This window comes from Moschus berezovskii, chromosome 19, assembly GCF_049115385.1.
Source record: "Moschus berezovskii isolate FMDL1 chromosome 19, NW_MosBer_1.0, whole genome shotgun sequence".
NCBI classification, from domain to species: Eukaryota; Metazoa; Chordata; class Mammalia; order Artiodactyla; family Moschidae; genus Moschus; species Moschus berezovskii.
In genome coordinates, this window is record NC_142478.1 from 51553888 (window position 1) to 52130603 (window position 576716).

General features: G+C 44.4%; 1 protein-coding gene and 1 pseudogene across 1 annotated transcript; one reads left to right on the forward strand and one right to left on the reverse strand.

Annotated features, from left to right (window-relative positions):
* Nucleotides 1-9395: 9395 nt before the first annotated feature.
* On the reverse strand, nt 9396-471866 carry TMEM132C (transmembrane protein 132C). Its single transcript, XM_055405175.2, has 9 exons — nt 471574-471866; nt 309701-310589; nt 183587-183733; nt 110399-110582; nt 52095-52238; nt 25331-25536; nt 23423-23696; nt 21035-21226; nt 9396-12801 (listed from the first exon to the last, which is right to left on the reverse strand). Exons 1-9 carry the CDS (start codon nt 471656-471658, stop codon nt 11617-11619), a joined length of 3306 nt encoding a protein of 1101 aa, XP_055261150.1. The 5' UTR covers nt 471659-471866; the 3' UTR covers nt 9396-11616.
* Nucleotides 471867-498411: 26545 nt separating this feature from the next.
* On the forward strand, nt 498412-499041 carry LOC129542582 (tetraspanin-31-like; annotated as a pseudogene).
* Nucleotides 499042-576716: the final 77675 nt, after the last annotated feature.

The following is a 576716-nucleotide window of genomic DNA, read 5'->3' on the forward strand; positions in this document are numbered from 1 at the left end:
CCCATCAAGTTTTCTTCAGACCTGGTGAGGAACAGATGCATTAGGATAATCCTAGAGTATCCTAGAGCAGCCTGGGAGTAAGTTGAATGTGAGCTGGACCTAGAGGAAAGTTGTGTTGGGATGAGGAATGACAAAGTAGATGCCTATATGGATACATGGCCCCAATAGACATGGTCCTCATCCTCCACTCCCCTGGTAATACTTCAGCTTATTGAATCTTAGAGGCATCCTTGGGGAGCAAGGAGGAAAATCTGAATTACTTGAAATTAAGTTCTTGTCCCTAAAGGTAAAAGACTTCATAAGAAAAATTAATTTCAGTTACAGAGGGAAAAAAAAAAGGAAAATGATATATATTTTTTTACATACTGAGTTTGTGGCCTAAAAGCCACTCCATCAGAAATAAGTTTTCATACCTTGAGGTTGTTTAAATTGGAAGCTCATGTGCTTTTACTGAAGTCATTTATTTATTATTTAAGTCAATTATTAAGAAGTAGAAGATTCTAGAACTTTCCATGTGAGCTCAAGGCCATGAGTGTACGTGATACAGACAGGGAATAGTAATAATTTAGATTAGAAATGAGGAACAGCATCTTATTTGCTGCTTCTGAACTTTGAGTGATTACAACTTTTCTTTCTCATGTAATTGATCTTCCTGTATTGGGAGATGCCTGGTCGATTTTTAAACAAAAAATCCCAGTAATTCTAGTTCTCAAATTTTTATATAATCGCAGGGTCTGCTGAAATTTATGTCTGCTTTCCTGGGTATGAAATAATCGTAGACTCCCCTGGAATAAGGCCCTTCACTTATACCAGGTAGAAAGACACAGGAAATGTTGAGAGAAATAAGACGACAACTTATGAAAAATACACACAAAATACACAACACAAACACTGACACATTGAGGAGGATGATGACCCCACACCCCTGACATTCTGACCCTGATTCCACACAGAACTGGCATTCTGCGGATTAGGGGCTTGAAAATTCCACAGAATTTCTAGAGAAGCCATTTGTTGGAGTCTTTTTTTAAATCATTCAGTCATCATCTTAGTAAATGGTTGGGCCATTGGCCAAATGCACAAGTAAAAGTCCCAGCATTCTTTTCTTTTTCGTAACCCTAGGGTGGTGCTAGTGGTAAAGAACCTGCCTGCCAGTGCAGGAGACATGAAGGATGTGGTTTGATCTCTGGGTTGGGAAGATCCCCTGGAAGAGGGCTAGGCAATCCACTCCAGTATTCTTGCCTGGAGAATCCCGTGGATATTGGAGCCTGGTGGGCTACAGTCCTTGGTGTCACAGAGTCGGACAAAAGTTCATTTAAAGGAGGCACCCAAGTGGAGCTGGGGAAGCGAGAGGAGAAAAGGAAGGGAGCCAGTGCAAGGAGTGATGAGCTCTGTTCTGATGGAAATCTCTCCCCAAAGCTCTGCTCTCCTGTGATGCTACTGATCTTTTTGGCACCATTCAGGGAAACTCACTATCCTGTTTAGTACCTTCCAGAGGCCTCCCACAATGCCTGATCCACTTCCTCTGCCCTTCTGGGCTGGCATCCTTCTCCACCATCTCCTTCTGGACTTTCTGCCTCACAGACACACTGGCATTTCTCTAGTTCTCAAATACAACAATCCGCTCATTCTTGCTTCAGGACTTTCCACCTACCATTCTTTGTCTTGTTACCCAGGAGTAGCTGGATTTAATACTAAATTCTCAGCTTAAGTGTCGTCTCATGCCTACCCTCTGAGAAAGGGCACCTTTTCACACCTGGCATCCAGTGATTTCTCACCACTCTGTTTATTTCCTTCATAGCACTCTATTTTCAGAGTCTGATGTGAAAGTCACTCAGTCACGTCCAACTCTTTGCGACCCCATGGACTACACAGTCCATGGAATTCTCCAGGCCAGAATACTGAGTGGGTAGCTGTTCCCTTCTCCAGGGAATTTTCTCAACCCAGGGATCTAACCCAGGTATTCTGCATTGCAGGCAGATTCTTTAACAGCTGAGCATCCAGGGAAACCCACGAATACTGGAGTGGGTAGCCTATCTCTTCTCCAGCAGACCTTCCCCACCCAGGAACAGAACAGGGGTCTCCTGTATTAAAGGCGGATTCTTTACCAGCAGCATTTCAGATTTAGCTCATGTTTGTTTATCTGTTTTCCCTACAAGACTATATGCTCTATGTGGATAAAGATACCAACCTTCTTGTCTACTATTGAAAGTAGACGAGTGCCTTTTATTTTTTTTCTACCATGCAGTATATGGGGTTCTACTTACCTCATCAAGGATCGAACCTGCACCCGCTGCAGTGGAAGCACAGAGTCCTAACCACTGGACCACCAGGGAAGTCTAAATAGATATGTATCACTTAGCTATGTGCCGCCCCAAATGAACTTTCCCCAAATTAATCACTCTCTCCCACATCCCTGTCCCAGCTTTTGCTTCTGGAGGAACTCAATCTAAGATGCAAGACCAGCAGGATTTGCTAAAAGATCACGCGTGCGTGTTAAGTCACTTTAGTCATGTCCGACTTTTTGTGACTCCATGGACTGTATAGCTCACCAGTCTCCGACGTGCATGGGATTCTCCAGGCAAGAATACTGGAGTAGGTTGCCGAGCCCTCATACACACACACACACACACATTCTTTTTACAGATTTTTTCCCATTACAGATTATTACAAGATACTGAGTATAGTTTCCTGTGCTATACAGTAGGACCTTGCTGGTTATCTATTTTCTATATAGTAATGTGTATCTATTAAGTGTCTTCAGTTCAGTTCAGTCGCTCAGTCATGTCCGACTCTCCGCGACCCCATGAAGCACAGCACGCCAGGTCTCCCTGTCCATCACCAACTCCCGGAGTTCATTCAAACTCATGTCCACAGAGTCGGTGATGCCATCCAGCCATCTCATTCTCGGTCGTCCCCTTCTCCTCCTGCCCCCAACCTTTCCCAGCATCAGAGTCTTTTCCAGTGAGTCAACTCGTCACATGAGGTGGCCAAAGTATTGCAGTTTCAGCTTTAGCATCAGTCCCTCCAATGAACACCCAGGATCGATCTCCCTTAGAATGGACTGGTTGGATCTCCTTGCGGTACAAGGGACTCTCAAGAGTCTTCTCCAACACCACAGTTCAAAAGCATCAATTCTTCGGCGATCAGCTTTCTTCACAGTCCAACTCTCACATCCATACATGACCACGGGAAAAACCATTGCCTTGACTAGACGGACCTTTGTTAACAAAGTAATGTCTCTGCTTTTTAATATATTATCAAGGTACTTAATGTGTATCTATTGAGTGTCTTACAGAAAGTTCTCAGTAGGTATTTATTGAGTGAACAGATGAATTAACTTCATCCTGTTGGCGCCCAGGTTTTCCTGACTATATCACGGCTAACTGTAGACTGTCACATTTTATTTAACGACTCTCCCTTTCCACGGCTGAAGCTCTGAAAGCCACAGCATCCTGAGACTGTGTTCTTGCCATGCAACCCGGCCCAGCTCTTCCAATCCCACACTTCACTCAGAGCACCACAGAAAAGAGAGAAAATGTAAATCTGGACCCTGAACTTAACCTGAATTTTTAAATCAATGAAATGTCACAGTCTGGTAATTTCTTTCCACCCAAATGCCCTCTTTGACAGAGGACAAAAAGGCTCTTTTGGACAGAACATTTTGGTTGGTAGAATATAAATTGGAAAAGAAATGTCATAATTTGATTCATTCTTTGAAACATTATCTAATGTTCTCCCTAAAAGAGAATGGTAACAGGATAACCTGACTTTCCTCTTCTCAGTTCTATTTTGCAAACCCTCCTGGATCCAAATTTATTATTTTTTATTATTTTTAATTGAATTATCATAGATTTGCAATATTGTATTAGTTTCAGATGTACAGGAAAATGATTCATATATGCATATATACAGCATACACACACACACACACATACACGTGTGCATGCCAGTTGCTTCAGTCGCATCTGACTTTTTGGGACCCCATGGACTGCAGCCCACCAGGCTCCTCTGTCTATGGGATTTTCCAGGCAAAATTAGTGGAGTGAGTTGCCATGCCCTCCTCCAGGGCATCTTTCTGACCCAGGGATTGAACCCGCATCTCCTGTGTCTCCTGTGTTGCAGGTGGATTCTTTACCTGCTGAGTGATCGGGGAAGCCCTCGTACACATGCGTGCATGCACGCGCGTGTGCACACACACACACACATTTTTTACAGATTCTTTTCCATTACAGATTATTACAAGATACTGAGTATAGTTTCTTGTGCTGTACGGTGAGAGCTTGCTGGTTATCTATTTTCTGTATAGTAAAGTGTATCTATTAAACATACATTCCTTATTTATTCCTCCCCCAGTTTCTACTTTGGTAACCATATGTTTGTTTTCTATGCCCGTGAGTCTGTTTGTTTTGTGAATAAGTTCATTTGTAGATCCAAATTTTTAAGCAAGCCTCTCCGTGTCAGAGAATTCCTGAAATAGGACTTGACTCTCAGAGCCTTTGGGTTTTCTTTTTATTTGTTTGTTGTTTAGAAGGGCTTACTAAACCTTTCTGAACCCACACTTAGGAAAACCACCCAGTTTTTGCTTCTTCCAGCTGGAAGTTTTGAGATGCAGAGACCAATTCAAAACACTAGTATTTGGCCGATGGCTTGAACAAAACACTTGGAAAAAATGCCCATTTTAAGAGCCAACATATTATCTGGGCCTTTGGCTTCCATCCCCAGTAGACCTGTGTCCTCCACTGTTGTGAGGAAAGAGAGAGTGAATTTTTTATTTGTGTGAATCCATTTTTATGCCCCTGGGAAATCAATCTCTCCAGCCACGCAGTTTTTCAATGGCTGGTCCCTGACGCGCGCTCGTCTCTCTGTGCAGGGTCCTTGAATCTGTGCTTCCCTCTGCCTGGTGCTTTATCTGGATCACATCCTAGTGCCTCTAGGGCATCCCATGCTTCAGGCTTCATGTCCTCAGAGTGGCCTTCCTTGACCTCCATGGCCACCTTGAGTGTCCCATCAGAGCTGTCCTTGCCCCACTGAACTTTTTTTTTTTGGCCACAGTTGAAACTTTTGCAAAGGTCTGTGTGAGGAGTTTCCCCAGTGATCCAGTAGTTAAGAACCTGCCTGCAGTGCAGGGGATGCCCGTTTGATTCCTGATTGGGGGGAGCTAAGATTCCATGTATCTTGGAGCAACCAAGCCTGTGTACTACAACAAGAGTCCATGAGTCACAGACAAGACCCAACACAGCCAAAAATAGATAAATAAATTTTTTAAAAATAAAAAAGGTCTATGTGAAGATTTGATTCATATTCATAATGAACAGTGCCCAGATCCAGATCTCTGGGTACCATGCCCCATATGCCCAATTTCCATCTGCTTTCCCTTCCAAGGTCCAGCACCTGAGACTTTCTTAGCTAATCCCACTTTGCCTACCTGGCAAGATGCCAGAATACTCCTGGGATCTACATCCTCCGACGGTGGCCCTTAACCAGAGTTACAGGAGCTCATTCATATCACAGCTGAGTCTTGAATGCCTCCCTGTCTTGCTTTCTTAGTTTCATGCCCGGTGGTGTGTACACGCTAAGTTGCTTCAGTTCTGCCCAACTCTTTGTGACCCTATGGACTGTAGCCCACCAGGCTCCTCTGTCCATAGGATTCTCCAGGCAAGAGTACTGGAGTGGGTTGTCCTGCCCTCCTCCAGGGGATCTTTCACACCCAGGGACTGAAACCTCATCTCTTGCATCCCCTGCATTGCTGTTGTTGTTGTTTTTTTTTAACCAGTGAGCCACCTCATGTCTAGTGGAGGAACTGGAAAAGGCCTGAAGAGGAAATTATGCTCTAGGCTCAGTTCCTTGCAAATTTCTTATCTCAGGAATTTCAGACTCTCAGTTCCCTGCTGCCTCCAACGTCCTGGATATAGTTTTTGTCAGTTCAGCTCAGTGAGTCTGCTGCAAACTCTGGGATGTCACATCTCCTGAAGTCTCTGAGCAGCACAGTATGCATAGATAACACCCCAAGGAGACAGTGTGGTGACCAATGTGGGCCCAGCCTCAGTACCCAGCCCCCTTCTCTGGGATCTTTGCCTCCTCTCTCAATCACCTGTGATACGGACCAGGGTTCTTGGCCTCCTTACTAAATAGAAATTGATCAGAGGCCAGGCAAGAAATTCAAACAAGGCTTTATTGGGGGGAGTGAGAACAAGCAACAAGTTCCTTGCTCACCAGCTTCCCAAGTTGGGAGTGAGCTGGTTCCTTATATGGGGTGAAGGTAGGGGTGTGTTCAGAGGTCAGGCTGGAGGGGTGGCTTAGGTGGTTTGCCCACCCCTTAGGTGGTATTGAGTACAGGGGGCATATGAAGTACGCTGCTTTTGCTCCTGACACCCTGTTTTTGCTCTGGGTTCTTCCGAAGCGGCAGTTGGATTTTTTTGGTCTCTTGTGCCTTGTGGTCCATAATTTGCTCCAACTGCACATGCACACAGTTAATTTTAGTCCCTTTAGTTTCTTTGTATTTTATTGCTCAAGAAACTCTTTGTTCAGGTGCAAACACTGCAGCAAAGGATCTCAGGTCCCAGGTCCAAGCTTGTCTCAAGCGCAGTTCTCCAGTGCCTTGAAACTGCTGGATTTTGGGCTTCTGGCCACTTGTGTCATTATTCTCTATGGAAGAGCTATTCTTTTTCTTAAAAAAAATATATATTTATTTTTGAGTCTCACTGGCTCTTTGTTACTGCATGCAGGCTTTTCTCTAGTTGTGGTGTGCGGGCTTCTCATTGCAGTGACTTTTCTTATCACTGAGCATGGGCTTCTAGGGTGTGAGACCTTCAGTGGCTGTGGCACATGGGTTTAGCTTTCCCAAGGCATGTAGGATCTTCCCGGACCAGAGATGGGATCCAAGGCCCTGCATTGGCAGGCAGATTCTTAACCACTGAGCCACTAGGGAAGTCCAGAAGAGCTCTTCTGTAAGAGCAAGTCCTTCATTGCCATCACAGAAAGCAGGCTACTCACTGATGCAAGCCGGCCAGCCTCAGTTCCTTTCACCTCCTCTTCCAGGCTTGCCCTCAGGGGAAAGTTGTAAATTGCAGCTTCCTTTTGGAAAGGGCAGCGGAGGCTGCACACTTGGAAACAAATGGTGCTCTTGTTCAAAGGAGAGCTGAAGCTTTTCCTCCAGGTGGGAGCATATAGACAAGTAATGATTGGGCTGGATTTTAGTCCCCAGTCTCCCTCTCCCCCGAGGGGTCCTCTCCTGTAGCCCACAGTCTGTTCCACCCACATGGGAGCCTGATCACTTCCAGTCGAGGGCTGTGGAACCTTTCCTATTAATTATACTTAAAAATCAATATTTGCACTTTGGTCTCAACCATGGAAGAAAAAAGAAATATGAGGGCAAAAACTTTAGAAGGACATTAGCAAAGCTCCAATAGGGGTGAACTGGGTCATTTTTACAAATGATTTACAGTACTCTTGGGTTACTTTTAAAATCAGAAAGATAATTTAAAAGTCATATTGATAATGATAAACTTTCAAAATATGAATAGAACTATGGAAAATTATGTCCATCATTTGGAAAAAAACACTGAAGCATGTGTAAAAGATGAGCTATTAATTTTTATTTCTAGGAGGAGGGACCAGAGGCCCTTTTTCCTTTATTTTTTCTACTTTTCTTCATTTTCTGGATTTTGTGTCATGACCCTGAATTACTCTGTCGGTTTTATTATATTTTTAACACAAGAAAATGTATGTGAAGCTTGTATTAGTGCAATAATTAAGACCACAGTCTTTGGAGACATGATCTTGGGTTTGAGCCCTGTCTCTGCAAGTCTGTAGCCTTGACCTTGAGAAGAATGGTCTGAGTCTGTTTCCTCATCTCTAATATGGGGGGAGGGGTAACACACCTGTCTCAGAGAGTCATTGTAAATGAATGACAACAGACACTTAAGGATGTCTAACACTGAGTCTGCCCCAGACTTGTTAAATGGAGTCTCATTATTATTATCCTTGTAGTTATTATTAATATTATTAAAGCACTGTCATAACTTATTATTGACAATAATAAAGAATTATTGCTGATAAATATAGTTGACCCTCCAACAACATGGGTTGGAAATGCGAGGGTCCACTTATATGTGATTTTTTTTCAACAGTGAATGCTACAGTCTTGAAAGATCCAGGGTTGTTGTTTAGTCAGAATCTGGGTCACTCAGCTGAACCGAGTGGACCACAGAGGTATCCGCCCAAGGCCAGCAGCTGGCCCTTTCAGAGTGTAACTTGGGGCAGAAATGAAGCAACTAGCATTGGAGTCTACCACAGTCCTCTTTCTCTTTATGTGAAGCCTGAATTTTTTTAAAGCAAAACCTGAGCTAGCTAGGTAGAGAGCTTGATTTAGGAGTGGATGTGGTTCCCACACAGAGGTCTTGTAGGCTGTTTTCTTTTGCTGCATATGTACAGGCACACTGAGGGAGCATAGAACTGTTCTGGTGGCTCAATTAAGAAATAGTCACAACATATTAATTCCATTGGCTTCTGACAAACTCCCCCACAATGATACAGACACCAGCCCTTGAGCCCTCCCCCATAATGATATAGACACCAGCCCTTGAGCCCAGGCAAATCCATAAAGACAGAGTAGATTGGTTTTTGCCTGGGGCTAGGAATTTGGTTCTGGGCGAATGGGAAGTTAATCTAATGAGTATGGAGCTTCTTTTGGGGATGATGAAAAATTTCTAAAATTGATGTGATGCCACTCTGTGAATATACTAAACACCATTGAATTGTATACTCTAAATGAGTCCATTTCATGTGTCTCAATAAAGCTGTTATTAGTATGGAGTTTTCTCAAAAAACTGAAAATAGAGCTACCCTATAACCTAGCTATTCCACTCCTGGCTTTATATCTGAAAAACACAGAAAAACTAATTCAAAAAATGAGTGAACCCCAATGTTCATAGTAGCATTACTTACAATTGCCAAAATATGCACACAACCCAAGTATCCATCAACAGATGAATGGATGAAGAAGATGTGGATAAATGGATAAAGTATATATGGAATACTACCCAGCGACGAAAAAGATTGAAATTTTGCCACCTGCAATAACATAGATGGACTTGGAGGGTATTATGTTTAGTGAAATACGTTAGACAAACAAACACCATATGATGTCACTTACATGTGGAATCCAAAAAACACAACAAACCAGTGAATAAAACAAAAAAGAAGCAGACTTGGAGAGAACAATCTGGTAGTTACCCGTGGGGAGAGGGAAGTGGGAAGGGGTAATATAGGGGGAGGGCATTAGGAGGTACAAGCTATTGGGTATAAGTAAGCTATAAAGATATGTTGTACAACACCAGGGAATATAGCCAGTATTTTGTAATAATCGCAGACAGAAAGTCATCTTTTAAAAGCTTTTCAAAATTTTTTAAAAATTAAAAGATAAAACAACTATTAAAAAAAATACCTCATCTTCAACCAAAAAATTCTCTTCCCTCAACCAGCCAACAGCCACCACAATCCCACCGAAACTTCAAGCAACAACAAATGCAAAACAAATTAGAATAAAAGAACACCTTTTCCCCAGATGAGAGCTTCAACACAGTTTCCCATTTGATGTCAAAGCTCTCTTTCATGTTTGAGGTAAGTTGGAAGTTCACAAGCAGGGCACCTCTGACCAACGGTATCAGCATCACTCTGGAACTCTTGAGGAATACACGTTTTCCCCTGGTGGTCCTGAGCGCTCACTTGAGAACCCCTGGTGCAGATGACAGCGGACAGATGACTGAAAGTTTCCCTTATGAGGAAGTACTGGGGATCAGCCAAGAAACCAAGAGGAAAACAAGCCAACAATCAGAGGACTGTTCTCCTTCCAGCCTAGCAGACAGGTTTATTTCTTCAACACGTTGTACATTGGATGGGGAGAAGAAGTAATAGGAGTTAAGTGAAATAAGAGACAGCCCACAAGACACTGACTTGTCAAGCCACGGAAAATGTTTTAATGACAATTGGCATCACAGGTATAAATAAATAGCTCCTTTTTACTGTCTATAATATGTGCTAGAAATATCTTTTGAAAAGGTCCAGCCTAGGTTATGAGGCTTCCAGGACCCTTTCTTAGTCATCACTTTTAGGAATTAAAAAAATAAAAACAGGAAGCAACCCCAGTAGCTGCAGGCACCGCTACGTTGAGAGGATCACGTGACCACCTGGAGTCTTCCTCGCCAGCAACTGCAGGCAGACCGGACTCGGAGGGTTTATGACCCAAGTTTCTCTCTGCCGCATAGGCTTCACTTTGTGTGTGCTAAATCGCTTCAGTCGTGTCCCACTCTCTGCGACCCAATGGACCATAGCCTGCCAGGCTCTACTGTCCATGGGATCATGCTTCACTTTGGATGAATGCATTTTGCAATGTGCTGCTACACAATTAAGCTGTTAAAAAAAACACAGTTGATTGACAATCTAACATAGATTTTTTTTCCCCTTTATGCTGGTATGCCCTGCCCAACAAAGTAAGAAAAAAGACAGAAAAGCCCTCCAACAGTTTTTTGATCCTTGTTCATTTCATGATATCAGCGTGTCTTGGGTTAGGTCTACCCTTTGAGGTTGGCGCTGATTATTGGTGTGGATGGTTTCCAGCTTGTGACTCTGACCTCATCTTCCTCTGATAGAAGTATCCCTAGGGCACCAGTGATGGAGTCACTGAGGGGTCAGGGGTCCCTGGCTGCGCTCTGTGCAACCGGGTTCTGCCACTGTCCCACCCACTGGTTTTGGTCCTGTGGAGGGTGAACGTGACCTTCCCCCCATCCCCTCAAAGGCTCTGAGAACTCCCTCTAATTGTGGAAACCCCAGCAGATATCAACAAGGCTGGAGGGATAAAGCAAAGCATTAAACATAATACTTAAAGAATGGATTAACTGACATCGTTTCTAAAAATTTATCTGCTGTATAGGAATATAACTTGTTTAATTTAGGAAAATACAGGAAAATATACCATTTGATCCTCAGGAATAAACATTAAACATAAATCAAATGGAAGTCTAAGACACAAAAAGAAAAAAAAAAAAAGAAAAAAAGAGAATATGGAAAAAGAAAAGATTATTAACTAAAGATGTAAAAATCTTCAAATCTATCCCAAGAGACAACCCATATTCAGAAATGTCTCCTCCCCAAGCCCAGGGTGACAGTCGAAGGCTGTCCTTGGAAAAAGAAAATTGAATTAAAATGGAAAATGTCTCTAAGCAGGCCCTAGTTTTATATTTTTGATCCTTTATTAGAAATATAAACAGATGATTACTTCTGTCTCTTTTTATTTGTCTTTTTTTTTGCATTTTTTTTTTTAACAAATACTTTTTGGTACTTGTCTGGGTTATATTTTCACTCATAAAATAACCTTCCTAATTTGGCCTTGCGCAGTTAAAATGTCTCCATCAGCTCCATTCCCAGAGTTTTTTCTGCCGACTTAAGAAAGTCTGCCAACATCGACTTCTGATCACAAAACTGTCCCTTCCCGGCTTCAGAACTTCCAACTATGAATCGTTTCGAAGACGGGCCCCAAAGAGTCCCTGTTGAGCCCCAGATCTACTGTGGAGCTGAAGGAGGGCGTCCAGGCGCTGGTCCTTCGAGCAGAAGGGCCTACACTTTGTCCTTGAACTTCTCCAGATAGTCTCTGAGTTCTTTGGGGGCACCCACGCCCACGTCCTGGCATACCCATTTGACGTCCTCCTCGGTTCCGCCCAGGATGGAGTTGACGGTGGGGCAGCCGTCGTCGGCGGGGATGGTGGTGAAGGTGGTGAATTTCACCTTTTTCCTCTTGGAGGTGGGCGAATGCAGGGGCTCGTGTTTCTGGTCCCTGCCCTGCTTGCCCCCCGACTCGGCCGGCCTGGGGATCTGGCTCTGCCCCTGCTTTTGGGAACCCCCGTTGAGCAGGAGGCGGTTGCTCTCCTCGAAGCCCCCAGGCCCGCGGTCTATGATGGTCGTGTGCTCGTCCTGCGGCGGAGACCCGTCGCCCACGTTCTCCAGGAGCTCCGCCTCGTTGCCCAGCCACACCCAGTCATGCGAGTGGGTCACGGAGGCCTGGCCTTCCAGGGGCACCTGCTTGTGCCTGTACTTGAGGGCGAAGGTGGCGCAATTGATGAGGAAGACGAGGATGGCCAGGCAGAAGACCCCCAGGAGGGCATACATGCCGATCTCCAGATCGCTCAGGCCCCGGGGGGTCTGCACCAGGTCGCCGGCCCCGCGCCCGCCCCCGGCCTGGGGCAGGTCCACCTGCGCCGGGAAGTTGGCGAAGTCGATGGGGATGGTCTGCAGCTGGCCCTCCCCCGCCAGCCGGCCCCCGTCCAGCCGGCTGTTCTTGCCCACCTTGTTGTCCAGCAGCGACTTGGCCGTGGGGTTGCCCCTCCGGAGGACCCCGTCCTCGCGTTCTGCGGAGGAGCTGCCGTAGAAAGGGCCTTCCTGGGCCTTCTGGCGCCGGTCGCTGGCGTGGTTCTTGATCTCAGCCTCCTCATAGTCCATGCCCGGGCTGGAGTCGGCGTCATTCTGCCCGAACTTGACCCTGACGCTCCCCACGCCGACCGCCAGGACACTCTTGCGTTTGGATTTTTGGCAGGCCTCCGCGATGGTCAGGTCCACTCGGACGAGGGGTCCCTGGCCTTCGCCTTCGGCCATCACCGTGGGCCACCTGGGCGAGCGGGGCTGGGGGACCGACACGACGGCCTCGTCCAGGGAGGTGGCCGTCAGGGTGAAGTCCTTGGTGTCGTAGATGTCCAGGGGCGTCACGGAGCCATCGCTGAACTGGAGCCAAGTGCTGACCACGGCTTCCTGTAGGGGAGAGAGGCAGTTAGAAAATCCACGGGGGATGGGAGGAGGTGAGAATGGGGGAGATGCCTCTTCTCTTAGGATCTTGCATCCTGCTCCCACCCCCACCAATCCTAGAGGAGAACCCAAAGATTCAGGGGCAGGACTTAAAATCCAGACCTGGTGGTTGATGAAGCTGGGGGAAAAAACATCCAGGGTTTATATCAAGATCTGAGAGTCAGCTTAATTGAAACAAGAACAAATGCAGATAAGCAATGACAGCTCCAGCATAATCCTTACCAGGGGGAAAAGATCCCATAAAAAGCCTTCACTGAATTAAGGCTCCATTGCATTTATTAAGGAAGACTTCACTTGAGTGTGTCCTTCAGTTCAGTTCAGTTGCTCAGTTGTGTCCGACTCTCCGCGACCCCATGAATCAGCACGCCAGGCCTCCCTGTCCATCACCAACTCCCGGAGTACACTCAAACTCATGTCCACAGAGTCGGTGATGCCATCCAGCCATCTCATTCTCTGTCGTCCCATTCTCCTCCCGCCCCCAATCCTTCCCAGCATCAGAGTCTTTTCCAGTGAGTCAACTCATCGCATGAGGTGGCCACAGTATTGCAGTTTCAGCTTTAGCATCAGTCCTTCCAATGAACACCCAGGATCGATCTCCTATAGAATGGACTGGTTGGATTTCCTTGCAGTACAAGGGACTCTCAAGAGTCTTCTCCAGCACCACAGTTCAAAAGCATCAATTCTTTGGCGATCAGCTTTCTTCACAGTCCAAATCTCACATCCATACATGACCATGGGAAAAACCATAGCCTTGACTAGATGGACCTTTGTTGGCAAAGTAATGTCTCTGCTTTTTAACATGCTATCAAGGTTGGTCATAACTTTCCTTCCAAGGAGTAAGCGTCTTTTAATTTCATGGCTGCAATCAGCATCTGCAGTGATTTTGGAGCCCCAAAAAATAAAGTCTGACACTGTTTCCACTGTTTCCCCATCTATTTCCCATGAAGTGATGGGACCTGATGCCATGATCTGTTTTCTTTCTTTTTTTTTTTTTTTTTCATGATCTGTTTTCTGAATGTTGAGCTTCAAGCCAACCTTTTCACTCTCCTCCTTAGAGCCTTCACATTTCCTGCCCCTCACTCTGACGCACCACCCTTCCCTCTCATCAGAACCCTTGTGATGACATTGAGTTCAGTGTATTCCATTCTCTGCATAATCCATGGTAATCTTTCCATCTCAAGATCCTTAATCCCCACTGCAAAGTCCCTTTTGATACATAAGGTGACTTATTCACAGGGTCTAGGAATTAGACGTGGCAGTCTTTTGTGTACCATTATTCTACCTACCATAGGATTGATTGTAGCTAAGATGTCCATAGTGATTCCTGGGTAGCAGCCACTGTTCTAAGTCATTTTCATTAGCAACTCGTTTAATCTTCCCATCAATATACAAGGTAGATACTATTATCCATATTTCTCATCCTACAGGTGAGTAGATTGAAACATAGCAGGGACCCAAGGCTCGCCCAAGTTTGCAGAGCTGACAGAGTTGGGGTTGAGTCCAGGCAGTTTATCTTGAGTCTTAACCATGGTTGCTGGTTAGTTTCCTGGCTGCCTTTGACTCTGAGGTCACTGACCAGGCCAGGGACTATAGGAGACAATTGTGTTGTGTCTGGAATTCTTCCCAGTCCTCTAAGAACAGGCACTGAGTGGTCCAATTTTCATTCATCTGATCATTCCAGGGACATGTATTAAAAGCCTCTTCTGTGTCAGGCCACGTGCCAGTCACTGAGTAGTCCTTAGAAAACTGACAGATAATAAACAATACACAGCAGTTTAACTAATGAGAACTTACTGTATAGCTCAGGGAACTCTACTCAATGCTCTGTGGTGACCTAAATGGGAAGGAAATCTAAAAGAGAGGGGATATATGTATAAATATAGCTGATTCACTTTACTGTACAGCAGAAACTAACATAACATTATAAAGCAACTATACTCCAATAAAAATTAATTAAAAAACAAAAAAGCAATACACAGCTGTTTATCATGACAGGCTGGGATGTTTCCTGGAGCTGGGCTGGGATGTTAGTTCTGCGTAAGTTTCACATGCTAATGTTTGGTTTAATGACAGGGAGGAAGGAAGGTGACTGGAGATCAGGAGAGAGATGGGTGGGCGCTGGCTGTGAAATGACTAGGATAACTCCTATTGGACAATCTACTGGATGTTATGAAGGAGAAGCAAGAAGCAGAGTAGGGAAGGAAAGGGGCAGTGATCTTATGGTTGGGAAGAGCTAATGGAACTCCAGGGGTCTGCTATGGTTAAAGGATCCAGTGTTTCTTCTAATCCTGGCTGCTGGACCCCATGACAAAAGGCAGAGAGTTTGAAGTGGGAGTTTTGAATTAAATGCATGGATCCACTGTTTCCCTGGGAACATCTTTCTTTAAACGAATTCTTCTGGGCCTCAGTTACCCCTGATTGAAAGTGGGAATGTGAATATAGTAAGTCCCCTACATACAAACAAGTTCAGTCCCAAGAGTGAATTTGTTCATAAGTCCAACGAAGTTAGCCTGGATACCCAACAAACACAATTGGCTATATACTACTGCACTGTGATAGGTTTAAAGTACTTTTCACACAATAATACATAAAAAGCAAACAAACACAAAAAATAAAACATTTTTAACTTTACAGTACAGGAACTTGAAAAGTATAGTACAGTATCAGCTACATCACGGCTGCTTTTACACTTGCTTCCAGACATCCTGGGCTTGAAATAAAGATACTGCACTACTGTACTTTATACAGAACTGCACAGTAAAGTACACAAAAGCACAACCCCTTGTAGAGGATGCACACATGTGACAATGGACACCAGACCCATGAACTAAGTTATGTCATTGGACATGCAAACACATGTTTGCATCTTTGAAAGTTTGAAACTTGAAGGTTCACGTGTAGGGGACTTAAAGTACTTAAAGGTTCTGAGATGAACATCTGTTTGGCCCATCCAGTTTCCATTCCTCCTTTCCGATGGGAGCTAGGACACTAATTTTCCTTTCAGACCCATGTCTTTTCCTCCAATGGGAGTCCAAGGAGCATGGGTGGGATGGATCCCACCCCTCCCAGTTCCAGAAGTGGGCATGTGACCAAGGTCTGGCCAATCACAACATTCCACTACTCTGATCCCAGTGATTGGCTCAGGAAGGAGCACATGATCCAAAGCAGCCAACGGGATGTGACCTCTGGGCTTTTGCTGAAATTAGAGAAGAATTGTATTTCCTCTGGGACTACTGAGTTGGGATGCAAGCCGGGAATGGGGAGTGGCCCTCCTGCAACCACTTAAGTGGTTGCAATCTTAAGCAATCTGCTGGAATCTGAGGCCAGCACAGGAGAAAGAAAGTTGACAGAGTGAGAGAGAAAGACTCTTAAGAGCATGTCACAACAACAGAGAATGTCATACTCAACAGATGGCTGAGTATAAGCTAGTTAAAAACTAGGTAAAAGATACAAATAAGAGATGCAAATTCCTAGGAATCAAAAATTAAAAAAGAAGGCATACTACAGTGATACACATAGGTAACTGTTAGTGACATTGCTTGGGGGGGTGTAGAACTATTCAGAAGAGGCACCAGCCAGTGGTGGAGAAGTTGATACCCATCTGGGCAAGTGTCAGATGGGCATGAGACCTTTAACATAAAGCTAGGATTCCTCTCCACATAGGGAGATGAGAAATCCTACCCATTGCACCAGAGACACAGCAACAATGCTCATTTCTGCTTTGAACACTGGTTGGGAAAATGTCTCCCTGGAAATCAGAACCCCACCCCTTCCCCATGACTGATTGTGGTGTCTCAAGTTATACCATCTGATGCTGCAGGAGCTGCAAGCAAAGATGCTAACTTGAAGCTAGACTCACACACATGCAAAAATGTACAGGGATTTCTCAGGAACCACATAATGCAAAGCAACCACAGCTCAAGAGGGGCCCATGAAAAACAAGAAAAATCAATTCCTAGGAAAGAAGGCTCTACCATGAGAGAGAATCATAAAAAGTTCACGTGCAAAGATCAGAAGATAAGGACAATAAAAATAAAACAAACCAATAACAAAAACTAACCCATGAAAGACAATAGTTGCTGCTGCTGCTGCTGCTAAGGCACTTCAGTCGTGTCCGACACTGTGTGACCCCACAGATGGCAGCCCACCAGGCTCCCCTGTCCCTGGGATTCTCCAGGCAAGAACACTGAGAGTAAAAACTACTCTGAAAGAGTGGGAAAGACTGGGAAAAGAACAGGGAGCTGTGGAAAGAACCAAACAGAACTTCTAGATGTGAAAAATCTTCCAGTTGAAATTCATTACTCAGTCTGAATAGTGGATTAGACATGGTTGAGGAGACAATTAGTTACTGGGAAACTGAGTCAAGAAATTCACCCAGAATGTAACCTCAGGAATATAAATTGATGAAGCATGGGAAAGGATGGTTGAAGAAATGAGGAAGAGAATGACCAACAGTCTTCTGTTAAGAGTTACAGAAGGAAAGAATATGGGAGAACTTCAAAAGTCAAAGAATTAATGGCTGGACAGTTTCCAGAATTGAGGACAAGTGCCAATAATAAAAATGAAGGCTCCCGAGGACATCCTGGGTGGTCCAAACTCTGCCTTCCAGTGCACGGTGTGTGGGTGCTCTCCCTTGTAGGGGAATTAAGATCCCACATGCCATTGGGTGCAGCCAAAATGTTTCTTTCTTTCTTTTTTTAATAAATAAAACTTGTTTTTTAAAAAAGAGCACTTCATTAAAAAAAAATGGAGGTTTATTTATTTATTTTTGGCTATGCAGCTTGGCATGTGGGATCTTAGTTCTTCAACCTGGGATTGAACCTGTATCCCCTTCAGTGAAAGTGCAGAGTCTTAATCACTGGACTACCAGAGAAGTCCTTAAAAATGAAAGTTTCTGTTGACACCACTGGAGCATCTGGATCTAGCTTTACCTGAAGATGCAAACGCTTGGACATGAACTGTTAAATTCTTACATCTGTCTCAGCCAGCCTGAGTTAGGTCTCTATCACTTGTGATGGAAAGCCCAGACTAACACCAGCTTCCTGTTAGGAGTGAGTGAGAATGTACCTGAAATCTAAAGATGCTGTGTGCTTGCTGTTGGCATCTGCCCATTACCCCACAAAACCTTCCTGTTTGACTTTCAGCTGTCAGACTTGCAAGATGGTCTTGCCAAGGAGCATTCTAACCTCTGAAACCCACATGGTCATGCCCACAGCCGGAAGTGCTGAAAAATTAACACCCCCTAGAAGCAGCCCTCCACTAAGGGCTGATGGGAAGGGTGATAAATATCCTAGCTTCCTTGCCCCTCAGGTATAATGATGCTTCAGTCTTTTCTATCCTGGCTGATGGTTTCCCAGGAGATCCAGGCTCCGGTAGCCTACAGTGGTGGCTGAGTTGGGAATACACATTTTTTTTTTAAAACTTTTTGTCTTATATTGGAATACAGTCAACTAACAATGTTGTGATAGTTTCAGGTGGACAGCAAAGGGATTCAGCCATACGTATACATGTATCCATTCTCCCCTAAACTCCCCTCCCATCCAGGCTGCCACGTAACATTGAGGAGAGTTCCCTGTGCTATACAGTAAGTCCTTGTTGGTTATCCATTTTAAATATAGCAGTGGGTACATGTTCATCCCAAACTCCCTAACTATTCCTTCCCCCATCCTTCCCCCTGGAAACCGTAAGTTCAGGGTACACACTCTTTTGGCTGTCTTTCCTTCCTCCCTTCCCTCACTTCCAGATTCCCTTCCAGAGTTCCCTTCACTGCCCAAATGAAGTCATAGCATGCAGATCCTTATCTCAGGTTCAGCTTCTGGGGGAATCAAAGCTAAGACATGATTGGCTCAGGAATTTTGTTTCCTGCCCTCCTCTCCTTTAGCTTCATCAACTGAGAAATCACACCATTGGACAGATTCCCTTCTAAAGCCTCAGTTGAATGCATTCATGCTGCGGGAGACCTCATTTCTTTTTACTATTCTAGCTTTCTTCAGAACTAACAGGGCACGGGAAGTACAATACAATTGCCCTCATATTCATGGCAAACCTTTTGAATTTCAAAGTTGGAAATATCAAGAACAAGAGGCCAGCCTTCCACACTCCAAGGACTGAGATAAAACACTGTTAACGCACTGTGCCAGTTCATCTTGGCTGACTTTTCATCTAGAGTTCATTTTTCTTCACCAACTCGAGACAGCAAACGAACTTAACATCAAACAAGCCCCCGTGAACAGCAGACAATCCGAATTAAGCCCTCAGAACACTGCAGGCTTGCCAGCATCCATCTCCATCAGCCCTGCTGTGTGACTGAGAACAGGTCTTTCCATTAGCTCATGACAGTGAGGTTGGAGCATAGGGGTTGTCTGGGGAGAAGCCAGCACATTTCCCTAAAGATGAGAAATTCTGAAATACTTAAAATAACACATGTCCGGGCATGATTTAGAGCTCCTATTCTTTCAAGAGTCATGTCTGCAAATTGAATGAACTCCATCCATAAATCCCCGTAGGCAGCGCTGGGGCCCTCCAATTACCATCAGCCGATGAAGACAGATGGGTGATGCTGGAAGCTGATGGGTGGCCTTGCCCCACGCCAGGGAGGTGGCAATGCCAATCGTCCCCTAATTAATTACCAGTTCTTGGCAAATAGCTTCATGCCTTCTGCTTTGTCTCCCCACTTTCCTCCTCTGCTCTTTCTAAATCAACCAACACCATGCCAGTGTCCTGTCCCCAGGAGAGGTGAGCAGAGGTGCCAGCACTGTGAGCTGGATGTGAATGAGAACCCCCTACAGGTCCCTGCTCTGGAACAAAGCCAGGTGGTTGCTGTTCAATTGCTAAGTCACGTGACTTTGTGACCCCATGGACTGCAGCATGCCAGAATCCTCTGTCCTTCGCTATCTCCGGGAGTTTGTTCAAATTCATGTCCATCAGGTCAATGATGCCGTCCAACCATCTCATCCTCTGTCTCCCCCTTCTCCTCCTGCCTTCAATCTTTCCCAGGATCAGGGTCTTTTCCAGTGAGTCAGTTCTTTGCATCAGGTGGCCAAAGCATTGGAGCCTCACCTTCAGCAACAGTCCTTCCAATGAATATTCAGGACTGATTTCCTTTATGATTGACTGGTTGGATCTCCGTGCTGTCCAAAGGACCCTCAAGAGTCTTCTCCAGCACCACAGTTTGAAAGCATCAATTCTTCAGCATTCAGCCTTCTCATATGCATACATGACTGCAGGAAAAACCATAACTTCGACTAGATGGACATTTGTCAGCAAAGTAATTCTTCTGCTTTTTAATATGCTAAGTTTGTCACAGCTTTTCTTCCAAAGAGCAAGTATCTTTCAATTTCATGGCTGCAGTCTCCATCCGCAGTGATTTTGGAGGCCAAGAAAATAAAGTCTCTCACTGTTCCTACTTTTCCCCCTTCTATTTGGAGGTCCCTGCTGGTGATAGTCTGGAACAATGACAGGTAGCAACAGCTGAATTTCTGGAATGGTCCACCCTATTCCTTGGAACCTGAGAATGTGATGAGATGTCCCTCTTATGATGTTACAGGCACAGGTGAAGTTAGGGAGAGCTGCCTAGCTGAGCTGGCTGGGTCTGCTGTAGTCATACGAGCCTTTGGAAGCAGAAGAGCTTTTCTGGGTGGTGACAGAGGGAAACTCAGAGGTTGCACTGTTAGTGGTTCTGAAGATGGTGCAGGGTGTGGGCAGAGAAAAGAAAGTGAAGAGAGGCTCCCGGCCAGCAGCAACAAACCTAGGAAACCTCAGGCATTCAACTGCACAGAGCTGGATTCCACCAACCACACCAGTGGAAGTGGATTCGTCCCCAGAGCATCCTGATAAGATGCTCTGCTCTCAGTCTGTGGACCCCAGAACATGGCACCCCACTGAGCCCACCTGGATTCCCGACCCATAGAACTGTGAATGACAGCGGGTGTTGTCTGAAGCAGCTGGATTTCTGAGAGTTTGCTGCCCAGATGGTTTGTCCACCTCTGGGCACTGGGTACCACTCTTCCAGTTCATCACAGACCCCACTACTTGGACCACAAAGCCACGGGGATTTTACACAGCCAGCATTACTTCCTTCTGGAACATGGTTTGGCTAGCCTGCCCCCATTCCTCCCACCTCCCTCCCCTTTGGTTAGATTAGGCGGGACCCTGTTCCCTCTGGCATCTGGGCCCTTACCTGTTTAGGGGTCCGTAGCAGCTCCTCAGCTGTGGCCACAGCCGTAATAGCCCTGCTGTTCTCCATGCCAGGGTGGAGGGTAACAGACAGCCCAGCCACGAGCTGGATGGCCAGGTCTGACACCGCGACTTTATCATCCAACACAGTGACTGTCTTCTCAGCCAGGATGGAGTCGGACAGAGGGGACAGCACCTGGGGGATGGGCAGACACAGACCAATCCATCACATGTTTCTGGATGGATGTTGGAACCTTTCCCAGCTATACTTTGTCCATCCCTACAGGCTACAGAATACAGTGGGAAGGAGCCACAACTTCCCTCTATACATTATCTCGTGTCATGTGAGAATCAGATAAAGTCACTCTTCCCTGTGACACTTTAGCTCTATCTTTTGGAAACTTGACATAAGTATTAAAATCCATTCTATCTTTGAAACGAAATGACCCTCCCCATTTAGATGAAACCTCTTTGCATATCACACAAACTGGTCAACCATACGTGGCAGTCCTACTGCCTGGACTCATGAAGAGTGGCACACAAACGGACCCTGTTCAGCCTGAATCCCATTCTAAGTGAATTAGTCAGTCAGTTGGGGAACTGAATTATAGACAGTCTAGTCTCTGAGATCCAACCAGTCCATTCTGAGGGAGATCAATCCTGGATGTTCATTGGAGGGACTGATGCTAAAGCAGAAACTGCAATACTTTGGCCACCTCATGCGACGAGTTGACTCACTGGAAAAGACTCTGATGCTGGGAAAGGTTGGGGGCGGGAGGAGAAGGGGACGATGGAGAATGAGATGGCTGGATGGCATCACCGACTCTGTGGACATGAGTTTGAGTGTACTCCGGGAGTTGGTGATGGACAGGGAGGCCTGGCGTGCTGTGATTCATGGGGTCGCGGAGAGTTGGACACGACTGAGCGACTGAACTGAACTGAACTGAGTCTCTCCTCCAACCCCCGGTACAATGTATCCTCTGCTGAAATGTTACTTTCTGCCTCATTTGTTGTTGTTTAGTCACTAAGTCCTGTCCAACTCTTTTAGGAACCCATGGGCTATAGCCTGCCAGATTCCTCTGTCCATGGGATTCTCCAGGCAAGAATACTGGAGTGGGTTGCCATTTCCTTCTCCAGGGTATATTCCCAACCCAGGGATCCAACCCACATCTCCTGCATTGGCAAGTGGATTCTTTACCACTAGCACCACCTGGGATGCCCTTCTGCTTCATCTCATATTACCAACTGTTGGACTTGGGGTGTCCAGGTGAAATGGTAGAAATATATCAATCTTTCCCACCTGGGGCAGTTGTGAAAGGATCCAGAAGGACGTTTCAAAAAGGTGGAGTCACGTGCACTACTATACATAAGACAGATAACCAAGAAGGACCTACTGTACAGCACAGGGAACTCTACTCAGTATTCCGTGATAACCTGTATGAGAAAAAAGTCTAACAAAGAAAAGATATATGTATTTGTGTGATTAAATCACTTTGCTGTAACACCTAGAACTAACACAACAATGCAGATCAAACTATACTTCAGTAAAATAAAACCAACAAACAAAAAAAACCCCTCCACAACAGGTGGAGTCAGTAGTGTGGGACTTGATGGGTTGAATAAAAGGCCTTCTGTGCCCTACCATCTGCCTGAAATCCCACCCTTCTGTACATTTCCTTGAGCAAAAGAGACAGCAGGATTTTGAAGAGTTGGTTGAATGACTACATGACAGAATGACAGGCTGACTTAGGAAAGAAGGAGGGAAAGGAATCCTACCCTGGCCATTGGCACAAGAATTGCAGAGTGGGGAGCAGGTTCTTTCTAAGGGAGTGTAGGAGGTGCGGGTTTGGAGGCGGGTGCTGAGGATGGAGAAGCAGAGGCAGGGTGGGTTGGGGTGGGGGTGGTGGGAATGAAGGACACAGCAGAGAGTGGGGTCGCAGAAGATGCTAAGGGGTGCAGCACCACCTTCTCATTTATGTTTGGAAGGAGGCTGGGACTCAAAGGGGCTTCCCTGGTGGTTCAGGAGGTAAAGAATCTGCCTGCAATGCAGAAGACCCAACTTCAGTCCCTGAGTCAGAAAGATCCCCCGGAGAAGGAAATGGCAACCCACTCCAGGATTCTTGCCTGGAGAGTTCCACAGACAGAGGAGCCTGGTGGATTTCAGTCCACCTGGTCACAAAGAGTCGGACACGACTGAATGACTATCACTTTCACTGCACTTTATCTGGGACTCAAAGAGCTGGTCCAGGCTCACCTTCTGGTGTCCACAGGATGCCATCACAAGCAGCAGGAATTGGCCATGAGGACCCACCCCTGCTAGCAAACTGCCTCCCTCCAAGGAACACCACGCTCAGAGATGGGTGTGCAGAGCTTCCCGGCTCCAGCTTCCTACCTGGATGGTCGTCATGCCAACCTCCCGCCCGACCAGGATCCTGCTGTCCTGGAGAGTGGCCACATGCGGTTCCTCCAGCTTCATGAAGTCGGCAACCAGGTGGGTGATGTCGAACTGCCAGTTGGGACTAAGCAGGTGGCTCGGCTGGCCCCAGGGGCCAGCCCCCTCAGACACAAACTGGGTGAGAACCCGCACCATGGCGTGCTGGTACTGGAGGGCGCAGCCCCGGCCCCGCCGCTCCTCCTCGTCCTCATCCTCGCTGTCTCGTGTGGGCCTGATGGGGAAGGAGAGGAGGCTCTCGGGTCAGGGGATGGAATTCATGATGCTCTGGAGTTGCAAAGCAGATACCTCCCCATCAATTACCAAGAGACAGCATCCCAGGCAGGAGACTCAGGACCACACAGAAGCACCGGCTCTTTATTAGACAATGCAAAGACACTTTATTGTACTTGCCGAAGGAGGAAGGTAAGACTTAATTGAGAAGGAAAGATAAACATCTCTCTCCACTTAACAGCACGACCCAAAGAATTTCCCCATATCCCATCTCCTGTATATGTAGCCCACAAAACACTATCTCTCTCGAAGGCATCTGTTGACAAATAAAAGATGTAGGAGTTAATATTTATTAATACTAAAGCTATACTATCTACAAAGTAGCTGAGAACCACGTGTGGCTATTTACAACTTAATTTAAATGAATAAAATTAAGCAAATCCAAACATTACATTTTTCAGTCACTCTATAACCCCTTGTCCTATTGGCTACTGTATTGGATACTGTGGTTCTAGAACATTCCACCACTGTAGAAAGGTCTATTGGTCAGAGTGGTATGATGCTCTGGAGATGTGCCCATGCTAAGATCTTCATGGATGGACTCTTAACACCATGAGGCAAAACTGTAATTATCCTTATGTCCAGATGAGGAAACTGAGTCAGAGATGCTGGGTGGCTGGCCCAAACTCACAAAGCTAGAACGCAGCCAAGCTTGGATGTGAAACCAGCAAGTGTCGGTTTTTCCTTCTTCAGGGACAGGGAACAAACCCACATCTTGGTCACTCATGACCACTCAATGGCCTGAAGTCTTGGCTGGATTCACAGCTGTCTGCCTCATCAGAGGAGGACAAATTCCTTCAAGTTCATTCTATCAAAATGGACTCACCATCTCACTGTCCTGTTTATCTTTCTTGAGATAGACACTACTTGTCCCTTAAAAATCAAGACTCTGGTGCCTGGGAGACAGTCAGGAAAATAGCCCTGATGGTTTAAGATGGAAGATGTCATACAGGAAACCAATAATTCAGCAACAACTGTTATGTAGCTGACCTGGGAGCCACAGAGCTGTGGAAACAAGACCCCAGATTCCCACACAGGATGATCCAGAGTCACAGGGAATAGAAGTTTTTCTTCTGGTTTAAGTGCAGACAGCACCCCAATGGTCCAGTATAAATGCAATTAGATTTTATCCAATAATTTGAAATGCACAGAGCTTTTCAAGATTATAGATATTCACCCAGAACAGAAAAGGAATCACTGTTTCACAGACAAAATAAGCCCAAACTTTAATTCTCTGGGGGTTGAATTATGTTACTTTTGTGACTTCCTTCTGGAGGGCCACTTTCAGGAGAGAGATTACTAGGAGCCCATGTAGAGTGCAAACAATTGGATCTGATACCATCCCGGCCACTTAGCAGCCTTCCTGCCTGGCTGGGTTATCCTGAGTCTCAGTTTTCTCAGAGGATTCTTGTTAGGCTGCAGAGGCATGCACACTTCGCATCATGCAATCACCATGGTAACAACATCATCACCTGGGCCCTGCACTGGCTCCTGCAATGACTCCTTTGGTGTTGACATCAGTATCCACAGCCATCGCTATCATGGTTCTAATGTTTCTCCCCATCCTGGACTCACCTCTTGGTGGCCACGATGGGCACCCTCCAGCCTTTAATCTGGCTCAGCTCCGTGTCAGAGACCTCGATCTGCAGGGGCAGTCGGGGCACCCATACGGTGACATGTAGGGGGGCGCTTAGGTGCTGGTACGTGAAGTTCACCACCACATCCACCTTGCCTTTCATCTCTTTGCCGTTGACAAAGACATAGTCACAATGGTCAGACACCTGCCAAGAGAGAGGGGATGGAGGAGGAGAAGTTCTCTGGGATCAGCCATTTGTCCTTGTCTCTAGCAAAGCACACATGCTTAATGTAGGTTTTCCTCAATGTGGAGCCTAAGACAAGGATTTGGTGCAGTTGGTTTACTTGGGAGGTGACCCTACGGAATGGGGACCAGGGAACAGACTGAGGGAGCCAGAGAAACAAGAAAGGTCAGTAGAAAGGTCCATTTTTGCATTTGGTGCTGTGACCATTGAGCTCTGTTTTTCTGAGATCTCATGGAAAGCCTCCAGAACTGTCAACCTGCAGGATGAGAGGCAGAAGTATAATCTACCTCTTCTCTCTCTCACTGGGTGAGTGCTGCCCGTGTGTTCCCATATTCCAAGCTGAGACACAAGCCCTGGGATGGAAAGCACGAGCCGTGTGAGGGAAGCAGCAATCACCAAGCGAACTTGAATCTTGTCAGAATTGCAGCTGGGACTGAACTCTGGGTGGATCCAGGAATTGTGATGCAGGTAGCAGAGGTTGCCTGTTCTCCAGGCTGATGTCTGTCCAGAAGATCAGCCATACCCACGTCCCACCCCAACCAGCCCCCCAAGATCTGAAGGGCTTGCACTTCCTCAAGAAGAAGTAGAAGAGCCTTATTCCTCAGCAAAGCTCTACTCCCAGTTCTTACACCCACTGTTCCAATTACACGCAGCCCTCACGGTTCCCCAGAACACTCAGGTCTTTGTATATGATGTTCCTTTTCCCTGGGAACACCCTTCCTTCTCTGCTTGCAGCACTTCCCCTGATCCCCTAGGATTATTTGTGTATCTGTACTGTTACTGCTCGTTCTGTGAATGGCAGTATCACATTAGTGAAGATCAGCCTGTTTCCTTCCCCTGAATTCCTTCCCCTCTCTTTTCCCATTTCTAGCAGATCACGGCCTCAGGAAAGAGATAAGACAGAACACAAAGCAGAACACACATAAACAAAATAAAAATAAAAGCCTGCAAGCATCGAGATTTTGTGTTCCTCTGCTGATACCTTAGGAAGATGGATCTATTTACAGCCCCATGGATGCTCTCATGTGGCAAAAAAACAGCTTGAGGATGTTTGTGCTCCTGGGAGGAGGCTAGAACAAGCAGCATACTCAAGGATGGGACCACATCAGAGGTAACCCACATGGATTCCAACTGATCGTGGGTGCCCCCTAGGAGCTGTGAACAGAACACTTTAAGGCTAGAAGCCCCCTCTCCCCAAGGCCTTGATAGTACTTACGTCTTCTAGAAATTAGACTGGGATGATGTTTCACCACCATAATGAATTGAAAACTGAAAATAGAAATCAAGATGGGTTATAGAGACACAATATGACCCATCTTGCATAGCCAAGTTTATGGGATCACACTGACCCCCTTGTGTAAATTTACAGTTTCAGCTGCAGAAATGTAAAACCATTGAAGGGAATAAGTATATCTTTTTCTTCTTTGATCTCTTGGTGCCTCATACCAGATGCTCAAGAAGCAGGAGCTCAGCAAAGTGGACTGAATGGATGGTTGCATGAATGGGTGGATGGATGGATGAATGAGCGGATGGACAGATGGATGAAAGGGTGAAAGGATGGATGGATGAAGAATGGATGATTGGATGGATGGATGGATGGGTGAATAAATTGCTAAGTGGATGGATGCATGGATGGACAGACAGATAAATGGTTGGATGAATACATATATGCATGGGTGGACAGATGGGTGAATGGATAGAAGGATGGATAGATGAGCAGCTAGATGGATGCATGAACAGGGCTCTTTTTCCATGGGGATGCTTGCTTCAACATAGCCATAGATCTTGGGGCAAGAGGAGATGTGAAATATTGAGATAGTGGAAACACAAGAAATTACTTTGAAAACTTCCAGAAAGCTTTAGAGCAGTGTTTCCTAACCTTTTAGGAGTCATCGACTCCTTTGGGAATAATGTGAAGTTAATTCTTGCCATAGAAATGCATATACACAGAGTTTTGGGTAGCATTCCAGAGTAAATGAAGTCACACATGGACTCTTTGCGCAGCACTTATATACTAAGTGGTAATAGTCAATGTGCTTATCTGTCTCCCGTCCAGGTTGTATACTCTGGAAGGAGCAGTATCTCCTTCAGGGGGTCTATGGCTCCGGTTAAATAACATCCGATGCTGAGCAATGAACTCCTGTGATTGCACTTTCTTTCCCAGCTTCTGGGAACTACAGATGACTACTCTGGGCCCCATTTTCAATTTCAACTTGCACTTCTGTTTGGAGGGGCAGCTGGTGAGGGCTGGGCTGAGTGAATTTCTTCCATCTGCTGGGGATAGTGGCAGGGGGCAGTTGGGAGGGGAACACATGAATGGATCTTCTCACTCATGGTCAGAGTGGTTTAAAAGAGTTTACATACTGATTAAGGGTGGAAACCAATTTTCATCGCTGTCCCAGACTTGCCATTAGCATGTAAACACTGTCCTGGATCTGGGCAGGCATTAGCATAATAGCCGAGCAAGAGTTATATCAGTAATCACTTCTTTAATCAATGTTGTAATTTACAGACCATTGACTTTCCTCATTTATTACCTTTCTGAGCTCTGGTGGGAGGGAACCTGGCTGCTCCAGAATATATAAATAATTAAGAGGAACGCCAAGGGTATGAAGCCACCGGGCACGATAGAGCCATTGTCACTGTTATTCCTGAAGGTGCCATAAATGTCTGGGGAAGTCGCAGGCTGCATTAATCATCTCCTAAGTGGCTAGTAGTGGGAACCGCGGTATCACAGAATGAGCTGGCTCATCTGCAAAAAAGGAATCCAACCCCACTACGGGAATCTTTGCAGCCCTTCCGACCCATTTCTGGGAATCTCTTAAATTTCTCATTGTGGGTGGGCTGCCCATTAAGAAAACTACCTGCTGGCCCCTGCTAACTGTGACTTTTAAAAATAAACTTACATTAAAAAAAAATTTATGTTTTTTGGCTGTGCTGGGTCTTCGTTGCTTCACATGGGCTTTCTCTAGCTGCGGCAAGCAGGAGCTATTCTCTAGTTGCAGTGGGAAGGCTTCGCATTATGGTGACTTCTCTCATTGTGGAACTCGGGTTCTAGAGCATGGGCTCAGCAGTTGTGCTGCTCGGGCTTAGCCGACCCTTGGCATGTGGGATCTTCCTAGACCAGGGATTGAATCCATGTCCCCTGCATTGGAAGGTGGATTCTTAACCACTGGACCACCAGGGAAGTCCTCACTGTGACATTTAAACTACCCCTTTTGAATGCATGGTGGCCACAGAATCAACCAGTCTGCTCTTAAGGACCTTGACGGGCCAGGTTGGGTCACAAGGGTTCTGGTTGAGTGGCATATGGTTGGTTGATATCTTCTGTCATTCAGACTTTGGCAATTTCCCAAGGATGTCACCTGCTTCCTAAGGCAGAGGCTGGAGAGTGCTTTCCATGAGGAAAGCAAAAGATATCTGCTGGTCAGCCACCAACATCCAGTAAGACTTTTGTCTGGATTCCTGTAGCCAAGCAGGTTCTCAAAGTTGAGTGAGCATCAGAGAGGGCTTGTCAAGTGTCCGCAGATGGTTGAGTTTACCCCTAAAGTCTCAGATTGAGCAGGTCTAGGGGGATCCCCACAGTTTTGCTTCTAACAAGTGCCTGGGAAATGCTGATGCTTCAGGTCTGAGGACCACAATTAAGAGATTCACTCCTTGAAATAATGCAATTGCTCCTTCTATGATTCCATGGCATCATATATGTCCCGTCTTAGCCTGCTGGAGCTGCTATTACAGAAAATCCAGAGGCTGGGGGCCTTAAACACCAGACATTTACTTCTCACATTCTGAAGGCTGGTAAGTCCAAGATGAAGGCACTGGCAGATTCTGTGTCTGGTGAGGACCTGCTTCCTGACTCATAGATTTTGTCTCTTTGGAGCATCTTATAAAAACATTAATTTAGGGACTTCCCTGGTGGTCCAGTGGCTAAGAATCTGCCTGCTAATGCAGGAGATATGGGTTCAATCTCTGGTCCAGGAAGAGTCCACATGCCTCAGAGCAACTAAGCCCATGCACCTCAACTACTAAGCCATGCCTTACAGCCTGGGAGTCACAACTAGAGAAAGCTTATGCATCAGTAGAGCTCCCCCTGAAAATCTCTGGTTGGGGAACTAAGATCCCACAAACCTAGCAGTAGAGAAACAAACAAAAAACAAAATAAAAAACAATCTTTTTTAAAAAGCACTAATTTATTCACGAAAGCTCCACCCTCATGACCTAATCACCTCCCCACCCCCCACTCCTAATACCATCATGCTGCTGCTGCTGCTAAGTCGCTTCAGTAGTGTCCGACTCTGTGCGGCCCCATACATGGCAGTAGACCAGGCTCCGCCGTCCCTGGGATTCTCCAGGCAAGAACACTGGAGTGGGTTGCCATTTCCTTCTCCAATGCATGAAAGTGAAAAGTGAAAGTGAAGTCACTCAGTTGTGTCCGACTAGTAGCGACCCCATGGACTGCAGCCCACTAGGCTCCTCCGTCCATGCAATTTTCTATCTCAACAGAAGAACTTGGGAGCCACACAAACATTCAGTCCATACCTGTTCCTTTCATTGTTGCAATCATCTAGCTCTGATGCTTTAAATATCCTCACTGTGCTAATGACTCCCCAGATCCCATCTCCAGATAACAAAGTGCTTATTCAACATCTATACTTGGCTCCCTAATTAACATCTCCAGCTTCATATGTTCAGAAATATAACTCCAGGTATAGGTTTTGTGTCTTAGGAGACTGGGGGTTGCAAACTGAAATCAAGTTCAGATACAGAAAAGTGGTTTCCGTTTCTTGTACACGTGAGTTTGTATACCTGCTCTAGTAACATAAAATGTCAAATGTCCTTGGACTGCTCTGATGCCTTGTTTGACATTTGCATTGTGCTTTCCCCACCATTCTCGCCCTTGGTCCTTTCTGGAGCTCTGGACAGCAATCAGGCTCTCATTTTAGTTTTATCCTTTAAATATTTATTTTAGGTTGTGTTGGGTCTTAGTTGTGGCAGGTGGGATCTTTCGTTGTGACCCATGGCTTCTTTCTAGTTGTGGTGTGTGGGCGCAGTAGTGGCAGCATTTGGGCTTGTTTATTCCGCAGCATGTGGGATCTTAGTTCCCCAACTGGGGATCGAACCCGCGCCCCCTGCATTGGGAGGTGGATTCTGGAGCACCACTGGACCACCAGGGATGTCCTAGGGTCCCATTTTAGAGATGAGAAAACTGAGGCACACTGAGGCTGTAACTTGCCCGAGGTGGAGAAGAGGGTTTATGACAGCTAGTGTCGGACTTGATCAGATTGCTTCTATTGTGTTGGCTGAACAGGTAATATCCTGAGACTGTGGCCTTAGAAATCGCCCTTCCTGCCATGCGAATATGAGAATCTTTTTCATTCATGTGGGCAAGGGGACCAGGGAAAGGGGCCCTGAGACAGGCCATGGGCCCACGGACCAGCTCAGATCCTTTCCATCAGCTGCCCTGGCCCTCCCTCCCTCTCTTGGCCCATCCCAAATAAGCCCACTCAGACAGGCTGAACATTGGACAGGGAATGCAGTATTAGTTTCAAGCGGACAGCAAAGTGATTCAGTTATATACATATATATTCTTTTTCAAATTATTTTCCCTTAGAGGTCATTACAAAATATTGAGTATAGTTTCCTGTACTATACAGTTATATTCAGTATTGTGTATATGTTAATACCAAACTCCTAATTTATCCCTCTCCCCCAACCCTTCCCTTTTGGTAATGATAAGTTTGTTTTCTATGTCTGTGGGTTTATATCTGTTTTGTATAGAAGCTCATTTGTATCTTTTTTTTTTTTAAGTTTAGGTAGGTTTTTTCTGAGGTATTTTATTCTTTTCGATGAGGTGGCAAATGGGATTGTTTTCCAAATTTCTCTTTCTGATCTTCCATTGTTAGTGTGTAAACGTGCAACAGATTGTTGTGTATTTTCTATCCTGTAACCTTGCCAAATTCATTGATGAGCTCTAGTAGCTTTCTGATAGTGTCTGTAGAATTTTCTATGACTAGTATCATGTAGTCTGGAAACAGTGACAGTTTTACTTCATTTCTAATTTGGAGTCCTTTTATTTCTTTTGCTTCTCTGATTGCCATGGCTAGGACTTCTAAAATTATGTTGAATCAAATTGGTGCGAGTGGACATCCTTGTCTTGTTCCCTTTAGATCTTTAATCTAGTGGTTCTCAAGAAGGGGCCATTGCATCCTCCGAGGGCCACTGGACAATCTTTGGAGATCTTTTTGGTTGTTACAGCTAGGGAAGGAGGTTGTCACAATTGGAAGATGAGCAACTGGCATCTAATGACAGAGGCAAGTTGCTGCTCAGCATCCTACACTATCCTACAGCACAGCCCCACAGCACAGAGTCAGCCAATCCCAAATGTCAGCAGTGCCTTGGCTGGGAAACCTGGTCTGTAAATTCTCAGAGATACTTTCTCAGGCATTTTCCTGTAAAACTGCAACTCCTCCAAGACTCCTGACACTCTTCTTTTCTTTATTTTTCTCTACCACTTATTGCCTTTCATATACTATACATTTTACCTGTTTATTTTGGTTTCTATTTGTCTTCCCTCTACAGAATGCGGACGGCAGGGATTTTGGTCTGCTTAGTTCACTGTTGTACCCTTAGTGCCTACAATAGTACCTGGCATACAGCAGACGCTCAGTAAATGTATGCTGAAAATGAATGAATGAATGAGTCAGAGCGAAGGATGCCATTTGACTTTCATGGTGTTTATAAAATAGCAAATTAGTTGTCAGCACTGAACAACCACTGCATTTAATTTTGTTACCACCCTGAACCCCCAAAGCATTTGCATTTTCTACCTTGGTGTCTTAATGGTCTCATAGGCAAGACTGGAGAATTTGGGGGGTGCTGTTAGGACGGACAGTGGGCTGCAGCTGGTCTTGGAGGTGTTGAAAGCCAGCCCCAAAGGTGCCCGTATCCCACAGCAGGCTGCCTCCCTTCTGTGCCTGCTTTGTCCCATGCTTTCTCCATCCCACCGCCTATCATAGTTAGTGCCCAGATTTATTTACTTATTCTGCTATTCTTCTCTAAATTTTAATCATTGCACAGTGTCCCCATGGAAAGTACGCAAAGCGTCAACCCCATCCCACCAAGAGCTAGGCTGAGCGATCCTGGACAGGGCAGGTTTCGGGGGTGACTGGGAACTACGCCCTGGGAGACTGTTTGGCAGACTATTTCTTCATGCAAATTACTGGCAACCAATGTGAGGTTCTCTCAATGGGGAATTAAATGGCCAGAAACTGCCGCAACATCTCCAGAGAAATGTGTTTTCAAGTTAGCCATGGCATGTGCCCTTGTGAAGAAGAGGCACTTAGGTGCCTGGTCGGCTATTCTTCCCCTTAGGGGACCCTCAGGGTTGCCCCTACCACATCGTCCCTGACAGTCACCCACCATTGCACACACAGGGAACATACACATCTGAGGAGATGGACTCTCATGGGTGATAAGCATTTTATAGCAGCAAAAAATGTTCTCTGAGTGCTTGCAGTAAACTGGGAACCATTTTAAGGGGTCACATGGATCATTTCATTGAATCCTCACCATGAACACAGGACAGGGCTACATTTTAAGAATCACATCCATATTTCAAACGAAGAAACAAAAACACAGGGAGGTGATGTAACTTGCCCAGGAACACACAGATGGTGGTTAGTGAGTCAGAATTTAAACACAGTCAACCAGAACTCTGCTCTTAACCACGGAGCCTACTGGTTTATGGGCTGTTTGAGTTGTTGATTTTGATTCTTATTCCTTTTCTTCCACTGTGAGCAGAAAGACTTTACTTTGCATTGATGGCAGACCTGGCCATGTGGCTAGTTTTTGGCCAAGAGAATGCATAAAAAGTTGACAGCCAAGCTATCCAAGCTCAGACTGAAGAGTGCCAGCCCTTGTGAGCTTTGCCACCAGAGGAACTTAAACTAGCTGAGACCTCTCAGCCCAGCCCTGGAATGAAGCATCTGGACTCCATCACTGCCTGATGTGCAGGGAGGGATCCAGCCCAGCTGAGCCCAGAGACCACCAGACGATCTGCAAATGCACAACCAAGAGAAAATGATCATTCCTTCAACAACCGCATACTGGGGTCACTTGTTACACAGCGGAGCTGACTGAGTTATCCTTCTAAGTGTTGTGGTGAAGAGGACACTGCCTGTACCATTCAGGAGGCCTCGTATTCCTTCCCTTCCACACTCCATTCTCCCTTTTTCCCACACCCCTTCTCTCCTTCTTAGGCATTAGAGGGGACACAGCAGGAATAGCCTATGGTTTTGGGAATTCTCCACATCAGAGCTTCTCATCCAGGAGCAGTGACTTCTGCCTGGCCCTAGCTTTGGTCTGGGAGAACTTTCCTTTTTCTGTGTCCTATTCTCCCACAGAACTTCTGGCTTATCTAGCATCTTCCCCACTATCTGCCCTCCCCCTGCAGCTGCCAGAGAGAAAGTTTTATGTTGCAAGAGGTCTGCTGCCATTTCAGCAGTTCCTTCACTACTAAAGTGCCTGACACTTACTTTTCTGACATCTCTGGGAAAGAAGAACAGGTAAAGGTGGGGGAAGGCAGGGCTAAGCACTATTTCTGAGACGATGTCTCCGCTTCCCTCTTTGCTTCCTGTTCCTCGCTTAAGGATGGCCAAATAGAAACCTGTTCTGTGATAAATCACACTTTCTCCAGCTGACAGTGAAAAATGCTGCCAGGACTTGGGAGATGCTGGGTGCTTCTCAGCTCAGGACTCCTGTCCACCCTGGATCTGGCGGTGCTGGGTGGGACCTGGCCCATGTGGGCCAACTGGACAGCAGGACCCTCACCAGGGTGGTCAAGCCCAGAGGAAGCTGGATTTCCTCGCTAGAGGCTCCAAATGTGTGGCCAGGCTTGCACTGGAGTCAGGGCTGACCCCTCACTATTCTTCATCTGAAAGTGAAAGTGGATCAGTTGTGTCCAACTCTTTGTGACCCATGGACTATGCAGTCCATGGAATTCTCCAGGCCAGAATACTGGAGGCTCAGCTGGTAAAGAATCCACCTGCAGTGTGGGAGACCTGGGTCTGGTCCCTGGGTTGGGAAGATCCCCTGGAGAAGGGAAAGGCTACCCAGTCCAGTACTGTGGCCTGGAGAATCCCATGGACTGTATAGTGCATGGGGTCACAGAGAGTCGGACACGACTGAGCAACTTTCACGTTCTTCATCTAGCACGTGAGGATTCCTTCTTTTTACAGTTACTTCCGGTATAGCTATTATGCACCAGGCATTTTCCCAGGCACTGGAGATATGGACGTGAGTGATAAGCAGACTTTCAGGGTGTTCTGATTTGGGGAGTGTTAGGGTCGATGATAACAAGTCAACAAGAAGACACCTGTGGGCAATAAATACCATGAGAAAAATAAAGGAAGGGAACAAGAGAGGGAGGAGCCCACCTATCAAGAAGGGGGCAGCCTTGTGAGATTCAGGGGGAGAAATTTCCAGGCAGATATTCTTATCTTCCTTATCCAGCATTTATTAAGTGCCTGCTGTATGTCAGGTTCTGTGCTAAGAGGACATGAAGTCCTGGTACCCAGGACTCCTCGTGTCCTCATAAAAACCATTTAACAGAGGAGGAAACCAAGGCCCAGAGAGGTTGGTTAACTTGTCCAAGGTCACACAGCCAACCGTACTGGACTTGGATCTGAAAGCATTTCTTGAGCTCTGGAAACTTTCCCTTAAAAAACCAACTTTGTCAATTTAGTTGGTGGACAGTTATCTCAGTGCTTCTGTTTTAGAATTAACAAGAAAGTTCTTGAGTTTTGTGATCAAGTCTTCTTTCTTCCTATGATCTTCTGCAATTCCCAGACACTAATAGACAAGAATTTTACGAGACTGTCTTTCTTTCCTTCTCTTTTTAAAAGTTCATCTCATATAATTATGCTCAATAACTTGTGTAAGTTCAGGGACCCATCTTCATTATACTGCTAAAAGGAAAATCAGAGGCAATGTAATTTTTTGGAAGAAAAAAAATCCTTTGATTTTTTTAAACACCTCTATTGAGATATCTTTGACATATCAAAATGTATCCATTTAAGATGTACAACTTGATTCTTTGATATATGTATCCACTGTGAAAAGATCACCATAATCTACACTAAACAATGTATCCATCTCTTGACACAGTTATCATTGTGGGTGTGTACAGTACATTGAGAAGATTTAATTTAGAATCGATCCCCTTAGCAAATTTCAAGTGTCCAGTACAATAAGCCCTGGTCCTTCACTGCTCTCTTATAATGTGCAAAGACCCTAAGGTAGGAATATTTTGACCTTTCGCAGAAACAGAAGGAAGGTTGGTAAATACAAAGCTAGAGAAGCAGGCAGGGAGAGAACGGCATTCCAAATTTGCCAGGAGAATTAAACTGGAAAACCCACAAATACAGGGAATTAGCCCAGTGTCTGGCACATACAGGCAGACACACCACACAGGTGTCCAGTAGATTTGTTGGGTAAGTGGATTGTATCAGCCCCGAAAGTGTGTAGATAGGGGCTTTGATTTTTGCATGCTTTGAAGCATGGGGAGAAGCTTCCAGAATGTCAAACTTATATAGCACTGTCTTTCCTGTGTGTGCACATCTCCCTCCAGCACCTTGTGCCCTGGGCCACCTGCTGTGCCATCAACCAGGCTCTTTGCCTAATGATGTCACTTGAGATCCTAAAGTCCTGGTACCCAAGACTCAAGGCCCAGGGCTGTCCTGCTGAGGGGACTGAGTGCCTCATGGCTTCTCTTTGAACCTCTAGACTCAGAAGAGCTTCTCCACTAGAAAAGGCTTATTTCAAAAGCAGCAGCCGCCACCTGAACACTGGAGCATAATGAGGAAGAAAGGGCTTAATTATAGAGGAAACCAGGCAGCAAGGATGGGTGTGATCCAGCCATGCAGGTTGAAAAGGGAGTTTGGGGAGGGATGTTGCTAAAACCCCAGGACCATGTCTGCTGGTCGTGACCACACCTGTCTTCCCTCAAGAGCTCAAGGCATCTGGTGAAGTTGGAAGGATGAGTCTGAGTTTCCAGCAGGTCCCTTACATTGATACAAGTCACATATTTTCTCCTCCTCTTCATTTTCTTTTTCTGATATGGAATCATTCCATGACAGCCTTCTACACGCTATGGTGTCAATTTCCTTGTCAATTATCCTCATGCCTTCAATAGCCAATCACAGGACCCCTATCCTCCTGGGAGAGCTCAAGGCAGAGTCTTACTGGGAGAGTTTAGACTCTTCCACTTTGTGTCCTTTGACTCCATCAGAGCTGATCACTGCTTAAGCTAATGTCAATCTGTTCATGGCTTAGTTGACATTAGGCCTTTGCCCTAACGCAGGCCAAGCTGAGAAAGGCCCTGGGACAGGAGGACAGGGAAAGGGTGGTTAGCTAAGAACAAGAGGTGGGAGGGGAGGAGCCTCTACTCCAGGCACCCAGTTCTCTTCCCTGTGGCCCCTGCCCTAGCTGCATTTGGGAATCCTCCCCTCCCCGACATCAGTCCAGAGGTTTGGGTGAAGTTCCACCTCCAGCCTCCAAATTAGGGTCATGTGACCATGACCTAAGCCAATCAGAGCTTCACATTTCTCTGGCCACAAACGATTGGTTCAGGGGTGAACGCATGACTTAAGCTGGTACAGTCAGAGGAAATCTCAGGAATTTTTCAGGCAAGGCTGAAACATGTAAAATGTAAAAATGTTCATGCCAGACTGCTACATGTAAAGAGATGGTTTGCAGCCATATTGGGACAGTACAGCTCATCCAAGATTTCAGTCAGTACAGGTAGAGAATCCTGAACCAAAAGACAGAGAGGCAGACTGTCAGTAAAATGGCGACTGATGACCTCATTTGGGCTCTTGGATTCAGCCATTCCTGAAGCCAGATCGCTTACTGTACAGATATAGGAGCCCTTAAACTTCCTTTTTGGGGTTTAAATTCAGTTTGGGTCACTTTATCTGTTAACCAATAACGCGTTCTCAGATATAAGAGGCAAGATCTGCTGGACCAGCCCAGACCCATCTGTGTGTATCTCTGTCCTTAAGCATCTCAGCAAGAATGACAAGATAAACAGGTAAAAAGGCACCGCTGTCATTAAGCTGAGACCACATGGTGACTACTCACCCTCTGAGAGCTCAGAAACTGACAGTCAGGGAAAGAAAAATAAGAGTAAATCAGAAGTAATTTAGTAGAATTCCAGATCAGATTCAATGGACAGTTATTTTTACTGCCCCAAACACAATCATCTTATTTTCTGTATCAGTTTTTAAGGCATTTTTCAGGGGAATCTCCCTAGGTCTTCATGCTCAGCTCATGTACTTCAAGGGTTTTGACACCAGCTACACAGTGGGGCATACTCCTAACACATCACACTGCCCTGGCCATAGGGGTTGGTCCAGGGATGGTCATGTGATTCTTGTTGAGCCCAGTAAGAGGAAGTCCCAGGATTTTTGACCGAGGGAAAGTAGCATCTCATTTCTGCTGGACTTGGATCTGAGAAGCGGTGGATGTATGGCCTCTGAAACCACTTCTAGAAAGTCCAAGGCTAGGACTTCCTTGGTGGTCCAGTGGTTAAGAACCTGCCTTGCAATGCAGGAGACATGGATTTGATCCCTGATTGTGGAACCAAGATCCCACATGCCACATGCCAACTAAGCCTGAGCCACAAGTAGAGAGTACGCGTGTGACAATGAAAGATCTCGTGTGACATAACAAAGATCCTGCGTGCTGCAGCTAACACCTGACGCAGCCAAAAAAAAAAAAAGAGAGAGAGAAAGGAGTGCTTGGCTTGATAGTGAAAGAAACAGAGTCAAATGCAGAGCTCAGAGGTGCAGAGAAATTGATTTCTGAATCCATCTGTGTCTGAAGCCTGCAGTGCTCTAGACATTTATAAGATAATTTCTCCCTTTACTTACTAAGTCAACTGTAGAGTCTTCATCATTCAACAAGCACATCATCCTTGATAAAGATATGATGGGCCATTGGGAAGTTGACATACGATGCTGTCTGAGACAGAATCTTTGTAATCAGATGGATTTCAATAGAGAGGTCAATGAGGGGTAAAAATTTTAGTATCTGGCAGGAGCAAAAGCAGACACAGGGGAGAAGTGTTTTCCAGATCTAAATCTCCACCAAGGCAAACAAATTCTCTACCCTGTGCTTCCTGGAGCTGGCCAGAAACTTTTCTTCTAGGCAAGGGCCGAACATGCCCAGATGCAGGATTTCTGGGGCTTGACAACCTCTCTTCCCAATTAAGTCAATCTAGATGAAGCCTCCCTTGGCTCAAGTGATGTCTGACTCATGAATAAATGGTCTTATCTTTTGCCAAAGACTTTTATTAGAACATAGTATTCTTGGGAGCTTAAGACAGAGTATTAGAACCTGTTCTTTCTTGGCTAGTCCCAGTCATTCACTTCCGCCTAGCCACCTCTCCTAGGGACGAACATTTGGCTTAGCTCCTACCAGCTGGAGGCTCTGGGTCTGTGCTTCTTAAAGAACATCTGGGATGATAGAAATGTCCAACACCTGGGCTGTCCAATGCCCTACCTATGTGCTATCCAACATGGTAACCATGAGTCACCTGTGTGGCCAGTCACACCCTCTCTGAATGTGACAACCACAAATGTCTCCAAACATTACCAAATGTTCCCTGGCAAAGGATGCAATCCTCCGGGAGCCAGTGAGGGAAATCCTACCCGTGGCAAAGGTCAATTGGGGAAGAGGCCTGACGGGCAAAGGCTAATCAGGACTCGAGGAACCCCCTGGACTTACCTGAGCATCTACCCCAAAGAAAACCGGAGTCTGACTGCCTTACTATCTTACGCCTCTTACCAAGTCCTCTAATAGTTACGGGGGCTTCCCCTCAACCACCTTTCTCTGAAAACATTAATTCAGAGCTGTAGTTTAAAAGTTCTCCTCGGCTTAATAGGAGTGTTCCAATCCAAGCCCCTCGGATAGCTTTCTAACTTGCATGACAAGTTTGTCCGGGCTCTTACAACTATGAGTGTGACTGTTTATAGCCTCCCAGCCATGCAAGGACAGAAAGCCTAATATTCTAAAATACAGGAATCTGTTGAAGAAGTTAAAATCATTAGAATAGTACTAAAAGAGATTTCATTGTTGAATCAATGCTTGCTGCAAAGTTTCCTCTATCTATTGTATCCTTGGAAATATATTAATCACATATAGAGAATATAAGTAGTAGCCTTTGATTTAACCACATCAGATCTTAAGTTAATAAATTCCTTTCTTGTAGCTCACTACACCTGTGCCTTATAGGAATGTAACCTTGTCATGTGTATAGCACCTGACTTTAGGAAAATCATCTTAAAAGAATATAAGACTTTTTCTAGCTAACTAACCTTTGTTAGGAGAGAGGGCCATAAACTGTTAGCAGGCCACCTGGCCAGAAGATGATGTAAACCACCCAAAACTTTTGTATATCATGAGACATACAAAAATGAGCCCTGATCCTGATAAGGGTCAAGACTGCTGACCCCGCGTGATTTTGGCGTGACTCTGTACCTCTCTTTCTCTATTTTTTATGTGCACAACTTAGGGTATAAAAGCAGCACTGGAAAATAAAGTTTTGGGCCTTGCTCACTGAAGCTTGGTCTCCCTGTGTCGTTCTTTCTCTTTTTCCATCCTTTTCTCTATTCTCCTTTTTCTGGTTGAGATCCTTGGAGCTCTGGGCCCTCTGAGTTTACTTATCTGCCTGGGCTTCTAAGACCCACTCGAGGGGGTGCCCTGGTGGGGTACCTCCAGTGATTCGAGAGGGTGCCTGCGGCCTACGTAAACAGAGCAAACCCCGTGCTGGGGTTTTATTGGTTTCCAGCGTAAACCAAGGAACCATCAGCCCCTGTCTCTCTCTCTCTCTCTCTCTGACGCCGACGCCATTCATCCCGAGGATACCCTGGGCCATATCGAGGCTGGTCCCCGATAAGAGACATCCTGCTCTAAGTCTATCTGGATAGTAAGAAGAGCTAACTGAATGTATTGTCCTACAAGCTTAATTTCTATGTGTCTTCTGCGTGTGTTCAGTCACTTCCATTGTGTCCGACTCTTTGTGACCCTATGTTAAAACTCAGGATTCCCACGCGGTCCTAGTGGTAGATGTAAGAGACACAAGTTCGATCCGTGGGTCGGGAAGATCCCCTGGAAAAGGAAATGGCAAGCCACTCCAATATTCTTGTCTGGAGAATCCCATAGACAGAGATGGGTTACCATGGGGTTTCAAAGAGTTGGTCACCATTGAGCGATTTAGCGCACATGTTAAAACTTGCAGCAATCTTAAGAGGTGGCTATAAGTATGTACCCATTTTACAAATGAATAAACTGAGGCCTGAAGAACTTGCAGAATGCAAGCTCTCAGATGTGCTATTTCAATTGCACTTTGCATCCCAGCTGGAGGGAATTCTTTAAAAAATTCTTTTTATTTATTTACTTTTGGTTTCGCTGTGTTTTCACTGCTGTGTGAGGGCTTTCTCTAGTTGCAGTGAGTGGGGGCGACTCTCTGGTTGTAGTGGTCAGGCTTCTCATTGTGGCGGCTTCTCTTCTTGCAGAGCACAGGCTCCAGAGTAGTTGTGGCACTCGGGCTAATTGCTCTGGGGCATGTAGGATCTTCCAGGATCAGATATTGAACCTGTGTCCCCTGCATCAGCAGGTGGATTCTTAACCACTGGATTACCAGGGAAGCCCCAGCTGGAGGGAATTCTCATGCTAGAAGAAACTTTCATGAAAGGAGCTTCCTTGTTTTACACTGGAGACCCCTGGCCCAGAAGGGGGCATGGCTGGACAATGTCATTCAGCCTAGCCTGACACCCGGGACTCCTTTGTTTTTCTTGATTTTCTTTCATTCTTAGAACCAAATGGCTCTTGAGGATAAAGACCTTTTGATGTTTCTTCCAGAGTCTGTATGATACAAGATGCATGAATAAGGAACTCTCTTTCCTTCTTTGGAAAAGGCATGCCCATTTTCCTACAGGGCAAGGGGTTGCCACTCACAGTGGTTATCAATCTCATGACTCTTTAAAAACTTCAGGCTGTTATTAAGGAACTTAACTCTCTCAAGGACTCAGAACTCGTGGGATCAACAGTAAATTCGGTAGGGATAAAGCTTTGTGCTGAAGGTAGTCAGTGTACCAGGAAAAATAAGACTATTGCTTACGCGTGATTGCTTTCCAAGTATTGGAACTAAGGTGGACTCCTTCGGTCAGCAGGGGAAAGAAGGTGCTGCTGGTTGCCCTTGTGCATTATTTTTAGTTCTGCACTGGGATCCATTAGGGAGTTCCCAGGTGGTGCTAGTGATAAAGACCCTGCCTGGCAATGCAGTAGACGCAAGAGATGTGGGTTCGATCCCTGAGTCTGGAAGATCCCCTGGAGGAGGCCATGGCAACTTACTCCAGTATTCTTGCCTGGAGAATCCCATGGACAGAGGAGCCTGGCGGGTTACAGTCCATGGGGTCTCAGAGAGTCAGACACAACTGAAGCAACTTAGCACACACACATGGGATCCATTAGCTGGAACCATGCCCTAGAGGTTAAATAGGCTGCACTGAAAATTCATTAAATGTGCTTTTAAAAGGATGCTTTAAATCTCAGCATTCCTTTCTTGTCAGGGGGGTGCCTACCCCCTGTGGCCTCAGGAGCTTCAGAGAAAAGACATGCAGGGCTGCAGACCAGTATAGAGGTCACCCAGGAAGCAGACTAGAGCAAACTCTAGGTGTTTCCTAGAGTCAGCCTGGTTACGATGTGTGGGTTCGTAGAGCACTGTGAAAATCAGGGACACACAGTCAATAGCAGGCACCGATGGGACTTCCCTGATGGGCCAATGGTTAAGAATCTGCCTGTCAATGCAGGGGACTTGGGTTTGATCCCTGGTCTGGGAAGATCCCACAAGTCATGGGGCAACTAAGCCCGTGGGCCCCAACTACTGAGCCTGTGCTCTAGAGTCCACATGCCATAGTCACTGAGCCCAGGGGCCCCAGAGCCCATGAGCTGCAACAAGAGAAGCCACCACGATGAGAAGCCTGAACACCACAGCTAGAGAGCAGCCCCACTCACCACAACTTGAGAGTCCTCATGCAGCAACGAAGTGAAGCCAAAAACGAATAATTAAACATTTTTTTAAAAAATGTATGTAATAGTTTTCTATATATAGGTCTTTTGTTTCTTTAGGGAGATATATTCCTAAGTATTTTATTCTTTTCGTTGCAACGGTGAGTGGAATTGTTTCCTTAATTTCTCTATTTTCTCATTATTAGTGTATAGGAATGCAAGGGATTTCTGTGTGTTGATTTTATATCCTGCAACTTTACTATATTCATTGATTAGCTCTAGTAATTTTCTGGTAGAGTCTTTAGGGTTTTCTGTGTAGAGGATCATGTCATCTGCAAACAGTGAGAGTTTTACTTCTTCTTTTCCAATTTGGATTCCTTTTATGTCTTTTTCTGCTCTGACTGCTGTGGCCAAAACTTCCAAAACTATGTTGAATAGTAGTGGTGAGAGTGGGCACCCTTGTCTTGTTCCTGGATTTAGGGGAAACACTTTCAATTTTTCACCATTGAGGATAATGTTTGCTGTGGGTTTGTCATATATAGCTTTTATTATGTTGAGGAATGTTCCTTCTATTCCCGCCTTCTGGAGGGTTTTTATCATAAATAGATGTTGAATTTTGTCAAAGGCTTTCTCTGCATCTACTGAGATAATCATATGGTTTTATTGTTCATTTTGTTAATGTGGTGTATTACATTGATTGATTTGTGGATATTAAAGAATCCTTGCATCCCTGGGATAAAGCCCACTTGGTCATGATGTATGAACTATAAAACACTGGTGAAAGAAATCAGAGAGGACACTAATAGATGGAGAAATATACCGTGTTCATGGATTGGAAGAATAAATGTTGTGAAAATGGAAGAATAAATATTGTGAAAATGAATATATTACCCAAAGTAATTTATAGGTTCAATGCAATCCCTATCAAGCCACCAACGGTATTTTTCACAGAGCTAGAACAAATAATTTCACAGTTTGTATGGAAATACAAAAAACCTCGAATAGCCAAAGCAATCTTGAGAAAGAAGAACGGAACTGGGGGAATCAACCTGCTGGACTTCAGGCTCGACTACAAAGCCACAGTCATCAAGACAGTATGGTACTGGCATAAAGACAGAAATACAGATCAATGGAACAAAATAGAAAGCCCAGAGATAAATCCACGCACCTATGGACACCTTATCTTTGACAAAGGAGGCAAGAATATTCAATGGAGAAAGGACAATCTTTTTAACAAGTGGTGCTGGGAAAACTGGTCAACCACTTGTAAAAGAATAAAACTAGAACACTCTCTAACACCATAAACAAAAATAAACTCAAAATAGATTAAAGATCTAAATGTAAGACCAGAAACTATAAAATTCCTAGAGGAGAACATAGGCAAAACACTCTCTGACACAAATCACAGCAGGATCCTCCGTGATCCACCTCCCAGAATATTGGAAATAAAAGCAAAAATAAACAAATGGGACCTAATTAAAATTAAAAGCTTCTGCACAGCAAAGGAAACTATAAGCAAGGTGAAAAGACAGCCTCCAGAATGGGAGAAAATAATAGCAAATGAAGCAACTGACAAAGGATTCATCTCAAAAATATACAAGCAACTCCTGCAGCTCAATTCCAGAAAAATAAACGATCCAATCAAAAAATGGGCCAAAGAACTAAACAGACGTTTCTCCAAAGAAGACATACAGATGGCTAACAAACACATGAAAAGATGCTCAACATCACTCATAATCAGAGAAATGCAAATCAAAACCACAATGAGGTACCATTTCATGCCAGTCAGAATGGCTGCTATCCAAAAGTCTACAAGCAATAAATGCTGGAGAGGGTGTGGAGAAAAGGGAACCCTCTTACACTGTTGGTGGGAATGCAAACTAGTACAGCCACTATGGAGAACAGTGTGGAGATTCCTCAAAAAACTGGACATAGAGCTGCCATACGACCCAGCAATCGCACTCCTGGGCATATACATCAAGGAAACCAGAATTGAAAGAGACACATGTACTCCAATGTTCATTGCAGCACTGTTTATAATAGCCAGGACATGGAAGCAACCTAGATGTCCATCTGCAGATGAATGGATAAGAAAGCTGTGGTACATATACACAACGGAGTATTACTCAGCAATTAAAAAGAATACATTTAAATCAGTTCTAATGAGGTGGATGAAACTGGAGCCTATTATACAGAGTAAAGTAAGCCAGAAAGAGAAACACCAATACAGTATACTAACGCATATATATGGAATTTAGAAAGATGGTAACGATAACCCTGTATACGAGACAGCAAAAGAGACACAGATGTATAGAACAGTCTTTTGGACTCTGTGGGAGAGGGCGAGGGTGGGATGATTTGGGAGAATGGCATTTAAACATGTATATTATCACATGTGAAATGAATCACCAGTCCAGGTTTGATGCATGATACAGGATGCTCGGGGCTGGTGCACTGGGATGAACCAGAGGGATGGGATGGGGAGGGAGGTGGGAGGGGGGTTCAAGATGGGGAACACATGTACACCCGGGGCAGATTCATGAAAATGCATGGCAAAACCAATACAATAATGTAAAGTAATTAGACTCTAATTAAATTAAATAAACTTAAAAATAATAATAAAATAGAATTCTTAAAAAAAAATTATTTAATAGAAGCCAGGCAGGCACTGACAGTCATTATTTTCTCTGCTAACTGGCCTGAATATCTCCTCCTTGCAGGCCACCCTATCTGGAGTCGTCCTTTACCCCAAGGCCACACCCTGGCACAACACCCATCGCATTTCCTTTTCGGCCCTCATCACCACATGGACTATACATTTATTTGCTACTGTCCACTCCCTCCATCACTAGGATGCCAGGCTCCATGAGAAGGGGGTGAGGAGGGCATGCTCTATTTCTTGCCGAGTGCCCAATACCAGAACGGTCCTTAGAAAAGGGCCAATGCATCTTTATTGAATGAATCATTAGGTGTTTGTAGAAAACACTGTATGTCATTGAATTTGAGATACCATTACTTCATGGACCACGAGTAAGAAAACCTGTGCAAATTAACCTGTGCAGTGCCATCCATGCAAGGCTCATCTTTATTCCAAGGAAGTTCAGGTGTGGACAAATATTTACAACAGGAGTCCCAAACCTCCGGGATCTAATGCCTAAAGATCTGAGGGGTGTGTGTGTGCGTGTGTGTGTGTGTGAGTCGCTCAGTTATTTTCGACTCTCTGTGACCCCATGGGGTGTCACCCACCAGGCTCCTTGGTCCATGTGATCTTGCAGGCAAGAATACTGGAGTGGCTTGCCATTTCCTTCTCCAGGGGATCTTCCTGACCCAGGGGTAAAACCTGGGTCTCCTGGAGCTGATGCAATAATATTATAAATAAAGTGCACAATAAATGTAAGGTGCATGAATCACCCTGAAACCATTTCTCCCATCTCCCTAGTCCATGGAAAAACTGTCTTTCAGGAAACCAGTCCCTAGTGCCAGAAAGTTTGGGGGCCGCTGTTCACAGCAAGGACTCTATGATGATGGTCACTTAGGTGTTGGAAGTGCTTGTCCCTCTTATGTGTTTTCTCTCCTTGGGCAATTCCTGGGCTTCTGTTGGGCACATGGTTGCCCTTCTCTGGGCTGTTGTTTTTTCATTTCTTGCACATAAATCAACACAAATGCTGATGTTTGCAGGTCATTCCACTCACACATTATTACTCCTATTGACCTAAACCCCAAACACGCTGCAGACCAGACCGCTTGTCACTCGCTGCTCCTTTACATCCCATACTGGTGAAGCTTCATTTCCCAAATGCCCACCAGACAGGGATATTCAAGAAGCACTGCAAGGGGAGAGAGAGGAAGAAGCAGAAATGAGCGTGTGATATGACCCCACCTCTGCAAAAGTGACACAGTTGGTAAAGAACCCGCCTGCCAATGTAGGAGACTCAGGAGACGTGGGTTGGATCCCTGGGTCGGGAAGATACCCTGGAGGAAGAAATGGCAACCCACTCCAGTATTCTTGCCTGGAAATCCCATGGAGAGAGGAGCCTGGTGGGCTACAGTCCATGGGGTTGGAAAGAATTGGACATGACTGAGCAAACATACACAAATGCTGCAAAACAAGTCAGGACAGAAAAGCCCCTTCTACATGTGTATTTACACACACACCTTGACATGTATGTGTTTATGATTGTATGAGCATGAAGAAAGGTATAGAACGAGATCAGGTAGGTAATTAACATGGATTACCTGAGGGCTGGAAAGGTATGCTATAACATGTGTGTGTCTGTGTCTGTGTGTGTATATCTGTAGATCTCCCAATTTAATTAATTTTTTTTTCCTTTTTGGTTTACAATATTGTGTGAGTTTGGGGCTTCCCTGGTGGCTCAGAGGGTAAAGCGTCTGCCTGCAATGCAGGAGACTTGGGTTCGATCCCTGGGTCAGGAAGGTCCTCTGGAGAAGGAAATGGCAACCCACTCCAGTACTCTTGCCTGGAAAATCCCATGGACAGAGAAGCCTGGTAGACTACAGTCCACGGGATCGCAAAGAGTTGGACATGACTGAGCGACTTCACTTCAGTTGTATAGCAAAGTGATTGCTATACATATATATATATACATATATATATATGCATATAGAATCTTTTCTTTATCAGATTCTTTTCCATTATAGGTGACTACAAGACATTGACTATAGCTCTCTGTGCTATACAGCAGGTCCTCATTTATCTATTTTATATATAGTAGTGGGTCTCTGCTAATCCTGAACTCCTCATTTACCCCCTCTTTCCTCTTTGGTAACCATAAGTTTGTCTTCTATGTCTGTGGGTCTATTTCTGTTTTGTAAATAAGTTCATTTGATTTGCTGAATTAAAAAGTCCATGGTAAAAAAATAGTTTGTATGATATGATCCCGTTCTTGTAAAATAAGATCTCTCTCTAGATGTTTATCCATAAAGTGTCAAAAGAGATTACGTACAAAACGATCGCCAAACTTTCAGCAAAAGACCACATGCTGTATTATTCCATTTATGTGAAATGCCCCCCCAAAAGGCAAATCTACAGAGACAGAAAGTAGATTAGTGGTTGCCCAGGGCTAGGGGTGGGAATGGGGATTAACACCAAATGGGGTGACAAAAATATTCCAAAACTGGGCCATGGTGATGGTTACCCAACTCAGTCAATCTCCTAAAATGTCACTGAATCATAGACTGGAAGTAAGCTGCAATCCACGGTAATTTTTTTAATAACACTGTGCCTGCAACAAAAATATACCTGTAAGCAGCCAGTCTGTAACCCCTGGCTTACCTAATAGGGTCGTCAAGGGGATTACCCAACTCAGAGTTAAGCCCTTTACTTGAAAAATGAAACTCCTGAATCCTCACAATAACCTTTTGAATTAGATACCCAACTATCCCTCAGGGAGACTGTAAATCAGTGATGGCAGAGATCTAGTCACCAAGTCATGTCTGACTCTTGTGATCTCATGGACTGTAGCCCACCAGGGTTCTCTGTCCATGGGATTTCCTAGGCAAGAATACTGGAAAGGATTGCCATTCTGTTCTCTAGGGGATCTTCCCTACCCAGGGATCAAACCCGCATCTCCTGCACTGCAGGTGGATTCTTTACTGCTGAGCCACCAGGGAAGCTGTGAATCAGTAATAAAGACCAGTGATCAGCAAGGACCTAGTATGTGACCATGATTGGGGGGAGGGGGACCTCTGGATCCAAAGCCAAGTACCTCTCCCCAGCCCCTCCTCCCAAAGTTACTTTTCAGCCACTGGAAAGAGCATTGCTTGTCCAGTCACAAGCCAAGGAGGTATCCTTCAGGGCAGTGGTTCTCAGCGGGGGTGATTTTGCCTACTAGGGGACATTTAATAATGTCTGGAGACATGTTTGTTTGTCACAACTCGCAGTGCGATGGACATCTATTGGAAGAAGTCAAAGAGGCTTCTAAACATCTTGCAATGCATGGGACAGTCCCCATAACAAAGAATTAGCTGGCACAAAATATTAAGAGTAGTAGGGTTGCAAATCCTGTCTCTGAACTCGGGACTTTGCTGTTTAACACAGCAGCCATGAGCCACACGTGGCTCTGGGCCACTTGAAATGGGGCTCAGATGGAGAAGTGCTCTGTGTCAAACATATACTGGATTTGAAAGTTGTTGCTATTCAGTTGCTAAATTGTGTCTGATTCTTTGTGACCCCATGAACTACAGCATGCCAGGCTCCCCTGTGCTTCACTATGTCCTGGAGTTTGCTGGAACTCATGTCCTTTGGGGATTCCCTAATAGCTCAGTTGGTAAAGAATCTGTCTGCAATGCAGGAGACCCTGGTTCAATTGCTGGGTCAGGAAGATCCGCTGGAGAAGGGATACTGTTGGGCTTCCCTTGTGGCTCAGCTGGTAAAGACTTTGCCTGCAATGTGGGAGACCTGGGTTTGGTCACTGAGTTGGGAAAATACCCTGGAGAAGGGAAAGGCTACGAAATACTGGAATACACTTTCCAGTATTCTGGCCTGAAGAATTCCATGGACTGTAAAGTCCATGGGGTTGCAGTGTCGGAGACGACTGAGCGACTTGCACTTTCACTTCTCACATGTCCATTGAGTTGGTGGTCAGATTTAGCACCCAAAAATGTGAACTGTCATATTAATAATTTTCACAAGGACTGCCTGTTGAAATGACAATATTTTAAATATAATGGGTTATACACATGCATTAAAAATCAAATTTACCTGTTTCTTTTTACTTTTTTTTGAATGTGACAACTAGCAAATCTAACTGCTTATGTGGCTCATGCTATATTTCTATTGGTCAGTGTTGTTTAGAACTTCGACCACCTCTTCTTCTCCTCCCACAGGCCTTCGGGGTCTTCTGCAAAGCACTTTGGGATCAAGGTTACCATCAGGTCATAAACCACTCTTGGGTGAATTAGAAAAAAGCATCTCTTCTTTGAGACAGTACCTCCAACAGTCAAAAAATGGTGGTCATAGCATATTGCTGGGATGCTTTACTGCCACCTACTGGAAGGTTTGTGTAACAATTTAGATATCCGTGAACGTGGCATCAAGTGCAGTGAACAATCTCAACAAAGCTGGGCTGCACGTGTCCATTCTGTGGGTGGGGGTTGCAGAGAAGGACTTTTCCACTCCAATCCTCCCCTTCCATGGTCTGTAAGGTTCTCTTCCATGCAAACATGTTGTTTTTAACTCCAGAGAGAAGACTGATTGCTACTTGTCAGACTCGATTTGGGGTGGGGTGGGGCGGTGGGTGAGGCGGGAAACATTATCTGGATGCTTTCTCTTGGATATGTATGTTTTTTTTTTTCCTGGATGTGTTTCTATTGATTTCAAAAAATACACAGGAAGACCAAATGCTTAATTTCTGGCTTCAAAATACCCTCACTGTCTTATTCTTTGAGTAAGCATTGTGGGCACGTGATCATGGTAAATGTTGGTAGGAAAGATCAAAAAGTAGGGTCCTTGCCTCAAGACAGTCTCAGTTTATCGCCCCCACCCCACTTACCTCCTAGTAACCATAAGCTTGATTTCTACATCTGTGACTTCATCTATGTTTTGTAGATAAGTTCATTTGTATCTTTCTTTAGATTCCACATATAAGTGATGTCATATGAGATTTGTCTTTTTCTGTCTGACTGACTTCACTTGGTATGACTATCTCTAGGTCCATCCATGTTGCTGGAAATGGCTTTATCTCATTCTTTTCATGTGGCTGAGTAATATCCTATTCTATACATACCACATCTTCTTTATCCGTTCATTGGTTGATGGACTTTTAGGACCGTGCTTCCATGGCCTGGCTATTGTAAATAGTGCTGCAATGAATACCGGGGTACTATATATACAACAGATAACTAACAAAGACCTGCTGTCTAGCACAGGGAACTGTACTCAATACTCCATAATGACCTAAATGGGGAAAGAATATGAAAAAAAAGAGATATATGTATAGGTACAACCAAATCACTTTGCTGTATTTCTGAAACTAACACAACATTGTAAATCAACTGTCCTCCAATAAAGTTTTAAAAAAGATAGTGTCTAAGGCAGGGATTCTCGAGGAAAACTTTCTCTTGGCAGGACAAAATGGTAACTTTTCTTTTATTTTTATTTAAAAAATTAAAAATGATTTTTTTAATGGTTACTATCTTAGACCAGCAGACGACAAAATCTCCATGGAAACTTACTCAAAAGCAGCCACAGACAATATAGAGACAGATTTGAAAGAAAGAAATTTTGCCATTTGTGTCAACGTGGATGGACTTGGAGGACCTTACGCTAAGTGCAATACAGCAGAGAAAGACAAATACTGTATGATATCACTTACATGTGAAATCTCAAAAATGCAACAAATTAGTAAATAAAACAAAAAGTAAGCAGACTTGCAGATACAGAAAACAAGCTAGTGGTTGCCAGTGGGGGCAGGGGTCACATGGGGTAGTGGGACAAAAGGATTATTATGGGATTATATGAAATCATGTGTGTGAAACTTTTGAAAATTGCAAAATATTATAGAATTTAAAGAATATTCGCTTCAAAGATTTTTTCTAAAAAAGAAATAGATTTGAGTGGTCATGTTTCAATAAAACTTATTTACAAAGCAGGTGGTAGGCTGAATTTGACCCAGTGTTCATAATTTCCTTCATGGAATAGCGGTTTCAATGGCTGCCCCGTGGTTCAGATGCATGCGGGCGGTGTGTTTTATATTTTATTTTTTGCCCATTGTAGTTTTCTTTTGTATTACATTTGTTGCCAACATTGAAAAACAGATGACTTTTACGAGATTTGAGGCATCTCTTGAAGGTGTACCAATCCTGAAATTACATTTATACACGGCCATAATTCTTAGGGACCCCATGGACTGTAGCCTGCCAGGCTCCTCCATCCATGGGATTTTCCAGCAAGAGTACTGGAGTGGGTTGTCATTTCCTTCTCCAGGGGATCTCCCCAACTGAGGAACTGAACCCAGGTCTGAGCCACCAGGGAAGCCCCCTAAAATTGGCAGGAGTTGATCATGGCCGCCCTTCCAGAAATGGGCTTGTCTGATTTACCACTTCACTCACTTAAATCACCTGCTTGGTTACTGTAGATACTTGAGTCTGACTTATGGTCCACAGTGCACTTGATGACAAGGCTGGCATGATGTCAAATTAAGATATGGAAATGGGAAAGTTTAGTGAAGCCCAGAAAGGTTGTGAACACAAACCTCTTATTTCACCAGGCTAACTTTTCTTGGTAAACAAGACGCCCCCATGAAGTTTCCACCAGCTCAATCCAGATGACTAATGGAATCACTTACTTTGCAATTTTTTTTTTTTTTCTGGCTGTGCCACCTGGCTTGCAGGATCTTAGTTCTCCAACCAGGGATTGAACCCGAACCCTGGCAATCAAAGTGCTGAGTCCTAACCCCTTGACTGCCAGGAAACTCCCTGGGATCACTTACTTTGATGACCTCCTCATCTGTGGACTTGCATTCCACGGACTCCGAGATATCTGTCACGATACTGTTCTCCTCCACGGTGACCACCTTGATGGGCATGGCAACGGTCTTTCCCGTGAGGATGGCGGTGTTCAGGATCTCAGTGTCCTGCCGGAAGAACGAGACATACCTGGGTCAAGGGAGCTATTTGGTTCTCTCGGAGACTAGGGGAGACCTTCCACGGTGTGTGCCTCTCCTCGTTTAGACAAGACATGGCCACAGTTACCTTAGGAACCTGGGCAAAAGGGTTATAGGTGTCCTGCTTGCTAGACAGAGGATCATCTTAAGGTCAAGGACTCTATGTGCTGTGTTTATATGTGAAAATGAGTGCCACGTTCAAATTGTGTATTTTGGAGGTTTCTAGAGGAGTCAAATTTGTGGTTTAAAAACTTGATTTGAAAATGAATGTTCAACAGTCTTATGGACACAGCAGGGGCAGCAGGAGGGGTATGAATTGAGAGAGTATCATTGAAACATATTTATTACCATATATAAAGTAGACAGCTAATGGGAAGTTGCTGTATAACACAGGGAGCTCAGCCCGGTGCTCTGTGACAATCCAGAGGGGTGGGATGCGAGGTGGGTGGGAGGGAGGGGTGCTTCCCAGGTGACTCAGTAGGTAAAGAATCCACCTGCAATGCAGGAGACACAGGTTCAATCCCTGGATCAGAAAGATCCCCTGGAGCAGGGCATGACAACCCACACTAATATTCTTGCCTGGAGAACCCTGTGGACAGAGGAGCCTGGTGGGCTACAGCCCACAGGGTCGCAAAGAGTCAGACACGACTGAAGTGACTAAGCAGGCATGCATGACTGATTCATGCTGATGGATGGCAGAAACCAACAAAACATTGTAAAGCAATTATCCTCCAGTTAAAAATAAATTTAAAAGACAAAATAAAAGTGAATGTTCAAAACAGAATCTGCAAGGCACAGCCTGGGGATTTTTAGTTTACTTGTTCATTTCTTGTTACGTCTGGGTGAATTGTCTCATTGTAATAGAGCCTGTCCTCTTTGTAGCCTATTCTCACAAACAAGTTAAATTTTTGTTTGATCAGATCCAGGTTCAAAATCTCATGATAGGTTTGTAGTAAAAAATCTTTTAAACCTTAGAAAGATAACCTGGTGCTAGGTGCTTCACAATTTAGTTTATTTGTGATTGTCTTCCTAGTTTTTAATCATGACAATAAAAAAAAAAATGCATCCTTTTTCTTTGTTGCAGAGACCAAGTGAAAGGTACACATCAGTGAGGTTTCAGTTGTAAGCAACAGAAATTGCCTGGCTACTTTGTGCAGGAAAGTACTGTGGAAGGTGGAATCACCAAGATGCCCATGTGCCAATCTCCAGAACCTGTATGTCTGTTGCCTTATATGACATAAAAGGGACTTTGCAGTTATGATGAAGGCTCTTGGGCTTTCGTGGTGGTTCAGCTAGTAAAGAACTTGCCTGCCAATGCAGCAGCCCGCCAGGCTCCTCTGTCCATGGGCTCTCAAGGCAAGAACACTGGAGTGGGTTGCCATGCCCTCCTCCAGAGGATCTTCCCCACCTGGGAATCAAACCCTCTTCTCTTGCATCTCCTGCATTGACAGGCAGATTCTTTACTCCTGAGCCACCAGGGAGGCCCCAGATATTCGCTACAAGAGCAATCAAAGAGTTAGGTAATTTTTACCCCAAATGCCCATCATCACCGCTGCACCTTGGCAACTGGCTTCATTGCTTTGTGGAGCACACCAATCTTCTCCTGTTGCCCCACTGTGGCCATTCCCTCTGAGGTCTGGGGACTTTGCTTTGTCCTGTTCATACTGACTTCATGCAAAATGATTAGCATCACACCTCTCACGTGTCTTATGATTTCCAAAGTGATGAAGAAAATGCCTTCTCTCTTAAATCTGTGGGTGCTCCCTGTTGGCACTTGTGTCATTCTGTTCCTTATGGTCAAACGAAGATGAAAAGGGGTCTGTGGCTTTGGGATGGCTATTGGCACCTTTTACCTCTGAGTCAATTTCTCCCCAAATCCCTCTCCAGAACTGCTGCTCTACTTTGAAGCAGGAGATGCAAGCAAAGAGATTTTCTCAGTTCTTCCTCCAGGGAAGCAATTGACACAGAAGCGACCTTTTGCATCAACCAAGTGCACAGCTGAAAGAGCCATCAGTTACAAAGGGGAGTGCCAGCCTCTCTTTGATGCTGGTGCCTATCGACCCTCTGTCATGTCTTCTCTTGGGGCCATAGGATTCCTGGAGCTGGAGCTGCCATCTGGGAAGCTTGGGTCCGTGGGATTCCTGGAGCTGGACCTGCCATTTGGGCAGCTTGTGCATTGGCTTTTACTGATGCCAAGAATACTGCAGAAATTCCCCAAGTCCATTTTCAGGTTCATTACAGGTAATGTGCTCAGAGTTCAGTCTTAACATTTTCTTTCTGAGAATGGTCTTTGGCTAATGGCTTCATTAAAGCAGCAAACTCCCTCGTGGATTAATTGTGATTAGCTTGCTAATGGTCGCTGCAGTTTCTCTCTCTCTCTCACACATACACACACTGTCTTTCACCTAAGACATCCTATCCCCGAACTGAGTTACATCAAGATTAACACTGGTGGGTCATTAGATATTTTTCTAGAACCAAGATCAACTTCAGGAGCACAAATGAACAGTCACAGAAATGCCAATATTTAAAATGGATAACCAACAAGGACCTACTGTATAGCACGGGGAACTCTGCTCAATGTTATGTGGCAGCCTGGATGGGAGGGGAGTTTGAGGGAGAATGCATACACGTGTATGTATGGCTGAGTCCCTTTGTCCACCTGAAACTATCACAAAGCTTAATGAAAACACTTCACAAACACTTAATGAAAAGTTAAAAATAACAAAAATGCCAAGTGAGTGAAGAAAGCATTGATCTTCAGATAACCTGGCTAAGCCACAGGGATGAAGTTCCTTGTATTTAAAACTTCCTTTCTAATCTAAAAAAATGATACAAAATGAGCTTATTTACAAAACAGAAATAGACTCACAGACTTAGAGAATGAATTTATGGTTATCAGAGGGGAACGGTGTGGGGAGAGATAGATTGGGAGGTTGGGTTGGACATGTACACAGTGCTATCTTTAAAACAATCAACAGAAACCTACTGTAGAGCACAGGGAACTCTGTTCTATACTCTGTAATAACCTAAATGGAAAAGAATTTAAAAAAGAATAGATATATTTTGTGTATAACTGAAACACTTTGCTGTATACCTTAAACCAACACAACATTGTAAATCAAAGATACTTCAATATAAAATAATTTTAAGTAAAAGAAATCAACAAAAAGACTCCTTTCCTGATCAGCTGTTTTGGTCAGTGTTTGGTGGGCATGGGGAGTCTGGAATGCCAGATTCTACTCTATGGTTTAATTTTCTATAGAGCCTTCACCGTACTCTTATTGTTTGGATCTTGGTTTCTTCATTTTACAAATTAAGGGACTGGACCACATCATCCACATCTCTTTCCACCTGTCAAATCCTACATAACCATGAAGATCCACCAGCCATTTGATGAACCTTTACTGGGCACCCAGAATGTTCTTGTCACTGGGTTATAACACAGTGAACCAGAGTGATAAGCCCCCATCCACACAGATGCATGGGGTGGTGGGGGGTGGGAGGCACAAGCAAGCAGGCAACCACAATATTGGGTCTGTCAGGACTTTCTCATTAACTAGTGGCAAAAATCCAACTCAATTCAGTCTAAGCAAAAAGGCGACTTATTGCCTTGTATGACTCAAGTATCTGAGGGAAGATTTCAGCTTCAGGTGTTGCTAGAACCAGGTTCTCAAAACAGAATTGCAATTAATTCCTACGTCTCTCCATCTCTTGACTCTCTTTCCCACTGTTTGGCTTCATCAATTAGTAAGATATTTCTATATAGTAGACCTCCAGCTATATTCTCCATGGCTCAAATCTGTGTTCTTCCATCAAAGAACTCAACAGCAAAAAACGAACAAAATCCCCAAATAGCCCAATTTAAAAATGGGCAAAGGACCTGAACAGACAATTCTTCAAAGACAATATCCAAATGGCCAACAGCTACCTGAAGAGATGTTTAACACTACTAACCAGTGTAAACCAAAACCACAAACAGATATTACTTCACACCTGTTTAGGAGGATATTATCCAAAGCCAAAATATGAATTGTTGGTGAAAGAAAAGCCTTATGCACTGTTGGTGGGAGTGTAAATTGGTGCAGCCACCATGGGAAACAGTACCGAGGGTCTTCAGAAAATTAAAAATGGAACAACCATATCATCCAGCAATCTCACTTCTGAGTATATACCCTAATAAGAAGAACTCAGTTCTTGAAGAGTTATCTACACCCCTATGTTCATGGCAGTATTATTCATAGTTCATTATTCATTAGGTCAAGATATGGAAACAACCTATGTGTCTGTCTACAGATGAATGGACAAAGAAAATGTGACACATATGTATGCAATGGAATACTAGTCAACATCAAAAGAGAAGAAAATCAGGACCTCCCTGGTGGTTCAGTGGTTGGGAGTCCACCTGCCTATTCAGGGGACCCAGGTGTGATCCCTGGTCTGGGAAGATTCCCTATGCATTGGGGCAACTGAGCAAATGTGCTGCAAACTACTGAGGCTGCTCACTTGGAGCCTTGCTCTGCAACAAAAGAAACCCGGGCACTGCAACTAGCAAAAGCCCGTGTTCAGCATCAAAGACCCAGTGAGGCCAAAAATAATATAAAGTAAATAATACAAAATTTAAAGAGAAAATATTGATATTTGTGATAACGTGGATGAAACTGGACGATGCTTTGCTAAATGAAAAAAGTCAGATGCAAAAGTCAAACACTGTGTGATCTCACTTATATGTGGCATCTAAAAAAAAAGTTGTACTCATAAAATCAGAAAGTAGACTGGTCAGGGGCTGGGAGTTCGTTTATGAGATGGATAAGTTCTGGAGACCACACATACAGCATGGTGACCATAGCTAATAACATGTATCGAATCTTGCAATTTGCTTAGAAAGTAGATCTAAAGTGTTCTCAATGTGCATACACATTCACTCACACGTACATGGTAACTATGTGAGGTGATGGATGCGTTAACTGCTTGATTGTGGTTGTCAGTTAGATGCATACATCTATCAAAATCTATGCCTTATACAAATATACAATGGAATATTACTCAGCCATAAAAAGGAATGAAACGATGCTACTGGCAGCAATATGGGTGGACCTAGAGAGCCAAGGACAGAGGCTTCAGGAGAAACCAGACCTTCTGACACCCTTATCTTGGATTTCTGGTCTCCAGAACTATGAGAAATTAAAGCTCTGTTGTTGAACCACCTGGTCGGGTATTTTGCTATAGTTAACCCTAGAAAGTAAGATATGTCCTTTGTCATAACCTGAGAAGGGGTCATTGATATTGTGGAGAAGATGGACGGATTCTGTTGGCATAAAGTCATGGAGGAGTTATGTTATGAGAGGCAGCCGATATTTGTATTGTATCTGGAGGGTATTACACTCCAGGGTTCCTTAGGTTGTGAATCTGGAACTCTGGGAGAGAAGAGAGGAGAAAAAACACCTAGTGGGTATGGGCTTGAGTCACTGAAGAACCCTTGACTGCCTTTCCAAGGTGGGCCTGGTGCGTTTGAGGGGTGGGAAATGAAGACCTCCTGCACCACCCTCGGATTCCTGTGAGTGAACAGTTTTCCAGTCAGGTTGTATTTTTCTGGTTTCTCCTAATTACGGGCATAGCTGTGGGACTAGCAAAATCAACAGAACACAATGCATAAGCAGGGGACAGTGAGGAACGCAGGCGTGAACTGGGCACATTATCCTGGTCTGACTGTGAAACTCCTCTGTCCTCGCCTAGAGACTTGCCGAGATGCTGTGCTGGGAAGGAGGGAAACTTCGCTGAAGAGTTAAAAATAGGTGTGTGTGCACAAGTATGTGTATGAAACTGACACTGCAGGTTACAGATAAGGGGCTGGTTGCTCCTCCCAAATCCTTTTAGAGTTGAGGCCAATTCACAGCAATATGCCTGACACACTATTCATTTTAATTAATTGATTGATTTTTGGCTGCCCTGAACCTTCATTACTGTGTGCGGGCTTTCTCGAGTTGCAGTGAGCGGGTTTCTCATTGCAGTGACTTCTGTGTTTTGAGCACAGACTCTAGAGTGTGGGTTCAGTAGTTGTGGCACACAGGCTCAGTTGCCTCGTGGAATCTTCCCCAACACGGGTCTAACCCAGGTCCCCTGCATTGACTGGCAGGCAGACTCTTAACCACTGGACCACCAGGGACATCCCCGGGCACACTATTTAAATACATACAATTGTGGGTTTTCTAAACCCCCAGATGGGCCTGGAAGAGTTCATTTTGTGCAGGGCCAGTGCTGCTCTGGAGGCCAGGCTGTGAGCCACCTTTTCTCCAGGTGCCCTGAGGTATGAGATGCTCAGCATCAATGAATGGAGTCCTCCCTCTTGAAAGTAGGTGGGTGTACACCTCCTGTCCCCCAGCACACAACAGATCTCAGTCATCAACACCGTTTCAGAGCCTTGCAGAACATGACTAAGACAGAACGGTTACTTGGACACTTTTTGTGTTATTAAATGTTTGTTCCCTGCTTTTATTGTTTTTTTTCCCCCTCCTTCTGCCCCCTTCTGTCAGGTACCAGAGAACTGCTCTGTGTTTCTGAAAAGAATCAATCAAGTAAGGTACTTTTAAATCACTGTCTTTTCAAACTTGAAAAAAGCCCGCGGCTTCAGAGAAAACGCACTTTGTTTGATTTGCCCTCATAAATGTAAATTGGTTTGGCCACTTTCTGCTTTTTTTTTTTTTTAAATTGGAGTTTTAATTTTGAAATAAATTGAGAAAACAGAACTGCTTCTGAAGGGCTGAAAAAGTTGAGGGTGTGTGAACTGATGGAAAAGTTAAGTCCACAGACTTCCCTGGCAGTCCAGTGGTTACGACTACATGCTTCCAATGCAAGGAGCACTGGTTAGATCCCTGGTCATGGAACTGAGATCTCACATGCCACGTGGTGCAGCCAAGACAAGAAAAGTCCAAATGGCCAGAGGATGGGGTACTTATCCCAGGAGTGGATGTGAATGCCCACTACAGATTCCCCAGAGACTTCTCAAGGAGAGAAATAATAATGAAAATGTGTGATGTCCACCCAGTGGAATATTACTCAGCTGCAAAAAAGGGATGAAGTGTTGATATGTGGGACCATGTGGACAAACCTTGAAACATAATGTTAACTGAAAGGAGCCAGACACAAAATGACACCTAGTGTACGATTCCATTTATATAAAATGTCTACTTTTATGCAAATGCCTATTTGCATAGGCAAATCCATAGAGATGGAAAGCAAACTGATGAACTGATGTTTGCCAGGAGCTTGGTGGGGGGTGGTGGGAAGGCAGACTGACTGCTTGAAGAGTATGATTTTTATTTTAGGGTGATGGGAATGTTCTGGAATTGTACAAGGGTGATGGCTGCACAACCTTGTAAATATACTAAGAACCATCCACTAAAGATTTTAAAATGGTACATTTTATTCCACTCCTGGGTATTTATCCAAAGAAAAGAAAGTATTCATTTGGAAAGATACATGTGCCCCAAATGTTCATAGCAGCAATTTTACTAATGCCATGATATGGAAGCAACCTCAGTGTCCATTGACAGATGAATGGATGAAGATGTGATACACACACACACACACACGCACAATGGAATATTAGACATAAAAAGAATGAAAGTTTGCCATTTGCAGCAGCATGGATGGACTTAGAGATGGTTAAACCGAGTAAACTAAGTCAGACAAAGACAAATATTTTATGTTACCACTTATATGTCGAATCTAAAACTGAAACAAACTAATGAATATAACAAAACAGAAGCAGACTCACAGATACAGAGAATGAAGTATTGGTTACCAGTGGGGAGAGAAAAGAGGCAGGGCCAGGATAAGAGCAGGGGAGTAAGAGGTACAGAGTATCAAGTATAAAATGAACTATAAGGATTTCCTGGACTTCCCTGGTGGCTCAGACGGTAAAGCGTCTGTCTACAATGTGGGAGACCCGGGTTCGAGCCCTGGGTTGGGAAGATCCCCTGGAGAAGGAAATGGCAATCCACTCCAGTACTATTGCCTGGAAAATCCCATGGACAGAGGAGCCTGGTAGACTACCGTCTATGGGGTCGCAAAGAGTCGGACATGACTGAGCGAATATTATTATATTATAAACTATAAGGATTTACTGTACAACACAGGGAATATAGCCAATATTTTATAATAACTATAAACAGTACAACCTTTAACAGTTGTGAATCACTATGCTGTATATCTGAAGCACATAATACTGTATATCAACCACACCTCAACAAAAAAATTAAAAAATATTAAATATAAAAGATAAATAAACAATACCTTATAGTTCTGTCAAAAACTGCTGCATTTTACACTGTGTGAATTACATCTCCCTGTGTGTTAGTTGCTCAGTTGTGTCTGACTCTTTGCGACCCCATGGACTGTAGCCCACCAGGCTTCCCTTCTCCAGGGGATCTTCCTGACCCAGAGATCAAACCTGGGTGTCCTGCTTTGCAGGTGGACTCTTTACTGTCTGAGTTACCAGGGAAGCTCACTTTAAAAAGAGAAGGAAAAGTGTATGGGAGACAGGTTAGTACCAATTTACAATGCTGTGCTAGTTTCTGGTGTACAGCAAAGTGATTTAATTACATATATATATTTAAAATAAAATATATTTAATAAAATTTTATTAAATATATTTGTATAAAATATTCTTTTTCAGCGTCCCAGGTGTCTCAGTGATAAAGAATCTGTCTGCCAAGCAGAAGACATGGGTTTGACCCCTGGGTCAGGAAGATTCCCTGGAGGAGGAAATGGCAATCCACTCCAGTGTTCTTGCCTGGAGAACCCCATGGAGAGGCCATGGCTGGGTTCAGATCTAGTTCTGCTTCTTGGCTGACCATGTGGCCTCAGATAAGTCGATCCATCTATCCATCCATCCTCCATTCACTCACCCCGGAAATGAGACCATGATAAAATGCATCTTCAGGTCAAAGACCTGATGCCTGGCCTTCTATACTGACATTGGGGGTTCAAATCTCAGGACAGGCTGAAAATGAGGCAAGTTTAATCTAAAATACTCCAGAAGGTAGAAAACAACCTCTCTCAAGGGAAACCCTTCTATACTGTTGGTGGGAATGTTAAGTTGGTGCAGCCACTATGGACAACAGAATGGAAGGTCCTCAAAAAACTAAAAACAGAATTACCATAGGGTCCAAGCAATCCCACTCCTGGGCATCTATCCAGTCAAAACTATAATTTGAAAAGGTCCATGCACCCTTATGTCCATAGCAGCACTGTTCACAAGAGCCAAGATGTGGAAGCAAGCTAAATGTTCCTCGACAGATGAATGGATAAAGAAGACGTGGGACCTACATACAGTGGACTACTACTGAGCCATAAAAAGAACGGAATAACGGCATTTGCAGCAACACAGATGGACCTAGGGATGATCATACTAAGTGAAGTCAGTCAGAAAGAGAAAGACAAATATCGCATGATATCGCTTATATGTGGAATCTAAAACAAGACACAAATGAACCTATTTACGAAACAGAGTCACAGACATAAGGAATAGCTTGGTGCTTGCCAAGCTTGCGGGGGGAAGGTGGTGGTGGGAGAAGGATGGATTGGGAGTCTGGGATTGGCAGATGCAAAACAGTAATATGTAGGATGCATAAATGACAAGGTCCTACTATAGAGCACAGGCAACTGGATCCAATATCTTGTAATAAACCATACTGGAAAAAAAATGAAAAAGAATATGTGGTGGTGGTGGTTCAGTCACTAAGTCGTGTCTGACTCTTTGCGACTCCATGGACTGCAGCCCACCAGGCTCCTCTGCCCATGGGTCTCTCCTGTCAAGAATACTGGAGTGGGTTGCCATTTCTTTCTCCAGGGGATCTTCCCGGCCTGGGGGTAGAACCTGGGTTTCCCACACTGCGTGCAGACACTACCATTTCAGCTACCAGGGAATCCCATATATATATATATATATATATATACACATATAATTAAATCACTTTGCTGTACACCAGAAACTAACACAACACTGTAAATCAACTATATTTCAATAATAAAAAAGAAAACAATCTCTCTCAATGCGTATCTGCCTGGGAGTCATTCAGAAGTATAAATAGCATTTAATAATAATAATAATTTTAAAAAAGGTCCCATTTGGGGAGTGCTGCCTACACAATACGCACTGCTAAATGCATTCATCTCTACTACCAACCCAGGAAGCACGTGGTCTTATTTTGCCTGGTCTTATGCATGGGGGTGCTGAGGCCCTAGCTGGTTGAGTGACATGCCCAGGGTACACAGCCCCGAGGTGGCCTGGCCAGGTTTATACGCAGACCTCCAGGGCTGAGACATGTGGTCTCTCCTCCTGCTCGACGCTGAAGAGCTAGTGCACGGGACAGAACTGCCTCGGTTCTGCCTCTGCTCTTTCTTTGCTGTGTTTTAAATTCTCCAAGTGAAGTAAGTCAGAAAGAGAACAACAAATATCGTATATTAAGGCACATATGTGGAATTTGAAAAAATAGTACTGATGATTTGCAATAGAGATGCGATTAGGACTAGAGTTGCAGATGTAGAGCATGGACCTGTGGACTCTGGGGGCAGGGAAGGAGAGGGTGAGAAAAACTGAGAGAGTTGCATTGACATATATACACTACCAGGGGCTTCCCTGGAAAAGATCAGTCTTCATTCCAATCCCAAAGAAAGGCAATGCCAAAGAATGCTCAAACTACCGCACAATTGCACTCATCTCACACGCTAGTAAAGTCATGCTCAAAATTCTCCAAGCCAGGCTTCAGCAACATGTGAACCGTGAACTCCCAGATGTTCAAGCAGGTTTTAGAAAAGGCAGAGGCACCAGAGATCAAATTGGCAACATCCGCTGGATCATGGAGAAAGCAAGAGAGTTCCAGAAAAACATCTATTTCTGCTTCATTGACTATGCCAAAGCCTTTGACTGTGTGGATCACAAGAAACTGTGGAACATTCTGAAAGAGATGGGAATCCCAGACCACCTGACCTGCCTCTTGAGAAACCTGTATGCAGGTCAGGAAGCAACAGTCAGAACTCGACATGGAACAACAGACTGGTTCCAAATAGGAAAAGGAGTACGTCAAGGCTGTATATTGTCACTCTGCTTATTTAACTTATATGCAGAGTACATCATGAGGAACACTGGGCTGGAGGAAGCACAAGCTGGAATCAAGATTGCTGGGAGAAATATCAATAACCTCAGATATGCAGATGACACTACCCTTATGGCAGGAAGTGAAGAGGAACTCAAAAGCCTCTTGATGAAAGTGAAAGAGGAGAGTGAAAAGGTTGGCTTGAAGCTCAACATTCAGAAAACAAAGATCATGGCATCTGGTCCTATCACTTCATGGGAAATAGATGGAAAAACAGTAGAAACAGTGTCAGACTTTATTTTTTGGGGCTCCAAAATCACTGTGGATGCTGATTGCAGCCATGAAATTAAAAGACGCTTACTCCTTGGAAGGAAAGTTATGACCAACCTTGATAGTATATTAAAAAGCAGAGACATTTCTTTGCCAACCAAGGTCTGTCTAGTCAAGGCTATGGTTTTTCCCGTGGTCATGTATGGATGTGAGAGTTGGACTGTGAAGAAAGCTGATCGCCGAAGAATTGATGCTTTTGAACTCTGGTGCTGGAGAAGACTCTTGAGAGTCCCTTGGACTGCAAGGAGATCCAACCAGTCCATTCTAAAGGAGATCGATCCTGGGTGTTCATTGGAAGGACTGATGCTAAAGCTGAAGCTGCAATACTTTGGCCACCTCATGCGACGAGTTGACTCACTGGAAAAGACTCTGATGCTGGGAAAGGTTGGGGGTGGGAGGAGAAGGGGACGACCGAGAATGAGATGGCTGGATGGCATCACCTACTCTGTGGACTTGAGTTTGAGTGAACTCTGGGAGTTGGTGATGGACAGGGAGGCCTGGTGTGCTGTGATTCATGGGGTCACCGAGAGTCGGACACAACTGAGCGACTGAACCGAACTGAGGGGCTTCCCGGGTGGCATCTGTGCTGAAAAACCCGCCTGCCCATGCAGAAGACATAAGAGATGCAGGTTTGATTCCTGCGTTGGGAAGATTTCTTGGAGAAGGAAATGGTAACCCACCCCGGTATTCTTGCCTAGAGAATCCCCATGGACAGAGGAACCTAGGGAGATACAGTCTATCAGGCTGCAAAGAGTTGAACATGACCGAAGCGACTTAACACCTAGCCAATTGACATTATTGCACAGCAGAAACCAACGTAACATTGTAAAGCAATTACCTTCCAATCTAAAAAGGAAATTTAAAGACAAATTAAAAAAATTGATTAACCATGCTGAAATAAATAAATAAATTCCCCAAGCATCAGTTTCCTCAGCTGTGAACCTGGGGAATCATTAAAGTTGTTGTGAAGATTAAATCAGGTCATGTTTATGAATGGCCTGTCAGGGCTTGGAACAAAGTCCTAGTTGACTAAAAGGGCAGCTATTAAGCACAAATGTGAAATGTCTGGGTTGAGGCAACTGGCAGATGGAGAAAAGTCAACATGTCCTTCTGAAACTCTCTTTTCTCTACTGGCTTTGGAGCGAGAGGCATAGAAAATATAATCAGATGAAAATAAGACAGCATGTAGCAAGCATGTGAACACGTTGCCTAGAAGAACAGACACGTTAGCACTTGAGGGTGTGGAGGTGACTGCAGATGAAGAGTTTCATGTGTTCCCTGAAGAAGGCAGCTTAGCGTGATCCAATGACTAGGACAGTCTGTGGTTCACCAATTCATTGTCACACACTGTCAATGGTGAGATAGACACTGCAATCGTGTATCGTTCCTTAGAATTAAAGATAATTTAATTGAATTTATTTATATTTTTCCAGGGAGAGGAGACATCTATGAGAGCCTTACCAATACCTTTCTTGGCATATTAGAATTTTACCATCTGATCAACAAGATCCAGGGGCCAAATTCTGCCCATGGTAGGTATTTTTATGTGAACTGGTGAGCCAAGAATGATCTTTACACTAGTCAAGGCTAAAAAAATACAGAAACAGAATAGGCCAGACACTGCATGTGTCTCTGTAAAATCTAAAATGTTTACTCTCTAGCCCTTTACAGAAAAATTCTGCCAACTCTGAACAAGATCATTTTCCCCAAATGATGGGGCTCTCATGTCCCCCAGTGGTGTTTCCTAACCCTTTGGTGTTCAAGTCATTCTGCTTTGTAGAACTGAGCCTCTTTGTAAGTACTACGTCCTGTCGCTATCCTTACAGTTTTGCTTTCCTTCAACTGTTATCTCTGCTGATTTACTTTGTTTCCAGCTACAGTTGACCATCAGCACTGCAACCAGCATGGAAGCCTGAATTCCTGGCACAAACTGGATGGATCTGCATCTGGCAATAATCTGCATTGCATGTGGGAGACCCAGGGGCTCTGAACCCACAAGAAGTATGGCCCTAAAGCAGGGAAGCTTGTGTTAAGCAGGACGAAGTCTTTGAATCAAGGTTGATTTTGTGTTTTCTAATGTGCAGTCATGATTAGTTTCATGGTATGACATTGTTTGGTTTTCTGCATACACTTTTAGCTCAAGGAGGGTGAGTATAACCACTTGAAAAATAAGAAGCCCCTACAATTGGCCTTTCCAGACTTAACATGGTGGGTAACATTACAAATGACTGCTTCAGAAGGAAAAGTGTATGACTGGACACACATACGGGAGAAGGCAATGGCACCCCACTCCAATACTCTTGCCTGGAAAATCCCATGGGCAGAGGAGCCCGGTAGGCTTCAGTCCATGGGGTCGCTAAGAGTTGGACATGACTGAGCAACTTCACTTTCACTTTTCACTTTCACGCATTGGAGAAGGAAATGGCAACCCACTCCAGTGTTCTTGCCTGGAGAATCCCAGGGATGGGGGAGCCTGGTGGGCTTCCGTCTACGGGGTCACACAGAGTCGGACACGACTGATGCGACTTAGCAGCAGCAGCAGCAGACACACATACAGACCCAACGAATGGTTACCAGTGGGATTGGGAAAGGGAAAAAGGAGGGGCAATATAGGAGTAGGGGAGTAAGAGGTACAAACTATTAGGTATAAAGCAATCTGAAAGGATATATTGTACAACATGGGGAATAAAGCCAGTACTTCATAATAACTATAAACAGAGTATAGAACAACTGACGGGTTCAAAATTGGGAAAGGAGTATGTCAAGGCTGTGTATTGTCACCCTGCTTATTTAACTTCAATGCAGAGTACATCATGCGAAATCCTGGGTTGGATTAATCCCAAGCTGGAATCAAGATTTCTGGGAGAAATATCAACAACCTCATGTATACAGATAATAACACTCCAATGGCAGAAAGTAAAGAGGAATTAAGGATCCTCTTGACAAGGGTGAAAGAGGAGAGTGAAAACCTGGCTTAAAACTCAACATTCAAAAAACGAAGATCATGGCATCCAGTCTCATCACTCCATACCAAATGGACGGGGAAAAACATAGAAGCAGTGACATACTTTATTTTCTTGGATTCCAAAATCACTGTGGACGGTGACCTCACCCATGAAATTAAAAGATGCTTGCTCCTTGGAAGAAAAGCTATGACAAACCTAGACAGTGTATTAAAAAGTAGAGACAGAACTTACCCAATAAAGATCCATATAGTCAAAGCTATGGTTTTTCCAGTAGCCACATATGGTTGTGAGGGTTGGACCATAAAGAAGACTAAGCACTGAAGAATTGATGCTTTCGAATTGTAGTGCTGGAGAAGACTCTTGAGAGTCCCTTGACTGGAAGGAGATTAAACCAGTCAATCTTAAAGGAAATCAACTCTGAATATTCATTGGAAGGACTGATGCTGAAGCTGAAGCTCCAATACTTTGGCCACCTGATGGGAAGAGCTGCCTCACTGGAAAAGACCCTGATTCTGGGGATGACTGAAGGCAAAAGAAGGGGGAGGCAGAGGACGGGATGGTTAGAGAGCATCACTGACTCAGTGAACACGAATGAGAAAACTCCGGGAGACAGTGGAAGACAGAGGAGCCTGGCTGTGTCGAATGTGACACAGCGACTCAGTGACCGAACGACAACAAATAAGCGGAGTATAACCTTCGAAAGTCGTGATCACTATGTGGTACACCTGTAGCGACAAAACTGTATGTCCACGACACTTCAGTGTAAAACGTATTTTAAAAACAGGTGAGTTTTTCGAGGAACCTCCATAGCGTTCTCCATAGTGGCTGTATCAGTTTACATTCCCACCAACAGTGCAGCAGGGTTCCCTTTTCTCCACACCCTCTCCAGCATTTACTCTTTGCAGATTTTTTGATGATGGCCATTCTGACTGGTATGAGGTGATGCCTCATTGTAATTTTGATTTGCATGTCTCTAATTATGGACTGTGGTGTTGGAGAAGACTCTTGAGAGTCCCTTGGACTGCAAGGAGATCCAACCAGTCCATTCTGAAGGAGATCAATCCTGGGTGTTCATTGGAAGGACTGATGCTAAAGCTGAAACTCCAATACTTTGGCCACCTCATGCAATGAGTTGACTCACTGGAAAAGACTCTGATGCTGGGAAGGGTTGGGGGCGGGAGGAGAAGGGGACGACAGAGAGTAAGATGGCTGGATGGCATCACCGACTCTGTGGACATGAGTTTGAGTGAACTCCGGGAGTTGGTGATGGACAGGGAGGCCTGGCGTGCTGTGATTCATGGGGTCGCGCAGAGTTGGACACGACTGAGTGACTGAACTGAACTGTATTATGGACCTAGAGTCTGTCAATACAGAGCGAAGTAAGACAGAGGAAAACAAATACTGTATATTAACACATATATGTGAGATATAGAAAAATGTTACAGATGAATCTGTCTGCAGGGCAAACACAGAGATTTGGATGGACAAAGCAAACACAGGGACACGAGGGGGTGGGCAGTGAATTGGGAGATTGGGATTGACGTATATACGGTGTGTAACACAGATAGTGGGTAGGAAGCTGCTGTATAACACTGGGAGCTCACCTTGGTGCTCTGTGATGACCTAGGGGGATGGGAAGGAGTGGTAGGGGGAGGCCAAGAGGGAGGGGATATATGTATACACATAGCTGATTCACGTTGCTGTACAGCAGAAACTAACACCGCATTGCAAAGCAACTATACTCCAATTTTTTTTTTAAAGTATGTGAGTAGGAAAAAACCCATCATTTCTTCCTCTGTCCTGGCTGAAATGCAGTGGGTTGGGAAAACACAGCACAGTTGGAGGAAAGACACTTGAGGCAGCTGGAAGTTCCCCAGCTCATGTGGCAGGCCCTGGGAAGATCAGTCTCCTGTGAGAAAGAGGTCTTTGGATTTTGAGAGAGAGGGAGAGAGAGGGAACGCATGTCCTGTTACTGGATGGCACCTCTGGAAAGAAGCAAGAGACGGTGGTTGTCTGGTATGACTATAGAGACACAGCACAGATCTGTGGATCCCAGTGGGGGCTTGAAAAAGGCAGAGAACAGAAACATAAAGTGAACAGGTTCAGAGGAAAAAAGACCCAAATATTGTAGCCAAGAAGGTTAGTTGGTACTCAATACCCATTATCTTCCTTTTCTTTGGTAACTGAACTATGAATTTTTGGCAGATGTAGTGGGGAAGAGTACCCACCCCAGAGAAGTCTAAACTCGGGCTCTCTTGCCACTAGGGGTGACCATGGAATAAGGTTTAAGACCAGGGAAGCCCCAAAATGATTCTCAAAGTGTGGTGTTTGGACTAGTAGCCTCAGCATTGCTGGGGGACATGTTAGAAATAAAAAAAAAAAATCTTGGTTGCCACCCAAGATATACTTAGTCAGAAACTCTGATGGTGGAGCCCATTCACCTTTGTTTTAAGTCTCTCCAGATGATTCTGATGCTGTTGAAAAGTTTGAGAACCACTGCTCTAGTTTAAATGCAAGCAGCAGCAATGTTCGGCAACATTTTTGGACCTCTGTTTAATGGCAGCTGGACTAGATACGTGGTATGTTCTTTTTGCCCTTTTCCTTCTTTCTGCTACCTGGAATACACATACAATGGCTGAAACACTAGCAGCCATCTTGGGCCATGAGACAAACTTGAAAATGAAAGCCACCCACAGAGGATCGTGGGGTAGCAAGACAGGAGCAGTCTTAATCTCTGATGCCTAAGGAGTGGTCTTAGACTTACTCAAGTACCTGAGATAAACCATGTTTCAGCTACCAGTTTTGATCGTTTTCTGTTATACTCAGCTGAACTCAATGCTAATTCATGCAGATATTTCTTTGTATGCTTGAGATGGTGAACAAAGATTATTCACTATACTTGCACGCAACATTTCCAGTTTTGTAACCAGAAGATGACTCCATGGCAAGGGAGCTAGATGGTTTGCACTTGGAGAATGACAGGGAATGGTAGCAATCCCATTGTTTTTGGTTGTTGTTGGTGGTGTGTACAAGGCTGATGACAAGGTTATTTTGAGAGAAGGGCCAAGCAGAGATGGACAATTCAGCATTAATTTACAGCACCAGGAAAATTACTCCAAGAGGGCGCGTCATTTTCCCAATTCAAGGCATCCTAGTTAAAATGATGCATGGTAGTCCAGCAGCCATGCTGATTAGTGAGGGTGCTTGAAATGAGGGTTCTGGATTCAGGGCAGATGAGCCCAGGGAAGTGCCATCTGATTAACAGACTGACTTTGTTAGGTGCGACCAGCTATTTACATAATCCTGTGATGAAGAATACATTATGTACACACACACAGGCATTGAAGGGGCGACCTCTGGAAATTCCTCCCGCTAACGTAATTTTCCCTCTAACCAGGCTGAGTGCAGACACCCAGCTCTGTGGCAATTTTTCTCATCAGGGAGAGAAGGGAAACCTTATTACCGGTTGGTGTGCGAACCGCAGGCCTGATGGAGTGGGCTAGATTGGACTTGCTGACCAACTACACTGCCTGCTCCTCTCCCATTCCTGATGAAATGATCCCCAAGAGTTCTGTGCGATTTTGGAGGGTAGAACTGATTTTTAAAATGCTCTCAGAGATGCCAATGGGGAAATGCATGGCTGATGGGGAAACAGAAAATAATATTCTCATCATTTCCACTTTGCAATGGCTTTGGGGTTTCCAAGGAGCAGTGAGGGCCGGGAGGTGGAGAGGCCGGGGAAGAGGACAGCGTGTTTCCCAAAGGAAAGCTTTCTCTTCCTAACATTCCAGGGAGCAAGAGAAAAGGTTTCCTCTATCACTGACCCCGCAGGTCCACCCACATCCTCCTCTGTCATCTCTGTCTGTCTTCATTTTGCAATTCCTTCTGGAAATCTTAGCACAATGGCCTCGTGCAGTGGACCCCAACCTTTTTGGCACCAGGGGCTGGCTTTGTGGAAGACAGTCCTTCCACTGATGATGGGGAGGGGGATGGTTTCAGGATGATTCTAATGAGTAAGCAACCTAGATCCTCCATATGCGCAGTTCACAGTAGGGTTCAGGCTCCTATGAGAATCAAATGCTGGTGCTGATCTGAACAGGAGACTGAGCTCAAGTGGTAATGGGGCAATGGAGAGTGGCTGCAGACACAGATGAGGCTTCACCTGCTAACCCACCGCTCACCTCCTGCTGTGTGGCCCAGTTCCTAACAGGCCACAGACTGATACTGGTCCATGGCCCGGGGGTTGGTCCGTGTCTATAAACAGAAGGTATCTCAGCCCAGTGTTGAAATGCAGAGTGCAGCAGGGGGCTTTTGCAGCTGAGCCAGAAGAGCCTACTGGCTGGTTCCCAGGGGATGGTCATAAATAATCAGACCTGCTTGTATTTATTGGGCAACTACAATGTGTCAGGCACTCACAGGAAACATCATCATCATCACCATCATCATTTATGTTTATGTCTGTGTTAATTTTCTAGGACCCTTCTTTAAAAAAAAAAGAAACTTGGGGTATAGTTGCTTTAAACACGGTGCTGTTTCTGCTGTGCCGTGAAGCGCCTCGGCTATATGTGCACACATACCCCTCCCTCACACCTCCCACTCTCATCCGTCTAGGCCATCACAGAGCGTCCTGTGCTATACCGTGGCTTCCCACTAGCTAGCTACTTTACACATAGCAGTGCATAGAAGTCAACGCCATTCTGCTAATTCTTTCATCCCCCCATTTCCCCATCCAGAGTCCACAGGTCTGTTCTCTATGTCTGACTCTCTATTCCTGCCTTGGAAATAGGTTCATCTCCACCATTTGTCTAGATTTCACATATATGCATTGGTTTAGTCGCGAAGTCATGTCCAACTCTTGCGACGCTATGGACTGTGGCCTGCCAGGCTCCTCTGTCCATGGGGATTCTCTAGGCAAGAATACTGGAGTGGGTTGCCAGTTCCTTCTCCGGGGTATATGCATTACTATATGATATTTGTTTTTCTCTTCCTGATTTGTCTCTGGATGACAGTCTCTAAGTCCATCTATGTCTCTACCAATGATCTAGGGGTGTTTTTATAAAGGATCACAAACTGAGGGGCTTAAAATAGCAGAAACTTATTCTCTTACAGCCCTGGAGGCCAGAAGTCCAAAATCAAGGTGCTGGCAGGACCACACTCCCTCTGAAACTGGTTGGGGCCCCTCAAGTCTCAGCCCTACAGGTTTCTCCCAGAGAATCCTTCCCTGCCTCTTCCAGCTTCTGGGCATGGCCGGCAGTCCTTAGAGCTCCTTGGTTTGTGGACATATCACTCCAATCTCTACCTCCATCATCTGTGGTCTTCTCCTTGTGGGGTCTATATCCAAACCCCCTCTTCTTATAAAAGCACTGGGGCTTCCCTCATGGCTCAGATGGTAAAGAATCTGCCAGCAATGCAGCAGACCCAGGTTCAATCTCTGGGTCAGGAGGATCCCCTGAAGAAGGGAATGGCAACCCACTCCAGTATTTTTGCCTGGAGAATTCCCATGGACGGAGGAGCCTGGTGGGCTACAGTTCATGGGGTTGCAAAGAGTTGGACATGACTGAGCGACTAATACACACACACACACACACACACACACACACACACATAAGGACAGTAGTCCTGTTGGGTGAGGGCCTACCTTAATGATCTCATCTTAAATTGATGATTTCTGCAAAAACCCTCTTTCCAGCTAATGTCACATTCAAAGATTTTGAGAGTTAGGACCTCAATCTCTCTCTTTTTTGGGGGGCATCATTAAATCTATAACAATACCTTTCTTTCATCATTTGCAGAGAACTTTTATGTGGATTACTGCCCCTTTTTTGACTTTTTTTTTTTAAACTTGGGCGCACTAGGTCTTAGCTCCACACATGGGACTTTCGATCTTGGTTGCGGCATGTTGGATTTTTAGTTGTAGCACCAAACTCTTAGTTGCGGCATGTGGGGTCATGTTATCTGACCAGGGATTGAACCTGGGCCCCCTGCATTGAGAGTCTTAGCCACTGGACCACCAGGGAAATTACTGGATATTGCCACTTGGATCATCAACATGTCAGAGTAGAAAGGGCTGATGTTGCCACAGTAGGGGAAACTGAGGCCCAGAGCACTGTACTTGAATCCTCCATCTTCTGACAGCCAAGCCCTCCCATGAGCTCCCTCCTTTATGTAGAACAGCCCTCTGAGCTGATGCTGAAATGAACCTGTCCACACTGCCCTGACCAGCGACAGTACCAATCCCACCACGGGACTCCTCATAGTCCGCCATGATTCCAAGCCTTTCCAAGTACTGCATGCTCTCCCAGCCTTCTTTCCTATGCTGATTTCTTCCTTCCCTCCCAACAATCCCAAGAAGCAGGTAACTCCATTCTCTCCTCACTGCTCCTGCCCACTGTCCTAGGTGAGAAAATGCAGTTGCAGACCTAGAGGGGTGGGGGTGGAAGGGAGGCTCAAAAGGGAGGGGATGTATGTATATGTGTATGCACACATAGATGTATGTACATATAGCTGATTCACTTCGTTGTACAGGAGAAATTAACATAGCATGGTGAAGCGATTATCTTTCAGTTTAAAAAAGAAAGAAACGGAGTTGCAGAAAGTTCAAGTAGCTAACTAAAGACTCTACAAATGGTAAGTCTGGGAATGAGGAGGTGAGCAGAGGTGGAACCCTGATTCTGAGCCCCTTAAACTCTCTGACATCAATATCCATAAAGATACTGTAAACTGACTTTGAAAAAGCAAATGCATATATTAAACATCTCAGGGAAAGGCCTTTAAAAATACCATCAGGGTTTTTTTTTTAATAATTTTATTTTGATTTATTTATTTTTGGCTGTGCTGAGTCTTCATTGCTGTGCAGGCTTGTTTCTGGCTGTGGAGAGCCGGGTCTACTCTCTAGTTGTGTTGTGCAAGCTTATCTTTGCAGTGGATTCTCTTGTTGTGGAGCATGGGCTCAAGGGCACACAGGATCAGTAGCTGCGCATCCCGAGATCTAGAGCGCAGGCTCAAAAGTTGTGGCACACAGGCTTAGATGCTATGTCGCACATGGGATCTTCTCAGATCTTCTCAGATCAGGGACCGAACCCATGTCTCCTGCATTGGCAGGTAGATTCTTTATTACTGAGCTACCAGGGAAGCCCAAACCAGCACTGAAAGTGAAAGTTGCTCGGTCATGTCCAATTCTGTGACCCCAAGGACTGTAGCCCACCAGGCTCCTCCGTCCATGGGATTCTCCAGGCAAGGATACTGGAGTGGGTTGCCATTTCCTTCTCCAGGGGATCTTCCCAAGCCAGGGGTCAAACCCAGGTCTCCTGCATTGCAGGCAGATTCTTCACCATCTGAGCCATGAGGGAAGCCCAAGAATACTGGAGTGGGTAGCCCAACCCTCCTCCAGGGGATCTTTCCAACCCAGGGATTGAAACGAGTCTCCTGCATTGCAGGCAAATTCTTTACTGCTGAGCCACCAGGGAAGCCCCATCATCGCCTCTATTTAGTTTCAAAACATTTTCATCCCCCCAAAGGAAACTCTATATCCATTAGTGGTCACTCCCCCGCCTCCCCTCCTCCCCGCCCCTGGCAGCCACCGATCTACTGTCCGTCTCCATGGAGTTGCCTCTTCCAGACACTTCCTATAAAGGGGATCGAACACTGTGTGGTCTTTGTGTCTCGCTTACATTACTCAGCATCATGTTTCTGAGGTTCATTCGTGTTAAAGTCTGTGTCAATGTTTCACTCTTTTTTATTGCCTAGTAATATTCCAGAGTAGGAACAGACCTCATTGCATGTATCCAAGCATTAACTGAGGGCCATCTGGGTTGTTACTGGACCACTTCCTGGCTACCATGCATAATGATGCTACAATGATTTGAGTTCAAGTTTTTTATGTGGATGAAGGTTGTCATTTCTCTGGTGTGGATACCTAGGAGTGGGGATGTGAAAATGCCTTTTTATTTATTTACTTTTTTGGCTGTGCCATTCGGCATGTGGGATCTTAGTTTCCTCACCAGGGATTGAACCCACACACCCGCTGCATTGGAGGCATGGAGTCTTCACCACTGGACCACCAGGGAAGTCCCCAAAGCCTTTTGAAAACAGATAATTACCTAGACTGTTTCTTAAGATGAATTGTCTTTAATTTCTTTGCACTGTAAAAGTTACAATAATCCTCCAAATTTATGAATCTCCTTTCCTCCAAAGTGGTCCAAGCACTTTTGAAAATCCTATACGATTCATCTCTCTGGCATCTGGGCAGAGGGAAGGGATTTTTACTGTCATTTCATAAAGCAACAGAGGCAGTAAGAGGCCTCTGCCCCAGGTCTGAGCCCAGAGGCTGGGCTGAGCAGATGCTGACCACGGGGCAGGCGTCTGTCCCAGGGTCCCCGGTCTGCTTTCCACTTCCAGGCACTCGTGTGACACCCCCGCTCCTTCTTCTGTGAATGTCGCTTGTTGTGACTCTCAGAACGCTGTGTTCTGAGCCTGAACGTTCCTAGACGGTGTCTCATTAATTATAGTCTCAGCCCATTGGCTGCCTTTCCAGCTGCATCTTAATGAGTGACCCCTCCTGGCTGACTCTTTCTTAGCATAGGAGTTCTTTGTTGGAACTCGTGTCTCTTCTGATTTTCAGAGCATAATCAATGGGATGCTGTGAGGCGAGCTTGTCTCCTTTCCCATTTGGGAAACAGGAAAGGATCCTTGTATAGGATGGGCTCTGATCCTGGCACAGACCCCACCCCACAGCCAACAAGGGACCCCTTGACACGTGCAGGAGGATGTCACTGGTTCCAGCACTACCTAACCCAGGTTGTTTTGTTGTTGTTCAGTTGCTCAGTTGTGTGCAGCTCTTGGCAACCCCATGGACTGCAGCATGATAGGCATCCCTATCCTTCACTATTCCCTGGAGTTTGCTCAAACTCATACCCATTGAGTTGGTGATGCCATCCGACCATCTCATCTGCTGTTGTCCCCTTCTCCTGCCTTCAATCTTTCCCAGCATCTGGGTCTTTTCCAATGGATCGGCTCTTCCCATCAGGGGGCCAAAGCATTGGAGCTTCAGCATCAGTCTGTCCAATGAATATTCAGGACTGATCTCCTTTAGGATTGACTGGTTGGATCTCCTTGCAGTCCAAGGAACTCTCAAGAGTCTTTTCCAGCACCACAGTTTGAAAGCATCCATTCTTCGGCACTCAGCTTTCTTTATGGTCCAACTCTCACATCCGTACATGACTACTGGAAAAACCATAGCTTTGACTAGACGGACCTTGGCTGGATCCTACTTTGAGAGAATCTAGTTTCCACACAGCAGATAGGATGAAATACCATCCTGTCCTGCTCAAACCTTCTCCTGGTTCCCACCCCACAGAGAGTGAGGGGCAAAGTCCTGCAGGATCAGGATGCTCTTGGTCTCTCTGCTTTCCTCTTCTACCTCGCTCCCTGGCACATGCTTTCCAGACACCACCGTCTCTGTGCTGTGCCTTGAATACGGCAGAATAATCGTTTCATCCACTGTCCTGCCTGAAATACTTTCCCCAGACACCTACATGGCTTCATCCTCTTTCTTGAGCATCTTTGTCCAAATGACACCACCCCACCCCCACCCCCTCATTCCCATTTTCTGCTGTTAGTTCCACAGCTCTGATCACACATGACACTAAGTATTTCTTGTCAACTTTGGAGCCATGTCTGGGATGGGGGCTCCATGAAGGAAGGCGTCCTCTTCTCCATCTCATGGGGAAGAGATGGGGAAAAAGATACTGTCTGCAAGTCTGTCTAGTTTGAGGTTCTAAAAACATTTTGTTTTGGTTGTTGTCATTTAGTCACTAAGTCATGTCCAATCCTTTTACAACTCTATGAACTGTAGCCCGCCAGGCTCCTCTGTCCATGGGATTCTCCAGGCAGGAACACTGGAGTGGGTTGCCAAGCCCTCCTCCAAGGGTTCTTCCTGATCCAGGAATCAAACCTGCATCTCCTGCATTGGCATGTGGATTCTTTACCGCTGAGCCATCAGGGAAGCCCTCTAAAAGCATTTTGGGGAAGAAAATTGGAGGGCTTTTTGAAAATGGCTTTGATTTGGATAGAAGAAGAGGAATGTTGGCCTGGTTCCCCTGGGGAACAAAATCAAGATCTTAGAAGTTGTTTGTTGCTTAATGACGCCAACCTTGGCAAAGAGGCTGAGGCCTTGGGTTCCGCATAGAGACAACTGTAGGCATAGAGATCACGATCCAGAAATGATGTAGGCTTGGGGACACCTTGTGGGTCAGGACCAGGAACCCAGATGGATCTCACTGCCGCAGCACTGGCCTGGGCAGTGGGACAGTCAGGGACTGTAACAAAAATGTCAAGGGATAGAAATTACGATTAGGACTGTGATGAACTCGGGTTTTACTGGCCTGATGGAATGGGAGGTGAGAGTCAGAAGTCAGGGCAACTTACAGGAGAGCCAGTGATGCTTTGTTTCTGCACACCTGATCTGACAGATGGAGAGTCACACCTACTGCTGACATTCTGTGGGGTCACCAGCGCCCTTTCTGATTGGCCAGCGTCACATCTCTGGTCTGTTCTGATTGGCTGGAGCCTGTTCCAATCCAATAGGAAAAGAGCTCGAATCCCACCCTTCTTTGTACCCAGGGCACGTGGAAAATAAAAGGCAGCAAACATTGTTCTGCACTTTCTTGGGCATGTGGCCTCGGTGACGCCCCAATCTCTGGTTGGAAGTGGTCCAGCAAGAACTTTTTTTTTTTTTTCTTTAATATTTATTTGGCAGCACTGGGTCTTAGTTGCAGCATTTGGAATTTTTCTAACTGTGGCATTCTGGATCTAGTTCCTTCAGCAGGGATTGAACCCAGGCACCCTGCACTGGGAACACGGAGTCTCAGCGACTGGACCACCAGGGAAGTCTCCAGCAATTACTTCTTAATGAGACTCTTCCGTGAGTCTTCACAGGTTTTCTTGGGTGGGTACCCGGGGGGTCAGAAGACGAAAGGCAGCTGGTCTTGCTGAAATGACCATGTGGGTTTCCACTTGTAGAGGACTGTGCTAACTACATTAGTCACGAAAAGTGAAAAACAAGCTTCATTCCTCTTCGGATTGCAGCTTCAAGTTTCTGCCAGCAGTTAGCACGGAAGAAACACCGATGCACAATAGTAAACCGTTTAACAGATCAATCCTGCCGAGTTGCAGCTTGTTTCACACGGTAGCTGAGCAAATTTCCCTCCCTCCCCAAGGACCTCCGCTAACAGCACTGTGGGCTAGCAGTAACAGACCAATAATTCTGGGTTCTGTCAGCACCGGGAAATCCAACTCCCATCTCATTTACCTTCAATTCATTCTCAGTGCAGACTGGGGTGCGGCAGCCCAACTTTACTTATCAGTCTATTTGTTTCTAATACAAGATGGAGATTCTATTCCAAAATGTTCATTTAAAACAAGAAAACAATTCAATTTAAGAAGGCAAGTGTCCCCACAAGGTCCAGGGCCGTAATTGAGTTATTACACGGGATCGCCCTTTGGGATGGCACGTGGAATAGAAGACATCAACTTCCCTGAGTAATGTCACTTTCGTTTTTTTTGCCACCTAGCTAAGAAAGGAAGCAGTTGAGAAATGAGAAACGTACTTTATTTCTCCAAAGATGTAGTCGCTTTTTGTTTTCAATATTTTTGCCTACCGGAAGCATAGACAGATGAATTGCTAAGAGTCAAAGATGCTTCAAAGGCCAGTCCTAAGATCAGAGCCCATGCCAGCAATATTATTGGGGGGGGGGTTCAGAAGTAGCCAGTGGTTCCTACATTGCTTCTGCTCCCCGAACCTCCCGCCTTGCCTGAGTCATTGGGGAGAACAGGTGTCCAGACTCCTTGCAGCCAATAAAACATGAGTGCAATTGATGTATATCCTTTTGAGGCTAAGGCAGATAAGAGCTAGAGAGCCAGCTCTTTGCTTTCTCTCCCCGTGGAGGGGGTAACTTTGGGTTCAAGATGGTGTGAGTAAAATCCCTATGTTACTGAATGGAGTAGACCCCAGATTGACTTGGATCAAGCCTTGGGTGAGAGTGATAGATACATTTTGTACATCACCAAAATCTCAGGTCTTGGGAATTGTGGGAGCTGGATTATGGTGACACAATTCCCAGAGAATCCAGGCATGGCGGCCACCTGAAAACAAGCGGACTCTCCAGTAAACACACTCATGTTCAAGCACAATGGACTGAACTTACTGGACGACCCCTTCTGGGGACACTAGGGTGTCAGTGAGAATCACAGGAAAAGGGAAATAAGTACTAACTCAGAGGTGTGAGTTACCAACGGTGAACTTTTGAGACAAAATCCTGGGCTCTAAGAGGAGAGAATTGTGTAGGTGGTTTTTCTCGGTGCCCATCAAAATTGTATAGAGAGGGCTTCCCTGGTGACGCAGTGGTAAAGAATCTGCCTGCCAATGCAGGAGACATGGGGTCAATCCCTGATCTGGGAAGATCCCACATGCCATGAGGCAACTAAGACTGCGTGCCACAACTACTGAGCCCGTGTACCTGAAGCCAACGAGAGAAGTCACTGCAATGAGAACCTTGTGCTCCGCAACTAGAGAGTAGTCCACACTTGCCACAACTAGAGAAAAGCCCACGCAGCAAAGAAGACTCAACACAGCCAGAAAAAAATCATATGGAGAGGTTCTATCAAGTGAGGATTTGCAGTTGTGAGTACAGAAATGAACTCTGGATAACTGAAGCCAACAGGGAATTTGTCAGAGGGATCTTGGGACTCAGAACTGGTGGTCAGGCTTGGGAATAGGGCAGGTACCATGACTGAATCTGGGCAGCAAAGGCTGCCCCGTGTCTTGTCACGGAGATGCTAATGGACAAAGGTCAGTAGTTGTTTTGTGGCAGTTGAGGATCAGAGTATTCAGCTGCCGAGTTTAGGTGCTGTGCTTTCACTGGTGGTGGTGAAGGGGTGGAAGGGAGGGACATGAATCCTACTTGGCTATAGTTATCTGCTGGATCATAGAAATGGCAAGTGAATTCCAAAAAACATCTTCTGCTTTACTGACTACGCCAAAGCCTTTGACTGTGTGGATCACAACAAACTGGGGAAAATCCTTAAAGAAATGGGACTACCAGACCACCTGACCTGCCTCCTGAGAAATCTGTATGCAGGTCAAGAAGCAACAGTTAGAACTGGACATGGAACAACAGACTGGTTCCGAATAGGAAAAGGTGTACGTCAAGGTTGTATATTGTCACCTTGGTTATTTAACTTATATGCAGAGTACATCATGAGGAACGCTGGGCTGGAAGAAGCACAAGCTGGAATCAAGATTGCTGGGAGAAATATCAATAACCTCAGATAAGCAGATGACACCACCCTTATGGCAGAAAGCAAAGAAGAATTAAAGAGCCTCTTGATGAAAGTGAAGGAGGAGAGTGCAAAAACTGGCTTCAAACTCAACATTCAAAAAATGAAGATCATGGCATCCGGTCCCATCACTTCATGGCAAACAGATGGGAAAACAATGGAAACAGTCAGAGACTTTATTTTTCTGGGCTCCAAAATCACTGCAGATGGTGACTACAGCCATGAAATTAAAAGACTCCTTGGAAGAAAAGCTATGACCAACCTAGACAACATATTAAAAAGCAGAGAGATTACTTTGCTGACAAAGGTCCATCTAGTCAAAACTATCATTTTTCCAGTAGTCATGTATGGATGTGAGAGTTGGACCATAAAGAAAGCTGAGTGCTAAAGAATTGATGCTTTTGAACTGTGGTGTTGGAGAAGACTCTTGAGAGTCCCTTGGATGGCAAGGAGATCAAACCAATCAACCCTAAAGGAAATCAGTCCTGAATATTCATTGGAAGGACTGCTGCTGAAGCTGAAGCTCCAGTACTTTGGCCACCTGATGCAAAGAACTGACGCACTGGAAAAGACCCTTTTCCTGCTGGGAAAGATTGAAGGCAGGAAAAGAAGGGGACGACAGAAGATGAGATGGTCGGATGGCATCACCAACTTGATCGACATGAGTTTAAGCAAGTTCTGGAAGTTGGTCATGGAAGGGAAGCCTGGCATGCTGCAGTCCATGGGATTCCAAAGAGTGGGACACGACTGAGCGACTGTACTGAACTGATAGTTTTAGATCGACTACAATGCCAAAGAATGTTCAAACTACCGCACAATTGCACTCATCTCACACGCTAGTGAAGTCATGCTCAAAATTCTCCAAGCCAGGCTTCAGCAGTATGTAAACCGTGAACTCCCAGATGTTCAAGCAGGTTTTAGAAAAGGCAGAGGCACCAGAGATCAAATTGGCAACATCCGCTGGATCATGGAGAAAGCAAGAGAGTTTCAGAAAAACATCTATTTCTGCTTCATTGACTATGCCAAAGCCTTTGACTGTGTGGATCACAATAAACTGCGGAACATTCTGAAAGAGATGGGAATCCCAGACCACCTGACCTGCCTCTTGAGAAACCTGTATGCAGGTCAGGAAGCAACAGTTAGAACTGGACATGGAACAACAGACTGGTTCCAAATAGGAAAAGGTGTACGTCAAGGTTGTATATTGTCACCTTGGTTATTTAACTTATATGCAGAGTACATCATGAGGAACGCTGGGCTGGAAGAAGCACAAGCTGGAATCAAGATTGCTGGGAGAAATATCAATAACCTCAGATATGCAGATGACACTACCCTTATGGCAGAAAGTGAAGAGGAACTCAAAAGCCTCTTGATGAAAGTGAAAGAGGAGAGTGAAAAGGTTGGCTTGAAGCTCAAAATTCAGAAAACAAAGATCATGGCATCTGGTCCCATCGCTTCATGGGAACTAGATGGAAAAACAGTGGAAACAGTGTCAGACTTTATTTTTTTGGGCTCCAAAATCACTGCAGATGCTGATTGCAGCCATGAAATTAAAAGACGCTTGCTCCTTGGAAGGAAAGTTATGACCAACCTTGATAGTATATTAAAAAGCAGAGACATTACTTTGCCAACCAAGGTCCGTCTAGTCAAGGCAATGGTTTTTCCCGTGGTCATGTATGGATGTGAGAGTTGGACTGTGAAGAAGGCTGATCGCCGAAGAATCGATGCTTTTGAACTGTGGTGTTGGAGAAGACTCTTGAGAGTCCCTTATACTGCAAGGAGATCCAACCAGTCCATTCTAAGGGAGATCAATCCTGGATGTTCATTGGAGGGACTGATGCTAAAGCTGAAACTGCAATACTTTGGCCACCTCATGCGACGAGTTGACTCACTGGAAAAGACTCTGATGCTGGGAAAGGTTGGGGGCGGGAGGAGAAGGGGACGACGGAGAATGAGATGGCTGGATGGCATCACCGACTCTGTGGACATGAGTTTGAGTGAACTCCGGGAGTTGGTCATGGACAGGGAGGCCTGGCGTGCTGTGATTCATGGGGTCGCGGAGAGTCGGACACGACTGAGCGACTGAACTGAACTGAACTGAACTGGGCATGGACCATGTAAGTAATGGATGATATCGCCCCCTAGTGGGGACCTCGGTAGTACAAGCACTGCAGCCGACGGAGAGGTTTTATCTGGCACTGACTTTGCAGAACAAACATAAGCCATAGCTGGCAGCCCTCATCAGGGTAGAATGGAATTTACTCCCTTAGTCCTGTTGGCTGCCCCGAGCCCTTTTGAAGTAAAATATGCACACTGTAAAGTTTAACCATTTCAACTAGTTTCGTGACTTTATGTAGCTGTGGAAAAATTACCACCATCCCCTTTCAGAGCATTTCCATCAGCCTAAGTTCCCCTTGAAGCATTTGCAATTAATTTCTGTTTCCATACAGGCCCCTGACAATCACTGATCAGTTTTCTGTCTCTAAAGATGTGTCTCTTCTAGAACTATCATATGATGGACTCTTACAGTTTGTAATTTTTTTGTGCTTGGATTCTTCATCCCAGTTGCTTGATCATCAGTGGTGTTTTCCCTTTTTATTGCCAGTGTTCAGTCCTCTGACTCTCCCTTAATTTGTTTACTCTTCTCAAGTGGAGGGATATTTTCATTAATTTCCAGTAGTTGGCGATCATGAATGGTGTTGTGTCATAATGTCTGCCCACCTGTCTCTGTGTGCGCAGGTATTTTCATTTCTCTAGATAACCTGGCAGTAACATCACTAGGTTGTATGACAAGTGGACATTTAATGTGTCCATGAATTGCCCAACCGTTTTCCAACAATGGTTTCTCGTTTTATGTTCCCACCACCAGGACAGAGATTCATTTCCTCACATCCATGCCGACACTTGTTATCCCATCTTTTTTATTTTAGCCATCCAAATGAGCAGCATATTAAAAAGCAGAGACATTACTTTGCCAACAAAGGTCTGACTAGTCATGGCTGTGGTTTTTCCAGTAGTCCTGTATGGATGTGAGAGTTCGACTATAAAGTAAGCTGAGCGCCAAAGAACTGATGCTTTTGAACTGTGGTGTTGGAGAAGACTCTTGAGAGTTCCTTGGACTGCAAGGAGATCCAACTAGTCTATCCTGAAGGAGATCAGTCCTGAGTGTTCATTGGAAGGACAGATGTTGAAGCTGAAATTCCAATACTCTGGCCACCTGATGCAAAGAACTGACTCACTGGAAAAGACCCTGATGCTGGGAAAGACTGAAGGTGGGAGGAGAAGGGGACGACAGAGATCAAGTCAATGGACATGAGTTTGGGTAAATTCTGGGAGCTGGTGATGGACAGAGAGGCCTGGCGTGCTGCAGTCCATGGATTCACAGAGTCAGACATGACTGAGCGACTGAACTGAACTGAAGGAGTGTTACTGTGTTTTAACTTGCATCTCCCAATCTCTAACTCTATCAAGTATTTCAATTCCCCTAACACTTCAGAATTAAATGAATTACTATGGTCAATCTTACAGTCATGGAACCATTGCTCTAGCATCAAATTTAATCTGTAGAATTTGGAAAGAACCAGATAATAAGACAGCAAGGAGGCATTTTGGCCCATGGCCAACCAAAAAAAAAAAAAAAAAATCTGAAGACAATGAGAAGGGTAATTAAAAGCAGCATGATGGAGCAAACGTAACAATAATATGTTTTATGATATCAACCATTTAAATTCATTATCCACATGCACACATATAATTAGTATTTCACATTCCCTATCTCAAATATCCTTGTAAAATTGGGATTAAAAAAAATCTGCCTCTTGTCAATGCCAGTAAATACAGTGTCTGAATTATGAGCTGTTCAGGGTACCAGATGCAGGCTCTGGCGTGTGCACTGGAGCTGTTGGCTGGGTGGTTTCTCTCTGCCCCGGGTGAGCCGAGTCCCTCAGCCAAGGTTTCATTACCTCCTCCTTAATCGTTAACGAGTGTGTCTGCTGAGGAGTCTGGGAGAATCCATTAGAATGTGAGGTCCACATTAAAAGGGCACAGCCAGACAGCAGCAGCTAAGAGCCTCCCCGACTGCCCCTGGGCTGATCCCTCCGATTAAAGCAGACCTTTTGCAAATTAGTGAAGAAATGTTCTAGTTTCCTCTTCCGAGGCTCAGCTTTGTACATTTCATTTCAAGAAGCATAAGCAGTAATCTGGTCGTAAAAATCCTGTGTCCCACGCGGACTTCCTGACATATTGGATAAATAAGAGCCTGGGGAGAAAAGAGACCTTGCTTCTCCCTTTCGAATGATTAAGGGAACAAGAGCTCGTTTGTCGCCTCTGCGGTTTTTCTGGCAAATTCAAGGAAGGAGACTTCTCTGAGGGTCGGTGAGAGAGATGATTACTGTAATAAGGACAGAGCAACCTTCAGCTAATCAAACATCAGGCGCTACCCCCCCTGTTTGTCTAATGGTCGCCGAAACCCTCCCTGGGTCTCTGCCCAGCTGTCTTGGGGGGTGGGGTGGACAAGGTAACACTGATTCAAATCCATGGCATGCCACTCATTATCTGTGTGTCCTTGGCAAATTACTTAACTTTTCTGGTCCTCAGTTTCCTCCTCTTTAAAAAGGGGATAATAAGAGTACCATCCTGTGGCTTTCCTGGTAGCTCAGTTTAGTAAAGAATCCACCTGCCAATGCAGGGGACATGGGTTCGATCCCTGGTCCGGGAAGATCCTACACGCCGTGAAGCAACTAAACCCTAGTGCCACAACTATTGAGCCTGTGCTCTAGAGCCTGGGAGCCACAACTACTGAGGCCACGTGCTGCAACTACTGAAGGCTGCATGCTCAAGAACCCCTGCTCTGCAACAAGAGAAGCCACCACAATGAAAAACCGTGACTGGAGAAAGCCCGCGTAGCAACGACAGACCCAGCACAACCAAGAATAAATACATTAATAAATAAAATTACTGAAAAAAGAGTGCCATCCTGTTTGAGTTTCCCATGGCTACTGTTACGGATCTTCATAAACTTGATGGCTTTAAACAACAGACATTTATTCTCTTTCGGTTCTGGAGGCCGAACGTCTCCAGAAGTCAAGGTGTCCCACCCTTCCTGCTTCTTCCAGCTTCTTGTTGAGGTCACATCCCTGGCAATCCTTGACTTGTGGCCACATCACTCCATCTCTGCCTCTGCTTCACATGGCCTTCTTCTGTGTCTCTGGGCCCCCCTTTTTCACCTCTTAGAAGGACTCTCTGGTAGGATTTAGGGCCACCCTGATCCACCGCAATCTCACCTTGATCCTTACTTTAATCACATCAGTAAAAACCTCATTTTCCAATAAGGTCACATTCATTGTTTCCAGAGGGTAGGATCTGGTCATCAGATCCAGCCCAGCATCCATCACATTGGGCTATTGGGAGGACACATCAGCAATTACTAGTTTATTATTAGTATCGAAGGAGGTGGTGGACAGTGATTAGTGATGAAATTGACAGAAGATGTGTCCCCATGGAGATGATGATGTAGACAAAGGTTTAAGGCTGAAACTAGTCGTGTAAAGGGAGACCCATCTCACCGGCTGGGGTGGAGTTGAAATGTGGCTGAAACAAGGGAGGAACCTGGTGCCAGGATGGACTGGTGGTCCCCATTTCAGGACTCATACCTGGGCTGTTTGCCTCTAGAGTCTGCATTCCCACCAGGGATTGGTTCAAGACCCCATCCCGCCCACCCTGCACCATGAGCCTTCTGTGTCTCTTTTCATCCCTTCAGACTGACTGAAACGAGCAGGAACCTATGCTCTTTGCCCCTACTCCTCCAAGTCTTCAGCCTGCTTTTGTCTATCATGCAGAAACAAAGGAAAACAGTCGAAGGGGACCAAACAATAATAATAAAAATGTACTCATTAAGCATATTCAAGGATGTTTCAGTTCCTTCTCAAAGAGCTACATAGATAATATTCTGAACCATCTCCTGTGAGCTGTCTTGTAGATACTGAAACCCCCACCAGGTGGAGAAGTTAACTACGTGATGACCAGACTGGAGTCATGACATAAGTGGCCACAGTGCTGAATATTGACCTCAAAGAAATGGAAACAAACTGACCCTGAAACTGAAGATTAACTGTACAATTAAGATGATGCAGATCAGACTACTGATGATCAATTTCATGATGACTGTCAAAGCTGACTGTGCTATTTCTGCACGGAGCTCCCCTCCTCTGTCTACAAGCCCATTGATTGTGTTGTCAGTGGGGGAATTTGGCCTTTGGACAGGTGTCTGCCCTACCCCCTGGTTGCTGGATCCAAAATAAAGCAAACTTTCCTTTCCACCAACCTGGCCTCTTTATTGGCTTTTGAGTGGTGAACAGCCAAACCCCACCTTTTGATAACGTTATGACCCCGGAAGGGTGCAATATTTGCACTGGGAGCTGAACTAGGCTGCAGCACTTAAAAAAAAAAAAAAGCTTCTTGTGATATAGTCCACATGCTCCACCGTTTACCCATTTAAAGTGTATAATCCAATAATATTTAATAGAGTTATAGAATGATGCCACCATCTCTACAATCAATTTTAGAACATTTCATTACCCTAAAAAGACACCCTGAATCTCCTAGCTGTCTCCCCTGATCCCTCCCAGACCAGGCAACAATAAAGTTTCTTTCCTTCTTTATGGATTTACCTATTCTGATATTTCACAGAAATAGAATTATATAATATGGAGTCTTTTGTGACTAGCTTTTTTCACTTAGCATGAGGCTTTCAAGGTTCAAATGTGTTGTAATATGCAACACACTTCATTCCTTTTTATTGCTGAAGGATTGTGATATTCTTGAGTTGAGAGGTATAACTACTTAGGAGGAATCAAAATAAAATAGCCAAGTACTTCCTAAGTGCCAAGCATTGTGCAAATTATATGCATTATTTCAACTGAGATGCCTACAGAGTTTGGGCAGGCAAAACAAACGGGTGAAACAGATTTGGTGGAAACTATTATGAACCCTAGTTCATGCTGATCCAAAGGACTCCATTAGTTACTGCCTAAAAGAATTTGGGCCATGGATTTCCAGATCTTCTGATTCTTTTGAGAGAAGTCAGGAATATGGATTTATTTATTTGTGTGAAATCTCCCAATTGATATATATAGAGAGACTCCAAATAAAATTCACTTTCAGGCTGGATTCAGACAAAGGACTTCTTACAGTCTTTCAGTTCAGTTCAGTCACTCAGTCACATCTAACTCTTTGCAACCCCATGGACTGCAGCATGCCAGGCTTCTCTGTCCATCACCAACTCCTAGAGCTTGCTCAAACTGGTGTCTGTGGACTCGGTGATACCATCCAACCATCTCATCCTCTGTTCATTCCCTTCTCCTCCTGCCTTCAATCGTTCCCAGTATCAGGGGTTTTTCTAACGAGTCAGCTCTTCACATCAGATGGCCAAAGTATTGGAGCTTCAGCTTCAGCATCAGTCCTTCCAAACAATATTCAAGATTGATTTCCTTCAGGATTGACTGGTTTGATCTCTTTGCTTATAGTCAAGAGAGTCCTAAGAATCTCTGCTTGTAAGGTAACAAAAGTTAAAAGTAAATTGCTGAGTAGTGTCCGACTCTGCAACTCCATGGACTGTAGCCCACTGGGCTCCTCTGTCCATGGAATTCTCCAGGCAAGAATACTGGAGTGGGTAGCCATTTCCTTCTCCAGGGAATCTTCCTGTTCTAGGGATCGAATCCAGGTCTCTTGCATCACAGTAGATTCCTTACCATCTGAGCCACCAGGAAATCATAAAGCAAAAAAGATGGTCTTTAAATAACTGCAGCAGACCATGACTGTTTGTAACCCCAATGTCAGTGTGGGAGAGAGAGTAACCAACTCACCCTGGTTTTGCCCAGACTTATCTCAGGTTTAAAACTGAAAGTCCCCTCTCCTAGGAACCTTCTCAGCTCCAGGCAAACTGGGGGACCAGTCTATTCCTCTGAGGTGCCCATACCTAGGATATTGTGGTTGCTTACCCTTGGGAACTACTCTCAGAGTAAAGTTATGGACACAAGGAAAGAAAGAAGTAAATCTCTTCTATTTATTGACTCCTGATTTTGAATCCAAGACATCATTCTCTTTCTCCAACTTTCATTCATCAGACCTGACTTTTGGCTATTCTCAATGATGACACCACTATTATTACCAAGACCATCATCTCTGTCACCATCACCACAATCGTCATCACCATCACATCACCAGCACCATCACCCTCACCAGGTTTATGATTATCATTATCACCACCATTACAATTGGTATTACCATTATCACCCTCACCGTCACTATCATCATCGTCACCTTCATCACAGTCTCCATCTCCATCACCAGCACCACCACTTATCATCAATAGCCTCATCATCGCTCACCTCCTCCTCCTCTGCATCCTTCTATGTCAGCCTTTTCCAGGATGAAGTATGAAAGTCAAGAAGAGAGGCTCTGGAGTTCAAACTCCACTTGTACCATCTCCAACCCATATAATCGCAAGAGTATTAGCTCTGAAGATAATATAGGCTCAGACACTGATGAAGCAGCTGCTCTAAGGATAAAATGAAACAATGACTCCGAAGCACTTAGCACAGGACCAGCACTCAGTAAAGATTAACCCCTGTCATCATGGAAACGGATCTCAATGTGATTCAGCAAACTTGGCTTTCAGAGATTCACCAAACGGGGGTGGTTCTAATTTCTGGAAATTGTTGACAGTTTTTGCCTCTGATCCTCGGGTTAGGCTCCTCGGGATGACACAACCTTTTCAGAGGGATACTGGTGATGTTTGTGCTTCCTAGGTAGCTCAATGGTAAAGAACGTGCCTACCAATGCAGGAGACATTGGTTCGATTCCTGGGGCAGAAAGATCCCCTGGAGAAGAGAATGGTTACTGACTCTAGTATTCTTGACCGGAGAATTCCATGGACAGAGGAGCCTGGTGCATGGGGTCCTAATGGGGTCACAGTCCATGGGGTCACACGGAGTCAGATACAACTAGACGACTTAACACCAACAATGACTGGTTAGGTTTGCCTTCAAGGAGGATTCTCCATGAATGACACTGATGAACATGAAACAAGACCAAATATGGGAAAGTCTTATAAACTGTAGAGTGCTGAGCAGATGTCAGGGAATGGGGGTTACAATGCACTATATAGCTTTTGGCTACTCACAGAAGCAAGAAGGGTATCCAGCCCAGTTCTTTGCAGAACTGAGGACAAAACACCCCACACCAGATCTCCCTTCTAGCTTCACCTCCCTTCTAGTTTCACGTTAAGCTAGAAACTTCTGGAGGTCGTGCAAAAAAGGAAGGCACTCTCATATTTCCCATGGTGTCCTTCAGTAGGAGACTCATGTTATCTGTTGTTGCTGCTGCTAAGTCACTTCAGTCGTGTCCGACTCTGTGTGACCCCATGGATGGCAGCCCACCAGGCTCCCCCGTCCCTGGGATTCTCCAGGCAAGAACACTGGAGTGGGTTGCCATTTCCTTCTCCAATGCATGAAAGTGAAAAGTGAAAGTGAAGTCGCTCAGTCATGTCAGACTCGTATTGACCCCATGGACTGCAGCCTACCAGGCTCCTCTGTCCATGGGATTTTCCAGGCAAGAGTACTGGAGTGGGTTGCCATTTCCTGCTCCAAACTCATGTCATAAATAATCTCAATTAAAATCAGCCCCCAAATTACTGGTGACATTTTTGTTTGCTGATTCTGAAAGCTCCAGAGTCCCTACCTAGACACAGAAGCTTGCAGAGAAATCAGGCCATGGAAAGGCAAATATTCACAGTGAACTTGGCAAAGCCCTGTTCTGGGAATTCCCACTCTGCCTCCAATGTGGGATCCCAATGGGGATGTGTGTAGCTGGGGAGGCTTTATTTTGTTTACTCTGTCTCCCAGAAGCAGGATTGTACAGCAGGGAGAGGGGCATGGTGGTGACACCTTAAAAATGAGTCAGCAAGTATAATCTGGAAAAGGTTATGGTAGGGGCTTCCCCGAAACTAGAGAGTAGCCCCGACTCATTGCAACTAGGGAAAGCCTGTGGGAAGCAAAAAAGACCTAAAATAAATAAATAATCTTTTTTTTACAAAGGTTATGGTAAAAAAATGCCTTAGACTATAGTTACAGCCTCTTAGCTTGTCTCTGAGATTCTAGATTGGTTAGAGGGAAGAATGATTATTCAACCTGGGCAAGGGGAGTAGTGGAGCTGAGATGGGGAGGTTCAGTGAGGGGGATGGGGCTCATGGGGGCTTCAGGAGGTAGCTGGACTCACCTTCTGGGGTCCTTGAATGCACCATGTGCAGTATGAGTTTTGTCCTAAACTTTGAGTCTTCCCATGACCTGTGGACAAGGAGCAGCTCCCACTTAGGGCAGGATTTGGGGTAAGAAGGTGGCATGGCAGGACTATGCTCTGTGAAAAGGATACCCACTTGATCTGCCATGGCTGCTCAGAAGTTCTCTTTATATTCAGAAACAGAATTACAAATTGCCAAGGGCTCTTAGGATGATATGCCGCAGTCCTGAGGGGTTATAACTTCACTGCAGGCTGCTTTTAGTTAATGGAGATCAGTTTCAGGGGTTCCCATGTCATCTGGTGGCAGGTGGCCCCTCAAAGGGTAAGCGAGAATGCTCCTGGATATATGGTTTGGAAGGCAAAGGAAACACTTTTCAATAAAAATAAATGAATGTGCTGATTTTGACCTTTTTAAACTCTGTGACAACATCTAGATGGAGACAAAAAAAAAATCTCGTTTCATCTAGGCGCTTTTATATTAATTTATAAAGTAAAATACCAAGATTAATTCTCATTCAAATCTGCACCCACCTAAGGTTCTTGAAAATGAAATTCCATTAACAATTCCTTTCATTTTTACTTTCAAGAATTTTTTAGTATTCAGGGACTATGGCTTCAGTGATTCTGTACTTGAGCACAACAGGGATTCTGTAAGCATTCGAAAAACTGTTTTTTGTTTTTTTTTTCCTTTCCATTACAGGACACAATGCAGTATTTTAGAAAGTTTGTTATTTAGAGCCTCTTTACATTATGTGAATAGGTATCTGAGATACTATTCACATCTGTAAGTGAATTTTAGGTCTGATGACAGTGAGTGATTTAAAATTCCTGCTCTGAGTAACTGGATCATTTATCCCTTTTTTGTGGGTGATAGATACACCCACCCAACCCAGTATTTATTAGCAAGAGTGAAGACAGTTTCTGCAGCTATGACTACCCGACAGTAGTGGTTGGGAAAATGAATTACATACTGCTCACATACTAGTTTTCTAATAAATCCCCCCTTCCCAAGGCCCCTTTGGGAGGAGAGGAAGTAAAAGGCATACCGAGAACCTCGAGCTAAAAATGACTGTCACTTTAGACTCAGGCACAGGCAAGGCAGAAATCAGTCTCTAGTTGGGTGCTAAAACCTAAAATGAGGGTAAAAGGGAAACTGACAAAAGAATGAACAACAGATAGAACAGAATCCTTTTCCCTGTAACTAAGAATAGTGAGTTTTACTTGGTCTGAGGATAGGTTCAGGCAGGGCTGCCAAGCACAGCTGGGCAATCTGTGCACTGCACAAGGGCTCCACATTCACATTGCAGATATGGTCAATTTTCTGACAGAGAGAAGTCAAGTGTCTTACGGAAGGGCATCTCTTTCCAATTTTCATGAAGACTCTGCCTTCAGTTCAGTTCAGTTCAGTCTCTCAGTCGTGTCCGACTCTTTGCGACCCCATGAATCACAGCACGCCAGGCCTCCCTGTCCATCACCAACTCCCGGAGTTCACTCAAACTCATGTCCACAGAGTCAGTGATGCCATCCAGCCATCTCATTCTCTGTCGTCCCCTTCTCCTCCCGCCCCCCAATCCTTCCCAGCATCAGAGTCTTTTCCAGTGAGTCAACTCGTCACATGAGATGGCCAAAGTATTGGAGTTTCAGCTTTAGCATCAGTCCTTCCAATGAACACCCAGGATTGATCTCCTTTAGAATGGACTGGTTGGCTCTCCTTGCAGTCCAAGGGACTCTCAAGAGTCTTCTCCAGCACCACAGTTCAAAAGCATCAGTTCTTCGGTGATCAGCTTTCTTCACAGTCCAACTCTCACATCCATACATGACCACAGGAAAAACCATAGCCTTGACTAGACAGACCTTTGTTGGCAAAGTAATGTGTCTGCTTTTTAATATACTATCAAGGTTGGTCATAACTTTCCTTCCAAGGAGTAAGCTTCTTTAAATTTCATGGCTGCAATCAGCATCCATAGTGATTTTGGAGCCCAAGAAAATAAAGACTGACACTGTTTCCACTGTTTCCCCATCTATTTCCCATGAAGGGATGGGACCAGATGCCATGATCTTTGTTTTCTGAATGTTGAGCTTCAAACCAACCTTTTCACTCTCCTCTTTCACTTTCATCAAGTGGCCTTTGGGTTCCTCTTCACTTTCTGCCATAAGGGTGGTGTCATCTGCATATCTGAGGTTATTGATATTTCTCCCAGCAATCTTGATTCCAGCCTGTGCCTCTTCCAGCCCAGCGTTCCTCATGATGTACTCTGCATATAAGTTAAATAAGCAGGGTGACAATATACAACCCTGATGTACTCCTTTTCCTATTTGGAACCAATCTGTTGTTCCATGTCCAGTTCTAACTGCTGCTTCCTGGCCCGCATACAGGTTTCTCAAGAGGCAGGTCAGGTGGTCTGGTATTCCCATCTCTTTCAGAATTTTCCAGTTTATTGTGATCCACACAGTCAAAGGCTTTGGCATAGTCAATGAAGCAGAAATAGATGTTTTTCTGGAACTCTCTTGCTTTCTCCATGATCCAGCGGATGTTGGCAATTTGATCTCTGGTGCCTCTGCCTTTTCTAAAACCTGCTTGAACATCTGGAAGTTCACAGTTCACATATTGCTGAAGCCTGGCTTGGAGAATTTTGAGCATGACTTTACTAGCATGTGAGATGAGTGCAATTGTGCGGTAGTTCGAGCATTCTTTGGCATTGCCTTTCTTTGGGATTGGAATGAAAACTGACCTTTTCCAGTCCTGTGGCCACTGCTGAGTTTTCCAAAATTGCTGGTATATTGAGTGCAGCACTTTCACAGCATCATCTTTAAGGATTTGAAATAGCTCAATTGTAATTCCATCACCTCCACTAGCTTTGTTTGTAGTGATGCTTTCTAAGGCCCACTTAACTTCACATTCCAAGATGTCTGGCTCTAGGTGAATGATCACACCATCGTGATTATCTTGGTCGTGAAGATCTATTTTGCCTAGAACATCATGAATTAGGAAGAGGAAGCATACGTGTATTTTTATAGCCATTTCTGCTAAGACAGAGAAGACTGGTTTCTAAATCGACCCTCTTTCCTTTGTGATTTCATTAATGAAGGGCATGTTGATTCTTGGAGCATGTTAGCAGCAACCTTGATTATTTAGCTCTGTCATTAGGCTTAAAGTCTAGAACATTCACCTGGCATATTGTGAACCCTCAATGAATGTTTTTCCATGAGTGAACCAATAGGTCATTCTGTATATGAAGCCACAGATAACTTGACATCTGCTCTTGGCTGTTTTCCCATTGCCTTGAGAATACTAATCATTAATCATGAATTTTTCTGGAGGAAAGGTCATGTGAAGAGGTTTCTAGTTGGAAAGGTAAATAATGAATAAAGGTACTGATGAATTTATTTTCAGGGTAGTAGTGGAGAAACAGACTTAGAAAACAGACCTATGAAGTGAAAGTCACTCAGTCATGTCCGACTCTGCAACCCCAAGGAATTCTCCAGGCCAGAATACTGGAGAGAGTAGCCATTCCCTTCTCCAGGGGATCTTCCCAACCTAGGGATTGAACCCTAGTCTCCCACATTGTAGGCAGATTCTTTACCAGCTGAGCCCCCAGGGATGCCTTAAAAAACTGGAAATAGAACTGCCATACGACCCAGCAATCGCACTCCTGGGCATACACACTGAGGAAACCAGAATTGAAAGAGACACATGTACTCCAATGTTAATCGAAGCACTGTTTATAATAGCCAGGACATGGAAGCAACCTAGATGTCCATCTGCAGATGAATGGATAAGAAAGCTGTGGTACATATACACAATGGAGTATTACTCAGCCATTAAAAAGAATACGTTTGAATCAGTTCTAATGAGGTGGATGAAACAGGAACCTATTATACAGAGTGAAGTAAGCCAGAAAGAAAAACATCAATATGGTATGCTGCTGCTGCTGCTGCTAAGTCACTTCAGTCGTGTCCGACTCTGTGTGACCCCATAGATGGAAGCCCACCAGGCTCCCCCGTCCCTGGGATTCTCCAGGCAAGAACACTGGAGTGGGTTGCCATTTCCTTCTCCAATGTGTGAAAGTGAAAAGTGAAAGTAAAGTTGCTCAGTTGTGTCTGACCCTTAGTGACCCCACGGACTGCAGCCTACCAGGCTGCTCCATCCATGGGATTTTCTAGGCAAGAGCACTGGAGTGGCTTGCCATTGCCTTCTCCGCAATATGGTATACTAACGCAGATATATGGAATTTAGAAAGATGGTAACAATAACCCTGTATACGAGACAGCAAAAGAGACACAGGTGTACAGAACAGTCTTTTGGACTCTGTGGGAGAGGGCGAGGGTGGGATGATTTGGGAGAATGGCATTGAAACATGTATATTATCATATGTGAAACGAATCGCCAGTCCAGGTTCGATGCATGATACAGGATGCTCGGGGCTGGTGTACTGGGATGAACCAGAGGGATGGGATGGGGAGGGAGGTGGGAGGGGGGTTCAGGATGGGGAACCCATGTACACCCGTGGCGGATTCATGTCAATGTATGGCAAAACCAATACAATAATGCAAAGTAATTAGCCTCCAATTAAAATAAATAAATTAAAAAAAATAGAAAACAGACCTATGGACACAAGGGGAGGGGAAGAGGGAGAGGGTAAGATGTATGGAGAGAGTAACATGGAAATTTAGAATACCATGTGTAAAATAGATAGCCAATGGGAATTTGCAGTATGACTCAGGGAACTTATACAGGGGCTCTATGACAATCTAGAAGGATGGGATGGGGAGGAGATGGGAGGGCGGTTCGGGAAGGAGGGAACATGGGTGTATCTATGGCTGATTCTGGTTGATGTACGACAGAAAACCACAAAATTCTGTAAAGCAATTATCCTTCAATTAAAAAAAATAAATGTGGCAAAAAATAAAATATGTAAAATGACTTACATTTAAGGTAAAAAAAAAGTCTCTGTTCACACGTAATTTACACATTTGTAAAGAACTATTTGGTCAAGAAGATAAAATCTGTAATTTAACTCTACCTAAACACCTCCTTTTATTACTAGTACCCATTTCTCCCAGCCCTCCTCACCAGGTCAGGGGTTCTCACACATTTTGGTCTTTGGGTCCTTTTATTTACAGTCTTAAAAATTACTGGGGACCCGTCATGTACAAATGTGAGAGTTGGGCCACAAAGAATTGATGCTTTTGAAGAAGACTTGAGAGTCCCTTGGACTGTAAGGAGATCAAACCATTAATCCTAAAAGAAATCACTCTGAATATTCATTGGAAGGATGGATAATGAAGCTAAAGCTCCTATACATTGGTCACCTGATATGAAGATCTGATTTATTGGAGAAGACTGATGCTGGGAAAGACTGAAGGCAAAAGGAGAAGGGGGAGGCAGAGGATGAGATGGTTAGATAGTAGCACCAACTCAATGGACATGAATCTGAGCAAACTCCAGGAGACAGTGGAGGACAGCAGAGCCTGCTGTGCTGAAGTCTATGGGATCTCAACGAGTTAAATGCAACTTAGCAACTGAATAACAGCAAAAAGAGCTGCTGCCTATGTAGCTTACGCTGATCAGTATTTATCATGTTAGAAATTAAAGTGGAGAGTTCTGAAAGCTCAAGATGACAAAAGCACGCATCTCATAAGCTGTTAGAAGGACGGCATCATCTTTCCGGACAAAACTCCCATGCGTTTTGATTTGCTCCCCGATGTTCACGGCAGCACTGTTCACAGTAGCCAAGATGTGGAAGCACCTAAATGACCATCGACAGATGAACGGATGAAGAAGATGTGGTGCACATATACAGTGGACCATCACTCAGCCGTGAAAAAGAATGAAACAATGTCAACTGAGAAGCGTGGATCGACCTAGAGATCATCATGCTAAATAAATATCAGTCAGGCGGAGAAAGACAAATATCCTGTGATAGCCCTTATGCGTGGAATCTAAAACATGACACACATGAACTTATCTATGAAACAGAAACAGACTCACACGCATAGAGAACAGACTTGTGGTCAGCAAGAGGAAGGGGAGAGGGGGAAGGAAGGACTGGGAATTTGGAATTAGCAGATGCAAACTGTTACATATGGAATGGATAAACAAGGTCCTGCTGTATAGCACAGGGTACTGGATTAAATCCTGAGATAAACCATAATGGAAAAGAGTATTAAAAAATGTATATATGTGTATAGCTGAGTCTCTCTTCTGTATAGCAGAAATGAAGACAATGTTGCAAATCAACTATATTTCAGTAAAAACAACAAAAACTCAAAATGAAAGACAAGAAAGGAGGACATCATTCTGTGCCTCTGCGCATAGACAGAAAGAGAGTGGATAAGGCAAATCACATCATCACAACTTGGAGAGCCAGTCTCTCCAAACAGCCCCCAGTAATCTCTGCCTCCAGGTAGTCAGACCCTTGTATATTCCTCTCCCACACTGAATCAGAGATGGTTGATATAATCAATAGAATACAGAGAATCAACGGTGTGTGTCCGCTGAGTGTTTTTAAGAAGGCTTTGCAGTTTCCACCTTGGTCTCTGAGGGAAGCCAGCGGTCATGTTGTGAGGCTACTCAAGCCTCCTGCGGAGACCTAATTCATTAGTCGTGGGAATGAGGCACCTTGGAGGTGGGTCCTCCAACCCCAGTTAAGCTTTCAGATGATGCAGCTCCAGCCAACACTTGGACAGCAAACTCATGAAAGACCTTCAGATGGAGAGTTGGTCCAGCAGAGATGGCCCTGAATTCCTGGCCCCTTGTTATTTTAAGCCATTGCATCTTGGGATAACTTGTTATACATCAATGCGTGCTAAATCACTTCAGTCATGTCTGACTTTTTGCCACCTTATGGACTATAGCCCGCCAGACTCCTCTGTCCACAGGAATCTCTAGGCAAGAATATTGGAGTCGTTGCCATTTCCTTCTCCATGTTATACATCAATAGATAGCTATTATAGTATAGTTGGACTGACTGAGCAACTGAACTGAACTGATAGTATTATTACGAAAATAGTTTTCATCTCAGACTCCATGAAAGGGTCTCAGGGGCCACCCTACCCAAGGATTTCCATTCCACACTCTGCCAACTGATGAACAAGGAGATGCAGAACTTAAGGAGACGTATTCCACAAAGATCCAAGGAGAAGCATTTGATGGAAAAAAGGAAGGAAATGCAACAAGACTAAGTGTGGAGAAGGAAACGGTAACCCACTCCAGTATTCTTGCCTGGAGAATCCCATGGACGGAGAAGCCTGGTAGGCTACAGTCCACGGGGTCGCAAAGAGTCGGACACGACTGAGCGACTGAACTGAACTGAACTAAGTGTGGAAGGGCTGTCCTTATCAACCAGCCCCTCAATGCCGTGCACACACCTGCAGTGTAGAGAAAGGAGCTTGTCACGCTCCGGAGTGCTCCTCTGACTCCATTATCTGCTCATTTTCATAGTTTTGGAGAGAACAAACAAGAAGAGAAACCTTCTTGTTCTTCTACTCATGCAGTAATTAAGGGCACGTTTCCACCAGATGCATCAGGGCAGGAATGTGCATGATATTAATGAACTTGGAGTATGTACTTGAAGCAAAAAAAGAACATTAATAGACTGTATGGATCAACAAATAACAGGAGTTTGCACTTCAGGAGTAAATAAGGCATTGTACTATGAGTGCGGTGGAGCTGATTAATGAAACTTCTATTGCAATTGCTACTCCTCAATAACAATGGCATTTGTAAAGCATTTAATATGTGCCAGCTACTCTTCGGGCCTTTCCCTGGTACCTCAGCTGGTAAAGAACCCACCTGCTGATACAGGGGATGCAAGAGATGCCGGTTCAATTCCCGGGTCAGAAAGATCCCCTGGAGAAGGAAATGGAAACCTGCTCCAGCATTCTTGCCTGGGAAATCCCATGGACAGAGGAGCCTGGCAGGATACAGTTCGTGGCTTTGCCTGCAAAGAGTCAGGCACGACTGAGCGCACGGGAAGACAAAGAAGAAATCTGATTGAGCCCTCATGACAACCCCGTGAGGCAGGGACGATCATTATCTCCATTTCACAGGTGAGGAAACAAACACAGAGAGAGTAAGGAGACTTGCCCGGGATCACACGGCTCGAAAAGTCGTGGAGCTGGGACTGGAGGCCAGGCGTGGGCCACAGTCTAGGAGGGTAGCCTTTGACTGCCCCTCATCCTCTATTCTGTCTTCGTAACGTTGGGCAAGAGGTGAGCAAGGCAGAATGCAGGCTGAGAGGATCACAGCTCTATGAAAGGCTGTGAAAGTCGGTGTGTAGCCCAGGTTGGGGCTCACCTTTTCCTGAGTGCTTATTCCATGGAGAGTCATGACTCACAAACCAAGGCAGCGGTAAGCTGAGACCTGCCTGGGGTGTCTTTGAAGCACTGTAATTGGTATCTCTTGGGCTTTGCCTGCTAAGTCCCCTGATCAATTCTTCCCCCATTCCCCTCCAATTATCTGTGGGTCTTTTTGGACCTGGGCTTATTCTGAGGCACACACAGTGTGCAAGGCCAGTCATAATGAGTGTGACCTGGGATGAGATCTGAGACTTCCATTAGGACTCCTGGGGGAAAGGCAGCCTTTCTCGTAGGGATGCTAAATTACTTGAATGGAAGCCTGCAGTAACCTTTGGGAAATGCCTGAAAAGGAAAGTCTGCAGACAGAAAAGCAGAACTTGGAGAAAAAGACAGATGGTTGGAAATGTTGCTTGAGCGCCTGGATCCAACTGTGCCTGAAGCCCTTGGAAAATGGTGTTAACTCTCCCTTTGGGTTAAGCCAGTGGAGCCCGTTTCTTGACATCTGCTCCGAAACACTTATTATCCAAGACATTTATCCCTGTGCTGATAAAGCACAAGGAATTCACAGATCGTTCATCATGCCTTTTCTTTTAAGTTTAACAGATCAGATCATATACAATATTGAAAAAAAAAATGTAGCCCTATCACTGAACGGTCCCATAGGAGCTACGCTGAGGACTGAACAGAGGAAGAATGATGGAGAGGTTTGGACTCACAGCAGCAAAGAATCTGGTCCTACCTTTCCCATCCAATCATCTTCATCACCATCCCCCTGTATCCCTGCTCCATCTGATAAAGGGCCCACTGGCCACATGTGGCTATTTACATTACAATGAATTAAATTTAGGTCAAGTTAAAAATTCAGTTCCTCTGCGACTCTAGCCAATTTTAAGTGCTCGAGGACCCCATGTAGCTGGTGGTACAGATATGGAGCATTGTTACAGGAAGTTCCACTGGACAATACTGCCTTTTGTTTCTAAATATGTCTCTTTCCTCCCCAGATTGTAACTGAAATTAATAATGTGTAGGATATGCAGAAGGGATATACATTTTGGAGTGGTGCTCAGTTGCTTCAGTCGTGTCCGACTCTTTGTGACTCTGTGGATTATAGCCCACCAGGCTCCTCTGTCCATAATCTCCAGGCAAGAATACTGGAGTGGGTTGTCATGCCCTCCTCCAGGGGATCTTCCTGACCCAGGGATTAAACCTGCGTCTTTTGTGTGTCCTGAATTGCAGGCCGATTCTTTACCCACTGAGCCACTGGGAAGCCCATATACATTATCAGAACTCATTAATTAAATGGAGATATTTATTGAATATCTCTAGGTGCTGAGCAATGTTCTAGAAGTTGAGGACACAGCCATAAACAAGTGCAAGAACCTACCCACATAGAATGATCGGCCAGAGGGGAGATGGGCCACCGACAGTCAATAAGTACACACAGAACACCGTGGTGGGGAGAGATGGATGTTGCAAAGGGAAAAGCAAGCAGCGGAAGCCTTGATCCAGGGCAGTGGTTCTTGGAGCAGCAGCATCAATGTCACCAGGAAATGGTCAGAAATACAAATTCTTGGGATCTACCCACAACCTCTGGACTCTGGAGTGGGGCTGGCCATCCATGCTTTAATAAGGCCCCCAGGTGATGTCTACCATTCTCAGGTTTGAGAACCACGGAAATAGCACAATCCACACTCCTTTCTCAGTTCACAGTTTGCATTTATTTTATTTTTGCCTGCGTAAACATATGCGATCTCAGTTTACCAACCAGAAATCAAATGCATGCCTGGCTGCAGTAGAAAGTGGAGACTTAACCACTGGACCGCCAGGGAAGTCCCCACAACTTGATTTTAAATTCTTCAAATTTATGAACTAAAGCTGACCAAAAGACTCTGAGTAGCCATTGAACTCTCTCCCCATCTGAAAAAAATGACTGGACGACACCATAAAGCAGGTCTAAATATGCAGTCTATTTGTAAAGGGGATTGAAACGGCTCCAGAGAATTCATTACTTCCATTACACACGTATCTTCTCTGCTTTCCCTCCAAAATATTCCTTTTTCCCTCTTGTGTGACAATTACTGCAAATGAACTGTAAATTCATTCCTAGATGAGTGATCTAACCTGTTGCAAGGGCTGACATAATTATGGGGCTGTAGAAGAAGGGCTGACAATTATTGAATGCTCACCTTGGCATCAGTAACCTGCACTCAGCAAACAATGAGAATCGCACATCTTCCTTTTGGCTGGAGAGATTTAGGCAACAAGTATTTTGGAGCGGTGTCCTTTTGGCAGGGGCAGCGCCAGGCGCTGATGAAAGAGACAAGAGTCCTTAACTTCGAGGAGCTTACACTTAAGTGGGGAGAACAGATGCAGTGGGTCATTCATTCATTCAACAGTTCCTTATTAAGCACCTACTGGGTGCAAGGCATTGTTCTTGATGCTGTTGACAGAGTGGTCTCTGCCCTCCTGGAACTGACATGCCAGTGGAGAAAATCAGACAATGAACAGGTAAATAAATATGTGATTTTCTGTCTTAATATGAAAGACAATCAAGATACTCAGGAGGGAGAGAGTGATCGGACTGTAAGAAGATGAAGTCACTAAAATCAGTCTGAGAAGCTTTAAGCAGGGACCTGTATAATGTGGGGAAAGATGCAGTACAGAATCTGGAGGAGAAGCTCCAGACACATGAAACGGCAGGTGGAAAGGCCCTGGGGCTGGAATGCAGTGGAAGGGGAGGTGGTCTCTTTGTTTATTCAGTTTTAAAAGTTTATTCTTTTTGATGTAGACTATTTTAAAGTCTTTACTGAATTTGTTATAATATTGCTTCTGTTTTATGTTTTGCTTTTTTTTTTGACCGCAAGGCATGTGGGATCATAGCTCCCAAACCAGGGATTGAATCCATGCCCCTTGCATTGGAAGGTGAAATCTTAACCACTGGATTGCCAAGGAAGTCCTGAGAAAGGTCTTTAGATCAGAGAGTAGCTGTGGGCTAGACATTCAGGGCTGCCTTGGTCCTGGTAATGTTCACTGTATTTCTTTCTTTCATTCTGTTGAGTGCAATAGGAGTTATCAGAAGAGTGACTGCCCAGAGGAGAGCCATCTGGTCAGGTTCTCAATGAGAGGAATGAGCTGTCGGGGGTTAGGACAGAGGCAGGGAGATGGCGGTGGCCTGGATGAGGCTGGTGGCTGTAAGGCAGGCAACGTGGCTGCTTCGGAGACCAGTCTGAGAGAAACACAGCACAGATGGGTGGGTACCACATCAGAGTGTGCCACATCAGAGGTGTCAGGGGAGCCAGCAGGGAGGGAGTAGAATTCTGTGCCCACAATTCATTATCTCTATTGTAGCATCTCATTGGCCACTGGAAGTCTTTAAGATGCAGACTGCTATCCTGTTCAGTAGTTTCCAGGCCACTCTCGCCTTCCTTCCTGTGGAACTGATCAGGACCCAGCACCCTCTGGATGTGGAGGTCTGCTTCCTTGGATGCTGGGCGCTGGGACTGAGCAGATGTGTGGTGCCACAGGGGTGCGTCTGCACCGCAGAACTCGCCATCTTAGGTGAGAGGCAACCGGAGGAAACAAGGGGCCCAGGCACGCAGGGGGCTTTCAAAGTGGACAATGCAGGATAATCCCCGGAATGCTGTACATGGGACTGTTCTCTGCTGTTTTACCAGCTTGACACACAGCTGGCTCACAGCCAATATTTAATGGAAGATGGAATGAAAGGGGGCTTCCCTGATGGCTCAGCGGTAAAGAATCCACCTGCTGATGCAGGAGATGCAGGTTGAATCCCTGGGTTTAAAAGATCCCCTGGAAGAGGAAATGGCAACTCACTCCAATATTCATGCCTGGAAAATTTAATGGACAGAGGAGCCTGGTGGGCTGGAGTCCATGGGGTCACAATGAGTGAGATGTGACTGAACGCCCGAGCATGCACGCATGGAATGAGTGGACAGTAAGGGCCTCCAGGCCAAAATGAAATAGGGACAAAATCCCAGCTGCCACAGAGCCAACATTCCAGATCGAGGCGGGACTGGTGGAGGCAGGGTTTATGTTATGATGAATACAGAAACAAAATGTAAGAAAGACAGTGTTGGGGATGAACAAAGAGGAATTCCATCAGATATGAGGAGACTAAGATATGGGAACACGACAGTATGAGGTTGATGTTATGGGGGGAGGGGGACCCTCTCGGGATGAAGTCAGGGCTGAGTCTGCATAAACCAGGCATGCAGGGATGGAGGAGCCTTTTGGCAGGGGATCGAGAGCTCAGCAAGGGCAAAGATGCTGAGTGGGGACGCACCCAGCAGCATCTAAAACCTTGCCTGGGGATTTCCCTGGTGGTCCAGTGGCTAACTCTATGCTCCCAATGCAGGGGGCCCAGTTTCCAGCCCTGGTCAGGGAACTAGATCCCACAGGCCACAACTAAAAGATCTTGAATGCCTTAATTAAGATCTGGTGCAGCCAAATCAATAAATCTTTTTTTTTAAAAAAATAAAACCATGCCTGGCACACAGTAGGCACTTAATAAGGAGATGGTGGTGCATCCTTCTCCCTGCAGGTGGGGGTGATGGAGAAGTTGGGGTGAAGGTTTAATTCTCTGTGGCAGGAGCTCTTAGCCAGCTCTGTGTAATGGGCATCTCTCACCAGGTGGTGAAGCCTAAGAATCCTTCTCAGAATAAAGTCTTTGTAATTTGAAAAGACACATGCAACCAAATGCTCACTGTAGCACTTTTCACAATAGCCAGGACATGGAAACAACCTAAATTCCATCGATAGATGTATAGGTAAAGATGTGGTTCAGGTGTACAATTGAATATTACTCAGTCAGGAAAAAGAACAAAATAATATCATTTGCATTTGTCCAAGGTCACACAGTCATTCAAAGGAAGAGCTGGGACTTAGGCCAACATAATTGGCTCTCAATGCCTAGGTTGTTCTCTGCTGAGAGAAAATATTAAGTCAATGATAAACTCAGTGGTATATGGACATAGTAAAAATGAGAAGTTGGTGTGCTGTGGTCTGGCAGTTAGTTGCACTGAGCTGTGGTTTTCTCCCCAGGGCTCTGCTCTTATGGTACATGGGCTCTGGCTGACATTCAGGGTAGGGAAGGAGACAGTGCTGGCCTGTGAGTCCCTCCAACTAATTTTCCTAGGTCAGCATCACTTTTTTCTCCATCTCCGTCTCTCATCCCCAGTGAAGTTATGTAATCTTTAAAATTAGAGCACAGCTTTTACTTTCTATAAGCATAATGCAAGTAAAATGAGGCAAAGTATAAACTTGGAAGAGACTAGATGGATTGTTCATTCCCAACCCTTCCTTTTACTGATGGGGAAACCCAAGATCAGATAATGATGATGAAAATATGAATGGCAATCATAATCATATTTTTGGAGCATTTTCTTTGTGACAGGCAGTGAATAAGTTTCCATGTATTGGATAATTAATCAGCAACCTTGAAGCCATTGTCAAAACAGCTTCAGATGAGTCATAGATCAGCTTTTTAGACACAAATCTGCACTGGTGACTTGGAGGGAGGGACATTTTAAAATTGAATTCCAAAGTAAATCTCCAGCTGTGACAAGGAAACACTTCTTCTGCTCGTATAGTTATTTTTCAACTGAGCAAACATTTTTCAATTGCCAAGAGCATCAAAGCCGTCCTTAAAATACTCCGAGGGAATTAGAAATGTGAAATCTTCAACTTGGAGAAGGAGCATGGAGATCAAGGTGTTCGGGAAAATAAGAACACATTATTTTTTCATTGTCTTTTTAAAAATAATATTCTCCCATCCCCATCAAAGGAGATGTCCCTCGGTTCTCTGGAATGAATGCCTGCCTTTGCCTTTCTCCAACACAGGATATTGCTAACACGCTTCCCCACAGACCTCAGAGCACAGTCAAGTCATCCATCACTTGTAGATTGACAAGGGGGACCAAGAGGATTTCTGCAAAGCCACAGGCTAGAGAATACACATTCCATTCCCCCTGTCAGGTTCTCTGAATTTAGCAATGGCAAAGGATGCAGAGAAGTAACCATGTGATGCCGCTGAGTGGAGAAGTCCAACCATGGAGTTCAGATACCCCGTGAGATACCTTAATCGCTCCCTCACAGACTGAGGATAATCGCTGGGTATCCTCTGGGAAGAAGAGTCTAGAGCATGCATCCCTAACCCTAACCCTCAGCATCCTGGTTGAAAACAGATGGTCCACCCAATGGAGTAGAACTGGAAAGCGTGTGATGACAGAGCTGTGGGCAGGATCAAAGGAAACATCCAGGGATGGTGGAACACCCAGATGCCCATCCCAAGTGGGAGCCTGGGGTAAGCAGCCCAGTTCCTGGTACCCAGAGAGAGAAGAATCAAACAAGACAGAGCTGTATGCGGAGAGGACCATGTCCCTGGGAATGTGCAGCCAGAGGGAAGGGAGGGATTTGGGATAGAGCAAGATGGGGAGGGAGAGTGTTCCAGAGCTACCATAACAAAGTACCACAAACTGGGTGGCTTAAAATCACAGAAATTCTCCTGGGACTCTGCAGCCCGGAAGTGCAAAATCAAGGTGTCTGTAGGGCCAGCCTCCCTCTGAAGGCACTAGTAGAGAACCTTCTCGACTCTGTAGGCCACTGGCATTTTTTGCTCTCCTTGGTTTGTACATGCTTCCCTCTGAGCTCTGTCACCTTCCTCAAATGACTTTCCTCCCCATGGTCTCCTCCAGATGTCCAAATCTAGCTGTTCTTGTAAGGCCATCAGTCACTGGATTCTGGACCTCACTTTTCAAATAAAGAACAATTTTTTTTCTTTTTGGCCATAACATGTGGCTTCAATGGATCTTTGTTCCCTGACCAGGGATCGAACCTGGGACCGTGCAGTGAAAAGCAACGAGTCCTAACCACTGGACCACCAGGAAATTCCCTTGGACTTCATTTTAGCTTAATCACAGGTGCAAAGATGCTACTTCCAAATAAGATCATATAAATAGACACAGGGTGGGATGGGGGTGGAAGGAGGTTAGGGCATCAACACCTCCCACTGACTAAAAACCCCACCAGAAGCCAGAGGGCAGGGGAGACTGGGGCTGTGGTCCACACGGGTCAGCACCCAGGGCCCAGAGCAGGGCGGAGCAGGGCAGAAGATCGGAGCAGACCCTGCTATCTCTTTCCCCACAATCCTTTCCTACTGCACTTTCCGCCCTGCAGCTCCAAGCATCTCTCAAACCTTAATGAATCTCCGTGACACCCTGGAGAGGTGAGGATTAAGATCACCACTTTGCGGGCCCAAGAACAAGTAGCAATTTCTCCTTTAAACAGCCCAAGTGATAGCCACTTTATTTTAAATTTGATTTTATGCAGAGAGATACAGGCACATTCCAGGAATTTTGAAAGCTTGATGGAAGAAAAAAGCCCCAAGTTCTCACCATGTTTCAGGGGTCAGGGAATATTTCATCCTAAGTTTGCAAAGGTAGAAAATGATAATAATTTTAAATTCTTAAAAATTCTCAGTAAATCTTGTCACTTCCCAGGAAAGTCAATCCAGGATAAAGTCAGTTGGATCCTGGAACAAAGGGACTCTTCTGACACCTGCCGAAATTAGAGGTTCCTGTTCTTGCTGGCATAAAATTTAGCTTTAAATATTTGTAAAATTTACTTATTATTTGCTTTTTGGCTGCACCACACTGCTTGTGGGATCGTCGTTCCCCAGCCGGGGGTTGAACCTCGGTCCTAGCAGTGAAAGCGCCAAGCCCTAACCATTGGACCGCCAGGAAACTCCCCTGGCTTTGTATTTTTAAATAAACTGCAGGGAGAAGCTTTGAGATGTGAACAGAATTGGGGAATGGTTACACGCCATCCCCATGTCCGGCCTTATTCGTCTTCATGTATCTTCATATATCGCCATTCATCTTCTCAGGACTGGTCTTAGCGCTTAAGAAATAGCTTCTTATTTGCTGTCTGTTGGCCCTGTCACCCCACAACCCCCCCGAGTGTCAGTCCTGCTAGTGAAAGACCTGTCTGTTTACTGCTGACTCTTCAGGATGGACTACAATGTACACCCACAGTGTCTGCACACTGTAAGAGCTCAGGGTGAGGTCAAGTGGATTCTGCATCTCTTTATCCTGAAAAGAGACCAGCATCTCCACATATGTGCTGCCAATTTGCAGAAACTACCACATGGAGGTCTGCGCCTGGCCTCTGCTCACAGGGTCTCAACTAGACATGTGAGTACTTTTTTTCTTATGTCAAAGAAGAATGGGAGCCCAAGAACTAAAGTTACGGCTCCAGCTCCCAGGCTGTGCTGGCCCCAGACTGTCCCGGACAGCCTTCGGTCCTGGGCTCCGCGGCCAGACCCCTCCCCCTCTCCTGACCCAGCTGATGTTAGCGCTTTGCGGGGGTTGGGGGGAGGGTGGGGGGAGCGGGGAACTGCTCGAAGCCCATAGAACTGGACCCAGAAGCTTTCCTGCCCCCGTGCAAAGAGAGGATCAAATCGCTGAGTAAGTGACAGCGGGGTGAACAAAAGAAGGCTTTGCAGGGCCAAGTTCTCGACTTAGGATGCTGCAAGGGGCGGGCAGTGTGATTCAGGGGGCTCCTTCCCGGAAGGATCAGTCTGCTAGAGAGTTGAGGGCCCTGTCCTCTGCTCCTTCCATCTTATTTATTCATGGGGAGTTAGAAGCTGCTGCTAAGTGAGACAGAAGGTCACTGAGAATCTCATTAGTGAACTCATGGCTTTTTTCCTGGGTTTAGGAAGGGGCTTTGGGAAGGCTTGATTCTAAGAGAACTTCCCCAAAGAAGCCCATTTCCGATTTGGTAAACATCTATTTTGCCTTTCTGCAGTTTGGTTTTCTTTAAAATGAGCAACAATTGGGGAAATCATTTTTTTCAAAGACCAATCCATTGCCTCACTAGCTGCTGAAGGTGACCTAAAGATTTTCCTCTTATTCAGTTTTTTTTTTTAAATGTCTCATCTTCCAGTCAAGCTGCAGTTTAATTTGCTACTTTCTTCCAAGTAAAAATTTCTATTTCAGTTACCTATTAATGTACTAAAGCTCATTCTAGAATAAACTTTGAAAACACAGAAAATAAGAGAATAGAAATTCCTCCAAATTGATGTTTTTATACTCTACTTGCTAATACAGTTCCTAATTGTCCACATCTCTTTGCTGAATTGAGGTTAAATTGTACATTCAAGGGGAAGAAAAATGATGACATTACGTGAGTTCAAATCCAGCCATCAGAACTCTGAACTCTACTCCGGGTGTGGTCAGCCACTCTGAGTTCACTTGAATGCAGCCAGTTTGAATTCTTTCACAGTTATTTGCAAACAATAGGATTCTGGGTGTGTAAGTCATCATTTCATTTTACCTTAAAGGTATTACAAAATCACAATAACAACAATAATAATACCTTGCTTCAAAGAGGGGTTTCTTGTGGCCAAAATAATATCTCATATCCTAATAATGACTTTACTTTTCACAGTATCTAGATGTTTTATCTTTTTGAAATAGGGTAAAAACTAGGCACTTATAGGCTATAATTTATGTTAACACAGGCCTGCAAATCTTCTCTCTAAAGGGCTAGATAGAAAACATTTTAGGGTTTGTGAGTCAAGAGGCAAAACTGAGTATATTAACAAGCTACTTATATAACCGTTTAGAATGTATCTATTTGAAAATGAAAAAGTCATTCCTAGCTTGCATGATGCACGAAAACAGGCAGAAATTGAATTTAGCCCATGGACTATAGATTGTTGAGGCCTTTTCTAGGACATGAAAAGTCAAGAGAAGTCTGTGGTAGAGAGTACCTCCTATGGGTACGTCCGTTGCTATGTCTGACTAGTATCCATTCCTCCTTTCAGTGGAATCAGATTTTCCCATCATGATCCATGCCTACCAGCTCTTAATCTGATTAAGGGGTGGGGTGTTCCCCAGGCCAGGCCAATGAGAGTATTACATTTTGTTTGGCTTCCATGATTGGCTTCCCAGGTTGGACACATGACCCAAGCCAGCCAATCAGTTTCAATCAGAGCCAGTCCTAAGAATTTGCTTGAGTGATTGGCAATGAGTTTTCACTCTTTTTCTGTTGGATATGATGCTGTGAATATATCAGCATGGCACTACCAGGGGCCGCCTTAGGGACAGAGTCTCTTGGACACTGATTCTAGCCAAGAAGAGCACAAAGCTGAGAGGGGATAAGGAGCCACCTTCCATGATGACATCATTTGCACACACACACTCACACACACACTCCATACTTGATACTCGACCTGTGCTCCACTGACCAGAAGCACTGGCATAACTTAGGAGCTTTAACAAAATACCTAACCCAGACCTCCTAAATGAGAATTTGCATCTGAGGAGAATTGTCAGGTGACCTATATGCATGTTAACATCTGAGAAACACTTTTCTAGACTTTTTAAACCTGAGCTGGTGAATTCATCATGCTTAAGCCAATTTGAGTTGGCTTTTCTGTCACATGCAACTCAAAGAATTCTAATTGATATATTTCTTAACCTGGTGTCAATAAAGCCTGCTCATTCCAATTTCTAATGCAATTACTCGCTCAGTCGTATCCGACTCTGAAACCACATGGACTGTAGCCTGTCAGGCTCCTCTGTCCATGGAATTCTCCAGGCAAGAATACTGGAGTGGATTGCCATTTCCTCATCCAGGGGATCTTCTCAATCCAGGGACAGGTCAAGGGTCTCACACATGATAGGCAGATTCTTTACTGGCTGAGCCACCAAAACTGAACAGAAATTAGTTTTTGAACATCCACACCAGGCTCCATGTCTGTGAAAGTGAATTCTGGCAAAAATAGCTGGAGTTACACTTCAGAACACTTTCCCCATGCCTTTGAAATGCCATCCTCTTTACATATCCTAGAAGGGGGTCTTAACACTTGAGCACAGGCCTAGGAATGGCTCTTGAGAATAGCTTCAGGGCTTGGCAGACGCGGGTGAGTGATCCATCTAGCCCCTTACCATTCTCTCTCTCCCCTCCTCATTTCCAGCTGTGCGGGGAAGTTGGCAACAGGGATTTGAATGCACCGCCTTTGTGCTGTGTTCTGTTTGTCTCAATTACATGTTGATTTCTTGTGCAGTGAAACAGAGACCAGGGTAGTCATCTAACTTTTCCTCTGTGCCTATGTTTCCCAGCCCTCTTGAAATCTGATGGGGCCATGGGGACTCCTTCTGTCCAAGGATGAATGTGAAAGTGTCACTTGTAATTTGTTGGCCATTGGTTAAAAGAGCTTGCATGTGACTCGGACTGTTCCTCTGTCTTTGCCTCCAAGAAGGCCGTGTTATTTCTGACGGTTTAGCTGCAAGATGATGACATATCCATCAGCCTAGATCCCAGAGGGACTGTCTGGAACAGAGCCCCCTATCATCTAAGCCATGTGATATAAGCAAGAACAACCTAGGTTGCATGAGGAAACTAAAGTTTAGGGGTGGTTTACAGCAGCAGCAAACCACACTCATCCTAATAATAAAAGTAGTGGCTTAAAGCTTCCTTATAAAAGGGGAACAGAAGTAAAAAGAACTGGTGTAGACTTCGAGAAGAAAAAGTAAGTAAATACTATACATCTGGCACAGGGAAATGGCAAATGTCATAAAGCCAGTATAAAATTAGCTGAAGTTGAGAAAGGCTGGATTAATGAAAAGTAGAGACTTCCAAGGGGGTAGGAAGATGAAAAACTTTGAGTGCAAACATCTCATAAAACAATTGCAGCCAACATCCTGGGAAAGCTAAGAAGGATGCCAAGGTGCAATCAGACAGCTGAATGCAGGTGCATCCATGCTCACAAAAGTCTTACCATGGCCAAGGGCACGATGCCAACCAGGTCCTTCTGACTGATGAAGATCTCTGACACCGCAATGTCTGTGGTCCCCCTCCGTGGGTATTCCACTTGCCAGGTGATGGGCTGGCTCCCCGAGAGGCTGCTGAAGCTGGCGATTTCAAAGTTCATCTGCACGACCTCATTGAATAAACTGCTGCTTCTGGAAGAGAGCAAAGGAAAAGAGCTTTAAGTTGACTTTGTTCAGTGGCAAAACCTTTCAATCCCTTTGGCTCACTCCCTCACAATTATAACTAGAATATAAGGACAAAGAAAATGCCTTTCAGGCATAGCACTGGGGACTTGACACAGCTTCCCTGGTGGTTCAGAATCTACCTGCAGTGCAGGAGACCAGAGTTCGAGCCCTGAGTCAGGAAGATCTCCTGGAGAAGGGAACGGCTACCCACTCCAGTATTCTTGCCTGGGAATTTCCATGGACAGAGGAGCCTGGCAGTCTACAGTCCATGGGGTTGCAAAGAGTTGGACATGACTGGGGGACTAACACTTTCACTTTTTTCTTTCATATGTATTTTTCAAGCTTGTCCATCCGCAGCAATTCTGATGCTTCGGAAATGGCTGACAGTACAAAGATCTTATTTTTCACGCAACAAAATGAAGGCCCAAGTAGCATAAATTGCTTGTGCACAACCATACAGCTAGTTAGAGGCAGAGAAAGCTGAATGTAGCATCTCCCATAGATTTAATTATTTTAGATCCATTACCTGGTTTCCACTGCTGTTGTTTTTGTTTTGGTTGCTGTGTCTGACCCTTTTGTGACCCCATGGACTATAGCCCACCAGGCTAAAGCCTAAAACATTCATTATCTGGCCCTTTACTCAAAAAATTTACTCTGTCCATGGGATTTCCCAGGCAACAGTATGGGAGTGGGTTGCCATTTCCTTCTCCAGGAGTTCTTCCTGATCCAGGGATCAAACCCATGTTTCCTGCATTGGCAGGAGGACTCTTTACCACCGAGCCACCTACATGAATCTGAGCGAACTCTGAGAGATAGTGGAAGATAGAGGAGCTTGGCATGCTACAGTCCATGAGGTTGCAAAGAGTCGTACACAAGCTAGAACAAGACTGAGCAAGAGCCACGTCTTCCAATTCCCAGCTCTGTGCTCTCAACAACCTTCTCCTCTAATTCAGCTGGGGAGTTGAGAATGGAATCACAAGACACCAGGAGAGTTTCTCCTCGGCAGAGATGGGCAAACTGTGGTCTGTCAGCCAAATCCAGCCGGATACCTGGTTTTTTGTAAATAGTTTCTTTGGAACACAGCTCCGCCTACTTGTTTGTGTTTTGTCTCTGGCTGTTTTGGTATTATGAGCACACGATTGAGTAATTATGTCAGGTAGTGCATATCCTTAGGAGCCTAAAGTATTCATTATCTGGACCTTTACTGGAAAAGTTTGCCAGCCCATGTTTTAGGAGGTTCAGTTCAGTTCAGTTCAGTCGCTTAGTCGTGTCCGACTCTTTGCGACCCCATGAACCACAGCACGCCAGGCCTCCCTGTCCATCACCAACTCCCGAAGTTCACTCAAACTCATGTCCATCGAGTCGGTGATGCCATCCAGCCATCTCATTCTCTTTAGGAGGTTAGAGAAGGGAAAATGGGAGAAGCTTTCTGGAGCTACTGAATCAAAAGAATCAATATTGGTAGAAACAAGAAAGAAGGGGATACCAGGCATATAGCTGGGTTCGTAGGGTGGGGCAGGGAGATTTTTCTGACTTTTTTGTGACTCCATGGACTGTAGCCCACCAGGTTCCTCTGTCTGTGGGATTTCCCAGGCAAGAATACTGAAGTGGGTAGCCACTACTTTCTCCAGGGGATCTTCCTGACCCTGGGATGGAACCCAGGTTTCCTGCACTGGCAGGTGGATTCTTTACCACTGAGTTACCTGGGAAACCCTGAAGCCAGGCTGAGGTTCCCCCAGTGCTCTTTGCCTCTGGGCTGAATATTGTTGTCAGTGGTGGGCCAATAGTTAGCATTTTCTCAACTGGCAGCTACTGGGCATGCCTTGTGCTTTCAGGTGAATTGAAGGGGATTTTCCATGGCACATCCAGAAACAAACACCAAAGATGGTAACACCATATCTCAAGCATGTGCTGGTACCACTGCCAAGAGTGGCGGAGAACCCTCCCCTTTGCTGGGATGATCATCAGTTAAGGACGCATGTGCTCAACCTTCACTGCTTGCCCAACAGCCAGAAAGTTTGTTCCTCACACTGTTACCCTCAGCCCTGCTCAGTGGCTGGGATGGGAGGTTAACAGCAAGGTCGTCATGCCACCAAAGCACCTGGCGGGACTCCTGAATCTCCCTTCCAGGACTCTGGGCTGGAAGAGGGGACCGGAGGATAGCAATTTCTGAGACGCTGGCTATCCCTTTGGGAGGGCAAACAAACCCAGTGTCTGGAACCTCAAGTCATGGTCTGTACAACATTAAGGGTGATTACTGGGACTTCCCTGGTGGTCCAGTGGCTAAGACTCTGAGCTCCCAGTGCAGGAGGCCCGGCTTAGATTCCTAGTCAGAAAACTAGATCCCGCATGCTGCAACTAAGAGTTTGCATGCCACAACTGGAGATCCCACATGCCAAAAGGAAGACTGAAGATCTTGAGTGCCACAACCAAGACTCTGCACAGACAAATAAACACAATTTTTTTTTAAGGGTGAATTATTTGCATTGGAAAATGAGCGAGACGTGTCTGGAATGTGCAGTGCTTCCAAATTCGGAGACCTGTTGGTGTTCTTGGTTCAGTAGGTAAGGCCTGCAGGAATCTGGGTCTGCTCAACTTCTAGACATCCTTCCCGCACACTCTGGCCAGCCTCTCCTTTCACTGGGCTAAAGGCATCTCTCATTTCAGGGGTTTTCACCTTGCCTTCTTAGCAAGAACACTCATCCTTGGTATCTCCTTCTTTTCAGAAGTGCTGGCCATTGGCTGTACTTGCTGGGGACACAGCTGTTGGTTATTTGACAGACTATTCAATAAAATTCACTTTTTGAGTACTGCATGAGGCCAAAATCCAGTTGTCCAAAGATCCTATTGTGGCTCCGAAGGAATGCTTACACTGAGAATAATGCCGGAGAGTTGGCCATGTGCCTTTAACTTATCTCTGTCTTTGAGGTGGAAGACCCCTGACCTAAATATGATGCAGTGTGGTGATTTCCGAACTGTGGTCCATGGGACCCTTAGTGTATACCCAAGGGATGTGATGCTGCTGGCAATGGGGCTGAAATTGGTCCTTAAGACACTCCTCTCCTCCATCTCGCTACCACTACGGCTAAAGCAGATTCAGTGACACATGTAAATATTGGGCATCCAAGGCGTAGTGTTTTGTTTTGTTTTTAATTTATTTATTTTAATTTTTGACAGCATTGGGTCTGAGTTTCAGCATGTGGGCTCCTTCATAGCGGCTTATAGGTGTCTCTCTAATTGTGGCCCCATGGGCTCAGTAGTTACAGCAAGAGAGCTTAGCTGCCTTATGGCATGTGGGATCTTAATTCCCTAACCAAGGATGGAACCCATGTCCCCTGCACTAGAAGGTGGACTGCTAACCACTGGGCCACCAGGGAAGTCCCAAGGAGTATTTTATTGAAGAATGAAAAAGAAAGGAAGTGGGAAAGGGAAGGAAAGAATAGAATCCGTGACTCTATGGGTTCTACTCGCATAGAGATGTAGAGAGTAGAACCCATAGAAGATGACCCATGACTCTTTCAGGGGAACATAGCCAGTGTCATGACCCATATGATGTCGCCTGCCAAACAGACTTTTGGAGCTTAAGTTCAAAAGGTCACCTGTTACTGGCTGGGTTACTTTGGGCAACTCTACCCTCTTTCCCCTACTTGGCAAGTGGGAACTCAAATCCTTTCCCTTTCATGGGGTTGCTATGAGGATTAAATAAATGAGCAAATATGTCTCAGGCACTTAGAACAGAACTTAACACTACGAAACATCAGTAAATGTGAGTTCTTCCTGTTTTTAGCAGGATTTGACACTATGTTCCTTCTCTGTGACTTTAGATTTGATCTAAACCCACCTTTAAAACATACCTCTTTAAGAATTTCCCTGGTGGTCTAGGGGTTAAGAATCTGCCTTCCAGTGCAGAGGACACAGGTTCAATCACTGCTCTAGGAATTAAGACCCCACATGCTGTGGGTGTAACTTAGCCCAGGTGCCACAACTAGAGCGGCCGACATACCACAGTTACGGAGTCCCAGAACTCTAGAGTCCATGTGCTGCAAAAAAGACCCAGCACAGCCAAAAAACAAAACAAAAAACACACCCCTGTGGGGTCGGTCTAGGAGTTCCCTGAGAACAAGTCAGACTATAGATGTTGATTCTCTGCCATTCATCAGGAACTGGGATCTCTTCAGATTTGTATACAGTGCATTTACTCAGTAGCTATTCCTGTCAGACATGATGCCATGGTATGATCCATTTTGCTAGCAGATGGGGCCAAGAAAAGAAATCTGTCTGCAATTCTGTCTGTGGCTGTGCTTTCCTCCTCTCTCTGAGCCAACCGAAATCTAAGCCTTTGCCTTGGAGGAACCAAGAACCCTTCATGCCAGCCTGTATGGGGCTTACGATATCGTTGGAGTAATAAAGAGAGGAATTTAAACATTTAACTGACTCCAGAGAGCGACCAAGAACGACCACTTGCAAAATCAATAGTGTAGATTTACTACAGTAACTCTTGAAAGAAATTTTCAAAATTGGCTTAAAAAAAGCTCTTACTAAAAAACAAATAAATTCCCCCAACAGTCACAATAAAGTTTGGACTACTGGAAACCCAATTTACCAAACCTCTTAGTTATTGAACTCTATCTTGTAAGAAAATGAAGTCTTGGTGTATCTTAAGAAGCCAAAAGGACTTTACCTCCCCACTACAGGGTGTAAGGAATTTCAGCTTCAAAGCCATCAGCCACTCTTGACAACTTAATGACTGCAGAAAGAAATGAGACTAACAAAATGAAGAAATCAGCCTTACTATAGGGAAGCAGCTCCTAGAGAACAGAATAATTTGGCTCAGACTTTGTTTTATTCATTTTACTTCATGTGTATTTCATGAAGGCAAAGGACACATACATCCCCTCTGGGAAAGGCTTTATTAGATAGTTCCACTGACCCCACCATCCACATGGATGCCCTAATAATTTCTGGGAGCTCTCCATCGTGCTGAAGTATATTAGTTTGGCTGCAAGTTGCAAGTAACAGAAAACACCTTGGGGTGACCGACAAAGAAAAGGGAACTTAACACATGTCTCAAAATTACTAGGAAGTGTGGAGAAAAACACATGGAGAATAGGTGGGAGAAAAGGAAAGTTACAAGATAATCAGAAACTTGGACAAAACCATCTCTAGATGGGACTCCACTGCTGATGCCAAAATGGATTTTCTACTGTCCTTGGTGCTTTGCACCACTAATCCCACATTCAAAGTGCTGAGTGGGGATATCTGATTGGCTGAGCTGAGATAACATGCCCTAATCCAATATGTCAGGACAGTGAGAAAGGATTTGATCTGTTATTGAGAGAGTCATCTCTTCCATTCCTGTTCCCTGCAATTAGCATACTAGGCAGAAATAAGAGTGCAGGATAATGATGAAGGGCAGAGGCAGGGGAAAAGCTGTTGAAGGTTGCCCTGTTTCCAGACACCCTTGGATTAGACTGAGCTCAGACTTAAATTCTTTCCCCTTCTCTCTATCCCAGTCCCCACAGTCTAAAAATTTATAGGAGCAGGCAAATGTGGAAGGATGAGGGAAGAGAATGCTTTCCTGCAAATCATATTGATGCAATGACATTGCTTCAAAGGAGAATTGCAACCCTTAAGGAAGTAACCTGAGCCTTCCCTTTCTATAAAACGAGGACTCTGAACCTTTGCTGAATGTTATGATCATCCGGGGACATTAAAAATAAATAACAATACCCAGGTCTACCCTGGACCAATGGAATCAGAATTTCAAGAGATGTCATTCAGATGGGAGTATTTTTAGAGCTCAGGCGATTTTAATGTGTGGGCAAGGTTGAACATTACTGCTCCAAAAAATGGGCTCTCTCCCTCTGTGGTCACCAAGCATTTTGCTCCTAAATGGTTATGATTAATATTATTATTATTTTTTTTGCTTCCTAGTGTCTACACAGCAATTGTATTCGACAAGTGTTCCAATGATGGACTCTGAAATAAGACACACTTGGGTGTGAATTCTGACTCTGCTCTTTAGTAGGGGTGTGACATGGGGCATTAATGAACCCATATGGGAACTAACAAACCCATTAGTTCTCAACTTTGATGACAATCTGTTATTATTTGGTGAAGGGGCTTTAACAAATTCTAAGGTCTGGGTCCCACACCAAGGATCTTCTTTCACTGGCCTGCAGTGGAACCTGGGAACTGGGATTCTTAAGGACTTCCCAGGTGATTCTCAGTCAGTGTATGCATGCTCAGCCATGTCCGACTCTTTGTGACCTTATGGACTACACAGTCTGCCAGGCTCCTCTGTCCATGGGATTTTGCAACAGGAATACTGGAGTGGGTTTCCATTTCCTCCTTCAGCTTATCTTCCAAATCCAGGGATCGAACCCATGTCTCCCTAGTCTCCTGCATTACAGGTGGAGTCTTTACTGCTGAGCCACCAGGGGAGCCCCCAGGTGATTCTAATACGCAGCAAAGTTGAAGAATCCCTAACTTTACCGGTAGGAAAATTGGTTTCTTGATCTGTCTTAAGCCACCCTTATGAGGCTGTTGCAAGGATAAAAGGCAGAACATGTGTAGAGCTGAATACATACAATAGCAACTATCCATCAAATGGTAGCTCTTACAGCAACAGTATTTCTCCTGTTCAGTAACCTCACTGGACTTATATATCTTTATCCTCCTAAGGCCATGTGTCCTGGGCTTTGCTGAACACAGCAGATGGGCAAAGATAAGACCTCCTCTGAGGTCCCTGGGTCCTGGTCTAAGCATCTTTCCCAGGCAGCCAGTATGGATCCTGCTGTGCCCTTGAATTTGACTAGACTGGATCCTGTCACTTGTTTTTCTTTCTTCAGTATGGTGGGTGAGCTCGAGCACATGTTTTTTGGAATCAAAGTTCTGGATATGAGTCTCACACTGACCCTCAAGACATGAGTACTATCTCTAACATGATTACTAAAAGAAAAGTGGACTTCCCTGGCAGTCCAGTGGTTAAGATTTCACCTTCCAATGCAAGGGGTGTGGGTTCAATCCCTGGTCTGGGAGCTAAGATCCTATATGCTTCTTGGCCAAAATTCCAAACATAAAACAGAACAAATTCAACAAATTTGCAACAAATTCAGTAAAGACGATCTGCATCAAAAATAATCATTAAAAAATTAACAAAAAGAAGTGAGTTGGTGAGATGGATCATAGGTAAGCCAAACAAAAGCATGGACCAAGTGGTGCCCTTGCTGGGTGGAGAGAAAGAGCATGGAAGTTCTAGTTCTTCTAGACACCAACTGTGTGGAAGTCTCCCACCCTTGGCCACACAGGTGAAGGTTCAGTTGTGGTCACACACTCCTGCTGGCTACTATTTTCCTTCCTGTGGAACCTGAGGCTTACATGGACCCAATATATGAGGAATGTGTGAAATATTATTTCTCAATCTGCTGAAATTTTAGCTAAATTTAGGTTACACTTTCAGAAGTGCAGCTGCTAAGAGAGCCTCAGAAATGCAGGTAGAAGAACCCTGAACTTAAGACACTGTGCAGCAGACTCTTAGGTTGTTTCTGAGTCTTTGCAGAAAGACTGTAGCTCGCCCAGCTCCTCTGTCCATGGGATTCTCCAGGAAAGAATACTGAAGTGGGCTGCTATGCCCTTCTCCTGGGATATTCCTGACCCAGGGATCGAGCTCGCATCTCTTGAGTCTCTTGCATTGGCAGGTGGGCTCTTTACTACTAGCACCACCTGGGAGGCCCTCAGGAAGTAAAGGAGCTAAGAGGGCCTCAGAGATGCAGGTGGAATAACCCTGGACCTACACACTGCCCAGCAGACCCTTAGGGCTCTTTAGCACCTGGTTGGCTTGCTGGTGCTGCCATGGTGGTCCTTACTCTACAGGGAAATCACCGAGTCCATCCCTTGTGTCCAATCAGGCCATGAAGATGCCCAGACGCAAGATCATGTGGAGAGACAAATGTCCAGTTATCCCACCCCAAACTATTGTATCAGATAATATAGCTCCATAAAAGTGCCTAGGAAAAACCAACAGAGGAATTGCCCAGAAATTCCCATTTACTGAGAAATAATAGATGTTTCAAGATGTTAAATTTGGGACTGTTTGTTACACAGCAATGGATAACACATGATGGCACTGACTGATACAAGTCTTTCACTTGATTCCCAAGGGACCTTGGCATCTCCCGTGTATGTTTCCAGCAGGGTTCAGCAGAAGTCAAATAGGATTATCTCAAGATACCAGGGGCAGGGAGGGCTTGAGAAGGAGCCTACCCCACTTCCCAGCCTCCTAAGGTCTGAGAAGTACATGAAAGCAATGGGATTTTCACCTGGTTCCAGGCAAGGTTACTGAAGTTAGTATCTTGCAGGAAAAGATGTCACGGAAAACACACTCAGAGACTAGGCAGAAATATGGAAACCTCATGAACACCAGCACTGAACCATGACCACATCCCAGCACCAGACAGCATTACTGTAGATGAAGCTATCAGCCAGATTATCTGAAGACCTAAGGTTTCCTCACGGTTCAAAGCCATCATCCTTCCCACTTGGGTCAATTTTGAAGAAAATGGGGCAGAGCTTCAAAGACTATCAACTGAGTTTAAACCTGAAATGCCTTCAGTTCAGTTCAGTCGCTCAGTCGTGTTCGACTCTCTGCGACCCCATGAATCACAGCACGCCAGGCCTCCCTATCCATCACCAACTCCCAGAGTTCACCCAACTCATGTCCATCGAGTCGGTGATGCCATCCAGCCATCTCATTCTCTGTCGTCCCCTTCTCCTCCTGCCAGCAATCCCTCCCAGCATCAGTCTTTTCTAGTGAGTCAACTCGTTGCATGAGGTGGCCAAAGTATTGCAGTTTCAGCTTTAGCATCAGCCCTTCCAATGAACACTCAGGATCGATCTCCTTCAGAATGGACTGGTTGGATCTCCTTGCAGTCCAAGGGACTCTCAAGAGTCTTCTCCAGCACCACAGTTCAAAAGCATCAATTCTTTGGCGCTCAGCTTTCTTCACAGTCCAACTCTCACATCCATACATGACCACTGGAAAAACCATAGCCTTGACTAGATGGACCTTGGTTGGCAAAGTAATGTCTCTGCTTTTCAGTATGCTGTCTAGGTTGGTCATAACTTTCCTTCCAAGCCTTACAAAAAAAGTGAAATGCCTTAGTAGACTTGAAATCAACCAGATTAAGTTTTCTGCCTCCCGGCAGAATGGGGGGGGCTTAAGGCAGACCTTGGGTGCACTGACGGAGAAACCGAGTTGTGTATGCACACAAACATATGTGCAGTTTGCACAGTGGCTTTGTAGGCTGGAAACACACCCGCTACATTTGTCAGTGGAAGTTAAATACTGTGGAGCAAGTGCTTTTTTAATTTATGTTGGCTCTGCTGGGTCTTTGTTGCTGCATGCCGTCTTTCTCTAGTGTGGCAAGCGGGGGCTACTCTTCACTTCATTGTGGAGCACAGACTGTAAAGTGACAGCTCAGTAATTGTGGCATGTGGACTCAGATGCCCTGTAGTAATGTCGGATCTTCCCAGACCAGAGATTCAAACCTGTGTCCCCTGTGTTGACAGGTGAATTCCTAACTGCTGGACCACCAGGGAGGTCCCAGAGTAAGTGTTTTTTGAGGGACCATTCTAGCCTGGGCCTAGGATCAGCAACGCTTTTGTCTCCCAGATCCTGATCATACAATGCCCCTCTCCCTTCACTACTGCACCAGTTTCTTTCTCTACCATTTTCTGTCTAGTTTATTCCACTCAAAGCCACCAAGCTCCCCTCTACCCCAGTGCCTTTGCACCTGCTTCTCCCCGGACATCACTGAGGTTCACTCATCACTATCTTCGCCCTGTTCTCCACGGCTCAGCCAGCCACTTTATCTACATCATCACACAATGCTTTCTACATTTATACGCATTGGGTCCCTCACCATCTGCCCCCTACCCTTTCTCCACCGTGAACTCCACGAGAGCAAGGACACTGTACTGTTTGCTGTGATGTCCTTGTGATCCATCATGGCGCTGACCCTCAGGAGAGGCTCAGTAAATATTTGCTGAATGAACAATGAATGAGTGATGCTCCCCAAGCCAGGTCCCCTGATATTCACACTCTTCTTTCCTTCCACTAGTCAGGTTAAAATTCATTTCGACGCAAGAAGGGAAGGAGTCCCCACTTAGTTAGAGAGGAGGGGAGATGCAGCCTTTGAAGCTATCAGCCTTCCCAGAAGGGTTGAACTCCTTCCAAGAGAGAAGCAAAAAGCAGAGCCCATTGGAGCCCTTCCAGGAAAGACACGCTCCAAGGTCCACTACTAAAACTTTGCCTTTTCCAAATACCACAGAAGACAGAAATTGGATCCGCTCCAAAGCTTGCTATTGAATTTTATGCCTGCTGAGCACCACTAAATACATAATGAAGAGGCTGAATTAACTATGCAAAAGTATAATTTACAGTTAATGTCTGTAATTGATGAGCTGAGGGTCTCTGTGGCAGCATGAACAGCCAAGACTAAAAGGACTAGAGGGGATAAAGGAAAGTTTTATTTTTCAAATAGAAAATAGGAGCGTGCTCCACTCACCACCCAACCTGTCCGTCCATTCATCCATCCGTCAAGCACTTAGCAAGCCCCCTTCTTGTGCCAGGCACGTGCTTTGGTACTCGAGATACACAAGTGAATGTGATGTGGTCCACAGTGGCTCAGAGACCTCTGCGAGTGTTCCTACAACCTCTGATCAATTCCTCATTTATTTGGCTAGAGATCCAGGGAGAAGACTGATATGACATGTCTTGGAGCTTCTTTGCTCTGGTCCCCGTTCCCCTCTGTAGCATCCCGCTGCCCTGGCGTCTTCTAAGCAGGTGGGGTTCCAGCTGAGTTGAGAAGGTAGTCTGATTCTCACTCTACCACTTCTCTCTGGTTTTGGGGTCCATATCACCCTCATTCTGAGAGAATTTATACTCACAATCTCTACTCTTCTGTGTAATGTCCTCAACCCCAACTGCATGTCAGAGTAACTTGGTGAGCTTTTCCAAAAGTGCTTTTCAAAAACACCTTCCTCACTTCTCTTCAGATGGTCTGTGGTGTGCCTGGATATCATTTTTTTCCCCTAATAAAGCTTTCAAGGTTACCCCATGTGAAACCAAAGGTAAGTAGCATTATTCTGCCAGGGATTGAGGGAGGAGAATTGAATAAACGTAGTCAAAAACCTTCCAGTTATAATAATTAAACACTAGGATGTAAGGTATAGCATGATAAATATAATTAACACTACTGAATGTTATAAATGAAAGTTAAGAGAGTAAATACTGAGTTCTCATCAAAAGGAAATATATATACATATATTCTGTTTCTTTAATGTTGTATCTATATGAGATGACAGATGTTCAGTAAAACTAGTCTGGGCATTGTTTCATGCTGTATGCAAGTCAAATTATCATGTTGTATACCCTGAACTTTTACACTGCTGTGGAGAAGGGCACGGCAACCCGCTCCAGCATTCTTGCCTGGAGAATCCCATGCACAGAGGAGGTTGGCAGGCTACAGTCCGCAGGGTCACACAGAGTTGGACTGAAGCCACTTAACATGCACATGTCAATTGCATCCTAATAAAACTGGTGAAAAAAGAGAAATTCTTCTTACATTTTGTTTAAGGGAACGGTTTCACATACAGAGACCTTACTCTTGTGCCAAACTCAGAAGCACCAAGACCACAATCCCATCCAAAACACACATGCAGAGCCAGGTTCGAGCATCCTGGTCCCTCACCTCTGCCCCGGGCTCCCCAGTGCTTCAGGAAGCTCCACCCACTAGACTCTAGAAAGCATCACTCTTCTGGATGCTGTTTGCACTGGGGTCAGCAGTCAGAAAACCGAGCCTGTGACAGGAGTTCTGGAAAGGGGATTTAATTCTAGTTATCAAGGTTTTGGAGGGTCAGAGAGGTCAAATGGGAGATGGCAAGGCAGTCAGAGACTATCAGTCAGAGACTATCAGGAAAAGATGCTCCTCCTTCCAGGGTTAATGGACAAAGGGAGAAACTGGTGACTCCAGGAGCTAGGTCATTGGGGGAGAGCTGCAGCCAAGTCAAGAAATGCGCAGCAGGAGAAGAGCCAAGGAGACAAAGGCCCCACTGCCTGAGACACCAAAGGAAGCAGGAGGGCAGCAAAATATCCTGACATCTTCCTTCTGTCCTATTTCTATCTCGCACTGGTGCCTCCCACTGGCTAAACATCACCATAATTCAGTTGGTGAGGGATCCTGGTAAATAGTTTGGAGGGTCACAGAGCAAGGGAAGGGCAGGGAAGGGATCTGAGACCAAATAAGCAAACAGCCAGCACACACTCGTAGCACAGCTCCCACACAAGCAACAGCAGCTCAGCAGAAGGTACCTTCACATCCACTGCAGAATCTGCAGATTGTTTGGCTCGACTGAGAACACAGCGTCAGAGATCATCCAACAGATGTTTAATGAGCACCTATTATAAGACCTGGCACTGCCCCTGTGTGGTCATGCTGAGTGGGAAACCCAAGCTTCTTCCCTTGAGATTGGCTTTACTGTAGGATCAGAGAGATGGGCAATGACAGCAAGATGTGTTGAGGACTAGGATACAAGGACAATCAAGTGCAATTCCTGACCCTGGCATAACTCAACCAAGAGGATCAGAGAGGGCTTCCCCAAAACAGGGACATTTGAGCTCAGACCTGAACTCTGAGTGGGCGTTAAGTCAGAGGAAATGGGGCAAGGGAATTTAGGAAGAGGGGACCTTGTGGGTGGAGCTCTTTTGAGGATCAAAAGAAGACTGGTTGGAGTGCAATGAACCTGGTTATAGACATATCCTAACATCTGGGCAGCAAGCTATAACTCAGTTGGTGAGGGACCCTGGCAAATAGTTTGGAGGATGGGCAGGGAAGAGATCAAACAGGCAAAGAGCTGACATACACTCCCAACACGTTCATGAATGCTAAGTCGCTTCAGTCGTGTCTGACTCTGGGCGACCCTTTGGACTGTAGCCCACCAGCCTCCTCTGTCCATGGGATTCTCCAGGCAAGAATACCGAAGTGGGTTGCCATTCCCTCCTCCAGGCGATCTTCTTGACCCAGGGATTGAACCCACATCTCCTGCGTTTCCTGCATTACTTTGTTGTCTCTGAGCCACAGGGGAGGCCCGCTTCCAACACGACTCCCACACAAACAGTAGCAGTTCAGCAGAGTTCAGGAGGGGAGAGGGAGAAGAGATAACCTAAGAGAAGAGTCATGGTGGCTTGGATTGGGAGGCACCATGGAAGGGGGAGATGGAAGTTAGGGAGAGAGAAAATCATTAGTACTTTCGATGGAGTGGATGGGGGAGATTAGAGAGAGACGGGGCAACGCAACTCAGCATAAGTAGCTTCACTTTGCCATCTTCTTCAGCCACTTAGAACATATATTAAAAGGAGGAAGGTGCTGCTTGATGCTGAGAGTTCTAGTTCTTTAAACAGGCTTTATTATTTATTTACTACACTGTCATCCTTGAATCATTGATCTTCTCCACTGTGGTAAGCGGGGCCATAACCCTCCTAACCTTCAATCCACCAAACAAAGCAATGATTGACTTCTCTCTTTCCCACATTCCCTCCCCCTACTCACTCCTTCGACCAATCCTGTTGGCTCTGCCTTCAAATCCCTCTCTTCTTTTTTTGCCATTTTATTTATTTCACCAAATCATTTTTATTTTTTTTTCCTTGCTTTTTTTTTTTAACTGTTCTTTTTTTTTTTAGGTAATTAATTTATTTTTTATTGGAGGCAAATTATTTTACAATATTATATTGGTTGGTTTTGCCATACATTGATATGAATTTGCCCCGGGTTTACATAAGTTCCCCCTCCTGAACCCCCCTCCCACCTCCCTCCTCCCTTTATCCTCCCTCTGGATATTTCACCAAATCATTTTTAAAATTTTATACTGGATTTACAATGTCGTGTTAGTTTCAGGAGTATAGCAAAGTCATTTAGTTATACATATACATATGTGCTGTGCTGTGCTTAGTCACTCAGTCGTGTCTGACTCTTTGTGACCCCATGGACTGTAGCCCACCAGGATCCTCTGTCCATGGGGATTCTCCAGGCAAGAATACTGGCGTGGGTTGCCATGCCCTCCTCCAGGGGATCTTCTCCACCCAGGGAGCAAACCCAGGTCTCCCGCATTGCAGGCAGATTCTTTACCATCTGAGCTACCAGCAAAGCCCAACGCTTTTTCAGATTCTTTCCCATAGAGGTTATTACAAAGTATCCAGTAGAGTTCCCTGTGCTATACAGAAGGTTCTTGTTGATTGTCTATTTTATACATAGCAGTGTGTATATGGTAATCCCAGCTTCCTGTCTATTTTATACATAGCAGTGTGTATATGGTAATCCCAGCTTCCTAACTTCTCTCTCCCTTCACCCTTTTCCCTTTGGTAACTGTAAGTTTCTTTTCTACGTCTGTGAGTCTGTTTCTGTTTTGTGCCACTTGGATGGACCCAGAGATGATCATTCTAAGTGAAGTCAGACAGAGACAAATATCATATGATATCACTCATCTGTGGAGCCTAAAAAATGATGCATATTACAAATGAATTTATTTATGAATACATCTTAAGTCAATTCACGTCTGTCTGTTCACTGTGACCTCCCAAATCCAAGCCCTCTTCATCTTCCTCCTGGACCACTGTGGCTGCCTGTGCGCCTAGATTCTACTCTTGTTTCTCTACCACCTGTTCTCTTCCCAGGGGTCAGAGGGGGCTCTTTCTATAATACACACCTCCGAAGGCCATGTGCATCCTTAAAAGCCTGCCTGGCTTCCTGTTGCAGGTAGAGCATAACCTGGAGTCCTTTCCTTGGATCCATCCTCTCCCTCTGAGCTCATCTTTGGCCTTCTCTCCCTTGATCACTATGCTTCGGCTGCACTGAGACTCTCTGCTCCACGAATATGCCAAGCTCATTCCCACTTTGACTCTGCTGTGCCCCCTGGCTGCTCTTTGCATGGATGCCTCCCTCTTGGCACTTAACCAAGAGGGTTCAAACACTTGGATGCATAACTGAAATAGACATTTTCCAAAGCCCATCCTCTGGAAACAATCACATGACTAGAGTGTCATCATTGCATTTTTTTTTTTATTTGGAAGATAATTACTTTACAATATTGTGTTGGTCATTCCATACAACAATGTGAATCAGCCATAAGTATACATACGTCCCCTCCCTCTTGAACCTCTCTCCAGCTCCCATCCCATCCCACTCCTCTAGATTACCACAGAGTACCAGGCTGGGCTCCCTGTGTTATACAGCAACTTTCCCCTGGCTATCTATTTTATACATGGGGAGTGTTCAGCAGCAGTGTAGGCTTCCCCGCTGGAGCTAGTGGTAAAGAACCTGCCCGCCAATGCAGGAGATGTAAGAGATGTGGTTTCAATCCCTGGGTCAGGAATATCCCCTGGAGAAGGGCATGACAATCCGCTCTAGTATTCTTGTCTAGAGAATCCCATGTATGGAGCCTGGCTGGCTAGAGTCTATAGGGTCATGGCACATCTAAGGAGTCAGACACAACTGAAATGACTTAGCACGCACGCACAGTGTATATATGCCTTTGCTACTTCTCAGTTCATCCTACCTGTTCCTTCCCCTGCTGTGTCCACAGTCTGTTCTTTACATCTGCATCTCTATTCCTGCCCAGCACATAGGGGATTCGTGGATCTATCAATGCCATTTTTCTACATCTATATGCGATTATATATATATATGCTATTATATATATTAATATATGACATGTGTTTTTTTCTTTCTGACTTACTTCACTCTGTCGTTATTGCATTTATCAAGATTGAAGGTATTATTTGGTTTTCCTTCACTCAGTTTCTATCTTCCCCATTGAGATGTAAGTTTCTTAAGATGAAACCCTTTCTCCCTCTTATTATCTAATGTCCCCTCTCCCACAGTGCCAAAAATAGTGTCTGGCAACACGGAAGGAGATGAATCTTCAAGATCCATGGAGAGCATTGCTGTCTGCATCAGCCGGCCATACTGCAAATTAACTTCTGTTCTTCTTAGCACCACTTATTGGTAACATCCCCCAAAGGCACATCCAACTGGTTAAACTGATTTGGGAAAGGCAAAGTCAGCTGAAGAAAAGGTGACAAGAAGGAAACTCAGTTCTGGAGGTGGACTGTTAAAATGCAGAGCTTTGATAATTCATTCAGAATTTGCAGTTTGTCATTGCTCAACGGGGAAGTCAAAGGGGTAGCCCAGCTTGCCCTTACAAACCTTCCTTTTAGCTTCCAGAGGCCCTTCAGTGTCCTAAAGACAGGCATGGGGCCAAGCCTCCTCACCAAACCATCCCCTCTCAACTCAACTAAGTGTCTTTGCACCATGTGGCATTTCCAATTTCGGGAAAGCCTTTATTAAGTGCCCTGAAAGCATCCTTAATAGAAAATAGATGAGCAGAAAAGAACTACCTGCATCTGAGCATCAAGTCCTCAGATATACGAATGCCTCTCACTGTGGGGATGCAAAGCACTTGACCAAATCAATGTTAACAAAGGGCTTTTAGTCAGAGCAGCCTGTGAGTGGTGAATTTAAGTCCGATGGGGTTGTCATGCAACGTGTAAGGGGAAGGCGGATTCTTCAAGCCATGCTTCCCATCGTCTTGGGACCCAGGAAGAGGACAGTCCAGTGTGACAGAACACTGGATTGGGAATCAAGAGATGGTCATAGCCCTGATGGAGTGGCTGCTTCTCCTTTCAGAGAGCAGCTACTTCATTTACTATGACTGAATAGCATGTCAGTTTCCTCTTGGAGAATTAACCTCCCATTATACCTGAGCTGGGATGGGAGGGTAATTTCTGGTCATCACCCTTTCCCCCTGGCCCCTACTCTAAAGATGAAGTGACTGAGTCTTTCATTTTTCCAGCGCTGTAGGGCCAACATGGTTTCTTAACCAGGCAGACATGCTCATCCGGGACCTTGACCACAGTATTGCAAAGAACAGAAAAATAAAGGAGGGGCTGAATGGCTGACTCCGGCTGACCTTGCTGCCTCAAAGCCCCTGCTCTGGCTACTGCTGCCATGTCCTCTGTATTTCACTGGCTCTAGCTGGTTCCTAGGAGAAGGCAATGGCACCCCACTCCAGTACTCTTGCCTGGAAAATCCCATGGACGGAGGAGCGTGGTGGGCTGCAGTCCATGGGGTTGCTAGGAGTCGGACACGACTGAGCGACTTCATCTTCACTTTTCACTTTCACGCATTGGGGAAGGAAATGGCAACCCACTCCAGTGTTCTTGCCTGGAGAATCTCAGGGACGGGGGAGCCTGGTGGGCTTCCGTCTATGGGGTCGCACAGAGTCGGACACGACTGAAGTGACTTAGCAGCAGCAGCTGGTTCCTAAGTCCATCCTTCTGCTTCTTCTGATCCGTGACCTCCTACTCTCAGTCATGCATTGCCTTTGCCTTAAGCTACCCAGATTCAGTTTCTCTTGCTCTGCAATCAACAACTCTGACTGAGACATCTGGTTGACCCTGGCCCCTCCTTGGGCCTCATTTTCCCCGTCTGTTAAAGGAAGTAAGATGACCAGATAATCTCCGCGCTATGTTTTCACACACTGGACACAGTGGTGTTTATCCCACATCAGACAGACATCAGCACTTCGGGAAGCCAGTGCCTAGAGAATCAGCTTCAGGAGATGTCTCCACCTTCCTCAAGTTACCTGGAAGCATCATCAAACCTTTTCATCCCTAAACGGTTCCTTGTGTTCTAACACCAAGGCGGTCTGGCTTGAAAGGTAAGCAGATGCCGTGAACAAACGTCTCCCCTGGGAGCCATCACCAGACACAGCCAGAGAATCAGATATCAGGAAAAAATGTAGGGGATGAAAAAGTCAACGGAGGATCAAAACAATGTTTCCCCACTCCGTTCTCCGGGGAGCAGTATTTTTCCTCGAGCTTTGCCGACCATTTTGACCCATCGTAAGAAAGGAATGTTTGCTGGCGAGCAGCTCTCCCTCTCTCCTCTGATGTGAAGGATGCAGCCACCAAACCATCAAATCTGGTTTCTCTCCAGCAGCCACGATGAAGAAAAAGGGGTGGGGGGTGATTTTTCACATCAAAGGCACCAGAGTCATAACTCTTTAGCTGAGGCACCCCAAGGGGACCTCCAATTTAGAAAAAATAAGAGCCATTCTTAGGTGTCTTGGAAACTGCCCAAAGAGAGAGCAAAGATGCTGAAATGAACTGCATCTTTTGAGAAATCAGTCTAAAGACTGCAATTTCATCTTAGAGTAAACTCCGTTTAGGTGGACTCCCCGGATGGAGGGCTGTGGGGAATTGAATAATACTGTGTTCACACTGGAAATGGAAACATCATGCTTGCTGAAAAATCATTTCAATCCCAGAGCCTTCATCGCTGAAGTATGTTACAAAGCAGCCGCGACAGCTGTTCTTTTACTTTCCCCAATTCCCAGCCTTGCTGGCCAGGGACTGCAGTTCTGAGTCCTCCAGCTGCAGGATGGGGAGGGCTTTGGCCACCTCTGCTTGCTCCGTGCGATGTGTGTTCTTTCAAGAAAATCGCTACTGAGTATCTTCAAGATGTGAGGGGATTTCTGAGGAACTGGGGACAAGCTGTGACAAAACAGATCCTGCTTCTCCTGGAGGTTTCATTCTACTGTATGTAAGTTGCAGAGCTGGAGGGGAGGTGGGGAAATTGACAAGTAACAGACCAGCAAGGGAGTCAAAGTGACTGTTCACTGCGGATGGGAAGCATGTGACCTAGCACTGAATAAATGCTCAAAGACAGTAGCTGAAGCATCATCTCACACTTCCCCCTCCTTGCCCTCAGCCTCCCAAGTTGTAGGCACCTGGCTTGGAGTTCTGAGTACAGGTGACTCAGTGTAACCTGGTGACTGGTGATGTTCTGATCCCAGAGGGGCTGTCAAAACTGTTAGTGAGCGAAGAATCCTCACTTGACTGGATTTCTTTGTTCTTTCTTGTTTCCTCAACTGAGGGCTCAGGGCAAGCCTCCTACTGGTGGTACAGACAGGAGCCCCATGTCCTTCCCTGGACCTCAGGAGAGCCAGCGTTTGGAAGTTAGGCTCCTAACACACCATCTAGCACTCTTTCCATGATTCTGTAGACAAGTACGAAACACTCCATCAGAGGGAGAGAAAAAAAAAAATGTGCAGGGAATAACTTCCCTGGTGGTCCAGTGGTTGAGAATCTACCTGCCAATGCAGGGGACATGGGTTCGATTCCTGGTCTGGGAAGATTGCACACGTGGTGGAGCAACTAAGCCCATGTGCCTCAACTACTAAGCCCAGTGGCTTAGGAGCACTTAGCCCAGTGGCTTAGAAGCCACCGCAATGAGAAGCCCACAACGAGGGAGTAATCCCTGCTCACCACAACCAGAGAAACCCCATGTGTGGCAACAGAGACTCAGAGCAGCCAAAAATAAATAAAATTTTTAAAACTTATAAAAAGTGCATGGAACAGAGTGCAGGAGAGTGGAAGCTGATTGACAGGAACCACATTGATACATCTCCTCTCTTCAAAACTTTCCACTGAATTGGAAATGGGTGGGTAAGGTGGGGAAAGATATGTGAGCCAGTAAAGCACCACGCTAAGTATTTACTGTCCATCAGCTCCCCTGCCTTAAAACAGTCCTATAATGTGATCCTACTCAGCTCACACAGAACAAGGAAGGACACTTGCAAGAACAAGTAAAAGCTTTTAAACTGGGATTTGAATCCAGATCTGCTGGACTCCAATTCCCACACGGATGTCTGACACATCCAGGTGAAACCCAAATTCTATTTCCTAAATGGTGTCATGCTGGGAACGTGTCTCTCCATGCTGAGATTTGCAAAATGGGAGTGACATCACAGCCCTCATGGAGTTGGCCTGAATATTTAAAGCACCAGTCTTCTGAGATATGGAAGTGTCCTAAGATGGAAGAGAGATGGAAGCAACCTAAGTGTCCATCAGCAGATGATTGGATAAAGAAGATGTGGTATGCATACACAGAGGAGTACTACTCAGCCATAAGAAGAATGAAATTTGCCATTTGCAGTAATGTTGATGGAGGGAGGGCATTATGCTAAGTGAAGTAAGGCATGGAAAGACAAATACTGTATGATATCACTTATATGTAGAATTTTAAAAATACAGCAAACTAGTGAATATAACAAAAAAGAAGCAGACTCATAGATATAAAGAACAAACTAGCGTTTACCAGTGAGAGGGAAGGTGGGAGGGGCAAGTAGGGGTAGGGGATTCAGAGGTACATGCTATTACTCATAAAATAAGCTGCAAGAATATATTGTACAACATGGGGAATATAACCAATATTTTATAATATATATAAATGGAGTATAACCTTTACAAACTATGAATCACTGTGTCACACACTTGGAACTTATACATTCTTATACACCAACAATACTTCAACAAAAATTTTTAAGAAGATTACTGAAAAAGCACTGGGCTGCCAGTTTAGTTGAGAGAAGAGATCTTTCTGTTACTTTAAAGAAAGAGAACGGAAAAGAGAGAAGGGGAAGGCAAGGAGGAGTGGAGGGAGAAGGACAGAAAGAAGGAAGGGGAGGAAGAGGAAGAAGAGGTGGAGGATAAGAAAGGGGAGCAGGGGGAGGATGCGGGGGAAGGAGTGGTGGGGAGCAGAGAAGACGGCAGAAACCTGAGGATGTAGGAGCTGCTGTGGCCGCTGTCAGTGTCCCTATAGCAGAGCCGGGCTTCCTACAAAAGGGAACTTGGTCCTCAGAGACCACTGCCCGCCCCCCGCCCCCCAAAGGGCTCAAGTCTCTCAGTCCTTGACAATGATTAATAGCAAGGCTGGGAACTGATGTTAAATGACCCACAAGGAGAGGGACTCAGTGGATCTCAGAGCCCTCACCATGGGGAGCCCGGGGGTCGCTCCTCTGCTCCTTTCCCTTCAGTATGTGTTCTCTCTGCCTGTCCTGACAGCCTCGGCTCCCCGCTTCCAGCCAGAACAGAACTTGGCATTTCCTGAGGCAGCCAGTTTCACTTGTCGGCAGCCTGACAGTTTGAGGGCTTTTCTTTATATTAAGTGGGAATATGCTGGGTTATGTCCAGTTGTAGCCCCGGTTCAGCTTTGGGAGCTGGAGACAAGTGCATTCATTGATTTGTCCATTCATTCAATCAACTGATCAACTGTTCATTCACCGAACACCTATTCAGACCACTTGCCATAGATTAGGAAGTGTGCTAGAGATCTGTGCTGAATGAGAAGGCTAAAAATGGTATAGCTTCCATTCATACTGGTGGGGCGGGCTGGGGGTAAGTCCTAGAATTGAATGCCTGAAGGGGGGTGAGTAGGAAATAAAAATGAATGAATTGGCCCAAGTACGTAAGAGCTAAAAAAAAGTACCACGTGTAACAGCATCTTCTGCTCAGCCTGGTACTGGGGGACAGTCAGTAAACAGCAGTGGAGACAAGAGTGACTTGGAACCTGTAGCTCCATGCTGCTTTGAGCATCATCATCCATCACCACCATCTTTGCCATCATCCTCACCATCACCTATGACCATCAAACAGTAACAGTAATATTTAGCAGTTATCACTTACATAGGGCTTATTGTGTATCAGACACCCTTCTAAGCATTTTATGTGTACTGAGTCTTTAATACTCATGAAACTTCTTTGGGATAAGCATCCTTGTTATCCCCACTTTACAGATGAGGAAACTGAGGCCTAGAAAGTTTAAGTGCATTTCCCAGGGCTAACTGGGTGAGAAGAGGAAGAAATGGAACTTGGATCCAGGTTGTCATTTGTTTAGGCATCAAATAGCCACCAAGATCTGTGGAGAATCCATGCTGCCGCCTCTGTGTTGGGAACAAATTCTGGCATTTCTGCGTGTCTGACACCAGCCTCTCATGCTCTGCAAACAACCTTGGAAGCTGGAGATAATGTCTCCCTCCAGCAGCATAGGGTAGATTTGTTTCCAGAGCAGGAGAAATCCCCTGGAGAAGGAAATGGCTACCCACTCCAGTATTCTTGCCTGGAGAATCCCATAGACAGAGGAGCCTGGCGGGCTACAGTCCATGGGGCTTGCAAAGAGTCATACATGACTGAACGATGACACTTTCACTTTCTGGTTGGGCAGGGCAAGTGTTGGGCAGGTGTGCCAACAGCCCTTGTGAGTTTGGGGGTGTCCTCATAAGCTTTGTGTTTTCCAGAGACCCTTCTGTGTACCCTGTTCCACCGGGACTGTTCTGTATCACCCCCATTGTTTGGACTGCTCTGACAAACATCATATACTGGAGGCTTGTTAACATAGAGATTTATTTCTCCAGTTCTGGAACCTGGGAAGTTCAAAATCAAAGCACTTTCAGATTCAGTGTTGAGAACCTGCTTTCTGGTTCACTGATGGCCATCTTCCTGCTGTGTTTGCACCTGGCAGAAGGGGCAGGGGAGCTCTTTGGGGTCTCTTTATAAGGGCACTAATCTCATTCATGAGGGCTCCACTCTCATGACCTAATCACCCCAAAGGCCCCATCTCTGTATATCCTCCCACTGGGGGGTAGGCTTCAACACGTGAATTTTGGGGGAACACATTCAGCCTATAGGGCCCAACCACCCTGCCCAGGCTTGGCAGGATGACATGGGGAGACTGTTGCTGTCATGATCATGCTGCTGACTATGTTCTGAGTAATTAACCATCTAAATATTTTTTAGATGGTTTTTAGATGGGTTTTGTTGTTTGTTTACTAGTTGAATTTATGGAAGTGTGGCAAGCAAACCTTAGGAAATGCTTGCCTATTTCACTTCTGTCTCCCAAAGTAATGCTACAAATTTTAGGCAATACATCATTATGTAAATCTATGATTATAAATGACGATCATGGCATCCAGTCCCATCACTTCATGGTAAACAGATGGGGAAAACATGGGAACAGTGACAGATTTTATTTTCTTGGGCTCCAAAGTCACTGTGGGGTGACTGCAGTCATAAAATTAAAAGATGCCTTCTCCTTGGAAGAAAAGCTATGACAAGCTTAAACAGTGTATTAAAAAGCAGAGAAATCACTTTGCCAACAAAGGTGAATTTTGTTGTATAGTCAAAGCTATGATTTTTCCAGTAGTCATGTAGAGGTGTGAGAGTTGGACCATAAGTAAGGCTCGGTGCCGAAGAATTGATGCTTTTGAACTGTAGTGTTGGAGAAGATTCTTGAAAGTCCCTTGGGCTGAAAGGAGATCAAATCAGTCAGTGCTAAAGGAAATTAACCCTGAATATTCATTGGAAGGACTGAAGCTGAAACTCCAATACTTTGGCCACCTGATGTGAAGAGCCAAGTCACTGGAAAAGACCCTGATGCTGGGAAAGATTGAGGGCAGAAGAAGGGGACGACAGAGGATGAGATGGTTGGATGGCATCTCTGATTCAATGGACAGGAGTTTGAGCAAACTGGGGGATACTGAAGGACAGGGAAGCCCAGCGTGCTGCAGTCCATGGGGTCGCAAAGAGTCAGACACAATTTAGTAAATGAACAACAACAAATGATTATAAACAGTGACAAAATGCTCTGAAGAAAAGTTGTTTAGGGAGCTTTACGGGGATGGGAGATGAGAAGGCAGGCAGAGAAGGTTAGGACATTTAAACTGAAATCTGAGAGGTGAACGAAACCTTGCTAAAGCTCTTCTGGCAGAAGGGCCTCATGTGCAAAGACCCTGAGGTGAGTGGGGACAGGCGGGAGGGGGCAGAACAGAAGAGTAAGGGTGAGTGTGGATGAAGGTCTAGGCAGAGAGTGCAGGATGTACAAAGGACTGACCTTGACCCACTGCAGGGTAAGCAGCAGGTCAGCTTGTCAGGAGATGGCTGATGGGTGAGGCTCTCATACTCTGTTCTAACTCCTGCTTGTTCCTTGTGTATTTGCCTTTGTGTCTCATCTTGAGAGAGTTTCCCCTGGCTTCTGTCCAGCTGGGGAGTCTGTTGATACCTCTCAACATGGGGAACAGGCATGAAAATCTGGTACCTATCACCAAGCGTGACACACGCTGTCAACCCTCTTTATCATCCAGCCCCAAGAGCCCAGCTAGGCAGCTCCAGCCTGGAGCCCTTCAATAAATATCCTCGTCAAATCAGTGGTAACTTTGCAAGAAATGGTCTTGTAAGCTTGCAGACACAATCCCTGACTTTCTCTCTGCTGTCCTTCATGTACCAGGTCAAAGCTTTGTTCCTTCAACCCAAGATGATTTACAACTTAAAGGCTCCACTTATTCACAGATTAAGTAAGTAAAGAGATAAAGCAGCACATACACTCGTAATTTTGGAGGGGGACTTTACAGCACTCATGTCTCTTCCTTTGAGCTTATTTTTTTTCATACTCTAGAAGCTTAGATCACTTTTTTTGTCTTTAAGATGGGATACATCATCATGTCCATCCCATAGGGTATTCACAAGAATGAATGAAACGAGTTAATATAGACACATGCAACAGACTCTGACCCAGAGGGAGCTCTCTTTTGGCGTTATGTGCTCTGATGTTATTTTCATTGCTCGCATCCTTTACCACTGATCTCCAAAGTTCAAACCTGAAACACACACCACCCGTGTGACCTGTGGTCAAATCTAGGTCCCCATCTTTCTGTTTTCTCTGTAATTGGTCTCACTTTCCCCTTAAACCTACATGCACTTAACAGAGAATTTTGTATCAACACATTAAGTTGGCAAATGAGATCAACTTGCCAATAGGAAATCAACCAGGTGAATACACGCATTAGATCTCATTGCAGGTTAAAGTCCTGTGCCCCCACAGCTAACTCCTCAGAAGGACTCAGAGGACAAGGGACAGGAAATCACTTTCAACCTCTGTGACTCGACTGATTTGATGTCCCCACGTGTGTGATCCAAATCAAGCTATCTCATGTCGTATTTTTGGAATGCTGCTTCTGTGACTTATTTGGCTGGCAGTGTTTACCATTGCCAACATCCGTTGTCGATACCATCCCCAGGAGAAAACATCTTTTTATTTATTTTTTAATTTTTTTTCCTTTATTTTATAATTTTTAATTTTTTCAAAAACAATTTTAGGAATCTTTACTTAAAAACAACCTTATCTTAAAATGGAGTAACTTTGGTTTTATGGGCAGAAGTACAGTTTATCTACAATATTGTGTTAGGTTTAGGTGTGCAGCAAAGTGACTTAGTTATAACTAACTGTACAAAAAGTATCTGTGTTAATGTATATATGTATACATATTTATATATCCACTCTATTTTGTACTCTTTGCCTATATAGGTCACCTCAGAGCACTGAGTTCCCTCTGCTGTACAGTAGGTCTTTATTAGTTATCTATTTTATATATAGTAGTGTATATATGGGGCTTCCCAGGTAGCTCAGTGGTAAAGAATCCGCCTGCCAAGCAGGAGACTTGGATCCAACCCTTGGATCAAGAAAATCCCCTGGAGAAGGAAATGGCAACCTACTCCAGTATTCTTGCCTGGGAAATCCCATGGACAGAGAAGCCTAGCAGGCTACAGTCCATGGTGTCGCAAAGAGTTGGACAAAACTTAGGGAATAAATAACAACAACCAGTGTATGTATGTTGATCCTAATCTCCAAATTTATTCCTCTCCTTCGTTCCCCCATGGTAACGGTCAAGTTTGTTTTCTACATCCTTGACTCTATTTCTGTTCATTTGTAAATAAGTTCATTTGTACCTCATTTGTGCCTTTTTATTTTTTTGATTCCACATATCAGTGATAGAAAACATTGTTGAACCAAATGGCACCAAGAAACGGCCTCCATCTCCTTCATCCTTTCTGGCCTAAAGTATCTGTGTATCGTGCCTTAGTGAAAAGTGAAGACCAGGAACTTGGGCTCAGCATCTCCTAGTCCTTAGTACAGAGCTTTCTCTCACTCCTGTCATCCCTGCACCCAGAGGTGATGAACACCTGCCCAGGACTCTCTCCCAAATAGGCAGGCCAGTTTGCTGGGATGAGGGGAGCTAGGGGGTGGGGTCGGAGAAGGCAATGGCAAGCCACTCCAGTACTCTTGCCTAGAAAATCCCATGGATGGAGGAGCCTGGTAGGCTGCAGTCCATGGGGTCGCTAAGGGTCGGACACGACTGAGCGACTTCACTTTCACTTTTCACTTTCACACATTGGAGAAGGAAATGGCAACCCACTCCAGTGTTCTTGCCTGGAGAATCCCAGGGACGGGGGACCCTGGTGGGCTTCCGTCTATGGGGTCACACAGAGTCGGACACGACTGAAGTGACTTAGCAGCAGCAGCAGCAGCAGGGGGTGGGGTGGGGGGAAGCTCTCCAGGACCCGAGCCTCATGTGGCTGCAAAATATGCTTTCAGGATGGAGAGAAGTTGGGCAGAAACATAAAACCCTCCGCCTAGCATGCTGGCGGCCAGGGGTCTTTGTTTTCAACTAAATATCAATGTGCGTTCACACTGGCTTTTATGTTAAGAGACAAACATCTTCCTTCCTGCTTCACTTTAGTTCCTGGTTAATATTTGCCACAATTTTCTTTCCATAAAAGACATGATTGTTTTTCTTGAAAGAAAAAGAAAATAGAAAAAAAAGGAGGATGCAGAGGCAAAGTCGCACACATCATTAAGGAATATTTAAGTAAAGACAGCAGTTTGGCAGTTCTGTTTGCTTATGTAATGGTGGAAAAATGCAAGTCTAAATCCCATTTTTACCCTGCAGCTTATAATCCTTTTAACCACAACAGAGAAGAATTTGGGTCTTGCAAACTAGGTCAGAGATCACTAAATATACACCACTAAATACATCTTTATAATATAGACTATTTACTTACATAAATACATAATACAAATGACATATAAATACACATTATGTATTTATAACCTATGTTGTTAAAGAATACTTGGTGACTGTAGTTATTTACCATTTTTTGACACTTAAAGGGGCTTCCCAAGTAGCTCAGCTGGTAAAGAATCCACCTGCAATGCAGGAGACCCTGCTTCAATTCCTGGGTCAGGAAGATCTGCTGGAGAAGGGAAAGGCTACCCACTCCAGTATTCTTGGGCTTCCCAGTGGCTTGGCTGGTAAAGAATCTGCTTGCAATGTGGGAGACCTGGGTTTAATCCCTGGGTTGGAAAGATCCCCTGAAGAAGGGAATGGCTACCCACTCCAGTATTCTGGCCTGGAGAATTCCATGGGGTTGCAAAGAGTCAACACTTAAAGGTGCTTTTAAAGGCAACACACATGCATAGTAACAAAAAAATCAAACAAGACAAAAGAATATAGTGCAAATAGAATTTCCCTCCCATCTCTGACCCTTAATTTCTCAAATCCCCTTGCATTGTACAGCTTTCCAGAGATCTGCTAGCCGTTTACAAATATACACCTTTGTTTCACTTTTTATTTATTTTCTTACTTTTTATTTTTAATTGTAGTAACATGCACACAATACAAAACTTATCATCTTAACCATCTCTTTTTTTATTTTTTAATTGAAGTGTAGTTGATTTACAATGCTGTGTTAGTTTCAGTTTACAGCAAAGTGATTGAGTTATACATACCTATATCTATGTCTGGATATATTCTTTCTCAGATTAGTTTCCATTCTTTTCCACCATAGGTTACTACAAGATATTGGATATAGTTCCCTGTACTATTGTATACATAGTAGTGTGTTTCTGCTAATCCCCAACTCCTAATTTATCCCTCCCCCATCCCTTTTCCCCTTTAGAAACTGCAGGTTTGTTTTCTATGTCTGTGAGTCTGTTTCTGTTTTGTAAATAAGTTCATCTGTATTTGTATCATTTTTTTAGATTCCACATATAAGTGATATCATAGGATATTTGTCTTTCTGGTGGTTACACAAGTTTCTTTATTAAAAATAATTTACAGCATCAGCAACATATTGGCATCAACTGAACTTTGCCTCAAATATATCTCTTTACAATACTTAACATTATAGAACTTAAAGCTGTTGTACTGTTTTGTTGGTTTTAAGATACTTGTCTTTCTCTGACTTACTTCACTGAGTATGATCATCTCTAGGTCCACCTACGTTGCTGCAAATGGCACTGCTTCATTCTTTTTCTTGGCCGAGTAATATTCCATCGTATATAGTAAGGTCTTGATGCTTTTTCACGAGTATGACCACCAGGAGGTTGCCTTCTAAGATCCAAACACTTATACATTGAATAGAAAAATTCCAAACTGTTTCACAGAGTCTGTACCAACTTATAGCCCCACAAGGGGGGTGTGTGAGTCTCTGTTCCTTGCACACCCTCAACAACATGGGGTGTTTTAAAAGGTTTGAATTGACACTAATCTGATAGGTGAGAACTGGTGTCTTTGTACACTTCCCTAATTCCCAGTCAAGCTGAGCATTTTTCCTTACGTTTATTGGCAACGCTTATTTCCCATTTAGCCAACATCTTGTTCATATTCTTTGCTTATTTTCCATCCAGTTGTTTCTCTCTTTCTTATTTCTGGTTCTACTCCACGTCTGTTATGTGGGCTGCAAATATTTTCAACTTCCTTTTTCTATGCTTGTCTCTCCATCAAAGCCCTGTGGTCACCGAAACCTGGGATCACGGCGCTTTGATCTTTATCCTTCTGTTATCTTGTTTCCCACCTGCCACATGGTCTGGGGGCAGGTTTGCTGAGAAAATGCAGAGAGGATTTGTGGGGTTGAAGCTACTTCTTCAGGTCTGTGGAGCCGGCTCTCATCTCCACCTTTCTCAGTGGCACAAAACCATCAGCTATACATCACCCCCTAATTCATCTCTTCAGGGAATGTGAATAAAACATCTGCTTTCTCCATTTCCTCATAACTTGGTTCCTTTATGACTTGGCACCACTCGATTGCCCTGAACCGGAGCCCCCTCAAGCTAATACAGTCGAAAGAGAAGATGAGAATTCGGGAAAATTGACATCAGCTGCCTGGCTCTGAAATACACTCCAGCTGGGCCTCAAATGTTGCCTAATATCCTGGCTGGTCATTATAATGGCGAACTTTGCATTTTAAAGACTGGGAAAGAAGTTCAGATTGAAGGAGCCAGGTTTTTTTCCACCCCCTAACTGTTGGGCTGAGAATCGATCCTCTTCAAAGGAAAGTCAAAGTGAGCTATGAAATATTACTAAACCCACTGATGCAAAGAGCCTCTTGCAAACTCCATAAAGAGGGTTTCCTCTCTCAGTGAGGGCAGCAGAAGTCTGCAAGAGTCCTCATGGCTGACATACGCTGTATGCTTGTGCAAGGGCTGGCTGGGTTTGGGAGCTCACTGTGATTTGCAAATTAAACATTTCTTTTGTGAATGTGTAGTTTGAAAAGAAAGAGGAAAAAAATGCCGGAATGAGTACTCCAGCAGCGCTGTTATCCGGTCTGAGCGCCCCATCTGTGCCGGCTCCATGTACATATGCATCACTGCAAGGGCTTTATACCTGCCTCCCCAGACCAGTGCAAAGTTCTCCTCACATCTAGAGCCCCAGTATTCCCCCCATTAATCTGACCCCCTTTGGGTGGTAGGACTTGGGAGATTAGGATGGACATATATACACTGTTGATACGATGTATAAAATTGACAACTAATGAGAACCTAGGCTTCCCAGGTGGTGCTAGTGGTAAAAAAATCCACCTGTTAACGCAGAAGATGAAAGAGACGAGGGTTTCATCCCTGGGTTGGGAAGATCCCCTGGAGGATGCCATGGCAACCCACTCCACAGTACTCTTGCCTGGAAGATTCTATGGACAGGGGAGCCTTGTGGGCTACAGTCCATGGGGCCACAAAGAGTTGGACACAATTGAGTGACTGAACACACGCAATGAGAATTTACCATATAGCTCAGGGAATTCTACTGATTTCTTCTAAATGGGGAGAAATCCAAAAAAGAGGGGACATATGTATATGGATAGCTGATTCACTTTGCTGTACAACAGAAATTAGACATTGTAGAGAACCATACTCCAATAAACACTTAAAAATTTTGCTTTCTCTTTACTTCTCCATGGTATCCTCAACCTCTGGAGGGTAGGAGGGTTTAGGGGTACATCAGTGGTTCTTAAACAGAGATTATTTTGTCCCCCACCCCTGGGGACACTTGGTAATGTCTGGAGACATTTTGGGGGAAGTGCTACTGGCTTCAAGTGGGCAGAGGCCAAAGATGATGCTAAAAACCCTACAAGGCACAGGACAGCCCCCACAACAAAGGGTTACCCTGCCCAAAGTATCGATAGAGTCAAGTAAAAATATAAATGCTTATGCGGGCAGGGTAAACCACATGACCAAGAGTAAGCAGGCAAGTGAGTGGGGAGTATAGGTCCCCTGATAGGCGGGTGATGGGGACTGTTGCTAGGTAAACAGTCATACCCAGATGCTTCTTAGTCCCACACCGTCACTGCTATGTGGAATGACCTCCGTCCTTGCAAGAGGCTTCAGGAATCTAGATTTCTAGTATAATGTGTTTATTTTAAACTTCTTTTTTGTTGTTTCGTCTCTAAGTCCTGAGTTTCCCTGGTGGCTCAGTGGTAGAGAATCCTCCTGCCAATGCAGGATACACAGGAGACTTGGGTTCAATCCCTGGGTTGGGAAGATCCCCTGGAGAAGGAAATGGCAACCCATGCCAGTATTCTTGCCTGAGAAATCCCATGGACAGAGGAGCCTGGCGGGCTCCCATCCATGGGGTCACAGAGTTGGCCACAACTTAGTGACTCAATAACAATAACAGTTGCTAACCCCTGTAGGTTGTCACAGAGCACCTGGTTATAATTGTCTTTATTATAAAAAAAAAAAAAAAAAAACCTAAGCACACAACCTTAAACCTTCCCAGCCACAGGCAAAATTAATAGGAAGAAAAGATCTATCAATATTTGGGAAATAACTTGCATCAGATAATCAATCATCAGATAGGAAGTAGGTTTTCAAGGTAGGAATGACTTTGGATGGGTGTTACCGGAGAGGGAACCAGGAACAGTCAAGTTATGACGGGGCATCCGAGGAGCCTGGATGGAGGTGAAGAAGGGCTGGTTAAGGAGGAAGGAAAAGACTGGCAGTGTCCCTTAGATGAGGCCTTGAATGGCAGGGCGATGAGGCACGATTCTATGGTTGTTGCCCCCATGTCCTCAGCCTGCCTTTTGTCTCTGGAAAAACTTTAGCAAATAATAAATTTAATTAGAGAAATGAAAAATGCAGAGGCAAAGGAAAGCAGTCCAAACAAGACTAAATAATAACCGTTTAGTGATAAAGCAAAGTCTAGGGCCTTAGTGCCTCCTTAAGGGCTAGAGATAATATTCTGAGCCATATCCTGTGAGCTGCCTTGTAGATACTGAAACCCTCACCAGGTGGAAGATGTTAACTACATGAGGACCAGGCTGTGGCCATGACATAAGCTGTCACAATTCTGAGAACTGGCCTCAAGAAAATGGGAACACACTAATGCTAGAACTGATGATTAACTGTACTTAAAACAATCAAGATGACACTGGTCAGACCACTGTGTGACCAATTTCAAGATGACTGTCAGAGCTGTTTCTGCATGTAGCCCCCTCCCTCCATCTACAAAAGCTATTGGAAACTTCACTGGTGCTTAAGACTATATGCTTTCACTGCTGTGGGCTGGGATTCAATCCCTAGTCTGGGAACTAAGATTTCACAAGCTCCACAGAACAGCCCCAAACAAAACAAAACGGAAAACTCTTGCCCACTGATTGTCAGTGGCGGGGGAGTCAGCCTTTGGACAGGAGTTCTCCCTGCTTAGTTGCTGGCATCCAAAATAAAGCAAACTTTCTTTCCACCAACCTGGCCTCTTTTTTGGCTTTTGAGTGGAGATCAGCCGGACCCCACTTCTGGTATCAAAACTACCATCCGATAGCCCAGCATTCCCCATAGTGAGATACCCACATAGCGGTTAGCACTCAAGATGATTTTAAGTGGAGTCTCTAGGGTGGGGAGGTGGGAGGCATACAGCTTGCCTGGCTCTAAGGCATGACCTACATTCTTATTTCAAATGCATCCTTCTGTTCCTACCAAAGAGAAAGATTAAGATGAAAGCTCTCTTGGGGCCCTCAGAGAGGAGGAGGGGAGCCTTTTAGGATCACAAGTCTCCGCTGGAGTGGAGTCTGCCCCAGGCCAAGAATTTAATTGCATTTATTTTTATGTCTGCCTCCTATTTACGGCAACTGATACTGGATTTTTTGCATTCAGGAATAACAACCAGTCTCCTCTTGAAATCAGTGTATTTCAGAAGAAAAGAAGATGAGTTGGCTTTCATTTAAAATACTGACCGAATAATAATAGTACGAAGGTTCTGCGGATAGGGCAAAAATCATGAATGGTGCTTAGGAAACTCTTCCCTGGGTGTCTTGGAGTCATTGTAGAGTCATTCGGGGTCAGCAAGGAGGAAGGTGGTATTTCCAGGCTTCTAACAAGGTGGGTGACAGGAGGGTAGGACCAAAAGTGACACCCCGGTTAGTGCGAAGTAAAGAGTGCTCATCTCTTGCCCTGGAGGGGAGTTAAAGGTAACAGCTCTCTTGTGACCCCAAGATAAGATCATAAACTTTTAAAAGATCAATAGCTACTTCAGGAGGCCAAGGCCAAAGGGAGAGTGGAGTTAATAAGCGCAAAATACGCCAGTGCCCAGAGGCGCTATTCAATCCCTTTATGGGCCAATTAGTTTAAAAGAGGAATGTTTCCAAGGCTTGGGAACAGATGCTCATCCCAGGGCTCAGTGTTTTGCTATTTCATGGGAGCATAGATTGAGCTCCAAAGATGCCTGGGCAACAAGTTCCACCACCCTGGCTCAGGGAAGGTGTGACTTTCAGCCTCCCCTTCCACCTTGAGCCAGGACCACAGCCTCTGAGCATACATGGTGGTGCGTCCCTTACTCTTAATTTTCCAAATCGTTCTCCCAACAGTGACAAGAGACAATAAAAGATGGGATTAAGAGCGCAGGTCCCGGGACTTCCCTGGTGGTCCTGGGGCTAAGACTCCACAGTCTCAATGAAGGGGGCCCAAATTCAATCCCTGGCCAGGGAACTAAATGTCACATGCTGCAACTAAGAGTTCCCATCCCACAACTAAAGATCCTGCATGCCACAACTAGAAAAAAAGATCCCACACACAGCAACTAAGATGTGGCATGATCAAATAAATAAGTAATATAAAATGAACACAGGTCCCTGCTGGTGAAGGGGGGAAAGAAAATGCAATCCATATACACAGTGGAATATTATTCAGTCATGAAAAGGAGGAGATTCTGCCATTTGCAACTACATGGATGAAACTGGAGGGCACTGTGCTAAATGAAATAAGCCAGATAAAGACATCTAACTTCTGATATTACTTCTATGTAAAATCTTACAAAAATGTTGAACTCTGGAGAGTAGAATGGTGGTTGTCAGGTGCTATTGGCGGTGGGTGGGGATGAGACACTAGTCCAAGGGCACAAACTTCCAGTTATTACGATGGATAAGTTCTGAGGATCCAGCATGGTGACTGTAGTTAATAATACCATGTAGACGAGATCTGTTAAGACAGTAGATCTTAAGCATTTTCACCAAAAAAGAGGAAACTGTGAATAGGTGACTGTGTAACTTGATTATGGTAATCATTGAACAATGCATATGCATATAAAGTCATCACATTGTATACTTTAAATATACAATTTTGTCAATTATGCGTCAGTAAGGCTGTGGGGGAACAGTGCCCAGGTGCCTGTGGTCCATCCATACAATGGAATAGTGCTCGCCACGAAAAGGAACAAATCACCGACACATGCAACAACCTTCAAAACATCAGATCAAGTGAAGGACGCCAGACACCAAAGGCCCCGTGTTGTGTGAGTCCATTTATATGACATGTCCAGAACAGGCAAATCCATAGAAACAGGATGAAGATTAGTGGTTATCAGGGAGTGGGGGGAGGGAGGAGAGAAAACTGAGTGACTGCTGAGAGGTGTGGCATTTCCTTTTGGGGTGATGGCGATGTTCTAGAATGACGTAGCAGTGAGGATTGCACAAATCTGCTGTATACTAAAAGATTTTACAATTTTAAAAGGCTGAATTTTATGGCAGGTCAATTATATCTCAATAAGAATTGTGTGCAAACAGATGGCCAATAGATATGTAAAAATGTTCAACATTGCTAATTATTAGAGAAATGCAAATCAAAACTACAATGAGGTACAACTTTATAGTGGTTAGAATGTCCATGATCAAAAACAATAAATTCTGGAGAGGGTGTGGAGAAAAGGGAATCTTTCAACACTGTTGGTGGGAATGTAAATTGGTGCAGCCACTATATAGAACAGTATGAAGATTCCTTAAAAACTAAAAATAGACTTGCCATGTGATCCAGCAATCCCACTCCTGAGCAGACATCCAGACAAAACTAACTAAAAAAGATACATGTACCCTTATGTTCATAGCAACACTATTAACAATAGCATTTCTCACATCTTTGCTTCCTTGGAAACAGCCTTAATGTACATTGAGATGGATGGACTAAAAAAAAAAATGTGGAATGAAATACTACTCAGCCATAAAAAGAATTAAATAATGCCATTTGCAGCAACGTGGATGGACCTAGAGACTGTCATACTAAGTAAGTCAGAAAGACAAATACCATATAATATCACTTATGCTGTACTGTGCTTAGTCACTCAGTCATGTCCAATTATTTGCAACCCCACGGACCATAGCACACCAGGCTCCTCTGTCCACAGGGATTCTCCAGGCCACAATACTGGAGTGGGTATGCCCTCCTCCAGCGGGTCTTCCCAACACAGGGATCAAACCCAGGTCTCCCGCATTGCAGACAGATTCTTTATCATCTGAGCTACCAGGGAATCCCAATTTCACTTACATGTGGAATGTAAAACACTATACAAATGAACTCATCTATGAAGAAGAAACAGACTCACAGACATAGAGAACAGACTTGTAATTGCCAAGAGGGAGGGCAGGTTGGGGGAGGGACGGGATTAGGAGGTTGGGATTAGCAGAGGCAAACAATAGATAGATAAACAATAAGGTCCTACTGTATAGCACCAGGAATTATATTCAATATCCTGTAATAAAGTATAATGAAAAAGAATTTTTAAAAAGCTTGTTAGCAGCAGAAAACTTGTATGCGAAACAGAAGTCAAGACGGAGGTGAGTTTTTAAAGCCTCTTTAGAATGTTCTGAGTAGCGTTTTCTTGTTGTTGCTGTTCAGTCGCTCAATCATGTCTGACTCTTTGTGACCCCATGGACTGCAGCACGTCAGGCTTCCCTGTCCTTCACCATCTCTCGGAGTTTGCTCAAATTCAAGTCCATCAAGTCAGTTCAGTTCAGTTGCTCAGTCGTGTCTGACTCTTTGCGACCCCGTGAATCACAGCACGCCAGGCCTCCCTGTCCATCACCAACTCCCGGAGTACACTCAAACTCATGTCCACAGAGTCGGTGATGCCATCCAGCCATCTCATTCTCTGTCGTCCCCTTCTCCTCCCGCCCCCAACCTTTCCCAGCATCAGAGTCTTTTCCATTGAGTCAATTTGTCGCATGAGGTGGCCAAAGTATTGGAGTTTCAGCTTTAGCATCAGTCCTTCCAATGAACACCCAGGACTGATCTCCTTTAGAATGGACTTGTTGGATCTCCTTGCAGTCCAAGGGACTCTCAAGAGTCTTCTCCAGCACCACAGTTCAAAAGCATCAATTCTTCGGCGATCAGCTTTCTTCACAGTCCAACTCTCACATCCATACATGACCACGGGAAAAACCATAGCTTTGACTAGACGGACCTTTGTTGGAAAAGTGATGTCTCTGCTTTTTAATATGCTGTCTAGGTTGGTCATAACTTTCCTTCCCAGGACTAAGTGTCTTTTAATTTCCTGGCTGCAATCAGCATCTGCAGTGATTTTGGAGCCCAGAAAAATAAAGTCTGACACTGTTTCCCCATCTATTTCCCATGAAGTGATGGGACCAGATGCCATGATCTTAGTTTTCTGAATGTTGAACTTTAAGCCAACTTTTTCCACTCTCCTCTTTCACTTTCATCAGGAGGCTCTTTAATTCTTCTTCACTTTCTGCCATAAGGGTGGTGTCATCTGCATATCTGAGGTTATTGATATTTCTCCTGGCAATCTTGATTCCAGCTTGTGCTTCTTCCAGCCCAGCGTTCCTCATGATGTACTCTGCATATAAGTTAAATAAGCAGGGTGACAATATACAGCCTTGACGTACTCCTTTTCCTATTTGGAACCAGTCTGTTGTTCCATGTCCAGTTCTAACTGTTGCTTCCTGACCTGCATACAGGTTTCTCAAGAGGCAGGTCAGGTGGTCTGGGATTCCCATCTCTTTCAGAATTTTCCACAGTTTATTGTGATCTACACGGTCAAAGGCTTTGGCATAGTCAATGAAGCAGAAATAGATATTTTTCTGGAACTCTCTTGCTTTTTCAATGATCCAGAGGATGTCGGCAATTTGATCCCTGGTTCCTCTGCCTGTTCTAAAACCTGCTTAAACATCTGGAAGTTCACGTTTCACGTATTACTAAAGCCTGGCTTGGAGAATTTCCAGCACTACTTTACTAGCATGTGAGATGAGTGCAATTGTGTGGTAGTTTGAGCATTCTTTGGCATTGCCTTTCTTTGGGATTGGAATGAAGACTGACCTTTTCCAGTCCTGTGGCCACTGCTGAGTTTTCCAAATTTGCTGGCATACTGAGTGCAGCACTTTCACAGCATCATCTTTCAGGATTTGAAATAGTTCAGCTGGAATTCCATCTCCTGCACTAGCTTTGTTCGTAGTGATGCTTCCTAAGGCTCACGTGACTTCACATTCCAGGATGTCTTGCTCTAGGTGAGTGATCATACCATCATGATTATCTTGGTCGTGAAGATCTTTTTTGTACAGTTCCTCTGTGTATTCTTGCCACCTCTTCTTAATATCTTCTGCTTCTGTTAGGTCCCTACCATTTCTGCTATCCAAACATCTCATCCTGTTGCCCCCTTCTCCTTTTTCTAAGCACAATATAAAATATATTTCACCATCATTATCATCATCAGCAACAAAAGCTTCAGTCCAGGACCTGCCTTCTTGATGAGCTGCCTTCAAAGCTCTGCAGCCCAACAGTGGTGCTGTACCAGGCAAGCTACTCAGGCTCTTGTAGTTTCAGTGTCCCCGTGTGTGAGGCAGGGTTAACTGTAGAGAATCCAGTGAGCCAGTTAAGAGATGCAACATGCTGGGCAAAATCTCCCACAAATAGAAATTATACAAACATGTCTGCTATTATTATTGATACACTGTGACTATGGGAGGGCCACTTGTTAGTGGGCTCAACTTACTGATGCAAAGGCAAGTCTTGTGTCAAGGGGGAAGGGCTCAAAGGCAGGAACCACTGAACAGGGAGGTCTTGCCCACTGATGGGCTTAATTAACCAAGGACACAGAACCATTCACTGCAGATGTGACCCCTCTCTCCTTATTCAATGGTGAGCTCTTCTCTGTCCCAATTAATTTCAAAGGCTTCTGCAGAGAGGGCTTTAATCCCACACTCACAGACAAGGGGACACAGCTCATACTGCAGCGATGTTCTCCACCGCAAATTACCCACAGGGGCATGTGATGTTGAGAGAGGCAAATTATCAGCTCTGATAATTTGTTGGCCACAGATCGTAGGAAAATATTACAAAAGACTGAAATAGACCAAAAGACTTCCATCGAAGGTACTCAGTTCTTTGTTTAGAATTCAGCCTTCCTATTTTCCAATCATATGGTGTTTGTGTTTTCCACCATCTTTGATCTGTTCTACAATTCTGTAAACTACTGATAGATGGTAGCAATGTAAATGGACTTTCCAGGTGGCATTAATGGTAAAGAACCCGCCTGCCAAAGCAGGAGACATAAGAGACACAGATTCGATCTCTGGGTCAGGAAGATCCCCTGGAGGAGGGCATGTCAACCCAGTCCAGTACTCTTACCTGGAGGATCTCATGCATAGAAGAGCCTGGTGAGCTACAGTCCATAGGGTCACAAAGAGTCGGACATAACTGAAGCAACTAAGCATGCTGGCAGGCAGCAATGCAAATAATTCTTTTCAATAGACATATAAATAAAGTGTGTCCAATGGAGGGAAAATTGATTTCTCTCCCCCCAGCCAGGTGAGAAAAGGCAGTTTTTCATCTCCTTATAAATTTATTTCATGGCCTATAGATGTCTCCACTTTATAAATGCTTCTTTGAATGGTTATAACATTTCCCAGTTTCCCTTATTAATTGCTGGTGGGCTAAAACTTTTGACAAGTGCTCATTTTACACTTCCAAGGGAATTATGATTTTACCATTTGTGGAGGGGTTTATCTTATAACAATGTAAAAGCTGGTCAGAGTCATTATTCCATAATCCTGCTGCCAGGAAAATTCAAGGGTGTATAGGGTGATCCATGCTCCACAAAAGGGCAAAGTGTGTACTTAAAGGAAGGCATCTATGATGAGAAAGTTTGGAGAGAAACTTCGGTAGAGGTCAGTCCTTTATTTGACCACAAGTTGCTTTTATTCATCTACCGACCCCTTAGGGAAGGGAGCACAAGTACAAGCATTCAGGGAAAATTCACATTCTGAAAATGTGTGGGAAGGCTGGGCTTAAAATAATAAGGGATGCTAAGGATGTCATGGGGTCAAAAAGAGTCGGACACGACTGAGCAACTGAACTGAACTGAACTGAACTGAGGATGTCTGAAGATTGTGTCTTTACCTGAGCTGGCCAAAGCCAGTGATACAGATCCAGGCCTTTCCTCTGTGAGAGCTGAGAATTCAGTACCGAGAGACTCAGGGGAGCTTGACGGGTTTTATTTGTGGTTGTTGTTGTTACTTGGAATCCCCTGAGTCCATTGATCTGGACCTCATGGCAAGATACATGGAAACTTTCTACATGGAAGCTCTGCCAATTTTCTGGAATGAAGGTTCTCACCTGCCCTCATGAAGGGGGCCCTGGCAAGGGAGAATCTAAAATCTGTCCAGAAGAGCAGAATGACATTATCAGTCAGATCTGGGTGGGAGACTCTGTTCTTTTACCAGGTGACAATGAGCTATGGGCAAACTCTTCTTGACTTGTTTCAGCCTCAGCTTCCTCATCTGCAAATTAATAGTTTTTCCCTGTTGCAGAGATTAAATGTGAGCGGTAAAGTGACCCCCCCACCCCCAGCACTCAGGCTATGGTAGGCAGTCAAGACTCAATATCTATTATTGTAAAAGTGAATCTCCACATATTACCATTAGGGTGAATCAAAATTAGTATTTTTAAAAAAAGATTTTTTGATATAGACTATTTTAAAAGTCTTTATTGAATCAGTTACAATATTTCCTCTGTTTCACGTTTTGGTTTTTTGGCCGAGAGGCATGTGGAACCTTAGCTCCCGACAAGGGAATCGAACTCACACCCCCTGCACTGGGAGGTGAAGTCTTAACCACTGGCCCGCCAGGGAAGTTCTCAAAATGAGTAAGCATTGATTAGCACCATGTAGGGGTGCAACACTTTGGGAAATACAAAGGTGAATAAGGAAGCGTGTACATTGGAAGGGGGCAAATAGACCTGTCTAGAGTCAGGTAAACCAGGAATGGGGAAGTGGCAGTGCTGTGTAAGAGCTCAGTAGGGGTAGCCTCTGACCCCCACTGGAACACAGGGGCTACCTCCTACATTACGGTGAAAGCACCTTTGCGGAGGGTATCTGTTGAGTCTGCCTGTCTAGCACATATTCTTTTTCCAATAACAGGACTCAGTTTTCCTTAGGGAAGCCTTTTCATTCCTCTTTGGAATCCCTCTTAGCTTAGATGTCTCCAGTGGGACTAAGTCAACACCCAATTCAAGAACTGGGCATGTTTTTCTCTTTCTGACTTACTTCACTCTGTACCATTCTAGGTCCATACACACCTCTACAAATAACCCAATTTTGCTCCTTTTATGGCTGAGTAATATTCTACTATATATATATATACACACACACATCTTCTTTAACCATTTGTCTGTCAATGGACTTTTAGGTTATTAAGTCAGAAAGAGAATATTGTATACTAACAACACATGTATGTGGAATCTAGAAAAATGGTAACAATGAACCTATTTTCAGGGCGGGAATAAGGATACAGACATAGCGAATGGGCATGCAGATATGGAGAGGGGAAGGGAGGATAATCGGGAGGTTAGGATTGACATATATACAATATGTAAAATAGATAGCTAGTGGGAAGCTGCTGGATAGATCAGGGAACTCAGCTTCATACTCTGTGATGATCTAGAGCGTGAGGGAAGTCTAAGAGGAAGGGGATATATGTATAAATATAGCTGATTCACTTCATTGTACAGAGAAACTAACAGAACATTGTAAAGCAATTGTGCTCCAATTAAAAAAAAAAAGAAGAACCAGGCACGTGGTCTAGGCCTGGCCAACCAGAGGATAGTAGAAGTTACAAGGGGTCATGTGACCCAGGTTCAGACCAATCAGGGGCCAGCAGAATTTACACAATTGGTTTAGGGATAATAAACACATGCCTAGGTCAGGGCCAGTGAGTCTCTACCCTGGGATTTTTACGGAATTAACTGAGAAGACCATAACCTCCTCTTCACCTAATTTGTACCGAAATAGGCACCAGGAGAGGAGAATCTGCCTCTGAATGGCGTCTGTACAGGAGACAAGAGAGCTAGTATAGGAAGGGAAGGCACAACCCTAAGACAGAGTTGTGACTGCTGTATTCAGTCATGCCTCAAACCAGCTTTCCTGAGGAGTTTGTGATTTCATGAGTCAATATATTTCTTGAAAACAATTCTTAAACATATTTCAGTTGGGTTTTCCTACCACCGGCATGTGTTGAAAAGACAAATACTGTTCCAGTCTTACCTATACAAGGTAACTAGGGCTCAAGTTTATAGAAAGCAGAATGGTGGTTGCCAGGAGCTGAGGGAGAAAGGTGGAGGGTTGCTCAGTGGGCACAGAGCTTCAGTTTGGGATGAGGAAAGATTTCTGGAGGTGAGTAGTGGCGATGGCTGTACATCAATGGGAACTGTGCACTTAAACATGGTTAAAGGACTTCCCTGGTGGTCCAGGGGCTAAGACTGTGCTGCCAATCTGGGGGGCCCAGGTTCGATCCATGGTCAGGGAACTAGACTCCACACGGCACAACTAAGAGTTTACATGTGGCAAAAAAAGATCCAGCGTGCCAGAACAAAGATCGAAGACCCCACCCAGCGCAGCCAAATAAATATTACACATTTTTAAATGGTGAAAATGGTAAATTTTATGTTACATCTATTTTACCACAATTTTTAAAAATTACTAAAAACAAAAACCCACTCTCCTGTACACAGGAGGGTATATAGGCTTCCCAGAGGAAGATGGAAGACTGTGTCAGTTCTAACACTTTGACTGAATGTTCTGGAAAGTCTAACTCAGACTGAATTTGATGATGTGAAATGTATCAGTTCACCAAAGAGGAAGAGTGAAAGGGGGTGGCTTCAGGCCTGCCTGACCCAGTGACTCAGAAATATCACCAAAGACACAGTCTCCAAGTTTCTGTTCTGCCATCCTCAGAACACTGGTCTTTGTTTTCAGGCTTTCCTGGCAGACTTTCAAGTCAACTCCAACCATCACAGCTTCACACAAGTATACCCAAAAGCACAGAGAAAGGATGTCCTTCCTTAAATTCTAGAGTAGCCACTGTTGGTTGTGTACCCAACATCCATTCTTTCCTTCTAACTTACTAACAGAACCTGTTTGTTCAGTGTGTGATGAGCCCAAAGTAAGAATTTTTACCTCTTCAGTCTTCCCTGCTGCTAGGGGTGGCTGCTGCTGCTGCTAAGTCACTTCAGTCATGTCCGACTCTGTGCGACCCCATAGATGGCAGCCCACCAGGCTCCACCGTCCCTGGGATTCTCCAGGCAAGAACACTGGAGTGGGTTGCCATTTCCTTCTCCAATGCATGAAAGTGAAAAGTGAAAGTGAAGTCGCTCAGTCGTGTCCAACTCTTCGCAACTCCATGGACTGCAGCCTACCAGGCTCCTCTGTTCATGGGATTTTCCAGGCAAGAGTACTGGAGTGGGGTGCCATTGCCTTCTCCGAGGGGTGGTTGGTTGGGTCCTACTGAGCCATGAGCTATATAAGCTGATGGCTACAGGCTGGGCTTAGAAGAAAGTTGTTTTTCTGATCAAAAGAGACACACTTGGCCAGCCTTCACCTGTTGCTTTTGCCACACATCTTACCCCTTCCATCCTACCTGGAACATAAATAAGGTGTCTGGAGGTATAGCTGCCATCTTGTGAAAATGAGGAAGGGTGGCACATGCCAGAGAGGGCAGAGCAGGAAGAGAAAAGGAGCCTGGGTTCCTGATGGCTTTGTGGAGCCACTACACCAGCCCCAGCCTTGCCCTAGCCTCTGAACCTCATGCTGTTTCAAAGGGCATAAAACCTCAAACTATTTGATTTGGCCACTGTAGTCTGGTTTCTGTGCCTGGCATCAGCAAAACGTCCATTAGGGCAGCAAATGCATAGAAACAGAAGAAGGGGAAAAAAAACAAACCAGATTCTCAAATGACGTCTAACTCAAGACTCATTCATCAGTGAGTTTTTCCTGACATTCATGTCAAAACAAGATTTGTGAAGGCCCATGAATGCACTCAAGTGTTGTTAATTATTTGCAAAGGAAACTGACAACAGAGGGAACATCCCAAATGGCTGTGCTCCAGTGAAACGTCAGAAATGCATCTTGCATCTTTTCTCATCTTTTCTCAATGTGATAACGGCGGGGTGTGTGTGTGTGTGTGCGCGCGCGCACGTGTGCGCGCACATGTGTATATTTCTCAGTCCTTGCATTTTTATCCTTCCACTCCTCTTTGGTGCCAAAGGGTTCCACAATTTAAAAAAAACCTAGGTACATTCACTCCAAGTTGCATGCTTTCTCACATTTTTGCCTAATGTGGCCAGAGTTTATTCTGTATTACCCGTCTGCCTTCTCATGTCAACAGCCTGATAATAAAAGAGCATCAGAACTGATCAAGAGAGAATGTGGTGGAGAAACAAAGAATCCAGGGGGCCTGAAGGGCAGAAATGACTTCGATACATATGACAGGGATCTTTGATTGCATTTAACATTTTTTTTTTTTTTGGTCTTTCATGATTTTGGCAAAAGATGGAATGCAATCAAGGTTCTATTTGAGGCAGCTGTGTAAGCAGTGCTCCTTTATCTGGAGACAATGAAAAATTAATTCAAGCCCAGCCTAACTAAGTTTTCATTGAAACAATGAAACCCCTTGAATATTATCATCCCCAACAGATGTTTGCTGACTGTCTTGATTTACCAAATTACCTGTCAGGTTTTACTACTCTCTCCGCCAGCCCGGCTGAGCGCGGGCTCTGTCTCTGTGTCACCTGGCTAATAAAAAGCTGATGGTATAAACGGAAAACGTAAACTGCACTTTCGTTTTTTCCCTTCTGCCCGTCTTTCCTCCACTCTTCGTTTGCTGGTTAGGAAAATCTCTGTCCTGTTCTGCATTCTATAGAAACATAGATATATATGTTTGCGGGGTGGGGTGGGGTAGGCGGTGAAAGTACTTTTTCTTTTTCCTCATTTGAGAGCTCATTAGGGCTTTTGACATCTGTCTTTGTGAGAGAGGCACAGTGAAAAATCACATTGGGATCTGCTTTTCGATGAAGAGAGGAGACCGCAAAAGAATTGGGCCCCTCAGCCCTTGATGCGCTTGTCTGGACTGACCACACAGTTAACAGTCCCTTTCTCTCCTCCCTGACCTTGACTCCATCGTGGCTCCATCACGCATCCTTCTCCACCCACACTGCTGGGCTCTGGACACACCTCGCATGCTCCCAAGTCCAGCTAGCTGTCCCTCTCCTGGGAACAGCTTTCCCCCACAGAACCAAGAACCTCCGTCCTGGACTTCACTCTGGTGTCAGACATCACTTCCTCCAAGATGGGACTTGGCTGATGACTCAGACTCACCCAGCACACCCTCCTATACCTCAGCATCACTCAGCAGACTTGTCTTCCTCCAATATATCAAATACTCATTGGTCCCCTCTCCCCCTCTGGATCAGAAGTCACATGACAAAAGCATCTTAATCTAATCAGTGCACTCAAATCACCCAGGAACAATGGGTGCCTGGAACAGAGAAACAGCTCAACACATTCATTAAATGAATGAATGAAATTGATCATTGAACTGTATTGCACAAAATAACCCACCATAGCCATTTTTTTCTGGTATTACCTTAACTATGCATTTCTCCTGGCCAACTGTTTCCATCTACCTTAGAGACAGGCACTTTGAACCTTTCCCCTGGTAGCACTGATGACTGACGGCTGCTGGAAGGCTAAAAGGCACATCCCTGGTCCACCCCAGCAAGGGGACAGGGTTTCACGGCATCTGCTTTGTGTGTCAACTTTGCTCTTGCCTTGACATCACCTTCTTGCCTCCATCTTCTCCTTGTTGGGTTATCATGAGAGGTTAAGCACCTTGACTCTGTGCTAGACTTGCCCTGGCTGGAAATCCTGGCTCACCAGCTGTGTAAACCTGGAGAGTTTCTTAATCTCTCTGTGCTTCAGTGTCCTCATCCATAAACCACAGACAATCATAGGGGTGTTGAGATTAAAGGACTATGTGTAAGGTGTGTGTGCATCTGTGCTCAGTCACTTCAGTCGTGTCCGACTCTTTGTGACCCCGTGGACTGCAGCTCAACAGGCTCCTCTGTCCAGGGGGTTGCTATGCCCTCCTCGAGGGGAATCTTCCCTACTCAGGGATGGAACCGGTGTCTCCTGCACTGCAGGCAGATTCTTTACCACTGAGCTACTTATACCGGGGAAGCTGGTGTAAGGTATTTAGAATAATTATGGGTGCAGAGCAGGCAGAGTAGACATACTTGCTATTATTATTTCCTGGAAATTTCTTTTGGCTTCCCATATTGGATGGAATATTGTAAATTACCTACAATTCTTTGTAAAGCAGGGTGTCGGCATTAATAACAAACCTGTTGGACGGAAGCCAGAGAGGGCATCCCCGTGGCGCCACCCATGGTTTATTTTCATTTTGTCAGTTGTATACATTTCAGCCCCTTCCTTCTCACTGAAACCCTCTGCTTCTCATGAACCATGAAACTGAAGGTCCTCATGACTTAGGGGCTGTACGAAACACATTCGCTCTCTTACTGACAGGGAACTGCTCTTCTCTATGACTGCAAGATGACATTATTAAGTGATGCTTGGGGAAGGAAATGAAGCACCCATGATGTTTAGTAAATACATCCTCAACATCATTTGCTCCCGAAATCAGACTCTTCTGAACACTCAGGGGCAGTGGGGGTAGCAGACATGATGTCTTTGCATGTGGTCCTTAAGAAGGGCTGTGTAATGGATGCTTGTTCCTCCTTCTTCTAACTTAGGATTCTTCCCATCCCTGCCTCTTGGTCCATGTGGTCCAGATGGGGTCCAGGGCTGCAGCCCACGACCCTAGACTTAGAGAGTCAGATCTCAGAATCTTAATGGCAGAATGGATCTCGGAACTTGGCCGTGGACTCAGGAAGGGAGCATCCCTTTGCTCTGTTGACTTGGAACTTGGGAAGATCATAAGATTGAGGTTGATATGGTCATCAGTGATAGCATGAAACACTAGAGTGACTCCAATGGAGGGAAACAGAAAAATCAAAGATCTGAATGTGGAAGCCATTTTTCATTGACATAATTTAAAGCCAAACTCCCTTGTATGGAATTCAAGTTTACTCCGAGCTTTCCAGTTCTTTTTTTTTTTTTTTTTTCATCCAGTTTGGGTTGGCTTTTCCTTCTCATGAACTGAAAGACCATGTTTGATGAGACACAATGATGCCCTGATCTGTGGGTCTCAGAAGACCAGCTGTGCTTGAGTGGTCCTAGGAAGGTTTGGAAGTGGGTCTGGATGTCTTCTGAGGGTCAGTTATCTGAATTTGCTCTTCAAAATGACACATCCATCCGGTACTATACCCCCTCCTTTCCCCATTTCCAGTTGCTGTCCTGTGACCATGCCAATAATAAAGCTATAATGCTTGATGTTTTCCAGGCACTTTATAATCTCTTTTGTAGAATTCTCAAACAACTGTGGGAGTTAGATGCTGTTACTATCAGACCCATTTTGCAGATGAGGAAACAGACGTAGAAACATTTAGTAAATTGCCAATATTCATTTATTACTCTGAAGTGTAAGAATTAGAACCTGGGCAGTCTTATTTCTGAGCCTGGGCCCTGAATCATCATGCTGTATTACTTTCATGACATCGCAAGATAGCTGGAAATATGGCTACATATTCAATCACTGGGTGATTAGACCATAGGGATGAAGCTGGTGGAAAAAGAGCATCCTTATTCTTTTCTCGCTCAAAAATCATTTCAGCCTAACATGCTTTAGACTGGGAAAAACAAAAGCAAACACAGTCCCAATTATTTCCCTCCATGATATGGCTGCCGTCCATACAGGGCCAGAAAAACATTTCAGAATTTCAGGAAATGGTGGAACTAACCCAACACATGTAAATAACATGAGTAAAGAAATTATGTCTTCAGGTGCAAGAAGTCAATAATTTTCTTAGGCAAACCTCCCCCAGACAACACAGGTTGTCAGAAATATGTACACAGAAGGTGAATTGTTTTTCCTTTGTATTTTCTCTGTTCTTGCTCGTCATTTTCAGCCTTCTTACACTGAAAACCTAGGATGTGGGTAATTTAAACTATCAGAGATGGCTAATGATTGCTTTAAAGTTTATCTGTTCAGGTTATATTCTATTCCTGTCCTTCATCCAAGTCTTAAAGGTTAGTCAAATTACAGCCAAAGATACTTGCTTGGGGCTTTATGAACAGGAAGCTCCCAATAGGTGGTGAGCTTCTTGGCAAGAACATAGGATAAAAAAAAAAAAAGCATAGTGCATGTGTGTGTGTGTGTACGCTAAGTTGCTTTAGTTTTGTTTGACTCTTTGTGACCCTATGGACTGTAGCCCCCCAGGTTCCTCTGTCCATGGGATAATCCAGGCAAGAATACTAGAGTGGGTTGCCACCTCCTTCTCCAGGGGATCTTCCCAACCCAGGGATCGAGCCCATGTCTCTTATGTCTCCTGCATTGGCAGTCAGGCTGTTTACCACCAGTGCCAAGGTAAAATATAATTTGCTCCTCTTAGCCTGTATTTTTTTAAAATTTTTATTGGAACATAGTTGATTTATAATGTTGTGTTAGTTTCAGGTGTAAGCAAAGTGAATCAGTTACACATAAATGTAAGTCTACTCTTTTTTAGATTCTTTTCCCACATAGGCCATTACAGGGTATTATGTAGAGTTCCCTGTGCTCTACAGTAGGTCCTTATTAGTTATCTATTTCATATATAAATATAGTGCGTATATGTCAATCAAGGTCTCCCCCAATTTATCCCTCCCCTGCTTACCCTCTGGTAACCGTAAGTTTGTTTTCTACATCTGTGACTCTATTTCTGTTTTGTAGATAAGTTCATTTGTACCCTTTTTAAAGATTCCACATATGGGGGTTTTTGAATTAATTACTCCTGATGCCTCTGGGTCTCAATTTCTTTATATGTAACATGAAGATAAAACGCATTCCTTTGTCCAACTCTCAAGGTTTTCCTGTGATGATCAAATTCAATATATCTATTGAAATGCATTTGCAAATTATAAAATTCCATAAAGACACAAGGAACTTTTATGTTGTATGTTTATATATCCTTACTCAGTATCATATTTTTTATCCCATAAGATTATATAAGCAACCCTAGAGCATCTTAAGAATCTTGTATGAGTTACCTGCTACTGTGTGTGTGTGCTAAGTTGCTTCAGTTGTGTCTGACTCTTAGTGACCCCATGGACTATAGCCCACCAGGCTCTTCTGTCCATGGAATTTTCCAGGCAAGAATACTGGAGTGGGTTACGATTTCCTACTCCCATGATCTTCCCAACCCTGGAATCGAACTCATGTCTCTTGCATCTCCTATGGGACAGGTGGATTCTTTATCACTGAGCAATCTGGGAAGCCCACCATGTCAGAAGCTGCCTACCAAAATCACAAAAACTTGACTTTCTTAACAATACCAGCTGTCAACGATGGGTCAAACATTTGACACATATCAACTCATTTGCCCTTGAGGCCAACCTCATGAGGTGGGAAATACTGGCTCTATTGTAGAGCTAGGGAACTAAGGCTCAGAGAAGTTATGTGTCTTCCCCAATACTGCACAGCAAATTCAGGCAGAGCTGATTTCAAATTGCAGATCTTTTCCTCTCAACTGAACTTACACTGTTTTTCTGTAAGACAGCACTTGTAACATCTGTATCTCAGGATTACTGGAAGAATCAGAGGTCACTAGTGACTGAACCAGAAATCCTATGTTGATGAATCACAGGGTAGTCATCAGTTGTAGGGAGCTTGTGGCACTGTGGGGCAGAGTTCTGGCTTTGAAGTTGTTTTGGAATCAAGGCAGTGTCTTTTTTTAATTGGAGGAAAACTGCTTGACAAAAGTAGCATTGACATATATACCCAACCATGTGTAAACTAGATGGCTGGTGAGAAGTTGCTGTATAACACTGGGAGCTCAGCCTGGTGCTCTGTGAGGCAGTGTTTCCGCCTGAATTTTATGTTGGCATGAGGGACTGCTACAGATATTGCAAGGTTGCCTGAAGCTCCTCTTAAGAAGCCTGCTTCTGAGCAAGGCGGCTAGAAATAAGAATTATTATTAAGGCAATATTAAGTGAGTGGGTTTCTCGGGTGGCTTTGTGGTAAATCTGCATGCTAATGCAGAAGCCACAGGAGACATGGGTTCGATTCCTGGGTCGGGAAGACACCCTGGAGAAGGAAATGGCAACCCCCTCCAGTATTCTAGGCTAGAGAATCCCATGGACGGAAGAGCCTGGAGGGCTACAGTTCATGGGATTGCAGAGTTGGACATGACTGAGTGATTGCACACACATTTAGCGAGTATGTAACAAGACAGTTTTAAGTGTTTAAATATTAAATTGTCATTCATCCCTGCAACAATCGTATGATATCCCCATTCTACAGACAAGAAATTGACGACCTAAAGAGAAAATTTTCCAAGATGGTCCAGAGCCAGGCACATCACACACATGGCACAGTGCCAGTAACATAGCAGTTGCTATGAAAATAGGGGTATCTGATTTTTATAGGATTATTTTCATTATTGGGCTTCTCTGGTGGCTCAGATGGCAAAGAATCTGCCTGCAATGCAGGAGACTTGGGTTCAATTCCTGGGTCAGGAAGATCCCCTGGAGAAGGGAATGGTTACCCTCTCCAGTGTTCTTGCCTGGAGAATTCCATGGGCAGAGGAACCTGGTGGGCTATAGTTCATGGGGTTGCAAAGAGTTGGACATGACTGAGTGACTAACACACATATGCACATTGACATTATTATAGGGAGCAAATAAAAGTTCTTGTTTGAGGCTATGGCATCGTGAAACATTCAGCACTGCGTATAGCTGACCAGCTCTCCTGTGCCCTCTTGGTTCTTGCTCACGTCGTTGAAGACTTGAAAACTCTGCCCAGGTCTGCTGTCTGCACTTGACCTCTCTGCTTCCTGGCTGGGTGGTCTCCCTCCAGCTTGTGCTCCAGGGGCTGCCAAGACTTAGCTCTGAGGACTTCCTTGGTGGTCCGGTGGTTAAGAATCCACCTGGCAATGCAGGGGAGATGGGTTTGATCCCTGGTCTGGGAAGATTTCACGTGCTGCAGGGCAACTAAGTCCATTTACCACAACTACTGAGCCTGCACTCCAGAGTCTGTGCTCTGCAACAAGAGAAGCCAGCACAGTGAGGAGCCTGGGCACTACAACTAGAGAGAACCCATGACAGCATCGAAGACCCAGCACTGCCGAAAGTAAATAAATAAATAAGAAAACAAGAAAGCTTCAATTAAAAAAGACTGGCTCTGATGTCTGATTACTGGACATTCTTCTACGTCAGAGTGACCACTCTTCCTTCTCCTGCTTCCATCTTGGTTTTCCTTCAACATTCCTGCTCTGCACATTTTCAAGTTCCTATACTGTCAGAGAATACTATCTCCCTCCTCCTTCCGTTATGCTCTTCTAGCATGGCGTATGAATAATTGGGATAAGAGATGACACTTTCCAGCTTCCCTTGCAGCTAGGTATGACCACATATGTACATTCTGTTCATGGATTGGGAGTGGAACTGACATGTGTAACTTCTGGATTCTGCCTTTAAATAGAAGAGGCAGGCCCCCTGCCTGCCCTTGGTCCCTCCCCAGAGGTCAGAATTTTCCATGGTGAAGAGCCATCTTGGATTGTGTCCACCACAGTGACAACTTGGAGCAACAAGTTGGCAGGAGTCTGGGCCCCTGATGCCTCTGCAGACTGGACCTGCCTCACAAACTCAAACATTTAAACAAAAAAATAAATCACTTTCTTTCTTTCTAAACCCATGATCTGGCATGGGAAAGGCTCTATCAGTTGACCCTTTTATCCAAAACTATGCAAACCTACATGGTAATCCACGTGGTTTCTAGAGAGTAGCTTCCTTTTGTTCACCCCAGTGCAGAAATGAGAGGGTAACATCCTTGGCCAAAGAGCCAGCGAAGTATTAAGGTGACTTGCTTTTATCCTTAACTTAAGCCTCAGTGCTTCCTCCCAAAGTGGAAAATTAAAAGCATGATGGATGAGGTGTCTTTGCCATTTAGCTGGCCTAGTTTACACACCGCTGGTGAGAAAAGACTGCACTTGAGATGGAACACGTAAGGAATAATAAGGACCACTTATGAAGAATTAATGTGATGTGGAAAATGGAAAGAAAAAAGTTATTAGGTTACCCAGGAGAGGCATGGAGAGCAGCCTACAGAACAAGCTGTCACTATGTCTTGGAGGAGAGAAGGTAGGGTGAAGTCTAGAGGACTAATTTAAGGTTATTAGAATAATCTCTCTTTGCTAAGTGACTGCAAAGACTTTTTTTTCCTCCTGAACAAAAATATAAAGTATATTGACCAACTCAGGGATTTCGGCTGTTTTTCAGAACGCTTTGTGCCAGTCGACATGGACAGTGGCAGAGGAGAGAGGGGGTTGAGGTCCCTGGTCTTTCAGAGACATGTGGAAGAATGGTTTTAAAATACACACACACACACAGTTAATTATTTGGCTGACCCAGGTCTTAAATGCAGCACTCAGGATCTTCGATCTTTGTTGTGGGATGCAGGATGTTTAGTTGCAGCATGTGGGATCTAGTTCTCTCTTCTCTGCCACCTTCAGTGGGGACTGAAATCTAGTTCCCTAACTAGGGATCGAACCAGGGTCCCCTGCATTGGGAGCACAGAGTCTTAGCCATCGGGCTGCCAGGGAAGTCCCTAACTGGATGCTTATATCTTCTTGGACCCCTCTCTCCCAATGTGTTTCTTATACCTTTCCCAGTAATATTGTTTACGTAACTGTGATCATGCCATCATCCTGCTTCAAATATTTTAAAGACTTCTCATTGCTCCTCAGGTAATAACTGAAACACTTCTCCATGGTTTGGCATCCACGGCCCTCTCTCCTCGTCATCTTCCCCTTGGCTAGGCTATTGTGCCATCTTGGATCACGTGGGCGAGGGCAGCCCACTTGTAGCAGCTGAGCAACTAGGAAGGAACCTGGGTTTCTGATGGCAGTGCAGAGCAGAGGCACAAAACCATTGCAGACCCCTTTGTAACAGGAAGATAATGTTTTCTTTCATCTTTAATTCACACCATCTTCAACAAGGTCCCTTTTACAAGCAATTGACCTGTATGCTAAGTAACACACTGTCTTATTGTGAATTCTTAAATGCTACATACCTTTTCTTCACAGCATTTCCTGGTGTTGCTAGAGATTATTTCTTGGTGTGCTTATTTAAACATTTTCCATCTTTTCAAATGCACAGTGAGGTGCATGAGGTCAGGTGCTATGAGGTGCATAACTGTTCTATGGTCCCTCATATATATTCCCAGTGCCTGGCAGGATAATTATTTGAGTCTTGAATACAAAGACAAATACAAAAACTCAGGTCTTCACTCTGAGACCCTCCAATCAGGCTGATGTGTGTCAAAGGTTCCCTCCTGTGTGGGTTTAACAGGTAATCAGAATGCAAGATTGGAAGCCTCCTTAGTTCCCAAGCACCGTGGGGCACAGCCCAAACAGTTGTGCTTCCTGTATGTCTCTGAGGCCTGCGTGGCAGCCTAGCATGAGATATCAAGATGAAATAGTGTTATATTGAGTTGGCCAAAGGTTTGCCCGGGTTTTTCTACAACACGTTATGGAAAAATCCAAATGAACTTTCTGGCCAATCCAATATTTCCTTTATGACTAGCATGTTTCAGGCTTGGGCAAAGCTGTTAAGCTCTCACCAATGAGAATGACATCTTAGGGAAATGTCTGCAAGTCTAGGAGTTCTTACTACAATGCTGGCATATATTACACAAATTGTTTCATAAATCCGTTAGTGGGTGAACAGGATGTCACTTCCTCTTTCACAGCTACAGAGAAGATGAGAACTAGAAGAGTGTGTTCAGGGTGGGGAAGAAAACTGGAGCACCATGGGTTCAGTTTCCCCTCGCATGTCTCTTGCTAAACCTTGGGACTCTGGCTCCCAGGACATGGTTCTTCCAGCTTATACAGACTCTCTTAGCTTATTCCTTCATCTGTACAATGGGTCAACATGCTCTAAGGCAACACAGCACAACCAGCATCCTTTATTTATTAAGTCATTCAGCAAATACCTCATACTCTGAGCACAAGGGTTCTCTGACCCCTATTTTTCATCTATAAACTACAGGCAAGATCATTTGATATTTGTTGCAAAGATCGTTCATGTGCTTATTCACTGAGTGATGATTTCAGTCCCTGCTCTGTGCTAGGAACTGTCTAAGCACTAAGAATGGGGACATCTCTTCTTTCCTTCATAGAGTCTACTTTCTTGAGGGGAGAGATGATCATAAACAAACAGGTAATTTCATAGTGGTAAAAGAAGAGAAAACCAGCAACGCATGTGAGTGGTCATAGATGGTCTCTCTGAGAATAAGACACTTGAGCCAAGACCTACAACGCTGAATGATCTGGTCTTGCAGAGTCCAGTAAGAGGGAATAGCAGATGCAAAGGCCCTGTGGTAAGAACAAGCTTGACTCATGAGTGACAGGTCCCACAGGAGCCAGGGTGGAAGAAGCCTGTGACTAATGAGAAAAACATAAAGGAAAAGATAGAGAGGTGGGCAGGGGCCAGAGCACCTCCAGGGCCTTGGAGCTCATGGTGAAGAACTAAATGTGATGTGAGAGCTGGGTGTGATTCTCCAGGTGAGATGAGAAGCTCTGGAAGGTGCAATAATAAGAGGTTGCATGATTCGATTTATGCAGAACACTTTGGCCATTGGAGAAGAATGGGTGGGGGCTGGGACTGGGGAGAAAATACAGAGCTCAGATTAGGTGGAAATTTAGAAGAGACCTAATATAGGGACCTTCCTGGGAGGGTGGGGAGTGATTAACGATCTGCCTTCTAATGCAGGGGACAAGGGTTCGATCCCTGGTCTGGGAAGTAAGATCCCACGTGCTGTGGGGCAGCTAAGTCTGTGTGCTGCAATTAGAGAAGCCCCTGAGCTGCAACTACTGAACTTGGGCACTCTGCACCTAGAGAGCAGCCCACACACCACAATGAAGAGCCTGCGGGCTGCAACAAAGACCCAGCACAGGCAAAGAGAAAAACAGAGAAGAGACCTAATGCACAGCCTGTACACTGTCCATGGAATTCTCCAGGCAAGAATACTGGAGTGGGTACCCATTCCCTTCTCCAGGGGATCTTCCCAACCCAGGGAGCAAACACAGATCTCCCACACTGTAGGCAGATTCTTTACCACCTGAGCCACCAGGGAAGCCCCTGAACACCACACATGTTCATAAATTATGAATGTAGCTATTAAGGTGGAAGACCCACTGCACACCCAGGGGAGATACTTCAGAGACATGTTCAGTTCAGTTCAGTTCAGTTCAGTCTTACAGTCGTGTCCGATTCTTTGCGACCCCATGAATCACAGCACACCAGGCCTCCCTGTCTATCATCAATTCCCGGAGTTTACTCAGACTCATGTCCATCGAGTCAGTGATGCCATCCAGCCATCTCATTCTCTGTCGTCACCTTCTCCTCCCATCACCAATCCTTCCCAGCATCAGAGTCTTTTCCAGTGAGTCAACTCGTCGCATGAGGTGGCCAAAGTATTGGAGTTTCAGCTTTAGCATCAGTCCCTCCAATGAACACCCAGGATTGATCTCCTTTAGAATGGACTGGTTGGATCTCCTTGCAGTCCAAGGGACTCTCAAGAGTCTTCTTCAGCACCACAGTTCAAAAGCATCAATTCTTCGGCGATCAGCTTTCTTCACAGTCCAACTCTCACATCCATACATGACCACTAGAAAAACCATAGCCTTGACTAGATGGACCTTGGTTGGCAAAGTAATGTCTCTGCTTTTTAATATACTATCTAGGTTGGTCATAACTTTCCTTCCAAGAAGTAAGTGTCTTTTAATTTCATGGCTGCAATCAGCATCTGCAGAGATGTTGGAGGCCCAAAAAATAAAGTCTGACACTGTTTCCACTGTTACCCCATCTATTTCCCATGAAGTGATGGGACCAGATGCCATGATCTTTGTTTTCTGAATGTTGAGCTTCAAGCCAACCTTTTCACTCTCCTCTTTCACTTTCATCAAGAGGCTTTTGAGTTCCTCTTCACTTTCTGCCATAAGGGTGGTGTCATCTGCATATCTGAGGTTATTGATATTTCTCCCAGCAATCTTGATTCCAGCTTGTGCTTCTTCCAGCCCAACGTTCCTCATGATGTACTCTGCATATAAGTTAAATAAGCAGGGTGACAGTATACAGCCTTGACGTACTCCTTTTCCTATTTGGAACCAGTCTGTTGTTCCATGTACAGTTCTGACTGTTGCTTCCTGACCCGCATACAGGTTTCTCAAGAGGCAGGTCAGGTGGTCTGGTATTCCCATCTCTTGAAGAATTTTCCACAGTTTATTGTGATCCACACAGTCAAAGGCTTTGGCGGCAGGGCCACAAACGCCACTGCAGAACTTCCCAGGAGTCACCAGGGTGAACTGACACCCTAAAAATCCACACCACAATTCCCAGGTGAGTTTTACTCCCAGGCTACTTGCTAGCCCAGTCATTCATGTGGAAAAAAAAAAAAGCAAACATCAAGAAATCAAAGAGCTTGTTAGCAACATGTGGGTGTGGGTGGATGGTGGTATAAATCAATAGAGTTTCTATGTAACATGTCAATACTCATCACCTTTGCAAATGACTGTGCCATTTTCCTAGCTAGCTCACTTCTGCAATTCACTTCACAGATACAATCACAGATGTTCATGATGGTATTTGGACAAAATGATTCAAAGTCACATTTACAGGAAAAAGGTGGTAGAACCTCAAGGCCAGCTAATAATAGGGTGCTGGTTCAGATAAATGATGCCATATGCCATAATATGTGATGCTTTTTAAAAAAGGAACATAATGATGCTTTTGAACTGTGTCGCTGGATAAGACTCTTGAGAGTCCCTTTGATTGCAAGATCAAACCAGCCAATCCTCAAGGAAATCAGTCCTGAATATTCATGGGAAGGACTGATGCTGAAGCTGAAGCTCCAGTACCCTGGACACCTGATGCGAAAAGCAGACTCATTGGAAAAGACCCTGATGCTGGCAAAGACTGAAGGCGGGAGGAAAAGGCAATGACAGAGGATAAAATGGTTAGATAGCATCACTGATTTAATGGACATGAATTTGAACAAACTCTGGGAGACAGTGAAGGACAGGGAAGCCTGGTATGCTGCAGTCCATTGGGTAACAAAGAGCCAGACACAACTTTGTGATTGAAAAACAGATATTTTTAAAAATATTTACTTATTTGATTGTAATGGATCTTAGTTGCAGCACATGGGATCTTCGATCTTAGTTGTGGCATGCAGGATTTTTTGGTTATGGCATGCGAACTGTTAGTTACAACGTGTGGGATCTAGTTTCCTGATTAGGGATCAAACCCGGGCACCCTGCATTGGGAGTGGTGAGTCTTAGCTGTTGGACCATCAGGGAAGTCCCTGTGATACTCTTTAGAAAAGTTGAATGAAGAACTTTCTGCGCTGATATGGAAAAATTACAAGGTATATTATTATTAATAGGTGAAAAAGGAAGCAACATTGTTTAAAATTGAAATGTTGGGGGGGGAATATATTTATATATATATATGTGCGTGTTTTCATATGTATAAAATATCTCTGAAAAGGGATGTGATAGAGTGTGAACTCTGATGACCTCCAGGGAAGGGAGCTGGGTAAGGGGAGGGCAGATGTAGATTTCGGCATGTTGATCTGTCTACATTTTGAGTTTGGAAATGTGTGGATGTATTACCTTCCCTCCTCTCCCCAAAATAAATGAAGAGTACATGCAATAAAAGCAGACAGGGAAATGTGCCTTAGTAAGTGAAAAATTACAATAAGCCTTAGACCTTAGCTGATAAATAGTCCAAGCGAAGAGCACACAGGTGCCCATGGGTGACTGCTGCTTCTCTGATGTACGTCTCTCCACCCCTTCTAAGCTCAGGTTGCCCTGAGGGTGGGAGCAGAGTCCACAGTCAACCATCCACTGAACCAGCATCCGTCGTGAGCCAGGAGGACCAGCGTGGGGAGGAGGTGGAGGGTGGGCAGAATGGAGCTTCCAGGGGGGTGCTGGGGACAATGGGCTAGTCAGCCGGACAGTGCGGTTCAGTGGCTGACATTTGCTACACTTAGGAAAGAACACTGCGCCTCTGTCACCCTTAAGAGTACAAGGAAGCCTGGACTGCTATGTAAAGAAGTCAGAAAGAACTGAAAGAAGATTTGCTCTGTGGAAAATACAAGAACCAACACTCTACATGGGTTCTTCACATAAACCGATTCCTTTTATCCTCAAAAGCACTCCAGGAGGAAGATACTACGGTTATTTATCACCTCACATATCAGATAAGACCCAAGGAGATGGACTCACACGCACAAAAACACACAGGGTCCAAGTAGAAAAGTTGAGTCTTTAACCCGAGTTGCCTGGCTGACTCTGAAGGCCATGTCAGTATTCACAGTGCCATATTGCTTCATGGGATATTTGCAAATGGAGGAACCATGTGAGCACAGCTTTTCTTCTGGTGCAGAAAAAAAATAGATTTAAACGCATACTGTATATTAAGGCACATATACGTAGAATCTAGAAAAATGGTGCAGACGAACCTATCTGCAAAGCAGAAACAGAGATACAGACATAAAGAACAAGTATATGGGCACCAAGGAGGGTAAGGGTGAGGGATGAATTGGGAGCCTGGAACTGACATATATACACTGCTCTGTATAAAATAGATAACTAATGGGAACCTACTGTATAGCACAGGGAACTCTACTCAATCTTCTGTCATGACCTAGATGGGAAGGAAATCCAAAAAAGAGGATACGTATGTATACATATAGCTGAGCCACTTTGCTGGATAGCAGGAATTAACACAACACTGTAAAGCAACTATATTCCAATAAAAATGTTAAAAATTTCTTTTCTATAAAGGGAAACAGTTCATTTCCACTGCAGTTTGCCACTTTCTGGTAAAGACCAGTCAGATGTGAGAAGGACCCTCAGTCTGAACAAGGGTCCCCAGATTTAAAGGATTTAGACAACATGGATAAAACCAGAGTCTCATGGCAGCTTGGTGGTGGCCAGGAGGATTCTGAACACGTCCTGTGCAATAATACATGGAGCCTTGAGGCATGACAGTCCTGTCCCCCCAAGGTGGGAGGGGGGACCTGTCTAGTACATAGTTTGCTGAGGACCACTAATGTAGGAACAACTTCATCCACACCTCTGGGTCAGATGGGGTTTTGGGGGCAGGGGCATGGGTTCTGAAATGCACCTGCCATAGTCAGAGGCCACAGTGTCAGCTCCACATCCTCCCTTTCCAGTTAATTACTGGTCTGGCAAGAGCTTGAGGGACTCATTAATGTACGACAATAAGTCATTTCAGGACAGATGCTGAGAGATGTATTTATACATTTTCCGTTTGAGCTGGGGACCACATGTCAGGCTGCGATGAAAAGAAGAAAACAGAAAACTCCTCTTTCTGGCCATGAAAGGCTTTCAATGAGGCTGGGGTGCATTAAGCCAAGAAATAAGCTTCTAAAGGTGATGCAGGGCTGGAAAGGGCCCTTTGGTGCAAGTCTTTCAGTATCCCTTCATTTAGGGTTCTCTTCCTTGTGGCAGGAGAGTGTGTGTGTGTGTGTGTGTGTGTGTAGGGGGATTAGGATCAGACAGAACAGAGTTAAAACGGCCCTGAATAGCCGCGTGAGGTTGGTAAGGAGTTCAATCCCTCTGTGTCCCAGTTACTTGCTGTGATATCATAAATCATCCTCTAAAAGTAGTGACACAAAATGATCTTTTCATTGTGAATCAAGAATTCTGAAAGGGGGACTTCCCTGGTGGTCCAGTGGCTAAGACACTATGGTCCCAATGCAGGGGGGACCAGGTTCGATCCCTGGTCAGGCAACTAGATCCCATATGCTGCAACTAAGAATTCCCATGCCACCACTAAAGATCCTACATGCCCCCCAAAAGCAAAGATCCCACGTGCTTCCATAAGACCAGGTACAGCCAAATAAATAAACATTAAAAAAAAAAAATCTGGAAGGGCTTGGCTGGGTGGTGACTGGACACCGTCCTCTCCCTTGATGAGGGCGCCTTGCTGTGGTCTTTTCACGGGCAGGGTGGGGCTTCCTCATGGTGCGGTGGCCTCGGGGCATGCGGATGCTCATGTGCTGTCTTCCGGCTCTTTGGTGACTTGGCTCTCTCAAAATTATGTGGCATCACTTCTGCCGTATACTAGAGGCCAGGCAGTCACCAAGGCCTCCCCAGGTTTGAGGAGGGAAGACAAGGAATTCTCCTCTTCGTGGGAAATAAGATCAGGAAGAGTAGGCAGGATGGGGACACGGAGAACAGACCTGCTGACAACATCTTTGGCAAACACAACCTCTTGTACGCGAGACCATCATCTGGAAACTGGTTGTGTGACTCTGGCTGTAGGGCTTGGGGGCAATGAGGACTGGGTGTCCAAAGCATCCACCATGGTGCAGACTCCCAGGTGCTTTGCCCGAAGCATTGGTTTTGACTCCCAGCATCTACCCCGTCTCTGTGGAAGCAGTGCCCTTGGAGAATTTGATGACCTTCACTGTCAGCAGCCTTGATGGGATGATAAACCATGGATGCTCTACTCTCTTTTTCAATTGAGTTTAAATTTTAAGTGCAAGTATAGCTGATCTACAGTGTTTCAGGTACACAGTACAGTGATGGTGCCGTGCATCTGAAACTTGCATGCTTGTGCTTAATCTCTCAGTTGTACCTGACTCCTTGCGATCCCACGGACTATAGCCTGCCAGGCTCCTCTGTCCATGGGAACTTTCAGGTGAGAATATTGGAGTAGTTGTCATTTCCTTCTCCAGGGGATCTTGCCAACCCAGGGACTGAGCCTGCATCTCCTGTTCCTCCTCCACTGCACGCAGATTCTTTACCTACTGAACCACTGGGAAGCTCAAAACACATACATACATATATATATATACACACAAACATACATATATCTACCTATATTACATAATGTATATAATATATATGTTAAATATCCATTCTGGAGGAGGGCATGGCAACCCACTCCGGTATTCTTGCCTGTGCAATCCCAATGGCCAGAGGAGCCTGGCGAGCTATAGTCCATGAGATCGCAAAGAGTTGGACATGACGGAGGGACACAGCACAGCACATTATATTATAGATTAATATTTATACTATATGGGGAAGCCCAAAACATATACATATGTATCATATTATATATTAATATATATAGTATATGTTGTACACCTGAAACATATATACAACATATCACTTTGTTGTATAACTGAAACACTGTAAATAAACTATTCTTCAGTTTAAAGGATTTGTTTCCCTTATAAGTTACAAGCTATTGAGTGCCATTCCCTGTGCTATACAGAAGGTCCTTGTTGTTTATGTATTTTATATACAGTAGTGTGTATATGTTCAACCCAAACTCCCAATTTATCCCTCTCTCCCCCTTTTCCCCTTTGGTAACCATAAGTTTGTTTTCTCTGTCTGTGAGTCTGTTTTCTGTTTTTAAAATAAGTTCATCTGTGTCATATTCTAGATTCCACATATAAGTGATACCACATGGTATTTGTCTTTCTCTGTCTGACTTAGTTCACTTACTATGACTGGATACTCTGATTTTAAGCAGTACCAGGCAACAGGAAAACAAATGCTCATTTCAGACATCAGATCAAGGTTCAATGACAGAATCAGCTCTGACTTAGGTCTCCAAGAAAAACCTCTTCTTCCCTTAAGCACCATCAAGCCTCTTCTCTGCCTGTTCTCCCGTCCCTGGGGCTTCCAGCAAATTCCCTTGGGAGAGTTTAGCTTCTATAAATCACAGAAAATACCAATAACTACAACCATCTTGGGCTTTAACCTTTGTCACAGCTGAAAGTGGGAGGAAAGCGAACATTTTACGGAGAACACACAATATGTACGTCAATAAACTCTCTGCCGCAGAGACTGACAGGAGCCTGCTATGAGTTTAGGGTGGGCTGAGACAGGATGCTTTTGACTTTTTCCTTGGGGGGGCCTGAAAATCAGGCTTCATCCCATTGACTGGGTGATTTTCATTCGTAGGAGTTTGCCTTGCAGATTTTCTGTGCTATCTTCAAATAGCTTTTAAAGAAGGAACTCAGTCTGGGCCATTTTTTTCAGGGGAAAGCAGATTAGCTTCGTGGATCATTCCCAGAAGCTCTGCTGAAAGTGTTTACATGCAGCAGCTCTAAGCACGCTCCAGAATTCCCAAAAACAAAGAGCTGTGAATAGAAGGAAGGTCTGCAATCGAGGCTGCTAAAATGAATACCAATGTACATCTTATTCACCAGTTTCAATGATTTTTGCTTTTGGAAAAGCCCTTCTCCTTTTATGACCTGCCCAAACGACCTAATCTCCTCCAGAGGCAGAGCATCCCTGAAGTGTGATGACTGAGGAGCTTGGGGGCGGCAGCAGCAGCTGTTGCTCTGGGCAGAAGGAAGAGTGAGATGAGTGTCATTGGGTTTTTCTAGGGAAGTGCATGGACCCAGAAGATATCCCCTGTCTAGCCCGGCTGGGGGATGCTGGCTGGAAAGGAGGGAATACCATGTCCCAGACAGGTTTCCTGGTAGGGCTGATGCTTAATGAAAGTGAATGGCGAGTGAGAATACGGTATAGGAGGATGGAGGTGAGTTTATAACAGGTGCTAGAACCAAAGGGATGTCATGCCACTTGATCTGTTTAAAAGGGCTCCTGTATGTTGTATACAATGAAGGTGAGCTGAGTCTTCGAAAGGCCTGGCCTCACTTATAAGTCCCTCCTAAAGAGACACACCATCCATGCCCAGGTGGGCTATTTTGCTGTCAATTTGATGCCTCGAAGATACAGGCAATTAACCCCCTAAAGAAAACAGGCATGATTTTACCCAAAGCGTAACGTACCACGGGCTCAAACTGGCCATTTTTGCACAATTCACTCGATGATGGACTATTTTCCTGAACAATATTCCTTTTGTTTGATCTGCACAGTGATTTTAAAAATCCGAACTTTTAAAAATTGAGAGATTTTCTAGGACAGTCGGGGTTTTCAGCTGTTCTAGAAAAATCCAGAGGTCACACAACACTGGGCCTGTGTTCTCACCCGGGAAGTTTCCAGCATTCCCCCTCAGTGGATGCAGTCCTTCCTGCCCTCTACCTACCTCTCCCAGCATGCAAGGTTACCTATCTGGCTCCCTTACATCCGCAGCCCCTAGTTAAATGGTCTGACTCCCATGCGGGCACCTCTGCTTGAGCTCTGTCAGGTGGGCACCCTTTCAGCTGGCAGCTGACCACCCACATCTGAAACCTCGGTTTGCAAGTATCACCTGCAGCATCTCCAGTAGTCTCCTAGGAAGACAGGGATAGGAAGGTACTATATAGTCATGGAAATGTACACCACTGACTTATTTATATGAAATAGGTAGGAACAGACCATCAAGAAGCTTTACAATATAGGGCTCTCTAAATTAATTCAGGTTCATCTGCTTAATAAGTTGTTAAGCAGATAATTAACAAATTAAGTTTGGAGCAGGCAAAGGGCTTTGGCAATGTTAAGTTACGAAAGAGGCTCTGTCACAGACTGATGGCAACTGTATAAAAGTATACGTATAAAAGTATTTATATTTATGGGGCTTCCCTGGTGACTCAGATGATAAAGAATTTGCCAGCAGTGTTATAGACTGGGGTTCAGTTCCTGGGTTAGGAAGATCCCCTGGAGAAGAGAATGGCAACCCACCCCAGTACTCTAGCCTGGAGAATTCAACAGACAAAAGGAGTCTGGCCGACTACATACAGTCCGCGGGGTCGCAAAGAGTCAATGACTCAGCGACCAACACTACTCTTCTATTTATATTTATGGTAACAGTTACATAAGATGCGGAATATGGGTTTATTTTCTCAATTATTTAAAAAGACTTTTTTTTGATGTAGGCTGTTTTTAAAGTCTTTATTGAATTTGTTACAATAATGTTTCTGTTTTATGCTTTGGTCTTTTGGCCATGAGAGACCTTGGTTTCCCGACCAGGGGTCAAACCTGCATCCCCTCTATTGGAAGGAAAAGTCTTAACCATTGGAACACGAGGGAAGTCTCAGGAATATGGGTTTATAATGTGCTTTTAATACATGTTTCTGATTATAAGTGACGGAGGGGCACTGAAGAAAATAAAAGATAAAGGAGGGGAAAAAAAGAGAACATCTCCATTTGGGACAAGTGTATCTTTAATATAACCTGGGTATTTGCTAATCTCTAACCCCAAGGTCAAGTGCCAGGCTTTCTGTTGGTAATACTAGCCAGCTAGACATCAATCCCCTGGAGGAGGATATGGCAACCCCCTCCAGTAGTCTTGCCTGGAAAATTCCATGGGGAGAGGAGCCTGGAGGGCTACAGTTCATGGGGTCGCAAAGAGTTGGACATGACTGAGCAACAGAGCACATGAATACAGACATCAATAGTATTGGTTCCTGTATACTGAATTTTAATTCACGCAATGAATATGAGATTTTCCTGTGTATTTATAGACAGGAAGGTTATTTTAGAAGAAAACATTAAAAAAATCATTTGCACAAATGTCCAAGTGGATGCTTTCTGCCTCTTGAGTGTCTTCATTTCTTTTATCTGCCCAGTGGCGTGACTCTCAGTTCCTGAAACCATGGGAAAGAGCATACACAAAGCATTTTGTAAAATGCCAGGAACTATGAAATACAGAGTATTATTTTGTATGTTGTCAAGCATTACAAAACATACAGAATATTACTGTTATTTAAGTTTCTATTTTTGAGATAATGTGTTTGCTTCCCCAGAGAGATATATTCCCCCTGAATGAATGCTAATGTTTAAAAAAAAACTAATATGGAACTTTTAAAATGCCTAAGTGAATCCATTTAAATACAGGTGTTCAGGAGATAACAGCACAGGTGTGTGTGGCCAGGCTGGGGGTCTTGCAGGTGGCACTCAGTGACCCTCCTGGGGGGGTCAGTCTCATTCAGAGCCACAGAAGATCTCCACTATGGAGTTACCAGTTAACTTAAAAGAATGCCCATCAACCGGCACAAGAAAGGATGCTCAATACTGCTAACTATCAGAGAAATGCAAATCAAAATGACAATGAGGTATCTATCACCTCACAACAGTCAGAATGGCCATTATCAAAAAATCTGCAAATAATAAACACTAGAGAGGGTGTGGAGAGAAGGGAAGATGAGTACACTGCTGGTGAGAGTGTAAATTGTTGCAGCCACTGTGGAGAACTGTAGGGAAGCTTCTCAGAAAACTGAAAATGAAATTACCAAATGATCTGGCAAGTCCACTCCTGGGCATATATACAGACAAAGCTCAAGAAGATACATGCACTCCTATGTTCCTGGCAGCATTATTTACAATGGCCAAGACATAGGATCAATTTAAATGTCCATCAATACATGAATGGATAAAGAAGATCAGGTACATACACACAGTGGAATATTACATGGCCATAAAAAGAATGAAATAATTCCACTTGTGGGCTTCCCTGGTGTCTCAGATGGTACAGAATCTGCCCAAAATGCAGGAGACCTGGTGTTCGATCCTGGAGATCCCTGGAGGATCCCCTGGAGAAGGAAATGGCAACCCACTCCAGTATTTGCAGCAACGTGGATGCAACTGGAGATTATACTAAGTGAAGTCAGGAAGAGAAAAACAAATGTCATATGGTATCACTTACATGTGAAATCTAAACTATGACGCATGAACTTATCTGTGAAAGAGAAACAGATTCACAGACAGAGAAAACAGACTGATGGTTGTCAAGGGAAAGGGGGTGTAGAGGAGGGAAGGGCTGGGAGGGTGGGGTTAGCAGATGCAAACTATTATATACAGTATGGATAAACAACAAGGCCTTACTGTATAGCACAGAGAACCATATTCAATACACTGTGAGAAACCATAATGGAGAACAACATGAAAGAATGTATATATATAAACACACACATCTATGTACAAGTGCATCGCTTTGCCGTAAGCAGAAATTAACACTGTAAATCAACTATACTTCATAAAAATTAAACAAGTAAAATTTAAATAAAGAATGACCACAGTTTACAGAAAACTCTAATAAAGGCTCAGAGAAAGCTTAGGGAAAAAGCATGGATTAGATAAAGGTGCAAACTTGTGGAGCCTGGACTCAACTGTGCCCTGCCTTCATGATGGACTTACTTCCCAGGTTTTATGAAATTCTTGATCCTCTGCTGCTCACATGAGCCCAAATGCCAGGTTTGGAAAAGCTTCAGAATGTGGAAGGGAGAGAAAAGAGCAAGTAGAAGATTCCTCTCAAGGAGTACACCCTTAGGGACTTTCAGTGATTAAGTCTCCACACTTCCACTGCAGGGGGCACGGGTTCAATCCCTGTCTGGGAACTAAGATCTTGCATGCCACTGCCCAGCCCCCAAAAAAGAAACTACCCCTCCCCCCAAACAAAACCAAAACCGCCATAATAAAACTTACACTCAAGAGAAGCACAAAATATGTTCCCTGTGCTTTTCATCCTCTTTGCCTGCAAAGAGGCATTGGCTTTGTTGATTCACTTAGAGTTATGGGGTTCAGAGAGGATGTTAATTGCTCCATTGGCCTCACAATCCGGATGGATGAAATACAATCTAGTAGGCTGTGTGCTGATGTTGTGTGATTGTCGAGATGCTCAGACTGTTACAACATTGATCTCAGAGGAGTGGAAACTAAATTCAACACAAGTGTGTGTTTGGACCATGTGCAAGCTATCTTCCTGGATCTGAGGGCTTATGGATGTGGCTTCAGGAAAGAGTGAACAGGATGCTTCAGAGCTGCAGGACTTCAGGAGAAAAGTGCTCCATTGAAACAGCCAATTTAATGGTTGGTCTTCCTACCAAGTTCTCCATCCCAACTGTACATGCTGCTGCTGCTGCTAAGTCGCTTCAGGCGTGTCTGACTCTGTGTGACCCCATAGATGGCAGCCCACCAGGCTCCCCCATCCCTGGGATTCTCTAGGCAAGAACACTGGAGTGGGCTGCCATTTCCTTCTCCAATGCATAAAAGTGAAAAGTGAAAGTGAAGTTGCTCAGTCGAGTCCGACTCTTAGCAATCCCAGGGACTGCAGCCCACTAGGCTCCTCCATCCATGGGCTTTTCCAGGCAAGAGTACTGGAGTGAGTTGCCATTGCCTTCTCCCCAACTGTACATAGAAGAGGTTGTTTCCCCAGGGAAGGAACCAGGGGCCTTTACATTTCTGAGAATCGCAAGTTGGGTTTGTTAGAAGCAAACCCTAAGATGAGGATTCACTTGTAAGTGATGGAGAAGGGAAGTTTTTCCAGGAAAAACTGGTAAGGGAGAGGGGAACAATTCATGCGAGGGAAAGGTATGATTTCAGGAAAAGTCCCAGCCTTATTCTGCTCCTGTGGGAGCCCTGGGTATCAGTCACCATTCAGAGTCCTCTGTACCAGGGGAGAGGGAGCTTGGTTTTCATGCTTCACATTCATCCATCATTTGCAAGGACTGCCCCAGGAAGAAGAAAACTCCCATGCTTTCCCAGAAATCTTCATGAGTATGCAAAAGGGTCCCAGAGGCTCCAGGTACTGATCTGAAGGATGCAGGTGCAGGCTTTTAGATCAAGTGCTATAGATGGAATTGTGTCTCCCAACTGCAACATTCATATGTGGGGACCCTCAACGTCAATGTAACTGCATTTAGAGACAGGGCTTTAAAAATGTAATTGACTCATGTTTTTTTTTTTGAGGGGGGGTGTGTATAGCTGCTTTGGGCATCCCCGGTGGCTCAGCAGTAAAGAATCCACCTACAACGCAGGAGCCACAGGAGCTGTGGGTTTGATCCCTAGGTTGGGAAGATCCCCTGGAGGAGGGCACAGCAACCCACTGAAGGATTCTTGCTTGGAGAGCTCCATGGACAGAGGAGCCTGGCAGCCTTCTGTCCATAGGGTCATGAAGAGTCAGACACGGCTGAAGCAATTTAGCATGCATGCACAGAGTTGCTTTACGGTGTTGTGTTAGCTTCTGCTGTGCAATGAAGTGAATCAATAATACGTGCGCATATATCATACACTGGAATAGTATTCAGCCTGAAAAAGGAAGATAATTTGACACCTGCTCTAATATAGATGAACCTTAAAGAGATTATGCTAAATGAAATAACCCAGCACACGAGGACAAATATTGTGTGATTCCACCTACATGAGGCAATTAGAATAGTCAAATTCAGAGAGTCAAAGTAGAACAAGGGTTGCCAGGGTTGGGGGGAAGAGACAGTGGGGAATGATTGTTTAATGGGCACAGAGTTTCAGTTTGGAAAAACGGAAAAGTTCTAGAGCTGGAGAGTGGTAATCATTACACAACAATGTGATGCACTTAATGCCATAGAACTCTACTCTTAAAATGGTTAAAGCAGCGAATTTTATGTATATTTTGCCACAACGAAAAAATACGAGGCAGAGGGGAAAAATTCTGGACCCTCTTTAGATGTAGAACTTACACTGTATCAAATATTATTGGGAAATCTGAAATAAATAAGCTCCTTGTTTAACAAACCTTGAAAAATACACATAATTAAGGCTACATGGAGTTATAAGGATGGGGTCCCAATCTGACCACACTAGTGTCCCGACAAGAGGAAGCGACATCTGAGCTCTCTCGCTTTCCAAACAGACACGCAGTGGAAAGACCATGTAAGGACAAGACAAGAAGGTCAGGAAGAGAGGGCTCGCCAGAAACCACTGACAGCACCTTGATCTTGGGCTTCCGGCCTCTAGAATGGTGAAAGGATAAATGTGTGCTGTATAAGCCACCCAGTTTGTGGTGTAACAGTTTGTGCTGTAATACCCAGTTTGTTACAGCAACTCTACCTGACTGATACACTCACATAGGTACAGAGAGGCAGTGTAAAGGTTTCATGAGGGACCTGAACAGGGCAGTAACCACCACACAGGGTGATTCATTGGCTATATTTCCTATCATGATAAGAATATGCGTAAATTATGCCCCTGTTCTAATCACCAAGGAAATGACTTTAAACAATTCTTATAGTTTTGTATTCACTGTAATGCATAGTAGAAACTAACAAGTATATAATTTCAAGGTCATTATTACTAAGAATGAAGGGAAACGTTTAAAAACCAGAGCGATAAATAGACGATTTAAAGAAAACTCTTGGGACTTACCTGGTAGTTCAGTGGTTAAGACTCCAAACTTCCAATGCAGTGGGCCTGGGTTCAATCCTTGGTAAGGGAACTAGATCCTGCGTGCTGCAGTTAAAGATCCTGGGTGCCACAACTAAGACCCAGCACAGCAAAATAAATAAACAAATGAAAATAAATACTATAAAAGAGAAAACTCTTAAACTCTTGGTTTAAGTGGTACATGATAAAGTACGATTTGGGACAAGTTTTTGGCTATTGCTAAGATTCCGCTGGTGTTGACCATTTTCTAAGCCGATTCTACAGCCTTCCCCGCAATATCCTTTGAATAAATCCCTCTTCTGCTGAAATAAGTCAGGATCATCACTTTAGGAGCATCTAAGAACTCTCACTAATACAGGTAGAACCATAAAATTTCTCTTTTAATCAACTGGCCTACGTTGAATTAAAAGAGTAAATCAATTGGAAGATTAGGGTAGGAGATAAACAACTGAGGAAATGCCAGGATAAACTATGGGTCTGTAATTCACATCCTGCCATGAGAGGGCCAAGTTTACCTTTCCAGACTAATCCCTGAAACTCCTTATGGTGTTACTTACAGGACCATCCCCTCACCCTCACATGTCTAAACATTTGCCATCTTCCTCCTGTGCCTGGATTGCCCTCATGCTTTATCTCTGCATATTCAATTCTTTCCTTCTGCCCTGGGAGAGTTCACAGACTCTCCAATTTGAAGAGTATTTGAGGTGAGGCAGGCAGTGTGAAATGACTCCCAGTCATCCCCATGTCATGGTACTCATCCACTCCCCCCTTGGTCATTACCTCCCCTTGAGTGGAGCCCAGATCTCTATTGAAATAAGGCACAACCAATTTGTCACTTGCAAGATTAGGTTATAAAATACTATGACTTCCATTTGCTGGCCTTTCTTTCTCCTTGCATCATTTCATGTGCTTGCCCTGATGGAGAGGGATGCCCAGTAAGGAACAAGACACTGATGTCCTCTGTCCAGCAATCCTTGAACCTGAATCCTGCCAACAGCCACATGAACTAGGGAGTGGATTCTTCCCCACGTGAGCCTTCAGATGAGACCAACCAAGCCTGACCGACACTGTGATTATCGCCTAGTGAGATTCACAGTTTCCCAGGTGGCAAAGTGGGAAAGATTCCTCCTGCCAATGCAAGGGCCATGGGTTTAATCCCTGGTCAGGGAAGATTCCACATGCCACAGGACAGCTAAGCCTGTGTGCCACAACGACTGAGCCTGTGCTCCAGAGCTTTGTTCTCCACAATGAGAAGCCACCGCAAGGAGAAGCCTGTACTCTGCAACTAGAGAGTGGCCTCCACTTGCTGCAACTAAAGAAAGCCTGAGTGCATCAAAGAAGACCCAGCAAAGCCATAAATAAATAAATAAAAATAAACCTTTTTTTTTTTTTAAAAAGAGCTACTTACATACATAAATCCACTGCCTGTTAATGAACACATTCCCTTTAATCTGCATAATCAACACTAATCTTGTGGGGTTAATTAGATTTTATGTGCATTTGATTCAGGAGATTTAATTCAATGTCTGATCTCCTGCTTAGAGCAAGGGACCCAGGCACACATCTCCTCCTGGCCATGTTTTCACAAGTTGAGACATTTGGACACCCAACCCTCACCCCCAGATGTACTAATAATCTTTCTTGGGAGCATGATGGTGAAGGCTGGTGTTTGATCTAGTAAGCTGTTCAGGACACCAGATGTGTTTTCTGGCTGCACACTGAAGGCAGGATGGAGGAAAAAGGTTTACAGATAAAACAACTGGGTGTTTCTCAATGAAGTGGAGCATTTGCTGAGTTTTTCTTGGCAGCCTTGAAGTATGCACTGAAGAAAATATGTCCAATAATGGAACTGGATATTTCTTCCTGTAGTGCTAATCCCTTCAAGAAAAGATGCTGACAGACTGTATCACTAAAAAATGATCAAACTTTTTGAGTCTAAGAAGCCACCTTAAGCAAAAGAAAAGTGGACAAGTTGTCTCCTGCCTGTGGAAGGCAGTTTGTATGCATGCATGCTAAGTCGCTAGGGTCATATCCGACTCTGTGCGACCCCATGGACAGTAGCTCACCGGCTCCTCTGTCCATGGAATTCTCTAGGTAAGAGTTCTGGAGTGGGTTGCCATTGCCTTCTCCAGGAAGGTAGTTTAGTGCTGCATTATCTATAAGAATCCAACTTGGAAACAGGTTAAATATCAACTATGGATATCTTGATTAATGTATAGTTAAATCTATGTGCTGCTGCTGCTGCTGCTAAGTCACTTCAGTCATGTCCGACTCTGTGCAGCCCCATAGACGGCAGTTCACCAGGCTCCCCCGTCCCTGGGGTTCCCAAGGCAAGAACACTGGAATGGGCTGCCATTTCCTCTTCCAATGTGCAAAAGTGAAACGTGAAAGTGAAGCCGTTCAGTTGTTTGCAATCCCATGGACTGCAGCCCACCAGGCTCCTCCGTCCATGGGATTTTCCAGGCAAGAATACCGGAGTGGGGTGCCATTGCCTTCTCCGAAATCTATGTGATGGAATCCTGAAAGCTTTTTGAGGAGATGTTATAAATATAAGTGAAATTTAGAGACTTCCCTGGTGGTCCAGTGATTAAGACTCCAGACTTCCAATGCAGGGGGCAGGGGTTCAATCCCTGGTTGGGGACAAAGATCCCACATGTTGGATGGCATGGGCAACATGTATATAGTTAATCCCGTCAAGAAAACACACTGACAGACTGTATCAACAGCCCCCAAAACAATCAAACTTCTTGATTCTAAGAAGCCACCTTAAGCAAGAGAGAAATGGACAAGTCAACTATATAGTTATATATACATATATACATATTGGCCATTGTGGCACTGACGGTAAAGAATTCACCTGCTGATGCAGGATATGCAAGAGACACAAGTTTGATTTCTGGATCAGGAAGATCCCCTGAAGAAGGGCATGGCAACCCACTCTAGTATTCTTGCCTGGAGAATCCCATGGACAGAGGCGGGCTACAGTCCACGGGGCCGTGGAGTAGGACACTACTGAGTGACTGAGCATGCACACACATATATGTATGTGTGTATGTGTGTGTGTGTATATATATATGAAATGTTTAAGACATTAAGCAACAGGTTATATTATATACTATGATACCAGATTTGTTAAATACATAAATCTACTACATATTTATTATACACAAATGTTATCTATGTATAAAATGTGGGAAGAAAATAAGCCAACATATTAGCAGCGGATTATCCTTAGGTAGAAGGGATGCGTGTATGCATATTAAGTCACTTCAGTTGTGTCTGACTCTGCACGACCCTATGGACTGTAGACTGCCAGGCTCCTCTGTCTGTAGAACTTTCCAGGTAAGAATACTGAAGTGGGTTGCCATGTCTCCTCCAGGGGATCTTCCCAATCAAAGACATGGGATCGAACCCATGTCTCTTACGTCTCCTGCATTATTAGCAGGTTGGTTCATCACCATTAACGCCACCTGGGAAGTCCCCAGGTAGAAGAGATACTGATATATTATTTTAGTTTCTTTCTTGTCTAACTATTTTCACAAATATTCTCAGATGAGTAAGAGCTGATTTTATACAGGGAAAGCAATTATGTTAAATAGTAATCTAGGATGTCTATCTAGAAGCTCACAGAACATTCTTTATGCATCGTTGCCACTGAGAGTCACCTTTCATTTTATATTCCTCCTCACTGAAGACTAAGTCTGCTGCTGCTACTGCTGCTAAGTTGCTTCAGTCGTGTCCGACTCTGCAACCCCATAGACAGCAGCCCACCAGGCTCCTCCGCCCATGGGATTTTCCAGGCAAGAGTACTGGAGTGGGTTGCCATTGCCTTCTCCAGAAGACTAAGTCTAATCCTTTATGATCCTGACACCAGTTCTGATGCGTGTCTTTTTTTCCACCACCACTACGCAATTCTCTGACCAGCTGGCTGTCCTACAATTCAACTCAATTCTGATACTCTCTACTGACAGATAGTGTCTGATCCCAAAGGTTGAGGGCTCAGTTCCATGAGACCGCCCCCACCTTCAGAGGCCAACTGCAAGCCCAGCTTGTCACCTATGCTTCTGATCGATCAATTATAGATCACTCAACTATAGATCGAAGGATCCCATGACCCCCTCCTTGGGTTCCATTAATTAGCTACAGTGGCTCACAGAACTCAGAGAAACACTTTGCTTACTAAAATACCAGTTATTATGAAAGGCTACAACTCAGGAATAGGCAGATGAAAGACACGCACAGGGCGAGGTATGGGGAAAGGGGGCAAGTTTCCAGGCCCTCTCCAGGCACTGCTGCTGCTGCTAAGTTGCTTCAGTCGTGTCCGACTCTGTGCGACCCCATAGACGGAAGCCCACCAGGCTCCCCCGTCCCTGGGATTCTCCACCTGATCACCACCCTGGAAGCTCTCCAAACGCAGTCTTTTTGTTTTGTTTTTAAAGAGGCTTCATTCCATGAGCACCATTGATTAACTCATATTGGCCACTGGCTACTGAGCTCAGTCTTCGGTCCCCCTCTCCTCCCAGGAGGCCAGGAGGTGGGACTGAATACTCCAGCCTTCTAATCACAGCCTTGGTTCCCCTGGCAACCAGTCTGCATCTTAAGGTGAACTAGGAGGCTTTCTAAAAGTCACCTTATTAACACAAACAAGAGACACCTTGATGCTCTCATCCTAGTAAAGTCCGAGGGTTTTCAGAGCTCTGTGCCCGGAACAGGCATGAAGACCAAATATGTATTTCTTAGTATAAACCACAGAATTACACCCTTTGCACAAAGGGCGAACATGTTGTAAAAAAGCAGCCTCTGATAAGCAAGGGCAACCGGAGATGACACAGCCTCCAGGACATGAGTGTAGATGGGGATAATGAATAAGCCTGCACAAAGCAGACTAGACCTTGCAAACTAATCTCTGTTTCAAAACCCGAAGAGGAGAGACCCTGGGAATCAGGGCCCTACCATTCCTACCAGAGATGCCAAAAGGTCCTGCTGGTGATGTTAAGTGTCTCAAGATTGCCAAACCAAGGTGTGACAGCTCTGCTAAGCAATGGTTAACATGAGTCTAAGGCAGGGCTCTTAGGCGGAGAACGGGTCTTGGAAGCCTGGGTCGCCAATAGAGAAGCAGCCCCTCCCTCCTACCTGTTGCGCGCCCCTGGCGCCAGTCGCTGGCACACCACGGCAGTGGTGGCGTGTTTGCCTCCGTTCCCCATCTCCTGCTTGATGTCCCACTGCCGAGGCTCGCTGGTCCGCGTGCTCAGGATGTTCACCCCCTTCTTCACCTTGGCTCTGCGGGGATGAAGAGGGCCAGAGAGAGAGAACCGAGAGATTAATGACTCAGCCTTTCCAAATGCGCCCATGCTCCGCTCAGCTGAGCGCCATGCCTTTTCATTTTTCTTCTTTTTTTCATATCCAGTGGCACAGACAGACAAGGGGCCCCAGAGGGGTAGGATGAGGATTGGTGATTGGAGTGGGGAGGGGATCTACCCACAGACCCAGGAATCGTGGAATTTGCTGTTCAGATCTGATGAGGGAAGGGAGCCCCCCGACAGACCCCCAAACCAAGGAGTGCACAGCCAAGGGGTCAGGAGAAAAACACGTCTGCACAGGCTAGTCATGCTCAATCAGGGGCGACTGTGTCCTGCACGGACCGCGTGCTGATGTCTGGAGACATTTTTGGTTGTCTCAACTATGGGGGTAGGGCTGGCATCTAGGGAGCAGCTAAAAGAGCCTCCCCAGGCAGAGAACAGTGTCCCCCAACATGGGTTAACAAGTTCCAAGTGCCCAACGTGCCCAGGTTCAGAAACCCTGGTGGAGGTGTACACGCTGCTCTCTCCACTGTGTAGCTATGTGACTTTGGGTAAACAATAAACTCTGTGTCTTACTTTCTTCCTCTATAAATCGATATGTTAATAGCAACCTATGCTCTAAAGCTGTTGTGATGACGAAATGTATTATTAATAACACATAAAGAAATCAGAACAGTGCCGGGTATACAACAAGCACTTAATAAATGTTATTGTTGTATTGCTCCAGGGAGGTCCCCAACCTGCTTCATGTGACCTGCCAGGTCTCCTCTGGAAATAAGCTCAGCTGAATGCACCATACACTGACTTTTTAAAAAGGCAAAGTGCTTCTCTTAGAATTGTTGTTTTGGCCACATCTCTTAGCCTTTCTGAACCTCAGTCTTCCCATCAATAAACTGGTGAGAAAAATAGCAGATTGAACACAAATACCTACTTCTCCTTTCTTCCCAAATTCCATTTAAAGGGAAGTTGAGGGGACTATTTTTATTGTTGTATTTAACTTTGTTTACGTTATCTTGTTTATTTTCGGTTGCACTGAGTCTTCACTGCTGCATGCGGGCTTTCTCTGGTTGCAGAGAGGGGGCTCCTCTCTAGTTGTGTGTGGGCTACTCGTTGCAGTGGGTTCTCTTGTTGTGGAGCATGGGCTCTAGGACATGTGAGTTTCAGTAGTTGGCACACAGGCTTGACTGCCCCATGGCCTGTGTGATCTTTCCGGACCAAGGATCAAACTCATGTCCCCTGCATTGGCAGGTGGATTCTTACCCACTGGACCACCAGCGAAGTACGAGGGGACTATTTCGAAAGACCCACGAAGATGAGGAGGAGAGATGCAGCAAACATAAACAACTTGGAGACCTGAACGCTGATGTCTAAAGGGGTGAAATCATCAGCTGAACTTCCAAACTAAGCTATGAGCTGTCGGCGAGAAGCGCTAAGAACCAATAGAGTTTAGACCGTGAAATCTCCCTGTCTCAGTGGGACCACTAAAAGTGGGAGTCTATGAGGACTAAAATATGGAGGATTAGCTAAAAGTATGTTTATGAAGCAGCCAGATACAAATGCCATTCTGCTTCCCTGTAACAGGGTGACTGCCAGACCCCCCATCAGGCCTGAGGGACCATGAAGGCCTGAGACTTGGGTTCAGTTCAGTTCAGTTCAGTTCGGTCGCTCAGTTGTGTCCGACTCTTCGCGACCCCATGAATCACAGCACGCCAGGCCTCCCTGTCCATCACCAACTCCCGGAGTTCACTCAAACTCATGTCCATCGAGTCAATGATGCCATCCAGCCATACCATGCCCCAAAACATGTGTGGAGTCATGTGACACAATGCACACTGAACACAGTGATTCCTGGGACTTTGTCCCCAAAGCTGGACCTTCACCCTTTAGGAAAAATACCAGATTGTTGATCATCAGGTACTGATCCTGGAGCCTCTCCAACCAGCCAGCCAGGCTGCCCTTCAGCAAAGCATATAGTCAGCAAGTCCCACTCATGGACTCAGAGCTTCTAATGGATTTTTAGACCCTCATTTTTTCTTTACATGAGCAAACAAGAATCAAGAAGCTTAGGACTCTGAGAAAAGTTTCTACATGACGCAGGGAACAAAGTAAAAAAAAAAAAGAAAGCAAAAGAAAAGGCGGTCGTACAGCAGAAAGTAACACAACACTGAAAATCAACTACCCTTTAATGAAATAAATTTTTGAAAATGAAGAATTATCAACCTTATGTTGCTTAAGTGATGTGGCCATAAATGCCAGACAAGTAGGAATTTTGCTTCTGTATGTGGAGAAAGGCTGTAGAAGGGAACAACATACTGCAGGATTTTTTTCAAAATAATTTTTAATTTTGAATATAGGTTGACAGTTTGAGATTAACAAGAAGTATAAAGAATTCTTATACACCTTCCCCCAGCATCCCCCTGTAATGCTCTCATACATGGTCTTAGTACATTTTCAAAACCAGGAAACTGACATTCCTACCATGCTATGAATTCACGTGCACACCCTGTTTATTTTTTTTTTCACACCCTGTTTGGATGTCACTTGTATTCATGTGCACTTTTATAAAAATATTATTTGATTGAAGTATAGTTGGTTTACAATGTTGTGTTAATATCTGCTCTATAGCAAAGTGATTCAGTTAAATATACATACATTCTTTTTCACATTCTTTTCCATGATGGTTTATCACGGGATATTGAATAGAGTTCCCTGTGCCATACAATAGGACCTTGTTGTTTACTGTTCTGTGTAGGATAGTTTGCATCTGCTAATCCTAAACTCCCAACGCATCCCTCCCCTACTCCCATCCCCCTTGGCAACCACAAACCTGTTCTCTATGTCTGTCACCTGCATTTTGGGGGGAAGTGGTGTAGTTCTATAAAATCACATCACATGCGTAGATTAAAGGAATCATCACCACAACCAGAACACAGAAGAATTCCACCACCATAAAGACACTCCCTAATGTTACTCCTTAATAGTCACGCCCGCCCACCACTTAGCCCCCACAGACTCTTCTCTGTTCTCTATTCCTGTAACTGGAGGGGGGTTCGGGAGGGGGAACTCATGTACACCCGGGGCGGATTCATGTCAATATATGGCAAAACCAACCAATATAATATTGTGAAATAATTAGCCTCCAAAAAAAATAAATAAATTAAAAAAAAATAAAACATGTAATAGAAAAAAAAAGAGAGAATGTTAGATACAGTTTTTACCAACAAACTGCAGAATTATATGATTTCTTAAATTACATGCAAAGTTATCTTTTGAAAGTAATAGCTTAAAAAATTATACATGCACACAGCCCTGCCCTGCTAACCTTACAATTTGGAGGAGATAAATTGTTGGGACTAATTAACAGGCAAGATTTACTGAGCATGGCCTCGCCCATCAGAACAAGACCCGGTTTCCCTCTCAGTCAGTCTCTCCCATCAGGTAGCTTCCATAAGCCTTTTAACCTTCTCCATCAGAGGGCTGCTGCTGCTGCTGCTAAGTCACTTCAGTCGTGTCCGACTCTGTGTGACCCCATAGACGGCAGCCCACCAGGCTCCCCCATCCCTGGGATTCTCCAGGCAAGAACACTGGAGTGGGTTGCCATTTCCTTCTCCAATGTGTGAAAGTGAAAAGTAAAAGTGAAGTCGCTCAGTCATGTCTGACTCGTAGCGACCCCATGGACTGCAGACTACCAGGCTCCTCCGTCCATCGGATTTTCTAGGCAAGAGTACTGGAGTAGCTTGCCATTGCCTTCAGAGGGCAGACAGACTGAAAATCATAATCACAGAAAACTAACGAATCTGATCACATAGACCACAGCCTTGTCTAACTCCATGAAACTATGAGCCATGATGCATAGGGCCACCCAAGATGAACGGGTCATGGTGGAGAGTTCTGACAAAATGTGGTCCACTGGTGAAGGAAGTGGCAAACTACTTCAGTATTCTTGCCTTGAAAACCCATGAACAGTATGAAAAGGCAAAAAGATAGGACACTGAAAGTTGAAATCACCAGGTCGGTAGGTGCCCAATATATTACTGGAGATCAGTGGAGAAATAAATACAGAAAGAATGAAGAGACGGAGCCAAAGCACAAACAACACCCAGTTGTGGATGTGACTGCTGATGGAAATAAAGTCAGATGCTGTAAAGAACAATATTGCACAGGAACCTGGAATGTTAGCTCTACGAATCAAGGCAATTTGGAAGTGGTCAAACAGGAGATGGCAAGAGTGAACATTGACATTTTAGGAATCAGTGAACTAAAATGTACTGGAATGGGAGAATTTAACTCAGATGACCATTATTTCTACTACTGTGGGCAAGAATCCCTTGGAAGAAATGGAGTAGCCATCATAGTCAACAAAAGAGTCCAAAATGCAGTACTCACATGCAATCTCAAAAACGACAGAATGATCTCTGTTCGTTTTCAAGGCAAATCATTCAATATCACAGTAATCCAAGTCTATGCCCTGACCAGTAACGCTGAAGAAGTTGAAGTTGAATGGTTCTATGAAGACCTACAAGACCTTCTAGAACAAACACCCAAAAAAGATGTTCTTTCCATTATAGGGGACTGGAATGCGAAAGTAGGAAGTCAAGAAATACCTGGAATAACAGGCAAATTTGGCTTTGGAGTACAGAATGAAGCAGGGTAAAGGTTAACAGAGTTTTGCCAAGAGAATGCACTGGTCATAGCAAACACCCTCTTCCAACAACATAAGAGAAGACTCTACACATGGACATCACCAGATGGTCAATACTGAAATCAGATTGATTACACTCTTTGCAGCCAAAGATGGAGAAGCTCTAAACAGTCAGCAAAAACAAGACCAGGAGCTGACTATAACTCAGATCATGAACTCCTTATTGCCAAATTCAGAATTAAATTGAAGAAAGTAGGGAAAACCATTAGACCATTCTCAGTTCAGTTCAGTTCAGTCGCTCAGTCGTGTCTGACTCTTCGCGACCCCATGAATCACAGCACGCCAGGCCTCCCTGTCCATCACCAACTCCCGGAGTTCACTCAAACTCATGTCCATAGAGTCGGTGATGCCATCCAGACATCTCATTCTCTGTCGTCCCCTTCTCCTCCTGCCCCCAATCCTTCGCAGCATCAGAGTTTTTTCCAGTGAGTCAACTCGTTGCATGAGGTGGCCAAAGTATTGGAGTTTCAGCTTTAGCATCAGTCCCTCCAATGAACACCCAGGATTGATCTCCTTTAGAATGGACTGATTGGATCTCCGTGCAGTACAAGGATTCTCAAGAGTCTTCTCCAGCACCACAGTTCAAAAGCATCAATTCTTCAGCGATCAGCCTTCTTCACAGTAAAACTCTCACATCCATACATGACCACGGTAAAAACCATAGCCTTGACTAGACGGACCTTGGTTGGCAAAGTAATGTCTCTGCTTTTCAATATACTATCTAGGTTGGTCATAACTTTCCTTCCAAGGAGTAAGCGTCTTTTAATTTCATGGCTGCAATCAGCATCCGCAGTGATTTTGGAGCCCCCCAAAATAAAGTCTGACACTGTTTCCACTGTTTTTCCATCTATTTCCCATGAAGTGATGGGACCAGATGCCATGATCTTTGTTTTCTGAATGTTGAGCTTCAAGCCAACCTTTTCACTCTCCTCTTTCACTTTCATCAAGAGGCTTTTGAGTTCCTCTTCACTTTCTGCCATAAGGGTGGTGTCATGTGCATATCTGACGTTATTGATATTTCTCCCAGCAATCTTGATTCCAGCTTGTGCTTCTTCCAGCCCAGCGTTCCTCATGATGTACTCTGCATAGAAGTTAAATAAGCAAGGTGACAATATACAGCCTTGACATACTCCTTTTCCTATTTGGAACCAGTCTGTTGTTCCATGTCCAGTTCTGACTGTTGCTTCCTGACCTGCATACAGGTTTCTCAAGAGGCAGGTCAGGTGGTCTGGGATTCCCATCTCTTTCAGAATGTTCCACAGTTTATTGTGATCCACACAGTCAAAGGCTTTGGCATAGTCAATGAAGCAGAAATAGATGTTTTTCTGGACCTCTCTTGCTTTCTCCATGATCCAGCGGATGTTGGCAATTTGATCTCTGGTGCCTCTGCCTTTTCTAAAACCTGCTTGAACATCTGGGAGTTCACGGTTCACATATTGCTGAAGCCTGGCTTGGAGAAGTTTGAGCATGACTTTACTAGCGTGTGAGATGAGTGCAATTGTGCAGTAGCTTGAGCATTCTTTGGCATTGGCTTTCTTTGGGATTGGAATGAAGCCTGACCTTTTCCAGTCCTGTGGCCACTTCTGAGTTTTCCAAATTTCCTGGCATATTGAGTGCAGCACTTTCACAGCATCATCTTTCAAAATTTGAAATAGCTCAACTGGAATTCCATCACCTCCACTAGCTTTGTTTGTAGTGATGCTTTCTAAGGCCCAATTGACTTCATATTCCAAGATGTCTGGCTCTAGGTCAGTGATCACATTCTCATGATTATCTTGGTCATAAAGATCTTTTTTGTACAGTTCTTCTGTGTATTCTTGCCACCTCTTCTTAATATCTTCTGCTTCTGTTAGGTCCCTACCATTTCTGTCCTTTATTCAGCCCATCTTTGCATGAAATGTTCCCTTGGAATCTCTAATTTTCTTGAAGAGATCTCTTGTTTTTCCTATTCTGTTGTTTTCCTCTATTTCTTTGCATTTATCACTGAGGAAGGCTTTCTTATCTCTCCTTGCTATTCTTTGGAACTCTGCATTCAGATGCTTATATCTTTCCTTTTCTCCTTTGCTTTTCGCTTCTCTTCTTTTCACAGCTATTTGTAAGGCCTCCTCAGACAGCCATTTTGCTTTTTTGCATTTCTTTTCCATGGGGATGGTCTTGGTCCCTGTCTCCTGTACAATGTCACCAACCTCCGTCCAGAGTTCATCAGGCACTCTATCTATCAGATCTAGTCCCTTAAATCTATTCCTCACTTCCACTGTATAATCATAAGGGATTTGATTGAGGTCATACCTGAATGGTCTAGTGGTTTTCCCTACTTTCTTCAATTTAACTCTGAATTTGGCAATAAGGAGTTCATGATCTGAGCCACAGTCAGCTCCTGGTCTTGTTTTTGCTAACTGTATACAGCTTCTCCATCTTTGGCTGCAAAGAATATAATCAATCTGATTTTGGTGTTGACCATCTGGTGATGTGGTATGACTTAAATCAAATTCCTTATGATTATACAGTGGAAGTGACAAATAGATTCAAGAGATTAGATCTGATAGAGTGCCTGAAGAACTATGGACGGAGGTTTGTGACACTGTACAGGAGGAAGGGAAAAGACCATCCCCAAGAAAAAGAAATGCAAAAAGGCAAAATGGTTGTCTGAGGAGGCCTTACAAATAGCTGTGAAAAGAACAGAAGCAAAAGGCAAAGGAGAAAAAAAAAGATATACCCATTTGAATGCAGAGTTCCAAAGAACAGCAAGGAGAGATAAGAAAGCCTTCCTCAGCAACCAATGCAAAGAAATAGAGGAAAACAACAGAATGTGAAAGACTAGAGATCTCTTCAAGAAAATTAGAGATACCAAGGGAATATTTCATGAAAAGATGGGCTCAATAAAGGACAGAAATGGTAGGGACCTAACAGAAGCAGAAGATATTAAGAAGAGGTGGCAAGAATACACAGAAGAACTGTACAAAAAAGATCTTCATGACCCAGATAATCACGATGATGTGATCACTCACCTAGAGCCAGCTATCCTGGAATGTGAAGTCAAGTCGGCCTTAGGAAGCATCACTACGAACAAAGCTAGTGGAGGTGATGGAATTCCAGTTGAGCTATTTCAAATCCCGAAAGATGATGCTGTGAAAGTGCTGCACTCAATATGCCAGGAAATTTGGAAAACTCAGCAGTGGCCACAGGACTGGAAAAGGTCAGTTTTCATTCTAGTCCCAAAGAAAGGCAATGCCAAAGAATGCTCAAACTACTGCACAATTGCACTCATCTCACATGTGCTCGCAAAATAATGCTCAAAATTCTCCAAGCCAGGCTTCAACAATACATGAACCATGAACTTTCAGATGTTTAATCTGATTTTAGAAAAGGCAGAGGAACCAGAGGTCAAATTGCCAACATCCATCGGATCACCAAAAAAGCAAGAGAATTCCAGAAAAATATATACTTTTGCTTTATTGACTATGCCAAAGCCTTTGACTATGTGGATCACAATAAACTGTGGAAAATTCTTCAAGAGGTGGGAATACCAGACCACCTGACCTGCCTCTTGAGAAATCTGTATGCAAGTCAGGAAGCAACAGTTAGAACTGGACATGGAACAACAGACTGGTTCCAAATTGGGAAAGGTGTAAGTCAAGGCTATATATTGTCACCCTGTTTATTTAACGTATATGCAGAGTACATTATGAGAAATGCTGGAATGGATGAAGCACAAACTGGAATCAAGATTTCCAGGAGAGATACCAATAACCTCAGATATGCAGATGACACCACTGTTACAGCAGAAAATGAAGAAAACTAAAGAGACTCTTGATGAAGGTGAAAGAGGAGAGTGATAAAGCCGCCTTAAATCTCAACATTCAGAAAGCTAAGATTATGGCAGCTGGTCCCATCACTTCATGGCAAACAGACGGGGAAACAGGGAAACAGTGGCAGTTTATTTTTTTGGGCTCCAAAATCACTGCAGATGGTGACTACAGCCATGAAATTAAAAGATGCTTGCTCCTTGAAAGAAAACTTATGACCAACCTAGACAGCATATTAGAAAGCAGAGACATTACTCTGCCAACAAAAGTCTATCTAGTCAAAGCTGTGGTTTTTACATTAGTTATGTATGGACGTGAGAGCTGGACTATAAAGAAAGCTGAGCGCTGAAGAACTGATGCTTTTGAACTATGGTGTTGGAGAAGACTCTTGAGGGCCCCACGGACAGCAAGGAGATCCAACCAGTCCATCCTAAATGAAATCAGTCCTGAATATTCATTGGAAGGACTGATGATGAAGCTGAAACTCCCATAGCTTGGCCACCTGATGTGAAGAATTGACTCATTTGAAAAGACCCTGATGCTGGGAAAGACTGAAGGCGGGAGGAGTAGGGAACAACAGAGGATGAGATGGTTGGATGGTCTCACAGACTCGATGGACATGAGTTTGAGCAATCTCCAGGAGCTGGTGATGGACAGGGAGGCCTGGCGTGCTGCAGACCATGGGATTGCAAAGAGTCAGACATGACTGAGTGACTGAGCTGAACTGAACAGAGATGTCGCCAAGCAAAGGTGGTCACCAGAAGGGAACCAGCAGGGTGGGAAGCGATGATAAACCCCATCTCCACCTTTCTGGCCTGGGGTGCCCAAATTAGCATCACACACAGAGCAGCAAAAGCTTATCAGCTGCAGCTGCACTTTTGCTTTAGAAACTTCTTCCAAGTTTTACTTTAAAATGATTTGCTAAATGATTTTGCCAAAACATCCTTGCCACCATGGCCCTGAGAAGACCAAGGCATGCTTAAGTGACAAAGATTAAAGACACATTAGCATATAAAAGCCCCTCCTTTGTCCTAAGGCAGGGATGCCTCCCACCTCGACTGTCCACAAGGACTGCCTCATGAAATGTGACTTCGCTTGAAATTGGGTTTTGCTGCATCTGAATTTTGCTCAAGACTGGAGGTTTCACTGAAGCTACAAATTGTTCTTTCCACTTCATGGTTCAAGAAAATAGGAGGATTTTTGTTGACTGGTGCAGAGGCTGGTTTCATCTCTGACTTGGGTGGGGAGATGAGCTGCTGAGATGAGAGGAAGGCACAGGTTTTAAAGGGCTCGATCTTGTTAATTAGGTGTTTCCTTTACTGAGATCAATGGGTGTTCCTATTTACTTCAAGGAACTAGCAGTTGCAGGAATTTGGGTCCCACCCAGGATGAGAAGTTTTGCAATGAGAGTCAGTGTTAGAACAGTGGGATTAGGCGATAAAACATGAGGATGCCTGGTTTCTAGGGAAGAAGCTGGAGCCCTTGGTCCATGGTGATGTGAGAGCAGCCTTTTTTTCAGCATCCAGATGCAGGAAACCCAGCTTCTGGTCCTGCATCTGCTGTGATGAGCTCCATGACCTTAGGAGAGTCATGCAGTTGACCTTGCTCTTTTTCATCATCTGTCCCAAGGGGATGGCCTTAGTTCACTGGTCGTCCGCTAACAATGCCCCCTACCCCTGCCCCAGTGTGTAGGGCTGCTGCTGCTGGTTGTTGGGGAGATGATTTCAGATTTTCAGAGACAGCTCTGAATAACACTGATGTGTTCTTTTCATCTATCATGTTAATATTGAGGACTGACTTTTCCCAGCAGATACCATACTGGATACTGGGATACTGAGATGCACCAACACAGGACTCGAGCACGGACCAGCCCTGGTGGTACTTCTCGTCCTGCCTGACTGTACCTGAGCTGGCTCATGTATACCACATGTTTATAATTGATGCTATTATATGGTCACATTTTCTAGTGGTTAAACATTTCCTCCTCTATTCAAAAATGTGCCCGACTCAGGTGTAATACAGGGATGATTAAATGTTCCTTAAAGAAAATCAATGTTCAGTACAAATTTTTGAACACAGGAAGACTAATTTCCATCTTCCAAGCCATCCATCTCAGGGTCAGCTCTAATTACCATGTGAAAAGCACTCTCTAGAAGCTTCTCAAAGCCACTGAACTTCTGAAGATGCTTTGATAGATCCTGGAATGTGTGAGCATCTGTGTGTCTTGAGTGGGGGTTGTGGGAGGGAGCAAGGTACCACTTGGTCTCTGGCCCTATAAGGCTGCTGAGGGGCTGAATCTGATCCTCAGAGTCGGTAGAAAAGGAAAAAAAATAAATAGCTGCTATTATGGGTTGAACTGTACTTTTGCCTACAAATTCATATGGTAAACTGTAACCCCCAATACCTTCGAATGTGACCTTACATGGAGATATGGCCTTTACAGAGGTGATCCAATTATAGTTCTTAAGAAGAACACTAATCCAAGATGATTGGTGCCTTATAAGAAGGGGGAATTTATAACAGACACTATACAGAGAGAGGGACTTCCTAGGTGGCTCATTGCAAAGAATCTGCCTGCCAAGCAAAAGACCTGGGTTTGATCTCTGGGTGAGGAGGATTCCCTAGAGGAGGAAATGGCAGTCCACTCCAGTATTCTTGCCTGGAGAATCCCGTAGACAGAGGAGCCTGGTGGGCTAAAGTCCATGGGGTCCCAGAGTCAGACACGACTTAGCAACTAAACAACAAAATACAGAGAGAATGCCATGTGAAAATGGAGATGGTCATCCATGACCCAAGGACAGAAGCCTGGCACAGGTGCTGCCTCAGAACACTTATGAAGGAACCAAGCCTGCCTTTACCTTGATTTTGGACTTCCAGTTTCTAGAACTTTGAGACAACACATCTGTTACTTAGCCACCCAGTCCGTGGTCATTTTTTGTGCAGCCCCAGAAGATGAACACAAGTGGCCAACATTGAAATAAAATCCAAAGATCTACATAGAAATCTGGATTTCTCCTTTTTAACCCATTATGATGCTTACTCATTTGGCAAGCACCATTGGATGGGTCACAAGAACTAATTGCTGTTCTTGGTGTGGAATGGCCAATGAGCCCTTTTTATTCATCTGGAAAACTCACAACCCCGTTGGGGGAGACACACTTTACACCAAAACATAAGCAAAATAAACAGCATGTCAGATGCTGGCAAGGGTTGTGAGGAAAAATAAAGCTGGGGAGAGAATATGGGATGAAATAAAGGGGTGCAATTTTTAATAGGATGGCTGGGGAAGACTGCTCTGAAAAGACTGGGAGATGGTGTGAGAGAATCATATGGACAACGGGGTGGTGGCCAGGGATGGTCATTTCCAGCAGGAAAAGTTCACTGCAAAGGTTCCATGGTAGGTAGAACTCTAAAGATGCTGCCTACAATTCTTGTCCCTGGTTACTTAAGCCCTAACCTTGCCATTAAGGGCTTTTGCAGTTGGGAATTCAAGTCCCAGACCAAGGACTTCCCTGGGTGGTCCAGTGGGTAAGCATCCACCTTCTAATGCAGGGGACACAGGTTCGGTTCCAGATCGGGAAAACTAAGATTCCACATGCCACAGGGCATCTAAGCTTGGCTGCTGCAACTACTGAGCCTACACACTCTAGACCTGATACCCACAGCTAGAGAACACCCAGGAGCAGCAAGGATAATCCAGCACAGCCAAAAACATAAAGTCCTAAACCAGGTTTACGGAGGTTTGAACAAAGGTCCGTCTAGTCAAAGCTATGGTTTTTCCAGTAGTCATGTATGAATGTGGGAGTTGGACTATAAAGAAAGCTGAGAGCTGAAGATTTGATGCTTTTGAACTGTGGTGTTGGAGAAGACTCTTTAAAGTCCCTTGGACAGCAAGGAGATCCAACTAGTCTATCCTAAAGGAGATCAGTCCTGAGTGTTCATTGGAAGGACTGATGTTGAAGCTGAAACTCCAATACTTTGGCCACCTGATGCGAAGAACTGATTCATTTGAAAAGACCCTGATGCTGGAAAAGATTGAAGACAGGCAGAGAAGGGGATGGCAGAGGATGAGATGGTTCGATGGTATCACCAACTCAATGGACATGAGTTTGGTTAGACTCCGGGAGTTGGTGATGGACAGGGAAGCCTGGCATGCTGCAGTCCATGGGGTCACAAAGAGTTGGATACGACTGAGTGAACTGAATTTAACTGATCTCATCACACCAGCCTTTCAAAAGCAGAGTTTTCTCCAATGGACGGTAGATGGAGATGTCAGAGAGATTCTACATGAGAGATTTGGTGGCTGTTGCTGGCTTTGAAGATGGAAGGGGCCATCAGCCAAGGAATGAGGGTGGCCTTTAGGGGCCAAATGCAACCCCTGATTGACAACCAGCAAGGAAACAGGGTCCCCAGTCCTAAGACCGCCAGAACTGAGTTCAGCCAAGTGAATATTCTTGGAAGCAGAATCAACCCCAGAGCCTGCAGACAAGGACCAGCCTGGCTGATACACAGACTCCAGCCCATGAGGACCCGCGCTGAGAATTCAGTTGGGCCTACTCAGACTTCTGACCCATGATATCCTGAGCTAATGAGTGGATGCTACTGTAGGCTGCCAAACTTGTCGAGATTTGTTACATAGCTTACAAAAGAGTACAGGCCCATGCTGTAGGAGCAGCAATGAGCCCAGTGGGGCTGGGATAGAAAGTGCAAAAATAGAGGGTCTGGGATGTAAAATCTGATGACAGCCCCAAACGGAAATGGGGTGGATATGAGTAGTGGTCCTCGGTAAAAAGACAGCAAGTGTGCTTCAGAGCAGCTCATCACAGCCCTCTCTCGAAGTCCCCTCCTTCATTCACTGATACGTGGGGTTTTCAACCTTGGCCTATTAATAGTTTTGGACAGACATTATTTGCTTTGGGGAAAGGGAGTGTGCTGTAGGATCTTTAGTTGCTTCTACCCACTAGATTCTAGTAGTATCCTTCTCAGTTGTGACAAATAAAAATATCTCCAGACATTGCCAAATATTTTCTGTAGGGTTAAACCATTCTTAGCTGAAAGCCACTGATTTATATGACCTCTCTTAACACTGAGCAGGCATGTTCTTGTCCCAAGGTGAGGACTGAGTTACTAGATACCTACCCAGGAAGCCAGTTGGTTTTCTAGGGAGGGCAGGCTGGATGCTTCATTGCTGGAATGTTCCATTCATTCTTTCCTTAGAGACCTTCAAGAAAGATGCAGACTCGGGGTGCTAATCCTTCTCTGCCATGGAGAGGATTTTTAAATTTCTTATGTCCTTGGGGATCTACAACTGGCACCTCAGAGTAGTCATCAGCAGCTTGCTTATCCAACAGGCTGGGTGAAGGAAACTGTGCAGCAAGGAAAAGTAATGAATGGTTCCCCCAAATCGGAGAGTGAAAGGTTTGCCCGTCTCTAGGTAATGCGGAGAAAAGACTCACCTGGGGACTTCCCTGGTGGTCCAGTGGTAAAGAAACTGCCTTGCAATGCAGAGGATGCAGGTTCAGTCCCTGACTGATTGGGGAACTAAGACCCCACGTGCTGCAGAAGAACTAAAAGCCCTACTGCCACAACTAGAGTCTGTTTGTAGCAGCTACTGAAGCCCACACACTCCAGAGCCTGCTCACCACAGCCAGAGAATCTGTGCACTGCAACGAAAGATCCTGGGAGACACGACATAGATCCTGCATGCCATGGCTAAGACCTGAAGCAGCCAAATAAATAAATGTTTTTTTAAAAAGACTCATCTGCACCCAATGCTATGGATCTCCCTCCCCAAAGGATGGAATGGATGGATAGGAAGGTCAGAGAAATTTCTTTGTGATAAATGTCTGTCTAAATGTTCCACCTTGCTTCAGGGTCTCTGCTACGTGCTTTCTCAGGGGGCTGGCTAGAACGAAGGAAGCCAGCAGTCACTGAAGCAGCCCACCCCTGGCCTCGCCCCTACATAGTGTTGCTAAAGCAAAATCATGACGTCCCTAAACAAGCAGAGCAATCAACATCCACTGTATCCAGCCAGGCAGGTCAGTTTAGTCTCCACTGACATGACTCTGGGCACTGCAGTGGGAAAGCTTCCTGCTAGGCATGCAAACCAGCTTCTGCCACTAATAAAATGAGTGGATGGCATTTTGCAAGTGGTACATACTGTATATAAAGGAACTGTACACTGATGTTGGCTCTTTCATTGTAATAAGACTTGTAAAGAGAACAACAAATATCAAATGTTAGTGCATATCTGTGGAATCTAGAAAAATGGTGCAGATGAACATATTTACTGGGCAGGAATAGAGACATAGGAGTAGGGAATGGATGTGTGGATATGGCGGGGCAGGGTGGGATGAACTGGGAGCCTAGGATTGGCATATATACACTGCTGCTACTGCTACTGCTAAGTCACTTCAGTCGTGTCCGACTCTGTGTGACCCCATAGATGGAAGCCCACCAGGCTCCGCCGTTCCTGGGATTCTCCAGGCAAGAACACTGGAGTGGGTTGCCATTTCCTTCTCAATGTGTGAAAGTGAAAAGTGAAAGTAAAGTCGCTCAGTCGTGTCCGACCCCTAGCGACCCCACGGACTGCAGCCTACCAGGCTCCTCCATCCATGGGATTTTCTAGGCAAGAGTACTGGAGTGGCTTGCCATTGCCTTCTCCGATATATACACTACCATGTGTGAAACAGATAGCTAGTAGCAACCTGCTGTATAGCTCAGGGAGCTCAGTTCAATGCTCAGTTCAGTGACCTAGGTGTGAAGGAGGGCAGGGAAAGGAAGGACCAAGAGGGAGGGGATACATGTACAAATATAGATGATTCACTTCATTGTACAGCAGAAACTAATACAATATTGTAAAGCAACTTTACCTCAATACATAGAAAAAGAAAATAATAAGACTCACACATTTATATACCTATTCACCCAGTAACCTGAGAAGTCCTACAAAGCTAACATGATAGACAAACGAGACTTTAAAGACTTTCAGTATTTCCAAGAACTCAAAAGAAAACGTTTGTCTGGGATCAAGGTCCATATACAACGAGGATGACTAGAGGTGCTCCTTCTGCTCCAATCATCTCCTCCAGTCACAGCGGCTACCCTGGGTCCCAGGGGCTGATCCATGTGAAATATCCACTTGGGTCTCCTCAAGTTCCACCCTCAAATTGCTGACATATTCATACACTCTGTGTAGTATCATTTAATATATTTCTTTAAATGAACTACCGCTTTTTATTTACTTTAGCAAATTTATTTGAAAAAGAAACTATATGTGACTATCTCATAAAAAAAAAACCTCCTTTTTCCAAATGCATATTAAAATAAACACAAGATGGTACAAAAAAAATGTCTGTTCATTAATCTCATAAAAAGCATCACTTGCTATGACCATGCATATCACACTCAGGGAAGCACCAGTAGACCAGTAGACATATAACTTAAAAAACACAGAGCTTTCCTTCATCCATGCAATCTTATACCATCTTTCAAAACACAGGAGGGAAGAGGAATCAAAAGGGTCCTTGCAGTAAAAACACTGAACACACTTGTTTCGTGTTCTGTTCTTAGGAGTATGAGCTGGCTTCTGTCTCCCTCTGCCTCATCAGGAATCCTGTGAAAGCCATCACCCCATCCAACCAGTGACTTCCTGAGCTAGGGACAGCTGATCTCTGTGGGGACAATGCCTTTCCCAGACGAGGACCCTTGGGGGCTCTCAGGGAATGAGGAGCCATAGACGGATTCCAAGGATGGGAAAAAATGTTCCAATGGTCATCACTTCAATTTCCTAAAAGAGTTGTGGGTTTGTGCTTCGGTGTGTGCATGGGCATGCATGCCTGTGAAAAATGCTCTATTTGCCTTGTGAATATGCCCCTGGAATGTGTATGTGGCCATTGAAACTTAGCTCGTTCCCTTGGATATAAACTCCCTGCTCCTTAATTGACTTAAGAGCAGCGGTCATGGCCAGTTCACCTGGACCAGATACTCCTCACCTCTCTCAGATCTGTGTGACAACAGCTGTGATCAAATGCTTTTCCAATCCACTGTCTTGTTTCATCATCTGTTTAGCTTACAAAACACTGTCCCCTTTTGGTCATTACCTTTTGCTGCCTTCAATATGCCTCTGCTCTAGGATGTTCATGAAAATTCCTTTATCAGCAATTCATCAAATATTTGAAACCAGGTCCATAACTCAGAGCACACTGGGGGCTTTCCTAAGCATTGTTGCTTCTTCAAACTCTCTTATTTCTTTTTTTCACCTGATCTGCTCTCAGGGACATGGCATCTCGCTCCTTTCATTGCAAACTTTGGCACAAAAAATCGTTCATTCATAAGAAGAAACACCATTATCCTGTTTTCATAGGTTTGTTCTGAAAACCCATCAAACCCATCATCCACGTCTACCACTGTCTTCTTGGAAACTTCATGCTGGTCATCATAAACCAGTGGTGTGCTGGCTGAAATATGGCAAGCTGATTTTTAAACACGGCAGTTATTCAAATATAAGTTCTATAAACCTATAATGGAATAATCTGCATTAGAAAACAAAGGTAGTAATACTCAAAATCATGACCCCGTAATGATTTTACCACAGTTTACAATGATCTTGGCTCTTGAGGTGATGTTTACATATGTGCATGGAGGAAATTCTATATTATGCAGTGCTACTAGACCCCTCTTCCCAACTTTGATCTTAGCGGAATCACATCAGTAGCTTGAAGGTGGTTACGGTGAGAGTATTTACACCAAGCCTGCCTACACCACTACAAACAGTTTCTTTAATAATAGATAATTTCCATTAAACTTGGGGTGGGGAGCTTGATGGCTGTGCTAAGATGTCCTCTGTCTATGGGCCATCCAGTCTTTGGTCACTGCCTTACTATGTTATTCATAATGACAAAGCGCATCTCCCATCCCTCAATGACTGATCTTACCATGTTTCCTCACAGTTTCTTCCCTGCGTCACCAAAAAATCTGTATCTTTTCCCCAAAACATATTTGTTTATTTACTTGGCTGTGTCAGGACTTAGTGGTGGCACGTGGAATCTTTGTTGCATCCTGTGGCTCTTTCATTGCCATGCCCAGGCTGCTCCAGTTATAGTGCTCTGGCTTAGCTGCACAGCAGCCAGGTGGGATCCTGACCAGGGATCAAACCCACATCCCCTGCATTGCAAGGCAAATTCTTAACCTCTGGGCCACCAGGGACACCACGAGAATCTATATCTTAACATTCAGCTTTATATAAGTTTCCCTGGCATTCCGCTAACAGACCTAGGCTACTATCTCTTGAGTAAGTCTGATGAAACACTGTGGATTAAAATAATTCGGCAGAACCAAGGCAGAAAGAAATGTCATGACAAATGGTCACTCAGGCCTAAGAAAGTAGTTTGGTGCACTGATTTTCTTTGTGTAGGTGGGCTTGACAGCAGTCGCTCTACCGTGAGAAAAATAGGCATTAACGCAACTATCTAATAGTGAAATATATGTACTCATTGGTCTGTTCCAACAATGAACTGCATCTAGCCATTCTTGTTTCGTTCATCCTCCTCAACATCTTTATGATGAACTATTTAAAACCAAAACCCAGATTGCGTTCCATTTCACTCATAAATACGTCAAGATTTTAAAAAACATAATCACCTTGACATTATTATACCCAACAAAATTAATGATAAAAATGTCCCCTCTTATCTCAAAGATATTTTATCGAATTGATTTGTTCCTATCAAAATCTACACAAGGTCAATGTACAGTTCTTAAGTCTCTACTATTTGTGGGGAATTTTTTTTTTAAATTACAGATTCTATTTCACTTCTAGTGATCAATCTGTTCAAGTTATCTATTTCTTCCTGATTCAGTTTTGGTAGGCTGTATGTTTCTAGAAACCTGTCCATATCTTCTATATTGTCAAATTTGTTGACACAGAATTTTTCATAGTATTCCTTGTTTATTTATTATTTTTTTTATTTCTACCATATTGCTTGTGTTGCCTCATTTTTTTCGTTTCTTATTTCGTTACTTGGGTTTGCTCTCATTTCTTTGTGGTGACCCTGGTCAAAAGCTTATCAATTTTGTTTACTCTTTCAAAGAACTAGCTTTTGGTTTTATTGATTTTTTCTATTGTTTTTTAACCTCTATTTTATTTCATGTCTCTTTGATCTTTATGATTTCCTTTCTCCTTCTGACTTTTGGTTGAAGTCTCTTTTCCTCTCCTCCTTTTTACTCTATTGTTACCCTCCTTTTATTCAAGCAACTGATGTTTTTGAAATACTAACTCTTTGGTCCTAGAGAATATCCACATTCTGGATTTATCAGATGGTGTATTTTCATTGCTGTTTAATGTGTTCCTTTATGCCTGCATTTCCTTTAAATTGGTCTTTAGATGTAGCAATGTATTTAGATACATGTTGGATGCTTTAGGCTAGAACACTTCATGGGTGGGGCTCTCTATTTCTTATTGCCTCATATGCCAAGTTCAGATGGCATCTACCTATATTAAATAGTTTGTATAAATATTTCTGGGATGAACAGCACCCTAACAAATCTGCATTCTACAAAGCAGGGTGAGATGATATATGGATCTGTTAGACATGCTGGTCGGACACTAGTTTCGAATGACTGTGAGATGATGTATAATTCTGGAAAGGATCAAAGAGTATAGTGAACTTTTAGCTTAGAAACTAAAATCCTTGCAGAGTCTCAGCATTTTAATGCAACTCCTTCCCTCTATTTTTTGGCTGCACTGCAAGGCACACAAAATGTTAGTTTCGAGACCAGGGATGAACCTATGCCCCCTGCCTTGGAAGCGTGGAGTCTTAACCACTGGACCACCAGGGAAATCCCTATGTAACTCATTCTGAGGCAGGAAATCTGTCTATCCAGCCAAGCAATCCATTCACCCAGGCTTGCATGCAAAAGTCTGCAGTGACGTACATTCAAGGAGGAGCCCCAGTTCTACACCGCTACAAACCATTCGTTCCAAACATCACTCTGAACTGCGCTCCAATACAGTGGTTCTCAGTCTCGGACATGTGCCCCCCAGGGGACACTTGGTAATATCTCAAGATGTGTCTGATCATCCAGCTAGGAGATGAGGGTACAGCTGACATTGATTGGGTAGAGGTTGAGACTGTGCTGACCACCCTACAATAAACAGCACAGCCCCTGTGGCAAAGGATTGAAAGTGAAGTGCTAGTCACTCAGTTCTGTCTGACTTGTGACCCATGGACTATAGCCTGCCCAGCTCCTCTGTCCATGGAATTCTCCAGGCAAGAATACTGGAGTGGGTAGCCATTCCCTTCTCCAGGGGATCAAACCCAGGTCTCCTGCATTGCAGGCAGATTCTTTACCATCTGAGTGACCAAGGGATTATCTAGTCCCAGCTCTCAGTATTGAGGAGGTGAGAAATACTGCTCTAAGGCAGAGCACAGCTCTGCTGAATGAGACTGGTACATGGAAAACACCACAGTCTAATTACCAAATTAACTTTAATGCGCATCCCCAAACACTCCATGCATCTGTTGCTCTGAGATTACCGTGCAGGCATCTTACATGTGCAGACAGTAAAAAATTTTTATGATCTCACCTTATCTATTTTTGAGAGTATGTTGGCGAAATGCTAATTCAATTATGAGGGAATAAACCATCGGGAAGAGAGTTCATGCTATGTGCCAGGCGCAATTCACAGCAGGGACCACGATGTGTAAGGACACAGAACTGCAAAGGTCGGACTCGCCTGGCTGTGTCTGAGTTCTCGTCAACAGAAAACAAAACGACATCTTTTCTGCTGTTTTCGTTTACTAGGTTCTGAGAAGGCAGGGAGCAGGCCACGGAGTTTGTGCTCTGCGGTGTTTGTGAGGACATCGAACAAACAACTTATATGTTTTACTTACATTTCTGGGTCAGCCAGGCTGTCTGTAAAGTGTCTCCCATGTGATACTTAAACAACAGCAACACCACCATGGTATGTCATCAGGGAAATGCAAATTAGAACAACAAAGAGATACCACCACACACCTATCAAAATCCCCCAACCCAGACCACTGACATCACCAAATGCTGACAACGATGTGGAGCAATGGGAACTCTGACTCATTGCTGGTGAGAATGCAAAAGGGTACGGCTTGTTTGGAAGACAGTTCAGTTTTCTTTTTTTTGCAAACAGTTCTGAGTGATTTTTATCTTACTTTATTTTTTAATTAATTCTTTTTGGAGCATAGTTGTTTTACAATGTTGTGTTAGATTGGAATCAGTTCAGTTCAGTTCAGTTCAGTCGCTCAGTTGTGTATCTATGTATAAATATCTATGTATAAAATAGATAACTAATGAGAACCTACTGTCTAGCTCAGGGAACCTTATTCAGTACTTTGTGGTGACCTAAATGGGAAAGGAATCCAAACAGAGGGGATATATGTACATATATAGCTGACTTACTTTACTCTATGGTAGTGTCTTACAAAACTAAAATACTCTTTCCATACAATCCAGCAATCACTCTCCTTTGCATTTACCCAAAGGAGTTGAAAATTATGTCCACATGAAAACTTCTAAACATCTGTACACAGATGTTTATAATAGCTTTATTCATAACTGCCAAAAACTGGAAGCAACAAGGATGCTCTTAGGTAAGTGAATGGATAAACAAACTGTGATACATCAGACAATGGAATATTATTCAGTGTTTAAAAATAAATGGGCTATCATGTCCATGAAAAGACATGGAGGGGCCTAAAAAACATATTACTGAGGGAAAGAAGCTGATGTAAAAAGGCTACATGCTATATGATCCCAACTACAGACATTCCGGAAAAGGCAAAGCTATGGAGACAACAGAAATGTCATTGGTTGCCAGGGGTTGGGAGGGGGTCTGAATACACGGAACACAGATTTCCAGGACAGTGAAGCGACACCGTAAGATAAAATAGCGGTGTATACATTTGTCCAAATGCAGAATGTATAACAAACACAAAAAGTAAGCACAAAGGTAAACCAAGGACTTGGGGTGATTATGATTTGTTCGTGGAGGTTCATCAGTTGTAACAAAGGTACCACGTGGTGGGTATGTTGATAATAAGGAGGCTGTGCATGGGCAAGGGCAGGGAGTAGATGGGAAATTTATGTACCTTCCTCTCAATTTTGGGGTGAAAAACTGCTCTAAAAATTTAAGTCTTGGGAATTCCCTAGTGGACCAATGGTTAGAACCCGAACTTAGCACTTTCACTGCTGGGGCCTACATTCTATCCCTGATTGGAGAACTAAGATCCTGCAAGCCGTGTGACAAGGCCAACAAAAAAAAAAAGCTAAAGAGAATTAAAATCTACTATTAAAAATTCAAGTCTTAAAAAACAATGAAGATGCAACAATTTCACTGAATAGGTAACATGACTCTTCTCTATTTTTAAAGAAGTGAGAAAACACAGAACAGCAAAGTAACATGCTCACAAACACACAGCAGTTAAGTGGCAGAGTTAGTATTTGATCCGTGCAGTCTGATTCCCGAGTTAGAACAACTAGTCTATTCCATGTCCCAGTAAAGGGACTGGTGCTCCATCACAAAGTGTTGGCTTGGAATTATTGGCCCTGATTTTGTACTTTTCTATGGTCAGGGCATTGTCTGGGTGTAACACACACACATGCACAAAGAAAACCTACTCCTAATTTGATAGGCAACCAGGCCACTCCTAATCAAGAGCCACTGATGCAAAAGAATGTATTAATAATAAAAATCAAAAAGTGCAAAAGAGCCCATCCATCAAATCTGTAATGGCTCCTTAAGTAACTCCTTGCAGGTATTTGTGGCCTCCTTTAGAGACTCCGTGGCCAGTCACGAAGGAACTTTAGGTGGAAGGTGGCTTTGGTGCAGCTGGCCCATCAATATTTGATGAGCTGACCTAGTAACTCACCCCTGAAGGAGCCCTGAGTCTCTCAGTAGCACTGCTTTCCTGGCAAGAAAGAAAAAGCTTCTTAATAACCAGCCAAGAAGGCAATACTACCACCAAGCTCTGGGTGGGGGTAGCATCACATCACCGCCGCTCTCTTGGCCCCCCTTCCCATCCTGGTATCCCCAGAGTTTATCTTTCTTTTGTCCTTACATGGGGGTGCAATTCAAGACACAGGGACCAACCATTACTGCTTTCTAATTCTTGCACAAACTTCTCAAGATGCCTTTCTTAGCTTTGGCAGAGAGTCTCTAGAGGGTGATCAAGAGAAATTTCAAAAATGTAGAAACAACTTATACAAACAAACAACCCAATCAAAATATGGGCACAAGACCTCAACAGGTATTTCTCCAAAGAAGACATACAGATAGTCAACAGCACAGAAAAAAATGCTTCACATTGCTAATTATTAGAGAAATGAACATCAAAATTACAGTGAGGCATCACCTTACACCTGTCAGAACAGGCATCATCAAAAAGTCTACAAATAATAAATACTGGGGAAGGTGTGGAGAAAAAAGAACCCTCCTATGCTGTTGGGGGGAATGTAAGTTGGTGCAGCCACTATGGAGAACAGTTCATCCTCCGCAATGGAAGCACAGAGTCGTAATCACTGAACCACCAGGGAAGTCCCCATGGGCATATATCTTGAAAAGATGAAAACTCTAATTCAAAAAGATACAGGCACCCCAAAGTTCATAGCAGCACTATTTACAATAGCCAAGACACGGCAGTAACCTAAATGCCCATCAACAGTGGATAAAGAAGACGTGGTACATATATACAACGGAATACTACTCAGCCATAAAAAAGAAGGCAGTTATGCCATCTGCAGCTACATGGATGCACCCAGTGATCATCATACCAAATGAAGTAAGTCAGACAGAGAAAGACAAATACAGTATGGTATCACTTACATGTGGGATCCAAAAATATAATACAAATGAACTTATTTACAAGCAGAGACAGACCGACAGACATAGAAAACAAACTTATGGCTACCAAAGGGGAAAAGGGGGAGAGAAAGATAAATTAGGAGCTTGGGATGAACTATGTATAAAGCAGATAAACAAGGGCCTACTGTATAGCAAAGTGAATGATACTTGATATCTCATAATAACCTATAATAAAAATATTAAAGAGAATATATGTATGTATACTGAATGATTTTGCTATACACCTGAAACACTGTAAGTCAACTGTACTTCAATTAAAAAAAAAAGGGTGCATGGACTGATGTGTTTGCCTAGCTTTCCAGGAAGTCAGGCAGTGTGGGGTGGGAGCAAGCCTGTGCCCTGGAGCCCACCACCTGGGTTCAAGTCCTGTCTCTTTCACTTTCTAGATGCTTTTTACTCTTGCTCATTCATTCAGGGCCCGACGTGGTCAGCCTTCCCACATTCTCCCTCCTACCTGAATTTTGACCTCACTGTGCAACCTCAGTCACGAGTCAGCCAAGCTGGGGTCTTGGTGCTCCAGGCTCTGAGTTTTGTTCTTACTGTTCCCTCCTTTTCATGCCCTTCCCTCAATAACTGCATGGCTGGCAGCCCATCTTAGAGAGTCCTAGATAAAATGGGGCTCATCCGGCCCTCTCTCTTTACCCACTTTATTTTTCTCCATAGCTTCAATCATCATCTGATACATGTAACTATCATTTTTCAATGCACCTTCCCCAATAGAAAGTAAACTTCATCAGAGTCAAGACTTTGCTCCTGGGACTTCCCTGGTGGTCCAGTGGCTAAGATTCCACACTTCCAGTGCATGGGGGACTGGGTACGATCCCTGGTCAGGGAACTAGATATCACAAGCCACATCTAAGAGCTTGCCTGCTGCCAGTATAAAAGACCCTGCAAGCTGTATCTAAAGATCCTGCATGCCACAATGAAGATGGAAGATCATTTGTGATGCAGCTGAGACCCAGGGCAGCCAAATAAATATATAAACAAGTATTTTTAAAAAATACTTCATTCCTTTGTTCACCACCGTATTTCCAGGATCTAGAATAGTGCCTGGTACATGACAGGCATTCAAAAGTATATTAAGTAACTTTAATAAATACTGACTTTTCAAGTGATTGTCCAAGTACTGGCATCAAGCTTGGTTTCTGAAATACAGAGATAAGACCCAGAGTCACACCCACAGAAACCTCCTTCTGTGACATTCAGTATTTTGGTTGAGGGTCTATTTTCTGCTCTCACTGAAGCAGCCTGTGGAGATTCGTCCAAGTACGTCTACCATCTTGGATTGCGAGCTCTTAAAAGGCAGGGGCCAGATTTACGTGGTTTTCCAGGTATGAAGAGGCTTCCCTGGTGACTCAGATGGTAAAGAATCTGCCTGCAATGCAGGAGACCTGGGTTCAACCCCTGGGTTGGGAAGATTCCCTGGAGAAGGGAATGATTAATGACTCCAGTATATTCTTGCCTGGAGAACTCCATGGACAGAGGAGTCTGGCAGGCTACGGCCCCTGGGGTCACAAAAAGTCAGACACAACTGAGTGACTGGACAAAAACAACAAAGTTGAGCTATGAAGGGCTAGCTCCAGCGGGGGAGGAGTCTCTGCAGAAAAGTCACATCTCTCAAAGGATGGCGCTCCTGTTTCATAGATATCACCCAGCAACACTTAAGTCCTGGAGAGATGTTTTATACCACTGTTAAGATTTGAATGCATATTCAATATTATAAAATTATCAATATATAGCGACTAAAGTTTCTACAGATTCCTCCATTTTTTTTCCAAAAGGTGCCTCAGGTACAACTGACCTTGATTATATAACACCTTTCTTCATTCCTTTCTTTTTTAAACAATAATTTGTATTTCTTTTAAAAAACTTAATATTTATTTATTAATATTTGGCTGCAGGGGTCTTTGCCACTGTGCATAGGCATTCACTACAGGCAGTGAGTGGGAGCTACTCTCTAGTTGCAGTGCTTGGGTTTCTCATTGAGGGGGCTTCTCTTGTTGCTGAGCTCTAGAGTACGGGCTCAGTAGTTGTGGTGCATGGGCTTAGTTGCTTCCCGGTATGTGAGAACTTCCCAGACCAGGGATCGAACCCATGTGCCTTGAATTGGCAGGCAGATTCTTCAGGGAAGTCCACCCATCTTCCTTTCTAATAACAGACCCCCACCTGCCTCGAAATGGCTCAACAGGTAAAGAATCCACTTGCAATGAGGGGGACACAGGAGACATGGGTTCGATCCCTGAGTTGGGAAGATCCCCTGGGGTAGGGGATGGCAACCCACTCCAGTATTCTTGCCTGGAGAATCCCATGGACTGAGGAGCCTGGTGGGCTACAGTCCAAAGGGTTGAAAGAGTCAGACACGACTGAGCGACTAAGCACACATACACCTGCCTCAAAGGAATCACCATTCTATGTCAGCCTAGTGTAGTCAAACTTGTACTCATCGGAACTACCGCATCTCATGACCATTGGTTCAAGAATAAGTCATGACCTCAGATTCTTCCTTGACCCATCTGAATTCTTTACAGATTTTTCTGATCTACTAACAGGAAAGACGGTCCCTTTGCAAGGGTCATTCATCTGGGAGGTTGTGAATCTGAAACCGTTGGTGGCATCTGGTCTACCATGTAGAAATTTCCTGAGAAAGAGATGCAGAAACTTGATGACATCATTCAAACCCCTGAGCCGGCTCTGCCTGAATCTAGATATCAACTTGGGGCTTTTTGGCTAGGAGAGTGAATCAATTTCCTTTTTTTAAAAAAATATAAAATAACAGAAAATTTTCCACCTTAACCATTCTTTAAAATCTACTTTTCATTGAAAGAAAGATTTAAAAAAATTCTATAGTGCTTTGCAATTTTCAAAAGTTTCACACACACAATTTTATATAATCCCATAATAACCCCAGTTTCCTCCATCCCTATATTGCCCATCCCCCCTTTTGTCTCCCCCCAGTAGCCACCAGTGTGTTCTCATTATCTCTGAGTCTCCTTTCTTAACTATTTTTTAAATGTACTGTTTAGTGGCATTAAGTATATTCACTGTGTTGTACAACTCTCACCACCATCCATATTCAAAACTTTTTCATCATCCCAAATTGATGGGATGTACCCACTAAGAAATAACTTCCATTCCCTCTCCCCCAAGGCCCTGGCAACCACCATTCTACTTTACAGCTCTATGAAATTGATTACTCTTGAGTACTTCATACAAGTGGAATGTACAGGATTATGGACTCCTGGAACCACCCAAACTGGACAGGGAATAGAAAACCCCTGCAATGATCTTGAAGACTCTTAAGAAGGAAGATGAGGGTGAAGGTGGCAGTGATGAAGCTACCACCCTTGCTACTATAAAAGTGGACATGGGAGTAGATCTCTAATACCGGAGGAAGACAAGAAGCCCCTGTAGTGCTCTCAAACACAAGAAGAAACAGTCATTTTAGATAAGAATCCAAAGAAAATAAGAGCGCAGACCATCAGTGCAACACAGGTAAAAGTACCAAGTAAAATGCGAGTGAAAAAGAGAAGAAAGAAGAGAGCTAATTAGAGTTCACATAGTTGTATATTTGTGTATGTAAGTATTAAAAAGGCATTTATTCAGTTCAGTTGCTTAGTTGTGTCTGACTCTTTGCGACCCATGAACCACAGCACGCCAGGCCTCCCTGTTCATCACCAACTCTTGCAGTCCACCCAAACTCATGTCCATCGAGTCGCTGATGCCATCTAACCATCTCATCCCCTGTCGTCCCCTTCTCCTCCTGCCCTCAATATTTCCCAGCATCAGGGTCTTTTCAGTCCTTACAAAAAAATTGGTCCTTTTGTGATTGGTTTATTTTCCCTAGCATAAGGTCCTCAAGGTGTATATAAGCTGCGGCATATGTCAGAATTTCCTTCTTAAGGCTGAATAATATTCCCTTGTATGGAGAGACCACATTCTGTCTATTCATCTGCTGATGGACACATACATTGCTTCCACATTTTGGCTACTGAATAATGCCTCTATGAACCCTGGTATGCAATATTTCTTTGAGTCCTTGTTTTCAGTTATTTCAAGGCTAGTCCCAGAAGGTGCATTGCCAGATGACTCAATTTCCTTTTGATTTTGCTTGAACAGTTTGAGTTGGGATTCTGTTGAGGACAGCTAAGAGACTCCTAACTAGTACCAATAACATCTCCATTATCCATGGCATTGAGGGTGTCAGAATATTCAAAAATAGAAATTGGGTCCGGCTTGTTAACCACATCGCAGCAATCATTTTGGGTAGAGAATCTGGATATCATTTGGATATCAAACTTCTCAAACAGGAGTACACTTCTAAAACTTCAGGAACTGTTGTGACTGCTCTGTTTGCCACAGAAATTAGGAATGACACATCCCCATGTCAATGTGGCATAACACAAGCAAGGTAGATGATTCATTCATTTTTCCAGGCTTCAAACACAGGTTCTGACCACAGGGCCTTTGCATATGTTGTTCCTGCTTCCTAGAACACTTCTTATTCAGTTTTATTTTTTTGCCGGGGGGGGGGGGGATTGGCTTATTCTGATCATTTGAGAGGTCATCCCTGACCATAGTGTTTTACTGACACAGCTCCCTATTTTAGTTTCCTTATAGCACAGACTGTTAAGAGAAGGCTCTTATTTATGTTTTTGTTTATTTTTTGCAGTGTCTCTTCCCAGTTCAATATAAGCACCATGAGAACAGGGGCCTTAACCTGTCTTGTTCATGGCTGAATCTCTCCAGTTAAAGAAGGGATTCCATAAACACGTATAAATGGTGTGAATGAATATTGCAGACACAGTTGTGATCACTGTGCTAACTTGCACATAAACTGCCGAATCCCCCAGAATCAGGATACCTGTGCGCTCCCCACTTGGGGAAGGAAGCAGAATGTTATGTAGATGAACACGTGCTGGGGACCAGATGGGTGAAACAGGGTTGCTGCTGTGGTAGGTCCTGTGACACAGCAGGACCCTACGGTCCTTGCCCATCATGTTCTCTGCCTGCCTTTCGTCTGTAGAAAAGCTCGAGCCAAACAATAAGTATAATCAGAGAAGTGAGAAAACACCAAAGCAAAGAAAAGCAGTCAAATAGGATGAAATAATAATAGTTTCGCCATTAAACAAAGTTAAGGAACTTTAGTGCCTCTTCAAGGGCTATAGATAATATTTTGAGCCATCTCCTGGGAGCTGTCTTGTAGATGAAGAAACCCCTACCAGGTAGAAGAAGGTAACTACCTGATCACTAGACTGTAGCCATGACATGAGCTGCCAGAATTTTCAGAATGGGCCTCAAGGAAACGGGAACAAACTGACCCTGGTACTGAAGATCAACTGTACCTAACCAATCAAGACGACACTGATCAGACCACCTATGGCCAACTGTAGGATGACTGTCAGAGCTGACTGTGCTGTTTCTGCATGTAGCCCCTTCCTTCTGTCTATAAATGCTCTTGCCCCCTCCTTGTCAGTGGTGGGGAGCCGGCATTTGGGCACAAGTCAGCCCTCCCCCGGCAACCCAGGGTTGCCAGCCTCCGAAAGCAAACTTTCCTTTCCACCAACCTTGACTCTTTATTGGCTTTACAGCAATGAGAAGTCAGATCCCACTTAAGGTAACAGTAACACACAGTGATCAATGGTCTTCAAAGGATGGTCCAAGGATGTCTAGGGCTCCCCCAAACCCTTTCAGCTGTCCATGAGGTCAGCCCTCTTTCAACCATCTATCTCTGAGAGGTTGGATGTTCTATATGCAATTCAACTACATCAAATCAGCTTGGTTTTTTAAAAAATGTTTAGGTCAAGTTGTGTGGCATTTGTGATCTCAGGTCCTTAACCAGGGATGGAACCCATGCTCCCTGCATTGGAAGCACGGATTCTCAACCACTGGACCACCAGAGAAGTCCCAACAACAAACCCGTCTGAACACACAATCTGAGAGGAGAACCCAGGTGCTTTCTAATATACCAGGTCTACAAAAATATAAAGTGAAGCTTTTCTCATAAAGTTTGCTTTTTATCTTGCAAAATAGTTATTTCTCACCAAGTACATTATTTGCATGGGCTTGCATTTGTATTTTAACTGGATTATTATTATACAAGTTATCATAAAATTATTTTCAAAAATTAGCTGTTAATTTATAATACTGTAGATACTCAGAGTAGGCTATGGCAACCCACTCCAGTATCCTTGCTTGGAGAATCCCATGGACAGAGGAACCTGGTGAGCTGCAGTCCATAGGGTTGCAAAGAGTCGGACACGACTGAAGAGACACAGCATATGCATGCATTGTAAACACTCATGGATATAACCCAAGAAAACAACAGCTTTTTGTGGTTCTCAATAATTTTTAAATCTATTAAGGGGTACTGAGAGCAAACACTTGGAGAACCAGTGGTCTAAATACCCAATAACAAATATGGATGGTTCTGGAAGACCTAGTGCCAGATAAATAAAGTGAGAAACAGAATGAGCAGATGAATAAAACAAAGGGGGCATCTACAGATCAGTGATGAAGACGGTCTGGAGACTGGGCATGACCACAACTTTGTCTCTCTGAAGCCCAACAGAAACGATGCGACTGAGCGACACTCATAAGGGACCCTGATAGAAAAGGGAGGGACCGTCCTACTAGGGGGTGTGGACAATCTGTTCAGTGTTCATGGAGGTGAACCCTGGGTCTGGTGTTGTGATGAGCAGATCTAGAAACCGACCGCATTTATTAAAGAAGAGCTGTGTGGCTCCTATGATACCCACGGACGCCCCAGCATAAACTCTTGAGCTTAGTGGAACACGCTCCCTACTTGCCCTGTGCATTGCTAATTGTTGTGACAAGATGTTACAAGGGCATGCGTGTAATAGCTATAGGGAACAGACACCCCAGTGTTCTTGAGATAGCGTGGAGTTCAGACTTCCTTCCCTGTCGTCTGACCATGTGTCAAGTAAATGTATCCCCAGTCTGGGTCCAGAAAACATGATTTCCTTAGCTCAGACACCACCAGGAAATCACTGGACAAAGAACTTGTGCATCTAGCTACATGTTAGGATAACGAGATGAAGTCCTCAGTGAATTATTTATGTAGTGTCCTTATGCTACTGGCGGAGCCATGCAGCAGTTAAGCACATGGGCTCTAACCTGTGATTGATGGGGATTTAATTCAAACTCTGCCGCTTGGGCAAGTGGCTTAACTTCCCTGAGCCTCAGTTTCCAAATATGTGAAATGGGGCTACTAGCAGAACTGTTGCTTGGGTTAACTGAGTCAGTGATTCATCAGGTGAAACATTTTTTAACTTTTTAGCTCAGCGCTTTTAACTTTATTGGAGTAGAGCTGATTGACAATGTTGTGTTAGTTTCAGGTATACAGCAAAGTGATTCAGTTATGCATACACATATATTCAGTCTTTTTCAGATCCTTTTCCCATATCATATACGTTATCACGGAATATTTAGTAGAGTTCCCTGTACTATACACTGAAAGTGAAAGTGTTAGTCGTTCAGTCCTGTCCGACTCTTTGCAACCCCATGGACTGTAGTCCTCTGTCCATGGGATTCTCCAGGCAAGAATACTGGACTAGGTTGCCACTCCCTTCTCCAGGGGATCTTCCCAAACCAGGGATCGAACTTGGGTCTCCTGCATTGCAGGCAGATTCTCTACCGTCTGAGCCACCAGGTCCTTGCTTACTTATTTTGTATATAGTAGTGTATATATGTTAATCCCAGATTCCCAATTTATCTCCCTCTCAATAACACATACATTTTTAAAGTATGTTGAAAAGAGGAGTTGATGTCTCATCAGTAAGTTCACATGTAGCATCAGGCCCAGTTCTGTCCGCCCTGAAACATGTGTCCTTCTGAATCAACATCTCTCTTTCCTTAAGCACGTGGACACCAAGTCACTGAAACTGTAGGCTCGGCGACTGCAGACAGGATGGTCCTGGAGCCTGCACAACACAGACACCATTGAACTTTCCTCTCTCTCCCTGTCTGTAGCTCTGTCTGAGCTACTGTTGGAAAAACCTGTGGGTTAATTGCAAAGCAACTCTGGACCAAAATAAAAGACTCCTGGAATATACGCTCAGGTGCCTTCCACTTCAATCTTGTTAATTGTCATCACATTATTTCATTTCTGCACAAATAAATCAGTGGCCCAGAAGATGCAAGCTTTATCCACCAAGGGCCCAGAAAGGGCAGGGCTAAGCCGCAAAGCCTTCACTGCACATTTGTTTGTGTCACATAAGATGTCGACTCTAATCAAAGAGAAAAGGCTGGGGCTTAACCATGCTTTTTCCCCCAGGGTGAGGTCTTCCGGTACCTGAATCTCAATGTTCCTCGCTGAAACTTTCAATGCAGCGTAATCCCGAGGTCCCTGGCTTACAGGTTTATTCTGGTCTTTGAGGCTAAGCTCCTCTGGTAGCTGACGTGCCCCCTTTTGTATCTGTTGGAGACATGCCTCCCTGGCATTACATGACGCTTTGCATAAATAGTACAGTCGCAACACATACAATGTCACCCTGGCTCATCTAAACTATAAAGACCAAATCTCATTTCCATAAAACTGTCTGCATCATTAGAAGGACAGAGTTACCAGGTAAGCCATGAAAAATTTTGATCAATAATTTCTGCACTGTCTACACTAACATCCTCTCCCCAATTTTATTATGAAAAGTTCCAGTGTACAGAGAAGTTGAAAGACTTGTACAGTCAGCATTCATATGCCCACTACCTAAATTCTACTGTGAGCATCACATTCTATTTCATGCTATATCCATCCCTTCATCCACCCATTCATCAATCTTTGGATGCCTTTCTGTTTCAGTACAATTTGCCCCTAAACACTTTAGCATGCAAATGTTTCATTTGAGTTCAATATTTTTAAAGGTTCTTCTTTGTTTTCTTTTGAAGTAAAATGTACATACCATGAGATGCACAAATCACAGCAGTAATATTTGGTACTCATCTATGCAACTTTAATCCCTATAAAGGTGCTGCTGCTGCTGCTGCTGCTGCTGCTAAGTCGCTTCAGTCGTGTCCGACTCTGTGCGACCCCACAGACGGCAGCCCACCAGGCTCCTCCGTCCCCGGGATTCTCCATGACTATCACCCCCAGAAAGCTCCTTCATGGCCCCTTCCCTGTTACAATTCATCCTACCCCCTAGACACATCCAGTGTCTTGATTTTTTTTTTTCTGCCATTGATTAGATTGCCTGTTATAAAATGTTCTAAACATGGAATCATGGCACTTCTCTGGTGGCTCAGTGGTAAAGAATCTGCCTGCCAATGCAGGAGACGCAGGTTTGATCCTTGGGTCAGGAATAACCCCTGCGGAAGGAAATGGCAACCCAATCCAGTATTCTTGCCTGGAGAATTTCACGGACAGAGGAGCCTGGCAGGTTACAGTCTGTGGGGGCATAAAGAGTCAGATATGACAGCAACTAAACAGCAATAACAAACACGGAATCATACAGGAAGTCATCTTTTATGTGCGACATCTTTCACTCAGCACAGTGCATTTGAGAATCGTATGTGCATTTACATGGACTAGCTGCCTGTTCCTTTCTGCTGCTGAGTAGGGTTTCCCTGTGTTAATATACTGATAGCTTGTTTATTTATTCTATTGATGACACCTTAGCTATTTTTGATTTATGACTATTATATTTTAATCAAGTCTTTTTGTGGCTATCTTAGGGTTTTAATGGGCTGTGTTTGTTTTAAAAAAATATGTCAGTTAAAGATAATTTCAACCACAAATCAAAGAAAATTGAATCAAAGGTGGGTAGGTAGACCCATTGTTAATTCTGCTGCTTATTGTTTCAAGGCCGAGGTGCATTCAGCCTTTGTATTTGGTCATGTTCAATGGCTTTTGCACTTTGTCTTAAATGCTCATGCTCACAAAAAGGTTGCCACAGTTCCTGATATCACATCTTCACATTTTAAAGTGCAAATGCAGAAGTCAGGAGTGAGTGCAGAACTGGCAATACAGGAGAGCTATCTGTTCATGCCTTTCTCTCTGTGCATTTCCCAGAGTGAGTGAAGTTGCTCAGTCGTGTCTGATTCTGTGACCCCATGGACTGTAACCTGCCAGGCTCCTCCATCCGTGGGATTTTCCAGGCAAGAATACTGGAGTAGGTTTCCATTTCCCTCTACAGGGGATCCTCCCAACCCAGGAACCGAACCTAGGTCTCTGGTACTGAAAGCAGACTCTTTATCATCTGAGCCACCAGGGAAGCCCTATGCTCCCCTAAGAGCCCACAAAATGTGTAGCTAGTAGAGCCTCTCCTGTCGAGGGGGGATTCAGACTCATGCTCCCCTGAGTGAGTAAGTGATGTTGCTCACTTGTGTCTGACTCTATGATCCCCTGGATGTAGCCTGCCAGGCTCCTCTGTCCATGGGATTTTCCAGGCAAGAATAATGGAGTGGACTGCCATTTCCTTCTATATTCCCAGAAGGTACCTATATATTTAAATCACCAGAAATGGGTTCTATGGTGGTCTCTACTGTGAAAGGAAGAAAATGCTTGGTAATGACGTTGGCTCCGTCCGTTCCGTCGCTCAGTCGTGTCTGACTCTTTGCGACCCTGTGGACTGTAGCCTACCAGGCTTCTCCGTCCATGGGATTCTCCAGGCAAGAATACTGGAGTGGGTTACCGTTTCCTTCTCCAGGGGATCTTCCCGACCCAGTGATCAAACCCGGGTCTCCCGCATTGGGGGCAGACGCTTTAACCTCTGAGCCACCAGGGAAGCCCTACCTGATCAAAAAAAGTCTGCTACAGAAGCTTTTAACAAACTTTCGATTTTAACAGAGAACTTGTCCAACTTGCTAGGGATCAAGTTATAAATGTGATAAGGCTTATATAGATTTCCATTATCAGCGCCCAAACTGTCCTGGCAGTGTAGGTACAGTACAAAGTTGGTCTGCTTGAGGGAAGTTGTTATCTTGTGTTTTGTGCTGCTGGGACTCGGGAACAGCTAACAGTCTGTCCACTCTATTGACCTATCACATTTTCTTAATTTGTTTATGGTCTGGGTTTCCTCAGCGGAATGTGGAGCAGGCGATTTCATCTGTTGTGTTGCCTCTTCCATTCTCTGTGATGAATACAGTTCGAGAAGTGTTTGCTGAGTGAATGATGTCATCTATTAGGAAGATGCAAGGGATGAACGCCCAGCCTGGGGACTTTCCTGGTGGTCTAGTGGTTAAGACTCTGCCTTCCAATGCAGGGGTTGTGGTTAGGAAACTAAGGTCCCACATGCCATGGGGTGCAGCCAAAAAAATTTTTTTTAATAATAAAATATGTAAATTAAAAAACTGAATGGCCAGTCTGCACAATGAAGGCATGGAAAGAACCCCAGTTCTTAGGATTTTTGTCACTGTCACCTCTTGCTGCTCACAATGGTCTCTCCCAGATGAATATCCAATACATAGACTTGTTCTTTGGGGTGTAGACTGTGCATCTGGGGTCAAATCAGACCTTTGAAATACAAAGCACTGAACAAATCGTGTCCTCATACCCACTCTTCACCATCTTCCAGATGGATGGAAATCAAAATAAGACAAGGTCATGAAATAAGTGGCAGGAAGTCGTTTCTGGCCATAGATGAATTACTCTCTCTCTGTGATACAGTTTCTGTGTCTTACAATGAACAGAATAACAAAGCCTACATTCCAAATCCTTAGGAGAATTAAATGAGGATGTATTACTAAGGTGTTCAGAACACAGTGGGGCAGGTATATAGAGTGCTTGGTAAACATAAATAGAAATAGGTTTTCCCCATAATTACTGCTTTGATCTCCCTCAAACTATCCAATTATAAAACTCTTTCATAAATATTTCTGGGTGCCTGGGTGTTGTTTAATCATTCAGTCGTGTCCGACTCTTCAGGATTGCATGGACTGTAGCCCGCCAGACTTCTCTGTCCTTGAGATTTTCCAGGCAAGAATACTGGAGTGGGTTAGGGGTGCCCTAAATTTGGATGGGTCCACTCTCCCTTCATGGATGGAACCAACCCTTCTGTTTTTGCAAGAAAGGGATTTAGCTCTATCTTTGTGTGCTGGACAGGGTGGTGGCATTTCTGACGATTCTGCTTGGTGGTTATTCAGCTCAGGCAAGATTCTGAGCCCAGAAACCTCAGGAAAGGCAAAGTTAACTTAGATCACACAAGTGGTAATGCTGCCATCTGCACCGTTTCTCTGGCTGCAGGGATGGCAGAGGCTGGAAGCAGTCTGTCCTTTGAAGCGGCTTTATCTCCATCACCTCTTGGCTGTCTGTAAGGGGACAAAGTGGTGGATCCTGGACCACACACCGCTGCTCATTGAGAATGTGTGGGGTTTGCCAAAGTGAGGTGGGGCATAGTGTCTGAAAGTATTTGTCCAGTTAGAGGAAAAGCCCTTGAGTCCCCCAGACAATTCTATGGTGAAAAGAAGTCTCTCCAGTGCCTACATCTCATTTTTGTAACTGTCATCTCCTCTAATCAGTATTTCCCTTCCTCTCCAAGGAGCAGAATTTCCATTATAATCGGAGATGTCATGGTTGCCCTGAAAGAGCCAGAATCTTTTCCTCGCAGTTCCCCAGGACTCACTGCACATTTACTAAGTAACATACAGACCAAGATGTCATACTTGCAGAGCTAGGAGTCTTTTCCAGAAGGTTAAGAGGTAGGGCTGCAGAAAGTGTCTATGGAGCATGTTTCCTTTCTCCCCGACAAGCGCAGAAGAAAAGGAAATAAGACAGATTTTCCGTTTTCTAATAGGTCATGGGATTTGGTCTGAAAAGTGAATCAATGTGATTTTCATTCCTGGTGTAGCCTGTCTCCTGACTCTCCCCCACATTTGGGATTTGTGGGGAGAAGGGAGGTTTATCTATACTCATTCCCTCCTGCCAACACCTCCCCACTCTCCACCTTTCCATTTGCTGTTCCCTCTGCCTGGAACTCTGGGAGTTGGTGATGGACAGGGAGGCCTGGCGTGCTGTGATTCATGGGGTCGCAAAGAGTTGGACACGACTGAGCGACTGAACTGAACTGAACTGCCTGGAACAGTCTTTCCCCCATGGGCAGGTGTCTGCACAAATGTCACCTGCTCTAAGAGACCACGATAGCACCGGGTGCTGCTCACATCCACCCGCCCCTGTATCTCCCCTTCTGCACCACGTGTCCTCCGGGGCCCTCCCTTCCTGTTCATCCTCTATTGAGTCATTATTGCGTATTCTGCCCTGACAATAGATCATCATTGAAAGCCCTTGGCAGGATCTCAATGCCTATACTATTGCTTGGTTCAGCCGGGGTTCAGTGTGTAGGCTTGTTCAATGATGTCAGACTGAGAGTTCAGACAACCACATATTCCTGGCTTCTGACTTTTCAAAAACAGAGGCATGGGACTTCGCTGGTGCTCCAGTGGTTGGGAGTCTGCCTGCCAATGCAGGGACATGGGTTTGATCCCTGGGACAGGAAGATCTCACAGACCGAACAGTAACTAAGCTGGTGTGCCACAACTACTGAGCCTGTGCTCTAGAGCCCACATGCTGCAGCTACTGAGGCTGCAGACACTCCAGAGTCTCCAGAGTCCAAGCTGCAGACACTCCAGAGTCCAGGCTCTGCAACAAGAGAAGACACTGCAACTAGAGAGCAGTCCCCGCAACTAAAGAAAAGTCCGCATAGCAATGAGGACGCAGCACAGCCAAAAATAAGTAAACAAATAAAATTATTTTTTAGAAAACTGGAAGGAGATGCAGGAAAGATTTGTGATGAGCTCTTGCGGGGGGTGGTCAGGGGCGTGGGGATAGTCTGGAGATGGCTACACAGAGGGAAGGGGAAAAAGGACTTTTCTTTGTCTTTTCACATTGTGATGACTTTTGAAATATTTTCTTTTTTCACAAAATAATGACAGAAAGAGAGTCATGGCATGGGGGTAGGTGCTTCCCAAGTATCTGATGAATACACACGAGCAGGTGAGCCTAGGTGTCGAGATGAGCACAAGCTGCCCAGGAGGTGTGACAGGTGGGGTCCCACCTGGTAGGGAGTATGGCCGGACCCTTCTCACCCCAGCCATCAATCGCCTGTGGAAACCTCTGATCAAACGCCAGGACAGGTGTCCATAGACAAGGTGTCCATGACTCACTACCCCATCTCCTTGGCTGTCTACCTGTCCAGGGAGGGGCCAGCTAGCAGGACCTGGAAGGGGACAACCATGGGCCAGCAGAAAGGCAACAGGGAGCTACTGGGATGCAGAGTAGTCACAGATGGGTCAGTGGGTCACAGAGGATCAAGTCACAGACCTTCCCCAGTCTGGGGAGAAAGAGGCAGCAAGCCTGGCTAAGAGTGCTTGCCAGCTGCCTGGCAAGGGATGTCTCAGTGGGCATTCTATGCCCACCCACTGTTCTCTCCCTCTCAGCATTCCAGAGCCTGCCAAGGTCCTTTAATCCATGTCGGGGAGACCCCCACACCATCCTGCCTCATTGCCCCCTCTGGCAACTCAGTGGAAACTATGGTTTCCCAGGGTCACATCCATCTGATGGAAGCCGGCCTGGAGCCAGAGAGCTTTGGGTTCTCTGCCAAGCAACTCCAGTGATGCAGAAAATGCAAGATGAACCTTCTGGATGACAGGCTCCCGAATTTACAAAGGCGGGGGGTGAGGCGGAAATCAGAACGGGCCTACCTAGATAACATATGAGAGACACTAGCCTGGGAAAAAGATACAGGGTGGAAGGCACCCACATCTTGACATGCATTTATTTATTTTAAATCAGCGAAGATTCTTGCCTTGTGGCTGAATGCATCAGCAGTTCGCCAGGTGTCTGACTGTCTTTGAAGGTCTCTTTTGGTTGCTGTTTTCTCTGCCTGGAAATGCATTTAAAGGGTGGTTGCTTTTGGGACCCATCAACCAACAGGGATCCCAGATTTCAAAAGAAGAGTTAAGTTACAAAACAAAAAGAAGTTGATAAATACCAGGCGAAGGAGGAAAACTGACCCAGGAGCCCTACTCTTTCCCCACCCCGCCACACGGAGCTGCCAGCAGCTGCCCCTGCATCAGCATCCTCTTCATGGGTCCAGACAGAAGACCCATTTCGAGAGTGCCAGCTAGCATTCTAATAATTTCTGGCCTTCCTTTAATGTTTACCAGGCCTCCATCTACTTTTTTTTCGCTCGTCAGTGAAGACTAAGGTTTAATTAAACTGTGACATAACAGGAAAGCGGAGGGACTTCCCTTCTGATCCAGTGGTTAAGGCTTCCCCACCCAAAGCAGGTGATGCAGGTTCAGTCCCTGGTGGCAGAGCTAAGATCCCGCATGGCTCGCGGCTAAAAAACCAAAATATAAAACAGAAGCAATATTGTACCAGATTCAACAGAATTTGTTACTGTAATGTGCACTTTAAATGTGGTGCACATCAAAAAATATCTTAAAAAAAAAAAACAAACAGGAATGGGGAGAGAGTCATTAACAGAATACGGTCTTTTTTAGCAAGAAAATGTTCTCAGGCCTGTGACATGGTACAGAAAGCCTCACTGGCCTTATTTTGAAGAAGGATTATCACAAAATATCCGGTGAGCCCTCTGAGCAGAATGGGTCCCTCCCAGCCATCTGACCTCCTTCCGGACGTCTCCCTGCAGGGTCCATGGCCACCCCGTTCTCCGAGCTACTAGCTGTAAGATGGGTGAGGATCTGGACGCTCTGCAGTGAATTGGCTTGGTCCCCACACACCCAAATCAGCCCATGATTCTCTCCTCTCTCATCTTCCTTCTCACTCCCATGCATTCATCCCACAGACATCTGCCAAAGCGCCAACGTAACCTGGGTACCACACTGAGAGAGGAGAACTTGTCAGCCGGGAAGCCTGCCCTCAAAAAGTTTGCTTCATGTTGGGAGACAAATAACCATGAAACTCAACTGTGTGGGCAAGCAATTCTGTGACACAGAAATACAGGGTGCCATGGGATCCTCTCTGAGGGAAAACTGGGAGGCTGAGGTGGGAGACAGCCTGGCAGGATGAACTGGAGTTGACCTGACTGTCTCATGAAACACCCAGGATTAAAGGCTTTTCTTGTCTGACCCTGGGTGTTTTCCATCAGCCTCTTTCTCTGGTATATCAGCATCCAATGTAGTGGAGATCCTTCTTTCTTCTTTAAAGTTTTAAAGGTTTTTGTCTGCGCTGGTTCTTTGTTGCTTTGTGTGGGCTTTCTCTAGTTGCAGTGCATGGGTTTCTCATTGTGGCAACTTCTCTCGTTGAGGAGCACAGGCTCTAGAGCTTGCAGGCTCCAGCTCTAAAGTGTGGGCTCAATAGTTGTGGGTCACTGGCTTAGTTGGCCTATGACATGTGGGATCTTCCTGGGCCAGGAATTGAACTCCTGTCCCCTGCGCTGGCAGGCAGATGCTCAACCACTGGACCACCAGGGAAGTGCCCAGTTTTCAATATTTGATTGGATGACTACAAATATTCTAGTGAGTTCTTATTACCTCTTAAATGTATCAATTCTTTAATTGCAAAAAAAAAAACCCACCTAAGAATAAATAGAATTGTAATGTTTACTTGAAACAGATGTAAGATAGATATTTTAATAAAATAAAATCTCTTAAAAGTTGTAAAGCTAGTTTAAAAAGCCACACCGAGGAAACCAGAATTGAAAGAGACACATGTACTCCAATGTTCATTGCAGCACTGTTTATAACAGCCAGGACATGGAAGCAACCTAGATGTCCATCTGCAGACAAATGGACAAGAAAACTTTGGTACATATACACAATGGAGTATTATTCAGCCATCAAAAAGAATGCATTTGAATCAGTTCTAATGAGGTGGATGAAACTGGAGCCTATTATACAGAGTGAAGTAAGCCAGAGAGAAAAACACCAATACAGTATACTAACGCATATATATGGAATTTAGAAAGATGCAAATGATAACCCTGTATACGAGACAGCAAAAGAGACACAGATGTATAGAACAGTCTTTGGGACTCTGTGGGGGAGGGTGAGGGTGGGATGATTTGGGAGAATGGCATTGAAACACGTATGTTGTCATATGTGAAACGAATCACTAGTTCAGGGTCGGTGCACGTTATAGGATGCTCGGGGGTGGCGTGTGGGGATGACCCAGAGGGAGGATAAAGGGAGGAGGGAGGTGGGAGGGGGGTTCAGGAGGGGGAACTTATGTAAACCTGGGGCGAATTCATGTCAATGTATGGCAAGACCAACCAATATAATATTGTAAAATAATTTGCCTCCAATAAAAAATAAATTAATTTTTAAAAAAAATTTAAAAAAAAAGCCAGTGAGAAAACAGGACAATTTCTTGCATCTGTCTCCTTTTCTATTAAATGAGACTAATAATAAAAATAATATCATAACCTATGCCATGGAATGACTATGAAGATAAAATGAGTTAATTTATTTTGTGTTTGCAAAATCTGCCACATAGTAAGATCTCAGGAAGTTTGTTTTTTTTCCAGCCACACCTTGGCATACAGGATCTTAGTTCCCCAACCAAGAATCAAACCCATGACCTACACAGTGGCAGCCTGGAGTCCTGACCACTGGACTGCTGGGGAATTCCCAGATCTCAATAAGTTTTAACTATACTCATGTGATTATCGATTAATACTTCTTGAAAAGGAGATTCTACCACTTGCATTAAGTTTTCTTTACAACAATGGTTACTTTCTCTGAAGAACACAAAAACGAAAAAATGAATTTGAAAAGATATACGCGCCCCTACTGTTCACTGCAGCATTATTCACCATAGTCAATACACAGAAGCAATGAAACGCATTGGAATGTTACGCATCCATTAAACAATTAAATCCAGCCATTTGTGACAACATGGATGGACACAGCGGGTGTTACGATAAATGAAATAAGTCAGACAGAGAAAGGTAAATACTGTATGATTTCACTTTTCTGTGGACAAATGAACAAACATAACAAAACCAAAGCAGAGTCATAGATACAGAGAACAGACAGGCGGCTGTCAGAAGGGAGGAGGAGGGCAGAGGAGAGAAGTAAGTGAAGCAGATTAAGAGGCACAAACTTACACTTATTAAATAAAATGAACCATGGGATGAAGTGTACCGTATAGAGTCAATAATAATGCAATGCCTTTGTATGATGGCAGATGACAACTAGACTTACTGCAGTGATTGTTTTGAAATGTATGGAAATACTGACTCACCAAGCTGTATACCAGGAATCAACTGTTTTCTGTATACCAGGAAACAACTTTGCCTGTTGTATTAACAAAGTCATAGAAAAGAGAATGGATCTGTCGTTCCCGGAGGTAAGGGTAGGGGATTGAAAGAAGGGGGAATTGGATGAAGGCGATCAAAAGGCACAAACTTTCAGTTATAAGTACTAGGGAATATAAATCATGATAAATATAATTATCACCGCTATATGCCACATCTGAAAGTTGTTAAGACAGGTAAATCTTCAAGAGTTCTCATCAAAAAAAAAATTTCTTTCCATTTCTTAATGCTCTACCTATATGAGATGACGGATGTTCACCAAACTTATTGTGGGAATCGTTTCATCATATATTGTGTTGTTGTTCTTGAGTCACTCAGTCGTGTCCGACTCTGTGACCCTATGGACTGCAGCACGCCAGGCTTCCCTGTCCTTTGCCATCTCCTGGAGCTTGCTCAAACTCATGTCTGTCGAGTCGGTGATGCCATCCAACCATCTCATCCTCTGTCGTCCCCTTCTCCTCCTGTGCTCCAACTTTCTTTCGTGAGGGGTTGTGCAGTATACTTGAAACTTATCCAGTGCTGTATGTCAATTTTATCCTAGAAAACTGGGCGAGACAAAGTACGCTGATGGCTACTTTGACAGGTGAGCAAAAGGGCGTGGGGTCTTTGGGGGCTTGGCAATATTCTGGCTCTTGCACTGGATTCTGGTTACACAAGAGTGCACTTATTGGAAGTTGCTCAGAAAAATTGGTGCACTTTTCTGTAGGTGTGTGACACATTGGTAAAAAGCTCTTAAGAACTAAATCAGCACATGGAAAGAATGTTAGAAACCAGTCGAGTCCCATATCAAGATTTGAGAGGCTGATGTTTCAATTGGAAATTTATTGGTACAGATAGGTTTGGTATAAACATTGGTTTACAACACAAACCCAAAGAGAAAAAAAAATGTTCTTTAATATCCCATCAGGCTCTGAGCTGGTTGACAACTCCAAAAAGTCAGCTGGTGTAAAACCATCTGAGACGGGGGTGAATCAGCCCTTTGGGATGGGAACGGACACCAGCTGGGCTCACAGGGAGCCTTGGAGGGAGGGCATGGCAGCGCCCAGCCCATCAGGTCTCGTGTTCCAGCCCAGATGGTGGAGGAAAGAGGGTGGGGGACACAGGAACCACCAGCCGGAGTGGCACTCGGTTGACAAGGGCATCTACTCTTCAGAAGGAGAATGGGGAGCAGAGGAGAGCTTCATAGGTAGAAGGGGGACTGGGTACAAGGGAATTCCACACAAGGAGGTCCTCGGGGTGATCAGAGCCAGGTCCACTCTGTGCCAAGGTTGGGGAGTGGAGCACAACATTTGTGGTGACCACAGGAAGAGGCTATGCACCCAGACCAAGGCAGAAGCCACGCTCTGGGATGCCCAGGCTCCAAAACCCCTGACACCTGACCTCGTCTTTCCTGCACCTATTGTCAAGAGGACAAAACAGTCATGAACTCTGCATCTCAAGGGTCACAAGGGGGGTTCACTCACAGACAAAGCAGGGCTGTCAAGACTGATGGAGCTGCAGCACCGTTCACATCCCCCAAGTATCCAGAGATGGGACAATACGTCGGTACCCAAATGCCCCAAGCCAGTTAGCACTACAACTGGTAAGTTCCATCATCTCTACTGATAGTTTGTCAATTTCCTCTATTTCCCAGCTCATAATCAATACCCACAGAGAAACTTAGGCAGTCTTGGGAGTCCCTTTCTCCTTCAAAACACGCTCCTAGCAGAGCTTGCTCACTTTATCATGGATTTGTCAGCAGGAGAGATTTTTTTCACACCTTTCGAAACATATAAAATGTTTAAAGGATCTGATGACTTAGGATGGCTGGCTGAGTTGGCATCTCTGAAAAGCAGCCCAAGAAAGAAACAGACAGTGGCTCCGAGTCATAGCCCATCTCTGTAAGAGTCGGAGATTTTTCAAAGATTTCTCACCAACATTTCTAGAGTTTTTTCTAAAAGATAATCCAAGGAAATGAAGCAGGCAGACGATGCCTTGAGAGAAATCCTGTCCTTTGGGTTCTCATCTGAAAGACAGCCTCAGGGTTGGTTTGGTCTTATAAAAAGAAACAGCCTGTACAAATAGTCACACACAATTGCAAGGGTTTCCGTTTCTTCTTTCTCTTGATCCTAAAATCTCATTATCACATTCCTCTCCAGTGTGGTCCGACATTTCTCAAGTACAATTAGGTCTCCAGGTGAAGTATGGAAGGAAGGGAATAAAACATAAAACAGGAGGGGGTCACCCATGGCAGGTGTAGGGCATCCTGTGTTGCAGGGGAATTTTGGGGGGTTGTAAGCATTAGAGAGCTTCCCTGGTGGCTCAGTGGTAAAGAATCCACCTGCCAAGCAGGAGACTCGGGTTCAATCCCTGGATCGGGATGATCCCCTGGAGGAGCGCATGGCAAGCCACTCCAGTATTCTTGCCTGGGAAATCCCATGGACAGAGGAGACTGGCGGGCTGCAGTCCACGGGATCACAAAGAGTCAGACACGACTGAGTGACTTAAACAATAACAACAAAGCATCAGAAGCCCAATGAAGAGAGATTTAAGGAAAGAACAGAGCCCAGCAAAACATGAGGACTGAATTCTTTCTCTTGACCCTATTCTCCGCTGGATAGTCATTAGGGCATGATCTTTCTAGGAGGTAGGAAACTGGCAGCCACTCATTCATAATCCCAGTGGAAAGAAAGGGTTCCTTTCCTTCCGTCTTTGGAAGAAGTCCCAGAACACAGTCTTACTGAGACATCCGGGTCACAATTACACCTACAAAGTTGTCACCAGAGTTCTGCTTGTTCTGGCTTAGGGCAATGAAGAAAACATAGCTTCCCTGGTGGCTCAGATGGTAAAGAATCTGCCTGCAAATGGAGGAGACCTGGGTTTGATCCCTGGGTTGGGAAGATTCCCTGGAGAAGGGAATGGCTACCCACTCCAGTATTCGCAGCAACGTGAATGCAACTAGATATTATACTAAGTGAAGTAAGGAAGAGAAAAACATACATCACATGGTATCACTTGAATGGAATCTAAAATATGACGCAAATGAACTTATCTATGAAACAGAAACAGATTCAAAAGATGATTTGATTCTCATCAACATATCTGTAATGGAGGAAAGTTGACTTACAGTGTTGTGTTAATTTCTACTCTAGAGTAGACTGACTTAGTTACACATATTGTTGTCGCTGTTGTTTAGTCGCTCAGCCATGTCCGATTCTTTGCAACCCCACAGACTGTAACCCGCCAGGCTCCTCTGTCCATGGGATTCTCCAGGCAAGAATACTGGCGTGGGTTACCATTCCCTTCTCCAGGGGGTCTTTCCGACCCAGGGATCGAACCCGGGACTCCTGCATTACAGGCAGATGCTTTACTGTTTGAGCCACCAGGGAAGCTTATATACATTCTTTATTCATAGTCTTTTCCATGATAGTTATCACAGGATATCAAATATAGTTCCCCATGCTAGACAGCAGCACCTTGTTGGTTATCCATTCTATATATAAAAGCTTTCATCTGCTAACCCCAAATTCCCACTTTATTCCTTCCATAACCCCTTCCCCCTTGGCAACCACCAGTCTGTTCTCTATGGCCATGGTTCTGTTGCTTTTTCATAGATAGGTTCATTTGTGCCATATTTTAGGTTCCACATATAAGTGATATCATATGGTATCTATCTTTCTCTTTTAGCTTACTTCACCTAGTATGATAATCTCTAGTTGTATCCACGTTGCAGAAAATGGTATGATTTTATTCTTTTGCATGGTTGAGCAGTATTCCATCACACACACACACACACACACACACACACACACACACACACACCATGTATGGCTATTCGATTCTAATTTGTCCCTGAGTTCGCTTGCTCTTGGAGACGTTGGAGAGAGGGAGGCAAGAAAGGGAGGAGAGGGCCCAGTAGTTCCCAACTACAGTGGTTCTAGCTCCAGCCACTGGAGAGGCACCATGAGCTGTGCCACCCAGCCAAGCCCCTCCCAAATTCCCGACTCACAGAAACCATGAGAGATAATAATATGACTGCATTGTTGTGAACCACTAAGTTTTGGGATGACTTGCTCAACAGCAGTAGATAATCAGACTGCGGTCGAGACTTGGTAGTTAGATCTAGGTTTGAATGCCAGCTCTGACATTTAATAGGTGTGTGCGCTTGGGCAAAATACGAACCTCTCTGAGACCCCATGTCTTCATCTGTGTGATGGAGTGAATGGCAGAACCTACTCAGAGCATTGGTGAGGGGACCAAAAGGAATAGAGTAAGTACTGTAATCACACAATAAATGCTCTTGTTGTTGTCAATTGCTCAGTCATGTCTGACTTTGCAACCCCATGGACTGTAGCACATCAGGTTCCTCTGTTCTCTACTATCTCCCAGAGTGTGCTCAAATTCATGTCCATTGAGTTGGTGATGCTATCTAACCATCTCATCCTCTGCCGCCCCCTTCTCCTTTTAACCTTCAATATTTCCCAGAATAGGGTCTTTTCCAAAGAGTCAGGGCTTTGCATCAGGTGGCCAAAGTATTGGAGCTTCAGCTTCAGCATCAGTCCTTACAATGAATATTCAGGGTTGATTTCCTTTAGGATTGACTGGCTTGATCTTTCAGTCCAAGGGATGCTCAAGAGTCTTCTCCAACACCACAGTTCAAAAGCATCAATTCTTTGGCGCTCAACCTTATTTATGGTCCAACTCTCGCATCCATACATGACTATTGGAAAAACCATAACTTTGACTACACGGACCTTTGTTGGCAAAGAGATATCTCTGGTTTTAAATACACTGTCTAGGTTTGTCATAGTTTTCCTTCCAAGGAGCAAGCATCCCTTAATTTCATGGCTGCAGTCACCATCCACAGTGATTTTGGAGCCCAGGAAATAAATGTTAGCTATTGCTATTATTTGCGTAACTTTAATGTACCAAACTAAGACTTATGCCAATATAAAAAGATCTGAAAACTAAAGTTCAGAATCATAAGATATACAGTATAGCTCAATTCCTTACTTTATAGATACAACTACTAATGCATACATAAGTGATCTACTGGAAGAAAAAGTAGACTGCAGAACTATTGCAGAACTCAGCAGGAAACAGGCCCCAAAAGGTGTCATCCGGCTATTCCCAACAAGACCAGACACTTCTGTTCCTTGCCTGCATTTTGAATTCTTCATTGTTTTGAATCAAAAGTGGGAGAATTTTCTTGACTCTAAAAACTGTACGTCAGACTCTCATCAGAGAAACTCCAAAAGCCTCATCTGCAGATAAATGCTTCTTCAGATGTGAGAAACTCTGCTGTTTTGAGGTCAATGATAGCCTTCAACTTTTCTTCCCTTCCTTTAGAAGAAATTATTATTTAAAGGTGGAGAGCATCAAAAGTGAGGCCTTGAGAGTTAATGGGACCATTCTGGCTCGATGCCATCACTTCTGAGAACCTGAATAATAAGACACATTTTATCCTTCATGTTTCAACAATGCTTGAAGTAATGGCAGTGCTATTATTCCAACCTCCGATTGACAGAGCCTTCTAAAACGCTCTGTGACTGGTTAAGTGGGACAGAACAGGGAGCACTCAGGAGAACAGAGTAGAATTCGATGGGCTTGTGTTTTCTATGCAAAAGAAGACAGCATTTCAGCTTAGGCAGAGGCTGCCAAGCCCTCCTCCACAAGTGTCGGGGGCTCTATTGGTGGTGCCACCCGTTTGTGGATCTGTCGGGGGTCTTCACAGGAAAAGAACTAATAGGCTAGATAGAGATTTACAAGAGGAGATTTACTATGGGAATTGGCCCACACAATGATGGAGGCTGAGAAGTTTCACTGTCTGCCCTCTGCAAGCTGGAGAATCACAAAAGCCAGCCCAACACAGTCTGAGTCTAACAGCCTGGGGGTGCTGTGGTGGTGGCATCATTTCCAACAGTCCAAAGGTCAGAGAATCAGGAACCCTGATACCCAAGGGCAGGAGGAGATGGACATCCCAGCTTAAGAAGAGGGAAAAGGAATTCTCCCTTCCTCCACCTTTTTGTTCTATCTGAGCCCAATGGATTGGGTGGTACCCACCCACATTGCTGAGGGTGGGTATTCTTTACTATTTCTACTCATTCAGAGGTTAATCTCCTTTAGAAGCACCATCACTAATACTCCAGAAATAACATTTTACCCTTGTCTGGGCACCCCTTGGCCCAAGTCAAGCTGACACATGAAATTAACAATCGCTGGTCCCATCAGAGTTACCAGATGAAGGAATGTTCTTTGGCCCGAGGACAGCACCATTTGTTGAAAGACATGTTTCCCCATGAAATTATCTTGACACCCTTGTTAAAAATCAGTTGACCATAAACACATGGGTTTATTTCTGGACTCAATTCTATTCCATCCATCTAATATGTCTGTCTTTACGAGAAGGGGACGACACAGGATGAGATGGCTGGATGGCATCACCGACTCAATGGACATGAGTTTGAGTGAACTCCGGGAGTTGGTGATGGACAGGGAGGTCTGGCATGCTGTGATTCATGGGGTCACAAAGAGTCGGACACGACTGTGTTACTGAACTGAACTGAATGCTGGTACCACACCGTTCTTGTGTTACGAAACTTACTGAAGCTTTGTGTTAAGTGTTTTAAATCAGGAGGTACAAGCCTTGCAGATTTCTTCTTTTTGAAGATTATTTTGGCTATTCTGGTTCCTTTGCATTTCCATATGAAATTTTAAGTTGGGTTTGAAAGTTTCTGAAAAGTGGCAGCTGGGATTTTGACAGGAATTGCATTGAATCTGTGGATCAATTTGGGGGAGCATTGTGATCTTAACAACAGTAAGTCTTCCAGTTCCAGAATGGGGGATGTCTTTGCATTTATTCTTATATTTGTTCACTTCTTTCAACAAGATTTTGTAGTTCCCAGAGTACAAGTCTTGCCCTTCTTTTAAAAATATATTACTAGGCATTTTTTGGATGCTATTTATTATAAATGGAATCATTTCCTTAATTTCTTTTCTGATGCTCATTGCTAGGGTGCAGAAATACATTTTTAAGTATTGATCGTGTATCCTGCTGCCTTGCTGAATACTTTTATTAGTTCTAATAATTTTTTTAATTGATTTTTTTTTTTAGCATTCTCTGCACATATCATCAAGCCATCTGATCACATCTGAGATCATTTTGCTCCTTCCTTTCCAATCTGGATAGCTTTTACTTCTTTTTCCTGCCTAATTGCCTTGGCTGGAACCTATACTACGATGTTGAATAGAAACTGAGGGAGAGGACATCCTTGTCTTGTTCCAGATCATCCAGAATTCTATTTTATAGAAACTAGTAAGCAATATATATATATAAAGGTTTCTGCTTCTATAGCTCAGTGAAGAATCCGCCTGCAATGCAGGAGACGCTAGTTCGATTCCTGGGTCAGGAAGATCCCCTGGAGAAGGGAAAGGCTACCCACTCCAGTATTCTTGGGCTTCCCTGGTGGCTCAGCGGGTAAAGAGTCTGCCTGCAAAGCAGGAGACCTGGGTTCGATCCCTGGGTTGGGAAGATTCCCCTGGAGAAGGGAAAGGCTACCCACTCCAGTATTCTTGGGCTTCCCTGGTGGCTCAGCTGGTAAAGAATCCACCTGCAATGCAGGAGACCTGGGTTTGATCCCTGGGTTGGCAAGATCCCCTGGAGAAGGGAAAAGCTACTCACTCCAGTTTTCTGGCCTGGAGAATTTCATGGGCTCTATGGTCCATGGGGTTGCAAAGAGTCGGACATGACTGAGAGACTTTCACTTTCACTTTTCTGCTTTTACAGAGATTACAGTTATACGAGGAAATCATTTCATCAACATAACAACATACAAATTTTAGATCTTTATAGAACTTATAAATCCTTATGAGCTAGCCCAGAGACCATGAGGATGATTGAGAAGAATTCAGAACCACTGGTCTGGAAGACTCCATCTGAAACACCCCCTAGAGGGGATTAGTAGAACCACAAAGGTCGTTGGCAGGTAGCCAATGGGAGCACAGCGAGGGTAAAGCTAATGGCTGGAGGACATCAGAAGGGGAGAACTGGTGACATTCATACAACCCAAAGTCCTGGAGAAGGAGCCAGAAAGGCAGTCTAGGAGCATCATGTGAATAAGTGATTTGCCTAAAAGACAAGGATGGGCTCATAGATGAGGCACGGAGGTCAGGGTCAAGCACACCAGGATTTGAGCTGCAACAGGAGCTAGTCGATGACAAGGTAAAAAGGCCCCTCGTGGTTAAAGGAAATCTTCTCGAGCACCTGCCACACTCACGGAGGAGATCCGGATGCTTACAGTTTAAATGTGAGCCAAAGAGAAGTTGCAGACTCAGTGTAGGGACTAATCTCCAGTTGACCCTCACTCCTCTGGGTGCCATCAGCCAGCAGACGCTGCTGGAACATATGTGCTGCTCTTGGCTGAACAAGGCAAGGTGGTTTGAAGCTAAGGTTATGGGCAGAATCAATTGCTAATTCTGAGCTTCTTACGATGCCCAAAACGTTCAGCTGAAGCCAAATCCATAAACTCCAAAGCTGTTTTCCAAGGGAAAAAAAGGAGGTTCGAGACAACCAAAGTTCCTGCTCCTTATCCATGATAACAAATGTCACTGAAATGGTGCAGCTTGTTTTGTTTGGTTAATGGGTTCTCATCACACCTTCCTTCTACTCCCCTCCCACCCCCATCACTATGGTTAATGCTTCCATGTGGAATTGAGAAAAATGGTACTGATGAAACTATTCTCAGGGCAGGAATAAAGGAATAAGGATTCTCCAGGCAAGAACACTGGAGTGGGTTGCCATTTCCTTTTCCAAAGCATGAAAGTGAAAAGTGACAGTGAAGTCGCTCAGTCGTGTCCAACTCTTAATGACCCCATGGACTGCAGCTCACCAGGCTCCTCCATCCATGGGATTCTCCAGGCAAGAGTACTGGAGTGGGTTGCCATTGCCTTCTCCAATATATACACTACCATATGTAAAATATCTTGCCAGTGGGAAACTATTGTATAGCACAGGGAGCTCAGCTCGGTGCTCTGTGATGATCTAGAGGGGTGGGTTGGGGGGAAGTGGGAGGGAGTCTCAACAGGAAGGGGACATGTGTATACATATAGCTGATTCACGCTGCTGTACAGCAGAAACTAACACAACATTGTAAAGCAATGATACTCCAATGAAACAAATAAATAAAGTTCAAAGAAAGAGCTAAATCAATGTCAGATAAATAAATAAATAAATTGCTTGACCATCCAGAAAATAAAAGTACTGTCTTCAAAGTCAATGTTGGGCTGGACATCAGCTCCACATTTAACTAACTGCACTCTGCAGCTAAGTCATCAAAAGTCACTCTTGGTTTTCTCAGCTGAAAAATGGGTCTTTTAACTGGAAGAGTTCTTATGGCTAAATGAAATAAGGCCATGAGAGTCCCTGGCATTAAGTAATCACTGCTGCTAAGTCACTTCAGTCGTGTCCAACTCTGTGCGACCCCATAGACGGCAGCCCACCAGGCTCCCCCATCCCTGGGATTCTCTAGGCAAGAACACTGGAGGGGTTTCAATTTCCTCCTCCAATGTGTGAAAGTGAAAAGTGAAAGTGAAGTCGCTCAGTCATGTCTGACTCGCAGCAACCCCATGGACTGCAGCCTACCAGGCTCCTCCATCCATGGGATTTTTTAGGCAAGAGTACTGGAGTGGCTTGCCATTGCCTTCTCCTAAAGAAAGGAAAATGATTAGCCTTGACAAATGATCTCATGGGATAGAAGGACCAGATACTATTATCTTTATTATACAGATTCTGAGTTAACAACTGGGACTTAGGAACTTTGCTAGAATACCATCATCGGATACGACCAGAGCTAGTTCTTTCTTTTTCTTTTTTTTCAGAGCTAGTTCTGAAACCCCATTCTCCTGATTTACATTCAGTTTTCTTCCCACTCCAATACTTAGGCTTTTTACACTGTGACTGATTTGTGATTTAGAGGTGACCAGTAGGTGTATACACAGTAAAGTGGCTCCGGATATTCTAGATAAAGAGAATTTGTTGTATCTGCCATTATTCAATGTGACAGTCACAAACCACTGTGGATCTCATAGAGAAGGACTTAGTGCATCCACTGACCTTGCCTGTAGCTGATTCCACTGAGACGTAAGGTCAGTGGACCCACTGAAGAGTCAGGCTAGTTTCTACATAAGCCAAATACAAGGTGAGTTCTAAAAATCAAGCTAGTTCTTGAGATAATGCCAGGCTCTTGGCTGAAAAACTACTCTCTTTCATGGATGTTTGATTACAAGAACTGAATGTTCACTGAGATATAAGGACTTTCTTTCCCCAAACACCTTCTCCATCCACTAATTCTTATGGCTCCACACTTCGTCCCCATACTGGAATTCTATTTAGAAAGAATGGATAAAATGAGAACATCCAGTCTTAGATTGTAAGGTGATGGTACCGTCTTTTGAGGATCATGACACACTTTCAAACACTACAATCTTGGTAGCATATAAATACAGACCTCTAGGTTCTTTAGATTCTTTGTTTGCTCAAAAATCATGTTTCAGGATGTTGTAAAAAAAAAATCCCAGTTACCACCCTATTCCCTCGGTGGCCGTTTACAAAGTCCTGCTTTTTGGGTACCTTACCCATCATGCCTAAGATGTTCACAATACAAAGATTTTACATATTCTAGAAGATCTGTGATTTTTGCTAGTACGAGCGTGTGTTTCTATCTCACGAGCCTGCCCCGCACTCCTCACGAATGCTCAGCTCGGCGTCCATCCACGGGTGTCATGGTACCATGACAGCAGCCGGTGTAGTCCTGGTGCTTCAGCAGTTATGGTCTACTGTACACAGTCCACGAAAAGGGACCATGTCTCACTCAGCTTTCATGCTCTGATGCTTGTCTTCTCCTTCTCACCCTTCTCTTCCTGCTTACATCAGTGTGAGCACAGCCAGCAAGGAGGCAATGAAAGATGGGCTGGAATGAGGAGCTACAACTTCATCACTTCAGGATGTCAGCATCAGCCTTGGCAACCCTCACACAGCAGGAAAGCATGCTTAGAGGAAGTGCTGCTGGGAACGAGATGCGGGACGAAGGAAAAGTTGGGGAGGGGAATGCTGAAACCGGGCATCTGCTCTTTGAGGGACCAACCCTGCTCCTCTGACTTCTTGGTCTTTTCAAGGAACTGTGTGGTTTGGAGCTCTCCAAGGTACACTGACTTAACAGCCTTGAAGGGCTGTTAACCCTAATCCTCAACAAGTGTTTGTGAATTCAGACAGTTCAATTCATAATGAACTGTAGCCTTCATCAATGGAACTGGGACAAATGGAACTCAGATGAGAACTGAAAAGAGAATTTTGTTTATAAAAGCTACCCTGATACAGATCTTTTTGGTTTTGTTTGAAAAAGGACTTGCTGAAGCTCAAACATTCATTCCATATATATATTAAGAGCCCTCTGTGTTCTCAGTGCTACAGACGAGATTTCTGCAGTTTGCGGGGAGTGGGCTTCTAGCTGTTGGAGCAGGTCACAAAGAAATATATATAAATATTTAAGTTGGCAGGTGATCATAAATGCAATCAATTGATCCATCTGTCAGTCAAGGTTAACAGTCAAAGGACATCTGCCTAACAAGACTTCTTCACGTGATGAAATAGTCTGCACTGTTCGATATGGTATCCACTAGCTACGGAGAAGGCAATGGCAAGCCACTCCAGTACTCTTGCCTAGAAAATCCCATGGATGGAGAAGCCTGGTAGGCTGCAGTCTGTGGGGTCGCTAAGGGTCGGACACGACTGAGCGACTTCACTTTCACTTTTCACTTTCACACATTGGAGAAGGAAATGGCAACCCACTCCAGTGTCCTTGCCTGGAGAATCCCAGGGACGGGGGAGCCTGGTGGGCTGCCGTCTATGGTGTCACACAGAGTCGGACATGACTGAAGTGACTTAGCAGCAGCAGCAGCTACGATTTGCAAGCAGTGGGTGTAGATAGGGTAAGGGAGTTAGAGAAGGCGAGGTTTAGAAAAAGAACAAGACCGGCACTTTACAGGAACAGATCACCTTTAATGAGGCGAGCAGGGGCAGCAGTCAGATTAGTGAGCTGCTGCATTAACCCAAGAAAAGAGTGAGTATATATAGACATATATGTGGAAATCTACTGTCTTAAGGGGGCCAGTTCTTCTCCAAGGTTGTTCGGGTTAGTTATCACTTAAACGTCTGCGGCAAGGAATTCTGGAGATCGGCCAGAGGCTGGGACCAGCTGGGAGCTGGGCGTAATCAACCTTAATATCCATTTTTCCTTCGGGTGAGAGAGTTCTTTGTTTTCCACAGAATGGTGGGGAGGAGCTGGAGGGGAGTTTTAACTCCAGGCTATTGTGAGTCGTGTAACTTTCCTTCAGTGGGTAAATACAGTCATCTTTCTTTAAAAACTGGAGTATAGTTGCTTTACAATATTGTGTTAGTTTCTGCTATGCAATGAAATGAATCAGCTGTATGTATACATATATGCCTTCCCTCTTGGACCTCCTTTTCACACTCCTCCCCACCCCAATCCCACCCATCTAGGTCATGACAGAGCACCAAGCTGAGCTCCATGTATTATACAGCAGGTTCCCACTAACTATCAATATTTTACACATATTAGTGGATATACGTCAGTCTTATCTCCCAGTTGGTCCCATTCTCCCCTTCTACCCGTGCATCCACATGTCTGTTCCCCATGTCAGCAACTCTATTCCTGCCCTGCAAATAGGTTCATCTGTACCATTTTTCGAGACTCTACATACAAGTGTTCATATACAATATTTGTTTTTCTCTGTCTGCCTTACTTCACTCTGTATGACAGACTCTAGGTCCATCCACATCTCTACAAATGGCTCAGTTTCATTCTTTTATACGGTTGAGTAATATTCCATATATACAGCCATCAACTATGGTGAGAGTATTTACACCATGTGAATTGGCAAGTGCTACAAATCAGGACTTTGTTTTTTCCCCAGGAGACAGTCAGTTGTAAACATTTATCTGTCTACCACTGTACATGAGGCTGCTAAACACTTGACATGTACCTACTGCAATGGAGTACCTGTGTTTTAAACTTTAAGTAGTTTTAATTTAATTAGAGAAGTGTGGCTAGTGGTTACTTTATGGACAGTGACGGTCTAGACAGAAAGGCCAGTGGAGTCCATTTCAGATGGTGTTGTCAGAGAAGAGTTCTCTAATAGGCTGAAATTTGAATGACAGGAGGGGGTGAGTCCTGTGGCTCTATGAGAAAAGAGCATTCCTGGCAGAAAGAATAGCGTGCACAAAGGTCCTGGGGTAGAAACCTCCCTGGTCTGCTAACACATAATGGCCAGAGTGTCACTGCAGATGGCACAGAGTAAGCTAGATGGAGAGCAGTAGGAGATGAGGTCGGACCCATGTGAGAGACCAGATTAGGTTGGCTATGGAAAGGATTTTAGGTTTGCTTGTCTGAGTGAGATGAGGAGGTCTGGGAGGATTTTAAGCAGAGGAGTAGCATAATCAGATATTTTAATATTACTATTTTAAAGACTCACTTTCCCTCCTGTGTTGTGGACAGAGTCTAAACAGTAAGGAAGAAGTTGGTGTAGGTGTAGGGAAACCAACTAAAAGACTATTTCAGGTTCTCTCAGGATAGCCAAAACTAGAAACGGTCTGGGTTTCCATGGTCCATCCACACAGTGGAATAGTACTGAGCAGTAAAATGGAATGACCTGCTGATACGTGCAAGATGGTGGACCAAAACAACATCACACTGACTGAGAGAAGCCACACACAGAGGGTGCGGATGGTCTGACGCCATGGACGTGGAATTCTATGGGCAGGAAAAACTGACCCATGGAGCCAGACATCAGACCCATTCTGATTAACTCTAAGAGAGAAAGCATGCATTGACTACAAAGCGGCATGAAGGAGCTTTCTGGAGTGATGTGAAAAGCTCTGTGTCTTGAAATGGAATATTACTTACCCAGAAAAAGTGTGACATAATGCTACTTGCAGCAACATGGATGGAACTAGAGATTATCCTATGAAGTGAAGTCAGAAAGAGAAAGACAAATATATCCAATATCACATTTGTGCAATCTAAAATATGCCACAAATGAACTTATTTATGACACAGAATCTGAATCACAGACATAGAAAACACATTTATGGTTATCAAAAGGAAAAGCAGGGTGGGGATGGGGATAAATCAGGAGTTTGGGATTAGCAGATACACACTGCTGCTGCTGCTGCTGCTGCTAAGTCGCTTCAGTCGTGTCCGACTCTGTGCGACTCCATAGAGGGCAGCCCACCAGGCTCACCCGTCCCTGGGATTCTCCAGGCAAGGACACTGGAGTGGGTTGCCATTTCCTTTTCCACTATATATAAAATAGATAAACAACAAGGTCCTACTGTACAGCACAGAGAACTATAGTCAATATTCCATCAGATCAGATCAGATCAGTCGCTCAGTCGTGTCCGACTCTCCGCGACCCCATGAATCACAGCACACCAGGCCTCCCTGTCCATCACCAACTCCCGGAGCTCACTCAAACTCATGTCCACAGAGTCGGTGATGCCATCCAGCCATCTCATTCTCTGTCGTCCGCTTCTCCTCCCGCCCCCAACCTTTCCCAGCATCAGAGTCTTTTCCAGTGAGTCAACTCGTCGCATGAGGTGGCCAAAGTATTGCAGCTTCAGCTTTAGCATCAGTCCCTCCAATGAACATCCAGGATTGATCTCCTCTAAAATGGACTGGTTGGATCTCCTTGCAGTATAAGGGACTCTCAAGAGTCTTCTCCAACACCACAGTTCAAAAGCATCGATTCTTCGGCGATCAGCCTTCTTCACAGTCCAACTCTCACATCCATACATGACCACGGGAAAAACCATTGCCTTGACTAGACGGACCTTGGTTGGCAAAGTAATGTCTCTGCTTTTTAATATACTATCAAGGTTGGTCATAACTTTCCTTCCAAGGAGCAAGCGTCTTTTAATTTCATGGCTGCAATCAGCATCCGCAGTGATTTTGGAGCCCAAAAAAATAAAGTCTGACACTGTTTCCACTGTTTTTCCGTCTATTTCCCATGAAGTGATGGGACCAGATGCCATGATCTTTGTTTTCTGAATGTTGAGCTTCAAGCCAACCTTTTCACTCTCCTCTTTCACTTTCCTCAAGAGGCTTTTGAGTTCCTCTTCACTTTCTGCCATAAGGGTGGTGTCATCTGCATATCTGAGGTTATTGATATTTCTCCCAGCAATCTTGATTCCAGCTTGTGCTTCTTCCAGCCCAGCGTTCCTCATGATGTACTCTGCATATAAGTTAAATAAGCAAGGTGACAATATACAACCTTGACGTACACCTTTTCCTATTTGGAACCAGTCTGTTGTTCCATGTCCAGTTCGAACTGTTGCTTCCTGACCTGCATACACGTTTCTCAAGAGGCAGGTCAGGTGGTCTGGGATACCATAATGGAAAAGAATATTAAATAGGATCATACAACAGAATCACCAGAAACTAAAACAACATTGTAAATCAACTCTACTTCAACAACAAAAGATTCTGTCTTTGTTGTTTTTTTTTTTTAGTCACTAAACGTCCTGACTCTTTTGTGATCCCCACGGACTGTAGCCCACCAGGCTCCTCTGGATTTCCCAGGCAAGAGTACTGGAGTGGGTTGCCATTTCTTTCTCCAGGGGATCTTCCCGACCTGTGTCTCCTGCATTGGCAGGCAGATTCTTTACTGCTGAGTCATCAGGGAAGCTTCATGTTTTGGTTAGCAGTTGTCAAAACTGGTTTATATGAGGTACTCAAGATCTATGCATTTCACTGTTTATTCATCATGTTTATTTTTTTTTAAAGACTATTCCAAAGTCTAAAGAGAGATAAAAGTAGGTCATTCTTGCCTAGTTGATATGAAATTGCTAAAAAGTAGTTCGATTCCGGTTGAATTCTCCATTTGAGAGCTAGAACAACATCACAAAGGAAATCAGGGAAGGGGGTGAAATAAATGCCTTCGAAAGAGTAATATTAAGGGACTCATCAGAACCAGGAGGAGGTGTAGGGGAAACATAGGAGGGAAAGCTCACTGAGCTCCATGGAACCAGATACCGGCTCCATGCCAGACCCATGGCCACTGCAGGAAACTAATCAATAAGGCATTACATCCCAGCTCCGAGCAAGGCAAGGCAGTCAGCCCAGAAGTTGCCCTGACCTGCGCTTCCTAAGGGCTTCCCTGGTGGCTCAGATGGTAGGGAATTTGCCTGCAATGCAGGAGACCAGGGTTCTATCCCTGGGTTGGGACAGTCCCCTGGAAAAGGAAATGGCAACCCACTCCAGTATGATTGCCTGAAAAATTCCATGGACAGAGGATCCTGGCTGGCTACAGTTCATAAGCTCACAAAGTGCCTCCTGCACTTTTAGAATGTCCTGATGCCTTCTTCCTCCCTGTTGCTGTCAACTGGGTTTGTAGTAAGTTTCCAGACCAGAGGAGAAATTCACACCCTCAGGAACATGATGGCTCCTTGATATTCTTTTTTTCTTGGATTTCACACCAGTTCCAGCACTGAAAGTGCTGACTTGAGTATGTGCACACACTCATGTGTATCTAAAGCATCTAAAAATACACCCTGGCAAATCTACAATTATCTTAGCAGGTGTGGTAAATTCTCTGCAAACACTCAGTTCACACAATGAGATCGAGTGGTAGCCAAAACTTCCCCTAGGCTTTCCAAGGAGTGAGGGGCTCTCCCTGTCCAAACCTCCCCTCCCATAGCATAATTTAGTTGTCATTGTTTCTTCAAAGGTGGTTTAAGAATATAAAAAGGTGAAGGAGAAAGAAAGAAGGCAGGTATGTTGTCAAGGAAACCGAAGTAGTAAGTCTTTTCAGTCTTCCTGACCTACAGAATCTGCAAGGCAAGGATTTGGAAAAATCCATTAGGCTAAATGTCTAGGAGGAAAGCTGCCTTATTTGTTGGGATGGATGACTCTTAGCCTCTTTACCTGTAGATACATGTTGGGTCCATTTCCACCCAATTTATTTTCATTCTGAGTGTCTAGTTTTGTGTGTTCCCTGAATGACTTTTCTTCTACTTGAGAAATATTTGATTTCTCCATATCCTGACACACTCACCAATGGTGTCAGTCTTGGAAAGTTGAAGACAGACGTGCCCCACTAAGGCTGTGGTTTCTAAACTCAGATAATTTCACCCAGGGCTCCAGATCAAAGTGACAAGGACCTTTGAAATAGTAATACTTTGTTACAAGACCACGGAATATAAAACAACCAGGTGTGTCTACAATGGCTTCTCCATGCAGCCAACCTGACAAGATTCTAGGTCTAGAAGGTACAGCTGGGTGGACTCTATCTTCATGAATCATCCTGTTGTCCTAATTCTAAAATGAAACGGACCCACAATGTGTCAATCTCTGTCTTCTCAAATGAAGATAAATCTCAAAGGGTGCAGGGAGAGGCCATTTTTTTTTTGACTTGACATCTCAGATGTAACCTTGAAATGTTACATGCTATAAATATGATATACAGTTGCTATAAAAGGAAGAGTGGATAAAACGCAAAAGGAGGAGGAGGGAGAATGGGAAAAGGCTTTGCCACCCTGAGAAATCTGTTCCCCTTCCATCAGTGCCTTAATGGGATTCGGCAGGATGATGGAAAAGGAGTGAATCAAAAGTTTTAACATTTTTTAAATTTTATATTGGAGTGGAGTTGATGAATAATCTTGTGTTCCTTTCAGGTGTACAGCCAAGGGATTCAGTTATACAGATACGTGTATTTGTTCTTTTTCAAACTCTTTTCCCACTTAGGTCATCACAGAATATTGAGCTGAGTTCCCTGTGCTATATGGTAAGCTTTGTTGGTTATCTATTTCATATATAGGAATGGATATATGGCAGTCCAAAACTCCCAATTTAGCCCTCCCCTCCCACCTTTCCCCTTTGGTAACCATAAGATTGTTTTCTGTGTTTGTGAGTCTGTTTCTGCTTGAGAATCAACAGTTTGGGAACACAAAATTCTTCTGCGTCATCCTATAAAGGCTTGAGAGAAGAGCAGACTTCTCAATCCTGGTACTGCTGACATTTGGGGATGGGGTCCTTTGTCGCTGTGGGAGCCTCCTGTGCTTTGTAAGACTTTGGCATCCCCACTCTGCCACCCCCAGCCTCTACCTACTAGAAGCCAGCAGCACTGTGACAACCAAAAACATCTTCAGACATTTCAAATTTCCCCTGGGGAGCAAATTTGCCCCCACCTCAACCTGGGAACCACTGTCTTAGACTTAGAACGTGGCTTTAGCACAATATATGAGGCCAGTCTCAAAGCCCAGATGTCTTCTCCAGGATCCTCTTCTGATGGTCCAGGGGTTCTGCTCCAACTGTTTGAAGATGTTTATTTTAGGAGGGAAAGACAGGAAAGCCTGGTGTGCTGGAGTCCATGGGGTTGCAGAGTCAGACATGACTTAACAACTGAACAACAATGAATTTTAGGAGAAAGTCTGTTTCCTGGGAGTTCACCTCTAGCTACTAAAAAGTCTCTCGTTAATTGAACTGAATGCTCTCTTTTGGAAACCTCTTTCCATGGCTATTTTGTTTCCTATACAATAGCTTTTTTAATATTTGAGAATTGGTATTCTATCTTCCACAAGAAGAACCATTTCAAGACGAAATAAGGGACTGTGAGCAGGTGGAGGTCTGGGTGGGAGAGACAACCAACATGCAGGAATAATGGGACTTCAGGAACACATGTGATGGCCCGCGGGGGTCAGCAAGCTCCTGGGAAATCTGCAAAGCCCATTTGCCACCTGCCTCCCACATCACCCTGCTCCCACATCACCCCCCACTGAAGCTCTTCCCTAGAGCCACAGTCTCTGGCGGGAGTCCTTCTACTTCTCTCTCTGCCTCCGCCCAAGTTCAAAACCTTGGCCACATCTGCGATCTGATAAAATTGCTCACACTGAGAAGTTAATGGGGAAAGCAGCTTAAAATGTCCTTCCCTCTGGGTCTCTGCATTTGAAAGAGAACAGTCTGGAATCAGCACAACTTCCTCCAGTGGTGTGCTGCTAAAGTTTAACAACCGGCTCTCTGAAGGGGGACCGGGTAGGGGGCTGGGGAGCGGACCAACGTCTTGCCTTTCTGCAGTATTTGTTAATTTCTGTCATGTAATTCCCAGCACAATGGAGTTCAGGGGGCTTCCGTGGTGGCTCAGCTGTAAAGAATCCACCTGCCAATCCAGGGGACTTGGGTTCAATCCCTGGGCTGGGAAGATCCCTTGGAGAAGGCAATGGCAACCCACTCCAGTATTCTTGCCTGGGAAATCCCAAGGACAGCGGAGCCTGGTGGGCCAGTCCATGAGGTCGCAAAGAGTCAGACTAAACAGGGACTAAACAACAACAATGGAGTTCAGACTGCCAACATAAGGTACTGACCCAGAGCTGGGAAGGGATTTGGGAAGCATATTATTTTCTCCCCTATTTGGATACAACAAATGTAACCATCTCAAGCTCATGGAGGACATTTATCTACAGAATTATTATTGGGAAGGGATGAGTTTTGATTATTTATGACCTTTGCTTTTCTTAATTTTCAAAATGTTTTACATTACACAATTTTAAGGTTTACTTTCCATTTACAGTTATTACAAAATCTTGGCTATATTCCCTGTGTGGTACGTACATCCTTGAGCCCATCATACACCCAGCAGTTTGTAGCACCTGCCCCATGAGTAACCATTGGCTCGTTCTTAGGAGCTATTGATTTCCGCTAATCATGGCTTTGATTCACACAAATGTATTTAACAAACAACCTCCGCAAAGCTTACTCTCACCCAATTCAGAAAGAGAAAAACAAACATCGTACATTACCGCATATATATGGAATCTAGAAAAATGGTACTGATGAACCTATTTCCAGGGCAGGAATAGAGACGCAGACACAAAGAAGGGACATGCAGACACGGGGGAGGATGAATTGAGAGAGCAGCCCTGGCATAGGTACACTACCATGCGTGAAACAGACAGCTAGTGGGACGCTGCTGTGTAGCACAGGGAGCTCAGCGCGGTGCTCTGTGATGACCTACAGGAGAGGTATAGTGGGGTGGGCGGGAGGTCCAAGAGGGAGGGTATATATATGTACACATATAGTTGATTCACTTTGTTGTGCAGCAGAAACTAACACAGCATTGCAAAGCAATTATATTCCAATAAAAAAAAGCTTACACTGGGTCAGACTCTGAATACCTATCCCAATGCTCCTCATAGCAACTGTATTTTACAATCAGGGGTACAAAGGCTCGGGGAGTAGGGAACTTGCTGACATTCACACAGCTAAGTGATGGTGCAGGGAAACCCACATGGTATGTCTGCAGGGCTTTTCAAGGGTGGGGGGCATTTTCTAGACTCCTTCAGTGCATAGATAAACTGGGGACCCCCTTAGCTGCTGTTCCTCCCCTGGAGTGAACATAATTTTTCACTCTGCCCTTTCTTCCCGTGCTCACTTATCCATCCACATATCCAGATACGTTGAGCTCCTGTTCTGTGCAAGGCTCTGTGCTGGGAAATGAGAGAGGCATAACACTCCCCAAGAAATAAGGGTCCCCATGCTCAGGACATTGAAGAAGGCCACTGTGGAAAACTTGGGGCTCTCCACTGCTAATGGAACACAGGCTTGTGCATGGTTAATTCTGCTTGGATGGATACTGTGTGCATGCTCGGTAGTGTCTGACTCTTTGGGATCCCATGGACTGTAGCCCACCAGAATTCTCTGTCCATGGAATTTTCTAGGCAAGAATACTGGAGTGGGTTGCCATTTCCTCCTCCGGGGATCTTCCTGACCCAGATATTGAACCTGCATCTCCTGCATTAGCAGGTGGGTTTTTTTACCACTGAGTTACCTGCAAAGTCCTTGGATGGGTATCTGGATGCTTAAATGCCTCATTGCTAGAGTAAAGAAAGCTTCTATCATGGCTGCAATGGCAATAATTATTAAAGTAATATCAACAGTAGTAATAATAACATCAGAAAAGTACTAAGATAACAGCTAAGGGCTCCTTCTGCCAGATCAAGGGGAGGTCCTGCAAGTAAGAGGGCTCTGTGGGCTTTTAAAGTGTATTGCTCTTCAGTTGTTTAGTCGTGTCTGACTCTTTGCTACCCCATGGACTGCTGCACGACAGGCTTCTCTGTCCTTCACCATATGCCGGAGCTTGCTCAAACTCATGTTCATTGGGTTGATGATGCCATCCAACTATTTCATTCCCCTTCTCCTCATGCCTTCAATCTTTCCTAGCATCAGGGTCTTTTCCAATGAGTCAGCTCTTCACATCTGGTGGCCAAAGTTTTGGAGCTTCAGCTTCAGCATCAGTCCTTCCAATGAATTTTCAGCGTTGATTTCCTTTAGGATTGCCTGGTTTGATCTCCTTGCAGCTCAAGGGACACTCAAGAGCCTTCTCCAGCAACACAATTTGAAAGCATCAATTCTTCAGCACTCAGCCTTCTTTTGGTCCAATTCTCACATCTGTACATAACTGTTGGAAAAACCATAGCTTTGACTTGGTTCCACAGCTATAGACCTTTGTCGGTAAAGTGATGTCTTTACTTTTAATACGCTGTTTAAGTTTGTCATAGCTTTCCTTCCAAGGAGCAAATGTATCCTAATTTCATGGATTCGGTCACCGCCCACAGTGATTTTTGAGCCGCAATACAAAATAAAAGGCTTTTAAAAAATCTACTATTTGCCCAGCACAAGGCTGGGAACTGGGAACAGTGATAAACAATACAGGTTTGGGCCCTACCCCTTCTGAGCAGACAGGGAGGATATATTCACAGACCCTTTTCAAAGAACTGAAGCCTTTTCCAATGAATAACTGGCTGAAAGATGATGGATGCACTTGAGTCATTCTTGCTCAAACAATTTGAATCAAGCATGAAAAATTCTCTTCCCGTTTTCTCCCACAGGCATGGGCATCCTCCTCCTGCCAACCTGGTTCCACAGCTATGTACCTTTGTCAGTAAAGTGATGTCTTTGCTTTTTAATATACTGTCTAGCCTTCCTTCCAAGGAGCAAGCGTCTTCTAGTTTCATGGCTGCAATCACTGTCCACAGTGATTTTGGAGCCCCAATATAAAATAAAAAGTTTTTTTTAAAAATTGACTATTTGCCCAGCACAAGGGTGGAGTTGGGAGCAGTGATAAAAAAACCTAAGTTTGGTTCCCACCCCTTCTAAGCCAACAAGGAGGATCTATTCTCTTCCTGCCAGCCTGATTCCATGTGGATTGGAGGCTGCTCAGGAGGCTGGTCAGGTCCATACCCTTGACCAAGATGACAGATCTGTACCCTGAATGGTAATCTAGGGAGTGCCTGGGAGTGCCAGAAACTCAGCTCTGATGAGGCTCTCAAAGAAGAGAGGTTGCCTCTCACTTTATTGTGGGCATCCCAGGAAAGCTTCAGTTTCTGCACTCACTGGGTCTAGAGGCCTAGCAGAGAGTGAGAACTTCCCAATTCCCCAGCTGCAGAAACAGAGGAAATACAGATTCAGCAAGGAAGGTCTAAATAGAATGATCATGGAAGCAGAACTGTATCAGATAAGCTAGGTCCCACTGTCCATGAATTCTGGGAGGAAGGTCAAAGAGGGGATTTGGATCAGACTTCTTCCATCAAAGGTTTTCCTGGTCGAATTTTTCCATCCCTGAAAGGGTCACTTTTATGTATAAGGCGCTATTTACAGCCCTTAGAATATATTAGCTCTTTTTTATCCTTACAATATTCTCATGTGAGAAGGACGTGATGAGATCGTCATCATCATTCCCATTGTATAGAAAGGAATACTGAGGTACAGAGGAATTCAAGGTCATACTGTGAGTAACTAGCAGAGTCAGGCTTGTCCCAGCAAGTCTGGTTTCTGAATTTATGCTGTTAGATGGGAGTCAGCCAACATTTCCTGCAAAGTGGCAGACAATAAATATTTAAGGTTTCTTTGCTGCCATTACTAAATTCTGCCCTCACTGCGTGAAAGCAGTCATTGCCAACATATCACAAATAAGCATGACTGGGTAAAACCTTATTTATAGACACCAAAATCTGAATTCTATATAATTTTCACTTGTCACAAAATATCTTCTTTCCATTTTTAAAAAATCATTTGGAGATGCAAAAGCCATTTTGAGCTCAGTTCAGTTCAGTTCAGTTCAGTCGCTCAGTCGTGTCCGGCTCTTTGCGACCCCATGAATCACAGCACACCAGGCCTCCCTGTCCATCACCAACTCCCGGAGTTCACTCAAACTCATGTCTATCGAGTCGGTGATGCCATCCAGCCATCTCATTCTCTGTCGTCCCCTTCTCCTCCCGCCCCCAATCCTTCCCATCATCAGAGTCTTTTCCAGTGAGTCAATTCGTCGCATGAGGTGGCCAAAGTATTGGAGTTTCAGCTTTAGCATCAGTCCTTCCAATGAACACCCAGGATTGATCTCCTTTAGAATGGACTGGTTGGATCTCCTGCAGTCCAAGGGACTCTCAAGAGTCTTCTCCAGCCCCACAGTTCAAAAGCATCAATTCTTTGACAATCAGCTTTCTTCACAGTCCAACTCTCACATCCATACATGACCATGGGAAAAACCATAGCCTTGACTAGACGGACGGGCTGTACAAAACCAGGTGGCAGGCCAGATTTGGCCTATGGGCCATGGTTTGCCAACCCTACTTATATATATAATTTTATTTATTTATTTTGGTTGTGCTGGGTCTCTGTTCCTGTGCAGGGTTTTCCCGAGTTGCAGCAAGTGGGAGTTACTCTCCACGGGCGTGGTGGCATCTCTTGTTGCAGAGCAGGAGCTCTAGGCGCTCAGGCTTCAGTAGTTGCACCACATGGACTCACTAGTTGTGGTCCCCAGGCTCCAGAGCACAGGCTCAATAGTTGCAGTGCAGGGATTTAGTTGCTTCACAGCACGTGGGATTTTCCCAGATCATGAGTCGAATCCATATCTCCTTAATTGGCAGGCTGATTCTTTACCACTGAGCCATCAGGGAAGTCCATCTCCCTACTTTTAACCAGTATGCTACATTCCCTGTATTTAGACGCTGAATGATTGGGATTTACTTGAAGGACACTGTCATAGGCCAGCATGTATGCAATCTCCCTCTTATCTTGTTATTATGAGAATTCATAGCCACACACAAAAAATGGAGAAAATAGATTACATCTCCAACATCCCCATCATCAGCTACTACAGCCGCTATCGTGAGATCTTGTGATACAAGTAAGAAGTGCAGTGTAGACGTGATTAAGTGAATCTGTGCGTCTGATTCCTCCATGAGACCAAAGGTTTTGCAGATAACTGAGAGGTTCCTTTGCCTTCATGCTCTAATTTAGAGACAGAAGTTGTCTTGGTGTGTTTAATGGCTGGCTGAGGCATTGTTTTACCACCTTCTGCTGAGCTCCACGGAGAAGGCAATGGCAAGCCACTCCAGTACTATTGCCTAGAAAATCCCATGGATGGAGGAGCCTGGTAGGCTGCAGTCCATGGGGTCGTTAAGGGTCGGACACGACTGAGCGACTTCACTTTTCACTTTCACACGTTGGAGAAGGAAATGGCAACCCACTCCAGTGTTCTTGCCTAGAGAATCCCAGGGACGGGGGAGCCTGGTGGGCTTCTGTCTATGGGGTCACACAGAGTCGGACACGACTGAAGTGACTTAGCAGCAGCAGCAGCAGCTGAGCTCCAAACTGGTACCCAGAGCATCCCAAAGAACAAAACAGGTAAGAAAGTCTCAGGTTGAGTCAGAAGCAGAAGGTGAGTGGAAACTGAATGCTCTAATCTGCCCCTGGGATAAAAGGAGAGTTGTGGGTAAGACAGCTGCAAACAACATTTTTGAGTGCTCCCTGGACCGACACACAGGATGGAGTTCTGCCCTGAAAGGGGTCACCTGTCTATTACTCCCTTGTTAAGCCACACTGTCTCCTCCTGAAGTTAAAAGAGTTGGAAGTGAGCCTTTGCTAGTTTGCTTCACAATTTTTTTTCCTTAAGAACCATAAGAGCTTAGAGATTAAAAGAAAAAAAAAACAATCAGTGTTTTTCAATAAACAGCTGATGGCTAAATTGCGGATGGAAATGCAGTCGTAATCATCCTGAATGAGCATTCATTAAGTGTCTATCTGCATGTGGTACTGTGTGTGGGCTTTGAAGGAAATGATGCATTGACCTACTTTTCTCTGCCAGAGATGCTTCACCTGTTTGGGTTTCAAGTCGAGTCTGCAAACTGTGGCAACTTTGGAAAGAGCTACTCAGACACCCAGGGATGTAAGATGTCACTTGTAGGACTAACGAGAAGCTGGAAGACATAGCAAGAAAGTATCTTAGTCTTAGCACACCATCATTTTCTTCTCTGGATAAAACAGACCTGTAGGGTCTTCCCTGGTGGTCCAATGGTTAAGAATTCGCTTGCCAGTGCAGCAGACAAGGGTTTGATCCCTGGTCCGGGACAATCCCACATGCCACAGGGGCAACTAGGCCCTGCAACTACTGCTGCCTAGCTAGAGCCTATGCTCTGCAACAAGAGAAGCCACCACAATGAGAAGCCCACGCACCACAAACAGAGTGTAGCCCCTGCTTCCTGCAACTAGAGCAAGTCTGCAGCAACAAAGACCCAGTGTAGCCAAAAACAAACAAACAAAAAAAACAAAACCCTCTAAACAAATAATAGCAACAACAAAACAGATGCATTGTTTAAGAGCACAGTCCCACCAATCTTCATCATGGTGTGACCAAGAGCAGCCTCCCTTTTAGAAAGCCTCTTCATCGTTAGTTGGCAGAATAGTTTAGACAGCATTGCTTGCCTAATTCTTTATCCCTTCCTGTAGCCCTGTCATGTTGTTTGCAGTGTCTTTCCAGTGAGTGAATGGTGAGTGGTTTCTTTCCTAGTTCCTCATCTCTGACCTTGGTCATAGCCGCTCTAACAGAACAAGGTAGAAATGATGAACAGCCAGTTCCAGACTTTTACTTCAAGATGCCACAGAGGCTTTTGCTTGCTCTGTTGTGGTCTGCTCTGCTCCAAGATTGCCAAGAGATGCCCAAACTAACTTGCTGGCCTCCAGAGGAGAAAAATAATGCAAGAGGCATCTGCCCATCTGATGTCAGAGGGAGGCCAGCCAATATCAACCGAATTTCTTGTCCAGCCAAATTTCACCACAGTGAGAAACAACAAATAAATGCTATTTTAGGCAACTGAGATTTTTTTGGGGGGGGGGCAGTGGGTCGGGGGGTGGGGTGGAGGAAGAGGGTTTGTTACACAGCAGTAGCTAATTGATACATCAATGGACTTTCAGTTAAACACCAGCAAACTACCAACAGGAAACTAATTTTCCCGGAGAAAATAAAAGTGTTCTATTCTAAATCAAAGTGAAAGTGAGGCTTCATTTTATGTACAGGTTTGGATTTATTAGCATTTAAGTGGATAACTGAGAATCTGTCCTATACATCAGCAGTCCCAACCTTTGTGGCACTAAGGCCCAATTTCATGGAAGACAATTTTTCCATGGATGGGTGGGGAATGGTTTTGGGATGATTCAAGCACATTGCATTTATTGTGCACTTTATTTCTATTATCATTACATCAGCTCCATGTCAGAGCATCAGCATCAGATCCATGCTATAGACCGTGGAAAGTATCATAAAGTTCCTGACTTAGGGATTACAGTATGACATATACCCTTTCTGTTGCTGCTTAGTTGCTCAGTCGTGTCTGACTCTTGCAATCCCATGGACTGTATCCTGCCAGACTCCTCTGTCCATGGGATTATCCTGGCAAGAATACTGGACTGGGTTGTCACTTTCTCCTCCAGGGGAACTTCCCAACCCAGGGATCGAACCTGTGTCTCCTGCATTGGCAGGCGGATTCTTTACTACCAAGCTACCAGGGAAGTCCCAACATTTATATCCTTATATTATATAAACATCCAGTGTTTCTCTCAGTTCTGGCTGCACACCAGATTTATCTAAAGATCTGACACCTGGGCCCCACACTCACGGATCAGGAATCCACTGCCATGGGGACAAGGCACTAATGTTTTTTATACAGCTTCTTAAGTGATCCTGTAGCTCAGCTAAGGCTGAGATCTAAAGAGTTACAGCGTGATAGACTTTTAGCAAATCCTGTGTTTTTTTTCCCCTTAATACTAAATGTAGCTCACAGGCACCCTCCATATCAGATCAGACAGCAGGTTTTTCCCTACATGATTTTATGATGTCGACAGAACATGTTCTGCTTCCAGGCTGGAGGCAACTGCAAGCCCCATGAGAAATGTTCCTTCCTTCATCCTCTCTCTCTCCTCAAAGTCTCCCAGAGTCACTAAGTGTCCTTCCGTGGCCTCACTTTCCTTCCGCATGGCACACATTCTGACATGTGAGCATCTCGACGTGCAGCCGTGTGAATGTGATCCTTCCCCAAACTTGCCAGGAGTGCTACCCAATCCCAGGAATGCAAACTCTGCATCTTGTGGGCACAGACATGTGACTGCGCTGCTGCAGTTCCAAGTCAGTTCATCAATGGTGATCCTTTTCTGCTGCCCTGTGCCAGGCACCGGTGACTGAGGGAAGAGCGTGGGGCTTATCAGTGACCCTCTGGAAAGGTGGTTTGCCCTTTGCTGCCTGCCAAGAGGGAGGCAGGAGGCACTCAGCTGCTCACTCCCAACACGTGGTCAAGAAGGCGGCTTGATTTATCGCTCAGATGAAGTTAGAGACCAAAAATTACTGGTAGGGCAGAGACTCCTCGAAGGCTTCTGAGTCACAAGGAAGATGTGGAAGTGAGCAGAGAAAACTAGCCTCCTATTACCCCAGTCAATCCCAATGTGCTTACTTGGTAGCTCTGGGCCCTGGGCCGGCAGTACCTCAGTCTGCTCACCTGTAGAATGGGATGCACAAGACCTACATCCATGCAGAGCTAGGACTCTTCAGTGATGTTACATATGCAGCCCCTGAGCCCGTGCTGCTACTGTTTTCACCCTGCTCATATTATGTCCTCAAGAGATACTAGTTTGAAGAAAAGAGCCACAAAAATGTAGAAAAAAAGAGAGAGAAAGAAGATTTGACTGAGCTATTGGCCTTTTTTCTCTGTAGTTTGCTCCCTCCTGGAGAAAGTGGTCTTCAGTATAATCTCAAGCCTAAACAACTTCTTCATAATTTTGTTTATTTATTTATGGCTGTGCTGAGTCTTCGTTGCTGCATGGGCTTTTCTCAAGTTGTGGAATGCAGAGGCTGGCTACTCTGCAGTTGCGGTGCAGAGGCTTCTTATTGTGGTGACTTCTCTTGCTGTGGAGCATGGGTTCAGTAGTTGTAGAACATGGGCTCAGTTGCCCTGTGGCACCTGGAATCTTCTCAGACCAGGGATTGAACTGGTGTCTCCTACATTGGCAGGCAGATGCTTAACTACTGAGCCACCCGGGAAACCCCTAAACAACTTTTGAAAACAGAGGTATAATACATACACTGTGTTAAGTCACAATATTAAAGGATAGCCAGTGTGCATTACGGAGAAGGCAATGGCAAGCCACTCCAGTACTCTTGCCTGGAAAATCCCATGGATGGAGGAGCCTGGTGGGCTGCAGTCCATGGGATCACTATGAGTCGGACACGACTGAGCAACTGCACTTTCACTTTTCACTTTCACACATTGGAGAAGGAAATGGCAAGCCACTCCAGTGTTCTTGCCTGGAGAATCCCAGGAACAGAGGAGCCTGGTGGGCTTCCGTCTATGGGGTCACACAGAGTCGGACACGACTGAAGTGCCTTAGCAGCAGCAGCAGCAGCAGTGTGCATTAACGTCTTCACAGAATTATGCGACTCTTACCACTATCTCTATCCAAAGCATTTCATCAACCCCCCGCTCCCTGCAAAAGAACCCTGTGTCTACAAGCAGGTCCCTCCCCCAGCTTCTCTTCCCGGCACCTGCAACCACTAATTTACTTTCTGTTTCTTTGGATTTCTCAATTCTGGACATACGATATAAATAAGATTATGTATAAATGGAATGGAAATAAATACAGTGTGTGGCTTTTTGTGTTTATCCTCAGCTTTTTTTAATCAGGAAAAAAAAACAACTGCAAGTAACTTCCTGGATGCCCAAGAAATGACGTGTGGAAGGGGGTGGGGGCTGTTGTGATTGGATGCCCCACCCCTTGTCTTCTGACTGTGTTACCCGCTTTCTCCACCTGCTGGCTGCGTGCTCTGAATGTGGGAAATGAAGTTCATGTGACTGAAACTCTGTCATGCTTTTCCCCCAGCTGCTCTGCAGAATTGTTACCTTATTCTCACCTCCTTGCCTCCTGCTCCTTACCATATGACCTCATTTTGGCTCTCCTGTGCTCTAGTGGAAAGGTAGCTGGACAGTCCACTGTCCTGAGTGGAGAAGGATTCCACAGAAGGCACTGCCTGACAACCACTCGCAAACATAAAACCGAGACACAGATGATTTTAGAGTTTTACACCAAGTTGCTGTTTTCAAGAGAGGGGTAGTTTTTCGTTTTTTTCCCTGAGATTTCCTATTTTTCACCAATTTGTGCAGCTTGCCACTGTGGAGTTTTCAACAGACCATGGCTCAAAGGAGAGGCGTAGTCATAAATCTGGAATTCATAACAAAAATAAGGGGTTGCATTGAGTGTCACCAGCTGGCTATATAATTTACCTTCCAGGTATGTCAAATTTTCTCCACTTCAATGAGTGTTCTCATCGGGCATTCTAATTACTCTGACAAATATCAAAATATTACCTCTGTTGTCAATATAATCTTACTTGAGAAAATGTGCTTGAATTTAGGGCTTCCCCAGTGGCTCAGTGGGTAAAGAATCTGCCTGTAAGGCAGGAGACGCAGGAGACACAGGAGATGTGGGCTCGATCCCTGGATTGGGAACATCCCCTAGGGGAGGAAACGGCAACCCACTCCAGTATTCTTGCCTGAAAAACATCCTATGGACAGAGGAGCCTGGCAGGCTATGGTTCAAAGGGTCTCAAAGAGTCGGACACACTTTAAGAAGCATTGTTCTGCAGCTTTGTTGCAAATAAATTGTGTCTCCATCGAACCTGAGCCATTGGCAGCTGGCTACATCACATCCTTATGGACCAATGGCATCCTTGGTGGGAGGGATGCTTTTCTGGAGCATCACAGTGTGTGCTAAAGGTAGTCAAGTCTTTGAGCTACAATTTAGGGAACTGGAGGCTTATCCAGGAACACAGACCACAGGGTCCAGAACGTTGGTGAATTCTCTCCAGGAGAAAACCTATTTGGCAATGATTCTTATAGTGGGGTCCCTGGACCAACAGCATTGGCATTAAGATTCATTACCAATGAACAAATTCCCACCCAAGACTTGCCAGATCAGACTGTGGGGCCAGACCAAGTAATCTATATTTCATTCTCAGGCAGGTTAAGCCCTTCAGAACATACTGATATTCACTCCAGTTTAGCGACTTCAGTTCTAGAGTTTTCTGACAGAATGATCCATCAATGCCAAGAAGTCGCGTAATGGAGCTAAGAGGCCAATCAAGTAAGCTGTTATTAGCAGCATCAGCAGTTTTCAAGATGACATGACCTGTACTGTATGGAACAGTGACCCCCTAGAAGATACATCCATTTCCCAGATAACTGCGAATGTGACTTTATTTGGAAAAAGAGTTTTTGCAGATGTCATTAAGGTTCAAAAGATGAGATCATCCAAGCTTACACAGGTGGATCCTAAAGAGGGTCCTTTAAGACACACAGAGAAAAGGGGCCAGAAGGAGGAGAAGCCAGGTGATGATGGAGGCAGAGACGGGAGTGAGGCAACCACATGCTGAGAAGTGTCTGGAGCCACCAGAAGCTGCAAGAGGCAGAGGACAGATTCTCCCCTGGAGCCTTCAGAAGGAAGAAACTCTGCCAAGAACTTGATTTCAGGCTTTCAGCCCCCAGAACTCGTGAGAGAATGCACTTCTGTCGTGTTAAGCCACCACGTATGGGGTAATTTGTTATGGCAGCTTTTAGAAACTAAACACACAAACTGACCCGTGTATGAAGCAGAATCTTGGCTCCATGGACCACAAGAATGGTACACCATGAGGTGCTATTTTAAAACTAAAGGATGTAGGATGAGAAAAGCTGTTTTATGGTCATGTTTTCAAGGAGGCTAGGTATACTTGCTCCAATGAATCGAGGCTACTATCATCTGAATGTCTGTGTCCCTGAAAAATTCATATTTAAAAGCTAACACCCTGGGGCTTCCCTGGTGGTCCACTGGCTAAGACATCATGCTCCCAAGGCAGGGGGGTTGGGTTTGATTTCCAGTCAGGAACTAGATCCTATATGCCTGAACTAAGACTTTATATGCCAAAAAAAATGTCAAAGATCCCACATGACACCACTAAGGTGTTTGGCACAGCCAAAACAATTACAAGTTAAAGAATAGGTAAATAAAAATGGCAAAACCAACCAATATAATATTGTAAAATAATTTGCCTCCAATAAAAAATTAATTAATTACCAAAAAAAAAAAATAAAGCCCTTGAAATGGAAAAAAAATAAATAAAGAAAGCTGATTCCCTCTAGTGCAACTGTATTTGAGGTGAGCCTTTGGTGGGTGATTAAGTCATGAGGGGGGAGTCCTCATGAATGAGATTAGCATTCTTATTAAAGAGAAGCCAGAGAGCTCCCCTGCGGTCACAATGTAGGGACACAAAGAAGACAGTCCTTCATGGACCAGGAAGTGGGTCTTCTCCAGACACTGAATCTACAGGTACTTTGATCTGGGACCTCCAATCTCTAGAACTGGGGGACATAAATATCTGTTGTACAAGCACCCAGTCTGTGATCTTCTCTGAGAGCAGCGCCAACAGACGAAGGCAAAGGTCAAAGCTGAGCCTTTGATGCTTGTGGTCCTGTGGCCCTGCTCTGTCCCATAACTGGCTGTCAGCCGCAGATTTTCCTAATGCCAACATGGAATCATTCCCGCTTGAATTCACAGCAGGGATGCGACACGAATCGTTAACACAGGAAACATGATGTACTGAGGACCCAGCTTGACATCATCAAGGCTTTGGCCAGCTGTTCGGCTGAACCCAAGTTCTCAGTCCACATGAGGAAGGAGAGCTGTCAGAGGTGGACTTTCCCCAGCAGTACAATATCAACATGAACGGGATAGAAGGTAGGGAGAAACTTCTGCCTACGACCGCCACCCCAGAGTCCCCGTGTAATGGGGCTCTGAGGTCCAGGAAGAGCCATAATTCCCTTTGATTACAGGAATCTTTTTCAAGCTTGTGTGGCTGCAGGTCCTTTCTGCCCAAGCACTGCTAGCACCCTGCAAAGCATGTGTGTTACCTGAAAGAGACAGGGGAAGTTGGGGAAGACTATACTGTTTACCTATCAGCAGGGTTACGGGCACAGAGATACAGGGGCCTACCAAGAGTTTTTCGTCTTACATTTTCCCATTGCTCCGAATGCCAATCCACACACTGTGTCATCAATTGGCCCAGAAGCTCATTAAAAGCAGGATACCACTCTCCTCCTGGAGAGTTAACCTCACAATGCCTTGGAAACATCAGCAACTCCCAGACAACCTGTGTACATATGTGTGCATGTGTGTGCCCACTCAGTCGTGTCCAACTCTTCAAGACACCATGGACTGGAGCCAACCAGGCCCCTCTGTCCATGCAGTTTCCCAGGAAATGATACTAGAGTGAGTTGCTATTTCCTATTCCAGGGAATATTCTTGATCTAGGGATTGAACCCACGTCTCTTGTATCTCCTGCATTGGTAGGCAGATTCTCTACCACTGAGCCACCTGGGAAGCCCAATCTGTATGCATATCTAGGAAATGCCATGAAAGAAGGTGAAAATGAAAGTTGCTCAGTCATATCCGACTCTTTGTGACCCCATGGACTATACAGTCCATGGAATTCTCCAGGCCAGAATACTTGAGTGGGTAGCCTTTCCCTTCTCCAGGGGATCTTCCCAACCCAGGAGTTGAACCCAGGTCTCCCACATTGCAGGTGGGTTCTTTACCAGCTGAGCCACCAGGGAAGCCCTGGTATGATATTTCATTGGTATTACTACTAAACTATCTCATCCTCTGGTTGGACAGCATCACTGATTCAATGGACATGAGTTTGAGCAAACTCCAGAAGATAGCAAAGGACAGGGAAGCCTGGCATGCTGCAGTCCATGGGGTCACAAAGAATCGGACAATTTAGTGACCGAACAACAAAAACAAACCCCCAAACCACCCCCAGTCTACAGTTATACAGCCTGGTTTGATTTCCAGGGTACTCAAAACACTGCTTTCCACATTCTACCAAATATTTCCAAATTTCCTGGTTTACTGATGCCAGAAATTGACCATTAAACTGCTCTCTTTAGTTTTTGCTTTATTTATATTATTCGACAGAGGGCTTACTTCAGGGCTGGATACTTTGAGGTTCAATTTGTTCAATGTTCAACACAGCCCTACCAGGAAAGGATGAACGTTATTCCCATTTTACAGATGAGATGACTGAGGCACAGAGAGGTCAAGTAGCTTGCCCAAGGTCACAGTCAGAAAGTGTTGGCATCTGTATCACATTTCAGGCAGTCTGACCCCAGGATCTGTGCACATAAGCACCATACTGTGTGATGTTGCTTCTTGCTCAAAATGTTCCTCCCATTTTAAAGCTGTCTGGTAAAGATAACTTCTAAAACTCTTATCTCATACATCTATCTCTCTTATTCCTAGCAATGTTCAGATTCAGGAGTAAGGCTTGACAATACCCTCTCATTTTGTTCAGAAGATCGAAGACCAAGATTCAGACAGAAGAATTAATCTTATAAGCTAACCCCTCAGCCAGGGATGGTCTACCCTTCCAAATCCTCAAATCAATGCCATAATATCTTGGCTAGAGAGAACAAACACACAAAATACAAAATGAAGGGAAATAACAGTGAACGGTTTAAAGCAAGAGTTCTCACCTGAGGGTGATCATGCCCCCCTGGGGAACTCTGCCATGCCTGCAGAAATTTCTGGTGTTCTCTACACTGGCATCAAGCTTGTAGAGGCCAGGGATGCTGCTAAACATCTTTAATGCATAGGACCAAGAAGTACCCAATTCAAAATGTCAGCATTGCTAGGTTGGGAAGCCCTGGTTCAAAGATTACTTGTAACATAGTCCACTGCAGAAAAATCTAAGTGAAGAGATGGTTGATAGCTTTTGCAAACAGTGTACCGAAATGCAGCATACTCATTTGTTTAGCATAGAAGTGTAGTGTTAGTTGCTCAGTCATGTCCAACTCTGTGACCCCATGGACTGTATCCTGCCAGGTTCCTCTGTCCATGGGATTTCCCAGGCAAGAATACTGGAGTGGATTGCCGTTTCCTTCTCCATAGGATCTTCCCAACCCAGGGATTAAACCCAGGTCTCCTGCATTGCGGGCAGATTCTTTACCATCTGAGCCACCAGGGAAGCCTGACATTTGCTTATGTATTGTCTATGGCTGCTTTTGAAATCTGACAGTGGAATTGTACTTTGTTTGGACAAAGACCCTCCAGTTAACAAAGATAAAAATATGTGCTATTTGGCCCTTTACTCCAAGAAAAGATTTTCCCACTCAATGCAAGGGGTCCATCAAAATTTGAACAATGTTCCTCTTAATAGTAAATTCAATCTAACAGAGTCTACGTGCTCTAACCTCCATGGGCTCAGCTGGGTGTGCCTCATGGAATCAGTGGGACCTATTGAGATCTGACCGGGATCTGATCGACTTTTCAAAGTATGCGTGATTAATCCATCCTTGCATTACTAGCTGAATCAGGAACTGCATTAGCCCTCTTCATCCTTTTCTCTGCTCTCTTGCATATTTCCTTGTCCAATTAGCAACTGTTGGAAGATTGGCTCGCCAAGACCAGGAGGTAACAGAGAAGCGCATGATTAACAAGCCATTAGAAGATGCTTTAGCCCCTGCCTGCGCTAAAAAACCAAAGAGAAATCAATTAACCTGGGCAGAAACTGGTCCCGGGAACCACAGGAAATTCAGACAGAAGGCAACAAACATTTCTCCTCTGTCAGAGTTCACTGGTTTGGAATCATCTGTCATCACCAGGATGGAGCGGCTCGTCAGCAAAGCCTCTGTCTCTGCCTCAGTGGGTGACCTTTTCCCTCTTCTCATCACCCAGCAAGAATGAAATGAATGGCCGCTGGCCAGGCTGGCATCCTGCCCGTCCGCACTCCACTCCAGCTTCTCAAAAGCTGGCCCCGACAGGACCCAGGATTTTTCAAATCAGTGTTTTTCCAATGGCAGGCCATTCTGGGTTTTGAAATCAATTCAGTAGTTGTCAAGCAGCCTTTTATAAAGAATGAAGGAGAACAGGTAGAAAAAAATACAGGTTTCTTGCACAAAGCAAAAGTATATATTGTTTTGTGAAACTTGATTTTTAGATATAAACATGTACATTCACATATATAGGCGTGTGTGTGTGTGTATATATATACACACAAATGTATATATATCTGTAAAGACAAACACTCAAAGACATTATAGAAGCGTATTATTATTACATATTATTTGCTTTGTACACTCACACTTGTATATGTGTTCAAAGTCATAAGATAACATGTGCTTCTGTTTTTAGTATTGTTTGTAGCATTTATTTTTAATTATAAGGTAACACATGAATTTATTTTCTTCATAAAAATGCTAAAAATATTTCTGACCATCTCTGCTTCCCAGGTAACTCTTCCTGTTGGTTAGGTGTGGACATTTCCAGATGGTTTCTAATGCATTTTATTCTATTTTCACCATTTTTAATTGAACTATAGCTAATTTATAACACTTTATAACAATTTATTTATTATAAATTTTAATTATATATATTATATTCTTTATTATAAATTTATTTATTATAACAATTTATAACATATAATTTATGCATATATATGCATATATATATATATATATATTCTTTTTCACTTCCCCTGGAGAAGGAAATGCAACCCACTGCAGTCTTCTTGCCTGGGAAAGCCACGGACAGAGGAGCCTAGCAGGCTACAGTCTATGGGGTCACAAAAGAGTGGGACACAAGTTGGTGACTAAAGAACAACAAAATAGGTGGTACATTTTATAATTTGGGAAATCTCTCAACCTTGCTCAGCCTTCCCCACTGATGCTCTCCTGTGGTATCAGAGTGACTGGAGCAGGGGTGGATTAAAACTTTGGGGTTAGCAGATGCAAACTATTACATATAGAACGGATGAACAATGAGGTCCTACTGTATAGCACGTGCATGCACAGGAAACTATATTCAATATCCTGTGATAAACCATCAAGGAAAAGAATATGAAAAATAAGTATATATACACATATATGTATTTATACACATATATGTATTTATACACACATATATACATGAATCACTTTGCTATACAGCAGAAATTAACACAACATTGTCAATTGACTCTACTACAATAACAAAAAAATTTTTTAATTAAATCTGATCAGTCCCCTACTCTATCGCTTCCCTGTGTTCTCAGGAGAAGGTCCAAGCCCCCAACCCCTGCCCCGCCCCTGCCTCACTAGGCCCCCTTCACCAGGGCTTCAGGCATCACCCCTAACGTTCCATCACCCCGTCACCCAAGACTTATCTTTCTGTTTGGACCACTCTTTGCCCAAACCACAGCTTCACCCTGTTTTCTAAGTATTCCCCTGAATAGCTGGGCTAGCACCCGCTCAACCTTGAACATAAACTAGCATCACATATTCATCAAATATTCCCCTGCACTTTGCTGACTCCTTGTAGAGCCAGACCCTCCCACTCGCACCCAAACAACACCCATATAGCCCCTTTGCACACAACTGTATTAGTGTGCCCATTGGATCGACTCCTGTCTCTTCCACTGGACTGTAAGCCTCATGGGGGTAGGGAGGAACACATGACAGGCACAAACCACATGTCTGTCGGATGAATGGACAGACGGATGGACAGATGCAGGTGTCTTTTTACAGGAGCAGAAACGGAGGGTTGGAGAGAGCGAAGGCTTGTCTCTAACGCAGCTCATCAAAGGCCACAAATTAGAACTCAAATCTCGGCTTCAGATCCTGCTCTCTCTGCCACGCCACGGCTCCTCACAGAAACCTGAAAAGCATTCAGGCAAACCATCCAAGAATCTCTTCCAAATTAGCCCCAGGCCAGTGTTGGGAAGGCCCCTGCTTCCTCAGAGCCCAAAATCTGAGCCTGAATCCTGCTACTGAGAGGCTTAGAGGGCAGCTTGGAGCATATTAGTTCCAGTTCACGGGATAACAACAAAAATGAGAAAGAACGGCAAAGAAAACAAAACTTAGCTCAATTGGCTCACAATCCCCCGTAACAATCAGCCTCTGATTAGCCACCTCATTAAAATATAAACTAATTTAATTCAATCATTTAAGCAATAGCCCAAGCTGGCACAGCCGTTATCATCAAAAACTCCATAATGTTCACTCTCTACAAGACATGACAATTTGGCATTTTTTATTAAGATTATGAATTTCCTGCTGGTGCAGGGAAGAAAATCTCTGGCAGCTGTTGTTTCTCCATTGTCCCCGCGTGTCAACAGCATCTTTTTCTAATTTTCCAAACAAAGCGATTAAGGAAGAAGCCACCCAAACACACCCGGAGTATGAGATGAGAGCGGGTGTAAACAGTTCCTAAGGAGGATTTTCTTTCCAAATTAGCAATGTGTCTGATACTTGCATTATAAATGCGGCAAATGCCCAATTAGATGGGAAGCCGAGGACCAGTCTACCTTCCCTGCTCACACATCCAGACACTGGAATATCTGCCCTTCTTCTGTCTTTTACCTGTAAACGGTCCTCCGTCTTTATCATGTTGAAACACTACTCACAATTCAAGCATCAGCTCAAGAGCTCTATAAACTCTTTACTGGTTTATCAGGATGAATCGATGCCTCTGTCCACAGCACTTTATTTTTTTCTTCTAGTTTTTTTTTAAATAGGGGAACATTTGCTTTACAATGTTCTGTTAGTATCTACTGTACACCTATGTGAATCAACTATATGTATACATCTATCCCCCCTCTTGAGCCTCCCTCCCATCCACCCCGATCCCAACCTTCATCACAGAGCACCGAGCTGAGCTCCCTGTGCTATATGGCAGCTTCCCACTATCTACTGTACACATGGTAGTGTATGGATGTCAATTCTAATCTCCCAATTTGTTCCACCCTCTCCTCCCGCTGTGTCTACATGTCTCTTCTCTACGCCTATATCTCTATTCCTGCCCGGCCAATAGGTTCCTCTGTATCATTTTTCTAGATTCCGCATATACGTGTTAATATACAGTATTTGTTTTTCTCTTTCTGACATTTCATTCTGTATGGCAGACTCTAGATCCATCCACATCTCTACAAATGACTGAATTTTGTTCCTTTTTACGGCTGAGAAATACCGAGATATGGACTTCCCAGGCAGCTCAGTGCCAATGCAGGAGATGTGGGTTTCATTCCTGGGTTGGGAAGATCCCCTGGAGAAGGAAATGGCAACTCACTCCAGTATTCTTGCCTGGAGAATCCCATGGATAGAGGAGCCTGGCGGGTGCCAGTCCCTGAGGTCAAAAAGAATCGAACATGATTTAGTGACTGAACAATAATAATACTGAGATATAATAGACATCAGCACTAAATACACTGAAGGTGTACAGCATTATGACCTGACTTGATGTGGGGATGTCAGAAAACGGTCCCCACAGTAAGTTTGGTGACCATCCATCATCTCATATAGATACAACATTAAAGAAATAGAAAAAAAATTTTTTCTTGTGACAAGAATTCAGGATTCTCCGTCTTCACGACTCTCATATATAACATACATCAGTGTTCATTGTACTAACCATGTTCGACATTACAACCCTAGTGTGTATTTATCTGATAACTAGAAATTCGTAAGTTTTGAAATTCGTACTTCATCCAATCCCCCCGCCCGCCTCCAGCCCCTCCTGAGCACTTTCAGCGTCTGTCTCATTCTATATGAAGCATGGGTCAGGGCTCCCCAACCTAAACAGCTACCAAGGTCAGAATAGATAACGTTAAGAAGTGAAGCTGTCCAGGTGTGAGAAAACTCAGACCTGGAGGGGGAATCAGGCTCCCCTTGGTTCTAGATGATCCATATTGCTAAATGCTATGAATTTCTGTACGATTTCAGAAAGGTGAGTTTTCAAATGAAAAGCTGAAATGTTGGCAACAGAATGAATGAAATGGAAACTTTACCTAAGCCAAGCAAAACATGCTCGCGCATCTGAAGGAACCAGTAGCTGAGATTCTGACTCCCTCCATCATACACTTTTGCTTATATGATAGGTCCCTCCCAGGGCACGTGGACTTTTGGGTTTGTGGCTCCCAGAGTGAACTCACCTTGTCTCCTCCTTCCTTCCTATGACTGTCTATTCACAAATGATTTGTAATTCTCCATGTCACTCTTGCAGGAGGAAGGATGGCTGGGTCCTTTTGTTTTCACCTTGGTAAAAGTTTAGCTTCTATATAAATATTTAGCTTTTATACCTCACATTACAAACAGTTCTGGGAATACGAGCTACCAGGGAAAACAATGAATGCTCAAATAAGGAAATAAAAAGTCCAATTTCAAAGTTATTTCTCCAGGGATCATTTCAATTGCCTGTTGGAGGCTGTCTTTTTCTCTTCCTCGGATGTGTGGCTGCCTCCACCAATCCCACCTTTTAAATTCCCCCCAAAGGAGTTATCTATGATGATAATGTGTGCTGCCCAGCTCCAGGACTTTATATTAGAGAAGAATTCTCAGTGGCTCCCAGTGAGTAACTTCATCTGAGACTCTGCATGATCCTGGAAGACAATTCATCTGACAAATGATTATGACCTCCTACCACGTGCCAAGCAATGACCTAGGGAGGGGGCGGGAGAGGCGAGATGAAGAGGAGTCAGCCCCTGCCAGTTGGGTGTCACGGGGTGGAGTGGATTCATGGAGGCAAATAGAAAATATTATATAAAGTCATGGCTGCATTCTGAGGGAATGGAAAGAGGGATCCCCATCAAAATTGGCACCCCAAGGGTGACGAGAAAAATGTGGAAGGTATTAAGCAGAATGAACTGACATCTTCTGATTTACATTGTAAAAAAGCCCCCAAGGATGCCATGTGGAGAATAGATTATAGAGTAGGGTTGATGCTGGGGAGCAACCATGCTGTGTTGAGGTTGTCCAGGCAGATGATAATGCAGGCTGGACATAGAGATGATGGAGGAGGCCTGGGGCTGGAGTTGGAACCAGGATATATTCTGGAGTGAAGTGACCAGGATGTGCTGAACAGTAAAGGGGAAGAAATCCAGCGTGACTCGTGGGCTTGGGGTTTGAGCATCAGGCAGACGCAGTACTTTCACTGAGAAGGAGAATGCATGGGTACAGTGTATGACTGCCGAATTTTCATTATGGGGTGGGTTGCTGCTGGGACGAGGGTTTTGCTTGTCCACCTGACTTGAGATGAAACGTAAATACCTAAACAGAAGCCTCAAACGCAAGGCTGGATTTATAAGACAGGAACAGAGCAAGGAGCTTAGGAATTCCCTCCACATGATGAGTACAATGCAAACTCTTCTGCACCCCCTGCCTACTTTTCCTTCCTCGCCTACTTTCAACATTCCAGCCACAATTATCCTTCTGTCCTTTGAATGGGCCCACCTTGGTCCTATCTCAGGGCCTTTGCACTGGCTGTTCTCACCCTCTGGCTCAACCTTCTCTTGTATTTTCACGCAGCCAGACCTTTTCCTGTTATTCATAATCTGCTCAAATGTCATTTGCTCAGGAAGAAGATCCCTGATGACCCAATCAAAAATAACCACTGTCACAATCCTACTTTCTTGTCTTCAAAACCCTCTTTGGTATCTGAAACTATCTTATGTCTGCATTTGTTTACTTATTTATTGAACATGGTTTGCTGTTGGAATGTAAGCTCTGAGGAGAAAGAATTCTTGAATTTTCTTATTCACAGACATGCTATTAAAGCACCTAGCAACATAATAGGTGCTCAGTAAACCTCTGTTGAAAAACAAAAAAGCTTACATCATCATCACAGATCCTTTTTTTGTTTCTTAATACAGACTACTGTATTTAATTCTGCTTTTGTAAACATTGATGCAAAGGGGGGGGCCTGTATTTATTCCCAGAGCTCCAAAGAAGTTAGACTGCAGGGTGAAGAAAGCGCCCATCTCCTGCTGGACACATAAGCACCAACCAGATGCCCAAAGCAGGCTGTGACTGTCATTTTATGAAACGATTAACAGACAGCAGAAACTTATCAGATGTAGAATGAAGCAGCATCCAAATAGTACTGAACAATTTAATTTAGATGTATTTTTTATGAATGGGCCTTAAGCCAGGAACTACACTATTCCTGGAGAATGGAATTTATAATGATGAGCCTTGGAAAGTGAAGGAAAGGAAGTGAGGCTTCTTCTGGGGTCTTCAGGGGAGAAGTCAGTCTACTGCAACACACATCACTTTTGAATGAATTTTTGAAACAAAGTTTCCTTTGGATGAACACAAAGCCATGGGGTCCTGGCTTGCTGAGCAATAACTGGGATGCATTTCAGCACCCATCTCCTCAGCTGATCCTACTTGAGCAGTACACAACTTGTACAACTGTGCACAGCAGTCCTAGGGAGTGAGGAGGCAGCTCCCTGAAATGCGGTACAATGAAAACTTTGTCTCACTTTTCAGGGTCTCAAGTCAACAGTCTTCAGGCCAAATCCTTTCCCTAGACCTTTTCCTTTATTTCTTTTGGAGGGGGCAATGACTGCTTATCCATTGTCCATAGATCCATAGATCCAACCACTCCTCTTTACTAATTATACTCCTCCCAGCACACAATCTTATGTTTCCTGTCTGGTTTCCTGTGGCATCCAAATGAAGAGAATGATGACATGTAGGAAAAGATTTTAGACTAGCAATTACCTATTTTCCCCCTTCTAATTAACAGCTGCCAGAAGCAAGCTTTCCAAGGTGAAATTTACACACAGAGAAGATAAATGGTTTTTTAATTTGGGTCACTGACAAGGTCACCAATAACGCTGTGTTATTGTTATTTTTTCAAACACGCCTTCATTAACTCTCTTAAAAAATAGTACAAAGATGTCCAAAATGACTGATGATGACACTTCCTCTCCCTAGCTACCCATTTTCAAATTAAAGAATCACTGCGGGATGAGCCATCAGAAGCTAAGGGCTACCCCTGGCTTGTTTCCCTTTCTCTTTGGTAAGGGGTCTATCCTGCCCACCGGCTAATGAGCTGCTACACTGTGAAAAACTCTAGTAGCAAAAGCCCAAGACCTAATGATGACTGAAAAGAACTAAGCAGAGATCAGGTAGGGAAGTGGCAAGGGTGTCCATTAATTTCCCTGACAAAGCATGGGCTGAGTGAAAAACAGCAGCTCCTTCTTGGAAACTGGCTTTAGTTGACTGACAGCTGCTGCTTTGGCTGTCCACTGTCCATCCTCTCTTCTCCTGGTGATATCTTTCATTTGTTTAGGGGAGCCCTCACCACTCAGTGTGGGTTAGCTGGGACTAATCCACCCTCCTGCTCAGAGGGTGGGCGCAACAATTAAGCCAGGCCAAGACTGTTCACAGTGATCTGTTCAGGAATAGTCCCGTGATCCAATTTGGGACACTAAGAACCAGTCCCAAGACTTTGGTTTGAGCAGCTGGACGTGCTATGCTAAAAGGATATAGATCTGACTTTTCTGTTAGCTACCTGGCTACCCTGTGATTAGAGGCCTAGAACAAACTCATCATAGAAGAAAGTAGGAGTGAGAACGGAACATAAAGACAATACATGTCCTAGTGATACTGTTATTGGCCTTTGATCCAGCCATGCCCAAAGCTTGCTGTATCCTTAAACTTTTCAAGGATAGAGTGGTTCAGTTTTCATGAACCACTATTTTCCTTTCTTTCTTTTTCCCTTAAGCCAGTTTGAGTTTCTGTTATCATAAGAGAAAAGGTCCTGACTATTTGTTATACCCCGAGCAGATCTCTTCTGCAAAATTGACAGGAGAAAATCCAAGTTTGGAAACTATGAATATGGACCCTGATCAATACTCAATCTGCCCTCTCTGAGTTTCAGATCTTATGTTTTGAGGGCTTCCCTGGTAGCTCTGATGATAAAGAATCAACCTGCAATGCAAGAGACCCGGGTTTGATCCTTGGGTCAGGAAGATCCCCTGGAGAAGCGAATGGCTACCCACTCCAGTACTCTTGCCTGGAGAATCCCATGGACAGGGAGCCTGGTGGGCTACAGTCCATGGGGTCGCAAAGAGTACGACACAACTGAACGACTGACACTGCTTTTTGATCCTTGTTGGATAATACCAAGAGGTGCCAATAGCACCTCAAGAGAAGGCTTCCCCTTCCCCTCAAAACTTGGTTTTTTAATTTCAAACAACAGCACCACTATCATCCAAGCTGGAGACATGGAAACCTTCCTATACCCTCTCACGCCTTTTAATCCTAACATTCTACCACCAGCTTCTAACAACCAATGACCAAACCCTGGAGAGCCCAGACTGTTCTTTCTACCCCAACTTCAGTGACCTCAGCCTCCTCTCTTATCTCTCTGCTCCAGCCCCACGCATTCCACCCCTCCGCTACATACTGCCAGAAGGACTTTTCCAAAATGTAACTTTAATCACAGGATGCATGTGTGTGTTCAGTCATGTCTGACTCTGTGACCCTATGGACTATAGACCAACAGACTCCTCTGTCCATGGAATTTTCCAGGCAAGAATACTAGAGTGGGTTGCCATTTCCTACTCCAGGGGATCTTCCCAACACAGGGATTGAACCCATGTCTCTTGCGTCTCCTGCAGGTGGAGACGCAATCACCTGGCAGGTGGATTGTTCACCACTGGAACACCTGGGAAGTGGATTGTTCACCACTGGAACACATTGTTCACCTGGGAAGCCCAATCATGGGATACTCCTCTGTTTTAAATCCCTTGTACCACAGACTTTCAGGGGTCTCAAATAATTTATCTTCTCTTTGTTCCATAAGATAAGACTCTCTAAACTTTCCCCTCAGCACACTGGCCACCTGACTAAATGTAGACTGAAAACTACATTTCCCAGCCTCTCTAGCAGTCAAGTATGGCCACCTGTCAAAGTTCTGCTCAGTGGGATGTGAGTAGGAGTGATTATGAGCAACTTCTGAATGGTGCTCTTGAAACAGTGGTGTGATGGCGCAGGCCTGGACCTGATGGCACCAAGGGTGTTTCTTCCCAAAACCATATTTTTGTTGGTGGCTTGAAATTGGCCACATTGAGATATTTACACCATGGAAATTGGCAAGAGCAACAAATCAACCTGCTGTGCTTCATCTGAAAGCTGGTTGTAAAGTATCACCAGGGTACCACTGCTTTAAAGTGAAGGGGTAATAAGCCTACTTCTTCTTCCCACTTCTCCTCCTTTGCACTGGTTGGAATCAGGGTGTGGTGATGAGCCATTGCTCTAAGGAAGCCAACATCCCAAGGATGGTCAGGAAAAACGTTAGAAGGGGCCAGGGTCTCCCCAAGTCTGTGAAGTGATTATATAACCCTAAACTGCTGATTCCCGGATGTTATGTGAGAAAGAAAGAAACGATTTCAAGAAGATAAATTTATATGTTGTTATATATTTTGTTAAATATTGCTGACGGGAGTATAAAACGGCCTACCCACGTTGGAAAATGGTTTGGCAGTTTCTTGAGTACTGAAACATCTGCTTACCCTATAACCCAGCAAATTCACTCCAAAATGAATGAAAACACGTGTGCACACAAAATCCTGCATACAAATGTTCATAGCAGTTTTACACATGATAGCTCAAATTGGAAACAACCAGATGAATGGATAGACCAGTTGTGGTATGTGTGCAGGATGAACTACAGCTCAGCAATAAAAAGGAATGGAGTACTGATACTCACAACAGTATGGATGAACCTCAAAAATGCTCAGATAAAGAAGCCAGATAAAAAGATTACTTATAAGTCCATTTATACGAAGTTAAGGGGCAGGTTACACTGATCGATGGTAATAGAAATCATAACACTGGTTGCTTCAGGACACAGGGGAGATGACTGCCCAGGAAGGACCATGAGGCAACTTTCTGGCATCATGAAATTGTTCTATATTTTGAGAGAGGTGTGGGGAACACAGGTATATACATCTGTCATAAGTAGTCACACTATAGAATCAAGATCTGTGCCTTTTAATGTATGCAAATTATCATCATAAACAGAAAAACAGGAAACATGCAGTGCATAAGAATGCCTGGCTACTCCATAAAGAAAGAAGGAAGGAATTGAAAAATAATGGACAAAAGGGGGAAATGTTTTCCATGCAAATAAAGCAATCACGAGACTACATTGTGTCTCAAACTTTTGGTCTTCAGCCTCTGTCAAGATTCTAATGATTTCTGCAACGAAGAGAGTTATAGCTCCTGAAAGAGCACACGTGGCTTGCAGGCTGCCATTCTTTTCTTGGTGCATGGCCCATATCAACAATCAGTGCACCCTTGTCTTCTTCACTCCACTCAGGTCTCAGAATCCTTCTCAACACATTCCAAGTATCAGCTGAAAACAGATCAAAGCTGACATATTTGCCATCGTGGACCAGAACTATGAGCTCAGAGACTGGGCACCATCTCGACCACTTCTGTTTTACAAATACCCACTTTATGCATGCAATGCTGAGTTGATACAGTGACAAGCATCCTTAAGCAACCTTAAACAGTCAGAGCATGAGCTCAGGTGGGTTGGGCTTGCCTGACACCTGCCCCATTCCCTGCATGTCTCTGCTGTCACTCCCTAGTCCCTACACTTTGCCTTTGTATCATCTTTTTCTCCTTGACTTTGTTGCCTCGGCTTTTAGCACCCAGGGCAGGAACACAAACCTGCCAATTATAAGAACCAATAAAATGGAGGTCGTGTTTACTCATTACCCACAGAACAAAATCTTCTATTTCTCCCTTGCTGATTAAAATGACTTGATGGTGGAAAATCTGTTCCACTTCATAGTGTAATTAACTGGGTCCGTTTCACCAGCAAGTTCAGATTCACATAACATCACATGTCACCCAATAAGTCTGTCCAAATCTTTCCCACTCATTGGCTTCCTTATCATTTCAAGGGGCCAGAATCCAACCTTCCTGGGTAAGATGCACATATTCCCACCCCAAACCCAATCCGAGCTGGCTGAAACATGTTTCAATCTATTGTTCAATCTATTGTTCAATCAATTTCATGTTTGAATCTATTGTTTCTGAAATTAGCCACCTCCATTCGGGGAGAGAGTCTGGGTCTGGAGTGACACTGAATACAGACAAGGATCTAGTCACTGCAGACCCTCTTAATTGGATGTGACAGCCATGATTTATTTACCCAGCAACTCTCTGCTTCAAGCCATAATCATACTTAAGACTCATCTTATCTCAAATTTACTTGCAGTACCAAAAATTCAAATTTCTCCTGACATTCTTCAGTTACTGTAAAAGAGGGAGAGGGAAGGGAAAATACCACAAGGAACTCCTGTTTTTAAAAATCCAGTTTTATGGCCCCAAGTTTCCATCTTCCCCAGTTACATTCATTGGTTCAGTGGGTCCAAGGAAGAAGGCAGTCAGCTCACATCATCCCTACTCTGCTCTCCATACTCTGCCCTCCATACTCTGCCATGCATGGAGGCAAGTCACCCCACTTGCTCTCTGTCTGGATGCCAATTTCAAAAGGGAACAGAATTGGCTCCCTTCTTGAGGAAGACTGGAGACCCCTTTTCCTCTTGGGTCAACCTGTTCTGAGGACCTAACAAACAGCAGGAAACATCATTACTTAGGCATGTGCCATAAGCCAGGATACGGTAAAACATCTGCTTGAGTACAAGCCTGTTTTTTAATATATCTGCCTTTTGTTGGTTTCATTATCCTGTTTGGGGTTGAAACTGCACATTGAAGAAGGAAAGAGTAAGAGAAATAGTGCCTGACACCTCAGTCTATTTTCCCATAAGGGCAAACCAGAAAGGTCTTTCCTCTCCTTGCTCTCTTCAACCATTTGCTAATCTTACTGAGATGCTGTTAGCGTAGCTATGAAGTCTAAGATCAACCTCCACATGTGCTCTAAATATAGGGCTTGGTACACTTTTTCTGGAAAGAGCCAGAGAGGAAATATTTTAGCCCTTGCAGGTTGAGAGGCATAATCAAATGTATTATATATGGACTCTTATAAAAAGAGAGGAAACAAATTTCTACCAGATTGTTCTTGATGCTGTCAAGTTAGAAGTGCATCACTGCAGTTAGCAGTGCCCCGAGCAGCAGTTAAAAAATTTTGAGAGCCTCATGTGGGATTTTCTGCTACTACTCCCTTCCATCACTATAACATAGAAGAAGCCACAGGTGATGCAGAAAGGAAGGGAAATGGCCATACTCTAATAAAACTTCATTTATGTTATTGAGGAATAGGAATTTCATACAATTTTCATGCATTGTGAAACATTATTCTTCCTTGGATTTTTTTTTCCAGTCATTAAAAAATGTACATGGACTTCTCTGATGGTCCAGTAGCTAAGACTCCACACTCTCAATGCAGGGGGTCCTGGATTTGATCCCTGGTCAGGGAATTAGATCCCATGTCTCAGCTAAGAGTTTGCATGCCACAACTAAAGATCCCACATGCTGCAACAAAAACCCTGTGCAGCCAAATAAATAAATAAAATATTTGAAAAAAAAAATTCAGAGCATAATAGTAATAAAATCATGTACAAACCATTCTCAGTTGCTGGACTATACAAAAATAGGTGGCAGACTGGATGCGACCCTCAGGCTGTAGTTTGCTGACTCACCGGCTCCAAGATTAAGTCACTTTTACATCAAATGAAATGTCCTGAAGGTTGTAGGACTGTTTCATTTGGTTGATCATTTAAAGTTCAATGGAAAGGAATTTTTTTCATGGGTGAAGTTTTGATGGATGTCCCCCTGGTTCTTCCCCTATGCTAGGAAGGCTACAATGGATGAGACTCAGCTCCCATCCTCTGGGAGCTCTTGGTCAAGGACAAGATCAGTGATGCGTGATGTGTGGGTGCCTTCACAAATAGGTTGCTTTTCATCAGGCTTCTCTAAGAGATCAGCTATCAGTTTTCTTGGGATGTGAGTACATGACTCAAGTGAACCTCCCAATAAAACAGAAAGACCCTCAGGGACTTCAGCAACTGTTTAAATCCTGGAACAGATGGGCATGGTCACAGGGCATGAGACAACAATGTAGGACCCAAGCGGGTCCTGCTAATCAATATTTGGAGATGAAGCCCAGTTTTTGGGCGGCTACTAGGGGCAGCATCTGTGTTGCTGTGAGATGCCGCTCTTTTGTCCTCCCAATGTTTGCTTCTCCCATGTTCCCTCTGACCACTCACACTAATCCTAGAATGGTTAGCAATACTAGTCACCTCCACTGACAGATGCAGTACTTTACCTGGGGAGGGTAATGCCCAACCTGGGTATCTCCTGGATTATGAAAAAGATATATGGATACAGATGCTATGATTAAGCACCTGTCTTTCAAGTATGGGCAACTCATTAAATATCAAGACCCAGTGAGGAGCAATCATCTCAGGTCTACTGGACATAGCACACCTGCTGCCTTGCTGATAAATGTGGAGGACTCGACACATTTATTTATTTATTTGGCTCAGATTGAATGTAGAGCAGATGAATCATTTCCTTTTTAAAATGAATTCTACAAATGTCAGAAGGTGGAAGACGGAAGGATTCTGTGGGGTTCCAGCTCATATTCATTTAGTAACATGTTTAAAATAGAAAACAGTTTTCTTTTATCACCTTGACCTAATTTTAATCTTCTGCTCAGCAATAAATGGATCATTCTCAGAAATATCATTTAACCCTCGGAGGAAATGCTTGAAACACTATGATTGCACATATGTATAATGTTTTTATATCCTAAGAGCGACAGACTTCCTACAAAGAAAGTCGTAAGTAGGCAAAGGACCTGCAGGCATTTTAAAACATCAAAGCGAAGCCAAGGAAAGGGGAGATGGGAAGATGAACAGAAATGGATTCAGAAGTAGGGAAAAAGGAGGAAAAAGAAAGAACTAGAAAATAGAATGAAAGGAAGACAATGAGAGCAAGAAAATGTGACTTTCAAATAGCAACTTTCCTCTTACACGAAATCCACCAGTTTGATGACAGCAGGGGGACAGGCCCATATCTTGAAGCCCACTGAGGTCTGCAACGCACCCTGTAAGCATCAGTTGGCCATTTTCTCTCATTCACTAAAGTCAGAAGAGTTACAGATTTAGGTCTATTTGCCAAGGTGAGAGTGATGTACCCAACTCAAACTGGTATAACTGATAAAGAAACGTATCACACCCAAGGATGGGTAGCTCAGTGGTTTCAGAGGTGGCTGCCCTAAAGGCTCAGCCAATCACCAAGGGCTCTGCTTCCTTTCTTCTCTCCTCTCTGTCACACTCCATACACCATCCTCAAGCTAGAACACAGATAGTTGTTGAATTCTAAGTGTCACATAAGACACAGTGATGCCCAGAGAAAGAGGGGAGCTTTCTCCAAGGGGCACAAATGGGGACCTTTATATATTCCTGAATCACTTAGTAGTGAAAGGAATGGATCCCTCAGACCAGCTGTCAGAGTTTATGTTATGGCTCCAAATTATTTGACATCCCCTTCAAAAAGAGGCAGCTGGGTGGCAGGCAGGTAGAAGGGACTTCCCTGGAGGTCCAGTGGTTAAGATTCTGTGCTTCCACTGCAGAGGGCACGGGTTCCATCCCTGGTTGGGGAACTGATATGCCAGATGCCTCAGGTATGACCAAAAAAATAAATAAGAGACATGCTCTGAGAATCACTATCTGGAAAAACAGTAATAAAATTTTAAAAAGAGGCAGGGTCTCTGTCACTTCCCATGAATCTAGGTGTGCTTGTAATAGCTTCAACCAGTAGAGAATGGTAGAAAGGATGCATGTAAATTCCAAGGCTGAGTGTCTTGGAATGCTTCCTCTGAGGGAAGCCAGCTTCCCAGCAGGAATCTGACTACCCTGAGGCTACCATACTGGAGAGATCATTTACAGGTCTGCTATTGACCTGTCCGCTCCCAGAGGATGGTCAGACAAGGGCCAAGAGATGAGATAGAGAGAATGTTGCTGTTGCTGTTTTAGTTGCTCAGTTGTGTCTTAGTGACCCAATGAACTGTAGCCCACCAGGCTCCTCTGTCCATGAGATTTCCCAGGCAAGAATACCAGAGTGGGTTGCCATTCCCTGCTCCAGGGTATCTTCCCAACCTGGGATCAAACCTGCGTCTCCTGCATTGGTAGGCAGATTCTTTACCACCGAGCTACCTGAAATGAAGTAAAGTGAAAGTTGCTCAGTCATGTCTGACTCTTTGTGACCCCATGGACCATACAGTCTATGGAATTCTCCAGGCCAGGATACTGGAATGGGTAGCCTTTCCCTTCTCCAGGGGATCTTTCCAACCCAGGAATCGAACCTGGGTCTCCCATTGCAGGCGGATTCTTTACCAGCTGAGCCACAAGGGAAGCCCAAGAATACTGGAGTGGGTAGCCTATCCCTTCTCCAGCAGATCTTCCTGACCCAGGAATCAAACTGGGGCCTCCTGCATTGCAGGTGGATTCTTTACCCACTGAGCTACCTGGGAAGCACCAAACAAGGGCCAACACCTGACCATTTGAGTGCGCCACCTTGGATGCCTGGCTCAGTAGAGCTCTACACAATTTCAGCCACAATGGATATCTCTACAACCTCATGACAGACCCAGGGAAACATGCCCAGCCAAACTCCATCCCACTAAGAGAGAAGTGAGAGAGAGAAGTCGCTCAGTCGTGTCCGACTCTTTGCGACCCCATGGACTGTAGCCTACCAGTCTTCTCTGTCCATGGGATTCTCCAGGCAAGAATACTGGAGTGGGTTACCATTTCCTTCTCCAGGGGATCTTCCCGACCCAGGGATCGAACCCAGGCCTCCCGCATTGAAGGCAGACGCTTTAACCTCTGAGCCACCAGGGAAGCCCGTCCCACTAAACCGTGAGCCAAATAAAATGGTTGTTCTAAGTGACAGGGTGATTTACATAGAACACTAGTAACCAGAAAACCAATCATATTAACTTCTGGAGCTTGAGGAGGGACTGACATTCCCTGAGGCATGGGGATGGGTAAGAAATGTGCATATAAGATCCTGAGCCAAATCAGGAATCAGTTTCGGTATATCTGGGGCTGAAGTGACTTAACATGCAAGCAGCAGTAATTTCTACCACTCTGAAAATTCAGTGTATTAACTACCCTCCCTCCATGAGTCAATTTGTACAAAGTATTAACATAGTGTCTGGCATGTAATAAAGCCTTGATAAATGATCATAATTTCTATTATTATTCTATGTGCAAATGCACTTAAGAGCTTTTTATATACTTTCCCAAAGAATTCACAAGTAAAATTCAGTTATCTGGTCTGCTTCCTTGCTGATCTAGATAGGAAAAAATACACAGAGGTTAAGACAAGTAAATCGTTCTTTCAGATGAAAAGGACCCTAAAGGCAAATCTTTTTTCATTAAGTTTTTTGCTTCTCCTTTGCCATCTCCTGACTCATGGTGTCTACACATTTTCCCGTAATTTTTCTGAGCAGTTTCTTCCCTACTGGCACTCTTTTTGTAAAACTCAGGCTACCTGGAGGGAGGATATGGGGAAGAGGGAGGTGGGAGGGGGGTTCGAGAAAGGGAACACATGTACACCCGGGGCGGATTTGTGTCAATGTATGGAGATGACACTACCCTTATGGCAGAAAGTGAAGAGGAACTCAAAAGCCTCTTGATGAAAGTGAAAGAGGAGAGTGAAAAGGTTGGCTTGAAGCTCAACATTCAGAAAACGAAGATCATGGCATCTGATCCCATCACTTCATGGGAAATAGATGGAAAAACAGTGGAAACAGTGTCAGACTTTGTTTTTTTGGGCTCCAAAATCACTGCAGATGCTGATTGCAGCCAGGAAATTAAAAGACGCTTGCTCCTTGGAAGGAAAGTTATGACCAACCTTGATAGTATATTAAAAAGCAGAGACATTACTTTGCCAACCAAGGTCCGTCTAGTCAAGGCAATGGTTTTTCCCGTGGTCGTGTATGGATGTGAGAGTTGGACTGTGAAGAAAGCTGATCGCCGAAGAATTGATGCTTTTGAACTGTGGTGTTGGAGAAGACTCTTGAGAGTCCCTTATACTGCAAGGAGATCCAACCAGTCCATTCTAAAGGAGATCAGTCCTGGATGTTCATTGGAGGGACTGATGCTAAAGCTGAAACTGCAATACTTTGGCCACCTCATGAGACGAGTTGACTCACTGGAAAAGACTCTGATGCTGGGAAAGGTTGGGGGCGGGAGGAGAAGGGGACGACGGAGAATGAGATGGCTGGATGGCATCACCGACTCTGTGGACATGAGTTTGAGTGAACTCCGGGAGTTGGTGATGGACAGGGAGGCCTGGCATGCTGTGATTCATGGGGTCGCGGAGAGTCGGACACGACTGAGCGACTGAACTGAACTGAACTGATGGCAAAACCAACCAATATATTAATGTAAGGTAATTTGCCTCCAATAAAATAAAATAAATAAAACTCAGGCTTAAGAATTAAGGTGTTGAATCTTGCTATGCCAGTCTTCCTATTTCTCTTGGTTTCCTGTAAATGGCCAAAGAGCCAGTTCTCCACTTATTTAGTCTTATCTGAAACAGCTCTGACTCTTGAGGTCTGCCCCCACACACATAAACACACACAGACACACACCAGCCAAAGCCATCCTCTTCTTTTTATATGCTTCCTAACTTCCTTGCTGCCAGTGAACTTCTAATCCCAGAGGATGAATTGTTGTACAATTGTTGTACGTTTCTATCCAACCTGGCCTCTTCCGGTCTTCTTTGTATTGAGGCTTTGAAACTCCTCCCATCAAGAGTCAGATGCCCTCTCTCCCTGATTCTGGGTAGGCGCAAGGACCAGTTTGGAGCCTGGCAATTTCTCATTTGTTTTCTTGAAGCTCTGAGCTGTCACATGAAGAAGCTGAAGAGACCACACAGAGGGAAGGACACATTCAGAGACAGAGAGAGAACAAGGAGAGATTAGGCCCAGCTGAGAGGACAGAAAGATAGGTATGGCCATCTTAAACCCTGTTGCCCACATCACAGAACTATGAGGAACTCAGCTTGTAACTGCATGAAGCAGAGGCCAGCACCCTGGCTGAGCCCTGTCTGACCAACCCAGGGAATCACGGGCAAGCCAAACTTGTTTAAGTCACCAAGTTTGGGGGTGGGATACTGGGCAGTGATTGAAAATTGAGACAGGTAAGCCACCTTAATAGGGACTCTTAGTCACAGTGCAGTGATGGAAGAATCAACAAGGTTGTCTTGTCCAGTAAAGTCCCCTACATATGAATGAGTTCCATTTCAAAAGCGAGTTCGTAAATCAAATCTGTGCTTAATTAAGCCCAATAAAGATAGGTACTTAATGAACACAATCAGGTATATAGTGCTGTGCTGTAACAGGTTTATACTATTTTCATACAAATAATTCACAAAAACCAAACAAACACAAAAAATAAAGAAACCATTTTGAATCGTACAGTACCTTGGAAAGTACAGTAGTGCAGTGCAACAGCTGGCACACAGGGGCTGGAGTTACTGATGGAGGAGGGAGAGGAGGTGGAGATGGTAGAGCTGAAGGGCCATCAGCAACAGGAGATGGAGGGCAGGCTGCAATTTCACTCATGCCTGACACTGATGGAATGCACGTCTGCATCTTGGAAGGTTCACAACTTGAAGGTTCTTATGTAGGGGGCTTACTATATTTTTTCCTCAGTTTTTGTTTCGTTCTTTTGTTTTGTTTTTGGACAGAAAAACAAGTTCCCGTTCAGACCACTGGGCCAGCCATGTGCTGTTGCAACACAAATGCTCTCATACCCACACACTAAACCTTTTATAATTTATTTAATATTTTCTTACAACCATTTACCTTTTGGACTTATAAATGCATTAGGAAATGAAACTTTTTATGACTATGAGGAATGGAGAACTTGCATCTCTTGATACAAACGGAAGGTTACCCTGACACTAAATATGCAATTATCACCATTTAAAGATAATAACCCACGGACTACAGCCATGCACAAACCACGCTTGGGAATACTGCCTCAAGTACACTTGTGAAAATTGCTTGTTCTTCTGTTCTTTTGTTTTCCCTTTCTTTTTCAAATCATTTCTGGATCTAAAACTTGTTAAACCTTACTTAAGAAAGCTTAATTTTTGTTTCATTTTTGTCTGTGCTCTTTTCACTGTATTTTAAGTTACTCTATTTTATTGTCTGATAATTACCTGCCAACCCACAAAACGTAAGCTCCATTAGAACCCTTTTTGGTCTGTTCTGCTTTGTACTCAGGGATTGCGCTTAGTAGGTGCTTCATAAATATTTATTAACTCAAGGAATAAATGAATAAATTAATGATTTACGGCTCAAAGTTTCCCGCTCACCTCACCAATCAAGAATGAACTTGTGTGATTATAAAGACTCTCCTGGGCATTTCTTTTGCATAAATCAATATTGTTTGCACAAACCCAAAGTGAAACGTTCACTCTCCTTCATCTTTTAGTTGGTGTGGCAATACATTTTTGATAGTGTATTTATTTTCTGCCAAGTAACAATAGGTCTGATGAAAAATGGGTAGCCCTGAACTGCTGGAAAGAGGGAGAAAGAATAATACATTGATTAATCAACCTCACAAAATATGCAGCCCTCTTTCCTGCAGAGGGTAGTGGGTGGAGACACACGCAAATTAAAAAGGATGAAGAGGATCAATTTTCTAGGTATTAGAAAGCAAACAGGGCCTGGGAGAAATCAAAGGCACCTTTTTAGCTTTTTAGCATTTTCTTTCTCCTACTTAGGATAATCAGAAAATAAATACTTCCCCCTTTTTCATTAACTATCTTCTCCTTTCTTCTTCTGCTGTTCAAGGATAGAAAATAGAAATATATAAGTATAATGCTCAAATTTTTCTTTTGAATGGGGTAACCCCTCAGTAGCCTCAAATCTATATTCTTTGCAAAAGAAAACAGCAAATAACCAAAATCTCTGATACTGATCTTTCAATGGGGCTTTCACTCTCTGACTGGAGAAGCACAAATGAAAAACTTCGGATCCATTTTTGTTTTCAATAAAAATCTTGTTTAACAGCATCATGAATATTCATGCTTTCGGCTTACTTCCAAATAAAAACAAGAGAAGCCAAATGAAACAAGAAAAAATAAAAAGTAGTTCACTCAGCTGCACAAAGGTTTGAAGGACAAGATTTTATGTTTTAAGACATGTGCATCTGTTGGGAAAAAAAAAGAAAAGAAGAAAAAAAAAATTACAATTATCAGAGCACAAAAAGTGCCAGGATCTCCATCAGCATTTCTTGAATTTCACTTCTTTCTTTACTGACTTTGTAATGTGTGTCCTGTCTGAGGACAAACTACCTCATTGTTTACGTAATATTTTGCTGTAAACGAATTCAATCCCACTGAATTTTTTTTTCTTAAGATACTGAGCCCCAATTCTTATTTTTGACATCAATAGTTTGATCAGCTAATTATCCTCTCCTTATATATGCTAAAACAAATTTAATTAGTAAAATGAAAGAAGCATGAGCAAGAAGTAATTAAAATTTGGTATATTGCCAGTGGTGTGCTGACCATACTTTAGGAAAGAGTTGTTGGGCATTTCATTGGCCTTTAATCTTCATGAAACAGTCATTGATAGCAGACCCTATCTGCCGAGGGCCTGGGCAGTAGAGAGGGAGAAAAAGCCTGATCTCAAAGCCTCATCTTCTGTGGGCCTTCAGCTATAAAAGGAGTTAGGTTCACGCTGTTATTTGTTCCAGACATGGAACACCCAGAGTCAGGGTTTAAGATCAGCATCTCCAAGACATACAGATGGCCAATAAGCACATGAAAAGATGCTCAGTGTTGCTAGTGATTAGAGAAATGCATATCAAAACTACGAGGTACCACCTCACACCAGTCTGAATCAGTTCAGTTCAGTTCAGTCGCTCAGTCGTGTCCGACTCTCCGCGACCCCATGAATCACAGCACGCCAGGCCTCCCTGTCCATCACCAACTCCCGGAGTTCACTCAAACTCATGTCCACAGAGTCGGTGATACCATCCAGCCATCTCATTCTCTGTTGTCCCTGTCTCCTCCCGCCCCCAACCTTTCCCAGCATCAGAGTCTCTTCCAGTGAGTCAACTCGTCGCATGAGGTGGCCAAAGTATTACAGTTTCAGCTTCAGCATCAGTCCTTCCAATGAACACCCAGGATTGATCTCCTTTAGAAGGGACTGGTTGGATCTCCTTGCAGTAAAAGGGACTCTCAAGAGTCTTCTCCAACACCACAGTTCAAAAGCATCAATTCTTCGGCGATCAGCTTTCTTCACAGTCCAACTCTCACATCCATACATGACCACGGGAAAAACCATTGCCTTGACTAGACGGACCTTGGTTGGCAAAGGAATGTCTCTGCTTTTTAATATACTATCAAGGTTGGTCATAACTTTCCTTCCAAGGAATAAGCGTCTTTTAATTTCATGGCTGCATGGCCATCATTAAAATTTCTACAAACAACAAACACTGGAGAGGATGTGGAGAAAGGGAACTCTCCTACACTGTCAGTGGGAATATAAGTTGGTGCAGTTACTACGCAAAACTGTATGGAGGTTTCTCAAAAACCGAAAAATAGAATTATCATAGGATCCAGCAGTCTCACTCCTGGGCATATATTCAAACAAAACTCTAATTCAAAAAGATACACACACCCCAATGTTCACTGAATCACTATTAACAATACCAAGACATGGAAGCAACCAAAGTGCCCATCAATAGATGAATAGATAAAAAAGATGTGGTACTCATATTCAATGGAATATTAGAGAGCCATAAAGATGAATGAAATAATGCCATTTGCAGCAACATGGATGGAACTAGAGATTATCATGCTAAGTGAAATAAGTCAGAGACAGAAAGACAAATATCATATGATATGACTCATATGTGGAATCTAATACATGACACAAATGAACTTACCTATGAAACACACACAGACTCACAGACATAGAGAAGAGAACTGGGGTTGCCTGTTGGGTGGAGGAAGGATTGAGAGTTTGAGATTAGCAGACATAGACTATCACATATAAAATAAATAAACAACAAGGTCCTACTGTATAACACAGAGAACTGTGTTCAATATCATGGGATAAACCATAATGGGAAAGAAAATGAGAAAGAATATAAATGTGTATAAAATCACTTTACTAAAATAGAAGAAAAAAGATTAGGCTTCTGAGGTCTCGTGCTCTTCAATACGGTAGCCACTAGCCACATGTGGTTGTTTAAATAAAAATGAACTAAAACAAAATACAATCCAAAATGCAGTGTCACCATCTCACTAGCCACTTTTCAAGGGCTCCATAAGCAATCGTGGCAAGAGGCTGCTATACCGTACAGCATGTACTGACCTAGACCATTTCCATTATCCTGTGACATTCTCCTCCAGAAAGCACAGAACATTCCCTTCATAACCTGAAGCTATGTTTAGTCATTTGCTTGTGAAACGCAGGGTCCACATCCCTCTAGACACAGGCTGGGATCCCCAAGTCTTCACAGGCATTGTGAATATTTCCCTGTAAGATTCTAAAACCTACGGAATACTGAACTTGATTCCATTTTCTAGGAAGTTGCCTCATTTCTGCTTCTGTGTGTCAAATATACCTTCATCTCCTCCCTAAGGATTTCCACGTGGAACCTTCCAGTCACTTTACCAGGAATCAGCAGTCTGATTCACTTTACTCACTGCAGAGTTTAAAAAGACACCTGTCATAAAATCACAGCTATTTTTGAGATCTTGGGATTATAGACAGCATTATTATCTTGTACTCAGATGGGGGACACTGTAGTACATATCTAGCCAAGCTTTCATAAGACTGTGTCTTCACACATGACATATTGGAAAACTATTATTACTTCTTCCATAATGGAATGGTGATAACATCAAACAAGAATGAGGTCTCATCCTGGCTTTGGTCCAAATGGAGAAGTCATTTTAATAAACTGGAAACAGACCCAAAGCACAGACTAATAAGAAGCTATCTGGTCAGTTTACTTCTTGCAGTGGAGTAGGTTAAAACAAATTAACTAGATGAAAGGTGGAAGCCCACAATAGCTACTGAAATGCTACAGCAGGATCTTAAACGAAAATGCCTCCAGGGGTCAGGAAAGTAATTGCAGTGAGGAAGTCTTGCCTGGGAGGTCCTAGCGGAAGTGGTGGGGGCTGTGATGGAGTAGGAAACAAAAGCCTCCCCGCCCCCACCAAAGCCACCGTGACCTGACTCCTAACTACTGGAGAGAAAAAAAGCATGGGCTCAATTCTCAGATCTTCTGATTTTTAAAAGAAAACAAAAAACCAGGTTCTTACATAAAATTTCTTAGTTTTAAAATGCTGTGAAGGCCTGAGAAAACACTCCTTTAAGCCACGAGATCTTAAGCCATAACTGAACTGACTGACTGACTGAAGTTATGTTTTTATGAATTGGTTAATAAATAAAAGAGAAAGAATATAACTTCTTGTTCAGGCTATTCCTTGTGATAGATTGTGAAAATGGTCATAAGTCTTTCCTTCACCATAATGAGATCTTTTGTAATGTGACTCTGAAGTTCTCTCATTAAGAGGTGAGTGTGTGAAAATCACTCAGTCGTGTTTGACTCTGTGACCCCATGGACTATACATTCCATGGAATTCTCCAGGCCAGAATACTGGGGTGGGTAGCCTTTCCCTTCTCCAGGGGATCCTCCCAACCCAGAGATGGAACCCCGGTCTCCCACATGGCAGGTGGATTCTTTACCAGCTGGGCTACAAGGGAAGCCCAAGAATACTGGAGTGGGTAGACTATCCCCTCTCCAATGGATCTTCTTGAACCAGGAATTGAACTGGGGTCTCCTGCATTGCAGGCAGATTCTTTACCAGCTGAGCTATCAGGGAAGTCCCCATTAAGAGGTGAGGTTCTTCATTAACAGATATTTCACACATACAATGAAACACTGCTGCTGCTGCTGCTAAGTCACTTCAGTCGTGTCCGACTCTGTGTGACCCCATAGACGGAAGCCCACCAGGCTCCCTCATCCCTGGGATTCTCCAGGCAAGAACACTGGAGTGGGTTGCCATTTCCTTCTCCAATGTGTGAAAGTGAAAAGTGAAAGTGAAGTCGCTCAGTCGTGTCCGACCCTTAGCGACCCCAAGGACTGCAGTCTACCAGGCTCCTCCATCCATGGGATTTTCTAGGCAAGAGTACTGGAGTGGCTTGCCATTGCCTTCACCGACAATGAAATACTACTCACCCATAAACAAGAATGAAATAATTCATTTGTAGCAACATGGATGCAGTATGCTAAGTGAAATAAGTCAGACAGACACAGACTGTATGACATCACCTACATGTGTAATCTAAAAAAATACAATAAACTAGTGAATATAACAAAAATGAAGCAGACTCACAGACAGAGTACAAAGTAGTGGTTGCCAGTTGAAGGGAGAGGTAATATAGAGGTGAGACATTAGGAGGTACAAACCATAGCATGTAAGACAGACTCAAGGACATGTTGTACAACATGAGGAATATCACCATCTTTTATAATAACTGTAAATGGACAATAACCTTTAAAAACTGTGTAAAAGTTAAACATTTTTTAATTAAAAAAAATAATAAAGTGAGGTTCCTTTCCCAATTCCTTGAACACAGGATGGCCTTGTGATTTCTTCTGCCCGAAAGAAGGTGGCAAAAGCCATCCTGGATTGATTTCAAGCTGAGACCTTGCTTCTACTTGAGCCCTGGGACCACACCATGAACAAGATGATGAGACATATGTGGCTCTGAGGCCCCCATTATCCCAGTCAACAGCTAACCTCCAGAAGCAGAACCATGGGACTGCCTGGCAGTTGATCTCAGATGCATGGGTGAGTCCAGCCAATATCAGAAGAACCACCCAGCTGAGCACAGCACAGATTACAGACCCAAAGAATCACGAGATAAAGCAATAGCTCTTGTTCCAAGCTGAAACTGCAATACTTTGGCCACCTCATGCGACGAGTTGACTCACTGGAAAAGACTCTGATGCTGGGAAAGGTTGGGGGCAGGAGGAGAAGGGGACGACAGAGGATGAGATGGCTGGATGGTATCACCGACTCGATGGACATGAGTTTGGGTGAACTCCGGGAGTTGGTGATGGACAGGGAGGCCTGGCGTGCTGTGATTCATGGGGTCGCAGAGAGTCGGACACGACTGAGCGACTGAACTGAACTGAACTTGTTCCAAACCTCTAATTTCTGGAGTGGTTTATTATAGAAAAAGCTACATTATACCTTTTTAGCTACTGATACAGTTCAGTAGCTATATCACTGGGGTTCAAATCCCAGCTCCACCAGTTACTTGCCTTGTGACTCTGGAAGAGTAACTTAACTTCCAGTGCTGCAATTTCCTCTTCTCTAACATAAAGTTGATGACAACGACGATGATGATGATGCCTACTTCCTAGGGCCTTTATGAGAACTTATTAAGAAAGCACAATCATGCACAGTATCGAGACTGGGGCCTGGCATACATAAGTTCTTGGTAAGTTATTATCAGCTGAAAACTTTGTTGTCTTCTCCCCAATGTTTCAAAAATACCTCCTGTCCATTTTAATCAGTAACAACTTTAAAAAGTCTAAAATGTCCCTACTCTAATGCTTAGGAGGACAAGTGTTTCAGAAATTGAGTATATGTGGTACTTGATTTGGGGGTTATATTAGTATGTGTTCTAGAAAGCAACTAAAATAATGAGACGCACTCAGGTGTGTTCTGAAGCTGGCACATCCTGGCTCTTGAGGCCCATGTATTAAATTTTCAGGAACTTTGTTAACCATGTAGTAATGTGAACGGTCAGAGTATTCACACCACAGAAATAGGCCAATACCATAAATAGGAGGCCGGTCTTTCCCCTTTTCCAGAGAGCTTGTTATTAAATGTATATCTCTAAACCTCTGCATGTATCCCTTACATACTGATCCAGACATCTAGTCCCTTCTTTCATAACCATTTACTTTCCCATTCCTATTGGTACTGGATTCCTTTGATGGAATTATCTCCTATCCAATGTATGCAGTCCTGGTTCGAGAGCAACTCTGAGGAAATGAAGGTGGAAAAAAGCCATATACTAAAATAAATAAATAATAAATAAAAACTTTAAAAAGACACTTCTGTGGTGATTTAGTGCTTAAGACTTCCGCGCTTTCACCATAGGGAGCACAGGTACGATTCCTTGTCAAGGAAATAAGATCCCACAAGCCATAGAGTCCAGTCAAAAAAAAGAAAAAAAAGCCATATACTTTCTTATACCTTGGACTTTTGCATCCCACATGCTCTTTATTCATTTATATTTGCAGCTATGGAAGCATTTTTAGAAAACAATAGTACAATCAGCCCCCAGAGGCAAATGTGGAGGTACTGTCTTGATTTTCCACTTTAAAAAGGCTACTTTCTTACTCCGTAGTGTTTTAAGTCAGTACTGATCTCAGCTGGGGGTCCCCGAATTCCTGTAGCACAGGCACTGGGCCTAATGTAATGGTGGGATGCAAAGCAACCAGGTAAAAGACAGCCTCTGTGTGGATGTGAGAGTTGGACTACAAAGAAAGCTGAGCGCTGCTAAGAATTGATGCTTTTGAACTGTGGTGTTGGAGAAGACTCTTGAGAGTCCCTTGGACTGCAAGGAGAGCCAACCAGTCCATCCTAAAGGAGATCAGTCCTGGGTGTTCATTGGAAGGACTGATGCTAAAGCTGAAACTCCAATACTTTGGCCACCTGATGCAAAGAGCTGACTCATTGGAAAAGACCCTGATGCTGGGAGGGATTGGGGGCAGGAGGAGAAGAGGACGACAGAGGATGAGCTGGTTGGATGGCATCACTGACTCGATAGACATGGGTTTGGGTGGACTCCAGGAGTTGGTGATGGACAGGGAGGCCTGGCATGCTGTGGTTCATGGGGTCGCAAAGAGTCGGACACAACAGAGCAACTGAACTGAACTGAAGGTAGACAGACGTCCACAGAGCTTATCTACCTAACGGGCTAATCTGTGCTGTTTTCTTTCCTGGTGACAACTGTATCCAGGCAATAGATGTTTGCTATACAGTTGATCAAGAGACTGTGATGGAGAAATGAAGATGCCTCTGGGGAAATGGAACAATGAGCGTGTTATGGTCTGGGAAGTCTGGTCTCCCTAGATGTGCGGTCTCCAGGGTGAGGAGCTGGCTGAAGACAGGATGGTCATCCCTTGCGGGTGGAGTGTTAAGACACTGTGTCTCCACCCTGTGTCTCTGTGTCTCCACCCTGTGGAGAACCACAGTTTGTCTGCTGCTCACTCACCCCAAAGACTGGCAAGCCTGCTGCATCCCTGATGGCCCGGGATCCAGAACTTCACTGTTCTGAGACTTAAGTTCAGTAAACAGAAAGGACTAAGGGACGTCAACCCCACCTTTCCTTGCCCTGTGAGTCTGATGTCTTTAAAATGAGTGACAAGTGACTTCAGTGATAGTTCAGTGGTTAAGACTTTACCTTCCAGTGCAGGGGGTGCGGGTTCAATCCTTGGTTGGGGAGCTAAGATCCCACATACCTTGAGGCCAAAAAAACCAAAGCATAAAACAGAGATAGTAATGCCACAAATTCAATAAAGACTTTAAAAACAGTCCACATAAAAAAAATCTTCAAAAAATAAAACTTAACGGTTGCCTGGGGGTAAGAATGGAGGGAAGAGATAGGGAGTTTGGCACGGACATGTACACACTGCTATGTTTTAAATGGATAACCAACAAGGGCCCACTGTATGGCAGAAGGAACTCTGCTCAATGTTATGTGGAAGACCGGCAGGGAGGGGAGTGTGGGGGAGAATGGATGCATGCATATGTATGACTGAGTCACTTTGCTGTCTACCTGAAACAATCATAGCATTGCTAATTGGCTATCCTCCAATATAAAATCAAAAGTTTTTTAAAAAAACCTTTTGCTTTTAAAAAAAAATTTAAAAATGGGTGACAATTTCACCCAGCCAATGGGTAAAATCAGGAATTCAACTGCTGAAAGCGGAGTTACCTTAACATATCTGAAAGGCCAAATAATTTTGACCAAAGTTATATATTGGGTCATTTCACCAACCTTTCCATGCAGTTTTTCTTTGCGTTTTACCTTTCACAGCATTAGGGGAAAGAAAATGCAGTAGTATAAAGTTGTCACGGCTTTGAAGATAGAGACTAATAATCTCACATTCATTTTGACTCCATTACTGTGGTTCTTTAGTGTTTTGTGGTCTCCTCTTTCATGTTCTACACACAGGCGCTTGGCTGTGCTTGGAGACAGAACATTCTAGAAGCCAGTGTAACATCCCCAGGGGGTGGTTTTTAATCGCCACTTACTCCATTATAGGGAGTTCATTCTTATTCCACACAGACTTTGCAGCGAGTGCCAGAACCCTGACAGAGACATACTCTCTAGAGATTTCGTGGCTGCCAGGCACTCAGAGCAAGCCCTCCGTATGCCAGCGTGGAAGTGTTTCTCAGCGGCAGCCACAGGGATGTTCGCCAGTTAGAGGAGGGACAGACCCAAGACCCAGAGAAGAGAAGCCAGCTCTCGGAGAGGACTCAAGCTCCACCAAGCTCCCGGCCCCTCTGTGGATTTGGAGTGCCCTGGGGCCAAGGCACCCACACTTAAATGTCAATGACTGTCACATCACCCAGGGGTGACTCTGCTTCCTGTGTACCCAGAGCTCTGAACACACGCAGTGAAATGGCAGAAAGAAAGGCAGAAGCAAGGAGAACACAACCTTAGGAGAGGAAAGGAGAGGGAAAAAGAGGCCACTTGAACCTTGTAAATTGCACCTCTCTCTTCTAATCCGTTTCCTTTGTTCAATTCCACAGGAATGTGCTCACCCCTGAACTGTTTAAATTAGCTGGCACAAATTATGGCAATCTAGAGGCAAAGAAAAAAGTTGGAGGTGTTTTAATTTTTTTTATTTTTTATTTGAAAGTAACGTTTTCTTTAACTTTTCTTATGCAAAAAAAAAAAGACATTGATTTCCATAGCAACAGTCGTGCCGCCTGCGTTTCTGGAGACAGTTCAAGAATTAAGGACAAGCGGCGGCAATGCCAGGTGCCTGTATTTCAGAATTTTGTATGAGTCTGTTGCAGACATGAGTAACTTTCCATTCTTTTTTGGAGAATGCTTTCAGTGGTTTCAATTAACCTCAAGGGTGAGAAAGCCTAATATAATGACCCTCACACCTCTGTGTAATGTGTAAATTTCTTCCTTTTAGTCTCTCCCATCTCTATCAGATTGAAAAATATAATTTCTTAATGAATTATTTGGGTCTCAACTTAAGACTACTTCTTAATGGCCTTGCCTCACAGGGTTAATTGCACTTTTTAAGTGCAGTTGAGGAAGTGAACAAGAAATCTAATCAAATACTTTACTTGCCAAGAAGGGGAAACATGTCCTTTACGCTGAACAAACAGGAAAGATATTTATTGCCACTATCTTTGGTCAAAGAAGAGTTGAGATTATTTCTTCCTAAAAGAGTCTAGTTGCTTGAGTGAGGTCCAACTGGAAAGCCAGAATCTAAGGTTAAGCTCTGCTTCCTCCATACAAGTCCCTTCTTGAGCAACTATGGCTGTCATTAACAATCAAATGATAAGAGAATCTAAAAATTCACTTAATTCATTACCAGTCTGCTCCCTCCCTTGTTTGCAAACACTAAAGTCATCGTTATGGAACCATGAAAGCTTCCAGGAAGTCACAAGACAACCCTTGACCCAGACCCTTACCAGCCCGCTAGTATCTTCATGAATTAAGTATGTCTTAGATCTGGGCTTCCCCAGTGGCTCAGCAGTAAAGACTCCACCTGCAATGTAGAAGATGCAGAAGACACAGGTTCCATCCCTGGGTCGGGAAGACTCCCTGGAGGAGAGCGTGGCAACCCACTAGTATCTTTCCTGGAGAACCCAATGGACTGAGGAGCCTGACGGATTACAGTCCATACAGTCGCAAAGAGTCAGACATGACTGAAGTGACTGAGCACGCACGCATGCAGGGATCTTTCATCTTAGAGGAAGCGCTTTGAGATGCTGTAAGGAATACAATGGCACAGACACAGGTATTTTCAGGTTGCAAATCCAAACAGGGTAATACCAAGATGATGAAGGACAAAGGGATGTAAAAATAGAATGTGTCAGAAAACCTGAAGGAGGGTGCTCTTATCTGGCTTGGAAGGTGAACAGGCATGAGAACCAATGTAAGCCAAGCCCACGGTAACAAGCAGCAGCCAAGTCCCTGAAGGCAGAAGAAAGACCATTCCGGGGAGCAAGCACAGCAGGTGCAAAGGCCCTGGGATGGGAATGAGTTTTGATGCTGCAAGCAGAAGGCAGTGAGGCTTTAGTGCAATGAGTGTGAGAAACAGTGTTAAAATAAATAAAGCTGGAGAGACGGGCAAGCCTGCTGTGGTGGGTCTCAATCTTCACTGTTTATCAGCATCACCTGGAAAGATTTTTAAGACGACTGATGACATCCAGGGACATCCCCAGAGATTCTGATTTACCTAGATTAGTGTAGGATTCAGACGTTGGATGTTTTTTTCTCACAGAATTTTAAAGCCACGGAAAAATGAAAAGAATATCCCACCTACTCTTCATCTGAATTGACAGACTTTGAAAGCCTGCCAGGTATAACTTTGCTCCCTTTTCTGTTTCTGTGCTGCTGTTTCTCTCCCTGTCGTCTCCTTGACTCTGTTTCCCTCTATGTATATTTATATCCCTTCTGAAAAAATTAATATCCCTCATATGAATTGCATACATATTTTAAAATAATTAGTACATCCAGCTCTTTGTGACCTCATGGACTGTAGCAGCTGGGCTCCTCTGTCCATGGAATTCTCCAGGCAAGAATACTAGAGTGGGCTGCCATTTCCTTCTCCAGAGGAATCTTCCCAATCCAGAGATCAACCCCGGGTCTCCCACATTGCAGGCAGATTCTTTACAATCTGAGCCACCAGAGAAGCCCAATACATATTATATGTACATTAATTATACACATTCTGACGTCCATCCAAGGTGGGGATCACTGGTGTGGACTACCCTTGGTTGAGCACTGTTCCCCGTTGCTGAAGACTTTGAGCCAATGGCTTTCAGTCCTTGAGGACCATCTCCATTTTGGGGGGGTCAGTGGTCGGGGGGACATCAGTCCTTGTGGCATCAGACCACACTGGCATCTGTAAACTGTCTATGTGTCTATCGAGGCACATACATGTCAAAGGCATATTCTTCAATCAACAGAGCAACTTGACAGGTGGTCCAATGATATTCCTTGTTTATTCTGACAACAAAACCAGCATTCCTTCAGCTGCTTCTATGGTCCTTATACTACACAGAAAATATGGGAAATTGCATGGTGCGAAGGGTTTTTTTTTTTTTTTTTTTTACCGTTTTCATCCTACCACTCTTTCCTACAATGCCGGGCACAAGAGAACTTGGAGATCTTGCTTGTTCCTGTGCTTTATCAGGAAGGAGAGAAGAGACAGCCACTGCTTTCTGGTTTCCCAAATTTCTCAGATGGACTATTCAAAGCTCAAGGATCCTTTTAGGGTCCAATCAATATTTAAGTCCTTCTAATTCCATCTGTCGCTTTTTTTTGGCTGCACCCTCGGTTTAGGAAACAAGTATCTAATTTTTTGGAAAAAGAACAAACCCGATAAGAGTTTTCCAGATTTTGTGGTCCAATTCAACACTTAAGGATTTCACTCTCTTGTTTTCCATTTGTGCTATGACAGCCCATCATTCCTAGAAATCAATGTAACACGTTCTCTTTGTGCTTTGAATCTTGGAAAGAACCATGGACTAAGAAAGAAATAAGAAGCACACGGAGATGAAATATCCCTTATATGGAAATATCATCTCCCAGATAGAGACTGACATATACACACTATTGATACTGTGTATAAAGTAGAAAACCAGTGGAAACCTACTGTTTAGCCAAGGGAACTCTACTTAGTACTCTGCTGTGACCTAAATGGGAAGGAAATTAAAAAAACAGGGGATATATTTATACCTATAGCTGATACACTACGCTGTACAGCAGAAAATAACATACTGTAAAGCAACTATACTCCATAAAAATTAATTTAAAAAATATCATAAAAGAAATTGGGCAAAGGGACAGTTAGATACCCATCTAAGATTGGGGAGATTGTCTCTTGAATTCATTAGAGATTCTGTAGCTCCACTGGTTCCTGGGGAGCCCAAGCTGCTCCCCAATCCTGTAACCAACAGATCAATTTAGTGGAGGCGGCATCTTCCCACAGACCATTTGAATGCAGCTGCCATGTTCCAGCCTTTGCACTCTTCTATGCATTTCAGGATGGCATAATTGGGTTTGTCAGCTGGACTCAATCTTTAGCCCTTCCTTCTGAGACACGCTGACACTGATCTATCAATTTTGAGAGCCAGTCCCGTGCCCACGGAGCCTGTTCTGGGAAGGACTCATTAACCAATAATGAAATGAGTAGCAATTGAAGTGTGATACTTTTTCTGCCAGTGTGATGTCAAGGATCGCTCCGTCTTTGAACAGACCTCTCTGATGTTATCAAAGCCCTTTTCTTGTTGTTTTCTTTTTTCTTTTCTTCTTTGTTTCAGAAGGGATATTAAGATATACTTATCTCAAAATACAGACAAACTATATTAGATTCATGCTCTTTGGTAAACATGAAAACTGGCCTTGATTTCAAAGGCTTATGGTCGCATTATCTGCTGCCAACATCTGGGAGGAGCATTTCAAAGAATCAGGGTTTCTTCCATTGCCAGGCAAGACCATGATGTTCCCGACAGATGGCTTTCCCCATATGTCCGTGGGTACATCCCTGACTCACTGAGAACCACGGCTGGCTTTGAAGCCTGAGAGACAATTGGTTATAACCCACGGTTGTAGTGACGCATGCCATGATCAACCAGTTGTTTTTCTCAGGGTGTTCCAACCTCAGCATCACTGATGAGCGTTTTGAGTTGTAAATAGTCTTTGGTGGGGAAGAGGGAGGTTGTCCTATGTCTTGTAAGAGATCTACTATCATCCCTGGTCTCTACCCGTAAGATACCAGTAGAAACCCCCTCCCCAGTTTTGACAACCAAGGTCTCCAGGTAATTTCCAGATGTGCCCTGGGAGGGGCGATTAAACCTGATTCTTGGTTTACCTAGGTGAACACAATGGCCTCCTTCCTCCAACAGGATGTACATACTACAATAAAGATGGGAGTGGGGACTTCCCTGGTGGGCCAGTGATTAAGAATCTGCCTTGCAATCCAGGGGACACAGGCTTGATTTCTGCTCCAGGAACTAAGATCCCATGTGCTGCGGGGCAACTGAGCCCTCACAGCACAACTACTGAAATCTGCAAGCCTAGAGCTGATGCTCTGCAACAAGAGAAGCACTGCAATTAGCCCCCGCTCACCACAACCAAGACCCAGCACAACCAAAAAAAGAAAGATTCATCCATGCTGCAACAGGCGTCTGGTGTCAGAATTCCCTTCCTTTTTAAAGCGAAATAGCATTCCATTGAACATTTTGTTTATCCATTCATCCACTGATGGACACTTGTGTTTCTTCCATTTCTTGGCTGTTGGAACATTGCAATGAACATGGGTATATAAAGACCCCGAGTTCAATTATTTTGGGTATAACATGGAAGAGGATCATATGGTAGTTTTATTTTTAAGTTTTTAAGGCACCTACATCTTGTTCTTCCCAGAAGCTGCACCATTTTACATTCCCATCAACAGTATACAAGGTCCCAACTTCTCCACATTGTCATCAACACTTGCTATTTTCTGTGAATTTGACAGCAGCCAATCTAATGGGTGTGAGGTGCTATTTCTATGTAGGAGAAGATCACTTCTAAACTCTCAGCATGGTAGGAACTGGGAAGCCCTGGGGGTCACCATGTAAGGAGTCAGCAGGAGAATTATAACAACATGTAAGAAAGGGATCTGGTTGATGGAGTGAAAAGACTGAATCTCACCATGGGTTGTTGAGAGGACTGCATGGCAAGTTCTGAATGAATGACGCATCAAACACTATGCACATATACTCTCCTAGAATCCCAACAGGGTCTTCCAACCAGCAGTCCCAGAGGCAGCCAGGATTTTGACTTCAGGAACAAATGGTTCCATCCACATGACCCTCAGTGAGAGCTGCTGAAAAGGCTATGCATTCCTTTATTTTGTTGTAGCAATTTACTTTTTTTAAAAAGATGCTGCTGAAAAACTCAAACGAGGAGAAGACTCAGGAAGGCACGTGTAAAGTGCCTGCAAAATGCCAGTGGATGGTGGTGTTTTAGGGACCTGTAAGATGTGCTCTCTATCTTCTATCCACTGCCCTCACAAGTGGTCCCACTTGAGGGACAGTCGTCGTCCGGGTCTGGGGGTGCTGGTCTTTCTGGCTGGATAGTCTCAAGGTGAGATGATGGAGGAAGGAAGTCCCAGGTGACGTAAGTTAAGGTAAGGTAGCAAGGTCAGGACTTGAGAATGTGGATCCACACTGGAGGAGAGAGGGGAGAGGGTGGCAGGGGCAATGGGACTCAGTCACAGGGGGAGTGAGATCATTGAGTTCAACTGGGGAAACAGTTAGTAACTGGTCCTGAGATCCACAGCCCCTCTCTCCCTTCCCTTCTACCCCTCTGACATCAGATCCTTCTCTCTGTCTTGATGTCCTAATTTCCAGGACCCTTTCCTTTTAAATAAAACAGCGCATCATACTTCTGAAAGTAGACGGAGCCCAGCTGACTAAGTAGATGGAGGCCAACACATACAAGACTAAGAAATACAAGAAAACATACTCAACATCGCTAGAAACATAGGATATGGAAGAGGAAAGGGCAACAAGATTCCAAGAAAGGTTTTAATTGTTTTCATGGAAAAAATTATTTCTTGGTTTTCAAATTTTAAAATTAATTTTAATACAAGTTTTAAAGATTATTTTCTATTTACAGCTATTACAATATTGGCTCTATTCCCTGTATTACACAGTGCATCCCTGAACCTACCTTATACCCAGTAGTTTGTACCTTCCCTCCCCACCCCTATATTATTCCTGCCCCTTCCTTCTGCCCACTGGGCATCACTAATTTCTTCCCCGTATCTATGACTCTGCTTCTTTTTTGTTATAGTCACTAGTTTGTTGTATTTTTTAGATTACACCTACAAGTGATATCATACATATGGTATTTGTCTTTCTCTGTCTTACTTATTTCACTCAGCGAAAGGTTTTAAATCATGCAATCGGAATGCTTTAGAATAAGGTGAGATTTCTTCCCCCTCTCTGACGTTTTAATTCAGATTTTAACTCTTGGGGTTTTAAGAAATAAACAGTTCACACTTCTGATATTTAGGAACCCTGGAGCAGTGACATGACACCAAAGCATCTGCAAATCTGAATTTTTATATATATATAAGAAACTGAATCACTTTGCTGTTCACCTGAAGGTCCTGCAACATTGTAAATCGACTATATTTCAATTAAAAATCAAATTTAAAAAATAGAATAAATAAAAAGAGGGACTCAAAAAAGGAAGGAAAAATCTTTTACTGCAATGACTACTCACTCCATTAGCTGGCCTCTCTTCTCTAAAATGTGCCCGGATAAAAAGGGACCATATGTCACAGGGCCACTTATGCATGTGTTAAATTGTTTGCAACAGACAAAGCTGTGATCTGGGGAAACTTGAAAACTAAGATGACTTTTAAATGGTTGAAAGAATGTGGAACAAAGGAGTCAGGACTTGGTCAGAAGGACTCTGCTTTTTTCTCTGTTCACAGAACTGGAGTCAATTTTATGTTTAAATGTTTCCCACAACAGTCAAATCGTTCTCAAATGTTTCACTGAAGCGGGGCTGCCTGGCAACCCAGATGTGTTGTGGAGGTGGGGGGAGCTGGGGAGGGGGCCCCAGGCAGGAAACATTATTTCTTCACTTCTTCCCAAGCAGAAAGAAAATTGTTCCTTTTCTGTTCCAGCAGAATACATTTAAAATGACAAGCTGGAGAAAATGAAAACAAACCTTTCCTTGGGAGACCCTCAACAGGGAAATGCATTTTTGACATAAGTGTGGGAAAATGAGTTTCCAGAATTTTCTGAATTAGCTCCAAATTGGCAGTCAAGGCAAATGCCATTGTATTGGACAGTCTCCTCCTCTTCAGGATGAGTCTGGGGACTGTCCAGTCATTCTCGGGGGTTCTACTTGCCCCTGCAGATGGAAGCTCTGTTGGAAATGGAGGCCTGACAATTATCCAGGGCAAGCCAGGCATCTGGAAATTGCCTTTGAGGGCTTTTGGTATTCTCAGACATAAAAGGGATCAGGAGAAAGAAAAACACACTCCCCTAAAATTCAATTACAACAGCACATACACAGACTATGCTCAGAAATGAGGGGAATGGATTCGAACCTGCAGGGCCGACTCCCCTAGTAGAGAAGGGTTTATCCTCCATGAGGGGAAGGCACATATTCCTATTCACAGCATCACCATCCCCCCATGGGGAACTCTCTAATTGGAGCTGCCAAGGGGCACCAAGCAATTCAGAAGAATCAAGGGTGGCATAGCAGAAGGTCCCGAAATCATCACCCATCATCACCCTGGAGTGGGTTGAAGAACGAATGCCCCCTCTTCCAGTTCACGTCCATTTAGACCCTCAGAATGTGACCTTATTTGTAAAGAGGGTCTCCGCAGATATGACTAGTTAAGGATCTCAAAATGAGACCATTCTAGATGGGAGTGGGTACTAAATCCAATGAATGGTTTCCTTCATTTGTAAAAAAATTTTATTTTATATTAGGGTATAGTTGATCTACCATATTGTGTTAGTTTCTGGTGTTCAGCAAAGTGATTCAGTTATATACATAGATGGATCTATTCTTTTTCAGATTCCTTTCCCATGTAGGTTATTACAGAGTATTAAGCAGAGTTCCCTGTGTTATATAGCAGGTCACTGTTGTAAATACAATTGCAGGTTGTTGTTGTAAATGTGTGTATATGTTCATCCCAAATCCCTAATTTATCCCTCTCTCCCTTCCCCCTTGGGTAACCGTAAGTTTGTTCTGTAAGTCTCTGAGTCTGTTTCTGTTTTGTAAACAAGTTCATTTGTATTTTTTTTTTAGATTCCACATGTACGTGATAAGTGATATCTGCATGTCCGATTTCTTTATAAGAGACAGGAGAGAGCAATGTGCTAACAGATGCAGAGGAGAAACAGAGGGTGATGCGATGGGAAAACAGAGGAAGAGACTGGAGGGATGTGGCCACAAGTCAAGGAACCCCAAGGTTGACAGCCACCAGCAGCGGCTAAAAGAGCTCAAGAAGCCTCTTCTCTGGGGCTGTCTGAGGGAGCACGGCCCTGTCAGTGCCTTGATTTCAGACTTCTCACTTCTAGAACTGTCAGAGAAAAAAATTCTGTTGTTTTAAGCCATCCAGTATGGAGCAATTTGTTACAGCAGCCCCGGGACACGAATCCATTCTGCTTTGAGCCCTGACTTATGGATCAGGAGACGCAACCTGGCAGCCTGCAGACACAAGCAGGTCCCCAGGCCTGCATGGCGATGGCTGAAAAGTCATTCTGTTTGAAAGATTGTATTTAAAGCCTGCATTTCCAGCTTCTCTTCAAGAGCGGGAAACGTGGCAACCATTATTGGAGGTGAGAAGAGGCTGCTCCCTTTAAACATGCACATGAGAGAAAAAAAAAAAAAAACAACACGGCTTTCCTGGTGGCTCAGTGGTAAAGAATCTGCTTGCCAATGCAGGAGACACGGGTTCGATCCTCAGTCTCGGATGATCCAACATGCTTCGGAGCAACTAAGTCCGTAAGCCCACAACTATTGAGCCTGTGCTCTAGAGCCCAGGAGCCGCAACTACTGACCCCATGGGCCAATTACTGAAGCCCGAACACTTTAGAGCCAGTGCTCTGCAAAAACAGAAGCCACCGCAATGAGAAGCCTGTGCACTGCAACGAGGCAGCAGCCCCGCTTGATGCAACTAGAGAAAGCCCGTCATAGCAACGAAGACCCAGCACAGCCATAAATATATAAATAAATAAAATTTTAAAAGGAAATGCACATGAATCGATTCCCCCACTGCTTGCTGCTTCCCCACCACCCCTATCATTTCCACAGTAGAGGGTGCACACGTCAGACTGACTACTGCATGGAGGTGGAGGACTGTGTGGGCAAAATAAAATGCTTTCATTAGATAACGTGTTGATCTGGGGAGGTCTCCGGGGTGACTAATCGGCATTATGGGGGCTGCGAATGCCCTCTTCCCACTCCATTTCCCCATATAGCTGCCCTAATCTATATTCCCTGGCTAGCCGATAAGAGACCTCCCATGTAAGCCAGTCTCTGGTTTGGTCGTTTCTATTCATCAGAAACACTGAGGAAGCTTCTAATCATGACATGGTATGAAGCAGAACAAAGGCTTTAGTACCGGTGGGGAAGATTCAACATGGCAAGATCCTAAGAACACTGCCAAGTGTGGGAAAGACAGTGAATGTTTGATCACTTGATGGGAAAGAAACCTCAACTGAACTGGAGATTTTTTATTTTTTTAAATTGGTTCCATGTTTAATGTGTGGTTAAGTTTAGAGGCAATAAAGAAAGGTCAAAACCAACAATCTTTTCTGCCACATACATCATCTCATGGGAAATATACATTGGGGTTGACCAAAAATTTTGTTATGGTTTTTCCATAAATCTTAGAAAAAAATCTAAATGAACTTTTTAGTCAGCCCAATATATATATAAACCTATATATATATAGCCTATATATATATATAGGCTTACATTTTAAGTATACAATTCAGTGGTGTTTAGTATATTCACAAAGTTATGCAGCCATCTCCACAATCTAATTCTAGAATATTTTCACCCCTCCAAAAAGAAACCTCACATCCTAGAGCAATCATTCACCACTCATCATCTGTTTCACTGGATTCTGGCAACCACCCGTCTACTCCCTGTCTCTATGGCCTTGGGTGTTCTAGATAGTTCCTATACATAGAACTGTGCCATATGTGGTGCTTTGGGTCTGGCTTCTTCCACTCAGCCTCTTATTTTCAAAGTTCATCCACAATGGTAGTCTTTTTTTTTTTTTTTCATTGAACAGTCATTTATTAAATACATTAGAAAGTCACACAAAAATATTGAGGCAGATAAACTATAAAATATTTACAACAAATGTAACCAAGCTTTGAGGTCCAACAATGGTAGTCTTTATCAATACTTCGTTTCTATGGCCGTATTCTATTACATTGCAGGAATATATTAGAATTCACTTACTCATTCATCTGTTGATGGATGTTTGGGTTGTTTCCATGTTTTGGCTGTTGTGAATAATGCTGCTGTAAGCACGTATTTTGGGCATATTTTGTGCCTGAGGAAGTGTAAGTAGACTCAGTTGTGAAGCTCCCTGATGGGCTTCAGTCTACTAGGAGAGGGATACCGCCTGAATCCCACCATCCACGCACCAGGGGTATCCTGAGACTCTGCCCTCTGTTCTGGGAGGCTGAGAAACAAGGTTTGTCTCTACAAGATGAACCAAGGGCTTTCCTGGTAGCTCAGTGGTAAAGAATCTGCCTACCAATGCAGGAGGTACAGGTTTGATCCCTGATCCAGGAGGATTCCACATTCTGCAAAGCAACTAAGCCCGTGTGCCACAACTATTGAGACTGTGCTCTGGAGCCCAGGACCTGCAACTGCTGAAGCCCACACATCCTAGAGGCCACAGTCAGCGTCAAGAGAAGCCACCACAGTGAAAAGCCCAGGCACCACAATTAAAGAGTAGCCCTCACTACGAGAGAAAAGCCCACACAGCAATGAATATCCAACACAGCCAGATCTATATAAACACAACTTTTTTTAATTAAAAAAAAAGATGAACCTTACAAAGCCCTTCTAGAGTTGATGAGACCCAGTTTCTGCCATCTAACTGCATTCCCTTGTCATACACTGAGATTCTAGAAATGAACTCATCTACAAGTCTTACCCTGTTGAAAAAAATGCCGTCTAACTGCATTCCCTTGTCATACACTGAGATTCTAGAAATGAACTCATCTACAAGTCTTACCCTCCCTGATGCTGAAGCTGAAACTGTAATACTTTGGCCACCTCATGCGATGAGTTGACTCACTGGAAAAGACTCTGATGCTGGGAAAGGTTGGGGGCGGGAGGAGAAGGGGACGACAGAGAATGAGATGGCTGGATGGCATCACCGACTCTGTGGACATGAGTTTGAGTGAACTCCGGGAGTTGGTGATGGACAGGGAGGCCTGGCGTGCTGTGATTCATGGGGTCGTGGAGAGTCGGACACGACTGAGCGACTGAACTGAACTGAACTGAACTGAACATTCTTGCATACAGCAAGCTTCTTCCCATATGACATCTCCTTAAAAGCTTCTTCTCTGCCCTCATGCTTCATCCTTTTAGCTTCTTTATTGGAAAAATGCTAGGAACCTATAGCAGCTCTTAAATGCACATGATGGTGTGTTAATTTGGTGGGGAAGACATTTGTAATTAACAAGAATGACTTCCATATCCCTACCAGTCACACTAGATGGAAACAATGAATCAATAGGTCTCACCTTCAAATCCACTGAAGGCCCCTTCAGTTCAGTTCAGTCGCTCAGTTGAATCCGACTCTGCGACCCCATGAATCACACCACACCAGGCCTCCCTGTCTATCACCAACTCCCGGAGTTCACTCAAACTCATGTCCATACTGCTCCCTTATTTTGAGAGCCGCCTCTGCAAAGTGAGGGCTATTACAGACTGGATGCTTGGTATAGACCTGCCTCTCTTATTTTCCTTTTTTATTCTTCCGGGAGGGCTACCTCTTTACTTCACCATATTTTACTTCAGAAAAAATCACCTTCTAGGATTTAGACCCTGAAGTATCCATGATCAGAGCTGGCAGACAAATCTTACACAGAAAGGGGCCAAGCAGTCATGTAAACAGCTGTATACTTCTTAGTTCTTCTTGAGAAAAGGAGATAGAGAGATACCTATTTTTTTTTTTTTGCTTTTGAGGGGAGTGACTTGAGCTGAAGTGGCAGCTATCTTTGAGAGGAAGCTTGGTGGACAGATCACCAGCTGATCGAACTTGGGACAACTACCTGAGATCTACAGAAATCCAGAAACACAAGGAATCCAAGACAGGTGATGCCAAGTATCTTGTTTTCTCTCTTTCTTGGTCACCTCTGAAATACTGAGGTTGTTTGAATGAACTTTTTGGCCGACACCAATAGTTTGGCTGCTTTGATTTATAATTGATTATATTGATCAGATACTTAACTATTGGTGGGGAAGGAACAGAATAAAGGAACATATCAGAAGAGAAATCAAGGAGACAGTCTTGGCGGCTGTTGACCAAAGGAACATCTAGGAATGAGATGTGTGTGCATGCGAAGTTGCTTCAGTCGTATCTGACTCTTTGCAACCCCATGAACTGTAGCTTGCCAGGCGCTTCTGTCTGTGGAAATGCGATAAACTGTTTATTTTCCCACCCAAATCTGTACACAGACCATCCATACCCTCTGAACATCAAAGATGTAGATGAATAGCTGTCAATCAGGGTGACTCTGTTCTCAGGGGGTACTTGGCAATGTCTGGAGACAATGTGGTTGTCACAAATGGAGAGACGGTACCATGCTAGTGGGTGGAAGCTAGGGACGCTGTTAAGCATCCTATGGCACCCATGTCAAGAGAATGATCTAGCCCCAAAGGCCTATCTTGCGGAGGTTGGGAAATCCTGGCATAGACTAAACCAGTCCGTATGCTACTCATCTTCTTTTCATTATGAGACACGAGATCTGCTCTGTGTAAACTCATGGCAGCAGCATAATGTAATCTTGTAATGAGGAAAGACTCTTTATGACTCTCTTAGCATCCCTAATTCCAATTACAGAGTTGCAGGGTTCTGAATTAGTTACACTTGGAGGAGAACATCTCCCCTGCATTTCTGTGAATTACGGATTTCAATTAAGCAAGCTTATTTTAAATGGGAGAGGACTGCCTTAGCTTCTTTACGGATCCATTTCAGCTACTTTGTGAAAAGACCAGAGGTGCCATGGCCTCCCCAAGTCTTCCCTTCAAAGACCTGTGAGGTCAAGAGCCATCTACTTGCTCTAATACTGGCAACCTGAGATAATGGGAACACTGGTTTGAACACAGGGAGTAATTTCACAACCTTAGCCCTAAGATTGAGCTTTGAGTGAGAAGTGTGGTCCTCAGCATCGGGGCTGTCATTAGCATTCAGGCACATAGAGAAAGCAACGGGAATTTTCAAGGATGATGACCCCAACTGTCAATATGTTTTGAAAACACTCAGAATAGAAAACAATGCTTATGTTTGCTGTAAGTAATCTTGATATTATTTCAAGAAACTTCAGTTAGTAAGTCACAAAGGAAAACATCCATGAAAAGGATCGTTCATGATACAAGTTTGACATTAGGCATTTGCTTTTGGATTAACTCAGTAAATGTTTACTGGTCCTTTACTCTGTGGTAAGCCATATAGTCGCCTTCCCTGATGGCTCAGCGAGTAAAAAATCCGCCTGCAATCAGGAGACACAGGTTCGATTCCTGGATTGGGAAGATCCCCTGGAGGAAGGCATGGCAACCCACTCCAGTATTGTCTGGAGAATCCCGGGGACAGAGGAGTCCGGCAGGCTACAGTCTAAAGGGTCTCAAAGAGTCAGACATGACTGAGCGACTAAACACTCACACATGCAAGTCATATAGTAACAAGGGTTCATTACAATATTTTTAAATGAACAAACAGGCCCAGAGATATTAAAGGACATTTTCAGGTTCACACAGCTGAACAGCAGCAGAGAGGACTGGCATGTAGTGTTATAGCTTTTCTGACTTCCAGCCTCCTGTATTTTTTTCTTAACCCCACGTATTTTACAAATATCTATGCAGTCAAATTCTCTTTCGTGAGATCTAATTGTAACTTGGACTAAACAGTGTCTCTGTAAGCTAAGGCGGTAAAAACTTCAGTTCAGTTCAGTCGCTCAGTCGTGTCCGACTCTCTGAGACCCCATGAATCACAGCACGTCAGGCCTCCCTGTCCATCACCAACTCCCGGAGTCCACTCAAACTCATGTCCACAGAGTCGGTGATGCCATCCAGCCATCTCATTCTCTGTCGTCCCCTTCTCCTCCTGCCCCCAACCTTTCCCAGCATCAGAGTCTTTTCCAGTGAGTCAACTTGTCATGTGAGGTGGCCAAAGTATTACTGTGGTGTTAATCTTGGGGAACAAACAGGTATCAGTGTGTGTTGTGTTGTTACAGTGAGCTGTCATGTATTCCCAAGGAATGTCCAAAGTGACCAGAGCTGCTAGGTAACTTACTGCGATGCTCAGATTCCACACCTTCATCCCTCCTCTCCCGGTAACTGGTTCAGCCCCACGTTTGAGAACAGAACCATGAGTTCTCTCAACCGAGAACTCATTTGAGTTTGTTGCATTCATGATTGTATCTCCTCATGAAAAGTTTGTGTCCAGTGGCAAAACATTTAAGCTAGCCAAGTCCTAGGTCAGAATCATTGCTAGTTTTCATTTCTGCTCTTCTAATTCAGTTGCCTACTGCACGCAGATCGCCCTTCCCTGACTCTTTCACTATCAATGGCTATGGTCACCTTTGGTCTTCCTAGGTGGCACAGTGGTAAAGAATCCACCTGCCAATGCTGGAGATGCAAGAGATATGGGTTCTATCCCTAGGTCAGAAGATCCCTTGGAGAAGGAAGTGGCAAACCATTCCAGTATTCTTGCCTGCAAAATTCCACAGACAAAGGAGCCTGGCGGGCTACAGTCCATGAAGCTGCAAAGAGTCGGACATGACTGAGAGACTGAGCATGTACAAGCCTTATGCCAAGAGACAAGGGGCCTAAACCCATGGAACTGACCTGCTTAAAAGTATTCGTAAAACATATACATGTAGGTATTCTTCCTTTATGTTGGTCATTATTTTATTTTTTATTTTTCAAAAAAGCTTTCTAAAATAATGTTATATCCACAGGAAACAAAGTTTCAACTTCCACACCTTGACTTTTGAGTCTCAGGAACCTGTCTGATCATAAAGCAGGGGTTGCCTTTGAATTAGATGCATGAAGTAGCTAACAAAATGCAGGCTGCTTCCTCAAGCCTGTGGAAGAGAGTACTGTTTGTGAAAACTGTCCTGTAAAGGAGGCTTAGGTCAAGTTTCCATATCTGTTATTGATCCTATAAAAATTCCCAAGGAGTCCAGGCTAAGTTCAAGCATCACAGCCTTGTCAGCAAAGCCATCTTCCAAGGAGATGATGGAGAACATATTTGGATTTCATGATCAAGAGGGGTCTTTCAAATCCCAGTCCCTTTGTAAGTTTCCCGTGAATTTCTCAGCTGGGTTCCAGTGATGGGCCAGATGGATTTCTCCTGTGATTGAACCAGTGACTACTGTTGACGGCAGCTGGATAAATAAATGTGCATTTCCACGCGCTGGTACTTTCGAGAGGAAGAAAGTGGTGTTCCCTAAATTTCAGTGAGCCTCACACAAACTTAATTACTTTGCCACACACATCTTTTTGTGTTTCTGAATGCTTCTTTCCTTAGAAGAATTAATTAAATTAAAATTAAAATAGGGGCTTCCCCAATGGCTCAAAGTAAAATTCTTTACCCAAAGGTAAAGAATCCACTGGCAATGCAAGAGATGCAGGAGACAGTTTTGAACCCTGGGTCAGGAAGATCCCCTAGAGAAGGAAATGGCAACCCACTCCAGTACTCTTGCTTGGAGAATCCCACGGACAGAGGAGCCTGGAGGGCTACATTCCATGTAGCTGCAAAGAGTCGGACATGGTTGAGCGACTGAGCATGTATAAGCCATATGCCAAGAGACAAGGGGCCTAAACCCATTGAACTGACCTGCTTGGAGGGTCCGTGGAGTCTCAGAGTCAGACATGACTGAAGCAACTGAGCACAAATTAAAACACAATATGTTATCTGGAAAGGGAATGCTAGCTTTCCTTACAGTCTTCCCATTCTAATCATGAAAGCTGCATTTTTCACTTCAAATATCTTGCAGTCATCCTTGACTCTGTTTTTCTCCCACCCCTCTCTCCCCAGGACTCAAATCCATGGTTGGAAAGACCAGGAAGGCAGAAATGGGGTTGCTACCCTTCCTAGCAGGACGTCCCCGGTGGCTCAGGCAGTAAAGCGTCTGCCTGCAATGCGGGAGACCCGGGTTCAATCCCTGGGCCAGGAATATATCCTGGAGAAGGAAATGGCAACCCACTTCAGGATTCTTGCCTGGAAAATCCCATGGATAGAAGAGCCTGGTGTGCTACGGTCCATGGGGTTGCAAAGAGTTGGACACAACTGAGTGACTTCACTTTCACCCTTCCTGGCATCAACCAATATTCCACCCAGAACCCTGTCATTCTCATCCTCTGTGCCCCCAAAGCTCTTATCATTATAAAACCATTTTTTTTTTGCACTTTAAAAAAATCCTAGTAAAATGAGAATCAATACAGCTTTCAGAACAGACCTGGTAGCTGTTGTTTTATGCAAAGCATGATGTCCTTTTACTGCCAAAATAGAATTCAATGCTTACTGAAGTTTTGATAGATGTCTAAAAACAACCCTGATAGTAATAGCCAATACTTGCAGAAGCATTTCTACATGTCAGGTACTGTTACAAGCACTTTATAAATAAGCATGAGCCACTGAATCCTCCCATCCCTATGGCAGTAGGTATCAACATCACATCTGAATGAGGAAATGGAGGCACATGGAGATGAGATGGCAGGCCAGGGAAGTGGGCCAGAATCGAGACCAGCTGGTTGCAGGACCTGATTTCTCCAACATCACCCTCATCTTTGTCAAGGAAAACAAAGACAACAACTCCTCTCCAGTGAGCCAGGTCTGACGGCCCCGCCCGCAGTGGAAAGCTCTGCATCTTAGTGCGGGAACCCAACTGTTCACACATACTCACCTCTAGAGCTTGCTTTTTGAAAGAGGGAAGTTAGGGATAAGTACAAATGGGAAGGGGGCTTCCCTGATAGCTCAGCTGGTAAAGAATCCACCTGAAATGCAGGAGACCTGGGTTCTTATGACAGGAGTTTTCAAAACTTGTTAGCAGTACTATTGATTCCCTGTCTTCTGTACCTCCTTTCTGATGCCCAGGCTGGATATATTTAGTTTATAATAGAATGACATGAAACCAAGGTGCTAAGAGACTCAGTGGAAATAAAATTCAGACCTTCCAGATCAGTATCTTTCTCCATCCAAGGCAGAAGGAAGTGAACCTGGATCCTTTTATCGAAATACCTCCTCTCCTGCAATTATAAGATTGGCACTTTCATTAAGACATCTAGTTTATTTTTCCTTACCCCAGAGACAGCAGGCACCAGGTTGACCACCCCTCAGTACAAATGAGATTGAGAATTCCCCAGAGGGTATATTTTGTACTTTGTAGAAGATGCAGGATTACATAACATCATGGAAAGTGATTCTGTAAAACACTTGTTCATATCCCAAACCACTGGCAAAGAAGGAGCTGGTAAAACTAGTCCACTTAAAAATTGAAAGAAAAAAATTATAAGGATGATCGTTAGACACTTCAGAAGAAAATTATCCAAATCCAAAGGACTAAGAAATGCCTCGAGAAACTTATCAAGACCTTTGAATGCCTTTGGTAAAAACAAACAAACAAACCCTTTAAAAAGGACCATTCTTTTCTTCACACAACCAAATTTAAACCAAAGTGAAATATGCCAGAAGATGTCATAGTCTGTTTTGTGAATATTTTCCCAAGCAAGTCAAGCCACATGTGATTAATTTTTTATTCTAAAAAGAACCAAAGCATTGCTGCAATTATAACCTAAGTCATTCTTAATGATAATCATTTTAAAAAGCCTGATTTTGGTCATCTTTATCTCTCAAACAAATCTCAAGTAAGTATTTTTTCATTATTATGAAATTCTGGGCCACATTTTAAGAGGATTTGCGTTAAGTGGCTTTCCCCCCAGGAATAATTATCCTCACATAACAGGTTGCCCTGATCTAAACCCTAGAATCATTATCCAGAGTGACAGAGCAGGCCCATTACATCTTCCGTGTGATCTGCTGAACCAGCAGAGGTCATGGGAGGTGGGTTATTCTGTGGTTGCTTTAATTTGGTTTTCTTTTTTTTTCTTTTATTATGAGATGAAATACCTCTGATAAAGAATTTTCTGTTGAGGGATGTCCCTTGTTGCCTAGTGGTTAGGATTATGGGCTTTCACTGTAGTGGCCTGGGTTCAATCCCTAGTCAAGGAACTGAGATCCTATAAGTCATGAAGAGTGGCCAAAAAACAAATAAGTTAAATAGCGTTTGTCACAGACTGGGGTTTCCTTAGTTCATAACTGAGATTTAACCCTACCAAATAAAAAAAGATATTATTCTTGGCTGTTTTTTTTTTTTTCACGCTTACACTCAAAGTGAGATGGCAGATGGTGAGATATGTCTATATCTTTCCTTGAGCCCTCTGAACATAGACTTGTCATGTAACCAAGTATTTGCATGTCTATAAAAATTTTTAAAGCTTAAAAAAAAGTCACATTGTGGTGACCTAAATGGGAAGGAAATCCAAAAAAGAGGGGATATATGTACACATATGGGCTTCCTAGGTGGCGCCAGTGGTAAAGAACCCACCTACCAATGCAGGAGACGAAAGAGATGTGGGTTTGATCCCTGGGTCAGGAAGATCCCCTGGAGGAGGACATGGCAATCCACTCTAGTATTCTTGCTGGAGAATCCCATGGACAGAGGAGCCTGGTGGTCTATGGTCCATAGGGTTGAACAGAGTCAGACACAACTGAAGTGACTCAGCATGCACACATGTATACCTATAGCTGATTCACTGTGCTGTAGAGCAGAAACTAGCACAACACTGTAAAGCAACTATACTCCAATAAAAATTAATTTTAAAAATTTATAAAGTGAAAGTGAAAGTCACTCAGTTGTGTCCAACTCTTTGTGACCCCATGGACTATAGAGTCCATGGAATTCTCCAGGCCAGAATACTGGAGTGGGTAGCTGTTCCCTTCTCCAGGGGATCTTCCCAACCCAGAGATTGAACCCAAGTGTCCCGCATTGCAGGCGGATTCTTTACATCTGGGCCAATCAAACCAAAACCTAAGCTGTAAATGTCTCAAGGTTACAGATTTGAAACCTAAGGAGGTGTGTGTGTGTGCGCTTAGTTGTTCAGTGTGTCCAATTCTTTGTGACCGCATGGACTGTAGCCCAGAAGCCTCTTCTGTCCAGGGGGATTCTCCAGGCAAGAATACTGGAATGGGTTACCATGCCCTCCTCCAGAGGATCTTCCCAACCCAGGGATCAAACCCAGGTCTCCCGCATTGCAGGCGAATTCTTTATCAACTGAGCTACAAGGGAAGCCCAAGAATACTGGAGTGGGTAGCCTATTCCTTGTCCAGAGGATCTTCCCAAACCAGGAATAGAACCGGGGTCTCCTGCATTGCAGGTGGATTCTTTACCAACTGAGCTATCAGGGAAACCCATAAATATAAAGTAACCATATTTTGGGGCTTCCCAGGTGGCTCAGGGGTTAAAACGTCTGCCTCCAATTCGGGAGACCCGGGTTCCATCCCTGGGTCGGGAAGATCCCCTAGAGAAGGAAACGGTAACCCACTCCAGTATTTTTGCCTGGACAATCCCATGGACGGAGAAGCCTGGTAGGCTACAGTTCACGGGGTCGCAAAGAGTCTGACACGATTGAGCGACGGATCGGATCGGATCGGAACCATATTTTGATCACCCTTTTGGCCATGGAACATTTTAATACTTCATAAATCTGCTTGTGCCTCCCCACCAAAAAAATTCTATCCCTCTTCAAGTTCAGTGGTAATTCAAGGTCAAAAGAGAGTGATTAATTTAGTCTTGTTTCTTTGGGGTGCAATTTCGGCCCATTTTCTCCCACCTCCTAATATATACAGTGCAACTGCTGAAAGCATGTGGTCAGGTGCAGAAACTGGCTTCCGGTGTGAAGCAGGAAGGTCCCTGAAGGTGGTGAAAATGGAATCTTCTGGTATATACACCCCAACTTCCCATCCAGTGTCGTCCCAGGAGCGCCTAAGTCTATCTCAAGTGCAGACCTACCTCAAGATGAAGAAGTCCACGGTGGAATTGCTGGCCACGGTGACATAGGCAGTGACCACATCTCCCTGCTTGACGGGCCTGGAGGGCAGCCAGATGGCCACGTTGCCGTCTAGACGCAGCTCGCTGAGCTGGGCGCTGTCCTGAGCGCGGTAGATGCCCACGGCGCCGATCCTCTGCAGGTGGGACGTGCTCTCCTGCAGTCCATCCTTGCCAGGGCGGATGGCATTGCCCTTGCGGACGTCGCCCCCGGAACAGTCTCCACGCTCGTCCCCGGGCTGCACGGCATAGTAGAGCTCCACGGGGCTGCCTTCGGGGGGCTCTGGCGCCTTCTTCCTCCCAGCCACCACGGTGGGGGTGCCGAACCAGCTGGCCGGGAGCTCCAGCTGCACCACGCACAGCCCCAGAGCCCCCCGAAGCCGGCAGCTGCCCCGTACCTCCCGGGTCTCCCGGAAGGCGAACACCCGCAGGCAGGGCAGGCTCTGCATGGGGCCAGGGTCGTCCCAGTCCCGGCCCACCACGTGGAACAGCACCTGCACGCGGGGCCGGCTCAGGTAGATTTTGTCCCGCAGGATGTGCGCCTTCAGCTTCCAGTTGAAACTCACTTTGTCGGTGGGACCTAAAAAGTTGGAAGTCGACATCAATTCCAGAGGCACGACCTTTTCTACCGAGAAAGGCCCATAGCTGGCATTTAAGATTGGCGGCTGTCTGGCTTTGTAGGGGAAGAAGGACTCGACCCGGGACTGCAGGCTGGAGTTGCGTGTCAAGTCCTGGTTGGTTTCCTTCAGGAAGAAGGAAGTCTCGGCTCTGAGCACCTGATAGGTCACAGGCAGATAAGGCGGCAGCGAGGAAAATCGCTGGATGTTGTCTGTGAGCCCACGGCCCTCGATCACTGCAGAGGGGAAAGAAAGAAAAGAAAAAGACAAAGATGGGGTGATTTCTGGGCTCCTTAGAGGTCATTTGGCAACCCCAGGGAAATTGACAAGTGATTTAGAAATGAGGGGTTAACGCTGCAGTGCATGCTTGTTCAGTCGCTTCAGGCATGCTGGATTCTTTTCAACCACGTGGACTGTAGCCCACCAGGCAATAACACTGAAGTGGCTTGCTATGTCTTCCTCCAGGGGATCTTCCTGACCCAGCTCTCTTGCATTGTCTCCTGCAATGTAGGTGAATTCTTTACCGCTGAGCCATGGGGGAAGCCCAAACATTTTCAGTCCACTTTTCTAGAATCTTCAGGTTCCTTTAGGGATCAGCCAGTAAATGATCACATGCTCCAAAATTGTGAATTGGCTGAACTGTCTTTCAACCAATTCAAGCAGCTGAAATCTATGAAAGGGAGATTTGGGGGACCTCCCTGATGGTCCAATGATTAAGACTCCATGCTTCCACTGAAGGAGGCATGAGTTTGACCCCTGGTCACAGGACCAAGATCCCACATGTTGCATGGCGAAGCCAAATAAAACAAAATAAATACAATAAAATAAAATTCACAGTTCCACGCTTTTAACAAAGGAGATTTTTGTACATTGTTAAGTGTACAATTGTATAATTTTTGTACAATTGTTGAACGGCGGCAAATACATGGAGTCTGATCCGACAGAAAGCTAGCAAGTTAATTATGAGTGTAAAGTGGGAAATATCTGTCAATAACTTGCATGAGTTTCAAATATATTTAATGACACTGGTACCTAAAGAGAAAAAACAGACCAATGGAATACAGTAGTTCATAAATAAGCTCCTGGACATCTAAAATTTAGTACGTGATAAAGGTAGAACCAGAAATTATGAGGCAAAGACAGACTTTTTAATAAATGGCGCTTGGACAATTGGCCAGCCATTTGGCAGAAAGATAACATTAGGTTCGTACCTCACACCAAACACGAGAATACACTTTAAATGGATGAATGATCTAGATGTAAGAAAATGACATTATTTTTTGTACCGAATGACAAAGTGGGTGATTTCCTGTATAACCTGGGTCTAGGGAGAGATTTCTAATTATGATTCAAACTCTGAATGAAATTTACCCATTCCTGTATACAAATGAATGATAACTATCCCTATATAAAAATTGAGAAAACCGTTCACAAAGCCACATATATCATAAACAAAGTCAAAAGAAAAAAGAGCAAACTGGGAGACATTGCAAAGTATTCATTTAAGGAGCTCAACTCAGCTGGCGGGTAGGTTCCATTTTGCCCACAGTATTTTAAAAGATGGTTATTAATGGGAATCACTTTTTAAAACTGGAGAGTGATAACTACTGAGAGCCTAATGTAAAGCACAAGGAACTCTATTTAATGCTCCGTGGCTATGTAAATGGGAAGAGAATCCAAAAAAGAGTATTGTTGTTCAGTTGCCCAGTCGTGTCTGACTATTTGTGACCCCATGGACTGCAGCACATCAGGCCTTCCTGTCTCTGACCATCTTCCAAAGTTTGCCCAAGTTCATGTCCATTGCATCGGTAATTCCATCTAGTCATCTCATTCTCTTACACCCTCTCCTCCTTCTGCCCTCATTCTTTCCCAGCATCAAGGACTTTTCCAATGAGTCGGTTGTTTGCTGGAGCTTCAGCTTCCGCATCAATCCTTCCAAGGAGTATTCTCTTAAGATTGAGTGGTTTGATCTCCATGCTGTTCAAGGGACTTTCAGGAGTCTTCTCCAGCACCACAGTTTGAAGGCATCAATTCTTTGGCATTCTGCCTTCTTTTATAGTCCAGCTCTCACAACTGTACATGACCACTGGGAAGACCACAGCCTTGACTATATGGACCTCTGTTGGCAGAATAATGTCTCTGCTTTTCAACATACTGTCTAGGTTTGTCATAGAGAGGATACACACACACACATATGTCTGTTTGGCTTTGTTGTACAGCAGAAATTGACATAGTAGTGTAAAGCAACTATAAAATTTAAAATTTATTATTTTATCCAATAAAAAAGATATGGTACATATATAAAATGGAATACTACTCAACTGCAAAAAATGAAATAATGTCATTTGCAGCAACATAGATGCAACTAGAGATGATCATAATAAGTGAAGCAAGTCAGAAAGAGAAAGACAAATACCATATGATATCACTCATATGTGAAATCTAAAATGAATTTATCTATGAAACAGAAGGGTTTCCCTGGTAGCTCAGCTGGTAAAGAATCTGTCTGCCATGCAGGAGACTCCAGTTCGACTCCTGGGTCAGGAAGATTCCTGGAGAAGGGATAGGCTACTCACTCCAGTATTCATGGGCTTCCCTGGTGGCTCAGATGGTAAAGAAGCTGCCTGCAATGCGGGAGACCTGGTTTGATCCCTGGGTTGGGAAGATCCCCTGGAGGAGGGCATGGCAAGCTACCCCAGTATTCTTGCCTGGAGAATCCTCATGGACAGAGGAGCCTGGCAGTGTATAGTCCACAGGGTTACAAAGAGTCGGACATTACTGAAGTGTCGAAGCACACACATGAAACAGAAATAGAGTCAGAGACATAGAGAACAGACTTGTGGTTGCCAAGGTGTGGAGAGGGACAGGATGGAGTGGGAGTTTGGGGTTGGTAGATGCAAAAGAGTATATTTAGAATGGATAAACAAGGTCCTACTGTATAGCCCAGGGAACTATATTTGATGTCCTGTGATAAACCATAATGGAAAAGACTATAAAAAAAAAGAATGTATTAAAAATATGTGTATAAAAAGCTGAGGAGTATCTGGGTTTTTAGCTTCACACACATGGGAGGAAGTGGCAGGATGCAGGCTGTCTGCCCATCTGGCAACAGTAAGAGAAGATACACAGCAGACTGCCTTGCTCAATGACATTTCCTGCTGGACCCTTAGGTGCATTTGAGTTTGAAAAAGCAGACTTAGAATCTTCAGCTGGGTAAGTCAATGTACACTGGAGGCTGAAGTTTCAACACATCATCCCTGTCTTCCTGTCTTTCTTTGTTCATTGCCTCTATCATTAGCAATATAACCAGCCACCTCCTTGTTGATTGAAGACTGTCCTTTAAAACATCCCCTTGGGTTTATACTTACACTGTTGGGGCTCCACTGAGGACTCACTATTGACCTGGAGCATAAGAGGTTACAGTTCCCCAAATGCTGACTTTGAAAAGACCAAGAAAGCCTCTTGCCTGACCCTTATCTTTCAAAACCAGACCCGAAAATCCACATAAGCCCCCATTCATATATTGAGAGAGAAGGCAGGTGTTCCTCTCTCTCCACTGATGCTCCAACCTCCCCTTCTGCCCCTGCTTCAAACTGCAGCCTGCACAGCCCATCCAGCCTATGGGGCTACCCCATGCTCCTCTCCTCTGAAAGTTCCCCTAATCCTTTTCCCGGCGGGGACATTGGCTAGCAGATCAAAGCTGCCTTTGGTACTGCAGCCAAAAGGACTTGAGTTGTCAAGATGGCTTTTCAAAGAAATAGCTTCCTTCCCTGTTCTTTGCCCAGAGGCGTTGATCTCAGGTCACCAGCAACATGGGCACTTTGTCCCTCTCTCTTTAGGGATGTTTTGCTGCTCCCACTTTAACACACTCATTTTGGGACCACGTTAAAACCCTCTCAAAAGATCCTGTACAACATTCCAGAAATGGTTCTGACTCTATGTCTTTAAAGAAAATCACTGACTCGAAGCAACTTGTAGAATTGTGTCAAAACCAATAGACTAATTGCTACATCTGATGCTTTTATTCTGATGTATTCATCCCTTTCCAAAAAAGCTTTTAAACCATGAAGTGTAGAGATTTAGAGACTCATTTGTTCGGAAAAGAAGGTGGGCCAAGGACTCTCTGAAGAAATGGAGCAAGGATTCTAAGGTCCATCTGTGTAGGGTGTATTCCACAACAGGGAAGCTTGTCAACAAGCTTGCTCACCATTCTCCACTCTCTTGCACATAAAAATTTCTTTTCTCGCCTTTACTGTTTTTTTGTCTTTAAAAACATCCTTAAAAATGAACTTTCGCTTTTAAGCAAACACTGAGTTTATTTTTGAGAAAATAAAACGAGTGGGCTTGCTGTCTTGTTGTCTCCTCTCTTAGGGTTCTTCCATTATTTAAGTGTCCGTTTATCCTTCACATGGATCAAAAAGTGCCTGGCTCATGTCTTCCTGCTAAACCTAGATCTGAAGTTTTCCTGCTCATGAGAGATTTAACTTGAGCCAAAAAGAGACATTTTAAAGACAGGAGTTGGGGGGTCTAGCATAGTGGTTAAAGATGAAGTTTGGCTGTGGAGATCTAGAGTTGATCTAGTCAACAGTGATCTTTGGCAAGTTCGTACCTTCTTAGGTTTCCATAGATCGATGGATGGGTGGATGGATCAATGGATGCATCAATGGTTGCATGAATGTTCGGGTGGATGGATGGATCAGTGGTTGGATGGATGGGTTGATGGCTGGATAAATCTTTAGATGGATGGAGCGATCAATTGATAGATGGATGTTTGGATGGATGAATGGATCAATGGTTGGGTGGATCGGCAGATGGATGGAAGGATGGGTACACAGGTAGATACACAGGTGGATAGATTCATTGTATTGAATCCAATAGTACCTACAGTAGAACAATTACAAAATGGCCCCCAATCTCTTCTTATATCTATACCTTTTGTGTGTGACTTTGCAATTTTTCCTTCAAAATTATAAGTCTATTGCCCCACTCCTTGAATTTAGCTTGGCCCTGGATTTTCTTTGGCCAGTAGAATGGCAGAAGTGATAATGTGCTAATTCTAAAGCCAGGTCTCAAGAGGCATTGCACACTTGCACTAACTCTCTTTTGGACTCCTCCCAGCACCCTAGGCTAGACTACTATAGGATAAGGGACCATGTGGAGGAGAAGAGAGTTATCTCCATGGAGGCCAACCTAGATCAGCCAATCCACAGCCTGCAGCCACCACCAAACAAGAGAGACAGCCAGCCAAAATTAGCCAAGTCCAGCCAAGATCAGTCACTCCAAAACTTATATGAAATGACAAGTGAATTAAGTCTCTTAATATGGGGTGGTTTTTAAATGTAGCAACACCCAATGGGGTAGTTAACAAATACCAAGAATTATCAAGTGTAAGAATCTAAAAAGATACAGTGACACCAACATGAACTTTCTCCTTGATGGAATTAGAATAATTCAAACAGAATTGAAAAGGGCCTCACTTTCTCATTGGTGAGACTCAGGTATTTCCCCATCTTGTAGATGTACCTCCAACAGCCAACCTTGTAGACACTCATGAGAATGGCCTCCCTAGAGTTGTCCAAAGTCCATCTGCACCCTCAGGTGCTGTGACACCATGTGCATTTCTCAAGCTCATCCTACATTTTGGGGAGCCCTGATCTAGAGGATTAAGGAAGCAGAGGTGATTACCAGACTTTGTGGTGTTTCTCTCTTGACACTCTATCTTCTGATTACAAGAAAACTATCTCCTGATTGCCATGACCTAGTGAAGCACAGACAGATATCCACCCTCTAATTCTGGCTCATCTGCTCACAGCAGCGTCTCCCAGAAAGATAGGATTATTGAGTCATTTTTACTGATCTGAAAAAATACCCCTGGAAAAGTCCGATGCTAGTTTCCTAAGGACATGGAGAGGGGAAGAGGAGAGAAGTTGACAGCTGCACCTTTACATCTGACCTCCTAGCTGACAACACGTTCATTTGCTGTCGCCCTGCCTGTTTATCCATTTTCTTTATCTGTGCTTGCCTGTCAGTGTTGGGGATATTGTGTCCTCCATCAGCTGTTCATCAGAGAACTCTCCTGCAAAGCCGCTGCCGGAAATTGAGTTTTTGAGATTCTGAGATAGTGAATGCAGGAGATGTCCATGTCACTTAGCACCCAGACAGAACACCCCCAGGGGAAATGGCCCTTCAGCCAACACAATGTGCCACCTTCATTGTGATGCTCGCTTTGGGATGTGTTAACCGAGATGGATTCTTTAGCACTGATTCTCTCTGAGCTGTGACATGAAGGATGGATTGGATCTTGAGAGGATGAGTGGAATAGGGGAAGGATTCCAGGAGGGGCGGGGGGTAGCATGAGGAAAGGGTCAGTGAAGGGGAAGCTCAGGACCTGGTGTGTGAGGAGGGGGAAGTTGGTCTAGGAAGGCAGGTTGGGGCCTGATATTTCTCTAAATGTGGTAAGTGATGGATGCTCATAAAGCAGTTTTTGTTTTTTCAGTTACTAAGATGAGTCCGACTCTTGGCAACCCCATGGACCATAGCCTACCAGGCTCCTGTCCTCCACTACCTCCTGGAATTTGCTCAAACTCTTGTCCATTGAGTCAGTGATGTCTAACCATCTTATCCTCTGCTGCCCCCTTCTCCTTTTGCCTTCAATCTTCCCCAGCATCAGGGTCTTCTCCAAAGAGTCAGCTATTCCAGTCATGTGGCCAAAATATTGGAGATTCAGCTTCAGCAATAGTCTAGTGAATATTCAGGATTGATTTCCTTTAGGACTGACTGGGTTCATCTCCTTGCAGTCCAAGAGACTCTCAAGAATTTTCTCCACAATTCAAAAGCATCAATTCTTCAGCGCTTAGCCTTCCTTTTGGTCTAACTTTCACATCTGTGATGTGGGCTCCAAGATCACTGCAGATGGTGACTGCAGACATGAAATTAAAAGATGCTTGCTCCTTGGAAGAAAAGCTATGATCAACCTAAACAGCATATTAAAAAGCAGAGACATCTACTTTGCCAACAAAGGTCCATCTAGTCAAAGCTATGGTTTTTCCAGTAATCATGTATGGACGTGAGAGTTGGACTATAAAGAAAGCTGAGTGTCAAAGAATTGATGCTTTTGAACTAAGGTGTTGGAGAAGACTCTTGAGAGTCCCTTGGACTGCAAGGAGATCCAACCGGTCCATCCTAAAGGAAATCTGTCCTGAATATTCATTCGAAGGACTCATGTTGAAGCTGAAACTCCAATACTCTGGCCACTTGATGTGAAGAACTGACTCACTGGAAAAGACCGTGATACTGGGAAAGATCGAAGGCGGGAGGAGAAGGGGATGATAGAGGGTGAGATGGTTGAATGGTATCACCAACTCAATGGACATGAGCTTGAGCAAGCTCTGGGAGTTGGTGATGGACAAGGAAGCCTGGTGTGCTGCAGTCCATGGGGTCGCAAAGAGTCGGTCATGACTGAGTGACTGAACTGAACTGAACTTCACATCCATACATGACTACTGGAAGAACCACAGCTTTAACTAGGTGGACCTTTGTTGGCAAAATGTTCTCTTGCTTTTTAAAACACTGTCTAGGTTTGTCATAGCTTTCCTTCCAAGGAGCAAGCGTCTTTTAATTTCATGGCTGCAGTCACCATCTGCAATGACTTTGAAATCCAAGAAAATAAAGTCTGTCACTTTATAAAGTACCTTGGTGAAATGTTAGGTCCCACTTTCCTTGTTGATTAAAAATGATAAAAAGAACTCCCCTGCTCCTGCCGCCCCAAGGAATTACTCAAATGAACAAGTAGTGCGTTTTTCGGACGTGCAAAGGTCTTTCCTAAATAGTATCAGAGGTTCTCAACAAAGGATGACTTTGCACCCTGGAGACACTTGGCAATGTCTACAGGAGACAGTTTTCATTTTCACAACTAGGCAGGAGGGTGTGCTTCTTTCACCTAGTGGGGTGAAACCAGTGATTTGGAGAACATCTTACAAGGCAAGGGACAACCCCTCTCCTCCCCCGCCACAAAGAATTCTCCAGTCCAAAATGCAAGTAGTGCCACAGATGAGAAACCCTGATATAACCTGATTCACAGCAGGTGTTCAGTGGTTTGGCACAGGTGCCAAAGAGACAAGAAGAAGGATTTTACCAAACCCTCTCCAGCACCAGGAAGAGGAATGCATCCTAGTGGTGAAGAGCATTCCCAAAGCAGGACCACATCCAAAAATTAATCCCTGTCCCCAAAATGGGCTTCCTTGGTGGTTCAGTGGTAAAGAATCCAATTACCAATGCAGGAGACACAGGTTCAATCGCTGGTCCGGGAATATCCCCTGGAGAAGGAAATGGCAACCCACTCAAGTATTCTTGCCTGGGAAGTCCCATGGACAGAGAAACCTGGCAGGCTATAGTCCATGGGGTCACAAAGAGTCCGCCACGATGTAGGCACTAAACAACCACAAAAACAATCCCCAACGTATTAGGTAAAGTTTTGTGTTTTTTTCTTTTTTTGAAAATACCTTAAAGTTTTGTTTCAAAATCTTCATCTTTATAGTGGGAATCATATCAAAACCAACTCACTTAAGGCGATAAACCAAGTAGCCAGAATGTAGAATGGACCTTTTAAATGAGGAGAAGTTTCTGTTCCTCTTATATATCGTTAGATCATTGGCATTATTTCAATCCTGCTGATAGGGTAAAAAGGTTTTCAGGCTACAGAAACATGAAAAAAAAGTGATCTCCATAATTTATACCAAAAAAAAAAAAACAAAAAACAAACCACAACTGAGATACAGCCGTGTGCGAAAAGAAATCTGCAATCAAGAGAGGTGGGTTCTTTCCCTAACTTCAATGGCCTATCCTGCCCAGACATCTCTAGTTCACCAATACGACATCAGAAACCTGCAAAGCAGATGCCTGCCTTTCCCAACACGCCTCAGAGAAAACCCTGATTGGAAGTTCCTTCCAAGTCACCGCAAGCTTACTTGAAACATAAGCCGTCCAGAGGACTTTGAGAATTTTTCTCTCTCCCTGCCGTTTGCGATTTATTAAAATTCACCAGACACAGAATGTCTCTCTCTGCTAAATATGGTTCATTGTTACCTTCTTCTTGAAACAAAAGGCACCTTGATAAGTGGATTATTTGATTTCAATGCCTCTTCTGAACCAACCCCCCAATATTCTCTGCTGAAATTACATAGTGTGGTTTGCAATTTCTAAACAGTAAAACTCTCCTTTAAAAGAGCATGTATTTATATTCCCCTTGGAGGCCCTGGGGAGTATCCCCCCACCTTTTCTCTGGGAGAAGTGGGTAATCACACTCAGGTTTTCCTCAGTCAGGCTCCTGGAAGTGAAGCAAAGGAGTCATGCCTTTCAAACAGAAATTCTCTAAACACACAGAATCTTAAACTTTATCAGCATGAGAATAGTGCCTTGGATAGGCACAGAGGGAAACATTTGCCAGGCAAAGGTCTAAACCTAAAATGCAACGTTTTGGGGCTTCCCTGGTGGCTCAGTGATAAAGAATCCTCCTGCCAATGCAGGAGACAAGGGTTTGGGTTTGATCCCACGTGTCTGTTCTGGGATGATCCCACATGTCACAGAGCAGCTAAACCTGAGCGCCACAACTATTGAGCCTGTGCTCTAGAGCCCGGGGGCTGCAACTACCGAAGCTCAAGCACCCTACACCCTGTGCTCCGCAAAAAAAAGAAACCACTGCAATGAGAAGTCCATGCACCACAACTAGAGTAGTCCCTACTCAGTGCAACTAGAGAAAAGCCCGAGCAGCAATGATGACCCAGCACTGCCAAAAACAAATAAGTAAATAAATAGATAAATAAATAAGATTATAAAAAAATAAAACGCAATGTTTTAACTGTGCTGCATTTGGCGAATGGTTTGATCTTGACGAATGGCCCATGAGGCCAATTTCTCCCAGTCCATCCCTGTAACATGGCTCAGACCCTAGGCCCACGAGGGGCTCTGACTGGCTCAACACAGAGCTCCCCCGCGAGATGAGTCTGCATTAGATTCCTATTGCCACTGTAACAAATTACCACAAAGTAGTGTAGGAAACAACAAAGACTTTTCTTTACAGTCTTGGAGGGTTGCAGTCCTTCTGGAGGTTTCAGGGAAAAATCAGGCTCCTTGTCTTTTCCATCTTCCAGAGGAAGATGCATTTCTTGGCTCCTGGCCCCTTCCTCTTCAAAACCATCACATGTGTGTGCTCAATCACTTCAGCCATGTCCAACTTTTGCGACCCCATGGACTGTAGCCTGCCAGGCTCCTCTGTCCATGGGATTCTCCAGGCAAGAATACTGGAGTGGGTTGCCATGCCCTCCTCCAGGGGATCTTCCCAACCCAGGGATCGAACCCGCATCTGTTACATCTCCTGCATTAGCAGGCGGGTTCTTTGCCACTAGTGCCAGCTGGAAGCCCCCAACAGTTTACAGCTTCTGTTTACTCTGACCTCCATCTTCCCTCTTATAAGGACCTCGGTGGTTACATCAGCCCATGCAGGTGGTCCAGGACTACCTCCACATCTCAGGATGTCCCACTAATGTTGCATCTGCTAAGTCCCTTTGCCAGGGAAAGTCACATATTCATAGGCTCTGATAATAGAGGAAGAGACATCTTTGCATGGGGCGGGGGGGGGGAGCATTTTTCAGGGGACCACAGATGGCATTTGGGGTATCATAGGGGCGGAGTCTGTCATCATAATGACTGGAGGGAGGAAGACCCATGCCAGAGAATGGATCCAGCTCCCTTAGATACTCCGCAAGGCCTGAGATGGTCCCAGGCAACACATGATTACCCGGGTCCTGAATGACTTCTGCTTGTCCCACTGGACGCTCCCAAGGTGAGAAAGCTATGAGAACTACTGAGGTCAAAAACTTATCTCAAATGCCCTCCTACAAACTGGGGGAGGGGCTACAGTGTAACCTCTTACGCATTTTCCAGTATTGCCAGCTACTGGGGTGAAGACGGTCCTTTGACTTGATGGAACTTCACTAAAAATTGTTTATCTTTTTGGAAAATAACATGAGCAATGTCCAATCTGCCTGTGAAATCCAAGTTACCCGAACACAGCTATACCAGCCTGCATTTGTGGCTGACCCATCCATGCCAACTCTGAGACATGAGCAAGTATCTGATGACTTCATTTGCTCTTCCCTATACATACACATCCATACATGACCACTAGACGGACCTTGGTTGGCAAAGTAATGTCTCTGCTTTTTAATATACTATCAAGGTTGGTCATAACTTTCCTTCCAATGAGCAAGCGTCTTTTAATTTCATGGCTGCAATCAGCATCTGCAGTGATTTTGGAGCCCAAAAAAATAAAGTCTGACACTGTTTCCACTGTTTTACCATCTATTTCCCATGAAGTGATGGGACCAGATGCCATGATCTTTGTTTTCTGAATGTTGAGCTTCAAGCCAACCTTTTCACTCTCCTCTTTCACTTTCATCAAGAGGCTTTTGAGTTCCTCTTCACTTTCTGCCACATGGATGTGAGAGTTGGACAGTGAAGAAAGCTGATCGCCGAAGAATCGATGCTTTTGAACTGTGGTGTTGGAGAAGACTCTTGAGAGTCCCTTATACTGCAAGGAGATCCAACCAGTCCATTCTAAAGGAGATCAATCCTGGATGTTCATTGGAGGGACTGATGCTAAAGCTGAAACTGCAATACTTTGGCCACCTCATGCGACGAGTTGACTCACTGGAAAAGACTCTGATGCTGGGAAAGGTTGGGGGCTGGAGAAGAAGGGGACGACGGAGAATGAGATGGCTGGATGGCATCACCGACTCTGTGGACATGAGTTTGAGTGTACTCCGGGAGTTGGTGATGGACAGGGAAGCCTGGCGTGCTGTGATTCATGGGGTCGTGGAGAGTCGGACACGACTGAGCGACTGAGCTGAACTGAACTGATACATACACATGTGCTAAATCGCTTCAGTCGTGTCCAACTCTTTGCGACCCTAGGGACTGTAGACTGCCAGGCTCCTCTGCCCATGGGATTCTCTAGGCAAGAATACTGGAATGGGTTGCCATGCCCTCCTCCAGGGGAATCTTCCTGACCCAGGGATCGAACCCACATCTCTTGTCCCTTACATCTCCTGCATTGGCAGGCAGGTTCTTTACCACGAGCGCCACCTGGGAAGCCCATATGTACAAATATTAAAATATTATTTTACTGTGGATTGCTTTGGTCATATTTTTCATCTCAGTGACAGGGCACTATTTTTTTAAGATTTTTTTGATGCGGACCATTCTTAATGTCTTTATTAAATTTATTACAATATCCTTCCTGTTTTATGTTTTGGTTTTTTGGCCATGAGGTAATGGGATCTTGGCTCCCTGACTAGGGATCAAACCCACTTGCTACATTGAATGGTGGAGTCTTAACCACTGGACCTCCAGGAAGATTCCACTGATTTGCTTCCAATCATATATATATAGATAGATATATAGATAGAGAGACAGACATAAAGATAGATAGTTCATAAGATTATGGACTTAATTTTATGATCTTTATAAAAGGTTGAGGTTTATGATCTATATAGAGGTTGAGAACCATGGGTCTAAACCATGGTTCCTTGGCACATCTTTTTTTCCTTAAAAGGCCATACAATAAACAATTTAACCTTTTGCAGATTGAGAGGCAAAATCAAGATTACATAGGTACTCACAGAACTATTTAAAATGTAGCTATTTAAATTGCTATGTTTTAGCATTCTTATATTTTCACGTCACCCAGACTTAGCCTGTTGGCCACACAGGTGGTGGGCTGACTTTGATCCATGGTCCAGTGTCTGCCAATCCCTGGTTTAAACCACACAGAGTAACTCCAGAGCTGCTTCCAGTAACCGGTTCAGTTCTGCATAGACCCAAACCTGTGCTTCCTATGTAAGGGTAATTTTGCCACCTGGGGGACATCTGGAAATGTCTTGGAGACAATTTTTTCTTGAGGCAACTGTTCTTTTTTTTTTTAATTTTTGATGTATTTTTCTAATTGGGGTAACACTGATTTATAACAATATGTAAGTTTCATGTGTATGACATTTTATTTTTATTTCTGTGCTGCTACTGCTGCTGCTGCTGCTGCTGCTAAGTCGCTTCAGTCGTGTCCGACTCTGTGCGACCCCAAAGACGGCAGCCCACCAGGCTCCCCCGTCCCTGGGATCCTCCAGGCAAGAACACTGGAGTGGGTTGCCATTTCCTTCTCCAATGCGTGAAAGTGAAAAGTGAAAGTGAGGTCTCTCAGTCGTATCCGACTGAGTGACCCCATGGACTCAGCCTACCAGGCTCCTCCATCCATGGGATTTTCTAGGCAAGAGTACTGGAGTGGCTTGCCAGTGCCTTCTCCGTTTATTTATTTCTGTATACACTACCAAAAACTGGTTTCCATCCATCGGCACCAGTCAATCCCCTTTGCCCCTCTAGCTGCAACCTTCTTCCCCTTCCTCTCTGGTAACCACTATTCTGTCCACTGTATCTACATATTTGTTTTTGTCTGGTTTGCTCTGTTCACTTATTTTGGTTTCTTGTTGGTTGGCTGGCTGGTTGGTTGGCTGGTGGGTTGGTAGGAATGTAAATTGGTACAGCCATTATGGAAGACAATATGGAAACTCCTCAAAAAGTAAGACTGGAACTACCATATGATCCATCTATCCTACTTCTGGGTATTTATCTGAAGAATACAAAAACAGTAATTTGAAAAGATATCTTCATGCCTATGTTCATTGTGGCAGTATTTACAATAGCTAAGATATGGAACTGAACTGAACTGAACTGAAGATATGGAAACAACCTAAGTTCCCATCAGTAGATAAATGCATAGAGAATATGTAATATCTATATTTCAATCTATAGAGATATGGATGTCTATACAGATATCTATGTATCTGTGTCTCTATAGATGTACCTATCTAGACGTTGTTGTTGTTTAGTCGCTAAGTTGTGTCTGACTCTTTGTAACCCCATGGACCTTTGTCCTTGGGATTTCCCAGGCAAGAATACTGGAGTGGGTTGCCATTTCCTTCTCCAGGGGATCTTATTAATCCAGGGATCGAATGTGTGTCCCCTGCATTAGCAGGCAGATTCTTTTATCATAGAGCCACCAGGGAAGTCCATCTATGTAGATATCCACATATATATGGAATACTGCTTGTCCATAAAAAAGATGAAACACTTGCCATTTGAGACAACAGAGACAGATCTTGACAGCATTCAGTTCAGTTCAGTCGTTCAGTTGTGTGCGACTTTTTGCAACCCCATGAACCACAGCACACCAGGCCCCCTTTCCCATCACCAACTCCCTGGCTAAGTGAAATAAGTCAGAAGGAGAAAGACAAATACCTATGATTTCCTCACAAGGAAAGGGTTTGATTATCATGGTCATGGGGGAAGATGTTACTGGCCTCTAGTGGGCAGAGGCCAGGGACACCTCTCAACGTCTCCCATGCACAGGTCAGCCCCACAGCTAGGAATTTTATGGTTCCAAAGGAAATGGCAACCCACTCCAGTGTTCGTGCCTGGAGAATCCCAGGGACGGGGGAGCCTGGTGGGCTGCCGTCTATGGGGTCGCATAGAGTCGGACACGACTGAAGCGACTTAGCAGCAGCAGCAAAGGTCAATTGTACTGAGGTTGGGGACTCATACCCTGGGCCACTTTGAGCCCAGGAGCCGCAAGGAAAGGTTTGCCGGGACTCTTGGGAGAGAAGCCCTCACCTCTAAGAGACCCATGGCAGGAAACACCTTTCTTCCCAGGGGCAAGTGAGAGACCAGGTCATTCTACTAATACTGCAATCCATCCTGAAACAGTGAAATCCAGAGACAAAGCCAGGATGGAACAGGCACAGTAACAGAACAGCAGGTCTTGACAACAAAGAGGGGATCGCTGAATATACACACCCTGAATCTTGCTGCCCACTGCCCTTCCTGTTATGGAAACCAGCACACAACCAAAAGGCACCAGGGTCTTCCCTTGTGTGTGTGTGTGTGTCATGATCTCGAATGGCTATGCTCTATTCATGGCATTATCTCATTTAACTTTTTAAAACTTTTTATTTTATATTGAAGCTTCTCTGATAGCTCAGCTGGTAAAGAATTTACCTGAAATGCAGGAGACCCCAGTTCGATTCCTGGGTCAGGAAGATCCCCTGGAGAAGGGATAGGCTACCCACTTCATTATTTTTGGGCTACCCTTGCGGCTCATGCGGTAAAGAATTTGCCTGCCATGCAGGAGACCTGGGTTCAATCCCTGGGTTAGGAAGATCCCCTGGAGAAGGGAATGGCTACCCACTCCAATATTCTTGCGTGGAGAATTCCATGGACAGAGGAGCCTGACAGGCTACAGTCCATGGGGTCGCAAAGAGTCAAACACGACTGAGCGACTTTCACTTTTCATTGCTAATTAACAATATTGTGATAGCTTCAGATGGACAGCAAACAAACTCAGTCATAAATATACATGTATCCATTCTCCCATCAAACCCACCTCCCTTCCAGACACAGGGGTTTTCTCTTATGTTCAGCCAAAATCTTCTAAAATGATGCAACTTGGCTTCATCCGCCGAGGTGATTTGGCTTCACGAGTCATAGGTAGACGGGATCAGCACATTTTTTGTCAGGGCCCAGATAATGAATATTCTAGACTTTGTGAGCTGAATGTGCTCGCTTGCAGCTATTCATCCCTGGTTTATATCAAGAGGGCAGCCAGAGATCAGTGTGAACACGGACCTGCCAGTGCTCCAATAAAACTTTACTTATGGACACTAAAATCGGGATTTCATAGAATGATCATGTCAGAAACATTCTTTCTTAAAATGCGTTTAGTACAACCAATTGAAGATGTAATAGTATTCCTAGTTCAGGGGCCGTCCAAATGCAGGAGTGGCTGGATCTGACCCGTGAGCCATTGTATGCTGACCTCTGATAGAGAACAGGCTTTCTAAGAGTTGTGTTTCCTGCAGGTGAGAACTCTCCTGGTGTATTCTTCAGGGCTCTTTACAATCTGACAAAGATACCCGGTTTATTCATTGATCCAAAATGTAAACATGCCTCCTACTATGCCTCCAAGACAGTTGGAAATAAATGTAAAAAAAAAAAAATCAGATTCAAACATCAGGAAAGATTTCAAGTTGCTTAATGTAAGCATTTACAGCAGAATTTATATGGCATTTGATGTTCATATAGCATATGGTTTGGGGATGTTTTGCTGTATCTATTCAAAAAGAGAAGCATCTATTTATCACAGATGGTGGTATTATTTATGATGGAGCCTTACATTAATCCTGAGAGTCCCAATTATCTCAATTCATGTAAATAAAAGGAAACAGCATTCCTGTTCTTTATGATGGTTTTTTCCCTAAAAAATAAAGAGCTTATTTTTAATAGAGTCCACATATTTTCTTTCCCACTAATTACAGATAATTTAAAAAAATCCTTCTGTAACCCACTGAGTCATCCTTATTTCTCCCCCCACATATGAATCTCATTTACTTGCTAGTTAGCATCTGTAGTTTTGTTTGGTTATACCAGTATTTTGGATGATTATATTAATGAGAAGTCTTAGGCTCCAAAGTAGAAAATGTTTTCCTGATGGTTGAATAAACAAGAAAGAGGAAAGAATCCATCAGAAGATGAAAGTGTTTTCTTTCATTATATATAGGCTTTAACTCTTCATATTGTGAAAGAGGACATTTAAACAGACTTCCACAAAGGATGGAGAAGTGAGAGTGGAGAATTCTGAACATTCAAGGGGGAAAAAAAGCCCCTTAGATGACAAGTGAAACAGTAACCTCATAAAACCTGGTTATGAATACAGAGGGATGAAAATAGCAGCAATGGCCTTAATGGCTCATGCCATAAAGAATCTGCTTGCAATGCAGGAGACACGTGTTTGATCCCGGGGTCAAAAGGATGATCTCCAGGAAGATCCCCTGGAGCAGGAAATGGCAACCCACTCCAGTATTTTTGCCAGGAAAATCCCATGGACAGAGGAGCCTGTTGGGCTACAGTCCATGGGGTCACAAAGAGTCAGACAGGACTGTGTGACTAACACTTTTGCTTTCAAATGCTAAGTACTCTTATGATCCCATTTTACATACAAGGAAACTGAGGTTATGTAAATCACCCACATAAGTCCACCTAATATGATTCAAAATGGAGTAATGCTGTCAAGGGTCACTCTCAAGTCTCTTTCAAACTTGAAATTTCCTGAAGACAGCAATTCTGTTCTCAAAAAAAGCATATCCCACAGAAGTACAGCCAGGTCGGCTATAACTGTGGGCCAAAAAAACAGATATGAGCTCATCACATTTTTCCTCAACTTTGCCCTTTAAACTCAATAAAAGACTCAACCACCCATCCTTCAGGGCCAATGCCACTCTGTGCGCCTGGTCCCTTTCCTCTCTTGGAAAGTGAATATGAACTTTTTTCTTCCCTCCTTAATACTTATGTGAATTCTTTTACAACCCACATTGGTTCACCTAACAGCCCAGCTAAGAGCACTAGAATCAGTATTTGAACACAGGACCCACGAGCTCACCTCCTTCAGGACATCTGCTTTCTCTAAGTTCCCATCTCTTTTCCAGCTCTGTTTTTCCTACAGAGTGCCAGCTTGGTTAAAATAACAGTGAGAGGACTACTTCCATCTCCCGCCGTGCTAGTCTAGAGATGCTGAACTCCAGCTTGAAGATCAATCAAGTTAACACTGAGGAAAGAACAGTCAAGGACCTGAGTCCCTCAATCCACCCACGCCCGAAGCCAGAGGGTCTCTGGATGCTTCCCTTCATGGCTTAAGTCTGTCTGAGATGCACTTCCCATCACTTTGAACTAACTGATCCTCAATATCCTGTTCTTGATTGATGAGGATGTTGAGCTTACAAATGTTCTTATTTAATATTGCAGGGGCAAGACTTCTATCTCGGTCTTAACATTAATCTCAGAAAAGAAAAACACCCCAACTGAGGGATATTATGAGGAATGTTCTCCATTTCATAAATATTAATGGGGAGCCTCTGCTGTGTCTCGTGTTGCCTGGTTTCTGTCGGGAATATACAGATAAATAAACCATGGTTATCAAGCTCATAGAACTCTTAAGCTCATGCAAGGAAACCAGCCACAGGGGAGAATGAAGATGGGTAGAACTAACAAGGCCAATGTGATACAGTAGCTGAGATGTGTGCCTTAGTAATTGTTTACAGGTATAAGGTGGTCATGTGATGATACAGTGCTTTCTGATTGGCTAGGCAGGGAAGGGAAGTGATACAGGCACCTTGGACCAATATCTTGGGGGAGGTGTTTGCACGAGGCAGTAAAGGGAGGGTAAAATATTTTACCACTCTTGACGTTTCCAAGTGGTAAATCGTTTCCAGCCCAAAGTGTTCAGGATGGCAGAGTAGTTTTTACTCAGCTTTGTTGCTGTTTTTGAATTCTTTACACTTCCCTGGAGGCTCAGAGAGTAAAGTATCTTCCTGAAATTCAGGAGACCCAGGTTTGATCCCTGGGTAGGGAAGATCCTGTGGAGAAGGAAATGGCAACCCACTCCAGTATTCTTGCCAAGGGAAGTCCCTTGGATAGAGAAGCATGGTGGGCTACAGTCCATGGGGTCACAAAGAATCGGACATGACTGAGTGACTAACATTTTCCACTTGAATTCTTTGTAGAATATGGGCACTCTTCAGGGCCCTCTTGGCTTCCCTGCAAGCTCAGACAGTAAAGAATCTGTCTGCAGTGAGGGAGACCTGGGTTCAGTCACTGGGTCAGAAGATCCCCTGGAGAAGGGCATGGCAACCCACTCCAGTATTCTTGCCTGGAGAATTCCATGGACAGAGGAGCCTAGCGGGCTACAGTCCATGGGTTGCAAAGAGTCAGACATGACTGAGCAGCTTTCACTCACACACTATCACTCTGGGCCCTCTACTGTTTCTGCCAGGGTATACAGCTGGAGCTTTGCACTGAACGCTGTTTGCAGTTGTTTCAGAAAGAGACACCTTTCTTTGGAAATTCACAAACTTTATCTACAAAACAGAAACAGAGTTACAGATGTAGAAAACAAATTTATGGTTACCAGGGGGTAAGGGAGAGGAAGGATAAATTGGGAGTTGGGATTAACATATACACATTACTACATATAAAATAGATAACTAAATAGGACCTACCATATGGGTCCTTTACTTAATACTCTGTAATGGCCTACATCGGTAAAGAATCTAAAAAAAGGGTGTGCGGGCTTCCCTGGTGGCTCAGAGGTTAAAGCGTCTGCCTCCAATGCGGGAAACCCTGGTTCGATCCCTGGGTCGGGAAGATCCCCTGGAGAAGGAAACGGTAACCCACTCCAGTATTCTTGCCTGGAGAATCCCATGGACGGAGAAGCCTGGTAGGCTACAGTCCACGGGGTTGCAAAGAGTCGGACACGACTGAGCGACGAAACGGAACGGAACGGATGTATAACTGATTCACTTTGCGGTATACCTAAAGCTAAATAACATTGTAAATCAACTATACCAGTAAAAACTTAAAAATACAAAAAAACAATTAAAAGCCACGTACAAGATATTGAAAACAAACCTACGATTACCAGGGAAATGGGTGGGGAGGGGTAAATTAGGAGCTTGGGATTAACAGATACAAACTACTATGTATAAAAGAGAGAAACAACAAGGCTTTACTGTAGAGCACAGGGAACTGTGTTCGACATTTTGTAATTACCTATAACGGAAAATAATCTGAAACGGAATAGAATGTGTATATGTATGTATGTAACTGAATCACTTTGCAGTACATTTGAAACACTGTAATCAAGAAAAAAGTATGGAGTACATTAGAAAGCAATTAGAGAAGCCCCACCCAGACCCTTCCCTATCTCTGCCCTGGGACAAAAGCCTTAAGCTGAAGAAGGAACAGCACACCATACCTCCATGAAAGCAGGGGTGCTTGGAGAAGGGGAGGAACAGTGAGGAGAGAAACACCCTCCACCATGGGGAGGGGCAGAGGTGCCCCCAGAGTACTGGCCTACACGAAGGGAGATTATGTAGACAACGCATATTATCAAACAGTTATTAAAATATTTACATCAAAATAATAACTATATCAACATTGATATTTATGAACATTAATAAATACTAATAAATTTCACAAAATAATTATGTTAAAATAAGAACAAACTGAAACACATTAGCTATTGTCCACCTATACACACACCTAAATGTTTAGGAGAAATTTATCATGTAATATCACACTTACAAAAGTGATTATTAACCTAAAGGGAGATGAGATCTTTTGGATGGTCATACATTTTAGCTTTCCTGGTTGCTTTCTTTTCTTTTTTCTTTGATAAAATGAGACCATGTATTCAAATATTAGTTGCGCAATTAAAGTGCTGTTTTAAGGCAGCTTCCCTTGGCAACAGGGCTCCGAAACCTGCCTTGCTGACTGACACAACAAAGAAGACGTGTAAATAGTTCTGTGTGTGATTTCTCAACAGGTGCATCATTTAAAGGTAGAATTACTTTCCCCCTCCCTCCCCTTTCTTTGTGATTTCTTCTAATACCCAGCTTCTAAGGAGAGGGAAGGTAGTGAGTTTAACATAAATACTGGTGCATCCAACACGCCTCAGCTTCATCCTGGGACCAGACAGGGTTCAGTAGATGCTGGGCTGACCAGATGGTTTCCTTGTGAGCATCCCTGGTAGCAATGTGGAGGGTTAATCCAAGTTGCACAGGTTTATCCGCTGCTTTATTTTTCTGATAATCTCTCTTTTCCTCCCTGTGTTATTAAAAGTCCTTGTGAAATGCTCCCTTTCCTGCCTGTTGTATCCTGAATCTACCATGGGAAGGGGCAGAGGTGCCCCCAGAGTACCAGGGTACAAGGAGAGAGATTGTGTAGACAATGCATGTTATCACATAGTTACACACAAGTATCATAAAATATTTAAAATATTTTAATATGTTAGTCATCCAAATCAGATTTTGGAGTCCTGATGCCAACTTTTTGGGTTGGCCAAAAAGTTCATTTGGGTTCTTTCATAAGATGGTATGGCTGAGCGCTTGTGGGTGGGGCTTAGTGACACCCAGTAGATGCCACCTGGCATCTTGAAGCATCATGCCAACCTGGATCACTAAACTTTCGACCATCAATAACAAAACTAATTCTGAGATAACAAAGACTGTGAATTCATATACTTGTAGTAAGGAAACCCATCCACTGTCAGCTTCCTTTCAACAGGGGTTCAAAGATCTTAGGAATGAGAAGAAATTTTACAGAATAAAAGATGGGAATCCCATGACAGTGTCAGATTGACAAGTGTTCTATGTTGAGAAATTTGAACTGGGAGAGACTTCCCAATAGGTCTTTTGCTACATTTGACAATCTTTGGTTGTCTGCCAGGGGGCAAGGGAAAGTGTGGGGATATTTCAAAGGAGGGAGTCTGTTCAATGTTACAGTCTGTTCAATGTGTGGCCAGTCATTTCCTGGAACAAGTCGGGGATCAATCAGGTGCTGTTTACAGTAATGATGCTGAGATGTGGCCTGTCACGACAAGAAGTTTCCTGGGACTTTTTGCTGTGTAAGAAGAAAAAAGCCCCTCGTTTGTTTGAACCACAAATTTTCAGGTTTCCACTGCTTGCAGATTTATAATGACATTGTTTGTGCACCTTGAACCTTCTATACCTGAAGCCAGAAGCTGCCACGCAGCTTTGAGAAAGAGGAGCGTATAAGTTCTCTTTTTGTGTAAGGCAGTTTGAATATCACTTGTTCCTGTCTTGCCTCCTCCAGGAAGTCTTCCTTGCTCTCTCTCTCTGGCCAGCATTGACCCTCCCTGATTGTCCTACCCACAGTCTGTCCATGCACTGTGGTCCTCTCTGATGCCCTGGGGTCAGGCTCTCTCATGCTCAAGTCCTATTTGTCAAACTGGAATACAAACTCCCTCAGATCAGAAGGAACAGGAGGTTGAGAAGGAAGCGTGCTTTGGAGTCAAAATCCTAGCTTGATAACCTGGCTGATGGGCAAAAGGCTACCTTCACGAGCTCGTTCCTTTATCAATGAAATGGGAATGGTAACCATCGACCCCCAGGGGCTGCTGCAGTGGTTTATAGAATTCCCTTCCCCCAGAGTTCTTCAAAGCACTAACTCTCTCTCTCCCTGGAGGGAAGAGTCTGTGTCCTGTGCACACAGCTTCTCCAGACAGACAGAGTGACAGTGAGAGGAAGAAGAGGGAGAGACAGACAGCACCAGCAGCAAAATTTTCTTAAAGGTCCAGATAGCAGGCATTTATAGACAGCCAATATTTTAGACCAAGAGGCAAAAATCTAGGACACTACGTAAGCAGTTACATAACCATTCAAATGCAACCCTTTAAAAATGTAGACACGAGTCTCAGCTGCAGGCCCTACAAGCAGATGGCGAGGCGGAGCCCAGGGCCCATGGTCAGGCCACCAGGTGCAGAGTGCAGCTCGGGTCTGCAGACTCTCTGGGGCTGAAGCCTGGCTACCCCCGGCTGGATCCTGTCTCCACCCCTAAGCAGCTGTGTGGTCTAGGGTGAGGCATTTTGTCTCTTTGTGCCTCAGTTTCCTTATCTGTAAAATGGGGACAGTAATGATAATATCTCCCTCCTGAGATAGTAAATATGTCAATGCATATAAAATGGTTAAAACAGTGTCCTGTGTCCAGGAGGTGTTCAGTTATTTTCCCTCCTAAAGTCCAGCATACTCAATGAGAAAGAAAGTCAAAGTGTTAGTAGCTCAGTTCGTCCCACTCTTTTTGACTCCAAGGACTGGGGAGCCCAGGGGGCTACAGTCCATGGAATTCTCCAGGCAAGAATACGGGACTGGGTTGCCATTCCCTACTCCAGGGTAATCTTTCCAACCAGGGATCGAACCCAGGTCTCCAGCAGTGCAGGCAGATTCTTTACAGTCTGAGCCACATGGGGAGCCCAGCACACAGAATGGAGCTACTTAATCCTTTTACAGGGTCTTGGGTCCTCTGGGAATTCTGATGAGTATTAAGAACATCTTTCCTAAAGATCATGTCTGTGTCCGGTTTGCAGATGTTTCCACAAAAAAATCCAGGGCCCAGGGACTCCTTTAATCTCACTACAGGTAGCCTCTGTCCAGGCGCTCCACCTGCGATATCCACAATGAGCAGTCTTGCAGAAAAAGGTAAGAAAGGGCCTCCTGACCTTCCCAAGGGCCACCCTGCTGGCTGGCTGCCTCAGATTACATGCCCAGCAGAATTCCAGGCTCTGGGTGTCAGAACAGACCTGGGCTGGCTCAGATGTTCTGACGATGGCTTTTGCACATAGGACTGCCGCCCCTTCCCCAGAGTCTAGGGGGCAGGGTGGAGCATGCCCATTTCTAACAAGCTCTCCCGAGATCAGGAGATGCTGCTGCTGGTGGTCTGGGACCAGCCTTGAGATCCGTTGCTGTAAGGCATCAGAGCCCACTCTCCAGAAGTTGGTAACACACATCTCGAGGACAGGCTAAAGCTCTTTGAAATGACAGCTTCTACCGAAGCCCTCGCAAGGCTAGCACAGGATCTGATCCCTAAAGAGACTTGGAACCTGTTGCCTTCTCTTCTTTCCCCTGCGACTTCGGGCCAGAGCACCAGTGTGTGTGGCTGGATGGTGACCCATCCCCCCATGCAGAGTCAAGAGTGATCTCTACACTGGAAACCTCAGTCCAGGACCTCAAAACTGCATCCTAATCCCTGGATCTGTGAGCATACTGCAGGGAGAAACACAATTCAGGCTACAGGCGGAATGAAGGTTGATAACTGAGCTGACTCTAAGATGGAAAGCTGCTCCTGGGATGTCTTGGTGAGTCCAGTGTAACCACAGGTTCCTTACAAGGGGCAGAAGAAGCAAGGACAGGAGGGTCAGAATGATGCCTCAGAGATTTCCCTGATGGTCCAGTGGATCTGAACTCCTAATGGAGGAGGCCTAGGTTCAATCTGTGGTCAGGGAACTAAGATCCCACATACCACAAGTAAGACCTGGTATGCAAAGGGATGGATAAATAAGGTGTTGTTGTTTAATCGCTAAGCTGTGTCTGACTTTTTTGTGACCCTATAGACTGCAGCCCACCGGGCTCCTCTGTCCATGGGATTTCTCAGGCAAGAATACTGGAGGGGGTTGCCATTTACTCCTCCAGGGGATCTTCCCCACTAGGGATTGAACCCATATCTCCTGCTTGGCAGGCGGATTCTTTACCACTGAGCCACCTGACTGCTCTCCAAAGAAAAAAAGTAAATTTAAAAAAATAATGCCTCATGAAAAGGACACAACTTATATTTGCTGGCTATGAAGACAGAGGAAGTGTCCACGAGCCAAGAAGTGTGTGCAGCCTCTAGAAGCTGGAAAAGGTGAGAAAACAGGCCTTTCCTTACAGCCTGCAGAAGGAACACAGCCCTGCAGACCCCTTGATGTTAGCCGCGTAAGACCCACTGTGGACGTCTGACCTTCAGAGCTCTGAGATGATACATCTGTGTTGTTTTAGGCCCATCAACTTGAGGTGACCTGTTACAATAGCCCCAGAAAACTCAGAAGCATCTGATGGCTCCTCTTTGAGGTTAGAATAAAATCTAAACTTCTCAATACAGCAGAGGATGATATCTGATCTGCCCCCATGTGTATCTGGACTCCCCTGATTTCACCTGCCCAGCTTGCCCTCCACCTGGACCATAGCGACTTGCTTACTCCTCCTCAAAGATACCTGGCCTGTGGTCACCTGTCCCACCCTGTGTGCTCTCCCCTAGATCTGCACAGGGTAGGCTCCTTTTCATTACCTCCAACACAGCTCACTGAGCACCTGCTACATGCCTGACACTGGTCCAGACATTGGACAAGCCACAGAGAACGAAAGTTCCCACCATCATGGTGCCTACCTTCTGGTGGGAGAAAACAGGATGGATTTAACGCTGGGTGATGCTAGGAAGTCTGGAGAAAAGAAGTGCACCAAGGCAGGAACTGACCTCATGGTCATTCCTGCCCAAGTAGCTCTCACCCCGTTCCAGTCGATCTCCCTGGGCTCAACCCATTTGACTGTCTTCCTAGTTCTTCTTATTCCCTCCAAAGTGATGTTCACTTATTTATTGGTTTCTTCACAGCAAATAGATGGGGAAACAGTGGAAACAGTGGCTGACTTTATTTTTCTGGGCTCCAAAATACTGAGGATGGTGATGGCAGCCGTGAAATTAAAAGACACTTGCTCCTTGGAAGGAAAGTTATGACCAACCTAGACAGCATATTAAAAAGCAGAGACATTACTTTGCCAACAAAGGTCCATCTAGTCAAGGCTATGGTTTTTCCAGTAGTCATGTATGAATGTGAGAGTTGGACTATAAAGAAAGCTGATCGCCGAAGAATTGATGCTTTTGAACTGTGGCGTTGGAGAAGACTCTTGAGAGTCCCTTGGACTGCATGGAGATCCAAGCAGTCCATGCTAAAGGAAATCAGTCCTGAATATTCATTGGAAGTTCTGATGTTGAAGCTGAAACTCCCAATACTTTGGCCACCTGATGCGGAGAGCTGACTCATTCAAAAAGACCCTGATGCTGGGAAAGATTGAGGGCAGGAGGAGAAGGGGACGACAGAGGATGAGATGGTTGGATGGCATCACCGACTCGATGGACATGGGTTTGGGTGGACTCCAGGAGTTGGTGATGGACTGGGAGACCTGGCGTGCTGCGGTTCACGGGGTCGCAAAGAGTCGGACACGACTGAGCGAGTGAACTGAACTTGCTAAGTGTGTCTCCTCTCCCACTAGACAGGAAAGCACATGAAAAAGAGACTTTATCTTCTCTCTCCCCAGCATTTGGGCCATATCAACCATGGCTGCATTCAGTAAATACTTACTGAATGAATGAATGGGTGAATGACTTGGGAGCCACAGGTGGCCAATGCCTGATTGCCATGAACTAATTCCCCTGTCCTGCCAACATCTCTGATCTTGGTTCTCCCCCAGGACTCTCATGGCATGTGCAGGTAGCCAAAGAGCCTGACAAAACCCACTGTGTCCCACTCCTTCTGGCTGCCAGCACAGAGTTTTTTATTTTAGAGCTGCCTCCTGTGATTTCAGTATCTGGTATGTGTTTAGGCAGCTGCCACTGTTTTCCTCAAGCTACGTGTGAAGCCAACAGTCTGTTAAAAAGTAGAAACAAGATCCTCCCAGTTATGGCTTCAAAACCAGGGTGACTGAAACAAACAATAGAAAACATACATGGGGGACGCGCCGTCTCGGCTGCGGGGAGTGCACCAGCTCAAGCTACTTGGAGGATGATTAAACCTCCTTCCTGGGGCAGCCCACAAAGCAGCCTTGCTGGCAGTAATAATGAGGCCAGCGGGATGTCCGGTCCTTGGCTGTCTCATCAGCAGCATATGCTTCAGAGATGCTGGTTGGAGCCAAGGAGCTCAGACCCAGAGGGACCCTCTCCAGAGGCACAGGGGGCCCCCGCTGGTCCTCAGACAAGTGTACTGCAAAGTACAATGTTTAAAAGAAAGACAGGGAGGGCTGAAGGAAGCAAGTGAGGGAGCTAGACAAGGAAAGAGGGAGGAAGGATTATGAAAGGAAGGAGAACTGAGTTGTCAGTTCTTTGAAATTAGAGGTCATACATAAAAATGTAGATTTTTTTTTTTAGTTTGGTTTGAAAAATTAGAATTTGGGGCCATACCAGGCTGGTCTGCCTGCCTGGCATATGTTGGCTGGAACAAAGAAGGAGTCGCACTCCCAGGTGTCTAAGTCACCAAGATGCCCACCTGACTGGCCCGTGCATCTCTGGCTTGGCCAATCCAGCCTCAGCCCACCCATTCCAGAGGAGAAAAGCTAATCCTGGGCTGCTCTCCCAACCAAATAGGTCCTGGACACAGATGCTTTGCCTCAGCCTAGGGTCTTAGAAGTGGAGAGGGCTTCCGATGTTCTAGAAGACTTGGCATCCTCTCCAAAGTCCCAGGACCCGCATGGGAGTTGACCAGTCACGGGCTCAGGGGACACTTCTAAGTGCAGCCACCAGAGGATGTGCTCTAGGGGAGTCCAGGAGAGGAGGTCTGTGGACATTTGCAGGCCAGAGGGCAGCAAGGAGTCTGGCCATCCATCCATTCCCGTCCTCCAGCTCTGCAGCAACCAGCCTCCGGCGACCCCCAGTGCTGTCCCTGCAGCACTAGGTGTCTCTCCGGAATTTTTCATTGTAACGAGTGAAAAGCTATTTGGCATTTTAGAATTACTAGAGGCATGCACAGAAGGACTCAGAAAACCTAAATGCTAAGGGGCAAATGGCTGGGTTTGTTGGCTGTAGGTTAAGGAACATGTTTTCCTGAGCTGAGTGATACTAGGTGCTTGGTTTGCCTAAGCGCCCACATTTTCTCATGCAGGGACCCCATGTGTGGAATGACAGTGGAGTCAAAGTTCAAGAGTGGGTCACTCCTGCCAGGGGGTCTCTTTCAGGGGCTACCTCTCCCATAATACTGTGTATGATTTAGAGACATCCTTGGCCTTGGAGGGGACCTTAGGGAGAGTCCCCCTCTTCAGCCAAAAGGCAAGTTTTGGCCTCCTGGCAGTGGAGGAGATAACTGGTTAAAGGCTGGTCAAAGAAAGAACTGTGGATTGGCCTGGAGAGCTGTCCAGATGAGACCAAACTAAGCTCTGGAAGCCGCACCTGGGTAGGTGGGACAGAGCCTAAGTGAATGGCCAATTAAAGTCCATCTGGCAAACAACAAGCCTTTCAGAGTTCTGACCTCAGGCTCCATTAAGTAAAATGCCCATGAAATAATTGAGGAATAACACATAACCCCCAGGGCTGGGCAGGAGTGGTCCCACCATCTACAGTCCAGCCATCCAGGGTCTTCCAGACCTGAGGGCTGCAGGCCGTCCAGCAGGAGGTCGACAGTCCTAGCTCAGAATAGGAGGCAGGCTGTGAAGACACCAGCCAGTCTCACCCATGTTCAAACCTCCCCACCTACTCCTGTTCTCTGCTGTGAATCAAGCTGCAAATCAGATTTCCTTCTCAAGCTGTTTTGGGTCTATTGCATTTTATGCCGTGGAGATGCTAGGAAGGATGAATGCAAGCTTAGTCACTAAATCATGACATCAAGTACTCTAGCCCACCAGGCTCCTCTGTCCGCAGGATTTTCCAGGCAAGATTTCTGGAGTGGGTTGTCAGGAAGGACAGCAGTGCACAAAACAGGTTCTTACAGTTCCACTCTGGCTCTGTGACTTCACGGACCTTGTTTCCTAACTCCCAATTCTCTCATGATAATGAGTGCTCTAAAAGGCGCCAAAGTGTCCCGATGTTCATTGCAGCACTGTTTACAACAGCCAGGACATGGAAGCAACTTAAATGTCCATCAACGAAGAATGGATAAAGAAGATATGGTACATATATACAATAGAATATCACACAGCCATAAAAAGGAACAAAATTGGGTCACTTGTAGAGATGTGGATGGACCTAGAGTCTGTCATACAGAGTGAAGGAAGTCAGAAAGAGAAAAACAAATATTGTATATTAATGCATATGTAGTAACCTGAAAAAAGTGGTATCAGTTCAGTTCAGTTCAGTCGCTCAGTCGTGTCCGACTTTTTGCGACCCCATGAATCACAGCACGCCAGGCCTCCCTGTCCATCACCAACTCCCGGAGTTCACTCAAACTCATGTCCATCGAGTCGGTGATGCCATCCAGCCATCTCATTCTCTGTCGTCCCCTTCTCCTCTCACCCCCAATCCCTCCCAGCATCAGACTCTTTTCCAGTGAGTCAAGTCGTCGCATGAGGTGGCCAGAGTATTGGAGTTTCAGCTTTAGCATCAGCCCTTCCAATGAACACCCAGGACTAACCTCCTTTATAGATAATCTTATTTACAAAGCAGAAATAGAGACACAGACATGGAGAACAAACATGGATACCAAGGGGAAAAAGGGCAGTGGGATGATTTGGAAATTGGGATTGACATATGTACGTTATTAACACTAGGTACAAAGTTGGTAACTAATGAGAAGCGACTGTATAGCACAGGAAACTCTACTCAGTGCTTTGTGGTGACCTAAATGGGCATGCATGTGTGTGTGTGTGTGTGTGTGTGTGTGTGTGTGAGCACGCACGCTCAGTCATTTCCAACTCTTTGCAATCCCTAAAACACGAAGGAGATTCAAAAAGGAGGGGATATATGCATACATATAACCGAATCACTTTGCTGTACAGCAGAAACTGACACTATGGTAAAGCACCTATGCTTCAATAAAACATTAAAAGACATAAAAGGTTCCGAAGTGAATTTTTAAATGTATCCTGCATAAAACAGAGTTGTGATTTTGTATGTATCACAAACAGCATATGGGCTGGGAATGCTTATAGTGGTGCTGACTTTAACTGAACAAGAACAAAATTCCAGGGGGAAATAAAAATCGGATGATGGTTGATCATGCATCAGAAATTGGTATTTGTGTTTCTAAAGTTTCGATAATCCCTCTAGGATTATAAGTCATCATGAAATGGTTAATCCTCCTAGAATTATTGAAATGGGCAGGGGAGGTCAAGAGGTACAAACTCAAAGTTAAATAAGAACTGAATGTACAGCGTGGTGACTATAGTTAATACACTGTGTTGTATATTTGACAGTTACTAAGAGAATGAGATGGCTGGATGGCATCACCGACTCGATGGACATGAGTTTGAATGAACTCCGGGAGTTGGTGGTGGACAGGGAGGCCTGGCGTGCTGTGATTCATGGGGTCGCAAAGAGTCGGACATGACTAAGCGACTGAACTGAACTGAAGAGAATAGATCTGCAAAGTTCTCACTACAAGAAAAAAATTTTGTAACTATGTGTGGTGATGGATGTTAACTAGACTTAGTTTGGTCTTCATTTCACAATATACAAATATTGAATCATCATGCTATACCTTAGAAACGAACATAAGGTTATAAGTCAATTACATGTCAATTAAAAAAAAAAAAACTCTTAGGTCTTGTTATCTCCATTTTACAGGTGGGAACAGTGAAGCTGAGAGGTTAATTAACAGTTTACCCATACAGGATTCCAAACTGAGATCCACCCAAATTCCATACCTAGGCCCTTTTTATGATATTCTATTACCTGCAACTGTAAAAGCTTGAAGAAGCAGCCCTTAAGGGGTCTCAGATATTTCCAGAAAAAGTGAGAAAAATAAAGATGATGGGCTGTGTCCTGCTTCTGGCCTGTCTCTACGGGGCTCTGGAGACATGAATAGCTCAGGTGACTGCAAAGGTGTTAGGAGCTGGATGGGGTCATCTTCTACTTGGCAGGGTGGTACATGGCATTTGGCATTAGGCTGGTTAAGTACCAGTTGTGTGTGTCAGAGAAGGGGGGCGTTGCTGGCCATCATGAGAGTGGAGGAAGATGAAGGGCCCTCACCTGCCTCTGGTGCCACCACCGTGCAGGGCTGGGGGGTGAAGGGAATACCCACCTACTCAATGAGGCCTGATCAGATATACTCAGAAGTCTCAAGAAATACAGGGAAAAGTCAGAACTGCACAAGATGGACTCAGAAGAAGAAAGACCTCGCGCATCACTCCGTGATTTCAGGAGACCCTGGGGGAGCTCCTGTAACAAGGAATCCTGACTCATGTCCCCCACACAGGGCCCTCACGGAAGTGATGGGAAGGCCATCAGATGCTGGGCCCCAGGCTCACCTCTCTTGGAGTCACAGAAACTTTGGTGTCTGATCTCTGCCACTGGAGATAAGGATGCCTCCGATAGCCGCTGGAAGGGGTCCTTAAAGCTCTTAAGCCCTCTTCCCATGAAAGTGAAAGTCGCTCAGTTGTGTCCAGCTCTTTGAGACCCCTACACAGTCCATGGAATTCTCCAGGCCAGAATACTGGAGTGGGTAGTCGTTCCTTTCTCCAAGGGATCTGCCCAACCCAGGGATCGAACCCAGGATTCCCACACTGCAGGAGGATTCTTTACCAGCTAAGCCATCATGGAAGCCTAAGAATACTAGGTGGGTAGTCTATCCCTTCTCCAGGGGATCTTCCCAGAAATTGATCCCGGGTCTCCTGCATTGCAGGCAGATTCTTTACCAGCTGAGCTACAAGGGAAGCCCCCTATTCCCATGATGGAAACCAAATAGCACAAGTCTTGCAGACACAATCACCAAGACAGGTTCCTCGGGGACCCACCCAGACCACATCACAGCACTGCCTGTCCCCCCCAGGGTCTACAGAAGGGGTGTCTGTTCCATCTCCTCTCCCACTCACAACCAGGGCCCAGGTCCGGCACCTAAAACCAATGACTTGAGTTAATCAACTCACGATTTACTCTCTAAATTGTCTTCTTCATCTTCCAAGAAGGAAAAGGCCAGACTTCAGTCCCTGCGATAATAATAATTTAGGTCACTCATCCTATTTTTCCTTTGTTCCCTTTTCTAGAATCTGATCGCCTCCTTTTGTGCTGTTTAAAAAAGTTTTTTCTTTTTTCTTTTTTTTAAATTGATCAATTTAGCAAAAATCCCCGCCTTGGTATTAACGATGGGGGCCACCGGCAACTAAACAGATGCTTGTTCTCTTAATAGTGTAAAACGCAGAGTTACTTAGATAATCCCTAAGCATTCCAACATGGAGGCATTTCTCAGTGAAACGGGAGGGTTTGGAGCACCAGGGGTCCTGAAAGCAGAGTAGAACTTTGTGAGCTGTTGGAAAAGCAAAGTGGCTTAAGTTTTCTCATCCCCGAGCTTCAGACTCCTTGCATTAATTGCATCTTTATGGGAAAGTATTTGCCTGGAAAAACTCATTCAAGTAGCATCTAAAAACACTGATGGTCCCCTGCCCTGCAAAGACAAGGCCATGGGAGGGAGAAATGGAAATCCCCGGGGGCGGAGAGAGAAATTTAGGAATGATAAAATGATTAGGAAACCAGAGGGACTTTGTGTCACTAATCTGACCTGCCTTTATCCTGCCCTGAATCCAGGGAACCACAGGGGTTCCCAGTGGGGTGGCCAGAGGCCGAACACCATGGGAACCGGCTCAAGCATCCATCAAGCTGGATGGGTGGAGCAAGTGCCCCTGTGAGCCCTACCAGGGCCCAGGTCAGGTTTCTGTGTCTCACTGCTTACGGAAATGCACGGGCAGATGGCATTGTACATGCTAAAAGTGCACCTACTCCCAGATCCGCTTCTAAGTTTCTGCCCTGGAGAAAGACATGCACATGTACATATGCATACACACAGATACAAATACAATACACAGGCTATGTATATGTGTGTGCGTGCGCATGTGTGTGTGTGCGTGTGTGTATGGGCTTCCCTTGTGACTCAGCTGGTAAAGAATCCACCTGCCATGCAGGAGACCTGGGTTTGATCCCTGGGTTGGGAAGATCCCCTAGAGAAGGGAAAGGCTACCCACTCCAGTATTCTGGCCTAGAGAATTTCATGAATTGTATAGTCCTTGGGGTTGCAAAGAGTCAGACATGACTGAGGGAGTTTCACTTTATATATGTGTGTGTGTGTGTATGGATAGCAAAAGGTTCACTTGATATTTTCCATAATATCTTACACAAAAGTGCAAATGAAATCTTTGGTCAACCTAATAAATACATACACTTATACAAACATACATAGATTTATACACACATTCACACTTACTGACACATATACACATACACACATATGCACAGAAACACATGTACACACAGATAAACACACACACATATACATATACACACATACATACATAGCACACTCAACATTCAGAAAACTAAGATCATGGCAACTGGTCCCATCACTTCATGGGAAATAGATGGGGAAACAGTGGAAACAGTGGCTGACTTTATTTTTCTGGGCTCCAAAATCACTGCAGATGGTGACCACAGCCATGAAATTAAAAGACACTTGCTCCTTGGAAGAAAAGTTATGACCAACCTAGACACCATATTAAAAAGCAGAGACATTACTTTGCCAACAAAGGTCCATCTGGTCAAAGCTATGGTTTTTCCAGTGGTCATGTATGGATGTGAGAGTTGGACTATAAAGAAAGCTGAGCACTGAAGAATCGATGTTTTGAACTCTGGGGTTGGAGAAGACTCTTGAGAGTCCCTTGGACTTCAAGGAGATCCAACCAGTCCATCCTAAAGGAAATCAATCCTGGGTGTTCATTGGAAGGACTGATGCTAAAGCTGAAACTCTAATACTCTGGCCAACTCATGCGAAGAACCGACTCATTGGAAAAGATCCTGATGCTGGGAAAGATTGAAGGTGGAAGGAGAAGGGGATGACACAGGGTGAGATGGTTGGATGGCATCACCTACTCGATGGACATGAGTTTGAGCAAGCTCCGGGAGTTGGTGATGGACAGGGAGGCCTGGCGTGCTGTGATTCATGGGGTTGCAAAGAGTTGGACATGACTGAGTGACTGAACTGAACTGAACTGATGTGTGTGCATATATGTGTATGTATGCACATGTTCTGTAAGTGTGTGAATGTCTGCTATGTTCAGTTCAGTTCAGTCCCTCAGTCGTGTCTTGACTCTTTGCAACGCCATGGACTGCAGCACCCCAGGTCTCCCTGTCCATCACCTGCTCCTGGAGCTTGCTCAAAATCATGTCCATCGAGTAGGTGATGGCATCCAACCATCTCACCCTGTGTCATCCCCTTCTCCTCCTGCCCTCAATCTTTCCCAGCATCACGGTCTTTTCCAATGAGTCAGTTCTTCACATCAGGTGACCAGAGTATTGGAGCTTCAGCTTCAGCATCAGTCCTTCCAAAGAATATTCAGGACTGATTTCCTTTAGGATGGACTGGTTGGATCTCCTTGCAGTCCAATGCACACATACACAAATACAAATACATAAAGATATATATTCATACACTTATACACACAAATATACATATGCATGCATAGGTACACATATGCCACATGCACCAGGAGAAATGTGCAATGAGGTTCACTCTTACATGTTTTAGTAGAAAATTAGAAATGGCCTCCTATGAACAGGAGCAAGATGGCTAAAATATAATCTTTTATGCAAAGAAATACCATAGATTAGTTAAAAGGAAGAAACTAGAAACAGGAATGGTGACATACTGGTGATTATTAAAGCTGAAGGATGAATTCATGGGAATTCATTATATGATTCTGTTTTTTGTATATGTTTGAAAATTTCCCATAGTCAAATGTTAACTTAAAAAGTAATGAAAAGAATGACTTGGGTCTTTGCTTTCTGTCCAGTATGGTAGCTACCAGCCAGCTACATGTAGCTACTGAAATTTATATTTGCCACAGTTAGATAAAATTAAAAATTCATTTTCCCTTGCCATATTGCCAGCACTCAGTGGTCATATCCACTACTGTAGCGGTTCCGATGGCCACCATATTAAAAAATATCTTGAGTTTAAAGAACAACGAAAAATGGTGTGTACCGTATGGTGGCTTTTGTGTATGTTTTCAATACTCAGAAAATCACACTGCATTTTCTCACGGGCATGGATCTGTGGAGGTGCAAAGTGTGAAGGGGGTCTGAGGTTCATGACAAGCTCAAAACAGTGGATTCCTTTGCCCAAGGAGAGGCTGCTTGCCATATCCTGGAGTGGCAGCAGGTTGCTAAGCAACGGGCAACTAGCTTAGCCATCACGGTATTAACGCATTATTTGTGTTCCTAAAAACAAAGCTAAAAATGAATACAGAAAACAAGAAAAGATGTGTCTGAGTGTGTGAGGGGGTGGGGTGGGGGGGCTCCCCTAGGACGTAGACATAAAAGAGATGGGAGGACCTGACCATATCAGGACAGTTCCCTCTTTGCGGCCACCCCACACCCCCATTCCCCACCCCCCCACCCCCACCAAGGCAGGTGCCCTTTCCTTGTACAAAGTGGTGATCCCATCACTTTTCACTGCTTTCCAAAGGCAAGGGAAGTTTCTGAGAAGTGCTCTCTTTGAGCCACTGAAGTTTGTGTCGTGCCCCTGGCGCTCTTTCAAGCTGACAGATGTCATCTCCTTCTGAAATGCTCTTTGTGTCTGTCCTGGTATTAAGCCCCCTCCAGCCTCCCAGCTGGGAAAGCTCCTTCTCCGATCTGTCTCTGCCGAGCCTGCCCTGTGATTACAGCCTGCAAATGGGGGTCTTCAAAACGGATTACATGGGAATACCATTTAGAAAAGAGTGGATATATGTATATGTGTAACTGACTTGCTTTGCTGCATCGCAGAAACTATTGGTAGGGTTTCTTCCATCACTCAGAAGGTAAACTAGCTGACTGCAATGCAGGAGATGACGTGGATTTAGTCCCTGGGTCTGGAAGATCCCCTGGAAGAGGAAATGGCAACCCACTCCAGTATTTTTGCAGAAATTATTGATAACACAATATTGTAAATCAAACTATATTCCAAATAAAAAAATGATTTAAGAAATGCAAGGGGCTTCGCTGGTGGCTACGTGATGAAGAATCCACCTGCCAGCGCAGGAGACAGGGATTCGATCCCTGGTCTGAGAAGATCCCACATGCTGCAGAGCAGTTAAGTCTGTGTGCCATAACTAATGAGCCTGTGCTCTAGAGCAGAATTTCGAGCCCTAGAGCCTATCCTCCACAACAAGGGAAGCCACTTCAATGAGAAGCCAGCACACTGCAACTAGAGAGTAGTCCTGCTAGCCACAACTAGAGAAAAGTACGTGCAGCAACTTAAACCCAGCCAAAAATAAATAAATTTAAAAAATTTTAATGCAGGTACTCCTCTGATGGTCCAGTGGCTAAGATGCCGTGCTCCCAATGCAGGGGACTCGGGTTCCATCCCTGGTCAGGGAACTAGATCCCACATGCTGCAGCTAAAGATCCTGCATGCCATAACTAAGACTTAGCGTAGCCAAATAAATAATAAATGAAAATTTTAAAAACATAGTATAGTCATAAAATGGAATACTAGTCTGTCATGAATAAAGTTCTGAAACATGCTCCAATATGGATGAACCTTGAAAACATTTTGCTGCATGAAAATAAGTCTATCACAAAAGACCTCATTCTATTCATACTAAATGTCCAAAACAGGTAAATCTAAATATACAGAAAATAGAGTAGTGGTTGCTTAGGGCTTGGGAGACGGGGAATAGGGGGTGAAAATAAAGGTTAATAGGCAATTCTTTGAGGTGATAAAAGTATTCTAAAATTGACTGTGGTGATGTTGCACATATACTAAAAACCATGGAGTTAGATGCTTTAACTAGCTGAACTGCATGGTATGCAGATACACCTCGATAAAGTAGTAAATAAATGGACTTGGAAAAATTTAAAAAAAAAACAACAACAGCATTTCCCAGGCAGGAGACCCTAGGGCTGAAAATGGGTAGACTTTCTTTCTCACAACTACACTTCTGCTGTTGTGATTGTAAGCCCTTTCACAAAAGAGCACTCACAACAAACCAGCTGGAGCTGTTTCTCTGCAGTGATTCAGGTACGCCCGGCACCGCCCTCCCCCCATTCTGAGTACATGTGTTCAGCATCATCAGCTTTACTTTTCTTCAAAATTTCTGACTCTATGGACTGGAGGAGAAGGCAAAACCAGGTAGGGCACGTGGAACTCTTCAACCTGGCTGCACTGGATATGCAGCCAACCTCCTGACTCACAGATTTCATATTCCTGAGTGCCCCGACTCACTGAAGTTCATTTGCAGGGTTAAAATCAACAATTGAGGTGCTTTCACAATCATTTGCAGACAAGACCAACTGAGGAAAACTGATTTCTCAGGTCCCAAGCTGAGGTCTGAATTGATGCTTTGCCTTCTGTTTTAGTTCTGACTGAACTTAAACAAATGTCCTTTCATGGTCAACTTAATGTTATGTTTTTTCAACTTTTTGTCATTTACTACTTCCGCTGTTTAAAATGACAGGGGACTTTCCTGTGGTCCAGTGGCTAGGACTCTGTGCTCCCAATGCAGGGGGCCAGGGTTCGATCCCTGGTCAGGGAACTAGATCCCACATGCTGCAACTAAAGACTCCACGTGCTACAGCAAGGATCAGGATCCCATATGCTGCAGCTGAGACCTGATGTAGTCAAATAAATAAAAAATATACATTTTTTTTAAAAAGGCTGAAGTGCTGGCTAGTGTTTCCAAGTGCAAGAAGCCTGTGACGCGCCTTATAAGGAAAACACACATGTAAGACACACTTTATTCAAGCATGAGTTATGATGTTGTTGGCTCTGAATTCCATGTCAATAAATCCACAATATATATTAAATCAAGTGTCTTGAAACAGAAATACACGTCAAATCATGTTATATATCGATCGGTTGACTAAGATGCTGTGACCAGAGGCTCACAGGAACCTGACCCCACAGTGTTTCCTTCCAGCAGTGGATAGTATTCACTAATTCAGCGTTCACGGCCACTTTCGAGAACAGAACTAGTGAATAACAAGACTGATGAGTATTGACTGCATTTCTCACTATCTCTGCCTTGGAAAAGAGAAGTTGAAATAACACATTTTGGTACCATAGTATTTAAAACCCTGTGGCCTGTTTCTTATTGTGAATGAATGATACACAGAGCATTATGGATCTTGTGTGGAAGAAATAGTTCAAGAAATGGAAGGGGAAAAGGAAAGGAAACTCACATTTACATAAACTCTGCTGTAACACTTGATAGAGATTCTCTAAATATGTCTTGTTTTTTGTTTGCCTATTTTGTTTTGTTTCTGTTTTGGCTGAGCTGCATCTTTGTTGAGGTGAACAGGATTAGTTACCCCATAGCAGGTGGGATCTTAGTTCTCCAACCAGGGATCGAACCCTCATGCCCTTAACTGGAAGTCAGATTCCTAACCACTGGACCACCAGGGAAGTCCCCAAGGATTGAAGCCAAGCAGATCCTTCCTAGGGACAGACCTCACCTTCCCCTCTCCCTATACTATGTCCCCAGGATCTTGTTTGTAGAAAAGCTTTAGCCCTCGTTCCAAAGAGGAAATATAATCAGAGAAATGAGAAAATGCATAAACAAAGGAAAACTGTCAAGCAAAACAAAATAATATTAGTTTAGCTATTCAACAAAATCAGGAACTTTTAGTTCCCCCTCAAGAGCTATGGATAATATCCTGAGCCATATTTCTGAGTTGTTTTATAGATACTGAAACTCACAAGGTTGATGAATGAGATTCCTGAAAAAGCACTCTGTTATGTCACCACCAACCAATCAGAGAATTGTGCACAAGCTGACCTTTCACCCTGTGACCCATTCCCTCACTGCTAATGTTACCTTTAAAAACTTACTACAAGCCATCTAAGAGTTTAGATCTTCTGAACATGAGTTGCCTGTTCTCCTTGCTTGGTGTCTGCAATAAACACTGTACCTTCCTTCATTTGCAACCCAGTGTCAGTATATTCCCTTTGCTGTGCAACAGAAGAGCAGACCCATGTTTGATTTAGTAACAATTTAATTCACACCCCCATCTCATGAGATAGACCCCAGGCACCCTCACCCCTCAGACCTGCCTTCCACATTTAGTGGAAGCAACTACTGTGTGCCAAGCATTGCTCTAGACACCAAGGTTATAACAGTGAACAAAACAACAAAAAAAATCTGCCTTTCTGCAGCTTCCTTTGTGTTGGGAGAACAGGATAATAAGCAAATAAATAAATACCACAGGTAGCAGGTAAGAATTTGATAAATGCTGTGGAGTATGATAAGGACTATCAAAAGGACAGGAAGTTGGTATAATCTTGAAGGATGATCAGAGAAGATCTCACTGAGAAAAAGATTTGAAGGAAGGAGATTTCACAGATAAGGACATTGAGGTCTGCTGAGATTAAGTTCTTGGGTTCAGCAGAGGCAGGGCTGTGATAGCATAACCACCTCACAGGCTGGCTGACTTTATATTCCCGCCTATCATAATACACCACACCAGTTCACAGCACTGTGTACACTCTTGGTGCATAAGTATGGAGCAGAGTTCTACTCTGACCCCATTAGAGTATACTTCCCTTTGTAGGTTGTACAGTGGGTTGAATGGTAGCTCCCCCCCAAAATATGTCCACTTCCAAACCCCATACCTTGTGATCATGACTTTATTGCTTTAGAAAAGGGGTCTTTGCAGGTGGGATCTAGTTAAGGGTTTTGTGATGAGACCATCTGGATTTAGGGTAGACTCAATTTTTACAAATTTTAGATATTAATAAAAGTTTTATGGAAATATTCAGATACCATAAAAATTATTTCCTTTTACATTATATGATTCAGTGTTTTGAACTATATTTACAGAATTTTGCAGTCACCAATATTATTTTTAGAACATTTTTATCACCCCAAAATGAAAATGCATATTCATGAACAATCACTCACCAATTCCCCCATTCTCCTTGAGCCCTGATGCTGCTGCTGCTGCTAAGTTGCTTCAGTTGTGTCCGACTCTGTGCGACCCCATAGATGGCAGCCCATCAGGCTCCCTTGAGCCCTAGATAACCACTAATCCACAGACGGTATCTATAGATTACATTTCTAAATTCCTTTAATCCAATGACTGGTTTCCTTTTAAGAGACAGAAGAGAAGATTCAGAGAGAGGAGGGCCAAGAAGACGGAGGCAGAGATGGGAGTGGTATGCCACAAGTCAAGGAATGCCAGGAGCTACCAGAAGTTGGACGGGGCAAGAAGGATCCTCTCCGAGAGTTTCCAGAGAAAACAGGGTTTAGATTTCTGGCCTCCAGAACAGTAAGAGAATAACTGTCTGCTCTTTTAACCCACCCAGTTTATGGTCATTCGTTAGAGGAGTCTTCCAAAACTCACATAGGTTGTAAAAAGCCTCACAAAGTAAAACCAGTTGAATCCACCGTAACTGTGTGGGCTGGTTGATCAAAGCGGGTGAGAGTCAGACACAGAGGCTGTTGCTCAGCTAGTCTGTGTGACCATCACCCAGGAAATCCATCTCTCATTCTCCCCACCACCTACCCTTCAACCCACATCTTTCCTTTCCTCAACCATCAAGAGCCTGACCCCATGTGAAGATATGGTACACGCATGGCATGTGATACACAGCTCCAAGGAGCAACACAGCCCAGCATCTCTCACATTTCCCATGGTCCAGAGTAGATGGAGATCGAGTCACTGTGTCTCATGAACTGGTTCTCATCCTACTCGCGAATCTGGAGAAATCAGCATCTCTATGACAACTCCTTTCACTAGCAGCGATGACTTAGGGAGAGAGACGCCTTAATAGCATCAGATAGCGCTTTGATGAGGGTATCCTTGAAACTGTGTTCTCCTGTCAAAAACTGAGTGACGTGAAACATACTTGTTTTGTGAAATCTTGATCTTGTCTCTGGATAACAAAGGTGTAAATGAACAGATGTACTTAATGCTTTTTTCTAAGATTTTTTTATGTGGACCATTTTTTAAGTCTTTTGAATCTGTTAAAAGATTGCCTCTGTTTTATGTTAGCTCCCTGACCAGAGATCAAACCTGCACTCCTTGCACTGGAAGGCGAAGTCTTGATCACTGACCTGCCAGGGAAGTGCTTACATAATGCTTTCTTATTTTTAAAATTCTGTTGTCTTTTCAAATCTCCAAGGTTTGTTTTTTTTTAAATGGGTATAGTAACAACCCTAAAAGGCTTTTTAAACAGCTTAGATTCCTGGATACATGCTGAAGGCATTCTTGCCTTGCAAGTCCAGCTGGATCTCACATAAGCACAGATAACTCATCCATGGAAATGATATGGGCAGAGAAGAAATATGAGTCATAAAGTTGGAGACATTAGAACTCAAAGTTGCCCTCACACCTCAAAGTGTCAGCTCAAGAGAAGGAACAATGCTATTCTCGAAAGAAGATCAAGATTCCAGAGAAATGTTGATTAAAATCTATACTATGACTATTTAGGAACCTGAACTGTTCAATCTAACTGCCTTTTCTACTTCAGGGATTAACAATGAGGAGCTGGAAAGTGGAACATAGAACATTGGTTTGCAAACATTTGGGGGTGTGCCCACCATTGACAGGCTTCCCAGGTGGCACTAATGGTAAAGAACCCACCTGCCAATACAGGTAGACTTAAGAGACACAGGTTTGATCCCTGGGTTGGGAAGATCCCCTAGAGGAGGGGATGGCAACCCACTCCAGTATTCTTGCCTGGAAAATTCCATGGACAGAGGAGCCTGGCGGGCTGCAGTCCATAGGGTTGCAAAGAGTTGGACACAACTGAAGCTACTTAGCACGTACACATGCCCACCATTTGAAAATCTGAAACATTTTCACCCTGAATGGGACATGCACACACACACATGCATAAATTCATCTAAGCAAAATGAAATTTTCATAAAGTCAGTGTTAAATGCTTCCTATGCTACTCCAATATATTCCGTTACATTTGGTTCCCTTTCATCCCATGCTATTCTAATTCCTTTATTCAAAATTACCCACTAAAATGATCTCACCTCCTTCCAAAGGGTCATCACTTACAATTTGAAAAAGATCAGTCGATTGTGTGATGGCATCCTATCTTATATGGTACGTAGATTTTATAGCTAGCTTGTAAGGCAAAAACACACAGTCAAATATATCCTTGGAGAAAGCCTCAGGAAAGCATCATGGCAGAGAATAACACAAAATTTCTTAGTTTAATGAGTGCAGTAGTTTCTCCCTTGAGCTTCAGAGAAATAGATGTTTCTAAGTTGAATGCCTTAGAGTGGTCAGCAGGTTTGGGGATCATGCATCTTTATGCAGTAAACTCACATGGTGAGAAATGCTGCAGGATTATTTAAAATGGATGACCAACAAGGACTTACTGTAGAGCACAGGGAACTCTGCTCAATGTTATGTGGCAGCCTAGATGGGAGGGGAGTTTGGGAAGAATGGATATATGTATATGTATGGCAGATACATATGGCAGAGTCCTTTCACTGTTGCTGTTCATTGCTAATTAGCTATATGCCAATATAAAATAAAAAGATTTTAGAAAACGCAGCAGAACAGAGAATGATGGGGGTAGGAGAGACCAGCATTTCACGCCCACCTCAGGGCATGTGCCCATGAGCACAGCAACCAAGGGAATCACACTTTCCCTAGGTTTCCTGTCGTCAGTATGAAATGACACTAAGCTTTTATAAGTTATGTTTTCTCATCTGCGAAATAAGCATTCATTCATCCTACCAGGCTTTAGGAATGCCTCCTACCGTCAAAGCACGGTTTATCTTTAAAATTCCCAATAGCCTCTAAATCACGTCACAATTTGATCAGTTATCTGTAAGCTGAGTCACATACTGACACACAACTCTTGAGACCCCCGGAATCTGAGTGGTTTATCTAATGCTTCAAGTTCATGAGCTTTTCATTCCCTCAATTCTTTAAGTCCATGACCCTTATTTTCCCTTTTATAGTGGCAAATTTCACATGATTCTTTGATATTTGAAGTTGATACTTGACCAAACAAAGGTTTTTTCCCTATTAAGACTTTGAGGGACAACATGGTTGCATTAGAGAAATGCGAATCAAAACCACACTGAGGTACCACCTCACACCAGTCACAATGGCCATCATCAAAAAGTCTACAACTAACAGAAGCTGGAGAGGGTGTAGAGAAAGGGGAACCCCTCTACACTGTTGGTGGGAATGTAAATTGGGGCAGTCACTATGGAGAACGGTATGGAGGTTCTCAGAAAACTAAAAATAGAGTCACCATGATTCTGCAACCCCACTCTTGGGTTCAGTTCAGTTCAGTTCAGTCGCTCAGTCGTGTCCGACTCTCCGCGACCCCATGAATCACAGCACGCCAGGCCTCCCTGTCCATCACCAACTCCCGGAGTTCACTCAAACTCATGTCCACAGAATCGGTGATGCCATCCAGCCATCTCATTCTCCGTCGTCCCCTTCTCCTCCCGCCCCGAACCTTTCCCAGCATCAGAGTCTTTTCCAGTGGGTCAACTCGTCTCATGAGGTGGCCAAAGTATTGGAGTTTCAGCTTTAGCATCAGTCCCTCCAATGAACATCCAGGATTGATCTCCTTTAGAATAGACAAAAACTTTTATTCAAATAGATACATGTATCCCAACGTTCACAGCAGCTTACAATAACCAAGATATGGAAGCAATCTAAATACCCATCAAGAGATGAATGGATAAAGAAGATGCAGTGTGTGTGTGCGTGTGTGTGTGTGTGTGTATGTATGCATGCATAATGCAATGTTATTCAGTCATAAAAAGAATGAAATATTGCCATTTGCAGCTACGTGGATAGACCTACAGATTATCATACTAATTGAAATAAGTCAAAGAGAGAAACACAAATATTATATAATACCACTTATATTGGAATCTAAAAAATAATACAAATGAATGTACTTAAAAAACAGAAAAAGACTCACAGACATAGAAGAAAAACTTATAGTTGTCAAACAAGAAAGGAGAGTGGAGAGGTATAAATTAGGAATACGGGATTAACAGATACACATCCCTATATACAAAACAGATAAAACAATAAGGATTTACTGTATAATGCAGGGAGCAATACTCAATATCTTGTTATATCCTATAATGGAAAAGAATCTGCAAAAATAATATACATAACTGAATTGCTTTGCTGTACATCTGAAACCAATACAGTAAAACAATACTTTTTTTTTAAAGAGCTTGAATGAATAATCAAAAGAATTTTATTGTGAGACAAGTAGAAAAGTTTCAGAGTATTATCCCACCATCCCAGAACATGTTCTATCAGCAGTTTCAAAATTTAGACCCCGAGACCTTCATAAATCAGAGGAAGAAAAATAATCTCTCCGATGCACCTGGTTACTTGGAGTCCGGGAAATAATTAGGGCAGGCTCTCACAGTATTTCTTTGGTTTGCTTCCTTCTAAAAATCCTTAACTTATGATTTCAAACATTCTCTTAGTGATTACAGTTTGCTGATGATTAACAGCTGCAAAGTCATCACTATCTTCTTAAGCCTGCTCCAGAGGAAAAGGCAGAAAGCAGAACAAACCCGCAGCAACCGCTCCCCCCTTAAAAGCCCAAAGCTCCCGGCTGCACTTGGAATAAAGTCCAAACTTCTCGTGGCCTCCGAGGTCCAACATGGTCTGGCCTTTGCCTGGTACTCCAGACTCACCCTCTAAATCTTCCCTTTGCTCCCTGCACTCCAGAACTAGTGGTCACCATTTTTTCCCAGAGACACCATTCTCATTCATGTCTCAATCCACCTTTGCATCCGTCACCTTTTCTTGGAACATCACACACACACACACACGCACACACTTATACACACACACACGCACACACTTATACACACACACACGTTCATTTAAAGGCCTCATTCCTGCACCTTGTTTGGATCTACGTTCACTTTTCATCTCCTGAAGAAGCACAGAAGGTTGAATTATGTCTCCTGAAAAGATACGTCCAAGCCCTAAGTCTTGGTTCTGTGAAGTCGACCTTATCTGGAAGCAGGATCTTTGTAGATATAATTAGTTCATGATCTCAACATGAAATCATCCTAGAGGTAGGGTAAGCTCTAAATCTGAAGACTGGCTTCTGTATCAGAGGATGGAGAGGGATTTTTGAAACACATAGACACAGGGGAGAAACACAAAGGAGAGGGCCAGGGTGAAGAAAGGCTCAGAGATGGGAGTGATGCGGGCACAAGCCAAGGACCACTGGTAACTGCCAGAAACTGGGAGCCAGGACTGGAAAGAATGTTCTCGCAGTCTCTAGAAGGAACCAACCCTGCCAACACCTTGACTTCAGATTCTTGGTCTCCAGACATTTCTTGAGCTTCAAGACATCAAGTAATTGGCTATGGTGGGCCCAGGAAATGTACCTGGGGAGATTTCTCTTAAATTCCCAACTGGACACCACACTCATCTCCCTCAGTCACTTTCCATCCCACCTAGAGATTTTCAGTCAGGGAAATTCTGTTCCCCAGAGGACATCCGGCAAGATCTGAAGGCATTTTTAGTTGGAGCAATGGTGGGGGGGGATGATTCTGGCATCCAGTTGGCAGAGGCCAGGAATTCTGCTCATCACCTCACCATGCACAGAACAGAATCAAAGAATCTATTCAACAATCAAATAGCCAAAGGTCAACAGTGCTGAGGCTGAGAAACCCTGTTCTAATCCCTTACAGTTCTTTATTTTTTGTATCCTTATCACTGTACGATGGGTATTGTGTGGTTTTTCGTTTATTGGTTTACTCCATCTTTTCAGACAGAAGATAAGCTCCAGGACAGCAGGGACTGTGCATTGCTTCACGTGACATTCCAAGGGCCTTAAACAGCACTTGGCATAAAGATACTCAGGAGATACTGGACGAATGAGTGACAGCCCATGAGCATCAAATGGCTCAAGTCAACCCATGGCCCATCATGCATCTCCAAATTGTAAATGTTGGTTGTTCTTCCCACACCTACCTGTGAACCCGTCACTGTGGTGAACAATTAGATTCACTTTTGTAGGTACACCCTAGGGCCCAAATCTGAGGGACATCACCAGCAAAACCCAAGGGGCAACAAAATCCAAATCCTGGGAGTTCTTCTTGACCTTTCTCTTTCTCTCATCACATTAATCAGCAGGTTTTGAAAGTTTATTCCCTACTATGTCACTGCGGTGTTGGAGAAGACTCTTGAGAGTCCCTTGGACAGCAAGGAGATCAAATCAGTCAATCCTAAAGGAAATCAACCCTGAACATTCATTGGACGGAGTGATGCTGAAGCTGAAGCTCCAATACTTTGGTCATCTGATGTGAAGGGCTGACTCATCAGAAATGTCCTGATGCTGGGAAAGACTGAAGGAAGAGAAGGGGACAACAGAGGATGAGATGATTGGATGGCATCACCGACTCAATGGACACGAGTTCAAGCAGTCTCCAGGAGACGGTGAAGGACAGGGAAGCCTGGTGTGCTATAGTCCATGGGGTCACAAAGAGCTGGACATAACTGAGCAACTGAACAACTTATGTCACATGCCAATTTAAGAGTGTCCCAGTCTGAGTTCTAGTATCTTTCATATGGAGCATTACTACAGCGTTCCTTTGATTCTAAACCTCTCCTGTATCGCCACCATCATCACCATCACCAGCACCACCACCATCCCTATCATCATCACCACTGTCATCACCATCGCCAGCATCACCACCTTCATCGTGACCACATGTTAAGGGCTACTGTATGCCAGTCATCATTCTTTGACCTCTCCCTGAATCAACTCATTAAGCCTCACTACAATCCTCAGGAGGCAGACTCTCTTACGTTTCCCTCTTGAGATGGGAAAAATAAAGCACAGAGAGGGTAGGTGAGACAGGTAAGATTTCCACCTAGGAATCTGGGCTCCAGAGCCCGTGTTCCTACCAGTTCTATACTTTGAATCCAACCACTTTCCCTGTTGCTCCAGGAATAGAATCTAAAAGCTCAAAGCAGAGAACACAAGGCCACCCACGACCTCGTCCGCAGGCAGCTTTCTAGTCTTCTCTCTGCCTCCCATATGTATACCAACACAAAATGGGTGGAGCTTCTTTTAACACCCTGGACAGACTTAGACTCCCCTTTCTTAGCTCACGCCTCCACCTGCTGAGCCTCTCTATCTCCCTTCCCCAACTCCCAAGTGATTTCACTTTGCCTGTAAGATAAACTCAGTCATCAGTAACTTTTGATCCTCCCTGATCCCCCAGTGGGTCAGGGGCTCACCTCCCTGCTCTGTGGTACTCTGCACATATCTCTAGCCTAAGCACAGGAGACAGACGCCATCTACCCAGGAATCGGTTGCATTCAGCACCTTCCCTTAGGCACACACTGCTCACTCACTACTCAATATTCACTCCCTCCTTCTTCCTTGGCACCGAAACCTGACTGTGTTGAACTCAGCAGTGTGGTGATAATTGGTCTGTCAATCCCCAGTCCCATTTCCCTCAAATAGTTTCTCTATTCCCCAAGCCTACTTTGAAGGGAGAGGTGATCTAATTCTGGTCAATTATAATTAAGGACATATGTACTTATGGGGAAGGCTTTTTGTTTCTTGATACGGAAGGACAGGGAGGACTGACCCCATTCTTCTTCCTTTCTTGACTGAGGATGGGATGCCTGATGGTACAGAGATAACTGTTTGATCCTGACAGAGGAAGCGAAAAATCCAAGGAAAGCCAACCAGAAAGACAGAAAGATACTGGGTTTCTGAAGATATCTTTGAGCCACTGCACCACTCACGCCTAGGAATTCTCCCCATGTCCCTGCCAGAGTTCTTGTTATTAAAGATAACTATGGCCTTTGTGGCTTAACATTCTATTATTCACAGCCAAAAGCATTCCTGACTAATACTGTTAGTGTTGAGTGGACGGTACTTAGCACAAAGCACCTAGTCTTTGAACTTGAATCTGACCCCGTGTTCTCCACAGATGATGTCATATTGCCTCCTTTAAGACTACTTTTAGCAAATTGCATGATGAAGTGGCTCAAGAGAGAAATTTAGCAGCTGGTTGACTTTGTAAACTTACAGACATCTTGTTTTAGAAACTAAGCACATTTTTTTTTGAAGTAGAAATTTCATTTAATCAAAACATTTCAGTGGGGGCTCTGGGATGTTAAGGTGGATATAAGGTATAAACACAGATTGAAGGGGGATTGTCTCCCCTAGATTCATCACTCATGAACGGCCTCGTGAAATTTACATCATTATTATAGCTGTCTAAATAACACTAACATTGTGTAAATTATTATTGCTAGGTATAAACATTACAAATTTCTACTAAGCATATTTCTTTTTTAAAAAAAATTTTTAGAACTCTTTTTTCCACTTGCTATGAATTTTTTTTCTTTTTTTTTTCACATTGTTTCTGGCCATGCTGCATGGGATCTTAGTTCCCCTGACCAGAGAACAAACCTGCACCCCTGCAGTAGAAGAACAGGGAAGTTCCAAAACTAAGCATATTTCTTAATTTCGGACACTAAAGCCTAGAATTCACCAAGCTTTGGTAATTGTGCCCAAGTCCTCATGTTAAGCACTGTGTTTACTAAGCTTTTAGTTTCAGCTTCTTTCCCACCCCACATTTTCTCTTTGCTTCATTTTTCTTAATTTAAATTGACTTCATTTTCTTGTGTTGTCAGCATCTCTGTAAGTTTTCCTTTTTGAACAGGACACGAAATAAGAAATTAATAAGCAGGCATTCAAAAATGTATTGTGCAAAGAAGTAGTTAACACATCACCCACTTACCTAGGAGTAATTAATTTATACATCCTATCTGGCTTTTTGTCACCAGCAAACTCAACCTTTCTCTTCTATACTCATTTATTTCATCTTGAGATCTCTCTCTCTCTTCTCTGCCTGTCTGTCTTTCTCTTTCCTTCTGGAGTGAAACTTATAATTTAGATACGGAATTCAAGATAATTCCAGTTACATGAAACAGAAAACAACAAAGAAATGCACACATGTGTATATACACATACTTTTACAGTCGAGGGGCTTTTATTGCCTCTGAGCAATAGAAATTCCAGTAACAGAGACTCAGTAATGCCTAGATCCTGATGCCCATGTAACCTCACCAGACTCCGTCTCTCTCCAGCTTTCAACCTCATTTTCCCATCTCTCTTGCTCATCTCAGACAGGACCCCCGCTTCAGCACAGCAAGGGGGCTGCTGCTGCTACTGCTGCTAAGTCTCTTCAGTCGTGTCCGACTCTGTGCGACCCCACAGACGGCAGCCCACCAGGCTCCCCCGTCCCTGGGATTCTCCCGGCAAGAATACTGGAGTGGGTTGTCATTTCCTTCTCCAATGCATGAAAGTGAAAAGTGAAAGTGAAGTCGCTCAGTCGTGTCTGACTCTTTGCGACCCCATGGACTGTAGCCTACCAGGCTCCTCCATCCATGGGATTTTCCAGGCAAGAGTACTGGAGTGGGGTGCCATTGCCTTCTCCGCTAGCCATCAATAAAGACAAAGTAGATTAGAGATTGCCTGGGGCTGGGGGTGGAATTCTGGATTAACCCCAAAGGGATATGAGGAATCTTATTGGGATGATGGAAATGTCTTAAAATTAGAGTCACAGTGATGTTGCACAATTCAGTAAAGTCACTGAAAATCACTGAAGTCAAAGTGTTAGTCGCTCAGTCGTATCCAACTCTTTGTGACCCCATGGACTGTAGTCTGACAGGCTTCTCTGTCCATAGGATTCTCCAGGCAGCAATACTGCAGTGGGTTGCCATTCCCTTCTCCAGGGGATCTTCCTGACCCAGGGATCAAACCTGGGTCTCCTGCATTGCAGGCAGATTCTTCACCACCTAAGCTACCAGAGAAGCCCCAAATCACCGAATTGTATACTTACAAGTGGAAATTTTAGATCATGTAAATTACACTTCAGTTACACACTACTATGTATACAATTGTCGGAGAAGGCAATGGCAAGCCACTCCAGTACTATTGCCTAGAAAACTCTATGGATGGAGGAGCCTGGTAGGCTGCAGTCCATGGAGTCGCTAAGGGTCAGAGGGTCGGACACGACTGAGCGACTTCACTTTCACTTTTCACTTTCACTCATTGGAGAAGGAAATGTCAACCCACTCCTGTGTTCTTGCCTGTAGAATCCCAGGGATGGGGGAGCCTGGTGGGCTTCCATCTGTGGGGTCACACAGAGTCGGACACGACTGAAGTGACTTAGCAGCAGCATGTATACAATAGATAAGGAAAGAGAACCTACTCAATTCTCTGTGGTGAACTAAATGGAAGGAAATCCAAAAGAGAGGAGATATATGTATAGCTGCTTCATTATGCTGTACAGCAGAAACTAACACAACATTCCAAAGCAACTATACGCCAATGAAAAAAAAATTAAAGGCTGTTTAAATGAAAATAAAAAAGATCACAGCTTTTGGAAGCTCACATTCCATCATCTCTGCAATCCCAATGGAAGGACCATGCCTCTTCCTCAACAGAATTATTAAAAACCCAGGATGAGTTTCCTTGGCTCTGACTGGTCTAATCCATGTTACACATCCACCTCTAGACCAACCACTTTGGCTGAGGGGATCAATGCTTTGATTGGACAGCTCTGGGTCACATGCCTTCCCTGGCGCCAGCTCACAGGTCTGGCAGCACTTGAGTTACATTGACAGAGAGTTAGAGAGGGGGCAGTTCCCTAGGGAAAATCCAAGTGCTGCTACCAGAAAAGTGGAAATAGATCTTCATTAGGCAAAGCATCAATATCCACACACCAACAGACTTTCTGCTCACACGAGGATGCAGCCCTTCACTCGTGGCATCCTCTTCACTTAAATTCCATCCTGCTCACAGCACCGCGAGGCTCCTGAGCATTGTGGCTATGGATTACTCTGGAGCCAAAATACACAGATTGCAGTTCCCAGCTTCACCACTTCTATCTGCACGAAGACAATAGAATACTGATCTCAATGGGTTAGTGTGGGAATGAAAAGAGCTCATCCGCAGAGTCCTCAGAACAATGCCTGAGGCAGAAGTGCTTTTGCTCTGATTCCGGGGTTGTGCGGGAGAGGTGGAACTCTATGAATAAATATGAAATGGTTTGTTAGTTTTAGGAGCTGTGCTGTAAATGCCTGGTCTAACCCCCCTTCTCACTCCAGCATACATTCTCTACCTTTCTCTGAGTCCCAAGGACTTGCCCCAAAAGTGTATCCTCTGGATCCCTGGACCTGCTGGCTCAGAGGAAGGCAGTGATGGAATGGGGAGATGTGGGAAGAGTGAGAAATCAGGATGCTTTTCCACTTTGCACATCCTCCTGTTTTTGATGCTGTGCTATTTTTTTTTTCCTGGCTGCATTGCGTGGCTTATGAGATTTTAGTTCCCCACGCAGAGATGGAACCGGGGCGCCTGGCAGCGAAAGCGCTGAGTCCTAACCACTGACCACCAAGGGATTGCCTGATGTGCCTCTCCTGGTGGCTGCTTCCTTCCTTGTTTACATCTCCCTCCTGCTAGGCTCCTCCTCCCCAGCTCTCAACATCACCCAGGGATACACAGCTTCCTTCTGCTGTGGACCCCTGGGCACTTCAAAGTAGCTTATCTGTTCCCTTGACCCCACCCAGAACACAATCAGTTGAAAGATAGAGAAAGGTAGAGAATGAATGGTGGGGCCAGATGGGGGGCGTTTACAGCACAGCTCCTAAAACTAACAAACCATTTCATAGTCCCTTCATGAAAGATACTTCATTTGTGGAACTTCCCTGGTGGTCCAGTGACTAAGACCGCGAGCTCTCAGTGTAGGGCACCTGGGTTTCCTGGTCATGGAACTAGGTCCCATACGCTGCAACTAAAGATCCACATGCCGCGACTAAGACCCAGGGAAGTCAAATAAATATATGTCTTTAAAAACGCTTCATTTACACCACACTGAAAAGATCTGGTTCCCTCTGGGATGCTGTCCAGGCTTCCCTGGTGGCTCAGATGGTAAAGAATCACCTGCAATACGGGAGATCTGGGTTCAATCTCTGGGTTGGGAAGATCCCCTAGAGGAAGACATGGCAACCCACTCCAGTATTCTTGCCTTGAGAATCCCCCTGGGCAGAGGAGCCTGGCGGACTACACTTCATGGGGTCGCTAAGAGTTGGACATGACTGAGCAACTAAGCACAGCACAACGGGATGCTGTCTACTACAGGAATGCTCCCTCATCACGCCTATGCTATGTTTAAAGCATCTGAATAGTCCAACTCATCCGTTTCCTGTTGCCTGAAAGAAACCATTTTAGAACCAGGGAATGAGGTGGTCATTATGCACAGGCCATATTACTGATGCAGTAAAGTATGGATCCCCTTGCACTCCTAGGGTTCTGGCTCCAGTGGGAGGCTTGGTGACCTGGGCATCTGCCAGTTTAAGCCAGAGCCCCTAGGAGGGCAATGGAGATAGTAGATGCAGGTTCTGGGCAGGGGAAAGTCAGTGAGGAAAGGAAAGACTTTCAGACTTTCCTGGTGGTCCAGTGGTTAAGAATCCACTTGCCAATGCAGGAGACACAGGTTTGATCCCTGGTCCAGGAAGATTCCACACACCTGGGGCAACTAAGCCCCTGTGCCACAACTAATGAAGTCCATGTGCCTAGAGCCTGTGTTCTGCAACAAGAGAAGCCACTGCAATGAGAAGCCCACACACCAAAATGAGAGAAAGCCCGAGCACAGCAGTGAAAGCCCAACAAAGCTAAAAATAAACACATAAATAATAAAAACTAAAAAAGGAAAAACTTTCACAAAATGTAAACTCAATCAAAAAACAGAGCATAGAGCACAACTCTGTATTTTAAATCTACACCACTTATGTTTGAGGTGGAGTGTTAGCCCAGAAAACCCCAGAACTCTGAGTGGCTCCACTGTGATGCATATGCTAATTCAGGATCAGATATGGGTGTCCCCCCAACAGGACCAAGTAAGAAGCAATATATGTTCACCAAGGACCGAAGCACTCGAGAGTCAAGACATCCCCAAGAAGCATGGCTTCAAAACCCAGGCCACTTCACCCTCAGGACAGGATGAGACACCAGCCCTGAACGAGAAACAGGTCGGTCCCAAGACCTGGACTTGGAGACAGTAAGCACGACCTGGGTGATCACTGCCTATCCAGGTGAGAATCCTAGGGCCCTTCATTCAAACGAAGGGTGATACAGACAGGCCATTCAGTCATGTCCGACTCTTTGCAACCCAAGGGCTATATGTAGGCTGCCAGGCTCCTTTATCCATGGGATTCTCCAGGCAAGAATACTGGAGTGGGTATTTGTTCCCTTCTCCAGGGGATCTTCCCAACCCAGGGATCGAACCCAGGTCTCATGCATTGCAGGCGGATTCTTTTTGTCTGAGCCAATCAAACCAAAACCTAAGCTGGAAATGCCTCAAGGTTACAGAATTGAAACCTAAAGATGTGTGTGTGTGTGTGTGTGCACGCGCAGTTGCTCAGTCATGTCCAACTGTTTGTGACCCCATGGACTGTAGCCCACCAGGCTCTTCTGTCCATGGGGATTCTCTAGGCCAGAATATTGGAGTGGGTTGCCATGCCCTCCTCCAGAGGATCTTCCTAACCCAGGGATTGAACCTAGGTCTCCCACTTTGCAGGTGGATTCTTTACTGACTGAGCCACCAGAGAAGCCCAAGAATACTGGAGTGGGTTGCCTATGTCTTCTCTAGGGGATCTTCTCAATCCAGGAATCTAACTGGGGTCTCCTGCATTGTATGTGGATTCTTTACCAGCTGAGCTACCAGGGAAGCCACAGACAGGTCACAATATTGGGCAATCACTGCGCCACACACTTGATGGATGATCGTCCACAGCACCCCATTCAGTATCCCTGTAACTCCGCTCCATGAATGCTGCCACCGTCCCACCTCATGTGGGAGAAAACCGAGGCTCCCGACCCAGATGTCACCTGCCCAGCATTACGGAGTCAGGCTCTGCAGACCAGAGATTTCACCCCACACCTCCCTGTTCTCAGCTATAAAAGGGGAACTAGGACAGAACTTCCTGGGGACTGTTCTGAGTTTCAGTAAGGTCATCTCTGCAAAGTGTTTAATATAGCGTCTGACTTTTCCTTTTTTGACTGCTCCTGTGGGATTTTAGTTAGTTTCCTGACCTGGAATTGAACTTGGACCCTCGGCAGTGAGCGCACAGAGTCTTAATCACTGGACCACCAGGGAACTCCTGCATCTGACATTTTAAAAAGGACTCAATGTTTATAGATTTTCTATAGTAGCACAGGGAACTATATTCAATATCTTGTAAGAGCTATAATAGAAAATAATCTGAAATATGTGTGTGTATATATATATGTAAAACCAAATCACTTTGCAGTACACCTGAACTAATACAACACTGTAAACCAACCATCTGTTGTTGTTTAGTTGCTAAGTCATTTAGCTGCTAACTCTTTGCGACCGCATGGGCTGTAGCCCACCAGGCTCCTCTGTCCACAGAATTTCCCAGGCAAGAATACTGGAGTGGGTGGCCATTTCCTTCTCCATACCTCAATTTTAAAAAGAACAGCTCTGTGCTCCCCAACAAGAGAAGCCACCGCAATGATAAACCTGCACACGGCAACTAGACAGCAGTCCCCACTTGCCATGCAGCAATGAAGACCCAGCACAGCCAAAAATAAATAAATGAATAAAGTTTTTTGAAAATAAAGAAGTATATTAAAAAGGGGGCTTAGTCAACAAACGTTACCACAATCACCGTGGTGACCATCCTCATCTCGTTTTCACCTTCATTACCATTAAAATTGCCCAGTACATAAAACCAACTAACAAGCACCTACTCATGCCACCCAGCACCGCCCCCCACCGCCACAGGACACTGCAATGCCCCTATGGAACCTCAGGGAACACACTTTACTGATACGTACCCCTCCAAAGTCATCCCTCGATACCCAGGCTGAAGCCAGTTCTCAGCAGTCTGGGGGAAGGTCAAAGCCTGTCTTTCTTCCTTATGTTGTCTGTCCTCTTAACTCAGTGCACTGACTTTGAAAAAGAGCACCCAGACCCTCAGTCTTTCTATCTGCAGAATGGGCTCACAGTACCTGCTTTGGGTGCGCAATACGAAACGGTGACTTAAAAATGACCAGCAGGAAACATACTTTGTATTTCACAGGATCATTCTGTGGGAGCAAAGTACCAACCAATGGACTGAGGGTTCTCCTCTAAAACCAGAAGTGAAACTCTCTCCCCAAGCATACCTGTTTATTCTCCGTGCCTTCCTGCCCACCCTAAAGCAAGGGCAAGCATAATCGTGACATTTGTGGACTGACAACTACGTGTCAGGGACCAGACACATGGGAGAATAATTCATTCTTCCATCAAGCTCATAGGGTCCTGTTACTGTCATTGCTGTGTTACTAGTGGGGAAATGGAGACACAGAGAGTTTAAGGAAGTCATCAGTCTAAGATTAGACATCTGGGGGTTAGTTATCAGAGCTAGACTGGAATTCAGACATTATGGGACAGCAGTCTTACCCACTAGGCAACCTGGATTCTAGTAAGGCTCCCTGGTCCCTAGTGATGCCACTGGTTCAGGCTGTATAGCCAAGCAGAGGGACTGCCATGTGCAGTTGTGCAGGTTGTAGACTGCACAAGGGCTCCTGGCCAGGAGAGCACTGACGAGTGTTGAATGCTGCCCTAAGCTTCATGTGCTCCTGGCTGGAGGCTGAGTCTTCCTGGAATAAGGGCTACTTTCTCCTTCTTATGCACAGAACAAGCAGATTTTTCTAATTTACACCAAGTCACCAGGTACACAGCAAAGGTTCTGGTTACATCCTATGTGATATTACCTCCTTCACCTCCCAGGTACAATGGAAATGTGTTTGGCATTGCCTAGACCAGTGCCTCAACTACAGGGCAAAATAGTGTAAACTACCTAGTTGTCACTGAAAAAATAAAAAGAAATTGGTGAAATTAATTAGTTTCTTAAGACTTTATTGAATTTGTTACAATAGTGCTTCTAGTCTATGACTTGGTTTTTTGGCCGCAAGGCATGTGGAATCTTAGCTCCCAGACTAGGGATCAAACTTGCACAACCTGCATTAGAAGGCAAGGTCTTAACCACTAGACTTCCTGGGAAGTCCCCGAATTTAAATGACATATTTGGTTTAACCCAATAGATCCAAAACATGATCATTTCAACCTGGAATCATTATATGCATTATTCATGAGACTTGCATCCTTTTTTCTTCAAACTGTGGTGTGTATTCTTCACTTCCAGCACATCTCAGTTTGGAACGGACCCATTTCAAAGTCTCAGCAGCATACACGTGATGTTGTCCTGGGCAGGGCTGATGAACAGTCACCAGGAGATGATCACCAGACTGGCTGATGGGCCTCTGGAGCAGGAAAGAGACCCGGCTCCTCACTTTTACCCACTAAGATTCCTGATGTTTCATTCCAGGGAATCAGAAACCACTGACAAAGACTTAAATTTGGAAAAGCAAGAGGTTTAGATCCCTATCTGGGTAAAAACTCTTTTAAGTAGACAGAATTTAAACCCAGGAGCCTGGGTTGAGAAGGATGCAGTTTACTTGTTTGGTTTTAATTTTTTAACTTATTTTTAATTGGAGAAAAATTGCTTTACAATGTGCTAGCTTCTGTCATACAACAACTTGAAGCAGACATTAGCATACATATGTCCCCTCCCTCTTGAACCTCCCTCCAAACCCTAACCCATCTCCAAGGCGGGATGAGCTCCCAAGGTACTGATGAACCGATTTGCAGGGTAGGAATGGAGATGCAGATGAAAAGACTCCAGGACGTGGGGTGGGGGGAAGGAGAGGGTGAGACGAATTGAGACAGCAGCACTGAAATGTACACATTACCAGAGGTAAAAGAGATAGCTAGTGGGAAGCTGCTGTGTAACACAGGATGAAGTTTTGAAGGCAAAAATTGCTATTGCAAGAGGTTGCCAGTCATCGTATAAAATAAGGATTCAAGACTAACATAAATAAATAGATAAGTAAACAATTCAGTTCAGTTTAGTTCAGTTCAGTCGTGTCCGACTCTCCGCGACCCCATAAATCACAGCACGCCAGGCCTCCCTGTCCATCACCAACTCCCGGAGTACACTCAAACTCATGTCCACAGAGTTGGTGATGCCATCCAGCCATCTCATTCACTGTCGTCCCCTTCTCCTCCCACCTCCAACCTTTCCCAGCATCAGAGTCTTTTCCAGTGAGTCAACTCGTCGCATGAGGTGGCCAAAGTATTGCAGTTTCAGCTTTAGCATCAGTCCTTCCAATGAACACCCAGGATCAATCTCCTCTAGAATGGACTGGTTGGATCTCCTTGCGGTACAAGGGACTCTCAAGAGTCTTCTCCAACACCACAGTTCAAAAGCATCAATTCTTCGGCGATCAGCTTTCTTCATAGTCCAACTCTCACATCCATACTTGACCACGGGAAAAACCATAGCCTTGACTAGATGGACCTTGGTTGGCAAAGTAATGTCTCTGCTTTTTAATATACTATCAAGGTTGGTCATAACTTTCCTTCCAAGGAGTGTCTTTTAATTTCATGGCTGCAATCAGCATCTGCAGTGATTTTGGAGCCCCAAAAAATAAAGTCTGACACTGTTTCCACTGTTTTACCATCTATTTCCCATGAAGTGATGGGACCAGATGCCATGATCTTTGTTTTCTGAATGTTGAGCTTCAAGCCAACCTTTTCACTCTCCTCTTTCACTTTCATCAAGAGGCTTTTGAGTTCCTCTTCACTTTCTGCCATAAGGGTAGTGTCATCTGCATATCTGAGGTTATTGATATTTCTCCCAGCAATCTTGATTCCAGCTTGTGCTTCTTCCAGCCCACCGTTCCTCATGATGTACTCTGCATAGAAGTTAAATAAGCAAGGTGACAATATACAGCCTTGACGCACTCCTTTCCCTATTTGGAACCTGTCTGTTGTTCCATGGCCAGTTCTGACTGTTGCTTCCTGACCTGCATACAGGTTTCTCAAGAGGCAGGTCAGGTGGTCTGGGATTCCCATCTCTTTCAGAATGTTCCACAGTTTATTGTGATCCACACAGTCAAAGGCTTTGGCATAGTCAATGAAGCAGAAATAGATGCTCTTCTGGAACTCTCTTGCTTTCTCCATGATCCAGCGGATGTTGGCAATTTGATCTCTGGTGCCTCTGCCTTTTCTAAAACCTGCTTGAACATCTGGGAGTTCACGGTTCACATATTGCTGATGGGGAGAGTTAAGGGAAAGCTCTTAGAGCCCCCCAAAGAGCGACAAACATAAAAGAAAGATAGGAAGGTATTTGTTAGGAGAAATCAGTGTTTGGCAACCACCACAGTAATAATAGGGCTTCCCTGATAGCTCAGTTGGCAAAGAATCCGATGCAGGAGACCCCGGTTCGATTCCTGGGTTGGGATGATCCCCTGGGGAAGGGAAAGGCTACCCATTCCAGTATTCTGGCCTGGAGAATTCCATGGACTGTATAGTCCACGGGGTCGCAAAGAGTCAGACCCGACTGAGCAACTTTCACAGTAATAATTACTTTAGGCAAAAATCATCAATGGATGTAAAAACCAGCGGGAATATTTGGAGGAATTACAAGGTCTCTCTGTTGTCTTGAAGTAGTTCCCCGCAAAATACTTATTGGTTATTTAGTAAAGTGACTTATTTCCACATGGCAACTTCACAGAGGAAAAAGAAGCAGTCGACATGTCTGGAGGGGACAGGTGGAAGCACACACCTACACACACAATGCACATCTCCTGCAAGGTGTCAGGCCAAGCGTGCAGTCTGCATCTAAGCGTGAGGAAGCGCCAGATGAGCCAAACAGAGAAGCATGCTGGGAAACCACTGTCTTCTACTCTTTAGACGCAACGAGCTTGTGAAGTCACAGAAAGACCAAGACAGTCTTTCCGATTAAAGGATATCGAAGAAACGTAGCAACCAAAGACAACACATCATCTGAGACCTGTTTAAACAATTTTTTTAAATTGACGTATAGTTGATTTACATCATGTTAGTTCCAGGTGTACAGAAAAGTGATTCCGTTATATATATATACACTTTGATTATATACTTTTCATATTCACATTTCATATATATACTTTTTCATATAACTTTTTCTGTTAACGACTCTTTTGCTATAAAATCCATTGTTGAGGCAATTGGAGGAATCTGAATAAGGTCTGTAGACTGATCGCAATAGTATGTCAATGTTAGTTTCTTGATTTCCATTAGACTATGGTGATGTAAGAGACAGTCTTTGCTTTCAGGAAATTTCAGGATAAAAGGGTGCTGTGGCTTCAATATCCTCTCAAATGGTTTAGAAAGAAAGTATGTGTGTATATGTCACAGATATTTTATATATATACATATTTTACACACATGGGAAGATGGATAAAGCAAATGTGATAAAAATGTTAACACTTGGACATTTGGAGAGGAAGAATCTGGGTGAAGGCTGTACCAGATTCTTTGTGCTATTCTTACAACTCTCCTATAAGTCTGGAATTATGTCAGAATAAAAGTATTTTAACAAATAGAGGATGCAGACAAATGTCCAGGCAGGACGCACTGAGGAGCTGCCCAGAGCAGCGGCATGGCGAAAGAAAGGATGCAAGAGAAATCAAAGAGGCTGGATCCACGGGACTCTGTGACCCACGGGAGGGGCAGGAGGGGACAGGGAGGCTCCCAGCTTTCTGGGTTGGCTCACAGATGATGTCACTATCCAAGGACAAGAACAGTATCTTCAGAGAATCTGGACCGTGCTGGGGAGGTCAGTGACCCAAGGCAGGGCGTGTCCCATGGGACTGTGTTAATTCAAGAATCAGCTCCACTTTCCAACCCTTTGGGTCAGGGAGCCGGGGGATGGGGAGGCATATGCCATCTCGATAAAGCTGCCTAGAAACAACCCACCAGAAAAGCTGGTTGTCTCCCCTAAAGGTGGGTATTTGGGCATAATAAGCTCATATATCATCTGGAGGAAATTCTCCTCAATGACAGTGCTCCAAGAATGGACACACCTTTGGAGACCACTGCTCCTGAAACAGACAAACGTTCTTCCCCAAACTCTCTGTAGCTGGCCAATCACTGCAAGTAGGTAATTCCCCTGCTCCCTCTGCTCTTTAAGCCTGATCCCACTGGCTGCCTTTCTTTACAGCCCAGAGGCATTTATTTCTCCTTCTTCAGGCCTTTACCTGTCATCATTCCCCTCTACTCCCAGCTCCAATGTCACCTGTGTGAAAAGGCTTTCTCTGGCTACACCGTTTAAGAAGCTTTAAACCCGTGGTTCTTTGCAGGTCCTCTCAATCAGGTCACCTGTTCCACTGCTTAGACTTCTGACTTCACCCTGGTTATGTGCACACTTGCTTATCTTCTGTCCCTGTCCAGAGGGTCTCTGTCCATGTTACTCTGGGCTGGCGTCCCTGTTCTGCAACATGGCACTCCAACACATCATAGGTGCCCAATTAATGCGGGTTATGAGCAAGTTTGGGAAGTGTCACAGGACACTTCTAGGGCAGTCCCCAAAATTCATGAAGTAGGACTCTGAGACTATTTCTGAGGATCTGAGCACTCTGAGATCTGTCTCTCATGCTGCCTGGCGGAGGCTGGAACGCATTTCCATCACACAAGCTTAAACTTCATGAATGGGAGGGAGGCAAGGGCTACTTCTATATCCTCCTTACGGGGGAATCCAGGAAACCATCCAGAACCCCTGTGATCTGGGGACAGAGACACCCTATGCACCTAAGAAGCTGGAATGTCATTAAGGGTGACTGCATGTCCTGGTGACAGACTGGTGCCCTTTTTAAAAACCTGTTCCCACAGGACCAGCGAAGGGAAGTAAGCAAGCATGCATTGTGCACTTGGCCAGGTCAGGGGGAAATGGCTGCTAACAGTTTGCATCAAACAGCCTCACTGTATCAAAGGCTGGCACCCTGGGAGGTTGATGGCTGGAATATCCCCCCGGGAAAGTAAAGAGGATCAGATCGCAGCGCCCCCTGCGTCCCGGACTCTGGGAGGGAGGGGGGCGGCCCCTCACCCTCATCAGCACACATCTTGTCTCTGCGGGCCCCAAAAAGGGAAGCGATTCACATCCTCTTCCCAAACGCCATCTCGGCAACAAAGCGGGCAATGTGTTTCATCTCGGCCCGCGGATCCAGCTGAGTTTACAGCAGTGGGTGGCTTTCAAACCTAACATTTGATCAAAATGAAAAAGTGGCCCTTCCTTTCAGCCGGTGACAAGCCTGCACGTATAAATCACAGCCCTTCCCGGGGAGGGCTCCTCAGCGTACAATTGATGGGGCAGCCGGGCCACCTCCGTCCCCATCTGGACAAAGGGGGTTGGTGCTTTTCCAGGGGCCCCGGGAGCTTTTAAAGGCCCCTTGTAAAAAAAAAGAGAGAGAGAGACACACCATTCTGAGCACGACTGCGGGCATGGAGGGAAGCCCTCCTTAATAACGATTTGGATTTTATTGGGTTTGAGGGCTCAGTGGAATCACACTTGCTCCGAAATCCAACGCCAAGATCAGATGGACGGAAATATCGAGGTTTCAGACCTTTCGGGTTCTAAGTAAAGGGAACGGACAAGTGCATTTGACTGGCAAAGATGATGATTTTAAAATCACTACCGCTGCTGCTGCTAAGTCACTTCAGTCGTGTCCGACTCTGTGTAGTCACTTGATAATAAAAATAGTATGTTGGTAAATTAATAATAGTAATCATGGAATGGGCTTCCCTGGTGGCTGAGTGGTAAAGGATGCACCTGCCAACGCAAGAGACGTGGATTGGATCCCTGGGTTGGGAAGATCCCTTGGAGAAGCAAATGGCAACCCACTCCAGTGTTCTTGCCTGAGAAATTCTATGGACAGAAGAGCCTGGCGGGCTACATCCGTGGTGCTGCAAAAGAGTCAGACATAACTATGCACCTAAACAACAACAATCGTAACTATACAGTATAACGCCTAATAGTACAGTAAGAATGATAATGACAACTGTGGGTGACGATTTCATCGATCCTTCACATAAAGGTGGTCAGGTGCTCAAACATTGGACATCACCAACTCCTTTATCTCTCTTTTATTCAAGCTTCATTGATACAGAATTAATATGTAACACTGTGTGAGTTTCAGTTTTCCAGAAACTGAAATTTAACAGTGTGTAATTTTCAGATTTCACAATCTTTTTGAGATTGTGATAATATGAATATATACTATATTTGATCATAGACATAGTGACGGAAATTAAACTTTAATCCTTATGACAACCCTACGGTGTGGGCACTATGATCATCCTGCTTTGCTTAAGGGGCAAAGGAAACTGCCCATACTCAGCCCAGGGAGGTGCAGGCCTGACACAGGATACATCACTGGGACTCCACCTGGATGGGTCCTCACCTCACCCTGTGTCCCCTGCCTCACGTTCTCCCATCAGAACCCTGAGGTGGGCTTGTTTGTAGAGAAGAACCTACCAGGTCATCAGCTCTACTGTAAACAGCTGAAGTGTGTTTGGGGGAGAAGGCTTTGATTGGGACCTTCTTTTGAAAAGTCAAAGTTATGAAAATAATTACATCGGATCTGCCTTTTAACCAAATATTCATTGTCATTAAAACCACCTGTTCACTAAAACAAAAACAAACAAAAATAGAAAGAAATGTTACTTTCAGTGAAAAAATGGCAACTTGACTTATTCCTACAAAACTGAGTGATGATACTAGATAAATAGTTTATATTTATATTTGACTTTTGTAGCTCCGTCATAAAGAGGGACATTTTTTGGCAAAGGCTTATGTAGAGGAGACAGGGACCAAGACCATCCCCATGGAAAAGAAATGCAAAAAAGCAAAATGGCTGTCTGAGGAGGCCTTACAAATAGCTGTGAAAAGAAGAGAAGCGAAAAGCAACGGAGAAAAGGAAAGATATAAGCAGAATTCCAAAGAATAGCAGAGTTCCAAAGAATAGCAAGGAGAGATAAGAAAGCCTTCCTCAGCGATCAATGCAAAAAAATAGAGGAAAACAACAGAATAGGAAAAACAAGAGATCTTTTCAAGAAAATTAGAGCTATCAAGGGAACATTTCATGCAAAGATGGGCTTGATAAAGGACAGAAATGGTATGGACCTAACGGAAGCAGAAGATATTAAGAAGAGGTGGCAAGAATACACAGAAGAACTGTACAAAAAAGATCTTCACGATGAAGATAATCACAATGGCGTGATCACTCACCTGGAGCCAGACATCTTGGAATGTGAAAGTGGGCCTTAGAGAGCATCACTACGAACAAAGCTAGTGGAGGTGATGGAATTCCAGTTGAGCTATTTCAAATCCTGAAAGATGATGCTGTGAAAGTGCTGCACTCAATATGCCAGCAAATTTGGAAAACTCAGCAGTGGCCACAGGACTGGAAAAGGTCAGTCTTCATACCAATCCCAAAGAAAGGGAATGCCAAAAATGCTCAAACTACCGCACAATTGCACTCATCTCACACGCTAGTAAAGTCATGCTCAAAATTCTCCAAGCCAGGCTTCAGCAATATGTGAACTGTGAACTTCCAGATGTTCAAGCAGGTTTTAGAAAAGGCAGAGGCACCAGAGATCAAATAGCCAACATCCGCTGGATTATGGAGAAAGCAAGAGAGTTCCAGAAAAACATCTATTTCTGCTTCATTGACTATGCCAATGCCTTTGACTGTGTGGATCACAATAAACTGTGGAATATTCTGAAAGAGATGGGAATACCAGACCACCTGACCTGCCTCTTGAGAAACCTGTATGCAGGTCAGGAAGCAACAGTTAGAACTGGACATGGAACAACAGACTGGTTCCAAATAGGAAAAGGAGTATGTCAAGGCTGTATATTGTCACCTTGCTTATTTAACTTATATGCAGAGTACATCATGAGGAACGCTGGGCTGGAAGAAGCACAAGCTTGAATCAAGATTGCCGGGAGAAATATCAATAACCTCAGATATGCAGATGACACCACCCTTATGGCAGAAAATGAAGAGGAACTCAAAAGCCTCTTGATGAAAGTGAAAGAGAAGAGTGAAAAGGTTGGCTTGAAGCTCAACATTCAGAAAACTAAGATCATGGCATCTGGTCCCATCACTTCATGGCAGATAGATGGGAAACAGTGGAAACAGTGTCAGACTTTATTTTTCTGGGCTCCAAAATCACTGCAGATGCTGATTGCAGCCAGGAAATTAAAAGACGCTTACTCCTTGGAAGGAAAGTTATGACCAACATTGATAATATATTAAAAAGCAGAGACATTACTTTGCCAACCAAGGTCCGTCTAGTCAAGGCTATGGTTTTTTCCGTGGTCATGTATGGATGTGAGAGTTGGACTATGAAGAAAGCTGATCGCCGAAGAATTGATGCTTTTGAACTGTGGTGCTGGAGAAGACTCTTGAGAGTCCCTTGGACTGCAAGGAGATCCAACCAGTCCATTCTAAAGGAGATCGATCCTGGGTGTTCATTGGAAGGACTGATGATAAAGCTGAAACTGCAATACTTTGGCCACCTCATGCGACGAGTTGACTCACTGGAAAAGAGTCATGCTGGGAGGGATTGGGGGTTGGAGGAGTCGGGGACGACAGAGAATGAGATGGCTGGATGGCATCACCGACTCGATGGACATGAGTCTGAGTGAACTCCGGGAGCTGGTGATGGACAGGGAGTCCTGGCATGCAGTGATTCATGGGGTCGTGGAGAGTCGGACACGACTGAGCGACTGAACTGAACTGAACTGAACTAGCATGCTGCATCAATGTAAAGAAGGCCCTCTCTTGATAATCAAATCACTCTTTTTTACTTCTCTTTCATGCTACAGCGAGCAGGTAGAACCCCCACCAGATGCCTCCTGGCTTTGTCTTCAGTGATTGTGCATGTGGTTGGAGCAGCTCACCGGAAAAAAAAAAAAAATCACTTTTGTGCATCTGAAGAGCTTCTACATCTTTATCTGAAAACTCACTTTGTAAAACACTGCACTGCTTTGCATTATATTGGTGGCTATTTCCGACACACTTGAATCATCAAGGAAAGACTCTTGACAGACAATAGCTTCAACACTTTACTAGCTTTTTAACTATTCACATCATTAAGGAATCTTTGCCTGAGATGAAAATGTTGGCCTTTGAACACAGTCTCATAACAGGAAACAGTATCACAGCTGTGTGGCTCCCAAGAGGTAACACATTGCAAGAACTCGGGAGAAATGAAGCCACCCTTCTTCTGCATCCCACTTCCAGACCCTACTTGCTCCCCTTCATGAAATTTCAGGTACCGTCTGCGGATGTCTATTGCTACCGTTTTCCTATGTGGCCTTTGGGAAAGGCACTGGGGCTGGGTTTTGTTGCTGTTGGTGGTGGCGCTCTTTTTTGGTTTTGGGCTGGGCCTTTGTTGCTGCACGTGGGCTTTCTCTAGTTGCAGTGAGTGGGGGCTACTGTCTAGTTGCGGTGTGTGGGCTTCTCGTTGCAGCAGCTTCTCTTGTTTTGGAGCACAGGCTCTAGGCATTCAGGCTCAGCATCTGTGCCTCCTGGGCTCCAGAGCACAGGCTCAGTAGTTGTGGCTCACGGGCTTAGTTGGCCCGCAGCATGTGGAATCTTCCTGAACCAGGGATCAAAGCCGTGTCCCCTGCACTGGCAGGTGAATTCTTTACCACTGGACTACCAGGGAAGTCCCTGGAGCTGGTTTTGAGCTGAGCCCTTAACAGCCGCTTAGTTAAGCTGGTCATCCCCCAGTAAGCCAGTGGGATGCAGATGGAGACACAGCATCACGGACGGCGGGGCAGGCTCTTGTGTCTAAAGCCGATGTTCCTGTCCTTGAAAATCCAGGACAGACAAAACTCCATGTCTCTGGACCTGAGTTGCTCGTTCCCCGCGTCACTGGCTTCCTTACCTTCCTTCACGCTGATGAATGAACTCCCCAGGGTTTAAGCTGCTGAGATCACATGATCCTGGTGTTTCATACCTTCCTGTGATTCTCATTTGTCTCCTAACATGAAAAAGAAAAAAAGCAGCCTCTCTTCTTTCCTAAAGCAAAATGCTGAGAGGAAAGAGACTAATCCAAACAACTCCTCGGGATGGCTGCACATCAAACGTCTTTTCCTCGAGTCTGAATCAGAGAGCTAAGTCCTCCGGAATTAGAAGCATATGGCCTTCATCTGCTCCCCCAGCCACAAGAATGGAAAAAAAAAAAAAACGAAAAGAAAGAGGAGCTTGGAGAAACATGTTCCAATTTTTTTGCAGCGCCTCCAACGTCTGAAAACAGTTCAAGATGCTACCCATCAAAGCCACCAGTCACCATGCATTTTCTTTGACCAATGACTAAATGTTTCAAGACCACCAATGGAGACATTTGCTATTTGGGCAAGTCCTGACTTCAAAAGGTCTGTGCTTACTGAGGGCAATGTGACGGCAAGGGCCAGGCAGGCAAGCTCTGTTTTCCTTGGAACCTGCTAATTGGAGATTCCCCACACACAGACTCAGAGACACCCTTGGAACTTCTGGCCAATACGTGGGCAATAGAAATCAGTCATCTTGGAGCTTTTCAAGAGCCCCCGTCCCCATGTTTCTGTACTCCTGAGGACCACCACAAATGTTCTGTCGCATCAGCCCCCTCTCTGGTTTGGAGTGATGCTGGTTTTTTTTTTTTTTTAATTAAATAATGTATTTATTTTTGGCTGCTCTAGGTCTTCATTTGTCTAGTTGTGGCAGCGAGTGGAGGCTACTCTCTAGTTGGAGCCCAGGCTCCTCACTGTGGTATTCTCTGCCATTGCAGAGCGCAGGCTCTCAGCGCACCGGCTCAGTAGCTGTGACGCATGGGTTTACTGGCCCCGGGGTAGGTGGATTCTTCCTAGACCAGGGATGGAACCCATGCCTCCTGCATTGGCAGGTGGATTCTTAACCACTCTACCACCAGGGAAGTCTAACAGAAGTTTTAAGACAGGGGAAATTTTCTGGCCCACTTTGGCCAACCCTTTAGGTTACAGATGAGGGAACTCAAGTGTGCACAGGTGAGGGCAGTCATTTGGGAAGAACTAGGACCAAAATCAGATTTAAGGATGTCCTGTCTGCCCCGATCCTGCATCTTGAGATTCATCAGTGCAAAGTGGGACTTTCCTGAAGGCCCACTGCTTACAACTCCACACTTCCACTGCAGACAGCATGGGTTCAATTCCTGGTCAGGGAACTAAGATCCCACACGCTCCATGGAGTGGCTAAAGAAAAAAAAAGATGAATGAATAAATGTACATCAGTGCAAAAACTCTGTCTTATTTCTGGATCAGAGCACACAGCAGGTTATTTGTCTGATGGATGTTGAGTAAGTGAATGACATATGTGGTCAACGAGGAGACACCATGAAGTTAAAGAGTCTTTGCTTGCAAGCAACTGAAAACAATACTGGCTCCCATAGGTATAGAAAGAATTGCCGTGTATACCCTCAGAGCCAGAGGGGTGCTTGGAGAATGGACGGAGCAGTTCAAAGAAGCAAGCATGGAAAGAACTGTAAGGGGAACTCCTGAAATCCAAAAGTTCACATTGATTGAGTGTCTTTGCAGGGATTCAGCCCTAAATCAATCAGTTCTAAAGCCTTGCAAGATTCGCGTGCCACGAATACAGCATCTGAGTAATATCTCTCTTCATCGTTCATCAAAGCCAGGTTATTCCATTTCTTTGATGGCTCAGGCCTGACATCTATAACCTGACATGGAGTTAGCAGAGGGGGCATCAATTTCACTCAATCACATGGGGAAAACGTGAGGGACACATGGTTCCTTCAGGAACGTCAGGAGCTGTTATCAGCAGGCACACATGGCCATTGACACTTATATTAATGAAAATTAAATAAAATTAAGAATTCAGTTCCTCAGTGTCACTAGCCTCATCTTGAGTGTCCAATGGCCCTACTGGATAGCCCAGACACTTAGAATATTTCCACGGTCACACAAAGCCCTTCTTTAAAAATTAATTAATTTGGCTGTGGTGGGTCTTAGTTCTGGCACTTGCGATCTTTAGTTGCATCATGCAGGATCTAGCTCCCTGATCAGGGATTGAACCCAGGCCCCCTGCACTGGGAACACAGAGTCTTAGACACAGGACCACCAGGTAAGTCCCCCAAGGAAGTCCCCACATAAAGTTCTACTGAACAGCACTGCTGCCACCGAGTTCTGGTTCCTTTCGCTATTCTCTTTTATTACTGTGGATTTGCTGTGTCTCTGTGTGTGTGCCTGCATATGTGTGTGTGCACACAATGCATCAATCTCAAATTGTTATCACACAGCACAGGGAACTCCACTCAATAATCTGTAATAAGCTATATGGGAAAAGAATCTGAAAAAAATGGATATATGTGTAACTGAATCAGTTCGTTATACACCTGAAACTAACACAACATTGTAAATCAGCAATAAGCAAGTATTAGTCACTCAGTTGAGTTCAACTTTGTGTGACCCTATGGACTATACCCTGCCAGGCTCCTCTGTCCATGGGATTCTCCAGGCAAGAATACTGGAGTAGGTTGCCATTCCCTTCTCCAGGGGAATCTTCCCAACTAAGAGATCGAACCCCTGTCTCCTATACTGCAGGCAGATTCTTTATGATCTGAGCCACTAGGGAAGCTCTAATATGAAATAAAAAAGTAAATTTAAAAAACAAAGCAAAATTATTATCACAGATTTATCCATGTCACATCTGATTCTTCTTTGAGATGTCAGACCATCAAGTGCAGGCATTATTGTTATATATCTGGCACTGAGGGAAAATTGAGCACGAAGCAGGCACTCCATAAACATCTGCCAACCAACACACGATGAATATTTCAAACCCACCACTATGATGATCATTCTTGCAATTTAACAGAAATTATTTTAAAAATTAAATATTCTTCATCCCCAGTCCTCTTGGGCTCTAAACTGTTATTTCGCCTTTGCTGCTCAAAAACATCACTTTCATTAGCAGGCTTCAAATCAGTTTGATACTGCTTTAAAGACTAAAGAACGGCTGTCTTTATTTTTGCACTCATCATGGGCCTGTAGAGCAGTGTCGGCTTGATAAGTAAGACCAACGAGAGAGCCCAAGAAGGAACAGAATAGGATTCCCTTGGTGGTCCAGTGGTTAAGAATCACCTGCCAATGCAGGGAACATGAGTTCGATCCCTGGTCTGGGAACTAAGATGCCCACATGCCCTGGGGCAACTAACCCCATGAGCCACAACTACAGAAGCCCGAGTGCCCTTGAGCCCATCTCACAACAAGAGAAGCCCCCATTCGCCACAACTGGAAAAAGCCTGTGTGCAGCCTAAACAAATAAATTAATTAAAAAAAATTTTTTTAACAGAACAAATCATTCCTTGGGTGTTGGAGGTCTGTCGAGCTGCCCAGGGAAGGGGTTGGAGATGGCATCTTGGCAGGGTCGCAAGATGAGACCAGCTTCAGAGAACCCAAACAGAAGCAAGCATCTCTGTGTTTATTTATTCTCAGAATAGAGCCAGAGGAAGGACTCGTTCAAAAGGATGGGTGGCTTGGTTCCCCATGCAGCTACAGAAAATGACAAGCAGAAGGTCAAGGAAGCTCTTACTAAGGAACGGGATGTGGATTGGCCAGTGATGAGGAGGTGAGCCTAGACTCTGTCCCAGGGATACTCCTGGGACCTCATGGGCATCCCCAGCCTCTCTAAACCTCAGTTTTCTCATCTGCAAGATGGGATGCTCCTGCATCCCTGCTGTCAAGGGGAGTTATCAGGGTGCTCGGCAGTGATGTGTGTGCACACATCTAGCACATGGAAACACGTGTCTGCAGCTCCCACGTGTGTGGCTCATGCCAGCTTGTGAGAACAAGGGGAAGAAATTCAAGTGCATCCTTGTGTGAGCAGGTCTCCCTGCCACACTCCTCTGACGGCTGAGGCAAGCATCCAGGTCTTGTCAGTTTCCCCCAGTGCTTCTCAGGTCCACTTCCTACACGACTCCTGTACAAAGTACCCCTACTTGAGCCCTGAGGGGCTCTGGGGCACAAAGGTCCTCCAAAGCCTCACCCCCAGTCATATGCTCCTGTCTTGGGGACTACAGGACTGGTCCAGCCCTACTCCAGTGTCCTTGGTGGTCAAGACACTCACCCTAAAACTAGCAGACCCTTGACTGGTTCTGTAGGGTGCTCAGGTACATGCGTACACACACACCTACACACACCCTCTACACACCACTACCACCTATACAAACACACACATACACACCCACACCCACATTCTACCTACACAAACGCACAGCCCTCTGCACATGCCACCACCATCCACACACACACATCCCATCATCTATAGACACACACACATCCCATGGACACAAACATGCACACAGATACACAAGCATACATCTATACACACACATACCCACACCCCCTATATATCATCACCACCACCTACAAAAAAAAACAGACACATATACACACTACCATATACACGTATATCCCACCTATACAAACACACACATACACAACCACCTACACACACAATTAATTTTAAAAGTAGTCATGATGTCATTCTGATACTACTTTATACCACTTACTACCAGTTTTTTAGTGAAAAAGCCCAACTCTGACATTAGGAAACGTAAAAAAGAATAGCACTTCTTTCTTTTGCTCATGAAGCATGATCATCAGTGCAAACATCGATCCAAGCCACAGGTTCCCAACTTTTGAGCTGGGTAAGCAGATATTAATTCCCAGGTGGCTCAGTGCTAAAGAATCTGCCTGCCAATGCAGGAGTCACAGGTGCGATCCCTGGATCGAGAAGATCCCCTGGAGGAGCAAATGGCAACCTGCTCCAGCATTCTTGCCTGGGAATCCCATGAACAGAGGAGCCTGGCGGGCTACAGTCCATGGAGTCACAAAAGAGTCAGACATGACTAAGCACGTATGCACAAGCAGATATTAAAGATTTAAAATCCACTCTATGATTACATAGAGTAGAGACTTCTTTCTTTACAAAAGAGGTTGTGTAACCCTTCTTTCTCTGAGTAGTCATGACCTGGGACCACAACACTCTTTCTACCATTTTAGAAAAGTTTTCAACCCTCCCATCCCAGTGAGCATCCACCCAGGGCAGGCAGCCTGCCCCACTCTGGGCCTCTCTGCTCTGGAGGCTGCATCCCTGGGGTTTCTGGGGGTTCAGAGGACCCTGACTTGCCTACAGAAGTAATTCCTGCCATACCACCTCCCAAGAAGGGAGCTACCCTAACACAGGTAGCCCAGTGGACTGAGAACCCTGATGGTGCTGCACAGGTCCCTGTCCCTGTGTTCAGAATCCCCAATGGGAATTGGAGAGAAACTCAGCTGGAGAGGAGTGGCTGCACCTGTCTTGCTGTGGAGTGATGGACACACTAGAGAAGGGCAGAGGGGGTACACATTTCTTTTCTCACCTACAAAAGCAGAAGAAACAAGCAGAACCATGGGACTTGGGATCTCACCCTTGGTGATGGGGGTCTAGGGTCCCTTACATCCTCTGGACCTCTCTGAATTTAGCAATCTGATTACACTGAGGCAGAAAAACCACACACATATTGGGGTGATAGAGGTGGTGTGGGAAACCCCGGGGTGGCAGTTTCCATGAATGCAAGTGGTGGGATTGGTAAGAAAGCCAAGCTTGGAAAGGGGCAGCAGATACAAGCCAGGGATACAAGCCAATGACAGCCAGGGGACAGACAGGTCCTTCATGCATCCCCCCCAAGAATTCCCTTCTCATTTCAACGTGATCAGGTTAGATACAGGAACCCCCAAACACCTATTTGATTTAAGGGAGGGGGCATACAGTCATCCTGGTATTCAGCTTGTTGGGTTTCTTAGTATTGGGCTGGCCAAAAAGTTCATTTGAGTTTTTCCATACGATGTTACAGAAAACCCAAACGGTTTAACTAACCCAATATCTGTATGGAGATATTTAATATGCAGGTATGGGGTGCAGGTGTGTGGCTTGGGAGGTGGAGAAGCAAAGAGAGACCAGCAGGGACAGACGCAGAGGGAGAGGTAGAGAGACCACATGACTTTGAATACAAACGGGGCTTCCCGTGAGGCTCCGCCAGTGAAGAATCCACCTGCAGTGCAGGAGACCTGGGTTCGATTCCTGGCTCGGGAAGATCCCCTGGAGAAGGAAATGGCAACCCACTCCAGTATTGTTGCCTGAATAATTCCATGGACAGAGGAGCCTGGCGGGCTTCAGTCCATGGTGTCGAGATGTCTATCTCCTCTATTTATCTTCAGTAAATTGCATTGGGTTGGCAAAAAAAATTCGTTCAGGTTTTACTGTAAGATTACAGAAAAACCCCAAAGCACTTTTTGGCCAGCCCCATAAAAATCCACCTCTATTTTGGGTGGAAATAAGTACACTCTGAGCAGAAAAACAAAAGCCACCTCCCAAGAAAAGCGAACCGCCGAGCTGACAAGACTCATTACAAGGCCGGACCTGGCGTGGGGTCTCCGGGGCGAGCAGGAGGCTGTGACATTAACACATGGTTCATTACAACCGAATTAGAGACTGGTTCCTCTAGCGCTCCAGAAATTAGGGATGGTCAGCAGCAACTTGATTTTCCCATGAAAGCAGGAAGCATCTTGTTCAATGCTGGAAAATCACTAATTATAGTGTGGAAGCTATTTAAATGCAGAGACACCCTCTTGCCCCTCTAGCTTTCTGTTTTAACTCTGTAGTTTCCAGATGTCAATGTCCTCTCCTCCGGGGAGCTGTGGTTGGTCGGAGAATCAAGAAAACAAGTAGCACAGGGGACTTCCTTGATGGTCCAGTAGCTAAGACTCTGAGCTCCCAATGCAGGGGGCCTGGGTTGGATTCCCTGGTCAGGGAACTGGATCCCACACACTGTAACTAAAGATCCTGCATGCCACGGTGAAGATCTGGCACAGCCAAATAAATAAACGTTAAAAAAATAATGCAGCTGAAAAATCACATGTTTATACCTGTGTGCCCAATGGGGCCATCACATTGAGTAGATAAAGATTCAACTCTCTAGGAAAGACATGAGAACTCTGAGTGGCATGGATCCTGCTGTCATAACACACAGTGATTTTTGTGCTCTAGGGAGATGGGTTGGATTCTGATTCACTTGGTAGGTCAGTCTCAGAACCCCAGCTTCTTTCCATGTCAGCCTCCCCTGCTGTTTGGTTATTCTAGTCTCTAAGACACATTTGTCATTCAACTTTATTCAATGTGACCATGAAATACAAGCTAAATATTTCTTTTGGCGCTCCATCCAAGAAAAAAAACCCATTGGTTCCAAGAGCAGAGAACAAATTCAACTTTTCAAGCCCTAAGGATTTTTCAAGGGTGAGTCATGCATTTGCTCATTCACTTACTTCCCCATTCACCCAACACAACTGCTGTGTGCCCATGGGATGCCTGGCACTGTCCTGGGTTCTGAGGACACAGCTGAGAACAACACTGACAAAAGACCTCCCTACTGGAGATGACCTGCTTATAATGGAAAACCAACACCAAAATGGTAGGTAATAAAGTATAGAGTAGATGACATGGTGACAAGACAGACAGGGGACAAGGAATGTGGGGAGACAATTTTAAACAGGGTACCCCGGGAGTCTCACTGAGCCAAAAGGATTTACGTAAAGTCCTGGAGGAGACAAACTCAGAGTTTGCAGGGCTTTGGAGGCAAAGGAGACAGCACGTGCAAAGGTCCTGGGGTAGGAGCTTGACTGAAACATTTGAGGCCAGTGAGGAGGCGGGGAGGGGATTAGGAGAGGAGTGTGTGTGGAGGCAGGCAAAGATCACCCCTTGCATGCAATGGTAAGGACTCGGCATTTATTTTCAGTGAGATGGGAACCATGGAAAGAGGCAAGCAGAGGCAAGTGTGTCACAGACAGACTTTAAGAGATCATTGAACTGAGAGTGGGTGTGAACAGGAGCAATATGGCAGCAGGAAACCAGTTTGGAGGTTCTCATAAGCGTCCAGGTAAGAGACAATGGTGGCTTCCATGCTGCATGGTTTTCCCCTGAGGACCCCTGAAATGTAGCCTCTTGTAAGAAGCAGATTCTGGTATATCCCTTACTACAGCGTACAGCCTCTCTGAGGGGACAGTCCTCAGATACAGCTCCATGTGTGCTGTGCCCTGCTGAAACCTCTGTGCTGTCGAGAGCTTCCTTCTGCTATCCTCACTTGCCCTCCTCTTGATAATATGCTCTCCCTCTCTTCTTCCTGGTCCTTTGTTATCTAGGTGTCCAAAGGGCTGGCAAGCAGAGCTATTCCAAAGAAGACTTGATTCTTTGCCAATAGCTACGATGAGAATTCAGCCAGGCTTTCACTCATGGCTCATCCTCGTGATCCTGTCTGCCTTTGAAAATGGAGGCGTCTCTATTTCTTTTTTTTAAGCATCCTGGAGCTTTTTCTAAAATATCCATGTATTTATTTTTGGCTGTGTCAAGTCTTAGCTGTGTAGTGTGTGGGCTCTCTGGTTGTGGCACGTGGGCTCAGTAGTTGCCCCACAGCATGTGGGATCTTTGTTCCCAGACTAGGAATTGAACTCGGATCCCCTGCATTAGAAGGCAGATTCTTAACCACTGGACCACCAGAAGTCCGTGGCTTCTCTATTTCAATCCAGAGAAGATCGTTTCTTCTCTGGGTTCCTCCCTGGCTTAAAATGTAATATCCCAAGAGGGTTTTCCTCTTCTTCAGATGTCATGTCTTTGGATTTAAGTGGGAGGGATTTAGGGTTGTCCCCAGAAAGAAAGGAGTTCCTCAAACCAGGATGGTTTACCCACTGGATGGCACACCCACAGTGCTTGGTGGTCGTGTAGAGTGATGCGATATTGTCTGGTACCAGAACTCAGAAGATGCACTTGTCACCAGCCCAGGCTGGTTTGGGCTTCAGATTACCTGGTGACAAGCTGTGTGTGGGTGGCGGGAGTGATAGCGGGGTTGGGGATTCCTCCAGCTTGTGTAAATGCTCCCTCAGTCTTCTTCACGAAGCCTCTAAGCCCGCTTGGAGTCCTGCACGATGCACACAGCATGCTACAGTGTGTGCTAAAGTGTGCAGGTAACATGTAAAACACAGAATGACTCTGGAAGGTCTTCTGAAATCACCTCTAAAGGACAGGGCAGTTCTGTTGTTCCTTAAACCCAGCACAGCATACTTCTCTTCTTGATGAAGCCCCAGATAAAGCCACAGATTTCAGTTTAGATACCATACTGTACAGACTCACAAACACAGAGAACAGACTTGTGGTTGTCAGAGTAGGTCGGGGAGGGATGGACTGGGAGTTTAGAACCAACAGATACAAATGACTGGATAGAGAATGAATAAAGAAGGTGCTGCCATAGAGCACAGGAAACTCTACGCAGTGTCTGTGATAAAACCATCATGGGGGGAAAGAATATGAAAAAGAATATCTACATATACATACATGCACACATATACATGTGTATATGTAAAAGAATGTATGCACACACATGTGTACATGCCTACATATACATGTGTGTACACATGTGTGCGTGCATACATATACATGTGTGTTCTTTTTCATATTCTTTTCCATGATGGTTTATCACAGGATAAGTCTTCCCAGGTGGCACCTGTGGTAAAGAACACGCCTTTCAATGCAGGTGTGGGCTCGATCCCTGGGTTGGGAAGTTTCCCTGGAGAAGGGCATGGCAACCCACTCAAGTATTTTTGCCTGGAGAATCCCAAGGAAAGAGGAGCCTAGCGGGCTACAGTCCATGGGGTTACAAAGAGTCCGACACAACTGAGCAACCAAGCATGCATGCATGCATATATGTATAACTGAATCACTTTGCTGTATAGCAGAAATTAACACGACATTGTAAATCAACTATATTTCAATAAAATAAAATTTTAAAAACAGGTATTATGTTGTAAAAGGAGAGGAGGAAGAGAGGGAGGAAGGGAGATGGATATAAAAACCCTGACTCCATCTCTGTCCCCCTCGACTGAGCATGATGAGGGAGCAAATGTTCAGGATGGGGTCTTCAGACCCACACACGCTCACCTGAGTCCACAGGTATGGGAGGGTACCCATGGGTAGAAGTCAGTCTGTCCCTCTGCCTGTCTCTCTGGCTGAGCACATTCAGTTTGTTTCACTCAAGCTAAACATGAATAACGATGCCCCAGTTTGCAGACAGAAGCTATTCACACTGGTCTCCCTGGAGGTGAGGGGATCAAGCCATGCCCCCCATGGGGCCACTTTTCTCTGTTGACACTGGCATTTGTACAGAAACATCATCAGAGCATTCACCTTTTTAATAACCCCATGTGTCAAGATGCCTGACATCTGTCAGGCAGCTCAAATAACGAAGTATTTTTTCCTAAAGGTTAAACAGGTTGCAAATAATAACAGAAGTCACAGTGAAGTGATGAAGTGATACTGACTTTCTGCATCTCTGGGCAGGGCACTGTTTTCCAGTCTTTCACACATCTCCCCTCATTCACTCTCATGCTGCCCTGATGAGGAGAAAGGGAAGACCCCAGGAGTTAAAGCCACTCTCTCTAGGTCACAGAGTCAGGCAGAGATGGGGCTCAGAGCCAAGCTGTCCCCCTGTTCTGCTCTTGAGATCCGCAGGGAAGCAAAGAGCATCATTGTGCTGACACTGTTCACAGGAGTACACAGGCCAATAATAGCCTCGATGGGAGGAGGGATTGGGCAAATCAGGGTTCTGAAATGGAATGGCTCTTTCTGAGCTGTCCTCTGTGGTCCTGTCCCGGGCTTTTAAGAAAGCTCTATGGAAAAGAGCTTCATACAAACTACAGGTGCATTTTCCGGAGCAGTGACCACCGGCAGAACTGTAGGGGGGAACAGACTCTGAAGGTCTCAGATGACAGCTTGATAGGCACCTCTGTCCCATAAGGAACCTCTCTTTGTAAGCCCAGATACAGGAAATCGTTGCTGCCATCACGTCACTGACTTTTCTCCTATGCAAGAGAGAATCCTGTGTCTAAACATGTTTCCCTTTTCACCTGGGCTGCCAGGAAACCTCTTAATAAAACTATTTTAAAAATTGGTGGAGGGACTTCCCTGGTGGTGCAGTGGCTAAGCCTTCACCTTTCTATGCAGGGGGTCTGAGTTCAATGCCTGGGGGCAAAGCTAAGATCCCACATGCCTCAGGGCCAAAAAACCAAAACAGAAACCATGTCACAAATTCAATAAAGACTTAAAAAAAATAGTTCTCGTTAAAAAAAAAAAAAATCTTAAGAAGAAACTAGTGGAATAATCCAGTCATTTCTTGGGACCATAGAATAGGATACTCAATAAGATCCAAATCTCTGAAAAAGTTACTTGCAACTCTACAGATTTACTTTTTGAGTAAGAAAGTAGTTGATTCTCCCATCCCTAAACTGTGATAAGCTTTCTCCAGCCGCCACCTGACATTATCTATTAACCTCAACTTCTGCTCAGCCACCTACATACAGACCCTATGGCTGCCATCTGCTAAGTTTCCATGGGGCCATCTCAAGGATGCTGCTAGGTCTCCATGGGGGCATCTCAAAGATGCTGCTGACTCTGCACTTGGAACAGGATGTTCAGACCCCCTGAAAACCACAAAGACCCGGCTCCATCAGCATCCTCTTCATTAGGCAATCAGTCCCCATTCACATCACTGCTGCCCAGAGAAGGTCCTCACTGTACATGAAAGGAAAAGAGAAGGAAAAGCTTTCTGACCACTAATAGAAAACATCCCCAAGCACAAGGGTTCCAGGGGGAGGGGAGCAGCCACGGCAGGCAGCAGAACTCCAGCCCTGCCATCCCTGGGAAGGATCAAAGCAGGATGAAACAAAACCCATCTGGTCTAGAGAGGAGCCTTGGCTCATGGAGAATAATCAGATGTAAAGGCTTCTCAACACTTGCCTGGCTTTTTAAGCACCCCCACAGCACAGAAGAAAAAGAAGGAGGAAATGGTGGCTGGGTGATCAAACTCTCTGAGAGTGGTGAGTGACATTTCAGCAGATGAGGGGTGGGGTTCTGCTAGGAGCAGTCCCTCAGTGCCTCTCTCAAGCTTCAAAAAGGTCTAGGGGAGTTTCTATCTTACACTGTCAGGATAACTCAACTTCTTGACTAACACTTTCAAACAGCAGTAGTTTGTAAGGTTTTTGGAGAAAGAATTTAGCACAAAAGGATACTTTTCTTCCTGTGCTTCTTCTTACCAAAATAACTTCAAAGAACTATGGTTGGGTGAAATTGTAATGAGGGAGATGGGGTTGGCTGCGGAATCCCAGAGGTGTGGGGTGGGGAAGAGAGATATGGAGAGAGAATAATATACATCAGTTGGGATAGCTCAAAGCAAAAGTGGTTTATAAAGTAGATAGAAATGTATTTCTTTCTCATTTCAAATCCAAGGAAGTGAGGTAGTCCAGGCTGGTTGGATGGTTCCCTGATATGAGAGACCCACAAATTCACATTCTCTGCCTATGATTTCTAACTCATGGCCCAGGATGGCTACACCAATTCCAGCCATTGTGTCTATATTCTAATCAGCAGCAAGAAAAAAAGAGATTAGGCCTGTCCCTAGTCCTTTTAGAAACATTTCTTAGAAGTTGCACATTCCTAGGTACACTTACATCTGTTGTAGAGATTAGTTAGCTCCATCCATCTCCAGGGGATGTTGGGTAATGTAGTCTTTTTTCCTGCTAAACTACACATTTTTGCCTAAAAATGTAGCTGACATTGAGCTAAAATACTTCAAAGTCCTCTGGAGTAAAATAAAACACCATGGGGATAAACAGTTTGTAGTGACAGTAATTTCTCTTTTATATCAACAGACTAGCTTTATCTTTCTTTACTACTCCAAATTACAATACTTCCTGAAAATTCTCCTGACAACCAGTAAAGACAGCAAAAATGGTCAGCTTGCCTCTCCGTCCTAAACCTCCAGGAAAACAAGTGTAAAGCAACACGGAAGCTGGTCAGAGCCTTCATCAGCAGATACCCAAAGAGAGAACAGACAGATCACAAGCAGCATACTTCCCCAAACAATGTATGTTTCATCTCATCTTCAGAGAACCCCATTTCAGCACATGCCTAATAGTTTAGGTCAGTAAACACAGTTGATGCCAACATTAGCAAACTGATTCATCAGTTGATTCACTTAAAATACTAGGTCCTTGCTTTGACTATTCCTGTCCTTTGCCTTTCTTCCCCTACTACGTTATTTCTATTTCCTTATTGATTTGCAACAACTCTTTATATATTAAAGACAACATGCCCTTGTCATCTTGTTGACATCAACATTAGCTTTAACAAAACAACCGAGTCTTCTAAAAAAAGCTCAGACTGAAGACCCATGAGATTTCAAGTTTTGAACAGAATTAGGCAGAAAAATGTTTTGACCCAGAGAAATAAGATGATGATTTTAGGCAAGAGCAAATGTGAGACAACCAAACACCCTTTTTGTGTGAACATCACTCTTAGTTGGGGCTCCAGTATGGTTGAAACAACTGTGTCCCCAAACTATGGAGGCTTTCAGTGCATCCCCAAATGTCTTTATCCAATGAAAAAGCAAAAAACAGCAGTGAAAAGTCATTTTAAGGAGCTCCCGGTGCCTTGGATGAGTGTAGGAAGGTATGTGAAAATGGTTTGCAAACTCAAAAGAAAGATCAAGATATTCTTTTTGCTGCCCAACTGTCTGCACAAAGACTTGCATCCATGACCATGTCTGTGTTAGAGGAAGAGGAAATGGTCCTGAATTGTCCTCCAGAGAATATCTGTTTGGACATAACTGCCAAGATTCTGGGCCTGTGAAGCTTCTGAGCAGCTTCCTGAAGTTGCGGGAGAGGGAGGTTGTTGGGGCGGGGGTGGCCTTGAAGTTGCCCAGCAGTTGCTTGGAGTTGAAGAAAGGTTTGGCGACTTTCCTTCTACTCTGGCTCAAGATCCAAGTTCTGAAGACTCTTGGGATACATGGAAAATCGCAGCCCATGCTGCTCGAGTTTTTCTCTTTTCAAAAAAATTTTTATTTTATACTGCAGTATAGGCCTGCTTGGAGAATCCCATTGACAGAGAAGTGTGGCGGGCTACAGTTCACAGGGTCACAAAGAGTCGGACGCGACTGAAGCGACTTAGCACACACACATACGTGCAGTTGATTGACAATGCTATGTTAGTTTCAGGTGTACAGCAAAGTGGTTCAGTCACACATATACATGTATTCATTCTTTTCCAAAGTCTTTGCCCATTTAGGTTATTGCAGAATGTTGAGTATAGTTCCTTGTGTTATACAGTAGGTCCTTGTTGGTTATCTATTTTAAATATAGCAGTGTGTATATGTTTCTTTTAAAGTACTGGTGTTTGAGACCCAGGGAGTGGAAAGACCCAGTGAGGGGTGCATGGGATGGGACCTCCCTCTGTGCAGTCACATCTTTGTGGGAAGATAATGAACAGAAGCAGGAGCAGCTCTGAGCATTGGGGACCACTTGACACCCCTCTGCAGGCACCCACCTTTCCCCATCTAAAAGTGGGTGGAGCAGAAAAAGGGCCTCTCTGCTTGAATCAGGCCAAACAGGTACATCAGGGAAACCAGCAGGCCTCCCTGAACCACAGCTCTTGATCTGCCAGGGAAATGAAATCTGGGGACCCGCCCCCTTCTTGGCCAGAACTTCCTGGCTCCTCTGGATAAAGCAGCAAAGGCAAGATTAGACCAGGAGAGAGACAGACCTCCGACCTCCTGGGCTGACATCCTGCCCCCACAGATGAACTTAAAAGGAGAAGCCTCTGTAACTTGATCCCCTTTGCCTCTGAGAGCTGGAGGCCCTTGGAGGGGGCCTGGCAGGTCTCCCTGAACGCAGACCACATGCCTGCAGGGGGAGGCTGACCTCCAGTGCTTTGAAGGAGGAAACCTCCCCCAAGCCAGACACACACACATACACACTCCAATAGGGCTCAGAAAATAAGCAGAGAGGCTGGAAACCCTTTTGAAATTTGCCTTCCAGATGTGCAAATCCAGACAACCCAGGAGGGGCACTCCGAGAGACACAGAAGATCCTTAAATGCTTAAGTTAAGTCCTCCTTAAGGATCTCATGCTAATCACTTAAGCCAACCAACATCTTTACAAAATCGAGGGAATTACCCAAAGACCTCTGTGCAGGGTATTCTAAGTAGAGACTCAGCTTGCCTCCTCCCCTGACATCATGTGGAATGACTCAGGCAACAGTTAATAAATCTTAAGACCTTGGGATGGATTTCATCTTCTGTGCAGGAAAAACACACACACACACACACACACACCTATGCATATATCTCAAGAAGGGAAATAAGAACAGGATATAAGAGGGGAGGGGGATAATCGGCTTGAAATAACTAATAAAAACCTACTGTATAGCCAAGGAACTCTACTCAGTTCTCTTTAATGATGTATATGGGAAAAGAATCTAAAAAAAGAGTGAATGTACATATACAGATAACTGACTCACTTTGCAATCCACCTGAAACTAACACAACACTGTAAATCAACTTTATGCCCATAAAAATGTAAATTATTAAAGAAGAACAAAAATGAATTACTATGAATAACTGTCACAGTATAAAGAACAGAAATTTATTAAAATAATTGCATTTTCAAAAAAAACCCGAAAACAAAAAGCAAAACAAACAACAAAAAAAACCACAAAGAAAGAACAGTATCTAAGTGTAATCCTTGACTGATCAGAAAGCTATAGTCAAAGACAGTCAAAGGCTCAGGCAGGGGTAGGAGGGACATGCTGAGAATGCCTGCTTTGGAAAACTTTCCCAGCCATTCCCTCTGTCCATTTACTAAGCCATGTTTACTGGATGCCCACCAGGTACAAGGCACTGTGCTGGGCACACAAGATGCATCAGTGAGCAAAACAGACTGACTTATGCTCCAGGAGGCTCTAAGGGGTAGGGGAAGATGAGCAATAAACACGCACACAGCAAATAAGCACATTTCATAACAGCTAAATTGTTAATTGCCATGGAAAAATAAGGGAAAACTGACTAAGGTTATAGGTGTAGCTGCAATTTTTTAACAGATCTAATTTCTTAGAGCTTTTTTTTTGCATTGCACTGCATGCAGGCTCAGTCATGTCTGACTCTTCGGGACCCCATGGACTATAGCCCACCAGGCTCCTCTGTCCAGGGAATTTTGCAGACAAGGATATTGGAATGGGTAGCCATTTCCTACTCCAAGAGTAGCCTTAGTTTTACAGAAAAATTAGGCAGAAAGAGAGGTCCTATATATTTATCCTTCTTTTCCCATTATTTGCATTTTCCATTAATATGGTGTATGTTGTTACAACTGATAAACCAATATGGATTAATTGCATGCTATGTCACTTCAGTTGTGTACGACTCTGTGCAACTCTATGGACTACAGCCCACTAGATTCCTCTGTCCGTGGGATTCTCCAGGCAAGTGTACTGGAGTGGGTTGCCATGCCCTTCTCCAGGGGATCTTCCCAACCCAGGAAGTGAACCCATGTCTATTCTGTCTCCTGCATTCGCAGGTGGGTTCTTTCCTACTAGCGCCACCTAGGAATTCCCATGGATTCATTATTATTAATTAAAAGTCCATAGTTTACATTAGGGTTCACTTGTGCTGCATAGTTCTACAGATTTTGTCAAATGAGTAATGTATATCCACCATGTCGTGTATCATGCAAAATAACTGTACCGCCCTAAAAGTCCTCTGTGCTTTATCTATTCATCGTCACTCCCTCAGTCCCCGACAACCACGGATCTTCTGGCTGTCTCTATGGTTTTGCCTCTTCCAGAATGTCACAGAGTTGGAATCATACAGTAGGTAGCCTTTTTTAGATTGGCTTCTTTCACTTAGCAATATGCAATTAAAATTCCTCCATGTCTTTTCAAGGCTTGCGAGCTCATTTCTTTTTATCAAGGAATAATATTCCATTGTGTGGATGTATCACAGTTTGTTTATCCATTCACCTACTGAAGGACATCTTAGTTGCTGCCAGGTTTGGGCGATTCTGAATAAAACTGTTATAAACATTTGTGGGCAAGTTTCTGTGTGGACAGACCTTTTCAGTTCATTTGGGTAAAGACCGAGGAGCAAGCCTGCTGGATAATATGAAAAGTTTACAAGAAACTGCCCAACTTTCTTCCAAAGTGGATGCACCATTTTGCACTCCCACCAGCAGTGAAGGAGCGTTCCCATGGCTCCACATGTTTGTCAGTGTTTTCAATTTTAGTCCTTCTAGGGGATGTATAGACATGATAGGCTGCTACATAATATGATTTCTGAGAAGGTGACATTGAACAAACATTTGATGGACATGAACAAGGAAGCCACACAGATTAACAAAAATCTGGTTCTAGGGACTGTTTTTTTTTTTTTTTTCTTTTTTGTATGTAAGTTGCATAAAAAGGAAATGTTGCTTCTTTGGAGCATGGGGAGGATGTGACCATTATGCTAGAAACATGCAGAAATGGTACAGATCGACCTCTTTGTAGGGCAGGAATAAGAGACACAGATGCAGAGAATGGACAAGACATGAGTAGGGGAGAGACAGTGGGATGTACTGGGAGACTGGGATTGACATGTATACACTACCATGTGTAAAACAGGCAGCTAGCGGGAAGCTGCTGTGTAGCACAGGGAGCTCAGTTCGGTGCTCTGTGATGACCTAGGGGGATGGGATGGGAGAGTGGGGTAGGAAGGAAGTCCAAGAGGGAGGGGATATATGTGTACATATGGCTGATTCACTTTGTTGCGCAGCAGAAAAATAACACTGCCAAGTAACTATATTCCAATAACTTTTTAAGAAGAAACATACAAACAAACCCAGAATGTTATGAAGTAATAATGCCACCCAAATCCTACCCAAATCCGAGGAATCTGAGACCCTTTGGGGAGAAAAATAAGAGGTGGGTCCCATTGCCATTCCTATTGGGTTTACTGTACTTTTGTCATGTTAAAAGCCAACCTGTATTTCTATCCCCAGGCTTCCGAGGACACACATGATTTCTTCCCACACACATGGTAAACTCTGTGGTAACCGTGGACCTCAGCAGACCAGGGCTGTCACTGTACATTTCACTCTAAACAGCTTTATCTTTCACTTTCCTCTTCACACCTTTACCAAAGAGACACTCTGTTTGCAACTCTAGATCACTGCTAGCATACCCCAAGGATATCTTGGTTATCTGGAGAGGCAGACTGTATAATCAATCTTTACTAAGCAGAAGTTACTTATTTTATATATATATATATATCGGAGAAGGCAATGGCAAGCCACTCCAGTACTCTTGCCTGGAGAATCCCATGGATGGAGGAGCCTGGTAGGCTGCAGTCCATGGGGTCGCTAAGGGTCGGACACGACTGAGCGACTTCACTTTCACTTTTCACTTTCACACATTGGAGAAGGAAATGGCAACCCACTCCAGTGTTCTTGCCTGGAGAATCCCAGGGATGGGGGAGTCTGGTGGGCTTCCGTCTTTGGGGTCACACAGAGTCGGACACGACTGAAGTGACTTAGCAGCAGTAGCAGCATACACATACGTAATGTAACCAACATTAGACAGCATATTAAAAAGCAGAGACATTACTTTGCCAACAAAGGTCTGTCTAGTCAAAGCTATTGTCTTTCCAGTGGTCATGTATGAATGTAAGAGTTGGGCATAAAGAAAGCTGAGTGCCAAAGAATTGATGCTTTTGAACTGTAGTGTAGGATAAAACATTTGAGAGACCCTTGGACTGCAAGGAGATCCAACCAGTCCATCCTAAAGGAAGTCAGTCCTGAATATTCATTGGAAGGACTGATGCTGAAGCTGAAACTCCAATACTTTGGCCACCTGATGCGAACAACTGACTCATTGGAAAAGACCCTGATGCTGGGAAAGACTGAAGGCAGGAGGAGAAGGGGACGACCAAGGATGAGATGGTTGGATGGCATCACTGACTCAATGGACATGAGTTTGAGCAAGCTCCGGGAGTTACTGACAGACAGGGAAGCCTGGCGTGCTGAAGTCCATGGGGTTGCAAAGAGTCGGACACAACTGAACAACTGAACTGAACTGAATGTGTGTGTGTGTGTGTGTGTGTGTGTGTATCTCCTCTCCCTGGTGGCTGAGTTGGTAAAGAATCCACCTGCAATGCAGGAGACCATCTGCAATACAGGAGACCTGGGTTCAATTGCTGGGTCAGGAAGATTCCCTGAAAAATGAAATGGCAACCCACTCCATATTCTTGCCTGGGAAATCCCAATGACAGAGGAGCCTGGGGGGCTAGCTCATGGGGTCACAGAGAGTCAGACAGGCCTGAGGGACTAACCACCACTGCCCCTCCTTCCCCTCCCCGACCCCACCCCTCTAGGTCATCAGACAGCACCAGGCTGGGCTCCCTGTGTCACACAGGAGTTTCCCACCAGCACTTTTAATATTGGAGTTGATCTCTTAAAGAAAAACCTAGGAAAAGAAGACAATATTTTTTTTAATTCTTACTGTTCTCAAGCAATTCGAACTAGCTTGATCATTTGACTTTTCATGGGCAAAGTTGATTCAAATGGGATGGTTAGGGTTGGCCAAGCCAGAGTACACTTCCAGCCACCAAAGGACAATAGTAGGAAGGAAAACATGTCACTAAGAATGAAAGAAGTCAGGAAAGAAGGCAGTTGCTGAGATGTTCTCAGATCCAATTCTGTGTGAAGTCATTTCTCATAAGGACAAACAAACCTACACAACAAACCTCAACAGGTTTCAATAAGAGCACTGTCTTACCATTGAAGTGAAGTGAAGCTGCTCAGTTGTGTCCGACTCTTTGCGACCCCATGGACTGTAGCCTACTACGCTCCTCCGTCCGTGGGATTTTCCAGGCAAGAGTACTGGAGTGGATTGCCATTTCCTTCTCCAGAGGATCTTCCTAACCCAGGCATCGAACCCAGGTCTCCCACACTGTAGGCAGGCGCTTTACCGTCTGAGCCACCAGGGAAGTCTTACCATTACTTATTCTGAACTATCTTTCAAAATTATGATCCTCCTCTCTGTTTAAGCAGAAGCCTGTATCACGTGGGTAGAGATAATTTCCACCCTGAAAGATTAAGCTGTTACCACACTGGTGATTGGAGAGTTAAGCTTCTATTAGTCAAAATGTATACTCAAAATGATATTCCACTGGGCCCATGTGCATGAGTTTTGTCTCCACCTGTCAAGTAGTGTCTTCTCTTGCATGTGTGGGTGCTAAGTCACTTCAGTCGTGTCAAATTCTTTGTGACCCTATGGGCTGTAGCCCACCAGGCTCCTCTATCCATGTGATTCTGCCCTCTGCAATTATATCAGCCTCTTAGAGTTCATAGCACCCCTTCTCAAATTTCAAACGCTCTCCATCAGAGTCTTTAACCTCCTGTTTGGATGATTTCCTGTCTGCTTAATTCCTTCCTTGTGGAGCTCTGGAAATGGAATACTGGAGTGGGTTGCCATTTCCTCCTCCAGGGGATCTTCCTGACTCAGGGATTGAACCTGGGTCTCCTGCATTGCAGGCAGATTCTTTTCCACTGAGCCGGTGGAGAAGCCCAGTGTCCTCTCACTGTGATTCTAAAAGATGTTATGCTTAGATCTCCCAAGCTGCTCAAGACCTAAGTCTACCCATGAAAGAGAAAACATGATGTCTGGTCCTTAACTGAATTGATCCTATAGCTTGGAGAGCTTCTCCAGGAGGCAGGCAAAAGGGGAAGGCAGAAAAGACAGGTGACAGCACTGCACGGGAGCTCAAGGAGTTGAAAACAGAGAAAAGGAGTGTGAAAGTGGGGATATGCAGGTTCCACATTTCCTGCTTGCTATTTCAATGTCACACAGCTGATATTCCAGGGGCTTTGCAACCCTCAGTGTTACTACAGTATCAGAGTCTCACATGTTTGTGAACTGGGATAAAAAAATATCTGTCTTCAAGTTAATGCATCCATTTCCAGAGCTCCACAAGGAAGGAATTAAGCAGACAGGAAATCATCCAAACAGGAGGATAAAGACTCTGATGGAGAGCGTTTGAAATTTGAGAAGGGGTGCTATGAACTCTCCCAAAGAAAAGAAACAGCGAAGAGGCTGATATAATTGCAGAGGGCAGCAGGGAACAAAAGAACGCAGGAAGCCAGGCAAAGAACATTCAAACCCCAAGACGCCCGTCCCACCCTCCCCCCACCACCCCGTCACTTTGCAACTGTAATTGGGCATCCAGAACCGCTGGGCAAAGGCTAATTTGGATTCCAGAAACTGGATAATAAAGTTCTTAGATTTTCGCTCTATTCGAGGAAGGCATATGGCTTCAAGACACTGTGTTATCAGTGACATTTCAACCTGAGAAACCAGAAAAAGGTGGAAATGAGATGGAAAGTCCACCCTGGATAAACCCACACTTTTTTTCTGAAGCCTCTCAAGCAACTCAGCATCGACTTGGCATCAAAAGCCCAGTAACCCATGAGGCTGGGCTGTGAACACACCAGGAGTCTCCGGGAACAATGTGAAAATATAATCAAGGACTCAAACCCCAGCACACGATAATTACTGGGATCCTGTCATTCCCTCATTGAATAGAATAATCCAGATGCTATAATCTTTATGCAAAATGTTGCAGAAACAGCTGTAATAATGAAAGAACGGGCTAACAAGGTCAGAGACCATGAAGAAAAAAAGAAGAAAAAGAGGAGGAAGAAGAAAACAAGACCCTCCCAGCCCATTCCTTCCTGAACCTCTCTCTCCCTTTAAGCCGAATTTCTCTAACACCTTGTTCCTCTTGTTCTGGGAAAGCATCCTCTTCAAGGCTGACTGGTTTCTGATTTCCCTGGCTTTAGACTAAAGCGTGTCACGCCAGCTTGGAAAGAGGCCAAACTCTAGATAAAACAGCAACTTTCAACTCAAAAGCAGTGGAGTCGCAGACCAACAGCTACACCAACGCCGGCAGAGACATAAGCATACTCTGTGCTCTGTGCCACCTTCTCCAGGAAGCCTCTCTGAGCTGTTGATACATGGACACTGGGATGTGCTCGCTCCAGAAGGGAAAGGAAGACAAGGGCAGGGACGTGGGTGTCTTTAAATGGTCCAGGATGAGCTAGGGGTTGGAGACTTTTGCCTAAGAAATGGCAATGACCCAGTGTCTATCTCCTGCTGCTGAAAAGAGGAAAAGGACTGCAGCTTGGGGACAGACAGATGGCAGACCAAGATGGTTTCTTATCACGGTTGGTTGATTTCATCCTTCTGCGTGGGAACAACAGTAGTAAACCCCTTGGAGGTAGGGCTGCATATTTAAGAAAACGGATGCACATTTGATATTTAAATTTTTGAGCAGAATAAAGGGAATGACTTATCAACCTTTCAAAAGAATGGTCTTGCTAGGAATAGTAACCCAGTTTTAAATATAGAGTTGCAGCTGGGATGTCTTCATGGTATAATTACTTAACTGGAAACGTTCTGCTATGAAATGGGCCCAGAGTACCAGCACAGTCCCCCTTCCATAGAACTGCAGATTGTGCTGAGAAAAATTCTACCCCTCACAAAGCTCTGTAATGACAATGTATATAAATAAGTGCCTATTTATGCATGCACGCATTCAAATACAGTCACAGAGGCACGCATATACTTTTATAAATTCAGCCTCTTCCCATCTAATGAACAAACTCAAGAAACAATTCTGTTTCATCCAGTGCCATACTATGAGTAGTAATTAAATGAAAACCACTTAAACATTTATTGCTCAATATTAGACAAGTGTTTTCACAATGAAGCTGGTTCTATTTATTTAAAACACAAAATTATAATGGAAAATTACCCTGATCACTTAAACTCAAATACTACAGAGGCAAAATAACACTTTTGTCCCCCTCCATTGATCTAATTTAATGAGCTGGGATAAAGCACTGTGGATAATTAAGGATCAGATCTAGGAGAGTATCTATACTCTGTGTTGCAAATAAAATAACCCCGGAAGAGATGATCTAGAGTGAGAGAAAGAACTCAAGGGGGAGGCAAATGGGTTAGGCTTGGGTTCTCACATTGCATACCCAGGAAAAGGTTAAGAGCCGGCACCTTGCTTAGATCTGAATCCCAGCTTCCCTCCCGCCCCCACCCCATTACCAGCTGAGTGTCCTTCGCCACATAACTTACTTTCTCTGTGCCTTGATAGCCTCATCTGTAGAGTGGGTATAATGCAAGTACCTACTTAATGCAGCTGTTGTGAGTACTAAGAAGTCAATTCTGGCTTCATCACTCAGTCACTGAGTGAACTAAACAAGTTATTTTGCTTTTGCTTCAATTTTCCTCCCTTGTCAAATGGAGGTCCCTACTGGCTCTTCTTCACAGGATACAATAGGAACAGAAAGAGATTATCTGAGCATGAGTGGTGCTCAGTATGCTGCTGCTGCTGCTGCTGTCACTTCAGTCGTGACCGACTCTGTGTGACCCCATAGACAGAAGCCCACCAGGCTCCCCCTTCCCTGGGATTCTCCAGGCAAGAACACTGGAGTGGGTTGCCATTTCCTTCTCCAATGTGTGAAAGTGAAAAGTGAAAGTGAAGTCGCTCAGTCGTGTCGGACCCTTAGCGACCCCATGGACTGCAGCCTACCAGGCTCCTCCATCCATGGGATTTTCTAGGCAAGAGTACTGGAGTAGCTTGCCATTGCCTTCTCCGGGTGCTCAGTATAGTAATTATTTTTACAAATGTTGGCTATCACAATGTGATCTTCACCTCATCCAATGCCATGTTGGGAAGTCAGACTCGACTAGTAATTGTCAATCTTTCTTAATAGTTGATTTCTCTCTTTTCTGATTAATTTATTTTGCTGTGCTGGGGCATTGTAGCAGCATACAGGTCTTTTGCTGTGGTGCATGGACTCTCTAGTTGTGGCACATGGCAGTTCCATGGCATATGGGATCTTAGTTCCCCCGCCAGGGATCGAACCCACGTCCCCTGCATTGCAATGTGAATTCCTAACTGGACCCACAGAAGTCCCTAATCTCTCTTTTAAATGCCAATATATAAAACATTTTAAAAGGCATTGTGCACTTACTGTATAAAGTTCAAACTTATAATGATTATTATATAGTTGATCAATAAGGAAGAGGATATTTGAGTGCATGTACACATAGATAAAATTCCTTCAGAAAAGTTAGAAAGTCAGATATTACCCCCAAGGTCATCAAATTAGCCCACTATCAGAATATTATGACAAGGAATATTAGTCACACACAAATTAGCAGCATCTAGATTTATACAACATTTAGCTGAGAATACAGAAAGAGATGAGACTTAATTGAAGTTTTACATGAATTCAATGTGCAGATCTGAATTAGAAAAAGAAATGTTCTGAATCAGTTCTTTTAATCTCAGCAATTAGGATACATCCAAATAACTCCTGAATTAAATGAAAATATATAATGAAAACTTCTATTTAAAGCTAAGAGATTCATTGTAAATTTCAGCCAGTGTGGCACTAAAAGGAAAATTCATAGCCTTATATGTGTGCATATTAGAAAACAGAAAAAGAATATCAGTGAACAAATAATGCTAAATTTTAAGAAACTAAAAATCATCAAAGTTTTTTGTTAATGAAATTAGAAGTAGATGTTTATATATTCTCTACAGGAGTTAAATCATTAGGGCTCAATAGGGACATAGTAAAAATACTCAACATCTGTCAGGCACAGGAGCTGGGGAGTCAGAGTGGAGCCTTGGGACCCCTGCCAGGTCTCTTAATACCTTGAATCTTGGGGACATGGGTGGGGGGGTCTCAGGAGAGACACTAGGCTGATTCTGAGGACGGGGCTTAGGGCAGTGGCTACTTCAATATTTCTGCAGCTGTTGCCACCTCTACAGGTCATAGCAGCTGAGTGGCTGTAATAAAATTAGGTAGGCTTCAAGATTACTTCTAGCTTTTTCATGAAATCCAGAAGTTTCCAAATTCTGTTGAGGTGGGGTGAGATGGAGACAGTTACAAAAACCAGAGAGATTAGAGAAAAGCAGTGGATTCCGTCTGCCATCTCTTCCTTCCCACGGAGGAACACATACCGTCACACACATGCATCTACCCAACCTACACACACATGCACAAACATAACACACATGCATACAACCAGCAAATCCCTAGAGATTATATTAAGCGAAGTAAATCAAAGAGAAATACATGATATCGCTTATATGTGGAATATATTATAAAAATGATACAAATGAATTTATTAACAAAACAGAAACAAACTCACAGACACAGACACAGAACCCAATCTCATGGTTACCAAAGGGGAAGTGGTAGGAAAGAGATAAATTAGGAGTCTGGGATTAACAGATACTCACTGCAATGTACAAAATATTGGGTTGGCCCAAAGGTTCATTTGGGTTTTTCCATAAGATGTTACAGAAAAACTGGGACAAATCTTTGGGCCAGCTCAATAGATAAACATGGCTCAGCAGTCAAGACTTCACCCACCAATCTAGGAGACACAAGAGATGCAGGTTCGATTCGTGGGTGGGGAAGATTTCCTGGAGGAGGAAACAGCAACCCATCCCAGTATTCTTGTTTGGAAAATTTCACGGACAGAGGAGCCTGGCAGGCTACAGTCCATGGGGTCACAAAGAGTCAGACACAACTGAGCACACATACATATACACACATGGTAGATAAACCACCAGGTCCTACTGTATAGCACAGGGAACACTACTTAATATCCTGTAATAATCTATAATGAAAAAGAATCTAAAAAGAATATACAGTGTGTGTGTGTGTGTGTGTGTGTGTGTGTGTGTGTATGGCTACATGAAACCCTTTGCTGTACACTTGACATTAACACAGCATTGTAAATTAATTATACTTCAATTAAAAAAAGTAACCAGCAAACCTCTAAACTTGACTTTCCAAAGCAGAACCCTGTGTGCCCATCTCATCTTATTTTCTAGCACAGGCCTCTGAGACCCACAATTTCTGCAATGGATTTTGTGCTTTCTAGAGGGCAGGGGGCCTCCGCACAGCCACTGGGCAGATTTCCAAGATCCCAGGCCGCTTGGAAGACATCCAGAGGCACAGCTCAGGCAACTGTAGCTCCCTGAAGAATAAAGATCATCTCAGAGATGACATGACGGGGAAACGCCCGACTCCCCCTTGGAGGAAGCTGAGATCAAGGGCTCCGGGGACACCCCAGGGAGGGCAGGCAGGTCCCTGGGACCAGCCTGTTTCCAGAGCACAGGACGTAAAGTCCTTCCTCCGGGGTGTCAGGTTGCCAGGTGCGGGTAAGAGCTGTTGTAAGAACTGTGGCTGAGAGGGTGATGTCCTTTTATTTTTAATCCTTCAAGAAAATCAGAGGCACTGCCGGAGGGTTTGGGCTTAGAACCTTGACATGTGAGAATTATACGGTCTATCACTTCCCAGAACGCCACTGCAGCTCATGGCAGAGAGAGAAAAGACTTGTTCAACAAAGAGAGCTGTTAACAACTTTGAACCCGAAGACAGCAAACGGATGTGGCTCTTCATATTAATATTTCGAGATGAGAGGCCCGGGGCTGGGTGAAGAAACAGCTTTTCTAACAACAGAAAAAGGATAACAGAGGATCAAGGAGACCCACCTTCCTCGAACAAGACACCTGATTTTGCCTTTCAAGAAGCCAAAGAACCAAAAGAGGTTAAGATGTCTCAGAGACAAGAGACACTGGAAATCGTCTCCTTGAGAAGTTCATCCCCATGTGTGCAGGCTACTTAGAGCATCATTCAGTGCAATCGTGAAAAACTGGAAATTTCTTAGATTTGTCTATCACCGAAGAACTGGCTGCGAGCACAGAGCACTGTTACATAAGCAGTAAAACCCAAGAGCTGACACGCATAAGCTCCACCCATAGGTGTCTTCAGGGGTGGAGTTTAAAGCACCACTTTGGGGAACAAAGCAAACTGAGAAAGATGCTCTGTGATATTCTGTATGTGTGTGTGCATGTGTGTTCAGTCGCTAAGACATGTCTGATTCTTTGCGACCCCATGAACTGTAGCCCACCAGGCTCCTCTCATGGGATTTCCCAAGCAAGAATACTGGAGTGGGTTGCCATTTCCTCCTCCAGGGGATCTTCCAAACCCCCTGGGATCGAACCCATGTCTCTTGCAATCTCCTGCATTGGCAGGCAAATTCTTTGCTCTTTGAGCCACCTGGTAAGCCCGATATTCTGTATACCCAGTTTCCAAACAAACAAAGAACTTTTTACTTGTGAAGATGCCTATATTAACAAAAGTTAGAGGATGGGGACCTCCTAGGGGGCCGAGTGGCTGACTCTGGGCTCCCACTGCAGAGGGCACAGGTTTGATCCCTAGTCAGGACTAAGGTCCCACATGCTGCACAGTGTGGCCCCAAAAAAGTTAGGGACTGAAAAATTAACAGCAAATTCATGTTAGTAGCTGCTGCTGGGGGTGGTGGAGGGAGAACAGAGGAAGGGATGGAGGGAGGAAAGGAGTGATGAAACATGTTCTGGGCAGGGTGCAATGCTATCAGTATGATTTGATTTCTTTTCCTTAGTCCATGGAATTCTCCAGGCAAGAATACTGGAGTGGGTTGCCATCCCCTCCTCCAAGGGATCTTCCCGACCCAGGGATCGAACCCAGGTCTCCTGCATTGCAGGCAGAGTCTTTATTGTCTGGGCCACCAGGGACTTCCCCTCGCCCTGCCCCGCTCCTTTATATTACAAAGATCTGATGCCAGTGTGATAAATTTTGAACATCTGTAGCTTCGTGATGAATGTCTGTGATATCATTCTCTATACAGTCTATATTTTTTACTTTCCAGTTTTTAAAAAGACTCTCCCTTTCATTTTTATATCAGGAAAATACTAACAGCCATGCATATGAGAATCTGATGCTTCCAACAGCTCCCTTTTAAATTCTTCCCTGCTCACTGAAAACCAATGGATTTCACTTTTCTGCAAAAAGTTTTTCTTCCTACTAGAGATTCAGAGTGGGGACACCAAACACAAGTGATGACAGACATGTGAGCATTCTAATTAAACAGAGCAGTCTATAAGATGAAATTCACATCAATGGATTAGATATAGACTTGAAAAAACTCTGCAATCGCATGCCTAAGGTTAGCTATGGTGACACATAGCTCACAGAAGATTGGAAATCCTGTTATTTATTCAATTACATTGTTTGCCATGGCAATGGAAGTGTAAACAGAATCACTATGTGGGCATTTGTTATAGGAGATTCCCAGAGGTATCAGCTGGGGGTATTCACACATCAGGTACATTGTATGTGAATGTACGGATACTTAGACATGGCTGCAAACTCATAAAGGAACCTAGAGGCTGTGTGCTCAGTCGCTTCAGTCGTGTCAACTCTTTGCAACTCCATGGTCCATAGCTCACCAGACTCCTGTCCATGGGATTCTCCAGGCAACAATACTGGAGTGGGCTGCCATGCCCCCTCCAGGGGATCTTCCCCACCCAGGGATCAAACCCATGTCTTTTACGTCTCCAGCATCTGCAGCCTGGTTCTTTACCACTAGCACCTCCTAGGATTCGATACCTAGAGACTGTGCCTACTTCGAATTAGGCGCTTTTTCTTGCCTTGAGATAAAGTTGAACTCAGATGAAGAAGCAGTTATTTCTCTTAGGTCTTGAGACATCATGGGGGTTGGGGTGAGGCTTTATTCTCCTGCTCTCTGGCTTAACCAGACCCCTGACTTCTCCTTGGTGTCATACAGACAGAATAGGAACCAAAGAGGCCCTGGACTCCAGACAAAGAGAGCAGCGTTTCATGTGATGTGATGGTTAGGGAACACACATACATGCCGGCATCTTAGCGATGAGGCCGTCAGGAATTTTTATCAAGGCCCTGTTTCCCAAGTTTCCTTCCAACACGATGAATCAAAGCTCAGCACCTCTAATTAAGGGTGACCTTCACTAAACATTTGGCTTTAGATTATTTGAGGAACATTTTTTTCTTCTTCCAGTGTAGCAGCCCAGACATCTTGGGACCAGCATAATGGGCTCCACATGCCTTCTCCATGGGGTCCAGCTCTGTGTGTCTCCCCCAGCCCCCCACATCCCTGCCTCTCCATTACAGAAACAGCAGGAGGCTGCCAAAAGCTCAGGCCTCCAGGGCTGCCAGACCTCTGCATACCATCTGAAGATCAAGGGGCATCCATCTGCAGCATGATAATTTAAACCATCTCCCTGTGTACAAACACAAAGAAGAAAGGAACTGCAGGACCCGGCTCCTCTATAGATCCCAGACAGAGAAAGCACAAGCTGGTTCAACTTCTTTAGGAAGAACTGATATTTTCATAAACCCATAAAAGTTAATCCTCTCGCTGCACTGTTACATTGACTACATGCATTTGGCAAAATACAAATGGCCAGAGGGCTTCGAGGTCCCAGACCCTTAAAGGATTCCTCTTCAGCCTTTCCAACTGCTTCCTTTCTTCCCAACTCCCTGATGGAGTTTACTGAGATCAGGGTATTAATAAAAAAACTTTTTAATAGAAAGGCAAAAAAAAAATTGAACCATGCTAATACTAGAGTTTTCATCTTCGAAATAATCCCCAAGTTCAACTGTCTTGGGGTCTCTTACGAGTGAAATGCTAAATGACTTAGATGGAACAAAGAGAGATGCTTTTCAAATCCCTGGGTTACCAAACCTTCTCCTTGGTCAGTTATGTCTGCACCAGGTTTGTCACTCGGGGGCAGGGCTGCCCCATTCCCTTGCAAGTCCCAGGGACCAGGCAGAAAATCTCTGACTCAAGAAAATAGCAATGGGAGTTCCCATGGAAACCACCAGGGAGGGAAGCAGGAAGAAAAAACACAGCACTAAAAGGATAACAAAAGAGAAATCACAACACTTATCCAAATCTTTGCTTCCTAGGAGTGAAGAGGGAGATTTGGGTAGCCGGAGTCCATACAACCCTGGCTATTCTGTAGTTGGTTTCAATCACAATGATATTCCAGACCTGGGTATCCTCATGCTAGACAGCTAGCACCTCTGTCCTTCTGTCTGATACAGACTTGGGGGCAAACATTAGCTCTATGGCAATACTTCCTTCCCTGGAGTCTTTGGAAATCCACAATCGCAATTTGGTCTTGTCCATGTATGATCAATATTTTTCACTTAATGATTTCTTTTCCATCAACTCATCCAAAAATTAGCCTTGGTATCAGATATACATACATATATGATATTAAAGTTTGGATGATCTAGATATTTTGAAATACTTCAGCTTAAAAGTTTTGAAAACAGAGCCATCCAATCACCGCCTCGCTCATCCCTTGTTTAACTGTCATCACATCTGATATTTTCCTGTTCATTGTTTGTTCATTACCATCTGTCTCCCTCACTGGGTTGCCCCACACTGAGAACTACCTGTCCACGTTGTTGCTGTTCATTCACTAAGTCGTGTCTGACTCTTTGTGACCCCGTGGACTGCAGCATGCCAGGCTTCCCTGTCCCTCACTATCTCCTGGAGTTTGACCAAGTTCGTGTCCATTGAATCAGGGATGCTATACAACCATCTCATCCTCTGCTGCCCTCTTCTCCTTTTGCCCTCAATCTTTCCCAGCATCAGGGTCTTTTCCAATGAATCAGCTGTCCACTACAGATCTGTAAATGAATGAATGGATGGTATGGTAAGATGCTGATCCAGCCTGCCTTATGATGTAACCTGTGACATAGCCCAAGGGGTTTGGAGAGAAAACATCACTTAAAGGGAAAAAGAAAATCACCAAGATTTCTCATATTTTTAAAACATTTTTTAACATTTCCCACCTACAACACAGGTAGTCTTGAGCTTCCCAGAATTATAAAAATTCAAGCTAAAAATCAATCCATCCATCGAAATAAAAACAGAGACACTATTTTAGTGAAAACAGAATTAATTCCTGAGTGTTGTATGAGTGGTTGAGAAAGAAAAAAAAAAAATTTGTGAAGTAATGAGATTTTCAGGGCCAAGGGGACATACAATGCGTCTTCAAACATTTCTGTTCCCTGCTTTCCACTCTACACAGTCCTGGGAGGAGGTAAAGATCCCACAAGGGCTCATAGAGATTCTGATTCAATACTGCCTCCCTGAAAGTGACAGACTAATTACACAGGCTTTGGACAGGTCTTGGTAGGAGCTGTCTCCAAGCACATTTTTTCCCCTCCTTTGGTCACAGTTTCAGTTCTAGATACTGAGATTCCTTGGTTGGTCAACCATCAGTAGACTTGGGGCAGGATGAAAAACCCAGACCCCTCTGAAGATCTGGAATGATTTGTGCGTCTGCATTTAGAAAGATTCGTGACCTGGAGGTGGGTGAGCATCAGCCAGAGGCTCAGAAGGATTCATCTTGGTAAATTGTTTCTAGCAGCTCTGGCAACTTGAAAGCGGCAACCCTGCTAAGCTGAGTGATCAAGCCTCTCGGATCTAGAGGACAGATGACAGAGGGTCCAAGGAGGGTGGATGTTTAGTTGAGCAAGGCGGTAGGGATGAATGGAGATGAAAAACCAAGATAGATTTCTGCCTTATTGCTTTCTTTGGATTTTTTTTAATTTAAATTTATTTTGGGGTGTGCTGGGTCTTCATTTCTATGTGCAGACTTTCTCTAGTTGCATTGAGCAGAGGGCTACTAGCAAGCACAGGCTTTTCATTGCAATGGCTTCTCTTGTTGCGGAGCAAAGGTTCTAGAGCATGGGCACTGTAGTTGCCGTGGAATGTAAGATCTTCCCAGACCAAGGATCAAACGAACCCGTGTCCCCTGCACTGGCTGGTGGATTCTTATCCACTGTACCACCAGTGAAGTCCTGGATGGAACAGTAAGTCCTCTTCTTTCTGAAAGCACAGCATGGTGGTCAGGTTCTGGGGCAAAGCATTTCCAGACCACTTCCGATCATCACGTGGGGGACCAACAGGGTAGTACGGTGGGGATACCAGGTCCCTTTGGGTAATGGCCCCAAACTGGAAACAAGCATAGTTTATGGTTGTTTAATAATTTAGTCACTCTCCACAAGGGACTGAAAAATGATAAAACAATGCAGGCAAGTATGTGTTAAAACGCAAGTATCTCCAAGGCACACTGAAGTGCATGGTGAAGAATATTTTAAGTAACATTTAAAAACAACAGGGACTTCCCTAGTCCAGTGGTTAAGACTTTGCCTTCCAGTGCAGGGGTGTGGGTTCAAACCCTGGTCAGGGAGCTTAAGATCCCATAGGCTTCACAACCAAAAATCCAAAACATAAAACAGAAGCAACATTGTAACAAATTTAATAATGATTTTTAAAATGGTCCTCATAAAAAATTTTTTAAACTGACTTAAAAAATAAATACATAAATAAAAGATAAAAAGAACATATATCCATGTATCCATCTAGGTATATAAAGCACATATACACACAAACTGTTAATGATGAATATAGGAGAGATATGCAGTGAGGTCAGCCTTCAATTTCCACATTCTCTTTTCTGCCACAGTCCAATTTTTGGACCAGATAGAGATATTTGGGATGCTGGTGATATTGTTATTTTAAACTCCTAAGAGATTATCTGGGCATTGAATTCATGCACCTGTTATTAGTTGATCTCTTTATATTTTCGTATACAAGATATACAACAGCAATACCAGTAATTATTAAGACAATGAATGGAAATAGGAAATAAAGGAGTCCTTATATGAGATGAGGACTCACAGGCTGGTGGGTGTGTGGCCCGCTAGGGCCTTTCTGCAAAATAACCAGGCTTCCCCTGGGGGTTGCTTTGGAAGCACCTCATCCCAACTTAACTCAGGAGTTCAGCTTTGAGAAATCTGGTGTAAGGAATTTACCCCTAAGGACTGATTCTGACTGACTTAGAAAAACAGTTATCTACACTGAAATCTGTTTGCTGCTGCTGCTAAGTCACTTCAGTCGTGTCCGACTCTGTGTGACCCCATAGACGGAAGCCTACCAGGCTCCCCTGTCTCTGGGATTCTCCAGGCAAGAACACTGGAGTGGATTGCCATTTCCTTCTCCAATGTGTGAAAGTGAAGTCGCTCAGTCGTGTCCGACACTTAGCGACCCCACGGACTGCAGCCTACCAGGCTCCTCCATCCAAGGGATTTTCTAGGCAATAGTACTGGAGTGGCTTGCCATTGCCTTCTTCGAAATCTCTTTAGGCAGTGTTAAAAGGGTAAAAAAAAATGGAATAATTTAAACATCCATCCGTGTGATTGAATATAAGACATAATCATCAAAGTCTTGTTCTCAAAGATAATTTCAAGTCAGGAAATGTTCAAAAAATGAAATTAAATGTCCAAAACAAACAAACCTGTGAAAACCTAGAAATATCATCTGGTTTTAACTTTGTACTGAATAAATATACATTGTTTATATATACCTCTATGCGTGCCTACCTGCTAAATCGCGTCAGTCCTGTCCGACTCTTAGCGACCCCTGTAGACTGTAGCCTGCCATGGGATTCTTCCCGCAAGAATACTGGAGTGAATAGCTAGGCCCTACTGCAGGGGATCTTCCTGATCCAGAGATCGAACCCAGGTCTCCTGCATTGCAGGCAGATTCTTAACCGTCTGAGCCACTAGGGAAGGTGGACCCTTAGGGAAGTCCCTGTTACATTCTTTACATGTTCTATTAGTTTCATAATCTGAAAAAACATGACCATAAATGTGCCCTTGTGTAATCTCAACCCTTGAAAGCTGCTATGTTTTCTTCCCTTTGGGCTTATGTCCTGATCTTAGGGAAGATTGATGGAGGACAGACTGACTGACGGCGGGGGCCTCTGGTGACACTGAGAAAGCTGATCCCTTGGAGATTCTCTAAACCAGACCACGTGTGTTTAAAAATGAATTTCCATGTGGCAAGGGCAAATCAGGGTAGATGCATGTACTATATGTCCCTTTATTTAAAGTTCTCCATTTTAACCCAAGGTCTTTAAGGCAAGTTTCCTGAAACTACTGCTTGCAGGTTTCCTTCCTTTCCAGGTGGATTCTCTCCCTTCCTTTTGCTTTCTTCCTCCTTTCCTATTCTTAATCGATGCCACCTCCCCTGCGCGGAACGTTTTGCTGCACGCAGGTACCAGCGCTTCTGCGGAGGAGTCTGGCCGCAGAGCGGCTGAGCATCCTCAATCAGGCAAGCTGCCTCCCCGGCTCCCTCCAGGATGGTGTCTTGCAAGGGAATTACATCTTCTCCTCCGCGATTGGCCGCCCGCCGGCCCACGAAGCCCGCTCTGTTACTGTGCTCATCCGCAGACCCCGCAGATTCTATCTGAGCCTGGGGAGGCGACAGAGGCGCGTCTATCAGTAATCTAATTCCGCACGCCTGGTGAAAGGAGCCAATATTATCGCGGCAAAGACGCGCCTCTTGCTATATTGATTTTTATATTAACCATAAAGGACAGCAGGGCCCCCGACGAGCGAGGCTGTGAAGGGAAGATAAAGTTCCCCCACTTCCCTCTTGGCTCGCAATTTGTGAATATTCTTCGGCTAAAATTCCTGCTTCGTCACGCCTGACAATCCCTCCTTTTAGGCCGGTGGGCTCCCCATTCTGCGTCCAGTGGCTCCCGGCCAATCTTCAGCTGATGGACTTAATACTTAGTCTTTCACGTTCCCAATCAGCCCAGGCTCGGGAAACTTAGCTGCTTCTAAGGGATAGAATTCTTGGTCCCTGTTTCCCTGTACGTCCATGGAGCCAGGACCTTACTGACATACTCGTCCTGTGGTTGATGTTTGCATTCTGCATTTTCCTCTAAGTTTTCTTCCCTGATGCTCCCCATGGTTCACCAAAAAAAAAAAAAAAAAAAAGGATAGTACCTGGTCTGCTTGTTTCTTTCAGTCCACCCCGCTTCACCATCAAGATGCGAGACCCACAGGAGCAGGGACCCTGTCCAATGTGTTCATGGCTGAATCTGCAGCCCCAGAAAACGGCAGACACTTGAAAATATATGCGGAATCAGTGGATGAGTTCTGCGTTACTTTACATAATAATACTGCATATTTAACCGTCCCTGAGTCTGTTCCTCCTGCTTCTCATTTTCATGGCTATCTCCCCTTCCATATGGATAGAGCGGCAGGGTGAAGCCGTCCATAGAAAAGTCAAGAAACTCTAAAGAAAACAGGAATGTTTCAGCTAGCAATGATTCAGTGTTTACTTATAATTGATGCACAAAATATTAAATAGAATAGCACCCCCTAGATGCTTCAGAAGGATTTTCTTGGGCAGGTTCTTGGTCCTGATTTCTTCCGGTCACCGAGGTTTTCCAAACTCCCCCAGCCCCTGAAGTGAGCTCTTACAAGTGACGGGTGTGTGAAGAGATGAAGCCAGTCCACATCCCACAGAGAAGCCATATGTTGTTTTTTGCTCTCCAGCTTCATCATAACAGGGAATTTCCTCTTTCCCAGTGCATGCAATGTTTGGAAAAGAGGTAGTCCAGTTACTTATTTCTGTGTGACAAACCATCTCCCAAGTTTCTGGCTTAAAGCAGCATTTATTTTGCTTACAAACTTGGAATTTGGGCAGAGCTCAGCCACAGTATTTTGCCTCAGCTCCACAAGACAATGGGACAGGTAGATCCAATGCTGGGGATTAGAATCATTTTTTAAAATAATTTCATTTCTTTATTTTTGGCTCTGCTGAGTCTTTGTTGCTTCCTGGGTTTTTCTGTAGTTGTGGCGAGTGGGGCTACTCTCTAGCTGCAATGCTTGGGCCTCTCGTTGTGGTGGCTTCTCTTGTTGCAGAGCATGGCCTCTAGGGCGCATGGATTCAATAGTTGCGGTACACAGACTTAATTGCTCTGCAGCATGTGGAATCTTCCCAGACCAGGGATCGAACCTGTGTCTCCTGCACTGGCAGGTGGATTCTTTACCACTGAGCCAGCAGGAAAGCCCTAGAATCATTTGAAGATTCATTCACTTGAGTGGCTGTGGATCTGTCAGCTGAACCCATCAGCTAGAACAGTCACAGGCAGCCTCTCCAGGTGGCGTGAGCTTCCTCAAAACATGGCGGTTCCAAAGACCAGTGATTCAGGAAAGACAGGGAGATGTATGCAGAAACCACACCAGCTTTTGTGATTTGGTCTTCATGTCACTTAGCATCACCAGTATATCCCATCTGTCCTGTAAATCACAAGACTGTCCACATTCAAGGGGAACAGAAATAGCTTCCACTTCTTATGGAGTAGTAAGGTTCTGGAAGAATTATGAGCTGGAACTATTACTGTGGCCTGTTTGGGGAGACTATACTCTGCCACATGAAATGAGTCAAGGTCCTGGCTTCCTACTACATAAGCCCACAGAGTCTCTCATAGATTTTCCATCATGTCCTCTATTCAGTTAAGAAGAGGCAAGAGACCAAATGCATACTGTCTCTCAGAAGGTCCTTAACTGAAAAATTTGAGGGACTTCCCTGGCAGTCCAGTATTTAGGACTTCACCTCCCAATGCAGGGGGTGTGGATTCAGTCCCTGGTGGGGAAGCTAAGGTCCCACATGCCTATTGGCAAAACACCAGAGTACAAACAACAGAAGCAATATTGTAACAAATTCAATAAAGACTTCAAAATGGCCCACATCAAAAAAACATCTTGGAAAAAAAAAAAGAAAAACTTGAGGTAATTATAGATGTACACAAAATTGTAAGAAATGGTATAGAGATGTCAGTGGGCTCCACCAAGTTTCTCCCAATGGCAATGTCTACAGTATCCCAACCTGGAAATTTCACTGATACAGTTCACCTGTCTCATGAAGACTCCCCATCTTGTAGACATGTATCTGTGCTTGCACTTACTTCTACATGATTCTATCAACTTCATCAAAATTTTGTCATGTGTCTAGGTTTGTGTTTCCACCATCACAGTCAAGATACAAAGTTCCATCACAAGGACTCTTCCCACTGCCCTTTCGTAACTTTGATTCGCCTCCTTCAAACACCAGCCCTCCCTGAGCCCTGACAATCACTAACCCATTCTGTATTTCTGAAATTTTGTCTTTTCAAAAGTTTATTAAATGGAAGAATGCAGTACATAACCTTTTGAAAATAACTGTTTATCACTCAGGATGCTTCCTTAGAGATTCATCCAAACCGTTGCATGTATTCATTTGTTCCTTTTCATGCCTGTGTAGTATTCCATGATGTGGATGAATGACAGTTTGGTTAACCATTCCCCTTTGACAGACATCTCTCCCCAGGCTTTCAATTCATAAACAATGACATAAGGGCCAATGACACGGTTTGTTGTTGTTGGTTGGCTTGTTTCTTAAGAATGGCACCCTGAGCATCATGCCCCCACCTTTGGAAACCATAGTTGAAATTCTCTGATCCGTTTTCCAAGTCATATTTTTAAGTCCCTGACGGCCTTATGGCAGGTTTTATTTTTCATCAATGACCCCTAATCAGTTTCTATTGCTGGCAACCAAAGAATCCCACTTGACACACCTCTACATGCAAGGATTTCACACCAACAATCCAAGAAATGGATATTGACAAAAGTCTCCAATGTTTTGAAAACCCCTTTTTAAATCTCTTATTATCTTTTTCCTTATAGCCTATTTATCTTCTGGATGTACTATCAACTGGACATTAAAAAGACAAAAGAGAATCAGCAAAATAACAAAAAAAAAAAGAGGTTCTAAATCTGTTCAACCCAAGAAACATTTCAAGAAAAAATCACGCTCCCCCAATCAACAAAAGTCAACCATAACAAAACTGACTTCCATAGTTCTGCAAAATGAAGATCAGTAGATACGCTGATACAGAACAAACAAAATCAAAAAACAGGAGAGGAAAGAAAAGCAGTTACAGGCAGAACTGGAAAATTTACAGGTGGAATCCCATGTGATCTTATATTTCACTGCAGCTCGACTAGTGAAATAAAATGAATTGATTTTATGACCAGGGCGATCCATCTGAGAAAAATACACTTAGAGAAAACACCCAGAAGAACAGAAGAGTTTCTAACCATAACTTTGGGGCCCTCGATTTTAATAATTAGATCATTGGGCACCGTGATTAAAGAAAGTTATTTTTTCTTTTCTTTTTGAATGTCTTTGAGATTCACCATCTTTACACTCACAATCTTTTTTCCTCAACCCTATTGTTAACGTTTTCACCACTGAGAAACGTCCAAGGTCTCACATAGAGCAGGACTATTTTGTAAGATGAGAGTCAAACACAGCGCATATAGGTTGGAGGTTTAACAAGGGAAAAGTCAGTGAGGTTTGTTGGTTTAGACTGCCCAGGATTCAATATTCGTTTTAGTGACAGCACCCTGATTTCTTCTTTTTTAATGTATTTATTCATTCTTGGTTGCTCTGGTCTTCAGTGCTGCGACCAGGCTCCCTCTATTTGCGGGGCTTGGGCTTCTCACTGCGGTGGCTCCCCTTGTTGCAGAGCACAGACTCTTCCGTGCTTGGGCTTCAGTAGTTGCTACACATGAGCTCAGTAGTTGTGACATATGGGCTCCAGAGCACAGGCTCAGTAGTTGTGGCTCAGCACGTGGACTCTTCCCGGATCAGGGATTGAACCTGTGTCTCCTGCATTAGTAGGCAGATCCTTTACCACTGAGGCACCAGGGAAGCCCCCGATTTCTTATGACAGCAACTGCCTCTCTCTCATTGAGTGAGATTTAACAGAACTGCCAGGAGAGTATCCTGTTCTCCCTCCACCAAAACAGAGCACGTGAGCCATCCTTAGTCATCAGCCTCTCTCAAGGGATTGTGACTCTTGAGTGGAGTGAAGGTTCCAACTGCACAGATGTAGACATGAGCCTGGTAGGTTTCTGCTTACTAGGTTAGTAGCAGGAGTCTCATGTCTGGGTTTTACTGGTGGTGATGATCCTATTATCTTTCCTGGAATTACTTCTCTATTAGGTTAACTGTAAAGTTTCTGTTGTCAACCACCAAGGAGTCCTACTCGATGGAAGATCAGTGACTCAGCATCTTAAACATCTTGTTTTATGACCGTCATCACATCCACCCCATACTGCTAGGACATCTTAAGTCACAAAGATAGGAAATCTGAGTCAATATGGATTTTTAAGACCTACTCAATTCTCATTCTTTTTTAAAAATCTTTGTTAACCATCTTTTCTTTTTAAAAAATCATTTGGCTGCACTTGGACTTAGCTGCAGCACACAGGATCTTTCGTCGTGGCACACAGACTGTCCAGGTTGTAGCACTCGGGCTTAGCCGCCCTGCAGCATGTGGGATCTTAGTTCGCCGGCCAGGGATCGAACCCATATCCCCGGCATTGCAGGGTGGATTCTTGACCACCAGACCACCAGGAAGTACCCACGTCTCAGGCTTGAGATGCAGACACAAGTCCTGCAGGAGAAGTGATGTGCCTTGGGTCATAGTGAGAAAGGAACCCATGCAGAGCTAGAACCCACAACTTCGGATTCCTAGTTAATGCTGTTCTGGCAACTCTGCTGCTTACCAAGGAACACAGTACTTCTATTCGAGTTTCTTTCCCAAATTCCACCTAAGTACCTTTAGTTTCATGTTTGAAGGTTACCGTGCTATACTGTAACCCATCTCTCAGTGATCATTTAAAAATATTCCGTCTTAAAAAAATATATCCCATCTATTGACAAACCCCCAATTAAGTTTCTTCTGTCAATTAGTTAAAGCTTAGACAAACAAAATGCTGGGTTTTTTTTTTAAACTTAAAGTTTAGTTTTAAAAATGGCATGCAATTAGCTGGCAACAGACGTGATCTCAGCAGGGTTTCAATTATGCTATGGATGATAGTTCCCTAATTCAATACAAAGCAGTAATTAAGAATGTAATTAACTCTTGAAGTTGTCCTGATGTCATACAACACGAGATCACATAATGACCCTTGTTCTTGAAAAAAAAAAAAGCCTCTGGCGAGTCAAATTATTCCTCTGGGGGAGTGTGTGTGTTTTTACTTATCATTTAAGTACATAAAATAATTTCTAATGGGCCTTTAGCCAAGAGATTGGTTACATTTACAATGCCAGAGAAATACACACAACATAACTTTTCAAGCACCTGCTTCTGGGGATCTGGGGAACTAGAAATTAGGAATTGTTTCTCATGACTGATAAAAAGCCATTTGTGGTATAATGCAACAGGAGAGGAAACTCAAAAGGATTCCTGTAGGAATTTATCTTCAAACACAAGTCAAGCTTAACATCCCTTCCCAAACTTCTGTTCTGAATTCATTCCTGAACAAACTTTAGAGCTGGGGCTGTGTCTATTGCATTCAACACTGTCTCCTTAAAGCCAAACCCCAATCTGGCATATAGTGGATAATAAATACGTCTTGCCAAATACCATGAATCCACAAACATGCCACAGTGTCTATACGATATTTTTGGTGTCTTATCCAGGATCACAGAATAAATAAACAGCAGAGCCCAAATTGACTAGCTTTTGAAATCTCTACAATTTCCACTGACTGATAACCTTCATTCCCCATACAGTGCTGCTGTTGTAAAAATCCCTAAGGGAATGATGGAAAAGGAAACAGAAGAGAAACACAGAGTATATCAAACTTTCTTTTAAGCTTATTGATTCACTTTTTATTTGTCGGTTAGTTTGTTTCTTGATAGACATGAGTTTGTCTACTTGTTTTATGTTTTATTATCTGGCATTTGAACATCAAGTACCATGATCTGGAACCCCAGAACACTTAATAAACATCTCTGGCTTGAAATGCAAGCAGTTGAGTTTGCTGAGTGTCTGTTCTTACTTCTTTTTATTATATAACCACATGGCACCCTGGGTTTCCTCCTGGCTTTGTTCCTCAAAGAAATCAGTTGAGAAAGGAGACAATTTTGCTTAGAAAAAAAATGAGTACGTTACTGCACTTGGTACAGATGAATAGAGAAGAAATAATTTACCCAGAAGACTATCGTGAAACATTTGGTTTTGAGCACTGAAGAACTCCTACTTGGGATTTCAAGACACGTCTGGGGAAAAGTTTAGTTTTTTTGAGCAAACAGAAAAATAAAATCAAGCCTTCAGAATATTTATGCAACTACATTTTAAAACACTTATCGGTGATAGCTACTCAAAAAATTCTGGTTAAATGGAAGGATGCCAAGGTGCCAGCTTTTGTTTTGGGTGATGGGTTCACAGGTGCTTAGTACACTATTAAAACATAACCAATTCAATTACTATATAAATACAAGTGAGTCACACATGGTCCAAAGAGGAAAGTATGTCATGGAACAAGAGTTATGATGAAGCCAATTCTGCACCTGTGGTCAAAAAATAAAAATAGAAAAAAATTAAACCAAGTTGCTGCAACATTAAAATATTTAATATAAAACAAGCAAACTAGAAACTGTTAACAGTAATGAGACAGAGACAATCTCTTTTGCTCCTGTATCTGATGTGGTTCATTGGAGGGTTTCATTCTAATTTGCACTGTGGTTGTTCCATGTCTTTAACATGCAGAACCACCAAGAGGGTTTCCCTGGCTTTCTAAAGCTGCATTTTTCTTGAATGTAAAGCCCAGCTTCCTTCACAGATTTCACACCTTTCGTTCAGGTCATTTCTAAAGACCTGTTCTCCCTTCCCTGGAATAGAGAAGGCATGTCTCCAAAATCAACTCCACATTCTCAAAGCTGTTTGTTGGGTCTGTTTCTGTAAGAGGGGAAAAATGGAAACCAAGGAAGGCAGGGGAAGGGAAACTTGCCCCAGGAGCTTTGCAAGTAGAGCTGAGATGGACAGACCTCCCAGGATCCCACATGCTCAGAGCTGCCCTGACCGAGGGCATAGCAGGGTCTATGGGATGTCCACAGGAACAGGGTCACTGATTCAATGACAAAGAGAGAAATGTGCTCACATGACTGTGATGCTGTCTGGCATCAAGAAAACGTAATTAATTTTAAAAAAGCATTCCTTTCCCTACTTGGACCTTTTTAAAACACAGATTGTCACCTGAAGGAAGGGGAGCTCCCTGTGGGCTATTACCTTAGTGTCCTGGAGCTGCATAATAAAGTACCACAAAGTGAATGCCTTACAAAAACAGGAATTTAATCTCTCACAGCTCTGATGCCAAAAGTCCAAAATCAAGGTGTCAGCAGGACTCCCACTGCCTCTAAAGGCTCAGGGGCTGCTGTGTTCCAGCCCTTTTTCTTATCTCCCCATGGTCTCCAGTCATCCCTGGCATTCCGTGGCTAGGAGGGGCATACATCCAGTCTCTGCCTCCCTCATCACATGGCCTGTCTGTGTCCTTTCCTCTTCTTACCAGGACACCAGTCATTGGATATAGGGTCGCTTGACAAATATGACCCCATTTTAACTTAACTAACTCCATTTCCAAACAGAGTCATATTCTGAAGTTCTGGGTGAATATGAATTTGGGGGAACACTATTCAATCCATTCCACCACCAAATTCTCCCAACAGTGGGCTGCCCATCACAGACCTTTAATTAAATGTTTAAGAATCAACGAGTCAGTGAGCTTTCTGCCAATGACATTCCATGGTAACTTTGAACAGCCCCAAATCGAAAGTCTGAAAGTAGCTATTAATTCATGCCTTTACCCATTAAAACTTTTTTTTTCTTATAAACCACAAAAATCACCTGGAAAGCAAACACTCAGATTTGCAATAAGGACAGAAATGGAGAACACATTTCTTCCTGCTTTTCTCACTCCAGGGATGTTTTTGGCTCAAACAATAAGTGATTGAAGAAACAGATTTCTCCACTGAGCGAGATAAAAGTTCTTTGATCTCTGAGAGACTCTTGTTTGCTTTCTGTGCCAAGAGCTATTAAATAGATTCCAAGTTCAAGTGTCTCCCAGGGACCCTAAGCATTTCTAGGGTTTCCCACCCTTTCTTCTCAGCTGTGAGTGATGGATTTAATCAACGTCTCAGACAACTTGCGGTATAAAGAGAATATCTAGCCTCAAACAAGGGGGCAGGTCTTTTTTTGTGTGTGTGGGAACTCAAAAGATTCTCTCAGGGGAAAGAATATAATAAAATAAATTAATCCCAATAGACTCAGCCATTTCTGTGCCCTCCCAGTTATAAGTCATTTGTTCCATACACTCTGTCTACACTGTAATTCTGCTCACAGCACCAGTGCTATGAAATCCCTTACATATATAATAACAGGAGTATTGAAAGGCCATTGCCAACCTCCTTCCAGTTTTCCTAACAGGATCCTATGCTAACTAGTTACTCACTTTTCTCTTCTGGCCCAGGGCCCTCCAGCCCCATTTTTCTCAACTAATCTTTCAGAACCTCAAGAAAGGAAACCTCAGTGTCTGTTAGCTCTGGCTAATCCACATTTGACCATCAGAATGGCTCTGTTGTTGTTTAGTCGATAAGTTGTGTCTGACTCTTTAAGACCCCATGGACTGTAGCCCGCCAGGCTCCTCTGCCCATGGGATTTCCCAGGGAAGAATATTGGAGTGGATTGCCATTTCTTTCTCCAGGGAAGCTTCCCAATGCAGAGATCACAATATGTCTCCTGCATTGGCAGACAGATTCTTTACCACTGAGTCACCAGGGAAGTCCCAAAATGTGCTTGATTTCTTCTCCACAGAGACAGAGAATAGCTTGTCATCATAACTGGTCAGTTCTGATATCTGGGAAAAGAAGTCTTACTGCTCTGGGTCTCCAGTCCTCCTTCAGGAGGCTGTGTGCAGGTTAGCAAAGTGGATGGGGATTCCCGGCTCAGAGAAGGAGAGCCTGATGCCATTTAATGTCATAGAGTGACCCTGGACCAGTCACTTAGCTTTCTTCATGGGTTGGTTTTGAAATGAAATGATATCATCCACCCAGGTGTCAGATAATGCAGGTGAAAACATCAGCTGCTAGTGACAACAGTGATCTCTGAAAATGCAGCTCTGGGATGAGTTCCAAAAGGGCTCACCCTACACTTCCCCTGGGTTAAACACATCTCCCCCATTTGCTGGGCCTGCCTCCCGGCCCAGAGCATACAGGAAACCCAAGTTGGGAAGTTGGGAGTACCAAGGTTCGCTTCTTCCTCTCTCAGCTCCTCTTCCTCCCATGAGCTTAGGGAGTAAGTGGAGGGTTGAGGATCTGCCTAGATGTGAACTGTGTGGTCCTTTTACTGGGTAAACATAACAATAAGGGAAACAGCATGTCTCCTCCCCAACCCCAGTTTGCAGGTGGCAAGCCTGCTGCAGTCAGAAACCATCTCTGATTCTGTTCAGTGAGAACCAGAATGAAAATGAAGATACACCACTTGCCCAGGTTTACCATAAAAATGACCATCAACCAAGAGAGAAATCTGTTTTCAGGAGGCCAGAAACCAAGGTATTAGCAAGGTTGGCTCCTCCTGGAGGCTCTGAGGGAGAATTGTTCCTTTCCTAGCTCCTGGTGATTCCTGAGAATCTCCAGTGTTTCTTGACTCACAGATGCATCTATCTTAACTAATTACATCTACAAAGACTCTATTTCCCAATAAGATCACCTTCTGAGGTCCCAAATAGACAGGAATTTAGGGGTATGGAGGCACTACACTTATTACCACAGAAGGCAACCCAGAAGAAATCAGACCCAAGAGAAGGACAGAGGACTCTCAAAGGTATCCTTTGGGTACCTGGATCCAGTTATACCTGCAACCAACACCACTATCAAACTCTGTGAATGACGAGTCCATCAGGTTTCATGGACCCCTTTCAAAGCAGATTGGAGTTGGATTTCTGTCACATGTAACTCAGAATCCTGATTAAATCAATCAGGGATAATCTTGGAAGGGAGCCAAGGGATGCAGTTCAGCTTCTGAGTTCATGTCACCCCTAGCAGAGTACAGCCAACTATAGCATGGAAACATGCTCCGGAGTGGTTTGGTAAAGGCTGAGAACGTGGTGTGGCTCGCAGAGAAGTGGGGCCTCATTGGACCGTCTTGGGTAAGAAGGCTGAGTAGGTAACCTGGTCAATAAGGGTATCTCCAGGAGAATTATCACCTGGAGGTGACGCATGTGCAGCTGAGCAGGCAGCCGGGAATGTACAGTGGGTGAATAAAATTCAGCTCTGGGCAAACCTAATCAACCTGATCAATGTTTGGGGTGGGGGTGGTTAGCTCTGTCACCATGGCAACAAGTCTGGACTTGTACATTTAGAAAACAAAAGTAGATAAGAGAGCCAGAGACATGGGCCCTTTTCTTACCATCCTTGTATCATTTTCATTAAGGGCCATTGTAGCAGTTCCCTGCCAGGGACATTAAATGGTGGCGGCAGGGAAAGCCCAGCATCTGGTACACTGAGTAGGTAACATCTCAAATCCCACAATTACCCTGAGTATTGGGAGGAATCCAATGGGAAGGAGACAATGCTGCCTATGACATTTGCATTCAGCAATGTGTGTGTGTGTGTGCATGTGCACCTGTGCACGCGCCATCAGTCATGTTTGAAACTTTGCGACCACGTGGACTGTAGCCTACCAGGCTCCTCTGTCCTTGGGATTTTCCAGGCAAGAATACTGGAATGGGTTGCTGTTTCCTTTTCCAGGGGATCTTCCCAACCCAGGGATCGAACCTATGTCTCTTGAGTCCCCTACATTCCCAGGTAAATTCTTTACCACTGTTCCACCTTAGCTGAGTTAATAAGTGATGGCTGGAAAGTAGACTGGACCACCTTTGACCAGAGCACTTGAGTCTGTTGGTCAGAACACCTGGCAAATGGGGATGACATCAAGGAATGAGCAGACTTCCCATGCCTGGGTCTGACTACTTAGCTCTGTGGCCATGTCCTGCATTTATGAGTATAAATCAGATTAATATTATTCTGTTAACATTATGAGAATCAATCAATATAGAGAGTTAATAATAGCACAGTTGACCCTTGAACAACATAGGGATTGGGGTACTGAGCCCTTCATAGTAAAAAACCCAGGTATAACTTAGAATCTGCCTTTCATATCAGTGGTTCTTCCAAATTTGAGGACTGAATCCTTGGATTCAACCAAACTCTGGATCATGTACTGTAGTATTTACTACTGAAGATCATTAGTGTATAAGTGGACCTGCATAGTTTGCACCTCTGTTGTTCAAGGGTCAACTGTATTTAAAAATACAATTTAATAGCATTAATTAAATAGCATTTGGGGCTTCCCTGGTGGCTCAGAGGTTAAAGCATCTGCCCGCAATGCGGAAGACCTGGGTTTGATCCCTGGGTTGGGAAGATCCCCTGGAGAAGGAAATGGCAACCCACTCCAGTATTCTTGCCTGGAGAATCCCATGGATGGAGGAGCTTGGTGGGCTACAGTCCATGGGGTCGCAAAGAGTCAGACACGACTGAGCGACTTCACTTTCACTTTCAAATAGCATTTACATCATCACATAATTAATATAAATGATTAATAATAGTATTCAGCAGCAGCAACATTAAAATGTAAAAACTTGTTCTCAAATGCTCACAGCAGCACTATTCACAGTAGTCAAAAGGTGGAAACAGGGCCTTCCCTGGTGGTTCAGTGGTTAAGAATCTGCCTCACAATGCAGGGGACTTGGGTTCGATCCCTGGGCAGGGAACTAAGATTCCATATGCCTCAGAGCAATGAAGCCCGAATGCCACAACTACTGAGCACACACGCCACACCTATAATCCGTGCCTTGTAAGGAAAAGATCCCACGTGTTGCAACAACGATCTCAAGTGCCACAGCTAAGACCCGATGCAGCCAAATAAATAAGCCAATTAATTTTAAAAGAGGTGGAGACACCCAAATGTCCATCTGGTGGGTGGATAAACAAAGTGTGCTAAGTCCACACAATGGAATATTATCCAGTCATAAAAAAGGGATGCAAAATTGCTACATGCTACAATAGGAATGACCCTCAAAATCATTATGCTACATAAAAGAAACTCTACGTAATGGTCACAAGTTGTATGAATCTTTCTATATGAGGTACCCAGGAGCAGCAAATCCATAGAGACAGAAGGTAGATTCATGGGTGTCAGGAGTTGGGGAGGGGGTACCGGGGAACGAGTGGTCATGGCTATCCATGGTCTTCTAGGGTGAAGAAAAACTTTTGAAACTAAAGAGAGGTGATGGTTACACACACACTTGATGCCACTGAATTGTACATTTTTAAAAGGTTAATTGTATGTTGTGAGAATTTCACCTCAATTTGAAAAACTTCACGTGTCAGTGCTTACTGTGTGCTACGAATTTCTGGCTGACAAAGATCCTGAGACTCTGTGAGGAGAGGTAATTTACCAAATGTCACAGAGGAAAAAACAAAAAAAAACCAAGATGCATATCCTTCTCTTCTGGCTCCTGATTTCTGGGTGTGACTCCCAACACAAAAATTCAGAGCAGCTCTGAATCCACACCTCTTCCACCCGTCCCTGCTGTGCCACGTCTCAGAGGGAAAAGATGACAACATAAGTGGGAGGGATCTTTTCCGTGCTTGAGTGAAGACCCCCTCAAGTGTCTGCTGGGCTTTCTGTCATCACAGATCCACCAAACATTCCAAAAGACTTGTTGCCTCCCAGCACAAAGATGACAATGATCTCTGTCACCACAGCTGGAGGAAATGGCTTTTCATCACACTTTTTAAATGCCATCTTCCTCTATGGGGACCAAGAGAGGCAAAGTATTGGACCTATGAGCTAATTAGTTCACATGAAGGGAGACCTCAGTCCAAGGGGATGAGACAGGGAAGATTCCTAGCGTCTCCTGCAGAGCTATCCAGAGAGCCTCTGAAGACTTCAGGGAACAAACATAAAAATCAGCCAAGGGTTAAAAATCTTAACCCGGGAGGATAAGAATGGCATTAAAAGGCTCCCATCTGCCCCATCCTCTCTGTCTGCTTCCTCCTGGAGAGATGGCAGCCTCTCTGAGTTCACACCAAGACACACTTGACATTCTTCCTGTCCTTCCATCCATCCAGCAAAGCCTTCTTGAGCGCTGACTTGCCCAACAAATTCAGTCTCTCTTTTGTACACTGGCCCCTGTGTCCTTTTGATTACCTTCCTCAGGACCTGTTGAACCAGAATACCAAAAAGGAAATTAATTTTCAGAGCATGATTTACAAGATCTAAAAGGAAAAAAAAGGATTGGAGGAAGACAGGATGTTTGATAAGACTCAGAGACACAGAGAAGAAACCAAACTCATTCACTGAGGTTTAAGTGGAGGAGGAAATTGCCTGAGTTCCTGAGACGGAAAATGGTGGGAAATTTCCAGAGGGCAGTGCCCTAGTCCACAAGACGCTGGATGTAAGAGCTCAGATGATGTCAAGAGACCCCTCTACGCTGCTTCCATCTGGGTGGTCACCAGTGGCTCCAAAATTCACACCCCAGGTGAAAAAAAAAATGCATTTCCTAATTGTTGCAGACCAAGTCCCAGGACTCTTATTCGTTGCCTCTAATTGGCCCCGCTCTGAGGCGCCACCAACCCATAAACAAGTCACTAACTCTTATGATATATTCCATTCTCATTGGCTGGACCAGTCATGTGACTGCCCCCAGAGCTTGGGTGTTAGAACCCTCATACTGAGGGACTCAGAACAAGAAGGGGCATTACCACACACACCCCCCACCAAGAGGTGATGATTTATTGTAAAGAGGGCAGTGATTTCTGGCTAAGGAAAAGCCACTAAGGTGAAGGAGTGGGTGGGAAGGAAGGCATTTCACACGTGACCCAGACTCACAAACCAAGGGCATGAGATTAACAGAACTGGGGAATCGGGAGTTCTTCAGAATCCTGATGTCAGCAAGAAATGCACCAGGAACATTCATTTCAAAAAGAAACGGAAAAGTCAAAATGCCATTAAGAGATAATACAGATTTTGCTTTCCTTAATTATTAATAGACATCGAGGAATAATTTAGAGTTATATTAAAACTGGATGAAGGAGTTCATAATACATTTGGGTCACAGGAGATTATGGAAATAGCTGGCCTCATTTTCATGTCACCTGATAGAAATTTATCCTGCAAAACAATTGTGAAATGTAATAATGTACATTAAAATATGGGCCCCTGATAGCTTTGTTATTTTTTTTCCAAATTTTGAGAGCTGGAGCTTAGAGCTTTATGTTCAGATGATTTGAGCATCTTAATAGCAAATTTAAGAATGTACTCAAACATCCCTAAATTTCTAAGACACATTTCGTCCCCCAGGTTGGGTGAATATTTGTACATTTGATAACTCAGCATCCTGTCTATCTCCCTGATAGCACCCTGAGTGGGGAGGATATAACCCCTCCTCCATTCCATCCAGTCTATGTGTAAAAGTAAGTCCACCAGGCTACCAGGGTCCCTGGAAGCTGCCTTCCTCTCATGGTGCCATATAGCCATTGGTGGGCATGTGGTCCAACTGTGATCAACTGGATAGATTCTTAGTCAAAACCTTTGAATCTTAAACACGCCAGAAAAGGGGGGATTATTCATTCCAGTCATGGTGAAAGATTTCAATTCCTTCCTCCTTTCAATTTCTGTAATAACAATTTGGCATTATCTATCATCTCCTCAATGCCAAGGGCCAACCCATATCCTCTTTGCTTACAATAGCCAGAGCTGTTACTTTGCTTATAGTCAAAGAACCCTAGCTCACCCAACAGTTAATCAAGCTGAAGCATCCACACTTTTCCAACATACCAACTATGTCACCACATTTGAGTAGACAGGCATATGGAAGAAGAAGGGGGAAAAAAAGCGCATCTCCTACTTCTAGAAAAATTTAACTTTTGGAAAACCCTTTTCTGAGCCCTTTTGGGCCACTATAACAGAGCAGTACAGTCTAGACAGCTTATAAACAACAGGCATTTATTTCTCCTGGTACTGGAGGCTAGCAGTTCAAGATCAGAGGGATCCATGGCTAGCTTCTGTTGAGTGTTCCCCATTGTCCACATATGGTGGAAGAAGCTAGAGAGCTTTATGAAATCTCATTTATAAAGGCACTAACCCCATTTGTGAAGCCCCCACCCTCATGATCTAATCACCTCCCAAAGGCCCCACCTCCTAATACCATCAGCTTAGAGGTTAGGATTTCAATGTTTGAATTTTGGCTGTATGCAAACATTCAGGCCACTGTAGCCCACATTAATTCTTTCATTTCTGCTTTTCTCCCAAACCTCAGTCATAATCCATTTAATACATGGGAAAACTGTGGTTGAGTTCAAGTGAACGAAGTCCTCTTCTTTTTATATGTTTTCTTGAAGGCTTCAGAAACCAGAACACTAATAACTACCTACTTGCCACAGAAATCCATTGTCACATAAACAATAAACTTCATACAATCATTAGATCTTTCTTAAGCCTTTCAAAAAAAAATTACAAAAGGAAAAGCAGAAACCCCCGAACTGCACAATGGAATTTCTTCACAAGGCAAAGAGGTGAGTGTTCTAAATTGACATCTTTACTTCTAAGCCTTTTAAATTGAAGTCAACAGGAGAGAAGCTTTTCTTGGGATAAAAAAAGTCTGCATTGCTGGCTGGAAACTGATACCTACTGTCACTGGTACCAAATAGGACACTTGAGATGTATACAGACTTAGACTTCATTAACTGCACATGATGAGAGCTTCTGAATGCCTGAATTAAGTCTCAAGTAAACCCTGACAATAGATTACTGACTCTTTGAGATCGTTCTAAAATAAGAGTCACACCATAATTAGGAACATCACCAGGTTACTGTCGTGTCAAGGCACTGTCCACAGAAGCAAACATAAATGTTCAGGATCAAACTGGACATTCCTGACAGCAGTCAGCATAGTCTTCAAAAATCTCCAGACACAGAAGTTGGCATTACATTTTCTCTGAAATAGGCTGGGGGAGTCTTCTTAACATAAGCAATTTGCAAATGGCAACTCTTCAGATAGCTGTGGGGAGGTCTTGTTTTTAATCACCAGCCAATTCTTCCATTAGAGCATAAGATAATGATGTTTAAATGTCATCTAATGCCCACTGTTTAACAGCTGTGGTTTCGTCATTCCAGATAATATAATTTTGAACGAAAAAAAAAAAAGCCACAAAAACCACAACATGAAGCCGCAGAATCATCTAAACTTCAGTGAACACTTGAAGCTTTAAGACTGCATTCAACTCTCAGACCTGATAGTAACTGCAGGATTCAGACCTTCCAGGGGGACTTGGGCAATCTGGGGGAAAGAATGGTCAAGAAGGGGGCTATATGTGGACTTCCCTGGCGGTCCAGTGGTTAAGATTCCACACTCCCAATGGAGGGAGCACAAGTTCAATCCCTGGTTGGGGAACTAAGATCCTGCATGGCCCATGGTGCTGCCAAAACACAGAATATAAGGAAATAATATTAAAAGACGGGGACCGTACGCAAATCATTAAAATGTTATGTTTTTGTCTCTCCTTACTAATAAAACCCTCACTCTTGAGACTGAGATATCACATATGATGCTTCCAAGGAAGGGCTGGTTTCAAGAATGGGATGAAGGCAAACCCCATGTCCCATCCTTTGCTGCGGATGAACCCACTGGCCATCAGCCCTCCTCTCAGCCCCCATCCATGACAACTCCACACTCTGCACAATGGTTCGCATCATTGCCAGATTAGAATGTGTCCATCAGCCACATTCCACATTCAAACCAGCCTTTCTTCCCATCCATGCTGCCCTGTTTAAGGCACCCTTTGTAACCCAACTGGCCAGATTCACTCTTCTCCACCTCTGAACCTTCACGTCTAGAGGATCTTTGAGTGGAAACTGTCTGAAGTGACCACTGAAGCAAGACTTTTGAAATTTGCAAGAAAAATTTCACATCATGGTTCCATGTCTGCTGATGCTTTCTCCTCAAACAGATTATATTGCAGGCTTCCAGAAGGTTGTTTCTAATGCTTACACACACTCACGTATGTGCACGCACAGACAATGCTCTCTCCCACATACAATTTTAGCAAATGCCATTTCTGCATCCTTACGGAGGCTCATACATCCTACATTTGCTCTCGGGCAAAGAGAAAATAATGAGATGCATTTGCAAAAGAAAAGGGATGTGTTTATCCTCTCCACAACTCTTGGTCAAGAAGCAACAGTTAGAACTGGACATGGAACAATAAACTGGCTCCAAATCGGGAAAGGAGTATATTGTCATCCTGCTTATTTAACTTATATGCAGGGTACATCATGCGAAATGCTGGACTGGACAAAGCACAAGCTGGAATCAAGATTGCCAGGAGAAATATCAATAATCTCAGATATGCAGATGACACCACACTTATGGCAGAAAATGAAGAAGAACTAAAAAGCCTCTTGATGAAAGAGAAAAAGGAAAGTGAAAAAGTTGGCTTAAAACTCAACATTCAGAAAACTAAGAACATGGCATCTGGTACCGTCACTTTATGGCAAACAGATGGGGAAACAATGGAAACAGCAACAGCTTTATTTTTTTTGATTCTTCCCGTAGTCATGTACGGATGTGAGAGTTGGACCATAAAGAAGGCTGAGTGCTAAAGAACTGATGCTTTTGAATCATGGTGCTAGAGAAGACTCTTGAGAGTCCCTTGGACTCAGGGTTGATTTCCTTTAGCATTGACTGGTTTGATCTCTTTGTTGTCCAAGGGACTCTCAAGAGTCTTTATGGTCCAACTCTCACAACCATACATGACTACTGGAAGAATCATAGCTTTGACTAAATGGACCTCTGTTGGCAAAGTGATGTCTTTGCTTTTTAATACACTGTCTAGGTTTATCATAGCTTTCCTTCCAAGGAGCAAGAGTCTTTTAATTTCATGGTTCCTATCACCTGCAGTGATTTTGGAGCCCAGAAATAGAAAATCTGTCACTGCTTCCACTTTTCGCCCATCTATTTGCCATGAAATGATGGGCTCCTTTCTGCTCATCAGTAACTGGATAAACAATCATGCTTAGATTGTCCAATGACTACACAGCTGGGAGTCATTTTTAGAGACCAGCTTGAAATTTTGCAGCAGGTATGACTATGATTGTTTGCCCTCTTTTCCCGAAGAAGACAACATTGGGAGTCAGGGTCAGAATTATTGGCTCTCTGTGTTGTTTTACTCTCAGAATATAGGCCTCTGAACTCCCACTGTGAAAAATCTGAGGGTCGCTTTGGGAAGGAGGGAAACACAGAGCTGACCTGAAACTGGGTTGAAGCCACCAAAAGCTTGAACCTGTTATCACTGATTAAGTTTTGTATGTCTGCTATATAGGATCCTTTTGTTTAAGAACAAATTTCCTTTTGTTTAAACAACAGATACACAGCATGATCCTTTCTATTCAACACCCATAAGAAGAAACTCAAACCCACATGGTCTAGTCAAATAATACAATCTGGACTTCATCAATGCCCTTGCAGCCAGGTAATGAATGGATACAGGTCCCAAGGCCTTGAAAGGCAAAGCTGTGTTCTCTTCTGCCTCTTTTCCCATCACTGATTTATTGATTCCCGCTCAGGTTGGAGAGTATCAGCTTGAAGGTGGGGAGGGGGGTTCCCATAATCTTCTAGGGTCCAAAAGTGCTTCCAAAGGTATTGACGAAGGCACTTTATTTGGAGGTATTTATAAATGGAGGGTTTCCCTGCTGGCTCAGTTGTAAAGAATCCACCTGCAATGCAGGAGACCTGGGTTCGATCCCTGGGTTGGGAAGATCCCCTGGAGGAGGGCATGGCAACCCACTCCAGTATTCTTGCCTGGAGAATCCCCATGGACAAAGGACACTGGTGGGATGCAGTCCATGGGGTCCCAAAGAGTTGGACACAACTGATCAACTAAGCACACATTTATAAATGGATACAGGAAGGTGACCAAGAGGTCTACCAATCAAGTTTTATTTATTTTTTTTTATTTCTAAAAAAGAATTTTATTAAAAAAGCACAAATGCAAAGAAATGAACAGAGGAAAATTTATGCGTCGAACCTGGACTGGTCACTTATGATAATATACATGCTACAATTCCATTCTCCCCAATCATTCCACCTTCACCCTCTCCCACAGAGTCCCAAAGACTGTTCTAAATGCCTATGTCTCTTTTGCAGTCTCTTATACAGGGTTCAGGTTACCATTTTTCTAAATTCCATATATATGCGTTAATATCAAGTTTTAAAAAGAGGTTCTTGGAATAGCTTATCTGGATCAACCCCACCCAACTCTAGACCAACACTCAGCCCATGAAACTTCAGTGCAATAAAGCATTTCACAAGTATGGAGTTCCAGGCTTGGAAGCTTGGGCGTTGCGTCATGCGGGTATGTTTCACCTCTCAGTTACAAACTTCTCGAGGAAGTGTCTGTGTCGCTCAGCACTCTCTGCTCCCCCTTGGCACCCCCTCCAGCAGTAGCCTGTACAAAGTAGATGCTCAATAAACTTCTTAGCCAGTTTGTGACACATGCTACCTCTTGCCTTGGCTTGACTAGAGTAAATTACATCTTCTGGACAAAGCAAGGTGTCTAAGCTCCCAGGGGCATTTAGAGACATGTCAGAAAAACAAAAATGTCAATCAGAGGAACCTCTCTGAGAACAGGGTCTCAGAACTGCAAAATGACCAAGAAATCTGATTTTGTATGCACCGCCACTGCTTGCCTGCAGAACACATGTAACCCCATTCAACATGTTAAACAAGACAATAATATGACCAGCCAGCCCTACAGATGACGCTTGTCACTTCCTTCCACAGGCTCTGAGGTCATTCGGTACCAACAACATAATACAAAGAATAAAATGTTTTCTCCCAGACTCCTCTGACAGGCACTTCGCTAGGTCCCAGGACATCAATGTCAAGTTCAAAGATGGGTGAGTCTTTGCCACACCCAAGTGCCATCACTTACTCATTGGTTAGCCACCTCAGTGGACACCATTCAGACGGGGCATCCTCTGCTGGGTCTATTCTACATCTGTTTACCAAATCAAGGCAAATTAAATGGACCCCTTTCTTCTGATCCTTATGATTTTCTTTTCTCTTTCGGTGGTGATGGTGGTATGTGAAATCAAATAGATTTAAAACATAGATACTACCATCTTATACAGGCTTGCATGCATGCTCAGTCATGTCCAACACTTTGCAACCCCATGGGCTGTAGCCCACAAGTCTCCTGTGGTCATAGGACTATCCTGGCAAGAATAGTGGAGTGGGTAGCCATTCCCTTCTCCAGGAGATCTTCCCGACCCAGGGACTGAACCTGGGTCTCTCACATTGCAGGCAGATTCTTTACCACCTGAACCACCAGGGAAGCCCCCTGGTGGAGACATTACTTTAAGTGACAGTGATGACACAATGAAACACTCAAGTCACGTCTTTCATTTCCTTGCAAGTGTCTTTGAATCAAATTCTTTTTCCCTCTGGGTGAAGAATAAGTTTTTCCCACTTTCACTTGCTTTTTCTTCTTTGCTTTGCAAAATAAAGTAGGTATAAAACATATATAATATATGCACACACACATATACACACACATAAGTGTGTGTGTGTGTGCGCGCGCACATGTATACAGCATGTGTATTATGCAATCTTATATAATGTGTTTTACATGTATATGTTTGTGTATATATATATATATATATATATATATATATGCATGCTAAGTCACTTCAGTTATGTCCTACTCTTTGCAATGAACCTATGGATTGTAGCCTGCCAGGCTCCTCTATGCATTCTCCAGAATGCAAGATTCTCCAGGCAAGAAGACTAGAGCAGCTTGTCATTTCCTCCTCCAGGGGATCTTCCTGATCCAGGGATCGAGCCTACATCTCCTGGGGCTCCAGCATTGGGAGGCGGATTCTTTACCACTGAGCCACCTGGGAAACCCACCATCTTTTAATGTTCTTCAAAAATCAAGGCAAGGGACTTCCCTGGTGGCCAGTGGTTGGGACACCATGCTTTCACTGCAGGGGGCATGGGTTTGATCCCTGGTTGGGGAAATAAGATCCTGCCAAAAAAATAGGAAAAAAAAAATATGACAAATACCCAGGCTCTGGAAGAAATACGGTTCCCAGGGGCAGAAGCATAACAACATCTTGTGGATGCTGGGGCCAGAGGAAAAGAGAAGCGCACTGGACAGGCAGGTCACAGAGTAACAAAAATGTTTAAAAAGTCTCTGGATGCAAGTCAAGGGACTCTTAAAACAGGGAGACATTTTTTTTTTCCAGGCAAGGCTTTATTGGAACTCCTGCTGCACAGACGGGGAACAAGAACAAATAATACCCTTATGCCCTCACTCCCTAAGTGGGGGAGCTGGTTCCTTATATGGAGTAAAGGTAAGGGTATGCTGAGGGGTCGGGCCAGAGGGGTGGCTTAGATAGTCTGTCCACTCCTTAGGTGATGCTGTGTGCATGCTCAGTACCCTGCTTTTCCTTGGTGGTGGTGGTGGTTTAGTCACAAAGTCATGTCCGGCTCTTGTGACCCCATGGACTGTAGCCTGCCAGGCTCCTCTGTCCATGGGATTCTCCAGGCAACACTGGAGTGGGCTGCCATTTCCTTCTCCATGTTTTTGCTTAGGGAGATTATCTTTTCATCTTTATTTATTTAGCTGCAAAGTATCTTAGTTGCAGCACCAGCACGCGGAGTCTTAGCCACTGAACCACAAGGAAGTCCCGGGAGACTTGTTTTAAGGGTCATCTGCGGACCCCAACACAGAAGCGTGGCAGGAACCAGAGGTAAGGATGTGGAAATCAGCTGGACAAGCCACAACTGGCTCCTGTCTCTCTGTTCTGCTCTGTTTCCGTCTCTATTTCATCCTTGACTCTGGCTGTTTCTCGCCATGCTCTCTGTTTTCAAGCTCCAGCCCCACCTCCATCCTCTTTCATCTTCCATGGTCCCGGAGTCTGGATATTAGCATCCCTCCACTGTAAATCAAGCCTGGTATTCACCCAAATCCTGGATTTCTAAGAGAGGAGTATCTTCGTAATCCACCCGGACAGTGATGTTCATACCTGCTTGTTTGAATGCATGGGGGACCAGAAATGGGGGTGCTCCATTATCTCTCCCAGGTGTAGGACTCTCCGTGAAAAGATGTCACTGTAACCCAGGTAAACATCCCCAAGTATGACTCTCAGAACTCTGCTTTAAAAATTCTGTCCATAAGAGAAAGAACACAAGACACATGAGGACATGCTGGTAGGGACTTCTCTGTCCTTCTCATCATAGACTCTCCTACAAGAAGGAAAACAGTGAGCTCTTGATCTTCAGGAAGGTCCCAGGTTCAAGGGAGATGAGCTGTTGAAGCCAAAATCTGAGCCAACACTCTTGCATCCTCCTCCCTCTGTGGTCACCAAGAACCTAGTGAGGTAAAGCTGAGTTTTCTCAATTTTTTGACCTCAGAGGCTTGTCTCTGAAAACACAAGGAGCCCAGCCTGGTGCTTTGTGATGACCTAGATGGGAAGGGGGTGGGCAGGAGGGAGGCTCAAGAGGGAGGGGATTTATGTGGAGTTATGACTGATTCGAGTTGTTGTACAGCAGAAACCAACACAACATTGTAAAGCAATTATCCTCCAATTAAAAAATAATAAAAAGAATTAATGCTGTAACTTATAGTTTAAGCAATAAAATAGTAAGAGACTGTATAACTAACAAGATAATAGACACTGGAATTTAAAATACTCCTAAATAAAGTGATGCTAATGTTTAAAAAAGAAACAGTGGAGGACTTCTCAGAAGGTTTCAAGAGAAGCCCAGTCACAATGAACACTTATTGCAACCAACCCACGGACCTTGACTCAATCTTGTCCAATCTCCTTCAGTTCAGTTCAGTTCAGTTCAGTCGTTCACTCGTGACCGACTCTGCGACCCCATGAATCACAGCACGCCAGGCCTCCCTGTCCATCACCAACTCCCGGAGTTCACTCAAACTCATGTCCACAGAGTCGGTGATGCCATCCAGCCATCTCATTCTCTGTCGTCCCCGTCTCCTCCCACACCCAATCCCTCCCAGCATCAGAGTCTTTTCCAGTGAGTCAACTCGTCACATGAGGTGGCCAAAGTATTGGAGTTTCAGCTTTAGCATCAGTCCTTCCAATGAACACCCAGGACCGATCTCCTTTAGAATGGACTGGTTGGACCTCCTTGCAGTCCAAGGGACTCTCAAGAGTCTTCTCCAACACCACAGTTCAAAAGCATCAATTCTTCGGCGCTCAGCTTTCTTCACAGTCCAACTCTCAACCCGTTATTCATGAATTTGCCTGAAATCTTACTCCTGCTTTTACCCTTCCGAGTTGTGTATTTCATACACTGTGTGTATGTGTTAAGTCACTTCAGTTGTGTCCCACTCTTTGTGACCCTATGGACTGTAGCCCACCAGGCTCCTCTGTCCATGGGATTCTCCAGGCAAGAATACTGGAGTGGGTTGCCATACCCTCCTCCAGGGGATCTTCCCATGCCAGGGATTGAACCCATGTCTCATGTCTCCTGAATTGGCAGATGGGTTCTTTACCACTAGCGCCATATAGGAAGCCCTTTCCTTCACTCTAGACACTGTCATATTAATCTAACCTGACACTCACTTCCTGTTCTGGGTCTCCGGGCACCAAACTCCTGGCCTCTTGAGGCTTGGCTATTGCATACCCAACTCCGTGCTGACACCTTAGAGTTATGTGAACCCACCTCCAGTCACATGATGGGGAATATCCACAGGGTTTCACAGAAATCCAAGGATTTCAGCCACACCAGAAACCACATCCCATGGATTTAAGACCCAAAGGAAGGTCCTGGGCTCCAGACAGCTCTGGGAATGTGGCTGTGAGATTTCATGGATCTTCAGATCATATTCTATATGAATACAACCCAGCTACATACATTTGCCTGATGCTCTGCAACCCTTTACCAAATGTTGCCTCTGCTTAAGAAGCTGCATCTTCTTTCAGTAACCTATAATTAAACCATAATGGAAAAGAAAATTTAAAAAAATATATGTATGTATAATTAAGTCCCTTTGCTGTATGGCAGAAATTAACATGACATTGTAACTCACCTATACTTCAATTAAAGAACAAGAAATTGCATCTTCCCTCACTTCTTACAAGAGGCAATAACCACTTCCTTACACATCTGTTTTTCTCTGTGTGGCTCTGTCTCTCTTGTCAACCTCTCTCTCTCTATCTCACACACACACTCTTACATCTGGTCTCTGTGTACTTGCACCATCACCTCCTTCTACTTAAAAGCATCTCAGCTGCTACTCCTCCCCTAACTGCCCAATTCTGTAAGCTCTGCTTAACCCAAATGGATAGTCTGGCTGGCCCAGCTCATCTTTTCAAGCCTAGCACCCAAATATCCATTCGCTGCCCTGGGATCAGGTGTTTCTTGTCATCAAACCAGTTGTGGCTTCAGGTAGAAGAATGAAAACCACATGGTATGAAACGTGGCTGTCCCCACATCAGGCTCAGAGGATGCATACAGCCCCCGGTAGAGAGTCGGAAGCATGGTGAATATCATGATCGATAAACATCTCCAGCACAAATAATTCTGAGTTTTCAGAAAACAGTCAAAGACCCCAAGTGATAGTTAAAGGGAAACGCCAGACACAGGACCAAGTCAGGATATGTGGACTTCATTATTAACATCATCATTAATTACCATGAGGAATTTCTCTCATTCATCCCACAAATGTTTATGCAGTTGTTCTCAACATCAAATGCCATGCTTACAATAAACCCAACCCCATACTGGGGAAATAACAGTAAATCACACTGATCCAACCCCTGTTCCCACAGAGCTTCAAGTTAAACAGGGCAGCATACATTGACACATGTACACGCTGGGTAAGTCCTGTGAGGGTGTGTTTCTGGTAATCAAACAGGGACCCTGGTCTTCTCCTGCCTGGAAAACAAAGTTCCCTGAAGAAGTGAGATGAGGTCCCATTTGTGAGTAAACAGATGGAAAAACAGTGGAAACAGTGTCAGACTTTATTTTTTTGGGCTCCAAAATCACTGCAGATGCTGATTGCAGCCAGGAAATTAAAAGACGCTTACTCCTTGGAAGGAAAGTTATGACCAACCTTGATAGTATATTAAAAAGCAGAGACATTACTTTGCCAACAAAGGTCCGTCTAGTCAAGGCTATGGTTTTTCCCGTGGTCATGTATGGATGTGAGAGTTGGACTGTGAAGAAAGCTGATCGCCGAAGAATTGATGCTTTTGAACTGTGGTGCTGGAGAAGACTCTTGAGAGTCCCTTGGACTGCAAGGAGATCCAACCAGTCCATTCTAAAGGAGATCAATCCTGGGTGTTCATTGGAAGGACTGATGCTAAAGCTGAAACTCCAATACTTTGGCCACCTCATGCGACGAGTTGACTCACTGGAAAAGACTCTGATGCTGGGAAAGGTTGGGGGCGGGAGGAGAAGGGGACGACAGAGAATGAGATGGCTGGATGGCATCGCCGACTCTGTGGACATGAGTTTGAGTGAACTCCGGGAATTGGTGATGGACAGGGAGGCTTGGCGTGCTGTGATTCATGGGGTCGCGGAGAGTAGGAAACAACTGAGCAACTGAACTGAAGTGAACGGGTCCGAGAGGGCTTTACCCTTATCTGCAGTGTTGAAAGCCCAAGGGAAGGGTTTCCTTTATTATTTACATGATTAAAATTAAGAAGACATAGGGAGTTCCTTGGGAAATAACCACTTCCCTGGTAGTCCAGTGGTTAAGAACTCATCTGCCAATGCAGGGGGCATGGGTCCAATTCCTGATCTGGGAAGACCCCACATGCCATGAGACAACAAAGGCCACACGCCAAAACTAGAGAAGCCCATGCACTTCAATAAAGACCCAGTGCAGCCAAAAAAATTTTTTTAATTAATTAAAAAAGAATAAATAAAAAGGATGAGTAGTGAAAGAGTGAATCTCAAATGGTCACATGTTGTACGATTCTATTTCTATCACATTCTCATAATGACAAAATGAGAAGACGATGAACAGATGAGCAGCTGCCAGGGGTCAGGAAAGGTGGGAGAAAGGTGTGAATCTTCTATTGTTTTTAAAAGAATTAAGCTCATTTTTAAAATTATTTATTTGGCTGCACTGGGTCTTAAATGTGGCATGCAAACTCTTAAGTTTCGGCATGTGAACTCTTAAGTTTCGGCATGTGAACTCCTAAGTTTCAGCATGTGGGATCTAGTTTCCTGACCAGGGATCAAACCTCAGGCCCCTCTGAATTGGGAGCATGGAGTCTTAGCCACTGGACCACTAGGGAAGTCTCAAAAGATGTGAACCTTTGCAGCGATGGCAGAATTCAGTATCTTCCATATCCTGGCAGCTGCAGGAATGTACAGCTGTGATTCAGTGCACAGGCACTGTATTAATGTCAATTTCCTGGTCCTGATATTATGCAAGATGTGACCATTGGGGAAAGCTGGTACACAGGGGCTCTTTGTACTAGATTTCACAACTTCGAAACTTTGTGTGACTCTATAATTATTTCAAAATAAAAATGAAAACAGATCAAGAAATGCACAAAAATCAGAATAACAAATTGTCCTGGAGAAACAGAAGAAGGGAGGAAGAAAATCTGGCAGATTAAACAAAGCAGGATGGCTGAGGGCTAGGGGGCGGGGCAGGGGTTGAGGTCGGGGAGGTTAGACAGAAACCAGACCACACAGGAAACCTGGAGCTGATCTTCAGATCAATGGGGAGCCACAGGAGGGGTGAAGCATGGGAACAGCATGATTTGGTGTGCATTCTTAAAGGGTCTCTCTGACGACATCCTAAACTGAGATTTGGGCAGAAGTGGAGACACCCACTCAAGTTGTTTAGAAGAGAAAGCAGGAGGAAAATGTAAAAATGCTTTGTAACCTTAAAGACTGCACGGACTGCAGCCACATGGATGGACCCAGAGATTATTGTACCAAGTGAAGTAAGTTAGACAAAGATCAATATCATATGATATCTCTGATATGCGGAATCTAAAAGAATGATACAAATGAACTTACTTACAAAGCAGAAATAGATTCACAAACATAGAAAACAAATATTTGTTGACTATAGGGGAAGGAGAGGGAAAGGATAAATTAAAAGGTTGGGATTAACATGTATGCTTTGTGTGCATGCTAAGTCATTTCAGTCATGTCCAACTCTGTGCCACCCAATGGACTGCAGCCCTCTAGGCTCTGTCCATGGGTTTCTCCAGGCAAGAATACTGAGTTCTCCTCCAGAGGATCTTCCCAACATGCATGCTACTATATACAAAATAGTTAAACAACAAAGACTCACTGTATAGCACAGGGAACTATACTCAATTTTTTGTAATAACTATAGGGAACAGAATCTGAAAAAATATATATAATAATAGTGTAATATATATATGCATATACATATAAAACTGAATCACTTTGCTGCACACCTGAAGCTAATACAGTATTATAAATCAACTGTACTTCAGTAAAAAAATTTAAGAACTAGACTCACAGCTAAATGAAGCATTAGATTACCCTGCTGCTGCTGCTGCTAAGTCACTTCAGTCGTGTCCGAAGCAGATCAGGGAACCTAAAGTAAAGGGGAACATCATTTAAAGCATTTCATATTGAAGTCAGAATCATGAGGAAATAAGTGTTTTGCTGAACTGTGTCTCTCATTCGTTTTATGGCTAAGTACTGTTTTAATTTTGAGTTGCAGCGTGGTCCAGCAGGGACCTATAATTTGTTTCCAAGTTTGGTGTCTCTAAGGGATTGGATCAGGCCCAGGGTATAGGATGATGTTTTATTTTTTCCTCAGCTTTATTGAGATATAATGAGCATATAACAATGTAAGTTTAAGGGGTTCAACGTGGTGATTTGATACAGATACATTTTATGAAACGATGACCACCACAGTAAGGTTAGCTGGTGTCTCCATCACCTGACACGACTACTGTATTTTTTGGAATGAGACCATTTAAGGTCTATTCTCTCAGCAGCTTTCAAGTACGCAACACAGGATTGTCAACTACAGTCATCACTCTGTATATCAGATTCCAGAACATCTCCCTCGTATAAAACTGGAAGTTTTAACCCTTGGTCTGACATCTCCCCATCTTCCCTAGCCCTCAACCCTGGCACCACTATTAAACTCTGTTTAAGGATCAGGTTTTAAAATTAAAACAGGGACTTCGATGGTAGTCAAGTGGCTAAGACTCCACATTCCCAATGCAGGGGGCCGGGTTCAGTCCCTGATCAAATAACTAGATCCCACATGCTGCAACTAAGAGTTCACATGCCAGGATTTCCCTGGTGGCTCAGTGGTAAAGAATCCACTTGCCAATGCACAAGACATGGGTTCGATCCCTGATCTAGGAAGATCCCACATGTTACAGAGCAACTAAGCCCGTGCACCACAATTATTGAGCCTGTGCTCTGCAATTCCTGAGCCCACATCCTGCAACTACTGAAGCCTGCATGCTCCAGAGGCCATGCTCCACAATAAGAGAAGCCACTGCAACTAGAAAGTAACTCCCACTCGCCTCAACTAGAGAAAACCCTGAGCAGCAACGAAGATCCAGCACAGCCAAAAATAAATAAATAAATAAATATTTTTTTTAATAAAAAAGATCACGCATGCTGCAACTAAGACCCAGTACAGCCAAATAAATAATTTAAATTTTTTAATTTAAAAATAAATTACATTAAAACAAACCATTACACTCAAGAGAGCTTTCCCTCAGTATCCTGTGAGTGTCAGAAGAAAAAAGTTCAGATAGATACTGAACCTTAAAAAAAAAATGTGCTCATCAGTTGATATTTTCAAGCTCTCCAAAAGGACATCTCTGCAGACAGCTAAGAATTACTTTCCCATCTTCTCAGTTCAAACCCAGGGTGCCTCCTTAGCCAGCTTCCACAGTTAAATGTTAACCCAATGCAGGAGAAACATCGTGGGGGGAGATTCAGCATTAATTAAGGCCAAGACAGTCACTACCCCAGGGAGGTGAAGCTTATTAAAGACTTGAAGCCATGCAGGAGGCCATAAATGACTTAGAGGCATGACCAAGGAATAATCCAATAATCCATTTATGACTTTAAATAAATCTGGCTTCACACTAAAGCCCTTCTGAGTTTACAAACCTATAATATTCACCGCGACTGGCCCCAAGTCAACAGGGGGCCATCGCGTCTAGCCTAACCTCTGCCTCGTGTTCATAACACAGAAAATTAACCAGAGCCAAGAAGTCAATACTATATTATTTCTCACACCACAGTTATTTATTCTATTTGTTGCTCTTCATTTCAAGGCAGCGCCAAGTGAAAAGTTGGCCAGTCCAACCCTGGAAAACAACCTCTTGACTCTTTCTATAGAAACATGAAAGTTTAAAAAGGCAAAAACTAATATAGGTCCACTGCTGTTAGGAGAAAAAAAAAAAGCTCATTGGCAGAATTATACTTGTATCTCCCACGTCTGTAAAAACATGGGCTTCATTCCATCCAAAGATCACAGGATGAGTTTCGGTGAAATACGCAAGTTGGAAAGTCTGGACTCAATCCATTGACTCTGAAAATGTCACACAGATAAATATCTTTTACTTTTATTGTTATCAACTTATTTTAATGCCTATTTGAAGAAATGATTCCATATTAAACCCTGAGATTCTAAAAGTCTGTTTGCTAAATTCAAGAAATGAGTCTGTTTCAAGAAAAAAAATGAATTCCTTGCCTACTGCTGATTTTTATTCACTTTCTGCTCTGCCACAGTCACAGCCATGAACCTGGCGAAAGGCCAACTCCATGCTTAGGTTCAGCGGTAGGTTCTGATCCGCCCAAGAGAATCTGATTCTCTTCCCTGTGACTATCTAGGAAGTGGCGCTGAGTTTTAAATATGACAAAACAAGAAGAAAGGGAATTTCTGTGATGGTTCTCTCCCATTTTTGAAAGAAAATTCTGAAAAGCCAGTTTCTCCCCACAGCCAAAAAATAATAATAAATTATGCACCCTGAAATGCTATAGGCAACCATCCCAGGACCATGAGGACCAACCAATTTTAGGATGAAGCCAGTCCTGACAATGATGTGGGAGAGACCAGAAGATGCTGACCATGAAGGGCAACAAGAAGCCACAGAAGATGGACTTCCCTGGTGGTCCAGCTGTTAAGACTCTGCACTTCCACTGCAGAGCGTGTGGGCTCAATCCCTGGTTGGGGAACTAAGATCCCACATGTCACGGGGCATGGTCAAAAAATAAAACAGAACAAAATGTGTTTTTAGAAAGAAGCCACAGACTCAATTAACGTGGGCACTTCTCTACTACTGGACTTTGCACCAGATCACATTACAGCCGCTTTTACTTGCAGCTCAAAGCACATGCGTGATGACACCTGAACTCAACACTCTGGTCTAAATACTGGATCGCCCCAGTGGGTTCTCTCTTGGGTTCAGGTTTCAGAACATAAGCTATGCAGATCAAATCATCAAAAATCCTCTAAATTATGATGCTCCTGTGATAAATATAGGAAACAAGGGGGAGAGAGAGGCTTGAACACAAGAAAGAAAGGGAGACGATGAAAGGGACAGAGGAAACCTATGCTTATGCATTCTTCGAAGGGGTATCTCACTTATTATGCATCAGAATCTTACTCGACAGCATCTTAGAGATGTGGACATTAACAAGGCAATTTCTTGTCTTCAAGAAATCACAGAATGGAGGGTACAGACAGAAAAATGGACAACTAACTATGATCTGAAAAGTGCAATATCTGCATGGAAAAAGACAGGTAGGCGAACTTGAGTTCACTGTTACCAAGGTGGTACTTAAAACTGAAAAATTCCTTGAGGGAACTGATAAGCACAGGAGGAAGTCTGTGCTTCCTCCATAAGACTGGAGGAAAATACCTGCCAGTCAAATAAAGGTTTGGATCACACCTAGTGGAGAGTGGAAGGGGATAAGCTGTTGCAGAGACAGCCGTGGATATCAGAAGCTCAACGTAGCCACTGTTTATTTTCTCTGTGACACTTATGCATCTCAGGGACCTCATCTCTCACATGGGAAGGATGATGGTTAAATTCCTCACAAGTCAGCTTGAGGCTGAGATGAACTGACAGAGGTGAAAGGTCTTTGGGAAGAGTTCCATGAGAGATTTATTTGGGGTTCACAGCAAATATTGGGGCTTTCCAGGTGGCTGAGTGGTAAAGAATCCACCTGCCAATGCAGGAGACACAGGAGACTCAGGTTCAATCCCTGGGTCAGGAAGACCTTCTGGAGGAGGAAATGGCAATTCACTCCAGTATTCTTGTTTAGAAAAGCCCATGGACAGAGGAGCCTGGCAGGCTACAGTCTATAGCGTGGAGACATGACTGAGCGACTGAACATGTACAGCAAATGCTGGTTCCACAGATACAAGCGCAAAGTGAAGGAACTGTGGTATTCATGTTAAATATTTTAAATGTGACTACAGGAGCAACTGGCAAACATCCAGTGTCTCTCCATGCTCAGCACGCTACTAGCCATCTCCCCCAGCTGCTTGCATTTCATATTCTTTCCAAAAAGGGAGGAAAACTAGCTGAAGACTATGTCCTTAGCAATGTCTCCCAGGAGTCCTGGGGGGTGGTTTCACTGTTGTTGACTATTGTTAGGTGCTTTTAGTAGATCTGGGTGAGAAGAGCATTCCAGGGACCAGTATTGGTCAAGAGCATCATGGAACATGAGTCATGTGGCCATTGCCCTGAATCCTGCTGTTCTACCAGGATATCTTGTGCAGTGTGAGTTGCCCAAAGATATCCTTGTAGAATACAGGGGGTTGTTGAGTGATAAAGAGTTGGAATTTCTGTTCCATTCCTTCCACATCTCTTCATGACACTTCCCACCTCCCCCATTCTTGGAGGTTGTTGATTTAATAAATTCTTACAATGTAAAAGTTGAGAGTTATGTTTTATTAGGTGGGAATTTTTAGGACTTCAAGTTCAGGAGGCAACATCTCAAGTGACCCTAAAAGAAGTGTTCCAAGAAAGCAGAGTGAGGAGCCAGGTTATATGGAAGTTTAACAGAAAAGGCAGTTAATCTGAACATCAAAAGATTATTGTTAATTAAAGAAAGTCAGATATCCTAAGTTAAAGAATTTAGCAATTTTCTATGTATGAGAAGATGCAAGAGTCTGAGCTCACTGAAATCACTCCTTTCACATGCACCTCAGCAATCTGGGGCCAGTATCCTGTGTTTTCACATCCTGAACTTCCTTGGGGTTCACCATAGGGAGTGGCTGCAGTCTGATGGCTGCCAGGTAGCAGGTATTCTTCTCTTCGTGAGTGCCCCCAGGGCTCACGAACTCACACTAGAGGGCTGCAGTCCCTGATAACCGTGACATCCTTGTTCACCAATCTGCCACAGCTAAGTCATGCTAAGCCACTTCAGTTGTGTCTGATTCTTTGTCACCCGATGGACTATAGCCCACCAGGCTCCTCTGTCCATGAGATTTCCCAGGCAAAACTACTGGAATGGGTTGCCATGCCATCCTCCAGGGGATCTTCCTGACCCAGGGATCGAACCTGCGTCTCTTGCAGGAAATACTCCATTTCCCAAGGTGAACGCCTGAAATTGCTGTTACTTAGCAAAACCAGAGATAGGTTGCCTCCTCTATTTCATCCTAATTCCCCAGGAGATCTGATCATCTGATTCCCTCTGGAAAGATTCTGTGCCAAATGAAAACTGAGTGAGGTAATTAATTATGAAAATTCACAATGCATAATTATAATAATTACTCTGATCACATAAACATTATACCAGCATGAATAATTTAATAAGAATTGCGCTTTTCGAGAGAGCAGCAATTAAAATAAAACCCAGGGAAGTGATGGGGAGGATGCAAAAGATAGATGCTTGCGTTTGTTCTGAGGGAGGTTGAATCGTCACCAGAAAGTTCATTTCTCATAGTCAGGAATTATCCCTGACCTTAGCAGGTGGGAAAACAAAGACAAAAGGCCTGAAAGGTTATGAATGAGCCCCACTTCTGAAAAGATGTTATCCCCAAACAAAAACAAGTTCAAGTTTCTATCTTCTTTCAGCAGCATACGAAAATCCTTAAAGATGAAAAAGCAATCAATCCTGTTTTTTGGTTTTTTTTTTCTTAAAGGTAGATCCAGGATAAAGATGAGGTAACAGATAGATTTTTATTTTATTTTCCTTCAGTTTATTTATTTATCTGCACTGTGTGGCATATGAGATCTTAGTTCCATGACCAGGGATTAAACCTGTGCCCCCTGAGTTCAGAGTCTTTTTTTTTTTTTTTGGACATTTTATTTTTGTTTTACTTATTTGGCTGAGCTGGGTCTTAGTTGCAGCCCTTGGGATCTTTGTTGCCTCTCGTGGACTCCAGATCACACAGGCTCAGTAAGTAGTTGCAGTACTCAGACTTAGTTGCCCTGCAGCAGGTGGAATCTTAGTTCTCTGACCAGGGATTGAAACTGTACCCTCTGCACTGGGAGCTCAGAATCTTAACCACTGGATCGCCAGGGAAGTCTTGGTCCTGTTTTTATTTTAAAAAAAGGAGAGAGAGAGAGAGACAGGGTGCCCTCAAGTAGCCCCCCAGTGTTTCAAAATTCCTACAGAGCCAGCTCTACAATAAATACAACTTCTCTGCCCTCCAGGGTGGGCAGATTTTTTTTCCAATTAATGGAAAAGCTCTGGGTAAAGGGAGTGATAGTTTGCATTCAAGGCAAGACAGAAAATCTACATACACTGTGATTTTTCTTATCACTAAAAGCTTTTGTTTTTAACATCTTAAATTGGTGAACAAACGAGCACTTCTGCAGGAAACAGTAACCTAGATTGCAGAATTAAGTTAACTGGACAAGTTGGAAAACAGGGTATACACTGGGGAGAGATGCATGCTAAGGCCAGAGAGGTGTTGGGGACCTCAATGAAAAAGGAGATTCATGATGCTGATGGAGAAAAATTCAGGAGAAACTACGTGCTAGATTTACACAGCCCCTTACTGTTTACATGCAAAGACCTGACCTGAAGTCTTGATCCTTGGCTTTGAAACTTTTTTCTTAAGATATTTTATAAGAAGTATATTTTACAATGCAAGCCAAAACACACACACACAAACACACACACACCCCACACCCAGAATATGCAGAAAGTTATGACCAACCTAGATAGCATATTAAAAAGCAAAGACATTACTTTGCCAACCAAGGTCCATCTAGTCAAGGCTATGGTTTTTCCTGTGGTCATGTATGGATGTGAGAGTTGGACTGTGAAGAAAGCTGATTGCCAAAGAATTGATGCTTTTGAACTGTGGTGCTGGAGAAGACTCTTGAGAGTCCCCTGGACTGCAAGGAGATCCAACCAGTCCATCCTAAAGGAGATCAGTCCTGGGTGTTCAGGACTGATGCTAAAGCTGAAACTCCAATACTTTGGCCACCTCATGCGACGAGTTGACTCACTGGAAAAGACTCTGATGCTGGGAGGGATTGGGGGCGGGAGGAGAAGGGGACGACAGAGAATGAGATGGCTGGATGGCATCACCGACTCGATGGAGGTTAGCTTGAGTGAACTCCGGGAGTTGGTGATGGACAGGGAGGCCTGGCGTGCTGTGATTCATGGGGTCTCAAAGAGTCGGACACGACTAAGCGACTGAACTGAACCATGTGTAATGTACTCTGAGAGCATCTATTCTCTTTCATATATTATATTAAAGTTGATTTCACTGTCTTCCTAGGCATTCAGTTAATGTGCGTGCATCCTCAGTCATGTCCACATCTTTGGGATCCCATGGACTGTAGCCCACCAGGCTCCTCTGTCCATGGGATTCTCCAGGCAAGAATACTGGAGTGGGTTGCCACTTCCCCCTTCAGGGGATGTTCCTGACCCAATGGTTGAATCCAAGTCTCTGGTGTCTCCAGCACTGGCAGGTGAATTATTTAGCACTGAGCCATAGGAAAGCCCTAATTAACAGGTTTGGATAAGAAGTCTGCTGTGAATGAAAAATGTAGCCTGCTGAAAGAGTAAGCAAAGGATGTTGACAGAGCACCCTGGGGGGATTCAGGACAGAGAAAAGCAGCATCCTGGCCTGGGATAACTGAGATGCATATCAAAGGAAGGATTTCAATGAGTCCAGGCTCTTGTATCTTCCCATACAAAGCACTAAACTCATTAACTTGAGATGTCTGTTTTTCTTTAACTAATAGTAGTCTTTCCACTTTCTGATTACTTGGTTTTTGTTGGGAAAACTACACATCCCAGCTCCTCTCTTCCCTCCTTGGAGCAGTCCTTCAGAGCTGTCTGAGTTTGTATGCTGCGGTTGAATGTTCAGCAAGTCCACCCAATAAAACACAATTCTTAAGTTTTAGGTTGTGTATATTTTTTTCAGTCAACACTACAATGTACCCAGCCCTGCTCCAGGCACCAAGGATTCAGCGTAGATGAAAGCAACAAAACCCGTGGCTCTTGGGCAGCTTACATTCTAGCAGAGCCAGCAGAAAAACAAAACAACTCCACTTCGTACATCTGCTCTATGTGGGCACTAGGAGGATGACCTACCTTCTTTTCATTGACAAAAACTCAGGTTGGGAGTGGGGAAGGGCTGGAACCCGAAGAAGACAGACTATGTCCAAGGGCCTCATCTAAGTATATTTCCTTACACCCTTTTTGGTTAGGCTTCTTTTTGTTGCAAGAAGCAGAAAGCGAACTTGAGCCTGAGTGAGGGGGGGAAAAAAAGGTGATTTTGACAGGACCCAGTTGGAAAAACAGAAACTGCTAGAGTTATTTTGACACTAGGATTGGACCACAAAGAGTTCATGACACAGGGATGCAAAAGCTAAGAAGCCAAAGATGGACTGTGAGGCAGCCAGATTCAGCCACCCTAGGAGCCATTGCCAGCCCCAGGGATGGAGGGACAGTGCAGGGAGTGGTGTCCCTGAGACCAGGGCCAGACCCAATACACCAAACAGGACACAGAGGGTGCGGCGACCTCGTGGCCACCAGAGTCACTGAGAAGACCCAGCCCTGAGCCATAGGCAGTGAGAGGAGCAAAGCAAGAGAAGGAAAGGAATTCTTCAGCTTCTCGCCTTCGATCTTTCTAGAGCCCTTTTCATTGCCTCCTAATGGACGTAGGTGTTTAGGGAACCTGAGAGGTCCAGTTCCCAGGGATGCAGAAGTGAGCTGGGAGAAACAGGGATGGGTCTAAGGGCAGACCAGCACAGGGGCTTGATGGAAGCATCCCCAGGGTCATCACCCAGGTGCAGGAATCAAGCCTTGAAGAAAACAGGAAATAACCCAGGGACTCAAACCCCATCAAGACACTTCATTGTCTCTGGACTGTCCAGTTCGAGTTCCTCCTACTCAAGGAAGAGCTTCATTCACTCAGTTGAGATGGCTGCTCCCAGCCTCATCTTCAGCACTGGAGGGAAGAAACATCAGGCAATGAAGGGAGACATCTTGGGGACTCCCCTGGTGGTCCAGTGGCTAAGATTCTGTGCTCCCAATGCAAGGGTCTCGGGTTTGATCCCTGGCGAGGGAAGTAGATTCCACATGCCTCAACAAAGATCAAAGATTCTTCATGTTGCAACTAAGACCTGGTGGAGCCAAAGAGATACATTTTAAAAAATAATTCATCAATGGAATAGGGGTCTTAAGGAACGGTATAGCCCTCTGAGAGAAGGAGAGCAGAAAAACCTCTGGGTTTTTTAGACTTATTTGAAAAGAGCATATATGTTTACAGTTGAGAAACGCAGTCTTCGATACTGCATATATGGATGAGAACCACGTCTGGAACAATTCAACACCCAACTGAGGAGCCTCCAAACTGAACACTGTTTAATGGGAGAAACTCCTGGTATGATAACTCATCACTGTGTTCTGCAATCAAGCATTCCACTGTGTGTCTATGGTGACAAAGAAGACTTCCTTTTTTTTTTTTTGCTTTCAAACTCACTCTCTTGGAATATTAGGAAATCATTCTTCTACCTGGTCCTGAAGCCCTGGTTCCAAGTTATACGAAAGTGGATGCAATCAGAAAATTCAGATCATGGGGAAAAAAAGCAACAAGTTATCAAAGCTGCCTGTTGCCAGCTGCTGCTGCTGCCCTGTAGGCCAGCATCTGCCAAGGTTTGGCGTCTGAGATAAATTAGGGTAAAGGCAGAAGGACTTTTAAACATATTAGCAGTTATGTATTTTACTCTTTGGGGAAAAAACACAATTAGCACGTAAAACAGTGACTTTCGTGGAAAGTACCGCTTAAGGCAAAGCTCAGATTAAAAGATTTGATATAGAGAAAGACTGTCATTAAATAAATGGAAGCATGGATGATGCTAATGATGACAAGAATTGTTGAGAATCACAGAATATAAACTGCAAATGAGAAAATACTAAAAAGTTATGAGCAATTTTCTGTCTTTGAAGATGGGGATTTAAATACCCCTCTTGGGCACACCTCCTTTCTTTCCAAAAAACCCTCCAAAATTAGTTTGTGTTTGTGTGTGATGTGTGCTTTCAGCTGCACCCCTCCACACCAAGGACTCTAAGTTCCTGGAGAAAACTGTGACGTCACCTTTAACCCAATGAACATGTCCAGTCCAATGTTTTATGTAGTTAGGCAAATGGATGTATTAACAGGACAATGACCCATAGAGATGGGAACTTTATTTTTTTCCCTAAATATGGGTTTAGATTCCCTGGTGTCTGAAAACTAACACGGACGTCCTGAGGGTGTGAGCGCCGGAAATGTGTAAGCACTTTCTCCAGGAGCAGCGGGAACACCAGGCAAGGCAGCTTATGCCTGGGGCAGCAAAGGCAGTGGGGAGAAGCAGGGAGCTGAACTTTTTTCCCCTTCAACTGTCACTGAACAGAAGTCTGTGACGAGGGGCTTGTGTAACAGGTGACACCTGGGTACAGGGGTGTGTGTCAAGGTTCTCAGACTGGAGTGGAGTTGGACCCAGCAGCATATCAGAACAACTGCTCCCAGCAGTAACACAGGGTCTCCCGTGGTTCCCTCACATTTCTGAGCATCCTCATAAATTCACAACCCGGGGGCTTCCCTGGTGGTTCAGTGGTAAAGAGTCCTCCTACCAATGCAGGAGACGTGGGTTCAATCCCTGGTCTGGGAGGATCCCACATGCCTCGGAGCAACTAAGCCCATGTCCCACAACTACTGAGCCTGTATTCTAGAGCATGGGGGCCACAACTGCTGAAGCCCAGGCACCCTAAAGCCTGTACTCCACAACAAGACAAGCTGCCACAGTGAGAAGCTCACACACCACAATTAGAGAGTAGCTGTCACTCACCTCAAGCAAAGCCCACGCAGCAATGAAGACCGAGCACAGTCAAAAATAAATTAATTAATTAAGATTACATTTTAAAAGGGAAAGTCACTCAGTCGTGTCCGACTCTCTGCGACTTCATGGACTACACAGTCCATGGAATTCTCTAGGCCAGAATACTGGAGTGGGTAGACGTTCTCTTCTCTAGGGGATCTTCCCAACCCAGGGATCGAACCCAGGTCTTCCGCATTGCAGGTAGATTCTTCACCAGCTGAGCCACCAGGGAAGTCCAAGAATGCTGGAGTGGGTAGCCTATCCCTTCTCCAGTGGATCTCCCCGACCCAGGAATCGAACCAGGATCTCCTGCAGTGCAGGTGGATTCTTTACTAGCTGAGCTACCAAAACTAGCTTTAAAAAAAAAACAAAACTCACAACCCAAACTCTATTGTGCCAGAAAAATGGAGTGTAGGATCCTTTCCCCGCAGCTGGAGGGAGTGTGGGACCCAAGCCACAGAGACAGCTGTGCCCCCGAATGTCTGTCTCTAAGAGACTCCCAGCAGCAGAATTCTGTAAGGAGGTGGGAGCAGAAGAAACAAAACAGCCTTGAGGTCAGACCATCCAAGAAATAGCTGGATTGGAGGAGGGGGGAGAAGGGATTTCCTATGAGTAGGCTTCTGGGGTGTTCTGCCGTGTTACTGTTATCACTGTTCCGTCGCTAAGTTGTATCCGACTCTTTTGCGATCCCATGGACTGTAGCCTGCCAGGCTCCTCTGTCCACGGGATTTCCCAGTCAGGAATACTGGAGTGGGTTGCCATTTCCTTCTTCAGGGGATCTTCCTGACCCAGAGATCAAACTCGTGCCTCCTACATTGGCAGGCAGACTGTTCACCACTAAGCCACCTTGGAAGTCCTCTGCCATGTTGACCAGGACATTAAAGGAAAGGATGGATCCTTCAAGAATTGCTGGTGGCGTCTGATTAATACTAAGATGACACCGAATATATAATCATCCAAACTCAGAACCCAGTGTCCAGAGGACCAGATCTATTCACACGGAATACAGCTATGACTTCAAAATCAACATGGATCAAATGGAGAGACATTCTACCAAAAAAGTGGCCTGCACTTTTCAGGATTATGAAAGACAAACAAAGGCTGAGGAACTGTTTGTGATTTAAAAACACAAAAAGAAGTTGACAGTGCAGGTAGAATCCTGGATTGCATTCTGAACCATGAAAAATTTAGCTCTCTTTTTGTTATTAATGATATGATGGGACGATAGGCAACAGTACTGTAAAGAAAGTTCTATTCTTGATTTTGATCACTGTAAGGCAGCAAATGAAAGCCCTTGCTTCAAGGAAATATACATGAAAAGGAGACATGTGCAAGCAATTATGAATACAATTAGTTTAGAAAAAAATATATACACTTATATACATTTAAAATATATATAGAGAGGGGGCTTTCCTGCCTGGCAGTTGAGTGGTTAAAACTCTGCTTCCACTGCAGGGGGTGCAGGTATGATCCCTGGTCAGGGAACTAAGATCCTTCATGCCACACAGCGTGGCCACAAAAATAAAAATAAACAAAATAAAGTATTTAGAGAGAGCTATAAACATTGGAGAAGGAAATGGCAACCCACTCCAGTGTTCTTGCCTGGAGAATCCCGGGGACGGGAGCCTGGTGGGCTGCCGTCTGTGGGGTCACACAGAGTCGGACATGACTGAAGTGACTTAGCAGTAGCATAAACAGAAAAAGAATGCTAAAGCAAATGTGGTAAAATGTTAATTTAGGGAAATTTAGGTGAAAGGTATATGGGATTCTTTGTAAGATTTTGCAACTTTTCTTAAAGTCTAAAATTAAGTAAAAAAATTTAAAAATAATATTATGGAGCAGGAAGTCCTTTATACACAGTGGGCATTGTTTAAACTCATGTTTCTCAATGAGGGCTGTTTTCCCCCAGGAGACATTTGGCAATGTCTAGAAACACTGATAGTTGCCACTACATGGGTAGTTGGGTGACACTGGCATCTAGTCCTACAGAGGATATCTCCCCAATAAAGAATTATCTGGCCCAAAACGTCAGTAGGGTTGAGAAACCCTGATTGAAGTATTTAAAGAAGAAGAAGCAAAATTCTTCACAGACATGAGTTCAGCCATGGGAGAATTAGGAAACCATCCTTATGCAATAAAGCCAACACTCCCCTTCAAGCTTCCTCTCTGTCTCCCATCCAACATTACTCATCCCTCCTATCTCCGCCAAGTGCACCTGGATCCTATTTCAAGGGACATTAATTTGGTCTGCCTAACACCCCTTCTCTCCCTTCTTCTGGTTCCAACATGCAACTTCTTCTGGGAAGGGTTCTTCTCCTAATTTCAACCAAGGGGGCTGGAACTTCAGTATTCCAATGGAACTGATGTAGCCACACAAGACTGTATCCCAACAGGGCCAGTGCTAGTAACTCACCCTTCCCACCAAAGTTCAGTGGTCAAAGGCAGGAATGGACAATTGACTAACCTGAGGCTATAACCTAGACTGTTTAAATCAAAAAGCATTTAACATACTTTGAAATGTTGCCAAAACTTGAAACCTGGGCCACTTCACAGTTTTCTAAAATCCTGATTTCTTGGTTTACTTGAATCATTAGGACTTTGGTGCTCACAGGTATAAGGATTGTTCTCATCTCCGGGGGTCATTGTGAAGAGTAAACAAGTTTATACATACATGCTGCTGCTGCTGCTAAGTCACTTCAGTCGTGTCCGACTGTCTGACCCCATAGACAGAAGCCCAACAGGCTCCCCCATCCCTGGGATTCTCCAGGCAAGAACACTGGAGTGGGATACATACATGCATACATATATAAATAAGTATATTTGTCACACAAAAGCTCCTTCAAGAACACTGCTCACTGATTAAGGAAAAAAAGAGCAGTGTTTAGATGCATAAAAATACCTTCTCTTAGGTACCACAAAAGCAAAGATAGTTTAAGTGAGTTTGTTTAGGATCCCCTATACCTGGTTTCTTGGTAATCACTGATGCTTATCAGAGACAATAAAGGGGCATCACAAACTCCTTCTTTATCCTGTGGATGAGTGTCTGAAACAAGGCAGCTATCCAGTGTGATGTGGTCCACAGTCCTCTCTGGTCAGAGACGGACAACTTGACACAGAGAGCTTACGGCACACTCCTTTGGTTTAAAATGCACAGACATTTTCCAAGAAGATGATAAAGTTGAATCCAAATAAGAATACAAACTGATTATTCCCCTTTCAGAATAACACAGACCAACACCATCAGGAGGGTCCTGATGCAGGAAGGGATGTAGTGCCTGGAGCTGGATGTCAGAGGCTGACTGGCTGGAAGAGCAGCCACCTGAGATGGTGAACTTGGGTATCATAGCCTTAGTGGGGCCGGGGGGCAGTCAACACCAGGTGTTGAATCTGAGAGGACTGAGGTGAAGACAGCAGGGGGATGAACCTGCTCTCATCAATAGAGAGATGAGACAGGAGTTACAAATGAAAAAGGAAAAGCCGAGATGAGCCTTGCATTGCTGTGCATTGAGATATCTGTGTGAACTCATGGTTTTTGAGACAGACAGAGATGTTACTGTGTGTACCACTATTTTCTGATTAGAAAACCCAAGTAGCAATGAGCACATCTAAAGCCTAAACTTTGGTTTCTAAGCACCGATCTCTCACTAAAAGGAACTGAGCTGATTTTAGGACTGGGACAGTGAAATTACAAGATAAACCTGGAAGTTCTTCTATTTAGAAAGGAAGAAAATGCTTAAAGAACATTGAGGACACAGGACACATCAAAAGGACATAGAAGTCATTATAAAATGATTCCCACTGCCAAACTGAAGATATTCTAAGCATCAAAATAACCAGTAATAGTAATGAAATATAAGCCACAGAGTACAAATGAAATCCATGATTCCATTCTGTTTATAAATTCGTAAGTGAAATACTGAAATTCTAATAAGAAGCATTTACATTGTCCCTGAACCTCTTTTCATAGAATATTTATTAATTTTAAAGCAACTATGCGTAGCTTCACTGTAGAGAAGCTTGGCAAGCAGCACCTTCACCAAGCAATCAAGTGAGCACCATTAATACTGTGACAGATTTAAATCATATGCTACCTGATCAAATGCAAAATGGTGAGAGCAGAGCATCCCTTCTGGGACACTCCTGCCAAAGGTATATAATCAGAATCTAAGCATGGAAAGACATCACAAACCTAAATTGAGAGACAAGCCACAAATAAGCAGCCTGTGTGAAACTGCAATACTTTGGCCACCTCATGCGACGAGTTGACTCACTGGAAAAGACTCTGATGCTGGGAAAGTTTGAGGGCAGGAGGAGAAGGGGACGACAGAGAATGAGACGGCTGGATGGCATCACCGACTCTGTGGACATGAGTTTGAGTGAACTCCGGGAGTTGGTGATGGACAGGGAGGCCTGGCGTGCTGTGATTCATGGGGTCGCGGAGAGTCGGACACGACTGAGCGACTGAACTGAACTGAACCGAATCTTCAAAACTTTTAAGGTCAAGAAACTCAGGAAAAGAATGAAGGAAAACAAAGTCCCATGACATGAAGGATATTACTGAGACAATAAAGGATGCTAAGTTAGGGTCTGAGGACAGTACAGTAGATAGGCAGCAATGTTTATTCCTGATCTCCAAGATATATTTTGGCTCTAGGAGAGAAAGTCTTTGTAAGAAAACACTCAGCAACTATTCAAAGGTGGTAAGTATGTATTTGGTCAGACACTCTGAGACAGCTCAGGGGATCAAAACTCTAGGCACTTGTTCTTACAACTTGTTTATAGGTTTAAACTTGTTTACACATAGTAACAACAGGCATCCAACTCTTTTCCACTATATGTGTGAGTTTTATTTGCGTATGTGTCCATCAGGAGGAAACAATCTAATGCAGATGGTTCAAGTGCCATTAAGAAGCGACTATTTAAGGAGGAAATAAAGTAATTTTGGCTCGTAAGAGAAGACGTGGGGGAACGTAAGTAACATCTAAAGTGACAAGGGGGCACTATAGAAAACAGCATGGAGGTTCCTATAGAAAACTAAAAATAGAGTTGCCATATAATCCAGCAATCCCACTCCTGGTCAGAAACGCACACAAAACTCCAAGTTAAAAAGACCCATGCACCCCTGTGTTCACAGCAGCACTCTTCACAATAGGCAAGACATGGAAAACACCTAAATGTCCATCAACAGATGAATGGATAAAGATGTGGTACACATATACAATGGAATATTACACAGCCGTAGAAAAGAATGAAATAATGCCATTTAAAGCAACATGGACAGACCTAGAGATGATCGTATTAAGTGAAGCAAGTCAGCAAGAGAAAGACAAATACCATATGATTATCACTTACACGTGGAATTCAAAATATGACACAAATGAACTTATCTACAAAACAGAAACAGACTCACAGCCATAATGAACAGGCTTGTGGTTGCCAAGAGGGACGAGGGGTGGGAAGGGATGGATTGGGGAGGTTGGGATTAGCACTATTATATATACAATATATAAACAACAAGATCCTATTGTAGAGCACAGGGAACTATATTCAACACTCTATGATAAAGTATAATAGAAAAGAACATGAAAAAGAATGTATACACACACACATATATATCATTGAATCACTCTGCTGTATACCAGAAATTAACACAATATTATAAATGAACTACACTTCAATAAAATAAATATAAATAGAGGCAGCAGGAGAAGGAAGTGTTCCTGACCCCAGTGAGAGCAGGACCCTTGGACAGAGGACTCCAGAGAGGAGTCAGGGTCATGGGGGACAGAGGCACAGGGAGCAGATAGGGAAGACATATTCCAGTCTCTCTTCCTACTCTCTGACCTCCCACAAGCACCCCCACTGGGCAACTCCAGATGGCAAGCAGCAGGCACAGGAAGTGTTCCCTGCAGAGGTCAGCCTCCCAGGGCACAGAGTAGGATGGGGAGTGTGGCTGGAATGTAGGCAAATAGAAAAGAAGTCAGATACACAATAGCCCAGGGACTTTCCTGGGCATCCAATGGTTAAGACTCCATGCTGTCAAGGCCAGTGAACAAGGATTTTGATCCCTGGTCAGGGAACTATATCCCACAAGCTTTGCCAGCCAAAAGATTTTTTAAAAATATATACAATAGCCCATTGGAACTTTTTACAATAACTCCATGAGATGTGTTTTCCTGGCCCCACTACATAGATCCAGAACCTGAGTGTCCATGGGATTAAATAACGCCCATTTCTACACTAGGGTTTCCCTAGTGGTTCAAATGGTAAAGAATCTGCCTGCAGTACGGGAGACCTGGGTCAATCCCTGCGTTGGGAAGATTCCCTGGAGAAGGGTAAGGCAACCCACTCCAGTATTCTTGCCTGGAGAATCCCCATGAACAGAGGAGCCTGGGGGGCTATAGTCCATGGGGTCACAAAGTGTTGGACACAACTGAGCGCCTAAGCACACAAACACACACATACATATACACACAACAGAGGAGAAATTTGTTTCAGGTTGGTGTGAACCCCAAGCCTTGCCCTCAAGTAGGAGTTCTCAGGTGAGGCTGAGGTCCTAACCTGCTGAACTAAGCGCCGTCTCGGTCCTGCCTTTGTCTCTCGATGCAGTACTCAGGTCCATCTCTTGCATCTTTTCGCCTCTGATATGGAAGAGACGGCGGGGCTGACAGATGAATAATAAGTGATGCTTGCTTATCCCTGATTCAGGCGAGTATGACACAAACTCAGTTAGGAAAACACACCTTCGGTGCTGCCTACTGTTCATACACGCGAAACTCAGGTAGATTTCTGAGGAGGAAAGACAATTTGTTTGCATGACTTTTCTCTGTCTTCCCTACCCGTGTAGCTTACACTCTGGAATTTGGAGACGTAGGAATATTTATTGGCTTTTTGAATGGCCCCAATCACACACCCTTTTTCTGGTAACAACACCCCAGTTTTCCTCTGCACCCCACTGTCAGTCCTTGCAAACTCCTCCCACAGCCCCCAGACAGGATCATTAGAGCACATTGTCTTTTACAGACCAAGTTGACTGGTTCAGAAATGCTCATGAACCAAATAGGGCCAAGGAGACATGGTATGAGCTTTCCTGGGTTCATCGGGTATTGGGTAAAGGATAGTCTGCAAGGGTGGGAGCTTAGGACAGCCAAGACCCACCACATGGAACCTAAAAACGGAGTCAAGACCATAATAGGCAAAGCTAAGAACCAAAGGAAAAAAAAGATTCTGATGTCATAACTGAGCACCTGGATCAAGCCATCAGTTCAGTTCAGTTCAGTTCAGTCGCTCAGTCGTGTCCGACTCTTTGCGACCCCATGAATCACAGCATGCCAGGTCTCCCTGTCCATCACCAACTCCCGGAGTTCACTCAAACTCATGTCCACAGAGTCGGTGATGCCATCCAGCCATCTCATTCTCTGTCGTCCCCATCTCCTCCCACCCCCAATCCCTCCTAGCATCAGACTCTTTTCCAGTGAGTCAACTCGTCGCATGAGGTGGCCAAAGTATTGGAGTTTCAGCTTTAACTGATACTAATTTTGGTATAATTCCGTCACCCCCACAAGATATCTTGTGCCCGTCTGCAGCCACTTTCCACTCTTTCAGTAATTTACTCGGTTGTTAAGAGAAAGTCCTAATCAAGGATGATTTCCACTGTTTACAGTGAAATTCTAGTCTCTGTTTTAAGTTGATTTGTTTCATGCGTACATTTCTGAGAAACCATTATCTGCAAAGCAGGGGCCCCTCCTTTCTCTCCCCTGAAAGGAAGAGGCAGAGAATACAGAGAAGGATGGGCATTTAGAAATAAACTCAGTGACTTGAAAACATTGCACCTGGCCAGCTCCTTTGAGCATCACACTATTATGAACATTCTCACCTCCAAGCTAAGGGACAACTTGCAGGAGTGACGGATGGAGAGAAAGGACAGTGGCGGATTTGATTCTCAGTTGGCAACCCTTGATAAAATGGTGGCTATCTAGAGGTTTTCAGCGCATCAAACGTACCTAGCCATTTTTCTGTGCAACCAAGACCGAAAGAGATGAGTTCAGGTAAAAGTCAGATAGCATGAGAAGCCAAAGAGAGAATTAAGTCACATATTCACCAAGTATTAAGGGCCTCATATGTGCCAGGCACTGAGGTTAATGAGCAAAACAGATATATACAGAAGTGAACAAAATAGAAAAGAAATTCTGTTTTCACGGGGCTTAAATTCTAGGGGAGAGGAAGACTGCTAAACAGATAAGTGAGGGACTTCCCTAGTGGTCCAGCGGTTAAGAATCCGCCTTCCACTGCAGGGGACATGGGTTCAATTCCAGATTTAGGAACTAAGATCCCATATGCCTTGGGGGCAACCAGAGACCCTACATGCTCTAGAGCCTGTGTTCCACAAGAGAAGTCAACACAATGAGAAGCCCATGCACAACTAGAAGCCTTTGCACCGCAACAAGAAAAGTAGACCCAGTGCAGCCAAAAGAAAAAAACAAACCCAAGTAGGTGAAATTTATGGGTTATCAGGTGGTGATAAGTGAAAAAAACCCCACAAAACCACAATAGAAAAGGGGAATAGAAAGTCCCACCATGAAGAAGAGCAGATGGCATAGACAAAGGAAATGGTTCCAGGGGATATCTAGATGCTCCCCAACAGCAGGCATGTGCAAAGGCCCTGAGATGGGAGCCTAGTGATGGCGAGAACCAGCCAGGCAGCCCATGGGACTGGAACAAAGTGCCTATGTAAGGGCATTGGGGTTGAGATGAGGTCAGAAGGAGGCTGGGGGTCATGGAGTTCATGTAGTGCCCTATAGATCATGGAATGCACTGTGGCTTTAGCTCTAAATATGATGGGAGTTTCTAGAGGGTTTTGAGAAGAGGACAAGAAGAGTCTGAATGGAGGAGGTTCCTAAGCAAGACACAGTTGGTGTATGTTGAGGATGGAGGACACTGTGGGCTTCCCCCTGGGTTATCAAAGTAAGGACTGTCTCCACAGGAGTCACAGTAATTGGATAAGAAACTGAGTAACGTGTGCTTGGTAATGTGTGTGTTTGGAGGAGGAGAATAAATTCCCAGACTGGAAATTCCAGGGTGGTCCAGTGGATAGGACTCCACATTTTCACTGCCAAGGGCCGAGATGCAATTCCTGGTTGGGGAACTAAGATCCTGCAAGCCATGCCACACAGCACCATCCCCCCACCAAAAAAAATTTCTCAGATCTGGGACTCTTGTTCGAAAAGATACCTGTGCTCTTATGCTTGCAGCGCTCACATCTTCTTACGTGCTCCTATGTTAACCAGAGCCAAGACATGGAAGCAACTTAAATGCCGAACCACAGAGAAACGGATAAAGAAGATATGGTGTGTGTATACACACACACACCACACACACACACCACACACACACCACACACCACACACACACACACATCACACACCACACACACACACACACATCACACACCACACACACACACACACCACACACACCACACACCACACACACACATCACACACCACACACACACCACACACCACACACACACATCACACACCACACACACACACCACACACACACCACACACACACCACACACACACACATCACACACCACACACACACACACACACAACACACACACACCACACACACATACCACACACACAACACACATACACACCACACACACATCACACACCACACACACACACCACACACACACACCACACACACACACCACACACACACACCACACACACACATCACACACACACACCACACACATCACACACACACACACCACACACACCACACACACACCACACACACCACACACCACACACACCACACACACACCACACATACCACACACACACACCACACACACACACACCACACACATCACACACACACACACCACACACATCACACACACACACACCACACACACACACACATCACACACCACACACACCATACACACACCACACACACACCACACACACACCACACATACCACACACACACCACACACCACACACACACAATCACACACCACACACACACACCACACACACACACACCACACACCACACACATCACACACACACCACACACCACACACACACACACCACACACACACCACACACACACATCACACACCACACACACATACACACAACACACACACACACCACACACATCACACACACACACCACACACATCACACACACACACACCACACACACACCACACACACCACACATATACCACACATACCACACACACACACCACACACACACACCACACACACACACACCACACACACACCACACACACACCATACACACACACACCACACACACATCACACACCACACACACACACCACAAACACACACCACACACACACACCACACACACACACCACACACACACACACACCACACACACACACGATGGAATATTACTCAGCCATAAAAAGGAATGAAATAATGCCATTTGCAGCAATACAGATGGACTTGGAGATTACCATACTAAGTGAAGAAAGTCAGACAGAGAAAGACAAATATCATATGGTATCACTCATATGTGGAATCTAATTTTTAACAGTGATGCAAACAAACATTTACACAACAGACTTACAGACATAGAAAACAAACTTATGGTTACTGAAGGGTAAATACTGGGGATGTGGGGAGGGATAAATCAGGAGTTTGGGATGAAAATACATACCCTCTTATAAGATATCTGTAAGATAGATAACCAACAAGAACTACTGTGTAGCACTCGAGACTCTATTCAACATTCTGTGATAAAGTAAAATGAGAAAAGAATGTAAAAGTGAATGAATATATGTATAAGTGAATCACTGCTGTACACCTGAAATTAACACAAGGCTGTAAATCAACAACACTACAATAAAAGAAAAAGGACTCCTGGATCACAAGGAGGAGTCTGAAGATGATGCTGACAGACTTCCTGCTTCTGTAAGCAGAGGAGTGGACCCCAGGACCCACAGGAAACCTCCCAGTCAAAGCCACTGCTGGCAGACACCTCTAGTCACCAACACTTGAGGGAGGTGTCCAAGAGCTAGGCCATAGCTGGGGAGATGACTGGCCCATAGCAGGGACAATCGGCACAACAGATGACAACGCTGAGTTTGAAAGCAGATGAGAAAAGTCTGCTTTGTGAGTCTATTTCTGGTTTATGAACATGCCCATTTATATCATTTTTTTACATGTGATAGCATATGATAATTGTCTTTCCCTGTCTGACTTACTTCACTCAGTATGATGATCTCTAGGTCCATCCATGTTGCTGCAAATGGCACTATTTCATTCTTTTCTGTGGCTTATATTCTGTGAGTAACATTTCTCTGTATATATGCACCACGTCCTCTTTATCCATTCCTCTGACGATGGACACGTAGGTTGCTTCCAAGTGTTGGTTATTGTAAACAGCGCTGCTATGGAGGAATGTTTGATGGGGGAAAGAATGAATGAAAGGGAGAGAGGCAAAGCAGACAGAAAACAGAAGATTCCCCAGAACAAAAGGCGTGTTTGGAGTTGGATGGCCTTGACTTAGAAGACGACACAGTGGAAATGATCGGGAATCAAATAATGCCATTTGCAGCAGTGGCAAAAGAAGAAGCAAGCTGACCTTGCCATGGGCTGCCCCAAGGGCTCTAACTATACATCTGAGAAGCAGACATACAATCAGCCTTCAGTTTCCTTTAGTCCTTTGGTTGGTTGGATAGGGTCCCGCCTGCCTAGCATACATCCCGTTTCATCTGACACAGCCTGATTTGTCTTTGAACACTTCAGCACTCTCTTTCCTAGTATTTTGAATGCAGTTGAACTGAGGCTCCTGCATTGGTGTGTTCCAGACCTGACCAATCCGAAACTCCATTGCCTCCCACCACAGTGACTGGGTAAGGGTTGGGCCAGGGACTCCAGTGAACACCAAGAGATTTACACCATCAACTTTTTCTACAGTCATTTAGGAAGCCACTTCATTCTCATCGGGGTGTACTGTGTGGATAGAATATAAACTCTGAGCTGCTGGTGACAATGATGACCACCCAGAAATGAAGCCAACACAGAGAACAGAGGAGACAGATGGAAAGAAACAGTGTCTAGTGACAGTAACAGATCTCTGGATCCAGCCATGCCTGAAGCCTATCTGAGTTTTTTTAAGTTACTTAACCTAATATATGTTTAAACAACCCCCATTTTATTTATGTATTTTTATTTTTTGGCTTTGGTACTATTTGTATAAGCTGTTTTTTTTTTCAGCATATGCAACTAAAGAGGTCATGACAAATGAACTGAATCATTTGACAGAGATCATGTCTACTGGGCAGATGCGGAAACCTTGTCTCAGGGCCTCAAACACAACCTCACTCTTTCCAGTGAAGACAAAACCATGTTTCCAGTGCCACCTCCTGTTTAAGGTGTGAGTTTTTAAGTTTTTAATTTCAGCTTAAAATCATCACTAAGCTGGAATTCCATGATAAGAACAGAGCCAGCCTTCTGTTCCATGGGGATCCTGGGGGTGGGGTGTTTGTCTTAAAGTTCCTCTGTTTATTTTGAGAATAAGAGAATCCTTTACTGCCTCAAAGGACCGCTCATCTACCCCCACGTGCCAAAGTGGGCAGTGCTATATCCCTCTTTCTACAGCATCGGAGTCCATAGAGACAATGAGGAAATGCCGTGGAAAGCCAATATTATAATTAAGGGGCCGGAGGGACCAATTGAGCAAGAAAGATGAAAAGAGTCAACTGCAGAGTTGGGGGGAAAAAATGAACTTAGGAGGCACGGAAGCTGCTCTGGATGTTTCTGATGGCTCTGCGACCCCAGAGGGAGAAGGGCTGTTTAAGACAGTATCAAGAGTATTATGAAACTAAGCCAAATGGAATTAGGTATAAGCTGTATTTAAGCATGAAGTACATCAAGGGATGTCTCAGAATATAAACCACTGGCTCTCTGTTTAGGTTGATTATAAATGGACACCACGGTACACTCCAGGAGCTTTTCCTATTCCCCAATGTCGTCAAATCCACTGTTCTTCTAATGCTTTTTATTTTTTATATTAGTCTCAGTCACTTAAGAAACATTTATGTGTAATTTCTATTAGATTTTTGGGATAATTCTTCTTCTCCATGGCTTTGATAACTATACATATAATAATGCCTATGATTATTTTTTTTTAAGATTTTTCTTGACGTGGACCATTTTTAAAGTCTTTATTGAATTTGTTACAATATTGCTTCTGTTTTATGTTTTGGCTTTTTGGCCCTGCAGCATGTAGGATCTCAGTTTCCTGCCCAGGTACTGAAGCCACATTCCCTGCACTGGAAGGCTAAGTCTTCATGGCTGGATCACCAGGGAAGTCCAGTTATTGACCTTTTACTCATGTGACTAATACCATGTGTAATGGGCTGAATGGTGGCCCCCAAAAGACCAGTTCCCTTAGAACCTATGGATGTGATCTTATTGGGAAACAGAGTCTTTTCAGATTTAGTTGAGTTAAAGATCTTGGGACGAGGTCATTCTGGATGAGAGTGGGCCTTAAATCAATGACCAGCATCCTTACAAGGCTGAAAGGGGAAAGATGTACAGAGAAGGCCCTGTGAAGATGGAGACAGAGGTGGGAGGGCTGCAGTCACAGCCAAGGAAGCCAGAAGCCATCAGAAGCTGAAAGAGGCAAAGGAGGAGGCCTCCCGGCCCCCTGGAATCTGTGGACGACCTTGTTTGGATTTGAGTTTGGACTTCTGGCTCCAAAACTGGGAGAAAGTAAGTTTCTGTTATATTAAACTACCTGGAAATGAAGGCACTGTGTTAAATGGCTCATGCCCATTTTTCCCCCAATAATACAGTCTCACAGTCCTACACAGTAAGCTCAGAAGAGCTTTCCTTCCTCTAATTTTTGCTGCACACACATCCAGCATCTTGCCTCCTTTTGTAACAGGTCTTCAGTCTTTCTCTGGGAGAAATGCCTTTCTCCCTTGAGTACAATATGGTGGAACTGTCTGTCAGATCATCGTAATCTTTTTGAGACCAGGGCTGGGGCTGTTCTCACTCCTGGCTATACCTGCGAGTCACCTGAATAGATTTTTAAAAATGAAAATGATTACACTGCTTCCTTGACCACCTCCACTCCACTGCTACAAAGATCTTGGTTCAATCCACTAGGTGTAGAGTCTGGAGGTTATTTAGCAATTTTTAAAGCTTCCAGGATGACTCTAAAGTTCAGCCAAGGTTAAAGGATTCTTCCTCCCTGGAATCTGGGGCTTCCCAGGTGGTACAGTGGTAAAGAATCCACCTGCTAATGCAGGAGATGCAAAAGATGAAGGTTCAGCCCCTTGGTCAGGAAGATTCCCCTGGAAAACGGGATGGCAACCCACTCCAGTATTCTTGCCAGGATAATCCCATGGAGGGCAGGCTACAGTCCATACAGTCACAGAGTCGGACACAATTGAGCAACTATGCACGCATGCCCTTTGGAACCTAAAAAAAAAAACATGAGCACAGAGATAGAAACACACAAAGGAATTAGAGTTCCTGTATTCCAGTTGTACACTGAAGCCAGACATCAATGATAAGTACCAGAACCCTTGAACTGGCAACTTCAGACTTTTAGAAACCTGGTCCCTTAGTGTACCTTCAGGATCATAAGATCCCGATCCCTTAGCTGATTTGTTTCTGCTGCTAATGCCAGAAGCTTCTGACCAGTTCATTCAGGAACTGGCAGAACAGATGCTCAAAACTAAGCTAATGCTTCCATGATATTGGGCATCCTTAGTCAATTCATAAACGATAGCTCCCCATGTCGCCAACAACATGAAGGGTATGAAGGGAGAAAGAAAAAATATGTTATGGAAGGGGATTAAGAGGTACAAACTTCCACCTATAAAATAAATAAGTCAGGAGTATGTAATATACAATATAAGGAATATAGTCAATACTACTGCAATAACGGTGATAAATGATTAGACTTTTCATGATCAACTCATAATGTATACAAACGTCCAATCACTATGTTGTATACCTGAAAATAACACTATATGTCAATGATACTTCAATAACAAAAAAAATTATATAGAGATGACATGGTCTTCTACATCAAGTCTTTGAGGGTTCCAGACGTTTGCAACTGTGAGTATGCCACTAAGAGCATTGTTAAATAGAAAAAAGAAATGTACACACTGCAGAAAACAAGGACTCACTCTCGGAGACAGCTATAACTATTCTCTTGGAAATTTTGCTAATGCAGACTTTGGCTGGGTTGTATTTTACCTTTGTCCTCTCCTTAAAGGCAGTGATTTCTAAATCCCTAAGGTATAGAAACACTTTCATTCAGCTCAGCACAAAGGTAGGACAGAGAATTAAGTCCTAAAGAGAAAACAGTTTCAAAGATATTAGAAGTACCCAGTCAGAAACAAAGGCAAGCCAATTAAACATAAATGGTATCCTTCTTCAAAATATATACAAATAATCTCTAAGTGAAAATTTCCCTTAGCCATTGCCCAGGGTATAAGTGAATGCACTTGAAAAGGATCATACTACTAAGTCACTTCCCAGGTGGCGCTAGTGGTAAAGAAGCTGCCTGCCAATACAGGAGACGCAAGAGATGTGCGCTTGATCCCTCGGTCAGGAAGATCCCCTGGAGAAGGGCATGACAATCCACTCCAGTATTCTTGCCCAGAGAATTCCATGGAGAGAGGAGCCTGGTGAGGTAGAGTCCATGGGGTCACAGAGTCGAACATAACTGAAGTGACTTAGTGCATGCTAAGTCACTTCCGTCATGTCAACTCTTTGCAACCCTATGGACTGTAGCTTGTCCATGGGATTCTCCAGGCAAGAACACTGGATGTGTTGCCATGCCCTTCTCCAGGGGATCTTCCCAACCCAGGGATCGGACACTACATCTCTTATGTCTCCTGCACTGAAAGGTGAATTCTTTACCATAAGAGCTACCTCAGAAGCCCTGGAAAGGATTATTATATGTAGAGGGAAAAATGCTGGGGATATATTGCTTTAAGTTTCTTACACGGCATATAAAGCAGTATGATATAATTTGAATGCAGACTTTGATTAATTAAAGATATATCTTGTACAGCAACGGCTAAATTTTAAAGAGGCATAAATAATGAGCCAATAATGAACCAATACAGAGATAAAATGCATTCATAAAAAATATACTCAGTATGAAAACAGGCAAAGATGGAAAAACGAGTAGAGAACAGATGGTGTATAGAGCAAAAAGCAAGATGATAGATTTTAATATAAATATATCAATAATCTCATTAAATGTAAGTGGTCTAAATACAATTATTAAAAGACAGAGATTATCAGACTGGATAAACAGGCAAACCCTAACTATATACTGTCTATAAACAATCCACATAAAGTAATACAGATTGTTTTTTAAAAAAACAAAAAAGATACTACAATGCAAATTCTAATCAAAAGTAAGCTGAGATAGCTGTATTAATATCACATGAAACAGACTTCAGAATAAGGAATGTTTCCAAGAATAAAGAGAGATATGACATAATAAGAAAGAAGTCAGTTCACCAAGAATTCATTATAATTCTAAGTGTGTATGTACCTAAAACAGTGTTTCGAGCACATAAAGAAAAAACTGACAGGACTGAAACAAAAACTAGACAAACCCACAACACTTCAACACTTTGAGATGGAGACTGCAACACTTTTCTCCATAACTGACAGAACAAAAAGATAAAAAATAAGCAGGGATATAAAATACCCAAACATCACTAGAGACATCTGGAGAGTCCTTATAAATCTTAGGTAAAGATTCTTAGGTATGACACCAAAAGTGTAATTACTAAGAGAAAAAAATTAACAAACCAAACTTCATTTAAAAATCCTTTGCTCTTCCAAAGATACATACTGGGAGAAATCATATAAACACACATCTGAAAACAAACTTGTATCCATACTATATAAAGTACCCTCAAAGATCAATAATATGAAAATAACAACCAATTTAAAAAATGGGCAAAAGATTTGAAAAAGACATGCACCAAGTAAGATATAAGAGTGGTAAGAAACACAAGAAAGAATATTCAACATCATGAGTCATAGGATAAAAGTTAAAACTTGAAAGATATCCTACTACACACCTATTAGAACTGCTACACAAAATCAAACTAAACAAAAGGGATAACATTAAGTGGTCCCCAAGAGACAGAACAACTGGAGCTCTTGTTGGTGGGAATGCATAGTTTCCACGTTTGAAAAAAGTTTGCAATTTCTGATAAAATTATGTGAACAGTTATCATACCACCTAGCAATTCCAGTCCTAGGTATTTACCTTAAAGAAATGAAAATATATTTATATATGAACCTGTTTGTGAATATTTATAGTGACATTTTTCATGGAGAAGGAAATGGCAAACCTCTCCAGTATTCTTGCCCCATAGACAGAGGAGCCTGATAGGTTACAGTCCATGGGGTTGCAAAAGAGTTGCACATGACTTAGCAGCCAAACAACATAGTGACATTTTTCATAATACCCCCCAAATGAAAGTAACCCAAATGTGCTTCAACTAGGAAATGAATAAACAAATCGTTCTGCATCCATTCACAGGATTATGGAGTATTAAAAAGGAATAGGCTGTTTGTGATGATAGCCATCTAACAAAGGTGAGGTGATATTTCATTGTGGTTTTGATTTGACGATTAAGGGAACCCTTGTACATGAGTTTGAGTGTACTCCGGGGGTTGGTGATGGACAGGGAGGCCTGGCGTGCTGTGATTCATGGGGTCGCGGAGAGTCGGACACAACTGAGCGACTGAACTGAACTGAACTGAACTGTACACTATTGCTGGGAATGTAAATTGGTGTAGCTGTTGTGGAAAACAGTATGGAGGGTCCTCAAAAAACTAAAAATAGAACTACCATAAAATCCAGATATTCCATTCATGGGCATACATCTGAAGAAACGAAAATACTTACTCAAAAAGATAATATACCCTCATGATCAAAGCAGCATTTTTTACAATAGCCAAGATATGAAAGCAACTTGTGTTCATCAACAGATATACAGATAAAGAAGATGCAGTATATATATACAACGGAGTACTATTCAGTCATAAAAAGAACAAAATGTTTCCATTTGTAATAACTTGGCTGGACCTGGAGGGTATTATGCTTAGTGAAATAAATCAGAGAAAGACAAATACTGTATATTATCACTTACATGCGAAATCTAAAAAATACAACACACCAGTGAATGTAACAAAAAAGAGCCTCACAGATACAAAGAAGTGGTTACTAGTGGGTAAAGGGAAATGTAGAAGATCAAGGGTAGGGGATTAAGAGGTACAAACTATTGTGTATAAGAAAATAAAAGCTACAAGGATATATTATGCAGCACAGAGAATAGAGCCAATACTTTATAATAACTATGAGTGGAGAATAACTTTTAAAATTTTTAATCACTATGTTATATGCCTGAAACTTATATAATATTGTAAATCAAATATACCTCAGTTTAAAAACAAAAAGAAGAAAAAGGAATAGACTACTGACATATAGGTAAATATTAGACGCATTGTGGTAAGTGAAATAAGATTCAAAAGTTGCATACTGCACTATCCCACTTTTATGGAATTATGAAGAAGCCAAATTATAAGGATGGAGAAACTTCCCTGGTGGCTCAGACGGTAAAGAATCTGCGTGCAATGCAGGAAAGCCATGTTCCATCCCTGGGTTGGGGAGATACCTTGAAGAAGAGAAGGGCAATCCACTCCGGTATTCTCGCCAGGAGAACTCCACGGACAGAAGTGCCTGGTGACCTAGTCCATGGGGTTGCAAAGAGGCAGACATGACTGAGCGTCTAACACGCACATACACATAAGGATGCAGAACAAAATCACAGTTGCCAGGGCTTGCAGATAGAGGAAGGGAAGTGGCAACACAGGGGCAGCTGGGATTTCGGTGAAGCGATGGAAGTGTTCTTTCTATACTTCAATTGTGCTGGTGTTTATGTGACCATGTGCCTTCATCAAAATTAAAACTCTGTCTTCAAAAGGGTGAATTTTACTGTATGCAAATTACATTAATAAACCTGACTTTTAAACAAAGCAGATTGCTGTAAAAATATTCTATCCATCAGACTTTCCATTTATTCCATTAATTCAGTAATACTCCCTTTCACTCCAATTAATATACCAAAGATTCATTTTTATTAACCTCGCTTCTCATGACTATGGATGTATGAAATATCTAATACATCCAAAGGCTTTGGTTTTAACCCCTGCTCATGAAAGTGCTAACTGCTAATATAATTGAGAGTTCTGGGTTCTTCTCTGCCTGATTCTAGCCACCCTTATGATGAAGCTAAGGATGAATAATAAGTGAAATGAAGGAAGAAGGCCCAGAGGTGCAAATTCAAGTGGCCAAGGGGAAGGGGCAGGCAGGTAAGGAGGTAAGAGAAGCCCTTAATCAACACCCTATCCAGAAGCAGGGTGACACCTCCGCATAGCTTTGGTGTGAAGGTCAGCAGAGCACCCACATTGTTATTAGGGGAAATTGGAAATCCCGACTTTTATATGTGAAGTCTCCCAGTTTGGGGGAGACTGTTCAGTTTATATAAACACCGTGGACAGAACAGTGCTTGCCTGCAGGTCATGAAGTTTGCAAGCGTGAGTTCAGAGCTGTGGGTGTGGAGCAGAGAACTAGGACAGACCCAGGAGCCTGGCAGTTTCGCAGAATGGCTTCCCAGAAGCTGAAATCACTTCTAAGAAGCTTCCATGCATTGGGGAGTTTCAATTTGGGGAGGAAGGGGTGTGTGCTTAGAGCAGAAAGTGTCTGCGTACTCTAACCGTAGGAAGGACCAGGTATGAGGATCTCTCCCCTGTTAAGTGTGCACCAGGGGACCGAGAAGGACCTCTGCCCCCAACAACCTCTTCCTGCTCATGACACCTGCCCCGAGCTGAAAATTCCAAACCAGCAATTGAAAATCCCCAAAGCTCTGACAATCCGAAGGTGGGCCGCCTGGCTTTTAATTCCTCTGGGGACCAAAGCTGCTCTGAAGTGCAGTGAGGCTATTGGGGGACTTCTTGATGTGAATACTCACATCGTTCGTGCAAAATGAGCTATGGGTCCAATCATGGACACAACTCCACAGCCAGCCAGGGTGTCTCAAAGAATATCTATGGATGACCCTGGGTTTCTGTCTTCCTAAAAACCTATCTTCTGAATCATGAAGTACACCTGGCCCCAGATTTCAGGAAAGTGATTTCCAGCCTCTGTGACCTTCCCAGAGGCCCCCTATGTGACTGACAACCATCACCTCTCAAAGCATTATTTCACCTCTGACAGCATCTCAACCCACCTCCCGCCCTTCCCTCTTCTTTACACCGGGCCACTTCCTCAACCAGTAACTCAAGGACACTTCACTTCATCTACCTCAGCCCAAGTCTTAAATCTTAGTAAGACTCCCTTTTTTCAGTGCCCTGGTCTATTTATGGAACTTCCCAAGAACAATGATTCTGTTCCAGACCCTGAGGAATTGCAGAGTCTTAAATCCACAGTTGAACATCAACTTACAATTGGTATTAAAAATTGATCAGTGGTTTCAAGGGTTCCAGAAATCAGCACTTAAATCCTTGGTCCAGAAGAGTCAGCGATGATTTTTTTTCAGACAGTACAAATTTAAACGAAGGTCAGAAAGCTTCCCTTTCTATGAGAAATCTATGGAGCAAACATTTTCTTTGCAGACCTATCTAAGGGAGTGGATGTACTAATACTTTTTAGCCACCAGAAACAAAATGAAAAAATTTTGCAGACTCATAAACCCCCAAATCACGTGGTGAAAACTGTCAAGCAAAAGTGGGAAGAGAAAAATTCACTAAATCAAAGTTGCCCAAGGTTAGGGGGAAGGGTGGCTTTGGTGGGGAGGAATGGGACAGCTCCCCTTAACCTCTAACCCCCATCCCCACCCCTTGCCCTCTAAACAGCATCTTCAAAACAAAATTCCCAATTCCACTTTCCAATAAAACTGCTGTCCCTAGCCTCTTCCACACGGACATTTCTAACCGCCACTCCTCTAAATCAAAAGTAAAATCCTCTAGATGGCCGGGAGGGAGAAAAAGGAATGTGAGCTTTAATTAAGAAAAGTCCACAACTTACTTTGAAAAGCACATTCAGCAGTCAGAGTTCTAAGCTGAACTGATTAAATCTCCTGGCAGAGGGAGAGAACCTGATGGGGACTTTCACCGTTGGCTCAGTTTAAAATGACACCACCTTTCTTAACGAAGCGCTTTCTACCCATTAGATCGCTTTATCATCACAATATCTCTGGGAAGTATTTTAGGAAGGAAAAAAAAAATTTTTTTAATGGCCACTTTACATTTAGGAAAACCGAGTCCTAGAAATGATAGAATCCAGAGCTCATTACAGAATTAAGTCACCACGTTTTACTCCTCTGGAATAAAACAGAAAAATGTTCCCCATCCCTTCACACGCGCGCGCGTGCCCAGGCGCGCACACGTGCGCGCGCGCGAACGGGAACACACACACACACTCCTGTTTACCTGGAGCTCTTGGGAAAAAGGGACACTGTTTAAAACAGCAATTTTGTCCGGTTGGTGTATCTGGGAACCTGCAGCCTTAAGGAAAGTAGATTTTTCTGGAATCCCAGCCGGTGTAAAAGGACTTTAGAAAAGCAAACGCTACTTTGTAACATCAATTGGCAACTTGTCTGTCCGAATTTATTTCCAGCCCAGCCCGAGGCCGGAGAGGGCCGGTGATTCTCATCATGTTGGACTCGGTTTGCCTGCTCAGGGCCCGGGGCCGCGGCGGGAGCCGCGACGCAGAGCGAAGAGCAGGGACACTTGTGCGCATCTCGGTTTCACCCGATGGCCCCAAGACCCTTGCCCAGGTGCGGGCGGCGGAAAAGTGGCTCCCCGCACCCTTTTCCCACGCGCTCACCCGCACCCGGTTCTCGGCCCGGTCGCGGTGGGCGCAGCGCTGGTTCCCAGAGGAGCGGGGCTTCCTCCGCGCCGGTGCCGGGCAGGGAAGGCGCGCGGCGCCGGCGGCTCCCGGGCTCCAAGACCACGCTCCCGGCCCCTCGCGCCGCCGGCCCGGGTCCCACACGCACGTAATCATAACCGGAATAATAATACCAACCTTTCCTGAGCTCTTTGGGCGCCAGTTTTCCCCTCCCTTAATTCTCTTAAACCCAGGGTACAGTGGTCAGCTCCATTGCAAAGATGAGGAGACTGAGATAAAAGGCCACCCCCAGGACCCACTGCTAGGAAGCCCAGATGTGATTCCGAGATGCAGTTCCCCCACCCGCGAGATCACCTCTGCGCGCTCCTAGGCCACACAGGATCCCTACGGGGTACCCCCAGGGGGTCCCGGGTTTCCTCCGAGCTGAGGTCCCCGGAGGCTGCGTGGCGAGCGGGCATTCCTGCGTGGACTGACGCCGGCCCTCGAGATCCCACGGTGGAGGAAAGGGGCCGGTGTGCCCTCGTAGGTCACTAGCCCCAGTCCAACTGAGCTGGGGAGGGGGATGCCAGACTGGGGCAAAGGAGGTGCAAAGAGCCGGGCTGCCCGTTCCCAGACCCCCAGCTCCACGTAGCTTAATGCAGGGGTTGCGTTAAGTCCTCATGCAACCCGGTGATGGTGAACGAACAGTGTCCCTCAGCCACGCCCCTTCTTCACCCCCGGGAAGCACTCCGAACCCAGAGATCCTGGATCAGCCGAATTCGCTCCAATTCCACTTGCGCGGCACCAACTGGGGTCTCCCATCTAGAGGAGGGGCCGCTTCGCGCCCGCGAACCAGCGCCCTCACCCAGGTCCCCAAGACAACCCCACTCATCGGCTCCCCTCCCGCCCAGGCTCCCGGGGACCGCGGGGAACTTCCCGAGCGCCGGCGCGACCGACACCCCGGGTCCCCGGCCTCTTACCTCTGCCCAGCAGCGCGCCCAGCACCAGGCTCAGCGCCCCACACAGCGGCGCCACCGGCCCGGGGGCCGCGCCCTCGGAGCGCATCCTGCGTCCGGGCAGCTTAGGCTGCCAGCCGCCCGCCCGGGGCGCAGCGCCCGCTCGCGGCCCCCGCCGGCTGTCCCATGCCCCGGGGCCACCCCCGGCAGCGAGTCGGCCGGCCGGGCTGCAGAGCCGGTGGTCGCGCCCCGCCGCTGCCGGGTGCAAGCCGCGGCGCCTCCGGATCCCGCGGCGGCTCGCGCTCTGGCCGGGACAACTTTTCTCCAGCCTCCAAGGCGGCCGCGGGGCCGCCCCGCCCCCCGGGCCGCCCACTCGACCCCGCCCACCCCTGGGCCCCGCCCCTGGGCCCGCCCCTGGCCGGAGGCTGGTGAAGGATGCCGGGGAGAAAGTGCACGCGTCTGGGAGCCGGCTCGCCGAAGAGGAGGCGAGGCGCGGAGGCTCAAGGGTTGTGCCCATGGAGTCTCCCCTCCTCCCCGCAGCCTCCTGCCTTCATGGCCTGTGGCTCGAGTCCCGGAGAGTTCTGCGCAGGTACCCGCGACTCAAGATGGAGCCGAGCCCTTCTCCTCGCCTGCCTCCCGGGGTCCTCACTCTTCGCACCTCAACTTCAGGGCGGACCCTGATTCTTTGCCTTGAAAGCAGGGGACGTCTGGAATTAAGTCCCCCACAGCTGATGCGGAGAGATATCCCAGAGATATTATTCAGTGGGGAAAAGCAACGTGCAGAACAGATTCAAGAAGAACACGGTTTATACACAGGCATGAGCACATGTGTGTATATTCGTCTGGAGGGTTAAGCAAAAGGCAGCCGCGGTGTCTCAGGACAGGGGCTGGAAAGCAACGGTGATAGAAAGGTTCACTTTCCACTGTGGATCCTTCTACATTGTTGGATCTCGCCCCCCCCCCCGCATGTGTTTTTATTAACTATTCGGGGGTGGGGGAGGGCGGGAATGCTCCCCTTTCCTGCCAGACTTGCTCCTGCAATAGTTTTTTCTCTGCAGATTCCAAGGACTCGCCACCCCAGTTCGTGCTCCAAATGTCTTCTCTGTGTCGTTCCCAGCGCTGCCCTTCCTCCTCGCGTGGATCCCAGCTACCTGCCCGCCTTTCATGGTTACTGGCCGCCCGGGGATCTGAACAGGACCCCAACTCCTCCTCGTGTCCGTGATTGAAAGGCAATATATCCTGAACCCAGAAGCCTTGTCCTGGAGGCCCAGCCCTCCCCTAGCTGATACACCTCCCCCAGATTCCACAGACTGCCGAGAGATCACTTGGTGTGCTGGGCTGGCTCGTCCAACCTCGGAAAGGAAGCCCAGTGAATCATGTGTCACATCATTCCTGGTCACCAGAGCCAAGAACGAATTTCAAAATAAAAGAAAAAAAAAAACAAAACTTTGATCAGATGAGAAGAAACTAAAGTGAAAGGTGTTAAACACATCTGTTTCTTTTGTCCCAACTCAGTTACAAGGAGTCAAGAGCCAAGCATATGGAGAAATTGAGGGGTGGAGGCAGATACTCCAAGGGCACTCCCCATCCTGGAGCGGACAGCCCTAAGGTGGAAGAGGGCTCACTGATCCACTCTGCTTACATGATGGGGAGGGAAGGCAGCTGGAAAAACTAGCCAGGCTAGAAAGAGCACTGCAAAACCTTGGTTCTGATGGACTTGGGTAGCAGTGACTTCATTTTTTAAGGGAACTGATGCTATAATTGCCCAGTTCTTCAGTTCGTTCAGCTAGTGTACACACAATCTTGGGAGGCAAAAAAAAAATGTAGACGTGAGTTCCTAAAATGGAAGTCACATTTCCTTCTCGTTTTTGTTTGTTAGCTTGAAAGTCACTGGAGAATGATTTTCTTTTCTTTTTTTTTTCATTTAAATGTTTCTAGCCTCAGTGAGAAATACAACATAGCCCATCATTTCCTGACTGAGAGCTTAGAAAATCAGCTTCATGCTCTCTCCCTTCTGTCTGATAAGAGAACAAAAGAAAAAGCCCCCAGTTATGCTGGCCACTCCCCTGATCTTCTGCTTTGCAGATTTACCATGTGGTCCTCCCACCCTCCCCAGACACACATCATTTCTTTCCTTTTTGGCACAAAATATCACCCTCTCTACTGCAAAGTCAAATTCCCTGGTCTGAGACTCCATGGTTCAAATACCAGAAAAGGGGAAACTGAACAAACCACAGGGAAATATAGGAGAATTCAAAATGAGAAAGGAAAGGAGAAGTCTTGGTAGGGTAAATTCACTCCCCAGTCCCCAAAGGCATGTGCTGTCCTCAGTTCAGTTCAGTTTAGTTCAGTCCTGTCCGACTCTTTGCGACCCCATGAATCACAGCACACCATGCCTCCCTGTCCATCACCAACTCCCGGAGTTCACTCAAACTCATGTCCATCGAGTCGGTGATGCCATCCAGCCATCTCATTCTCTGTCGTCCCCTTCTCCTCCCACCACCAATTCCTCCCAGCATCAGAGTCTTTTCCAGTGAGTCAACTCGTCGCACGAGGTGGCCAAAGTATTGCAGTTTCAGCTTTAGCATCAGTCCTTCCAATGAACACCCAGGATTGATCTCCTCTAGAATGGACTGGTTGGATCTCCCTGCAGTCCAAGGGACTCTCAAGAGTCTTCTCCAACACCACAGTTCAAAAGCATCAATTCTTTGGCGATCAGCTTTCTTTACAGTCCAACTCTCACAGCCATACATGACCACTGGAAAAACCATAGCCTTGACTAGATAGACCTTGGTTGGCAAAGTAATGTCTCTGCTTTTCAATATATTATCAAGGTTAGTCATAACTTTCCTTCCAAGGAGTAAGCGTCTTTTAATTTCCTGGCTGAAATCAGCATCTGCGGTGATTTTGGAGCCCCCCAAAATAAAGTCTGACACTGTTTCCACTGTTTCCCCATCTATTTCCCGTGAAGTGATGGGACCAGATGCCATGATTTTTGTTTTCTGAATGTTGAGCTTTAAGCCAACCTTTTCTCTGAATCTTAGACGTGACTTGAGGCCACAAATTCTCCTAGCATCACCTGTAAGAGACTCCTTCCTGCTTCTTCCAGATTGGACCAAAGGAGACTCAAGTAATAAGAGCCTTTCTTCTGCAAATATGTTTAGAATCCCATTCAATCCCATTCAATGTGACCTTCTAAAAACCAAACAGACACACCCAAAATCAAACAAATAAAAGGATGATGTAGTTAATTTATCTTTCTTTAGGAATCCCCACCCCACTCCCGCCAAATAGAGGTGTGAACTTAGAGGTTCATGGGCAAAGAGTTTCCTGTATTTATTTTTTAAAGGCATGTATTTTTAACCCCCAAATAATTAATTCCTTAACTTAAATTACTTCCAGATGCTTTTCTGAACTTCATAACCAACATCAGAGGCCACTAATCTCCTCAAAGGCTATTGGGAAACTCCCTGTGGGCTGTGGGCACATGGAGACAATTAACATGATTTATAGGAGAGAGGAGACTTTAGAAAGAGGAAACCCACTGTGTCCACACGTGTCAGTGGTGCATAAGTCAAAAGGCAAGTTCAGGTTTTGTTGTTGTTCAGTCTTAAATTTCAAATTTGCATAAAATGAGGGGAAGAACTTGAGAATTTAGCTCAGGAATTTCTTATAAGGTCTGCCTCCAGACAGGGGACCTATAGGTGTATATTACTAAGAACACAGAAAAGAAGGGCTATATGTTGGCCTCGTGAGGCAGCTATAGTCATCCTGCTGATGTAATAGCAAGTCCTGACTATAGTGCTTGCTCTTAGGGATGAAAAATAAGGAAGGCAGCAGGCATTTGTTTAGCTCTCTGTGGTGGCACTTTTATTATTATTTATAGACATCATTTCATTTAATGCTCACAATAACTCTAATGGGAGTGCTACTATTGTCTTTAACATTTCATTCATTCATTCAACAGATATCTGTCTCCTGCTTACCATTTGTCATGCCCAAATATGGGGTAATAGCAGTGAACAATACAGACAGAAGTTTCTAAACTCATGGATCTTGTATTCTGAGGCACAGACTCTCAAAAAATATACAAATGAATCCATTCTGTAAGACAGTGATATATGTTACTAGTAAAACTAAAACAAAGTAAGGTAAAAGTCTGATTTGGGGGTACAACTTTAGAGAGGGCAGATGGAGCAGGTAAGCTGGTGGATTTCTGGGAGAGGAGCTTTTAAGGAAGAGAAAAAAAAGTACAAAGGCCAGGAAGTGGAGGAAAGAATCATCATTTTTTTTTTTTTTTCCTGGAAGAGGCACTTCGACCTCTTATAGAACAGAGTTTGTAGGGGGCAGCAGAGGAAGCCTGGAATCTAGTCAAAAGGTGGCTATAGGAGGGCAGGAGTGATGGAGGCCTAGACTGGGGAGGTATGTGGGAGTGATGAAGGAGAAGTATGGACCAGTTATGCTATCTGTCAAGGTGGAGGCAGGAGCCTTGCTGATGAATGGATGTGAGCTGTAGGGCAGTAGGAAGAGTCCAAGATTTTGGCCCAAGCAAGTGGGCACCTAATGGTACCTTACAGGGAGGTAGGAAAGACTGAGGGGCAAGCGGTCTTGGAGTATATTGGGGCAGGTGGGGAAACTGAGGCTCCAAGAGGCAGTTAAGTCACTTGCTAGAACATGGCAGTGGTGACATTGAAAATCAGCTCCCCTCCTGCCCCAGAGATGGCGAGTTCAGCTTGTAGCCACCACCTAGGAGTTAAACTTGGGTTTTATGTCGGTAAGACCTACAACCCTAGTATTGTTTCTCTTTTCTTTTTTTTTTAAGAGTTTTGGATGTGGACATTTTTTAAAGTCTTCACTGACTTTGTTACAATATTGCTTTTATATTTTCATTTTTGCCATGTGGGATTTTAGTGCTCTGACCAGGGATTGAACTCATATCCTCTACATTGGAAGGTGATGTCTTAACCACTAGACTGACAAGGAAGTCCCATCGTTCATCAAATTCTAGGGTCTCTGCCTGGTTAAGGTGGGGCTGGGTAGGTTGGGGGGCTGTAGAAACAGCATGTCCTCCTCCCTCCCCACCCCTACTCCCAGCTGCACTGGGGATAAAGATTCCAACCTTGTGCCATTCAGTAAGAATGTAACTATTAAGGGATATTTATTGGAAGGCCATGACCACCCACCCTTGATCAACAGTGTCCCTATTTGCTTATTTCCTATCTACAGCTTCCCCCATCCCTTTGTCAGCTCCATGGAGGGTGGCTGATAGCTGACCCGCTCACCACTGTGTTCCCAACGCCTACCAGTATATGCACAAAAATAAGCATTTGTCCAGTGAACGACTTTTGTGAAGCTGTAGATGGCTCAGCAGGTAAAGAATCTGCCTGCAATGCAACAGGCACGGGAGATACGGGTAGATGTATGGATCGAGAAGTTTCCCTGGAGAAGGAAATGGCAGCCCACTCCAGTATTCCTGCCTGAAAAATCCCATGAACAGAGGAGCCTGGCGAGCTACAGTCCAAGGAGTCTCGAAGAGTCGGACGCAACTGAGAACACAGATTACCAGCCCCATTTTACTAACGAGGAAACTGAGATTCGCACATTTTACCTTCAGCTCACTTAACCAGTAATAGAAACACCAATGACAATGACAATATCATTCACTGGGTACTTGTGAATTGACAAACAATCCTGTTGACAACCCTATAAGACATAGTCTTTTCTATCCCATTATATAGACTAGGAAACTGATGTCCAAGCAGTGAAGTGGCCTGTTCCAGGTCACCCAGCTGGGAAGTTGCAGAAGTGGGGTTGGATCTATAATGATTCATCCCATTGAACTGTGTTCATGTGTGTGCTTTGGTCTGCCCGCTCCCCACCCGAGGCATCTTGGTCACTGGCCAGGCCAGTACCTTCGATCAGGTTTCACTTGCTAGACCTTTCTATTTTTGACAAACATTGAAAAATCATGCCTTTGGAATTTTCACTTAACCTTGCAGACAACTCCCTGGTGCCTTGGGCTGCCCCTGGGTTGCTACTGGAACTCAGCCTTTATGGAGATGAATTTCCCCTGAAGGGAACATGGGCCCGGCTTCTCCAGGTAAGATGAGAGGTGCGGGTGGCTTTCAGCCTGTGAAAACAACTTTTAGAAATGATGCTCAAATGCCCCCACACCTGACCCTGATCCAATTTCCCTCCTGGTACCTGCCACATTCCCAGACTCTCATTGTCCTGGTAGAGACCTACAGAGTGGATTTTGTTCCCATCACCTTTCCTCTCAGGGTTCAAGGTCAGTACATAGTCCATTTAGGAAAAGAACTTGGCTAATCTAGCTTCAGATTAGGTTACAAATGGAAGTGGTCACACTGACATTCCCTTAACTGTTTGCTGCATCATTGTCATCATCTCTGACATTTACAGACCATTTGCTTTGTGCTGAGCACTATCTTCAAAACTTTGGCTGGTGTTCACTCATTTAATCCTCACTGTGATCTGGCTTCCCTGGTAGCTCAGATGGTAAAGAATCTGCCTACAATGCAGGAGACCTGGGTTCTATCCCTGGGTCAGGAAGATTCCCCTGGAGAAGGAAATGGCAACCCACTCCAGTATTCTTGCTGGAGAATTCCATGTACAGGGAAACCTGGCAGGCTACAGTCCATGGGGTCGCAAGAGTCAGACATGACCAAGCGACCAACTCACATGTGATCTTATGACTTGACTATTGCTATTAACTCCATTTACAAACCAAGAAATTGACATACAGAGTTTAGGTAACACATCCAGTGTAACAAAGCTAGTAGTTGGCAAAGCTGGGATTCAAACCCAGCTATTCTAGAATCCCTGCTCTGAGTAATCAGTCCTCAGTCTTTGTTCTGCAGACCCAAACAGACTCTGCAGACTCTCCTTTTTGAGGACTTGTTAACGTGTTGACTCCAATTCCGTCGGAAGGGCATGGAGACCCACTCTTCTGCCTCTCTATCAAGACCCCAGGCCATCTTGATGCTGCACTTCCATGAACCATCTTTTGTGTAGCCATTCCTTAAATCCTTACCTTATTCTGCTCCCTATATCTTAATCCAGAGTTATATTATCCAAACTATGTTGAAAATGTCACCAGATTTCCAACTCTTCCCTGCTTCTCAACACAAAGCAATCCTGGACACATTCAGCACCTCGCATCATTCCAAGAGCAGCTTGAGATTGGAGAGTTTGCCATGCAGTCAGTTAATACCAGTTATTAAGTCCCTGTCTGTCACTGAACCTGATATTCAGCACGGCAGCTGGCTTGGGTCAAGGTGGGGGCAGCTCCATCACCTGAATGCCCTCAATGAGCAGAGTCCCTGGCAAAGTGGCAGTGGACACACACACACACATGCACGCACACACACATGATGAGTGAGAGATGGCAGCCTGACATTTGGTGGTTGTTACTGCCCCGGAACATAACCCATTCTCACCGAAACATCAGGCATTCACGTGCATTGCATGATTCATCCAATTCAGCTTTGCCCTTGTTTCTTGTGGAGTATCAGGTCTCATTGCAGGAATAACAGTCTCCGTATCTTGTCAGTCTTTAAATCAATAGCCAATTGATGAGTAAGCATTGAGTTTGGAGTCTGTCCTCAGAGAGCGTAATAGGGGAGACTGAATATACCTCAGAAAACAGGCATATAAGATGTGTTATAAGAGCCTGGGGAAGATCAGAGTGACTTCTTTACCTACCTACACTCCATCAACACTGACCTTAAAAGCTCTGCTTATTCTCCCTTCAGAGACTTTGCACCTGCTGTTTCCATTCCTTGAATCTTTGTCCTTATCATTTCCTCTCCTTTCAAATATCCTCCTTTGGTGAGGTTTTTTTTTTTTCCCCCTTCAACCACTTCCCCAGGACCCAGGACAGAGCCAGGACATACCCTGAACTTAATAAATATTGTTGAATAATTTCTGATTGATACCTTTGAGGAAGTAGCGTTTGATCACAGGGATGGTGAAAGATTTAACAGTGAAGATGGGAAAGAAAGACAGACAGACAGGATGGCAGAGTCTTTGTGGAAGGAAGAACAGGACAGGAAGATAGTATGGCCCCAAAGCAGGAAGAGCGATTGTTACTCCCGGGCGGTCCCCATAATAACCAGAGAGAAGCAGCAGATGAAACTAGCTCCAAGGTCATTGAGATTGACCTGCGGCAGCTTCAGCCATTACACTGGTTTCACCCTCTTCACCTCTAAGGCTTTTTGGTTTTGTTTTCTCCATCTGATAGTCATGACTCATCAGGACCTAAACTTTGCATTTTCCCATAGGAAGTAATTCAATTCAAACTCAGGCACGACTTTGGGATGCAACATAGCACTTATATGGTGTTATTAATCTGCGTTTCAGAGCCTCTCCTGGCCGCCTGTGATCAGCAGCTCAAGCTATGGCATGGCTTTTGATTCATTACAGATCCAGCCAGTTTCTGGGAAGAAGAGATACTCATAACTTTTACATATGACTCACTGTGTTCAACCACCTTTCTCAGGTTCAGACCATCCAGGTAACTAAAGGAACTTTGTATTCAATAGCTAGACCCACTACAATGTTCTGGACTCCCCTTAAAACTCTCTGATGGCCTTTTACAAAGATTGAGCCTCAAATGGAAAACTGCCAAAATTGTGTTGTTTCGAATACTTGGAACCTTGGAACGCCAATGCCCTTAATTTATGTTTGAAACAGCTCTGCTCCCTAACCCACCCGGCAGGCAGCCTCCAAATGGTTATAGAGTCAACAGTGCTCCCTGGTGGCGGCAGCTGGTATATTCTGATGGCAGAGAGAAAAAGGAAAGCTCAGATTGCTGGGCCTCAGCTAAAGGGGCAGGCAGACACACGTGCTAACAGTGCCATTCAGTTCAGCAGCATTTCACAGTAATGAGTGTCTTTCCTCTCAAGAGGCCATACTGGTCATACGGCCCCTTTGCCCCTGACTTATGAGTACAAGTTCAGATATGTCCAGGGGGTGGCCCATCTCCTATAGGATTTCAGTCAATAGCGTTTCCCATTTGAACCAGTTGCCTTAATGGAGCCCAGGAGACTGACATTGGATCCCTATGGAGGATTGGAGAGGCTAAAGCTCAGGATGGCTAGGTTTAGGAACAGGCTGGTGAGAAGATAAAACATGTATACAGAAATCCTAAACTTTTGGCATTATAGTTACTGATGGAACCCAAATGCCACTATTCATTGAGGTCCAGTCAGAGAAGCAGATACACTACAAATAGGAAATTTATTTTAGGAATGAAACCTTCTATCATTTGTGAAACTGGAGATATAACCATCCAGAAGGGGGAGTTGGAGCACAAGTAAAAATCACCAACCAGCTTTCCCGGAAGCACTAAATTTACTAGACACATGATTCAAAACAGGCTGTGCTTTCAGCTCCTTCAAGGTGAACATACTGGAATGTGCAGAAGAATCTGGAGAGGCAGGTGCGCCCACACTCCAGGGTAGGATGTTCAGAGAGTATGTGAAGGAGTTCAGCTTCTTTCATGGCCAACTAAACACCTATGGGATAGATCTTCACTTAGGTAACAATGGTAAATTCTGCATAACATACAAAACAAAAAGAGAAGCATAAACACATGAACAAAACCATTTCCCTGAAGATGCTGAAGAATGAACGGAGGTGGGCAGAGTCTAGAAGGAAGTTGAGATTTGGAAGGAGGAAAAGGTGTGGAAGACGTTTCCTGTTTTTGTGGCTTTTCCCCTAAGAAGAGGTCACAGTTGCTGCTGCTTGTGGCAAGTCTTACTCCTGTTGATACCCACTCTTTCTAGGCTGAAGGACTGGAGGCCAGAGTTTGGAATCATCACAGCCATTCCAGTAGGAAAGCAGAATGGGGAAATCCAAAAAAAAGGGACAGAGTCAGAAAGGAAGATCCCCAAATTCCATGTATACACTTAGCCCATGAGCACGTGGAGAATAAAATAACTGTGCTGACTTGAGCTGCAGACCAAGACAATTTTTTTTTAATCCAACCAAAATAAAATTGTTAATGCTTTTCTGAGGAATATAACAGAACCCAGAGTCCACACAGCATAACATTTACAATGTATGGAGAAGCAGCCAAAATAATTTGATGTTGAAAAGCCAGGAAAGTGTGAAAGCAGAGCCTAAAACCCCTCCTTTGGCCATTTCAGTGACTTTCTTGATGCTGGTTTCTGCATTTGGTAACTATGCTTAAAATATCTGCAGTGGTTTCTTTCTCTCTTTTTAAAAAGGATTTATTTATTTTATTTTTTGGCTGTGGTGACTCTTCGTTGTTGCACCTGGACTTTCTCTAGTTGCAGTGAATGGGGACAAGCAGGGTCTATTCATCGTGGTGCACGGGCTTCTCACTGCGATGGCTTCTCTTTTGTGGAGCACAGACTCTAGAAGCTCGGGCTTCAGAAGTTGAGGCATGTGGGCCTAGTAGTTGCGACTCGGGCGCTCGAGCACAGGCCCAGTAGTTGTAGCGCACAGGCTTCATTTCTCCGTGGTATGTGGGATCTATCTGGAGCAGGGATCCCACATGCTGCAATGAAGATCAACGATCTCGCATTAAGACCTGGTAGAGACAAATAAACAAATAAAAATGGACATTTTAAAATTAGCCTTCCTCTTTTAAAAAAGAAGGATCTTAAAAAATAAAAGCTACTAGGAATACAATGGGAGAGGACAGAGTATTAATTTAATTCTGAGCATGAGAATGTCACTGGCATGAATGTCCCAGAGAAGGTAGGGGTGGCTAATATCAACTGTCCCCATGGTGCCTAAATGGGGAACCAAGAGATGCTCCAGGAAGTCTGCCTGTGGGCACAGAGACTGGTCTGAAAGACAATCAGCACTAAAATTGGCAGAAAGAAATGAGATTGCCAAAGAGCTGTGCTGCGGGCTGGGGGAGGGGAGGCTGACAATGGAGCCAGAGGCTCCTGGGCTTATCCCTGCCCCATCAGAATGGTGGCCTCTGTGCCCTTGAGCCATGGGGCTCAAAATAACAGGACCACATATCTGGAGCATACCCGCCCTCATTAAGGGGAAGCCTGTCTCTGGAGTTCTTTGCTATCATAGGGTGCCTCTTCTCCAGCACATGGAACCTGCCTCCTCTGAAAATTAGACCTCCCTCCTGCCCTCAGCAACTTGGGCCTCTCCTTTCGGCCCTCTATCCTTGCTTGCCTTCTCTTCCTAATACTCCTAAACAAAAATAATAAGAACTAGTATGTGTTAGCACTTACAATACGCCAGGTTCTGTTTTAAGCAACTTTTCCTGGATGAATCCATTGGGTCTTCCTGAGTCACCTGACTTCTCATGCAGTACTCCCCCTAGAGTCCCTCTAGACAAGAAGGAGGCTAATCCTTTACTGAACAGGAGGTAAGATCTATATTAGTCTCCCCATTTTGCAGATGAGTAGACTGATGCACAGAGGAGCCTGGTGGGCTGCAGTCCATGTGGTCACAAAGAGTCGGACACGACTGAGCGACTAACACACACACACACACACACAAACTGATGCACACTGAGATGAACCATGAGTTAGTTGCTGAGTAGGGGATTAACTCCAGATCATCTAAGTTCTGATTTGGCACTCTTTCCAATACAGCTGATGTCTCCCCATTCTTTCAGAGTCCATGGAATAAAGATATGTGGTGCCAGCTGGGCTTTTTTTTTTTTTTTTTTGCTGCAAGAATAGAAACCTAACCTAAACTACTTGGAACTGTATGGATTCTTCCCACTGAATATTCAAGAGGTTGGCTACCCCTAAGCCTGGCTGGATCCTGGGGCTCAAACAAAGATACAAAGAGATAGACTCTCCTTTCACCTCCTTTTCCCTTTCTTGTCTTCTCAGCTGGCTTTACTCTCTAGTGGGGTGGCCCTAGATGGTGGGCCATGAGGATTCCAGATATGCACCCTACCAGCTTACCTGTCTCAGTAGACAAAATACTGTTGCCCAGCAACTGGACCACAAGTCCTGGGGCTGCATTTCATTGGTTGAAGCTTTAGTCATGTGTTTATCCTGAACCAATCCCCATGGGCCACCATCAGGAACTAAGCTCTGATTGGCCTGGTCTGAAAAAGTTGGCTTAAAGCTCAACATTCAGAAAACTAAGATCATGGCATCCAGTTCCATCACTTCATGGCAAATAGATGGGGAAACAGTGGAAACACTGGCTGACTTTATTTTTGGAGGCTCCAAAGTCACTGCAGATGGTGACTGCAGCCATGAAATTGAAAGACGCTTACTCCTTAGAAGAAAGTTATGACCAACCTAGACAGCATATTAAGAAGCAGAGACAATACTTTGTCAACAAAGGTCCGTCTAGTCAAGATTATGGTTTCTCCAGTAGTGTTGTATGGATGTCAGAGTTGGACTATAAAGAAAGCTGAGCACTGAAGAATTGATGCTTTAGAACTGTGGTGTTGGAGAAGACTCTTGAGAGTCCCTTGGACTGCAAGGAGATCCAACCAGTCCATCCTAAAGGAGATCAGTCCTGGGTGTTCATTGGAAGGACTGATGTTGAAGTTGAAACTCCAATACTTTGGCCACCTTACGTGAGGAGCTTACTTATTTGAAAAGACCCTGATGTTGGGAAAGATTGAAGGCAAGAGGAGAATGGGAAGACAGAGGATGAGATGGTTGGATGGCATCACTGACTCAATGGACAGGAGTTTGGGTAAACTCTGGGAGTTGGTGATGGACAGGGAGGCCTGGCGTGCTGCAGTTCATGGGGTCACAAAGAGTCGGACACGACTGAGTGACTGAACTGAACTGAACTGAGTCTACTACTCCACCCTCCCACCATGCCTAAGAAATACAGAGGATGAGATGGTTGGATAGCATCAATGACTCAATGGACTTGAGTTTGAGCAAACTCAGGGAGATAGTGAAGGACAGGGAAACCTGGCATGCGCGTTTCATGAGTCACAAAGAATTGGACACGATTTAGCAACTGAACAACAACAATAAACCACACAGAATAAGAATGAAGAAAGAGTCCTTCCCCAAAGGAAAATAAGGGGTGTTTATAACAGAAAATTAAAACTGAGCAAAACCATTATCTAGAAATAGTTTACAATGTTTGTCCCAACATGTGTCAATATTTTATTCTGCAATTTAAATACAGTTAAAATATTGTGTGAGTTATGAATTACAACTGATAAAGAACTGTCATTTTAAAATGACAGTTTTAAAATGCTCTAAAGGACAGAATGTTGGGATGGGGCACATGCTTGCTGAGATAGGGCAGGTGTCAAGGTCGTGAAAACTTGAACTTGGTCCCTATGCTGTAAGAGTCCAGCAGGCGTTCGCTGATGGATGCCACAGAGATGGAGTTTTCACAGCACTGCCTCTCAAACCTCAGCACCCAGAGGCCTGGCAGGGAAGAGAGGCCCTGCGGTGTCTTCTTTCATCAACAGACCTACAGCGATATTTACCCCAGGACTGGCATGAGAATTCCACCTCCATAAATCGAGCAGCCTCCTGCAATGTGCCGGAAGGACAAGAGGAAGGAGGTCACTCGTTCATTCTTTTATTGCAACACGGATATTAAGCACTCCTCCTTCCATTGTAGTTGTCAGTTTCGGTAGGTTGAAATTGGCATGAAACCCACAAAAACAGGGGGAAAAGTACCCTGTGTTACTGACTCTAGGAAGCGCAGCCTGTGCTTAGCATCATCTAGATCTGGGGATTTGAATCCATGGAGGTTTTGCTTTCTCTCTCCTTTCCTCTCCCCACTTCTTCCTCCACCCCCCATGCCTTCCTATGGAACAATTCCTTCTCTAAAACTACCTGTTTTCCAGGAACCTGGAACCATGAGTGCTGGAAGCTCTTGGGTTCCTAGTCTTTCACTATGAATTGGAGAAGATCCAGGAAAGGAGCTTTGATTAGCCCTGTTAGTCATAGGTCCTGATTTTCCCCAAGTCATTGTCACCTGGGAGGCAAAGACCTGTAAGCAGTGTGTGTGTGTGTGTGTGTGTGTGTGTGTGTCTCAGAAGAGAGATGGGGAGGTGGTGTGGAAAATGGCTTTTCAAAAGAAGACTGCAGGGACTTGCACGGCTGTCCAGTAGTTAAGACTCACTGTTCTAATGCAGGGGGTGCGGGTTTGAACCCTGGTCAGGGAAATAAGATCCCACATGCTGTGTGACGCTGCCCCTAAAAAAGGAGGATGCATTTCAATAAGAAGAGGGAGGAAGGGCAGAGAGAGGACTTTGAGATTGGGCCAGTGTCTTACTCATGCCTTTCATTTTCATTTTTTTTTTTTTCTTACCTGGATGATTCCTGTGTGGCAAGGAGGCATTTGGATGTTGTGGGGGCTCTTTTCTCATCCCAGGGGGCTGGAGGCACTACCATACATAATACATCAGGCAGGGGCCAGGGTTGGGAAACCATGTGCATGGGAATGAACGTCCACATGTTGAAAAACCGTCTTATCCAAATGCCTCAGGTACCTTGTTTGCAAGACATGATTCTCCTTGAAGGGGACAGAGCTCATGTAAACTAACGTCAAACGTCTCCTCTTCCAACATATGAGATTCCCACTGAAGTAATCAATAGTAGACGACGAATTAGAATGATCTAAGTCCAATAATTTGGCCACCTCATGAGACAAATTGACTCACCGGAAAAGACTCTGATGCTGGGAAAGTTTGGGGGCGGGAGGAGACGGGGACGACAGAGTATGAGATGGCTGGATGACACCACCGACTCGATGGACATGAGTTTGAGTGAACTCCGGGAGTTGGTGATGGACAGAGAGGCCTGGCATGCTGTGATTCATGGGGTTGCAAAGAGTCGGACACGACTGAGCGACTGAACTGAACTGAACTGAAAGTGGGGTTCCAGTTTGCTCCGCAAATCAAATGCTATTGAATGTGATAAACTTAAGGATTTCACACCTCGCAATGAAATGGTTTATTTAGGCCTTACTGCAGAGAAGGGACGGAGAAGGCAATGGCAAGCCACTCCAGTACTCTTGCCTAGAAAATCCCATGGATGGAGGAGCCTGGAAGGCTGCAGTCCGTGGGGTCGCTAAGGGTCGGACACGACTGAGCAACTTCACTTTCACTTTTCACTTTCATGCATTGGAGAAGGAAATGGCAGCCCACTCCAGTGTTCTTGCCTGGAGAATCCCAGGGACGGGGGAGCCTGGTGGGCTGCCCTCTATGGGGTCGCACAGAGTCGGACACGACTGAAGCGACTTAGCAGCAGCAGCAGCAGCAGAGAAGGGAATAGCCAGTGGTGGCTGCAGATTAATGGGACTTCTTAGCATTATGTGAAGGAAAAGAAAAGGAGTTTTCAAGAAAAGAAAATGCCAGTTTCACTGCTTGCACCAGCCACAGGCAGTCTGAAGGAGATGGAAGCAGGGGAGTGAGGGCCACCCCAGACGCCTGGGTTCTGTCTCTCCCATCACCTTCTTCCCTGGGCTCACAGGGTCCCAGGATCAGCCCCACCTGGCTGAAGATTCACCTGGGGAATTATCCACTCCCCGAGAATTTCATTAGGAGTAAAAGAGAAACAGTGTCTTCTTGCTCCTGAAATTGTTCACGTAGATTACAAATGTGCAGGTACAGTAACTCCCAGGGGAAGTGCATTCACTCAGATCAGATCCTCCAGCCACCCCCAGCCCACAAGGGGCACCCCCTCTTCCCCGAGACTTTCCATTGCTTGCAGGCATGCAGATGTCATAGCAAAGAGCACAGAGCAAAAGACAGTGCTCCTGAAGACAAGGAGCATTTTGCAAAGACTTTTCTTTTTTTTTTTTTTTAACAGCTCTAAGTGTTTGCTTGTCATTAGCATAAACCATTCAGCCTTTGTATGGATAACAATGTATTGTCTTTATAGGGTGGGGCCTTTCCAGAGGCCTTTCCAGACCTCACATCCTCTTGCAAAGGATCTCCTCATCCCTCTCCAGAAGAGAAGAGCAAACGCAGGAAGAAGTACCTGGTGCAGAGCCCCAGTTCCTATTTCATGTATGTCAAATGCCCAGGATAGTATTCAGTCACGACTGTCTTTAGCCACACAGAAACAGTAGTTTTGTGTGTTGGCTGCTGTGCTGTTCTCTGCCAGTCTACAGGAGGAAAAACAAAGCTTACAGAAGAATGTTCCTTCAGACGAAGCAGCACTAAAAGTACCCTGTGTCAAGATGACTAGGAAACCATCCCAATAAACACGTGTTGGAGTTTTTTAAAAGGGTGGGAAATTTGGTGGTCTTTGGAAAGATGCGTTATTTCTTCTCTCGGATGCAGGTAGTTCCTTCTAGCTTTCTCAACATGCTTGTTTTATATATTTTATTTGAGTTTGGCTTGGAGACTCTCTGTGTTGGCTTTTTTTCTTTAAGAGCCATCTTCATCCAATCCTGGGATCTCTTGTCACTAATAGGTGTTCTGTGAGAGGTGGGTGGAGGTTAGGGTTATGTCTCCTGATTCAAGCGATCCATTCCAAACCCTTCATCATTCCCTTCCTACCTGCAAAATTCTGTTGCTCTTTTGCATGGCGATCCCAGATGACTCTTCTTTCTACGTGCAGGGCTGTGAGTAGAGGTGACATCTTGACTGTATCACCACAACAGGGTCGACCCGAGGACAAAGCTGGCATCCGGGATGGCAGAGCCAGAAGAGGGCACAAAGATGTCACTCTAAAGTAGCCAGCCCAGGTGCCCTTTTATTAATGGGGTAATAAATTGCAGCATCCGACAAGCCAGGTCAGAGGAGCTTCCTGAGGCTGGAGCGGTACTTACGTTGTGCCGGAAAGGATGCGGGACCTTTACACCTGCCGGAAAGTCTCTGCTTTGCTGCCCGCAGGCAGTGACTTTGAACACGTCACCTGACCTCGTTTGCTTGCCTCTCAGAGTGAGAACATCACCAGAGACAGTCTCACAGACATCATGATCCCTGATACTTAATTTTCCTTTGGTTTATTTGGGCTTCATGAATTAAAGAACTAGGTGTTCCCAGCAGCCATGCAGTTTTATGGCCATCACCTGGAGGGAGCAGAGGGAAGGAAGGGACAGCTGGTGGGTATGTGCTGGGCCCTTTTAACAAAGCATGAAATCCAGCTCAGCAGTCCCACTGACGCTATGCTAGTACTCTGCATTTTACAGTTGACACTACCAAGGTCCAGAGAGGTTGAGTCACTTGCCCAAGGTCACACAGCTGGACAGTGACAGAGCTGGACTTTGAGTCCTGGTTTCTCCAAATCCCAATGCCCATGATTTTGCTATTTCTCTCTCTCAGGGAGAGGAAGAAGAATCACCCTCTCTAAGACCTTCATGGAAATAAGTTTTGTTGTTTTTTTTGGTGGGGGGTTAGTTTTACTTTTGCTGAAGTATAGCTGATTTACAATGCTGTTATTAACTTTTACTATAAAGTAAAGTGATTCAGTTATACATACATATTTCCTTTACCCATTCTTTTCCATTGTGGATTATCACAGGATATTGAATATATTTCCCTCTGCTATACAGTAGGACCTTGTTTATCTGTTCTATATTTAATTGTTTGAATCTGCTAATCTCAAACTCCATGGAAGGAAGTTTTACATACCAGATTTTCAGATTTCACTAGAATTGTGTATTTGTTGGGCTTCCCAGGTGGCACTAGTGGTAACGAACCAGGCTACCATTGCAGGAGACATAAGAAACGTGGGTTCAATCCCTGGGTTTGGAAGATCTCTTGGAGAAGGGAATGGCAACCTACTCCAGCCTTCTTGCCTGCAGAATCCCATGGACTGAGGAGTCAGTCTGGTATGCTACAGTCCATGGGATCACAAAGAATCAGACATGACTGAAGCGACTTAGTGCGTGTATTTTTCCACATCTAGAACCACCGTAAAACCAAGATGGTCAGGTTTTAACCAGCAGAGGCGTCAACATCTGGCCAGTCTTATGGCCACTTCCAGTTTTTCTTCTGCAGCAGGCTGCCTGGGTGAGCCCAAAGTTGGCCACGAGGAAAGCAAATGACAGAAAAGCCTCTTAGCAACCTCTGGCTTCTTTCTCAGAGATTTGCCTTCATTTTATAACTTCTTATCAGCACTGAATTCAATCAGGTCCTTCAGCTGTCCAGTTGACTTTGCTAGACAATGCAATTCATAAGCCATGGAGATTCAACTCATGTCTTCATTAATTTGATCAGGTAAATAAAGTATATTTTATTGGTGCTTTTTAGGTGGGCTTCTTTGTTCTTATCATTAAAAGGGGGGTTTTAGGGACTTCCCTGGAGGTCCAGTGGTTAAGACTTCAAATTAGGAGGTAAGGGTTCAATCCCTGGTCAGGGAACTAAGATCCCATGTCTTGCAGCCAAAATACCAAAACCTAGGACAGAAACCAGAGAAGGCAATGGCAAGCCACTCCAGTACTCTTGCCTAGAAAATCCCGTGGATGGAGGAGCCTGGTAGGCTGCAGTCCGTGGGGTCGCTAAGGGTCGGACACGACTGAGCGACTTCACTTTCACTTTTTACTTTCACACATTGGAGAAGGAAATGGCAACCCACTCCAGTGTTCTTGCCTGGGGACGGGGGAGCCTGGTGGGCTTCCGTCTATGGGGTCACACAGAGTCGGACACGACTGAAGTGACTTAGTAGCAGCAGCAGCAGGACAGAAACAATATTGTAAAAAATACAATAAAGATTTTGAAAATGGTCCACATTAAAAAAAAAAAAAACTTTAAAAGTCAAGTGTGGGAGGGCTTTAGCATAAGCACGCAGTCATTGCATATATGGATTTAACCTGCCTAGATCTTAGATCTGATCCCATTTAATTTTCTTTGTCCATGTTAACTATGACCAAAAAGCCTTGTAACACAGTATACAGGATCAAAACGGAAATTATGACAGTCCACGAGGCTGCCTAACCGTGTACTCTGCTCCAGGAGACTCATCCCTTTGGGGCTCCAGGACAGGTGGTGGCTTCTGTTCTCACAGGTAAAGAAGAGTGGCTTTAAGATCCCAGTTGTTCTGAAGTGATTTCCCCCAACAGTGTAAGGTGAATGACTGCTTCAAAGGTATAAGGTCATGGGCTCTGTCAAAAGACCAGAAATTCCTCTTTGAGGACGCAAACAAATGCAAAGGTGAAAAAGTCTTTGCGCCAATGAGAAAGGGAAGTTCTTGTTGAACCAATATGCTGAGGCTGCTTTATGAAATAAAAATCAGATCAAGCTCCGTTTTACAGATTTGGCTGGGGAGCCTGAGAGAATTACATTACCTGTCTGACCTCGTTAGGCTCCTTGCTAGCAGATGCATAGAACAAGATGATGCAATTTGCTGTGGGGGTTGATGCTCTGAATTCAGATGTGCAGTGTGCAGGAGGGGACAAGAAGATGAGTCTGTGACTTGGCTGGACTGTGGAAACTGGTGACCTGGAGAAAGAAAGTCTTTTATTTCCCCCTGACCGTGTGCTCCATCACCGAGGGCACGGAAGTTCAGGAAGGCTGAAGGAGAAACAGGTCTGGAAGCTGCCCTCCCTACCTACTCCATCCCTGATCAAGAAAACACATGAGAACTTTGGGTGGAGTAGATCACCTAAGGAAAACAGAAAGGGTCAATGCTGGTAAGTCACAGAGGACTGAGTTGGGGGATGGAGAATTAACAGAACACTTTATCAGCTGTAGCTTAAAGCAAAGCAGAGTTTCTTTGAATCACGTAATAAAAGTCAAGAGATAGGGATTTCAGATGTTATGCAGGGGTTTGATTTTGTCACATAGAGCCAGGATCTATTTTTCTGCCACTTCCATTTGCTTTTGGCTGTATCATGGTTGCAAAATGGCTGCTTTGCCTCCAGACATTATGACTGTATCCCAGGCGGGAGGAAGAAAGGAAGGGAAAAAAGCAAAAGACCTTCTGTGGCAGGCATAATTCTAAGATAACCCTAAAAGGTTTCCTGCCCTAATCCCAGACAATCAATATGATGAGATATCTGCCTGTGATATTTACATGATAAATGGAATTTTACAGATGTAACCAGGATGTAAAATCAGTTGACTTTGCCTTCCTCCAAAGGGAGGTTATCTTGTTGGGTGTAATCTAATCAAATGGGGTCTGTCTCTAGGAACTGAACACGAAGGAGTCTGGGAGGACAGCCGGCCAGGAGAATAAGACCTCATTCCTGCAACTGCGCAAACTGAATTCCAAATACCTGGATAAGCTTGCAGGCAGGTGATTTCCTATATCCTCAAGGTAAAAGCCCAGACTGGCTGACACGTTGATTTCAGCCACATGAGACTCTCAGCAGGGAACCTAGTTGAGCTCACTTGGACATGTGATCTCCAGAACTGGGAGCCAACAGGTAGGTATTGTTTTAAGTTGCTGTGTTTATGGTAATTACTGAGGTGGCTCAGGCTTACAGTTGCAATAGAAACTTAATATACCTTCCTAGGAAGTTTGGCCTTTTATTTAGGTTGGGAGGTCCTCCCCAGCAGACAGCTAACTAACCTGTGGGTCACGGGCCCACCAGTGAATACACCTGGCAGTGAAAAGCACTGCAATGTCTCAGCAGGCTGACTTTACTAGGCTGTGCAAACTGGGGGAAAGAGGAGAGAGGACGGTCTTTGCCAAGCTGGCCACTGCCTAGTATACAGTGGATCTAATTGTTCCACCAATGGGCCTGGCTTCCGAGAGAGGGTAGGAAGAAGGGGGTGTGTGAAAGTAGCTCTTGGTGAAGAAGGAAAGAAGTAGAATTGACCCCCAACTCCCACCTTGCTTGGTCATAATTTCACCCCATGTGTGTGAACCCCTTGCAATCTTGTGTGCATGTGGGTGCTGAGCAGTCCTCATTCCTGCAGCATCCTTCATCTCCGGACAATAGGAGCGCCTGGGGCAGGTTACAGGAGCCACATCTCTGGCCCTTATGAAAGTTGTGCCAGGCTATGGCCACATGGAACAACCAGAAGCAGCACATTGGGGTCCACCCTCGAGAGCTGAGGCAGAGCCCAAACTTGGCTGAGATGGAAAATTCTAGAAGTCTGCTGGTGGAGCATTCTATGTCCTTATTGACTGGATATGAGTAGGGCTGGGGGAAGGAGAGATTGTCGGTAGGAGTGGCTGCAGCAGTAGGGAAGGGGTGAAGCGGCTGGGTAGGACCCCCGTTGGAGGAGAGACCATGAGTCAGCCACAGAGACTTAAAGTTGAGCTGGGCTGAGTGGGGACCCCCTGCCTGTGGCTGTGTCACCAGTGGATGTCCCCTGACCCGATAACCTCAAATGCAGATGAACACCATGAACGTATGTGGAGGGTTTGGATATGTCCTTTTGGGGGTGAAGAGAAAACTCCACCTTCTGACCAAGGCGGAAATTCACAGGAGCCCAGATGGGGCAGCCACACCTTCCTACATCTCCATCCCCTGGATGGGGGGTGAATTTCACCCACTTGGAAAAACCATGATGACGTCACTTGCAGTAGTTACTTAACAGTGTTGTTTTAAAACTACCCTCGTAGCTCAGTTGGTAAAGAATCTGCCTGCCATGAAGGAGCCCTGGGTTAGGTCCCTGGGTCGGGAAGATCCACTTGAGAAGGAAATGGCTACCTGCTCCAATATTCTTGCCTGGGAAATACATGGACAGAGGAGCCTGGCGGGCTACAGTCCATGGGGTCGCAAGAGTCAGGCACAACTTAGCAAGTAAACTGCCACCAGTGCTGTTTTAAGGATCTAATTGGAAAGGAGACATGGAAATTCACAGAGAAGTTACAAGTGCTGTTCACATCTGAGATCTCTAGCAAGGAATTGCTTTTCAGAAATGCTTTCTTTTTCTGTAATGGATGAAATAGTTATAGTTGGAGGGGGTCCTACAGAAGACGTGACCTCTGGTTGATCTGTGAGCTCATCCCAGGTATCAGAGATCCCTCACCACCTCCTTGTCCTTGGGATGGCTGCTCTGCCCTTTCCCACCATCCCCAGTGCCCACAGTACGAGCTATTTTAAGGATGCACCTTGTAAGAGCAGATGCGGAGACCTTGGGATGCCATGGGTACCCGAATCCCAAGAAGGTCTCTCCCTAAACTCTTAAGATGCTGCAGTTGGGCAGGTAGTGACCTCCTGGTCCTGGGGCATCTAAGAGCAGCCCTGGAGGGAAGTCACCTGCTTATTAAACCTGCCACCTCTCCATCTGCAAAGACTGTGTCTTCCTTCTGTCTCTCCCTGCCCTCTGGGTTCTGGAGCCGGTTTAGGATTCCACCTAGGAAGTCCCTGGGTGTGTGAAACCAGAAAGAGTGGTGCTGGGAAGATCAGGCATCCTTAGTGAACATAGAAATTGTTGTTCAGTCACTCAATTGTGCCCGACTCTGTGACCCCCATGGACTGCAGCACACCAGGCTTCCCTGTCCCTCACCACCTCTTGGAGTTTGCTCAAACTCGTGTCCATTGAGTCGGTGATGCCATCCGACCATCTCATCCTCTGTCGTCCCCGTCTCCTCCTGCCCTCAATCTCTCCCTGCTTCAGGGTCTTTTCCAGTAAGTCGGCTCTTTGCATCAGGTAGCCACAGCATTGGAGCTTCAGTATCAGTCCTCCCAGTGAATTTTCAAGGTTTATTTCCTTTAGGATGGACTGGTTTTCATCTTGGGGGCTTACATCGATATACTTTAAAGCAGAGTTATTTCTCAAATACGTCCAACAGCTATCTTAAAATATTATGAATTTTGGTAGTCAACCTTCTGATTGGACAGTAAACAAAGACTCTTGAGTCTGCAGTTCCTGGAGGTTGATGAAGGAGTTTTAATTGGATGACAATTTTTATGATTGCCAACAAGTTGAAAACATATGCCCTTTTTTAGGCTAGCTATGATCCTGAGTGATCAGATAGGGTATCAGCAGGAGGCCAGAAGGTATGGAAGAATGCTAGGAATTCAGACAGGCTATAAAACATTCCAGAAACCAGTAAGAACCTCAGATATAACCAAAACTGGACAAGAAATTTTCCAGGTTGACAGCAACTTTGTACCTTTCCCCCAAGAAATGAAAATTAACATACAGTGAACCCTATATGCCAAGTCCTGTATCTTTGAGATGGCATTGCAAATGTTACATTTTGATCCCATCACGTAATACTAGGACCTGAGTTACCTGCTTGAACGTAGACCCCTTGAATGCAGGGACCATGTCTGTCTTGTTCACTCTTGCATCCTCAGCACTTAATATGGTGTTTGGCACAACTTACACATTTCAATAAATATTTGTTGAAGAATATGTAAATGAAACAGTCCCCGTATTAGAGACTATAACCTCAGGTCTAGAGAGACCCACTGGGTGGAGTCAAATAGAGCAAGTGTCAGGCATTATGGAGCAGCAAATTGGTAAGTGGGTTAGAAGACAGGCAGTAGTCAACCCTAGCCAATTGTTGTCATGTACCAGTGAAGACCTGGGGTAGCTGAACCCACTGAGTTTTATGTAAAATGTCTTAATGCATGAGTGTTGGCCACTAATTCAATGTCTTTAAACCATGAAACAGCTTTGAAGAAAATCTGTGGGACAATGAGTTTTTTCTGACTCCAGCTTTGTGATCTTTGTCCCAAAGAAACAAACAGAACCCCACGGAAAACACTGCCTAAAGATACTCATAGAAAACTTGGCAGCAAGTTAATCTTCCCATTTTCATATTATAGCTAGCTTATATGTGTTGTCTCTGACTCTCTTTTGACCCCATGGGCTGTCCGTGGGATTTTCAAGGCAAGAATATTGTAGTGGGTTGCCATTTCCTTCTCCAGGGGATTTTCCTGACTCAGGAATCAAACCCGTGGCTCCTGCTGCATCTCCTGCTTTGCAGATGGGTTTTTACCCCTGAGCCACCAGGGAAGCCCTAACATGGAAGGGTGTAAAATTCTAAAAATCCTTGGCATGAGAGTGGACAAAACTTGTAGATTCTGAGAAGCACTGATCTTTCCTGCAATTAAAATGTGAATGAGGGGATGGGATGAATTGGGATGTTGGGATTGACATATATACACTATGGATACTATGTATAAAATAGATAACTAATGAGAATGTACTATACAGCACAGGGAACTCTACTTTGTGCTCTGTGGTGACCTAAAGGGAAGGAAATCCAAAAAAGAGAGGATATATGTATACGTAGGGCTGATTCACTTTGCTGTACAGCAGAAACCAACAACATTGCAAAGCAACTATACTCCAAGAGGGAAAAAAAAAGTGACAAATGTTCTGAAATCATACTTGGAAGATGTGTTGGTTTGGGCTCTATAAGGAAGCGAGACTGCCTAAGATGTTGTCATAAATGAAAAGTGGATGCACTATGGAATCACCAGAAAACAGCGGCGGAGAGTGACTGGGGTCTGCCTGCAGACGTGGCCCTGCTGTCAGCTTGGGCTGCCCTCCCTCCCCAGCTTGGCTGGTGTCAGATCTCAGAGGTACTGATGCTTGGAAAAGAAGCCTTTCTTGGGAGCGCATCATGTAAGTCTCCCTAAAAAACAAAATGCTCTTCGTCATTGTCACCCATGGAGAACAAGATTTTGGTATGTTTTGTGGAAAATATAGACACTTTACAAAGAGATTTTGTATGCTATTTGTCAGTTAGGTTCTGCATCAGTGTCCTGAAGCGGCTGCAATAAATTACCACAAACTGAGTTGCTTAAAACACAGAGATTTATTCCCTTGGGGTTCTCAAGGCCAGAAGTCCATGATCAAGGTGTCTGCAGGGTTGTGCTCCCTCCGAAGGCTCTACGGAAGAGTCTTGCCTCTTCCAGCTTCTGGGGGCCCCCAAGCATTCCTTGGTTTTAGGAGCATCACTCCATCTCTGCCTCTGTCCTCACATGGCACTTTCCCTTTGGTTTCTCTGGGCATCCTTTTCTATCTCTTAAAAGAAAATTCTTACTGGATTTAAGGCCACTCTTATCCAGTGGGATTTCCCTTCCTGCCTTACCTTAATTACATCTGCCAAGGTCCTATTTCCAAATAAGATCATGCTTTGAGGTTCTGAGGATTCCCAGGGGGTTCAGTGATCAAGAATCTGCCTGCCAGTGCAGGAGCTGCAGGAGATGTGGGTTCCATCCCTGGGTCAAGAAGACCCCCTGGAGAAGGAAATGGCAACCCACTGCAGTACTCTTGCCTGGAGAATCCCATGGACAGAGGAGCCTGGTGGGTTACAGTCCATAGGGTAGCAAAGAGTCAGATGCAACTGACTGAGCACACACACAGGAATAAGGCAATTAGATAGGCGTTGGGTTAGATGCTGACACCCAGCCAGGGAGACCTCACAGGGAAGGAGCTAGGGACCATGTTGGCGCTGCCTCCATCCCCCACTCTCATGCCCTTGAGTCAAGGTGAGCTGGTTGCAGAGGAGACAACCTCCTTGGGCACAGAACTGGGAGGACCTGTAGGGAAAATGAAGATACCACTCACCTCCCCAGGTCAGAATCAGTTGAGAGGTAAACAAGAACCAAACATAAAGAGAAAAATCCTTGGGCTCTGTTACTGGAAAGATGAGCTTGGAAGATGAGACCTGTGGTGACAGAGATCAGGGGAGAGGAGGCTCTGAAGGGAGCAGGGCCAGGGCTGGACTCCTCCTGGCTCCATCTAAGAACTCACTCCTTATCCATGGGCAGGAGTCAGGGAGAGGCAAAGGTGGAAGTTACCTCCCAGGCCTCATGATAAATGGGTTGAGAAGGACATTTCATTCCCTCTGTCAAAATGGGAGTTGGGAGTTTTATGCAGCCTCCTTGTTAAGGCAAAATTTAAAAATTTTATAGAGCAGGAGTTGGCCAAGTACAGCCCTGGGCCAAACCTGGCCCTCCATTTGTTTTTGTAAATAAAGTTTTATTAGAACACAGTCATGTCCATCCATTAACATCTCATTCCTGGCTTCTTTCCTGCCACAAAGGCAGAGCAGAATAGTTGTGACAGAGACCATGTTTTCTGCACAGCTAAACATACTATCTGACTTTTGGAAATGTTTTTCCAACCCCTAGTGCATAGGATTTGAAAAGTCCTTTCAGTTGTTTTCTAGATACAGAATATAGTGCTCAGGGCTGTGAGATGCTAATTTAGGAAAAGCTCCCTGGAGGTCAGGCCACCTGAGGGGACAGGACAGTTTCAGTTCCTGCCCTTATCTGGGGACAGAAGAGAAGATAGAATCACCCTCATTCTAGAAATTGTTATTTCTCTCCCTCTCCTCATCTTAACAGAGGATATAGTCAAATTAGTGCAAGTTCAATGTATATTTAGTGCAAATCGACTTTTTTCCCCTTCTTTTTCTCTTTTTAAATTGAAGTGTAGTTGATTTACAGTGCTGTGTTAATTACAGCTGAGTGATTATAGCAGAGTGATTCAGTGATAAATATATGTACATTTAAAAATATTCTTTTCCATTATGGTCTCTCATAGGATATTAAATATAGTTCTCTGTGCTGTACAGTAGGACCTTGTTGTTTATCCATTCTACGTATAAAAGCTTACAACTTGCTAACCCATCCTCCCACTCCATCCCTCCCCCAACTCTTACTTTCTGTTAACATTTTGTTTAAAGAAAACCGTGAAGACAGTCATTCATATAGAAAGTAAGAATGAATGAACTGTGAATGAGGAAGAGACCAGTATCCTGAACAGGTCATGAGGAAGGAAGAAGAGGGCCCCTGTACAGACCCAAGTCAGTCCCAGCCGTGGGCTACCCTGTAAACACATGAATTGCTCTTGTAAGCCATCATGAGTGGAAAATTCTGTTCCTTCTGGCCAAACATGTTTTTACCATGTATATAGCTTGAATACTTGTAATAATATGACACCAAAGTGTTAAGAAAGATACACATAGGCAAAGAATCAGAAAGGAAATAATCTACAGAAGCTGTCGGGGTCCAAGAAGACGGTCTGTGAGACTCTCCCCCCAAGTCCTTGGGACCACTTGGGTCCCCAAAGCTGGGAAGATGGTTTGCGCAAGCTTTGCCTGATCCAAGAATGTACTCTGCACGCTCAACGTGGTCAATATGCTGGTAGGCTTGTTGCTTATTGGAGTGGCTGCATGGGCTAAGGGCCTGGGTCTGGTGTCCAGCATCCATATCATCAGAGGAGTCGTTGCAGTGGGAGTCTTCCCTCTTCTCATCGCGGTTGCTGGACTGGTAGGTGCTGTCAACCACCACCAAGTACTGCTTTTCTTTTACATGATCATCCTTGGTTTGGTCTTCATCTTCCAGTTTGGAATCTCTTGCTCATGTCTGGCTATTAACCTAAGCAAACAGACAGATGTCAACAATGCTTCTTGTTGGGTCATAAGCAACAAGACCCGGGATGAACTGGAAAGCAGTTTTGATTGCTGTGGCTTGTTCAACCTTACAACCCTGGATCAACAAGATTATGCTTTCTGCACTGCAGTTTGCAAGAGCTGGAGCCCCACATGTCAGATGTGTGGAGAAAAGTTTCTTAAGCATTCAGATGAAGCCCTGAAAATCCTGGGAGGTTTTGGACTCTTTAGCTTCACAGAGATCCTTGGTGTTTGGCTAGCGATGAGATTTCAAAATTAGAAGGATCCTCGAGCCAACCCCAGTGCCTTTCTATGAGACTCTGGATCCTTTTGACATCTTTCCTGCTGTCTGCTCTCCCTAAGCTTTTTCTTTCCCTTAGGGAAAACTTGGGGTCTGTAGCCCTTTTTGAGAAAAAGGAAAGGCCCTTTGCCATGTTCCCTGAAGATGACTGAACAGTTAGGCTTTATGCCTTGATATGTTTTGCTGGGAGAAAGAGTATAAGGAATAAAGAAAAACCCTTCTTCCTTCCTCTCTCCCTAAGTGGATATGGGAAGTTTCCAGGATTACATGAGATGGGATAGGGGTTGGAGTTATTCCTGGCTGTTTCCCCTCTTCTCCCTTCCATATGCTGGACCACCTCAACACATCTTTGCTCCAAGAGTAAATCAGGGACAGATCCAGAGAGAAAACTACCAAGAACTCTTGTAATAAGGAGGACCTGGTTTGGGGAAGTTCAGTGAATATAAAAATAAAAACCATTTAAACTCTTAAAAAAAATGGAAATAATCTGAAAATATTCCAAGTGATGGGACCATAGGCAAATGTTTTCTTTTCACTCTTTCCTTCAAATTCTTCCTCGTGACATATATATAGAACAGTCTTTGGGACTCTGTGGGAGAGGGTGAGGGTGGGATGATTTGGGAGAATGGCATTGAAACATGTATGCTGTCATATGTGAAACGAATCACTAGTTCAGGGTCGATGCATGTTATAGGATTCTCGGGGCTGGCGTGCGGGGATGACCCAGAGGGAGGATAAAGGGAGGAGGGAGGTGGGAGGGGGGTTCAGGAGGGGGAACTTATGTAAACCCGGGGCGAATTCATGTCAATGTATGGCAAAACCAACCAATAAAATATTGTAAAATAATTTGCCTCCAATAAAAAATAAATTAATTACTTAAAAAAAAAAAGAAAATAGATGTTATTTAAGGTCATGTTGCTTGTCAACCTACAAAACTAGCCAGCTCTTTGGAAGAGCAGCCTTTCTACAGAGGGTATTTATACTTTATTATTATTATTTTTTTTCTTAGTTCCCTGACCAGGGATTGAACCTGTGTCCCTGCAGTGGGAACACTGAGTCTTAAGCACTGAACCACCGAGGTAGTCCCCACAGAGGGTTATTTAGACTAGGGTGTTCCCAGTGTCTTGTCCTCAGAAGCCACCTCTCCAGGGACAGCTACAGCTGACAGAGTTAGAATTCAAAGGGCTATTTCACCAGTGAGGATAAAGAGGCCATGCCACTTGCTTGAAATTTCTAGAAGCATTTCAGACAGGCTGAATGCGTGCCTGTCCATTCGAAATGGTTAACAATGTGGCAGAATTTTTTCCCCCTTTGGTTTTCCGAATGGATGCACTCGAATTTGGTTGCTTGTTTTCAAAGTCACCAATGTTTCCCCTCTTGAGATGGAGAAACTCATCCCAAAGCATCATGTTGGAGGAATCTGGTGTGCATAGCCCATGCAGGGTAAGGACTCCAGCCAGGGGTGAACAGAAGTGGAAAAGGAGTTCATTACCACAAGTGCTGGGATCATTCTCCCCCTCCAGAAGGGCCCTGAGCCATGCAACCAGATTAGAAAACAAATTTCTCCTTTGCATGCTTGAAGGGGAAAAAAGAAAGAAAAAAAAAAAGGAGGAAAGAACCATATTCACTTTCTTAAACACAGGGTTATTTTGCTCCTGTGACTGTATTGTCTTGACCCTTCTGTCCAGGAGTGTTGGGTGTTTGGGGCCTGTGTTGAGACACCAGCTGGTCCAGAAATCTTATTTTTGGGGGCCCAGCATTTTAATTTTATTTATTTATTTTTTGGACTGAATGACGTGGCACATGGTTACCCAACCAGGAATCAAACCCACGCCCACTGCAATGGAAACTAGGAGTCTTAACCCCTGGACCATCAGGGAAATCAGGTCCACCATTTTTACTTTTTCCTTTATTTTAATTTTTTTTTAATTTATTTATTTATTTTTGGCTGGGCTGGGTCTTCCCTGCTGTGTGCGGGCTTTTCTCTAGTTGTGGCTAGCGGAGGCTACTGTCTAGTTGTGGCACGCAGGCTTCTCATTGCAGTGGCTTCTCTTATTGTGGAGCACAGGCTCTATGGCATGCGGGCTTGGTTGCCCCATGGGCATGTGATTATCTTTCCGGATGAGGGATCCAGCTGGTGAGCCTACATTGGCTGGTGGAGTCTTAAGCACTGGACCACCAGGAAAGACCAGGTGCATCATTTTTAAACCATGACTGTGACCCATTGAAAGATCCTACCATTGACTTAGTGTACACCCACCAGCATCAAATTTCAGCAACGTGAAATTTGTTGTTGTTTAGTTGCTAAGTTGTGTCTTGACTCTTTGACCCCATGGGCTGTGGCCCACCAGTCTGCTCTGTCCATGGGATTTCCCAGACAAGAATACTGGAGGGGGTTGCCATTTCCCTCTCCAGGAGATTGTCTCGACTCACAGATCAAACCTGTGTCTCCAGCATTGGCAGGTGGATTCTTTACCTCTGAGCCACCAGGGATGCCCATGAAAGAGAACCAGATAAAACAACAAATACCAGAGAACTGCTTCTGAACCCCCTCCCCTAGCTGTGTGTGTGGTCTGACCCCACCTGGGGAGTCTGCAGTGGGAACTATTCCCCAGACATTCGGGGCGGTACCACCACTGGAGAAAACAGGTTCCCTGACAGATACTCCCCTCCCCCACTACACATAGTAGTAGCACCATGAAGGGTGTTAAGTAAGCTCTGGGCGGCTGGATGGAAAACCACACCTACAGGCTCCCAATCCAGCAGCCCACAAATTCTGGGATAGAGAATAGCTTCCCCAGTAATTAGATTGGAATTCCTCAGGATGTGCTCATGGGCTGGCTTTAGGGTCATGACCATTTTGGCTGGGGTTGGGGGTCATGTTGAAATGAAGTAGGACTCTATGGTCCTTCAGCCCCAACTCCCCGCCATGCCCTCAGCCTTTTTGTCTGTGGGCAAACTTTAACCAAAGAATAAGTTTAATCAGAGAAATGACAACATGCAGAAACAAAGAAAAACGGTCAAAGGAGACCAAATAATCCAGTCATTAAGCAAAGTCAAGGACTTTAGTTCCTTCTCAAGAGCTATCTGAGCCATGCCCTGTGAGCTGTCTTATAGATTCTGAAACCCCACCAGGTGGAGAAGTTAACTACATGATGAGCATACAGTAGCCATGACATAAACTGCACAGTTCAGAGAATCGGCCTCAAGGAAATGTGAACAAACAGACCGTGGACCTGAAGAGTAACTGTACTTAAAACAACCAAGATGACGTTGGTCAGACCACCGATGACCAATTTCAAGATAACTGTCAGAGCTGACTGTGCTGTTTCAGCGTGTAGCCCCCCTCCCTCCATTTATAAAAGCTCTTGCCCCCTGATTATAGGGGATGGGACGGGGGAGAGTTGGCCTTTGGACAGAGATCTGCCCTCTCCCAGCCATGCTTACCAGTATCCAAAACAAAGCAAACTTTCCTTTCCACAACCTGGCCTCTTTAATAGTTTTTGAGCAGTGAGCAGCTGGACCTGGGATTGGTAACAGTATCAATACCTGGAAGTGATGGCAGCCTGAGCCTCCCAGCCCTCATGGACTGACTGTGGTTGGGGGCTGAGGGTGAGGCAGTGGGGCAGGTTCTTAAAGGGAAATGGTGGGCAGGTGAAACCATCAGGTGTTCAGTGCAGCTCCAGGGTCAAGGACTCCATCAGCAGCCCACACTAGCTCCCCTTCTAGGTTGAGAAGCAGACACCTCCTCAAAAGTGTGCTGGGTGTCTTCCCTGGTGGCTTAGTGGCTAAGACTCCATGCTTCCAATGCAGGAGCCCTGGGTTTGAGCCCTGGTGAGGCAAGGAGATACCATATGCCGCAACTGTGAGTTTGCATGCCGCAACTGAAGATCTGAGGTGCCTCAACTAAGAGCCAGTGCGGCCAAATAAATAAATATTAAAAAAAAAGACGTGTGCCGGGGACAGTGGTTAGGACCCTTGGCATCTATAAGATTAGCGTCTGCTGAGAGTGGCTTCTTTCTGCCACTGTCCCTTTAATTATGCAGATATGAAGGGGTGGATCGTGTACACATGAACAGACAAAAATAAATAGATTTTGCATGATGACTGTGAAAATGTTCTCGCCATGGTGAGGGTTTGGAAGCTGCCTTTATCCGGAACCACAGCTGCAGGGCAGCCGAAGAATCTTGTAATCAGATAACAAGGAGAAGTGATTTTTAACTCCCTCTTCCTTCTCGTCTTTTCTTCCCCTAACTGAGCCTCATCTTCCTTTATTAGAAAATAAGGATACACATACTCATACAGAGGGAAGGAGAAGAATAAAAAGAAGGAAAGCAGAGGAGGCAACGTGGGACACAAGGAGAGCTTCAGGCAGGACTCTGGCCAAGACCACTTGAGGTTTGGGCGCCATCTTGGCCCTTGACTTGCTGTAAAATTGGGAGGCAGGTTCCTTTATATCTCTGAACCTCAGTTGTCCCTTCTGTAAAATGGGAGTGATCCTAAGTTTGATTTCATAAACTTGCCATGAGGATTAATTGACTTGGAAAGAGGCAGTCCCTGATGGCCACTGAACAATGGAAACCATGAGATGGAAGAAGAAGGAACAGAGAAGAAGACAAAAAGAGGGAGAGGACCCTGGGGCAGGGGAGGAGGCTCTGGGGGAGGACTCGCGTGTTTCTCTCCTGGGCTTACCCAGGGATGTGCACTTCGAGCAGAAAAACATTTCAGTCCCACGATCCAGGGAACAAGAAATCCAACATTTGTTAAGTCCATGTATTGGAAGGGACCATTGAGATGCCCATCTTTTCCCCTGACATTTTGTCCACATTCCAAAGAGCCAGGAACAGCCAGGATGAGGCAGTATTGTGGGGCAATTCAGAGGGTAAATTCTGCCCAGGACCAAAACAGGGATCTGCTGCTCATCGCCGGTGTGGCCTTGGCAAATTACTGGCCTTCTCCGTGTCTTTGTCTCCCCGGTTATGCAGTGAAGATAAGAAGGTCTATCTCATTGCTATTGTGAGGATTAAAGGAGTTTGCATGGGGCCATGAAGGCACAAGGCCAGGAAGTACCATTGATGGAGTACACTGAGAAAAGCAGAGTCACCCCTGGGATCCCCTGGTGGCTCAGAGGTAAAGAATCTGCCTGCCAAAGCGGGGGACATGGATTTGATTCCTGGAGCAGGAGGATCCCACATACTTCAGAGCAACTGAGCAACGTGCCACAGCCCAGGAGCAGCGACTAAACTGAAGCCCACTCACCCTGGAGTTCATGCTCCACACAAGGAGAAACCCACCTCAGGGAGAAACCCACACACCGCAACTAGTGAGTAGCTTCTGCTCGCACCAACTAGAGAAAACCCCGAGCAGCATTGAAGACCCAGCACAACCAAAAATAAATAAATAAGACTATATATGTAAAGAGGCAGAAACAGCTTCCTCCTTGTGGGGAGAACATGGCACACTTTCCTCCCCATCCAAGGTGCAGGAATCAGGGACTGGCTTTGCCAGAAGCCAGTTCCAATCACTCCATCACTCCCACGCGAGTCTCTACAAGGCTCTGCAGGGAAAACAGCCCCTGTTTCCACAAATATGAGTGGGATTATGATCATCTCAGGACATCCAAACTTTCCCCTCCACAGAGCTCTTCCCCACTGGGTGTCCCTGAACCTCAGATTCTTGGCAGGGAAGTCACGTATTAAGGTTAAATGCATCATCCGAAAAGAGTGATGTAAGTCTGTGTTTTACTTGGGAGAGAATAGAGTAACTATGAAAATGAGAATGAGCCAGTGGACAGCAGAAAGCCCAGTGATGCCCTAGACCATCTGGGGTGTCCAGTGCCTAGAACGTGCCCCAGGGGTCATGGCTCAGTGGGTACAGGGTGAGGCCAGACATGAACACTTTTGAAAGCTGTCTACGTCATTCTGATGGGCAGTCAAGATGCAAAGCTTGACCTCAAGCTACAGGACAAGACCCATCTGTGTTCAAGGAGGAGGCAGGGATAAGGGCAGGGCAGGTGGGTGCAGTAGGGCCTGGGACTCTGAGTGCCCAGAACTCACCAGGGAAAAGAAGCTGGTTGAAGTTGCCAGGGTGGTCTCAGAGCTATTAAATTCCTGCAGGGTGGAGGATGTGGTGGTCGGGGAATTGTATTATCTACCAGAGGTCCACTTTTCCTCTGAAAAATGTAACATGCTGGGGTTGGGGTAGGAGGAACTGGGAGACTGGGACTGACACATATATACTATTGATGCTGTGTGTAAAATAGATAACTAATGAGAACGCACTGTATAGCAGAGTGAACTCTACTCAATGCTGGTGGTAACCTGAATAAGTTGTTCAGTCTTTAGGTCACGCCCCCCTCTGTGATTCCATGGACTACAGCACTCCAGCCTTGCCCATCCTTCACCATCTCCCAGAGTTTGTCAAACTCATGTCAATGATGCCATCCAACCATCTTCATCCTCTGTCACTCTCTTCTCCTCTTCTCTCACCCTCAATATTTCCCAGTATCCGAGTCTTTTCCAACGAGTTGGCTCTTCACATCAGGTGGCCAAAGTATTGGAGCTTCAGCTTCAGCAACAGTCCTTCCAACGAATATTCAGGGTTGATTTTCTTTAGGATTGACTGCATTGATCTCCTTGCTATCCAAGGGACTCTCAAGAGTCTTCCCCAGCACCACAGTTTGAAAGTATCAATTCTTCAGCACTCAGCCTTCTTTATGGTCCAACTCTCACATCCATACATGACTACTGGAAAAACAAACAAACAAAAAATTTTTGTTGAAGTATAGTTGATTTACAGTGTTGTGTTAATTTCTGTTGTAGAGCAAAGTTACGTGTGTAATGTATATATATGTATATTATACACACACAGTCTTTTTACATTCTTTTCCATTATGGTTTATTACAGGATATTGAATATAGTTCCTTGTGCTATACAGTAGGACCTTGTTGTTTAGCCATTCTACATAGTATAGCTTATATCTGTGAACCCCAACCTCCCTCTCCATCCCTAATCTAACCCCCTACCTCTTGGTAACCACAAGTCTGTCCTCCATGTCTGTGAGTCTGTTTCAGTTTCATAGATAAATTCATTTGTGTCATATTTTAGGTTCTACATATAAGAGATATTTGTCTTTCTTTTTCTGCCTTACTTCACTTAGAATGATCATCTCTAGGTTCATCTGTATATATTACAAATGGCATGATTTAGCTCTTTTTATTTATTTTTATTTATTTTTATTTAGTTGTGTATATACAACACACCTTTGTTATCCATCTGGCGATGGATGTTTAGGTTGTTTCCGTGTCTTGGCTATTGTGAATAGTGTTGCTGTGAACACAGGCATGCATACATCCTTTTGAATTAGAGTTTTGTCCAGATATATGCCCAGGAGTGGGATTGCTGGAGAACATGGTAGTTCTATTTTTAGTTTTCTGAGGAAATTCCATACTGTTCTCTATGGAAGCTGCACCAATTTACATTCCCACCAGTAGCGTAGGAGGGTTCCCCATTCTCCACATCCTCTCCAGCATTTGTGACTTGTCAACATTTTAACAAACGGCCATTCTGACTGGCAGGAGGTGGTGCCTCACTGTAGTTTTGGTTCATATTTCTCTAATAATGAGTGGTGCTGAGCATCGCTTCATTTGCTGTTTTAACCATTTTAAAGTGAACAGTTGAATGACATCTTGTCCACACATTATATTGTGCAACCATTCCCACTCTCCAGTTCCAGGACTTTTTCATCACCCCCAAAGGAAACGCTGTGTCTGGTAAGCAGTTACTAATTCTTTTATGTTAAAAACAAGGAAGTGCCTTTGGCTATGATCATTTGTACTGAGTGAGAAAGTTAAATAAAGATTTCCAAGTGCATGCCTTTCCTTTCCCTAACCCTGGAAATTCTCCTAGTATTGCTGCCTCACAGATAACCATGCATACTGTCTCCAGACGTGTCCATTAAACCAGCTGGATCATAAAACTTGCTGAAAGATGATCCTAAGTAGGTTCCTCAAGTATTTCAAAATCCCTGGGGCATCATCCTCAAAACTTTGTCGTTTAAAATTAAGGTACCAGGCACTTCATATTTACTGCTTTACGCCATATTTGGGATTAGAAAGACAGAATCTCTGGGTGCCTGTAACAACTTCAATTTCACGGCAGCAAGATTCCTCCCCTAAGTAGAGGAAACACAAGCAGTTAATGTTTAAGTCACATTTGGGACAGCTTGTGCATTTAGGAAGATAAAATATAGATTCTGATAAGTGGGTGTGTGCGTGCTGAGTTGCTCAGTGGTGTCTGACTCTTTGAGACCACATGGACTGTAGCCCTCCAGGCTCCTCTGTCCATAGGATTCTCCAGGCAAGAATACTGGAGTGGGTTGCTATGCCCTCCTCCAGGGGAGCTTCCTGACCCAAAGATCGAATCCAAGTCTCTTATGTCTCCTGCATTGGCAGGCAGGTTCTTCACAACTAGTGCCACCAGGGAGGCCCTGAAAACTGAGTAACTCAGTGGGTTCGATCCCTGGGCTGAGAAGATCCCTTGGAGAAGGAAATGGCAACCCACTCCAGCATTCTTGCCTGGAAAATCCCATGGACAGAGGAGCCTGGCAGGCTACAGTCCATGGGGTCACAGAGTTGGACATGACTGAGTGATTAAACAACAATGATTATATTTGGGAGAGTGGAAAGCTCAAGTAGATGAATGTGGACTATGCAGGAGCTGTTTCTTGCTCCAGGGATGGGGGATGCTCTGGGGTGCTGGGTCAGGAGCTTCATGGTTGGTTGTAATGTCACAGCCAAGATGCAGGGTAGAGTTTAGTGTGGGGGTATCTGGGATGAGAGAGGAGTTTCTTTCTGGTCTGGTGGTTGCTCTGCTATGTGACTTTACAAAAGTCAATGAGATTCAGCATCTCATTTTTTTTGGACCATGCCCTGTGGCATGTGGGATCTTAGTTCTCCAACCAGGGACTGAACCCGCGATTCCCTGCATTGGAAGCATGGGGTCTTTTTAAAAAATTAATTGATTTATTTATTTTTGGCTGTGCTGGGTCTTCATTGCTTTTGCATGGGCTTTCTCTAGTTGCAGCAAGTGGGGGCTACTCTTCCTTGTAGTGCGCAGACTTCTCACTGCAGTGGCTTCTCTTGTTTTGGAGCACAGGCTCTAGGTGCGTGGGCTTCAGCAACTGCAGTACTTCGACTGGGTAGTTGCAGCTTGCAGTCTCTAGAGTTGTGGCACATGAGCTTAGTTGCCCCATGGCAGGTGGGATCTTTCCAGACCAGGGATCAAACCCGTGTTTTCCTGCATTGGCAGGCTGAGTCTTATCCACTGGGCCGCCAGAGAAGTCTGGAAGCATAGAGTCTTAACTACTGAACTGCCAGGGAAGTTCAGTAGCTCATTCTTTTATCCATCAAATGTGAATAGACCTACCCTTTCATCTGCCTCACACCCCAGAGCAGCCTTCTCAGCGTGGTCTGCCAGAGGAGCATGGCTTAGGGCCCAAAGGACTATATCTTATGTTATGAATCTCCCCCTTTGCTTTGCATCTCCAGAGGGGCCAGGGTTGCTGAGATAATAGCTCCTCTCTTTGTTGTTAGATTTAGTTCTTCAGCAAAACCAGTTAAGAAAAGCAGATCTGGGGGTGGGGGAATTAGAATGCAATGTTAAGAAATACACACAAAATAAAGATGGTAACATAAAGAGAATGTGGATGATTGGTATCCATTTTTTGAGAATTCTTTGTTCCCCTAAAATGTATTAGCAGCAAAGAAATATTGACTCCTATAGTCCTCAGAAAGTACATGGCTGTCAAGTTTTCAGGGAAAGACTGACAGGGTTTGAGCACTCATGTGCTTGTAGGAACCAGGCAGGAAATAGAACTGAAATGGATGAGGTAATAGGGAATGGTGGGGACTGTGGTAAATTGGCCACACTCTGCCTATACTAGTTTGCTGTGCTGTGTTGTGCCTAGTCACTCAGTCGTGTTTGACTCTTTGCAACCCCATGGACTGTAGCCTGCCAGGCTCCTCTGTCAATGGGGATTTTCTAGGCAAGCATACTGGAGTGGGTTGCCATGCCCTCCTCCAGGGGATCTTTTCAACCCAGGGATCGAATGCAGGTCTCCCCCATTGCAGGAGGATTCTTTATGTCTGAGCCACCAGGGAAGTCCAATAATACTGGAGTGGGTAGCCTATCCCTTCTCCAGGGCATCTTCCCAACCCAGGAATCAAACCGGGGTCTTCTACATTACAGGTGGATTTTTTACCAGCTGAGTTACCAGGGAAGCCCATGCTAGTTTCCTTGCTCCTGAACTAATTACCACCTGTTTAATGGCTTGAAACAATACATATTCCTTATCTTTCAGTTCTGGAGGTTAGAACTGCAACCTTTGATGAAATGAGCATCCATAAGATAAAATCAAGGTGTTTGCCAGGACTGTTTTCCCTTTTCAAGGTCTTAGGGAAGAATCCATTCCTTCCCTTTTCCAGCTCCTAGAAATTTCCTGCCTTCGTCATCTTCTTTTTTCTTTTTAGATTTTTATTTTAATGTGGGCAATTTAAAAAATCTTTATTGAGTTAGTTACAGTATTGTTTCTGTTTTATGTTTTGGTTTTTTGACCCCGAGTCATGTGAAATCTTATTTCCCCCACCAGGGGTCAAACCCATACCCCCTGCACTGTCAGGAGGAGTCTTAATCACTGGACCTCCAGGAAGGTCCCTGTTCTGCCTTCTTTGGCTCCTCTTTCCATATCTTTGAAGCCAGCGATGGTCAGTCCAATCTTTCCCACTTTGCATCCCTTTGACTCTCTTCTGGCCCCTTCTTGCCGTTTGAAGGACCCTTGTGATTACATTGGGTTCACCAGATAACCCAGGATTGTCTCTGTGTGCTGAGTACGTCCTGCGTGTGTCTGCTGGCACACAGAGCTGGAGAGTTGGACTTTGGGAAGCCTGCAGAATGGTCCTACAGGGACGGCGGATGATGGAATTAATAAGATGCAAGTCTTCTTCACGCTTCCACTGCATCCTCTGGCTAGGCTGCGAGCACGGATTAATATTCAGAGGTTCTCACCATAGCTCAGAGCCTTTTCCCTCCTTCTATTCCTGGAGGAGAATCGATCCTCCCCCTTTCTCACTTGGCAACACTGAACAAGCTGATGCTTCAGCTCCGACGCTGCAGAGGTTTCCGATGAGTTGGTGCAGCACTCACGGACCCAGACCTGGAAAGGAAGAGATGACTGTGAAAGACAGTGTGATGAGCAGTGCTGCCGCCTGAAGACAGAGTGAAAAGTTAATTCATCGAATCAGAAAACATTTTCTCCACCTGAGAAGATGTTAGCCACCCTGAGGAGGGCGCAGGGTTCCTGCACATCGGATATGGTGGCCAAACCAGCTATGGAAATGAGGAACCCATCCATTAGGGTGAAGAAGGTTATTTTGAATTCATTTGCAAGCTCAGAACTTTTTCACCCTGCTTGGATCTGAGGTGAGCACTTGGGAAATTTTGACTTGATTTCCCAAGCTGTTACTTCCAAGTGGGAGTTCTCTCTTTTGGAAGAAAGTGCAGATTCCTTCAGTTCAGTTTAGTTCAGTTCAGTCACTCAGTCATGACCGACTCTCTGCAACCTCATGAATCACAGCATGCCAGGACTCCCTGTCCATCACCAACTCCCAGAGTTCACTCAAACTCATGTCTATCAAGTTGGTGATGCCATCCAGCCATCTCATGCTCTGTCGCCCCCCTCTCCTCCTGCCCCCAATCCCTCCCAGCATCAGACTCTTTTCCAGTGAGTCAACTCGTCGCATGAGGTGGCCAAAGTATTGGAGTTTCAGCTTTAGCATCAGTCCTTCCAATGAACACCCAGGACTGATCTCCTTTAGAAAATCTCCTTGCTGTCCAAGGGACTCTCAAGAGTCTTCTCCAGCACCACAGTTCAAAAGCATCAATTCTTTGGCGCTCAGCTTTCTTCACAGTCCAACTCTCACATCCATACATAACCACTTGGAAAACCATAGTCTTGACTAGATGGACCTTGGTTGGCAAAGTAATGTCTCTGCTTTTTAATATACTATCTAGGTTTGTCATAACTTTCCTTCCAAGGAGTAAGCGTCTTTTAATTTCATGGCAGCAATCAGCAACCACAGTGATTCTGGAGCCCAAAAAAACAAAGTCTGAGACTGTTTCCACTGTTTCCCCATCTATTTCCCATGAAGTGTTGGGACCAGATGCCATGATCTTTGTTTTCTGAATGTTGAGCTTCAAGCCAACCTTTTCACTCTCCTCTTTCACTTTCATCAAGAGGCTTTTGAGTTCCTCTTCACTTTCTGCCATAAGGGTGGTGTCATCTGCATATCTGAGGTTATTGATATTTCTCCCGGCAATCTTGATTCCAGCTTGTGCTTCTTCCAGCCCAATGTTCCTCATGATGTACTCTGCATAGAAGTTCAATAAGCAGGGTGACAATATACAACCTTGACGTACTCCTTTTCCTATTTGGAACCAGTCTGTTGTTTCACGTCCAGTTCTAACTGTTGCTTCCTGACCTGCATACAGGTTTCTCAAGAGGCAAGTTAGGTGGTCTGGTATTCCCATCTCTTTCAGAATGTTCCACAGTTTATTCCTTCAGTTCAGTTCAGTTCAGTTCAGTTCAGTCGCTCAGTCGTGTCCGACTCTTTGCGACCCCATGAATCACAGCATGCCAGGCCTCCCTGTCCATCACCAACTCCCGGAGTTCACTCAAACTCATGTCCATCGAGTCGGTGATGCCATCCAGCCATCTCCTTCTCTGTCGTCCCCGTCTTCTCCCACCCCCAATCCCTCCCAGCATCAGAGTCTTTTCCAGTGAGTCAACTCGTCACATGAGGTGGCCAAAGTATTGGAGTTTCAGCTTTAGCATCAGTCCTTCCAATGAACACCCAGGATTGATCTCCTCTAGAATGGACTGGTTGGATCTCCTTGCAGGAGGTCAAATCCTGTTCCCCATCACTGACCCTGTGAAATGAGCATCCTTGGTTACTTGTTTTGTGTTCTCAAGTCTCACGCTCTGCCCCCCTGAGAAGGGTCCCTGAATGGAGATACCAGGATTCCAAATTCCCCTCTACACACTCAGTTCAGTTCAGTTCAGTTCAGTCGCTCAGTCATGTCCGACTCTCCGCGACCCCATGAATCACAGCACGCCAGGCCTCCCTGTTCATCACCAACTCCCGGAGTTCACTCAAACTCATGTCCACAGAGTCGGTGATGCCATCCAGCCATCTCATTCTCCGTCGTCCCCTTCTCCTCCCGCCCCCAACCTTTCCCAGCATCAGAGTCTTTTCCAGTGAGTCAACTTGTCGCATGAGGTGGCCAAAGTATTGGAGTTTCAGCTTTAGCATCAGTCCCTCCAATGAACATCCAGGATCGATCTCCTTTAGAATGGACTGGTTGGATCTCCTTGCAGTATAAGGGACTCTCAAGAGTCTTCTCCAACACCACAGTTCAAAAGCATCGATTCTTCGGCGGTCAGCCTTCTTCACAGTCCAACTCTCACATCCATACATGGCCATGGGAAAAACCATTGCCTTGACTAGATGGACCTTGGTTGGCAAAGTAATGTCTCTGCTTTTTAATATACTATAGTCGCTAATAAGTCAAAGACACCAAAAAAGGAAATATCAAATTATCCAAAAAAGATAAATCTCCATTTTTCTCCATAAGTTCTTCAGACCACTTTGACCTCATCAGGCTTTATGAGCAAAACTTGTATTTTTACAATATTCACTTATATACTAAAATAACTTAAAATGTTCGCATTTCTATGTTTTTATAAAAGACAAATTCAAGTTTCTTTCTCCCTAGTTTAGAGAGCTTGGTCATGCTCACTCGCTCAGTCGTGTCCCTTTCTTTGTGACCTCATGGACCACAGCCTGCTAGGCTCTTCTGTCCATGGAATGTTCCAGGCAAGAATACTGGAGCGGGTTGCCATTTCCTGCTTCAGGGGATCTTCTGGCCCCAGGGATTGAACCCTCATCTCCTGAGTCTCCTGCATTGGTTGGAGGATTCTTTACCACTGAGCCACCTGGGAAGACCTATCAAGCAGGAATTGTTGACTGAAAAAAAAAAAAAGCACAACCTACAAGTTGAGAATTGTGTTTTATTTGCTGCACTTTCTGAGGACTTAAGCCCTGGAGGAAGCCTCTCAGATTGTCCAGAGGAGGAACCAGAAGACAGAGGAGTTTTTGAAACAAAGACCAGTCAGAACATTAAAGGATTACTGTTCATTAAAGAAAACCAGAAATTTCAAGTTAATGAATTTAGCCCTTTTCTATGTATGGGAAGATGCAAGCAGTCTGGGCTCACTGAACTCATTCCTTTGATGTGTACCTTACCTATCCAGGGTCAGTATCCTGTTTTTTCCATCCTGAGTCCCCTCAGGGTTCACCACTGGGGCATCTGTAGTGGATGATGGCTACAATATCCTTTGTTTTCTGGCAGGTGATGTTGCTTCATCGGTATAGGCTAGACGGAATTGATGCCTAAAGGCCTCTCCTTTACTCCATCAGGTGGGAGGACTCTCTTCCTTCAAACCCCTATGTGCCCCCTTCTCTGAAGCCTTCTTTGACATTCTTGTAAACCTGGCCCCCCGCCAGGTGTCTTTCATGTGCCCCAGGGGTACTATTATGCCAGGAGATGCCCTGAATCTCCATGTCAGGACATCCCCCTGCAGAGAACATCGTTTACACTGTGTTAAATGAGAAATGAACAGAGGCTGGGAACTATGGTGACTGGTGTATACGTGCACGTGTAGGGAATGGGGGAAGGGAAGAACGTGTTATGAGATATTTACCTGGAATTTACTAGGTCTGAATGAAGTCACTCAGTCGTGTCCAGCTGTTTGCGACCCCACGGACTGTAGCCCACCAAGCTCCTCTGTCCATGGGATTTTCCAGGCAAGAGTACTGGAGTAGGTTGCCATTTCCTTCTCCAGAGGATCTTTCTAACCCAGGGATCAAACCTGGGTCTCCCGCATTGTAGGCGGACGCTTTACCATCTGAGCCACCAGGGAAGTCCATACAGCTCATCTACCACTGCTGAGGTTTCTGACACACAGTGTGTTCTTCTGGTTACCCACCAGCCAGCACCTGTTCATGGATGGATAGCTATTGGTCCAAGGTCAGATTATTTACTTTTTCAGACCGTATCCATCTTGGGTGGGGAAGAAATATATATACTCCACACTAAATTTATTTTTCTTCCTTTTATTTTTTGTCATACCATGTGGCTTGTGGGATCTTAGTTCCCTGACCAGGGATTGGACCCATGCCTCCTGCAGTGGAAGCAGAGTCTTAACCATTGGACCATCAGGGAAGTCCCAATCCACACCAAATTTTAATAGCAACTTTAACAAAGACTTAACAGGAAAGTTTGCAAGTGTCATCTGATAGGTACTCAGACACATGGTAATGGTTTCTGAAATCATGAGTTTTGCACAGAATTATGTCACTGGTGGTAGTAAAGAGAATTGGCATTTTTAACCTTTTAATTTTTCTGTGGTGTGGAATGTCTGTCCAAATCAGATATAGGTAAGATGCAGTAACATTCCTGCTTCCGAAGGGCATGTGTTGTTTCCAAGGCAAGAGAGTCTGGGGTTTTGAGAAAACAGACTTTAACTCAAGAGATGGTGACAAACAGAAGCGTGTGTGGAAGGAGGTTTTCCATCTGTAGCTCTTAAAGGAGGAAGCAATTGTAAGAGGATCTCTGATAATTAGCGCTTGGTGTCCCTAGGGTACTGAAGCCTTCAACTAAGATCAATGAGAAAAGACACCTCCAATAAGGAAATTAGCAGGAGGGGTGCTGGGGAACATGGTTTGAAATCTTGAAATGTCTCTCCCAAGTGCAAGGTTCAGATTCTCTGTCACCACATCTCTCCTCAATTTTGTTTTCAGCAAACTCTATTATCAACAGAGAATCCCCTCCAGGCACTGGCTATGTGTTCTTTAATCTCACACAGCATCTTCTAGCAAACCACTCAACGCCCACTATCTGTCTGTAATTATCCTTGGGTCTTAGGTGTCGTTGCAGCCCATGGGGCTACCACATGTCAAATCACACCTGAGAAGGACCCACGTTTCAGAAGATCCTAAAGCTTGCTCTTGGAGGATGAATAAATTCACTGCTGGCTGATCACAGTTTGAAGACGCTCTTTCTTTAAATGTCACCTCTTAGAAGAAGGGCATGGGCCCCTAGCTCTTTATGGGTCATGAGCTATAAAAGTCTGACCTGAAGCATTCTTGTTATATTTGGGTCATGTGGAATGAAAAGTCTAGGATGGAGGAGCATGGGAAATTAAGGATTCAAAGCGAGGTTGGCTTGGACAATTAGAAAAAGAGGGAACACTTCGGTGACACATTAATGTATGTGAATTAGAAAAGGACAGTGTATGCTTTATTCAAATTTAGTCTGAAGAGTGTGTCGGTAACACACAGTGGTCTTCATTTTTGGAAGGAGGTCAGGTTTAAAGGCAGGTGTGTCCCCAAGGACCTTCTTTCTTTTGGCTTCAGGAGGAGCTGAGGTAAGAGTCCCTCTCCCTTTTTCTTCATTCAAATTCATCTTTCACTCTGAATGACTTCTTCCATCCACATTTCACCTACACCTTGCATTGACCATAACCTTAAAATCCACCCCTTTGAGGACTTCCCTGGTGGTTCAGAGGTTAAGACTGCATGCTTCCAATGCAGGGGGGCTGGGTTCAATCCCCGGTCAGGGAACTAGATCCCACATTCTGCAACTAAAACCCAATGCACCCAAGTAAACAAACAAATAAATATTAGGGGAAAAAATAAGATCCCACATGCCAAACAGCAGAGATCCTGTCTGCTACAGCTGGGACCTGACTCAGCCAAATAAATAACATAAACTAAAATACATATTCTAAAAATTAAAAAAACAATAAAATCCACTCCTGTGGTGGAAATAACCCCAAACTGAGACCTCAAGAGCCCTGGTTCTGTCTTTGCCTGGACCTTGTGCCAATCACTTGCCAAGAGGGTCTTCATTTCCCTCTCTTTATAATAAAGTGATGATCCCAAGGTTTCTTCTGCTGTGAACATTCCATGACACCCAATTCATGCATAAATAATTTTAGCACCTCACTAAGTAAAGCAAGCATCAGAGTCTTTTCCAGTGAGTCAACTCGTCGCATGAGGTGGCCAAAGTATTGCAGTTTCAGCTTCGCGGAGAGTCGGACACGACTGAGCGACTGAACTGAACTGAAGTAAAGCCAAATGTGTACTTTATACTAATTCTCAGTCATGATCAGAAAGATCCCCAGTGGCCTAATTTTAAGGATTGAGCCCCAGACCTCTATGTGGAATTTTGAGACTGACCTCCACTATGAATTATTATTTTTTCTTGATCACTGGGATTAAAGGACTGAAGGAAACAAGTGTCCATTGGAGGATCACCAAACACAGCAAGGGTTATTGACATGGCCATGGCTCTGACAAAGATTTACCAAATATGCATTGGTAGATCTGGAGTCAGGCCTGCAAGTCAGTGTTTCAGATCTGACACTGACTGTGGCCAGGAAATGTGATGCTCCCACCTGGGCCCCAGGGTTCTCATGGGGGCCATTCCACCCTGAACACGTGGAGTGAGGTGAGGAAGGTCTGGAACCTCAGACGCAGCCCAAAGGTATTGAGAAGAAACTTACCATCAAGAGGGCAGATAACAAGGACTTCCCTGGTGGTTCAGTGGTTACAGCTCCACAGTCCCAATGCAGGGGACATGGATTCAATCCCCTGGTCAGGGAACTAAGATCCCATATGCAACACAGTGTGGGGTAAAAAAAGAAAAAAAGATGGAAGATAACAGCTGTCTTGTGCAGGTCTTCAGCCCCCTCCTGTGTTCTAGTCTTCAGCGTTGGTGAAGGTGCAGAGAATCTATCTAGCCAAGTTGCTCACGCCGGAGAAGGCGTGACCCACTCCAGTACTCTTGCCTGGAAAATCCCATGGACAGAGGAGCCCGGTAGGCTGCAGTCCATGGGATCACTAAGAGTCGGACATGACTGACACGACTTAGCAGCAGTAGCAAGTTGCTCATGAAGAAAAGAAACCTGGGACATCACTGGTGGTCCACTGATTAATAACCCACCTTCCAGTTCAGGGGACTCAGGGTCAGTCCTTGGTCGGGGAACTGCGATCCCACATACTGTGGAGCAACAAGCCCCTGTGCCACGACTAGAGAAGCCCCAAGCACTGCAAGGCAGACCCAGCGCAACCGAAAAAGAAAAGACGACAGACTTGTCTGGTTCTGTGCCTTCCCCTTTACAGTGTGTGTTGAACAGAGTCCTGAAAACTGTCCATCCACCTGGACCCTCAGAGGGAGAGCTTATTTGGAAATGGGGTCTTTGCAGATGCAGTTAAATTCAGATGAGAGATGAGGCTATCCCAGGTTAGGATGGACCTTCAATTCAGCTGGTGTCCTTATAAAATGAGGAGGAGAAGCATACAAAGAAGGTGGCTGTGGGAAGACAGAGTTCACACCTGGCAGTGATCGTAAGACCAAAAAAAAAAAGAAAAGAGAAACACACACTCAAGAAATGAAAAGGGTTTTAGTGTTGTCATTGGCTGGAAGGCAGTGTGGAGTCTGAAACCCAAAGTGGTTGTTTAGCGCTGTTCTTCCTGTCCTTCATTATGGGGAACTGACATGCATTTTTACATACTGAGTAATTAATGAAACTCGAGCCAGCTGGTTTGTAAATATGTTGAAATTGTACTTTTCTTGGTGAAAGATTTGAAAGAATATGGCGCTAACAAGATTAATAAAGTTGGAATCTGGAACTCTGAAATCATTTTGTGATTAAGAGTTCTCTGCCTGGCCACTTTGCGCTAACAGCGTCAAGGCTGGGAGCTTCCAGTTCTGAGGACTGCCGATGGCGGTCATGGACCCTCTTTGTCTTTTCCTTTGCTTTGTTTTCCTTTTTCTAAAAAGCTGAAGTGTAATTGATTTACAATGTTTTGTTAATTTATGCTGTGCTGTCCAGCAAAATGATTCCATTTTATATTCCATTATATATTCTTTTTTAGTATTCTTTTCCATTATGGTTTATCACAGATATTGAATATAGGTTCCTGTGCTCTGCAGTAGGTCCTTGTTTATTCATTTTATATGTAACAGTTTATATCTGCTGCCCCAACACCTCACCCCATCCCTTCCCCAATCCCCCTCTCTTCCTTGGCAACCACAAGTCTGTTCCCTGTGCAGGGACTCCCTTTGAAGCCACATAACTGCTTCTCGTGGGGGCCCATCCGCAGAGCTTGGAGGCCAAGTCACCAAGCATAGTGGCCACTGCTCAGAACATCCCCCCACCTCAACATCAGCTGCTGAGAGATGGGACCGGTAGATGAGTCTCCGGGGTCCCCCGTCTATGTTCTGGGACCTGTGCTGGCCCAGATGACAAAACCCAGTGAGACGTGAAATGGAAATGTCATGTCTATAACTAAAATATTGTAAAGGAGTTGTGCGCTGATGGATTCAAGCAGGCAATGAAGAAACACAGAAGTGTGAATGTGCCAAGGTTAAAAAAAAAGTATTGGATCTTTCATTTGCTCTGGTGAGAGACTGTTAAATATGCAAATTGTTCACTCTTTTGTTTAATTTCTCCCATTTCTTTGCCATTTATTCTTTTTTTTTAATTCTAAGCCTCATTTAATTTCTTTTTAATTTTTTTTTAAAAATTTTAATTAAAGGATAATTGCCTCACAATATTGCGTTGGCTCTTGCCATACATCAGCGTGAATCAGCCACAGGTACACACGTATGCTTTCTCCTGAACGTCCTTCCCATCCCCTGTCCCACGCCACCCCTCTAGGGAGTCACAGAGCTTCCTGCTTCATGCAGCAAGTCTCCACGGCTATCTATTTTCCATATGGTAATGTATGTTTCCATGCTACTCTCTCAATTTGTCCCATCCTCTCCTTCCCCTACTGTGTCCACAAGTCTGTTTTCTGTGTCTGATTCTCCATTGCTGCTCTGTAAATATGTCCATCGGTACCATCTTTCTAGATTCCATATATATGTGTGAATATACAGTTCGTGTTTTCCTCTTTCTGACTTACTTCACTCTGTATAACAGGCTCTAGGTTCATCCACCTCATTAGGACGGTCTGACTCAAATGTGTTTTTTAAGTCTTTAAGACTTTTTAAAGTTTTTAAGACATGTAGGATCTTAGCTCCCAGACCCACACCCCCTGCATGGGAAGGTGAAGTCTTAACCACTGGACCACTAGGAAGGCCCATAAATTATTCTTTAACAAATGTAAATTTAGTGGAACTGTAGCAACTTGAAAAGGGACACCCACCTCTTTAGCCTGAATGACTGACATGAAGTGCCTATACACAGGAAGTAAGTCCTTTTTCTATTGGTCTGAGCTCTGGAACAACCACTAGTTCATACAGGGACTTCAAAAAGTGTTTAAAGTGTTACACTTTCTGATGACATTTTTATTGCCATCTGTCAGAAAATAATTTTAATTCATGGAGTTTGTTAGAACAAGAAACGGCCATCAAGGAGGAAAAAATGCTCAGAATAAATATCCTGTTTTGTCAAATCTGAGATTTCTTCTATTGTAAGACTTATCAAGATTTTATACAGCACTAACCAAGAATGCTAGCAGTCACCATGGGCGGATACCACTGTTTTAAAGTGTTAGTCGCTCACTCGTGTCCGAGTTTTCGTGACCCCATGGACTATAGCCCACCAGGCTCCTCTGTCCATGGGGATTCTCCAAGCAAGAATACTGGAGTGGGTTGCTGTGCCCTCCTCCAGGGGATCTTCCCCATCCAGGGGATTGAACCCAGATCTCCTGCATTGCAAGCAGATTTTTTACAGTCTGAGCCACCAGGGAAGCCCACCATTGTTTTAAAAAGCTGCCTAATTAAAGGACAGTTCAAGTGTGACGATGTGTATCTTGGACTTGGGGACATAGGAGTCCACAGATTTGTGAAATCAGCTATGAATGTTGACCCTTGAGAAGGGGTGGTGATATGTCATGTACAACTTGCCTGCCTGTTTGTAGGGCCTGTTGACCTCTAGAATCTAGAGTCAAGATTCTTGTGCTTTTCTAGATCCTGACATTTAGATTCTACAAACTCCTCCTGAAGACAGGCTTCAAGCCCCAGATTGGCAGAACTGATCAGTCATAAGTTAAACTTTACAGTTTCCAAGTTTTGCAATCTGGGTTCTGCCACAGATGTGATACTGGCTAGGGTTCTTGTTCTTCCCCAGCCCAGACAGTAGAAATTGACTAGAGTCTTGATGAGAAATTAAAGCAAGGCATTACTGGGGCTCCTGCTGTAGCAGGGGGCATCGAGAACAAGTAACAGGTTCCCTTGCTCACTTCCTGAGGTGGGGCAAGCTAGTTCCTTATCTGGGGTGAGGGTAGAAGTGTGTCCAGAGTTCACTCTGGAGGGGTGGCTCAGGTGGTTTGCCCACCCCTTGTTGCTGTTGTATGCAGAAGGGCGTGCACAGGACCCCACTTTTGTTCCCAACACCCAGTTGTTTGCTCCCAGCAATTCAGAAATGGCAGTTGGGTGCCTTTTTGTCTTTCTATCTTTTGGTCCAGAATTTACTCTAGCTGTGCATGCGCACAGTTATTTTTAGTCCCAAATAGGAAGTGGCAACCCACTCCAGTATTCTTGCCTGGAGAGTCCTGTGGACAGAGGAGCCTGGTGGGCTGCTGTCCATGGGGTCACACAGAGTTGGACACGGACATGCTAAGCAACTTAGCATGCATGCATGCATTGGAGAAGGAAATGGCAGCCCACTCCAGTATTCTTGCCTGGAGAATCCCAGGGCCAGTGGAGCCTGATGGGGTTGCACAGAGTCAGACACGACTGAAGTGACTTAGCAGCAGCAGCAGCAGCAGCAGTTTCTTTGTATTTTGTAGCTCAAGGAGAGTTGTGTAAAGTGCAAGCTTTGTAGCAAGGGGTCCCAGGTCCCCGACCTGTCTCAGACATGCTTTTGTTTGTTTGAGGAATGAGAGATCCTCCTTAGGTTTTGGAGGTTCCTCCTCCAGCTCAGTAGATTCTGCCTGCAATGCGGGAGACTCAGGTTCAGTCCCTGGGTCAGGAAGACCCCCTGGAGGAGGAAATGGCAGCCCACTCTATCATTCTTGCCTGGAGAATCCCATGGACAGAGGAGTGCTGGGCTACAGTCCATGGGGTCACAGAGTCGGACACGACCCAGTGACTAACACTTTCACTTTTCCTCCAGCTCTGCCCCTTCCCAGCTGTGTGGCTTTGGGCTCTACTTCCTCGGCTGTATCAACAGCCATGATGATGCTACACGCCTGTGCCCGTGGTCCCCAAGCCACGTTCAGGTTCTGTGACTTATCTGCAGGACCTACAGGACTCAGCATATGATCACACCCAGGGTTTTGATGTATTACAGCGAAGGAGTACAGAACACAGTTAGCAGAGAGAAAAGGTACACAAGGTGAAGTCTGGAAGAACCAGGCACAGGCTTCCAGAACATTCTCCCAGGGCAGTCACAGAAGATGCATTTGGTTCCCCAGGAATGAGTTATGATGTAAGGCAGGTCACATCACTACCAGGAACGTCCAGTAGAAACTCAGCACCCAGTGTGTTTACTGGGGCACGGACCCAGATTCCAGACTCCCTAAAGGTAAGCAGGTGTCAGGACAACTGAACAGATTGTAAATTCTGGAGGTGATTACCTTACCATTTAGAGGATGTTTTATATCAGCGTGGGGACCTGTTTACCAGGCTAGCTCCCAGACGCCAGTTCAAGGTCAACCTTGCAAGCAGACTTTTCTAACAATGGCAGCCTCAGGTGGGCACTAGGAGGTCTTGCCTGCAGATTAAATAAAATACCCCTTGGAAAATACTGTGCCCAAGAAATGTTACTTAGATTTTTCTCTTTCAGAGTTTCCCACAAACCAAGCCTGAGGTACTTCTTTGCTCACTTATAAAACATGCCGGAGAAGGACACTCATTCTTTTTCACAGGGAGATTTTTTTTTTTTCCTTTTTGAAATAAAAATAATCGAAGCACTTTTTATCACTTAGACATTGGAAATGACTGTAAAGTGATTTCGTAAGAAAAAAATACAGATTTTTGTTTATGTAAATCCAACATACTCTATATTGGAATGTGATAGGAAACCGCTCTAGACAATAGTTCTTCAACCCTGGAAATAAATGAATACAATCACAGAGCTAACAGAAATATATTAGTAACAGCATATACTGGCACATGGAGAAGAAATATCACAACTAGTGCGGTATTATACATTTTATTGTGGGAGCCAGTGACAGCTCTGTAATGCAAAGGATCCTGGGGACTAAACAGCATGTCACAATAGGGAATAAAGGAAATGAGGGTGAGTTTCTTTACTTGCCAGGAAAGCAGACCAAGCAACCGTCATCGCAACAAAAATCCCCATAAATTCGAATTCTCACTCACGTTGACATACTGTATGTAGACAGATCAATATTTCAACATTTAAAAACCTTAAAACATACAGGATTAAAAAAATCCCAATCATACTCATGTGTACAGTAAAAACAAATAGTTCCCTGTTGGTGGTAAGCAGTAAGTAGATGAAAAATAAACAAAATGCAATGAATGACAGCAACATGAATGAACTTAGAGATGATCATGCTAAGTGAAGTAAGCTATAAAGAGAAAGACAAACACCATACCATATCACTTACATGTGGAATCTAAAATATGACACAAATGAACTTATCTATGAGGCAGAAACAGACTTACAGACAGAGGATAGGCTGATGGTTGCCAAGGGATAAACGGTTGTGGCAAGGATGAAGGGGAAGTTTGGGGTTAGCAGATGCAAACTATTATGTATAGGATGGATGAACAGCAAGGTCCTACTATACAACACAGGGCGCTATGTCCAATATCCTGTGATAGACCATAATGGAAAAGAATATTAAAAAAATAACATAATGTATAACTGTTAGTACAGCAGAAACTGACAACATTGTAAATCAGCTATGCTTCAATAAAAATAAATGGATGAATCTTAATTGAAGCTAACAGGCACCCTGGATTCAAGAATGTCCTAGAACTTTCTATTTCCCTTTGAGCTATGGGTTGTACTGCTAAGAAACGTAAATCTAAAATGGAAGAAATTTACATCTAAAATTCAAATCCCTCTTCCTCTAGGGACTTCCCTGGTGGTCCAGTGGCTAAGACTCTGTGCTCCCAATGCAGGGGGCCCGGACTTGATCTCTGGACAGAGGTCTAGATCACATGTGCCCCAACTAAAGATCCCACATGCTGCAGCTAGGACCCGGCACAGCCAAATAAATATTAAAAACAAAAAACCTCTGCATCTAGCCATTTGATTATCAGGATAATCATAAATAAAGTGTTGCTTATGACCATGAGCTCTTTTCTCAAATAGAAGCCCCAGGAGCACAGTTATTTACCTGCCTTGTGGACCTCTGTATCCCCAACACCTGAAATAGTGGGTGGCTCTGAGAAGGAGCACAGTTAAAAATAGTCTCATCACAGGGCTTTCTAGGTGATTCTAGTGGCAAAGAATCTGCCTACCAATGCAGGAGACATAGAAGATGTGGGTTCACTTCCTAGGTCAGGAAGATCCCCTGGAGGAGGGCATGGCAACCCACTCTGGTATTTTTGTCTGGAAAATCCCATGGAAAGAGAAACCTGTCGGCTACAGTCCATAGCGTTGCAAAGAGTCAGACACAACTGAAGCAACTTCACACAGTCTCATTATACTTGCCTGCCAAAATCCAACACCAAATTCTGGTGAGGATGTGGAATAATAATAGGAACTGTCCTTCTGTGCTCGTGGGAATACAAAATGGTACAGCCATTTTGCAAAACAGTTTGGCAGTTTCTTACAAAGCTAAACATACTGTTAACATATGATCCAACAATCTTGCTCCTTGGTATTTATCCAAAGAGTTGAAAACTTGTATCCATGAAATCACTTGCACATGGAAGTTTACAGCAGCAATTATTTATATATTTAGTTGCCAAAACTTGGAGGCAACCAAGATGTTCTTCAATATTAATGCAAAAACAAATTGTAGTACATCCAGACAATGGAGTATTATTCAGTGCTATAAAGAAGTGAGCTATCGAGCCATGAAAAGACATGGAAGGAAGCTTAAGTGCAAGTTACAAAGTGAAAGAAGCCATCTGGAAAGACTATATACTGTATGATTCTGACTATATGGCATGCTGGAAAAACAAAACGATGGAGACAGTGAAAAAATCAGAGGTGGCAAGGGATTGGGGGAGGAAGTGATGAATAGGCAGAGCCCAGAGGATGTTTCAGTTCAGTTCAGTTCAGTCGCTCAGTCCTGTCCGACTCTTTGCGACCCCACGAATCGCAGCATGCCCGGCCTCCCTGTCCATCACCAACTCTCGGAGTTCACTCAAACTCATGTCCATCTAGTTGGTGATGCCATCCAGCCATCTCATCCTTTGTCGTCCCCTTCTCCTCCTGCCCCCAATCCCTCCCAGCGTCAAAGTCTTTTCCAATGAGTCAACCCTTCGCATGAGGTGGCCAAAGTATTGGAGTTTCAGCTTTAACATCAGTCCTTCCAATGAACACCCAGGACTGATCACCTTTAGAATGGACTGATTGGATCTCCTTGCAGTCCAAGGGACTCTCAAGAGTCTTCTGCAGCACCACAGTTCAAAAGCATCAATTCTTCGGCGATCAGCTTTCTTCACAGTCCAACTCTCACATCCATACATGACCACTGGAAAAACTAAAGCCTTGAGTAGACGGATCTTTGTTGGCAAAGCAATATCTCTGCTTTTTAATATGCTATCTAGGTTGGTCATAACTTTCCTTCCAAGGAGTAAGCGTCTTTTAATTTCATGGCTGCAATCAGCATCCGCAGTGAGAGGATGTTTAGGGCAGTGAAAATATTGTGCATGATATCAGTGATGAATATATATCATAGTGTGTGTGTGTGTGTGTGTGTGTCCAACTATTTGCGACCCAATGGACTGTAGCCCACTAGGCTCCTCTGTCCGTGGGATTCTCTAGGCAAGAATACTGGAATGGATTGCCATGCCCTCTTCTGGGGAATCTTCCTGACCTGGGGATTGAACCCGCATCTCCTACATCTCCTGCATGGGCAGGCAGGTTCTTTACCACTAGCACTACTGCCTGGTTATACGTTTGTCTAAACCCATAGAATGTACAACACCAAGAATGAACCCTGGGGTAAGCTACAGACTTTGGGTGATGATGATGTGTTAATGTAGATTCATCAACTTTACCAAAGGTGATAATTTGTGTTTTTGAGAATTTTTTCACTTTGTCTAAATTGTCAGATTTTTGTGTGTAGAGTAGTTTGTGGTATTCCCTCATCATCCTTCTGATTTCTTCAGGGTCTGTAGTGATGTGCCCTGTTTCATTCCTGATATTAGTGATTTTCCCATTTTCTTTCCTTTCCCTTTCCTTTTTTTTTTGCTTTGTTGATTAATGCTTTAAAAAATAAAAAAAAGCTCTTTCTTTCAATTTAACCAGTTTCTTTAATTTTCAGCTTATTTCCCTTTTCAGTTTTATTGATTTCTTCATTTTCTTTTTCTTTCCATTCTTTCTATCTGATTGCTTTGGGTTTATTTTGATTTTCCCTTTCTAAGGAACTTAGATGATTTTTTAAATTCCCTCTTTTTTGAATCTTTGCATTTAATGCTATACATTTCTCTCACAACATAGCTTTAGCTGTGTCTCACAATTTGTATATTCTGTATCTTCATTTTTATTTAGTCCAACACACTTTCTGATTAAGACATGAGTTTTCTTTGATCTGTGAATTATTTAGAGGTGTGTTGTTTAATTTTTAAGTGTTTGGAGATTTTCCTGTTATCTTTCTGTTATATTGATTTCTAGTTTGATTCCATAGAGATTGGAGAACATATTTCCTATGATTTGCAGGCATAAGACCAACTGGTGGTTGCCAGGGTCTGTGGGGAGTAATTCTGACTTGGGGTTTTATTTTGGGGTAATGAAAATCTTTTGGAACTAGCTTAAAGTGGTGGTGGCACGATTTTGTGGCTACACTAAATGCCACTGAATTGCCCACTTTATAATAGTAAGTTTTACTTTAGAGGAATTTCATTTCAATATTTAAAAAAATGGGTCAGCAAGGAGAGGGAAAAGAAAATCTGCACCAATCTAGATACATAGTACAAACAGACAAATGATGATGATATTTGTTTCCTCTTCTCTGTTTCTTTTACCTCTTCCTTTCCTTCCTTATCCCAGGCCCTTTTTCTCCCTCTGTGTGCTCATCTTGCTCTGTATCAGCCAGCATCCTAGCAGGAAACAGATGGTACACTTAAATCTGAAGAAAGTTTAGTAGAGAAGCTATTTGCGAAGGAGTGGGCAAGATGTTGGGGAAAAGAGGCTATCCATGCACAAACATGGGTCAGGGATGGTGAGGAGTCCTCACCCTCATGTCTCAAAGGGCAGGAACATCCTTCAGAGGAATGTAAAAAATACACATCCTTCTCTCATCTCCTGCAGGAGCCTCTCAGTGGCTGAACCCAATTGAAAGTCAGAGTTGAGGTTGCTCACGTGCATGGTCTCAAGGGTGGGAAAAAGCAGAGAACATGATCAGGAACACTTGTCCCAAGCAATCAGACTCCTAGGCTGACTCAAGGAACAAGTCTCCTTTTCTGTGCAGTAAAGCAAACCCTAACAGGGGAACCCCTGCCTGTCCTTTGATAATGCAATTCATGGCCAACTAGAGATGGCTTTGTCTCACATGCCGGCCTTCCATGACCTCCTGGGCAAACTGAGTCAGGTGGCATCTCTTGGACCACCTGCCATAACTGTTGCCATGGATGGCATTCACGGGTGAATGATTTTCCATGATCAATCTTCTTGATCACCTCTGGTTCCAAGTCCACTGGTCTCAGTAAGACAAATGCAAATTGGCAACCTCTATCCCTTGTCTGCATTTGACTGTCTGAAGTCTCTCCTCTAAGTCAGGCTTTTGGAAGCTTGTTTCTCAGCATCACACAGCCTCTCAAAGTCAGGGCATGGCCAAGTGCATTTTAACATTTGTTAGAAATTCACAGCCTGTGGAACTCTACCCCATCACTCACAGGCACCCAGTAGGAATCAATGGAACAATCAGGAATTTCAGAGCCTGGTGTCTCATATCTGAAACCAAGAAACATTTAACGAGGCCACTTCAAACCAGCAAGAAGATGTTACACGACTGTCTTTTGAGTTCTGAGGAAGTTCACTGAAATCCGTGAGGCTGCCCCTTTTTCATTTTGCATATTTGTCATGTGTCACCTGCATCAAAATGACCCAGTTACTTTTTCATCAGTGACCTGAAGTGAAATAAACCACTCTGTGGAAGGCTGTTCAGTCTTGGGGATCAAAGGTTGGATATTCATTGCCAAGTGACTGGGACACTTAGTCCAGGCATAACTCATCTGATTTACCCCAGCTTAGAACAACCATTGCCAGCTCTCCAGGGCAGTCTAATCCACGTGCACAAGATTTAGATGTTTTCTCAGCCTTCTTTGGTGCATTTATCACAGAATAAATGCTCTTTGTCCTTGTCGCTATAAGATCTGATTCTGGGTGTCAGATGCTTTTTCCTTTCTGTGGAGTTCAGGGGTTTTCTTCAAAGGCAATTCAGATCTAACTTCCCTTAGACTCATGGACTGGAGTCTAATCATGTCATTAATCATGACAGGAAGATGCTTGATACATAAGGACTCCTGACCCTGGACTGGCGAGTGGCAAATGTCTACTAACACTCTAATTAAAGCAACTGATGTCCCATGCTTTCTAAATACACTTCTAAATACACCACTTAATGACCACAAAGTCTTAGTAATTATCCAGTGAGTTTCTCTAGTTGAATGGCTTTAGTTTTTCTAGGTAAGAATTAATTGCAAAAATTTCCAACTGCTGTTTGGAACCGACAGGCATTTGGTGCACTTAATTATTCTCCCTGCAGACGGAGGGGTTGAAAGCCAAAATGAAGTGAAGTCAAGGATATCGCAACATTGGTGGTGACACCGATGGGAGAATTACCTGCTCTCTTTAGGGATGTCACTGTCTCTTCAGTCTACAAGAGGCCTGAGAACTTTATTCTGGAAAAGAGAGATGATGAGGGAGTCTGAGACTTAATAAACATGTTCAGTTCAGTTCAGTCGCTCAGTCTTGTCCGACTCTTTGCGACCCCATGAATCACAGCACGCCAGGCCTCCCTGTCCATCACCAACTCTCGGAGTTCACTCAAACTCATGTCCATCGAGTCAGTGATGCCATCCAGCCATCTCATTCTCTGTCGTCCCCTTCTCCTCCTGCCTCCAATCCCTCTCAGCATCAGAGTCTTTTCCAGTGAGTCAACTCGTTGCATGAAGGAAGGTTCAATTTTTGCATAGGACAAGAGTTAATAAGGAGGACCAGTGAAGGTACTTGTCACCCAGCTCCAAAAGCTAAGAAGGAGAGTTGGAAATGCTCTCTGACACTTGTCAGAGCTTTGCCAGGGGCAAAGCACCTGGCAGGGAGAGGGATGGACTGGGAATTTGGGGTTGGTACATGCAGGTCAAGAAGCAACAGTTAGAACCGGCCATGGGACAACAGATCGGTTCCAAATTGGGAAAGGAGTACATCAAGGCTGTATACTGTCACCCTGATTATTTAACTTATATGCAGAGTAAATCATGCGAAATGCCAGGCTGGATGAAGCTCAAGCTGGAATCAAGATTTCCCTGGAGAAATATCAATAACCTCAGATATGCAGATGACACCACCTTTATGGCAGAAAGCAGAGGAACTAAACAGCCTCTTGATGAAAGTGAAAGAGGAGAGTGAGAAAACTGGCTTAAAACTCAGCATTCAGAAAACTAAGATCATGGCATTGAGTCCCATCACTTCATGGCAATAGACGGGGAAACAATGGAAACAGGGACAGACTTTTTTGGGGGGCTCCAAAATCACTGCAGATGGTGACTGCAGCCAAGAAATTAAAAGACGCTTGCTCCTTGGAAGCAAAGCTATGACCAATGTAGACAGCATATTAAAAAGCAGAGGCTACTTTGCTGACAAAGGTCCATCTAGTCAAAGCTATGGTTTTTCCAGTAGTCATGCATAGATGTGAGAGTTGGACTATAAAGAAAGCTGAGCACCAAAGAATTGATGCTTTTGCACTGTGGTGTTGAAGACTCTTGAGTCCCTTGGACTGTAAAGAGATCCAACCAATCAATCCTAAAGGAAATCAGTCCTGAATATTCATTGGAAAGACTGATGCTGAAGCTGAAACTCCAATACTTTGGTCACCTGATGCAAAGAACTGACTCTTTGGAACAGATCCTGATCTGGGAAAGATTGAAGGTGGGAGGAGAAGGGGACAATAGAGGATGAGGTGGTTGGATGGCATCACTGACTCGGTGGACATGAGTTTGATAAGCTCCAGGAGTTGGTGATGGACAGGGAAGCCTGGTATGCTGCAGTCCACGGGGTCGCAAAGAGTCAGACATGACTGAGGGACTGAACTGAACATGCAGACTCTTACATTTAGAATGGATAAGCCACAAGGAACAACAAGGTCTTAATGTTTAGGACAGGGAATTGTATTGAATATCCTGTGATAAGCCATAACGGAAAAGAACATGTAAAAAAAGAATGACCGAGTCATTAAGAGTAATTGTCACTTTGCTGTACAGCAGAGATTGGCACCACATTGTAAATCAACTATACCTCAATTAAAAATTAAAAAAAAACCCACTCCAAATAGAACTTATTCAGAAAGTTTCCCAGCCTTGGGAAATTTATCAGGGCTCATGAGTGAAAATGCCCAGAGACCTGAGGGTGGTAATGAAAAAATGGGAATCGGAGAAATAGGCCCAGAACTCCCTGGGAGCCAAACTGAACCAATGGAGGTATCTCAGGCTGACGGCTGTGCTGCAGGAAGTGGCCTTGAGGGGTCTGGTCTCCCTGACCTGAGGGGCAGAACTGTTAATACTGGTGTACATACACTGATTCCCTCCTGTTTGCCTGGAAAGATGCAGAGATGTAGCTGCAGCATCCACAAACAAGGCTTATACAGACCTCAGGGCTCACTGGGGTACAGAGTTGTGGTTGCCCACCCAGAGGCTATTCTCAGCACCTTCTTACTTCATATTCCCTTTTGCTCATTCCCTGAAGCCTGAAAATGCTAGACACCCACTACTGCAGGCTCTTTTATAGCTGGAGCTTGAGAACGACACCGTGGTGGGACAGAAAGAAGCCATTTAAGAGCTCCTGGGCATTATTGTTCTCTCTAACAGAAACAAAGAGACATGTGACAGAGGTTCCTTCCTTTAGTTTTGCTTTTGTGAGATGTTGCATGAAGACAAGACAGTTGGAGCTGTGGCAGCCCTCTTGTGGCCACGAGGAAAATACCAAAAGCATCACAGAGAGACTCATCCACCAAATTAACCATGAAACTGTTAGATTTAAGTCTTTTCTTTAAGCCTAGTATGTAAGCCACTTGTGGCCTGGTATCCTGTTGTTTGAAATCGAATGCAAGGTTTTGAAGCAGCTGCTGCAGACTCTTCTAATGTGTCTGTGGAGCCTGGTTTTCCAGTCATCTTGGGAGATTTCTTGAGGCTGCTTCTTCCTCATGAATGGAAGCCATCCCTTCTGTGGGGTGTCTAAAGTCTTTTGGACACTGATTATCTGACTGAAATCAGTTGATGTTGGTCTTTTGCCCCTGTTGATGGGGGAGCAGACCCAAGCTTTTCCTTGAATGAAGAGCTCACATTTGGTAGGAGTCATTTGGAAGGACATTCATTACCTCAGCCCACCAATCTGAAATTGGTCAGTTTCCAGTTTCAGAGACAACTAACGCAGAGGGAAGAAGGGGTCTTTGCGGGGCTTCTTCAACAGAAGGGATAAAGCATCCCATCTCTTCTAAATGTAGAGAATGTTTATCCAAAAGAAAAATACCTGAAAAGCTATCCTTCTCAGGATTGAGAAAAAGATGGAGTGATAGTTTGATGCTTGTATTGTGTGTTCAGTTCAGTCGCTCAGTCGTGTCTGACTCTTTGCGACTCCATGAATCACAGCACGCCAGGCCTCCCTGTCCATCACCAACTCCCGGAGTTCACTCAAACTCATGTCCATCGAGTCGGTGATGCCATCCAGCTTGAGACTATTCAATCCTACTAGGGAAAATAAGAGAAAGAAACAGATAAAGCAGATTGAAGAAATTAAATATGGGTGGTATTGTACATAGATAAAGTAAGTAGAGCATTGCTTGCAAACCATAAAGTATAGACGGGCTAAACATACTAAATATGCACGAGGCCTGTTAAGGGCTGAATGTTTGTGATCCACTGAACATACATAAGGTACCAACATTGATGGCACATGAAATATACGTGAGACAAAAACTGTAAAGCCATAAAACTTTTAGAAGAAAAGAGGACAAATATATGTGAATCACTCAAGGCTTTTAAAAGATTTATTTACTTTTTATTTTAACTGCACTGGGTCTTCATCGCTGCACGTAGGCTTTCTCCAGTTGCAGTGAGTGGGAGTCACTCTTCGTTGCGGTGTGCGGGCTTCTCATTGTGGTGGCTTCTCTTGTTGCAGCCCACCAGCTCTAGAGCATGGGTTCAGTAGTTGTGGTTCATGTGCTTAGTTGCTATGTGGCATGTGGAGTCTTCCTAGACCAGGAATCAAACCTGCGTCCCCTGCATTGGCGGGCAGATTCTGAGCCACTGGACCACCGGGGAAGTCCACATTCAAGGCATTTGGTAGCCACAAGGCCTCAAATGATCCCTTGTGGGACTCACCCACTTTGTCGGTGTGTGTCTTTAGCCTGAGAATTGGAAGTACAACACTGGATCTGAGGTTAAGTGATTTCCTCACCTTTGTCACCCAAAGTGGCTTTAAAAGCACAAAGGAAAATGATTAGGGTCATGAAGAGGCATAAACTTCTGAAACTGGACAGAATATGAAGAGATGGCCTTTGAACCACTGAAAGTGTGACAACAAGAATAAGAAAGCCATGCAGAGTGAGAGGATAGAAGAACTGGAATGTGGACCCGGGGATGTGCCGCTGAGGGACAGGTGTCAGCACCACCCGGTTCCTTGGGGTAATCCACCCTCACAGCCTATCTGTTGAAAGTGAACCATTTCCTTCACAGATCTATCCTGGTTTGCACTCTAAATTAAGCAATTGTAGGATGGAGGTTCGTGACATTGTACAGGAGACAGGGACCAAGACCATCCCCATGGAAAAGAAATGCGAAAAAGCAAAATGGCTGTCTGAGGAGGCCTTACAAACAGCTGTGAAAAGAAGAGAAGCGAAAAGCAAAGGAGAAAAGGAAAGATATAAGCATCTGAATGCAGAGTTCCAAAGAATAGCAAGGAGAGATAAGAAAGCCTTCCTCAGCGATCAATGCAAAGAAATAGAGGAAAACAAGAGAATAGGAAAAACAAGAGATCTCTTCAAGAAAATTAGAGATTCCAAGGGAACATTTCATGCAAAGATGGGCTCGACAAAGGACAGAAATGGTATGGACCTAACAGAAGCAGAAGATATTAAGAAGAGGTGGCAAGAATACACAGAAGAACTGTACAAAAAAGATCTTCACGACCAGGATACTCACGATAACATGATCACTGACCTAGAGCCAGACATCTTGGAATGTGAAGTCAAGTGGGCCTTAGAAAGCATCACTACGAACAAAGCTAGTGGTGGTGATGGAATTCCAGTTGAGCTATTTCAAATCTTGAAAGATGATGCTGTGAAAGTGCTGCACTCAATATGCTAGCAAATTTGGAAAACTCAGCAGTGGCCACAGGACTGGAAAAGATCAGTCTTCATTCCAATCCCAAAGAAAGGCAATGCCAAAGAATGCTCAAACTACCTCACAATTGCACTCATCTCCCACGCTAGTAAAGTCATGCTCAAAATTCTCCGAGCCAGGCTTCAGCAATATGTGAACCATAAACTCCCAGATGTTCAAGCAGGTTTTAGAAAAGGCAGAGGCACCAGAGATCAAATTGCCAACATCTGCTGGATCACGGAGAAAGCAAGAGAGTTGCAGAAAAATATATATTTCTGCTTCATTGACTATGCCAAAGCCTTTGACTGTGTGGATCACAGTAAACTGTGGAACATTCTGAAAGAGATGGGAATACCAGACCACCTGACCTGCCTCTTGAGAAACCTGTATGCAGGTCAGGAAGCAACAGTCAGAACTGTACATGGAACAATAGACTGGTTCCAAATAGGAAAAGGAGTACGTCAAGGCTGTATATTGTCACCTTGCTTTATTTAACTTATATGCAGAGTACATCATGAGGAACGCTGAGCTGGAAGAAGCACAAGCTGGAATCAAGATTGCTGGGAGAAATATCAATAACCTCAGATATGCAGATGACACTACCCTTATGGCAGAAAGTGAAGAGGAACTCAAAAGCCTCTTGATGAAAGTGAAAGAGGAGAGTGAAAAGTGAAAAGGTTGGCTTGAAGCTCAACATTCAGAAAACAAAGATCATGGCATCTGGTCCCATCACTTCATGGGAAATAGATGGAAAAACAGTGGAAACAGTGTCAGACTTTATTTTTTTGGGCTCCAAAATCACTGCAGATGCTGATTGCAGCCATGAAATTAAAAGACGCTTGCTCCTTGGAAGGAAAGTAAAGACCAACCTTGATAGTATATTAAAAAGCAGAGACATTACTTTGCCAACAAAGGTCTGTCTAGTCAAGGTTATGGTTTTTCCCGTGGTCATGTATGGATGTGAGAGTTGGACTGTGAAGAAAGCTGATCGCCGAAGAATCGATGCTTTTGAACTGTGGTGTTGGAGAAGACTCTTGAGAGTCCCTTGTACTGCAAGGAGATCCAACCAGTCCATTCTAAAGGAGATCAATCCTGGGTGTTCATTGGAAGGACTGATGCTAAGGCTGAAACTCCAATACTTTGGCCACCTCATGCGACGAGTTGACTCACTGGAAAAGACTCTGATGCTGGGAAAGGTAGGGGGCAGGAGGAGAATGGGACAACTGAGAATGAGATGGCTGGATGGCATCACTGACTCTGTGGACATGAGTTTGACTGAACTCCGGGAGTTGGTGATGGACAGGGAGGCCTGGCGTGCTGTGATTCATGGGGTTGGGGAGAGTCAGACACGACTGAGCGGCTGAACTGAACTGTGCCTATAATCACTCACCCTAATTCTCATGAGTTCTGAATACAGGGCTTGAATTCTTTTGTAACAAACTCCTTAGTGCCAACGGCCTGTGTCTCCTTCTCCCATGTTGATATTCTCAAGATCCATAAAGGACGACAGAACGCAGCTATCCTCCAAGTGGGCCAGGGGTGAGCACAGCATGGAATTGAGAACAGGAGAGCTTGCCTTCCTGTAAATGATGACGTGGAGGGAAAGGCTGATGGAGAAGATGACTCAGAGGTGGTAAGTCAGGCTCTTGGCAGAAGTCGGGCTTCTACAGACTAATTACTGGCTGTCAATAAATGTCAGCGATCTTTAAAAACTCAGTCCAAGGGCATATGTCAAAAGTGGGTTACTTAACATTCTGAAAGATGCACCCATGCAGGCGGCTTGGGGAAAATCTCTTACAAATTCTTAATCACAGTAGGCATTTCAGAAACAGGGATGGGGAAAAAAAGATACATGCACCAGCTGATGGACAGTGAGGCATCAGAGAACAGTGGGTCCCCCCACCCCCGAATAACACTGACAGGCAATCTGATGTGCTAGAGTAGATCTTTGTTCAGACTCATATGTGTGTGTGTGTTTCAAGCACGCACTCATTTTTCTGTGTCTCCCCCCGAAATATCTTGATGTCATTCCATGCTTCTGTGGTTTTCTTCTGAAGAAAATATATTACAGAATAAATTTATTTAAAATGTTTGCTACTTGAAGAGCAGAAACTGTCCTGTGGTTTAGTTTCTAATGGTTCCTCCCAGAAATTATGTTCTACTTGACAAATCCTCCTGAAAACTCAGAAATGTTTACAAATATCCAGCATGGATACTGTGGTATTATTTTTTTCCAGCCTGAGGTCTTTCCCCAGGTTCTGGAAACAACCCCCAGATTTTCACTGGCAATCCATCCCTTCAGGATTCTGAATCCACCTCCAGTAGAATCACATGATCATTCTGGGCCAATCAGTGCAGGCCATTCCCCTGGGCTTTGGTTATTGGTTCAGGCATGGTCATGTGACCTATCAGACCTCCACTTGCTAAGTTTTGTGAGGGTTAAATGGGCTTGATCTGGCCAGTCCAGGGTCAGAGGAGCTGGGCTGTAATCCATTAGACAGTGGAACCTTAAATTCTGATCCTGCTTCTCTCTGGTTCCTTGTGAAGGTTTTTTAATTGCATCATACTTCAGGCATTGTTGTCCCCATTTAGTCACAGCCCATGAAATGGCCATATTTTCCCATCACCAAGCATGACCTGGGTGGCAACATTCTGGGTGGTCACACAAGAGAACTGTCTTCTGGGAAATTACCTAGAAACAATGAGAGTCTCCAAATACACCTGCCAAACAAGCTCTTCTAGAGGACACAGATCAGTAAGGCTTGCAGACCAAATTAAAATGTTCGAATTACACAACTTATTGAATACAAATAGCAAGAAGCAAGGAGGATACACAAAGTATAACAAATGTCCATGTGAGTTTTAGTCATAAAATAAGGAAATAACCAAATGCCCACCACCTGGTGAATCAGTTCAGTTCAGTTCAGTCGCTCAGTCATATCCGACTCTTTGCGACCCTATGAATCGCAGCACGCCAGGCCTCCCTGTCCATCACCAACTCCCGGAGTTCACCCAAACTCATGTCCATTGAGTTGGTGATGTCATCCAACCATCTCATCCTTTGTAGTCCCGTTCTCCTCTTGCCCTCAGTCTTTCCCAGCACCAGGGTCTTTTCCAATGAGTCAGTTCATCACATCAGGTAGCCAAAGTATTGGAGTTTCAGCTTCAACATCAGTCCTTCCAATGAACAATCAGGACTGATCTCCTTTAGGATGGACTGTTTGGATCTCCTTGCAGTCCAAGGGACTCTCAAGAGTCTTCTCCAACACCACAGTTCAAAAGCATCAATTCTTCTGCACTCAGCTTTCTTTATAGTCCAACTCTCACATCCATACATGACCACTGGAAAAACCATAGCCTTGACTAGTTGGACCTTTGTTGGCAAAGTAATTGTCTCTGCTTTTTAATATGCTGTCCAGGTTGGTCATAACTTTCCTTCCAAGGAGTGTCTTTTAATTTCATGGATGCAATCACCATCTGCAGTGATTTTGGAACCCCCAAAAATAAAGTCAGCCACTGTTTCCACTGTTTCCCCATCTATTTGCCATGAAGTGATGAGACCGGATGCCATGATCTTAGTTTTCTGAATGTTGAGCTTTAAGCCAACTTTTTCACTCTCCTTTTTCACTTTCATCAAGAAGCTCTTTAGTTCTTCTTCACTTTCTGTCATGAGGGTGGTGTCATCTGCATATCTGAGGTTATTGATATTTCTCCCAGCAATCTTGATTCCAGCTTGTGCTTCCTTCAGCCCAATGTTTCTCATGATGTACTTTGCATATAAGTTAAATAAGTAGGGTGACAATAAACAGTCTTGACATACTTCTTTTCCTATTTGGAACCAGTCTGTTGTTCCGTGTCCAGTTCTAACTGTTGCTTCCAGACCTACATACAGATTTCTCAAGAGGCAGGTCAGGTGGTCTGGTATTCCCATCTCTTTAAGAATTTTCCACAGTTTATTGTGATCCACACAGTCAAAGGCTTTGGCATAGTCAATAACCTGGTGAATGGATATACAAAATACATTACCCCCTTGTTGTTGTTTAGTTGCCATGTCATGTTCTACTCTTTTGTGACCCCATGGGCTGTAGCCCACCAGGGTTCTCTGTCCATGGGATTTTCCAGGCAAGAATGCTGAAGTGGGTTGCCATTCTCTTCTCCAGGGGATCTTCCTGACCCAGGGATTGAACCCATGTCTTCTGCATTGATAGGTGGATTCTTTACCACTGAGCTACCTGGGAAGTTAGTTATCCGCATACAGTGGAGTATTTATTTTATTGGACTGTGTTTACTCTCTGGAACACATTGGAGGAAATGGATAATTTAACAATCCTGTATTTTCCAGTCCATGAATAGAGTTTGTATGTCACCATTAATTTGCATTTTTTAGTATCTTTATTTGGCTGCCTCGGGTCTTAGTTGCAGCACAGGAGATTTTCTTGTGTCATGCAAGATCTTCAGTTGTAGTACACAGACTCTAGTTGTGGTGCGTGGGTTTAGATGCTCTGAAGCATGTGGGATTTTAGTTTCCCAGCCAGGGATCAAACCCACACCCCCTGCAGTGCAAGGTGGATTTTTAACCACTAGACCAAATTAAAATGCTTGAATTACACATCTTATTGAATACATATAGCAAGAAGCACGGAGGATACGCAAAGTATAACAAAAGTATAACCACCAAGGCAGTCCCTCAGCAACAGTTTGTCATTTTCATTGTAAAGTTCTTTTCATGAAATGTATCCCTAACTATTATATAATTTTAAATTCCAGAGTAAATGGTATTAATATGGTCTCCAATCTTCATTGCCAGTATCTAAAAATACTTCTTTTTTTGTATGATGCCCTTTATCTGGAACTTGATCGCTTTAGTTTTGCTTGGTTGTGTTTTCACTCTTCTAATAGGTAATGTAGAAGTATCTCATTATGGTTTTAATTTGCATTTCCCTAATGGTTAATGATGTGCAGCATCTTGTTACCTAGATTATGACTGAGATTCTAAGACATAGCCTGGGGATGTTTATTTTGCAACATCCAGATGTTCACACATCTCACTGATGCAGGCCTAGAATTTGGGTCTCTACCTCCAGGGCTGGTTGAGTCTCCCATGGAAGAGAGTCACCAGGGTGTGATTCAGACTCTAAGACATGCGTGACCCAGGTCTGTTTAATTTGCTGCATCTCTGCACTCATGTATCCCCATAGCAGAGTAATTAGTCTGTGTTTTATTAGTGCTGATGATGCCATGACTGGTTTAATCCAGGACGCCCCAGGTCCACCAAGGTGGGATTGGAATTGACAAGTGTGAAGCATGGGCTCTGGTTTGCTCCTGCACCACCTAGGCCACTGCCAGCCTGCAGAACTTTAGGCAACAAGACTCCTTTGGGCCTCAATTTCTCCTTGTGAAAAATAGGGAATTGGATAAATCTTAGCCCTAAAAGCAGAGACCTCACTTTGCCAACAAAGGTCCATATGGTCAATTCTGGTAGTTGTGTACAGATGTGAAAGTTGTATTATAAAGAAGGCTGAGAGCTGTAGAATTGATGCTTTTGAACTGTGGTGTTGGAGAAGACTTGGAACTCCTGGTGCTGGAACTCTTGAAAGTTGCTTGGACAGAAAGGAGATCAAAACCAGTCAGTCCTAAAGGAAATCAACCCTGAATATTCATTGAAAGGATTGATGCTGAAGCTGAAGCTCCTGTACTTTGGCCACCCAGCGCGAAGAGCCAACTCATTGGAAAAGACCCTGATGCTGGGAAAGATTGAAGGGAGGAGGAGACGGGGATGACTGAGGATGAGATGGTTGGATGGCATCACAGCTTAATGGACATGAGTTTGAGCAAGCTCCGGGAGATGGTAAAGGACAGGGAAGACTGGCGTGCTACAGTTCATGGGGTCGCAAAGAGTTGGACATGTCTTAGCAACTGAACAGCAACAACACCCAAGGTGACTGTGGAGAATAGAGGCTAATGACACATGCCCGAGTTTAGACTGGCAGGCACTGGTCTGTGTCAGGATCAGCCATGATAACAGACACTCTTCTCCAAGTTTCCAACAGAGAGCTTAATACAAGAAACTGATTTTGCAGGTGATTGAGAATGGAAAGCCAAATGCATATTACAAAGCAACTAATAGATAAGTATCTGCAGGATGGCGCTGTCCCACGAGGGCTGAAGGACAGGTGGAGGCTGGAACTCTGGGGAGTTGCAGTGAAAACAGACCATGGAGGGAGGGGCTGTGATATTGTCAGAATCCTGGAGGAAATGGGGTTACTGCTGGAGATGGCACAAGAAGCAGAGAGCATGAGGAGGAGGAAGGGGAAGAGGAGGAAGGGGAGGAAAAGGAAAGGAGGGAGAGGAGAGGAAGGAAGAGGGATGCCCCGGATTCTTTTCCTTCCACTCTCCAAATTCCCACCAGAGCCACCCCAGGGTGGGAGGGAAACTGAAAGTGTTAGTTGCTCAGTTGTGTCCGACTCTTTGCAACCCCATGGACTGTAGCCCACCAGGCTCCTCTATCCATGGAATTCTCCCAGCAAGAATACTGGAGTGGGTTGCCATTCCCTTCTCCAGGGGATCTTATCGACCAGGGTGGGAGGATTCCAACCACAAACCGTTGTCCAGAGCAATGTGACTCCTTGGGACAACGATCAAGACAAGAGAAAGGGAAGGAATAGACCACAGATGAAAGGTGATCACCCTTTCCAGCCTAGGGATGTCAACTATGATCATAAATGATGGATGGCACTCTCATCTGGAGGTAGACACCTCAGAATGAACTGTTCAGGCCCCGTTTTCTCTGAGCACCTTGGATTTATGAAATAAAGCACTTATGAGATATCATCATTGTCTGTGTGTCCACCTGTTTCTTGGTGTATTGTGATCTTAGTCACTCCTTTAGCTTCCAGTGTTGCCGTTGGAAAGTCAGATGTCTGTGACGCTTAATCCTTGATAATCAAATTGTGCTCTCTTTCTGGAATCTTCTAGAGTATTCTTATATCTGTTGTTTTGAAATTTTATGATGATGTGCCTGGATGTGTCTTTTTATTTTTTTGCCCCTCTTTGTTTTTTATTCTTTTTTAAAAAATTCATGATTATAGGTGCATGGTGAAAACTTTTAACTTGGCAATAATTCTCTTCCAGATTGCCCCCCATTTTCTTTAACTATTCATGTGATAAATTTTCTCCCCTTAGTTTTCTCTCTTCTCTCTTTTCAGAACTCTTATTATTCAAATATTAAACTTCCCAACCTATCTAAACCTGACAACTCTCTTCTATTGTTTTTTGTCCTTCTATTCATTTTTAAATTTTATCTTGTTGTGTTTTTAAGTTCTAATCTCTAGAAGATTTCTTAAACTTCTCTTTCCAATCCTTTACATATTTTATATCTCAGCTTTAATTTCCAAAATCTTCTTGTTTTCTGTGTGTTTATTTTCATTAAAAGCACAACAGAGGACCAAGGACTAAAATTAAAGTATGAATGAGTGTTTCTTAGAGATTTCATACACCTGCCTTCTCCTGATTCCTTTCTGGACTCTTTTGTTTTAAATCTGTCTTTCCTGTTGGGTCCTCGCTGTCCACTCACATTTAGGCTTGAGTCGCTGAAGAGCAAACTGGAATCACTGTAGGCACTGACAGGGCTTGACATCTGGGGCTTTATTGAGTGTGACCAGTCTGGGCTGTGCCCCGAAGGACACCTGACTGTCCGTGTTTGTAGTTCGGTCTTTTTTTCTAGGCTCCGTGGTCTCCTTGGAACTGCATCCTCAACTCTCCATCCTGCAGCAGGTTGGAAGGCAGAGAGAGGGTGCCTCTGGCTGCCTGCTTCATGGAGCTGGGAGCAGGGGGGCCCTGGGGACAGTTTCTATTCAGTCCTGGGACTTTCACACGAGCCCTGTTCCCAGTGTGGTACCTGTTCCCTCAACAGGGCTTGGCGTCTGAGTCCCTAATGCCCCCTGGTTTCTCTTTTCCCACATGGTAAGCTCAAGTCTTCTCCTGGAGAGCAGGTTGGGGGCTCCCTGGCCTCATGTGCAGTGAGATAAAGAGATTGGGGTTCAGATTTCAGGCACTCGGGAGCCTTGAAAGTCTGGGACCTGTGAGGACCTTCACTGCAGCCTGCTTGCTTTGGGGAATCCCAAAGCCAGCCTGGGTTTCCGCACCCTCTCTAATCAGCTACCGTGTTTCTATCCTTTTCCTGAATCTCTACCTTTCTGGCTCACGTCTCCATTTTCCCAATTGGTTTGTCTTACTGTTTGTCTCCTGTTCCTCTCTCTTTGTCACTCCTGGACTGTCATCATTTGGGGTTTTTCGGGAAAGGATTAAGGGGAGCACGTGTCTGAATTGGTCTGTTTGTCCACTGGACCGGGCTATATTCAAGGAGGATCAGGAGCATGTTAATTCTTTTCTATTTTCCTTATCATTTAGGTACTGCTTTTTTTTTTTCCTCCTTAAACTTGTAGTCTTTAATTAGCAACCTTGGGGAGGGGGCAGAATCCATCAGGCCTTAAAGGCAAAGGCACAGCCCTGAAACCAGCTGGATTTTTCCTTGTTAGTGTGGCGTAGTTTAAACCAGGGCAGACCCACTCCATCTCTGGCCACAGTCTGCTCTCTGCATCCTGGCCCCAGAATTGTTTGGCTGCTTATTGGCTTCACTTTATCCAAGAACCTAGCTTGAGCAAATTCACCAAAGCTCTCATCCTATGGAAGACTGTGCTGTGCGGTGGTTACGGTCATCGTCTCTGGAACCAGACACCTAATTTCAGATCCATCTTCCACCCTTACCTAGCTGTGTGACTTTGGATAATTTTTGTTTTCTGGCTGAGCCACATGGCATGTGGGATCTTAGTTCTCTGACCAGGAATTGAACTAGTGCCTCCTGCATCGGAAGCACAGAGTCTTAACCACTGGACAGCCAGGGATGCCAGGGATAAATCGCTTGACCTTCTCTGTGCTTGCATTTCTCAAGTAGAAAAGAGGGGGTATGATTGTATAACATATTCGTAGAGTTTTCTGAGCATTAAAACCTGAAGCCTGACCATTGATGCGTACGTGTTATTACTTTTATTTGCCTCCAGGTGAGAGGAAGGGTCCTCACCTCAAGTTTAAAAGGCACTCACACCATCTTCCATCATCAGCTGTCAACAGCAGCGTGGGCAGGGGACCAAGTTGGGTTTATATTCTCCTAATCCTTCCTTCTTCTTTTTTTTTCTCATCCATTTATTACTGTCCTTTCAGTGACATGAATTAGGAGAGCATCGTCTCTCTTTATTTTATGGCCTTGTTTTTCTTGGTTGGTGTCACCCTATTAAATCAAGCGCACATCATGGCCTTTGGAATTTCAGCGTGACCTGAACTTGGTTATCTCTGCAGAGCGGGGAGGGTAGCAGCCCAGAAGATGGTGCAAAGCGAGATCCCCTTTCCATTAGCCCCGCCAGAAAAACGGCATGAGTCCATTGTCATCCATCAAAATGATCATTAGCATTTCATTTATTTCAGAAATATTTCAGATGCTTTCTCACCCATGCTGGGCATTTAGTGTATGACTTCTCTGCGTGTCTTTCTCAATTGACCCAAACTGGACCTGGGGGAGTGACCACTGAAGACTTGCTTTGGCGCGAGGGCGAGCATGGTTACTGGGTGGAATTAAATGGCTCATGTAATGTTTATGAGGCCCTCAGATTGTCCTCAGTGATATTTGAGCTGCTGAGATGCAGCAGGCAAAGTTATTACCGTTCTCCTTTGTTATTGAGATTCAATTCATGGCACTATATTTAAATCCCCAAAAGCAACTTATTTACAAAACAAAAACAGACTTACAGGTATGGAAAACAAATTTATGGTTACCAAAGGGGAAACATAGTGGGAGGGAGGGGTATATCAGGAACTTGGGGTGAATTCACACACATGCCACTATATGTAAGAAGATAACCAACAAAGACCCGCTGTATAGCTCAGGGAACTATGCTCATTACTCTGTAATAACCTATATGGGAAAAGAATCTGAAAAATAATGAATATATTTATCTGTATAACTGAATCACTCTGCAGTACTTCTGAAATGAACACAGCATTGTAAATCAACTATACTCCAATAAAATTAAAATCTGAAATAAAAATCCCCTAAAGTATTTTTGATGACTTAGTATAAATCACTCTCTCGCCTCAATTTTTTCCCCTATCTTCCTTAATTTTATCCTTCCTCTCTTCCTTTTTTAATTTTTATTTTATTGAAGTATAGTTGATTTACAATGTTGTGTTAGTTATCACTGTACAACAAAGTGATACATATATATATATACATTTTATAGGCACATATACATTCTTTTTATATACATAACTTATATGCAAATGTTTTATATTTATATACATATATACACATTCCTTTTTAAAACTACTCTTTTCCATTACTTTCTTTGTTTCTTGCATTTACCCATTATTATAATCACATTCAACAGTGTGTGTCTTTCATTTTGCCACTTTCTCGTTCTGGAATTGAATTTCTGAGTCTGTGTTGTACTCTGGGAGACCGTAGTGAACAAGACTTGGGTCCTGGTGGACAGGAGCTCGGTGTGCAGACAGCGATGGGAACAGGTAATTACCCTAAGGGTCCCAGATGTGTCAACAGAGGGATGGAGGAGGCATCACCAGGGAGAGGCAGGTACCTCCACTCAGGACACATAGGGGCATTTTTCTATGAGAAAGGGCCTTAGAAACGGGCCACGAGGAATACAGAGGATTTTAATCAGTAGAGAAAGGGACGTCCTGGGACCTGTGAACAGAGGGGGATGGAGCACATGGGGACCGAGAGCCAGAGGGTCAACCTGTTGGGAGAGTGACTCAAGACCAAAGCATGAGGTCTCCTGTTGAAAACCCAACTGAGGACACCCCCAGGGAGGAGGAGTCCAGAAACAGGAAGTGCCAGGCACAAGATTGGGTCACATTCAGTCGGGGCTGGACTGACATCTAAGTGTGCTGGGGCAGCCTCCACCCTTATTTCTGACAGTAGCAAATGTGGTCTCATCACTCACCCCTCTGAGAGTGGTACCAGGGTTTCCTTTGCTGAGTGGGTGGGGACCGACCACTGCTCGGGTGGTCCTTGGCTTCCCCTCCCTGTGCTTCCACCTCCCTGGGAGACAGCCTGGGACCTGGGACTCTTCACTGCAATGCTTGCACCTGGACACACCCCTCCTGGAGCAACAAAATACACAGAAAATGTATGAGATTAGAAAACAACTGGGTGCATGCGCTGCTGCTGAGTCACTTCAGTCGTGTCCGACTCTGTGCGATCCCATGGACGGCAGCCCACCAGGCTCCCCCATCCCTGGGATTCTCCAGGCAAGAACACTGGAGTGGGTTGCCATTTCCTTCTCCAATGCATGAAAGTGAAAAATGAAAGTGAAGTCGCTCAGTCGTGTCCGACTCTTAGCGACCCCATGGACTGCAGCCTACCAGGCTCCTCCGTCCATGGGATTTTCCAGGCAAGAGTACTGGAGGGGGTGCCATCGCCTTCTCCTGGGGTACACGTGCAGTTTGAACAAATTCTGGACAAAAGATGCAAAAAGACCAAAACACCCAACTATTAATTTTGGAGAGCCTGAAACAAAGGGTGTCGGGAGAAAAAGCGAGTACTGTGCATGCCCTCTGCGCACACCACCACCTAAGGGGTGGGCAAACCACCTAAGCCTCTCCTCTGGGTTGACCACTGGACACACTCCTGTGTAAGCCACTCAGTCGTGTCCAACTCTTTGTGACCCCCATGGACTATACCCGCCAGGCTCCTCTGTCCATGGAATTCTCCAGGAAAGAATAACGGAGTTGGTAGCCATTCTCTTCTCCAGGGGATCTTCCTGACCCAGGGATTGAAGCCAGGGCTCCTGCACTGCAGGCAGATTCTTTACCATCTGAGCCACCACGGAAGCCCTCAACCCTCACCTTATAAAAGAAACCAGCTCACCCGCCTCAGTGAGTGAGCAAGCAAGGGAACCTGATGGTTCTCACTCCCCGCTGTGCAGCAGGGGCCTCAATAAAGCCTTGCCTGAATTTATTGTCTGGCCTTTAGTCAGCCTTTATTGATTCAGGAGGCCAAGAAGCCTCGTCAGTAACACCTGAACTGGCCTGGTGTGTTTGGACTCAGGCATCTGATTGAGACATTCCTCCCATCGTCCTTCCTTGTCTGACTGATCCTGATACTTGCTGCAACCCCAGGGCAGGCGTTGTAAGGGGCTCCATAGCAACTGAGCTGATAGAGGGTGTGTGAGTGTAGTAAAGAGACGTATGAGGTATCGGTTCATGTGGTTGTGGAGGCTGAGAAGTCCCAGGACATAACTCCTGCAAGCTGGAGACCAAGGAAGGCTGGTGGTTATGGCTGAGGACTTGAGAACCTGAGAACTGATGGGAAAGGTTCCTGTTCAGGTCTGAAGGCCTGAGGACCCGGAAGGCTGAAAGCTCCAGTTCAAAAGAGATCCATCCTTCCTCTGGCTGATTCTTTCCAGGCCTGAGTGTATTGAAGGATGTCCACTTACCATGGAGAGGGCCACCTGCTTTACTCACTGCATCAATTTTATTTTCTTTATAATTTTGTTTATGTATGGCTGTGCTGGATCTTTGTTGCTGGGTAGCCTTTCCTCTAGTTGCCCCAAGAGGGAGCTACTCTCTAGTTGCGGTCCGCCGGCTTCTCATTGCGGTGGCTCCTTGTTGTGGAGCACAGGCTCTAGGGCATGCAGGCTTCAGTAGTTGTGGTCTGTGGGCTTTGTAGTTGCAGTTCTCGGGCTCTAGAGCCCAGGCTCAGTAATTGTGGTGCATGAGCTTAGTTGCTCCACAGCACGTGGGATCCTCCTGGAGCAAGAGAATGAACCTGTGTCTCCTGAATTGGCAGGTCGATTCTTTGTCACTGAGCCCCCAGAGAAGTGCACTGCATCCATTTTAATGCTAATCTCCTCTACAAACACCCTCACACACATCCAAAAATAATGAGCTGCCAGTTTTCTGGGCATCCAGTGCCACCTCTAAGTTGACACAAAACAGGCCATCATCCCAGGCTGCTTCTCAGGGACATCATCCATGCCCCCTGCTTGCTGTGCTCCTGCCTGCCCCTGGCTCCTCCTTGAGCCTCCTCCCTCTAGACCGAGTGACCCCATGTGACAGCCTCAGCTCTGGGTACAGGTAATGTATGTCTATCTGTCCATCCTCCCCTCTCTCCCAGTCATCACCAAGGACTGTGCTGTATTCACAGTTCAAAGCCAGGCATTCAGCAGGTGCTCACTAAATGCTCATTGAGTGAGTGACTTTCCTTGAATCATCACAACAGCTCTCCCTATTAATCTTTCTAGTTCAGAGAGAAAAAGGCACAGCTGCCCATCTCAGCCTGCCCATGTTCCCATGGCAGAGTTCCCCAGACTCGCAATTACATTAAGATTTCATAAACATGCCTATTCATGGGTCCCACTTCACACCTCACCAACCAGTGTGTCCCAGGGTAGAACCTGGCATTTGTGTTCTTAACAATGCCCTCCGATGAGTGCTTTGATCAGGAAGTTAGGGAAGTTAAAACTTCCTCGCTGGAGATGAGATGCTTATCAAATTAATTTCCCCAGGCTTTGTTCAAGGTAAAAACTAATCAGCCATCTCGTCACTGAGTAACCTCTGACTCAAAGGTTCTTTCTCTGTTTTTTGGATAACTTAGACTGTTCATCGCTTATTACCACTTGGAGCTGTGAGTGGAAATTCAAGGAGACCAGAAAGAAGCAAAGAAAATTGGTCTGAACACGAATGTTCCCTGGTCTGGGAGAGACAGTGTAACAGCTGATACAAGTGGTTTGGACTCATTCATATTGCAAGACATTGATTTATAGAATATTAAGTTGACTATCATAATCAGCTTTGGTGCCAGCACTTGCCTGGGAAGATGTGGGGTCTACAGTTTCTAGGATTAAGCAAGATGATGATTATAAAGTGCTGAGGCCAAGGGCTCCCTGGTGCCTTCTGTGTGCTTGGTCAGTGAAGGTCTCAGCAGATATTACCAAGCTACAGACTGTCCCTGCATGAGTTCGTACCATAGCCCATGCACACTGTAACCTGTCTTCCTCTGTCACCAGGAGTTAGCAGCGATTCTTAATGAGCTGATGTTGAAGACTTACTTTTGCCATTTGCACCTTCTTTGTTCCTTGAGTCAGGTATCAGTGAAGTGTGTGTAATGAGATGGAGAAAGGGTATTCTCTTGACAGCTGGTCCCAGAATCTCTCTGCAGTGAAACCCAGCATATTGACTAAACTGAAAGAAATGAAGTCTTTCCTTTCATATAATTCAACATTGATGTTAAGCTCCTATTGTCTAAAATGGCAGAAAACCGTAGTCTGTAATTTCTGTATATTTTCTGAGATTTGTTATGGAATATTTACACAGTGTGAGGGTGTACGTGTATCCATCCTTCCCTGTTCAGCAGCCACTGTAGAAGAGGGGTAAAGAGCTCCCGAGAGCTGGGACGTCCCTGGTGGTCCAGTGGTTAAGACTTCATCTTCCAGTGCAGTGGATGTGGGTTCATTCCTTGGATAGGGAGCCAAGATCCCACATGCCTCATGGCAAAAAAAAAAAAAAACCAAACCACACATAAAGCAGAAGCAATGCTGTAACAAATTCAATAAAGACTTTAAAAATGATCCACATAGAGAGAGAGTTCCAGAGAGTCTTAAAATGATAATGAAATTGCCCCACTCAGACACAATAGACATCACTTCCAGTTACAGTCTTCCGGCCAGAAATAGTCATGTGGCCCCAACTCAACTACAAATAGAGTTACAGGACTTGAAGTACTTGGTGACCATCTCCAGCAGTCACCATGCTGTACTGTCCCTCAGCTATAGTGAAAGGAGGCACAGGGGTACCTAAGAGGGTGGAGGTGGGGTGAGGAGGGCATTGTACTCAACGATATGACCTGGCTCAACCATCCACCAAACTTTCAATAAAATCGATCAAAGTCTTAGCAGACTGTGCAAGTCATTTGCTCGTGGTAACCAGTGAAGAGGCTGAGTTTGGCATATGATGACATCCTAAGGAATGCTAGCCCACATGGATGAAGAGCCCTCTGACATCTTGCTGTCTCCCCTGCTTCATTGGAACTGCCTTTGTTGTAGAAGAGAGCCACTTCTTTCATCACACAAGTGGAGTTGTGCTCCAGGGAGACCCAGAAGATGCTTCATGGCTTCAGCAGCTTCCCAAGCTGTGCAACAGCGGACCACACATACGTAGTCAAAACCAACACAGCAAGGGGCTCATTCCTTAGAATTTTCTGGAAGAGTTTCTTTCAGAGGGACACTCCACCTGTATGGAAGTGTCTAGTGGCTATGTTTATGGAACTTGCTTCTATTCTGATTATTCTCTTATAGATATTCTGTGGCCAGTCTTGATCCATCAAAGGATGCTTATGTTGATTCTTAAAGATGTATGTGTGTCCTGGAGATGCCCGTGTGATGGCAATTGTTGGTCTTGTAGACCCGGCCAGAGAAGCCTCTTCCCTTGGTCAGCGGGGAAGGGAGCTCCAAACCATGTAGTGTGATCCCTCTCCTGGGATGCTAAGTTCAGTTCAGTTCAGTTCAGTTGCTCAGTCGTGTCCGACTTTTTGTGACCCCATGAATCGCAGCACCCCAGGCCTCCCTGTCCATCACCAACTCCCGGAGTTCACTCAAACTCATGTCCATCAAGTCAGTGATGCCATCCAGCCATCTCATCTTCTGTCATCCCCTTCTCCTCCTGCCCCCAATCCCTCCCAGCATCAGAGTCTTTTCCAATGAGTCAGCTCTTCTCATGAAGTGGCCAAAGTATTGGAATTTCAGCTTTAGCATTAGTCCTTCCAGTGAACACCCAGGATTGATCTCCCTTAGAATGGACTGGTTGGATCTCCTTGCTGTCCAAGGGACTCTCAAGAGTCTTCTCCAACACCACAGTTCAAAAGCATCAGTTCTTCGGTGATCAGCTTTCTTCACAGCCCAACTCTCACATCCATACATGACCACTGGAAAAACCATAGCCTTGACTAGATGGACCTTGGTTGGCAATTATGACCAGCCTGGGGTGTTAACGGGAAGAGGTCTTTGGGAAAGGGTCAGACAGTCATTATGAGATGGAGCAGGATGCTGTGGTCCTCCCCTCCAACCCCATGCCCTCCGCCTGCCTTTTGCCTTTGGAAAAACTTTAACCAAAGGATAAGTTTAATCAGAGAAGTGAGAAAATGCATAAACAAAGGGAAATGGTCCGACAAGCCTAAACAATAATTGTCTAATCATTAAGCATAGTCAAGGACCTTTAGTTCCTTCTCTAGGGCTGTAGATAATGTTCTGAGCCATCTCCTGTGAGCTGTCTTATAGACACTGAAACCCCCACTAGGTGGAAGAAGTTAACTACATGATGACCAGACTGTAGCCATGACGTAAACTGCCACAATTCCAAGAAATGGCCTCAAAGAAGTGGGAAGTAATAGACCATGGAACTGAAGATTAACTGTACTTAATATAAAGTGATGCCAGTCAGACTACTGATGACCGATTTTAAGATGACTGTCAGAGCTGACTGCTGTTTCTGCATGTAGCCCCCTCCCTATGTCTATAAAAGCTCTCGTTCACTGATAGTCCGTGTGTGTAGGTGTTGGGATGAATTGGTCTTTGGATCGGAGTCTTTCCTCCTCCCCCAGCCAGTTGCCAGCATCCAAAATGCAGCAAACTTTCCTTCCCACCAACCTGATCTCTTCATTGGTTTTTGAGCTATGAGCAGCCAGACCCCACTATTGGGCAGTTAAACCTTGGCCTTCAGACTCAGATCAAGAAGAAATGAAATCAGGACAATTGAAGGGTTCTGAGAAAGTTTGAAGAACAAAAACCAAAAGCAGCCTGTACTAGTTAGTGTCTTAGGAGAGAGGTGATACACACAGACTGTAGTAGCTTAAGGAAAGGGCCGCGGACACTGTTAGAGAAGACTTGTCCACTGAGACGAGACAATGCGAATCACTGAAGCCAGCGAGCAGGGAAGCCCTTACCTCCTCCCGGCCAGAAGAGCAAAACAAGGGAAGAGTGAGGGTCAGTGCCGATGGGGAGGTGCAACCCCAGGATGGGCAGCCTGGCAACACTGTGATCTTGTCTAGAAGCACATGGACCACACCAAAACGTGGTGCCCAAGGCAGAAGTCAGGGGAATAAAGCACTCTAACCTCTACCATCACCCATCCTCTGGTCTGCCACTGGTGAGGTCAGAAATTCACTTTTTAGATCCATTAATTAGATGATAGATAAGGGATCCTGTACGATCTAATATACAGCCTCTTGGGTCATAGAGCAGAGCATGCTTAATTTTGATAAAACAGCTTAGATGGCCCCATGCCTGCTGTAGGAGAAAAATGCCCAATAAGACACAAGAGCTTTTATATTTATTCCAGACCAAGACTCCAGGGAAAGGGGAGACCCTCAAGGGCTGGGGTGCTCTGCACAGGCTTGATGGAGAAGCTAGAAACTGAGATGAGAATTCCCCTGGTGGTTCAGTGGTTAGGACTCCACACTTTCACTGAAAGGGGTCCAGGTTCAATTTCTGATCAGGGAACTAAGATCCTGCAAGTGGCATGATGAGACAAAAAAAAAAAAAATCCATAGAATCTGAGTTGAGCCTGTGTAGCCTGTGTAGTAAATGCTAAGTTCTCAGCAAGTACTCCCATGCTCGCCAAAATCTGCCCTCACTTAACTTTCCATCTTGGCACCCTTCCATACATACAGATCCTCACAGCACTACCTGACATTTTCCGATCACTCTGAAGTTTCACATGCCTTTCTTTATTATTTCAACCCCAGCGCTCTCGAATCAAACTGCCTGAGGATGAACCTGATCTGTCCATCATCCTAGATGGGTGATCTCTGGCTTAAGGTTGACTTGATGAGTGCAGTCTTCCAAGGCTTAGGCTTTCATCTGCCAAATGGGAATGTTGAGCTATCTAGTCACAGGGCTGCTGTGGGGATTCATGAGAAAATGCATATAGGGTGCCTGATGGGTACACTGCAAACATTCAATATAGCTTAGCCAAGGAAATGTCAACCCACTCCAATATTCTTGCCTGGGAAATCCCATAGACAGAAGAGCCTGATGGGCTATAGTTCATAGGGTTGCAAAGAGTCAGACACAACTGAGCACACACTCATGCATTATTTGTATATATATCCTATCTGCATGTTCAGGAACTGCTTCAATATGGACTTCTTCATGAAGCCCTCCTGATGCCTGTTTCCCAAATCCGAGCTCCCTGGCTCCCGTCTCAGTGTGGGCACCCCACTGGAGCTCACCCCAGTTCCCTGGTGACATACTGGTGTTGGTCCCATCTGTCTCCCCTGCCAGACTTCAGCTGGTTGAGTGAGAACAGGCACTTTGTCATTTTTATTTAGCTCCCCCCAAATTTGGAAAAAGGCCTGGCAATTGTAGATGCTAACAAATGATCACTTTTAGCAGAAGTGGGTTGCATTGAATCTAATGTAACTGAACAGTTAAGGGGAAATAGCATGAGCTCAGCTCAGCATCTTAGGGCCCCAAGATGGGCAAGAATATGACCAGATCCCCTGAATTTATATGTAAATATAATAGTTTACTCCAGGTTTCAAGGATGGGGAATGGTAAAGTGGAAAGCAGTACAGAATCATGATTAAAGCGGTGTGGAGGTACTGACAAAATTAGGATTCTGGTTCTAGGCAAACTTGGGTTCATGTCTGGTCTCTGCCTCTGGTCGGCTAGGGACACTAGGCAAATGACTTGATTCTAAACTTCATTTTATTCTTCCATCAAATGGAGAAAAAGAATAGTACCTACTCCAAAGGATTGTTGTGATGATTTAATGAGATAATAGAAACAGAGTTCTTAACATCCTGTTTAACCCCTGTCTCCCCTTCAGCTGCCTGGGTAAAGGCAAAGCATTTTGTCTTTTTCATTTTTCATTCCCAGAGCTTGGAAAAGGACCGAGTAAGTAAGCGCTCAATAAAAGAAGGCTGTTTCAGTCGGAAAGAGGGATCCTAATTTGGAGGAAAAAAGAAGTGGAGCCAGAGAATGCATCACAAAATCCAGGAGGAGTGGTCTGGACTCTGGTATTGTAGATGGTGAGCCTCTCTTGACCTGCATCATAATCTTATTGGTTACTGTGTAAAGGATGACCTTCCTGGGGTCCCACATGGAAACTTTGAAGCAGAATCTCTTGTGGCAGGTGGGCCCAGGAACTGGCAAGTTTGATGAGCCTTCCTGGCCATTCTAATGGAAGTTGTGATTTAAGGGCCTTTGCTAAAGGCAGTGAGTGAACATTGACATTAGAAATGGAGGAAGGTATTTGTAGGGCTACCCTGGGAAGGACTGATGCTGAAGCTGAAGCTCCAATACTTTGGCCACCTGATGTGAAGAACTGACTCATTTGAAAAGACCCTGATGCTGGGAAAGATTGAAGGCAGGAGGAGAAGGGGATGACAGAGGATGAGATGGTTGGATGGCATCACTGACTCAAAGGGCAGGCATTTGAGTAAACTCTGGTCTGGAAGTTGGTGATGGACAGGGAGGCCTGGCGTGCTGCAGTCTATGGGGTCGCAAAGAGTCAGACACGACTGAGCGACTGAACTGTGAACTGTGCTGGGAACTGAGCCAACGCTTCCCTGAATTTCAGACCAGAGAACCAAAGGAAGCATGGAACCCGGCCAACAGAGTGGACCAACCCCAGATGCTAAAGCTGAAGTCAGAATCCCAAGAATCCAGAGGAAGAGTGACCAGGATGCCTCATGGTACCCAGTTCACCTGGGTTTCTTCATCTCACCTTGGGCCACATCTATTGAATGAGCTGAGTTCTCAGCAAACTCTCCTGACAGCATTCCTCCCCCTTATTCCACCTCGGCTCTGATGTGCGGATAATCACCCCTCACAGGATGGTTCTGAATATATTTATGAGCATCACCAACCCTGGCTTCATCTTATGACATTGTCCTCAACTCCCATTATTGAATATTTACTTTCCTTCCGTGCTGTGTTTGCCTGTATGAAAGTTAATTGTTTTGCTCTGAATTATTGTGACTTAAAAGCTCATTGAGCACGCTGCCTCATGCCTTTGTGGCTTTCCAGGGTGAAAGTAATTTCAGGCAACGCTTGTGGATATCAAGTATGCATGTTACAGTAAAGTGAATATGTGGGTGACAGGTCTGCGTGACAAAAACCAGGCATTTGCTGAAGGAAAGCATAGTGTCTTAGTGTGACTAAATGAAAGTAAGATAAAGTTAACTGCATCACGGCCTAATTAATACAGCCTGAATGATGACTTCTTGATAAATTGAAAAGTAGGCCAATGACGACTATCCAGGAGTTCAGTCATTAACCATGAACATGTTGCTGTAACTCAGACAATTTTTGGTAAAAATAATCATTTCTTTTGATTTCTCAAGTTTATCTATTAATATAGATAAAATTTTACTCAATAAAACAGCTCTTATTTTACTTAAAAATGAGATATAAATAGAACAAAACAGGAAGATACGGGGTACAAGGGCTCTCATATCTCTAAGCCAATGAGAACAGGATGGAAAGTCACCTGGATTTGTTCAGAGATGCGTGGGGCTCTCTGTGGTCTTGGGTCGGGCTGTGTGTGGACAGAGAGATTGAATTACAAACTTTTTCTCTGAACCGGGAGCAATATAGGTTAGAATTTTCACTCTTTGGTTCTAATTGTTCTTCCTTCTTTAAAATGCTGATTAAAAAATTAATTTATTTATTTTAATTGGAGAATAATTACTTCACAACATTGTGATAGTTTATGCCATACATCGACATGAATCAGCCACAGGTACACTTATGTCCCCCCATCCTGAACCTCCCTCCCACCTCCTGTCCCCCCATCCTGAACCTCCCTCTCACTTCCCTCCCAATCCCATCCCTCTGGATTGTCCCAGAGCACCAGCTGTGAGTGCCCTGCTTCATGCATTGAGCTTGCACTGGTCATCTGTTTTAGCTATGCTTTTTCCAGTAGTCATCTTTGGATGTGAGAGTTGGACTATAAAGATAGCTGAGCACTGAAGAATTGATGCTTTTGAACTGTGGTGTTGGAGAAGACTCTTGAGAGTCCCTTGGACTTCAAAGAGATCCAACCAGTCCATCCTAAAGGAGATCAGTCCTGAATATTCATTGGAAGAACTGACATTGAGGCTGAAACTCCAATACATTGCCCACCTGATGAGAAGAGCTGACTCATTTGAAAAGACCCTGATGCTGGGAAAGATTGAGGGCAGGAGGAGAAGGGGACGATAGAGGATGAGCTGGTTGGATGGCATCACCGACTCAATGGACATGGGTTTGGGTGGACTCCGGGAGTTGGTGATGGACAGGCAGGCCTGGAATGCTGCAGTCCATGGGGTCACGAAGAATCAGACATGACTGAGCGACTGAACTGAACTGAAACACATGTACATGTATAACTGAATCTTTTTGCTATACACCTGAAATTATCACAGCATTGCTAATTAATTATTCTCCAATATGAAAAATACATCTTTTATTTATTTTGTAAAATAATTTTATTTATCCATGTATTTTTTGGCTGTGCTAGGTTTTCATTGCTGTGCGGGCTTTTCTCTAGTTGGTGTGTACGTGTTTCTCCTTGTGGTGGCTTCTCTTGCTGCAGAGCACGGACTCTAGGGCATATGGGCTCAGTCATTGTAGCACATGGGCTGAGTGGTTGCAGCTCCTGGGCTCTAGGTCATGCAGGCTCAGTAGTTGTGGCAAATGGCTCAGTTGCGCTGCATGTGGAGTCTTCCTGGAGCAGGGATTGAACCCCCATTCCCTGCATTGGCAGGTGGATTCTTAATCATTGGACCTCCAGGAAAGTCAGACTGTATTCTTTTAAGGGCAACACTCACAAAGTTGTTCACATCCCATGGATGAAAACCTAAGGACCTAGTTATCCCACTCTATTTAGCTACAAGTAGGACTGGAAAGTGGAGAAGGCAATGGCACCCAACTCCAGTACTCTTGCCTGGAAAATCCCATGGATGGAGGAGCCTGGTAGGCTGCAGTCCATGGGGTCGCGAAGAGTCGGACACGACTGAGCGACTTCATTTTCCCTTTTCACTTTCATGCACTGGAGAAGGAAATGGTGGCCCATTTCAGTGTTCTTGCCTGGAGAATCCTAAGGATGTCGGAGCCTGGTGGGCTGCCATTTATGGGGTCGCACAGAGTCAAACACGACTGAAGCGACTTAGCAGCAGCAAGACTGGAAAAAGTCTTCTTTATCCTGGGGCAGACGTGAGGGGGTCTCCAGAGCTGAAAGGATGTTGTGGACCATCAGTAATGTATGATGTCCAGGGATGCTTCGCTGGTGCCCTCAGTCCTAAAGCCTTCATCTTTAACCCTCTGCAGAAGGGGCACAGTGATCTGTCTGATAATATACTTATGTGTCTCATCAGCCTTTGGAGTGCCCTGATACTGTGTAGATCAACATGGATTTGGACGGTTTTTGCTGTCAGTATAGATTGTAAACACCTCCTTGAGCCTTAGATTCTGTTGCTTCCCCAATTCCTGAAATACATGCATGCTTTTAAACTGGGAAGAACAACACTGCGGAAGTGAATAGGAAGAAAACTGACAGCAAATGATATTTAAAGTCAGTCTTAGAACCAAGTAAGCCCAAGTCAAGGAGGCAGTGATGACAGCTGTCTGCAAGACACAGCCCCCCAAATGTTGACTGCCATAAACACCATGAGCCATTCCTAGGGAGTTTTTTTGTATGTGCTCAGTCGTTAAGTTGTGTCTGACTCTTTGTGACACTCTGGACTGTAGCCTGCCAGGCTCCTCTGTCCATGGGATTTTCTAGGAAAGAATACTGGAGCGGGTTGCCATTTCCTCCCCCAGGGAATCTTCCCAACCCAGTTCAGTTCAGTTCAGTTCAGTTCAGTCGCTCAGTCGTGTCTGACTCTCCGCGACCCCATGAATCACAGCACGCCAGGCCTCCCGGTCCATCACCAACTCCCGGAGTACACTCAAACTCATGTCCACAGAGTCGGTGATGCCATCCAGCCATCTCATTCTCCGTCGTCCCTTTCTCCTCCCACCCCCAACCTTTCCCAGCATCAGAGTCTTTTCCAGTGAGTCAACTCGTCGCATGAGGTGGCCAAAGTATTGCAGTTTCAGCTTCAGCATCAGTCCCTCCAATGAACATCCAGGATTGATCTCCTTTAGAATGGACTGGTTGGATCTCCTTGCAGTATAAGGGACTCTCAAGAGTCTTCTCCAACACCACAGTTCAAAAGCATTGATTCTTCGGCGATCAGCTTTCTTCACAGTCCAACTCTCACATCCATACATGACCATGGGAAAAACCATTGCCTTGACTAGACGGACCTTGGTTGGCAAAGTAATGTCTCTGCTTTTTAATATACTATCAAGGTTGGTCATAACTTTCCTTCCAAGGAGCAAGCGTCTTTTAACTTCATGGCTGCAATCAGCATCTGCAGTGATTTTGGAGCCCAAAAAAATAAAGTCTGACACTGTTTCCACTGTTTTTCCATCTATTTCCCATGAAGTGATGGGACCAGTTGCCATGATCTTTGTTTTCTGAATGTTGAGCTTCAAGCCAACCGAACCTAAAGTTTCCTGAAGCTCCTGCATTGGCAGGCAGATTCTTTACCACTGAATCACCTGGGAAGCCCATGTGAACTTTGGAGACACAATCTTTATATCCGATTTGGAGTAGCTGTTAAAAATGAAGAAAGAGTTTGAGTCCCTTACTAGTTAGTTCAGTAGATTTCTAATAGTCTCTTGGAAATATCACTATGATCATATTTTATGTTACCGAGAATCCCAAATAACCCTGGGATGTGTGTTTTACACATGTTATCTCACTTTATTCTGAAACCAGCCCTGAGTGTAAACCAATCCTGGGTGCTGTGAACACCAAAGAAGTTCAAAGAAAACCCACTTTGCTCAAAGTCGGCCGGCCAATGAACAGTGGGGCTGTGGGACGAACCACGGCCATTGGACCCCAAAGTCTGCTGCCTGCACCTTCACACTAGGTCACATTTGCTCACAGTCTTCAAAACCAAGCTAGTTCATCTGACTCTAGCTGGGAATAAATACCTGACGTCCAGCCACTCAAGACCTGAAATCCTTTCTCTTCTCTAGTGATTCCCATGAGCTATGACAGTGAGTGCTGAGAACGCCTTAGAGTGAGCTTTGGAATGAGAAGTTATGCACTGATGGAGTTAAGTTCAATGCTGCATTCTCAAGATCAGCATCAAAGTGATGCTGGGATGTTCACCCTCTCTCAGCCGTGTCTGACTCTTTGCAATCCCATGGACTGTAGCCTACCAGGCTCCTCTGTCCTTGGAATTTTTTTCCAGGCAAGAATACTGGATCAGGTTGCCATTGCCTACTCCAGGTGATTTTCCCGACCCAAGGGTTGGACCTCTGTCTCTTGGGACTAAAGTGAGACCCAGCCTAAAAGAAGAATTCCAGCCACCACCATCAGAAGAACAAACTTCTGGGTTTTGCTTAAGCCACTATGAGTTAGTCAGTGTTATTTGCAAATGTAGGAGTCTAACAATGACCCTGAAGAATGTGTGGTACCCACCTCCCAGGTCACCAGTTTTTTCACTAAGAATGCTGACCACAGTGGAATTCTTTTCATAGATGCCAGCAGGGTGCATTTAGGAGAAACTGTTCATATAAGTACAGACATGGAGATAAATAAGCACAAACTTATTTCTTTGGCACAACTCCAATTTCAGGTGTAACTGTGAGGGACCCTTCCATGGGAACTCAGGCTTACCCAAGTCATCCAAACCTTCCCCAAAGAGCCAGGAGCACATTTGCCAGGACAAAGCACAGTCTGGAAGAAGGAGAATTAATGCCCTTGAGAGCAACCTCCACCAGCAGGGGATGGTTGGATAAGCACCTGGCTTTCCATCATCTTCATGAGCCTATAACCTTCCTCTCAGAGGTCCTGCAGGGCAGGACGGAGCCCCCACTGTGCAGAGCAGTTATGTTGAAAATGCACTGTTACATTGGCTTTCCTCTGCCTCCCCCTTCCTGCTCCCTCACTTCTGTTTCTTCTGGGAACATCTTTGCAGACCAATTACCTGTACCTGACAATTCACCAATAAAACTTCCGATGCAGCACTCAGCAAGGCTACCTGTGGGATCAGCTCTGCTGGGAAGACCAGTGTCTGAGCTAGACCTGAAGATAAATCGCACTGTGTTTGAAACATCAGGTGGGGATAAACAGTCCATGCAGCAGGAACAACATGGCACCAGGAAAACGTGGAGGAGGTCAACACCTCCATCCAGACTCCCGGGAGCAGGTGTTTGACCTGCAAGGGTAAGCTGTGTTCTTGAAAGCCAGTGGGAGATGCTTAATTTTTTTGACAGTGGGAACGTGTCGTTGTTTCTGAACAAGTAGAAGAATTTGAATAGAGACTGCTAAGATTAATTGGGCTGCAGTTTGAAGGGAACTTGAGCTAAGAGCAGAGGGGAGGGAAAAAGAAAAAGGGCAAAAAGACCAAACAAAAGGGAAATGCAAATGACCACCACTTGGATCTTCGTTCAGTTAAAAACAGCTATGAAAGTCATTTGAGACCTACACAGACTGAGTTTGAGATTAGACTGAAGATTTAAAATTTTTTGTTACACATGTGTATTATGCTTGTGAGTTGCATGCCTTTGTGTTTTTGAGATGGGTCCCGAAGTATGTAAGGTTAAAGTATCATGATGTCTACAGTTTACTCTGAAATGGCCCAGTGGTTGTTAGGTGCATACGTAAAATAAGCATAAAATGTTAACTACAGACTCTAGGTGATGGGTATATGGTTGTTCATTGTACTCTTAAATTTTGGTATGCTTGAAGATTTGCAATAATGTTTATTTATATAGTTATTTAATTTCTTTTCTTTTTTGGCTGTCCTGGGTCTCTTTGCTGTACACAGTCTTTCTCTAGTTGTGGTGAGCGGGAACTACTCTCTAGTTGTGTACAGGCTTCTCATTGTGATGGCTTCTCTTGTTGCAGAGCTAGGGGTTTAGAGCACAGGCTCAGCAGTTGTGGCACACGGGCTTAGTTGCCCAGGGCATGTGGAAACTTCCCAGACCAGGGATCAAGCCAGTGTCCCATGCCTTGGCCGGTGGATTCTTAACCACTGGACCACCACGGAAGACCTTGTTTATATATAACAGAGAGAAATAAAAGGGAGTCTTGTACAAACATGCTCAGAATATCCTTTCTCTTCACCTTTTCTTATCTGGAGTATTTGCTGTGGCAGAAATTGTTGCCGATCTTCCCAACAGGCATCCTCCCTTTTCTGTCTTATTGGACCCTGCTTTGATTCAAAAGTGCCAGGGCCTCAGGGAGTGAATCAGAGTTGTGCTAAAGCACTCATTGCAATACCAGCCTCATTGTCAGACACGCACTTCCCCTCCCTCCCTCGTAGCTAGGGAACCATGTGACACAGTTCTTTTATTTTTTTTAAAAAATTTTGTTTTGGAATATAGTTGCTTTACAATGTTGTGTTCATTTCTGCTGTACAGCAAGGTGAATCAGCTATATGTGAATCCTTTTATGGACTTCACTCCCATTTAGGTCACCACATAGCGTGGAATAGAGTTCCCTGAGCTACAGTAGGTACTCAATAGTTACCTATTTTATGAAAAATAGTGTATATATGTCAATGTCAGTCTTCCAATTTATCCCACCCATCGCCCTCCTGTCGGTGTCCATATGTTTATTCTCTGCATCTGCATGTGGCGCAATTCTAACCAAAGATCTATACAGAGAAGTCAGCACCGGGAACACCCTCTCCTTCACCCATCCCGAGTCAAGCTCCTCTGAGCCTTCTTCTTGTCTAGCCCCTGACCTTGGTCTCTATTATTGGCCCAGTTAGTCCAGTTTGAGCAAGAATCCTGTTGGTTCAGTTTAGCAAAAAAAAAACCCCACCTTTGGTATCAGACCATCCTCCATATCTGATCAAATTCCCTTCCCCACTCTCATTCCTCTGGCCTGCCGTCAGCAAGAATCTTGTCAAGTTGATTTAGCCAGAAACCCCCCTCCTTACTGCTGATGTTTCCTCTCAGCAATTCTCCATCCTCTGGCTCTCATCATGCTCCTTGGCCATGAATCCCCCACTTGGCCCTGTTGAATTCACATTTGAGCCCAATCTCTCTTCCCTCCTGCCATTCCCCCATTTCTGTAGTCCCTCTTTTGTTTTTAATGTTTTGGTTGCACCGTGTGGCATGCGAGATCTTGGTTCCCCTACCAGGAGTTGAAGCCTGCCCCCCTCTGCCGTGTAAGCCCAGAGTCTTAATCACTTGACTGCCAGGGAAGTCCCTCTATAGCCCCTCTTGAATGAAATCTTTCTTAGCATCTTTGACAAGTGTCATGAAGAATTTTTCTCCAACATGTACAGAGTTCATTTTGGAGAGGCGACAATGTCTTGAAATCAGATAGAGATGGTGGTTGCACAACATCGTGAATGTGATACCATTGAACTATAAAATGGTTCGTTTTCTGAAATTTATTTTATTGGGATATAGTTGATTTACAGTGTTGTTAATTTCTGCTGTACAGAGAAGTGACTCAGTTACACACACACACATATTTCATATTCTTTCCCACTGTGGTTTATCACAGGATATTGAATATAGTTCCCTGTGCTCTACAGTTGGACCTTGTTTATCTGTTCTCTATATAGTAGTTTGCATCTGCTAATCCCAAACTCCCAGTACATCTCTCTCCCATCCTACCTCCCCCTTGGCAGCCACAAATTTGATTTCTCTGTCTGTGAGTAGTTTCTCTTTCACAGATAGGTTCATTTGTGTCCTAGTTTAGATTCCACATATAAGTGATATCATATGGGATTTGTCTTTCTCTTTCTGACTTATTTCACTTAGGAAAATAATCTCTAGGTCCATCCACGTTGCTGCAAATGGCCTTATTTCTATCCTTTTTATGGCTCAGTCTCCTCCTTATTCTAACATGGTTCATTTTATGATATGTGAATTTCACCTGCATGAGAAAATGTGCACGTAAAAAAAGACCCACTAGGATTTACTCTTCCTAGTGAGTCTATGGGTTGGCTTTTCTCAGGGGACAGTTCTGTTCCATGTGACTTGCCTGACGTCTCTGCTGTGTTCAGTTCAGAGTTCTCCTGGGGCTGGTCCACCCAAACAGACTTTCATCCTCCAGGGCTGCCCTCCAGGGGCTCTCATGTTGTCTGAGCATCCTCACTCAGGGCAAGTGGCTTCCAAGAGGATGAAACTGAAGCTGAGAAGCCTAGGTTCATGGGGAGGAGAACTCATACTGCATCCTAGTGGGAGGGGCAGCTTGTGCCTCCAGGGAGGGGTGGCTGGATGGAGTCTTCCTAGGAGATTAGCCAACACGTCTGTTCACTGTGTTGCCAAAGCTTGTCCCTTGTCCTTACTCGCTACAGAGATGACTTTGCTAGCTGTTCATGCTTCTCTTTTCATCTGGACACAGAGCTCTGGCAGCTCCCGCCAGTCTACCAGACATGGCACAGGGGATGGAATAAACTTGCTGTCCCTCGAGGAAAGAGCACAGGCTTTACAGACAAGCCATCCTGAGTCTGTATGCCAATTGGAATTTGCATTCCAATGCCAATTCTGCCACATGTGACCTGGCATCTCCAAGTGCCTGGGACTCAGGGCTACTGGAGCTGCAGGACTTTCTGAGCTCAAACGTGGTAAATCCCGTGCCAACAGGGATGAATTCTTCACCCTCACTCTAGCAGCACTTCCTGTGAATTCAGGGCAAGTGGTTATGGAAAGAAAGGAATAACATTCAGATGGGAAGCCAGGGGCTATTTCTCCAGAGCTCACTGTAACAAGGGAGTCGGCCACCGTCACTTTGGTTTGGCAGAGATTCAGGTGGACGGAGAAGTTTAGGGTGAAATGGAGAAGGATTCTGATGTGCTTTGATTGGAGGCTGTTGCCATGGGAAATGTGGAGTTGGGCTCAGTAGAAGTGGAATGTTCTAAGCGGTCAGTTTAGGAAGCATATTTTGTTTTCTTTGTTTGGTTCTGACTTAGAAGCAGGGGCAAAAATATGGAAGCTGGCAGTCATGGACCAAGTTCTGAATGTTCTGGGCTGATTGTAGCTGCACAGGTTAGGGTTTCTCTTCCTGGCCTGGTTGTTGCAGAGGTGGTATCTCAAGAGTTCTGTTATCATCTCTAAACTGGTCATTTTGCTTGTGTATTTAATCTCTCAGGGTGTAACCCCTAGGAGCCTCTGTTTCCTCACCTGTACAGTGCAGGAAAGAAAATTCCCTTCAGAAAATTAAGTATATGATATGTACTATCTGAAGCATGTTTCTTTTCTGCAACCATTTGTATGCATTCACCTCCCAAGACATGCAATCAATCAAATGTGAGTGATTGCTGTAGCGTGCCTTGGCAATTTGTTTCTTAAGCCTCAGAAACCTCAATGCTGTCTGGTTTCCTCCTGTCTCCTTTCCACCTTAATTTTAATTTTAAAATACTTGCTTCCGTTCTGGCCAGGTTTCAGGGCCAAGTAAACCAGCTCAGTTTGGGGGCTGATGAGAGCCCCATAAAATAGAGTTAGGAGAGGCTAGAGGAAGGACCTGGGGGTCTCATGTTTGCTGGGAGAAGACTCAGAGCCTCTGCAAAAAATTTCAACTGTGCATAGCATCTTTATATTTATTTAATATTTATTTTTTAATTTATTCATTTGTTTGGCTGCACTGGGTATTAGTGCATGGGAGATCTTTAATCCTTAATGAAGCATGTAGAATCTTTTAGTTGTGGCATGGAGGATATAAGTCCCTCACCAGAGACTGAACCTGGGCTGTCTGCACTGGGAGCCGGGAGTCTTAGCTACTGGACCACCAGGGAATCCCCCATAGAGCATCTTTTTAAGCGAAGAATTCAGGAGACAGTGCAGCAGTGTAATGCTCCCTAATAAATCTTTCAGGAGTAATGCATGCGGCAAATCAAGACCTCTGGGAAATGGCTCTCAAGGGCTATCACAAGTGTTGTCATTCCCAGCGGCAATCTCCCTTCAGCTTTTACAAATGAGGCTATGATATTAATCAAAATAAACTGAAATGTGATCTCCGATGAAGGTATCACACACTCAAACAAGGGGCTTGCAGGCAGGACCCCTGGCATGAGTTCCTTCTGAGCATCTTCTCAAAATCATCTCCTAGGACAGAACCAGGTTAATGAGGGTTGGGACTTGAGAATGTGATAGGGAGGAACAAATCTGACTCGATATTAGATCTATTTATTTTACTTTAGCCTTTGTGTTCTATTGCTTTGACTTCAAAATGAGAATGTTGCCTAGAGCCTAAAATATACAGGTAAGCCCATACTCAAGGCTCTGACCTTTAAAGGTATAGCATTTTCCCATTCATACAGAGATTTTTAAAAAGTTGCAGAACAGAGAATAATATTTGTCTTGTTGGACGTGTATAAGACTATCCTCACCTGACCTACGTGGACAGCTGCAAAAACAAAGGATTCTGATACCAAGAAGTTTGCAACAACGAACTGCACTCCTCCCTCACCTTGCTTTTAAAGCAGGTAGTTGAAACCCTTTGGAGAATTGAGAGTCTTTAGGTAAAGCTACCCATCTCCTTGCATGGCCCTGCAATGAACTTTTCTCTGCTCCAAACTCCCATGTTTCGGTTTGTTTAGCTTCATTGTGCATTGGGCACAGGGACTTCTGATCGATAACAAGAGTGGGAAACTAAGAGGTAAAATCTTAAATATTGCAGAGGAAAAAAAAACCCCAAAATACAAAAAAAAAAAAAAAAACAGAAAAAGAAATATATAAGCATACAAGCAAAAAGCATGCAAAAAATGAACATACAAGCAAACACACATACACATTACTTAGACCCAGGGGGGCCACTTGCCAGGAGAGGGAATAGAATCTACACTGTGTGCAGCCAGCCAGGCTGGGTATGTAGTCCACTCAGAATCTTTAACAGCATCAGTCCTCTGCTCTCCCCAACTCACCTCTGCATTAGAATATCTACCAGGAACACCAGTCAAAGGCTTACTTCTTTGTTGTCTCTCTGGCTTATATTCCAACCACATCACTGAGCTATAGAAATAAGACTGGATTCATTTGAGCGGCTTACCTGCAGCAAGATGGTTGTGTTACTGCGTCCAGCCTTGCTCTGCTAGCCACACAACAGGCCAATAAATCTGACACACAAGGTGTTGAGGCAAGGCATATAACTTTATTTGGAAAGCTGGCAGACTGAGAAGATGGCAGAATAACGTCTCAAAAATAACCACCTTGTCGGGGTCTGGATGTCAGATTCTTTTATAAAAACAGAGGGTGGGGGTGAGGAAGTTTAAAAAAAAAAAAAAAGCCCTTAGTCTTGCAAATATCTCCTGGAATGGCTGGCCTTTGGGAGGGGTGGTGTTCACTTTTTCCTTCCTGTAGCCATCCACAGGTGGACAAGGTCCTGAATAAAAGCATTTTGGTTAAACATTCAGGCAGAGGGGCAGGGTTCCCTAAACAGGCTGTTAGGTATGGACAGTGTCCTTTTAGTGAATAAAAGCACCAGGAAGCAAAGTTAAAGAAATGGATCCTACATGGAGTCGGGCTTCCCTGGTGGCTCAGATGGTAAAGAATCTGCCTGCAATATGGCAACTTGGGTTCAATCTATGGGTCAGAAGATCCCCTGGAAAAGGAACTGGCAACCCACTCCAGTATTCTTACGTGGAGAATCCCACAGATAGTGGAGCCTGACAGGCTACAGTCCATGGGGTTGCAAAGAGTTGGACATGACTGAGTGACTATACACACACATGGAGTTAGTTCTTCCCTGAAACAGTTGCAAATAAGGCAAACTTTGTCCAAAAAGCAACTCTTTGGGGGTCAATCACCTTTCTGCCTGAACCAAAGTGCTTTACAACTTATTGTTATGCAGCAGTGGATTAAAAACAAATAATTCAGCTAATCTGTATTTTGTTTTTCTTCAAGGGGGCACATAAAGTAGAGTTAAAGCTCAGACAATCAAATAAAACCCAGGCCTAAGAAAAGACTCTTTGAACAGAAGGTCATTACATAAGGGGAAGCTTGCAGATAATTTCTGACAAAGTTGGAGTATTGGCTACTTGGATTTGCTTCTATGAAGCTGGTGTCTATTTTTTAAATGTCACATTTAATTGTTTTTCTTTAAGAAAAGATCAACATGTTCTTAGAGTAATGTGAAAAGAAAAAAAAAAACAGAATAGATTACATCTAAAAATTAAAATGCTCCTTGCGGCTTTATACAAAGAAATATCTGTTAGAGACAGTACTTGTAGGAAGGCAATTGCTTAAAACTGCTTTCTAAAAGACCTTACTACCTTATCAGGACTTCATTAATCTAATGTTTATAGGCAATATAATATATTATTTGAAATAGGCAATATTTCAAAATTGTACAACATAAAATAGGTTCAGGCATCTGACATTTGCATATAAATAGAAAAGACCTCAGATCCATGATAGTAGGGAAAAATGATTTTCTACACTTTTTATATAATTTTTACTAAATTAGCCTTTAAAATGTCCTTGTTATGTAGATTGATTTTTTTTATTCCCTATTTAAACAAGGGAAAAAAATTTCCCCAAAGAAATAGCTGCATAAAACTGTTGAACTCCATGAAAAGCTTCATTACTCAACCCTAGATGGATCCAGAGAAATACATGAAATGAGGGTTTCCCTGTCCTGTACTCTTACCCCTCATCTTCTCTATCAGAGTTTAATGGTCCAGTGGGGACCTCCTGCTTCCTCCAGGATAACTCAGTGTGTTCTGAAAAGTTCTCTGCAGGTCCAGCATCTATGGATTGAAACAACATGAAGTCCAAGAAATGTTTCCCAGCTTATCACATGCTATCTGGGAGGGTTTAGCCAGGTCTCTCTTTGGGGAGGGTTCGGCCGGGTCTCTCTTTGGGGAGGGTTCAGCCGGGTCTCTCTTTGGGGAGGGTTCAGCCGGCTCTCTCTTTGGGGAGGGTTCAGCCGGCTCTCTCTTTGGGGAGGGCTCAGCCGGGTCTCTCTATCATTCTCTCTCTCTCTCTCTCTCTTTTAAATTGAAGTACAGTTGATTTACAGTGTTGTCTTAGTTTCCGGTGTGCAGCAAACAAGCAAGCAAGCTAAGTCGCTTCAGTCGTGCCTGACTCTTTGCGACCCCGTGGACTGTAACCCTCCAGGCTCCTCTGTCCATGGGACTCTCCAGGCAAGAACAGTGGAGTGGGTTGCCATTTCTTCCTCCAGGTGATCTTCCTGACCCAGGGATCGAACCCATGTCTCCTGAATTGGCAGGCAGGTTCTTTACCACTAGTGCCACCTGGGAAGCCCCCAGTGTAGAGCCAAAGTCATTAAAATATATATCAGTTCAGTTCAGTCGCTCAGTCGTATCCGACTTTTTGCGACCCCATGAATCGCAGCACTCCTGGCCTCCCTGTCCATCACGAACTCCTGGAGTTCACCCAAACTCATGTGCATCAAGTTGATGATGCCATCCAGCCATCTCATCCTCTGTCATCCCCTTCTCCTCCTGCCCCCAATCCCTCCCAGCATCAGGGTCTTTTCCAATGAATCAACTCTTCCCATGAGGTGGCCAAAGTATTGGAGCTTCAGCTTCAGCATCAGTCCTTCCAATGAACACCCAGGACTGGTCTCCTTTAGGATGGACTGGTTGGATCTTCTTGCAGTCCAAGGGACTCGCAAGAGTCTTCTCCAACACCACCACAGTTCAAGAGCATCGATTCTTCGGCACTCAGCTTTCTTCACAGTCCAACTCTTACGTCCATACATGACCACTGGAAAAACCATAGCACACATATACATACATATATATGTGTGTGTGTATGTGTATTCTTTTTCAGATTCTTTTCCCCTACAGGTTATTACAAAATACTGAATACAGTTTCCTGTGCTATACAGTAGATCCATATTGACTATCTATTTTCTATGGGGTAGTGCAAATATGTCGGTCCCAGACTCCTAATTTATCTCTCCCTCGCCTTGTTTTTCCCTTTGTAACAATAAGTTTGTTTCTATGTCTGTCAGTCTACTTCTGCTTTGTCTGTAAGTTCATTTGTGTCATTTTTCTTTTTTAAGATTTCGCATATAAGCGATGTCATATGATATTTGTCTTTATCTGACTTATTTTACTTAATATGATAATCTCTAGGTCCATGCATGTTCCCTAGGTTGCTACCACATCTTGGCTATTGTAAATAGTGCTGCAATGATCACAGGGGTGCAGGTATATTTTTGAATTGTAGTTTTCTCCAGACATTCGCCCAGGAGTAGGATTGGAGGATAACATGGTAACTCTCTTTTCTTACTTTTTTAAGAAACCTGCATCTTGTTCTCCATAGTGCTGCACCAATTTATGTTCCCACCAGCCGTGTAGGAAAGAAATACCGTGTTCTTGGACTGGAAGAATCAATATTGTCGAAATGACTATACTACCCAAAGCAACATACAGATTCAATGCAATCCCTATCAAATTACCAATGGCATTTTTCACAGAATTAGGAATAACAAGTTTTAAATTTGTATGGAAACACAAAAGCCCGCTCCCTCTCTTGTGGGGCTCTGGGTAGTAGGTGTAAGACTGGGTCATTCCCCTGATTGTACTGGTTTTCTAGCTCTGCTTTAGTCGGGGTAGCTTACACCACACACCTGGATTGTCTGTCCTGTGGATCAGAAGTCCAGGTGGGACTCCAGCCTCTTCTGTGTTGTGACCTGAGCTCTTACCTGGAGGCTGTGGGGGAGATTGTCAGTTTGGGCAAAGTCTGTTCTTTGGGGTTGCAGGGCTGGGGGTCCCCATTTTCTTGTTGGCTGCCAGCAGGAAACCTCTGAGCTCAGCAAGGTCAGATACATTTCCTGTCTTTTCATCTTCAAACCAGCAATGAGATGCTGGATCCCTTCAGTGCTTGGGATCTCTGACTTTTGTTGCTCTCTCTTCTGCCTCCTGCTGGAAAAGTCCTCTGATTTTAAGGGCTTAGATTGATCCCACCAAGATAATCAAAGTTACTCTTCTACTTTGCTGTACAGCAGAAATTAACACAACATTATAAATCAGATGTACTAAAATACATTTTTAGAAAGATCTCCTTCTCTCAGTTAGGCTGTCTCAGTGCACAGAGATGGATTTCTCTCTTGGAAGTAGTTCTAAACCACGTTACAATCACAGATGACTTATGACCACTGCTGTCTCCACCCCAGACATGATTGAGAATTACCAGATGAAGCCCATGGGCATCAAAAGAGGAGATAGCTTTGCTTGGTGATTCTCAAGTTTTAATAATCGTGTCTTTGTGGCTGTAAATGGCAAAACAGTGAATCTGGATATGGTACTAAGAGTGATGTTTGCAGGTCAGAAACTGTCTGGGTTTCTTTACAACTAAATTTGCTATAGTTATTATCAAAGAATGATTTAGTTTAATAATATTAAAGGCCTATGGCTCTTAAAATCAGCTTTATTATTGAAACTTGAAAAAAACCACTTTGCTAATTTGAGAGTAAAACTCCCTGCCTCCCCTCTGCAGGTTAATTCAAGCTTCTGGATTTTATAGCATGAGAACCACAGGGAGAGAGGGCTCTGTGCTACTGACAAGGTGGTGTTGTTGTTGAGTCACTCAGTTGTGTCTGACTGTTTGCAACCCCATGGACTGTAGCCTGCCAGCCTCCTCTGTCCATGGATTGCCCAGGCAAGAACACTGGAATGGGTTGCCATTTCCTCCTCCAGGGGATCTTCCAGACCCATGGATCGAACCCATGTCTCCTTCACTGGCAGGTGGATTCGTCACTACTGAGCAGAGCCCATTTGAAGCCATGGCATATTTTTGCTTTGGGTTCCAAATGACATCAGGGTCTTTGCTAGAGGCTGTGTAGGTTAGCCAGGCCAGGGCACAGCTCTGCCTAATGTATCCATCACATAAACTGTTATTCCAAAAACACAGCTTTGCTGAATGTGTTTGTCCACATAGGAAAACACTGGGTGGCTGGAAGATACTGGACATGGGCAATGAAATTATGAACATTGTCTTACAGTCATTTTAGCAGTTTTTTCCAAAATAGCACTTTTATAATATTTACTTACATTGAAAAAGATAATACCTCAAATCAACATTTCAAAGATATTTTCAGCATGTACAAAACGCTTTTGATGCAATTTTAGTGGGAAAAGAAGGGTATGGAATTCTATTTATAGCATCTCTCTATATAAATCAACCACTAGCAGAAAATAGGCCATGATTTTCAGTTGCAGTCATCTCAGGGAGATGAGAAGTAAAGATGCTGTGTCTCTTTGTTTATTCCTTCTGGATTCCACTCCCCACAAACACAATAGTGGTTCATTACCTTCTAATTAGCAAAGATACACACTTCATCTTTTTTTTTTTTAAATAGGGAACCACAGGGGTGTCATTCACTTCAGGGTATTTTTTTTTTCCCTTTCATTTTTAAAATTAAGTTTATGTTTATAATTTTTAAAATTGTATGTATTTATTTATTTTTAGCTGTGCTGGGTCTTCACGGCTGCGGGGGCTTTTCTCTAGTTGTGGAAAGCTGGGGTTACTCTAGCTGCGGTATACAGACTTACTGCAGTGGCTTCTCTTGTGGTGGAGCACGTGCTCTAGGCTGTGCAGGCTTCAGTAGTTGCAGCACGTGGGCTCAGTAGTCACGGCTCCTGAGCTCTGGAGTACAGGCTCAGAAGTTGTGATTTGGTTTAGCTGCTCCATGGCACGTGGGATCTTCCTAGACCAGGGATCAAATCTGTGTCCCCTGTATTGGCATGTGGATTCTTTATCACTGAGCCACCAGTTGTTCAGTCACTCAGTCATGTCCGATTCTTTGTGACCCCATGAACTGCAGCACGCCAGGCTTCCCTGTCGTTCACCATCTCCCAGAGCTTGCTCAAACTAGAGTCTATTGAGTTGGTGACGTCATCCAACCATCTCATCCTCCGTCATCCCCTTCTCCTCCTGCCTTCAGTCCTTCCCAGCATCAGGGTCTTTTCCAATGAGTCAGTTCTTCTCATCAGGTGGCTGAAGTGTTGAAGTTGCAGCTTCAGCACCAGTCCTTCCAATGAACATTCAGTACTGATTTCCTTTAGGATTGGCTAGTTTGATCTTGCAGTCCAAGGGACACTCAAAATTCTTCTCAAAAGCCACCAGGAAAGTCTAACTTTATTTTTTTATTTATTTAAAAATATTTATTCATTTACTTACTTGGCTGCACAGGGTCTTAATTACAGCATGTAGGATCTGTTCCCTGACCAGGCACCCTGCATAGGGAGCACAGAGTCTTAGCCACTGGACCATTAGGGGAGTCTTTCTGTTTTTAAATTTAATTTTTTTTAATTGAAGTATAGTTGATTTATTAATACAGTGTTGTGTTAATTTCAGGTGTACAGCAAAGGGATTCAGTTATTTATCTACATTAATAATGTAACTAGATTTAGATCTTTTCTTTTTCAGATTCTTTTCCCTCATAGGTTGTTACATTTGAGGATTTTAAGGGGCCCAGCACATGTACCTAGCAGGGTGACACTTGGGCCTGCAGAAAATCACCATTCCCTCTGACAAGTGTGTTTCCTTCTTCTACTAAATCCACTCTTCTTGCTCCACTGAGAGACACAGTTTCCTAGTTGATGAGAAAGAAGAATTAGGAAAACAGTGATGCATCACGGCCTCCAAAACACCAAGTCCTTTTTTCCCTGAAATAAAGGGCTTGAACACACACCTGTGTGTCTGACCAAATATCATAAATTCAGTTGCCTGTAGGATCTGGCAGGCTGGACCTCCTAGAAGTGCCGCCCAGGGATTTACTGACATGTCTCTGTATGTTGGTGGAAGTCTTCCCAACCTGGGGCTTTGCTAAACATTTCATTTTATTATTTCAGCTTTACTGAGGTAACTGACAAAACTGTCCATTTTTTTTTTAAACTGAAGTATAGTTGATTTACAATGTTGTGGCAATCTCTGTTGTACAGCAAAATGACTCGGTTATACACATATATACATTCTTTTTTTATATAGTCTTTTCCATTATGGCAAAAATGGACTTTTCTACAAAATAGAAATTGTACCCTCTTAAAGTGTAGAGTGTGATGATTTGACTTCTTAAGAATACTTTGTGGAAGGACTGCCCTTTGATTACTTAATACCTATCACAACCTTAGGCACTCTTCTGCTTTGTTTTGTTATTGTTTTGTAAACACTTAAGACTTACTCTTTTAGCAAGTGTCATGTACACACAGTACTGTTTTTTGACTTTAAAAAATATTTATATTGAAGTATGGCCAGTTACAGCACCGGACCTTGCTTCTATCATCGGTCACATCCACAACTGGGTATTGGTTTTGCTTTTGCTCCATCCCTTCATTCCTTCTAGAGTTACTTCTCCACTGATCTCCAGTAGCATACTGGGCATCTACCGACCTGGGGAATTCCTCATTCAGTATCCTATCATTTTGCCCTTTGATATTGTTCATGGGGTTCTCAAGGCAAGTATACTGAAGTGGTTTGCCATTCCCTTCTCCAGTGGACCACATTCGGCTGTGGTCCATGTGATCAGATCAACTAGTTTCCTGTGATTATGATTTCAGTGTGTCTGCCCTCTGATGCCCCCTCGCAATACCTACCATCTTATTTGGATTTCTCTTACCTTGGTCATGGAAAATCTCTTCACATCCAATCCAGCAAAGTGCAGCCACTGTACCTTACCTTGGATGAGGGGCATCTCCTCAAGGCCGCCCTTCCTGACCTTGAACATGGAGTAGATGCTGTCGGCCCTCCTGCACCCGCGCAGCCACCCCCTGTTGGACGTGGGTCAGCTCCTCTCGGCCGCTGGGCCTGGCCTCAGGCGTGGGGTAGCTCCAGTCGGCTGCGTCTCTTTGCATGGTCGGTTGCGCCGGGGCTGGCGTCTCTCGCGTCCCGTCTGTGCCGCCAGGGCCGGCGTCTCTCGCGTCGCGTCTGGAATGTTAGGTCCATGAATCAAGGCAAATTGGAAGTGGTCAAACAGGAGATGGCAAGAGTGAATGTAGACATTCTAGGAATCAGTGAATTAAAATGGACTGGAATGGGTGACTTTAACTCAGATGACCATTATATCTACTACTGTGGGCAGGAATCCCTTAGAAGAAATGGAGTAGCCATCATGGTCAACAGAAGAGTCCGAAATGCAGTACTTGGATGCCATCTTAAAAACAACAGAATGATTTCTGTTCGTTTCCAAGGCAAACAATTTAATATTACAGTAATCCAAGTCTATGACCCAACCAGTAATGCTGAAGAAGCCAAAGTTGAATGGTTCTATGAAGACCTACAAGACCTTTTAGAACTAACACCCAAAAAAGATGTCCTTTTCATTATAGGGGACTGGACTGCAAAAGTAGGAAGTCAAGAAACACCTGGAGTAACAGGCAAATTTGGCCTTGGAGCACGGAATGAAGCAGGGCAAAGGCTAATAGAGTTTTGTCAAGAGAACGCACTGGTCATAGCAAACACCCTCTTCCAACAACACAAGAGAAGACTCTACACGTGGACATCACCAGATGGTCAACACCGAAATCAGATTGATTATATTCTTTGCAGCCAAAGATGGAGAAGCTCTATACAGTTAGAAAAAACAAGACCAGAAGCTGACTGTGGCTCAGATCATGAACTCCTTATTGCCAAATTCAGACTTAAATTGAAGAAAGTAGGGAAAACCACCCAACCATTCAGGTATGACCTAAATCAAATCCCTTATGATTATACAGTGGAAGTGAGAAATAGATTTAAGGGACTAGATCTGATAGAGTGCCTGATGAACTCTGGACGGAGGTTCGTGACATTGTACAGGAGACAGGGACCAAGACCATCCCCATGGAAAAGAAATGCAGAAAAGCAAAATGGCTGTCTGAGGAGGCCTTACAAATAGCTGTGAAAAGAAGAGAAGCGAAAAGCAAAGGAGAAAAGGAAAGATATAAGCATCTGAATGCAGAGTTCCAAAGAATAGCAAGGAGAGATAAGAAAGCCTTCCTCAGTGATCAATGCAAAGAAATAGAGGAAAACAACAGAAGAGGAAAAACAAGAGATCTCTTCAAGAAAATTAGAGATCCCAAGGAAACATTTCATGCAAAGATGGGCTCGATAAAGGACAGAAATGGTATGGACCTAACAGAAACAGAAGATATTAAGAAGAGGTGGCAAGAATACACAGAAGAACTGTACAAAAAAGATCTTCACGAGCAAGATAGTCACAATAACGTGATCACTGACCTAGAGCCAGACATCTTGGAATGTGAGGTCAAGTGGGCCTTAGAAAGCATCACTACGAACAAAGCTAGTGGAGGTGATGGAATTCCAATTGAGCTATTTCAAATCTTGAAAGATGATGCTGTGAAAGTGCTGCACTCAATATGCCAGCAAATTTGGAAAACTCAGCAGTGGCCACAGGACTGGAAAAGGTCAGTCTTCATTCCAATCCCAAAGAAAGGCAATGCCAAAGAATGCTCAAACTACCGCACAACTGCAGTTATCTCCCACGCTAGTAAAGTCATGCTCAAAATTCTCCAAGCCAGGCTTCAGTAATTTGTGAACCGTGAACTTCCAGATGTTCAAGCAGGTTTTAGAAAAGGCAGAGGCACCAGAGATCAAATTGCCAACATCCGCTGGATCATGGAGAAAGCAAGAGAGTTCCAGAAAAACATCTATTTCTGCTTCATTGACTATGCCAAAGCCTTTGACTGTGTGGATCACAATAAACTGTGGAACATTCTGAAAGAGATGGGAATCCCAGACCACCTGACCTGCCTCTTGAGAAACCTGTATGCAGGTCAGGAAGCAACAGTCAGAACTGGACATGGAACAACCGACTGGTTCCAAATAGGAAAAGGAGTGCGTCAAGGCTGTATATTGTCACCTTGCTTATTTAACTTCTATGCAGAGTACATCATGAGGAACGCTGGGCTGGAAGAAGCACAAGCTGGAATCAAGATTGCCGGGAGAAATATCAATAATCTCAGATATGCAGATGACACTACCCTTATGGCAGAAAGTGAAGAGGAACTCAAAAGCCTCTTGATGAAAGTGAAAGAGGAGAGTGACAAGGTTGGCTTGAAGCTCAACATTCAGAAAACAAAGATTATGGCATCTGGTCCCATCACTTCATGGGAAATAGATGGAAAAACAGTGGAAACAGTGTCAGACTTTATTTTTTTGGGCTCCAAAATCACTGCAGATGCTGATTGCAGCCATGAAATTAAAAGACGCTTACTCCTTGGAAGGAAAGTTATGACCAACCTTGATAATATGTTAAAAAGCAGAGACATTACTTTGCCAACAAAGGTCCGTCTAGTCAAGGCTATGGTCTTTCCCGTGGTCATGTATGGATGTGAGAGTTGGACTGTGAAGAAAGCTGATCGCCGAAGAATTGATGCTTTTGAACTGTGGTGTTGGAGAAGACTCTTGAGAGTCCCTTGTACCGCAAGGAGATCCAACCAGTCCATTCTAAGGGAGATCGATCCTGGGTGTTCATTGGAAGGACTGATGCTAAAGCTGAAACTGCAATACTTTGGCCACCTCATGCGACGAGTTGACTCACTGGAAAAGACTCTGATGCTGGGAAGGATTGGGGGCAGGAGGAGAAGGGGACGACCGAGAATGAGATGGCTGGATGGTATCACCGACTCTGTGGACATGAGTTTGAGTGAACTCAGGGAGTTGTTGATGGACAGGGAGGCCTGGTGTGCTGTGATTCATGGGGTCGCGGAGAGTCGGACACGACTGAGCGACTGAACTGAACTGACTGATGGCCAGTTAACAATGTTGTGATAGTTTCAGGTGGACAGCAAAGGGACTCAGTCATCCATATACATGTATCCATTCTCCCCCAAACTCCCCTCCTATTCAGGCTGTTACATAACATTGAGCAGAGTTCCCTGAGCTATACAGTGGGTCCTTGCTGGTTATCCATTTCACACACAGTACTATTAATTATAGTCACAACCATGCATTAGCTTCCTATAGCTTCAGTTCAGTTTAGTTCAGTTCAGTCGCTCAGTCGTGTCTGACTCTTTGCGACCCCATGAATCGCAGCACGCCAGGCCTCCCTCCCTGTCCATCACCAACTCCTGGAGTTCACTCAAACTCACGTCCATCGAGTCAGTGATGCCACCCAGCCATCTCATCTCTGTTGTCCCCTTCTCCTCCTGCCCCCAATCCCTCCCAGCATCAGAGTCTTTCCCAGTGAGTCAACTCGTCGCATGAGGTGGCCAAAGTATTGGAGTTTCAGCTTCAACATCAGTCCTTCCAATGAACACCCAGGATTGATCTCCTTTAGAATGAACTGGTTGGATCTCCTTGCAGTCCAAGGGACTCTCAAGAGTCTTCTCCAACACCACAGTTCAAAAGCATCAATTCTTCGGCGCTCAGTTTTCTTCACAGTCCAACCCTCACATCCATACATGACCACTGGAAAAATCATAGCTTTAACTAGACGGGCCTTTGTTGGCATAGGAATGTCTCTGCTTTTTAATATGCTATCTTATAACAGAAGTTTTACCTTTTGACTAACATCACTGCTTATCCCCCACCCTGCCCCTGCTAATCATCATTCTACTCTCATTTTCTATGAGTTTGACTTTTTATTTATTCTACATATAATTGAAATCATATAGTATTTGCCTTTCTCTGTCTGGCTAGTTTCACTTAGCATAATACCCTCAAGATTCATCCATATAGTTGCATGTGGCAAAATTTTCTCATTTAAAAAAAAGTCTGAATAATATTAATATTCCATTGTAAGTACACACTGCATCTTTTTTAAAAAATATTTTTTTATTTATTTGGCCATGCTGAGTCTTATTTTGACCTGTGGGATCTAGTTCTCTCACCAGGGATCAAACCCAGGCTTCCTTCATTGGGAGCTCAGAGTCTTAGCCACTGGAGCACCAGGGAAGTCCCTACACTACATCTTCTTTAGCCATTCATCTGTTCATGAATCCTTGGGTTATTGCCACATCTTGGCTACTGTGAATAATGCTGCAGTATATATGGGGGTATAGATTGGAACAAGGCAGTAGAAAATGCCTATTTCACCATTTTGCTGACATCAATTGTTAGAAATTTGAGTGAACTGGTCAGGCACACCTAGTTTTCCATTATAAAGATTATCATCATGGCAAGAGGACAGTAATTACATTTTTATGCCAGCAGTAGCAAAGACATTTCAGTCCATAGAAAGCTACCCTCGTTCCTTTTATCTCTGATCATGCCAATAACTAAATTTGCATACAACTCATGAGTAATGATTTATTACAAAGAAAATAAAGAAAGACACTCATATAAAACAAGAGAAATCCTATTTGAATTCCCCTAAAAAGACCAAAGTGAAATATTTAGCTTTTCTGGGCTCTTACACACATCCACACCCCAGTCCTGGATCCACACATTTTGTCATATGTGTATTTGAAGTTGTATTGAAAGGGGATAAACTAAATTAGTTTTTTGTTGAGCCAAATGGTTTCTGGCATGAATTATGCATCATTCGTGTAAGGCACAAACCTAAAAGCACAAATAAGTAAATGTCACTTTTGAGTTTTCCTCAAAGAGCACTCTGATTCAAAGCATACTATGGACACAAACACTGCAACTGTTCTTTTAAATGTCAAATAATGCAAAATTTACTCTCTGTACTTAAAATTTTGTCTCTCTCTCACTCTCACTCTCTGGGATTTCCATGAAATATTTATGAAGATTATCATTAGTAAATGAGTTTAGGAAATTCAGTTAAGTTTTGTGCTATGATGTCTAAATGTAAGTGGTTTGGTGGTATGACTTATGAACTAAATTACAACCCACCAGCATTGTAGAAAAAGGTCATGTGTT

Bases quoted from the DNA above. Each gene is read 5' to 3' on its own strand.
- TMEM132C (XM_055405175.2), bottom strand. From the start codon at position 471,658: ATGCGCTCCGAGGGCGCGGCCCCCGGGCCGGTGGCGCCGCTGTGTGGG. The intron at 310,590-471,573 runs GTAAGAGGCCGG...TCCCCTCTGCAG, and splicing joins GGGCGCGCTGCTGGGCAGAG to TGATCGAGGGCCGTGGGCTC. The intron at 183,734-309,700 runs GTAGGTCTGCAC...TCATCCCCGCAG, and splicing joins GTGGACTTCTTCATCTTGAG to AGCCAAGGTGAAGAAGGGGG.